A 576,716-nucleotide genomic window follows, 5' to 3' on the forward strand; every position below is an offset into this window, starting at 1 on the left:
TTTGCTAGGGTTTGTGTCTCTTTTTGGCTTTCAGTTTCTTTCCGCAAGTAGATTAGCTTCCTTTGAGTTAGCTTTCATCCATCAGTTAAAAAGCTTCTTCTAAGAGCTCATAGAAGTTGGCTTAAACCCCTAGCGGACTTGTGCCAGCTGACCAAGTGACAGCTGCGGCAAGAGCTAGTACTTGTGCATACAGCACCATCGCTTCCAAGTTTGTTACGAACTACCGGGTTGATAAAATTAAAGAAGGGATTTCCAGGAGTTGTAGCATTATTGCTACAATACTGGAGCCCACCATGACTGTAGATAAAGAATCCATACATCACCACGCCATTGAAAACTAGGCAAGTAAACATTGGCATAGAGGCGGAGCTGAAGTTTGTGAAGATTGGGGATTACTGGGATGATGCTATAGTAGATAAAGTCACTGAGTTACTCTGCGAATATCAAGATTTATTCCCTACAAAATTTTCGAACTTGAAAGGCATCGTAAGTGATTTGGGAGTGATGAAGATAACTATGAAACTGAACGCGAAGCCTGTTAGGCAAAGGGCATATCGCCTTAATCCCAAATACAAGGAAAAGGTTCACTTGGAGTTGGACAAGATGCTTGAAGCAGGTATTATTGAACCAGTGGAGGAATCTGATTGGGTGAGCCCAATGGTATTTTAGGAAAAGAAGCAGAAGGATGAAATAAGGATTTGCATATATCTCAGAGAGCTTAATGATGCCTGTGTCCATGATCCCTTTTCGACACCGTTTACTGATGAGGCACTAGACAATGTGGGAGGATAGGAAGCGTATTCATTCACTGATGGATTCTCTCGATACCATGAGATTAAGATCATGCTAGAGGCTAGAAGTAAGACAACCTCTGCAATAGAATTGGGTTGTTTCCAATATACATTAATGCCATTTGGACTCAAGAATGCGCTGGCAATATTCTCTTGCGTAGTCATCGCGACATTCAAAGAGTTTATTCACAAATTTTTGGAGGTATATTTCGATGATTGGATAGTGTTTGGGTTATTCAAGTGCCATGTAGACAGTCTGCGCTTAATGTTGGATATGTGTCGAAGGTATCATATGGTGCTAAACCTGAAGAAGTGCTTGTTTTGAGTCCCCTTTGGGATTTTGCTGGGTCATGTGGTATGTAGGCAAGGACTCATGGTGGACCCTGCCAAGATCATGGTAATAATCAATTTGGAAGCCCCAAGGAGTGTTAAACATTTGCACGCAATGCTGGGCCATACTGGGTATTATCGGAAATTCATCAAGGCTTATGCTCAGATTACCACACCCATGGAAAAGTTGTTAAAGAAGGACGCTACATTCCATTAGAATGAAGAATGTCAACGCAATTCGGATGTCTTAGAGGAGAAAATGGTTACTGCGACGATCTTGGTCTTCCCAAACTGAAAGAAAGAATTCCATGTGCACGTTGATGCCTTTTGTATTGCATTGGAAGCAGTGTAGATACAGGTTGGTGAAGGAGAACTCGATCACCCTATAACATTTGGAAGCATAAAATTGTCAAAGGTTGAGAAGAATTGCTCCACAATAGAATGCGAGGGATTGGCTATGGTGTACATGCTCCAAAAGTTCAGGCACTATCGAATGGGTGGAAATTTCAAGATGTACACAGACCACTCCACCTTGAATTACCTAGTCAATAAGCTTGTGTTGGGGGGGCGGGGGGGGGGGGCAAATATTCAGATGGTTGTTGTTATTCAAAGAATATGATTTTGAGGCAATTGTGAAACCAGGAAGGTTGAACGCAAGACCTGACCATGTATCACGCATTGAGATAGGGGAGGAGCCTACTAATTTGGAGGAAGGGCTTCTCGACATGTAGCTCTTTGCGGTGCGCATAGTAGATAACATCTTCATGGTATTATCCACTTCTTGACTATAGGGATGGTTCCAGAAGGATACACCAGTCAGCAAAAGAAAGAGTTGGTGGTGCGCGCGACCGATTTCTTAGTAATTACAGGCCATTTGTATAATATGGGATCGAACGAGATACTTCGACGATATGTGCCTGATTTTGGACGAAATAGTATACTAGTTGAAGCTCATGAAGGAGCTATGGGAGGACATTATGCAGGGAAAGAAACAACGTAGAAGGTTTTGCGCGATGGGTTGTGGTGGCTGACACTGCATAAAGATTCTAAAGCATATTGTAAGGCATGCGATGCATGTCAGAGGATGGGTAGACCATTGTGGAGGGATGAGCTGCTGCTGAATCCATAGGTGTCATTACAACCATGTAAGAAATGGAAAATTGATTTTGTAGGACTGATTCAGCCCCCAGGTAAGAAAATAGGTGCATGCTACATCATCACCACGGCAGAATATTTGACCAGATGGACGGAGGCACAACCTGTGAAGGACTATACAGGAGAAACAAATTTTTTTTTTGTTTTGAATATGTTTTGACTAGGTTCGGTTGCCTTAAGGTATTGATGAGTGACTGCAGTACACATTTTCTCAATGAAATGATCAACAAGCTGAAAGAAGAGTTCCATGTTTACCATTAGAAAAGTACACCATATCATCCTTAGGCCAATGGAACAGTTGAGGCTTTCAATAAGATATTATAAAATGTACTGATGAAGATATGCAATGCACAATGGAATTATTGGGATGTGTGTGTACCAGCAGTGTTATGGCAATATAGAACTACTTGCAAAAAGCTAGCAGGTCAAACACCTTTCCGATTGGTTTATGGTGTAGAGGTTGTAATGCCATTGGAATATATCATGTCGAGTCTATGCGTAGCGGTTTTCACAGGAATGGTGGACCACGGAGCCTTATAATAATGTCTAACACAACTAATGGAGCTCGAATAAGATAGGTTTCTGGCTGGATTCCATTAGCACGTTTAGAAGGAATGCGAAAAATCTTGGCATGATCGGCACATCAAACTGCACACATTCAAGGTAAATGACTTGGTTTTATTATATGATAGAAAGTTTGCTAATTTTCCAGGAAAGTTTTAGATGCACTTGCTAGGGCCATATGTCATCAAGGAAATTACAGATGGTGGTGTAGTTTAGCTCGCAAAGTTGAATAGAGAACCATTAACAGGAATGGTAAATGGAAGCTGGTTGAATCCATACACAGGGGATCCAGCCCAATGACTACATGATGGCATGACAGTCTTAGAACTCCAGGCAGCTACAAGGGAGCGCGAGACTATAAACTACGCTACTGGTTGGTGGAACTACGTGTCAAAGGGGCTGCGCGGAAAAGGGTAATGTCACAATATCAAAAGGTGCGCAAAGGGAGTTGCACTATGAGGGGAGATACCGTGCAACACCACCAGAAAATGAATGTTACAGTCACTTTTCATGATTTGACAACCATGATATGGTTAAGAGGAGAGGGGGGGCAACATTTAAGGCATTTAAGGCTGAAATATTTGAAGATATGTTGTTAAATTAGAATTTATGGACATATTTTGTGGGCAACAAGCGAATTTGAATTCAAATTCACATATAAATTACGCGTGGCTGTCCAACAGAGAACACTTTGCATCCTTAGAATTTTTGAGCTGTGTTGTCCATTGTTTATGAATCCCTCAGTTTTTGCATATTTAGTCGCCAACTCTGTGTTTGAAACGTTTCCTAAGGATACCCAGTAGTTTATTCTCAGCACTATGTCTAGACCGAGTGAGACTGCAAGCACCAGAGGACTTGTTGCCTCCGAGGTAGTGACTTCGGAAGTTGTAATTATGGAGGTTTTGATTCCTGTCCCTACAGTGCTGAGGTCACCTAAGCTAAAGCCCACTCTAGTGCATGAGAATCCAAATCCCAAGAGGGACAAGTAGAAACAACCAATGCTAGTGTGTGAGTCACCAAGGAAGCACTCTACTACCCAAGCTTAGAAGAAAGATATACAGTCGGCGAAGGATAAGGGAAAGTTGTAGATTTGAAGGTCAAAGAGGGTGCATAGGATATACATGCCGATGGTGTGAGCCGATCTCCAAACTACTATATTACATTCCTCCACGTAAGGGAAAGGTGAAGGTCACTAAGGACCTAGATTTAGGGAAATTCATCCTAAATACACCTCTGCTACCAGAAGGCATCACCTTTGAGGGCCCGCGTCTAGCATTGATTCCCCATTTGAAAATGGAATACTGGGATTTGGCAAACCATGAGTGGTTCCCCCACATCATGACGAAGAACTACATGAAGTTAGTGTAGTATAAAGAATCTAGTATCACTATGTTGGAGCTAGTCGAGTTGATTCGCGGAGTAAATCAGTCGAGGTTATTAAACCTGTTGTGGGTGACCCACTACCACCACTCCAACATCAATATCTTCATTATCAAGAAATTGCTGACCTTGGTACATGATGGATGTTTGTGGCTGAGTGCACCAATCCCTATTACTGACATGTTGATCCATCAGATCATGCTCCTGCCACATTCAGGCTTCAATTTGGCCAAGGAGTTTGTCGGAAAAACTAGTGAGTGTGACATGATAGAAAGGATGAAGGAGAAGTTTAAGCTAGTTAAGAAGCCGCAAGGGTACTCCATCACATCTATCATTGAACCTATGGTGCAAGTTTCCACACAGATCCTCGTTGGTAAGGTCATGAGGAAATTCCATGCGGACGAGGTTCCAACACTAGTAATCTTGCTAGCTACACAGTGTGCAGAAGGCGTGCAGTTTAACTGGTTGTGCTACCTCTGGAGCGACTAGAAAAACCTTCCACTACACATGGTTATTTGTCTCCATCATGCTAGTAGCTTGGGAGTTGCAGGAGGACAACTAGTTTCCACCCATGGAGAAAGGATTGCCAGAGGCTGCACAGTTTGCCTCTATTTGCACCACAAAGGAATCCATGCGGGTCACGGAGACCAAAGTTTTCAGGGTATTCATGGAGGCAAGCATTTGCATGGCCATTAACTAGAAGCCATGGTTGTCCCCAATGGTGTTCGAGCAATTACCAGAGTACGTGGAGTTTAAGGAAGACTTCCACCACATATATATCAAGGCACAGAAGGATCCACAATAGAGATGGTTTGACCTACCTTATCTTGCCATAGGTGATGCCATTCAGGAGGTTATCAAGTGATGGCCGATAATTGGCATTCTTCATCCGATCTGGCCGTAGGCAGTAGGAAAGTCATGTGGAGTTCTGAGGAGAAAAGGAAGAAGGAAGCAGTGAAGTAGGTAGTCTAGCAGTTGGTTGAAAAGTGGAGGAAGGACATCGAGGAGAAGGCCCAGTTGGAAACGGAGCATGTTGTGAAGTAGCAAGCTGAACATGAGTAGCATGAATTTGAGTGGAGCAGTAAAACCCCTTCACCCCAGACTGAGGAAGAGGAGCAGTCAGATCAGGGAGGGGGTAGAGATGAAGAACAAGGAAACCCCTTCTAGGTGAAGAGGTATAGGGAACAATATAAGGAGGGGCCCCGAAAGAAGTCGAAAGAAACAAAGCCACCTTTGGATCCCATCACGCTCACAGAAAGTGATCTTGATGAGATCAGAGATAAGGTGTGTGATACCACAATAGAATTATTGCAATAGTTCCAACAAAATCACCTGCAATCACTGGACACTCTTTAGAAGGATCTGCGCGAGTTGTAGATCTATACCAATAGGATCTAGGTGGGCACAGTGCAGGTGAGTGCCGCACATACGTGATTAGCACCAGGGACTAGTCAAGTTGCAGAAATGGTTAGATCAGTCGATCTCTGAGAAGTCGCACTACAAGATGGTTCATTGAGCACAGAATCGGCCAATGACAAGGTCATCATGAGTGCGCTGAAGAAAATTGGCCTCAACCTCACAACTCTCCCCAACAAGTATCTTCACATGCTATAGACATGTGTGACCGTGGAATTACGAGTGCAGGGGCAGTACACTCTCTACCTCATTAGTGAATATTGGATGAACAATGAAAAAATGTTCACCGAGAAGACAGAGGCATTGAAGGCAAAGGAGACAATCTAGGTATAAAGTGCCCAGCTGGCAGTTATTGTGGCATAAGCATGCAGGACAGTGCTGGAGTTACACATACCGGATGTAGCACTACTTGAGGCCAAGATCAAGAAACTTGTAGCGGGTGTCTGTGGTGCCAAGGCAGAGGTGGATCGAGTTTAGTTCGAACTCAACTTGAAAATCACAGAACTAGAAATTAGGTCACAACCTTCGACTCCACCAAAAGTTAGGGAACAACGCAAAGAAGTTGTTAAGGATTGATTAGCTACTGTCAATGTTGTGGTGGTGGACTAGACAATATTGTTTGATTAGGCCATGGAAGTAGTGATGGCCCTGCAGTAAGATCCAAACCTACAGAGACAGAGACCCATAAGCTCCAATAGCAGTAAGATGAAGTGCAGGTGATGACATGCACAGTGGCTATAGCGCAACACCTCGCCAAGTTGCAGGAGGGTGAGAAACTCCTTGTACAAGTGGAAGCCGTACAGAAAAAAGAGGTAGTCCATAAGGTATAGTTGGACCCTTGGTTGGAAGAAGCCTAATGAGTCTCCACCAACATACAGGACAAGTTGGAAAACCTGTAGCTTACATAACAGAATATCAAGCAGGACAACAAAGGACTAGCCATAGAGCAGTTGGTCGAATAGGTGAAGCAGGCAGCCACGCAGAGTGTGGCTAAAGTACTAGTGGTTCAAGTTGAGATGGGGGATCTTCGCAACAAGATCTCTATGCCAGCTGAGTGAATCGAGGGCGAGTCACGATATTTGTGTTGGGGGCCTATTGGGATGGGGTCCCCTCGGTCAGTTTTGGGGAAAAAGCCCAAATTTTGATGTAAAAAGATGTAACGTCTCCACAAGTTGTGGTTGTGGATCGTGTAGTTATTTAAAGAATCAAAAAGAGTTTTACCCTTCTTTTATGTAACTTGAGTAGGTTTTGAAGATCTACACATGGTCTGTGGACCATGGGATTGCATAAATAGGTGTGTCATAGGAATGTCTAAGGCAAGTAAGAAGAAGTCTATGGGTACAAGCGAATAATTCCAGTCCAGAAGTAGGAGTCTTAGAGGAGGGAAAGGCTTTGCAGATGAGTGTGCAGAGGCCTAGATTAGTGTTCTCAACTGAGTGCATAGGGAAGTATTGATTATATAAGCTTAAATGAATATCAATAAAAAATATTGTTGTAGAAATTTGTGTGTTTTATATATTAACTTCTGTTATGTATTGAAGTGTGACTTTACTTGTTTCACATTGTTATCTGAACACAATTAATGTTAAGTGATTATGTGAAGACTATAACGAATTATGTTAAAGTTATTGAACACTTAAGTAGATCTAAGCAAATAATGGTCTAAGAGTAATCTATGGTGCACGTAAGTAGTTTATTCTCCTGTTCAGGGTCCACAAAAGCCGATCAAAGACTTTCGCGGAGGTCTATAGGATGATTAGAGGAAGTTACAACAATAGGTTACAGGAGCATAGAGGTCTGTGCGAAGGCAGATCTAGGTCACCAAAAAGACATCACACTGATCTCTGGGTGTAGAAACCTGGTTCCAGCACCCCCCCATACTTCTTTGGGTGAGACTTCAATTTGTGCACCATGGTTTGATGCTGAAAGGGCTAGTAGTGTAGGGATTTGTTTGGTGCAACTAACTCTGAACCTGGATCAGGACCGCCTAAGCCAACAGTCAGTAAGTGAAACTCATGTTTCCCTTAATTATTCTTCTCCTCCTGCTATAGCCATAGTAACTGTGGTTCCTAATGTGAGTGGGTAACATACAAATTCATCTGTCCCAATATCTGGGGGGAAATATCCTCCACCCTATACACCTGTTGCTTCTAGTGTAAGTTACACACCTCCTTCGGGGAAAAGTCAACCCATTGGTGTTGTTTCTAACCCAGGTGAAACATAAATTCCATCTATATCAGGAACTGTTGGAGGGACACCTCTACAAGGTCAGCAAGTCCCTTTTTCTCAACCTTCTTATCAACAGCCTTATACTCCTATAGGCTCACAATAACTCCAAACTCCATATCGGCAAGAAGGTCCTTAAATGCAGTATGGTCCTCAACTGAAATATGCTTATGGGACTGGTAATCCTCCTTTATGGCCATAAATTCCTATTCAACTGCAGCAGGTACCCTACCTGCAGCCACAGCTGCCGATGTCTTACTCATAGCCATAACAACAGGTTTCTTACCAAACCCAACCAGGACGTTATCATGAACCATAACAACAAATTCCTATTCAACCCTAGTAAGGACCTTACTCACATTTGCAACAAAATATTCCTTACCAATCCTAACAGAGATATTACCAATGACCATTGCAATAGTCGCAATAGATGCAACAAGGACCTTACTAACAACAATATGGTCAATTTGCTTCACAAAATCCATACGTCCAATATGGTCACTAGACTCAGTATGGCCAATCTCTTTATGATCAACCTCTTTATGTTCAAACTTGATATGGTCAAAATCCTTATGGGAAAAATCTACCTCAATGGGGCCAACCCAAACTTAGCAAGGCTGGAATAATCAGTTTAGCACATACCAGAGACCCTATACTCTTGCCTTTTTTGGAAACGTTGGAATTACTGAATGTGTCAGGACTCATGAATGACCCAATACTTTACTCACCATATTGGCCTCTGGTACCAACCAAAATTCATAGTGAATTTCCAAAATTCAAAGGTAAATCTAGAGAAGACCCCCAAGCACAAGTTATGGCTTACCATTTATGGTGTTCCTCTAATTCTTGGGTCGATGATTCTTTTCGATTACGTCTTTTCCAATGCACTTTAACAGACGTTGCTACGAAATGGTACATAGAGTTCTGTCATGGTGATTTTCAATACTTCAATACTTTAGCCATGGCTTTCCTCACTTGTTTCTAATTACCGGTCCAGTATGAAACTGGAACACATCTCCTAACGTCTTTGAAATAGACGAATTCTTCTCACATCTATGATCCACATCCATAAATTGAGGAGTAGGCGTCATCTTATCAAATTCGATATCCTGGAACAGCTCTTGACTGAGTGGTTCACTAAATCTCGCTTATTTCCAAAGATATATCCATGGGTGGCTGTGTGACTGAGGAACAAGCTATCACTCATGCTGAATATTTGGATTTGGTTCATTCACAATCTAGCACATTATATGAACTCTTACCTATTACCTAGCGACCTTCACTTAGCCCTGCCTCTTCCCAACCTGCATATTCACCACCTACCGATGGCATCATTGGATCTATGGCATAATGGTCTAGTAGTGCTCTGGCTACTTCTTCAAAACCTAAATCTACTATGGCTGCTGCAACCTCAAAAACTGTTGATATTCCTAAGAATCCTTGTAAAGCCTTTGAGGTAAATGTTGTCCAGTCTACCGCAACAGGTAAATCCTTGAAAGCAAAGAAGAAGGTTAAGGAAAAAATAAACAAGATATCCTTAACAAGATTCCCAAAAACAGTTGACTGATGACACACCCAAATGAAAGCCTAAATATCCTTGCTTGATATGTGATGAAGACCATTATACCAAGGATTTCCCTCATCATGTAGAAGTAATTCGTATTCTAAAAGGAACTACAAGGATAGAAGTTATGCTTAAGGAACCTTTCCCATCTCAGTAGACACAATTGGTAGATAAAGCCCATGCCCAAGCCTCTGGAAGCTCTCAAGTGTTTATGACTGGCTCAAAACAGATTTTTGTAGCCACGCGATCTAAAGATTATCCGCCTCCGGAGAAACCTATGGTGGAGAAAGATACCATTGATGTACCCTCTTCCTCCACTCCATCAAATTTGGTCCTCTCCACATTGAGAAACCTAGCATTGATTCCGTCATTCGACCATCCCCTAAAGGTGTTCTTCAAAAATCATCCTATAATTTGAATGCCTAAGCTACCCAACACTACATTAGTGCAGAATACTTGGCTCAAGCACCTTCGGCGATGTCAGATTTGGAAGTCCTTCAGATGTGTCTATCACAAAGGAAGGCTTTGTTATCCACTATTGGAGGAGTTTATCCAACAAAATCTAATATGATTACTTTTGATCTCGAAAACCATGTTCCTATATTTCCACCTCAACTTGATTTTCTTATACAAGTTGTAATTAAGGGAAAGACTACCCATCGAACTATTGTTGATGAAGGAGCATCCACACGCATCATGTCCATCTCATGTTGGAAAGCCATTGGTTCCCCTCCTCTCAACCGATCCCTGAACACTTTAGAAGCTTTCGATGGTCGAGGCCGATCATATGGTATTCTCAACTCCTTACTCATTCGGTTGGAGGGAAAGACAGTTAATTTATAAGTCGAGGTTGTTGATGCCAATCTCAATTACAAACTTTTACTTGGTCAGAGCTAGACTCATGCAATTTTTTGTGTGGTCTCATCTCTCTTCAGTGTACTTCGTTATCCCCACTAAGGGAAAATAGTCACTATTGATCAATTAGCTTTCTTTTCCTCTAATTCTACAACAAGTAGTGTGCCTTATGTTGGGAAAACCAACATCCCTTACGAAAGTGTTGGAGTAGGCCTTTTCAAGGATCCTGCCTTAATGGGAACTTTTTCCCTTCCTTCTCCCTCTAATGTTGCCTTAATTAACAAGATCTCATCTCATTATGACCTAAGGATTATTCCTAGTCCTAAACAGATCAATGATTTTGCTGAAACCATGCCGCTTAGCCTAGTTGAGCAAGCTTATCAAACTATCCTTTTGGCTTCTGCGGTTGCATCCACAACTCATGATAAATTAAGGTTTTCCCTAGACTCATATCTACAAAATCCTTGGCTTGGTTCTTTTGATTCCAAAGATCCTTTGAACTAGATGTTCCTTACTAACGAAAGCATTGTTGAAGTCATGTCTATAGAGGAAACCCCTTGGAATGATATTCATTATCGTTCCTATTTTCTCCCTAACCCTGGGTTGATTCCTACTTGTTTAGGTACTTTTATTTCTTCTAAAATAACTACTCCATTTCAGCCACCTATCTTGGTTCATGAAGTGTTGTCTGAAGGTAATTTAGGCAACATTTCATCAACCATGCCCATTGACATCTCGGTTAAACCTAGGGTTGTCAAAAATATTTAGATAGGAGCTGCCTATTCTATTGATGAGATTAACATTTACACAACCTTGTTCAAAGAATTTCATGATGTCTTTGCCTCGTCTTATGAATACATGCCTATCATTGATCCTAGTATCGTGGTACATGAGATTCTCACCTATCTGGATGTGAAACCTGTATGACAACATCTTCGTCCAGTGTACCGTAGAAGGTAGTTTCCATTAAGGGAGAAGTTGAAAAACTACTAAAATTTTCTTTATTTATCCTATTCTGCTGATAGATTAGGTCTCCAACGTTGTTCCGGTAACTAAAAAACAAGGAACCATACAAGTTTGTGTTGAATATCGAGATATTAGCTGAGCCTATCCTAAAGAAAATTATCCTAGTCCCTTCATTTACCAGATTATTGATGAATGTGTTGTGAGTGAAATTTTCTCCTTCATGGACAGATTCTCAAGATATATTCAGATTAATATCCTTCCTGCTGATCAACACAAAACTACTTTTATCTATCCTTGGGGGAGTTTCGCCTGCAAAAACCTTCCTTTTTGTTTGAAAAACACTCATGCAACCTTCCAATGAGCTATGTCTTATGCCTTCCATGATATTAAAAATATTGATCAACCATATCTTGATGACTTACCTACACATTTGCTTAAATGTCAAGACCATCCAGCTCACCTTCATGTGATTTTTCTTCACTATCAACACTACAATATTCTTTGAATCCTTATAAGTGTGTCTTTTGCATGGAATCAGGTCGTCTCCTAGGCTTTGTAGTCTCTAAAGAGGGAATCCACATTTATCCTCTCAAGGTGAAGGCCATTATCAATTTTCCACCTCCATCTTCCTTACATCAACTCTATAGTTTGTAGTGTAAAGAAAGCTTTCTTCGTCATTCTGTCCCTAATTATGTCGAGCTTGCCAATGGTTTTGCTTGCCTTCTGAAGAAAGGAGTCCCATTCATTTGGAATGACATTTCTTAGAAGTCATTTGATGCTTTGAAGGTTTCCCTCATTAGTGCACCTTTGATGCATCCTCTAAATTATCATCGTGATTATCTCTTGTACTTGGTCACCGCTGATAAGACCATTGGTATGGTGTTGGTTCAAGATGATGATGAAAAAAATGAGAATGTTATTTATTACTTGATTCATAACCTTTTTGATGTTGAGACTCTATATGCTCATGTATAAAATTTGGCCTTGGTTGCAGTTCATGTTGTCCAACGTTTTTGTCACTATATTCTTCTGCGCAAAACTATAGTGGTCTCTGATTGAAACCCCATGACCAACATTTTCTCTCTTCAGTCACTTGGGGGAAAATCCTCCAAATGGATTGTTATCTTGCAAGATTTTGACTTCGAATTCACCAAAGCTAAGTCAAAGAAATCACTCCTTTTTGTTGAGTTAATTTGTGACCTTCTGATGCAGGAGCATCATCTCTGAAAAACACCTTGTATTTTACCTAAGCTAGGGGGTTTCATGTTTTGAAGAAATATTAAAATTTCATGTAAATATTAATATTATTTTGAGTGATTAATTAATTATTTGTGAGAAATTGTAAATGTGAGAGAAATTAGTTTCTAGATTATTTAGAATTAATGAGGGAGCCTAAGTTGGAATTAGTTTCTAAGTTTTAGGGATGAGAATCTATCTTTTAGGGATGTTGAGAGATTTAGGGATTTGTTGAGATATTAAGGGGATTGAGCATTTAATTAGTTCATTTTTAAAAATTGTATAAATAGGAAGAGGTTTTGAGAGAACAAGACATTGAGTTAGTAGAGAGTGAGGAGTTTTTCTGATTGGATGCCTTCGGGCAGTTTGTAAGGGCCATAGATTACGAATATCAGGCCAAACCAGGATTGTAAGTATTTTTTTATTAATTGTGGTTGAAGCTGTGTTTAAAGCTTTATTGGTGGATTTGCGTTCATTTTCTGTAATTGAAATGAAACCGAAGTTCAGTGCAATTTAAGATTTTAAATACCAATTGGGGAGAAGTCGATTCACTGTGTATAGAGCATTGACAGATTGTATGTATGAGAATATAGCATTGAAGGGCTGAAGCATATGATAGGGCGCTATTCTCATTAAATGATATTCTACCTGCAAATTAAGATTATGTTGAACGTTGTTCCCATTTAAATGGTTCGACAATGTATATGAAAATCGATACAAAAGTTTTAATCGATTAATTGCAATATTAATTTGTGAAGAGGTTTTAATTGGTATTGGAAAGCATTTCAGATTGTAAGGTTTGTCCGCATTAGAAGAACCAATGGTTAATAATCTCAGATATGTGGATCGATTTTCAAGCACAACAATCCAGAATTAGATAATTCGACTTATGTTTGGAATGTCAAGTAGCAAAAGTCTGCGTTGAATAGATGAGCAATCAGTTGAAAGGTAAACAGTGATATCGATTGAAAGGTAAATGGTGATATCGATTTTGTATAAGAGCCTTAATTCAATTGAACTGGAAAATTTTAAATCTGTATTGAAGAATTGATGGGTTTTTGAGAATGCCAGAAACATCAAATTCTGGTTAATTTATATTTGAAAGCAGAAACTCCAGTTGTAATTAATTGAATTCGATAGAGAGAATTATGAAATGATAATAGCGATGATCTCAAGGGTCGAAGAAGAGTATAACGATTTCTAGAATTTGTGAACGGAGAGTGGTAATCGTTGAAATTAACCACGGTTTTATTGTGGTTACTGTGGACGGAAGAGCATCGAATCGATGATGATTTGATATCCATCGATTGAAAGTTCTTTGTAATGAATATTAGTACAGAAGCGTGAAAATTCAATGTACAGGCAGAATGATGGTGGATTGTATAAACCAGAAGTGCGGCATTAAACAAACCAATTCGAATCTGATAAAATGTGGGAAGCGCTAGTTGATGAATGTGAGCAGGACGCTATTCCTTTGATTTTGGGTTGTCATAAATGGTTAACGCAGAGTAAGCACAGCGTTAATGGTAAGTGTATTGATGCTTTGAAGAGTAAGTAGGCTCTGCGCTGAGTTTTAAATGTTGTCAGTATTGTGAAGCAGGATTCATACAGCTCAAGAGTAATGTGTTAAGTTTTTGAACACATTCAGAAGTTGTAAGAACTGATACATCTGCCAGATCGTTGAAGTTGAACAAAATCTGTATCCATTGTCGGATGGACAGGTATGATTGATCAAATTCTAAGTTTTTTTGTAGGAACTGTCATGGGCAAGTAAATTGGTAAAGTGCGCTTATCAAATGGGAACTTGAATTTGTATTAAGCTCAAATCGAAATCTTGTTATGCAGCTTGATTTGAATTAAATATAGAATGTTATGAATTCTACATAGAAAGGGGCATACGTGCATAGACTAGAATTATGAATGAAATTTATTCCAGTTGAGGAATATTTGAACTCATATTATCATTGGGTTTGCTTGAAGGATTCAAAGCATGAATTTTCTTGAAGAGAAGTAAATTTGGAATTGATATAATTTCATGGCTTTTAATGAAAATGTTGAAACAAATGGTGAAAGATTTTGAACAAGATATTAGCTTCCGCATGTAAATGGACATTGAGGATTTGATTTGAACAAACAGCTGAGATGTATAAATAGTTGTCATAAGATTCTGGGATTTGAAGTCTAGCTCTGCGATCACCTTCCCTCTGCAAACAAAACTACTGGGTCTGATGAGCTTATTCTTGATGAGTTTCTCTTCCTCATTAGAACCGATGATCCATGGTATGGACATATCTGTTGGGTTGTGTTATATTCTTTCCACATAGTTAATAGGGGGTTTGAAGGGCACCCGTAACCCCACTTTATGGGGTCCGGGGTAGCGCCCCAGAAAATTTTGGTTTTGGACCCTATGTTAGGTTGGGCGGACTCACCTATGGTTCTGTGCATGATTTTCGCACATGATTTTTGGACACGATGGTTTTCAGTCCATGGCATTGGATGCTTCGGCATGTATAAATATTTATTGTAACATTGAAAGGAATATAATGAAAAATCAAGTTGGTAGTCCCGGTTTTGGGATCCAGGGGAAAATCTCTGTGCATATGTATTTCATGTGTTATGCTCTCGCATTGTTTATTTTCTTTGTTTAAGAATTCGTATGCAGGTAATTCCTGTACAGGGCTAAAGCCTACAATATCATCATATATCTCAAAACTCATACTTTTCGATCAAAGTTGTATTGCTCTGAGAGGCATCAAATCCGATATCACTCCCAACCCTACCTCATTATTGGGGATACCTTATACTGACCTGGCCTAGATTTAGTCCTTTGATGGTGTCTAACGCATGAGGAATCTGAGAAAGATTTGAATGACTGCCACTTTGGATCCTGTGGCCATCATATTTTAGGATATGCTACTACTCAAAAGATCCTTCACACCGGTTATTTTTGGCCATATATTTTCAAAGATTGCACACTTATAGTCCAAAAATTCCATGCTTGCCATATTTACAACTAGATGTTGTGAACCCCACCTACTCCTTTACACTTAGTTATCACTGTTGTCCCATGTTCCAAATGAAGAATTACTTTTAAGAAATGTAACCCTCACTCGGTTGGGGGGCATGGATACATCATCATTTCTATTGATTATTTACAAAATGGGCCGAGACGATGTCTACCTACTCTTCCTACGGTGAAACTGAGGTTTTCCTTTTATTCAACCATCCCATAGCTCGGTTTGGTGTACCACAAGACATAGTCACCGACCATGGCTTCCATTTCCAAATCACATGATGACAAAAATCATTGCTCAGTTGGGCTTACGTCATGATAGCTCAACTCCTTACTACCCTTAGGCCAATGGCCAAGTTGAGATTGTTACCAAAGTTTTGGTTAGAATGCTTCAATGAACCATTGGGATGCACAAAAAGAACTGATATCTCATGATTTTTTTGGCATTATGGGCATACCGAATTGCTGCCAAGATGATGACCAGATTCACACCTTTTCAATTGGTTTATGGTAGGGATGCCACCCTACATATCGAATGTGAAATCCATCTTTAAAACTAGTCGCCGAATTACTTCCTGGTAATTACGTGAGCAAGAGTGGTTACTTAATTTATAACATCTTGACGAGGCTCGTCAAATTTTTTCATTAGTAACTGAGTCTCAGAAAAAAATGAGTTAAAATTCAGTATGACAAAACTGTGACCCCTCATTCATATGCAAAATATGGCTTAGTCTTGTTGTATTACTAGGCTAGTTACAAATTAGGAGCTGAGATATTTGAGCTTGTGTGGCATGGACCCTACATTTTTAAATGTGTATTGCAAAAGGGTGCATACGAGTTAGTTTACTATGATGGAAATCAGTTGTTTTAGTCCTGCAATGGGATCTACCTCAAAAAATATTATGCCTAGATTTTGCATAGATACCTTGTACATTAGTGTGTTTTTCATTAGTGTGCTGCTTTTGGCATGAATGTTTGCATTCTTGTGAACATGTTTTCCCTTCTTACTGCATGTTCCACTTGGTTTGCAGATGTCGACGAACCTTATTCCTCATATCGGTTTCACTGATGACGCTTTCCGTAGTATACAAAATCTCTCTTCTGTTGCATGTGAACTTTATTCTCTCGATGGTCAGTTAGTGAGTTTACAGGGCATATGTCTAGGTCATACAACTAAAAATATTTCTGAATATAGTGTGGTTATCAAACTATTGTCGGAAGCTATTGCCCTTGGTATTAGGGCATTAGTTGTTAAAATTGACTGGCAACTCATTGTATTACAGTTAAACGAGAATTATTCCATCATAAACCCTAATATTCTAAGGATGTATTTACATGTTCATCTCTTGGAAATATATTTTGATTACATTACTTATCAACATATTCCAAGACATCTAAATGTATTAACAGATACATTGGCAAATTATGTATTAGATAGACATCTACGACATATGTAAAAAAAACCATCACTTAGTAGGAACAGTAAAAATAACCGTTAAAACATGTATATATATAGAGAGAGAGAGAGTTTACAAAATGTCTATTACATCAAAATATGTATTCTGAGACACATGGCTTCTCGGGCCTACATAAGTGCAGAAAAATGAAAACTAGAGATTGAAATCCGCCAACATGGTGCTCTTGGTAGGACAAAACAAATATGATGAGTCAGTTCAAAAACCGATGTAGTCTAGATGACACTCCTATAATATGCCTCTCATACTGCAGTTGCACCTCATCAATAGACGCATACTCTGGAATGCCTCTTGTTAAGGTTTCCAAGTTACGTTCCACCTCTACTATCAGGTTAGCTCCTTCCTCATAGGGTGCATCGTTGATCTATCATGCCACCCTCCTAGCTATTGGAGAAACCCCTAAAGGTCTCTTTGGTCTAACATTTGCAAAAAATCATAAGTTTCAAATCTCAGTTTACATAAAACAAAAACATCAAAAACTTGAAAAACTTAAAAAATAGCTTTTTACCTGCATCAGCCCACTATGTACCAGGTAGAAGTGGAAGGTTGGGATCTCCCCAAAAATATATACTGACATATGCCCAATCATCTACCATGATTATCTGCTAATGCAACCATCCAAAGAATGCTCGAGGAAAAGAAATTTGTTGACCACCTCCATGTCGAGGCATCAAATCACCCCACCTCAGCAACTGTGGATCCCTGGGCCTTGGAGCCTCCACCTCTATCCATTGATATGTGAACAATGGTACACATTCTAAGAATAATTTCACCAAGATATATCCATAGCTGAACTATTTCAACTTCCCTGTCTTGCATTTCATGAGTTGGTCCTTCATGATGACCAACAATCCTTCACACCAATTAAAAACTATGGGACTTAGACAATCTATGGCATACTAGAAATGAGATTTAGTCACTTCATACAAGGTGTGAGCTCCTACTATTCGAGCCATGGTATGGAGAATTGTTCTTAGCAAGATATTTGTGATAGTTTTGATGTCTATCTTCCCACTCTTAGTTTTCTGAGAGCCTGGGCAATGTCTCATGATCAACATATATGTACTCTCCCCTCTAGTACGAGAAATAGATAGCGAAATTTGTTGTCCCCTTCTAGAAAAACCCCTAATGAAATATATGGTTTCGATATTTATCTCAAGTTCCTGGTCCCCATTCATAAACAGTTGACTGTCTACATCCCACCAACTGACCAAATATTGCAATAATTCAATTTGGGTCCTAATCCCAGGATTACGGAAGAATTTCAATAACCCATATGCCTGAAGGGCCACTATGTAATTTGGTTCTTAGGTTTCTTGATGATATTCTACTTCATTCCCTCTATTGTTCCATTTGATCACCATTTTTCACTGATTAACCTATGGAACATCCATAAACCAAGATTTTATGAGCTTCTATGGAAAAAAATTTGGGACAAAGTCATTAAACATGGAGGATTTTTCAAAAATTTTATGTCTTTGCACCAGCGTATCTATTTCCCTATTTTTTTTTCTTCCAGTGCGCTAACACAATTGAGCTTAAGGTGAGCAGTGTGGTTTAGATGGGTAAAACTCTCGCTGATCACCCTTGACATAATTTTTTTTACCAGTCCTCCTTACCATTTTTTTATGGATGAAAACACCTAAAATTACAACTAGAATGAAGGGGAAGGAAAGATCTCTTACCTACAACAAATGGATCGATGAACGATGTCATGGATTGGTTGCACTCCTTGCCTTAAGATTGGGGAAAATTGGGGTAAAAGGTGCTCTCCAAATTACCAAATGTCAAATGGTAATATTTTTTTACTTTTTGAGTTTCTATAAGTTTATTGAGATATTTTTACCATTTAGGGCACATTTTTATTTTATTCTAATATTTTTCTCAAAAATCAGTAATGTGCATTCACTTGTGCAGTGTCATGTCATGGATAAATGCTTAGATTGATTAAGTTTGACTGAATCAACGAATTTTATTTTATCACTTTTTCAAACTCATTAAAAATAAATGAAAAAGGAACCCTTGAAGTCATCATTCAACTCTTTTCTAACTCTCGAGATATGAAAATATTGTTGAGTACTTGTTGTTACGAACTCGTTAAAGTAAATGAAATGACATCTACTCAGTATAAGTTTAACCCTCTTTCGGACTGAGATAGACTATTGTACAAAAAAGGAATACTTTAGTCACACATGGCTAAGAGGTTCTCTTGGATATTGTTTTCTACCTTTTCAGATTCAAGAGACTATTTACAAAAAGGGACCTTTGGATTTTCCTTTTTTCCTCTTTTTCAAACTCTCTAAACATGAAAAATATGTCGAGTTACCCCTTTGTCGGACTCATAAAACTTAAACGACGTAGGACTTGTCACCATAATGAGATCGACTTTATCCTTCCTTTGAATCATTAAACTTACTAGGATGGATTCATCTGAACGATGAACTTATACAATAGGCATATGCTATCCTCTTCAAGCTTACAATAAAAAATAATGAGGTACTCACTAGAAATAGTGGGGAAAAATGAAAGTGAACACATCCTGTATTTTGTATAAAGGAAACATGTCACTCTTGAACATGACACTTATATGTCACTCGTGTCAGGTTTGCGTTATCCTCACTTCATGACTTTCCTTGGTTTTGGGAATCCAATTGGTTTTCATTTGATTATACCATATTTTCATCATGACCTCTCATCCCATGTTGAGTCAAATGCTGCCAAATTCTAGAATCGTGTCGCGGATATGTTCAAGAGAAGTCCCATCTCCAATTTTTACCACCTATACCTTGTCTTACCTTTCTGTGACAATATTAAATCACTCTTACCTACTGTGCTATATATTTTTCTTCATGTCGATGATGTGGGGTACATCATGGCCCTCCTTTGATGGATCACTTCCTATCAACTTCAACTCATTATCCAAGAAAATGATCTAGAAACTCCCTTTCAGTACATAGGAGCTTGCATGCCTCAATGGAAGGTTCTTCTCATTCGATGATAGGTTCACATCATTGGACTTCGATCAAATCATTCTGCGGGTGTTCGAATTTAGCTTCATTTCTCACACCCGTGGATTGTGCTATTGTACCTTGAGAGCCATTTTCATTATTGGTGGTTGCTCTCGTGTCTGTTAATAATTTACATCATTGACCAGTAATTAGGTGGTTTTGTATCATGTTCTAACCTGACACATTTATTCACATGATAGAATTCGTAGATTGATTGGATCAAGACGAAGGTGAAGACCCTGGGTTTCATCTGATAGATCTAGGTTGCATAGAGTTTTGAGCTATTCATGATTGTACACATGATTCCCTCTATATGCATGGATGCGACCATACTGTGGGTCCATATATATGATCCTTTCTATTCGGATGGCTATGTCCATGTTGTGGATTCTTACACATGATCCTTTCTATTCAGATGGCTGCATCCATGTTGTTAATCCTTACACATGATCACTTATATTCAGATGGCTGCATCCATGCCGTTAATCCTTACACATGATCACTTCTATTTAGATGGTTGTGTCCATGCCGTGGATTCATGTATTGTTAGATGCTTATTCAGAGATGTATTTTTAGGCATATTTACATCAAAGATGTCAGATATCTATATTGTATCATGCTTGATTTGTAGGTCTCCTGATAGTGTTTCTGTAGGTCCTTTCCTTGACTTATAAAGAATTTAACCCATCACTCCCTGTTGCACCTTCATGCTTTTGGTGATATCTATTACACGGTGTTTTGTCACACTTCCCATCCCATATCCTAAAGCATCAAAATGATGTAAGATGTTAGTGTAATCACCATGAAACACATAAAAAATATCCCTGAATAAGAGAAGAAAAGTTGCCCTGAGATAATTCTGAAGATGTTTGCCTAAAACCCTGGTTTTCAGGATCAACGTGTTTTTCATTACTGCTGGCCTGTGCTAATGGAGTTTTGCAGCATATTGACCTAGCATTTCTAGTGCAATTTTTGATAGGAAAACCTACACTGAACGTCTTCTGGCAATTTTTCCTAAAGTGGAGGAGAAGCTTCTCTTACTAGAAGCCTGGAGAATGACAAGTAGGATATTGTTGAATGAGGATATGGTTGATTTCTCCCATTTTGAGTTCTTGATCCTGCCTCTAGGGATCTTCCCCTTGAGATGTGGACCTTCTTCCCTCTTTTGTGGATCCCTAACTCCCTCTCCTTTCCTGTAAAGGAAATCCCTTCTACCCCCAACTGGTTGGTCATTGATTGGTTGCATTCCTATGTTGAAACTATGCCTAAATGCTTCCCATCTAACTAAGGAGAAGGAGTGTTTGAATGGTCTTGGCTTGGATTTGGAAATCCACTACAAAGGAGGCTTCCAGCATCAAGGAACCTATGGTTGTATGCTTCCCTCATTTCTATTAATAAATACATTTGGTGTTTATTTTCCATAAGTGTTTAAATTAGTATTCATTTAGCATGACGCTCCTTGATCTCTCATGTAGTTTATGTTAGAGTGAACTAGGTTATGTATTCTTTTGTCTCTCTTGTTTGATATTCCTTGCAGGTACTCATCCATGATGGTATAAAGAGGATTGAACCCAGAAGCGAGAAGGCCGAGAATGACATCAATGAATGCTTAGCATCAGAGAGAGGTAGGTTATCTATCTTACTTTGCATTTTCCAACATAAAATAGGAAAGCATGCACTTGTTTATCTGGTTTGTTGCTAGATCCTCTCATAGGACTAAAGAGATCGCTTACGTCCATAGAAGGGATTGTCTTCAAAATAGTGAAAGAAAATAATAAGGACTCTAAACTAAAAAGAGGTAGAAATACACAAGAGTTACCTAAGACATTGGGGTTGGGCCCAAACCCAAGAGCCTCATCCCTCTGGAACTAACTTAGTGATGAAACAATAAGAAACTTCTCATTATCATTGCATCAATGTCTAATACATCACATAATAGTAAAAAATAATAGTGCCAAGTACTTGATCTCAATAACTACCTACTTGAAAACAAAACTTGAATATTCATGAGCTCTTTTACATGTTTATTTATACAAGAGTGGTGAGCTCCAGTATTGCAGCAATGATGCTGTAACTCCTGGGACTCCCTACTTTACTTTTATCAACCCGGTAGTTCATAACAAACTTGGAAGCGACGGTGCTATATGCACAAGTACTAACTCTTATTGCAGGCTGTCACTTGATCAGCTGGCACAAGCTCACTAGGAGCTTAATCCAACTTCTATGAGTTCTTAGAAGAAGCTTTTAACTTTGATAGATGAAAGCTAACTCAAAAGAGGCTAGTCTACTTTCAGAAAGGAGATGAAAGCTGAAAGAAAATGCAAACCCTAGTTTTACCGACTAACCCTACTTGTGCAAGAAAAGAGATGTAAGCTACTAAAATGGATGCCATTAACTATTGCAAAGGTAGAATGCATTTGTTTAAGCTACTTCTAAAGGTAAAAATGGAAAAATCATCTTTTTGTATTTTTGAGTAATTTTATGCAGAATTATTATGCATGTGTTTTAACTATTTTTTACTGTGCAGCGGTTTATTGGCGAAAGGGAATGATGTGTGCATTTTTAGGAGGTTGGGATGGTGTGGAGAGGACCTAAGGGGTCCCTAGCACCCTTTTGAATATTTCCACTGTGCTCAGATCTCGAAAAATCACTTGCGTGAACTTCTACAGGAGGTTGTAGGGGATCTACAAGAACAGGCTGAAAGTGGTTTTTAGAGGGTTTATGGTGGAAAAATGGTGGGAAAGTGGAAATGAAGGATGGATAAGGATGTTAAGGTATCTAGGACTTGGTAAATGAAGCTCAGGAGTGATGAAGATGGTTGGATTTGTTCAAGGATGAAGAAAGCAATGTTGCACATAAATGTCGAAATTAGGGCAAGTTGGGAAAGTGTGGCAAATGAAGGAAAGAAATCTTGAGTGAGGGATTGGAGCAGGTTGTATTATGTAGGAAGGGTAGGTAGGAATGTCTTATAGGTGCTCTGCACACTACTTTCCAAAACTGATCGAAAAAAAGACAAAAAAGACAGAGATTTATCTATTTTGTCCTAATCTGCCCTAAAAACTAGAAATGTGATGAACAAAAGCTTATGGATAGAAAATCATGCAAGAGAGCTATGGAAACTGAGCAAGAATAGATCTAAACATGAGAACACAATTGATATCAACTTTTCCAAATCAAAATCTAACACTAGCAATTGCATTGGAAGGCAAAAACAGTGCTTTTGTGGCAACAAGTGTGCCTTGGTCTCAATTCATGGTCCCTAGGAGGGAGAAATGAGATCAAGGACTGCTTGGTAGCCTTTTTATGGATCTTTTCTATTACCAAAATTTCAAATCAACCTAAAGCATGAACAACTATCTTAATCATCAAAAACAACCTAAGTGATAAAGTAAGATGTTAACCTAAATAACAAAAATTGTTCTATGAATGCAAGAAAAACACATAAAAGTACACAAAGGAGGTATTGAGCACTTGGGTTGGGTCTAGCCCCAAGAGCTATAGCCTCCTAAGAAAGATCAGAGCTGGTGCAAAGTTGAATTCATCTTCATTAATAAAAAAATAATAGTTACATCCCAAAACCAGTCTACAAGAAGAAGCTTGAAAATGTGCTGATACAGGGCTGCACTAAGGTGTGAAAATAGACTAACAAATGACTAAACTATTAAGGCTTGTAGCCTTCCTACTTATGCAAACGAGGAATCCCAACAATCCTCCTTAATTTTAGGAGCTTGGCTACCCAAAACTGAAGTTAATCAGCCACTTCACTAGACCTGCTTGGCTGCCCCTTGAAATCATCTTTGGTGGGATGTTGAACTTCGAGCTGATGGTGTATAACTCAAGGAAGAGGTCATTTAGTGTAGGAGACACCCCTCCTACAAATCCTCAGCCTTGTTCCTTCATATTTGGCTTCCAATCTGCTCATAAATGCCTGATCTTGGTCCAAAAATGTCCAAAAATCTGCAATAAGCACGTATTAGACTTTGTGGTAAAGTGACTATTCCCATTCACACAATTAACATAAATATATTCAAAAGCATGCATAAAACTATGGAAAATGGTGGGTTAAATGAGAATAATAGGAAAAATGAGCCCATATAGTTACCCATTTCTGGGGCTCATCAAAGGGGCTAGCTACTAGTAGCTCCCTTGAAAACAGTAATATTTGTCTTCCATAATCAAGAATGGTTGATCTTGATCTTCATTAACTGCACTTGCTTGGTTGTCAATGGCCTCATCTTGCCTGGCTGCCAATGACCTCGAGCTGATGAGAGAGAGTGTTGTGATCTTGGGTTGATTAAAGGAGTTAAGGAGGTGGAAAACATCCTAGAATCTCTCCCTATTGTCTGCATTGAGCCCCTGCATGGAAATTATCTAAAAAATTCTCCATTTCCTACAATTAAACCATATTAGGCCACATGACATAGAAAAACATATTTTACCCCTCTCAATATTAATAATATAACAAATTTCTAAATAAATGTGAGAAAGAGATAGTTATAAAGCTCGAGGGTGGCATTATGACCCTTAAAATGTACCTATTGATGAGCCTCATCATCACCCCCTACTAAAATTGTTGCTCATCCTCTAAGAAAATTAGTCATCTATGTGTATTTATTTCATGGCCCTAGTGGCCTCCCTGACATCACAAGGCTCCTCAGATGGTTTTCCTTCTTGGGGATAGAAACTTGCATTATTTTCTATCTCCGTCCATTCCTTTTGCTCTTCTGGTTCATATCTTCCTTCCTATAGGCCTAACAGTAAGGGTGAAATGAGCTTGAGTCCTATCCACTTAAATTTTAATCTTTACATAATCATCTTGTACATGGGTGTCCTCTCCAAGGCATTCCTCAGCCTTTTAGGAGAGTGATATTCTCTGATTTGGATGTTGTGGGGTAAGGCACGCCATATCCTTTACTAGGATTGCAGGCTTTCTATTCCCAACAACCTAAATGTGACTTCAAAATGTAAGATGGCTTGTTCCTGGTTGGCAGGTATTTAGTTTCTAAGTCAGCATCATTGGAGATGATGGTTTGATTTCTAATGAAAACCATTAGGCTCACTAGCTATGCCCTAATATATAATGGTTCATTTTCCTCCTTTTCCATGATTCTATTCACTTCCTTGGCTCTTGCCTCCTCATGAGTTATCCAGGATTCAAAGGCCATCAATTTTGTATCCCCCAATCTTGCATTGGGATCCCAAGTATTCACATAAGTCAAACTAAGGTTATGAATGTAAAACTCAGCCAATTTTTCTTTGTCCTCCATGCTAGTTTGGTTGAAAAATTCAATGAACTTTTTGTAATCATGAAATGGCATAGATCCATGTTGTGCTAAGTTTTTTATTTGGAATTGCAGCCACTTCTCTTTGAGAAAGGGTGCATAAGACTTGGACGGTTGTTTACACTATAATGGATCCATGGAGAGGCTTTCCATGGTGGAAAGTTGGGTTTCCTTCTCCTACAACTTCTCTCTCAACCACATATTTTCTGCATGTAGATGCTCCTTCATTGTGGACTCCCTCATTCTCAGCTCACTTCATTCTTTTCTCATTTCAAGGAATTTCTCTTCCATGAGACCCACATCCTCTACCTTCATAGACTTATAAATTTGCATCCACTTGTGGGCTCTTCCTCTTTCTACTTCTAGCACATATAAAAGTGGGACTGCAAATTTTTGGGGAATGATTCTCCCTCATTAAATGAATTTATAATAGGAGCTTAGGCTACGTTGTGGATTGGGCTCCTAGAGATTTTGGAGGTACTTCTCAAATGTTTTTGGGAAGGTTGCTTCCTCCTATAGCTATTGTGTCACATTATGGCCCTCTTGTTTCTCATATATCCCACCTGTAGCTCATTCTACCCCTCCTATAGCATACTCTTCCCCTCCTGTAGCACACTTTATTTTTCCTATAGCATACTGTGCCCCTCTTGTAGCTTCCCTTTTTCTTCTTGTTGGAGGGTGGTTGGTGTCTTGGTTTGTTTGAAGGAGGTTTATATGGTGGGGGGCCTCCTTACATATGCCATAAAAGTCTTTGTTGTGGGTTTTGGAGAGGTGACCTCTTCAACTTTTCCTTCAGTTGATCCCACCTCCTCTTTCTTTCTTAGGGACTCCTCAATTGTGATGGGGACCTTTGTGGGATTTTTTGCCCTCCCTTGCTTGATCCTTGTCCTTTTCTTAGTCTTAAAATATAGGGGGGAATGCCTTTGTATCTTCCTTTTATGTTTGACCGGGGTGGTTAAGGTAGCTAAAGTTACAACTACCTCCTTTTTAGTGGTTCTTGGAGACAAACTTTTTTTCTTTGGGGGTATCTTTATTTCTCTAGGCTCAATAGTATTCTCAAGACTTGATTTTTCCTGTTTCTCCCCCTCTTCTTTTTCATCTTTTTCTCCTCCTACCCCTACCTTTGGTTCTTATATTGCCCTTTCTTCTTATGTTTCTCTTTTCTCTTCTTCTAACCCTACTACTTCATTCTCTTCTCTCATTGTCCCTTCTTCTTCTTCCTATTTTTTCCCCTCTCTTCGTCCAACATTATAGGTTGGGGTCTCACCTGGTGTGAGGGTTTGTGTTTAATTAAAGGCTTATCTATCCATGTCTATGAATTTGGACCAAAGGACACAGATTCTCAACTTTCTCAAGGCATCCACCACTATCAGTTTAATGAGGCCATGGTGGCCCAGGTGTTGGTGTTTTACCTCTCTCACTTTTTGACTCATGCCCCTGATGGATTGTAGGAGGAAGTATGGCACACTAAGCCTTTGAGCAAGAGGAAATTCTTCTTGGAACTTGAGTTCATGAAGTAATCTAAATTGGTATGCATATACCACACTCATTCTTCCCTCACAAGAGATGTATTTCCGAATATGGTAGGCCACCTCATCCCAAGGATAACGTATGATTTCCCACCTATCTCCATTCTTGCCCTCAACAAGCTTTTCATTGGTAGTGAAGAAATTCTTTTTAGTAGTGAAAATGATGGATTTTTCTTCTCTGCTTCACTTGATCCATAGAAGTAAGGTTTTCACTCAGCTAATAATTTCAGGGCTAAGTGAGATAGCCAATCCCCTCACCGTAGTGGTGGAATTGTTGCATGTTTGTGAGTTCACATCCATGGAAAATTCCAAGGCAAGGTCATCATCATACCCTTTCAATAACTCGATGAATCCTAGCCATTAGTGTCTTCTAAGGACATCTACCATAGGCAAGTGTAAGTGGATTGTCTTGGTATCTGAGGGCTCCATTCTATTCAATCCTCCCTCCATTTATTTTCTATATTCTCCATCAAGTGAGGGAAAGATACTTCTTTAATAGCTTCAATGTGTAATTTGCTGACAAAAGTGAGTTAAAATTTCCTTGTTAATGATAATTTCCTACATTCCCATGATTCTACTACTCGAGAAGACCTTTTAATTCCACAATTAGATTACCACTACCTGTAGAAATTGAAGTGAAATTTTTGACTGGGGTGCTTAAGGTAGCTAATTTATTGAGCATAGAATACAATTGATTCTCTCTCAACAATCTCAATACTGCTGCCAAATGTTCGACATGTTCTTCCTCATTTTTAGAATATACCAATATATCATCAATGAACACAATAACAAACTTGTCTATATAAGGATGCAACACACTATTCATCAAGCACATAAAAGTAGCCGGATCATTAGTCAAACCAAATGAAACTACAACAAACTCATAATTCCCATACCTGGTCCGGAAAGTAGTCATGTAGATGTCCTCTTCTTTAATGTCTACTTGATGATATCTTGATCTCAGATCAATCTTTGAGAACATTGCTACTCCCTTCAGCTGATCAAACAAGTAATTAATCCTCAGCAACAGATACTTGTTCTTGATGGTCACCTTGTTCAACTACATGTAATCAATGCATAACCTAAGAATATCATCCTTCTTCTTCACAAACAACACTGGTGCACGCCAAGGTGATACAATTGGCCTATTTTATCCCTTGTCAATCATCTCCTTCAACTCTAAATTCAAATCCACCAACTTTGGAGTGCTCATCCTATAAGGTGACTGATGCTGGTGTTGCCCTTGGTACCAACTCAATGTGAATAATCTCTTCCTTGATGTTTAGTTTGATGAAATTACTCACAAAGATGAACAAACATGATCATGGTTTGGCCTTTCTTCATTTCAAGATACTTAATTTCCATAATATAACACTCTTCCAATTTCCTACATGTATGTCAATGTTATCTAGTAGCCATGGCCTCTTGGATAGCCAAGATTGGTCTTAAGTTTTCCCTAACATGTAAAAATATTGATAAATGGAAGGGGATATGACTCCAACAAGGAGAAACCTACCATGTCTAAAAATGTCTAGGCATGTAGGAATCTACCTAGAAACATATAAAAACACCTAAGAAAGGAAAATTAACCAAGTAACCAAGAGAAATTAACTAATTTGAGAAAGTAGTTGACCAAGCTTAGTGAAAGTCAACTAGATGAAAGGAAAATCGACCAATTCAATACTTGAGTCAAACAAACAATATGTAAATTGACCAACATGTAAAGAATATACCAACAATCAATAAAGCCACCTAAGGAGAGAGTGAACACCTCTATGGGTTGTGTGCAGTATATTCGACCATCATACAGTCCATGGGTGAGAGAAAGAATGTCTAGGAAAGGAAAATGTCTCAATAATGAGTAATTCCAATCAAGAATTCCAATCAAATTGTATAGTCGACCAAAGAAAGGGTAAGTTGATTACACAAATAATAATTAAGTCAGTATAATGAAATCTACTACTAATAACAAGTTCCACCGATAATAAATTGATATTAGAATACAACCATATTTTCATAGCAACCCATTAAATGCAACCAAGCTATATTTCTGTCACATAACAATCAAAACAAAATCACAATTGACTCAAGAAATTTTTAATACTGGAAACCCAAAACCAATTGTCAAATGGGGGTCCGGTCTATTTCAACAATCTCTAGTTATAATTATTTTCTTGGCTTGCTATGTATCTTCCTCCTTAGATAAAAAGCCATTGACAATAGAGTGAAGGAGGAAATATGGAGGGTTGGGGTTTAGGGGGAAGACCAACAACCATACCCTCTCATTTCTCATTCCTCAACCTTCTTTCCTATTTAGTTTTCTTATCACATTTAATTATTTTTTTTTTTCTCACATTCTCTTTTTTGTCTTATTTGATTTTCACATTTACATTGCATAGTTTGTTGACCTTAAAGAATGATCAATTGAATCTTGGAGGTATCTAGGCTTACACTGTAATACCCTCATCATTCATAATGTAATTAAATATTATAATTTAGGTTGGTGAGACGAATTGATATTATGGGGCCAATGTGCCTAGATATTTATAAGCCTGTGAATGTTATGAGGCCTTAGAGATTGAATTGCAATTAATGCAATAAAATATTATAATAATAATAAAATAAGGTTAGCTACAGGGCCCACTCCATGGAAAGAGTATGGGGGACACAACTCCAGATAAAAAGGCAATGGTTGGGTACTTTTGGTGAAAAGTACACCTTGGGGCCCATGTGGCTCTAGTGAGTTCCACTTGGGTAATTAGGGCCATGTAGTTATAAAAGGTTGTGTTCTACCTATAATTCATTCATTCATCCAGGGATGGATGGAGGAGGGGTAGTCAGTGAGTCTTGGGGTGGACTCTAAGACTGGTTGATGGCCACTGAGTCCTGGGGTTGGACTCTGGATTGGACGAGGTGTGGTTATTAATTTAACTGTGCCATATGGATGCATCCTGTTTAATATGTGAGCCCTTATGTTGGCTCTGGGAGCTTGGTGCTCCAAGAGTTTGTTGACCTTGTCTATGGCCTAAAGGCCATGGAGTTTTGGTGGGAATTCAATGTTATTTTATGGCTTGGAGGATGCGTAAAGACGTTTATATTTCCGTTGTATGTGTGTGTTGAGCTTTATAATTTGTGGGATATGGACTGTAACTCTAGTTGGGGTTTCACATAATTATATAAATGGCTCAACTATGTAATCATGCTAATATGTGTTCTCATATAAGTGCCTTATGTTTTTGTTATGGTATTTAATAATTGTTATGTGCAGTGTAAAATATATGTATGTGGAAGATGGTATTACAATGAATAGTTGATCATAATATTCCAAGCACAAGGTAATTTATGAAAACAAAGTTTAATTGTTGGTTGTGGTAGCTTAGTTTTTCCTGACAGGAGGTTGGGGACACTACATACAACCATTTGTCAATTTAGATCCATTTTAAATAATCTCATTGTTGGTTTGAGGGGGCTTGACCCAAGTTCAGAGTGTGATGCACACCAACAAAACCCTCAACTACTGGCCCTTTTGGCAACGACCTGGAAGCAGGTCGCAGTCTCACCCAAAGCAGTTATGGGAGGTTGCAGAACCAGGTTTCTGCAAAAGAAGGGATATCCGCGAAGTGGCGTTATGTATTTACTTCTATTGTATATCTATCTTATAAATTTTCATGCATAAGAACTTCATGGAGATGATTAGTTTACAGAAACGCATCAACTCTAACACATGACAGTATATCTTACAGGTCTTCACATAATTCAGTAATAAGCGTACATAATCAGATACATAATAGTAGAGAATTAACATGTATATAGATACAATACTTCGCCAAAAATTATTCTTTATTAAACATATCTTCAATTACATTCACTTTTCTAACATGCACACCCAGCTATAGGTGGTTTGCACACTCAGTTGCGAACTCTTCAAGGTCTCTGTGCACTCAATTGTGGAGCCTTCCCCAAAACTACAGACTACAGACATGAATACAAAGAATCAATTCACTTATGATATTTCATTATTTTTCTCCTCTTTACAAAGTATTATATATCCTTTTATACAATTCATCTATACAAAAACCATGATTCGCATACCATGGATCCATAAAACAAGGACTACAACCTGATACCCATTACAAATAAGGATTTTATCCCATCCCAAAAAGACCTATAAGTATGCGTGATGAATATATCTTCACCAGCTCTGTGCGATCCACTCCTTCTTTCACGGTGTCTTTTACCCAAAACTTGGACCAAGTTGGGCCATGCCCAACAGGCCCCCAACACTCACACGTAACTCGTCCCGAGTCACTCAACTTCGATGCCCTTTATCTGTGCTATGATCCCATTGTATACTGTGTTGTAATGCTGGAGAGTTTCTGCCATCAACTTTTCTTCCTGTTGTGCCTCCTTCAGCAAAGCTTATGTAGTAGGGCCAATGGTCTTTTGCAGTAGCTCCACTTCCCTTTTCTTCAATTCCTTTAGTCGTTCATCTACTGCTTGTGAAAGTTCTAGGGCTTCCTCCTACCACAGCTGAGTCCTCTCCTACAAGATCTGTACTTTCCTCTGCAGATCATCTGTTTGCATCTAGAGGTTATTTCCTTGGAAAATACTGGCAAGCCTCTGCAAGATTGATAAGGTTTTCACAGCTACCAAGATCTCATCGCATTGCTTCTGATTGGCCTATAGTTCTTCCTCAATATTCAAAACATTTGGATTCTCCTGTAGCGAGGTCCAAATCTACATCAGGTCGTTGATCAACTTCCCACAATCTCCCACCATCTCAGATATGCCCTTTAGCGTTGTGATGAGGTCCCTTTGTCTCTACTCCTAAACCTCTGGTGGTGTACCCGACTACAACCTTATTTACGGCTCTGACATCTACACCTCATAGTCAAATTTTAATTCTTACATAGCATTCTTTGAGTCCTTCATCACACGGGAAAGCTTCACGACCTTCTCTACTTGATCCAAAATGGATCCAGTTTTGCCTCCAGATCAAAGTCTTTGAATGTAGATGAAAGTGGTATCAATTAGAAGTGTTCGTCGATACGATCCCAACGGTGTTAACGACGTGTAAAACCAAGTCCCGATGAAGAAGTTAAAGCCAGTCAAAGTTTATGAAAAAATATGGCTAAAAGTCAAAAAGTCAAAGGTCAACAATCAATGGTTAATGGTCAACTGGACAGTGTCAATAGGACACGTGTCGTCCTTGGAATACACCACTAATCCTAGATGACATCATTCGAGGAAGTGACATGTCGCAGTGTGATTGGTTGATATGGGCCAATCCAGTGCTGACATGAGGCAGCCCAGATTTTGCCCAATGTGGCATTATTTCCAAAATTTTGGGGATCAGGGAGGATTGAACCCCTGACCTCCTAGAATTGCTAAGTCTTCACCGAAACTAGCTCACTGGTTGGGCTATCATAGGTCTTTTTAATGGAAGTGATTAGGTTATATTTATGGTGTGCGGGATTTAGGTCACCGGAAAAAGGGTCGATGAGCGTGGTCAACCCCATGACCGTCGAAACCCTTAAGTTTATTAATGTAATATCCCACATGCAACGGGTGGTGGTACCGTATACCATATATGAACAAAACAAACCATATAACAAGCAACTAAAAGTGGAACCATATAGCCTGAAACCTTATCATATAGTGTGAATATCTATGTATATCCATGTAAAACGGTGGGAGTGTCAGGCAAGGATTTCAACCCACTGACCTCCAACCTTATATACCAATGACTTCAAACATTCAGGCTAACCATGATGTCAAGGGTGGGACTTGGTTAACCAAGCCACCATAGTTTTATTTAAACAGTTGCAGGTGTCGAACCTACCATACCACCAACGCACAAGCCGAGACAGTTTTGAGCAGGCCAAAGTTGTTTTTGTCAGCAGAGAGTGGGTTTTTAGGGACATAGGCAGTTTTGGATCATTCCAGGGAGTCTGGAGGTCACAATGACCAAATATGTTCAAGTTTATACTTGTTTGACTCAAAATTTCGATCTGAATGCAATGGTGAGGTCCATTTTCTCATTTGAGTCTCTGTTTTTGAGCTCTTACCTGTAACAGCATTTTGAAGACAAAATAAAGAGGCCGGCACTGGAAGCTAAAGGACCAGGAGACGTAGCCAGGAAATTTGGTGAAATCCTTTATTAAATTTTGTTGTGTCAGTGTGTTTGAATGTGTTTTCAATTTTCTTATGTTTTTATGTTATTTGCAACCTTTTCGATCCATTGCACTAAGTAACATATGCAACTTCACATAAAGTCTATAATACCTTTCTTCATTAATGGTGTCACATGGAATGAGTCGATCTTGCGGACAAGATAGACCTTCCTAGAATCTAAAGAAGACCTAATGACAAGCAAACCAACCAGACACTATCTTTCTCTAAATATGCTTTAATAAACAAAGGCAACCAAGTGTTTTTAGGGCCTACCTTAGCTCCAACGCAAGTTTGTGGATGCCCTCACTCCTTTGATCCAAATGAGCTCCTTTGTCACGAATCTGCAAGCACAAACAAGGCAAACAAATGAAATAGCACCTGAAAAGCCAATAACATAAAACATATTTAACATGAAAGTCAAGGAGTTCATGAAACAAATAACATGAGATACTTGTTGAGAAAAATGAGTTTGATTGTATTAATTCAAAAGAAGAAGAACTTTACAACCTGTGCCTTGACGCTGTACAAGCTCCTCCCAGGGTCCAGCAAGAAGTCTCCTCTACTTTGACAAGTTTCACTCACTTCCAAATGGAACCAAGAGGTATGTGATCTCTCCTCTGAAGCTCAACTAAGAAGTCCTAATTTCACCAGCATTTACCCTCAAAATGTTCAGCTTCTAACCTCTCTATTCCTCACCCCAATGCCTGTATTTATAGTGCAATGGAGGGAAGTTACTAGCTCCTCCTTCAAAGGGATAAAGCCCTCCTTCAAAGGGATAGCTCCTTTAGTCAAGGGATTAGCTCCTTCTCTTTTGGGATGCATGAACCACCTCAGAGCAAACAATCCAATCCACGTCAAAATTCCTTCTAGAATCCTCTAGAATTAACCCAAAGTAAGTTTTTTAAGATAAACTTTGCACCTTTTGACTTTCACAGGGGTACGCACCCACCCCTTTACAGACAGAGCGTGAAGATACGCAGTTGACACGAACAAAGGGTGCGGGCCCGCAGGTGACAGTAGGAGAAAGTGCGGAACCAGAGATTTTGTTGATTTTCAATATCTTTCTCTCATTTTCAAAGCTTGACTTAAAGAGCTGAGGTCTGAGACTTGCTTAGGAGGACAGTACAAGTGATGATGGACTCATATTGACTGCAGATAGTCATGGTGACGATATTTTTGTGTAACAGATTGCCCCCTAAAGTACGAAGTCTGTAATAGATGAGGATTTCATTTATCATATAAGAAGAGTGAAATACTTTATCATTTCGAGGATCATCTTGTGGAGAGCCCGGTCGGAACCTGTAAAAACATTCAATGCAAGATATATATATGAGATCATATCATCGCTGAGGTAGGCATTCCCATACTCAGATCAAAACTAACTAGGAAACTATCTACTGGTCTGATATAGGAATGATCTTGTAATACATCACAAGTATAGACTTCATGTGAACACAGTATGGATGCAGCCATCTATTTATGAATAGTCCACAATATAATGAATACAAAATTCCTCACAGCCTGGATGGTGGAAACTAGATCCAGGGTCTTCATTTCTACTTCCCGAAATAGCACGATTCTATCCATGCGAATAAATGTGTTGAAGTCGAACATGGTAGAAACCACTTGATTACCAGTCAATGATGTAAACTGTTAACAAGTGTGAGAGAAACCACCAATGATGTCAATGGCTCTCAAAGTACTCAGTACAATCCATGAGGTGTGAATAGATGTGTTGATGTCGAACATATCATGGAATCCTTTGATCAAAGGTCAATGATGCAACCTATCGTCGAAGGCGAGAAACCTGCCATTGATGCATGCAGATCCCAAGGTACTGACGATTCCTAGATCATCTTTCTAGATAATGAGCTGAAGTCGATAGAAAGCGATCCGTCACAGGCAAGCCCACAACACGAAATCATAGATCAAGTTGAAGAAATTTAGCTGCAAAGACTAACTCAGGGATGGTCAAGATGGATGACAGATATTTTGCAGATGAATGGCTTATCGGCAGTGACCTCTTGAACACATAACGACACAATAGATGGTTTGGTGACAATTGACCCAAAGTTAATACCCAGAAACCGGCTGAAGACTTTCAATGTGGTTTGATCAACTGTTAGGAAAAGGATTTCCCAGCCCAGGTGAATAAAAGTGTCGTATTTAAGAGTGGTTACAAAGTATGACAAACAGACTCATTTTTCTCTCTTTTCCCCCACCATTTTTGGCAAGTACCTCTTTATTTTTAACAAGCTTGAGGAGGATAACATTTGCTTGATTATAAGCTCATCATTTGGATGAGTCCAACTTAGTTTAAATTCGAACCCTAAGAAGGAGTGGTTCGTTCCTGTTTGTAATTGAACAGGTCCTTTACTGTAAAATTTTAACGAGTCCAGTATAGGAGAAACTTGGCGTTTTTCAATTTTAGAGAGTCTGAAAAAACTTAAGAAGACTCCAGGGTTGACCTTTTTCGTAAATTTGTGTCTCCCAAGCTCGAAAAAGTATAAAATAATACCTGAGAGAACCGCTTGATCTTGCGACCAAGGAGTACTTTTCGTAATTAGTGCCCCTGATCCGAAAAAGTAAAAAAGCGATCAATGGCACGTCGTTTTATAACCAATATCGAATCTGAAATGACAAAGATCCGACAATCTTTTAATGTTTTTACAGTCAGTAAAAGAGCTGTAAGTGGACCGTCTTTTTAGTTCCGTTTTAACGAGCTCAAAAAGAGAAAGCTCAACAACCTTTTCATGTTTCAGGAGTCAGAAAAGAGCTTAAAGGTGACTCTAAATGTTTCACTTTTTCATAAGTTTTAATGAGTTCGAAAAAGGGATAAAAATGTACTCATATGGCCGACTTTCAATTTAATTTACGAGCAGGAAAAGGCAGAAAGAACTCGACATTTTCATTTGTTTTACGAGAATGAAAGATAGCAAAATAATCTCGGGATTTTCATGAGTTTAATGAGTCTTGAAAATAACTGAAATTGACTTGAGATAGGTTTCATTTTTACAAAAGCTTGAAACAAAGAAAAACTATGCTTCAGAGTAGTTTCATTTTTACACAAGCTTGAAACAGAGAGAAAACTGTGCTTGATGCCCCCTAAGCATAGCTGCTAGAGCGCATGTCCCCCCCAGCTTCATTTCATTCAACTAAGTACACTGCTGGATGGAATGAAGGTTCATTTATGAGATCATATGAAAGATCCGACCTAAAACTGTAAGAAAATTATGCAAAAAATTGAAATAACTAACCTAAATATACAACTTAACATTTATGAGATCTTGTCAAAGTCTCAACTCAATTAGAGGAGGATTTGTTTCATTTTTTAACGAGCTTGACACAGGAAAAGAACTATGCTCGGATCCAGTTTCATGTTTACGCAAGCTTGAAATGAAAAACTATGCTTGTTATAAGTTCGCTTGTCCCCAGCATAATGACGCAAATCGAGGTACATGCCCCCCAAGCTTCATTGCATTCAACCAGGTGGATGAAACGAAGGTTCACTTTCAAAATCTTGGAAAGACTCGTGGGAGCTGTTTCATTTTTAGTGAGGTTGACACAGGAAAAGAAGTATCCTCAAAACCCTTGTTTCATTTTTTAAAAGAGCTTGACACAAGATAAGGAACTATGCTCATAACTACTCTCTACAATCTACCTAACAAGGAACTATACTCTAAAAACCTTGATTCATTTTTTAACGAGCTTGACACAAGACAAGGAACTATGCTCATGACTACTCTCTACAATCTACCTATATAACCTATCCTTGTTTCATTTGTTAACGAGGTTGACACAAGACAAGGAACTATCCTTGAACCTGATTCATTTTTTAACGAGGTTGACTCAGTAACAGGAACTTTCCTCCAACCTGATTCATTTTTTAACGAGGTTGACATAGGAAAAGAACTGTTCTCATACTCACTGATTCATTTTTTAACGAGGTTGACACTATCCTTGACACAACTGATTCATTTTTTAACGAGGTTGACACAGGAAAAGAACTGTCCTCATGACAGCGTGTTTCATTTTTTAACGAGGTTGATACAGGAAAAAACTATCCTCGCTGACTGCCTGTTTCATTTTTTAATGAGGTTGATACAGGAAAAAACTATCCTCGCGCTCACTGATCATGGCTTCCAACTGGAAGAAAGACATGTCAATGGACACACCTTGATCATGGCTTCCAAGAGGTCTTCATCAGAAGGAAGAATAGTTCTCTGGAAGGAACACATGTCAAGGGACTCAAAAGGGATAAGAACATTGTGTTCCAGTAATCCCATAGAGTTTTCCATGTCAATTACCGGATCTAAATCAAAGGAAGATGAGCAAATAGTGAGAGGCTCACTTACATCGGTAACTGAAAACATGGGACCAGTTGCCACATAATTAACCTGTGGCGGGGTAGATACCACTTTAGAATCAGGAAAATTTAGGGGTGTCATATTATTGGTAGTTGAAACAAGACTAGGGAACGAAAGCTGGTCTACAGTCACAATATTTCCATTGTGAGGGAAAGACATCACGCGAAAGAGTGTCGATACGACAGCTTTCATTGCATAAACATAGTCTCGCCCAAGGAGTAACTTGAAATCCAAGGGGCCTTGAACCACCATAAGATCAATACAAACAGTTTTACCTTCCAAGGTAATAGAAAACTTAGGAAGGATCCCTAAAGTTTCACTAATGGTTCTGTTAAAAGCTTTCAGATTCTGCGTAATAGGTGCAAGCTGAGGGGAACCCAAAGCTTTCCAAGCAGTTGAGGATAAAATACTAATAGAAGCACCTTCATCTACCTGTGTGCGGTGCATGTCTCTACCATCAGCCTTGGCAATGATTTGGAAAGGGATGGAGGAGGGAAGATGAGGTTCTGTCAGTCTATTCCAATCAAAGAAAAAGACCTTAGTACTTGGAGGGGGTTCTGTAGAAATAGGTGAGATGCCCCCCGGCATAGAAGAATCTGATGTAACAAGAAGAACCTGAGCAGTATGAAGTTCACTCTCTAAAGGGAAAGTGGGATCGACCGAATGTGAAATTGAATCGACCACTTGATCAAGTAATGGATCATCAACCTGAGTGACATGAGTTTCACTCTCCAATGAAAGAGTGGGATTGACTGTACTTGAAATTTGATCAATCACTCCGTCAGTTGACGGTAGGTTGGGAGAAAGTTTACGGTAACCAGTTGGAAATTCTTGCTGTGGAACAGTAAGGTTTTCCAACAATTTTGAGGCTTCATCATGTGAGGGCAAATGTGAGTTTGATGACTCCCTTTGCATAACTTACAAGGAAACCTAACTTTACCCTTTTTCCCAGGAACCTGACTATCACTGGTTGATGGATCAATGGAAAGTTGATGAGATTTTTCTGACCATACTTCCAAGACCTTTGGAATACCAGGACAATTGATAAGGAAGTGGTCACCCTTACAAAGCCTGCAAGGGTATTTGGGTTTACGATGCATGTTGGAGGTTTCCTCAACACAACTAACACTTACAGCCATGGTTGGTTGGTTGACTTCTTTCTTATCTTGCTTCTTCTTCCTCTTCTTCTTCCCTTTCTTCTTCTTCTTAGCCACCTGGTTACTGACATCAAGGCTTTTACCAAGTGAAGAGGAAGAAATGGAGGAAGAAAAATTAGGCGAAGAAGGTAAAGGGTCAACAGAAGGTTGGTGATGTTGAGATGGTGAACTCTGTTGAGGTGAAGCATTTGGTTGAGGTGGAACAATTGGAGTATTTGGGGCCAACGAAGTTGAAAATAACCATATCGGTAATCCTATTATAAATCCAGGTAATGACAAAGTAGCCATATAAGGAGGACCAACATTTCCAAAGAAAGGAAAAGTACTAGGATCCTCTTTAAGAGGGCTTCCTAGGTTGGTAAATTCCGGAACAGTTGCCATTATATTCAACTTCAGTGAATTTTATTAACAATTTAAAACTAAAATTAACAATTCACAATTCACACCTATGGTCTCTAAAAGTAAAAACAAACAAATTAACACGCGCTATCAAATCTAGGAGTCAAACCACACACAAACAGTAACTTTCCGTACCAAAAACACTAGTTGGTGATGAAATCCAACGTCGCAGAATTCAATACAGAAATGGTGGTTGGAACAGTTACCCCGGAAACCTGCTTAATGAATAGACTGGCACAAGTTTCTCCACTAAACCGTCTCGAGTGAAGAGAACCCCCCAAAAAATCCAAGTGAGTCTAGCCGACGTCTGCTCCAGGTACAGTGGGATCTTCCCACCACTGTCACCTTAGGAAGAATCCTAAAGAATATGGTCACTAAGGCTACCAACCGTAACAAATATACCTGGGGGAACAGTCTACGATCCGATACGCACGCAAGGGCAGAGTAGCAAGCTCAATCCCCTTGAATGCTCCTTGACATAATCCAAGATTTACCAACAAGTGACCCCAGGCTCCTCGACAATGGTTAATCCGAGGTTTACCGTTTTTAATACGTGAATATCTGGCATCATTCCTAATGAGGAAGGATTGATTCCCACACTGGTTCGGACATGATCTCGTGCTTCTCCTTTAAGAGGAGCTTTCCCAGAGCATAAATGCAACAATTGGATTTCTTCCTACCACAAGATACAGCTACTTGTTTGTTTTACTGTCTTGGAGAGTTAACTAAAACCTATTCCAAGACACTAGCCTAAGTTAGATTGGTGGAAAGAGCCCTAAAAATGTAAAAAATACTAGATGAATTTTAATTAAGCGCTGTGTTATTTAGGCCGTTATTACTCAAAAGGGTAAATGGATATGAAACCAATGGTGTTATGACCCGACCCAAAACTGAATGCAATCGAATATGATAATGTAATCTTTTCAATTCGATGAATCCTAACTAAAGTAAGGAGAGAGTTGCCATTCACTTCCAACAATGCAAAAAATTGATCACGAAGAGAAAATATAACAAATTCTCTAATGCACTAATTTCATCAAGAAAAACTAATGCAAATCAATTCCAAAACAATTTTTATTTTTATTTTTGTGTTAAAAACAAGAATAAAAATATGTAAATTCAAATCACAGAAAGCTGATCTAAATCTATGATTGTTTTTTCAGAATGTAAACTATGCAATTGTGATCTATGCACAATTCATTTGAAAAGTATGCAAATGTAATCTATGCACATTTTTCATTCATATTCTGAAGATGAGAATTCTAATTATGCAAATGTGATCTATGCAAGAGAATTCTCAAACACAAGATGATTCTAATGTAATCTAAGAACCAATCAAGTGCAAGTCAAGAAAATTGGGTGAGAGTTCCAAAGATCAAAAAATAAAAACACTCAAAGGCGATTAAGAAACCTCCAAGTAATGACCAAAGGATATCAAATTAAGAATTTCTCAAAAAGAGACTCAAAACACCCAATTGATAAAAGCTTAAAACAGGAATGCCAGTGGAATTAACCTAAGAAAAGCCTCTGACAAGTTACATGTAGGTCTGGGCAGGGGATAATAACATCTAAACAAATCCTAAACTGATAAAAAAGAAAAAATTTAAAATTTCTCAAAATTTTGACAGGGTACGCAGGCAGCCTGTTTACACAAGTGCGGTCCCGCTCTGTGCACAAAGCAAAAGTGCGTACAAGTACGCACTGTGCTTAACTCAGAGGGTGCGTTCCTCTACCAAAACTATGAAGAATAAAAACTAATTCAAAATCAAGTAAATTTACCCAATCCCACAATCATCAAGTCAAAAACTAGAAACAAAAAATACAGTTTCTCAGGTCAAAGTAAAAACAAGGAAAAAATCAAGTCCCCAGTATGGTCGCCATTTTGTCGCACGGAATGAGTCGATCTTGCGGACAAGATAGACCTTCCTAGAATCTAAAGAAGACCTAATGACAAGCAAACCAACCAGACACTATCTTTCTCTAAATATGCTTTAATAAACAAAGGCAAACAAGTGTTTTTAGGGCCTACCTTAGGTCCAACGCAAGTTTGTGGATGCCCTCGCTCCTTTGATCCAAATGAGCTCCTTTGTCACGAATCTAAAAACACAAACAAGGCAAAAAAATTAAATAGCACCTGAAAAGACAATAACATAAAACATATTTAACATGAAAGTCAAGGAGTTCATGAAACAAATAACATGAGATACTTGTTGAGAAAAATGACTTTGATTGTATTAATTCAAAAGAAGAAGAACTTTACAACCTGTGCCTTGACGATGTACAAGCTCCTCCCAGGGTCCAGCAAGAAGTCTCCTCTACTTTGACAAGTTTCACTCACTTCCAAATGGAACCAAGAGGTATGTGATCTCTCCTCTCAAGCTCAACTAAGAAGTCCTAATTTCACCAGCATTTACCCTCAAAATATTCAGCTTCTAACCTCTCTAGTCCTCACCCCAATGCCTGTATTTATAGTGCAATGGAGGGAAGTTACTAGCTCCTCCTTCAAAGGGATAGAGCCCTCCTTCAAAGGGATAGCTCCTTTAGTCAAGGGATTAGCTCCTTCTCTTTTTGGATGCATGAACCACCTTAGAGCGAACAATCCACGTCAAAATTCCTTCTAGAATCCTCTAGAATTAACCCAAAGTAAGTTTTTTAAGATAAACTTTGCGCCTTTTGACTTTCACAGGGGTATGCACCCACCCCTTTACAGACAGAGCGTGCAGATACGCAGTTGACACGAACAAAGGGTGCGGGCCCGCAGGTGACAGTAGGAGAAAGTGCGGAACCAGAGCTTTTATTGATTTTCAATATCTTTCTCTCATTTTCAAAGCTTGACTTAAAGAGCTGAGGTCTGAGACTTGCTTAGGACGACAGTACAAGTGATGATGGACTCATACTGACTGCAGATAGTCATGGTGACGATATTTTTGTGTAACAAATGGATCAAGTGGTATTAGAGCAGCAAGGCTTTTAAGGTTTGACAAGTTTGTGTGAAGATTTGAATGCTTACTATGTTGAGGCTCGGACGAGGTGAAGGTGAACTTGTTGAGGGATTGGAAGGGTCTTTTCACAAATAAGGATGGCGGATGAAACTCCACTTGGGTCAGAATCTCAATTCTTGGATAGTTTTGTGACGATACGTGCAATGGTGGAAGAGATGTCTTGTGAGTTTAAGAAAAACAAAGATGAAGGCACTTCAACCCCTAGAGATCAAGAAGATAAGGGAAAGGGAGGAATGCTTCCTCCACCATCTCCTCCATTGTTGGCTTGTTGGGGCCTGACCCAGGTTTGGAGTTAATTATCCAAAAAAATCCCTGTACTACTGGCCCTTTCGGTAATAGTCCATAGAGCACAGACTGAGGTCTCACCCAAAGTAGTTGTTGAGTTACGAAATGGGTATGTATTTACTCTTAATTTCACCACCTTTTTCCTCTTTTCTTATCTCTTTCATATCTTAATACGCTAACATATTGATGGATTGTGATAAGAAATGGATAAACTACTCGCAGTTAAGATTTAGCTATCATAACTAACTTTTACTCGTCTTTATGCAGAAAAATGATGAAAGGAACAATTGTTGTTCCCTAGTGATGGAGCAAAAAAAACCAATAAAGGAAGAATGGAACACGTCAGTTGCAGATAGGTCAGAGGATGAATCAAGAGGATCAGCGTTAACTACAAAGAGTGTCTGAAGATAACATTCAGTTGTGAATCCCTCAGGATCGGGAGATCCTAAGGGATCACATTTAATCTTCTACCTCTTTTTTACTATAAAAGCAAATGATTGTAGGAGGAAAGGGGATCGATCGATCTCTATTATTTCAAATTGTAATTTTAATTTATAGACTCGTGTTGTTGGAGAACGCGACCATGGTGTAATGTTACTTAAGTTCAATGATTAATATATAATTGAAGTTGTTGTTCATTCGTATTCTCTGAAGTAGCTCAGTAGTGTTCGCTGGTGGCTAGGGGCCTGGCCTCTAGTGGATTAAACTGCTTCCTTGTGTTATATATTTCTGATTCTCGCAAGTTTGATTGGTTTGATAATTTTCCCTTTTTTGTGAGTTTATCCTATTTGCTAGTTATCGCTTTCGTGCATTGAAGTAGTATATTTTCTTTATATATTTTGTAGCATTATCACTTGATTTGATTTACATTTATTGCAGATTAAATTATTTAGATAGTGAATCGTACTGATTGAATCAGCTGTAAGAGTTTGGTTATCACTATTGAACTCTCAAATTGATATCATTGCCATTTGCATTGCTTCGTAGAGATTGAGTATGATTTAGATTGAATTAGATAAGAAGATATGAGTTATTGCTACTATGCTCTCGGATGATGCTATTGTTAATTGAATTTCTTGTGTGAGATTTGATTATGATTTTAGTATAGGATTGAGTCTTGAAGCTTAGATGTCATATTTCCTTTAATAATTGCAATTGGAATTTTATAGATGCATCTGTTTACTCTTGTATCAAAGGTTTATACTTCATTTTAAGAAACATTACTCTCTAGATTTATAGCTTGCACATATTGTGTACACTCTTGAAATAAAAGGACTTGCCTGGGTTGATGATTAATGTGGGGTAATTAGGAGTTTTAAAAGACACCTTTTATCAGCCAACATTTTAGCATCGTTGCCGAGGAGAGTATCGCCATTTTACAAAGAGTGATGTATATTTGATAATTGTTGTTGGGAAAGATTGGGTAGTGAAAACGGAAGGTAAGAACCTATGTAATGAGCAAGTAAAGTGCTTGCTCATCCGCCCGCTTTTCAGCACAATTATAGAAAAGTGAATTAAGTGTTTGATGTTTGTCTGTTGAGAGAGAATTAGGTATTAAAAATGAAAGGTAAGAACCTACATATGGAGCAAGTAAAATTCCTGCACCCCCTCCCGCTTTCCAGCAGAATTGCTAGGAATTTAAGGTAGAAATATATATTTGAATTTCTGCATGAATGAATAAGAAGAAAAGACTAGAAAACAATACAATTCCACATCCCAAACCTAAAAAATCAAAGGGACCGATGACCCTTGGATGATCAACTTTTATCGACGAATCTTAAGAAAAATTGAATCTCAGCCATCAGTAGGTCCCCGAAATGTTTCTTCGGACAACCTACTGTCTCCCTTCGGGCCACAGGCTCACCATCTGTAGCCTACACTAAGGTCCACAGTAAAACTGAAAGGACTAAGCAGAGTTTTCAAGACATTGAAAATTCGCGACCAATTCCCTCACAAGAAGAGAATTCTTGCAACATTCGTGAAGGAGGAGGAGAAACAAGGGAAATAGAGGAACCAATATCCCCTCAGGTAGTAATTGAGCAGAGGACACCCACTGTCCCAGATTAGGGGAGTGTTGTTAGGATCATTCCCACCTCTTCTAGACAACCCAGGGATAACTCTCTAGCTCCAGAAATCCTGGAAGGGTACTGGCATATTTTTGATCAAATGGCCAATAATCCACAAACACCCCAGACTTCTACATTACAGTATCCTATTGTTGACATAGCTGTCAACGCACCCACAAAAGCTATCCCTCTACAAAATATTCTTGCCTTTCATGGACTCACTTCAGAAGATCCAGATGCATTCCTATTTGAATTCGATGTCCTATGTTGAGGTTATGATTACACCACCGATCACCAGAAACTGGAGTTGTTTCCTTCCACTTTAAAGGGAGAAACCCTGGATTGGTTTATGGGACTAGGTGGGGGCACCATAAATGATTTGGACCAAATGAAAATTGCTTTCCTTAAAAAATATGAGGATTATTGCAGATCTAGAGAACTAAAAGATGAGATATTCCAAATGGTAGCAAGACCTAGTGCAACCTTGGAAGAGTATGTGGAGCATTTCCAATATAACCTCCAAAGGTCTACCTATGCAAATCTGCCTCTACCTGATAATGTGCTCCAAACCACGCTGATTAAGGGGATGAACGACCAATGGATAGAGACATTAAATATTATGGGTAAAGGTGATATCTATCAAGAAGAGTATGCTAACATTATTGATTTGTGTATCAGGTGCTCGAGGGGCAGTACAAGACTGAAACCAGCAGAATGCGATATGATCACCAAGGACAACAAAATCTCTGGTAGAAGCATTACTCGTACTAAAATTGACAACCTACTGGAAGATTTCAAAATGGATATCCTGGGAACCTTGACAACACAATTAGACATCATGCAAGCCAAGTAGAAGCAGGCCAAAGCAGAACAGAACTTGGTTATCTTTTGTCCTCGATGCATGAAGAAACATAGTCATAAATAATTTCCACTGGATATGGTACAAACCTATGCCATATGCACTAAAGAACATGCCACAGAAAATTACCCATCACTCCCAGGATTAAAATCAGTCTTCAAAGAGGTAGAGGAAGAAACAGAACCAGTCTACCTGTTAAATCAGTGTCGCCAATGGAAACCACGACAAATAGGTATGCCTACCAACCCATATTCATTCTTTGAATTAGCCCCCACAATATAATTCTCAGCAATACACAAGAGCTACATGGCAAAACCAGCCACCTTTTCCTAATTGGTCACCACAAGCATTTTCTATGCCACCTTGGTCTAATCAATCAAATGCAAACAATAGTTGGCCAAATTCCTCTTACTTTCCACCATTTTGGCAGAACAATCCATATCCATCTCAATGGACCCCCTCCACTTCACAAAACCAGAACTGGCAGTCAAGCTGGCAAAGACCTACAAACTAGCCATGAGGAACAATCCCCTTGCCTCAACCTACGCTGCCAGAACCTTACACGTTGCAGTAGAATCCTCGACCCAATCTATGACCACAACTCCCAGTCAAGCCCAACCCGAATCCCAACAACAGACCAGTCCAATTGGTACAATTTATTGAAGGGTTGGATCCAAAAACTGAGTTGAGAGAATGCAATGAACTCAAATTGAGGTCTGGACGAATAATCGAGTTAGAGGAGGATAAAAATATACAATTAGAAGAACCACTACTTGTAGAACAAACACCTCAAATGGAGAATACAATTAAACAGAAAAACCACGATCAAAATATTACCTCTTCTCCTTTATTCCCAGAAAGATTTATTATACCCCACCCAATCGAATATCCTGATTTCGATCTCCTGGGAGAATTAAAAAATCTTTGTGTAAAAATACCCCTCTAGGTTATTTAGGACATTCCAATCTATGCAAAAACTTTTAAGGAATTATGTACCAAAAGACCTACGAGGAAAATAAAAGAAACATCAATTGTCCATGTAGTCAGAGCTTTGTCTGATTTATTATCAGGCAGAGAAACACCGGTGAAATATGAGGACCCAAGAAACCCTATAGTCACAGTACAAATAAATGGATGTTCCTTTCCAAATGCATTAGTCGATATAGTGGTAGCCATTAATATTCTCACAACAACAACCTGTTAGAGACTTGGCATCACAACCTTAGATCCAACTACAACCTTGCTAGAACTTGCTGACCGATTAGTTGTCAAACCAGAAGGGACATTATAGGATGTAATGGTGTATGTAGATTCTTGGGAATACCCAACAAATTTCTTAATTATTAATCCTAGAAATCGGCTAGATGGAAATCCTCTAATATTAGGAAGACCTTGGCTAGCGACCATAGATGCTTATATAAGTTTTCAAACATGCAGTATGATTATAGCAAGAGGAAGTAATTTGAAGAACCTAGCTTTATATCCTCCATCTCAGCCAAGCCTAACTATAATAAAAACTAGGTAACAACCTGTAACATATTTAACTGAAAATATTCGATCACCACTAACTGTAGTAGATGCTCTTGAATTTAAGAATCAAACAGAAGATGACATTATTAACACTTACATTAACCACTTGGCTGTCGTATGTAATATAAAATGTCACATGATTGAAGCAGCCCTAGATAACGAAATTGAAGAAGATCCCTTAAAAGATATCAATGGCCAAATAATACCAACAACAACTGTTTATAACAACAAATCCATTGAAAATGAGTCAGGGAAAGTCCTAAACATTAACAAAAACCTGACTGATGACCAGCAATAGAGGCTTATCCAAATCCTTAGAAAATATAAAGACACTTTTGCTTGGGATTACCCAAATATGAAAGGAATTGGCCCTCAATTATGTATGCACCACATCTATATTGAGAAAGTTGCGAGACCCATTCAATAACCTCAACGAAGATTAAACCCTCACCTAAAGGATGTTGTTAAAGACGAACTACAAAAACTGTTAGATGTGAATTTCATCTATCCTATATCTGATAGCAAATGGGTTTCTCCATTAGTTATAGTTCCTAAGAAAAATGAGAAGTGGCGTATATGTGTCAATTACAGAGAGATTAATGAAGTAACGCAAAAAGATCATTTCCCCCTTTCGTTCATCGACCAGGTTCTAGACACATTGGCAAGTAAAAAATTCTTCTCTTTCATAGACGACTTCAGTGGCTACAACCAAATCCAAATCACCCCTGAAGACCAAGATAACTCTACCTTCACCTGCCCCTGGGGGACATTTGCTTACAGGGTATTACCTTTCAGACTGTGCAATGCACCTTCCAAATTCCAGAGAGCCATACTAAACATCTTTACAGACTTGATAAATGATAGACTCGAGGTGTACATGGATGATTTCACACCCTATGGAGATGACTTCAAGTCGGCATTACAGACACTAGAGAAAGTCCTGGAAAGATGCATTGCGACTAGGCTCTGCTTAAGCCATGAGAAATGCCACATGATGATGACCAAAGGCTTGATCCTGGGTCATTATATCTCAGCAGCTGGAATTCAGGTAGATCCAGCAAAAATTCAGATAATCCTCTTAATACCTACCCCCTGCACTCAAACTGAGGTACGTAGTTTTTTGGGATTTTCTAGATATTATCAAAGATTTATAGAGAACTTCTCCCAAATTGTTGCACCATTATATGCTTTGACAAGAAATATCGATTTTATATGGACTGACAAATGTGACATTGCCTTTGAAGAATTAAAACGGCTAGTATCAACAACCCCAGTATTACGGGGCCCAAACTGGGATTTACCATTCCAGATTTCATCTAATGCATCAGATACGGCCATTGGAGCAGTTCTTGGCCAAGAGGAAGATAAGGAACCTTATGTGATATACTGCATCAACAAAAATTTAACTCTTGCTAAGTTGAATTATACCATGAACGAGAAAGAGTTTCTAGCTGTAATCTATGCTATTAACAAATTTAGACACTATATAACAGGATACCCTGTGGTTTTGTATATTGATCACTCCGCTATCAAATATTTAGCTAATAAACCCATTATGAATGGAAGAGTGACACGATGGTTAGTCTTTTTGCAGGAATTTGACATAACAATCAAGGATTGACCAGGAAAGCAAAATCTGGTGGCAGACTTCCTCTCATGCGTGCCAAAAATAGACGACGTAGTGGTAGTAGAAGACCAGTTCCCTGATGAGCACCTATTTGTTGTAACTGTGAAAACATCGTGGTATGCAGATGTCGTGAATTACCTAGCAGTGGGAAAATTACCCAAGCACCTCACACCCAGAGAAATAAAATTAATAGTGCAACGCAGCACTCGGTTTTCCTGGATCAGAGTATACCTCTTTCACATAGGAGCCGATATGCATATCCATAGGTGTGTTAGAGAAGACGAAATATACGATATCCTAAAATCCTGCCACGATGGACCTTGTGGTCGACACTTTACAAACTGTAGGACTGGACATAAAGTCTCACAGATGGGTTATTATTGGCCCACCATTTTTAAGGACGCTAAGAAATTTGTCCAGACATGTGATCGCTGCCAAAGAATGGGTCACCGTGGCCAGTCTGATGAGATGCCCCTGCATCCACAGTTAGTCATCGAACCTTTTAAATGTTGGGCATTAGATTTCATTGGCCCAATAAACCCATCATCTAATCAAAAGACATATATACTAGTTACAACAAAATATGTGACTAAATGGGTGGAGGCAAAAGAATTACCAAGGGCAACAGAGGACACAGTAATCCACTTCCTTTTCCAAATTTTTGTGCGGTATGTCCTGCCCAAAGAAATAATTACGGATGGATGGCCACAATTTGTAGGCCATAAGATCGCTACTACATTAAAAAATCATTACATTTTGCATAGAATCACATCTCCATACCACCCGCAGGCAAACAACCAGGTAGAAAGTACCAACAAAGTAATCGAGGCCATTCTAACAAAGACAGTCGCCTCGCATAGACGTGGCTGGGCTACCCAATTGCCATAAGCCCTGTGGGAATATCGCACGACTTGGAGGAATACCACAGGATACTCCCCATATCAGCTACTGTTTGGCAAAGAACCTATCTTTCCCATAGAATTTGAAATTCAGACATTGAAGATAGCCCAAGGGTTGGATTTAAATGAAGCACAGGTTAACATACTACATCAAATCAATGAATTGGATGAAATTCGGCTATCAGCTCTTCTGCATACTACACATATTCAACAACAAAGAGAAAAATGGCATGATGCCTTCGTCAAGAAAATGATATTCCATGAAGGTGACTGGGCACTTCTGTACGATTCTAGGTTCCAGGATTTCCCGGGAAAACTCCAGACTAGATGGTTAGGTCCCTACGAGATACAAGAGGTTCATGATAATGGCACCCTTACATTAGCCACCATTGATGGGTCTGGTTACTCTTTTAAAGCAAATGGACATCGAGTATACCTCTACCACAAACCGCTTACAGGGAATCCTTTTGCCAACAGATATGTGAAGATTCTACAATACAAATTCTCGCTGAAGAGGGAAACTATTCGACAACACCAGTCTAGTGAAGAATTTATTTTTTTGAAACCTGTACATAAAATTGCCTTTCTGTTTTCTTTCTATTTGATTGGATTTTCTTAGAATAGTAGAGATGATTGTTCCCTATAGGGAACAACACTTTTTCATGTGCATTTTCCTTTGTTGTTCCCTACAGGGAATAGTTGTTGTTCCCTACAGGGAACAATCGTTGTTCCCTATAAGGAACAACACTTTTTCGTGAGCATTTTCCTTTGATGTTCCCTACAGGGAACAACCGTTGTTCCCTACAAGGAACAACTACTGTTTCCTACAGGGAACAATGATTGTTCCCTATAGGGAATAGTTGTTCTTCCCTACAAGGAATAAATGTTGTTCCCTACAGGGAACAGTTGTTGTTCCCTGAGGAGAATCAACTCATTTTACCTCCTATAAATTCACAATTTGGGTGTCGGTTTCGACCGAGAATGCACCTTTACATTTCAACTCAATTTTATTTGAATTTGTTTACAAGTTAACTTAAAAATTATGATTTTGTAAGTTACATAATGACCAATTATCATTGAATGTTGATTTAGTCTTTTGAAATGTATGAGTTTGTAGTTGCATTAACTTGATTTCCTTGCATGAATTTTCTTGTTGATGTAGAATGTTGATGTTGCCAACTTTGATTATGTTTTGTAGTTGCACAAATGCATGTGATTGTTGTTCTTGATTGAATTCTCGTTGCAACTTCTTAATTTCAGGTGCTTTTATTAGTGTGCTTGTTTCATTCACTTTCTTTAGACACCTTGTGTGTGTTAGATAAGATAATTGTAGTGTCAAAACTAGACACAAAACATGCACAATCAATCACTACACAAGGTGTACCTAAGATCCCCTTATTCAATTCTAGGAAGATCTAGGACACATCAACACCACAAAAAATATGTTTTTATTAAATATTGAAGTGCATCAACCTTTTATCTTTCCGACGTCGTCATTGAAACTTCTCAAAATTCCAAAACTCCTTGAAAAAATTCAAAACTTCTTGGAAGAAAATTGTCTTCAAAACTGACTCACCCACTTTCTTTAGCAAAATATTAAAATGACCTCCTTAACAAATACACCTTATCACTCCATTACAAGGAAATAAGCCCTTACTTTATAAAAATCCCACTTGTTACTCCACACTAAAAAAAAATAAACACTTATCTCTCCACTTTTAAAAACTACATATTTCTTTTACTTTAGAAACATAAACTAAATATGGGTCTCGAACCTTCATTTCACTTTAGACACATTTATTACAATGCTATACACTTTCTCACTCTATTTATAAACTTAAAAAATAAAATAAAAAAATTAATTCCCATTTAAAAGAATTTTAATGAATCGCTTTAATAAAGTGAATTAAAAAGTGAATTTAGGTTTATGGAGTTATTTGAAAAAATAACATGCATTCACAAAATTCAATCGAAAGCTACTGCGACACATGAAATTATTCACTGAAAGTGTTGCCTCTTTGACTATTTACTGGAAATTATTCGGAAGGATTAGGCATGTCCTCCATTACAGCCAACTTGGTCTTCATCATTTTCTGCGATTTTTAAATTCTTGCATATCAATGTAACGGTCACCCTCGGGATTCACTTCTTGCATATCACTGCAAGGTCTGTGCACTACAATCATCTTCAAACTTGATCGATGTACCTCAAATCTTCAAGAACAGGTCCAAGTATCTGCTCGTTGAATTGGATGCTGAAAGGTCAAGCAGATTCCATGTTAAGAAACACAACCATGGAAATTTCCTGATCTGGTGGTTGGATCAGCAATCTCTCAAATTTTTGTCTCTACACCCTGACCAATTCATATGCCATTTCCTATGCAATCATTGATTTGGTCATTTGGTTTCCTCCAGCATTTTTCCACTGGTAATTGCAGATAACTCCAAGCTCCATGCACAATGTGTCCATGCAGTAGCGTATTGAACCGACCACACCATGCTACAATATCCTCACTCACACGCTACTTTGTTCATACATAGAGTTTCGTACACCTCCGTGCTCCAGCATTCCTCCCACACACAAAAGGCATTCACACAACAAGTTGCATGCTATGTATATCTTTTTATCTCTGATGGCACGGAAAAGGTCAAAGCCTCATTGTATTATATTCCTCACACTCTCAATGTAATGTACAAATAACTTGGACACTATGGTTGAGAAAATCTCTCAACCAAACACTAATCTAGGAGCCTAACTAGTTGGAGAGAATCTCTCAACCAACTAGCATGGAAAAGGTCGGAGCCTCATTGTATTATATTCCTCACACTCTCAATGTAATGTACAAATAACTTGGACACTATGGTTGAGAAAATCTCTCAACCAAACACTAATCTAGGAACCTAACTAGTTGGAGAGAATCTCTCAACCAACTAGGCCTAAACTGACTCCTAACCATAACTCAATCTAGAAAGGTAGGATTAAATCCAACTTTCTTGATTTTAATTAATTTAATTATTTTGGGCTTATAATTGTTTTTAACACATGAGAGTGAGGCTAACACTCCCCACTTACCCCGTGAATAGACACAGTCCCTATCATGCCTTCTCAGTTAAAATCAATAGAAAATTCAACATTATCACAATTTCCAAGTTGGAAAGGGTAGTGAAGTTTGCGAGCTTAAATTTTTTAGAGTATAATTTTTCATCTTTGTTGTTGTTCCTCTACCAGTAGGCCTAGACAGTACCCTAGCAATGTCACTATAGGAGCAAAAGCATTGCTCTGCTACCACCGATCTTGAAAAGTACCCCAATGGAGTTGCTTGTTTCAACTCTCTGCGCAGGAAGTCTTTCTCTTATTTCGTCTTTATTTTTTTTAATTTTCTTATAGGACTGTGCATTGGCACTTATTCATTTTGGGTAGAAGAGAAATCATGACTTATTGAGAGCAGGAGAGGCTATTCCTTTAGTGAAGCATGTAAAGACCTCTGATTTAGGTTTTCTCGTTTAGATTTTTCCCATTCTCCTTTTCTACTAATTGGATAAGCATGAAAACACCAAAACATAAAGAACCAAATACAGGGGAAAGGTTTCCTGAATAGACACGATTTCATGGTTTGGCCAAAAATATCCTTACAGACATATCATATTTTCCGTTAGAACTTCATCAACCAAAATACTCTCATTGACCCCCTCACTCAAGTATCTACTAAGATGTCTAAGAAAATATCTTCCATATTGTGATGAATATGTCGGTGATTCTTAGACATGCCAAGTTACACTATATTATTATGCCCCAAGTTGAAAACGTTTTTCTCCATGAGTGAATGCTCATCTCCTCAAATGAGAATGGTTATGCTCCAAATGAGAATGTGCGCTTCCTTAATGAAAATTGCTATGCTCCGAATAAGAATCCATGTGTCCCGAATGAGAATGGCTATGCTCCAAATGAGAATGTTCATGTCCAAAATGAGAATGGTTATGCAAATGGTTGTTTTCAAAATGTTGATGATTTTCATTGGTGTTTCCAACATGGTGAGACGTACACATAGATTTTGTTTCTTCACTCTTTATAGCACCATATTTTTTCCCTAAATCATTCTACTATTGCATAATTAACCTCACATTCACGTTTTGAATCCGAGCTTAACATTACTCTTTTTAATGTGAATGCCAAAATTATTGATCATCATCTAATCTCTAATTTTCTCTATGTCACCTAGTGTCATCTCTTCTGTTGGAATTCATGTCATCTGACTCACCTTTTCTTTCATTTAGTTTTTGTGGCGTTGTAGGAAGTACATGATCTTGTGCAGTAACCTCTCCCTCCTTTCTCCACAAGAAATACAATGTGAATTTCCATAATTTTTGGCTTGAAGGAATTGTGGTGGACTCAAGGGCAGAATTATCTTGTGATCAACCAATTCCTATTTCATATAAAATCTTCCTACCGTCTTAGGTTTTCCTAGCTTGAATTCTCAATTAAAATGGATTCTTCCTAGAGCTGGAGCTCTGTAGTAAATGCAAGAGGAATACCCTATGTGGCACTCTGAGAGGAATACCTTGTCTAAAGCTCTATAGTAAATGTTATAGGAATACCCTGTCTAGAGCTCTATAGTAAATGAAAGAAGAATACTTCGTTCCATTTTTCTCTACAAATGACACAAATCAGGTTGTCCTACTTTACATTTGAAGCAATACATGTAGAATTTTTCACTTGTAGATCAACCTAATATATGCAATGTCCTAAAGCATAATACTTGATCTACTTCTACCATAAACTTTGCAGAAGCTTAAACATATATGAGCATCATCAAGCATGAACAGATATAACTAAGAATGAGAAGTAATCAACCATAACACAAAAGATATATCACTGGGGAAAGCACCAGGCTAAAACCCCAACTCTGTATTACCATACAACTGGAAATCTTGTTCAAGTTACAAAAACAATTCGCTCTCAAGCTATCCTGATCTCTCTGCACTCAAACAATACATCTCACAGACTCAATAGACATAGAATATATCTTCCTCAAGCCCTCTTATTTCCTTTTGCAATTTTGATTGAGGTCCAATGATATCACATGTGTGAATTGGCCTCATCACACTCACTGTAACCTTAGGCCCAACTGCACAATCCATAATGAATAATATTCCTTCTGCATGCAAGGAATATTCATCAAGGAATATCCTAGCAACTAATAGTACAATGTCCCTCCATCTGATCTCAACTGGGCCTTTGACTGAACTGACATGCATGAGTTATCCATGAGTGAATCTTCAGTTATCTGAATTACAGTAGTTACATGCATAAGCATTAACTAACTGAACTCTCATTAATTTAACAAACTATTAAATTAATCTAACTGGACTTGACTAAGTTAAACTAAGTCAACTACTTACAACTCAATATTACAACTCATCCTTATCTCTTTAACTGAAGGTTAAATTCCTTAATCAAAGGAGAAATTGTTGCATGTCCTCACATAGACTTCAAGTTTGATTTTCCTTAACTAATTAACTCAAGATGAATTAATTAATTAATTTCCAAACTTCTGTTGATATCAAATTCGAATTTTACTTCCTATGTTTAGTCCAGGGACTGACTAAAATAAGAAGGGATCCCAAAATGCTATTTTTAGCACTTTCACTTTTCACCCATTGTTGTTAAGATCTCCAATGGCCAAATGGCTATTTATAGCAGTGCTATTTTTAGCATTTCTTGTTGCAAATCTCAACACTCCCTCTCAACAAGAAAGAGATTATCAACAACCCCGATCCTGTCTCTGTGGAACTCGAACTTGCATTTTGACAATGCCTTTGTCAAAATATTTGCATCCTAATCCTCAGTGGAAACATACTGCAACATCATGATCCTCTTGACCACACAATCCTATAGATGATGGTAACGGATATCTATATGCTTGGATCTGTCATGAAACAATGGATTATCAGAGAGTTTTATACAACTCTTATTATCACAGTATACCACCGTAGGATCCATCATTCAACCAAACAATCCCACTAGAATCTTCCACATCCAAATGGCCTCACATGCTGCCTGACTCATAGCCATGTATTCAGCCTCTGTTGAGCTAAGTGTAGCTGATCTCATTTTCCTGCTATACCAAGAAACTGCAGATGAACCAAGGTTGAAGATTCCTCCAAAAGTGCTCTTTTGGTCTAATGGACTACCAGCCCAATCCGCATCCATGAAGCCTTGCAGCTTCACTCCCTCTCTCAATCTGTACCATAATCCATACTATGTAGTGCCTCTAAGATATCTCAGCACATGCTTCGCCGCCTTCCAAAACAACTTGGTACGCTGAACCATAGCTTGATTCAGTTGGTTCACTACAAATCATAAGTTGGGTCATGTGTTCACCAAATACATGAGTGAACCCACCAGCTGCCGATAAATAGTAGTAGCGACTACCTCACCTGAAGTAGCATCCTTGTTCCTCCAGTTCCCAGCTAGAGGAGTCTGCATGGGCTTTCACTTCTCCATGTGAAAGTGCCTGAGTATCTCATTGGCATACTTTCCTTGAGACACAAATACTTCCCCATCTTTCTGGCACACTTCCATGCCTAGAAAGTAGTGCATGAGGCCCAAGTCCTTCATCTTGAACTTTCTTGCAAGGTCCTCCTTGCAAGATTTGATCAACTGCTCATCACATGTCAAAATCAGATCATTGACATAAAGTATAATAATCAAGGGCTTACCATCTACCATGATGTGGTATAGGTTCGCATTTGCTTCACTCTTGGTGAAGCTCAACCTGGTGAAATAGTTGTTGATCCTGGTATACCAACCACGGGGTGCTTTCTTTAGTCCATACAATGCTTGCTTGAGTCGGCAAACATGCGACTCGTGATCGATGGTCTCAAATCCTTTGGGCTACTCAATGTATATCTCTTCCTCAATCTTCCCATTGAGGAATTTTGTCTTCACATCCATCTGATGGATCTTCCAACCCATTTGATCTGTTAGAGCTAGCATCGATTTGATAGATGAGTACCTTGCTACAGGAGCAAAGGTCTCATCGTAGTCGATTTCCTCAACCTGTGAGAAACCTCGGGCAACAAACCTTGCCTTGTGTTTCTCAACACTACCATCAGTTGCCTACTTTACCTTGTAAAGCCATCAGGAACTAACCACTGATTTGTCCGTAGGTCTAGGGAGAACATCCCACACACTATTCTACATGATAGAATCATACTCTTTTACCATTGCATCAACCCAAACTGGTTGTTGCACTACCTCCTAAAAAGAAGAAGGTTTGGTCACTACACACTTCCCAACCAAGGCCATGTAGCCAGTTTATCTCTCGAGAGGTCTCCTCTGTCTGCAATGAGAGGATGGCTACCCCACATTCTCTCTCGCATCCTGCATCAATCTGTCAGCTTCCCATGAGCGTTTCCTCCCGTCTCTGGAAGACTCTCTAGGAGTGGTGGTCTCCACTACTGGATCCTATACATGTAGCTGATCCACATCATCAGGAGGCTCCTCCTCCTTTGGAACTAAAAGTTCCTCATCGCCATGCAACTTGAGCTCCCTCTCAAGTGACACTCGCATGGCTCTTTGCTCATTGAACTTCAGATCCTTGCACACTACGGTCCTTTGACTGGTAGGCAAAAACACACGATAGTTGTGGAGTGTATCTGTGTACCCCACAAGTATCCCCAACTCAACTGTTGGGGCTAGCTTCTTCCGAACATCTTTGGTCACATGACAGAAAATTGGTGATCCAAAGATGCAGAAGTGACTCACATCTGGTCACTTCCCCAAAAAAGCCTCCATAGGTGTCTTCATCCCCAAAATATGATGAGGACTTTTGTTCTGAATGTACACTATTGTATTGCATGCCTTAGCCCACAGATGTAGTGGTAGGCCTTGGTCATGCAACATCAATTGAGTTGCTCCCACAATAGATCTGTTCTTCCTTTCAACCACCCCATTTTGTTGTGGGTTATGGGGTGCCGTCAGTTCCCTTTTAATTCCTTCTACTACACAGAAGTCTTTAAACTACTGGGAGATATACTCTCCACCATTGTCACTACGTAAGGCTTTTACTTTCTTCCCAGATTCTTTCTCTACCGAGGCTTTAAACTCACAAAACCTCAAGAAGGTCTGATCCTTCTTTTGCATAAATTATATCCAACAACTACGAGAAAAACCATCAATGAAAATAACATAGTACCTTTGTTTAGCATTGGAGGTTATAGAGAATTGTCCACATACATCTGAGTGAACTCGCTCCAGGATTGCTCCAGCTCTACTATCTCAATCTTGAAAGGAAGCTTTTGCATACTTACCCAGGGTGCATCCTTTACATCTATTTGTTTGCTCTAGTTTTCCCTTGGGTAAGACGGTAGAAATTTGTTGCATGATCTTCAAGGCCTTATGATTCAAGTGGCCCAGTCTCCTATGCCATAAACAATGTAAACTTTGAAACGGGAACTGATACTGTTACCCATTTCGTAGAGATAGCAAAAAAGTGACCTGATTCTGAAAAGGGGTGATGTAGGACACACATGTTTTTTTTAGAGCATGGTTTTCGGCACTTTGATTTTTTTTATGTACATTGCATTTTAGAATGGTAGTGATTTTTATGTTGATTTAAAAAAGTGGTAATTCTGCATCAAACCCTTTTTTTAAAAGACCTATTTTTTGAGTTTAAATTTTCTAATGTATGAAATGTAAATAATTATTTTGTAAAGTTAATAATTTTTGAAGTGGTTATTTTCTTCATATTTTCTTGTTTCTATTTTAATTTTAATTTTTTTTGTAATGAGGCTTTTATTGTTTTGCATTTTTAAATTAAAAGGTCGATATTTTGAATTTTCGATATTCTACCTATTTATACATCCTTAAATAATTTTTCAATCCACATGAAATAATTGTTTCTAAAAAACAATATTTTTTAACAATGGACATAAAAATAACCATTTTTAACATAAATATAACTAAAAATCTACACATTTTGATAATTTTTGCTAAAATTGACATGCCAAAATCACAATTTTTATACGAAAATTTAAAAAAAAATGGTTAAATAATAGTTTTTTATGAATTTCATGTCAAAAAAGTAATAATAATATATATATTTTTTTCAACTTATAATGATTAAATTAAAAATTAATGTGAAAATCACATATTACAAATATTGAATGCATGTTCCCGTAATCGGAATCGAATAACCACTGCCCAACTGCCCATGAGGGTGGCTATCTGATTCTTGGAATCAGATAGCCATGGCCCGGCTACCCCCACAGGTGGCGGGGCGGTGGCTATCCGATTCCGAGAATCGGATAGCCACCCCCATGGGCAACCGGGCGATGGCTATTCGATTCCGAGAATTGGATAGCCACCCCCACGGGCATTCAGACGATGGCTATTCAATTTCGAGAATCGGATAGCTACCCCCATAGGCAATCGAGCGATGGCTATTCGATTCCGAGAATAAGATAACCACCTTGTTATCGGGAAAACTAGTGTCTATTCAAAGCTGCTAGTCCCACTAAGACGGGTAGCTATCTTGAAAACAAACACATTAAAGTTACTTGTGTTTTCCTTTATGAGAGATAGATGAGAGAGAAACAGAGAGTACCAACCTCAGTCTTTCGCTTGGCTCCTTGCTTGTTTCCTCCCTCCTTTGACAAAGATTCACCACTCTTTCCTTACTTGTCCCGATTCAAAGAACACATGTAGAGTCAAAGTAGCATAATACCATCAAAGCATATAGATCTATAACCATAAACAATATAGGATTAGATGTATATTAACCATACAAATGCATATATCAATATAAGATTCAGAGATATACAAGAATATAGAGGAAAACTCAAATGGCTTTATTGATAGAAGTAGTAGAAGAGAGGATTACAACCCATTGGTTTGACCCAACGCCATCCTCCCAGCATGAAAGCCCTCTTCACCTCATACAAAGCAAGATCACCCAACAATGTCTTCAAAGAGAAACCAACAGCACTTCCTTGCAAATTACAAAATTCCAGCCCCTGGATCTCTTAGATGAGGGATCCATATATAGATGTTTACAAGAGAGTGAGCCAACTTCTAGGATTTTTATTAGTGTCATTTCACTGATAGTTCTTGGTTCCACTTGGAGGTTTCAGATCCCTTACTCATCCCTGGGTGAATTCAGAGAGGCAAGTATCATATAAGCAGTTTCTAGAAGATTCTCTGGGTTTCCACCTAGCACATTGCTTTTGCCATTTGCCTGCTCTCGCTTATCACACCCTACAGAAGGGCTTTCTAGTATGCATCACACCCCCTGTTTGTAATAGGGGAGATGCATCACACCCTATGCATGGAGCAGTCTGTATGGTCCTGTTTTGACCACTTTTGAGTAGTTTTTCATGGAGAACTTCTGGGAGATGATGTAATCAATTGACCTTGTTCCTTTAGGGTATAAAACAACACTTTTAGGGGTTTATAAGCCCTTGGTTTATAGACATATGTAATTGGGGTTGCAGTGCCCAAATATGTCAATAATAGTTGCCCCTTAAAGCATGAGGTTGTAAATCATTTTGATGTCGGGTGAAATGATTTATAATGAAGATTCGAGGCTTTTCGAACTGGAAGGTGACCTGTAATAAGATACAATACAATACGTTATCTTCACAATATTTTCATGATCTAGCTGAGGCGGGCATTCCCATGCTCAGCTTTATAAATTCATATTCATGTACATAAGACAGACAATCGTCTGTGTGGCAGACTAATGATTCTGGTAGAGCCATCATCCTTTAGTTTGGATGATTATCTGTGCAACTGTGATGTACATTTGATGTCTTTATTTTCCTAAATATATCATAGTCTGGATGGATGAAACTAGATCCGGGGTCTTCAAACTTGTTCAATCTTCGCTTGAAGTACAAGTCGATCCATGTGAAAATATTTTCTTATGTCGAACATGGAAAGACATCGCCTGATTACCAACCAATGATGTAAGCTGTTAACAGGTGCGAGAGGAATCACCGATAATGATGATGACCCTCAAAGTACTGTAGTACAATTCACGTGGTGTGAATACATGAGCTGATGTCGAACACCATGTAAAATCTTTTGGTTGAAGGCCATTGATGTAAACCTATCACTAGAAGTGAGAAACTTGCAATTGAGGCATGCAAGCTTCAAAGTACTGAAAGGGTTGTCCCTAAGTCAACTTCTTGGATAATGAGCTGATGTCGACAAGAAGTGAATCGTCGTAGGAGGGCCTTAATGAATCCCACATCTATGACATGGAACAGAGAAAATGATTTTGCGGAGGTGAAAACGATCTGATGATACAAGGTTCAGGGTGGTGGTCATGAAAAATGGAGAGTGAAGGTATTGCAGCGGCTGAGACATTGGCTAGGTTGGTGAATTCTCTGAGCGACTTCTCTTGAACATACTGGCGACACTGAAATGGATTGGTAGCGTTAACCCCAAGGTGGATGGCACGGTGGACCAATGGTCATATGACCAGTGAATGGAATAACCCAACCCGACTCAATCATGGTGATGGAGTGAAAGTGTCATGTTCAAGAGCGACCTGCTACCAATGAAACTATTCAAGTTTTCTTCCCTTTTTCCCCAGTCATTGCTGACTAGTACCTCTTTATTTTTGTCAAGCTTGAGGAGGATAACATATGCTTGTTCTATAATTTTCCCTTCGGGCAAACCCATTGCTATGTTTTAACGAGCCTAGCGACAGTGAAACTCGATCTTGTTCACATGGACAAGTTTGTTGCTATTGTTTTAATGAGTTTAACGACAAAGATAACTCAGTCCTTTTCAATTTTAGAGAGTCTAAAAAGGGACGTAAAGGCAACTCCAGTGGTCCTTTTTCGTAATGTAATCCCTTAAGTCTGAAAAAGTGTAAAATAATATGAAAGGGATGACTTTTCAATAGTTTTAATGAGCCGAATAAGACAAGCACTCGATCTTTTTGTGTAATAATCCCTCAGGTCCAAAAAGATTAAAATCTAGAGGAGGGATAACACTTGGTCACTTTTAACGAGCTGGAGAGGCCAATTGCTACGCAATCTTTTCATATTTTACGAGTCAAATGAAAAGAGCTTGAAAGAGACTCCTTTTTTGAGGAACGAGTGATGTTTTTGGATAGCAAATGGTTCCAGGAAAGGCTTGGAACTTTCCAATCACGATAGTGGAAAGAGGGTGGCTAATAAAATCACTCATCGCAGCTGTTCCTCAAAAGGGTAAACAATCAAATGGAGGCATATGATTAGCTAAAAAAGAGTGGAGGTGATGGTAAGAACACGACCAAGGTTCAAAAGCTGATAGTCATGCGAATGGTTATTTAACGAAGGTGGGGTTCATTTTTTAATGAGCTTGAACTCTATGGAAACATTTTATCATTGCTAGGTTTATTTTTTGTTGAGCTTGAACTTTGTGTAAAACTGCTCATGAGGAGGTTTATTTTTTAATGAGATTGAACTTTGTGTAAAACTGCTCGTGATAATAGTTAAAGATATTCACTTCACCATTAACACTATGTTCTTTTGACGGTCATGTTGCCTATTCATTTACTCCATCAAATTGATTAGAAATGTGAATACATGTTTGAAAAATGAATTAGACAACCATATTTTACTCAAACTACGTAAATAGTAACATAAAAATAGTTTTTACCTCTCATTTTTACCATTTCATTCAAATTTTGGATTCTTGGAGCTCTGGAGGAGATTTTCCCCTTGATTTTCACCAGCTGATTCCGGGAGATTCTGTGGACTATTTTCAGCACCGTCTGGACCATGTAGGAGCTAACCCTGAGCTCTTCAATTGCACTCTTTCCTTTTCTGATTTTGAGCATGCTTTCTTGTTCTCGTGGGCCTCTGGGGTTTGAATAATTCATTCTCTCCCCATCGCACCCAATGTATATCGAAAGGTGTGATGCATACTAACCTGGCCATTGGCTAGTTAGGATGCATCTCACCCAGTACACAGCTGAGGTGCGATGGGCACAAAAGGGCAAGTTTATGCACTATTTTTCATGGAAAATTTTGCCTGTTTTTGCTTGAATCAGGATCCTAATTCTTCTCTTATTTGTTTTTCAGAGATTCATTGGATCAAGATGGTCATTAGATGGCATGAACGTGAGCATGAGGAAGAGGACATGGTTACTTTACATGATCCGGGTATGGTGACTGCTTTGCGGAACTATGGTTTGCTCAAATTCTTCGCATATCCAGCATGAGGCAACAAATCAATTTGTTGCAATATTTTCTCAATGCATGGGATCCTATCAACCAAGTGTTCCAGATTTGAGGTAAATCCATCCCTTTGACAATTGAGGATATCTACTTCTTGACTAGTTTATCGAGGCGTGGTGCCCCTCTCTCATTATCAGGATCCGCCTGTGGAGGTGAATCTGTGAGGGATTATATTCACCAATTCTATAGAGATGGATCTTAGCCGAGCAATGACGACAATATCAGTATTCGTGATGTCACTAGCCGGTCCTTGAGGACTATCTTATTCACCTTTACTAGATTGGCTGGTAGTGTGGCTCTTCATTTGGCCAACAAGTCCTATATGCACTATGCTCTGGAATGCCTTGAACCAAAGGTATTCAATTGGTGTGATGCAGTACTTCCGGTTATAAAAGAACAACTCACCAAGGTGAAGAATGGAAGATCTAAGAACTTTGGTTATGGTTCTATTCTCACTACCTTCGCCTTGGAGAAGATCCCACTGACGCAGCCACATTACATTTCACTTGGACCATCAGTACCAACGGAACCACGGATGTAGAGATGGGTCGATATTATGGCCAGACATGCCGGCCAGTCACAGATTTCATTCTTTGATTCCTTCTTTGAGTGGTTCGACAGTCAAGAGATGGTCTTTTCTAAGTATCCATATGCTGGGATGGATTTCTGGGGTGACCCAGATTTGGTGTTGTTGGCCGGCGAGCAGTGGGGTGTTATAGGTAAATGTTCTGACCATATCCCTGTTTATTGTTTTTATAATGTTCTTATGTCTTTTAATGCTATCAAGACTAATCACACTCATATATTCATGCAGATATTGGACCCGTGTGACCAACAGTGCACTTGAGGGTAGCAGCTGCCATTCCAGTAGGAGAGGTTGTAGGGAGGGTTTTCCTCTGCAATCTAGACATAGCCGAGACCCTTGCAGTATTGCAGGATCATATTGAGGGTCTCACCCTTGGTATCCACAATGTGAGGACTGACGAGTTACCTTTGAGATTATAGCACCATATTATTAGCGTGCCGAGTCAATGGACTAGGCTCTTACGTATGATCACACAGGCGGTGACTTTTGATCACTAGCACCATTAGTCTAGGGTGATTTTCTGCATTTTTTGAGTTTTTGGGTCATGTGACCAATTTTGTCTTAGACACAAAACAATTTGACAAACTATAAACAGTTATATATATTTTTGATTTTCGGAGCTTTATTTTGGTTAAGTTATATGATCCTGATGCAAATGTTGATTGAAATGCTTTCTTTTATAAATGCTGCAAATGTCTATCTAACACATAATTTGCTAATGAATCAGTTAATGTGTTTAAGTTTCTGGAAATGTGTTGATATTGAATAGAATCAAACTGCCTTTCCAAAATCCTGACCCTTAGGAACATACGATAGATAGCTGGATTCTGAATAGAATATATGCCAGTAAGCTGTAGGATGACAAGTTGTGAGTCTAGCCTGACAAAAAGTCGGCATATGCCACGTGCGATGGCATCAGAGAGAAGTTCTATCAATGTGCTATACTCAACGATGTTGTTCGTTGATCGACCAATACATACTCTGAAACTCACTAACTCGCTTCTTGGATCAAAAATGGCCCAGGCCGCAGAAGATAGGTTCCGCATACTACGACTAGCTCTGTCGGCATATCCAATGAATGATTCCAATAGGTTCGACATCTGCAACAAATGCAAAAGATGGATTACCTAACCAAAATGATCACTCTTGACGAAAACAAAAATGTAACAAAAGCATATGAAGAGGTCACTACACTTAGTCAAGCATAGTAACGCTTAAGGTACAACCCATTTCGGGGTTGTGGTAGTGGAATTCCATTGTAATCTACTAGCTCGTAGGTTCCTTTTGTTAACACTCATTTAACAATGTAAGGACCCATCCACAAAGATTTGAACTTACCTGCTCCCAATTTATCGGATTCTTGATCATAAAGCAAGACCAGGTCACCTTCTGAGAAGACACGGGGTTTGACATTTCTGTCAAACTGTGCGTTAAATCGTTTCTTATGGGCTTCACTAGCCAAGGTGGCGTCACAATGGGTTTTGTCCAATTGGATTAGTTCCACGAAATGAGCTTCTTCCTCTGAAGTTCTAGGGAGAAGGTCAATTGCAAGCTTGAGAGATGAAATCTCACATTGAATCGGTAAGACAGCTTCCAGGCCATACACCAGCTGAAAGGGTGTAAACCCAGTCACATTTCTTACCAAGGTTTTATATGCCCATAAGGCTGAGTACAAGATTAGGTGCTAACTCTGTTTGTGGACTCCGATCATCCTTTGCAGCATACGCTTTAGGACTTTGTTGATGGCCTCAACTTATCTGTTAGCTTGCAGATAATACGGAGTAGAACTGTCATGGGACAATCCTAATTTGGTAGCCAATTCAACCATCATGTGAATGCGAAAATGCGATCCATGATCTGTGACTATAACCTGTGGAACACCAAACCTAGAGACTATATGATTGAAAAAGAAAAGAGCAGCCATTTCGCTGCTGTTTTTTAATGTAGGCATCACCTTGGCCCATTTTGTAAAATAGTCAACTACGACTATGATATACCCATGCCTCCCAGTCGAGGTGGGGTTACATGTCATGAAATCTATGCCCCATTTGGTGAATGGCCCAATAGTAACTACTGGTTGCAAAGGTGCCAGTGGTATTCTAGTTTTACGATCAAAGATTTTACAAGCATGGCAACTTCTGACTGCAGTTATGCAATCTTTGAACATTATTGGCCAAAACCTACTCATAAGATCTTTTGTGCCATGGCATAACCAGATTGATGCCCCCCACACGCGCCTGAATGAAAATCATTCAGGACTTTTTCGGCCTCCTCATGGGTGAGGCACCTTCGCAGAATTGTATCGATACCATGATGGTCAAGCGTATCACTGACGATCATGTAGTCTTTTGCTTGGTATCGAGTACGTCATTGTTCAGAGCGAGAGGTATTAGGCCTGTATGTTTGGCTTTGGAGATAGATGATTATATCTCCATACCACGGATCGCTTGATGATATCAACAACAAATATTCATCCACGATTGTTTCTTTGGATGTTGAATCGTTGGATGATGATGGGAAATCACATAATAACTCCACGAAAACTAGAGATTTCTTTGATTTGGATTTTACGAATTCCAAATCAAACTCTTGCAAAATAGCTATCCATTTTGAATATTTGCCCCCAAGTTGCTAATGCGATAGAATGTAAGTCATTGGGTTGTAATTTGATAAAATAATAGTTTTGCGAAAGAGGATATAGTGTTGAAATCTTTGTACTGCTTGAACAGCTGCAATAGCCAACTTTTCAACATAGGAGTATTTTCTTTCTGTATCATTTAAGTTTCAGCTTAAATAATAGATAGGATGTTCGACTCCATTTTCTTCTTGAACTAAAACCATTGCGATGGTTGTATCTGCTGTAGCTAGATACAGGTTAAAGTCCTTTTGATAATTAGGAGTGTACATTAATGGCGCTTTTATTAGGGATTCCTTTAGAGCATCAAAGGAAGCTTGCACAACTTGATCCCAGTTGAAGGGTACTTCTTTTTTCAAAAGACGTGTATAACCTTTAGCAAGTTCAGTGTAATTTGGAATGAACCTCCTTAGAAAGTTCGCTTTCCCTTAGAGTTTCTGAGTCTGAAGCAAATTTGAAGGTGGAGGCATATCGATGATTGCCTGAATCTTACATGGGTCGAGTCGAATTCCGTCCTTAGAAACTACGAAGCCAAGTAAATGACCAGAATCGACACAAAACACACACTTGTGTGGATTTAGTCGTATCTTGTAGTGTCGGCAACATAGAAATATAGCTCTCAAATGCCATGGATGATCAGTCCGCTTTCATGAATGATCCGGAAGATCGTTGAGATATGGTTGAATGATGTTTTTGATGTCATGGAAGGCATAATTCATAGCCCTCTGAAAAGTTGCCCCCTTGTTCTTTAAACTGAAAGGTCATTTTCGATAGGCGAATGTGCCCCACAGACACATAAATGCAGTCTTTGACTGGTTCTATGGGTGGATATTTATTTGATTACAGCCAGAAAATCCATCCATAAATGAAAAGATTTCGCATCCGGCACATTCATCAATTATCTAGTCGATGAAGGGTGTAGGGTAGTTATCCTTTGGACAAGCTTGATTTACATCCCTGTAATCAACACACACTCTAATCATTCCTTGCTTTTTCTTCACAGGAACAATATCCAATACCTAATCAATTAGAGGAACCAAGTAAATGAAACCAGCATGTAAAACTTTTTCAACTTCTGCCCTGATGGTAGCGGCTTTATTCGGGTGCACTTGCCAAAGCCGTTGTCATACCGTTTTAACATCTGGATACATCTTGGTTTTGTGTTCAACTACACTCGAGTCAAAGCTTGGCATTTCTTCGTATGACCATGCAAAGACATCTCTGAATTCGCAAAAGAGAGTGCAATATATTTCCAGTTCTGAAGAAGAACAAGATTTTGTAGGTTTTAACCCTGTACAGAAATTACCTGCATACGAATTCTTAAACAGGGAAAATAAACAATGCGAGAGCATAACACATAAAACACATATGCACAGAGATTTTCCCCTGGATCCCAAAACTGGGACTACCAGCTTGATTTTCCATTATGTTCCTTTCAATGTTACAATACATATTTATACATGCCGAAGCATCCAATACCATGGACCGAAATCCATCGCATCCAATACCATGGACCAAAAACCATCATGTCCAATACCATGGACAGAAAACCATTGCATCCAAAAATCATGTGCGAAAATCATGCACAGAACCATAGGTGGGTCCGCCCAACCTAACATAGGGTCCAAAACCAAAATTTTCCGGGGCGCTGTCCCGGACCCCATAAAGTGGGGTTACGGGTGCCATTCAAACCCCCTATTAACTGTGGAAAGAATATAACACAACCCAACAATCTCCCACTTGTTGTTTTCTTTCCACAGGGGGCCACAGGAGAGCTTAGTCATTTTTCCAGCCCTGAGATGCCCATTGCTTCTCTACACCAAGAGAACTTCTCAGAGATCACTGATTTTGTCAATGCATCTGTAGTATTCTTCAAAGTGTCCACCTTTACCAGCAACACCTTTCTGTCTTCTATCATATCTCTCACAAAGTGATACTGAACATCAATGTGCCTTGTCTTTGAATGATAAGCAGGGTTCTTTGCCAAGAAAATTGCACTTTGGCTGTCACAGTCTATTCTTATAGCTCCCTATACTAACCCCATACTTGAACACAATCTCTGCAACCAAACTGCTTCCTTGCTTGCATGAGTGGCTGCCATGTATTCTGCCTCTGTAGTTGATAGTGCCACTACAGATTGTTTCTTACTCATCCAACTGACTGCACCTCCAATAATGTTAAACACATACCCACTTGTAGATCTTCTCTGATCTAGATCTCCAACCCAGTCTGCATTAACAAAGCCATGAATATCCAACACTGTGTCCAATCCTGGTCTTCCTTGGTAGCACAAACCATAATCACTAGTGCCACGCAAATACCTGAAAACCCGCTTCACTGTTGTCCAGTGCTCCTTCCCAAGTTTTGACATAAACCTGCTCAATACTCCCACTGCATGTGAAATGTCTGGTCTAGTATAGACCATTGCATACATCAGGCTACCCACTGCACTTGCATATGGAACATGGGACATGTCTTCTTCCTCTTCTTGTGTCTTGGGACACTGTTCAGCAGATAACCTCACACCTACAGGAATAGGAACCTTCGCCGGTTTACTATCTTGCATATTAAACCTCTGCAGTATTGTCTCGACATACTTCCTCTGGTTTAACCAGAGCTTCCTCTTTGCCTGATCTCTTTTAATTTCCATGCCAAAAATATAGTTTGCAGCACCAAGATCTTTCATGTCGAATTTGGAGGACAATTGGGTCTTCAAATCTTGGATAATTTCTTTGTCATTTCCAACCAGCAATATATCATCCACATACAAGACCAGATAAATAACACGGTCACCAATTAATTTAAAATACACACAATGATCTGCTTTGCTTCTGGTGAAGCCAAGTCCCCGTATAAATGTATCAGATTTCTGATACCACATCCTTGGTGACTATTTTAACCCATACAGAGACTTCTTTAACTTGCATACCAGTTCTTTCTTACCCTTCACCACAAAGCCTTCAAGTTGCTTCATGTAGATTTCCTCTTCCAAATCCCCGTGAAGAAATGATGTCTTCACATCCATCTGTTCTACCTCAAAATCAAAAGTAGCAACAACAGATAAAAGTAATCTAATAGAAGTTACCTTGGCAACAGGAGAAAAAATATCACCAAAATAAATTCCTGGCACCTGGGAATAGCCTTTTGCTACCAATCGAGCTTTGTATTTCTCCACCTTTCCGTCTGCATTTGTCTTCTTCTTGAACACCCATTTGCTGACAATGGTTTTCCTTCTAGCCGGAAACTCCACTAGATCCCAAGCTTCATTTTTGTGCAAAGATGCCATTTCATCAGCCATGGCCTCTTTCCAGAGTTTTCCATCCTCTGAATCCACTGCTTCCTTCACAGTTCTAGGTTCATCATCAGTAACAGACAAAGCAAAATTTGAACAGAAAGCAGATGGACTATACCTTTCTGGCTGCCTTCTTTCTCGAACTGATCTTCTCACAGCCAAAGTTTGTGGCTCATCTTCTGATTCCTCCTCTGCTACAGAGTCTGATTCTTCCTCCTTTAGTTCAAACTCTATCTTCACAGGTTCCTTTGGTTGGACTTCATGTTTAATAAAATCTTTCACCTCTCTGAACACCACATCTCGACTGTACACAACCTTCCATGTGACTGGTTTCCAAAGCTTATAACCCTTTAAACCATCTTTATACCTAATAAAGATGCACTTTTCAGATTTAATATCCAAATTGGTTTGTTTCTCCTTTGGAACATGTACATATGCATCACATCCAAAGACCCTCAGATGTGAAAGAGAGGGTTTCTTACCAGTCCATACTTCTTGTGGAGTCTTATCCTCCAACGATGATGAAGGTGACCTGTTGACCAGGTAACATGCAGTATCCACCGCCCTTGCCCAGAATTCTTGTCCTAACCCGGCACCACTGAGCATGCTTCTTGCCCTTTCCATCAACGTCTTGTTCATTCTTTCTGCGACTCCATTTTGCTGAGGTGTATATGGAGTAGTCTTTTGCTGTGCTATACCACACTTCTTACAGAATTCTTCAAATTCCTTGTTACAAAAATCTCCACCATTATCCGTCCTCAGCACCTTTATCTTCTTCTCTGTCTGATTTTCCACCAAAGCCTTAAATTCTTTAAACCTGTCAAAGACTTCAGATTTCTTCTTAAGGAAATATATCCATGTATTCCTTGAGAAGTCATCTATAAATGATACATAATACACAGACTTACCCAGTGATGGAACCTTCACAGGTCCAAACACATCACTGTGCACAAGCTCTAATATCTGTTTCGTCCTCTTACCACCAGAGGGGAAACTCACCTGATTCTGCTTCCCATATACACAGTTTTCACAGAAATCAAAATCCAGAGAGCTATTATTCATAGCTTCTACCATACCTTTACCATGAAGTTTTCGAAGGCCCTTCTCTCCAATATTTCCAAGCCTTTGATGCCACAACATGGTCTTCTCTCCAGAGACCACTAGATTTTCTAGTCCATTTTCAGGAACCATAGAACTATTGCACCCATCAACAACTGTGCTACCTTGTAGCTTGTACAGAGTCCCAATCTGAACTCCCCGCGTCAATATCAGTGCTCCTTGAACCATCTTGCAGGTATCTTTCTCTAATACTGTCTTTACACCTGCATCATCCAACTTGCTTATAGAAATCAGATTTCTAGCCAATGCAGGAATATGCAGAACACCCGGAAGTGTTCTAACCCTTCCACCTTGCAACTTCAACTTTACTTTTCCGCAACCAATGATTCTAGCCTTCCTATCATCTCCTAAGAAGACATCACCACCATCGTATTTCTCATGCTCGCAGAACCACTCTCTATGGGGAGTGAAGTGAAAGGATGCACTTGAGTCAATCAACCATGCCTCATGATCTACATGTGTACTTGAAGAAGCCAAGTACACATCCCCACCTTCATCTAAGGTGGTTTTCGCCTCTACAGAAGGAGCATCATCAGATCCCTTTCCTTTATCAGGAGCTTTAGATTTACAGTCCCTTCTGAAGTGCCCTTCCTTTCTGCATTTCCAGCACACCACCTTTATAGGCTTTCCTGGAGATTTAGATCTCCCTCTAGATTTAGATCTCCCACTCGATGACTTATTTTTGTTTCTGTTCTGGGACTGTCCTCGTATAGACAAGGCATCACCATTCTGGTTGTCCATATTTTTCCGTCTCATCTCATCCATCAGCAAGGCTGAGACTATTTCATCAAACTGCAAAGCAGTTGCATTGCTACCTATTGTAATAACCAAACTATCCCACGAATATGGTAGAGAACACAACAGACTGATACACTTATCTTCATCTAAAATTTTAATATCAACAGATGATAACTGACTTACCACAGTATTAAATGCATTCAGATGCTCTATCACCGAGTCTCCATCTTTCATACTCAGGTTATACAGCTTTTTCCGCAGGAACAGTTTATTCACCAGAGACTTAGATTGGTAAAAAGTCCCTAACTTGTCCAACAAATCCTTCGTCGTAGCTTCCCCTGATACATTCAACAATACTGAATCTGAGACACACAATCGTATTGTGCTCTTTGCCTTCCGATCCAACTTCTTCCATTCTTCATCGGTCACTCCTGTTGGTTTAGTACCCAGATCTACCGCAATCCACTAATCTTTATCCACCAACAGATCCTCCATCTTGAGTTTCCACAACTCAAAACTCTGACCATTGAACTTCTCAGTCTCTATCTTTCCACTGCTCGCCATCTTCTTTCACCACAAGAATCGATCTCGCAGATATCCCACTGAACAGGGTTTACCACAAGCCTAAGCGAAACCCCTCAGCAAAAAAGGCATCCCCTTGAAGCTAAAACAACTCTAATACCAAATGTAGGTTTTAACCCTGTACAGAAATTACCTGCATACGAATTCTTAAACAAAGGAAATAAACAATGTGAGAGCATAACACATAAAACACATATGCACAAAGATTTTCCCCGGGAACCCAAAACCGGGACTACTAGCTTGATTTTTCATTATGTTCCTTTCAATGTTACAATACATATTTATACATGCCGAAGCATCCAATACCATGGATGGAAATCCATCGCGTCCAATACCATGGACCAAAAACCATCGCGTCTAATACCATGGATAGAAAACCATCGCGTCCAAAAATCATGTGCGAACATCATGCACAGAACCATAGGTGGGTCCGCCCAACCTAACATAGGGTCCAAAACCCAAATTTTTTGGGGCACTGCCCCGAACCCCAAAAAGTGGGGTTACGGGTGCCCTTCAAACCCCCGATTAACTATGTGGAAAGAATATAACACAACCCAACATATTTGTCAACATGAATATTCTCTACAACATTAGGTTTGATCGAGATATTTATGGCGATAGTTTCTTCAATATTGGATAGATTTCACTTGGAATCCACCGTGTTTACAGTGTTTGATAGAAAATCAAAAACTGAAGGATGATTAAGGCCATTGGAATAATCTTCGTTGTAATCCGGAAGATGGAAACGATGGTGGTAATCTTCCCATGGTGCCTCTTCTATCATCATCGATTGAATAATTCCTTTTGTCTGTAGAATGTACATGTGACCAAGGATCTGAAGAGGTGCCATATCCCTTTGTCCTATCCACCAAAACACTTGATGAGCATTGATTTCGGTTTGCCACCCAGGCTGAGAAAATTGATTGCTACAAAATCTCTATTAGGCTTGGAGGCAAAACCTATTGATGATCCATTCTAACAAAATGTTTGGAAATCTTCTACATAGAAGATATCATATTGTAGGTTCCTACTGTTACCACTTTTGCCAGATTATTCGAAGGCAGTAGGGAAAGGGTACCCATCAAGGTAGGGTCTTTTAGTAGGCCTACTCTGACATTTTGGAGCGAATGAGAGCTTCCATGGATCATTGTAATGCTTCATGTAACTTGTGAATTATTGGGGAGAAAGGTTTGTTGATCAATGATTAAAATTCCTCCTTGGAAAGGAAATGCAATCTTCCTAAAGTAAGTTGATACAACAGTAGCCATGGCATAAATCCAGGGCCTTCCTAGTCAGATATTTTAATTGAGGTTTCCATCGATAACTTCAATGTCAATTTCTATTGTTATTCCCCCCAGTTCAACTTGTAAGTTACTTAAAATACCGTACGAGGTGTATGTTCATTAATCGAATTCTTTTAATGTCGTTGATGATCTTGACAAAGGTGGTGATCTTAAAGTTTTCCAATAGCTCATTGACATAATGCAGGTAGATGCCTCCTCATCAATAATTGTTTGATGATCAGTTTTGTTGAGGGCTTTCACTTGAATGAGGAAAGCAAGTTGAGCTGGTAATTGAGGTTCAAATCCTTTATGATTAAAGGCCACAAGATTGGAATCTGTTGGGTCAATCCCACCTATTGTAGATAATAGAGCCTGCTTTTGGGAGGGGCAATTTTGCAGTACTTCAAGTGTTGACATAGCGGACGACGATTGGGCCAGATCCTCTACTATATTATAATTCTGTGCTACTTGGGCATCAGGATTAAATGTCGATTTGTGTACTACTCCCTTTGGCGGTTTTATCGTTAGCTCAGGAACGATGGGTGGCACAACTTCGGTTGAATTTTTTGTCGAACTACTAGGTTGATCTGCAACCTTGTTATTCGACAACCGTGGATTCTGTAATCTTTGTTCCTTGTTGATATCAAAGCATCATTTTGCTGTTTCGAAATGGAAAACATAAGCACTTGGGATGGGGAAGCATTGTCGCTAGCAACTAGATTGGTTTTTGGGTTTGGAAATGGGTCAGTCAATACTACTAAAGTTATTTAATTCTTAAAGATTTTCTTAACTTTAGCTTTATATGGACAATCTCTCGTCCAATGGGCCTCATCACATATGAGGCATAATTAATTAGGTTTCTTTTGCCTAGAAGGGTTTGCAGAAGATTTTTTAGGAGACAGATAGTCCTGTTTCTTCTTTTTTCTTTTCCCTTTCTTCTTGACCCCTCGCTTCTTTGGTTCTTTGCCTTTGTCAATCGACACAACATTAACTTCCGAGGCAAGAAGTTCATCATTTGCATTTTGACCGGAAATCGTACAGGCCTTCTTAGATGTAGCCTTCGCGGTCTTCGCACTGGTTGTGCCTATCACACCATCGTTGGCATGAGAATCTTTGTTTGATTTAGGAGGAGGAGGAACGGAAAACTCTGGTCTAGGAGCATCAGGGATTTTTTCATAGAGCATGTCAGACTGAGTATAAATCAAGTCTAGATATTGGCACGAGCAATGACTTGCTCTTCAGTGACAACCTCTCCTTTAGCCACATCTTATGTAATAGAAGGTAACAATGACTTAATAAACCATTTAGCTAGTAGCTGATCAGGAACATATGTTCTTACCATTCGGCAACGATGTCACCACTCATGAATATGATCTGATATATGAGTGGCTATCGTTTGCTTAAAATTGGTAAGAAGCTCTGTTCCTGTTTCGTACCTTATGGGTAATTAAAAATGGGTTAAAAAGGTTGTGGCAAGGGCGTTGAAGTTATCGAATGAAGATATAGGCAATTCGATGTACCATTTTGCTGCCAGACCAGTTAACGTTCGCTGAAAGAGGCGAAGCCTAATCAAATCATCATTGGGAGTGTTGGACGAACACCACAAATGAAGGGTCATCACATGATTCGATGGATCTTCACCGGATTTCCATTGAATTTAGGAATATCTGACAGACGTTTATGAGGAATTGCTGGCCACCAAGGGGCATAATCAATTGGATCATTTGTTAGCCGATTCAGACTTAGTAATTCCAACGTTGCGATGAAAGGCAACTGTTGATTCAGATTTGGTGAAGCGTACCCAGGATAAGATGGAATCGCCTGAACAGTGGGTCTTTGCATACTAGCATAATGTATTTGATGCTGATAACTTTGATAAGGTTGATGGGCATAACCATTATGATATGATTGATGGTGACCGTTTTGAATATACGGTTTCCCATGACCCGTAAAGCTTTGTTGCTCAGGTCCTTGGTAAGCTTGTTGGAATTGCGGTTGTTGATATTGCACTAGCCATGGTTGTGAAGCCATTTGCTGTTGTCCAATACTGGATGTTTGACCAAGATGAGGGGTGCTAGTACCCGTTTGAGCCTGAGTCGCTTCAATCAAGGAGCCACTAATCAGCGAATGTGGTTGAGTCATTGAGACAAGAGGTTGTTGTATTACGACCTGAGAGACTTAAGGTTGACATACAACAGGCAACGCTTGTACTTGTGACATCATTACAATAGCTGGTGTAGTGGGAATATTCGACACGGGTAGATTTGGTTGCATTGAATATACAACCCTTGGCTATTGAGGTAGTACTGGCACCCAACCACTGGATGCAATTCCAACTTGACTCGAATTTTGTGGTGAACTCTCATATGGTTGTTCTCCGGGAGGGAACAATGAAAAATCACACTGCCCCCCATATGGCGGCAATCCAGTGCTCAAAGGAAAAATTGGTCCTTGTAGACTGGATTGCCCAAATTGATACTATTGTGGAGGATCAATCTATTGAGACTCAACATAAGAAATTCCAGATATTATTCAGGACAAACAAATGGGAACAGACCATACTGTTGAAACAACCCTTGGGTGGACTTCATCTAGCGGTTGAGACCCATTTGGGATAGATGGTACACCAGTGAACATTGTCGGAGTAGTGGCAGGAAATTTTACTACTGCTGTATCAGATGACACAGTCCTAGATGTCGATGGTTGTTTAGACATATTGAGTCTATCCAAAAGACTTCCTAGCAATTCTATAGGAACTTGCAATGAAGATTGACTATCTTCTGAATTAGAAGGATATAGGTGGATCCTAGTTCCAAAATGTAATGGGCTACTAGTTAGAATATCCTCCACAATCTCTTCTATTGCAATCAGTCCAGGTGGAAGACGCAGACCATCAGGTCCGTAAAATATTTCTGGTGCCAAACAAGGTGCACACTCTGCAACGACAGATGTTGGAGGGTTAACACCTTCTAAATTAGTCCTAGATGGAGCTGGTTCAGCAATAGATGTGTTTATCATTATAGTAGGATTAGTTCTAGTGTCCTCTTGTAACTTTGGAACTTCTTCTGTAGAGGCAGGGATACTAGAAATAGTTGGAGTAATTGGAGTTTCTGAGGATGTTGAAACACAAGGTTCAAACAAACCAAGAGACTTTGACCCAGTTAAACGAGATCGCTTGGCCCGGAATGGTTCCATTTATGGAGTCAAAGATGGTTGGCTCGTTAGCCTCTGCGAACGACGGGGTTTTGATTGACTTTCTTCCATGATTGCGGATTACTTCATCAACTCAAAATAGAAAGGGGAAAATATTATTCTGAATTAAATGAATTTTATGATGCTTTGACACAACTTACTTTTTCAATTTTTAAGAGTCGAGAAAAAGCTAAAGATAACTCTAGTGGCCTTCGATTTTTAATGAGCCTGAAGTGACAAGTGCTCAGATGGACCTTTTCTTTTACGGAGTCTAAAAAGGAACGAAAGTGACTACTCTAGAAATCTAGATAGAGGGATTACCAAACGAATCGAAAAACTGCAGAATACTTTTTATGGTACAACAGTCAATCTTCCCGAATGCTATGTTCAGTGCATTGCGATCGATAGAGCGGCAGACACGGCTTCCTAAGGGTAAAGGATGTAGCCTATTGTGGTCTCCAAATATATACTCGACGGTATGTGGGAGCACAAGTTCGTACTGGCACTTTTAGTCTTAAAGAGGAGGAATCACCCAACCTACGATGAAAGCGATAGTTACCGAGCTTTACGACGCAGGAATACGTTTCTAGCCTTGTCACACGGAATCTGTCAAGGGTGCGGACACGACTGACCTTCCTAGAAGTCTAAGACATTCTAATGACAAACAAGACAAAATGGAGTGATCTTTCTCTAAATACACCTTTTACAACATGAAAACTACAAGTGTTTAGGCTTACCTTATTCCAAAACACTGTTGTTGAAGTCCGTTCTTGACGATCCGGATGAGCTCCTCCTTCAAGTCAATTCCTGCAACCACAAACAATCAAACAATTACCAAGCACTTGCATTTCATATAATAAAACATATATTCAACATGCAGACCAAGGAACACATGAAATAACTCATTAACACAAGCTATTGAGAAAAATAAACCAGTTTGTATTAATAACGAAACAAAGAAACTCTTACAACCTGGCCTTGGTGTTGTGCAAGTTCCTCCCAGGGTCCATCAAGGGTTTTCCTCTACTTTGACAAAGCTCACCCTCTCCCAAGTAGAATCAAGTGAAGACAATCTCTCCTCACAAAGGCTCTAATGGAAGACCTAAATCCTGCAGCATTTACCCAAAGAAAATGTATAGCTCCAACCTCTTCTCCTTCTGGCTCAATGCCTTTATTTATAGTGCTGTAAAGAGGTTATTCAGGTCCACTATCAATGGGATCATCCCCCTCTATGGGTGGGATAGCTCCCTTATTGATGGGATAAGTTCCCCCTTAATAGAGATACATGAACCAACTGGAGGCGCATCCATTTCATCAAACCGACCTCTAGAATGTTCTAGAAGTAACCACAAGTAACTTTTTCAAGATAAAACTCGCGCATTTTGCCTTTTACAGAGGGACGCACCTGTCCCTTAACATACAGAGCGTCCATGGACGCAGATTTTGTGAACATGGTCAGCGTCCCCGCAGGTAAGGCTAGAGAGAACCTGCGACCCCAGAGATAAACATAGTTTTTACAAGACTTTCTCTCTTCTTTGAGTTTGAGATGGATAACAGAGGCATGAGACTTGCCTAAGAGGGTAGCATGACTGTTGATTTGAGCCATACTAACTGTAAGTAGTCAAGGTGACATTTTTTAGTGTAACAGATTGCCCCCTAAAGTGCGAAGCCTGGAATAGAATAGGGTTTTGTAATTCTAGGAAGGGTGAAGCGCTTTATCATTTCAAGGATTGCCTTGTGGATGGCCTGGTTGGAACCTGCAATTTTCAACACAAAATACATGGATAAGATTATATCATCACTGAGGTAGGCATTCCCATACTCAGATTCAAAACTTTAACTAATGGACTAACTATTCTGATACAGGAATGATCTTGCAGTACATCATTTTTATAGACTTTTGTAGACACAGTATGGACGCAGCCATCTGTTTATGATTAGTCTACATAGACAATGAATACAAAACTCCTCGCAGCCTGGATGGTAGAAACTAGATCCAGGGTCTTCACTTCTACTTCCCGAATTGGTACGATTCTAGCCATGTGATTAAATGATTCGATGTCGAACATGATAGAAACCACTTGATTACCAGTCAATGATGTAAACTGTTAACAAGCGTGAGAGAAACCACCAGTAATGTCAATGGTTCTCAAAGTACCAAGCACAACCCGTGAAATGTGAATAGATGTTTTGATGTCGAACACTTCACGGAATCCTCTGATCGAAAGTCAATGATGTAAACTGACGTCAAAGGCGAGAAACCTGCCATTGATGCATGCAGACTTCAAGGTACTGTCGATTCCTAAGTCATCTTTCTAGATAATGTGTCGATGTCGATAGAAAGCGACCCGTTGCAGGCAAGCCCGCAACACGAAATCATTGTTCAAGTTGAAGAAATGTTGCTGTAAGGACTGACTCAGGGATGGTCAAATGGATGACAAGTATTTTGCAGATGAAAGTTTTTGCTTGCAGACCTCTTGAACACATAACGACACAACAGATGGCTTGGTGACGAATAACTCAAAGTTAACCCCTGGAACCCGGTTAAAGACTTTCAAAGTGATTTGGTCAACTGTGAGGTAAAAGATTTCCCAACCCAGGTGAATGAAAAGTGTCGTGTTCAAGAGTGGTAATAAAGTTTCTTCTGAGACAAAAGGTGACAAACAGGTTCATTCTTCTCTTTTTTCCCCCACCATTTCTGGCAAGTACCTCTTTATTTTTAACAAGCTTGAGGAGGATAACATATGCTTGATTATAAGCTCATCCTTCGGACGAGTCCAACCTAGTTTAAATTCGAACCCTAGGAAGGAGTGGTTCGTTCCTGTTTGTAATTGAACAGGTCCTCTACTGTAAAAGTTTAACGAGCCCAGTATAGGAGAAACTCGGCGTTTTTCATTTTTAGAGAGTCTGAAAAAACTAAAGGAGACTCCACGTTGAACTTTTTCGTATATTTGTGTCCCTCAAGCCCGAAAAAGTATAAAATAATACCTGGGGGAACCGCTTGATCTTGCGACCAAGGAGTACTTTCATAATAGTGTCGTTAACCTGAAAAGTAAAAAGCGATCAAGGACACGTCGTTTTATTTCCTTATCGAGTTCGAAACGACAAAAACCCGGCAATCTTTTCCTGATTTTGCGGTCAGAAAAGAGCTAAAAGGGGACCGTCTTTTAATTCCGTTTTAACGAGTGAAAAAGAAACACTCGGCGATCTTTTCATGTTTTAGGAGTCAGAAAAGGGCTTAAAAGATGACTCTGAAATTTTGTTTGTGAAAAATTACAATTTCCCTCGAAATCCCTTTGTCCTGCACAAAAGCGACACATTACTCATACCTGTTTAAAATAGGCAAAAATACATTCAAAAACATCTTTTCATGGTAAAAAATGAACTAATTCATCCAAAAAACCTATAAAAAGACCTTTTACCATGTCATTTTTACCGTTTCACTGTTGAGGTTGAAAAAGGAGCTTTTGACAAGAAACTTCCCGTGGTCGCTGCGGAAAATCTGACCGTTGGAATCGAACGCCGTCTCATCCAGGTATTTTACACATCCTACTCTGCATTTCTATCCGTTTAGAATCAATTTTTAGGTTTTAGTTTCATTTTTTGGGGGGGTTTTGGTTTTGGAATGCGCCTCTCGGCGGACGCAGGTGCCCTTCGGGTGACCTGCGTCCCCCGACTTTTTCTCATACGGGAAAACGGTCGGAAGACGCAGCCCGCCTTCAGGCCAGCTGCGTCCGGGCGCCCTGTGCTACAAAGCCGGGGTGCGTCCTCCGAGAAACGCGCATTTCAAAACCCCAACTCTCTCAAAAAACCACCAAAAATTCCCAAATTAATTTCTAATTGCTATTTTTGATATGCAGGGCATTAATCATGTTAGACTGGAGAGAAAGAGAGCATGTAGAGGAAGATGAAGCTGCAATAAATCATCAACCTTCCCTGGATGCCCTAAGAGCATGCGGATTATACAAATATTGGACCATACCGGGCATGAGGGGCCAGGTAAGATTCTTGGAATGGCTGGTTGAGCGATGGAACGTACAAGAACAATGCTTTTACATAGGAGGGCACCAGCTCGAGATAGAGCCCTCGGATGTATACTTTCTCACTGGCTTGCCAAACAGAGGTGAGCAACTCAGTCTTGCGGGGACTAGGCCGGGTGGCCAATCCCTTGATAGTCTCCGCGAGAATTGGTGCACACCTGGGGCTCACCATTCAAAAGGCATAGAGATAAAACACATCACTCTACCGGAACTCAAAGTCATAGCGTTCACGGTTACCAGAATTTGCGGCGCGGCCGCTTTACACATTGCTTCCGGATCCCAAATGCGGATGGCAATTGACTGTTACCAAGGCACCATTTTCAACTGGTGTGAAGCTGTGTCGGCTCATATGAAGAGCCAACTGACCAAGGCAAAGAACGGACGACTAAAGACTTTTGGATATGGGCCTATAGTCGTGAGCTTTGCCTTGGAGAGAATTCCAATGCTGATCCCTCAGCAACTCACTGTTGATATCTTGGGTCCCCAGCAGCCAAAGCTGATACGATGGGTTGCGGTGATGGCCCGGCATCCTGACGAGGGCGCGACAGTAGTTCGATTCTCAGATAGTTATTTTGACTGGTTAGAGGGCCAGCTTTTTGTGATACAGGACTTTCCGTATGCCGGAATGGATTTCAGAGGTGATCCGGACATGGTTCTTCCACAGGGAGAACAATGGGACGACAGAGGTACTTTTTATTTTCACAAGTTTTCTAGTTATGTATTTTTTGTATTTTTTATATATATCGTCTCAAAACTAATAGTAAATCTTTCAAAATGCAGATGTTGGTCCACAGCGTCCAGCCAACCTCCGGCCTTATGATAGACTACATCCAGCTGCACCGGTACCGGCCCCACAGGATGCGACAGCAGAAGTACTAGCTGAGTTGGAGCATGATCTAGAGCGTCTCACGGCAGATATACCTGAGACTACTATGGACGACATTCCTATCAGGCTTCAGCGCTTCGTAGTCGCGGTCCCTGGACCGTTTAGGAGATTTTTGCGTAAGGTAGCCCGCGCAGTGGTGTCGTACAGAGAGCACCACCAGTGATTGACTAGTCACTTTTGTAGTCACATGTGACATTTTTGACTTTTTGTACTATCATTTTGCCGATCATAAGGTGTTTTAAACCTATGATCGAAGACGATGTATATATTTTTTGACACACTTCTATCTATATATATCACTATTACCGGCTTATCTTGTTTAACATATGTGATGAAATGTTTTTAAATTTACTTGCATGATTATCGTAAATGTCTGTCCAACATTCGAGAAGCAATTGCATCTGCTAATGTATTCAAAGACCTTGGAATATGTTGATATTCAATGTAATCAAATTCACGTTCCAAGAGACGCACTCTCAAAAACAACCTTAATAACACAGGATTTCTAATGGCATAAACTCTATTAAGCTGTAATACAACAAGTTCAGAATCTAACCTCACTATCAAACGTCGAATTCCAAATGAAATAGATTCGGATAATAATTCAACCACTGCACTGTATTCTGCAATGTTATTCGTTGTTTGACCGAGGCTTACCCCATGCATAGAAACTAACTCGTCAGAGGGCGAATAGATAACCCAAGCTGCGGAAGAGATATTCCGTGTATTACGACAAGCACCATCAGCAAATCCAATGTATGTTTGGAGAGGCGTCGACATCTACAATATCAAGAGTAAAACCAAGATAAGCCAGAATAATGACGAAAAACCACACTTGCTAAGCTAAGCACACTGACTAAACTAACACACTTGCTAGCTAGAAAGAAAATCTAACCTATCTAAAAATTTCTCCATACCCATCATTTTAAGCATAATACCTCTTTAGGTAAAGTCCATTTCTGGGTTTACCCAAAGAGTCCCCATCAAAATCAACTAACTCATAAGCCCCTTTTGCTAGCTTTCGCTTTACAATGTAGGGCCCATGCCACATGGGAACGAATTTTCCGGCACCTAGCTTATCGTTAGCTTGATCATATAATAGTACTAGGTCTCCTTCCGAAAAACTTCGAGGGGTTACATTTTTATCGTACTGAGCTTTCATTCGTTTCGCGTGAGTCTCGATAGCTAAAGTAGCGTCACGTCGAGTCTCATCTAATTTAGCCAAGTATAATAACCGTTTCTCCTCTTCGGAAGTAGCTGGAAGTAATTCGACAGCCATTTGAAGTGATGGGATTTCGCATTCAATAGGTAACACAGCTTCTAAGCCATAAACTAGCTGGAAAGGGGTGAAACCTGTTGAATTTTTCACTGAAGTTCGATATGCCCATAGCGCCGAAAATAACATGTTATGCCAATTCGTTCGATGGATACCAATGATCCGTCGAATCATGATGACTAGAACTTTGTTGATTGACTCAACCAAACCGTTGGCTTGCGGATAATAAGGAGTAGAGCTATCGTGGCGCAAACCAAGCTGGCTTGTAAGCTCAGTCATCATGACGTTTCGAAAATGGCTCCCATGGTCAGTAATGATTGCTTGTGGGACACCAAACCTAGTTATGATATGATTGAATACGAAAACTGCAGCTGTCTTGCCGCTTGCGTCGAATGTAGGCATCGCCTCGGCCCATTTTGTAAAATAATCAACCGCGAGGATGATATACGCATGCCCCCCGGCCGAGTGAGGGTTACAAGTAATAAAGTCAATGCCCCATTTGGCGAATGGACCAGCGGCAATTATAGGGTGGAGAGGAGCAGGTGGAGCGCGCATCTTTCGATCAAACACTTGACAGTTGTGGCATGTTCTGACAGCAAGGATACAATCTTTAAACATAGACGGCCAGAAATAGCCAGCGCGCAACACCTTCTGAGCTGTGGCATACCCAGACATATGACCGCCACATGCTCCAGAGTGACAATCATTCAAAACTCTCTCAGCCTCTTCGTGAGTTAAACAACGTCGAAAAACTAAGTCTGCCCCCCGGCGATAAAGTGTATCTCCAATAATTCTGTATTGCTGGGATCGAAACCGAATTTTTCGACGGTCTTCCTTGGAAGCTTCAGGCCGAAAGGTTTGGGTTTGGAGATAGATGATTATATCCCCATACCACGGATCTAAAGTGCTAATAAGAAACAAAGATTCGTCCGCAATGGACTCCTCTGCCACAGTCTCTGTGTCAGCACTCGGGAAATCACACATCAATTCCGCAAAAACTAAAGATTTCTTAGACTTGGACTTCTCGAACTCCAAGTCGAACTCTTGCAGGATAACAATCCATTTAGAGTACTTGCCCCCTAGCAGTTGTTTTGTCAAAATATAAATCATAGGGTTGCAATCCGAAATAACTGTAGTCTTTGCGGAGAAGAATGTAGTGACGAAAACGCTGGACAGCTTGAACGGCTGCCAGGGCCAATTTCTCCACATGCGAATATTTTAACTCAGTGGGATTTAAGGTTCTACTAAGATAATATATCACATGCTCTGCTTTGAATTCATCTTCTTGAACTAACACCATTCCAATGGTGGAATGCGAAGCTGCGAGGTATAAGAAGTAGTCCTGGTTGTAGTTGGGAGGATGCAATAACGGTGCATGGGTCAACGCGTGTTTCAGTGCATCAAAAGATTGTTGGGCAATCTCGTCCCAAAAGAATTGTGCGTTCTGTTTCAACAACCGTGTAAAACCTTTAGTGACCTCGGCGTAGTTTGGGATGAATCGGCGTAAAAAGTTCGCTTTCCCTTGCAAACTTTGGAGTTGGCGCAAACTCGAAGGAGGAGGCAATTTGATGATAGCCTCGACTTTCGAGGGATCGACGCGAATGCCGGCTTTTGAAACAACAAATCCCAGCAATCGACCTGTTTCTATACAGAAAACACACTTGTGGGGATTCAACCGAATTCGATAATGCCTACACCTCATAAAGATTGCTCGTAGGTGGACAAGGTGATCAGCTCGTTGTAAAGAATGAGCAGGCAAATCATCGAGATAGGGTTGCACAATGTGCTTGATGTCATGAAATGCATAAGACATTGCCCGTTGAAAAGTGGCCCCGGCATTCTTAAGTCCAAAAGGTAATTTGCAATAAGCAAATGTCCCCCATGGACAAATGAATGCCGTTTTTGGTTGATCGGCAGGTAGAATATTGATTTGATTATAGCCTGAGAAACCATCCATGAAGGAAAACATCTCACTTCCGGCACAATCATCAATAATTTGATCGATATAAGGCGTAGGATAGTTGTCTTTTGGACAAGCTCGATTGATATCCCTATAGTCGATACAGATTCTTATTGTTCCTTGTTTTTTATTGACGGGAACAATATTCGATACCCAATCCGTTAACGGGATCGGATAAATGAAACCTGCTTTCAACAGCTTTTCGACTTCTGCTTTAATCGCAGCCGCTTTTCGAGGGTGAATCTGACGCAACCGTTGCCGAATGGGTTTAGCATCCGGGTAGGTTTTGATTTCATGAACAACAATGGCAGGATCAATTCCCGGCATTTCCTCGTAAGACCAGGCAAACACGTCGCGGAATTCTTGGAATAGGGCCTTGTAAGTTTGGATTTCTTCTTCAGTACATGCGGCACCTATATGAATGTTCTCCTCGATTCCGGGCTTCACTGAAATATCAATGGGAATAGTACGAGAAATATTCCCTAAATTCAGCTCTGAATCAGAATGTTTCGTTGGATCCTGAGCGTCTTTGACATATTCAGCGGTAAAGATAGATGAAAAATCATTTTCAAATGCATCATCCTTAGGTAAAAACGAAGATCTGTGATGGAGATCTTCCCATGGTAGATCATCTACACTTAGGATTTCGCGAAGTTGTTCGTCAGATGACACTTCTTCGGGAAACGTTATCCGTTCTAAGGGTGAGGTGAAAAGTGACTCTTCACTGACCACATTCATTTGGTCGGTTGAATGAAAGTCGGTAAAAGACATAAGAGCTTCATAAGCAATCTCATACGGACTCAACGGCATAACATCACCGAGTGAGTCTAGCTCAGAGTCAGAGGGAACATACCAAGGATCATCATAAATAATGTTTTCTGACGTGATCATATGAATTGTTGCAAACGAAGGGTCTGCATTGAGTGGAGGGAGAGGAAAAGTTCCCAGTAAACCGGAATCCTTAACTAAACCTACACCAATGTCCCTATAAGGGATTGTCGTTTTACCAACATGCTGGATAGTTTCTAAAGAGGTTGGGTCGGATGAAAAGTATGTCAGCTGATCAATAGTCACGATCTTACCGTTATGTGGAAACTTAATGACTCTGAAGACCGATGAAACGACCGCTGTCATAGCATATGACCAACTTCGACCCAAAAGAAGGTTGTAGTCTAGAGGGGCATCAACCACTTCCACATCCAGACTAACGGTTTTACCTTCGACCCCTATAGGCAATTCTTGTAGAATACCAAACGGACGGAACCCACGGCCATCAAAGGCCTTAAGGATGGTGGGGGATTGGTTCAACGAAGGAGAACCAAGCGATCTCCAACATTGAATCGACATAATACACGTAGAAGCTCCCTCATCAATCACAGTCCGATGAATAGGCCTGTTTTTGACTATCACTGGAATTTGGAAAGCCATTTGATGGGGGAGACGCGGTGTACTACTTTCTAGATCAAAGATCATTAGGTTCGGGTCCTGAACATCGACAGCTCCAATAGCCGACAAAAGCAATTTTCGTTGCGCTGGACATGATTGCAGCACTTCGAGTGCCGACATTGCTGAAGGTGAAACAGCTAAGTCTTCAACAATGTTGTAATTCTGGGCTGCTCTCGCATGTGGATTGAAAGCAGACCTTCGAAGTACACCCTTGGCGGGCGGCTTAATCACTAAGTCTGGGTTAGGTTTTTCGATCTGTAGTGGATCGGAACCAGGAGCTGAGGTTGATGGGTTAGAGTGAGAAGATTCTGCTTCCTTACCATCAACAGGAGCCTTACTACCATAATCTTGCGATCGAGTCGCAATCCTGACATGAGACATCATCAAAATGGGTTCTTCACTGGCATTCGAAGAAGAACCTATCATCTTATTCTCCTGCTCTGGAAATGGATTTTTTAACACAGCAGGAGTGGGAGAACCTTTGACTATTTTCACTACCTCGGCCCGATGAGGGCAGTCTCTCGTAAAATGATCTTCTTCACAAATAAGACAAGGATATCGAGGTTTGCGCTTTTCGTCATTGGTTTCCGACTTTTCCGTTTTCTCCTTTGGAGCCTTGTCTGCTTTAGCCTTCTTCTTTCCTTTCTTCTTTCCACCGTTTTTGGATTTGGCCGTAGATGACTCTACAGCGTGAATGTCGGCGGTAAGTTCAGGAGGAGAAGACTCTCCTGTCGGAGAATCAGGCAAAGTGATAATTGGAGTATTGGAGGTCTTGGAAGACTTCTTCTTACTCTTCGTAGTCACGATACCGATCATACCATCAGCGGCATGAGATCCCGAAGGAGCAGCAGCGATTTGGTTTGACTTTGGAAGATCCGGAATTTTCTCGTGTAACGTACCCGACTGAGTGTAAACTAAGTCAAGGTATTGTGCCTGAGCAATGACTTGCTCCTCAGTAACTACTCCGGCCTTAGCTACATCTTCAGTAATTCTTGGTAATAATGATTTGACAAACCATTCAGCTAAGATTTGGTCCGGGATAAAAACTTTCACTAATCTCCTTCGACGTCTCCACTCATGGATGTGATCAGAAATGTACGTGGATGTCGATTGTTTTAGCGAAGTTAATAATTCTGTACCATTATCGTATCTGACTGGTAACTGAAAATGAGTTAAGAACGAGGTAGCTAACTGGCTAAAGTTGTAAAAAGAGGCCCGTGGTAACTCAATGTACCACTTGGCTGCGAGACCAATGAGTGTACGCTGGAAAAGACGTAAGCGGATGGAATCATCTGAGATGGAATTTGATGCACACCAGAGGTGGTAAGTCATCACGTGATTAGACGGATCCTCTCCAGACTTACCTTCGAACTTGGGTATATCGCTGGGCAACTTATTTGGCATTGGCGGCCAGAACGGAAGATATTGAATTGGATCGTTCGTTAGGCGCGTCAAGTCGGGTAAATCTAAAGTCGCAATAAACGGTAACTGCCGGTTAGGATCTCTAAAACTCTGAGTCACAATACCAGCCCCAGGAGGAGGATATCCAGGATAACTAGGAACAGGAGTCGCATTGGGGATATTATATCCTCCTGGAAAACCAGGATTAACCGGACCGTACTGGGGTTGTTGAGGTGGTTGATAAGTGTACCCAGGATACGGTTGATACTGGTAAACCGGTTGTTGGGCAGCTTGCCCAGGTTGATACTGTCCCTGGTACGGAGGTTGAACAAATTGAGGTTGAGTAGTAACAACCGTACTTGTACCAGGTTGGCCTGCAGGCATCTGGACTGTGGTTTGAACCGTGGGTCCAGACAACGGTACAGATGTCTGAGGAGTGGTTACAGGGACAGTAGAAACCGGAGCTGCCGATACTCCAGAAGTAAGCATGGTAGATGAAGCGGTAGTTGCTGCAGCCGTGTGAGGTGGAGTACCAGGTGCAATTGGCGGCTGAGTAACTACAGAAGTTACAGGGGTCTGAACACTTGACTGGACAGGTTGCGGTTGCTGGGGTGGACCAGGAACTGCAGGTTGTCCTGCTTGAGGTACCGACTGTATACTTGGTTGCGACATCTGTTGACCCTGTGACGGATCCCATGTTAACATTCCAGGGTATTGACTCGTAACAGGTTGAGGATACTGAGATCCATAGCCGTATTGAGGATAGGGTTGATAACTGTAAGGTGCAGTCCCATATGATTGCCCTTGAGGTGGTTGATAACCTTGACCAGGGTATTGACCCGTAGGTTGATAACCTTGAGGTAAATACGAATACTGGGGTTGACCTTGACCTTGAGGTTGGTATCCTTGAGGTTGATACCCTTGGGGTTGATACCCTTGGGGTTGCCATCCTTGAGGTTGCCATCCTTGAGGTTGATACTGATACTGAGGTTGACTTTGGGGTACATATTGAGGCTGGGGTTGATACCCTTGGGGTTGATACCCTTGAGGTTGCCCCCCAGTCACGAATGAAGTACCTTGAGGTTGCCCCCCAGGCATTAACGAAGGTTGCCCCCCAGGCGGTAATTGGCCACCTTGAGGTTGGTTAATGGGAGTTGAACCTGACATCATATAAACTTCACCTATACTCAATGGTACATTACCACTGTTTCCAACTAATAACCCATGATCAATGGGTTGAGGAGATGCTCCCGCAAAGGTACCAGAAAGTGATTGATACCCAGTAGGAACAGAAGGACCGCCATGTAAAAATGATTCAGGACTTTGTGAAAACACAGATGACTGACCAGACATATTTACAGGAGAATGAATTCCTCTAGGTGGAACCGGAGTACGAGGTGTAGAAAAACCTACTGAGTTGTCTAAAAAATTGGTTAATGCAAGGTACCAAGATTCACTTCTAGGAGGACTGTAAAAGATGGATTCACGCTCCCTTAGATCAAGGGTAATTAGATCTTCAGAATCAGAAACGCCTATTTCTTCCTCTGGAACAAGTTCTTCTATAGCAATTAATCCAACAGGAAGATTTTCGGTGATAATTCTTTCTATTCTTGGTGAATCAGGAACACTAGGAGTTGGAGTAACAGGTTCTGAAATTTCAGGTTCTTCGCCTGTTTCACTGGCAGATGAAAAACTACCAGCAAGCTCGGAAACTGTAACAGCTTCGGGATTGTAACCTGTTTCTAAACTTTGGTAATCTGGATGGACTACCAAGGAAGATTCTCCTTCTTCAGGTGATCCTACTCTACTGCCACTAGGAGGAGTTACAAGGACCTTTAACCCTTCTAAATGACCCGGAATGTCTTCAGGAGATTCACCCCGCGATTTACGGAGTTTTCTTAACAAATCTATTCCGGTAACAATCTCAGGAGACTTGCCCCGAAGTCTACGGGACTGTCTCGGTAATTCCGCCACAATTAAAGATTTTAACTACAACACACGAAAACAAAGTAAAAAATTTCAAATCAAACCACCTAAAGTCTTCTAAAGAACCAATCAAATTTGAAGCACACGCCTAAATAATCTAGAGCGTCAAACCACACACAAACAGTAGTCTTCCGGACCAAAAGCGCTAGTTGGTGATTAGGCCCAACCTCGCAGGATTCAGTACAGAAATAGTGGGTGGAACAGTTACCCCGGCAACCTGCTTAATGAATAGACTGGACCAAGTTCCTCCACTTTAACCGTCTCGAAGTGAAGCGAACCCCCCAGAAAATCCAAGTGAGTATAACCGACGTCTGCTCCAGGTACAGTGGGACCTTCCCTCCACCGTCACCTTGGGTAGAATCCTAGATATTATGGCCACTAAGGTTACCAATCACAACAATTACACCTGGGGGAACAGTCTAAACTCCGACAGCACGCAAGGGCAGAGTAGCAAGCTCCAATCCCCTTACCGGCTCCTTGACAACAATCCAAGGTTTACCGATAAGTGACCCCTGGCTCCTCGACAATGGTTAATCCGAGGTTTACCGTTTGTAATACGTACTGCCTGGCGTCGTTCCCAACGAGGGAGGAATGATCCCCTCACTGGTTCGGACACGAGCTCGTGCTTCTCCTTTAAGAGGAGCTTTCCCAGAATGTAACTGAAACAATTGGATTTGTTCTACTCAAGATAGACTATCTGTTTGGTTTTGTAGTCTTGGAGAGTTAAGTACTCACCTACTCCAAGACCCTAGCCTAAGCTATGTTGGTGCTTCAGAGCCCTAGAAAAATAAAGATTACTAGATTGATTTTAATTTAAGCGTTACTTTTAAGGTTGTTTCTTAAGTCAAAAGGTGATGGAAGTGAAACTAGTGGTGTGTTGACTCGACTCGAAACCACTACAAAATGCACCTAGAATGATTTATCCACTACTTTACTTTTTCGATGAATTGCTTAACTAAAAAGTTGAGAGAATGCAATCTTTATAAAAGCAACTTCTTAATTGAAGACAATCAAAGAAACAATTCGTTTTTCTTTTCCAAGCATAAAAACATAACTTCTCTTTACATGCACGAAAAAACTCTTTTCTTCTTTTGAAAACAAAAAGCTACTTGAAACAAGACTTTTTAAGAAGATGTTTTTGTATTTTTCTTTTAATAAAGCAAATAAATCTAATATAACCAAAAATCAATCTTAACAACTCTTAAAATCTATGAAAATGCACTCATAAGCAAACTAAAGGCAAATTTACTCTAAGCAATCTTAACGAGGCCAAAACTAACAATGATTATTTCTAAGGTGTTTTACTTGATCACAATCAAATCAAGGACTAGCTTATTGCAGAATCAAAAACTAGCCAAAACAAAACTCTAATCTTTTTGTTCTTTTTGTAAAATGGAAATCAATACTTTATAAACAAGTAATTCGAAATTTGACCCAAAACAACTCAAATGGCAAGTTGCTCACAAAAGGAGACTTTACGACAGGCCCGACTTCTAAGAAGGTTGACTAACCAGAGAGATCTAAGGCTGGACAACTTTCTACTATCAAAGTCACTACAAAGCCTTTCCAAAAATCAAACCCTAGGTCTAAACTTCGTTGAAAACCACTAAAACACTCAAAGCTCACAAAACTAGTTCAGGTGAAAATTCTTGACAGGGTACTAAAGGATCTGGGCAGAAAACACTAAGGAAAAACAAAATCTAAAAGCAATTTAAAGCAAAAATGGAATTTTCTTAAGTTTTACAGGAAGACGCAGGCAACCCGTTGTCACAGGTGCGGCCCCGCTCTGTGCAGACGGCAACAGCGCGTCCAAAGACGCACTGTGCAGTACTAAGAGGGTGCGTCCTTCTGGAAAAATGAAGAAAAACCAAATCTAACTAAATCTAAAGCTAAGCCACCCAAATACTAATTCTCACAGTCAAAAACCAGAAAATAAAAATGATTTTCTCAAAGCAAAGTTCATATAAAGGAAAAGACTCTCTCATTAATGGATTCCCCAGCGGAGTCGCCAATTTGTCACACGGAATCTGTCAAGGGTGCGGACACGACTGACCTTCCTAGAAGTCTAAGACATTCTAATGACAAACAAGACAAAATGGAGTGATCTTTCTCTAAATACACCTTTTACAACATGAAAACTACAAGTGTTTAGGCTTACCTTATTCCAAAACGCTGTTGTTGAAGTCCGTTCTTGACGATCCGGATGAGCTCCTCCTTCAAGTCAATTCCTGCAACCACAAACAATCAAACAATTACCAAGCACTTGCATTTCATATAATAAAACATATATTCAACATGCAGACCAAGGAACACATGAAATAACTCATTAACACAAGCTATTGAGAAAAATAAACCAGTTTGTATTAATAACGAAACAAAGAAACTCTTACAACCTGGCCTTGGTGTTGTGCAAGTTCCTCCCAGGGTCCATCAAGGGTTTTCCTCTACTTTGACAAAGCTCACCCTCTCCCAAGTAGAATCAAGTGAAGACAATCTCTCCTCACAAAGGCTCTAATGGAAGACCTAAATCCTGCAGCATTTACCCAAAGAAAATGTATAGCTCCAACCTCTTCTCCTTCTGGCTCAATGCCTTTATTTATAGTGCTGTAAAGAGGTTATTCAGGTCCACTATCAATGGGATCATCCCCCTCTATGGGTGGGATAGCTCCCTTATTGATGGGATAAGTTCCCCCTTAATAGAGATACATGAACCAACTGGAGGCGCATCCATTTCATCAAACCGACCTCTAGAATGTTCTAGAAGTAACCACAAGTAACTTTTTCAAGATAAAACTCGCGCATTTTGCCTTTTACAGAGGGACGCACCTGTCCCTTAACATACAGAGCGTCCATGGACGCAGATTTTGTGAACATGGTCAGCGTCCCCGCAGGTAAGGCTAGAGAGAACCTGCGACCCCAGAGATAAACATAGTTTTTACAAGACTTTCTCTCTTCTTTGAGTTTGAGATGGATAACAGAGGCATGAGACTTGCCTAAGAGGGTAGCATGACTGTTGATTTGAGCCATACTAACTGTAAGTAGTCAAGGTGACATTTTTTAGTGTAACAAGCCTAGACTTCTAGATGTTGTGCATTAGGTTCCAAAGCATTTTTATGTTCATTGAAGTTTATTTTACAGTTGATCTTTCTTAATAAGTTTGCCTTTAAGGTTCACCACGTGATGTAGATATATAATTCCTAAATATGGAATCTAAGATGATAAATAGTTGTTTACTTTCTTTTTGCAATGAAAATCCTAGCTACTAAGGAAAGAGAAATGGAATTCTTTCAACATAGAGTAGAGAGCACACATTAGATGCACTTTTCCTAAATCAATTTCAGCATGCAGTCTTAATGCAAATGCAGGTGCATGTATTGTTTTTCCGTTTTCCTTAATGTGAGAATGACAAAAGAGAAAACAAATTATAGATCTGAACTATTCTCTTTCAAAGCGACAGTACTAACAATTTTCTTTTCAAAAAGTGAAAGTAAAGCCAGGATGACACTTTGCGATTTCAAATTCAAACTACTTTCGACACTTGAAATACTAATGATTCAAATCAAATACAATGGCAAAAGTGTAATCGACTGTCTAAAAGATAAATTCTTTGTAATACTCTTTTTCTTGACTGAAAATGACACTTGCGACACTTTCAAATCAAAAGACGACAGTTCGATTAAGCTACTATTTGCAAAGGAGAATTGTAAATGATGAAAAAATACATAAAAAAAAAAACATTCACAATTCCTTCTAATGGATTCTGAATAATGCAAAGGAATATGGTTTCAATAGAGATATACTAATCACAGACAACAAAACTACTGAATAAAGCTGAAGACAATGAAGAAAAAGCCAAAATTTGGAGGCAGAAGCAGTCTCATCTGATCATCGCACCTGTAACATAGGGAAATAGGGATGCATCTCACCTACAGCACATGGGAGGTGTGATGCATCCAGACTGCCAAGAAGAGACAGCGCGATGGTCTAGGGACGAGACTAAGCTTGGTTTTTTGCTCATAGTTTGCAACTAAGTTCAGGGATTTAGGCTGAGCTAATGATTGCCAGTAAACACAAAGTATAGGGGCTGATCTAATGAGGTTTTTTGAGCTACCACCAAGGCACTTAGGATGTTTGCAAGTCAGTTGTTCAGTTCGTAAACAAACCCAGAGATTGATTGAAGCAATGTTGCTCTACTTTGCACTTGCATAGCAAATTCAATTCAAAGGCTAGCTGGCTTAACTTCAAGCTCCGTTTGTAGTTTATATAAACAAATAGAGACAAGCAATCAAACTAATCGTTCCCCAGCGAAGTTGCCATTTTATTATTAGGAAAACTAGTGTCTATTCAAAGCTACTAATCCCACTAAGACGGGTAGCTATCTTGGAAACAAACAAATTAAAGTTACTTGTGTTTTCCTTTATGAGAGATAGATGAGAGAGAAATAGAGAGTAAGAACCTTAGTCTTTCGCTTGGATCCTTGCTTGTTTCCTCCCTCCTTTGACAGAGATTGACCACTCCTTCCTTGTCCCGATTCAAAGAACACCTGTAGAGTCAAAGCAACATAATACCATCAAAGCATATAGATCTATAACCATAAACAATATAGGATTAGATGTATATTAACCATACAAATGCATATATCAATACAAGATTCAAAGATATACAAGAATATGGAGGAAAACTCAAATAGCTTTATTGATAGAAGTAGTAGAAGAGAGGATTACAACCCATTGGTCTTACCCAGCACCATCCTCCCAGCATGAAAGCCCTCTTCACCTCATACAAAGCAAGATCACTCAACAATGTCTTCAAAGAGAAACCAATAAAACTTCCTTGAAAATTACAAAATTCCAGCCCCTGGATCTCTTAGATGAGGTATCCATATATAGATGTTTACAAGAGAGTGAGTTAGCTTCTGGGATTTTGGTTAGTGTTATTTCATTGATAGTTCTTAGTTCCACTTGGAGATTTTAGATCTCTTACTCATCCCTGGGCAAATTCATAAAGGCAAGTGTCATATGAGCAGTTTCTAGAAGATCCTTTGGGTTTCCATCTAGCACACTGCTTCTGCCATTTGCTTGCTCTCGCTCATCACACCCTACAGAAGGGCTTTCCAGTATGCATCACACCCCTCGTGTGTAATAGGTGAGATGCATCGCACCCTATGCATGGAGAAGTCTGTATGATCCTGTTTTGACCAGTTCTGAGTTTTTTTTCATGGAGAACTTCTGGGAGATGATGTAATCAGCTGACCTTGTTCTTTTAGGGTATGAAACAACACTTTGAAGGGCTTAGAAGCCCTTGGTTTATGGACATATGTGATTCGGGTTGTAGTGCCCAAATATGTCCATAACACACCCCCACTAGCGGCCAGACAGTGGCTATCCGATTCTCGGAATCAGATAACCACCACCTGACCGCCCTTGAGGTGGATATCTGATTCTTAGAATCGAATAGCCACCATGTGGGGGCGGCCAAGTGGTGGCTATCTGATTCTAAGAATCAGATAACCACCACCTGGCCACCCCACAGGCGGCTAAGTCGTGGCTATCCGATTCCGAGAATCGGATAGCCACCGCCCAACCGCCCGTGGGTGTTGTTGGGAAAAGTATCCAATACGGAATGCCCCTATCCCACTCTAAGAGGTGATAGTGCCTTAGCAACAAACAGGTAAAATTATTTGAGTATTCTTCTTTATGACATGTAAGTGAGGAAGAAGGATCTAACTAACCTGTATCTTCCACTAGTTTGTCGATCCAAATCAATCCTCTCTTCATTAGCTCCCAACTTCTTGCTCCTTCACCGGCCCAGCTTCACCGAATTCCTGCAAGATCACAAGAAAGAGAAACTACACAAAGATGCAGATATACATTCATAAAAAGCTCAAGATCAGATTAAGCTAAACATGTAAGCATAACAAAACATAATTGGTACACAACATGTAGGAGAAACTCAAATAGTTTATTGATAAGATAATAAAGTCTGGGAGGAGATACAACCAAGTGAGTTCTGATCCAGCATCTACCTCCCAGCGATGGAATCCCTTCCTCTCCTCCAAAAAAGCATAAATCACCCAATGTGCTAATGTCAATCTCAAACCAACAGCAATTCTCTGCAAAGGACAAAATTCCAGCCTCCAACCTTGGATCTCTGGGATGAGAGATCTATATATAGATATTTTCAGAGGTGTGAGTCAGCTCTGGGTTTTTGATTAGTGTCTTCTCTCTGATAGTTCTTGATGCCACTTGGAGATTTCAGAACCTCTTACTCATCACTAGTCGAATTCATTGAGGTAAGTGTCATTGGAGAAGATTCTGGAAGCTTCCAGGGTCTTTCCACCTCGTTGAATGAACTTGCCATTTGTCATTTCCCACTCAGCGCACCCTGGTAGTGCTTCTACCTGCGTTGCAGTGCACCTAGCCATGGTAATCTCTGCATTTCAGCGCAGACAGCTAGTGGAGCCTCTGAATTGATCCTGAATTGATTATTTCTGAGTGGTTTTTGGTGGAGAACTTCTGGGAGAAGCTGTCATTGGTTGACCTTGTTCCTTTAGGGGTAGGAACAACTCACTTAGGGACTTTGGATCCCTTGGATTATGGACATTTCATGCTCAATGCTGTAAGGCACAAAAATGTCTATAACAGTTGCCCCCTAAAGTATGAGGCCGTTTATCGGGTGAAATGCTTTATTAGGAGGATCCGAAGTTCTTCCAATGCTGGGAGGAGACCTGTAATAAGATACAATACAATACATTATTTTTCATACTGCTTTCATGATCTAGCCGAGGCGGGCATTCCCATGCTCAGCTTTATAAATTCATTTTTCTGTACATAGAACAGACAATCGTTTGATGGTAGACTGATGATTTTGATGAAATCATCATCCTTTTGGTAGGATGATTATCTGCTGTAATGTTGTACATGTCAATGTCTTTATTTTTCCTGAATATATATCGTAGCCCGGATGGATGAAACTAGATCCGGGGTCTTCAATCTCGTCCGATCTTCACTCTAAGTACAAGTCGATCCATGTGAGAAATGTTCTGAAGTCGAACATGGAAAGACATCGCTTGATTACCGGTCAATGAGGTAAACCGTTAACAAGCGCGAGAGGAATCATCGATAATGATAATGACCCTCAAGGTACTGCAGTACAATTTACGTGGTGTGAATAAAGGACTTGGCGTCGAACACCACGCAAAATCTTTCGGTCGAAGGTCATTGATGTATACCTGTCGCCGGAAGATAGAAACTTGCCATTGAGGCATGCAAGCTTCAAAGTACTGAAGGGGTTGTTCCTAGATCAACTTCTCGGATAATGAGCTGATGTCGACAAGAAGCGATCCGTCAAAGGAGGGCCTTAATGTATCCCACATCAGTGACACGGAACGGAGCAAATGATTTTGATGGAGGTGAAAACGATCTGATGATATATGGTTCAGGGTGGCGGTCATGAAAGGATGAAGGATAATGTATGGTAGTGGATGGGACATGGTTGACTTCTCTGGATGACTTCTCTTGAACATATCGGCGACACTTGTGTGATGGATTGGTAGCATTTAACCCAAAGATGGATGGTATTGGCGAGACCATGGTGATGTGACCGGTGAATGAAACAACCCAACCCGACTCAGGCACGGAGTGGAAGTGTCATGTTCAAGAGCGACTTGCTACCAATAAAGTTCTTTGAGTTTCTTCCCAATTTTCCCCAGTCATTGCTGACCAGTACCTCTTTATTTTTGTCAAGCTTGAGGAGGATAACATATGCTTGTTCTATAATTTGCCCTTCGAGCAAACCCATCGCTATGTTTTAACGAGCCTAGTGATAGTGAAACTCGTTCTCGTCTAAAGACAAGTTTGTCGCTATTTAATGTTTTTAACGAGTCTAACGACAAAGATAACTCAGTCCTTTTCATTTTTAGAGAGTCTGAAAAGGTACGTAAAGTCAACTCCGAAAGTCCTTTTTCGTCATCTAATCCCTTAAGTTCGAAAAAGTATAAAACAATACAGAAGGGATGAGTTTTCGATAGTTTTAACGAGTCGAACAAAACAAGCGCTCGATCTTTTTGTGCAATAATCCCTCAGGTCCAAAAAGATTAAAATCTAGAGGAGGGATAGCACTTCTGGTCGCTTTAACGAGCTGGAAGGCCAAAACTCAGCAATCTTTTCATATTTTACGAGTCAGATGAAAAGAGCTTAAAGAAGACTCGTCTTTTGAGGAACGAGTGATAAAACAGGTTAGCAGCTGATTCCAGGTAAAGGTTGGAATTTTCCAATCACGGCAGTGTCACAAGGATGGCTAGTGAAATCACTCTTCACAGCTGTTCCTCAAAATGGGTAAACAATCATATGGAGGTGAATGATCGGCCAATGGAAAAGTGGAGGTGACGGTGCAAACATGACCAAGGCTTTAATGGCTGATAATGTTACATTCACGGTGGTTATTTACCGGAAGATAGTTCATTTTTTAACGAGCTTAAATGTGGAAAAACACTGCTCAGTCTTATGTTTATTTTTTAACGAGCATGAACTATGTGCTAAAACTGCTCGATCAGTTTGCATGCCCCCAGCATAATAACTCAAATCGAGGTGCATGCCCCCCAAGCTTCATTTCATTCAACTCGGTGGTTGGAATGAAGGTTTACCTTTGAGATTTGGAAAGGGGGTTGTTTCATTTTTTAATGAGGTTGACACAGTAAAAGAACTATCCTCATGACTGCTTGTTTCATTTTTTAACGAGATTGACACGAGATAAGAACCGTCCTCAGAATCCACCGTATTTACAGTATTTGATAGAAAATCAAAAATTGATGGATGATTAAGGTCGCTGGAATAATCCTCGTGGTAGTCCAGAAGATGGGAGCGATGGTGGTAATCTTCCCATGGTGCCTCTCCTATGATCCCTTTGTCTGTAGAATGTACATGCGACCAAGGATTTGTAGAGGTGCCATATTCCTTAGACCTATCTATCCAAACACTCGATGAGCGTTGATTTGGGTTTGCCCCCCAAGCCAAGAAAATTGATTGTTACAATATTTCTATTAGGGTGATGATCCATGCTGACAAAATGTTTAGGAATCTTTCGAATCCATTAGATATAGAAGATTTCATATTGTAGGTTTCCACTGTGGCCACTTCCGCCAGATTACTTGGAGATGGTAGGGCAAGAGTACCCATTAAGGCAGGGTCTTTTAGGAGGCCTATTCCAATATTTTGAAGCGGATGATCGCTTCCATGGATCATTGGAATGCTTCCCGTAACTTGTGAACTGTCGGGGAGGAAAGTTTGTTGGTCGACAACTGTAATTCCTCCTTGAAAGGGAAATGCAATCTTCCTGAAGTAGGTCGACACAACAGCGGCCAAGGCATATATCCAGGGCCTTCCCAGTAGGATGTTGTAGTCGAGGTTTCCATCAATTACTTCAACATCAATTCCTACTGTTTTGCCCCCTAGTTCAACTTGCAAGTTACTTAAAATCCCGTATGGAGTGTATGATCATCCATCAAATGCTTTTAACGTCGTTGACGATCTCGACAAGGGTGGTGAGCCTAAATTCTTCCAGCAACTCATCGACATAATACACGTAGATGCCCCCTCATCAATAATTGTTCGATGAACAATTTTGTTGAGGGCTTTCACTTGAATAAGGAAAGCTAGTTGAGCTGGTAACAGAGGGTCATATCCTTTATGATCAAAGGCCACAAGATTGGAATCCCTTGGGCCAATCCCACCTATTGCTGCTAATAAAGCTTGCTCTTGGGAGGGGAAATTTTGCAGTACCTCAAGTGTCGACATAGCGGACGATGATTGGGCCAGGTCCTCTATTATATTATAATTCTGTGTTATTTTTGCACGAGGATTAAATGTCGATTTGTGTACTATTCCCTTTGGCGACTTTATCATTTGTTCAGGAATGATGGGTGGCACAACTTCGGTCAAAGTTTTCGTCGAACTACTAGGTTGTTCATTAGCCTTGTTATTGGACAGCTATGGATTCCCTTAATCTTTATTCCTTGTCAAAGCATCATTTTGCTGCTTTGAGATAGACAACATAAGCACTTGGGATCGGGAAGCATTTTGATTAGCAACCAGCTTGGTTCCTGGGTTTGGAAACGGATCAGTCAAAATTGTTGAGGTTTTTGAACTCTTAAAGAGTTTCTTAACTTCAACTTTATGTGGACAATCTCTCGTCCGATGATCCTCATCACATATATGACACCCTGCAGGGGGTTTCCTTTTCCCCGAAGGGTTTGCAGAAGCTTTTTCAGGAGATGACTCATCCTGCTTCTTTTTTCTCCCTTTCTTTTTCTTCTTGCCCCCTGGTTGCTTCAGTTTTTTGCCCTTGTCGGTCGACACGACATTTACCTCCGAGGCGAGAAGTCCCTCATTTGCATTTTGACTGGAATTCTTACGGGCCCTTTTAGATGTAGCCTTTGTCGATTTCGTGTCTATTGCGCCAATCACGCCATCGATGGCATGAGAGTCATGGTTCGATTTAGGAGGAGGAGGAATTGAGAATTCCGGTCTAGGGGTGTCAGGTATTTTGTCGTAGAGCATGCCAGACTGAGTATAGACCAAGTCCAGATACTGCGCACAAGCGATAACTTGCTCTTCCGTTACGACTCCCCCCTTTGCCACATCTTCCGTGATGGTAGGAAGTAAAGACTTGATAAACCATTCAGCTAATCGCTGATCGGGAACGTACGTTTTTACCATCCTGCGACGACGTCACCACTCATGTATATGATCAGATATGTCAGTGGCCGTGGTCTGCTTGAAGTTGGTAAGGAGTTATGTTCCCGTTTCATACCTTATCGGTAATTGAAAATGGGTTAAAAAGGTTGTGGCTAGGGTACTGAAGTTGTCGAATGAAGCTCTAGGCAATTCGATATACCATTTTGCTACCGGACCAGTTAACGTCCTCTGAAAAAGGCGAAGCCTAATCGAATCATCGTTTAAAGTGTTTGATGAACACCATAGATGAAATGTCATCACATGATTCGATGGATCTTCACCCGGATTTCCATTAAATTTAGGAATATCTGACGGAAGTTTATGCGGAATCGCTGGCCACCAAGGGGCATAAGCAATTGGATCATTCGTCAGCCGGTTTAGATCTGGTAATTCTAGAGTTGCTACAAAGGGCAACTGTTGATTCAGGTTAGGTGAAGCATACCCAGGATAAGATGGAATCGCCTGAGCAATGGGTCTTTGCATACCAGCATAATGTATTTGATGTTGGCAACTTTGACAAGGTTTATGGGCATAACCATTATAATATGGTTGTTGATAACCGCTTTGGAAATGTGGTTGCCCATTACTTACAAAGACTTGTTGCTCAGGTCCTTGATATGATCGCTGGAATGGCGGTTGTTGAGTTTGAACCAGCTCTGGTTGTTGGACCATTTGCTGTTGACCAATACTGGATGATTGACCAAGATGAGGAGTCACAGTACTTGTTTGATCCTGAGTCGCTCCAGATAAGGAGGCACTAACCTGAGGTTGTGATTGAGTCGTTGAGACAAGAGGCTGTTGTATTGCAACCTGAGGCTATTGGGGTTGACATACAACAGGTAGCGCTTGTACTTGCGACGCAGTCACCATAGCAGGTATAGTGGGAATATTCGATAGAGGGTGGACTGGTTGCATTGAATATACAACCCTTGGTTGCTGAGGCAGTATTGGTACCCAACTGCTGGATGTAATTCCAGTTTGACCTGAACTTTGTTGCAAACTCCCATATGGTTGTTCTCTGGGAGGGAACAATGAAAAGGCATACTGCCCTCCATATGGTGGCAATCCAGTACTTAAAGGGTAGATTGGCCTTTGAAGACACATTGGATCAATTTGTTGAGTTTCAACATAAGAAATACCAGATGATAATCCGGCTAAAGAAATAGGAACTAACCATGTCATCGAAACAGTCTCTAATTGGACTCCAGCTTGTTGTTGATAACTTGCCAGGACAGATGGTATATCATTGAACATCGTTGGAGTAGCAGTAGGAGGTTCTGCTGCTGCTGTGTCATTCGACACAGTCCTAGATGTTGACGGTTGTTCAGACATATCTAGTCTATCCAAAAGATTTCTTAGCGATTCTACAATAACTTTCGATGAAGGGAGACTAACTTCGAAGATCAACGAGGGAAAGGTGATGATAATTCCGTTTAAAATAATTTTTAACGACGCTTATACACAACTTGCTTTTTCAATTTTAAAGAGTCGAGAAAAAGCAAAAGATGACTCTAGTCGCCTTCGATGTTTTAACGAGCCCGAAGTGACAAATGCTTGGATGGAATTTTTCGGTTATAGAGTCTGAAAAAGGCTAAAAGGAACTGCTCTGGAGTTCTAGGTAGAGGGTGTGCCAAAATTTTCACAAAACCGCAGAATACTTTTTAAGGTACGGGCGGTCAATCTTCCTGAATGCTGTGTTCAGTGCATTGCGATCAGTAGGGCGGCCGACACGGCTTCCTAAGGATAAAGGTTTTATGCCTATAGGGGTCTCCCAATATATACTCGACGGTACGTGGGAGCACAATCCGTACTGGCGCTATCGTCTCTCAGGAGGAATCACCCAACCATCAACGAGATCGACAGTCACCAGGTTTTACGACGCCGGAACACGTCTGTAGCCTACACCTCTATGTTGTGCGTTAAGTTACAAAGCGTTGTTAAGTTCATTCAATTTATTTTAAGTTGATATTTCTTAGAAGTTTGCCTTTTTGGATCACCACAAGATGTATGATACAATTCCTAAATGCAGTCTAAAGATGATAAGCAAGCTTTTATATCTTTTCAACAATGAAAATCCTAGCTACAAGGGGAAAAGGAAGATACAACTTTTCTCAAAGAGTATAGAGCACACTGTAATGCACTTTTCCCTAAATCAAAGCATGCAAACTATCAAAATGCAAATGCACAAATGCATGTATTTGTTTTCGCTTCCTTAATATTGATGCCTAAAAAGAAAGCTGTTGTACAAATTTGAATTCGATTTCAAGTGAAAACATAAACAAGTTCCTTTTTCAAAATCAAAAAGACGATTACAACACTTTATGATTTACTTGTTTCGACACTAGAAATGCATAAATTCAAACCAAACGACAAAAGTAAAAGCTCAATCAACTGTGAACAACAAACAAACTCACTCCTAAGATCGAAACGACACTTACGACAGGTCTAGATCTAAGGGCGACAGTATGACTAGTTTACTTTTGTAATGGGAAACTGCAAATGATGTAACAAATACACAAAGAACAAATACAGTTTCTTTATACAACTGAGGCGGAATTGAGGCAAAGAAAAGGGGTTTCAGATAGGTACACTGACTGATAACAGGCTGCAAAAAATAGAGATAAAACTGAGCAAAAGGAAGCAGGGAACCACAGCTGCACAAGGCAAAGACTGATCAGCGCACTCCCAACACAGAGGTTTTGACATTCAGTGCAGGTAGCCTTCACGGGACTTGCGTTGAAATGCAGAACCTCTTCACAGAGTCTACGCTGAAGTAGAAACAAGAGTTGTTTCTGGGTTCTGGGTTACGGTTTGCAGTTTAAATCAACAGTTTTTGGCCAAATCAAAGCTATCAATAAGGTACAATGAGGAGGATGATTTATAAGAGGACTAAGATCTATCACAAAGGGCTGTTAGAGCACTTGCGGATCAGTTTGTTCAGATCATAAAAACAGGCCCAGTGAGTGGACTAGAGAGGCAGATCTCTACTTTGCACTTGAAAATGGCAAGTGCATTTCGATTCGGCACTCCTGACTTTATGAGAAGAACAAGACCAGAAACACAAATAAACCAACAAGATACGATCCCCAGTATGGTCGCCAATTTGTGAAAGAAAGAGAAACTACACAAAGATACATATATACATTCATAAAAAGCCCAAGATCAGATTAAGCTAAACATGTAAGCATAACAAAACATCATTGGTACACAACATGTAGGAGAAACTCAAATAGTTTATTGATAAGATAATAAAGTCTGGGAGGAGATACAACCAAGTGAGTTCCGATCCAGCATCTACCTCCCAGTGATGGAATCCCTTCCTCTCCTCCAACAAAGCATAAATCACCCAATGTGCTAATGTCAATCTCAAACCAACAGCAATTCTCTGCAAAGTACAAAATTCCAGCCTCCAACCTCTGGATCTCTGGGATGAGAGATCTATATATAGATATTTTCAGAGGTGTGAGTCAGCTCTGGGTTTTTGATTAGTGTCTTCTCTCTGATAGTTCTTGATTCCACTTGGAGATTTCAGAACCTCTTACTCATCACTAGTCGAATTCATTGAGGCAAGTGTCATTGGAGAAGATTCTGGAAGCTTCCAGGGTCTTTCCACCTCGTTGAATGAACTTGCCATTTGTCATTTCCTGCTCAGCGCACCCTAGTAGTGCTTCTACCTGCGTTGCAGTGCACCTAGCCAGTGTAATCTCTGCATTTCAGCGCAGACAGCTAGTGGAGCCTCTGAATTGATCCTGAATTGACTGTTTCTGAGTGGTTTTTCGTGGAGAACTTTTGGGAGAAGCTGTCATTGGTTGACCTTGTTCCTTTAGGGGTAGGAACAACTCACTTAGGGACTTTGGATCCCTTGGATTATGGACATTTCATGCTCAATGCTGTAAGGCACAAAAATGTCTATAACAGTTGCCCCCTAAAGTATGAGGCCGTTTATCGGGTGAAATGCTTTATTAGGAGGATCCGAAGTTCTTCCAATGCCGGGAGGAGACCTGTAATAAGATACAATACAATACATTATTTTTCATACTGCTTTCATGATCTAGCTGAGGCGGGCATTCCCATGCTCAGCTTTATAAATTCATTTTTCTGTACATAGAACAGACAATCTTCTGATGGTAGACTAATGATTTTGATGAAATCATCATCCTTTTGGTAGGATGATTATGTGCTGTAATGTTGTACATGTCAATGTCTTTATTTTTCCTGAATATATATTGCAGCCCGGATGGATGAAACTAGATCCGGGGTCTTCAATCTCATCCGATCTTCACTCTAAGTACAAGTCCATCCATGTGAGAGATGTTCTGAAGTTGAACATGGAAAGACATCGCTTGATTACCGGTCAATGAGGTAAACCGTTAACAAGCGCGAGAGGAATCACCAATAATGATAATGACCCTCAAGGTACTGCAGTAAAATTCACGTGGTGTGAATAAAGGACTTGGTGTCGAACACCACGCAAAATCTTTCGGTCGAAGGTCATTGATGTATAACTGTCGCCGGAAGTGAGAAACTTGCCATTGAGGCATGCAAGCTTCAAAGTACTGAAGGGGTTGTTCCTAAATCAACTTCTTGGATAATGAGTTGATGTCGACAAGAAGCGATCCGTCAAAGGAGGGCCTTAATGTATCCCACATCAGTGACACGGAACAGAGCAAATGATTTTGATGGAGGTGAAAACGATCTGATGATATATGATTCAGGGTGGCGGTCATGAAAGGATGAAGGATAATGTATGGTAGTGGATGGGACACGGTTGACTTCTCTGGATGACTTCTCTTGAACATATCGGCGACACTTGTGTGATGGATTGGTAGCATTTACCCCAAAGATGGATGGTATTGGCAAGACCATGGTGATGTGACCGGTGAATGAGACAACCCAACCCGACTCAGGCACGGAGTGGAAGTGTCATGTTCAAGAGCGACTTGCTACCAATAAAAGTTCTTTGAGTTTCTCCCAATTTTTCCCCAGTCATTGCTGACCAGCACCTCTTTATTTTTGTCAAGCTTGAGGAGGATAACATATGCTTGTTCTATAATTTGCCCTTCGGGCAAACCCATCGCTATGTTTTAACGAGCCTAGCGATAGTGAAACTCGTTCTCGTCTAAAGAAAAGTTTGTCGCTATTTAATGCTTTTAACGAGTCTAACGACAAAGATAACTCAGTCCTTTTCATTTTTAGAGAGTCTAAAAAGGTACGTAAAGTCAACTCTGAAAGTCCTTTTTTGTCATCTAATCCCTTAAGTCCGAAAAAGTATAAAACAATACAGAAGGGATGGATTTTCGATAGTTTTAACGAGCCGAACAAAACAAGTGCTCGATCATTTTGTGCAATAATCCCTCAGGTCCAAAAAGATTAAAATCTAGAGGAGGGATAGCACTTCCGGTCGCTTTAACGAGCTGGAAGGCCAAAACTCGGCAATCTTTTCATATGTTACGAGTCATATGAAAAGAGCTTAAAGAAGACTCATCTTTTGAGGAACGAGTGATGAAACGGGTTAGCAGCTGATTCCAGGTAAAGGTTGGAATTTTCCAATCACGGCAGTGTCACAAGGATGGCTAGTGAAATCACTCTTCGCAGCTGTTCCTCAAAATGGGTAAACAATCATATGGAGGTGAACGATCGGCCAATGGAAAAGTGAAGGTGACGGTGCAAATGCGACCAAGGCTTTAATGGCTGATAATGTTACATTCACAGTGGTTATTTACCGGAAGATAGTTCATTTTTTAACGAGCTTAAACGCGGAAAAAACACTGCTCAGTCTTATGTTTATTTTTTAACGAGCATGAACTATGTGCTAAAACTGCTCGATCTTATGTTTATTTTTTAACGAGCATGAACTATGTGCTAAAACTGCTCGATGATAAGCTTGCATGCCCCCAGCATAATAACGCAAAACGAGGTGCATGCCCCGCAAGCTTCATTGCATTCAACTCGGTGGTTGGAATGAAGGTTTACCTTTGAGATTTGAAAAGGGGATTTGTTTCATTTTTTAATGAGGTTGACATAGTAAAAGAACTATCCTCATGACTCCTTGTTTCATTTTTAACAAGGTTGACACGAGATAAGAACCGTCCTCGGAGTCCAAATCCATTAGATATAGAAGGTTTCATATTCCACTGTGGCCACTTCCGCCAGATTACTCGGAGGTGGTAGGGCAAAAGTACCCATTAAGGCTGGGTCATTTAGGAGACCTACTCCAATATTTTGGAGCGAATGATTGCTTCCATGGATCATTGGAATGCTTCCCGTAACTTGTGAACTGTTGGGGAGAAATGTTTGTTGGTCGACGATTGTAATTCCTCCTTGGAAGGGAAATGTAATCTTCCTGAAGTAGGTCGACACAACTGCGGCCATCGCATATATCCAGGGTCTTCCCAATAGGATGTTGTAATCAAGGTTTCCATCGATTACTTCAACATCAATTTCTACTGTTTTCCCTCCTAGTTCAACTTTCAAGTTATTTAGAATACCATATGGGGTATATGTCCGTCCATCAAATGCTTTTAATGTCGTCGAAGATTGCGACAAGGTTGGAGATCCTAAAGTTTTCCAGCAACTCATCGACATAATGCATGTAGATGCCCCCTCATCAATAATTGTTCGATGAACAGTTTTGTTGAGGGCTTTCACTTGAATAAGGAAAGCTAGTTGAGCCGGTAACTGAGGGTCATATCCTTTATGATTAAAGGCCACAATATTGGAATCCATTGGGTCAATCCCACCTATTGCTGATAATAAAGCTTGCTCTTGTACCTCAAGCGTCGACATAGCAGATGGCGATTGGGCCAGGTCCTCTATTATATTATAATTCTGTGCTATTTTTGCACGAGGATTAAATGTCGACTTGTGTACTACTCCCTTTGGCGACTTTATCATTTGTTCAGGAATGATGGGTGGCACAACTTTGGTCAAAGTTGTTGTCGAACTACTAGGTTGTTCATTAGCCTTGTTATTCGACACCTGTGGATTCCCGTAATCTGTATTCCTTGCCAAAGCATCATTTTGCTGCTTTGAGATAGACAACATAAACACTTGGGATCGGGAAGCATTTTGATTAGCAACCAGTTTGGTTCCCGGGTTTGGAAACGGATCAGTCAAAACTGCTGAGGTTTTCGAACTCTTAAAGAATCTTTTAAGCTCAGCTTTGTATGGACATTCATTCGTCCAATGGTCCTCATCGCATATTTGACACCCGAAAGGGGGTTTCCTTTCCCCAGAAGGGTTTGCAGAAGCTTTTTCAGGAGATGACTCATCCTGCTTCTTTTTCCTCCCTTTCGTTTTCTTCTTGCCCCCTGGTTGCTTCAGTTTTTTGCCCTTGTCTATCCACATGGCATTTACTTCCGAGGCAAGAAGTTCGTCTTTTGCATTTTGATCTGAAATCTTACGGGCTTTCTTGGACGTAGCCTTTGTCGATTTCGCGTTTGTCGTGCACCCTGGTAGTGCTTCTACCTGCGTTGCAGTGCACCTAGCCAGTGTAATCTCTGCATTTTAGCGCAGACAGCTAGTGGAGCCTCTGAATTGATCCTGAATTGACTGTTTCTGAGTGGTTTTTGGTGGAGAACTTCTGGGAGAAGTTGTCATTGGTTGACCTTGTTCCTTTAGGGGTAGGAACAACTCACTTAGGGACTTTGGATCCCTTGGATTATGGACATTTCATGCTCAATGCTGTAAGGCACAAAAATGTCTATAACAGTGGGGGTGGCTGGGAAGTGGCTATTCAATTCTCGAAATCGAATAGCCACCACCGAACCACTCGTGGGGGCGGTGGCCGATAAAATTGTTTTTTTTTAAATAAAAAATAAATTTTGTTAAATATGTTTATTGTGTGTGTGTACACACACACACACACACACACACACACACACACATATATATATATATATTTTAATTCTTTTTAAATGTTTTTTATTTTTATTTTATATATATTTGTAATATATATATATATATTTTAAATAATATTCTAAAAAATATCAAAAATATATTTAGCTTTTTTTAATTTTAATGTTTTTTGGAAAATGATGTTTAATTTGAAAATATGTATTTTTTTAAATTTTAATTGTTTTTTGGGTTTTTAATTTTAGCATATTTTTGTTTTTTAGGGTTTTTTGAAAATGTTTTTAATCTTAATTTTTGTAGTTTTTAGATTTTTTTTCTCTTTTTTCTTTTTTTTGGTTATTTTTCTAGTTTTTTCAATCTAGTTTGTTTTTAATTTAATTTATTTTTTTTAGTTTTTCTTAATGCTTTTTAAAATTTCCTATGTTTACTTAATTTATTTTTTTTTGTTTTTTTTCCAAATTTTTTTATGGTTTACCACATTAAAAAAAAATGTTATTTTTTTGAAAATATGTTTTTCTTATTATTTGTTTCTTTAAATTTTTTTAATTTTTTAATTCTTATATTTTATAGGTTAATTTTGTTAGTTTGTTTTTTTTTTTTTAACATTTTTACGATTGATTTTTTTTTTTATATATATATATATTTTTATTTAGTTTTGGTATTTTTTTTTAACTTTTTTTTGTTTTTTTTTTTTTTTTTTAATTTTATGTTTTCATTACCCTTTTTTGAAATTTTAATGTTTTTCGGAGTCATAACAAAATATTTTACACCATTATTTCAAAATGTTGAAAATTCCCCCCCCCCCGCCCCCCCAAAAAAAAAAAGTGTTATTGGAGCATCAACACTTTTCGTTTTGAGGGTGTTTTTGCACATAAAAATTCAGTTTTACTGGCATTTTTTAAAATGTTGAAAATTAACCCTAATTACGCTGGTTTTTGCACAAAAAATTCGTTCTCACTTCCATTTTTAAAACATGTTCAAAATTGACCCTAAAAAAAAAACCATTGTTCTAGTATACACACTTTCGTTTTTAGCACTGTTTTTCATGTTTTTTCGGGGTTTTTTGGGCAGAGTTCTCGTTTCGAGTTTATAATTCCCGTTTCAAAGTTTACATTGTTCATAACTTGCCAACATCTTGGCTTTACACCACCTCTGCTTTGGAACTCGGTGCGACACAGTAATCTACCTCCAGCTTGTAGAGATTCTTTACTCGAATCCATATTCGCTTGGTCTATCTAGTGTTGATATGCCTTAGGAACACCTTTCCTTTACTAAAGACTACATCATAGCCTTTATCTTCTAGCATAGCAATAGACACAAGATTTTTTTCAAACCTAGTACATATTTAACAAACAGATAGGGTGAGAGGAGCACCATGCTCTCTGAAACACAATTGTACCTTCACCAGAGACATAGTGTTTTTCATCATCGCTCATCTTGATCCGCATCTGGAGATCCTTCTCCTCCAATGTACTGAAAATATTCTTGTCACCGGACATGTGGAAAGAAGCTCCACTGTCCAGGTACCAAACACATCCCACCATGGATGAAACCATGCATGTGATAAGCGAGAAATCCAGCTCAAATTGTGAAGCTAGTGCATCACCATCAGATCCCTTTGAGGAACCCTTATTAGATTTCTTCTATGGAAAATTCATAGCATAATGGCGCACTTCATGACAGTGAAAGCATCACACCTTTACTTGTCAACCTTCTTCCCACCATGAGAAGTTTTGGATTGGGACGCCTTCCCTTTCCCTTTCTTAGCTTTACTCACTAAAGCTAGATTTTCTTCATCATCTTGTTTTGATGAAGATCCAACCTTGGTGCTCTGCCTTATCTCCTCCTGCATCAGATCTTACCAAATTTGTTCCCAATCTGGCAGTTTCTCTCTTCCATTAACCGAGTCCTAGTAGCTATGCCATCTCTTAGGAAGATCAAGGAGTCTTAGACTCACCATGTCGTCATCAGCAGTCACGATCCCTACACTTGCAAGCTCATCCCTGTAGGTGGTGAGCTTTTTTAGGAACATAGAGATTGTGTCGCCCTTTTTGCACTTGATCTTTTGAAGTTTGTCCTTCAGCGCCAATGTCCTCTGATTACTGCTATTCTGATAAAGATCTTTCAATGTTTTCCACATCGAAAATGGAGTCTCCTTCCCGTGGAGGCTCGAGACAATGTGATCTCGAACTCCCTCCAGGAGGATTCTCCTTACTCTAGCCACACACTTTTTTCATTCCGCCAGTCGAGTAGCATCAGTCGGCTTTTGGACTTCTTGATCAATGAAGTCCTTTAGGCTGTTATCTTCTAATACTGCCTCCATGCAAGCCTTCCAGGCTATATAATTCGAACTGCCACCAAGGGCATATTCGAGTCTTAAACCACTGAACGCCATCGGTGAAATAGATGTGATAAGAACTCAATTCAATATTCATAACCAAACTTCATACTTCTCCTGGTTGTCAACTGTTCTTCCTTGATCACCTTTGCTCTGATACCATGTAAAATTTTTCACCTATAGATCAACATAATATATGCAATGTCCTAAAGCATAATACTTGATATACTTCTACCATAAACTTTGCAGAAACTTAAGCAGATATGAGCATCATCAAGCATGAATAGATATAACTGAGAATGAGAAGTAATCAACCATAACACATAAGATATATCACTAGGGAAAGCATTAGCCTAAAACCCCAACTCTGTATTATCATACAAGTGGAAATCTTGTTCGAGTTATAAAAAGAATTAGCTCTCAAGCTATCCCGATCTCTCTACACTCAAACAATACAACTCACAGACTCAATAAACATAAAATATATCTTCCTCAAGCCCTTTAAGCCTCCTATTTCCTTGCGCAATTTTGATTGGGGTCCAATGATATCACATGTGTGAATTGGCCTCATCACACTCACTGTAACCTCAGGTCCAACTGCGCAATCCATAAGGAATAATATTCTTTCTGCATGCAAGGAATATTCATCAAGGAATATCCTAGCAATTGATAGTACACAGTCCCTCCATCTGATCTCAACTGGGTCTTTGACTGAACTGACATGCATGAGTTATCCATGAGTGAATCTTCAGTTATTTGAATTACAGTAGTTACATGCATGCCATCATTAACTAACTGAACTCTCATTAATTTAACAAACTATTAAATTAATCTAACTGGACTTGACTAAGTCAAACTAAGTCAACTAATTACAACTCAATATCACAACTCATCCTTATCTCTTTAACTGAAGGTTAAATTCCTCAATCAAAGTAGAAACTGTTGCATGTCCTCACATAGACTTCAAGTTTGATTTTCCTTTACTAATTAACTCAAGATGAATTAATTAATTAATTTCAAACTGCTATTGATATCAAATTCGAATTTTACTTCCTATGTTTAGTTCAGGGACTGACTAAAATAAGAAGTGATCCCAAAATACTATTTTTAGAAAAGCTAATTTTTAGCACTTTCACTTTTCACCCGTTATTGTTAAGATCTCCAATGGCTGAACTGCTATTTATATCAGTGCTATTTTTAGCATTTTCTATTTTTAACATTTCTTGTTGCAAATCTCAACAATACACAGAAAATGGAATGTGTAAGAACATTCTACGGTGAATATTGCATGGTGTGAAAATAAAAATAGAACAATGATCAGAAACTGATGTGAACACAACAATTCGATTTTAACATGGATCAATAAAATTTAACCTCTCTGTGAATTTCATTAAATCCACTAAGGTTGAAGATTAGGGTTTGTGTAAATTCAAAAAACTGAACCCACTTTCACTTTAGGAACATTGTTGTGAAAAGGAAAATAAAACAATGATGAGAAATAGATGAGAACGTAACAATCCTAGTTTAAGATGGATCAATAAAATTTAACCTCTATGTGTATGTCATAAAACCCACCGAGGTTAAAGTTGGTCTATGTAAATTGAAAAAATGAAGTGATAAATTTCACTTAAATAAATCAACTACTGAGAAATTAGCCCATCAGTTTCCTATAGCTTGGTGACACATGCTCAAAATGTTTAAGAGTGCATCAAAATTTTCTATCTAGGCTTTGGATACAATGGGTTGATCTCAGAAGAAATTCTCGAGAACCAGTGACTAGGATTTTAAGCTTAGATTCTTTGATTCAACGTGAATAGTATTGGATCCTGCTACCAAATCAACATCCCCTTCTACCAAAATAGCTTCTCATCAATCCCTTCCTATACATCATTAAAGGCATGGGATAGGTTTTGTAAAACTTGCATTTATTTTCCACCACATAGTTCCACTGATGAGAAATTCCCTCTGAGGCCTCTTTGGAAGTTATTGAGGTGAATACTATAAGGTGATAGTTTTTCATGACCATGTCACTCATAGTGAATCAATCACTACCATATTTGGGCATGACAATCATTAGGTACCAATACTTCATCAAATCAACTTCGGTGAAGACTTTGGTCAAACCTTTGGTAGCTTTAACATAGTCCTCGACGAATATGGTGATGATTTCAAAGGGATTGTTTGGCATAAATGTTTGAATTTCCTTTAATGTATTCACAACTAGCATCTATAACAGACCCATATTCCAAATAAACAAAACATTTAAATATTGGTTTAGTTAAATTTAAATGAGGTTGACAAAATCTATAATCAATTGTAATCTATCAATGTATTTAATGCTTACCATGGCTAGGTTCAAATATATTAAATGAAATAGACCTCAATATGAGTAAGAATGGTTTAACTTTACATCTAAGGCTTTAATTTCACTGGTTACCATCAATATTATTGAGCATTTAGATAAATTCAAATCTCCTGAATAATGTGGACCTGGAGGTATGGTGCATTGATTTACAATGAAAAATAACACCCTAACAACCTGAATAACACTTCAAATGTGGAAAATTATCCTCAAATGTATTTAGCTTAGACAATAAAAAAATTGTAGTAGTTAATCAAGGGACTTGAGGTTTTTACCTACAAAAGTTGTGAAATTCTAGCAATTGCCTCTGAAGGAAAGACAGAGCCAAACATCATTCTCATAATCATACGTGTCCAACATTAGCCCTCTAACACCATCATCTTGCAAAAAAATCCCCAAATTAAATACCTTAATTGCTTAAAGTCTCGGCTAAATTCCCAACAATTCAAATACCCTAATTGACCTGAAATATTTTACAAGCCATACACACATTTAATAAATCCATAACACTAACTTCTTGGTTATTGTAAGTGAATCTATGGACACTCATCTACGATTCTTCTTCGAAGATTGCATAAGAACTGTGGGTCATTAGCCATGAGTATTTATTGAAAGGTAGGTTGCCCGCCTAAACAAAAATAAAATAAAATATCAAATATTTGCAGAGAAATTAAATGAAAATCAATCAGAATCTTTCAAAGTTGAGAATGATGCCTTTAAAGTTGGATTTGTAGTATAAATCCTAGTGCATTTGTAACTCGAGTCGCCCATTGAACTACACAATATGCATTTAAGACCCGTGACATAGTCACTATCCTTTGTACAAATATCATGGACCTATTGGGAAACAAAAGGGAGAAACAAATGAGAATACCCTCTTGCTTCTCTGCTTGATTCTAAGATTATTACAGCTAAAATAGCAGATGTAGGCAATGTGATTTGATCCCACAACTTGACAACTCCCACTGAAACAAGCTCCTCCTACGCCACTGGTGGGTAAGAGCACAATTGTAGCCATGAACAAGACGATTCTAACTTCTCAAAATGTTATATTTTAATTTTATAACTAATTAGAAAAATTATATAATTAGCATATTCTAATTTTGTATAAAAAGGATTAATAAAAAGGGAAAAATATAATATAAAAGAAATAAATTGATATGATTAAATTTGATGTGGTTTGAATATCTATTTTCAAAAAAATAAAAAATATAATTATCCCATATCCACTCATGGAATCTTTGGGCAAACTTCCCAAATGCAACTATTGACAAGTTGTCTAGAGATCAAAGGGACAAAAGAGGAATTGTAGACAAGTTGTTTCTAATTGTATCCACAGAGATGAAAGGGACAAAAGAGGAATTGTAGACAAGTTGTCTCTAATCTTATCAACATAGATCAAAGGGACAAAAGAGGAATTGATGTTTCGGAAATCTTTCCAGGAAAATTTTTCGCATTCTTCACAGTTGGCTATACCCACAAAACTAAGAACTCAACAATTCATTGTCTTTATATAAAATAACATGAATGGTAAGTGAAATAGCAGCATTCTTCACAGTTGGCTATACCCACAAAACTAAGAACTCAACAATTCATTGTCTTTATATAAAATAACATGAATGGTAAGTGAAATAGCAGCTTCGGTATACGCATGACACAATAGTAGCCGGCAAGTTGATGGACTTAGGGTGCACTGTGAGGGTCAATTTTGCATGTATTAGATAATATTATCTTGAATTGATATTGTTTTGTCTTAATTGTTAATTGTCTTAAATGAGTTTCCTCTTAATTGCCATTGTCTTAAATATAAAATTTTGTCTTAAATGTTTTTGTCTCAAATAAATTTTTTTGTCTTAATATATTTTTGTCTAAAACTGCTTTTGTCTTAAATATAAAGTTGTCTTAAAATATTTTTGTTTTAAATATAAAGTTTGGTATCAAAATACTTTCTAAAGTTTTTCTCACAATATTTTTGTATCAAATTGTTTTTGTCTTAAATATAAAATTGTTTTAAAATTGTCTTCACATTGTTTTTATTTTAAATTTTATATTTAAGACAATTCAATTGATATTAAATTTTAATGTAAAATATCTAAAATAAAATAAAAAGTGCCATTCTTATAGTATTGTTAATTTCTACAAAATAATTGGTTAAATTTTAAAATTTTAATATAAAATACCTAAAACAAAATAAAAAATGACCGTGTTAATTTCTGCGAAATAACTTGTTCAAATTTTATGAAGAGGAGTAAACATGAAAGGCAAGTTTAGTTGAATTAAATCATGTCAATGACTAGACCCCTTCCGTAAGCCAATAAACTTCCCTACTTAGCTCAAGCCTTATGATAACATCTCACTAGCACCTAAAAAAAGGTGGTGCATTTTAATATCATTAATTTATGCGAAATGCAGCTAATATGGGAATCTGTGGCCGAGACAAAAGTATGACAGACGAGATAGATATGGACGCAGCAAATGGGCACGACCTTCCATGTCTTACCATATGAATTATAAATATAATATATGATATTTATCCAGATTGGACTGTGTCGTGTGGGCGACAAATTATTTTATCGATCCACAATCGACCTTTATTTGGTTTGAACTTTGTATTATGATCTAACGGATCATCTTGGTTGTATTAGGTTGGCAGATGGTTCTTTTATTTAATATTGAAGTAGATTGTCTTTCTATTTAACACTGGAGCTTTTTGACTCGTCTCACAAGAACGAAGATCACTACTTTTTATGGTACAGATCCTCCCTTCATGCATCTCTGAGGGCTGCATTCTCAAGTGGAAAGATATACATGAACTCTTTTTGTCTGTTTCTTAAAAATGGATAAATATTTTATAAGGAGATTGTCTTTTTATTTAACACTAGAGCTTTTTGACTACATCTCACAAGAAGGAAGATCACTGCTTTTTATAGTACAAATCCCAAGTGGAAAGATACACATTAACTCTTGCTGTCTGCCTCTTAAAATTGGATAAATCATTTTCTATTCAACATTATAACTAACTATATCCAGAAAAATTCTAAATGATTATATTATTGCAATTGTAAATTTTAATAGTATGATTGGAACAAGTGAAGGAAACAAGCGCTGCATAGTAGTTAGTACCTGTCACTTAAATATAGCTTAATTAAATTAAAAAATAATAATGACAAATAATTCAGCACAAAAAATTAAACAACTAATAATATGTTGTATTATTGATGTCATCATAAAAACTAATAATATTTATATTAACACATATAGAGTTTAAGATATATATATATATATATATATATATATATATATATATATATATATATATATATATATATATATATATATATAATTTATTAAAATATATTTTAATATAACAATAAGTTATGTTAAATTGTATATATGGAGAAAAAAACTATAATTCATGAAATGGAAATAATAATAAAATAAAAAAAATCAAAATAAAAGAGTTAAATAAAAAAAACAAAACAAAACAAAAAATTGGTAATTAACATAAATGGAAGTTACTACAAAACCCATAATAAAACCTGAATCAATCACTTTACAAACAAATAAATTTAAATAATAATAAAAAATAACAAAAATTGAATTCCTAATGTTAAACTATGGATAAGTAGCATAAAGTTTTGGTCAAATACAAACTCATAAACAACATAAAATTTTGGTAATACAAAAACTAATATACAAGTCGAATTAAAACTGAATGCTTAATATAATAAAAATAAAAAAGCTAAAGAAAATTGTGTGTATAATAAAGGCAAAAACGCTCAAAAAAAAAATTAAGTTGTAAAATCCATATAATCTAAATAGAGTATATAGTAGTTAGACTGCACGACATTTTAAAATTGAAAGAGTCTTACAAATTAAGAGTTTTGAATAATAAAAATATATTTATGAATGGTATGGTAGGATACTCATTTGAACTAATATTTGAAGAGTAGTTTAAATATATCCATAATGAGTAGTATATTTCTTTTTTGTTTTTGTATTTTTAAGGTTAATTGTGATTAACATTTGGTAATAATTTGTTAGAATAATATGTGTAAATTTTGTAGACTACATAATTTTAGTGGTGAGCATATTTTTTTTAGGAAGCTGAAATTATTTATGCATTCAAAAACATGAATGGTAAGTGAAATAGCAACCCCAATATAGGCATGAGACAATAGTAGCCCTCAAGTTGACGTACTTAGGGTGCACTGTGAGGGTCAATTTTGCATGTATTAGATAATATTGTCTTAAATTGATATTGTTTTGTCTTAATTATTAATTGCCTTAAATGAGTTTCCTCTTAATTGCCATTGTCTTAAATATAAAATTTTGTTTTAAGTATTTTTGTTTCAAATTGTTTTTGTTATATAATTCTTTTGTCTTAATATATTTTTGTCTAAAAAGGCTTTTGTTTTAAATATAAAGTTGTTTTAAAATATTTATGTCTCAAAGTGTTTTTGTCTTAAATATAAAGTTTTGTCTCAAAATATTTTTGTGAAATTTTTGTCTCACAATATTTTTGTATCAAATTGTTTTTCTCTTAAATATAAAGTTGTTTTAAAATTGTCTTACACTCTTTTTATTTTAAATTTTATATTTAATACAATTCAATCGATATTAAATTTTAATGTAAATATCTAAAATAAACTAAAAAGTACCCTTCTTATAGTAGTGTTAATTTCTAAAACATAACTGGTTAAATTCTAAAATTTTAATGTAAAATATCTAAAACGAAATAAAAAATGACACTGTTAATTTTTGCAAAATAACTTGTTCAAATTTTATGAAGAGGAGTAACCATGAGAGGTTTAGTTGAATTAAATCATGTCAATGACTAGACCCCTTCCGTAAGCCAATAAACTTCCCTACTTAGCTCAAGCCTTATGATAACATCTCACTAGCACCTAAAAACCTAAAAAAGGTGGTGCATTTTAATATCATTAATTTATACGAAATGCAGCTAATATGGGAATCTGTGGCCGAGACAAAAGTATGGCAGACGAGATAGATATGGACGCAGCACATGGGCACGACCTTCCATGTCTTACCATATGAGTTATAAATATAATATATGATATTTATCCAGATTGGACTGTCTCGTGTGGGCGACAAATTATTTTATCGATCCACAATCGACCTCTATTTGGTTTGTATTATCATCTCACGGATCATCCTGGTTGTATTATTTAATATTGAGTTATTTTGGCTGCATCTTACAAGCGATTGGGGATAGCATTTTATAAGTAGATTGTCTTTCTATTTAACATTCGAGCTTTTTAACTACATCTCACAAGAAGGAAGATCACTGTTTTTTATGGTATAAATTCTCCTTCCATGCATCTCTAAGGGCTGTTTTCCCCAGTGGAAAGATACACATTAATTCTTGCTGTCTGCTTCTTAAAAATGGATAAATCATTTTCTATTCAACATTATAATTAACTATTTACTTACAAGAAGGAAGATCACTGCTTTTTATAATACAAATCCTCCTTCCATGCATCTCTAAGGGCTGCATCCCCCAAGTGGAAAGATACACATTAACTCTTGCTGTCTGCCTCTTAAAAATGGATAAATCATTTTCTATTCAACATTATAACTAACTATTTACAGAAAAATTCTAAATGATAAAATGAAAAAGGAGAAAATCAAATGAAACCATTTTTACTTTATAATAAATATAAAAAATCATGATTATTGACTTTTAATGATTATATTATTGCAATTGTAAATATTAATAGTATGATTGGAACAAGTGAAAGAAACAAAGGCTGCATAGTAGCTAGTACCTTAGCTTAATTAAATTAAAAAATAATAAAGACAAATAATTCATCACAAAAAAATTAAACAACTAATAATATGTTGTATTATTGATGTCATCATAAAAACTAATATTATTTATATTAACATATATAGAGTTTAAAAGATATATATATATATATATATATATATATATATATATATATATATATATATATATATAATTTATTAAAGTATATTTTAATATATTTTTAATACAACAATAAGTTATGTTAAATTGTATATATGGAAAAAAAACTATAATTCATGAAAATGGAAATAAGAATAAAATGAAAAAAATCAAAATAAAAGAGTTAAATTAAAAAAATAAAAACAAAAAATTGGTAATTAACATAAATAGAAGTTACTACAAGACCGATAATAACACCTCAATCAATCACTTTACAAATAAATAAATAAATTTAAATAATAATAAAAAATAACAAAATTTAAATTCTAGATAAGTAGCATAAAGTTTTGGTCAAATACAAACTAATAAACAACATAAAGTTTTGGTCAAATACAAACTAATAAACAACATAAAGTTTTGGTCAAACAAAAACTAATATACAATTCAAATTAAAACGGAATGCTTAATATAATAAAAACAAAAAAACTAAAGAAAATTGTGTGTATAATAAAGGCAAAAACGCTCAAAAAAAATTAAAATCTAAAAAAAAATTAAGTTGTAAAATCTATATAATGTAAATAGAGGTTTTACACGGTTATATATATATAAGTTTGACTGCACGACATTTTAAAATTGAAAGAGACTTACAAATTAAGAGTTTTGAATAATAAAAATATATTTATGAATGGTATGGTAGGATATTCATTTGAACTAATACTTGAAGAGTAGTTTAAATATATTTATAATGAGTAGTATATTTCTTTTCTATTTTTGTATTTTTAAGGTTAATTTTGATTAACATTTGGTAGTAATTTGTTAGAATAATATGTTTAAATTTTGTTGACTACATAATTTTAGTGGTGAGGGCTTTTCTTAGGAAGCTGAAATTATTTATGCATTCAAAAACATGAATGGTAAGTGAAATCGCAGCCCTAGTATAGGCATGAGACAATAGTAGCCAGCAACATGAGACAATAGTAGCCCGCAAGTTGACTGAATTAGGGTGCACTCTGAGGGTGAATTTTGCATGTATTAGATAATATTGTCTTAAATTAATATTGTTTTGTCTTAATTGTTAATTGTCTTAAATGAGTTTCCTCTTAATTGCTATTGTATTAAATATAAAATTTTGTTTTAAATATTTTTGTTTCAAACTTTTTTTTGTTAAAAAAAACATTTGTCTTAATATATTTTTGTTTAAAACCGTTTTTGTCTTAAATATAAAGTTGTCTTAAAAAAATTTTGTCTCACACTGTTTTTGTCTTAAATATAAAGTTTTGTCTCAAAATATTTTTGTGAAGTTTTTGTATCAAATTGTTTTTCTCTTAAATATAAAGTTGTTTTAAAATTATCTTACACTGTTTTTATTTTAAATTTTATATTTAATACAATTCAATGGATATTAAATTTTAATGTAAAATATCTAAAATAAAATAAAAAAAAGTGTCCTTCTTAAAATAGTGTTAATTTCTGCAAAATACCTACTTAGATTTTAAAATTTTAATGTAAAATATCTAAAACCAAATAAAAAATGACAGTGTCAAGTTGTGCAAAATACCTTGTTCAAATTTTATGAAGAGGAGTAACCATGAGAGGCAAGTTTAGTTGAATTAAATCATGTCAATGACTAGACCCCTTCCGTAAGCCAATAAACTTCCCTACTTAGCTCAAGCCTTATGATAACATCTCACTAGCACCTAAAAACCTAAAAAAGGTGGTGCATTTTAATATCATTAATTTATACGAAATGCAGCTAATATGGGAATCTGTGGCCGAGACAAAAGTATGACAGACGAGATAGATATGGACGCAGCACATGGGCACGACCTTCCATGTCTTACCATATGAGTTATAAATATAATATATGATATTTATCCAGATTGGACTGTGTCGTGTGGGCGACAAATTATTTTATCGATCGACAATCGACCTTTATTTGGTTTGTATTATGATCTAACGGATCATCTTGGTTGTATTACGTTGACAGATCGTTCTTTTATTTAATATTGAGGTATTTTGGCTGCATCTTATAAGCGATTGGCGATAGCATTTTATAAGTAGATTGTCATTCTGTGTGAGATTGGATATTTTTGGCTGTATTTTATAAGTAGTTTGTCTTTCTATTTAACACTGGAGCTTTTTAACTACATCTCACAAGAAGGAAGATCACTGCTTTTTATAGTACAAATCCTCCTTCCATGCATCTTTGAGGGCTGCATTCCCCAACTGGAAAGATACACATTAACTCTTGTTGTCTGTCTCTTAAAAATGGATAAATCATTTTCTATTCAACATTATAACTAACTATTTACTCACAAGAAGGAAGATCACTGCTTTTTATAGTGCAAATCCTCCTTCCATGCATCTCTGAGGGCTGCATCCCCCAAGTGGAAAGATACACATTAACTCTTGCTGTCTGCCTCTTAAAAATGGATAAATCATTTTCTATTCAACATTATAACTAACTATTTACAGAAAAGTTCTAAATGATAAAATGAAAAAGGAGAAAATCAAATGAAACCATTTTTACTTTTATAATAAATATAAAAAAATCATGATTATTGACTTTTAATGATTATATTATTGTAATTGTAAATTTTAATAGTATGATTGGAACAAGTGAAGGAAACAAAGGCTGCATAGTATCACTTAGCTTAAATATAGTTTAATTAAATTAAAAAATAGTAAAGGCAAATAATTCATCACAAAAAATTAAACAACTAAAAATATGTTGTATTATTGATGTCATCATAAAAACTAATATTATATATATATATATATATATATAATTTATTAAAATAAATTTTCATATATTTTTTATATAACAATAAGTTATGTTAAATTGTATATATGGAGAAAAAACTATAATTCATGAAAATGGAAATAATAATAAAATGGAAAAAATCAAAATAAAAGAGTTAAATTAAAAACAAAAAAACAAAATATTGGTAATTAACATAAATGGAAGTTACTACAAAACCCATAATAAAACCTCAATCAATCACTTTACAAATAAATAAATTTAAATAATAATAAAAAATAACAAAAATTGAATTCTTAATAAAAAAAAATTTTAAGTAAAGATGGTGCTTTTTTCTCTATTTATATTAAAGCAAAAGACCAGATACACTGTATGAGTGGCCTCAACCTGCCCCGAATGGTTGGCCACCTTAGTCTATTATATGCGTTCCAAAAACAAGAGTTTGCAAGTCTCTCCATACTAGCTATGTGTACAGAACACCAAAAACAGTCTATTAAACTACTCATAAGCATTAAAACTTAGAAAAGGAAATTGAAAACACTATATTTGAAGAAAACTGCCTCATTTCTTCCTAATTTCCTTGTTCTAGTCAATGTCCTTTGAGATATCCATACGTCCCTCCTGAGTTGAGTCGATGCCAGTGAGCTGGGACAGAACCTGAGCCATCTCCTCAAGTTTATCATTCTGCCTAATCATAATACTCTGAAAGTTTTTCATCTCCTTTTGTAAACTGGGAACTCCATTGGCAATTTCAGTCATTTCTGTAGCTACCTGTTCCATAGCTTTCGCCAGAAGACATTTGAGCACCCAGTAAATGTGCAGGGACTGCCTGTACAAGGTCATCCTGCCCCTCGTGTTTCCTGGGTCCTTGATCAACTCTACCCATTCCTCAGTCTCAGATGAGGACTGCTCTTCCAGAACCTCAGATTCTAAATTTTGAATGATCCTTCTAATGTCCTCATTCGTTCCCTCCTAATATGCTTATGCAGCTTCCTGGACTACAGTTTGAATAGTCCTTTTGCCTCTGCCTCGATTTCCATGGCTTACATTTTGCCTCTCTTTCGGGGGTTTTACTTGAGCCGGTTTCTACCCCCGCGCCCACGACCACGACTGCGACCCATGCGTGCCATTCGTTTTCCTTTCCTCTTCTGTACACAGTCACCAATTTTAGGAGTTAGCTTTTGAAATTTCTTATTCCCTTCTTCAGTTACCGGTTCCTGATTGGTATCTTCCTCGTCTCTTTTGCGTATTTTTCCATTATTATGATTCTGGTTTTGGTCTTCATTCTCACAATAAAGCAAATGGATAAGGCCCTCTGTCATCTGGGTCAGATAATGGGTCATGGCGTTGAGCATTGGTTTTCCTCTACCCCTGTCCTCTTCTACATCTTTCGTGGAATTATCGTTTTGATTTCCTGCCAATTCATTCCTTCGCACTACATTCCTTGACACAGCTTCACTAATACTACATTCCCTGCTATCCTTTTTCTTTTCCCCAGGGCTCTCTTCTTGAAGCCAACCCTTCATTCTCTCATCTCTAGGTTCCGAGGGTTGGTTTGGTTTTCTCCACCTCTTCAAGCTATCAAGGACTTCGATGTAGTCTTGCATATCCATATAATCTATAGAAATGGATAATAAAAGAGCAGGGGATTTGAATGGCACATACCCGAGAGTGTTCGCTTTCCTAGAGATTCCTGCAGGCTTCTCCTCGATCGACTCCCTCTTCGTCCCGACGGAATTGCCCTTTCTTCTGTCTGCCATCACCTTCATATACTGTCTCTTCTTAACTCTGCGCATTCTACCTTTGCCACCTCCATTCTTTCTAATCATGCTTACACCACCTTTTCCACTCTGATTCCTTGTATCGTGTGCCAGCTCAGTCATCATTATATTGTATGGGGTTTCGATGTTTTGCCTCCAGCCACCGCCACTACTCCTTACCTTGTCATAATTACTTCTACCGTCCTCAACCACCCTATTTTTCATCTCGATCGGGGGAACTCTGTCTCCACTATCTTTGGGTTGTGGCTTCATGATTGTCCTGATTAAGGATAGTACTTAGTTGTTCTAGATCTGAGTCCTTATTGTGCGTCCTCCAACTGTTATCTATTTTCCTTCTTTCTCCCTGGCTACCCCAATTGGCCAGGAAGTCTGCTGCTTTGTTTGCTTCCCTTCTTACATGCTTGATTGTCATATATTCAAATCTCTTTAGGATAATCTCTAGATCCTGAATGAGGTTGACAGTTCTCCAGCTCTTCAATACTTTGTCCCAAGAAGCTCCGTTGTTTAGTTTTTTGATAATTTGAACCACCAACTGTGAGTCACCTTCCACTTCCAAATTATTGTAACCATTTCTGATGGTTATTTGTAATCCCTGTCTGAATGCCATTAGTTATGCCTCGTTATTGCTCATGAAGCCACCATTGTCAACATTTATCCACTTTGTCTTTCTGTGATCATCCCTAAATAAACCTCCCATCCCTGCTGGGCCTGGGTTTCCTTTGGAAGCGCCATCAAAGTTAAGTTTTATAAATCCAGTTGAAGGCCAGGAAAAGTTCATATTATCATTATACCTTGTCTTGGGTTCTTTCCATAACTATGGTGCGATCATACCTTGATTTAGGTTAAGTCTCCTTAGAATCCACTCTTCTTCCTTTGTTACCTCCCAATCTTCTTCATTCCATTTTTCGGACAGTATGGTTTCACGAATATGACTTAAGGTTTTTTCCCATAGTTGGTCTTTTGTCATTTCTTTTTTTTGGAAGATTCTTCTATTTCGTTCCTTCCAGATCATCCGCATGTTCATCCCTACTGCCAGGCTCCAAGCGCGTCTTACCACCGGACTTTCAAATTGGCCACCTCCCTAGATTTTGATTGTGTTTTTAATACTTTGTTGGTCCCAATGTGTTGTTCCGAACAGCCTCCTAACCTCTTCCCATTGATGCTGGGCCTCTGGGAAAGTATTCAGCAGATGTTCCTGTGTTTCCTGGTCTTGTTTGCATAGGGGGCATCTAGGGGGTGCCAGGATACCTCTTTTCTGGAGTTGGTCCCAGGTCAAGATCTTACCTTTTAACACTAGCCATATGAAATGAGTCACCTTCGGCCACCAATTGCTATTCCATATTTGTTTCCAGGTATTAGCCATGTCGTCTGGTCCACTAGTACTTAGGATTTGATAGGCTTCTTTAATAGAGAAATTTCCTTTTATTTTGTGACCCCATCTCAGAATGTCCGGGCCCGTTCTTATGGTGATTCTTCTTGTTTGAATTTCCTTTTGGTATGCCTCTTTTTTTTCTTCAGTTACTTGTTCCATCCATTCTTCCGGTCTCCTCCAGATTCTCCAAGCTTCATCCTGGTTCTCCCTTTGCCAGAAGTCCCTGACTACATACATTCTTCTTTCAGTTGCTTCATGAACTATATTCGTTAAGGCCTGTAAGTTATTCATTTTTTCCCTTTGCTGCCAAGCCGCCTCCCAAAAACATGCAAGGCTACCATCCTTGATTTCCCAGAAGACATGTTGGTTTATCAAATCTTTGCTGAGCCTGGCTAGATTCCAGATTGTCGACCCTTTCAGGGTTTCCCTTATTCTCAAAATTTCTTCTGGTTTTTTTGGCATCTTGTATTTGTTTGTCCATATTCTTTTCCATAGGTCGATTCCTCCATTCAACCATTGCCACCACAGCTTGGCTCCCATTGCTTGGTTCAGCACATGGGGATCTCTGAGACCTAAACCTCCTTCCGTCTTACCTTTCACTAAATCTTTCCAGTCAACCAAAGACCATTTTTTCTGATTCTTCTGACTCCCCCATATAAATTTTTTGAAGATCTTTGTCCTCTTATCACATGCTCCTTTTGGGGTTGCCATTGCCGATAATTGATAAGTAGGAATAGATTGAAGTACTGTCTTGACTAGAACAATTCTGCTCGCAAAGTTCAAGGTTCTGAAAGACCAATTGTCTAGTCTTTTGGCAATTTTGTCGATGGTTAGCTGCCAGTTTTAAATCCTCAAGGGGGAAAGCACTAAGGGTGTTCCAAGATATCTGGTAGGAAGATCCCCTAAGTGGAATCCCAAGGTTCTAGTTAGAAAATTTCTGATATTCCCAGCAATGTTAAAGAAATAGGTACAGGATTTGTCATTATTAATTTGGGTGCCTGAAGCAGTCATGAAAAGATCTAAGATAGCTTTTATTCTCTGGGCTTCTCTGAGAGACACATTGCAAAACAACATTATGTCATCCACAAATTGTTGGTGGGTAATTGAGATGTTGGTTCCCCAAATTTTGATCCCCTTAATCTTCTTTTCACGAATTTCTTTTTTGATATATCTACCCAGACCTTCTACAACAATTATAAAAAGGAAGGGGGACAAAGGGTCTCCTTGGCGGATACCTCTAGAAGCGTTGAAAGGTTGGGCGGGAGTACCATTCACCAGGATGGAAAAATTGGTAGAAGAGATCATAGTTGATAACCATTCTATCCATCTATCATAGAAGCTAAAAGCTCTTAAGACTTCTTTCATATAGTTCCAGTTTAGGCGGTCATAGGCTTTGGAAAGATCAAGTTTTATCATCATACTTGTTTCCTTTCTGACTTTGAAGGAATGGACCACTTCTTGTGAGACAACCAACCCATCCAAGATTTCCCTTCCTTCAACAAAACCAGTTTGCTCTGGGGAAATGATACTTGAGAGCAGAGGTTTAAGTCTTTTAGCCATAAGGGTGGCTATGATCTTGTATATCACATTACATAAGGCAATTGTTCTAAAACCTTGTGGGGTTTCAGACTTAGAATCTTTAGGAATTAAAGATAAAAAGGTTGAGTTTAGACTTGAGCTTACCTTTTGATTTATTCTTGACTCTTCCACTACTTCTAGGATGTTTTGGCCTATGAAATCCCAGCTGGCTTGATAAAACTCCACCGTAAAACCATCTGGACCTAGGGCTTTATTCTTTTTCATTCCTTTTACTATCTCTTCTACTTCTTCTAAAGTGGCGGCCCTCATCAAAGCTAAATTTTGATCTCTCGTTATCATTTTCGGGATCTCATTGCGAATTCTCCCAGTGGCTTCTCCTCGGTCGATGCCTGGTTCCGTGAGAAGGTCCTTAAAGTGTTGGACCAATACTTGTTCTATTTCCTCATGCTCTAGCACTCTTGTTCCTGCATCATTTTTAACATAGAAGATTTGGTTTCTTTGTCTTCTTTGGATCATAGCTTGGTGGAAAAACTTCGTGTTCTGCTCCCCTTCTCTTAACCAGTTTACCCTGGATTTTTGTCTCCACAAGATTTCTTCTTCCTTTTTCCTTTCTTCTAGCTTTCCTATTAGGGTTCCTTCCTCTTTAGCCAATTCATCACTTCTCCCTCTGTTTATTATTTCCTGTTGAATTTGCTCCATCTTCTATTCCAACATCTGTTTATCTTTGAGAATATGTCCAAATTCTTCCTTATTCCATTTCTTGATGTTCCCTTTTAGTTCTTTCAGTTTCATTTGAAAAGTTTGCATCTTGGTTTTTCCTCTCTGACTGCTTTGAGTCCACCATCCTTCCACTTTTTTCAAAAAGTCTTTGTCTGTGAGCCAGAATGCTTCGAATCTGAAGGGCTTTCTCTTTGGGCTTGCTTTTATGTCCAATTCTACTTTAATCGGCCAATGATCTGATCCCATTCCTGGAACGATTTCAGCTTCAATAAAAATATCCCAGTTCATGATCTGTTTCGACAGTAGAAATCGATCTAATATGGAAGCGATCTGGTGTCTGCCTCTCCTCCTATTATTCCATGTATGGGATCCATTTATTGTCTGTATATCTACAAGTCTTTGAGTTCCTATCCATTCTCCAAAGGTCTCCATATATGTGTCTATTCTTCTGATCCCACCCTTTTTTTCATTTAGATCTTTTATCATATTGAAGTCTCCTCCCACTATCCAAGGGGACTCCGAAAAAATGGATCTCATAGCTGTTAGATTCTGAAGAAAGGTCCTTCGTTCATTTTGAATATGGGGTCCATATACATTTGATAGTAGAATCCATTTCTGGGATCCTAGGGGTGTAAATCTTCCTGAGAGGATACTCGGGGTGCTTACCCAATCTTCAAATTGTACTTCCTCTGGGTTCCAGAGGATAGCAACACCACCAACACTCCCAATCGCATCTTGACCTATAATCTCATAATATGGTTTGAAGCTATTCATCATTGCCTTTAGCTTACTCTCAAGTACTTTTGTTTCTTGGATTAACATAATGCTTGGTTTATCTTTCTTAAGTCTTTCTTTTAGGTACCTCTGTTTTCCTTTACTGTTTAACCCTCCGAAATTCCAGGTTGTAATAATAATCATTTCAAAAGCTTAGGGGGTTGTTGGAAGACCTCCGACAATGATATCACTTTCCTTGAGTTCACCAACATATCTCCTACCATTTGAATGGTTTCACTCATAGTTCTCCTTCCTCCTTTTCCTATTGCTTGATCCGGATTTAAACATGAATGCAACAAAATACAGAGGTAACCATAAAGATAGTTATGCAGCGGAAATAATATTTCATTTCATTAATGGAAAATATTGAAATATGCTTACAACCAGAAATGGAAATAAACCAGCTAGGGTGATGGTAGCTTATCTCTGAGAAGAGATGTGGCGGCTACATGCCTCTAAGCTGTAAAGGCTACATTGTGGCGGACAATCTGTCCTTTTACAAAATGTGACTTGTTACTTATAGTATTTTTCAGTTACAATACCACGGGTCAATTCCATGGGTAAATGAATACCATGGGTTGATTTTACAATACCACGGGTGGATGCCATTTACAATACCATGGGTAAATTCCATGGGTCGATGAATAATATGGGTGGATGAGTACCATGGGTGGATTTTACAATACCATGGGTGGATGCCATTTACAATACCATGGGTAAATTCCATGGGTCGATGAATAATATGGGTGGATGAGTACCATGGATTGATGCCATTTTCCATTCGGATCATTCCTCCCTCCTTAAGAAGTAATGGTCCCCATTGCGTAAAGTTTCCTCCTGCAAAGCCTTGTTGAATATGAAGAGCCACTGAAGATAACGGTTTTATTTGGTTAACCCAAAAACCTGATAAACGAAGATTCGAGGATAGAGATACCCTGTAATGCTTGTGACCAACTGTGATTCTAATAGTGTGCGGCCTAGCAAATGGACTTCAATGACAAGGATTTTATGCGGTTGACCCATAACCATGATGTTGGTTGTTGATGAAGTAGCAGGTGCCTACATATCCTGGGGTGGCAGGGCACATCTCCAAATAACCCAAGCCGAATTACGCTATGTTGAAATTGATGAATGTGAAGCAGGTGCCTACTAAAGTGGGGTGGGAGGGCATGTCTCCAATGGAAACCCACTCCGAATGCTGCTCCAGAATTAAAATGGACATAACTCGGCCAATATAACTCAGAATATTTATTATAACCTGTTTTTAGAAGTAGACGGATCATTTTTCATCTTCCCATGTGATGGAAATCCTTATCTGGAGACTCTGAGATCTCAGATTCACGCTGCAACAGTTCCGCCGTCACAAAAATTCTGATAAAATAGCTGATTTTAAATCAGCGATATCTCCCACATCCGAACTCTGATTTCACCCTTTTTTTTTTTGAAATTGGGTGATTTTTCGAGAAGAATCCAGATATGGTATTTTTTTTTTGTAAATTTTGTACCAAATGTTTCATATCTGATCTGCAAAGTCGCTGCCAAAAAAAAAATCCTGCAAAAAAATGAGAAAAGAAAAATTCTTCTTGCTTGACCCAAGAAAATGCTCTGTGGAGGATGTAGCACATGCCTGAAGTTTGTTGAATATTGCTACAAAATTTGAAATTGAAATATGCATCAAACCCTCATTCCCATGGAATCATAACCTGCTCTAATACCACTGATCCAGATTTAAACAGGAACGCAATAAAATACAGAGGTAACCATAAAGATAGTTATGCAGCGGAAATAATATTTCATTTCATTAATGGAAAATACTGAAATATGCTTACAACCAGAAATGGAAATAAACCAGCTAGGGTGATGGTAGCTTATCTCTGAGAGGAGATGTGGCGGCTACATGCCTCTAAGCTGTAAAGGCTACATTGTGGTGGACAATCTGTCCTTTTACAAAATGTGACTTGTTACTTATAGTATTTTTCAATTACAATACCACGGGTCAATTCCATGGGTAAATGAATACCATGGGTTGCTTTTACAATACCACGGGTGGATGCCATTTACAATACCATGGGTAAATTCCATGGGTCGATGAATAATATGGGTGGATGAGTACCATGGGTGGATTTTACAATACCACGGGTGGATGCCATTTACAATACCATGGGTAAATTCCATGGGTCGATGAATAATATGGGTGGATGAGTACCATGGATTGATGCCATTTTCCATTTGGATCATTGCTCCTGTTTCTGTGTTCTGATCTCCTTGTGCTTCGGGCTGCTCCAGTTGCTTTGCTGTCTTGCTTCTTTGTTTTTCCTTGTACCTTTTGAACAGGTCCTTATAAAGTTGTTTATGATCTTTTGGTATGAAACGTTCATCCAAATGCTTCCATTCATGTAATAGTTTTCTCAGAATCTGTTCCTCCTCCCCTTCTTTCTCTTGATTCAATTCTATTTCCATTTGGGTTTGTTCTTGGGTCTGATCTCGGTCCTCATCAACCTTTCCTTTTTCTTTCTCCGTCCTTGTATTATAGGCTTCTTTGTTTTCTTTCCTATTATCATTTTGGTTTTCTCTTGTGTCTTCGTTCTCCTCGTATTCATCCTCTTCCATCGCTAGGTCCCTTAGGATGTCGAACTGGTTCTGGCCCTTTTTGAGGTCTTTTGGGGAGAGGAAATGGGATTTGACACACCTTTTTCAGATCTCTTTCTTCTCTGGACTTCTATGAACCCTCCTCTGTTTCCTTCGTTCGTCCTCCTCATCTGCTCTATGCTCTTCTATACCAGTCCCTGGTATATAGGAATGTTACTCTCGTTCTGTGGACAATTTTTGAACAAATGGCCATATTCATGGCATCGCCTACACTTGAAGGGGATGTGTTCGTATTCAATTGGCTGCTACGAAACCTCATCATGATATTCTATTTCAATGTGATCTAGTAATGGCTCCGAGATATTCATATATACGCAGATCCTTGCATAAGATGTGTATCTACCTCTTTTGGTAGTCTCTGCTATTTTCACAAAGGTGCCAATTGAGTTCCCTATTCCTTCTAAGATCTTGGGGTCCCAAAACTCTATTGGGAGTCCAAAAACCCTAACCCAAACTAGTGCTGCCATCATCTTTTCCTTTTCTGGGTTATAGCATTCTACCCATTGCCTCATGAATAGTCCAACATTGTTGAAGAAATATGGGCCCTCTTCAAAAACTCTTTCCTTGTCTTTTAGGTTAGTAAATATTACTGTGAAAAAACCCTTTGCCCCTAGTTTGAGATCTAAATGGCCTTTAGGTTTCCACTTTTGATGTATCCATCTCATTAGATCTTTCTCTGACGGCCATGTTCCTATAAACTTGCATATAAGAGCATGATCTTTCATGTAAACCTTATACTCTTCCAATTTGTTATTCGGGACAACGAACCCGGGTTTTGTTGGTTGCCCTTGATAGGCATTTGTTACCAGCTCTAGCTTGCCATGCTTCTCCCAACACTGGCGTTGTCTTACCGCGATGCCCCATTCCTCTGTTTGCGCCTGCTCGACTCGACTCTCCTGTCGTGACCTCCTTGTAGGAGGGGATCTCTGCCCCCCCGCTTACTTCTGTCATTTCCTTGCAACAGCGCCTGAGTTTCCTGCTTTTCCTCTTAAACAATCGACTTTGTCCTATTATGCAACCCTGCAGAGGAGCACCAGGGCCCCAGCCCCTGACTAGGAGCGGGACCAGCAGACTTCCTGATCTTCAAACCCTAACCCTACCACTGAAACCAGTCCGTCGACAACCGTGTGACGCACATTCTTACCATAAGGCTTCACAATCAACAAGTAGTGATCTTATTACAAAAAAATTGAATTCTTAATATTAAACTATGGATAAGTAGCATAAAGTTTTCATCAAATATAAACTAATAAACAACATAAAGTTTTGGTCAAACAAAAACTAATATACAAGTCAAATTAAAACTGAATGCTTAATATAATAAAAACAAAAAAACTAAATAAAATTGTGTGTATAATAAAGGCAAAAACGCTCAAAAAAATTTAAGTGGTAAAATTTACATAATCTAAATAGAGGTTTTACACAGTTAAATATATATATATATATAGAGTAGTTAGGCTACACGACATTTTAAAATTGAAAGAGTCTTACAAATTAAGAGTCTTGAATAATAAAAATATATTTATGAATGGTATGGTAGGATACTCATTTGAACTAATACTTGAAGAGTAGTTTAAATATATTTATAGTGAGTAGTATATTTCTTTTCTGTTTTTGTATTTTTAAGGTTAATTTTGATTAACATTTGGTAGTAATTTGTTAGAATATTATGTTTAATTTTTGTAGACTACATAATTTTAGTGGTGAGAGTTTTTTTTTAGGAATATGAAATTAGTTATGCATTCAAAAACATATTTAATAAGAAAATTCATAATTTTACAAAACAATTATATTATTAGATTTGGGAGAAAAAAAAAAAAAAATAGTAAAAGTGGCCTAAACAAATATTCAAAATGCAATTTATTATGCTATTTTTCAATGTATATTGGAGTAATAATTTATTGTGATATTATGTAGCATGTCTATATGAGAGGGTAATTATTTATTGTGATATTTTATAGTCATTGAGTGAAATATTATGAGAGGATTTTCAATGGTAAATACAAATTATTATGTAGTTTTTTTTTTGGTTTTGGGGGAAGCCAGAAATGGGGTTAATTATTATTATCATTATCCAATTTTAATGTTTGCAAATTTTTAATAGAGGTGAAGCTAAAATATACTAAAAGGAAGTGGTTATTAATGTCAATGGACTAGAAGATATTTAAAATATGTATTTTTATTTCATATTATTTCAATTTTTTAATAGTAGTTACATTTTTTTATTATATATTTTAATAATTTGCATGTATTATATAAATATTTAAAGTTTTTAATAATATTAAATTTGCTATAAATTTTTTTGAAAGTGTTAAATTATTTGTAATTAATTCAATTAAATTTTAAAAGTAATTTAAGAAACTATGTTTTATGAATGTCTATGAAGTATAATTTTTGTATAACAAAAATAATAATACGAGTTATTTTCATGATTTATAGTAGATCTATAAGATTCTAATATTTTAGATTAAGAAATTAATTTATTTAATATCATATTAATTATCACTATTTTATTATTGGAATTTATGGAATAATTAGTGTTGAAAATAAAAGAAATTCATAGAAAACCACACTATCCACACAAATTAACACAAAATGTATCTCAGAAATCCCAATATGTGAGAAAATCTACATAGAAAGTGACACACTCTCTTAAAAAAAGAGGCACCTACCAAAAGAAATAGGCACTCACTATCTAGTTGCCTTGTTGGTTGTGGCATGAATGTCTATTATAGAATCTTTTACTCCTCTATTATGCTCTCTACTCACATTCCTATATCTTATGCTAACTATGATGCTACAAAATGGAACCCTCTTTCTTTTGAAGGGCTTAGCCTAATAGTTAGCATGGTTTATGTTTTTGCATTGTCAACCCTCAATTAGTGATATGGTTTTTGACCTTCTAGAATCTTATTGAAATTACACATGTGGGTAGACCCTCGAGTGTAAGAAATGGGGACTAATGTGGCATCCACTAGGGACATGGTGGTAAACAAAGTAGATCAAATTCTAAGACATAAATTTTTCATATGAGCTTTGATGTAGGTGATTTTTGCATGATTGTAAAGATTTTCATGTGTAGAAAAATGTCATGGCATTGGAAGATATACCATCAAATTTTTAAGTCAAAAAAGAATCATTTGATACTTAAAAATTGCTTAAAAAAAGGTTCCACCACCCAAATTCCCAAATTGGGACTTCCCACTAAAATAGGATTTCTAAACCAATTCCATTTTAGTATTCATGGAAGAAAGTTCCTACCAAAAAAAGGAATTTCTAAGCTTAAAGTTTTAATCTTCGATAAAATAGATCTTTAAGGACCTTTTATAATTTAAGTAAAAGCACATTTAAACTCTTAAATAGGAATCAATAACTCAACTCAACTCATCATTAAGGACTAAGCATCAAGAACTTTAAATTACTTCATACCTTGTAAGGGAAGAGAACAACAATACAAAATTTCAATTTGTAAGCTATATAAAGGAAAGCAATTTTCCATGAATCTAGAAACAGATTTGAAGTTCATGAACTTCTATGGCCACTCAATATAAAGGGATTACTACATGAAGGACTATAGTACAAAACTATGAACTCAATCATTATACACTCCCATTCTTCATTAAAATATAATTTGAAAAAACACAAGGATGTAGTCCTAAAAAAGAAAAGTATCACTTTATCCAAACTAAGTTATATAAGATCAAAGTTTTTATTGTTACAAAAGGTCCCAAAATGTCAACATCTTGTACATGAAAAAAATTCTAAGGCACAATATCAAAGTACATTCTTTAGTTTTTAAAATAAGTGAAGAGGCATATATCTACTATCATGCATATATTCAAGATGTCTGCTTTTCAAGAATGACATCAAAGGTTTCATTTTAAATCTTAAAACCATGGAGTACACAAAGGTTCAATGAGAGTCCATTTCATGTTATAGTGCATCAAAATAAAGTTTTTGGCTTTACTAAAACCTAAAAGTCTAATAAAACAAGATATGAATTTCAAGCTACAATATAAAATGCAATCCGAACATCTCATAAATTAGGTTACACACGAATTCATATATTAAAACTCATTTTCAAGCATATAACTATGGAAAGTCAAGTTACAACTCAAGTTAGAACACTATATTTAAGACTTGAAAAGAAGACTAAATAGTAGAATATAAAGGAAACAAAAATCCACAAATCATGGATTCATCATTTTAATTACAATTATGCAAGACAAAAAAGTCAAGCAAAGCCATATGTCTGAAAGTGAATACAACGAAGGATTACATTGTTTCAAAAAGTCTCAATCATAGTAGTGAATAACTATTGCTAATAACCCAAAGTATTAATATTTAGATCAAAATCAAGTTCAACACCAATTTCTATCAACAATAACTATTCAATGGAGATTTCAAGCAACGATATTGAATTTTAAAATGTTCATAAAACTACTACCTAAAAAAATCCAATGCATATTAAAATAACTTGGAACATCAAATTTAATCAAACCATGAAAAAAATAAATACTAGGTCTCAATCTTATAAAGGAAAACAAGTCTCTAATATATAATAAAGAATGATCAAAATTTGTCGACAATGATCATAGATCTTCAGATTGCCTAGTTTTAACACATTGCATACAAGGCTATAGGGTAGAAATTCAAGAAATCCTAGAATCAATTGCATGACACTTGATTTCAAAAAGCTTAAACGATTAAATCATAAAGTAATTATGGATCAATGTTAATGATCCAAAATAATAATATAAATGATATCATGATTCAAAGTTTAATTTCCAAATGCAATGAAAGGATCGCAATGCATGATATGGAAGGTAAGGTCAAGGAAGGCCATAGAACTTTAAAAATAGTAAAGTTTCACTTACATCATTTATGTCTTTTCCTTTCGTCATTGACAATCATGTCTGCAACCTCAATGTTTTCTCATTAAATTTTACCTCATGTAAACCTTGAGCAACTCATTGGTTATAGCTTCCTTTTCTTCAATATTATTTTCATCTGTCATATTATATCATTCCATAACGCTCTACTCCATCCATATTTAATTCAAGTTATCCTTTTCATTTACTCCACAACATTTCATTCAATCCATATTACCACTCATTCACATGTCAACTATACCATGCATCCGCCATCAAAATTTCTATCCATTACTTTCATATATCAACTTTTAATTCTTGTATAGACTCATACAATAACCTACTAAATGTCAAGCTACATTTTTTCTTAATTAACAATGATATAGGAGTGTGCACACACAATAACCTACTAAATGTTAAGCTACAATTTTTCTTAATACACAGTGATATAAGAGTGTGCACATTCAAGCATACAAATTTCCAACATTCTACAAATAACTACAAGAGATAGAATTATTCTTTTGAGGCTTCTGCAATTAGTGCTTTGTGTATAGTTTTCTTCTGGAGTTCTCACATCCATAATTGTTTGAATTGACATTTTGAGCCATCCACCATGGCTCATCATCAGGATAGATCAGTAAGTGTGTAGGACAGATCTCATTGGAATAAATAAATAGAGTTAAGAGATGGAATGGTAAGTCAAAGAAAAGTGCATATGGTCAAATAAGTTTACTATAGGAGAATCACTTTTGGTTTTAATATATCACACAATGGATAGAACATATTCATATGGAAAACTTTAAAACCTTATGAATATCTATCTCTTTTTTTAAATTTTAATCAAAATGATTTCTCTATCAAGAAAAATTGAATATTGTTTTATGGCTTTATTATTTCCCTTCATCATTTCCTTACCCAATCTTCTAAGGAAATCTACTTTACCTTCTATGTCACCTAGGAAATTCCAATATTTTTAGGTTGTGAGGGGCGGGGTAGAGAGTTGGGGTGGGTTTTAGAGCATATCTATTTTATTCACAAAAGCATCATGTTTCGAAAAAAAATATCAATTATAGATTCCATAATAGGAGCAACGATAGAATAAATAAATGAATAAAAGAAAAACTTTAGAATTAACTCTAATGCATTCTAAAGAATGCTTCATAAATCCAAAAGAAGAAGAAAGTCAAGCTCCAATGTGGTTTATTGTCACTCTAGATGTTCACTTTTTTCTCAATTTTGAATAGTAATTGTCATTTATTATTTTAATTCATGCTCACTCATGCCTTGAAATCAAAGTTTGAAATTTTGACTACATATAGAGGACATATTACTCTATCTCTATGCTATCACCTCAAAACTACTCATTTGCACCATTCATTCAATAGAAAAATATGAATAACTCACTATTGGTACCAATGCGGTAATTTCGACCCCTTTCCATAATGTATCACCTCAAGCTTGTCATAAATAGCCTAGTCAAATCCTTAAATTGACCAAAAATGACTAGCATAGATATTACCCCTGTTAGCACCTAAATCTGACCTACGTTGAAGGAAGGCAAAATTCAGGGTAACCACAAATCACACTCAGTCTAGTAGCTATCCCTACCAGAATAGGAGAGGGCTCTCTCCGAGTCACGCTCAGTGAACAGATAAGCAAAAACGGTATGAGATGACTTAGAGTGAAATATTGATCTTAGGCTAGTAAGTGAATATGGATACAAGAAACAATTTTTATGAATGACCGAGCTTCTGGGATGGTATGGGACCAACGGTCAGCAAAGAATAGAGACTTTAATACAAAGCCACATATTACTCTGTGAGGCAAGATAGGCGGAAAGTGTAGCAATTTAGTTCGAAATAACGCGGAATGGAGAGATTCCTTAGGAGAGTGAAAAGGGCATAAGAACATGAATCCTTTTCAAGAGAAGAAAAGCACTGAACATGAAATTTTCCTACAGGCAGAGCAATAAAATTGAATTCTACCTTATCTAACTCAGAAAATTTCACTGGAAATGAACATGAATTGGACTATGAAACATAACGAAATACATATGAAACATAAGAGACACATTTGCTACACTCACAACCACATGAATCTCATGAAATAGAGCCGCTGCCTTTCATTAATTCTATGTCAAAAATATACAGTGAAGAAATAGAGTTTGTTTCCCATAGTCTCCCAGAAGTTACAAGCCAGCCAATGCTTTGTAAATAGCTTGCATACAATATATAGAATGTGCTATAAAGAGATAGAATGCCCAAGGGTTGGGGAGTTACTCAAATCATTGCAAAATGGAGGTGAAGAGCCAACCATTAGCTATAGGTGCAGCGTTACAAACATGACAAATGGCTTGGGTGACCGTTTTCCTTCCTTCGCCACTTGGATAGAAGCCAATCTGTAGTGAAAATACTTTAAATGCCACCTTAGGTGCCAAAAAACTAAAATGTATATGAGCGGGCCCACTTGGAGAAGTCTCGAATCGAAATTTCGTGAAACAGAGGCAAATTTGGCATTTTTTCCTGTATGCGCCGCACCAATTTGGAGCCTATTTTGAGGCACTTGCAAGAGTCCAAGATGTTCCCAATTGTGCTTGTTGGAAAGCCTATCCTGTCTAATTTCTAACCCAAGTGGAATTTCTGAATTTGGTGCTCATTTTCCCCTCCAAATCTTCATTCTCCCAAGACTGCTTCCTGTGTGTCAAAATAGAGGCAGAGAGGTCATTTTTTGGGTGTTTTTGACCTCTTGGAGACTTAGATCTTGCTCAAATTTCTTTTCCAAGCACCAGTAGTCATGATTTTTCATGCTAAATCCAAAAATGCAAACTATTCTTCGTTTGGAGCTCCCAATTTTTAGCACCGCGCCACACAGGGAGAAGAAACCTGTGTTTTGCCCAAAAATTCGTCATGTGACCAAAATTTCCCCAAATTCCTTGAAATTTGGGCTGGAGGTTCTCTATGGGGTGATATGCTATGCCAAAGAAGCTTCAGCCAAGATTCTAAGCCAATCTTGCTCTTTTGCCTCTTTTGTTGCTTTGCTCAATTTTGCCTTCAAGCTCTTTATCCAGGCCTTTGCACTCATGTTTCATGCTTTGTAATGGAAAGCGATGTGTCTCAGTAAGGAAAGGTCCTTGTCAGCCTTGTCCAGTAGTCTCTCCAAGTGCATGTTCAATCTCTCGAGATTGGCCTCCCGATCCTCATTGATTTCTTGCTCCAATGATGTGAGCTCAACTCTTCTCCTTTGTGCAGCTTGGCGATGCTCACGAATGTTTTGTAGCTCCATAATCGCCTGCTGATCCTCTAGCTATTTGTTTCTCTGCTCCAGGTACTTCATGTTCCACTTGGCCCTCTCCAAGTCAAGGGACAAGGCCTCAATCTTTGACTGCTGCTCCTGGATGATCTCTCTAAGCTCTACATTTGTTGGTTCTGTATCTATCTCATCATCATGAAGGAGAATGAATTCAATCTCTCGTTCACCTGATGGCCCTTCATCCTACATTGGCCCCTTACCTCTATCTTGCTCCTGTGATGCTAATGTCGAAATCGAGGCCCCTTCCACCCCGGGTGGAGATAATGCTCGCTTTGCCACTGCAAACAAATGTCTACTGCCTCTCTGATAGGTGATGAATAATGGCATAGTAGCAGTCTCATGGCGCTCATACTGATGTGAAGGACCACCTATATCATGTTGTGCCTCTGATGATACCTATGGAGTGCAAAAGAAGTCACAGGAGATGAAGTCCTCCCAAGCAATGCCCTGCAATCCCAATTGATGATCCACCAAAATCCAGATAAGAGCAAAGTGATAAACACTATTGAGCTACTGCTGAGGGGTCTTATGCTGCATGAAACTTTTCATCCTCTCTATGTTCCCATAAATGAAAAATGGGAGGTTCATCATCCGCACCCTGTTAAAGTGCATGAGCAACCTGATGTGATAGGCATATAGGCGAGAGAACCTCCCCTCACAAATGAAGTATTTCATGAGTAGAGCATACTTATCTCTCAAATATCTGAATGGGAAAATTCTTGTGAGCTGTCTCAAACAACTGGCCTTAATGTAAGGCTCATAATGATGCCTATCCACCTTCTTCTTCTTATGCCACTGTTCTCCAACATTTGGTATGCATGTTGCCACTGATATAGTTTCGGGTGTCAATTTGAAAGTGACCCCAGCCAAGATAGACTGACCTCCATGTAGGTGAAGCACAAACAGATGGGCCAACTCATCATGAACTCTAACATTTGCCACCCTTTCACAAAATTCAAAACATGCTCGGTGCTAGAAACATGACATAGCAAGAGGGCATGCCTGCAATTCAGTGACGATGTTTGGCTCATCCCTAACATGTTTGCCACTGCTATGATGTCCCCTGGGAGCCTATTCTTCTAAAGCTGTATCACTGTGAGTTTCCACCTCATACTCTGATGAACCCTTAGATGCCATGACTGTTGTTTATATATTGTACTTAGGCTGCTCTTTGATGATGGTGAAACTGGGTGTTGTTTGTGATATCTTCCACCAAGGGGAACAATGAAACAAAGGGAGTATTAGGAAGGGAGTACTGTGATGAGAATAAGGGTTATGGGGCGAAATGTGTTTAGGGATATGTAGGGGGTTTCGGTATTTTGATAGGTTAGGGTTTGGGGTTTTTATAAGGTAGGGTTTGGGGTTTGTATTGACCAATAGGAGGAGGGTAAAGGGAATAGGGTTTGGTAGTGTTTTAGGGTAGTGATAATAGGAGAAATGGCATAGGGGAATAAGGAAAAATGGTAAGGAATGGAAAATGGGACCTTGGCATCAACAACACAATTACATAACCCTAGCAAAAAATAGCCCTTTTTGTTTTCTTGTGGTTGCTTTATGAGTTTGTTGCATTCAATCATAGGAATAAACCATCATATCCTTTATAAAATTTGAGGAGCTAGTGATGTTATAGAGCCTACCTCTCGAGTTGATGGGCATCCACAAAAGATTTGAGGGAGTTTTGGCAAGTTTCTGGCCCTTTTTCTGTGCGCTCCACGCACAAAACCCAGTGCGCCGCGCTCTATGTGTGTGCCGCACCAATTATAAAATTGCACTGCGGGTGGGCTCTGTGTGCGCCGTTCCCTTTGTGTGTGTCGTGCCCCAGTCTATATGCGTCGTGCGCCTGTAATCGCCTCTAAACTTGCTCCAAACCACGTGATTGCACACTCCACGACTTTGCAATGTTTTCCCTATGCCTTTGATTGCACAATGACTTTGATTTTTGATGGAAACTTGTGTATAAAGATTTGGAAGTGATAGGTTAAATCTTTGCTTTTTCAAAAAACCCAATTTTCTAATGTCATGTTTGACACTCTTTCACTGACTTTAAAACAACCATGATTTTCACTTTTCCTTTGAAATTTTGGCTCAAGTGATGAAATTTTTGACAATCTTTACGAGGATTGCACGATAGGACATTTGGCCACAGAAACCATGATTGCACCTGAAGAAATCAACTGAAGACCTTTTTTGAGAATTTTATCACCAATGACACTATTTGACTCTTCTTCAAAACAGAGTTTTGAAGAAGAGTCAAAGTTTATCAATATAACGATGAAACTCTATGAATCATTACTTTGCAAGGGCATCACTCTGGCCTACATGGCTTTACTGGACATATTTAAAGACCAAATTGATTAATCCCTAGATCTAATGATCAAAAATGACTTTTGTCTGTTAAAGGACCAGACCTTGACTGTCATGGACTTTAGTGGTCATTGACAAAATACCTAAGCCAGCAGGAGCCCGACATGAGGGGAAATGACTAGCATGACCTTTTCTGTCAGATTATGGCATGCCCCTAGCAGAATGCAGCTGAGTGAATGGAGCGGGACACCTAAAAATGAAATGCATAAAGAGTTTTGATCTCTGACAGAGGGCTGACCAGACTGACTCTAACATTGGCTCCAATGGGGGATGGTAGCAACTTGGAGGTGCCAAGAACAACAGATCTCTGGAAGAGCTAGACAGTGCCTTTCGTCCATTGGGATATGGAGTATTCATTTCGACAAACAACACAAAGCTCTGACTCATTTATGAAACTAAAATGACCAAGAATTGACTCAAACTTGACATTGAAATGACTCAAAAACTAACTTGATAGACTGAAAGCAAACTGAAATAAAAATGGTATTTACAATGACAGTGGAAGCAGCGTTAATAAACTTAGAAATGGTACCGCTTGAGCAACTGACCATTGATCGGCCCTCCTGGACAATCTTCCCCATTCATTTCCTTCAGAAGAAAGGCATTATGACCCCTATATGCTGCGATCTTGAAAGGACCTTTCCAACGATTCTCGAACTTACCGTGCTTACCTTTTTCCTCATTCCTTGCATCCCACTTCTACACCAGATCATCCAACTGAAATTTATCCGCCTTTTCTTTTCTGTCATAAATTTTCTTGATCTTCTCCTGCAATTTGGATGTGTTCTTGAAAACTTCTTCTCTTGTCTGCTACAAGTGGATCCTTTGATTCAACCTTCTTTGCATGGGATCTTCTTCACTGCCAGCCTCCTGAAGAAGTCTGACTATCGGGGCAGTGAGAGAGGTAGGAAATACTGTATCAACTCCATAAACAAGCTCAAACGGTGACATACCAATGGATTTTTTCTGATTGATCCAATCTACCCAAAGCGCATGGACCAACCTCTTATTTCAGCTCTTTTTATTTATTTCCAGTAGCTTCTTGATGATGTTGACCAATGATTTGTTCGAAGACTCCACCATTCCATTGCCTTGCGGATGATAGGCAGTTGAGTGACCCAAAATGATGTGATATTTATGACAAATTTCTACCATCCTTTTTTATCTGAAAGCTGCTGCATTATCGGTGATTAACTTATTCAGGCAACCAAAGTGAGACAAAATGTTATTTTCAAGAAATGAAATGATTATTGCATCTGTAGCTTGTCTGGTGGGAGTTGCCTCAATCCATTTCATGAAATAATTTGTCACTGTGAGAATCCTTCTATGCTGACTGGAAGAAGCGGGATGAATTTCACCAATGAAATCCAACCCCCACTGCTGGAAAGGAGTGCTCACCTCAATAGGCTTAAGTGGCAAAGGCTGTAACTTCTGTTTTCCTTCGAAAATTTGACATTTATGACAATGCTTGACCATCTTATATACATCAGCAAACAATTTCGACCAATAGTACCCTGCTCTTAGAATTTTATTTGCTATTGACCTCCAAAAAAGGTGACCACCACACTCTCCTCTGTGGAAATCCTCCGTGACTTTCTTTGCCTCCTCTTCCACCAAACATTTTAACAAAATGCCACCGGGATCTTTCCAATATAGTGCAAAATTTAGAATGCAAAACTTGGCGGCTTTCAACCTGAGTGTTATTGTTTTGTTTCTAGGCATGCCGGGCAATGGTGACAAATTTTTAAGCACATATATGATATCTGAATACCATGGAGAAAGAGAAAACATTTCAGATACCTGAATTGATGATGATTCTTCATTCTCATCGGACATAGCAACAATCAGATTTATGTCCAAGGCATGCAAGTTTGATTCGGCCCTTAACTTCGCCAATCCATGTCCTTTAACCAGCTTTGTGGGCTTTATTTCCACATCATATACTAGCAAGGCTGCAATCCATTTTCCTCTTCTTCCCTCCGGATCGGTCTTCACTAAAATATTTTTTATAGCAGCGTTAGGAACATAGGCCAAAATATGAGAATGTAGAATATATACCCGGAAATCTTTCAATGCCTTCACAAGTGCCAGGGCTTGTTTCTCAATGATGTTGTACTTTAAGGCTGCATCCCTTATAGCTCTGCTGAAGAATGCAATGGGTCTTTCATGATCATCTCTTTTCTACGATAATACCACTGCCATAGTGTGCTCCAAAGCAAATGAAAACAATATGAAATCCTGAGTGCACTCTGGGCTGACTAGAACTGGAGCTGAAGAAAGAGCCAATTTGACCAAATTGAAATATTTTACAGCCTCCTCCATCCATTTCACTTGGCTATCTTTCTTAAGCATGTTTTTCATTTCTCTTAAGTGTTCAACAATATTAGGCACAAAGCGACGTAGAAAATTCATCTTACCATTGAACGATTGCATCTCTTTTTTATTCCGGGGCAGATCGATTTGATGAATTGCTTGCACACGTGCTGGGTCAATACGAATGCCATCTTTTGAGATAATGTGCCCGAGTAATTTGCCTTCCTCCATGGAAAACAAGCTCTTCTTCGGATTCAGCAAAAAACCATATTTTCTACACTTTTGAAAGACAGTTTTTAGATGGTGCATGTGTTGTTCATCAGATTTGGAAAACACTGTCAAATCATCCAAGTACACCACCAAAAAGACATCTTTCTCATTTGCAAAAGCCAAGTCCATTGCACGCTGAAATGTGGCACCTACATTCTTTAAACCGAAAGGCATTTTAGTGTAATGAAATGTTCCCCATGGAGTGGTGAATGTTGTCTTGTCTCGGTCATCTTCATGGACAAAAATTTGGTTATATCTGGAATAACCATCAAGTAGTGACATACAAGAAGCTCCCACTACTCGCTGAAGTATATGTTCCATTTTGGGCATTGGATAGTTGTCCTTCAATGAAACTTTATTGAGATTTCTGAAATCAATGCATAAGCGGATCTCACCTGTCTTCTTTCGTACGGGCACCAAGTTAGAGATCCAATCCAAAAATATGATAGGCACAATGATCCCTGATTTGTACAATCTGTTTACCTCCTTTTCAATAGATGGCAGCAACTTTGGATTTATCCTTCTCAACTTTTGTCTGAATGGTTTTTGATTGGGCTTGATGGGTATAGTGTGCTGAATTATATTTGTATCATATGTCTTCAAATTAGAATAATCCCAAGTGAAAACATCTGCAAATGAAGCCAGCGAACTGATGTATTTGTCCTTGATCTTTGGCAGCAATGCTTTGGACAATTTTACCAACTTAGGATTAGTAGTTGTTCCGATGTTGACCTCTTCTACACCCTTCTCTGTTGGCTACAATGTTGGCTTGCGGGCTACATCTTCTTGATCAAAAAGTTCTTCTAAAGGTATCAAGCCTTTAGGAATGATATTATTCTTCAGCTGTAACACATCCATTTCATTGATCTGCACTTCATCTATACCATTCCCTTTACCATTGTCATTTCCTACATCAATTGAGGTTTCTTTGAACTTGCCTTTGTTTCGCAGAAAATCATTAATCTCCTCATCATCTTGGAACACCTGCCAATATCTCTGATTTTATGGAATGGTTGGACGATGCTTGACATGGATTTCGAATTTATTGCTAGAATTCATTGGGATCTTCAAACTACTTGCTGCCTTGGCAAGAGCGTCAGCAATACTATTTTGTATACGAGGCACACATGTCAAGGTGTATTTTGAAAATAATTTTAGGATGTCTAGAACTGCATTACCGTAGGCCCGCATCCTAGGATGCTTTGCTTGATACTCGTCTATGACTTGTTTAATTATCAATTCGGTGTTGCCATATACTGAAATCCTCTTAGCATTCAGCTTTCTTAGAATCTTTAGGCCACGAATCAGAGCTTCATACTTAGCTTCATTGTTTCAACACTCAAAAGCCAACTTGTAAGAGCATACCTGCACATTGCTAGGCACTTTGTTCGGGGTGGAGAAAGGACTGCGTACCCAAATTCCAATTCCAGCACCATCATTTCCCACTGCTCCATCAAAATCCATGGTCCACAAACCTTCTTCCTCCTCTTGCAAGTGCTGGAAATCTATTTGTTGTGCCTTGTCTGCTTGTTGTCCATTACTTTCAGCTGATTTCCCAACATTGTTCTGTTGTTCTTGTCCTTCTTTCTTTAAAATTTCTCTGAAATTTTCTGTTATTTCCGAAATATCATCTTCTTCAACTAATTGACTATCTATATCATTTAAACTATTTGAAAACAAAACAAAAGACTTTAAATCTGTATGTACATAGTTAATTGGATGATTTATTGGTTTCTCCTTGCTTGTGATCATGTATTTCATTTTTTGTTCCCGATATAATTTCCTCATTTGTCCAAACACAAGAATCGTCGCATAGGATAAATCTAGCTGTAGTGTCCCTTTCAATTTCACTACCCAAGACCTGGAAAGAAGCATGCCAAACCTTGGAGGAATATCTGCTACAACCACATCCATCAAAACATTTTTCATTGGGAGCTGATCCAGACTCACAACCAAGTCTTTGATGAGTCTTGTACATCTTACTCTGCTAGAATCAAATGAATAGAGATTGCGGTATTGCTGGGTGATGTCCAGACCAAGCTTATCCATGATAACCTTGGACATGAGATTGTGAGAAGCTTTGGAATCGAACATGGCATTATGTAACACAAAATCATGCAATCTTAAACTGATATAAAAGGGTGGCACATCACTATCAGGAGACTCACCATTCGATGCTAGTACAAAAATCATTTCAGGTTGATTGTCTTCAACATTTACCATGTCGGACATTGGGTCCAGATTCAACATTTTAGATACTTGTCCTCTATAATAGTTGTTCTTCATTATTTCAGTCAAGGGGATGGATACCTTTAACTTAGAAATCTCATTCTCTAAGTTAAAAGCGGGAATCTTTTCTACCTCTTTAACTGGGATTTCTTTCTTTTCCTTTTCTTTCGATGCAACTTGTTGATGTGATTGTTCTGTTGATGTTGATTTGCTACTCTTCGGACCAACCGCCTCTTTTCCTTTCCTTTGTGTAGCTGATGAATCATTCTTTGATGCCTCAACATCCTTCCTTTTCTGAATTGCTTTGGCCAACACATCTCTATTTCTAAGTGAATATCATTGCTGTTGTGCGGACAGAGCATTCATATATCCCCTTTGATACTCCTCTGATTCTTCTTGTAAAATAGTGTCACTTGCTAGAATGAAATCTGCATCTTTGTGTGCAGCTGAACTCACTGCACACTCTTCCTCTTCAGTAATGTAAGTAGGCAACTCATCTAGAGTAAAGAGGTGGTTTTCCTCACCTATTACATTCCTGTCCTCATCTGACTCCGGTCCATGCACAAAATTTTGCTACAAAGGTGTCTGTACTGGCTGTTGTGATGTCTGCTGTTGGGCTCGCTGATCTCTCTGTCTTATTCTATATTGTGGCTGTTGTTGGCCACAGAAGTTAGGATTTCTAACTTGTGGCTCAGGTTTGTCGAGCTTCACCCTTTCAAGCATCTGTTCTACCTTCTTGAGTAATTGATCCATTGAAGAAGACTCTTCCTTAACACTGACTTTCTTTTCTGCTTTCGCTCTAGCTCTCTTGGACAATAGATTTGCTTCAACGCTGACCGCGATTTTCTACATGTCTTCCATTGTGGTCGGTTATCTCTTTCTTAATTGGTAGGCCACGTCAACATCAAAACCATCTAGAACTTCATCATAGCTAGTCCCACAGGTGGATTTAGATGATCTGGAATTTTGTTATAAACTGAATTGAATCTAACACAATAGTCTTGGACCGACTCACCAACGTTTCGTTTGATTTGTTCATATTCAGCCAGAATTTGAAGGGGATTATTTTTCACTTCCCATCAGTTTAAAAATTGTCTTTGTAGTTCAGCCAAGGTAGCAATACGTGCTGCTGACAAACCTCTGAACCATTTCCTCGCTTCAGCTGCAAATTTCTGTACAAAGAGTGTCATTGCCACATTCTCTGCATCGATCTCATGAAGTTCATAGAATTCTACCATTTTGTCTACATGTTGTTGAGCAGTAATGCCGTTAGGAGTGCCATTGAAAAATGGGATTTTGCTTTGATAATCTGTGAGAATATCATCTAGAACTTGGGGCAGAACAAGGGGTGCAAAATGGGCAGCCATCAATCTTGGTGGATTTGGCCTTGGAGGTGTTGGAGGAGTGTGCAAAGTTTGTAAGGGGCTAGCAATTGGAGTTTGAGGCTGTGCTGCAATATAATTATCAATTAACCGGTTAGCTCTTTCGGTTTCTAGGTCTATAAGAAATTGAGGATTGGGGACAGTATAGTCAACAACCCTTTCGGATTTAGACTCGAACAATGATATTTCAAACCGCTCATCAAACTAAACCTCTTCAAGATACTCAAAAATGTTAGGACATGAATGGGATTTGAACACGGGAGTTATAATGCTCTCTTGACGAAGGAGTCTTGGAATCAAATTGGGGTTTTCATATATATGAGGAGGATCTGGGTCTGGATTGGCTTTGGTATATCGTCTCGAAGCCAGCGTGCTATTGAGAAAAATGACAGGACACAACCAGCTTACTCAACCTATTCAATCCTAAACTTATCATCCAGAAGCTTAGAATTATTAAGAAATAAGGGGATTTGATTTCATCCCCAGTATGGTCGCCACTATGTTAGCACCTAAATCTGCTCTAGGCTGAAGGAAGGCAAAATTCAAGGTAACCATAAACCACGCTCAGTCTAGTAGCTAGCCCTACCAGAACAGGAGAGGGCTCTTTCCGAGTCACACTGTTATCGGGAAAACTAGTGTCTATGCAGAACTGCTAGTCCCACTAAGGGTGGTAGTTACCTTAGAAACAAACACACTAAGTCTACTTTCATTTTCCTTTATGAGAGATAGATGAGAGAAGAATAAAGGAGACCAACCTCTATCTTGCGCTTGGTTCCTTACTCGGTTCTTCTCCCTTCTGATAGTCCTTTGCTACTTGCTTCCTTGTATACCTAGCTTCAAAGAGCACCTGCAGAATCAAAGTAGCATAACACTATACGAGAACATGGATCTATTATCATAAACAATATAGGATCAGATGTATATTAACCACACAAATGCATATAACATCAATTACACAAGAATGTGGAGGAAAACTTGAATAGCTTTATTAATAATCAAGAAAGAGCAAAGAGGATTACAACCAATTGTTCTGACCCAGCATCATCCTCTCAGCTAGAAGCCCTTCTTCACCTCATGAAAAGCTTAGATCACCCAACACTATGAGATTGCACCAAGAAACCAGCAACACTTCCTTACAAGATACACAATTCTAGCCCCTGGATCTCTGGTATGAGGGATCCATATATAGATGTTTGCAAGGGGGGTGAGTCAACTTTTGAGATTTGATTAGTGTCTTCTCTCTGATAGTTCTTGATTCCACTTGGAGATTGATGATCTCTTACTCATCCCTGGTCGAATTCAGAGAGGCAAGTGTCACAGGAGAGGTTTCTGGAAGATTCCATGCTCCTCCACCTTGCGGATTGACTCTGCCATTTGTCTCTTCTCGCCCATCGCACCCCATAGAAGGGTTTTTTGACATGCATCGCACCTACTGAGTGTATTTAGGTGGGATGCAGCGCACTTTGCCTATGGAGCAGGTGAAATGGTCTAGTTTTGACCAGTTCTAAGTGTTTTTTCATGGAGAACTTCTAGGAGAAGATGTAATCAGTTGACCTTGTTCTTTTAGGGGATAGAACAACACTTTTAGGGTCTTAGGAGCCCTTGGTTTATGGACATTTATGATTGGGGTTGCAGTGCCCAAAAATGTCTATAACACACGCTCAGTGAACAGATAAGCAAAAATGGTCTGAGATGACTTACAGTGAAATATTGATCTTAGGCCAGTAAGTGAATATGGATACAAGAAACAATTTTTATGAATGATCGAGCTCCTGGGATGGTATGGGACCAACGGTTAGCAAAGAACAGAGAATTTAATACAAAGGCACATATTACTCTGTGAGGCAAGACAGGTGGAAAGTGTAGCAATTTATTTCGAAATAACACGAAATGGAGAGATTCCTTAGGAGAGTGAAAAGGGCATAAGAACATGAATCCTTTTGAACAGAAGAAAAACACTGAACATGAAATTTTCTCACAGGCAGAGCAACAAAATTGAATTCTACCTTATCTAACTCAGAAAATTTCACTGGAAATGAACATGAATTGGACTATGAAATATAACGAAATACATATGAAACATTAGAGACACATTTGTTACACTCACAACCACATGAATCTCATGAAATAGAGCCGCTGCCTTTCATTAATTCTCTATCAAAATATACAATGAAGAAACAAAGTTTCTTTCCCACAGTCTCCCAGAAGTTACAAGCTAACCAACCCTTTGCAAATAGCTTGCGTACAATATATAGAATGTGCTATAAAGATATAGAATGCCCAAGGGTTGGGGAGTTACTTGAATCATTGCAAAATGGAGGTGAAGAGCCAACCATCAGCTACAGGTGTAGCGTTACAAACATGACAAATGGCTTGGGTGACCGTTTTCCTTCCTTCGCCACTTGGATAGAGGCCAATCTAGAGTGAAAATACTTTAAATGCCACCTTATGTGCCAAAAAACAGAAATGTAGATGAGCGGTACCACTTGGAGAAGTCACGAATCGAAATTTCGCGAAACGAAGGCAAATTTGGCATTTTTTCCTATATGCGCCGCACCATTTTCTCTGTGCGATGCGCCACTTTGGATCCTGTTTTGAGGCACTTTTAGGAGTCCAAAATGTTCCCAGGTGTGCTTATTAGAAAGCCTATCCTATCTACTTTCTAAACCAAGTGGAATTTCTAAATTTGGTGCTCATTTGCCCCTCCAAATCTTCATTCTCCCAAGACTGCTTCCTGTGTGTCAAAGTAGGGGCAGAGAGGTCATTTTTTGGGTGTTTTTGACCTCCTAGAGATTCAGATCTTGCCCAAATTTCTTGTCCAAGCACTAGTAGTCGTGATTTTTCATGCTGAATCCAAAAATGCAAACCATTCTTCATTTTTAGCTCCCAACTTTTAGCGGCGCGCAAGTGGCGCGGCACATAGGGAGAAAAAACTTGTGTTTTTCCCAAAAATTCGTCATGTGACCAAAATTTCCCCAAATTCCTTGAAATTTGGGCTGGAGGTTCTCTATGGGGTGCTATGCTATGCCAAAGAAGCTTCAGCCAAGATTCGAAGCCGATCTTGCTCTTTTGCCTCTTTTGTTGCTTTGCTCAATTTTTCCTTCAAGCTCTTTATCCGGGCCTTTGCACTCATGTTTCATGCTCTGTAATGGAAAGCCATGTGTCTCAGTAAGGCAATGTCCTTGTCGGCCTTGTCCAGTAGTCTCTCCAAGTGCATGTTCACTCTCTCGATATTGGCCTCCCGATCCTCGTTTATTTCTTGCTCCAATGATGTGAGCTCAACTCTTCTCCTTTTTGTAGCTTGGCGATGCTCACGAATGTTTTGTAGCTCCATAATCACCTACTGATCCTCTAGCTATTTGTTTCTCTGCTCCAAGTACTTCATGTTCCACTTGGCCCTCTCCAAGTCAAGGGACAATGCCTCAATCTCTAATTGCTTCTCCTAGATGATCTCTCTAAGCTCTGCATTTGTTGGTTTTGTATCTGTCTCATCATCATGAAGGAGAACGAACTTAATCTCTCGTTCACCTGATGGACCTTCATGCTACTTTGGCCCCTTACCTCTGTCTTGCTCCTATGATGCTGATGTCGGAAGCGAGGCCCCTTCCACCCCAGGTGGAGATAACACTCGCTTTGCCGCTACAAACAAATGTCTACTTGTTACTGGGAATAGTGTCTATGCAGAACTGCTAATCCCACTAAGGGTGGTAGCAACCTTAGAAACAAATAGAGTAAATCTACTTTTGTATTCCTTTATGACAAATAGATAAGAGAAGAATGAAGACACCAACCTCAATCTTGCGCTTGGTTCCTCACTTGATTCTTCTCCCTTCTGATAGATCCTTGCCGCTTGCTTCCTCGTCAGCCCAGCTTCAAAGAGCACCTGTGAAATCAAAGCAGCACAATACTATCTGAGAACAGAGATCTACTAGCATAAACAATATAAGATCAGATGTATATTGACCATACACAAACATATATCATAAAATATGCAAGAACATGGAGGAAAACTTGAATAGCTTTATTGATATCAAGAAAAGAACAGGGGAGGATTACAACCAATTGTTCTGACCCAGTATCATCCTCTTAGCAAGAAGCCCTTCTTCACCTCATGAAAAGCTTAGATCACCCAACACTATGATGTTGCAGCAAGAAACCAACAACACTTCCTTACAAGATACAAAATTCCAGCCTCTGGATCTCTGGGATGAGGGATCCATATATAGATGTTTGAAAGGAGGGTGAGTCAGCTTCTGGGGTTTGATTAGTGTCCTCTCTCTGATAGTTCTTGATTCCACTTGGAGAATGATGATCTCTTACTCATCCCTGGGCGAATTCAGGGAGGCAAGTGTCACAGGAGAAGTTTCTAGAAGATTCCATGATTTTCGACCTAGCACACTACCTCTGCCATTTGTCTATTCTCGCCCATCGCACCCCATAGAAGGGATTTTCAACATGCATCGCACCCTCTCTGTGTATTTAGGTGGGATGTAGCGCACTTTCTCCATGGAGCAGGAGAGATGGCCCAGTTTTGACCAGTTCTGAGTAGTTTTTCATGGAGAACTTTTTGGAGATGATGTGATTAGCTGACCTTGTTCTTTTAGGGGTTGGAACAACACTTTTAGGGACTTAGGAGCCCTTGGTTTATGGAAATTTAGGATTAGGGTTGCAATGCCCCAAAATGTCTATAACGGTTTCCCCCTAAAGCATGAGGTCGGTAATTAATTTTTTGATGTCGGGTGAAATGCTTTATCATGAGGATCCGAAGTGTTTTAAGCTGGAAGGCGACCTAAAATAAGATACAATACAACACATTATCTTCATAATATTTTCCATTTCCTGGCTGAGTCGAGCATTCGCATGCTCAGCTTTATAAATTCATTTTCATGTACATAGGACAGACAATTGTCTAAGTGCAAACTGATGATTCCGGTAGAGCCATCATCCCTTAGGTTGGATGATTATCTATGCAGCAATGATGTACACTGGATGTCTTTATTTCCTTGAATGTATCTCACAGCCTGGATGGATGAAACTAGATCCAGGGTCTTCAATCTCGTTCGATCTTCACTCGAAGTACAAGTCAATCCATGTGAGAGATGTTCTAGAGTCGAACATGGAAAGACATTGCCTAATTACCAACCAATGATGTAAGCTACTAACAGGCACGAGAGGAATCACCGATAATGATGATGACCCTCAAGGTACTGTAGTACAATTCGCATGGTGTGAAAGAGGGACTTGGCATCGAACACCATGAAAAATCTTTCGGTTGAAGGCCAGTGATGTAAACATGTCGCCTAAAGTGAGAAACTTGCCATTAAGGCATGCAAGCTTCAAAGTACTGGAAGGGTTGTTCCTAGATCGACTTCTTGGATAATGAGCTAATGTCGACAAGAAGCGATCCGTCACAGGAGGGCCTTAATGAATCCCACATCTATGACATGGAATGGAGAAAATGATTTTAATGGAGGTGAAAACGATCTGAGGATACAAGGTTCAAGATGGCGGTCATGAAAAGATGGAGAGTGAATGTACTGCAGCGGATGAGACACAGGTGAATCCTCTGAGTGACTTCTCTTGAACATATCGGTGACACTGACATGATGGATTGGTAGCATTAACCCAAAATATGGATGGTGTGATGGAACCATGGTGATGTGACCGAGGAATGGAACAACCCAACCCGACTCAGATGCGAAGTGAAAGTGTCATGTTCAAGAGCGACTTGCTACCAACAAAGTTTTTTCAAGTTTTCTTCCCAATTTTCCCCAGTCATTGCTAACCAGTACCTCTTTATTTTTGTCAAGCTTGAGGAGGATAACATATGCTTTTTCTATAATTTTCCCTTCGGGCAAGCCCATCGCTATGTTTGAACGAGCCCAGCGATAGTGAAACTCAGTCTTGTATGTAAGGACAAGTTTGTCGCTATTAGGTTTTAACGAGTTTAACGACAAAGACAACTCGGTCCTTTTCAATTTTAGAGAGTCTAAAAGGGACACAAAGGAAACTCCAATAGTTCCTTTTTCGTCATATAATCCCTTAGGTCTGAAAAAGTATAAAACAATACGAAAGGGATGAATTTTCGGTAATTTTAACGAGCCGAACAAGACAAGCGCTTGATCTTGTTGTGTAATAATCCATCGGGTCCAAAAATATTAAAATCTAAAGGAGGGATAGCACTTCCGGTCACTTTAACGAGTTGGAGAGGCCAATTTCTTGGCAATCTTTTCATTTTTTACGTGTTAGATGAAAAGAGCTTAAAGGAAACACGTTTTTTGAGGAACGAGTGATAATTTCAGATAGCAACTGATTCCAGGTAAGGTTTGGAATTTTCCAATCATGGCAGTGTCACAAGGATGGCTAATTGTATCACTTTTTGTAGCTGTTCCTCAAAAGGGTAAAAAATCAAGCAGGGGTGAATGATCGGCCAATATAGAGTGGATGTGATGATGAGAACACAACCAAGGCTTCAAAGGCTGATGATAAGGCATTCACGGTGGTTATTTACCAGAAGATGGTTCATTTTTTAATGAGCTTAAACTCTGGGGGAACGTTTGCTCATTACTTATGTTTATTTTTTAACGAGCTTGAATTTCGCGTTAAAACTGCTCGATCCAGTCGTATAATATGGATGTCTCATCTAAGATGCCATTTTTGTGGAGCTTGCACCTTATGAAGCTTTGCTCCGCATCCTTTCTTTATGCAAGCTAGGAAATTCCCAATCCTACGAGTTTAAAGGGGTAGAGGACCTATAAATTTAAAAAAATAAATGGTTGCTCTTCGCTTGCACGCCAAAAGGTTTGCATGTCCCTAGGTATAGCGAAAAATTTCCAGGTTACCAAAGATTGTTCTAACCGCGTTGCAAATAAAACACTTCTTCGGTGATGTTTACCAAAATAAACAAAGGTGAGTGGCGCAGACGCCTCCACCCACATAACTTTGACAAGGGAATCTTATTCCAGTTTAATCCCATTTTCCTAGATGGATAGGTGTGTCAAACTAGTCATATATCCTCCGCGGAAATTTACTCTATACCCAAGGTTTTCTTGTCGAAACAGGCGAGGGTGCATGCCCCCTGGGATTCAGTCATACCCTTCGAATCACTCTCATTCATCAAGTGGACGGTCTGGAATTTGATGAGACATTCCTTGTGTGAAAAGATCATTCAGAGATGTAACTTGACTACTAGCTATGTGTGAGCCGGGAAACGACGGTTGGTCTACGCGCTTGACCAATCTGCCTTCATGCAGAAAACACATTACTCTAAAGAGTGAGGAGACGATGGCTCCCATGCTATAAATATAGTCACGTCCAAGGAGTAGATTATAATCCAAGGGTCCTTAGACTACCATTACATTTATGTGAACAATTTTCCTTATCAATGTTATGGGCACATTGGGAAGGATCCCTAATGGTCGACTGGTTCCTTTGTCGAACCCTGTCAAATTTCTCATCTTAGGTAGAAGCGGTGGCGAACCAAGCGCTTCCCAAGCTATTGAGGAAAGGATACTCACAGATGCCCCTTCATCTACGATGCTACCAGACATGATCATTTTGTATGTTTGTACAATAATTTGAAATGGTACACTAGCCAGTAAACGGGGTCTGCCTAGCAGATTCCAGTCGAAGGAAACAACTAGGTTGCTTGGAGGTGGGACCGAATAGATGGCCGGGTATGACTCTGATGAACTTCCTTCTTGTGGTAAAGGAACGGGTAGACTGTCCCTGTGTTCTTCGAAGTTTGTGTTCATGAAGAGAATTTGAACGGTGTCGTTCTTATTCTACTTGGTGATTGTATCATCTAAAGATGGATCTTCTGAAGGCAATACCGGGTCAACTGCCATCTCGACCTTTTGAATTTTATATAGTATGGATTCAGAAGGTTCATCTTCAATGATAGATGTTTCGGCCGACCACAATGGCGTGCCAGCCGGATTTTCAACTAGTGATGGATTTGGAAAGAGTTTCTTATATCTTGGTGGAAGCCGTACTGGTGAAATCAGACGGTCATCCAAAATTCTTTTAGCCTCATCTAGGAAGGGAAAATAGTGGATGGCATGATTGCCTTCACATAGTTTACAAGGAAATCTACGGTTCCCTTTTTGTCTAGAGACTTCACTTTCACTAGTCGACGGTGTATTCTCAACGTGATCATCAGAGGTTGATGACACTGGGTTGTGCAAACAAGGAGACCAGTCCCTTAAGATCTGAGGGATGCAAGGACAATTTCGATGATAGTGGTCTCCATTGCAAATGACGCATGGAAATTTAGGCCTGGTCGGTGCAGTGTGTGGATTTTCACTAGATGATGTCTAGTTGCCCCTTTTCACCTTTGGCTCCTTTCTCTTCTTTTCTTTCTTCTTCTTCTCCTTCTTCTTCTTAGCTACTTGATTTTTGTTTTTACCAGCTTCATCAAGCGAAGAGGAAGGAGGAGAGGAGGAATTAGACGAAGTTGAAGGTTGGGGGGTGACTCTGGTATCATTTAGTTGCTGACTTGACTGTTCAGGAGTTACAGTATTCTGAGTGACAAAAGTTGAGAAAGGCCATACGGGCAAGCCAATCGTCAATCCAGGAAGTGAAAATGTGGCCATATCGGGTGCACCAACTTCTCCCCAAGAGGAGAAAGAACTAGGTTTTCCCCTGAGGGGAACCCCTTGGTTGGTGGAATCCATTTTCCTCAACTCAAGATCAACATAGGAAAGGTGATATTTATTTCGTTTAAAATAAACTTTAGACGCTTTGACACAACTTGTTTTTTCAATTTTTAAGAGTCGCGAAAAAACAAAAGATGACTCTAGTTGCCTTTGATTTTTAATGAGCCTGAAGTGACAAGTGCTCAGATGGACCTTTTCCTTTAAGGAGTCTGAAAAGGAATGAAAGAGACTACTCTAGAAATCTAGACAGAGGAATTACCAAACCAATCGCAAAACTGCAGAATACTTTTTACGGTACGGCAGTCAATCTTCCCGAATGCTGTGTTCAGTGCATTGCGATCAATAGGGCGACAGACATGGCTTCCTACGGATAAAGGATAAAGCCTATTGTGGTCTCCCAATATATACTCGACGGCACATGGGAGCACAAGTCCATATTGTACTTATCGCCTCAAAGTGGAGGAATCACCCAACCAGCAATGAAAGCAACAATTACCATGTTTTACGACACTGGAACACGTCTCTAGCCTAGACTTCTAAATGTTGTGCGTTAGGTTCCAAAGCGTTTTTAGATTCATTGAATTTATTTTATAGTTGATCTTGCTTAAGAAATTTTCCTTTCAGGTTCACCGCGTGATGTAGATGTACAATTCCTAAAATGCAGTCTAAGATGATAAACAATCGTTTAATCTTCTTTCAGCAATGAAAATCCTAGCTACTAAGGAAAGAGAGATGATTTTCTTTCAGCATAGAGCATAGAGCACACACTATATGCACTATCCTAAATCAAAACGACAAGTAGTCTAAATGCAAATGCACATGCATGTATTGTTTTTTAGCTTTCTTAGTGTATGTGATGATAAGAAAGCTAAGCACAAATTTGAATTATTTCCAAAGTGACAATACTCAACAAATTTCTTTTCAAAATGAAGTGAAAGTAAGAGAGACACTTTGCGATTTCGAAATGAAAAATTGCTTTTCGACACTTTAAAACTACTAATTCAAATCATATGCAATAGTAACTTGTATAATCGACTACCAAAAGCAAGGGGATTGTCTTCTATGACCGAAAACGATAGCTACGACACTTTCAAATCAAAGAACGACAGCTCGATTACGCTACTTTTTTGCAAAAGAGAATCGAAAATGATGCAAAATACATAAAAACACTTACAGTTCTTTGCATTATGGAGGCAGATAGATGTAAAGGAAGGGGTTTTTTACAGAGATACACTGACCATAGACAGCTAAACTCCAGAATAGGACTGAAAACAGTGAGTGAAAAACCAAAGCCTTAAGGTAAAGTTAACCTTATCTGACCAGTGCACCTGTTACACAGAGAACTCTGCTTTCAGCGCACCTACTGCACTTGGGAAGTGCGATGTAAGCAGGTTTCCTTTAAGGCAGGGTGCGATGGTACCAGAACGAGACTTTAAACAAGTTTTTACTCACAATTTGCAATCCAGTTCGGGGATTTAAGCTAAGAAAGCAATGTTCAGTATATGAAAATCATAGAGGTGGATCTAAGGAGGTTACTAGAGCTACCACTCAGGGAAATTAGTCTGTTTGTAGATCGATTGTTTAATTCATAAACAAAACCCGGAGATTGACTGAAGCAGCATTGATCTACTTTGCATTCGTAAAACAAATGCAGTTCGAAGGCTAGCTAGCTTGGCTTCAGACTTCGTATGTAAGTTTATAAAAGAAACAAAGATAGGCTTACAAACAATCTAGTTGCTCCCCGCTGGAGTTGCCATTTTGTTACTAGGAATAGTGTCTATGCAGAACTGCTAATCACACTAAGGGTGCTAGCAACCTTAGAAACAAACAGAGTAAAGCTACTTTTGTATTCCTTTATGACAAATAGATAAGAGAACAATGAAGACACCAACCTCAATCTTGTGCTTGGTTCCTCACTTGATTCTTCTCCCTTCTGATAGATCCTTGCTGCTTGCTTCCTCGTCAGCCCAGCTTCAAAGAGCACCTGTGAAATCAAAGCAACACAATACTATCCGAGAACAGAGATCTACTAGCATAAACAATATAAGATCAGATGTATATTGACCATACACAAACATATATCATAAAATATGCAAGAACATGAAGGAAAAATTGAATAGCTTTATTGATATCAAGAAAAGAACAGGGGAGGATTACAACCAATTGTTCTGACCTAGTGTCATCCTCTCAGCAAGAAGCCCTTCTTCACCTCATGAAAAGCCTAGATCACCCAACACTATGATGTTGCAGCAAGAAACCAACAACACTTCCTTACAAGATACAAAATTCCAGCCTTTGGATCTCTGGGATGAGGGATCCATATATAGATGTTTGAAAGGAGGGTGAGTCAGCTTCTGGGGTTTGATTAGTGTCCTCTCTCTAATAGTTCTTGATTCCACTTGGAGAATGATGATCTCTTACTCATCCCTGGGCGAATTCAGGGAGGCAAGTGTCACAAGAGAAGTTTCTGGAAGATTCCATGATTTTCCACCTCGCACACTGCCTCTGCCATTTGTCCATTCTCACCCATCGCACCCCATAGAAGGGCTTTTCAACATGCATCGCACCCTCTCTGTGTATTTAGGTGGGATGCAGTGCACTTTGTCCATGGAGCAGGAGAGATGGCCCAATTTTGACCAGTTCTGAGTAGTTTTTCATGGAGAACTTCTAGGAGATGATGTGATCCGCTAACCTTGTTCTTTTAGGGGTTGGAAAAACACTTTTAGGGACTTAGGAGCCCTTGGTTTATCGACATTTATGATTGGGGTTGCAATGCCCAAAAATGTCTATAACACTACTGCCTGTCTGATAGGTGATGAATACTGGCATAGTACCAGTCTCATCGTGCTCATACTGATATGAAGGACTACCTATCTCATGCTCTGCCTTTGATAATACCTGTGGAGTACTGAAGAAGTCATAGGAGATGAAGTCCTCCCAAACAATGCCCTGCAATCCCAACTGATGATCCACCAAAATCCGGATAAGAGAAAAGTGATAAACACTATTGGGCTGCTGCTGAGGGGTCTTATGTTGCATGAAATTTTTCATCCTCTCTATGTTCCTGCAAATGAAAAATGGGAGGTTTATCATCCACACCCTGGTAAAGTGCTTGAGAAACCTGATGTGATAGGAATATAGGCGGGAGAACCTCCCCTCACAACTGAAGTATTTCATGATCAATTTCATGAGCGGAGCATACTCATCTCTCAAATATCTGAATGGGAAAACTCTTGTAGGCCATCTCAAACAACTGGCCTTAATATAAGGCTCATAATGATGCCTATCCACCTTCTTCTTCTTATGCCACTTTTCTCCAACATTTGGTATGCGTGTTGCCACTGATATAGTTTCGAGTGTCAATGTGAAAGTGACCCCAGCCAAGATAGACTGACCTCCATGTAGGTGAAGCACAAATAGACAGGCCAACTCATGATGAACTCTAACATTTGCCACCCTTTGATAAAATTCAAAACATGCTAGGTGCTGGAAACATGACATAGCAAGAGGGCATGCCTACAATTCAGTGACGGTGTTTGGCTCATCCCTAACATGTTTGCCACTCATGTGATGTCTCCTAGGAGCTTGTTCTCCTGAAGCTGTATCACTATGAGTTTCCACCTCATACTCTGATCAACCCTCAGATGCCATGACTGCTATTTATATACTATACTTAGGCTGCCCTTTGATGATGGTGAATGTTGGGTGTTGTTTGTGATATCTGCCACCAAGGGCAACAATGAAACAAAGGGAGTATTAGGAAGGGAGTAACGTGATGGGAATAGGGGTTATGGGGGGAAATTTGTTTAGGGATATGTAAGGGGTTTGGGTATTTTGATAGGTTAGGGTTTGGGGTTTTTATAAGGTAGGGTTTGGGGTTTGTATTGACCAATAGGAGGAGGGGAAAGGGAATAGGGTTTGGTAGTGTTTTAGGGCAGTGATAATAGGAAAAATGGCATAGGGGAATAAGGAAAAATGGTAAGGAAAGGAAAATGGGACCTTGGCATCAACAACACAACTACATAACCCTAGCAAAAATAGCCCTTTTTGTTTTCTTGTGGTTGCTTTATGAGTTTGTTGCATTCAATCATAGGCATAAACCATCATATCCTTTATAAAATTTGAGGAGCTAGTGATGTTATAGAACCTACCTCTCAAGTTGATGGGCATCCACAAAAGATTTGAGGGAGTTTGGGCAAGTTTCTAGCCCTTTGTCTATGTGTGCCGCGTGCAAAACCCAGTGCACCGCGCTCTGGGTGTGTGCCACGCTAGTTATAAAATTGCATTGTGGGCGAGCTCTGTGTGCGTTGCGCCCCAGTCTATATGCGCCGCACACCTGTAATAGCCTCTAAACTTGCTCCAAACCACGCGATTGCACACTCCATGAATTTGCAATGTTTTCCCTATGCCTTTGATTGCACAATGACTTTGATTTTTGATGGAAACTTGTGTATAAAGATTTGGAAGTGATAGGTTAAATCTTTGCTTTTTCAAAAAACCCATTTTTCTAATGTCATGTTTGACAATTTTTCACTGACTTTAAAACAACCCTGATTTTCACTTTTCCTCTAAAATTTTGGCTCAAGTGATGAAATCTTCGACACTCTTTGCGGGATTGCACGACAGGACATTTGGCCATGGAAACCATGATTGCACTTGAAGAAATCAAATGAAGACCTTTTTTGAGAATTTTATCACCAATGACACTATTTGAATTTTCTTCAAAATAGAGTTTTGAAGAAGAGTGGAAGTTTATCAATATAACGATGAAACTCTTTGAATCATTACTTTGCAAGGGAATCACTCTAGCCTGCATGGCTTTACTGGACATATTTAAAGACCAAATTGATTAATCCCTAGACCTAATGATCGAAAATGACTTTTGTTCGTTAAAGGACCAGACCTTGACTGTCATGGACTTTAGTGATCATTGAAAAAATACCTAAGCCATCAGGAGCCAGACATGAGGGGAAATGACTAGCATGACCTTTTCCATCAGATTATGGCATGCCCCTAGCAGAATGCAGCTGCGTGAATGGAGCCGGACACCTAAAAATGAAATGCATAAAGAGTTTTGATCTCTAACAGAGGGTTGACCAAACCGACTCTAACAACCCCCATTATATGATCCGAATCAGATCCTAAAACACTCTCTAAGTTTTTATAACTCTGTAAAAATTCATGCCAAAATTTCAAAGACTTACAAAAGTCGAGCTTATCAGAAATACCTTCGGCACAGTTGTAAATTGTGAGCAGCATGGAGCAATGAGGACCCTTGGTTAACTACACAAACCATTGGCCCATGGTAACGTGCGCTGCCACAAAACAATGAAATGGGAGGTATTTTGGAGAAACGAGGGAGGTTTCTGATATGCGATTAGCGACAAGTTGTTAATCACATATCGTAGGGAAAACCCCTCAGTGAAGGAAAACCCCCAAGCGACCAGAACCGAAAAGTCAAAAACTGTAAAAAATTTGCCATTTCCATCAGTGGCGGGTCCCACATGAAAACCGACAAGATATCGGAAGGGCTTCGAGCAGTAAGCAGTTTCAATATAGTCCCGTCCGGTGCCACACACTGGGTACCATGCATCCGGCGGAAGAGAGAGAAAATTGCTCACATTAGATGGGTAAACATCATGCAACTTACCCGCCTGATATGGATGGAGGCCATAGGATCTGGAGGCTCCAAATCAACGGTAGACATACGATCCGACAGATGATTGGATTCAACGAGGTAAATAGGTCGAGTTTTATAAAGTTTGAAGTCTGGCATGAACAATGAGTTGGAATAAGAATCGTGATCATGGGAAATCTGGAGGTTAAACGGAAATAATGACTGTTTAAACACTTCCAATAGAACTAACACTCAGTTCATTATGAAACAGGTGGCCACCTCCCTGTGAGATGTTACATAGTGATGATTACGCAGAATAGAGGAATTTGGTAAAATCCTTATTAAACTTGTTGTGTTTACATGTTTGCCTATTATGTTTTCACTAAGTTCTTCAGTGTCTGTGTATTTTGCAATCTTATAGATCCATTGCATAAAGTAACATAGGCACATCCATGCACATGATTCTGTAATACCTTTAATTCTTTGTCCTCGATAAATTCCAGATCAAGTGGTATCAAAACTCTAGTTTACTAAGGTTAGACAAGCTTGAGCTAGATTTTGTTACTAAATGATAACTAGATCAAAGCTTAGATTAGGAGAAGGAGATTTGGTTGAAACTAACCTTAAAGTTGGAAGAGCCTATCCTAAGAGGAAAATGTCAGAAGAAAGTCCCTTGGAATCAAACCCTCATTTTATGGATAGTTTCATGACCATGAGAGCTATGATAGAGGAAATGTATAGAGAATTTAAGAAAGGTAGAGAGGAAGATGCATTAAACTCCAAACGAGATAAAGGAGCAGAAGAATATCTCCTCCATGACCACTCTAAAGGCAAAGAGAAAGAAGAAAAACTTCCCACTCCTCCTAGTAGCTCTGAAAACAAAAAGAAGACATTTGATTAAATTAGATGTTAAATTTAATTTACCAATATATGATGGAGAGTTGAATGCAGAGAAGTTGGATAATTGGATTAGACAGATTGATGTTTATTGCAGAGTGCAGAGCATTGATTCAGACAGTAGTAAGGTAAGTTAGGACATAAGTTGGGAAGGCAGGACACAAGCTGACATGAAGAAGCATGGTAAAATTCTTTTTGTCTGGAGTGAATTTGTTTCTACAATTAAGAATAAATTCTATCCACTAGCCTATATGCAGCAAGCCATGATGAGCTGGCAAACTCTTCGCCAGTTAAAAGGGCAAAGTGTACAAAGTTACACTCAAGAATTTCGGAAAAGAGCTTTGATTCTAGGAATTTCTTTAGACTCACCTGAAACTTTGCTAAAATATATAGGTGGTCTACACAACTACTTAAGGCACACAATTCTCATGTTTAATCTCACTAGCATAGATGAGGTATTTGTTCAAGCTACACATCTAGAGGCTAGAGGTGAGAATGTAAACCCAGAAGTTGGGGGATCATCAAAACCCACTACAAGAAAGAATAAGGAGAAAAGAAAATAGAAATGGAAAGAGAAGAAGACAAATACTATACAAAAGACCAAATCTTCATGCACTCACTATAAGAAGGATGGGCATGATGATGAACACTGCTGCATTCTGCATCTGGAGTTGAAACCCAAGAAGTACAATGGCAAAAAGAAGAAGACTGCTACAGCTATTCAAAAGGATTTGAGGTCAGACTCAGGAGATGAAACAACAATTGCAGCCACAGCTATAAAAGGTAAAAATTCTGAAGCATCTACTAGTAATTCTACATAATCTACTGACAATGAAGAAAATGAGAGGAAGAGACATGAGCTTTTTCATATTCGATTTGTTTCCAAGCATCAAAAGATTGATACTTTATTTGATAGTGGCTCACAAGTAAATTTAATTTTTGAGGCAATTGTAAAGAAGTTGGGATTACTAACCACACCTCACAAAAGGTCATATCCATTAGGTTGGTTATGTGATAAAGCACAACTACAAGTGACTAGACAATGTAAACTTAGGTTTTCTTTTCGGTTAGCATTTGTAGATGAGGTTGAGTTAAATATTGTTCCCTTGGATATATGTGGGATTGTTTTAGGAAGTACTTACTTGTATGATAGAAAAGCTATTTTCTATAAAGCTAAAATCAAGTATCAACTCATTAAAGATGGAATCAAATATATTGTAAGAGCTCATAAACTCAAGAATAATTATACTATCATAAACTCGGGACAAATGAAAAGAATTGTAAATTCATGCAAACAATTTTTACTGATGGTTGTAAAGGAAATGAAACTTGATAAAACCAATGTATTTGAGGGCTGTAATGCTAAACAACAAGTTGATTTAGAAAAAGTAGTTATAGAATATGATATACTATTTCAAGAACCTAAAGGTCTGCCACCCAAAAAGGAAATAGTCAATGATATTAATTTGTAGCAAGATACTCCATTTCCTAACATCGGAATGTACAGGTTGTCTGCTTTAGAAAATGCAGAAATCAAGAAGCAGGTACAGGATCTGCTCGAGAAAGGGTTCATAAGACCTAGCACATCGCCTTGTGGGTCTCCAATTGTCTTGGTGAGAAAGAAAGATGGCTCATGGAGAATGTGCATTGATTACCGAGTACTGAACAAGATAATGATAAAAAATCGTTATCCCCTTCCTCGCATAGATGATCTACTAGATCAGTTGAAAGAAGCTATCTATTTTTTGAAATTGGACTTGCATAGTGGTTATCATCAAGTCAGAGTAGCAGAGCAAGATGCATGGAAGACTGCTTTCAAAACAAAGCAGGGATTGTATGAGTGGTTGGTTATGCCTTTTGGCTTAACTAATGCTCCTGCTACATCCATGAGAATAATGAATGATGTACTCAGACCTTTTATTGATGATTTTGTCATTGTATATTTGGATGAAATTCTTATATTTAGTAAAACATGGGAAGAACATTTAAAGCATGTCAAGTAGACTCTAGATGTTTTGAAAAAAAAGAATCATTATGTTAAGCTCTCAAAATGTGAATTTGGAAAAACATCTTTGAATTATTTGGGTCATATTGTAGGGGGTGGTGAATTGAAGATAGATCCCTCTAAGGTTGCAATCATTGTAAACTGGCCTAAACCCAATTCTTCTATAGAAGTTAGAAGCTTCTTAGGAGCAACACAAAATTGGAGAAAGTTTATTTCTAACTTTTCCTTGATTGCAGCTCCCTTACATGCTTTAACAAGATTGAACAAAGTGTTTCAGTGGGGAGGAAAACAACAAAAAGCCTTCAACACCTTAAAAGAAAAGATTAGTACAGCACCAGTACTAGCATTGCCTGATCTTAAAAGACCATTTGAGATTGAAACAGATGCCAATGACTATGCCATGGGAGTAGTGTTGATGCAACACGGTAAACCGATATGTTATCATTTTGAGACATTTAATTCTGCAGTAGTCAGCTACCCCACATATGATAAATAATTGTATGCATTATTACAGAGTGTGAAAAAGTGGAAACATTACCTAATAGGCAAAGAGACAGTTATACATACTGATCATCACCACTTCAATATTTGCACTCACAAACTAATTTGTAACAATCAAGACAATATAAGTGGATGGGTTTTCTACAACGGTTTCATCTAGTCATTAGATATAAAAAGGGCATACATAATAAAGTTGTAGATATGTTGTCTATACCAATCATAAATGCATCTTCTATACTTAAGCATAATTCAACATTACATGAAACCTACATTGAACAATATGCTCAAGATATAGATTTTAAAGATGTATATGCAACTTTAAGTCATGGAAAACAAGTAGAAGAATGGGATTATCATGTTAAGGACCAGCTCTTATATCATTTTGGAAATTTATGCATTCCTCAAATAGAAAGAGTAAAGATCATTTAAGAAGAACACACTTCTCTAATATCAAGTCACTTTGGTGTAAGTAAAAAAGTTTCACAACTGCAAAGATTTTGTTATTAGCAAAAAATGAATGAGACAGTTTCTAGATATGTAAGACGGTGTACCATGTGTGCTAAAAGAAATCCTGGCAATAGAAAACTAAGCTTGTACACTCCACTATCAATTCCTTCTCATCCCTAGGAAAGTGTTTCTATGGACTTCGTTGGGGGGCTGCCTAAATCTAGAAAAGGTCATAATGATTTATATGTTGTTGTGGATAGGTTCAACAAAATGTGTATTTTAATAACTTGTAACAAACAGATTATAGCTAAAAAAACTGCAAATTTGTTCTTTCAGCATTTATGGGTTCATTTTGGATTACCCACTTCCATAATATCTGATCGAGATACCTGATTTGTTGGGAAATTTTGGTCACGTTTGTGGGAATTGATGGACACCAGACTGAAAAATAGCACAACTTTTCATCTGCAAACAAATGGCCAAACAGAAGTGGTCAATAGGAGAGTGATCCAGTTGCTCAGATCCTATTGCAGCAAGCATCCCAAGCTTTTAGATGAACATTTATGTTATTTGCAGCATGCTTACAACTGAGCTAAACATTGTTCTACATAGAGATCTCCTTTTGAGACCTGTTTTGGTTTCACACCGAGGTCTCCCTTGGATTTTGTCTTTGGTAAAGACACAGCGGTTGATGGACATAGCGATGTGGACAAGGCAACCAAGTTCATCGAACAAATCCAAGAGATTCACTAGGAAGTCCAGGAACAGCTGGAAAAGAGTCATGCCAAGTACAAGGCAAGGCATGATAAGCATCGAATGGAGCATAGTTTCCAAGTTGGTGATCAAGTTTGGTTGTATATCAGAAAAGATAGAATGCAAGGTGAAGGTAAGAAGCTAAAGCCAATAAGGTATGGATCTTTCAAGATACTTGAGAAAATTGGTGAGAATTATTTTCTCCTTGATTTACCAGATTACATGCACATCTACTCAACTATTAATGTAGATAGCTTGAGATAGTTTGAACCTTCATTAATTGAAGATCCCAAAGAGCAGAGTCAATTACCTTCTATTGATGATCTGTTACCTGAATATCTCAATGAGTTGCAAGTGTTAGAAAATTATATATTACGGAGCAATGGAACACATAAAATATTGCATAAATATAAACACAGAAAACGCATAATACAAGACAGACGTAGATATATGTGGTTCACCTAGTTTGGGCTACATCCACGGAGAAATAGCCAGTCCTTCTTTTATTATATTACCCAGCAAACTGAAGAGATACAACCTACAACAGATCCACTGTAACACCCTCTTCACTCTCAATCTCCTCTCTCTTCCTCACTTAGAATACATATATACATAGATGCAATACAATTCCCTCATATATAGTGAGGGGTTGCCTTCTAGGGCAAAAAACCATAAATTAAACATAAATTCTACCATTAGATCTCCCCCTAATGAATGACCCAGATTGACTAGAAATTACTATACTTCTACAAGGAAATTTTACATCTATTCTTAGCTTCGAGGGCACTGCCCCTGAAACCCCCCGCCAGGGAGGGTTTCCCCAAACATTGCATCCCCCCCCGCTGGACCCCCATTACAGTGAATATTTTATGGGCAGCATTGCCACCCTATTCCGAACTAGGGTCCAATGTGGCGATACCTTTGAATACAGAAGATAATCAGGCTCCACACCCAACAATCTCCCACTTGGAGACTGATAATAGCAACTCCACCGCTACTTCATTTCCTAGACAATGACTCCTCTTTGGGCCTGGCTGTTTCTCATGTTATTCATCATACTTGAAGACCAATTGAAACTGAGCATATTCTCAGTTTCTCCCTGGTTACAACTTTTTTTAGCATATCTACAAGATTCTGGCTAGTTTGTATCTTTTCCAACTTCAACTCTCCATCTTCCAACACTGATCGTAAGAAATGGTACTTGAGTTGTATGTGTTTAGTCATAGAATGAAATGATGAGTTCTTTGCAAGATGAATGGCACTTTGGTTATCATTGTATAACGTGCCCATATCATGCTCCTTACCCAATTCACCCATAAACCTTTGTAACCAAATCATTTCTTTACTAGCCTCTGTAGCAGCACCATACTCTGCTTCTGTTGTTGAAAGTGCAACAACACTTTGGATTTTTGAAACCCAACTGACAACTATTCCACCTATAGTAAATGCATATCCTATAGTGCTCCTCCTGTTATCTCTGTCACCTGCCATATCTGCATCAACATATCCCTGTAAAGAAATGTTTGAACCACCAAAGCATAATGCTTGATTTGTGGTACCTTTCAAATATCTGAGAATCCACTTCACTGCCATCTAATGTTCCTTTCCTGGATTGTTCATGTACCTACTTACAACTCCCACTGCATGTGCAATATCAGGCCTTGTGCAGACCATTGCATACATTAAGCTTCCAACTGTTGATGCATATGGAACTTTAGACATATAATCCATGTCTTCTTAGGTCTTTGGGCACATTTCCTTACTAAGTTTAAAATGGTTAGAAAAAGGTGTACTAACTAGTTTTGCATTGTGGATATTGAATCTTTTTAACACCTTTTGTATGTACTCATTCTGAGACAATGTTAGTTTGTGATTTTTCCTATCTCAAGTTATTCTCATTCCAAGGATTTGCTTTGCAGCTCCAAAATCCTTCATTGCAAATGAATTTGCCAATTTTCTTTTGAGCACATTTATTTCTTGCATGTTAGACCTTGAAACAAGCATATCATCTACATACAATAACAATATAATTTAGCTACCATCATTTTGCATTTTTAGATGAACACAATGATCAGAGTGACATCTAGTATAACCTTGTTCAAACATAAACTTGTCAAATTTTAGATACCACTACCTTGGAGCTTGTTTTAAGCCATACAAGCTCTTCTTCAACCTGCACACTATTTTTTCCTTCCATTTTACCTCATATCCTTGTGACTGTTGCATATATATCTCTTCCTCCAAATCGCAATGGAGAAAGGTTGTCTTTACATCTAATTGCTCAAGATGCAAATCTTCAGCTACTACTAGACTTAGAATAGTTTTGATTGAAATCATTTTAACAACATGAGAAAATATTTCATCAAAATCAATACCTTTCTTCTGTGCAAACCCCTTCACCACAAGTCTAGCTTTGTACCTTTGTTTTCATCCAACTTCTTCATTCAACCTATAAACCCATTTTTTCTGCAATGTAGTTTTACCTACAGGCAACTTGACTAAGTCCTAAGTCTGGTTATGCATTAAGGAGTCCATCTATTCTTCCATGGATAGCTCCCACTTCTTCCTGCTTTCAACCTGCATTGCTTCTTCATAACATTCGAGTTCACCAGAATCAATCAACAATAAATAATATAATGAAGGAGAGTATCGTTTAGGGGGTATACTTATCCTGGTAGATCTCTTAACACCACTTTCAGGTGTTTGGGGTTCCTATTGTTGTTGTGGTGGTTGTTGTTGTTGTGGTTGTTGATTATTATTATTTTTAGGCACCTTTACTTTTTTAATGATCTCATCAAGAACTGTGTATTCCTTGTTTTCTTTTCACTATATATTTTCCTGCAACTGATTCTTATACAAGACCTTTTCATTGAATATAACATCTATGCTCCTAATGATTTTGTGATTTTCATAATCATATAAGCGATAACCAAAATCATTAACACCATATCCAATAAAGGTACATTTCTTTGATTTTGCCTCAAGCTTTGTTCTATTTTCTTTATTAATATGGACAAAGGCCTGACAACCAAAAGGCTTTAAAAAGGAGTAGTTTACCTTTTTACCTATCCATGCTTCCTCTGGAACACCACCATCCAAGGAACTTGAAGGCGCTCTATTTATTAGATAAACAGTAGTATCTACAACATCTGCCCAAAATTGTAAAGGAAATCCTGCATGCAATCTCATGCACCTTGCACACTCCATGATTGTTCTGTTCATCCTTTTTGACACACCATTTTATTGTGGTGTTCTTGGAACTATCTTCTCTCTATGAATTCTATGCTCTAAACAGTACCTATCAAACTCGTTACTGCAATATTCACCTCCAATGTCTAATCTGAGACACTTCAATTTCTTTTTAGTCTCAATCTCAACCAAATCTTTCCATTTCTTGAAAGTATCAGATTTATTCTTAATACAATAAATCCAAGTTTTTCTAGTTGCATAATCAATAAAAGTAACATAATAATGAGAGCCACCGAGAGATGATACCTGAGCAAGTCCCCATACATCTATATGCACAAGCTCTAATTTTTTGCTCTTCTTTTCTTTCCCAACTCTAAGAAATCTAACTCTTTTTTGTTTTCCATAAATGCAATTCTCATAGAAGTCCAAATCAACATTCTTCAAGCTCGACAACAAATTCCTTGAGTGAAGGATCTTCATCCCCTTCTCACTCATGTGTCCGAGCCTATGATGCCATAATGCTGCATTTTCTCCTTTGGAAGCTAAAGCATCAACAAAGTTAGAAATACCATTGCATAAATACAATTTACCAACCTTTTCACCTTTTGCTATTACCAGGGCTCCTTTGGTGACCTTCCAAGCTTTATCTATGAAAGTTGTCACACAACCTTCACTGCCTAACTGCCTTGTTGAAATCATATTTTTCTTCATATTTGGAACATGCCTTACCTCCTTTAGTAGCCATTGGTTTCCATTATGTTGTTTTACAAGAACCTTACCCATTCCAACAATTTTATAGGGTTTATCATCACCCAAACGGACTTGTCCAAAATCTCCTTGAACATAGTCATGAAAGTATTTCTTATCAGGTGCGGCATGGAATGAGGCCCATAAATCTACCACCCATGAATCAGTAATATTTTCGAAAGAAAGAATCAAAGCATCTTGTAACACCTCACCTGTTATATTTGCTTCATGATTGTTTTCTTGTTGTGCATTTCCTTCCTTTCCCTTCCAAGATCTAGAGTCTTTCTTTAGGTGTCCTTTCATTCCACATTTCCAGCACAATATCCCCGATCTGGACTTGGATTTTCCTTTCCTTGATTTACTGGGATATCCTGAACTATTTTCTCTTTCCATTTTTCTTCCCCTAGACTATACACTTAAAGCATTACCCGATGTCACACTGGAGCTTTTTCATTGCATTTCCTTGCTAAGGATAGCATCGACAACATCATCAAACTTTAAAGTACTAAATCCAGAAACAGAGTTACTAATGGCCATTACTAAACCATTCTAACTTTCTGGCAATGAGCACAAGAATAACAGAGCTCTAACTTCATCATCAAAGTTTACCCCTACAGAACTTAACTGACTTGTAACAGTATTAAAATAATTTAAATAATCTGCAACAGATCCACCTTTCGACATCTTCATATTAAATAACTGTTTCTTAAGAAATAACTTGTTTGAGGCCAAGGGTTTTTCATATAGTTTTGCCAACACCTTAATCAAACCCTCTGTCGTTGTTTCTTTCGAAATGTTGAAGGCAACCGATGCTTCGAGGCACAACCGTACTGTTCTGAGTGCCTTTCTATCGAGAAGGTTCCATTATTCATCTGTCATACCCATCGGTCTTCCATCTACATCTTCCACAACGAGAAGTTTTGGCTATTAAATTTCTCAACCCTAAACTTACCATCTTCCACCATTGCTCCCACTCGAACGAGGAACCCTTCTTTCCTGCAATTTTATTAGCCAAATATACCTTCGGCTCTGATACCAGTTGTTAGAAAATTATATATTACACAGCAATTGAACACATAAAGTATTGCAAAAATATAAACACAGAATATCCATAAAACAAGAGAGACACAGATATACGTGGTTCACCCAGTTTGGGCTACATCCACGAAGAAACAGCCAGTCCTTCTTTTATTATATTATCCAGCAAACTGAAGAGATACAACCTACAGTACATCCGCTGTAACACCCTCTTTGCTCTTAATCTCCTCTCTCGTCCTCACTTAGAATACAGATATACATAGACGCAATATAATTCCCTCATATATAGTGAGGGGTTTCCTGCTAGGGCAAAAAACCCTAAATTAAAGATAACTTCTACCATCAGATCTCCCCCTAATGAACGACCCATATTGAATAGAAATTACTATACTTTTACAAGGTAATTTTACATCTGTTCTTAGCTTCAGGGGTGCTCCCCCGAAACCCCCCGTCCAGGGGGGCTCCCCAAAGGTCGCAGCCACCCCCCCTGGACTCCCCCATGCAACGAATATTTTACGGGCAGCAGCCCATTTCGAACTGGGGTCTAATGTGGTGATACCTTTGAATACAAAAGATAATCAGGCTCCACACCCAACAGTAGGAAGATATAGTTCTGGACCCGAAGGTGAGAACTATGCACAGGGGGGATGTTGAGTACCTAAGGATTGGACTCCATGGTTTAAAACCAAGCGGTGCGAAATGGATAGAAATTGGGCAAGCGAGGAATCTGTACCCTCACTTGATGGATGCTGAAAAGCCAACTTTTGGTGGTCCAAAATATTTTTCAGTGGGCAAGCTGTGATCCGAATCGGATCCTAAAACACTCTCTAAGTTTTATAACTCTGTAAAAATTCATGCCAAATTTCCAGAGACTTACAAAGGTCGAGCTTATCAGAAATACCTTCAGCACAGTTGTAAATTGTGAGCAACAAGGTGGAGCGGGGACCCTCGGTCAAGCGCACAGACCATTGGCCCATGCTAACATGCGCTGCCACGAAACAGTGAAACAGGAGGTCTTTTGGAGAAATGGGGGAGGTTTCTGATATGTGATTAGCAACAAGTCGCTAATCGCATATCATTGAGAAACACCTCAGTGAAGGAAAAACCCTGAGCGACCAAAACCAGAAAGTAAAAAATCGTATGAAATTCGTTGTTTCCATCAGAGGTGGGTCCCACACGAAAACCGACAGAATATCAGAAGGGCTTGGAGCAGTAAGCGGTTTCAACTGAGTCCCGCCCGATGCCACACACTGGGTGCCATGCATCCAGTGGAAGAGAGAGAAAATCGCTCACATCAGATGGGTAAACATCATGCAACTTACCCGCCCGATATGGACAGAGACCATAGGATCTGGAGGCTCTAGATTGATGGTGGACATACAATCCGACGGATGACTGGATTCAACGGGGTAAATAGGCTGAGTTTTATAAAGTTTGAAGTCCGACATTAACGATGAGTTGGCAGAGGAATCGTATTCAAGGGCAATCTGGGGTTTAAATAGAAATAACGACCGTTTAAAAACTTCCAAGAGGACTAACACTCAGTTCGTTATGAAACAGATGGCCACCTCCCTATGAGATGTTACATAGTGATGATGATGTAGAACAAAGGAATTCAAACAGACAAGAGGTAGGAGAACCAGAGTGTCAGGAAGCAGAAATGAATAGTCAGAAATCAGATTGGCTTTAAAGCCATGAACTGATAGAAGAAAAGGGAGCAGTGGGAGATAGTTAAGGTCGTAATCCAAGAGCAGAGAACAGAGAAAGTAAGTTGAGCTGACCTGAAGGCAGTGTCGAGCTAGACAGAGCCAGAGAGATTCAAAGAGTCTGTGTACTCTAGAGAAGGCTTGAGAGGTTCAAGCAAACTCCTCTGTACATCCTTGTCATGTATTGAGTCTCGGATTGGGCTCATACTATTGTGACCAATAGAGGTCGAGTTTTCAGTAAGAAATGTCTATGTACTCTAGAGACTTAGGGGATCCAAGTCTAGTCCTACAAATTTATATATGTTGAGTGAGACTTAAATTGAGCTCACTATTGTAAAACTCTTCTTTGAAAACATAATAGAGAGGCCTCCACTGAAAGCTAGACCAGGAGACGTAGCCCAGGAGTATTGGGTGAACTCCTTAATAAACTTGTTGTGTTTACATGTTTTCCTGTTATGTTTTCACTAAGTGCTTCAGTGTCTGTGTATTTCGCAATCTTATCGATCTATTGCATAAAGTAACATAGCCACATCCATGCACATGAGTCTATAATTCCTTTAATTCTTTGTCCTGGATAAATTCCAGATCATTATATGTGTGTAGATATACCGCCTAAAAGTTGTGTTACCCCTCAAATTCAATAATTATATTATTTCTAACCCACATCAATGTGCCCAAACTATTATGATGGGATGTCAATTATATGTAGACCATGTTAAATCCTAATTATTCTTTTTAACTTTAATTCAATCATCTTTAACCACTATAAGAAACACTATCTCAAAGAGGTTATCCACTACACAACTACAAATAAATCATTTAAGGTTGTTTCTTCCATCCATCCATACATGTAATATTATGTTTTCATAATGCCATTGGAATCTTTAGGGCCCATTCCTCTTGATCTTCTTAGTATAGCTTATCGACCTTATTCGTCAACCAAGTTCAAAGCCACAAATACACCGAATAAGCCAAAGACTCATCCTATGGAGTGGCTTTGTAGCCCATTTGACTTCAACAAGCTAATCCATAGGTGTTTATTCTTTGTCTTCTTGTTATGGTGATGCAAAATTTCAATTCTTTCAAATCAATATGTTCATGCTAAGTAGAATCTAGCTTATGCTTTGTATTTTCATGTCCTACATGAATTAAGGATTTGTATATGTAAGTAGATATTGTAACTATATATAATTTCATAATTCAAAACATGAAGGTATGGGTGCAATTTTGTTTACATCTCAAACCCAACATGGATGCCCATTGTGCTATTCATTATTAGATGCATTATTACAAGGTCGTTAACTTTTAGCATCACAAGGACCGTGTGCATTTGCCACATAAAGTTATTCATAAGGATTGAAATACTTTTTATCATGAGAACATGCTTAGTATGGATAGTACTAACGTTGAAGAGATAATTAGTAGGAGAGCACTCATGGAAATAAAAAGTAGGCTTATTTATATATAAATTGATATACATATATTTGAGAACGAAATAGAAAGTGAAGAAGAACATAGGAATTTTAGTAGCAAAGAAAACATTGAAATGCCAAAATATGCTACCATGTGGAGTCTAGATGGGGTTATAGAAAAGATGGGGTTGCTAATAGAATTACATTTAGAGCATCTAAAGCTTTAACAAGAATTGGAGGGTCGTAAATCCAAGAGTGAAATTAGGAATCAACATGATGGGCTTTCATGTGTCTTTTTGTTTTCAAATGAATTTGACTACAAAATAAATGAACGCCTACTTTAGAGCTAATAATAAATTGATTCATGCAATGATGGTAGCTAAGAGTAGAAATGAAGATGATTATAGATTGATTTAAAGTTTTGATGTTTTGATTTCTATTCCACAAGACAACATTTCAAATGGGAGGTATGACCAGCTCTAAAATTACCATTTTCACACATTCCTTTCTCATCCATGTTTCCGTTTATAACTACCTAACATCCCTTTTACCATAGTTAAGAAATTTCTAGGACATTAATAAAACCATTTCAATATTATTTAATATTTTGTGATGAATTTGATATGTTCTATTTGATTACAAGTGTTACACAAAAATATCGTCACCATGACTATCTGCGGTCAGTATGAGTCCATCATCACTTGTGCTGTCCTCCTAAGCAAGTCTAAGACCTCAGCTCTTTAAGTCAAGCTTTAAAAATGGGAGAAAGACATTGAAAATCAATAAAAGATCTGGTTCCGCACTTTCTCGTTTTGTCACCTGCAGGCCCGCACCCTTTGTTTGTGTTAACTGCGTATCTGCACGCTCTGTCTGTAAAGGGGTGGGTGCGTACCCCTGTGAAAGTCAAAAGGCGCAATGTTTATCTTAAAAAACTTACTTTGGATGAATTCTAGAATAGTCATCCATGTTCACTCAATCGCCTGAATCCTTTTTGTACGGCGGTCCTTCTGTTCCCTCTGGGTATCAGTCACTTTCTGGTACTTTTGCGGGAGCATCTCCTCAACCCATTGAACAAGGGTTATTAACTGGAAACAATGGTAAAAAACCATTGAGTGTAGAAGACATTCTCATGATGTCAGGTTCTATTCCCAATCCTCAACCCCAAGGTGGCCAGTTACCGCCTGGGGGGCAGCCTCAAGGTTCTCAAATATCACCTGGGGGGCAACCTCAAGGTACCCAAATTGCGTCTGGGGGGAAACCTCAAGGACAGTACATACCTACGGTCTAGTACGTTCCTCAAGGTCAACCCCAGCCTCAATATGTACCCCAAGGTCAACCCCAGTACCAATATGTACCTCAAGGTCAACCCCAGTATCAGTACGTGCCTCAAGGGTATCAACCCCAAGGTCAGTACTCGAACCAAGGTTTCCAACCACCTTCCGGTCAATCATATGTTCAAGGAACGGGAAATATACCTGTAAATTACCAACCCTACCCTCAACCTGGTTATGGTCCCCCATATCCTCAACCTGTAATGGGTCCGTACCCCGGACTGAACTTAGTGTGGGATCCATCGCAAGCTCAACAGGTGTTGCAGCCAAATGTACAGTTGTCATCTCAAACTGGACAACCCTTCGTTTCTGGTACCCCCCAGCAACCAGTCCAGTCTAATATTAAAACTTATGTACCTTCGGTAGTTTCTCAGTCTGGGCCTAGTGCACCTCATACTCCGCCTCAAACGACTGCTGCAACTACCGCAACATCTGTTCAATCTACCCCACCTACTTCTGGAGTATCGGCAGCTCCGGTTTCTACTATTCCTATATCTACTCCTCAGGCATCTTTACCTCAATCTAGACCCACCATTCAAACTTCGGTTCAGATGCCTGCAGGGCAACCTGGTTTAAGTACGGTTGTCACTAGTCAACCTCAATTTACTTATCAACTGTACCAGGGACAGTACCAATTCGGTCCAGCTGTGCAGCAGCCAGTCTATCAGTATCAACCGTACCCTGGGTACACTTATCAACAACCTCAACAACCCCAGTACGGTCCGGTTAATCCTGGTTTTCCGGGAGGATACAATATCCCAAATGCAATTCCTATTCCAAGTTATCCTGGATATCCTCCTCTTGGGGCTGGTCTCATGACCCAGAGTTTTAGGGACCCTAATTGTCAGTTACCGTTTATCGCAACTTTGGACTTTCCTGACTTGTCGCGCCTAACGAACGATCCCATTAATTATCTTCCGTTTTGGCCGCCAATGCCGAATAAGTTTCCCAGTGACATTCCCAAGTTCGAAGGTAAGTCAGGAGAGGACCCATCGAACCATGTGATGACTTACCACCTCTAGTGTGCGTCTAACTCCATCTCAGATGATTCAATCCATCTTAGACTTTTCCAGCGCACTCTAATTGGTCTCGCGGCCAAGTGGTACATTGAGTTACCACGAGGCACTTTTTATAATTTTAGTCAGTTAGCTACCTCATTTTTAACACACTTTCAGTTGCCAGTCAGATATGACAATGGCACGGAATTACTAACTTCGTTAAAGCAATCGACGTCCACTTATATTTCTGATCATATTCATGAATGGAGGCGTCGACGGCGTTTAGTGAAGGTATTTATTCCGGATCAGATTTTGGCTGAGTGGTTTGTAAAATCTTTGTTGCCAAAGATCACTGAAGATGTTGCTAAAGCCGGAGTTGTTACTGAGGAGCAAGTAATTGCTCAAGCACAGTACCTTGACTTGGTTTATACTCAGTCAGGTACGTTACAAGAAAAGACCCCCGATCTTCCCAAGTCAAATCAAATCGCTGCAGCTCCTTCTGGGTCTCATGCCGCTGACGGTATGATTGGCACGGTTAACACCAAAAGTAAGAAGAAGTCTTCCAAGAATTCTTCTCCTATCATAACCTTGCCAGATTCCCCGACAGGAGATTCTTTTGCAGAGGTTTCCGCTGATATTCACATTGTAGAGTCATCTACAGCTAAATCAAAATCCGGTGGAAAGAAGAAAGGAAAAAAGAAGAATAAAACGGACAAAAATTCAAAAGGGAAACCTGAAAAATCGGAATCCAATGATGAAAAACGCAAACCTCGTTATCCTTGTCTCATTTGTGATGAAGAACATTTTACGAGAGACTGCCCTCATCATGCAGAGGTTGCGAAGATTATCAAAGTTTCCCAAACGCCTGCTATTTTGAAGGATCCTTTTCCAGCTCAAGACAGTAAGATGATAGGTTCTTCCTCGAATGCCAATGAGGAACCCATATTGATGATGTCCCATGTAAGTATTGCGACTCGATCGCAAGATTACGGAAGTAAAAGTCCTGTTGATGGCAAAGAAGCAGAATCTTCTCATTCCAACCCATCAACCTCAGCTCCCGGTTCCGATCCACTACAGATCGAGAAACCTAACCCGGACTTAGTAATCAAACCGCCCGCCAAGGGTATACTTCGAAAGTCCGCTTTTAATCCACATGCGAGAGCGGCTCAGAACTATAACATTGTTGAAGATTTAGCTGTTTCACCTTCAGCAATGTCGGCTTTGGAAGTGTTGCAATCATGTCCAGCACAACGTAAATTACTTTTGTCGGCTATAGGAGCTGTTGACATTCAGGACTCGAACCTGGTAATTTTCGATCTAGAAAATAGTACACCGTGTTTACCTCATCAAATTGCTTTCCAGATTCCAGTGATAGTCAAAAATAGGTCTATTCATAGAACTGTGATTGATGAGGGCGCCTCAACGTGTATTATGTCGATACAGTGTTGGAGATCGCTTGGTTCTCCTTCACTAAATCAATCCCCGACGATTCTTAAGGCCTTCGATGGCCGTGGGTTTCATCCTTTTGGCATTCTACAGGATCTGCCTATAGGGGTTGAAGGAAAAACCGTTAATCTAGATGTGGAGGTGGTTGATGCCCCTCTAGATTACAACCTTCTCTTGGGTCGTAGTTGGTCTTACGCTATGACAGCTATCGTATCATTAGTCTTTCGGGTCATAAAGTTTCCTCATAATGGAAAGATCTTAACAATAGACTAGCTGGCTTACTTTTCATCCGACCCAGCCCTTGCTGAAAGTATTCAGCATGTCGGTAAAACGATTATCCCGTTTAAGGATGTTGGAGTAGGACTAGTTAAAGACGCCGGTTTACTGGGAACTTTTCCTTTTCCTCCAATCAACGCATCGTCTTCATTTGCATCCATTCATATGATTACATCAGACACCATTGTTTATGATGATCCTTGGATCATTCCTCCTGAATCTGAGATAGACTCATTTGGTGATTCTATGCCTTTGAGTCCATATGAAATTGCATATGAGGCCGTGCAATCGCTTTCCGACCCATTTTCAACCAAAATCGACTTAATGAATGTGGTCCGTGAGGAATCACTTCTCACATCAAGCTCGGATTCAACAACTTTTTCTGAACTTATTCACTCCGATGAGCAAATTTGTGAAATTCTATGTGTAGATGATCTACCATGGGAAGATCTCCATCACAGATCTTTGTTCTTGCCCGAAAATGATCGCTTTGAAAATGATTTCTCATCGATTTTTACAACTGAATATGTTAAGGAACCTCAGAATCCAATGAAAAATCCTGATTCAGAGTTAAATTTGGGAAACCTCTCTCAAACTGTTCCTATTGACATTTCAGTTAAGCCTGGAATTCTTGAGAACATTCATATAGGTGCCTCGTGTACAGATGACGAAATTCAAATATATAAGGCCCTATTCCAAGAATTCCACGACGTGTTTGCCTGGTCCTATGAGGAAATGCCAGGAATTGATCCCGCGATTGTTGTTCATGAGATCAAGACTTACCCGGACGCTAAACCCGTCCGGCAACGTTTGCGTCAGATTCACCCAAGAAAAGCTGCTGCAATTAAAGCGGAAGTTGAAAAATTATTGAAAGCAGGTTTCATTTATCCGATCCCGTTCACGGATTGGGTATCGAATATCGTTCCGGTTAACAAAAAGCAGGGAACAATAAGAATATGCATCGACTATAGGGACATTAATCGAGCCTGTTCGAAGGACAATTACCTAACTCCCTATATCGATCAAATCATTGAAGATTGTGTCAGCAGCGAAATATTCTCCTTCATGGATGGTTTTTCAGGATACAATCAAATCAATATTCTACCTGCCGATCAACCAAAAACAGCTTTCATTTGTCCATGGGGGACATTTGCTTACTGCAAATTACCTTTTGGGCTCAAGAATGCTGAAGCAACTTTTCAGAGGGCCATGTCTTACGCGTTTCATGACATCAAGCACATTGTGCAACCCTATCTCGATGACTTGCCTGCTCATTCATTACATCAAGCTGATCACCTTGTCCATTTACGAGCAATCTTTATGAGGTGTAGGCATTATCGGATTCGGTTGAATCCACACAAATGTGTATTCTATATAGAAACGGGTCGATTGCTAGGGTTTGTTGTTTCGAAAGCCGGCATTCGTGTCGATCCCTCGAAGGTTGAAGCTATCATCAAATTGCCTCCTCCTTCGAGTCTTCGCCAACTCCAAAGTTTGCAAGGGAAAGCAAACTTTTTACGACGATTCATTCCTAACTACGCCGAGGTTACAAAGGGTTTTACACGGTTGTTGAAACAGAATACATCATTCTATTGGGATGAGATAGCTCAGAAATATTTTGATGCACTGAAACACGCGTTGACCCATGCACCGTTATTGCATCCTCCCAACTACAACCAAGACTACTTTTTGTATCTCGCCGCCTCTCATTCCACCATTGGAATGGTCTTAGCTCAGGAAGATGAATTCGCAAGTGAACATGTGATATATTACCTTAGTCGAACTTTAAATCCAACTGAGCTAAAATACTCACATGTGGAGAAATTGGCATTGGCAGCTGTTCAAGCTATCCAACATTTTCGTCACTACATTTTACTACGTAAAACTACAGTAATTTCTAATTGCAACCCTATGATCTACATTTTGACCAAGAAATTGCTAGGGGGCAAGTACTCTAAATGGATTGTTATCCTGCAAGAGTTCGACTTGGAATTTGAGAAATCTAAGTCTAAGAAATCTTTAGTCTTTGCGGAGTTAATGTGTGACTTCCCGCGTGCTGACACGGAAACTGTGGCGGAGGAGCCCATTGCGGATGAATCCTTGTTTCTAATCAACACTTTAGATCCGTGGTATGGGGATATCATCATCTATCTCCAGACCCAATCCTTTCGTCCAGAAATTTCAAAGTCAGAATGTCGAAAAATACGATTCCAGTCCCAACAATTCCGCATTATTGGAGATACTCTTTATCGCCGTGGGGCGGACTCTGTTTTTCGACGTTGCTTAACTCACGAGGAAGCTGAAAGGGTTCTAAATGACTGTCACTCTGGAGTGTGTGGCGGTCATATGTCTGGGTATGCCATAGCACAAAAGATATTGCGTGCTGGCTACTTCTGGCCGTCCTTGTTTAAAGATTGTATTAACGCGGTCCGAAAAAATGCCACAACTGTCAAGTGTTTGATCGAAAGATGCGCGCTCCACCTGCTCCTCTCCACCCTATAATTGCCGTTGGTCCTTTTTCCAAATGGGGTATCGATTTTATTACATGTAACCCTCACTCGGCCGGGGGGCATGCGTATATTATCCTTGCGGTATATTATTTTGCCAAGTGGGCCGAGGCGATGCCTACATTTGAGGCAGACGGCAAAACAACTGCAATTTTCGTGTTCAATCACATAATTGCTAGATTTGGTGTTCCACAAGCGATAATCACGGATCATGGGCGCCATTTTCGAAACGTTATGATGACATAACTGACAGGCCAGCTTGGCTTGCGTCACGATAACTCAACTCCTTATTATCCACAAGCTAATGGTCTGGTTGAGTCCATCAACAAAGTTCTAGTCATCATGATCCAATGAATCATTGGGATTCATCAGTCGAATTGGCACAACATGCTATTTTCAGCGCTTTGGGCGTACCGAACCTCAGTAAAAACATCAACAGGGTTCACTCCTTTCCAACTAGTTTATGGTCTAGAAGTTGTGTTACCCATTGAATGCGAAATCCCGTCACTGCAAATGGCCATCGAGTTACTTCCAGCCACTTCCGAAGAGGAAAAGTGTTTGTTATACTTGGCTCAATTAGATGAGAATCGACGTGATGCTGTATTGGCAATCGAGACTCACGCAAAACGTATGAAAGCTCAATATGATCGAAATATGACCCCTCGAAATTTTTCGGAAGGAGACCTAGTGTTATTGTACAATCAAGCTAATGATAAATTAGGTTCTGGAAAATTCGTTCCTATGTGGCATGGTCCCTATATTGTCAAGCGAAAGCTAGCAAAAGGGGCCTATGAATTGGTTGACTTTGACGGGGACTCTTTAGGTAAACCCAGAAATGGTCTTTACCTGAAAAGGTATTATGCTTAAAAAATGGGTATGGAGATTTTTTCAGTTAGATTAGTTTTTTCTTTCTAGCTAGTGTGTTTTTAAAAGTGTGCTTAGCTTAGAGAGTGTTTTTCGTCATTACTCTGGCTTATCTTGGTTTTACTCTTGATATTGCATATGTCGATGCCTCTCCAAACATACATTGGATTCGCTGATGGTGCTTGTCGTAGTACACGGAACATTTCTTCCGCAGCCTGGGTTATTTATTCGCCCTCTGACGAGTTGGTGTCTATGCATGGGGTAAGCCTCGGTCAAACAACAAACAACATTGCAGAGTATAGTGCAGTGATTGAGTTATTATCTGAATCTATCTCATTTGGGATTCGGAGTTTGATAGTGAGGTTAGATTCTGAACTCATTGTATTACAACTTAATAGAGTATATGCCATTAGAAATCCAGTGTTACTGAGATTGTTTTTGAGAGTGTGTCTCTTGGAACGTGAGTTTGATTATATTGAATATCAGCATATTCCAAGATCTTTAAATACATTAGCAGATGCAATTTCTTCTCGAATGTTAAGTAGACATTTGCAATAAATCATACATGTAAATTTAAAAACATTTCATAACATATGTTTAACAAGATAAGCTGGTAATAGTGATATATATATAGGAGTGTGTCAAAAATACATCGTCCTCGATCATAGGTTGAAAAACACCTTATGATCGGCAAAAATGATAAGTACAAAAAACAAAAATGTCATATGTGCCCACATAGGCGATCATCCTATCACTGGTGATGATCTCTATAAGAAATCACTGCACGGGCCACCTTACAAAGGAACCTCCTAAAAGGTCCTAGGACTCCAATCACGTAGCGCTAAAGTCGATGAGGAATGTCGTATATAGTGGTCTCGGGAATGTCTCCTATCAAGCGCTCGAGATGACCCTCCAAATCGGCCAAAATATCTGCTGATTCGTCCTGTGGGGCTGGTGTGGGTGCAATTGGTTGCTTTCTCTCGAAAGGCCGGAGAGCAGCTGGTCGCTGTGGACCCACATCTGCATTTTGAAACTTTTACTATCAGTTTTGGGACGATTAAAAAAAAAAAATTAAAAAAATTAAAATAGGAAAATGTTGAAAATAATTTTACCTGAGTCATCCCACTGCTCTCCTGGTGGAAGAGCCATGTCTGGGTCTCCACGAAAACCTACCCCAGCATAAGGGAAGTCCTGGATAGAAAAAACCTGGTTTTCCAACCATTGGAAATACTCATGTTTGAATCGAACAACCTCTGTCCCCTCGTCCGGATGACGAGCCATAACTGCGACCCATCGCATCAGTTTGGGCTCTCGAGGAAGCCCAACTCCAACAGTGAGGTGCTGCGGGATCAACATGGGAACCCTCTCCAGACTGAAGCTCATGACCAAAGCCCCATAACCAAAAGTCTTTAGTCGTCCGTCTTTGGCCCTGGTCAGTTGGCCTTTTAGATTGGCCAACACAGCATTGCACCAGTTAAACATGGTGCCTCGGAAGCAATCAACTGCCATACGCATCTGGGATCCAGTGGCAATATGTAATGCGGCAGCTCCGCAAAGTCTGGTGACAGTAAACGCGATCACCATGAGTTCAGGACGGGATATGGTCTTTATGTCTATCCCTTTGTCTCTATCCTGGTTGTTGCAGAACTCTAGCCGGAGGCTATCGACAGACTGGCCACCTGGCCTAGTCCCGGAAAGAGTCAAGTCTTCGCCTCGCTTAGGCAAACCAGTCAAGAAATATATGTCTGCTAGCTCGATCTCGAGCTGGTGGCCACCAATGAAGAAGCACTGGTCCTGTATGCTCCATCTGTCAACCAGCCACTGTAAGAAAGCCACCTGGGCCCTCATGCCAGGAATGGTCCAGAATTTGTACAAGCCGCACGCCCTCAAAGCATCAAGTGAAGGTTGATGATTCCATGCGGCAGCATCCACGTCCTCATGCTCTCTTTCATGCCAATCTAGCATGATGTACTCTCTGCATCAAGTAAAAAGGATAATTAAATTGCTAGAAATTATTTTGTTTGGTCATTTTTTGAGAAATTTTGGGTTAAAAACCCTCGCGGCGGGGTACGCACCCTCTAGGTTAGACACAGGGCGTGGGTACGCACTTTGTCTACATGGAAGGTGCGGGCCCTTGGCTTTTTCCCAATGGAGAAAAAGTCGGGGTCTGCAGGCCAGCAGTGGTAAACCTGCGGGCCCCCGCGCGCAGGTTTTTCACCTAAAAACCCTCCAAAAAATAAAATGAAAGCCCAAAACAAAAAATGAAGCAGTTAAAAATGAAGAGTAGGATAATGTGGATTACCTGGAGAAGACGGCGTTCGATTCCGACGGTTGGATTTCCCGCAATCTTCACGGGAAGTTTTCTGAACAAAAGCACTATTTTCTCACCCAAATCTCAAACGGTAAAAATGAATTGTCAAAACCCCTTTTTATAAGTTTTTTGATTAAATGAATTGCAAATTTGTTTATGTTTCACTTCAAAAAGGTAATTTTTGCGACATTGTTATCCATTTCAAACAGGTATGAGTAATGTTTGTGTTTTTGTTCAAGATACAGATTATTCAGGCGAAATTTATCATTTTCAATGAAAAAACATTTAGAGTCACCTTTAAGCTCTTTTCTGACTCCTGAAATATGAAAAGATCGCCGAGTTTTTCTTTTAAACTCGTTAAAACAGAATTAAAAGACGGCCCTCTTACAGCCCTTTTTCTGACCGTAAAAACATGAAAAGATTGCCGGATTTTTGTCGTTTCAAATTCGATATTGGTCATAAAACGACGTGTCCTTGGTCGCTTTTTACTCTTCAGATCAGAGACACTAATTATGAAAGTACTCCTTGGTCGTAAGATCAAGCGGTTCTCTCAAGTATTATTTTATACTTTTTCGGGCTTGGGAGACACAAATTTACGAAAAAGGTCAAACTGGAGTCTTCTTTAGTTTTTTTCAGATTCTCTAAAATTGAAAAACGCCGAGTTTTTCCTATACTGGACTCGTTAAAATTTCACAGTAAAGGACCTGTTCAATTACAAACAGGAACAAACCACTCCTTCTTAGGGTTCGAATTTAAACTAAGTTGGACTCATCCAAAGGATGAGCTTATAATCAAGCAAATGTTATCCTCCTCAAGCTTGTTAAAAATAAAGAGGTACTTGCCAGAAATGGTGGGGGAAAAGAGAGAGAGATGAGTCTGTTTGTCATACTTTGTAAACACTCTTGAACACGACACTTTTATTCACCCGGGTTGGGAAATCCTTTGCCTAACAGTTAATCAAACCACATTGAAAGTCTTCAGCCGGTTTCTGGATATTAACTTTGGGTCAATTGTCACCAAACCATCTGTTGTGTCGTTATGTGTTCAAGAGGTCACTGCCAATAAGCCATTCATCTGCAAAATATTTGTCATCCATCTTGACCATCCCAGATTTAGTCCTTGCAACTAAATTTCTTCAACTTGAACTATGATTTCGTGTTGTGGGCTTGCCTGCGACGGATCGCTTTCTATCGACTTCACCTCATTATCTAGAAAGATGATCTAGGAATCGTCAGTACCTTGGAATCTGCATGCCTCAATGGCAGGTTTCTCGCCTTTGACGACAGGTTGCATCATTGACTTTCGATCAAAGGATTTCATGATATGTTCGACATCAACACATCTATTCACATCTCATGGATTGTACTGGGTACTTTGAGAGCCATTGACATCACTGGTGGTTTCTCTCACACTTATTAACAGTGTACATCATTGACTGGTAATCAAGTGGTTTCTACCATGTTCGACTTCAACACATTTATTCGCATGGATAGAATCGTACTATTTTGGGAAGTAGAAATGAAGACCCTAGATCTAGTTTCCAGCATCTAGGCTGCGAGGAATTTTGTATTCATTATATTGTGGACTATTCATAAACAGATGGCTACTTCCATACTGTGTTCACATGAGTCTATACTTGTGATGTATTACAAGATCGTTCCTATATCAGAGCAGTAGATAGTTTCTAGTTAGTTTTAGTCTGAGTATGGGAATGCCTACCTTAGCGATGATATGATCTCATATATATATCTTGCATTGAATGTTTTTACAGGTTCCGACTGGGCTCTCCACAAGATAATCCTCGAAATGATAAAGTACTTCACTCTTCTTACATGATAAAGGAAATCCTCATCTATTACAGACTTCGTACTTTCGGGGGCAATCTGTTACACAAAAATATCGTCACCATGACTATCTGCAGTCAGTATGAGTCCATCATCACTTGTGTTGTCCTCCTAAGCAAGTCTAAGACCTCAGCTCTTTAAGTCAAGCTTTAAAAATGGGAGAAAGACATTGAAAATCAATAAAAGCTCTGGTTCTGCACTTTCTCATTCTGTCACCTGCGGGCCCGCACCCTTTGTTCGTGTTAACTGCGTATCTGCACGCTCTGTCTGTAAAGGGGTGGGTGCATACCCCTGTGAAAGTCAAAAGGCGCAAAGTTTATCTTAAAAAACTTACTTTGGATGAATTCTAGAGGATTCTAGAAGGAATTTTGACGTGGATTGTTCGCTCTGAGGTGGTTCATGCATCCCAAAAGAGAAGGAGCTAATCCCTTGACTAAAGGAACTATCCCTTTGAAGGAGGGCTTTATCGCTTTGAAGGAGGAGCTAGTAACTTCCCTCCATTGCACTATAAATACAGGCATTGGGGTGAGGACTAGAGAGGTTAGAAGCTGAAGATTTTGAGGGTAAATGCTGGTGAAATTAAGACTCCTTAGTTGAGCTTGAGAGGAGAGATCACATACCTCTTGATTCCATTGAGGAGTGAGTGAAGCTTGTCAAAGTAGAGGAGACATCTTGTTGGACCCTCGGAGGAGCTTGTACAGCGTCAAGGCATAGGTTGTAAAGTTCTTCTTCTTTTGAATTAATACAATCAAACTCATTTTTCTCAACAAGTATCTTATGCTATTTGTTTCATGGACTCCTTGACTTTCATGTTAAATATGTTTTATGCAATTGGCTTTTCAGGTGCTATTTAATTTGTTTGCCTTATTTGTGTTTGCAGATTCGCGACAAAGGAGCTCATTTGGATTGAAGGAGCGAGGGTATCCACAAACTTGCGAAGGACCCAAGGTAGGCCCTAAAAACACTTGATTGCCTTTGTTTATTAAAGCATATTTAGAGAAAGATAGTGTCTGGTTGGTTTGCTTGTCATTAGGTCTTCTTTAGATTCTAGGAAGGTCTATCTTGTCCGCAAGATCGACTCATTCCGTGTGACAACAAGGAAAATAGAATGGGTTATTTTCAAATTTGAATATGAAGTTTATGAGATGAAATTTTCATCCTTGGCATCAATTATGACACCTAGAGGATTACTCTCATCACCACCAAGGTAGTATGCTATAATCTAAAGATACTAAGGCACTCTGTAAATGATCATTAAACTAAAAAATAGTTGGACCATGAAAACTATAGTTTTAAGGAGAAATTCGTCAATAATTTTAACAAATTTAGAGCATATAACTTTGGATCTAGTTTGAGGTGGAGTAGCATGACCTTTTAGTTGATTTTAAAGAATGTCATGAATTGCAAAGGCTTTAAATGTACGAAAGTATTTCCAGAATTTTAGGAAAAACATTTTTGGAGAAGTAGGTTTTTAAGAATTCACCTTGGTAGAATTTGAGGCCATGTTTGTATTTAATGAGAGTGTAGGAGATTTTATAGTTGGGCTATAATACATTAGAAAATATATATATATATATATATATATATATATATATATATATATATTTCATGTGTACATGTAATTTTGATTTTTCCATCAATTTTAGAGTTTCTTCTAGCTATAATTTATGTTTTCTTCCTAGGGAGTCAACCCCATACTTCAAAGTAAGAACATTGAATCCTCTTTACTCTAGATTGCTGATATTTTATTTTCTCTTATTCACTATAGCGTTTATAGTTTAGTTTTTTTAGTTTTTATATTTTCATTTCTAGAGTTATTTCCATTTCATGTATTTCTTTCAACAATATTTTTAATCATAATATTGAAATGAATCTATAAATATAATATATGATAACTAATGTTATAAGGATTAACTCATCTAACCATAACAAAAATTACTACCTCATTTAACTAATTCTTCATCCCATTTCACCACTTATCTTTTATATATTTTCAAAAGAAATAGGGATGAAATTCATAAACTTAACTATATCGCAAATATGTTGAAATGATTTAACAAAGTTGAGCATTTATCTTGCTAACTTGAAATATAAATACATACTATCAAAAAATAAAACACATTTGAGTAAGTTAAAACATTATATTTAAATATATAATATATCCTTAAAATTTATTTCAGAATAGGTTAAAATAATTTAACAAAATTAACCATTTGCGTTTTAAATTAATAAAGATAAGTTAAAACTTTGTGATTGCACATAGTATACCACTGAATAAACATTAAATTTATTAAAGTTTTCACAAATATTAACCAGCATTTCAAGTCATTTCTTAATACTTGTTTTTTAAATTGACCCTTGCTTCTTATTATTGTGGATCCCCTAACCTGATTATTCTAAGTTGTGGTTGAATTTGGAAAATATTGATTGAAGACTATACGCAATACGAGAAAGGATTGTCTTATTATTAAGAAAAGCAAATAACGGATTAAAACTGACAGATCATGCCGTTCTTTTGTATAAACTGTGAACTCTTAAAATACTATTGACTGTAAGACTTGTCTTATTCTTATTTTCATATATTGAATTATATTTAACATCAATCAAACAAACATTCCTAGCATTTGGATGTTCTATATTCAACAACCAATTTATGAATTTAATAAGTAGAGTTTTTGTTACATTATTTTAAATCTTTTTATAAAATTATATATTTGAATAAATTTAATAATATTTTTGAAAAAATTAAAAGATAATTAATTATGTTTTTATATTTAACGTATTTCATTAGTAATTTCAATAACTCTACTCAATTTGAGGACAAAATATATTAAAAATTTGATATGTAAACCAAATTTAAAATGAGATTCTAAACACATTTGGAGTATACTATTAGATGGTGTATCATTATAAACTTTTAATTTATATGGTTCATTTTAATATCACATTAATATTCATTAAAGAGGTTTGGAATTTAATTTATTTTATTTATTAAGTGTAGATTTGATGAAGGCCATTTGTTTAGGCTTGGAAGCTGTTATATCTTTCTATCAGTCTATTATCCTTCTATCATGTATTCTGTGAAATGTAGATCTTTTATTTATATGAAACCATATTATCCCCAACTAATGAGACAAAATATAGTAGATTGTTACATCTTATATTTTCATCAAAGTGTCTCCCTAAAATTTATAACATAGTCAATGGTAAATATCATATATCCTTCTCCTAGGAATAATCAATGTTGCCAACATTAATCAAGACATCTAGATCAAAAAAATGAAAAGTAGAACTTATGAGACTCCTTGGGGACACCTCACATGGAAAGAAAATCTGAAGTCATATTATGTTCCTTGTATATATGATCAAATTGTATGTGTTCAAAAGTACTTACCATGCTTCAACTAGTTTGATAGTATGGGAGGGCTAAACAAAGTATAGTCCTTGACCTAGTCTATGATGCCCTTGGCATCTCCATATACCAATAATCTTTTCAATCCCAACCATTTCGCTGCTATAAGTACTCCCCATAAAGTGATAATATCTACTCTAATATTAGTACCATGACCTCCTTCCCACCAGAATTGTAAATAGTTACCACGCTCTAGTACTATGAATGCACCACATTTGAATTTCCTCTGTGAAGATGCCCCATCAAAAAATCCCACCGGAAATTCATTCCAAATGTTTTTGAATCTGCTTTGTATTCTGTGAGATCACCACTTAGTTAGTCCAATTTCATTGAAATATGCCACTATCTTAATCACATATTCCCATACCACTACCCCTTTTTGTTCCAATATGTGAGTGTTTATGTTGTGCCATATGGACCATATGATGTAAAATGGTAAGGTTTGATGTTGATGTTGTGAGATGAACCAATAGTGTAGACAATATTCCAAGGTCTAATGTTGTCTGCTTGGTGTGGTATTCAATGTATCAAGAACTCCATCCCAGACAACCACAACATATGGGAAATGTATAAGAAAATGATCAATATCTTCGGTCCCCCTCATGCACATATGACAAATGCCAAGACCTATAAATCCTCAAATTTGTAGGTTCTTCCATGTAAGCACATGGTCATGAACTTCCAACTAGATAAAACATTTGAGCTTGTGTGGCAAATCCCATTTCCAAACATCCTCGAACCGTATGTGGAAGACGAAATCCTTCTCTTCCCTAAGCATTTTGTGATTTATATCTTTAACCACCATTCGAGCACTTTTTGACATTCCATCCTATAGCATATTGTGATATTCTTCTGTAATTGTAATACCTGCTGAGCATAATAGAGAAATGTAACTCTCCCATTAATTTTCATATACACCTTGTAGTGCTATCTCCTCCACCCTACTCCGGATTTGTAAATCAATGTTGTTATTGTGAAGTTGATGGATCTAGTGTAGGAGGCATATTCCTCTCTCATGTATGATATTAAGCAATGGTAATAATAAAGAGTGATTCTCATAAATACCCTTTATAACATCTAACCCAATCTCAACCTTAGTTATATATCCAACATCCCAGCGGATGAATCGCAATAGTCACTGCACTTTTTTCATCATGTTGCTCCAGATGTAAGATACACATGGTTTCTTCCTGATACCATTTCTAATCCAGGATGTGAAAAATTGAACATACATATATTTATCTCTAATAATGAGTGACCATCATCTGGATCCTATCATAGCCCTCCATATGATTTTGATAATCAATGCCTTTTTGAAAGTATATGGGTCTATGATCCCCTAGCCACCCTCCTCATTTGTCTTGGCCAATGTTGTGCATCTTACAAAATGAATCTTCCCCATATGGTTGGTTCTAGCCCAAAAGAATCTACCCATAATAGATTCTAACCCGTGTATGACCTCTTTTGGTAACATGAACAGATGCATCTAGTATACTGAGATATTTTTTAGCACATACTTCAACATAATCATTCTGCCTCCCATCAATAAATATATGTGTTTCCACCCATCCATTTTTTTGTAAATTTTGTCGATTTACCATAATATATTTAGTTTTGCTCATGTATAATCATGTTGCTTCTCCAGAAGTCTTAATGATCTTAGGAATATGTGTCCATCCGATGACAGTTGACTCACCACCAAATAGTAAGTCATCTACAAACATCAAATCTGTGACAACATAATGTCTAGTAACTTGAGCCCTTGAGATTAGCCCCTTTTCCCTCACATCTCCCATCTTGCAGCTCATACAATCTATCATAAGGAGAAAAAGGAGGAGTGGCAAAGAACATCCTTGCCTCAGGCCCCTATAGGCCCTAAAGAATTATGTCAACAATCCATTAATAATCACTGCAAAATTTTCACTATTGTTGAATGCCAAAATTCATTTAATGTTTCATGGGGACATACCAATTTTGATCAATACTAGTTTTAGGAACTCCTAGTCCACGTAATCATAAGATTTGATCAAATCAAACTTGAGTAGACATGACTCTAGCTTCCAGGATTTCATAGAATGTAGGACCTCTTGTGTAATGGCAATGGCACCCTGAATCTGTCTTCCCTCCGAAAACCTAAACTATCTATTTGTAATGTGCCTTGACAGTAACGGCTTGAGTCTACACGAAATTAATTTGGAGATCATATTATACACATAGTTGTAAAGGGAGATCGATCTATAATATATAAAGGTCCTAGGTTTCTCCTTCTTAGAAATTAAGGCAATTAATGTGACATTGAATGCCCACGATATCTATCTATGATCCCTTGATTCCTCAGGAACCACTAGGATGTTAGGAATCATCATCTCAATGAAAAGTAGAAATAATTATACCCCCAAACCATTAGGACGGAGGATCTTTTCTTTCATATAGTCCTTTAAAACCAATGTCAATTATTCCTTAGTAATCACTTTCTCCAACATATCTTTATCTTCCTTACAAAACATCTTAGGAACAAGTGTTGTATATTCCATTTGTGAAGGAAATTCTTGGTCTTGTGCCTTGAGAATATCACTAAAGTGTTTGGCTGCAACTTGTTTGATATCCGATTGAGAGTTATGTAACTGTTTATCTTCATCCCCAATCTCCCTAATGGCGTTGTTTTGTTTCTTTTGATTAACATGCAAGTGAAAAAATCTTTTATGTTTATCCCCACCATGAACCCATATGGGCCAACTCTTCATTCAGATATCTTCCTCTCGAGATAGGAATATCCTTCTCCTTTTATCCTCTAATTCTATAATTTTGGATCTATATAGATCAGAGAAAAAGAGAGGCTCTCGAGGGTCATTGTAATACCAGAGTATATTCTCAATCTCAAAAAGAGCTTTGTATTCTTCTTCATTCTTGCCTTTGATCCAGTTTCGAGCTTCCTTTTTTAGGGATTTTAATTTATAAAATATAGAATACATGGAACCCATTGTAGAAGGTGTCAAGTCCCTGTTCCGGACTTTGGACACTAGAGTCTCAAATTCTTTCATTTTTAGCCATTTATGGTTAAATTTAAAGGGATAGATTATCCTCATACTAACCCCAACCCAAGAGAGCATGATTGATTAATGATAAAAGATAAATGTAGGGATGATATGGGATCCAATCCCCACTAGATCGTGATGTAGATATTCACTCACAATGAATTTTCCCAATATCTTTCAAATGCCATCAATACTAGTACACCCATTCCTCCATGTGGGGGCAATGGGTATCAACACAGAATCTATGAGGGAAATTTCATCCATCATATCCTTGAAATATGAAGAGATATTATCCTCTTTTGACTTATCTCCCAAAATTTCCCCGGAACCATATTAAAATTAAGATCCCTCACAATAATCAATGATTTCAGTCCCAATAAACGAGAGCGAGATACAAGATCCCATAAGTGTTTGCATCCATCACAAGGTTCATATCTGTTAATAAAACACATCCTTTGGAACAAAGCCTTCACATGACTAGTCAAAATGACACCTGCATATAATCTATATGCATTTAGCTCAAAGATTTTTGGGTTCCATGACACCCCCAATCCACCAAAGTTTCCTTTCACATTGGTCGTACACACATACCAATTTCAGAAGACCAACAGTAAGACCTCCTAGGACTTTTCACGTACAATCATAATTTCTTGTATAAGTGTCATGCGGAAAGAGTCAATTTTGCGGACAAAACCGACCTCCCTAGAAGCTAAGGCTTTCTAGTGACAAACAAGACAAATAAACACTACCTTTCTCTAAACATGCATTTAGAATACAAGTAATCAGGTGATTGTAACATACCTTTAGTCCAACGCTTTGTAGTAGTCCAGCCTCGCCGATCGGGATGAGCTCCTCCTTCTCTTCGAAACCTGCATTCACTAACAAGCCAAAAGATTACATAGCACCTGATAAACTTATAAAATAACACATATTCATCATACAGACCAAGGAGTATATGAAACAAATCATGAATAACAATCTGTTGAGAAAAATGAGTTCATTTGTATTAAGTGGAAACAAAAGAAACCATTACAACCTGAGCCTTGGTGTTGTGCAGGTCCCTCCTAGGGTCCAGCAAGAGTTTTCCTTTACTTTGATCAGCTCACCCACTTCCAAATAAGGCTAGGAAAGGATGGGAATGTCTCCTCTCAAGCTCTATAAGGGAGTCCTAATTCCAGCAGCATCTACCCTTAGGAATGTTCAGCTTTCAACCTCCCCTCCTTCTGGCCCAATGCCTGTATTTATAGTGTTCTAGAGGAAGTTAATCAGGTGCACCATCAATGGGATAAGCCCCTCTTTGGATGGGATAGCTCCCCTCTTGATGGGATAAGTTCCTCTTTCATAGGGATACATGAACCATCTGGAGGCGCTCAATACACGTCAATCAAGCTTCTACAATGCTCTAGAAATGACCACAAGTAACTTTTTTGGAGTGAAACTCACGCCTTTTGACCTTTACAGGAGTACGCACCCATTGCTTTACAGACAGAGCGTACAAGTACGCAGGTATTGTGAACTTGGGGTGCGTACACGCAGGTAAGGCTAAGAGAAACTGCGTACCCAAAGATATATAGATTTTTAAAGACTTTCTCTCTTTCTTGGAGTTTGACATGAAGAGCAGAGGTATGAGACTTGCCAAGGAGGATAGTATGACAGTTGATGGAGCCATACTAACTGCAAATAGTCATGGTGACAAATTTTAGTGTAACAGATTGCCCCCTAAAGTGCGAAGCCTGTAGTAGATTAGGGTTTCATATCATCTAAGAAGGGTGAAGTACTTTATCATTTCAAGGATTATCTTGTGGAGAGCCCAGTTGGAACCTGCAAGTATTCAACACAAAATACATATATAAGATCATATCATCGCTGAGGTAGGCATTCCCATACTCAGATCAAAAACTTTAACTAACAAACTAACTACTGCTCTGATACAGGAATGATTTTGCAGTACATCATAATCATAGACTTGTGTAGACACAGTATGGACACAACCATCTGTTTATAGTTGGTCTACTATATAATGAATACAAAACTCCTCGCAGCCTGGATGGTGGGAACTAGATCCAAGGTCTTCATTTCTACTTCGCGAAATAGTACGATTCTATCCATGCGAATAAATGAGTTGATGTCGAGCATGGTAGAAATCACTTGATTACCAGTCAATGATGTAAACTGTTAACAAGTGTGAGAGAGACCACCAGTGATGTCAATGGTTCTCAAAGTACCCAGTACAATCCATGAGATTTGAATGAATGAGTTGATGTCGAACATTTCACGGAGTCCTTCGATCGAAAGTCAATGATGTAAACCGTCGTCAAAGGCGAGAAACCTGCCATTGATGCATGCAGATTTCAAGGTACTAATGATTTCTAGGTCATCTTTCTAGATAATGTGCTGATGTCGATAGAAAGCAATCTGTTGCAGGAAAGCCCACAACACGAAATCATAGATCAAGTTGAAGAAATGTAGCTGTAAGGACTGACTCAGGGATGGTCGAGATGGATGATGGGTATTTTGCAGATGAATGGTTTATTTGCAGTGACCTCTTGAACACATAACGACACAACAGATGGCTTGGTGACATTTGAACCAAAGTTAATACCCGGCTGAAGACTTTCAATGTGGTTTGATCAACTGTGAGGCAAAGGATTTCCCAACCCAGGTGAATGGAAAGTGTCGTGTTCAAGAGTGGTGATAAGGCTTCTTCTGAGACAAAGGATAACAAATAGGCTCATTTTTCTCTCTTTTCCCCTACCATTTCTGGCAAGTACCTCTTTACTTTTTACAAGCTTGAGGAGGATAACATATGCCTGATTATAAGCTCATCCTTCGGATGAGTCCAACTTAGTTTTGATTCGAACCCTAAGAAGGAGTGGTCCGTTCCTGTTTGTAATCGAATAGGTCCTTTACTGTGAAATTTTAACGAGTCCAGTATAGGAGAAACTCGGCGTTTTTCAATTTTAGAGAGTCTGAAAAAACTTAAGAAGACTCCAGGGTTGAACTTTTTCGTAAAGTTGTGTCTCCCAAGCCCGAAAAAGTATAAAATAATACTTGAGAGAACCGCTTGATCTTGTGACCAAGGAGTACTTTCATGATTAGTGTCTTTGACCTGAAAAGTAAAAAGCGATCAAGGACACGTCGTTTTATTTCCAATATCGAATTTGAAACGACAAAAATCCGGCAATCTTTTCATGTTTTTATGGTTAGAAAAGGGCTGTAAGAGGACCGTCTTTTAATTCCGTTTTAACGAGTGTAAAAGAAACGCTCTGCAATCTTTTCATGTTTTAGGAGTCAGAAAAGGGCTTAAAAGATGACTCTGATGTTTTTGTTTGTGAAAAATGACATTTTCCCTGAAAATTCTTTTATCCTGCGCAAAAACCAACACATTACTCATACCTGTTTAAAGATAGATAAAAATACTTGAAAAATACCTTTTCATGGTGGAAAATAAACAAATTTGACATTCATTTACTCAAAAAACCTATAAAAAGGGCTTTTACCATTTCATTTTTACCATTTTACTGTTGAGGAGAGAAAAAGGGCTTTTGGCAAGAAACTTCCTGTGGACATTGCGGAGAATCCGACCGTCGAAACCGAACGCCGTCTCATCAGGTATTCTACAACATCCTCCCTTGCATTTCCATCTGTTTAGAATTTGTTTTTAAGCTTTAGTTTTATTTTTTGGAGGCCTTGGGGGTTTCAAGGTCCGCTTTTCGGGGTACGCAGGTGTCCCATGGGTGACCTGCGTACCCCGACATTTTCTTAGTTGGGAAAATGTCGGGCGTACGCAGCTTGCCTTAAGAGAACCTACGTACATACGCCCTGTCTCTAAAGGCGGGCTACATACACAGCGGAGTGGATTTTTAAACTCCAATTTCTCCAAAATGAACCAAAAACTTTCAATTTTATGGACTCTAACAGATGTTTTATGGTGTGTAGATTGCCCACCATGCTTGATTGGCGCGAGAGAGAACACGAAGATGTTGATTTGGCCGCGATTAATCACCAACCTTCCATTGATGCTTTGAAGGCATGCGGTCTTTACAAATACTGGGCCATACCTGGCATTAGGGCCCAGGTGCGCTTTCTAGAGTGGCTGGTTGAAAGGTGGAACGTTCAGGATCAGTGCTTTTACATTGGAGGGCACCAGCTCGAGATAGAGCCCTCTGATATTTACTTTCTCACTGGTTTGCCCAAGAGGGGCGAACAATTGACACTGTCCGGGACTAGGCCGGGTGGCCAGTCCATTGCTAGTCTCCGACTAGAGTGGTGCAATAATCAAAACCAGGATAAGGGGATAGAAATCAAAAAGATATCCTGACCTGAACTTATAGTAATTGCCTTTACAGTTACCAGACTTTGCGGGGCTGCCGCTTTGCACATTACCACTGGATCCCAGATGCGGATGGCGATTGATTGCTATCGGGGCACCATTTTCAACTGGTGTGATGCTGTGTTGGCCAACTTAAAGGGCCAACTGACTAGGACCAAAAACGGACAGCTGAAGACTTTTGGTTATGGGCCTTTAGTTGTGAGTTTTGCCCTAGAGAGGGTTCCGATGCTGATCCCACAGCAGCTCACTGTTGAGGTTAGGCCTCCCCAAGAGCCTAAGTTGATGCGATGGGTTGCGGTGATGGCCCGTCATCCTGACGAGGGCACGGAGGTTGTCCGATTTAGACCGGAGTATTTTCACTGGTTAGAGAACCAGTTCTTCTCAATACAGGATTTTCTGTATGCCGGAGTTGATTTTCGTGGAGATCCGGACATGATTCTTCCACCAGGAGAACAGTGGGATGATACAGGTACTTCATTTTTCACAAGTTTTTAAATTATCTATTTTTTTGTTTTTATATCGTCTCAAAACTGATAGTGACAATTTTCAAAATGCAGATGTAGGCCCACAGCGTCCGGCCAATCTCCGGCCTTTCGAGAGGAGAGTACCAGTTGCACCGGCACCAGCCCCACAGGACGCGGTCGCAGAGACCTTAGCTGAGTTGGAACAAGACCTAGAGCGTCTTACGGCAGACATACCAGAGACGACTATAGATGATATTCCTATCAGACTTCAACGCTATGTGGTCACAGTCCCAGGACCTTTTAGGAGGTTCTTGTGTAGGGTAGCCCGTGCAGTGGTGTCGTATAGAGAGCACCACCAGTGATTGGATGGTCACTTTTGTAGACACATGTGACATTTTGGTTTTTTGTACTTATCATTTTTGCCGATCATAAGGTGTTTTTCAACCTATGATCGAAGACGATGTATTTTTTGACACACTCCTATCTATATATATATCATTATTACCCGCTTATCTTGTTAAACATGTGTGATGAAATGTTTTTAAATTTACATGTATGATTATCGCAAATGTATGTCTAACATTCGAGAAGCAATTGCATCTGCTAATGTATTTAAAGACCTTGGAATATGCTGATATTCAATGTAATCAAATTCACGTTCCAAGAGACGCACTCTCAAAAATAACCTTAATAACACTGGATTTCTAATGGCATATACTCTATTAAGCTGTAATACAACGAGTTCAGAATCTAACCTCAGTATCAAACTCCGAATCCCAAACAAAATAGATTCAGACAATAATTCAATCACTGCACTGTATTCTGCAATGTTGTTTGTTGTTTGACCGAGGCTCACCCCATGCATAGAAACTAACTCGTCAGAGGGCGAATAGATAACCCAAGCTGCGGAAGAGATATTCCGTGTACTACGACAAGCACCATCAGCGAATCCAATGTACGTTTGGAGAGGCGTCGACATCTGCAATATCAAGAGTAAAACCAAGATAAGCCAGAATAACGACGAAAAAGACACTCTCTAAGCTAAGCACACTGTCTATACTAACAAACACACCAGCTAGAAAGAAAAATCTAACCTAACTAAATCTCCATACCCATCATTTAAGCATAATACCTCTTTAGATAAAGTCCATTTTTGGGTTTACCCAAAGAGTCCCCGTCAAAATCTACCAGCTCATAGGCCCCTTTTGCTAGCTTTCGCTTGACAATGTAGGGCCCATGCCACATAGGAACGAATTTTCCAGCACCTAATTTATCGTTAGCTTGGTCATATAATAGCACTAGGTCTCTTTCCGAAAAATTTCGAGGGGTCACGTTTCGATCATACTGAGCTTTCATCCGTTTTGCGTGAGTCTCGATTGCTAATGCAGCGTCACGTCGAGTCTCATCTAATTGAGCTAAGTATAATAGACGCTTCTCCTCCTCGGAAGTAGCTGGAAGTAATTTGACAGCCATTTGAAGTGACGGGATTTCGCATTCAATGGGCAGCACTGCTTCCAAACCATAAATTAGTTAGAAAGGAGTGAACCCTGTTGATGTTTTCACTGAGGTTCGGTACGCCCAAAGCACGGAAAATAACATGTTGTGCCAATTCGACCGATGAATACCAATGATTCGTCGGATCATGATAACTAAAACTTTGTTGATGGACTCAACCAGGCCATTGGCTTGTGGATAATACGGAGTTGAGCTATCGTGACGCAAACCAAGTTGGCCTGTAAGTTCTGTCATCATAATGTTTCGAAAATGGTGCCCATGGTCAGTGATTATCGCTTGTGGGACACCAAACCTAGCAATAATGTGATTGAATACGAAAATTGCAGCTGTCTTGCCGTCTTCCTCGAATGTAGGCATCGCCTTGGCCCACTTAGTAAAATAATCAACTGCAAGGATGATATACGCATGCCCCCCGGCCGAGTGAGGGTTACATGTAATAAAATCGATACCCCATTTAGCAAAAGGACCAACGGAAATTATAGGGTGGAGAGGAGCAGGTGGTGCGCGCATCTTGCGATCAAACACTTGACAGTTGTGGCATTTCCGGACCGCCATAATACAGTCTTTAAACAAGGACGGCCAGAAATAGCCAGCGCGCAATATCTTTTGGGCTGTGGCATACCCAGACATATGACCGCCACACGCTCCAGAGTGGCAGTCATTCAAAACCCTTTCAGCTTCCTCATGAGTTAAGCAACAACGAAAAACCAAGTCCACCCCACGGCGATAAAGAGTATCTCCAATAATTTTGTACTGTTGGGACTGGAATCGAATTTTTCGACGTTCTGAGATTGAAACTTCGGGCCGAAAGGATTGGGTCTGGAGATAGACAATTATATCTCCATACCATGGATCTAAAGTGCTGATAAGAAACAAAGATTCGTCCGCAATGGGTTCCTCTGGCACAGTTTCTGTGTCAGCACGCGCGAAATCACACATCAACTCTGCAAAAACTAAAGATTTCTTAGACTTAGACTTTTCAAATTCCAAGTCGAACTCCTGCAGGATAACGATCCATTTGGAGTACTTGCCCCCTAGCAATTGTTTAGTCAAAATGTAGATCATAGGGTTGCAATCTGAAATGACTGTAGTTTTATGGAGAATAATGTAGTGACGAAAACGTTGGACAGCTTGAACGGCTGCCAAGGCCAATTTCTCCACATGTGAATATTTGAGCTCAGTGGGATTTAACGTCCGACTAAGGTAATAGATCACATGTTCCATTCCGAATTCGTCTTCCTGGACTAAGACCATTCCAATGGTGGAATGAGCGACGGCGAGGTACAAAAAGTAATCCTGGTTGTAGTTGGGAGGATGCAGCAACGGTGCATGGGTCAACGCGTGCTTGAGTGCATCAAAAGATTTCTGAGCGATCTCATCCCAAGAGAATTGAGCATGCTGTTTCAACAACCAGGTAAAACCCTTGGTAATCTCGGCGTAGTTAGGAATGAATCGGCGTAAAAAGTTTGCTTTCCCTTGCAAACTTTGGAGTTGGCGAAGACTCAAAGGAGGAGGCAATTTGATGATAGCTTCTACCTTCGAGGGATCGACGCAGATGCCGGTTTTTGAAACTACAAATCCTAGCAATCGTCCCACTTCTATACAGAAGACACATTTGTGTGGGTTCAACCGTATACGATAATGCCGACACCTCATAAAAATTGCTCGTAAATGGACAAGGTGGTCAGCTCGATGTAAGGAGTGAGCGGGCAAATCATCGAGATACGATTGCACAATGTGTTTGACGTCATGAAACGCATAAGACATCGCCCTTTGAAAGGTGGCTCCGGCATTCTTAAGCCCAAAAGGTAATTTGCAATAAGCAAATGTCCCCCATGGACAAATGAAAGCCGTTTTTGGTTGATCGGCAGGTAGAATATTGATTTGGTTGTAACCGGAAAAACCGTCCATAAAGGAAAATATTTCACTGCCGGCACAATCATCAATTATTTTATCGATATAGGGTGTTGGATAGTTGTCCTTGGGACAAGCACGATTGATATCCCTATAGTCGATACATATTCTTATTGTTCCCTGTTTTTTGTTAACCAGAACAATATTCGATACCCAATCCGTTAACGGGATCGGATAAATGAAACCTGCTTTCAACAGCTTCTCAACTTCTACTTTAATGGCAGCCGCTTTTCGTGGGTGAATCTGACACAAACGTTGCCGGACGGGTTTAGCATTCGGGTAAGTTTTGATCTCATGGACAACAATGGCGGGATCAATTCCTGGCATTTCTTCGTAAGACCAGGCAAACACGTCGCGGAATTCTTGAAATAGGGCCTTGTATGTCTGAATTTCGTTATCTGAACACGAGGCACCTATATGAATGTGCTCAAGAATTCCGGGCTTGACTGAAATGTCAATGGGAATAGTGCGAGAAATGTTTCCCAAATTCAGCTCTGAATCAGGATGTTTCATTGGACTTTGAGATTCTTTGACATATTCAGCCGTAAAGATTGATGAGAAATCATTTTCAAAATGATCATCCTCAGGTAAAAACGAAGATCTATGATGGAGATCTTCCCATGGTAAATCGTCTACGCACAGGATTTCACAAAGTTGTTCGTCAGATGACACAACTTCGGGAAACGTTATTAACTCCGAGGTTGATTCGAAAAGGGATTCCTCACAGACCACATTCATTTGGTCAATTTTGGTTGAACTCGGGTCGGTAAAAGACTACACGGCTTCATAGGCAATTTCATATGGACTCAAAGGCATTGCATTACCAAATGAGTCTATCTCAGATTCAGAAGGAACGACCCAAGGATCGTCATAAACAATGGTGTCTGAAGTAATCATATGAATAGATGCAAACGAAGACACGGCGTTGATTGGAGGAAAAGGAAAAGTTCCCAGTAAACCGACATCTTTAACTAATCCTACGCTAACATCCTTGTAAGGGATAGTCGTTTTACCGACATGTTGGATACTCTGTGAAGAGGCTGGGTCGGATGAAAAGTAAGCCAGCTGGTCTATGGTTACGATCTTGCCATTATGTGGAAATTTAATTACTCTGAAGATCAATGAAACGACCGCTGTCATAGCGTAAGACCAACTTCGACCCAAAAGAAGGTTGTAGTCTAGAGGGGCGTCAACCACCTCCACATCTAGACTAACGGTTTTTCCTTCAACCCCTATAGGCAAATCCTGTAGAATGCCAAACGGATGGAACCCACGGCCATCAAAGGCCTTAAGAATTGTCGGGGATTGATTTATTGAAGGAGAACCAAGCGATCTCCAGCACTGTATTGACATAATACACGTGGAAGCTCCCTCATCAATTACAGTCCGATGAATAGGCCTGTTTTTTACTATCACTGGGATCTGGAAAGCCATTTGATGAGGCAAACGCGGTGTACTATTTTCTAGATCAAAGATTATTAGGTTCGGGTCCTGAACATCAACAGCTCCTATAGCCGACAAAAGTAATTTTCACTGTGCTGGGCATGATTGCAGCACTTCTAAAGCCGAGGTGACAAATTTTAGTGTAACAATAAGGATCATAGAATGGTTATGCATCCTGATAATACCTCTAAGGGAGATGATTTTATGGGTCGTTCCCATTGCCCTGATATTCATAGACATAATAATCATGGATGCACTTGAAGATCAGGCATATCCCCTCTAAAGACTCGAGTACCCTCAAAATCATAAATAGTAATTTGTCCAATGGTGTACCATTAACCTTTGCCTACTTCTCTTGTGCCTGATTTGGTCATTATCCACCTTTCAACTCCTTATCTTTTCCTTCAATCTCCTTAGTGTATCTGCCAAATCAAAATTATGCCCCAAACCACACTGCTCATTAGATGCATATGGAGATTCTATGTAGTCTACCACCTTGCTAGCTATTTGATCTCTTTCTTCTTGCAATGCATAATATGTTAGATAAACCAAAACACAATAAATTGATGTACCTTAGTATAGCTTGGTGAGGATACCTTGTCTAAAATATCACCAAATCATCTTGATACATGTATAACATAATCATAACAACATAAAAAAATACACAAATAAATGTATCAACACATAAACATCACTCTAACTAGGATCTAGTCATCAATGCAAGGCCATACCAACAATACACGTTATGACCTCATTCATGACAACAACCATTACTCCATTGTACATATTACTACATGCAATCGATAATATTCATAAGAAATGCCTAACCAACTACAAATATGCATAACCTTATGTAGTCGACCATAACAGATCAGTTCTTGTAATCAACCTACAAGACTAATGCATGTAATCAAAATATTCAAAATGTAACCTAACATAAAAGGATGTAAGTAGGCGACATGAAATAAACATGTAAGCAACAAATAACCATATATAGTTAGTCACATACCCATGTCAATTACTCTTCATGAATTCAACATCAAATTCTCCATGATAACCATACTGTAACCCCTAATCCATCATCAAGAAAATGCAATAAGTATATAAGTGTAATAGAAACACATGTAATTGACATGCATGCATGACCAACACACATTCAACCCATTTAGTCAGAGAGTTGAACCATGCTTTGATACCACTCTGTAACACCCTCCTCCCACATCCACCCAAGTTACCATGTCAATCGGGGTAAACATGAGACAAGAGACTAATATGATAAAATTTGACCTCTTAGGTGAACATAAGGAAGTGGAATCAACAAAACATCACATACATCCATCCAACACCATCAACAAAACCCTCAGGAGACAAGTCAACCACTCAGACAGCCTGTCCCTAGGTCCCACTGATGTTCTAAATAATTTAAGGCTCAATCACTCTCATGATATGGTCAAGGGAGTGACTAGAGACCTAAAGTCACTCTCATAGGTCTACCTTCCAATGACTGTGGTCCAAACTTGCTAGTTCTGTGCCAACGACTCTGGGATTTCAACCACTTTTTCATGCCTAGGCCACTACCCAGAATGGAATGAAAGCTAATAATTAATTAAAGTACAGGGAAATAATAATGCAAAAATAAATAGTTAATAAAGGCCTTAACTAGACCCATACTAGCCATGACAGGCATTTCAACAAACATATCAACAACATGTAACCTACAGGTGTAAACAATAGAGTGAAGTGTATGGATCTCTTACTTATCTGAGAATCGCCATGAACCATTGTTTCCCCATGTCATTTGTTGCCTTATCACTTATTAGGTAATAGATACAATATCCATTTAAATACAATTAAAAACATGCTAAGAGCCAAACATAGCTACTGCCATAAAATGGATATATAACTAGCCATGTTAAAATTAAACTTGACATGAACAACATATTGTTGAAATATAATTCACCTTGCATAACTATGAAAACTAATCAAGAAAACAATATTGGCAAAGCTATTATTGGGATGATCAGCTGCATGCAAAGAACAATTGATCAATCCATATGGTTGTTTCCCTATGTCCTTGGGCTCATAAGAGGGCACATATTCAACTAGTGTGCATATCTCTACAGGCACCTATTTGCTTTGTTGGTCCTCTTACTAAGGCATACCACTTGTTGAGTATTTTGTTCCATGTTCATATTACTTTTCTAACAAGATCAAGAGATTTTTAATCAACCCTAACAAAACCTCAATTGGAATCCAATCTACCAGTACATGTTGAAGGATTATTTATGAAAGACATCAAATGTAATTTTCACTAAACTAGCCATCATTTTTATTTTCAGTTTCATTATTTGTACATTTCATCTTTCAAAGGAAGTTGATCCCTTCTCCTTACTTCATAAAATAGCATAAACAACATATTAATAGATTGAGATGCATATGTTCATATATGTTCAAACTTGAGGGTCACATCAGTGTGAATAACAAATATCATACCATTGAAACTGCAGTCAATATAGTTTGAGAACTTTTCTCATACCTAAGTCATATCTGGGCATAAAGTACTTTCACTATAGTATTTCTTAAGGACTCTGAACTATTTAGATCTTTTTTTAGGTTCCCCAACATCCCTTTCAACTTCGTTAAAGGGATTTAACAGCCTCCTAGAATCCAAACAATTTATCTTCAAGCATATCTCTAACGAGAGGAGATTTGGCAGAGCTTTATAAAAAGATTATTTTGCATTATTTTGGTTTCTTGGTAAAGACAACAACATTTTGATATTTAGTCTTACATCCCGACAAGAAAATTTTCTTTCCATCTTGTCAATATGAGACGATTGTATTTTCATATTGTTCATTGTATATAGCTTTATCCAAATTCTCTTTTCATCCTCTCCAGATGAGAAGATTGCCTTTCCACCCTGTACATTGTAATATATAGCTTTTGTTAGTGTGAAATTTCTTGGAAGGTGTACCAAAAATAATTCACTTAAGTCACTAGGTGACAAGTGACCCTAACAACAAGTTGATGACTGCTTGCAATTTAGATCTACAATAAAAATGGAAAACCTTCAATAAAAGTATAGATGATCTAGAATAGAAAGCAACAATAAAGATATCCAATGCAATAACCCAACTCGAAAGAATTTAATTGAATACATTATTTATTAAAAACACCTAGGGAAGGAAATCTACAAAAGGGTCTGTAAATCCCCCTTCGTGGGATGGGTCCTTTGATTTTCTTGACGCTTCAGAAAATGATCTTCTCTCTCAATAAGTAAAAAAACCAAACAAAATGTGGAGAACTCAAATGGGAGCTCAAAAGAAAAAAGACGATAATGGTAACGATGATTATGATCATGGTGAAGAATGAATGAAAACCCTCCTATTTATAACAAAGTATGGAGTTAACCTCGAAAATGGAGAATGATAAAATAATGTTAACCAAATTCAGATCTAACTACTTGGAATACTTTATTATATTTATTGGAAAGGGGAAAGATATTTAAAATGATTAAATATATTTATTTAGAAATAATTAACAAATAAAATGATTTAATAATTATTTCACAAGAATTAAGAATGGTGTGAAATAAAAATAGCTATTAAATAGTGATTTAATAATTACTCTAATAAGAATGTCAATTTTAGATGAGGGAAAGAGTTACGAAGCTCTGCAACTAGGGTTACTAACAAACAACCTGCGCCATAGCAAACAAGGATGACTCTGCAGCCTGTGAGGGTCTGACCTCCAGTGCCAGACAAAGAGCCTCAGGACTTCAGCCGACGCACATGGATCTGCCCCGGGGGGGGCCCGATGCCCTCCCCTCAGACAAATTTCGCGCCGCCAGAGCACACGGGATCCCTAATTTTTGGGTCGATCCGCGCAGACAAGGATACCGAGACGTCATTGCAACAGAACAAATTGAAAGATAAAACAACACCGACTGACAAGAAGGATGCTAACCCAGAAGGAGAAGACAAGACAGAGAAACAAACCAAGGTTACTTCAAAAACCTGCAAGCCAATAGCAGAGGAAAGACCCAAGATAGAACTGCCCAGTCAGAAGATCAATGAGAGAATACAGTACATGACAGATCATGCTCTCATAGGAAAGTTCATAGGAATGTGGCCAACCGAAAAAGCGTTGCATGGATGGATCTCGGCAAAGTGGAAACCCAAGGGCGACATCACTCTGCAGCTAGGACCGAAGGGGTTTTTTACTGTTATCTTCTTTTGCTTAGAAGACAAGTTCAGAATCCTAACTCAAGGCCCTTACTTCTTTAACTCAGCAGGCTTGTACCTAAGAGAATGGATAGCAAGATTCAATCCGAACAAGGAAGACCTCACCTAGGCCCCTGTTTGGATCAGAATGTACTCACTGCCAGAAGAATACTGGGATGAAGGAATACTCAAGGATATTGGAAGCGGATTGGGGGAATACATAAAAGTGGCGGAAGAAACAAAGTTACGAAGATACACTTCATATGCCTGCATCTGCATCTTCATGCGATTAGACAAAGCGCTCCCTGACTCGGTAAGTCTATCTCATGGCGACTATGAATGGATCCAACCTCTAGACTATGAACATGTTCCATTTAGATGTCGCAAGTGCCATGCTCACGGGCACCTTTTCAGGGATTTTCTGCTAAATGTCTTAGCCCCTACAACCAACCCCTCTGATCCCTCTAATAAGTCAGCCCAAGATGGCTTTACCAAAGTCTCTAACCGAAAACAAGCTCACAAAAAGCCTGCACCTGGGAAGAAACCACATCAAAACCCTGCATCCACTCCTTCCACGAGTAACAGTTATCAAATTCTGGCCAATACTTTAGAAGAACACCCCACAAGCTCAAAGCCAAATGCGACACTGCAATCCACCCCCGTCTTCCTCAATCCTTCCAGCTCAACCCCTGTTTCTATTTAGCCAAAGGACAAAATGGTTTCCCTCATGGATAAACAAAATGACAGTTCAGGAAAGGAGACTGAAATGGAAGTAGATAGATCCTTGAACCAACTCATCTCCCTCGCAGAATCAACTGAAGAGAAAATTCAACCGCAAATCATGGATGAAGATCCTGAAAATTTCGACATGGAAGGACTGGACTTACTTGAGCTCGAGCAAGCATGCAAAAAGAAAAACTATGATCAAATCCCAGAGATGCAACTCAACAAACTGGAAATAGTATTATCGAAGGTATATCAGTAGAAGCAACTAGGCATCCAACCAAGTAGTACCTGGGATGGAAGCCTCCCCCCAAGAGACTTCAAAAAGAGAGTTAGAAGAACGGATCTCCAGCGAACAATTGAAGTAGGAAAGATTCTGGTGGACTCAGGCAGGTATGCAAAATTGACGAAGTACTACAAACCCTTCATCAATAGTGAATCATGAAACTCACCTCATGGAATTTAAGGGGGCTCAATAGCCCAGGGAAACTCAGAACTCTAAAAAACATGATAAAGATGGAGAAACCGCAAATGTGCTTTCTTCAAGAAACTAAATGCAATAGCAATACGCTAGGAAGCATCCTCAACAGAGCTTGGCCAAGATGCCAATCAGTAGCAGTAGACGCAGAAGGAGCATCAGGGGGACTAGCTATAGTTTGGAACCCACAGATGGTCTCTCTCCAGAATTTCCATGCCTCCCACAATATAATACAGGCTACCTTCCACATCATAGGTACTAATATTCACGGCAACCTCACTAATGTCTACTTCCCACAGGACGCTGGAAACAAAATAGCATTGCTCAATACAATAGAAGCTCTTAGCTTAAGCAGAACGCATCCTCTTTGGATCATCGGAGGGGATTTCAATATGATCACCAAGCTGGAGGAAAAACAGGGTGGGCGAAACAAGCTGGATCAGGAAAATGTCCACTTCAAAGACTTCATACAAAACAACTCACTCATCGACTTACAATTCTGCAATGGCATACACACTTGGAGCAACCGCAGAGCCGGAAAGTATCAAATCACCTCAAAGTTAGATAGATTCCTCATCACCAATAATTCGGTTCATCTGGGAGGGGATATAGCAACTGTCATTCTCCCTTACTCTGGATCTGACCATTGGCCCATTTCCCTCCAATGGCAAAGGCCCAGCAACACAATCAAGCGACCCTTTCGCTTTGAGGAGTGTTGGCTCACTCATCCTGCTTTCAAGGACTTCGTCAAAACAGTGTGGAGAAACTTCTGCCCACCAGAAGGATCCAAAATGTTCCAATTCCAACAGAAACTCAAATATCTAAAAATTCAAATCAAGAAATGGAACCAAGAGATATTTGGAAACATCTTCAAGGAGCAACAAACTCTAAATAAGGAAATGGCAGATCTTCAGCAACAAATCATAGACAAGGGACATACCAATTGGACCTTAGAACAGGAGCAGCGCATAAATACTCAATTGGAGGAGAGGAGAAAGCAAGAGGAAATTCTATGGAGGCAAAAATCTAGGATAAGATGGTTAAAAGAGGGAGAAAGGAACACTAAATTCTTCCATAGAACTACGGTCCAAAGACGAATGCACAACAACATAACCTTCATTCAGAACCAGGAAGGGATAAGAATGGAAAAGCATGAAGAAATTGAGGAGGAACTTCTTCAACACTTCAAACAGGTGCTAAGCGAGCCTAAGGTAAACAGAAATCCAGCCATCGAAAAAATCATACGAAAGATTCCTAAAATAATCACTGAGGAACATAATGAGCTCCTCCTTCGCCCTATTCTTCCTCAGGAGGTGGACATGGCCATGCACCAGCTCAAAGAGGGAAAAGCACCGGGACCTGATGGTTTTTCAACCACCTTCTATCACAAGTTCTGGGAGATAATAAAAGATGAGGTCTGGCAAGTTGTGGAGGAGTCCAGAGCTATGCACTGGCTCTTACCTGCCCTCAACGCAACCTTCATTACGCTAATCCCAAAGGAAGAGATATCCAATACTCCGAACAAATTTTGCCCTATAGCACTATGCAATGTCATTTACAAAGTTATCTCCAAAGTCATTGCAAACAGGCTAAAACCTCTTCTGCCTCTATTAATATCACCGAAACAGTCAGGCTACATAGAAGGGAGGCAGATCCTTGATGGAATCATCCTCACGCATGAAGTAATCCATACCCTCAAGAATCACAAACAGGCAGGTATGCTACTGAAGCTCGATCTCTCAAAAGCATTTGATAAACTAAGTTGGACTTATATGGAAAAAATGTTAAATGCTTATGGTTTCTCACCCATGTGGGTGCGATGGATAATGAGTCTTATATCTTCCTCCTTCTACTCCATACTTGTGAATGGCATTCCTTCAAAACCCTTCAGTCCCTCCAGAGGAATTAGGCAGGGCGATCCTCTTTCCCCCTTCCTTTTTGTCTTAATGGCCGAAGGTTTAGGACGGCATATCAAATCTGCTCTTGCCTCACATCAGCTCAAAGGACTCTCCATCCATGGTACACCAGCCATAACCCATCAGCAATTTGTAGATGATAATATGTTGTTTGGATACCCTTCGGTTCAGGAAGCCTCCCTCTTCAAATCTCTACTCAACGACTTCTCTGAAGCATCGGGCACAAGTGTTAACAATGCCAAATCACAAATCTTCTTCTTTCACACAGCTCCTGTGGTGCAGCGAGCAATAGCTCGCATTCTGGGATTTCCCATTGATTCTTTCCCCTCAAAATATCTTGGAGCCCCCCTCATAGCCTCAGCCATCAAACACTCCACTTGGCGTACCTTAATTGAGAAGCTGGATTCTCGTCTAAATCTGTGGACGCATCAAACTCTTAACATTGCTAGCAGGGTGGTGCTCATAAAGGCTGTGCTTCAGGCTATGCCACTCTACCTGTTTTCAATTCTTGTAGCGCCCAAATGGGTTATAAAAAGAATAAAGGATCTTCAACGCAACTTCCTATGGGGGAGCACAGCTACTAATCGTAAATGGGCCCTGGTAAACTGGACAACGGTTTGTATGCCTAAAGATAAGGGAGGCATTGTATTGCGTGATCCCAATCAAAGTAATGCAATAATGTGTGCCAAACTCTGGTGGCAGTGGCTCTCCAACACTGACAAACCTTGGGCCACAATCTGGACAGCTAAATATGCAAATCACAGACCACAAAAGGAGCTTATAAGACTTATTCCTAACGCAAAAGGCTCCCTCATATGGAATGCGGCCAAGCAACATTACATGTTGATACAAAACCACAGCTTTTGGGAAGTAAGAAACGGTGAAACAACACGCTTCTGGACTGACGCCTGGAATCAAATGCCAAAGCTCAGTAGCACTCTCCACCCTCTTCGATCTCACTTTAGGGAGGAACACCAGCAGCAAACAGTTCGACAACACTGGACCCAGGAGAATGAGCAAGGATACAGGCAATGGATTCAAAGTGACAGGATAATAAGGAATACGGATTGCCTCCTCAGGGAGAATCTGGAACGGGAGCTCCAAAATCGATGCATACGACATTCAGAAGACAAAGACATTCTAAGATGGGGATACAGGCCAAAAGGAACCTTTACAACCTCCGAAGCTTACAAATTAATCAACTCCAATCCGTCCCCCCTTGATCCACTCTGGGGAAAAATCTGGGATTCCGGCTTATGGCCTAAAGTATCTCTTTTTCTCTGGATGGTTGGACATAAAAAAATCCTAACATGGGATAGGCTAAGGAAAAGAAACTATCATGGTCCATCGATGTGTGTCATTTGTAAAGCCCAGGAGGAAACCCTTCAGCACTTGTTTGACTCCTGTGCTCTAGCCAATCAGTTATGGGAGAAGATAAGCTTCAGATGTCAGAAAAGAGGTCGAGTAGCTGAGGACATCATAAACACTCTATGTCTATGGCATAAGAAACCATTCAAGAGTGGAATTCTCAACCATATGTGGAAAATAATTCCAGGTTTGATAGTTTGGGGAATATGGAAAGAAAGGAACAAACGAATATTCAAAGATCAAAGCTCTCCCTTAGAGAACATATGGAGCAGATTCTGCTCAAATCTCAAAGAAACATTGCTGATACATACCTGGACTAAGGAGGACCTCCCCATACTCGACAATGAGAGAGCCATTTGGGAAAACTGGAATATTCAACTCCCTAGCGTAACTCTCAACAATGCCCCTCGAACCTTCAATTCAAACAAAGATTCTTGGACTGCTCCTCCAGAGCACACATTCAAGCTAAATTTTGATGGTGCCTCAAAGGGCAACCCGGGGAAGGCAGGCTATGGTGGAATATTTAGGAATCATGCAGGAAAGCCTCAGCTGATCTACTTTGGAAATATTGGTTGGGACACCAACAACTCTGCGGAAATGGAAGGCTTATGGCAAGGTCTCCTCTTAGCAAGAACACACAACTACCATCCTCTGGAGGTAGAGGGAGACTCTCATCTCCTTATCAATATGGTCAAACAACTCCTCAATGGCTCTCATGCAAGCAAGATAGCGACAAGTTGGAGACTGGAAGCCAGATTAGAAGCAATAGAACTTGAGCTTCTTAACAACAGAGCAATAATCTTCAGTCACATCAAGAGGGATGGCAACAAAGTGGCCGACATCCTAGCCAATGTGGGGGTTGAAAGCAATCACACCTTACTCACAGGATCAATAAATATAATACCAAATAATGATAAAATTCAGGAATGCAACCAGCTGGTCCAAGAAGAAGCTACACCCCCGGATGCGGGTGATCTGTAAGATATTCACCATGATGGGACGGATGAAGGAGGCGCATGGTTGGCACCTGTCCAGCATGCTCACCGGACGGGAACTCAGGTGGGAGGATATCAATGCGCAGGTGAATAACATTATAGGAGTTCAACTGTTCGGTCTTGGCATTAAAACGTTGTCCAGTTACGCCTGCTCGGGAGGATTTCGACCTACTGCGAATTTGATTGCCATAGTTATGGTGGGTGAGGATTGAGGGAATGGCACCTGCGTATTTAATAACCTCACCGCCAGTAATTTATCTCTGTGTTTCATTCTGTTCGGAAAGATTCGGAGCTGTGAGAAAGACTGGGTTTGGGGATGGTCTGACGCCGGAGGCTGGCTTTGGATAGAGCCTGAGGCTAAGCTCCAGGTGTGTAATATCCCTTCAGAGACTAGCAACATTCCCTATGGTGTTAGTGGCATTATCATTACGGGTCAAGGAAGCTCCACTATCGGCGAATTTATCACTGTTGTTCGTGTTCCTCCATACGCGATGCCGAGACCCCGCCAGCGTCTGCTAAGTCGCAGAGGATCTAGCCGAGGCAACCCTTCGCGCCCTCCTGTTGGGTTGGGATCCATGGGGCATGCTTCTCATCCTCTGGGAATAGAGCACATTCTGGATCCTAGTCAATACCTGGACCCAAACTCTCTAGACTCTGCCAATTTGCCTTCCTTTGGCTCAGCCACTTTCTCGTTCAACTGCTCTCTCACTCGCCCTCGAATAACGGCTCATGTCTCTATTCTCTTCATAGAGGAAGCTCAAGATGAGGGTGAGCCTAGCGCTCCTATTCCACACAATGAGGAAATCCATAACCCCAGCTCTCCGAAGCCTTCTACTGATATGCATCAGGGGCATCCTCAGCCAGCCAGCGCCATCAGTTTTGTGCCGGATGCCCACGCTCTGCCGGACAGGCAGGAACCAGAAGAGGGCTGGTGCAGGATGCCCAGTGAAAAGGAGGAAAGGTTCTCTCTGGTTCTGTTTGTCAATCTTTCTCTATGTTTTTTGTACCGGATCTATTGTCTAGTTTCTGATCTGGCGGGACTACTCTTGTTTGTATACCCTTCTCAAGGAATGTCCAGTGTCGGATATATGCATCTCTCTGTTTCCCCTGCGCGGGATATTAGGTTCAATCTCTCTATTTCTGAATCTGTCATGTACAAACGGCCTAACTCACAGGCTTGATGGTTCTCTGTTCTCAAAGGATGTAACTGTTCTCTTTTTTTGTATATAATAGATTAATCATACTTAGCAAAAAAAATAAAAAATTACTCTAATAACAAAAATAAGGAAAATTAAAAAAATAGTGATTTATTTAAATATTCCTAAGGGATTTAGTCAAATGTGACAAGGAATAACTATTTAAATATTGATTTAATAATTATTCATGGAGAAAATTAACTAAATAATAATTTATCTAATTATTCTCGTGGGATTTTTTATTTAAATTAGAAAATAATTTAATAAAAGTGGTTTACTAAATTATTTTCCACAATGAAAGTGATTTTACTATGATAAAATTAAATCTACATGGTGAATTTCGATCCACCTACTTAGAAATGGCTAGGTGATCATTTTTTGGTGATAACAACTTTGTTCTCATTTTCAATCTAGATTAATGAGAAGATGTAAAAGATTTATTCTCATTTTCAATATATATTTATAAGATGTAAAGAATACTATTTAGTCAAATGTTATTTAGTTAATTCATACAATGTTGACACATTAGCCCCCAATGCAGCTAGAAACTTTAGCAATAGGATAAACATTTTCCTTCAATGCAAACAAATCAAATGAACCAAATTTAGTTTAGGCAGGGGTCATCCCTAGCCCTTATATACATTAGAAGTTAGCTCAAATATGTATCTCAGGTCAATCCCATAAACTATAATCTAATGTTCCACACATATACATATATATGTCACATATTATCCAAAGTTAGGTGCTTGAATGGCTTGCATCGTTGTCCCACACACCCCTTTTAGACCTACAATAGAGGGGTGTCGAGTTGCCTCAGTTCACATTTTGCTTCCATATGTCACATTAAAATCTGTTAGAGGAAACACTCATATCTACTATTGCCAACAATTCTATGCCATACTCTTCTTTATTTTCTTATCCCTCCTTCTTCACTATTACTCTAAATTCCTCTAATCATGCCTGAAAATATAAATGTAACCATTCCAAAAAGTGTCAAGGAAGAGAAGTCTGGAGAACTGCAGAAACCATTCACTGAACCTTCCAAAGATCCCTTCAAAGATGAATCCTATATCCATACTTGGCCATTTACTGACACTAGTTTTACTATCCATGTGGAGAGAAGGATGGGAATCTATCTGATCTCATGAACACATGTCCCTATTTGACTTTGTGGGATCAGATTTTGTGGCGTAGGTGAAATATGGCACAAGCCAGCCATTCACTTTCCCCTATTAAATTTAACTTACAAAACTTTCCTTAGATTTGGGAATATCCAAGGCAAAGTCATCAAGGTTATTAACAACCCTTGTGAAACCTTTCATCATCTAATTTATTGCAATAAAACCTTCACTTGAACATTCCCGTAGTAAATTCAATAGCCTATCATTTTTCTTCTCCAATTCCATAACCAAAGATTTTTTTCACAACCTCATTGTGGAAGAATGGCATATTAAGGTCCCACATACATTGGCATGCTTCTCCAATGTCTGTCCCTGTCTCATATTCCTCCAACAGTTTGTTGATTTCTTCCTTTGCATCCTCAACTATCCAATCATGCAACCATGATGGGAATGAACTTGAGGAACACCATTTTGAAATTTGTTGTTCAACTTCTGAAACTATCCTTCATACTGTTACTCGCTTCATTCCTATACTCATCAAATTGTATATATGAGACATATCTATATTTAAATTTCCCCTCGTTTAATTTTCTTTAGTGCAATAGATGATGATTTTCACATGGGTTTAGAAGTTGCAATATTCATCTAAGTATATCATTTATTATGGCATGATTCCTCGAAACTTGTGCACAAAAGTGTCCTTTCCAAATATATATTTTCATATTATCAACCTTTAGAAAGCTAGAATCACTATGCTACATGGATGAATGATAAAAAATAACACGTGCTATCCTTATGCAAAATAGTGGATAACCAGTCATCAATAATGTAGCACAAGAATACCAAGGATATATTGGGTGTAGTAACAACAATCTAGATAAATTTCACTTCAGCTAATCTTCTATCAGCTTGGGCTAGTCCATGCTAGAAATTATAACTAAGATGGTTTTAAGTAAAAATCTCACTAGTGCCTTATTAAATTGGGTGACTAGAGAAAGAGGAGAAGAAAATTTTCAAAATAGATTGGTTAATCCCAAACCTGTTGATTAAGAAGATTTCCACAAAGAAACATTAACAAGAAAGAAAGTTATCTAATTGATTAAACATTTGACATAGAAGATTAACTCCATTGGCTAAAAGATAAATCCTTGCATGAACAACCCTACAAGTACAATTCACAAGCTGACAAGTCCTCAGACTCACTTTTCAAGTTCACCAAAATCAACCTCCTATGTTGCTGCAATATTTGCAAGATGACAAGAGAAAGAGGGATATATAGGTGAAATGTGAAAAGACTCTTGGATCACTAGTCAGAAAAATCCTCATTCACCTCCCCATCTCTTACATAATGAAAATGGGATGGCACATTCAATGTCTCTCAAAATAGTAAAGTATAGATGAAGATAAGAATAACAAATATTATTCCAAAGGCATATTTTCTACTAGGGTGCACTTCTTCAAGCATAGAAAATGAATGTAACTCTCCAAATGATGTACCCTCTTGCATTTTAGGAATAAGGAGAGAATGTGAAGTAAATCCTTCATCAATGTGCCCTCCATGCAAGTGGCCAAAAACATAATGTATTCCCTTCAAGTGCCAAAAAGGTGATAACTTGTAACTCCTCATGTTGCCATGAATAAGTAAGTAATGTTGGAAAATACTCAGGGGAGGCGTGTGAATCAGTATTCCTTAGAAATTATAACTTATAAATATTTTCATAGCATTATTTAATCTTCAATTATTACTAATGTTTATGTAGTAATAACAGTAAATAAAATAACACAGGGGGCACAAATATTTTAGGTGGAAAACCCCCTCTGGGTCAAAAACCACCGAACGCTTTTCTAATAAATTCTTTAATCTTCAGCCCCAACTAAAATGAAAGGAACAACATCCTAGAATTCTAGAAAATCCTTCTTCTCCAGCTTCCACTGGATGGATGCTCCAATGCCCGAGATTCTTCAATAGTCAACTGAACGAATGCCCCCACACCCAATGAGCTACAACTCACCCTAGTACCACCCTACCACACTGAAGTTTTCACAGGCTTGAACCTATTGGTGACCTCATGCACCAACCTAGCACCACCCGACGACCCTATAGAAGAATATAATAAGAATGGACTCCTGTACTAGGGAAAATGGTCCACTTTAAAATGATATAGAATGATGTAGAAGAAGAGGACACACTAGACCATAACTCCAACTATGACACAACCACCTAATGATGATCTTAGACCTCCCGACACTGCCTCTTCAACTCTTGGCAGATAGATACTTATACAACTTTTACAATGATGCTTTTACAATGACTTTATATAATGAGACTTTTACAATGTTTGTATGCAGTGCTACCCACTTGAAGACTTCATGTGGTGAACTTATTGTTTTTGTTCTACACCTTGATTGTTGTTATTTGTCATGCTACTCTTTCTCACTCTTTAGAACATTAGATTATGCATTGATTCTTCTCTTGATGAATATATAATACCTGCAAAATGTCTTCAAGGAAATACCCATGACATGATAATAGAAAACTTACCTCATCCTACAGAGCATATGTCAGTGCTAAAAAAAAAATAAAAAAAAATAGATACAAATGACCTAATAAAATTAAGAGATGAACATGCATATACGGAAGATACTTAGCTGTAGCTTACCTCTACTGCATCATTTTGTTGCACCTTACTCTTTGCTGCCCTAGAAACTCTTGGTCCTTTGCACCCCTTGACAACACTTGATCTAGTTTCTTCTTGCCTTGTAGGATCACGATATTTAATTTGATACATCTCTGTGATTTTAGATCCCAAATATGTGATCTTCGGTCCTGTAGTATCCCTCTAAACTTCTTTCTAGTGCCACAGGTATGTCCCAATTTGGACTCTTCAAGACAAAGTTATGCCCAATCTCTCACAATAACCTAATTATGGACTAGTTCAGTAGAGTGAACTTGTATGACATGCCACATGTCACTGTTTCCTCCTTCAGCTCTGAAATTGATGCACAGAGACTATGCAATATCCGCTACTTTTTATAGAATTCCAATCCTCTTCTCAGAGAGACAGTTATGACAATTTTCCCAAGGTCACTTCTTTGAGATGAAATTCAGGAGCCTGCACAAACCCTAACTTCCACAGATCATATCTCCAATAGTATAGTGAAACAAGATCTATAATTTGGTCACGACATTCATTGGGATTACGAATAAAATGTTTTTTCATTTCAGAATCTAAGACTTCGTAGAAATTAAGTTATAGTGAAAATTCCACAATCACTCCTTTTGGAGGATATATGAGATTTCTTTTTATAGAGTTGAGAGGGGCTTCTATAGAGAATGTTGGAGGGAGTTTAGGAGCTTAAAAAATTATTAATTATTGACTATTCAATGACCAAAACCAATTATGAGTGCCATGCCACAACCCCATAGGGTTTTAGCCCACTAACTAGGGTTACTAACTTCAAACATGAATATCTCTCAAACCATGAAGAATTACTTGGCGTGCCATATATCAACGAAACATCTTGATGAGTAGAATCCATCTAGAAGATCCTTGACTCAAAATAGAGTAAGTTGTCAAGTCAATACCCTTGAAATATCAGGGTATCCCATGGTGTTGCTTGGGTTGACATCAATGACAACCGTAGATCATCTTTAGATCAACAATCTCCCCCTTTGGCATTGATGGCAACACAAGTACTCCCCCTACAATCAGCGCACCTCTTCCTACTGCCTTCTCTCCCCCTTTGACATCAATGGCAAAGGGTAACTCCCCCTGTGATCACGACACCTCTTCCTACTGCCTTCTCTCCCTGTTTGACATCAATGGCAAAGGGTAGCTCCCCCTGACACACAACCATCCTACAGACCTATACACACTTCCACTCCCCCTTTGTTTTCTGAATAAGGAAAATCTAATGAGAACTTGGGAGAATCCCGAGCTTTTGGCTTAGATATTCAAATTCTTCACAAGGTAAAGGTTTAGTGAAGATATCAGTGATTTTTTCTTTTGTACCAACATATTCAAGCTTAATATTATTTTCAGTGACATGCTCTCTAACCAAATGATATTTAATCGGAATGTGCTTCGTTTTGGAATGCATCACAGGATTCATGGAGATACTGATGGCGTTGGTGTTATCGCAAAATATGGGAATAGGCTCATCAAACTTGACCTGAAGATCTTGAAAAGTTTTCTTCATCCAAAGAACTTGAGTACAACAAGCTACTGTTGTGATATATTCTACTTCTGTTGTGGATAATGAGATTGAGGTTTGCTTTTTGCTCAACCATGATACGAGACAACCACCTAGATAGAATTCTTCTCCACTAGTACTCTTATAATCATCAACACTTCCTACCCAATCTAAATCTGTAAAGGCTTGAATAATGAGATTGTTGCCCTTGGGATAATGTTATACAACAAATTGACCTCCTCATCAACTCAGAGGGGAAGGACGTGATAGCTAAAACAAAGACCACAATCACAGGCCTTGGTTCCACACTAACGCTGGATGTGCACTAACAACCTACTTTATAAAGCTTGTTACCAACCCTAGAGGTGATCCGGATTTAAGCAGGAACGCAATAGATTACAGAGATAACCATAAATACAAAGATGCGATAACCATAAAAAACAGAGATGCAGCGGAAATAATACTTCATTTCATTAATGGAGAATACTGAAATATGCTTACAAATAGAAATAACCCAGCTAGGGCGATGGTAGCTTATCTCTGAGAAGAGATGTGTCGGCTACATGCCTCTGAACTGTTTCGAATTGTCTTTACAATGAGGCTCGAAGGCCTATTTGTTATTGAGAAACAATGGAAAACCCTTCACATTCCAAAACCTAACCCTAGAAGATGAAACGCCAAATTGTGGGCCCCGTTTTGGGTTAAGTTGGACAGCCACCTTCCCGGGGTTGCGAATTGGTCGTATTATCTCCGTTTGACGCGCATGATAGCCCGTTGGAAATATCTCTTCGAGAACTACGACGAAAAAGATGATTTTTATCAAAAAAATCGCTGGCGGTGGATTTCCCAAAAAACGTCGTTTAGGGCCTCAAAACGGCTCCGGAAGTTTAGGACCCGAAAAACTGCTAAAAATAATAAACTGTGCTATAATTAAGGAAACTGAAAAACTAAAAGAGATAGTTGTGGGGGTCCAAATGGGATAGGTGGGTGGCCACCAACATCCACCTGGATCAAGAGGTGCGTTAGTGACCCTACTAAAGCATTTTGCTAGTATGGGAATAGCGTTAGTGAAACTTGATGAAGTTCCAAGGGTCAAAGGAATGAATTGACTCACAAATATCTAGATATTTGTTCCTAAAATTACTCAAGAAAAGTAAGGAAACATCCAAATTCGAGATATTTGGAGGATTTCTAATATGAAAGAAGGAGGAAAATGGGAAAGAGCTGAAAGGCATGGCAAGTTCATTGCTTTTGCCCTAATGAAATCAAGGAGGAGGTTGGCAACCCTAAATCAATTGCTATATAAGCAAAGTGGGGGTTATTGTGAAAGAGGTCAGAGCATTTGAAAGGATAGCATACTTCACTGTTGAGCATTGACTCATATCATAAGAAGTGAGAAAGAAGGGAGAGAGAGAGAGAGAAGCTGGAGGGGTAAAGGAAGGCTGATACAACAGATGGTTATAATCACTCTTCCAACATTAATTAGAACTGCAGTTGTACTGTCTACTCGTGGTGTTGATATTATCATTCATTTAGTTGTTTGTTCAATGCCTATTAGCATGAGTAGCTTAGTTGTATGCAATCAGATGTTCTTTTATATATTCATGTATTAGTTATCAGAGTTGTATGCTATGATTACACTTGTCTCTTCTATGTGTAGGACTTGATTTGGAGCTAGCTTTGAGGGAGTTCCAGTTGGCTGCATTGTGATCTCCAAACAAATCTACACAGAGAGTTGAGGTAATCTACTTCTAATTCTTTGACAGTTAGTTATTGTCTATGAACATGCATGTGACTTTGTGTAGTTGCAGGTAATCGTACAGTTTTTCGAAGGTCTTGGGAAGGCCTTTGAGGGTATCTACATTCTCCATAAACCGTGCATTTTATCCCATAGCAAAATTTGCAACTCCACTGGGGACTATACATCTAGTTCCCGGTTTACCTAGACTCTTCTATGTTTTCTCCTCCTTCTAAGAGCTCCCTATACTTCTGCAATCCCTTTCAGATCCACCAAAGATCTTGCTGCATCTTGCCTGCAAGTATTCACCTCTGAATCTGATCTTGAAAGCCCTTGGCTTGACTGATTTCCTACACTAACACAGGTTAGTAGGCTACACAGAGCTTTATAAAGCAATGTGCCTGTTCACAGGGAGCATTAGTGGGCCTACTAACTCTTTGTAGCCACTATTACAAAGCATTAGACTCCCAATACCTTGATTTTTAGCAGTGTCTGAAAGAAAAAAGGGATAGGAAGCCTTCTCATGGACTGAATGAAGATCTGTAATTGCATTTTGCTAGAAAAATAGGTGTCCTGAAAAAAAAAATTAGGAAATCATTTTTGTTTTTCTTTCATAAAAGCATTTTTACGAAAGAAAGACTCACATTTTTTATTCATCCTTCTGTTTAGCTGGTTCAAATCTGCTCTATTTTGGTTTCAAGTAGTTGTTAAGAAACATTGGAAAGAAGTTATTTGGTTACGCATGTGTTAAAATGATTGAAATGCATGGAAATAATATGAATATGTGAAAAACTCTCACTTGTAAAATACAACTTGTTTTCATCGAATTGAAAAATTTTTAAAGCATTGTTTTTTGTATGATTTATTGAGTCAGAGTCTCATCACATTTCATATGACAACTCCCCTACCGAAGCCAATAATAAAGTACACATAAAATTTACCTAAAATCAATCAGTGACTCTTTATAGAGCAAACAAACATTAGCTAGGCTAGGATCTTGGGATAAGCAAAGTGAGTAAAACTGCCCAAGATCTGAACAACAAACTAGTGTCATTAAAAGAGAGAAAAATTTCTTCTACACTCATACTACTGTGACCACTCCATTAAAAGCGGAGAAACATATGAGACAACATCGGGCCGTAAGTGAAAGTAGCCTGCCTTCTCTTACAAATCCTTTGGGTATTCTGTGTATTGGGGATCCCTTCGAGGATTTCGAAGATGGGTTTGGAACTCAGGTATCCTTCCCACACAGCGTACTATCTACAACTATGTCCCGCCCGGCGGTGTCTAAGATCTGAGGTATAATTAGTAGCCATACTTATAGGGACTTACACAAGGTGATTGGGACAAGTTGTCCTGGTACCTAACACAGATGGACCTACTCTGTCTTCAATTTTTGGGAGGGTGCTCGTCTTCATAAGAGTACTTATCCCCTCAATCTGAAGTTCGAGCGAAGCTCTAGAGTAACCATAACTATACATATGGCCAGCCTTCTCTGTTATTCATTGAGATACTGGGTTTCATCTCCAATGATTGGTGTTTATCAGATAGGGTCATTTCCCTCTTCTTACTGATTGATCAATTTAGTGTATTTTTTTTTTTTAAATTTAGGTACCTGAGTGCTATCATTTGAGAATTTAATGAATATCACGATAAAATTTATTGATAAAAATTAATGGTCACCATGGCTACATCCAGCCATTATCATCACTCTATATGATTGCTAGGCCTTCCTCCACTCATTGTGGAGGATCCGTCGAGTTCCACTGAACCAGATTCCCCATCTTTGAGGGATCTGTCTCCTAGATCTCACAAGGGATCTGCTTGGACAACCGATGATTCAAGTTTACCAGAGGATTTCTTTACCGAAGGATTCCTTCCTCCCTTTAACCATCTTCTCATGAATCCATTGGAACCTGTCTTGGCTCCCGTGGTACCTGTACTTCCTGCTTCGGCAGTTGGAACATTTCCATCTATCCCGTGGACGACTAACAGGTCGTGGAACGTTGTGGATGCTTTTGGTCCTCCACCACTTCCCCAGTCAATAGTTATCACAACACCATCGATGGTGAACCCTGCTATCCCATTTGTCCCAAGTACAACCACTCACATGACACCATCTACGAGTGAAACCCAGTCGATTCTAGGTTCCACCCCTTTAGTGTCAAACTACATACCTTAGACAAGTGCCACATACAACACTCCCATAATGCTCAATGTGGCACTATGGACATGGTTCTCGTCTACCAACAATATGGTCGGCCATCGTTGTATAGTTCAAACCCTCAGATCCATAAACCTAGGGGGGTTCCCAATATGCACATGCCAATAGGGAATGCGACAATTATGCCTCCATTCTCAAGCATGCTTGGTCAATTGCTAATTGACATGAGCATTCCCTCTATCAATCAAGGACAAACAGTTAGTTCTGTGTCAGGCGGGAACCCTCAAGGGGTTCCCAACCAATCCATGGGGGGCACCCTACTCACACATTCAAATGAGTCAATGGGGCACCGCTTATCCTGGGGGAAATTCTAAACCCTAGTATCAAAATCCTCATGGAAATCCATTCTACAACACCATACCTCAAAGAAACTACTACACCACAAAACCCATGTACAATATTGGGAGCGAAATGATGGGCGGAGCATAAAGCTCCTCAAGTCGTTCGTCATCACCATGGTCTGAGTCAGGGGCACCAAACTCTATACCTTTCTTGGCAACATTGGATATACCTGACTTATATAAGCTGACGAACAACCCCATCTATCACAACTTAAAATGGCCACTGATCCTCCATAAGATACCAACAGATATCCCAAACTTAGATGGAAAACAAGGGGAGGATCCAAGCACCCATATCACCACCTACCATCTTTAGTGTGTTTCAAACTCTATGGTGGATGATAGTGTCAGGCTACATCTTTTTCCCCACAACCTCACTGGAAACATAGCGAAATGGTATATTGAGTTACCACACACGTCAGTAAACACCTTTGACACTTTAGTGATGGAATTCCTAAAGCACTTCCAGCTACCCATCCACTATGAGACTGGGATAGAGCTCCTCACTTCATTTTGTTAGGATACCACCACCCACATCTCTGATCATATACATGAATAGAGACATAGGTGGAGGTTAGTCAAATCTCCCCTCGCAAACTTTCTCTTAACAGACTGGTCCTGCAAGTCCTTACTCCCACAAATCGCTAGAGATGTCGATTTAGGTGGTGCGGTCACAGAAGACCAATCCATATGTCATGCCCAGCACTTAGATCTGATATATTCATAGTCTGGCACTCTTTATGACATAATCCCCAATGCCCCTGGAAACCACAATGTTTCTGCTACTCAGCACCCCAGAGTGCACGCCGACGGTATTGTTGGTTGCAACCTCTCGGGCCGCTATAAAACAACTTAGTGGCCACATCGCTAAGATGTTGGTGTACCCCTTTACCAAATCGACTGCTCTTCCTGCCACCATGATAAACTCTGTGAAGTCTACACAACAATCTGGTGGCAAGAACAAGAAGAATAAGAAAAATATCACTCCTTCTGAGGAGCAGTCAACAAAGCAGCCAAACCCAAAAGAAAAGGCTATTGCTCCTACTGATGAGGAAAAGGATAAACCCACCAGATATCCATGCAAACTCTGTGTTGAAGACCACATGACCTGGCGTTGTCCGTGTCTTCAGGAATGCATAGAATATCTTGCCAAAAGGGATACTGGTAAGACCCCCGCTGTCCTTAGAAATCCTTTTCCCACTCAGTAGCAGTAAAATCTTATTGCAAACCAACCGCAACCCCCGTAAGGAGGAAACGATGATTCATAGCATTCTTCAGCTGGTGAAGGATCTTCTACCATTTACACATTTGAAACAGTAGAACTCGCCACAAGAGCCAAATCTTATGGAGCTCCTGTCATTCATGTAGCAGAACCTTCCTCAAGTCCAAACCCACCACTGCCCAACGATTTGCATATCGAAAAGCTGGTTGCGGACCTTGTAATTCAACCCTGAAAAGGGGCACTTCGAAACACAATGCACAATACATCTGCACGTGCCACCCAAAACTATAATATTGTAGAAGATTTGGTGCAAGCATCGTCAGCTATGTCGGCGCTCAAAGTATTACAAACATGCCCAACACAACGGAAAGCTTTGCTTTCGGCTATAGGTGGTATCGACCCAAAGAATTCCATGCTTGCTATTTTTGACATGGACAAGTGTAAACCACCCCTTTCTTGCTAGCTTGCATTTTAGGTGCATATAACTTCGAAAGGTAAAGGTATACATAGAACTGTCATCGACGAAGGTGCTTCTACCTGCATCATGTCAGCTTCATGTTGGCTCGCCCTGGGTTCTCCAACCCTAACCCCACCGTCGAACTCCCTGAAATCTTTTGATGACCACACTTTCATCCCAAAAGGGTACTTGCCTAGCTACCCCATCACTTTGTATGGAAAATGGTTATGGTGGACATAGAAGTCGTAGACAAAAAACTCGACTATAATCTCTTGTTGGGTCGCAGTTGGACATATGCCATGACGGTTATCGTATCTACTGTATTTCACATCATCCTATTTCCATTGGATGGAAAGGTAGTTACAGTAGATCAATTGTCTGTCTGCACCCCTGAATATTCACCATTACCAAGTAGCTTTGTACCCCTAGTAGGAGGTGGAACTAACTCTTATGTCAGTTTAGGTACCAGTCTACTGAAGGCTTCTTCCCTCATGGGTTGTTTTTCTCTTTAGCTGCCAAAGGTGTCACAGACGGTCAACATGCTTTCATCTATTCCTCATGAACTGATCGATCCATGGATCCTACCGGCTCTTTCAGACCTTGACACATTCAGAGAACAAATGCCACTGTCACCAGCTAAATTGGCCTACCAAACCATTCAATATGCATCCACATCTCTGGTCACGTTGGTTACCACCAACAGTACCACCACCCCTCCCATAATCGCTCCTAATTTAGATCCACTCAACCAACTCCTACCTACAAACAGAGCTATTTCTGAAATCATGAGTTTTGGAGAGCGACATTGGGAGGATTGGCACCATTGTGTTTCGATATCTGATTCGAACACGATGCCTCTTGAATTCCTGTCCCCTAACATACCACAAATCGTTTCCTCACCCTATATAACCATCCAAACTTTGGATCCAAATGGAAACATGGGCGACACTTCCAAATCATTGCCCATCGATATTTTTGTCAAGATAGGCATCGTGGAAAACATCCAAATTGGAGCCGATTTCAATCTTGAGGAAATTGCGAGCTCAACCTTGTTATAGAAATATTTGGGCATTGCAACCCCAATCACATATGTCCATAAAATAAGGGCTTCTAAACCCCTAAAAGTATTGTTTCATACCCTAAAGGAACAAGGTCAGCTGATTACATCATTTCCCATAAGTTCTCCCTGAAAAACTGCTCAGAACTGGTCAAAATTGGACCATCCAAACTGCTCCATGCTGAGGGTGTGATGCATCTCACCTATTACACATGGGGGGTGTGATGCATACTAAAAATCCCTTCTGTAGGGTGTGAAGAGTGAGAACAAACAAATGGCAGAAGCAGTTTGCTAGGTGGAAACTCAAAGAGTCTTCTAGAAACTGCTCATATGACACTTGCCTCTCTGAATTTGCCTATGGATGAGTAAGAGATCATGAAATCTCCAAGTGGAACCAAGAACTATCAGTGAAATGACACTAATCAAAATCCCAGAAGCTAACTCACTCTCTTGCAAACATCTATATATGGATCCATCATCCTAGAGATCCAGAGGCTGGAATTTTGTAATCTATAAGGAAGTGTTCTTGGTTTCTCTTTGAGACATTGTATTGTTGGGTGATCTTGCTTTGTATGAGGTGAAGAGGGCTTTCATGCTGGGAGGATGATGCTGGATCACATAGCTTGGTTGTAATCCTCTCTTCTACTACTTCTATCAATAAATCTATTTGAGTTTTCCTCCATATGCTTGTATATCTCTGAATCTTGTATTTGTATGTGCATTTATATGGTTAATGTACATCTGATCCTACATTTTTTATGGTTATAGATCTCTATGCTTTGATGGTATTTTGCTGCTTTGACTCTACAGGTGTTCTTTGAAGCGGGACAAGTGAGAAAGGAGTGGCGAAATCTCTGTCAAAGGAGAGAGTAAACAAGTAAGGAGACTAGCAAAAGACTGAGGTTGGTACTCTTTGCTTCTCTCTCATCTATTTCTCATAAAGGAAAACACAAGTAACTTTAGTTTGTTTCTTTCTAAGATAGCTACCCATCTTAGTGGGACTAGCAGCTCTGAATGGACATTAGTTTTCCCGATAACTAACCTGCCTATTTAAGGAATCCCACGATGTATTCAACGGGTCTCACGAGGAAATGCCCGACATTAATCCATCTATTGTCGCACATGAGATCCAGCTTTATGATGATGAAAAACCCATTGAGTGTCAGATCCCTTCCCTGGAAATAGTCGTTGAACCCCTGCTTGACACTATTACCGAAGAAGAATGCATACTATACCTTAAATAGCTGGATAAAACCCGTCGAGATGCTGACTTGGCACTCGAGGCTCACAAGAGTCGAGTACAATCCCAATTTGTGAAAGATATTAAGCTTCATTCTTACCAAGAGGGTGACCTAGTGTTTCTCTATCATCCAAAAGATGACCTCTTGGAGGCATGCATGCTTCAACCCGTATGGCTAGGTCCCTATGTTGTAAAGAAAGTCTTCCCCATGGGGGCATATGAACTATAGGACTGGGAAGGAGTCCTGCTTAGGGAGCCCAGTTATGGTCTCTATCTGAAAGAGTATTATGGCCTAGCACTGCACTAGGCATGTGCTTTGCAATTTTATGTATTCATAAGTTTTGCTTTCCTTTTTTGGTGTGATTGGATTGTTTTATTATTTAGTGGAGCACGTGTCTCATACATTCTTCTCGCAATGCAGATGTCTCACTCACCCTTATCATACGTAGGATACGCGGATGGTGCCAATCGTCACACACGGCACATTGCATCGGCTACTTGGGTCATCTACACACCTGAGTCAGAACTATTTTGTTCTGGGGGAGTCTTTCTTGGAACTGCCACCAACAATATTGCCGAGTACATGCCCGTAATTTCACTTCTCATGGAAGCGTCATCAAGGGACATCTCCAATCTGGTGGTTAGGTTAGACTCCCCGCTAGTCGTTATGCAATTGACAAATTTTTATCACATTTATAATCCAACCTTGTTATGTCATTATCTAAGGGCGCAACTCCTGGAACATCTATTTGATATGATCACACACGAACACATTCCTCGAGAATTTAATGTGGTTGTTGATTCATTAGCTAACTATGTATTAGATTAGCACCTATCTCATTCTTTATAGAAGCATGCATGAACACTAAAAATTTACTGAGTTAAAATTTTTTTTTGCAAAAAACATTTAAAAACACATTTACGCCATCAAAATACCAAAATTTCTATATATATATATATATATCCAGTCTTTTTACATCAAAATATTCTAAAACTTGGATGATTTAAGTACAAAATGGCTATAAAAGCCCAGCTACAAGCACTCATTGGCTAGGCCAAAACACCTACTAAAAAGAGCATATTGCTCCAAAAATTCTAAAACTACTCTAGCTACTCTCCGAAGAGGAACAAGAAATCTCTCAGGTATACAGACTGTGTGCCACTGCATATGGGCGGGAATCTCCCTCATCGAAAGGGGAGGGACACCCATGGTCAAACCCTCCAGGTTCCTCAAAACCTCGTGGAGACTGTCGGCATCACCCCCTCCAGCAGGTAGTTGGCCTCCTTGTCGCATATGGTGATGTTCACCTGCAGGTCGTAATGGCGCCACATCTGTGTTAAGCATAAAACTTAATGTCAGTTCTTATTTCACCTATAAAAAAAATTACATAAACATTCAAAAGTCCAAAAATACTTAAAATTAATATCAAAAATCATTGTCACCTTGAGGACCCCAATTGGTCCCGGGTGGTAGCATCAAGTCCAAGTCGCTGGTAAAGTCCATGCCCTCATAAGCATAGTCATCAATCATCATGATTTGGCCATGAATCCATTGGAAGATATCCTCATTAAAGAAATTCCAGATCGGTCCTCCTCCTCTGTGAGGATCGAGTGATGACCAGTGACCCTGCCTTGGCTCCCTCGGATCAAGGGGACCTAATCTCATCCTTGGGCACATAACAAGAACACTCTCAAGTAAAAATGAAACTATGATGGTACCATACCCAAAACTATGTTGGGTACGAGTCTTGCATGCTGTTAATTCTACCTTCAACTGGCGAAGCACTGCTTCACACCAGTTGAACATCTGTGGCTGGACACAGTCAACTACAAGCAATAGTTGGGCCTTTGTCACAATGTGGGGACTCTTTGACCTCACCAACCACACAATCAACCATAAAACTACCCTCATAGACCTAGACCTTATCATCCCTATGGGGACTCTGTTGCTGACTAGTCCACTCTCAGGGATGCAGTAGGATTGCACCAACTCTGACATAGTTCGTGGATCTGGCCTACCACCAGTGAGGTTTACCTGTGCCCCACAGCATGACAAACTAGTCAAAAAAAATTTGTCGTCACAGTCAATAGCCAGCTCCTGTTCTCCAATTCTGAACACTTGCTCGTCTTCATCCCAGTTTTGGATAATCCATCTCAATAAATCCTCCTACCCTTTCATCATCTCCAACTTTGCATACTTCATTAAACCGCAACAGTGCAATGCAAGTAAACATGCTGGATCGTTTCACATCAGCAATTCCTAGCTATCATGGGCCCTTTCTCTCCATAGGTGAGTCATTATGGCCTAAAACCTACACAAAATAACCCTAAAAACAGTCAAAATGGGGCAAAAACACTTCAGGAACCCATGCATGAGGGTTTTAACTATGACCCTCAGCTATAACGCTACCCCTAGTGCTCCACAACGAGGATTAACGCCCTCTAGTGGCTCGTACAAAGCATTTAATGCTCCCTACAAGCCATCTGGAGGGTGTTAGTGTGCAAAACAGGGCTTTAGGGCACCTCAGATCTACAAAATTCCACTCCTGAAACTGTGAAAAAGAGTTAAACAATGCATAGAGAAAGGTTTTAGCCTTTACCTAGGACTAACGAAACCTCGAATGGTAACACAGATCTCCTGCAATGGTCCACAGAAAATCTACTCCTCTTTAGCTCCAAAATGCTTTCACAAAACTCAAATAGTGAAAATGGTGAATGTAAAAAACTCAAAACATTTCCTTATATTTATTTTTGGGGACATGATTTTTTTGAAATCATTAAAGAGGAAGTAGTCCATTCTCCATGTTTTTTTATCATGCATGAACCCATATGCTAGGAGTTGTTGCCTTTTTATACTTTTTACCGCTTTTTGATGAAAGTACCTTCAAGAATGAAAAGCAGTAATAGTTGCATGCAATTCTCAAATAGAGCACTTTTTGGGATATTTTATTGCTCTTTAAAAAATAGAAACATCTCCAAGCCTTTCATCGTTGGGCTCGTTAAACATATACAATGATGGTCTGAGCAACTCTTTTTCAATCTTTTTCTAGCTCATTAAATTGAAAAAGACCAATTGAGCAATTCTTTTTAGGCGCTTTTTTCTCACTCATTAAACTGAAAAAATCCCGAGTTTTGTATTTAGGCTCATTAAACATTTATAAATATGACCCGGGCATTCTATTAGGTACTTTCCTTGCTCGTTAAACTGAAAAATCCTGAGTTTTTGTCATCGGGCTCGTTAAAAATATATGACAACAACCAAAGCACTTTCTTTTTTGGGACCATTTCTCGCTCTTAAATCGAAAAATCCCCGAGTTTTTCTCTCCTTCGAGCTCTTTAAAGCATCGAAGGAGGAATTAGTTTTTCTTTTACCTCTTTTTTTCGCTCACTAAACTGAAAAAGATACCTCGAGTTTTCTTCATTTGACTCATTAAAATTTGATGAAGGTATTGAGTTTGTCGTCACGTGACTCATTAAAAATTCATGACGAAAAACGAGTTTAGTCTATCTCCTCGTACTCATAACAAAATGAGGTCGACATCTATTGAACATAGGTTTCTCTTTATCCAGATTCAATAGATTAACTTACAGAAAAGTAACCGATCTGGGTATACTATTAACCTTTTGTCGCACCCAGTTAACAACTATGACAAAGGGACCACCATGGAGTTGCTCTGTATGATCTATTCAGACTCTCTAAATATGAAAATACCACTGAGTTTTCTAGTCTGGACTCGTTAAATTACACAGGCAAGATATAGAGTCACTCTGTTTGCGATACTTTTCAGACTCTTAAAACATGAAAAAATCGACGAGTTTGCCTGTTTGGACTCATTAAACTAATCAGATAGGGCAGAGAGTCACTCTTTTTGTGGCCCTTTTCAGACTCTTTAAATATGAAAAGATCGATAAGTTTACCCGTCTAGACTCATTAAACTAATTAGACGGGGAAATTTGACAGTACATTTGCATTCAGTATTAGAAAGCGTGGTTTGGCAACAGTTGTTCCCTTAAACATGGCACTCAATATAAATCCTACCATCCTATGAGTTTAGCCTAAATACACTGATGTAATTGCATCTTTGTATTCTAACACTCTGTAGTTTTCATGAGTCTAGTGCTACATCATTACAACTGTTGTCATGCCTTCTATTTTTCAAGGGTTAACCTTTTGTTTCCTCCATCAACCCATCCATCATGCCCTCCATTGTTTAGACCCAAATGCTCAAAAGATTCATCAAAAAAAAAATCATTCTTGTCCCATTTTGTGTTGATTGATGTAGGACACATTATTGCCTACCTTTCAACAGGTTTCTTCTTATCGACTTCAACACTCTATCTAGGAAGACAACCCAAAAACACATTCAATGCCTTGGTACTTGTAGACATCAGTGGCAGGTTGCCTTGTGTTTGATTAGGGGTTCTCATTATGGGCTCCTAGTTAAGCGATTCTAATGAGTGTTCGATGACAAAGACATCTTTCAAACTCATTAGATTGTACTGTGCATCTTGGAGATCATCACCATTATCAGTGGCCTTCCTCGCGTCTGTTAACGGTCTCCATTATTGACTGGTAATCAGATGATTTCATGCATGTTCGACATCAATGCATATATTCACATGTATCGATCTATGCTATTCAATGAAGCAGAAATCACGACCTTGGGTAGAGGCTTGCATCATTCAGCCTTGTTTCTTCTCCCAGGCTACAGATATTTCTTTTTGGAGACAACTTATAAGGATGATTCTATTATGACACCGGATCTGCATTGTGCTTATCGGCGGCCAACATTTGTCATATATCTTTGGAGAAAATCACTCTGACATAGCTACTGAGCATGGGAATACCCGACTCAAGACATGATTTTAGCAGTTTATATATATATGTGTTGTATCAAGTTTCCAGTACCGCCAGAAGCTTCGATCCTCTCTCTCTTTTTGAAATGAAAATTATATTTTTAGTAAAGTATTTCAACCATCTTCACAACCTGTGATCTTATACTTTATGGGGCATCTGTTATACAAAAAATTTACCTCCTCATCAACTCAAAGGAAAAATACATGATAGTTGAAACAAAGACCACAATCATAGGCCTTGATTCCACACTGACATTGGCTATGCACTAACAAACTACTTTATAAATCTTGTTACCAAGCCTGGAGGTTCATTAGTGACCCTACTAAAGCATGTTGCTAGTTTGGGAACAACGTTAGCGAAACTTGGTGAAGTTCCAAGGGTCAAAGGAACAAATTGACTCACAAATATCTAGATATTTGTTCCTAAAATTACTCAAGAAAAGAAAGGAAACATCCAAATTCAAGATAATTGGAGGATTTCTAATCTGAAAGAGAAGGAGGCAAATGGGAAAGAGTTGAAAAGCATGGCAAGTTCTATGCTTTCCTCCTAGTGAACTCAAGGAGGAGCTTGGCAACCCTAACTCAATTTCTGTATAAGCAAAGTGAGGGTTATTGTGAAAGAGGTCAGAGCATTTGAAAGGATAGGATACTTGACTGTTGAGCATTGACTCATATCATAAGAAGTGAGCAAGAAGGGAGAGAGAGAGAGAAGCTGGAGGGGTAAAGGAAGGTTGATACAATAGATGGTTATAATCACTCTTCCAACATTAATTAGAACTGTAGTGGTACTGTCTACTTGTGGTGTTGATACTATCATTCATTTAGTTGTTTGTTCAAAGCTTATTAGCACGAGTAGCTTAGTTGTATGCAATTAGATGTTCTCTTATATATTCATGTATTAGTTATCAGAGTTGTATGTTGTGATTATGCTTGTCTCTTCTATGTGCAGGACTTGATTTGGAGCCAGCTTTGAGGGAGTTCCACTTGGCTACATTGTGATCTCCAAGCAAATCTACATGGAGACTTGAGGTAATCTACTTATAATGCTTTGATAATTAGTTATTGTCTATGAACATGCATGTAGCTTTGTGCAGTTGTAGATAATCTTACAGTCTGTCGAAGGTCCTGAGAAGGCCTTTGAGGGTATCTACATTCTCCATATGTTAACACTTAGGTTCTCCCTTGTCTCCTTAAGGGATACGGCCGAGGTAACCACAGACCAATCTTTAGAATGCAGGTTCTAGCCCACCTGCAATCAGAGAGGGCTCTGTCTTAATGATGTAGCTTTGTTGATGATGATTTTAGGCTAGTTATTGGGTTCAAGGGGTTTTGTTTGTGTTTTGGTGGGAAGGAGGATGCTTTCAAGTAAAGAGGCAATGCATAGTGTGGTAAGTTTCAAACCATTGGGCATGGAGTCATGGAGTAGGACTGCTGGTGCGTTTTCTTGGTCACAAGAGGAATGAGGAGCAAGAAGTCTACTCATGAAACAATATTCAAGCTAAATGGAGATGGATTGAATGATAAGGAATGAGGGGCAACATAGAATCTCTCAATCAGGTTAGCAGAGGGAAGATGAACGAGCCCTATCTAGGAGCAGCTAAGAATTCCTAGATAACAGTCAGTCATATGTGAATTAGAGCAAATATGAGCCATAAGGAATCCATATTTATGCCTAAATCAAGAGGAAAACATTAAGAAGCCACAGAAACTGAGCATAGAGTGCAGCTAGGCAAATTCTAAACCAGTCTTTCATTCTGTGACTTGAGCATATATGAAATTGAAATAACAGAGGTAAGAAACACTTATTGATTCATATAGCAGCACAAGAATTCCATCATTCACTCTTCAGAACCATTAACAACACATCAAACAGTCCATTCTCCAAGCTTTCAGCAATCTTTGATTAAGTAAAACATATCAGATACAGAGCGAGTCTCTCTTGGAGTGTATTACTAACTAAGCAACCAACCAACCACCACAACCAACAAATTAGGGTCGTTTATATAGAGAAAGATATCAAAAAATATCTATTACAGCTGACCTAAACAGGTCTACGAGAAAAAAGTTTTTTAAACCTAAACTTGTGCTGAAATTAAATGCAAGAAAGTAACTTTTGAGCTGCGCCGAGGGCAGTTGCATCAAAATGAGATAATTATGGTGTCCTTGGTGGCTCGGTGCAGTGCTTCTGCAATAACTGTGTTTTGGGCTTTGATCCACTGATCTCATGTGGCTTTAATGTGCACTAACTGTGATTTGAGAGCCTTTAAATGGCTTTTACTATTTTGTTGACTTTGCTGGGGGCTCTTTAATGTTCATCTTCTTTGAGCCGCTGATATATCTTCACTGATACACTTTGCTGCATCCTGATACTCTTTGACATGAAATTTGGTTTAATCTCTCCTCTGACACTCAAAACTATTAAATCGCTCCTTCTCGGCTACTTCCAGGAAAACCTAACTGTTGCAAAACTGCGCTGGACTGAGGCTTTCCATTTTGGCCATTTTTTCTTAGCGATGCATCAAAAATTGCCTCAGATTTTGATTCCGGGCTTCCTAAGTAGCGATTTCACCTTTCGTACCTTTTTCGGTGGTGATGTCAGCATGACATCAGCAGTGGGACCCAATACGGCGGATGACGTGGCAGGGTGATGTGGCAGGGCGACATGGCGCTTGCGTCATGCAGGGGGCGGTAACCAGTTTTATCGCACCATCTTTTGTGCCTGGGCGGTTTGGGAGGAGGGGGCTCCGCCACAGTCGAAAAGGTGACGCGTGGCGGGAGTACAATGGGAAAACCACCCATCTCCCGGACGCTAACCATCGATAGCTCTGGAGGTGAAAAGACCCACCCACCGTAGATCTCAGGCGCGGGCAATCGGACGGATGGCGGAATAGACAAGGCGGTGGAAGGATAAGGAAGGGGCCTGCGGCACACTTTTTATTAATTATTTAATCAGGCAGGGGGGGGAACTTTATGAAAGTGGGTTTACGGGATTATATGCGAGCGAGTCAAATATTTGCATGTAAGACTTTAGGATAAGGGCGGAGCATGGGTCTTGTAGGGTTAGGGTTAAGGGGAAATGGTTATTAGTCTGACCAGATGTCAGACTAACTCCAGTTAGGACACGGATGGGTTAGTAGGAGCCCCAGATGGACTACTGCTTCCCGGACTTTGATAAATATGGCTATAGTGCCAAAGGGAGGGGCTATTTAATATTTTTGGGATTTTATATAGTTTTTGCATAATAGGGGATAAGGAAATGATTTAAGGAGCTAGATAATAGAGTTAGGAGTTAATATGAATTTGTGAGGTGAAGTGTAGGGGAGAGGCTAAGTTTGTGAACTACAACTTAGACACAGGAAGTGAATGGACTGCGAAAAAATGACTTTTACACAAGAAATGTGGCTTTCTCTTGACTGAAGAAAGTCAAAGCCTGACTTAGCATTTTTACAACAAATGAAGTGATAACAGGACTGGTTAGGCAGATCCCAAGGTCCTCAAGGGGATGTTAGTGAGTGATTTTGGGGAATAAGAAGAAGGGGAAGTTAGACATGCCTCGCTTGATCTGATCCAACTGAAAAAGTGCCTCATTATTGTGATCTGAATAAATATAACACTTGAAAACATGAAATGGATCACATAGCTTGATTCTGGAACTGCAAAACTACTTACCCAGCCTACTTACTTAGAAGTTTTTCTTCTTTTTGGATTGGGTGCACTTGAACTAGCAAACCCATCTTTTCAACTTTTTCTTTTTGCTATACTCCTATCTACATCTACACTTATTTCATCTAGGGGCTCAGATTAAGCTGTTGAGCACCCTTGCTTCTCTACCTATCTACAAATCTGCCAAGATTAAGCTGTTTGGACAGATAATGATTCTCTATATTCTACAACAGGAAACTGAAACCTAGGGAGACCAAGATTAAGCTGTTTGGACCTCCCTCTAACTGAAAATTCTTCAAAAATGGATAACCTATCAAAATTGGAATACAGAAGTGGAATTTAGACCAGCACACTTTCATGGCCTCTTCTGGAAATATGGAGCGTTGCAGCATGCAAAGAATGACATATTTGGCATGTAAAAATGTCAATCATGAAATATGAACACCTGTTGCAACAGGAGGCTAACAGTGGCTCCACTTGGGGATGGCTTTTCCTTGAGGAAAGCCAAGAACAGCAAGTCAGACTGCCTTGATCTTCTATTGTTGTTGTGGACATAAAAACACCTCTTTGTGCTGACTGTTAGATAATTGAAACTTTGGAATAAGAACAACACTTTCCCTCAAGTGAATTTGTTTGTGAACTGCGAAGCACTGCCTGCTTTCTTGCTGAAATTAGTGCCATGACAGAGATCTGAAATGGCGGACCTGGTTTGGTTCTGTCTTCATAAAATTTGATGTTTCTCCTCTAACAATCGGACTGTGTACACAAAAATAAAACAAAGCGCTGATATATACAAACATTTATGTACAAATATAACCTAGCTGGGTTGTTTTCAACAAAAGGGATCATGATAATGCTTCAACATTCGGCCATTTACAGGGCCTTCTTCAGTTGTGCTTCCATCTGTAGATTTAAGAAAATATGTGTTATTTCCCTGCACGGCACTGATAACAAATGGGCCTTTCTATAGAAAATCAAATTTTGCATGTTTGCCCTTGTCTTCTCTTCGTAAATCCCATCTTAGAAATTTGTTGCCAACATAGAAATCTTCAGCCTTAGCTCTCTTATCAAACATCTTTTTGAGCTTCTCTTGCAAAATTTGAGCTTTGTCATAGCCCTGCTCTCTTGTCTGCTGAAGATGAATGGCCTGATTAATTCTTCGTTGAATGTCATTTGGTTCAGCCTGAATCTCCTGTAACAGCTTGATAGTAGGAATGCCCAAAGATGAAGGAAATCTGGTCTCCATGCCATATACTAGCTCATAAGGGCTCATCCCAATGGATCTCTTGGATGAAAGTCTGTCTGCCCATAGGGCATTTGTGAGCTTTTTATGCCAGTTCTTTTTGTTTTCTTCTAGCACTTTCTTTATGATGTTGATGAGGCTTTTGTTGGATGATTCGGCCAAGCCATTACCTTGAGGGTAATAGGCTGTAGAGTGTCCCAGGGTAATGTGAAATTTATGGCAAAAATTGATCATTTTTTTGGATTTGAAAGCAGCGGCGTTGTCAGTGATGATTTTCTCAGGGCAGCCAAATCTAGAAAGGATATTACACTCAAGAAATTGGATAATGGTGGTGTCATTGGCTTGCCTACATGGGATGGCCTCAATCCACTTGGTGAAATAGTCGCTGGCTGTTAAAATCCACTTATGTTGGCCTGAAGAAGAGGGATGGATTTCTCCAATGAAGTCAAGACCCCATTGTTGAAAAGGTTTTTCGGTTGACATGGGCTTAAGGGGCAAAGGAAATAGCTTTCTTTTTCCTTCAAAGGTTTGGCATTTGTGACATGAAACAACAAATTTCTTGAAATCTGCAAATAGAGAGGGCCAATAGTAACCAACCCTTAAAATCTTGTTAGCAGTGGACTTCCAATACAAATGCCCTTCACAGTCCCCTGCATGGAATTCATTCATGCTATTGTTAGCTTCATTCATAGTCAAGCAATTAAGCAATATGCCTTCATGACTTTTCCAAAATAAGGCACTGTCTAAGACACAAAACTTTAAAGATTTCATTTTCAAAAATCTTTTCTTGGTTCTAGACAATCCTGGGGGAGCACACAGGTTTAACAATACAAAGCATATATCAGCATACCATGGGGATTGCAAAAAGGTTTCAATGATCTATTGTGTCGCCAACTCCTATTCATTGTCCAGTTGGTTAATATCTAAGGCTTGAAAATTTGTTTCGGACATCAGTTTGGCTAAACCTTGTCCCTTTATCAGCTTGGTGGGTTTTATTTCTATGTCATATTCAAGAATGTTGGCAATCCACTTGCCTCTTTTGCCTTCAAGTCCCTCTTGAGTTAATATGTCTTTTACAACAGAGTTTGGGACATAGGCAATCACATGGGAGTATAGAATGTAAACTCTGAAGTCTTTAATGGCCTTAACAAGGGCATAGGCCTGCTTCTCCATGATTTGGTACTTCAAGGGTGCATCTCTTAAGGCTCGGCTGAAAAATGCAATTGGCTTTTCATTTCCTTGATCATCCTTTTGCAAAAGGATAGCCGCTATGGTGTGCTCAGATGCAAATGAAAAAATGATAAAATCTTTGTCAAATTGTGGACTTGTGAGGACAGGCGTTTGAGTCAAGGCAGTTTTGATACTCTCAAAAGCTTGCTTGGTTTCAAGAGACCATTTTACCTTGGCATCCTTTTTTAACATGTTGCTTAACAGTCTTATCAGCTCAGCTAGATTTGGGATAAATCTCCTTAGGAAATTGATCTTTCCAAGGAATGCTTGCAACTCTTTTATGTTTCTTGGATAGGGTATTTGGAGAATGGCTTGGATCCTTTCCGGATCAATTCTGATACCATCTTTTGAAATGATGTGGCCTAGTAATTTTCCTTCTTCAAGGCCAAACAAAGACTTCTTGGGATTCAAGGAAATGCCATATTTCCTACATGTCATGAATATTTTCCTTAAGTGTTTGAGGTGCTCTTGATCAGATTTTGAAAAAGGGGTGAGGTCATCGAGGTAGACAACTAGGAAATCATGTATTTCCTTGGCAAATGCAATATCCATTGCCCTTTGAAAGGTAGCCCCTGCATTCTTGAGTCCGAAAGGCATTTTAACATACTTAAATGTTCCCCACGGTGTGGTAAAGGCTGTCTTGTCTTGGTCATCTGGGTGAACAAGTATTTGATTGAAACCTGAAAATCCATCTAGCAAAGAGATTCTAGATGACCCCACTACTCTTTGTAGGATGTGATCCATCTTGGGCAATGGGTAGTGGTCTTTAAGGGAGACTTGGTTTAAATTTCTTAGGTCTACACACAGTCTGATCTCACCTGATTTTTTCCTTGTAGGAACCAGATTGGATACCCACTCAGAAAATCTGATGGGTGCTATGATACCTGCTTCAAACATTTTCTTTACTTCCTTCTCAATCAGGGGAAGAAGCATAGGGTTGATTCTTCTAAGTTTTTGTTTGAACAGTTTTTCGTTTGGTTTTAAGGGAATGGTATGTTGAATCACTGAAGTGTCATAGGACTTTAGGTCCTCATAACTCCATGCAAATGCATCTTGAAACTCTTTGAACAGATCGACATACTTTGGTTTTTGATCAGGTGGCAGATTTTTGGACAATTTAATCATTTTGGGCTTCTGTGTTGTTCCTTTGTTGTATTCTTCTATGGCAGCATTCAAAGGCTCCATTTTAGGCTTTTTAGGGACATCATTGGCATCAAACATATCCTCTAATGGAGTTAGGCCAGCAGGGAGAAAGTTATCCTTCAGATCAATGATCTCGGCCTCTGTTTTGGCTATTTCCTCCAAATGCGTCTGTTTCAGCTCTTCTATGTTTGCATTATAAAAAACAATTGGGTTTAGCACCTGTTTGGTTGTTAGAGCTGTCACAACCTGTTGATTTTCATTTTTTTGCTGTTGGGTATCATTCGTGGCATCCCTGTCAATGTTTATATTTGAAAACTCACACTCAAGAGTAAGGAAACTGTTAATCTGGGCATCATTTTCGAACACTTTACAATCTTTAACATTATTTGGGACAGCAGGACTGTGTTTTATCTCAGCAGTGAAGTGGTGATTTGGCTCAAAGGGAAGCTTGCATGTACTAGCGAAAGTGGCTAGGCTGTGTGCATGAATGTTATGATCGCTTGAAATCTTGGCAAGCTTGGATTCAGTGAATGCATTGAGTATATTAGTGGCAACAGTCCTATAGGCCCTCATTCTATTGTCATTAGTAACAAAGTTTCCTTTCATTTGTTGTATGATTAAATCGGAGTCACCTAGAATGGACACTTTTGTAGCCCCTAGAACTTTGAGTAGTTTGAGGCCTAAAAGGAGAGCCTCATACTCTGCCATGTTGTTGGTGCATCTGAAGTTTAGTCTATAGGCATGGCCTTCTGCATGATTGTTATGTGTATTATGAATCCATATCCCTGCCCCTGCTCCTAACTTATTAATAGAACCATCAAACTCTAAATACCATGTGATTTCTTGCTTGTGGCTAGTATTAAGAGTTTCAGTCATTTTAGGATTGGGCAGATTTGAATTTTCTATTTGGGGAGATTTCTCTTGTATGCTGGTTGCATTGGTTGTTTTGACAGTTTCATGGGTATGGGTAACCGATTCTTCATTTATGCATGTTTCTTGTTCTAAAGCCAAAGGCTTCTCATTAGTTGGGTAACAGTTATCATCATTAAACAGAATGAATGAATCCATATCAGAATGGATTGAGTAGATAGGGAAGTTTTGGGGCTTTTCCTCACTACTTACTACATATTTCATCAGTGTTTCCCTGTACAGTCTCTTTGGTTGCCCAAAGACAGATATAGTGGCATAAGAGAGGTCTAATTGGAGAGATCCTTGGAGTTTTTCTCCCCATGATCTTGATAGGAGCATGCCATACTTTGTTGGAATGTCAGCAACCACTACGTCCATTAGGATTGTCTTGTTGGGAAATTGGACTAAAGACACACAAAGGTCTTTGATTAAGCCTAAACACTTGACCTGACTTGAGTCAAAGGAGAATAGATCTTTGTAGGGTCTTGTTATATCAAGGTTTAGCTTTTCCATTACAGCTTTGGGCATAAGGTTGTGTGAGGCACCTGAGTCAAACATAGCATTATGCAAGATTTTGTCATGTATGTGCAGACTGATATAAAAGGGTAGAACAGATCCATATGTTGATTTTCCATTAACTTCTGGACCGAACAACAGCTCAGGGGTATCATCTAAAACATTTACACTGTCTTTGACCTCTGGCATTTGAAGTGATTTTTGAATTTGTTGCCTATACACATCATGCTTGGCAAGTTCTGAGAGGGGGATGGATATTTTAAGTTTTCCAATCTCTGCTTCTAAGTTAAATGGTTTCTCCAATGGAATCTTTGCATTAGCAGTAGCAGATTTCTCCTTTTCAAGTGTATTTTCTGTGTTTTCCTTTTGATTATCAGCATTATGGTGAATGATAGTTTGTGGTATTTCTGTTTTGGGAAGGTTTTTAGGAGTGCTGTTCAAATTTTCTTCTGAGGAAGAAGGTGGCAGAGGCTGATCAATAGAAGGTTGCATGTCTGTTATGTCCTCTACAGTCACTTGATGCGGGTTTGGGACAGTTATATCAGCTGGTTCTGTTATAATAGCCTTGCCTTTAATCTTGCTGGGCTGTTTGCTCTCTTTTGATTTGCTAGGTACAGGGATATCAATGGTTCTAGTTCTCAGCTTATATTGTTTGTGGACCTCATACACAGCAGAATCATAGCCTTGTTTAAAATCAAAAGACTCTCCAGACTTAGTCTGAAATTGATTTATCTCATGGTCATCTTGGTCTTCTTGAGTTAGAAAAATTTGTTGCTCACCCTTCAAATCTATCAAGTTCATGTGAGTCTCCTCTGTTGGCTCACTAGATGTGGATGCTTCTATGTAGTTTTCTTGGAAAGGAGGCCTAATATCATGGTCGGGACTAGCCCTTCCAACATTTGGGTTTTGATTCTTTCTGAAATTTGGGTTCCTTATGGTATTTGGCTGTTGTCCTTCCCATGATGATTTCCTCTCAACACTTTCTACTCTGTCTCCCAGCCTATGCATGCCATTGATAATAGCATCTAGCTTTTGATCTAAGGCTGAGGGTTCTTCCTTGAAGGTGGTTCTTCTCTCATTTCTAGCTCTGTTTCTTTTGGCAATTAAATTTGCCTCTACAGTGACAACCAAATTTTGCATCTCAGCAAGGCTGTTAGGGGCTCTTTCCTTTAACTGGTAGGCCATATCTGGGTCGAATCCATCAGGGAATTTATACAAGGCAAGGTTAGGTGGAGGTCTTAAGTTTTGTGGTATTGCATTATGGACATTATTGAATCTTTCACAATAGTCCAAAACAGTCTCCTGAGGGCCTCTTTTAATTGTATCGTATTCAGCTAGTATGTGCAAGGGGTCTTTCTTTTTCTCCCATCTGTTGATAAATGACTGGTGTAAAGCCTCTGGGTCTGCTATGGAATTAGCTGGGAGCGCTCTAAACCAAGTCCTGACATCACCTGTCAAACTTTGGACAAAAATCTTCATTCTCAAACTATTATTATCAATCTCATAGCTTTCAAAGTAATCCTGCATCTTCTTTGTATGCTAAAGGGCTCTGCAGGCACTTGTGCCATCAAAATAAATTATTTTAGTCTGGTAATCCTGAGGCATAGCCCCGAGATTAGCAGGCAACTGTAAAGGTGCATATCTGTTAGCCATACTTATAGGGATAAATGGGGCAACAGGGATAAATGGAATATCTCGAACAACTGGGATAATAGGAGTAGTAGTGGTAGTATGCGCAGTGAATGGAGGTGTGGAAACGGTGCCTGGAGAGGTGGATGATGAACAAGGGGAAGTAGGGGTTGAATGAAATAAAACTTTAACAAGGGTTGAAAAACAGCTAGGCTAAACTATTTCAGGACTAGAAGCAGTAAAGTCTTCTTGTTTTTGCTTGCTAAGGTTTCTAGGGATTAAATTTGGATTTTCAAAAACAGCTGGAGGATGTGGGTCTGGATTTGATCTTGTATAACGTGAATTCTTCTTGGGAGCTAGATTCAGCTTGTTTTTTTGGGGATTTTTCAAGAATATATGGGTTAGAAAGAAACTTTTAAAGGTCAGATTCTTCCTCAATGGAGTTCCCCAGCAGAGTCGCCATTATGTTAACACTCAGGTTGTCCCTTGGCTCCTTAAGGCATACAGCCGAGGTAACCACAGACCAATCTTTGGACTGCAGGTTCTAGCCCACCTGCAATCAGAGAGGGCTCTCTCTTAATGATTTAGCTTTGTTGATGATGATTTTAAGTTATTTATTGGGTTCAAGGGGTTTTGTTTATGTTTTGGTGGGAAGGAGGATGCTTTCAAGTAAAGAGGAAATGCATAGTGTGGTAAGTTTCAAACCATTGGGCATGGAGTCATGGAGTAGGAATGTTGGTGCGTTTTTTTGGTCACAAGAGGAATCAGGAGCAAGAAGGCTACTCATGAAACAATATTCAAGCTAAATGGAGATGGATTGAATGCTAAGGAATGAGGGGCAACAGAGAATCTCTCAATCAGGTTAGCAGAGGGAAGATGAACGAGCCCTATCTAGGAGCAGCTAAGAATTCCTAGATAACAGTCATTCATATGTGAATTAGAGCAAATATGAGCCATAAGGAATCCATATTTATGCCTAAATCAAGAGGAAAACATTAAGAAGCCACAGAAACTGAGCATAGAGTGAAGCTAGGAAAATTCTAAACCAGTCTTTCGTTCTGTGACTTGAGCATATATGAAATTGAAATAACAGAGGTAAGAAACACATATTGATCCATATAGCAGCACAAGAATTCCATCATTACTCTTCAAAACCATTAACAACACATCAAACAGTCCATTCTCCAAGCTTTCAGCAATCTTTGATTAAGTAAAACATATTAGATACAGAGCGAGTCTCTCTTGGAGTGTATTACTAACTAAGCAACCAACCAACCACCACAACCAACAAATTACGGTCGTTTATATAGAGAAAGATATCAAAAAATATCTATTACAGCTGACCTAAACAGGTCTGCGGTAAACAAGTTTTTTAAACATAAACTTGTGCTAAAATTAAATGCAAGAAAGTAACTTTTGAGCTGCGTCGGGGGTAGCTACATCAAAATGAGTTAATTATGGTGTCCTTGGTGGCTCGGTGCAGTGCTTCTGCAATAACTGTGTTTTGGGCTTTGATCCATTGATCTCATGTGGCTTTAATGTGCATTAACTGTGATTTGAGAGCCTTTAAATGGCTTTTACTGTGTTGTTGACTTTGCTGGGGGCTCTTTAATGTTCATCTGCTTCGAGCCACTGATATATATTCACTGATACACTTTGCCGCATCCTGATACTCTTTGACATGAAATTTTGTTTAATCTCTCCTATGACACTCAAAACTGTTAAATCGCTCCTTCTTGGCTACTTCCAGGCAAACCTAACTGTTGCAAAACTGCGCTGGACTGAGGCTTTCCATTTTGGCCATTTTTTCTTAGCCTAGCGCAATCGCGCATCAAAAAGTACCTCAAATTTTGATTTCGGGCTTCCTAAGCAGCGATTTCTCCTTTCGCACCTTTTTCGGTGGTGATGTCAGCATGACATCAGCAGTGGGACCCAGTACGGTGGATGACGTGGCAGGGTGACGTGGCAAGGTGACGTGGTGCTTGCATCACGCAAGGGGGCGGTAATCGGCTTTATCGCACCATCTTTTGCCCCTGGGCGGTTTGGGAGGAGGGGGCTCCGCCACAGTCGAGAGGGTGACGCATGGCGGGAGTACGATGGGAAAACCGCCCATCTCCCGGACGCTAACCATCGACAGCTCTGGAGGTGAAAAGACCCACCCACCGTAGATCTCAGGCGCGGGCAATCGGACGGATGGCAGAACAGACAAGGCCGCGGAAGGATAAGGAAGGGGCCTGCGGTGCACTTTTTATTAATTATTTAATCCGGCATGGGGGGGGGACTTTATGAAAGTGGGTTTACGGGATTATATGCAACCGAGTCAAATATTTGCATGTAAGACTTTAGGATAAGGGCGGAGCATGGGTCTTTTAGGGTTAGGGTTAAGGGGAAATGGCTATTAGTCTGACCAGATGTCAGACTAACTCTAGTTAGGACATGGATGGGTTAGTAGGAGCCCCAAATGGACAACTGCTTGCCAGACTTTGATAAATATGGCTATAATGCCAAAGGGAGGGGCTATTTAATATTTTTGGGATTTTATATAGTTTTTTGCATAATAGGGGATAAGGAAATGATTTAAGGAGCTAGATAATAGAGTTAGGAGTTAATATGAATTTGTGAGGTGAAGTGTAGGGGAGAGGCTAAGTTTGTGAACTACAACTTAGACACAGGAAGTGAATGGACTGCGAAAAAATGAATTTTACACAAGAAATGTGGCTTTCTCTTGACTGAAGAAAGTCAAAGCCTGACTTAGCATTTTTACAACAAATGAAGTGATAACAGGACTGGTTGGGCAGATCCCAAGGTCCTCAAGGGGATGTTAGTGAGTGATTTTGGGGAATAAGAAGAAGGGGAAGTTAGACATGCCTCGCTTGATCTGATCCAACTTAAAAAGTGCCTCATAATTATGATCTGAATAAATATAACACTTGAAAACATGAAATGGATCACATAGCTTGATTCTGCAACCGCAAAACTACTTACCCAGCCTACTTACCTAGCATTTTTTCTTCTTTTTGGATTGGGTGCACTTGAACTAGCAAACCCAGCTTTTCAACTTTTTCTTTTTGCTATCCTCCTATCTACATCTACACTTATTTCATCCAGGGGCTCAGATTAAGCTGTTGAGCACCCTTGCTTCTCTACCTATCTACAAATCTGCCAAGATTAAGCTGTTTGGACAGATAATGATTCTCTATATTCTACAACAGGAAATTGAAACCTAGGGAGACCAAGATTAAGCTGTTTGGACCTCCCTCTAACTGAAAATTCTTCAAAAATGGATAACTTATCAAAATTGGAATACAGCAGTGGCATTTAGACCAGCACACTTTCATGGCCTCTTCTGGAAATATGGAGCATTGCAGCATGCAAAGAATGACATATTTGGCATGTAAAAATGTCAATCATGAAATATGAACACCTGTTGCAATAGGATGCTAACACCATACACTGTGAATTTTACCCATAGCAGATACCACAAGCCATATTCTATTGTTCCCTTCAGATATCGAATAATTCTTTTGAAGACAATAATATGTGATTCTTTTGGTGTTGCTTGGAATCTTGCTACTTTTCCAACTTCTTGCATCTGGCCAAGAGCTTGTTACATATTGAAGACTACCAATCATAGAGTTGTACAACCTTTGATCCACATCCTTAGATGCGTCATCTATGTTCAATTTGCAACCTGTTACCATCGAATTAAGGATGGGTTTGCAATCTTCCATTTTGAATTTCTTGACTATTGCCTTGATGTACCTGCCTTGACATATAAATATTCCTTTCTCTTGTTGAGATATTTGAAGCCCTAAGAAGTATGTCAACTCACCAATAAAGACATCTCTAACTCACTTTGCATATTTGTAGCAAAGTTCTTACTTAGTCGATCATCATTGCTACCAAAGATTATATCATCCACATATACCTAAATGGTTGTTAAATTATCTTTATCTATTTGTACGTAAAGATTTTTATCAGAAGTACCTTTCTTGAGCCCTTGTTGATGTAGATATCCATCAAGACGAGCATTCCATGCTCTAGGAGCCTACTTGAGACCATACAGAGCCTTCTTTAACCTGCAAACATAGTCTTCTTTTTCTAATAGTAGAAAACCTTCAGGTTGTTCGATGTAAACTTCTTCTTCTAATTCGCCATTCAGAAATGCTGACTTAACATCCATTTGGTAGACTTTTTATTTTCTTGAACATGTATAAGCAAGAAACATCTGGATGGATTCCATTCTGGAAACTGGTGCAATTTTTCATTGAAATCAATTCCTTCCGCTTGTGCATATCCTTTGAAGACTAATCTTGTCTTGTTCCTGGTAACCTTTAATTCTTCAACTATTTTACTCCCCCTGAACTTTTAATGAAACTACCATCTTGTTCAAACTACCTTCCAGTCAAATGTAGACTTGTGCCACATACTGCTGCATAGACTCCTCCTGTTTCCTTTTCCAAACCTTCTTATTCCTGTAATTTTGAGCCATGTTCCCATAGTTATGATACTTGAAGCATTCAATGTTTTCCATAGGTGATTCCATCTGATATCTGCAACCACAAGCATTATGGCCATAGTTATAACATCTGAAACATTCAATATTTTTCCCATCTAGCATGTATTCTCTTTTGACAAACTCATCGTGGAACCTGTCTCGTGATCCTAAAAACTTGCTTCTATGGTTTTGCAGATAATGATTGTACCTGTCAAAATCTTCACAATCCCTAGCCATATGTCCATAGTTAGCACATAAAAAGCAATAACCATTAAATAAATGAACATACCTAGAAGATTTTTCATTCTTCTTTGGAGGCAGTGTTGTAGTTTCTTGTGGTCCTTTGTTCTTGATTGCTTTGGTCTTGTTCTTTAGAGTTGCAACATTCTTCTTTGAATTTTCACTTTGATCAACTTCCTTCTTAGAATCATCCTGCAAAGTTGTGGAGCTTGTACCTTCATCAACTCAAGCTTTACCATCTTTAATTGCCTTCATTTTTTTCTTCTTCATTTGTCTTATCTTGCAAGTATTCTTTTTGTGATCCCTTGAGTTTGTGATCCCTTGAGTTGCATCAAGTTCTTCTTGCTTTTGAGCAAGATCTTATTGAAACCATCTTTTCAATATCTTCCTTCTTTTTTCTGCCTCCTCAACCTGTAGCTTGAGAAGAGTGGTCTTCTCTACTTCTCTGTTGAGAACCTGTATATGTTCCTTTTGCTTCTCATTATCAATCCTGAGTCTACTTATTTGTATTGAAGATGTTTCTAATTCATTTTTCTTTTGGTCAACAGCGGATATGTATCTTTGATCAGATTCCTTCCTTTCAATTTCTGCTTCCTACATTTGTTGTGTGATCCTACTAATCTTTTCAAATGTTGTGTCAAGTTCTTGTTGCTTCTATTAGACTTTTCTCTTTAGGTCTCATGTTGTTGCATTATTGATTTCTTCCAACTTCTTTTGAAGTGACTCTTCAATGCACTTTTGTTCTTCAACTTCAATTTTGAGACCTTGAACTTGTTCTTCAAGAGTATTGGAATGGATCTTCTCATCCTTGAGCTCTTTTATAAGCTTGATTGCCTCCTTCGAAAATTCTTCTATGGTCAACCCTTCTTCATCATACTCAGAAGGATCCAAATTTTCAAAGACATATTGACCTAATTTCTTTGTTGAATAGAGATTATGAAGTTTTTCCCAAAGAGCTTTAGCTGTTGAACATTGACCAACTTTTTTTTTCACAGAATTTGGCAAAACATTCAAAATTACATTCATGGCCTTCAAATTGTACCTATTAGCTTTGTCAGTAGATGTGTCTCCATAAACAATTGATTCCCATACTCCATGTGCCTGCAAAGATACTTCCATCCTGGATTCCCATATCCAGTAATTATCTGCATCAAAATCAGGGGTTGGTACACAATACTCACTTTCTTGAGATTTTGTTGTACCTGTACCTTCCTTTGAAATCCTTGTAACCCACTTCTTTGACTTTCCCATCCCCATGCTCTGAAAATTGACTTCCAGTGGTTAAGATGTTACTAAAGAAACCAAGATCTGATACCAATTGTTGGAAAAGACTAAGGGGGGGTGAATTAGTATTCCTTAGAAATTAGAACTTTTAAATCTTTTCAGAGCATTAGTTAATCTTCAATTATTATTAACATTTATGCAGTAATAACAGTAAATAAAAGAACACAGGAGGCACAAAGATTTTAAGTGGAAAACCCCCTCTGGGTCAAAAACCACCGAATTCTTTTTTAATGAATTCTTTAATCTTCAGCCCCAACTGAAATCAAAGCAAGAACTTCCTAGAATAGTATAGAAAATCATTCTTCTCTAGCTCCCATTGGATGGATGCTCCAACGCCCGAGATTCTTCAGTAGTCAACTGAATGGGTGCCCCAACACCCAATGATCTACAACTCACCCTAACACCACCCTACCACCCTAAAGTTTTCACAGGATTGAACCTGTTGGTGACTTCATGCACCAACCTAGCACCACCCTACCACCCTATAGAATAATAAAAGAAGAATGGACTCCCATACCAAGGAAAATGGTCCACTTTACAATGATATAGAATGATGTAGAAGAAGAAGACACACTAGACCATAACCCCAACTATGACACAACCACCTAATGATGATCCTAGACCTCCCGACATTGCCTCTTCAACTCTTCGTAGATAGACACTTGTACAACTTTTACAATGATGCTTTTACAATGACTCTATACAATGATACTTCTACAATGTTTGTATGCACTGCTTCCCACTTGAAGACTTCATGTGGTGAACTTATTGCTACTTTTCTGCACGTTGATTGCTACTCTTGTCATGCTACTCTTTCTCACTCTTCAAAACATTAGATTATGCATTGAGCCTTCTCTTGATGAATATATAATACCTACAAAAAGTCTTCAAGGAAATACCCATGACATGATAATAGCAAAACTTACCTCATCCTACAGAGCATATGTCAGTGCTAAACAAAAACAACAAATTAGAATACAAAGAACCTAATGCAATTAAGAGATGAATATGCATATACAGAAGATACTTACTTGTAGCTTACCTCTACTGCATCATTTTGTTGCACCTTGCTCTTTGTTTCCCTAGAAGATCTTGGTCCTTTGCACCGCTTAACAACACTTGATCTAGTTTTTTCTTGCCTTCTAGGATCATTATATTTAATCTAGTGCATCTTTGTGATTTCACATCCCCAATATGTGATATTCAGTCCTGTAGTATCTCTCTAAGTCTTCTTTCTAATGCCACAGGTCTAACCCAATTTGGACTCTTCAAGACAAAGTCTCTCACAATGACCTAATTATGGACTAGTTCGGTAGAGCGAACTTCGATGGCATGCCAAGTGTCACTGTTTTCCTCCTTTGGCTTGAAAACTAATACATAGAAAACTATAATCCGTGCACTATCCACCACCTTTTACAGAATTCCAATCCTCTCCTCATAGAGAGAGTTATGACAATTTTCCCAAGGTCACTTCTTTGAGATGAAATTTGGGAGCCTGAAAAAACCCTAGCTTCCACATATCATATCTCTGAACATATAACTAACCAATATCTGAAATTAGGTCACAAAATTCATTCGGTTTGTGAATCAAATGGGTTTCCATTTCAAAATCTAAGACTTCCCATAAATGAAGTTATAGAGAAAATGCCACGCTCACTCCTTTTGAACGATATATGATATTTATTTTTATAGAGTTGAGAGGGGCTTCTATATAGAATGTTGAATGGATTTTAGGAGCTTAAAAAATTATTAATTATTGATTATTCAATGAAAAAACCAATTATGAGTGCCATGCCACAACCCCATAGGGTTTTAGCCCACCAATTGGGGTTACTAACTCCAAACATGAATATCTCTCAAACCGTGAAGAATTACTTGGTGTGCCATATATCAACGGAAACATCTCGACGAGTAGAATCCATCTAGAAGATCCTTGAAACAAAATAGAGTAATTTTTCAAGTCAAAATTCCCTTGAAAGATCAGGGTAGCCTATGGTGTTGCTTGGGTTGATTTCAATGACAACCTTAGATCATCTTTAGATCAACAAGTAACTCCCTCAAGTGGAGTGCCCTAACCTTCTAGGAATGAACATTTGGAACATGTCAAAAATCAGCTTTAAAGAAGAGGGCACACAACTAGTAACTTCCACTACATCAGTACCTCCCCTATAGTGGAGTGGTGCATCTTATTTTCAGCTATGGAAACTCCCATTGGTGTGTTCTTCTCCTCATGGCTATTGTATTGAATGTTTAAATATGGCTGCAAGGGATGTGCCCTCAAGAATGCTAATATATTAAAAAAAAATGTGTGCCCTCATGTTCATGTATCTACATTCAAAAGGTGTAAAGACAACAAATATATCTCCTCAAATAGGTGCTCATCCATAAGTTGATCTCTTGAAAACAATGCTCATCCACATGACACACATTACTACTTAAATCATACTGAAAAGGTTTCAAAAGTAAGAACCATCTACAAGTACTAGCCAATAATAACGCCATGAACATATGTTAATATTCCTCAAGCTAGGGAACCTTCTCCATGCAAATTTCAATCACAAAAGGACCAGCACAGCCCATTGAAAAAGAGCACTATAACCAACGGTTAATATCAACATACAAAGTTTGGAGAAGTTCCCCATAACAAATCAAATTTGTTGTTCATCCTCTCCCAATTTGCTACAAGATGAGAATCATTTGGAAAAAAAATCTCTATTGTTGGCCTCATTATCTTTGTAATCTCTAAGAAGTTTTCTATTGGTTCTCTCAATTCATGTTCACCAATAGTTGCAACATAACAAAATGCCCAATGCTTTTATGAATGCGCTAAGGAATCACAACAAGTGTTGGATTTAATACCATATTTGCATGGGTTGAACTGATGTTGACAAGTAGGAGATCAAATGAACAGTTGAGGAAATAAGTGTATTCAAGGGAACATTTTCGACTACAAGCACAGATATAACATTTTACCAACAAGCACATATATGTTATTCTACTAGTAATAATCGTCCCTTGATCCTTTCATCTAAAATATAAAATCAAGATCAACCTAGTATCTTCAACTTCATCTAATAAATATAAACTTGTTGTAGGGAAAACCCAACACCCCCCATTTTTCATTCATTTACTTCCAAAATGGGGACCCTTCCTATTAGTTTTCGCTAAAACACCTTTTATGATTTTCATTTATTTAATTGTCCTATAATTTTTCCATTTTTCATTTTCATCAGAATTCTATTTTCATTATTTCATTAAATTCACCTTTTAGCAAGCTTTACATTTATACTTGTTTCACCTTGTTTGGTTATTTGGTTTCCAAATGCCACTTCTTTCAAGTTTGATCATTTTTGTTGTCTAAGTTAAAAAATTATATAAAATGTATAATATCTCAATTTTTGCAATTAAAATAGTCTTTCATTGTAAATATTAATCCCTAGTTAATTTTTAATTTTTTTCATTTTTCACTAACGGTCCTATAAAATGACCAACCAAATTGTAGAACATTTAAACAATGTGTTTTTGGGATCTTGGAAATTTATTCCAATTTCTTATTTTAAAAAAAATGTCTAGGGATAGGTATTTTTGTTGTAATGTAGCTTCTTTCTCTCCTCTGATAAATAGGGGAAAGGAATACTTATTTCAGGTTTATAAATTCTAGAGAAAACACTACATGTTAGATTTTGAGATTGTATCTCCTTTGTAATAGAGATTTTTTCAGAATATCAAGGAAACAATGGTGATTCCCTCTTCAAAGGATTACAGTATGTGTTCCCATTTGTCTAACCCATTTCTATGTTCATGCTTCTTCCCTGAATTCATGTAATTATTGTTGTTAGATGTGTTTCAAGCTCCCTCATAGATTCATTAGTATCTATATGTTAATGAAAATGCCTGTAATTGTTTCACATATTCACTTGTTTGAACATTGTTTATGTATATGTCTATGAGGACTATTAAGATTAGATCTTTAAATATGCAGCACATCGATCATATCTCTCAACTCCCCCTTCCTTCATTATTTCGGCTTGTAACCCAAATAAGCATAGAAATCCCTAATGCCTCAAGTTCTGTGTGTTAAATATAGAAGTCTCAAAGCCCTTATGCTCTATGTGATGAGCTACTCTTCTCTCTTATCCTCTCTCACCCACTCTATAAAATATTATTAAGCTATAAGTCCTTGAAGCTCTTGGCCTCCACTATTTTTATGCTTATTTATGAGATCCGAACTTGTGAAGTACCAAAAATACATGTTTCATCTATTTGGATTAATGAACCAATATATTTCCTATGTATATGTTTATCTATAGATCATAAGTGTTGTCTCCAGTTTCCAGTAAATCATTTGAGACACACAAATTCATATGTTCCCAAGCATTGGTCTTGAAGCAATCCAAGGCTATCTCTGGGAGATACAACAACTTTTGGCATCATTTTTAGGGAGCTTATTGAAGGATGTTTTCCCCTGGGATATGACAAGCTGAACACTCTTTGAATAGGTGACCTAAGTCTATTCTTATTGCATTCAGACAACCTCGGTGACTCCACACCCCCCTCACTATCATTCATAATCCTGGCTTTTAAAATACCACATACTCACTCAGATACATCCCTACAAAAAGCCCCATTCATATCTAACCCTGAAAAATTAATATCCAAGAAAGTATGGAAAGAAAAAACTCCCCCAAACTGTGCTACCATCTCACTAGACTTTGGAGTTTCCTCTTCCATTTCTCAACTTGTTGTTTCTCAATGTTCAGGACATACTCCTAAGGCCCTGATATACCCTCTTTCCCTTACAACCCCTGTGTTCTTGATCCCAGTCCCTCAAGAAAATTTGAATCCTCCTCCACTAATCCAGATGGATCTTCTAGTATTCTTGCTCAATAAGTATGCACCTCTTGATCTACCTCAGCCCCTGAGTGAAATTCCACAAGACCACCTAAAGAATCTACCTAGGTTCAATGGGGAAGATGATAACATGACATAAAGTCACATTGAAACCTTCAGTGCTTTTTTCGAGAACATAAATGCAGAACAGTTGGATGTGGTTATGAGATTATTTGTACAATCCCTCGATGGAGAGGCTAGAAAATGGTTCAAATCCATGCCTAATGCCTCCATCACTATATGGGAGAAACTTGAAAACTCTTTCACCCAAAAATGGGGAGAAAATAGGAACCATGAGTACCTTGTTATTGAGTTCAATGCAATAAGGAAAAGTCCAAAGGAGGATACTACAAAATTTATCAAAAGTTTCAATAAGTAGTTCAATAACCTGCAAGATGACGTTAAGCTCCCCAAACTACAGCTCATGTGGTTTTCTTGGGAACCTTTGACTTTGATGTTGGTTTTACCCTGAGAGAAAGGAAATCTACCACTCTAGAGCAACTTCAGATCGATTCTCGCGAAGTGGAAGCCAATCTCGCCTCGTTAGGGAAGTCATGGGAAAAGAAAGAACCTGTGGAACCTAAAAGAGGAAAAGAAGAGGCATCCTTCTCTGGTTGATTTGGGGAATCATAAGACCCAACATGGGATGATCTAGACAAACTCATCAAGAGTTTATCACAAAAGGTTGGGAAGCTCGAAATTGAGAACAAGAACCTCTCCAGACATAATTCTCAAGTCAACAATAGGGGTGTTTTGGGAAATTTTAGTGTTCTTGGATAAACACCTAACCCTTTAGACTAGTATCTTAATCTAGAAACAACAATACAAAGAATTCTCTACCTTCTCTATAAACAATAGATAAAATAAGAGAACAGAGAACCTACTTGTAGCTTCCACTTGCTCCTTATCTCCCTTGACGACTCTGTTTCTCCTTCCCGTACTTAAGCTGCTTGAGAAGTACCTGCACACAAACAAAAACAAGAACCCAACAAAGCATATGATAATGATCTATTGATTAAAAATAGCATAGAATCAAGTACATGATAAGCATATGAAAGCATCAAAAGACAATACAAGCATATGGAAAAAGATTTTAACACTTTATTAGTGAAAGGAAGAGTTACAACCCAATTTCCCTGATTCAGCATCACTCCTCAAGTTCAATACCATCCTCTCCTCACAATAGGAAAGACACTTTGACATCATTACAATACTTGCAATCAACTCAAATCTCATACCAACAACACCTCCCTACCATTCAATAATTTCCAGTCCGTGATCAATTAGATGAGTGGTCTTTTTATAGGTGAATGAAGGAGGTTATGCCATGAATGGTGATAATGAATTCCCTTTAAAATTCAATTCCATGGAAGAAGGGATAAGGGGATTGATGTTCCTTAACTCCCTTCCTCATCCAAATGTGAACTCAAAGGAGTGGATAGCTTTGAGAAACTTATAGAGGCATCCAATAGATAAGGAATCTTTCAAACCCTCACGAAAATTCACTCAAATCTGCCCAGCATAGGTCAAAGAGGGACCAAGTGCACTGCATAGCACGTTGATAGTGTATGATTTGTACTGCAACACATCCTAATGAAGGCCTACCTATGTTGATCTTCTTAGTGGCAGTTTTTGGATGTTTTTATTTATGGAACTTCTTTGAAGTGAGGCATTCTGATGTTTAACTTCTTTAGGGCTTGTAACAACTGTATTAGAGGTTGATGGGCCCTAATAGAATCAATTTGTAAGTTGGGGTTGATGTGCCCAAATAGATCTATAACAGTTTCCCCCTAAAGCATGAAGTCGTAAATATATATGTTGAGTGAAATGCTTTATCACGAGGAGAGGAGGTTTCGAAACGAAAGGTGACCTGGATCAATTACAATACGTATATCATGATAATTTGATTTTTCTCATGAACTAGCTGAGGGAAGACATACCCATGCTCATCTTATAAACTTTCATTACATGTACAAATATAGTCATCTACAGATATAGACCCATGAATGGATGACCATCAATGTAAGGCCATTGTACATTTGATTTAGTACTCCTAAAAATATCACAGCCCGGATGGATGAAACTAGATCTGGGTCTTCAATCTCATTCAATCTTTCACTCAAGTACAAGTCTAACCATGTGAATAGATGTCCTGAAGTTTAACATGGTAAGACATCATCTGATTACCAGCGAATGATGTAAGTCATTAACAGACATGAGAGGAATCAACAATAATGATAATGACCCTCAAGGTACTATAGTACATTTCATATGGTGTGAATAAATGATTTGATATCAAATACCATACAAAGTCTTTTAGTTTAAGGCTAGTGATGTCAACCTATCGCCGGAAGCGAGAAACCTACCATTGATGTATGCAAGCTTCAAGGTACTGAAGGGGTGTTTCTAAGTCAACTTCTTGGATGATGTGCTAATGTCAACAAGAAGAGACTCGTCGCAGGAGGGCCTTGATGTATCCCACATCAACGACACGAAAAGAGGTAAATGATTTTGTAGATGAGAATCGACTGATGACACAGGGTTCAGGAACGGCAGTAATGAAAATGAACGTTTACGGTATTGCAAAGGATGAAGTTTTGAAGTGAATGACTTCTCTTGAACATGTCAGTGATACTAAGATGAATTGGTAGCATTAACCCAAAACAAAGTAATGGATGGTATTATAGACCAACGATGTGATAACCATCAAGCTGCATGACCCAACCCACATAGTCACGGTGATGAGGTGAAAATTTCATGTTCAAGAGTGACTTGCTACCATAAATTTTTCTCAGCTTTTTCCCATTTTCCCCAGTCATTATTGACTAGTACCTCTTTATTTCTTATCACGCTTGAGGAGGATAACATATGCTTGTTGTATAATTTCACCCTTCAGCCGAATCCATCGTTATTTGATGCTTTAACGAGTCTTGTGAAGGTGAAACTCGGTCTTGTCTAGATGGACAAGTTTGTTGCTATTTGATGTTTTTAATGAGTTTAATGACAAATATAACTCGGTCCTTTTCATGTTTAGGGAGTTTGAAAAGGTATGAAAAGAAAGCTCCACAAGTTATTTTTCATAATTTAATCTCTCAAGTCTGAAAAAGCGTAAAATAATATAAGAAAGATATCGTTTCTAATCCGTTAACGAGCTGGAAAGGATAAGTGCTTGGCAATCTTTTCATGTTTAGAGAGTCTGAAAAGAGCTTAAAGAGGACTCCATTTTGAGGAATGAGTGGTGTCTAGGGTAGCAATTGGTTTTGGTGATGTTGGAACTTCTCAAAACATGTTGATTTATGTGAAGAGGCTGGCTAATAAGACCACTCATTGCAATTGTTCCTCAAAAAGGGGTAAAACAACCAAGTGAAAGTGTACGATCAGCCAAAGGGATGGTGGTGATGGGATGAAAAAAACCAAGGCTCATCTGACAGAAAAGGCTGATAGAATGGCAATCACAAGGGTTAAAAATGGAAATATGTTCATTTTTAGACAAGCTTGAACCATAGGAACTATGCTTGGATTCAGTTTCATGTTTACACAAGCTTGAAATGAAAACTATGCTTGAGTTTAGTTTCATTTTTACAAAAGCCTAAAACGAAAAAATATGCTTGAGATTGGTTTACATGCCCCCAGCATGATGAAAGGGAGAGTCTCCTCTAACCAGATGGAAGTCGGTTCGGTGAAGCAGGACGGTTATCCAACACTTTTTGGCTTCGTCCAGATAGGGACAAAGGTGAATGGGGTGATTCCCTTCACACAACCTAGAGGGAAACTTAACTTTACCATTAGGTGCATGCCCCCTAAGCTTCATTTCATTTACCTAAGTAGCCATCTCGCGGACATGTTGTAAATGGAATGAAGGTTCACTTATGAGATCAAGTGAAAGACTCAACTGGGATTTTACGAGATCTAATCAAAGACTCAGCTTGGAACTTTGCTCTAGGGGACCTTGTTTCATTTTTTAATGAGCTTGACACAAGACAAGGAACTCTACTCAAATTCCTTGTTTCATTTTTTAACGAGATTGACACAAGACAAGGAACTATTCTCATATTCTTTGTTTCAATTTTTTAACGAGCTTAACACATGACAAGGAAATATGCTCATGGGCCTATTTCATTTTTTAATGAGGTTGACACAACAAAAGAACTATCCTCATTGAAGTTGTTTCATTTTTTAATGAGGTTGACACAGTAAAATAACTATCCTCATATCCTTGGTTTCATTTTTTAACGAGGTTGACACAAGACAAGGAACTATCCTCATTAACCTGTTTCATTTTTTAACGAGGTTGACACAGTAAAAGAACTATCCTCATACTCGTTGTTTCATTTTTTAATGAGGTTGACACAAGACAAGGAACTATCCTCATTGACCTGTTTCATTTTTTAACGAGGTTGACATAGTAAAAGAACTATCCTCATACTCCTTGTTTCATTTTTTTTAATGAGGTTGACACAAGACAAGGAACTATCCTCATGGACCTGTTTCATTTTTAAATCAAGTTGACACAGTAAAATAGCTATCCTCGTACTCCTTGTTTCATTTTTTAACGAGGTTGACACAAGACAAAGAACTATCCTCATATTTCGATCACAACCCATAAGAGGTCATGAAGGAGAGATCTAGCTCCAATGCCCCCATTATATGGTGTACAACATCACTGAATTGATCATCAGTTAATGTAGGTATGGAATAGGTTGCCACATAATTAACCTGTGGCAGAGATGATACCATTGGTACAAAAGGACCAATTAGGGAAGATGGTTGACTGGAAGCCATATTTGGACTAGGAAATGAAAGCTGGTCAACGGTGACAATTCTGCCTTCATGTGGGAAACACATCACTCTAAATAGTGTGGAAACAATAGCTCCCATGCCATAAACATAGTTGCACCCAAGAAGTAAATTGTAATCTAAAGGGCCTGGGACTACCATCACATTCAGATAAATGATTTTTCCTCCCAAAGTGATAGGTAACTGTGGAAGGATCCCTAATGGTTTACTAGTTCCTCTATTAAAATCCAACAGATTTTGGGTAACTGGCACAAGCGGTGGTGAACCGAGTGTTTGCCAAGCAATTGAGGAAAGAATACTCACTGATGCACCTTCATCTATAATAGTGTCAGGTGCAATCATATTACAAACTTTTACTATGATCTGGAAGGGCACATAAGAAGGAAGACAGAATCCAGCCAGTCGATTCCAATCAAAGGAAGTGACTAGACTACTTGGAGGGGGTACTGTAGAAATGGAATAATTAACCCCTTGAGTTACGACAGCGGGAGGATTGTCCTCCTGTCTTGATGGAACAAGAGGATTTCCCCCAAGCTCATTGGAATCTGAAGAAACAAAAATAACTTGAGTGGTATCATATTCACTCTCTTCGGGAAAGGTACGATTTGCTAAAGGTGAAATTGGGTCACCGTTACCTCAGCCTGTTGATTTGGGTTGGGTATAGACTCATAGGATTCACTTTCAGAGAGAGTGGGTTTGACTAACGATTGATTTTGGTCAGTCAATTCATCAACTAGTGAAGGCTTTAGGGAGAGTTTCTTGTAACTAGATGGGATTCGTTGTGGTGAAGCAGGATGATTATCCAACACTTTTTTTGGCTTCGTCCAGATAGGGACAAAGGTGAATGGGGTGATCCCTTAACTCTACCCTTCTTTCCATGAACTTTACTACCACTAGTTGATGGTGTGTCACCAACATGATCTCGTGAAGTTGATGACACAGGATGATGTGAATAGGAAGACCATTCTTCTAAGATCTGAGGACTATCAGAACAATTTTGAAGAAGATGGTCTCCCGCACAAAGTTTGCATGGATATCCAACTTTGTGAGGCTTGACGGATAGTTTCTCATCAAATGTTGCATTCAAAGCAATGGTTTCTTGGTTTCCCCTCTGTTGAATTTGCTTCTTCTTCTTCTTCTTCTTCCCTTTCTTCTTCTTCTTAGCCACCTGGTTACTTGTACCAATACTTTCAACAGGTGAAGAGGAAGAAGGGGAGGAAGAAACAAGCAAGGACGAAGGCAAAGGGTCAACTTTAGGATCAACTGGAGGTTGATTTTGTCTAGTTGGAGGTGTACTCAATTGCAAAGAAATCACAAAATTTTGAGCCAAGGAGGTTGAAAACAACCATACTAGCAATCCAATGGTAAATCCAAGAAGGGACAATGTAGCCATATAAGGAGCACTAATATTTCTGAAAGGATGAAAAGGACTAGGATTCCCATCAAAAGGAATTCCTTGATCGATGGACTCTGGATTTGTCGCCATATGTTTCAACCTAAGATCAACTAAGGAGCAAGCAAGGAGGATATTATATGTGGTCAATTAATTTTATTTTAATCAAAGAAACATAACAAAAAAAAGAGGAATAATCTAGGCAAAAATGTTTACCAAGCAACTGTGAACTACAAAATACCTCCTGGCGAACCAAGAAGTACAGGCAGGCAATCTCCTCGAACGGTATGTTTGGTGAATCACAATGTACAAGGTGGCCGACTCAATTACCTAAGGATGAATAGAAACCTAGAGTTTTCCTCCCATATATGCCCGAAGGTACGTGAAGACCCAGTCCATATAAGCGTTGTCTAATGCAAAACTACATAGTGAGAGAATTTCCATATACTTTACGTACTGTAACAGCACCCTATATACCCGAAGGTACATGGACAAGCTACGATATACTCACATACATGGAATGAGGTATCACACTCGGGATGTATTGTAGACCAGTTAGCGACATCTACTTTGTTTTACGATATTGGAACATGTCTCTAGCCTAGACCTCTAAATGTTTCTCGTTAGGTGACAATGCTCCATTAGGTAAATTCAGATAAATTTTAAGTTGATCTTCTTTAGAATTTTCCTTTCAAGGTTCACCACGTGATGTATGTTTGTAATTCCTAAAATGCAACTACTATGATAATCATTCTTTCCATTTAATTTAACAAAGAAAATCCTTAGCTAGTAGAGATAGAGCAATCAGGTCTTTGACAAAGAGCAAAGAACACAACTAATGCAATTTCCCTAGCTATTCATTTCAAGCATTCACAAACTACAATATGAATGATGCAAGTTTTTCTTTTCAAATCCCTTAATGTTATGATGAACAAAAGGAAATATGCACAATCAATCAAAAATCTATTTTCATAAAAATGACGATTTTGCGACAATTTCTTTTCAGGGAAATGAAGAATTTACAACACTTTCGATTTCAAAGAAATGAGGAATTATGACACTTTCAACGAAAATAAAAACCATATTCACATATAAATCAATCAATATTTTATGAATGAAGACTTTACGACAATTCAGTTTTTGAAGGAAAATATGACTTTACGACATTTTCTTTCAACAAAGATCAATCGACCAAAAACTAACTTTGACTATAAACTGATAATGACAAAGAAAACATTAGAGAAATATTAATCAATCCAATCAAAGTAGGGCTGGCTAAGGAGATAAAAAACTATTTTCAGAGACAAAAAATCATTGACATTCAACAACTCATTCAAACAAGAGAAAAATAGCAAAAAACTTTCAGTTCCTAGATGGGAAACTGACCCTCAAGGGATTAGCGTAGGTAACAGTTAGAGATAGTGCATCGATTCGCAATGGATCTATGTGGGAAGTGCACTGTAGTGCACCGTGTCCTTCATTGGGCTGCACTGGGGACAATAACCCATTCTGAGGGCGATTTTGACACAGTTTCGACTCACTTTTCAATGAAAGAAGACTGAAATTAAATCAACGACCACAGGTATAGTATGTATAAATTTTTTAAGAGGCTGATGATCTATTAAAATGGATAATACATCCCCAATGGAGTTGCCAATTTGTTTTGGGAAATTTTAGTGTTCTTGGATAAATGCCTAACCATCTAGACTAGTAGCTTAATCTAGAAATAACAATACAAAACATTCTCTACCCTTTATATAAACAATAGATAAAATAAGAGAATATAGAACCTACTTGTAGCTTCCACTTGTTCCTTATATCCCTTGACTGACTCTGTTGCACCTTCCCATACTTAAGCTTCTTGAGAAGTACCTGCACACAGACAGAAACAAGAACCCATCAAAGCATATGATAATGATCTATTGATTAAACATAGCATGGAATCAAGTACATGATAAGCATATGAAGCATCAAAAGACAATACATCATATGGAAAAAGCTTTGAACACTTTATTAGTGAAAGGAAGACTTACTACCCAATTTGCCTGATTCAACATCACTCCTCCAATTCAATCCCATCCTCTCCTCACAACAAGCAAGAAACTTTGACATCATTACTATACTTGCAATCAACTCAAATCTCATACCAACAGCATCTCCCTACCATTCAATAATTTCCAGCCCCTGATCACTTAGATGAGTGGTCTTTTTATAGGTGAATGAAGGAGGTTATGCCATGAATGGTGATAATGAATGCCCTCCTAAATTTATAATTCAGTTCCATGGAAGAAGGGATAAGGGGATTGATGTTCCTTAACTCCCTTCCTCATCCAAATGTGAACTCAAAGGAGTGGATAGCGTTGAGAAACTTATAGAGGCATCCAATGGATAAGGAATCTTTCAAATCCTCATGGCAATTCACTCAAATTCACCCAGTTTAGGCCAAAGAGGGATGAAGTGCGCTGTATAGCATCCTTATAGTGTATGGTTTGCATTGCAGTGCACCCTAATGAATGCCAACCTACGCTGATATTCTTAGAGGCAGTTTCTAGATGTTTTCAGTGATGGAACTTCTTGGAAAGTGAGGCATTATCATGTTTAACTTCTTTAGGGCATGTAACAACTGCATTAGGGGTTGATGGGCCCTAATAGTATTGATCTGTAACTTGGGGTTGATGTGCCCAAATAGATCTATAACAAGGGGCTATCACTAGCAATATAGAAAGCCTCCACTGCAACTACTTCCAAGGGAAATAAAGGAGCAGCTTGATCAAGTTACTCATCCCTTATACTTGGAATATAGTCTTGATGAACAATTTTCGGATACTCAGGAGATGCAGGGAAATATATATGTTGGTTTTGCAAAAGAGGAACATGAGAATATGGCTCACGAGGAGGCCATTCACGATAGAGAAGTACTAGCAGAGGATGAATATGTGGATTATTATTGCAAACAATTTGCAGCGTTCATGCAAACACATCCAAAACGTAGGTATAATCTAAGATCTTCAAAGACAAAGGGAAGGGTAAGCTACATCCAGACCCACCCATGACCAGAGTCTCTACTAACAAGGAGAGGAATGGTCCTAAGGGGCACATAGAAAAGGAGGCACATGTTCTGCTGACAACTACCAATGAGAAGGGAGAAATAACTGAGCCTGGAGATACAGAAAAGACCCAGCATATGTTCAATCTCCAGAAGGAGTTGGAAAATGTAAAAATTCGTGTTCCTCTAACTGAGCATTAAAAGCAACATCATTACAAATCTCAAGTCTTCCAATTCATTCACCCAACCACCTCAACACCATCCCATGATAGTGTAAACCTCCAGGAGGAGAGGCCAATGGTTGTTTTTGGGCCGCACGTTGAAGAGTTGGATCCCTCTACTACACCTTTTTATGTGACTTTGGTGATCCATGACCTTTCACTGCATAACAACATGCTGGATTCAGGAGATTCACGTAACCTCATGTCACTATCAGTAATGGAACAACTAGGTTTGGAGGTCACCAAACCACAATAAAGACCTATACTCCTTTGACTCCAAGAGAGTCAAGTTCTTGGGCATGATAAAGGATCTCGTGGTAAAATTGGCTCAGATATCGGTGAAGACTGTGGTCATGGATATAGTGGTGGAAGACATAACTCCTCACTTTGGAATGTTCTTATCTAGATCTTGGGGTTCCAAGGTGGGTGGCTCTATCAAGCTAGACCTGACTTATGCCATCATTCCCACTTTTGGAGGTCAGCAAAGAAGGTTGTACAGAGAATCCTAGTTTGTGAAAATTGTGACCCCAACTAAAGGCCCAATGAACTCCCCAATGCATGGGAGGATAGTGATATCTCCTGTCTATTCCTAGAAGAGGACGAGACCTTCCTGGTGGAAACATCAGTACACTTGGCAGGACAATCAAAGCACTTGCGAGAAAATGAAAACAGAGTATGGAAGTTTTACTTTGATGGAGAAAAATCAAAATATGGGAACAAAGATGGAATATTGTTGGTATATCTGAAGGTATCATGATACCCCTCTCTTTCAAGCTCGAATTTGAGGTGACCAACAATGTATCGAAGTAAGAAGCATTGCTCCTATGGTTACAAATGACGAGAGATATGAACATTGAATGTCGATCATTCTATGGAGATTTTGAGCTAGCCATGAAGAAGATCTGATACCAATGCTAAGCCAAACACCCCAAGTTGATGACATAATCCACAATTTCCTCCTAACCTTTAACAGCTAGTTTATGTCCAAGGAAGAAAATAGGATGGCCGACTCTCTTGCAATAGATGCAAGCACTTTCATGCCTCTACAGAATTCACTCCTCAAATATGAGATAGAAGTCAGACACAGGCCTTCAATACTTGATAATTTCAAACATTGGAAGGCATTCAAATATGAAGAGTAGGTAAAAATATTCATAGAAGTTGTTGGGGAGTTTTCCCACTGTTGGGGCATGTAACAGGTATAAATTTGCCCTTGATTACATTATTTTTTTCCTCCCTTATATGCATTTGTGCCATGATGTAATAAGGTTTTGATAGAATTTCAATAGAAAGTGAATGAAACTGCTCTTGATATGATGTGGCTGTCAAAACTAACTTTTGTTGCTTTTTATCCAGAGATTAGTGAATGGGACAATTGTTGTTCAATCTATTGAACAGTAAAGGCTAAACAAGGAGAAAGGAGCGCGTCTTATGCGGTCAAGTTGAGAAGTGAATCAGAAGGATGAGTGCAAGATTGAAGATTGTTCTGATAATAGCATTCAGTCATGAATTCCTCAAGATCTCCTGATCCTAAGGAGTCATAGTTATCTCTTTTCCTCTTTGACTATAAGAGGGGAAAAATGAATAGAATAGAGAAACTTTTACATTTTTACTTCGGCTATAATTTTAAGAGACAGAGTGTTATTCTAAAGAACACATAATTACTATAATGACATTCAGAGTTAATGAGTAATATATAATTCGTGTTTCTTTTTGCTCGCTATATTCTGAGTAACTAGGCAGTAATCACTGGTGGCTTGGGCCTGGTCACTGGTGGATTTCACTGCTTTTCCCTGTGACATACTTTTACCTTTTTGCTGCAAGTCTAATTTCTTTGTTTTATAGTTTGATGATTGATCTACTTGATATATAAATCACGAGTGTTTAGTTTGGGCATTTTGCACATTATTTCTTATTTTTGTTGATTGGTTTCATTTATTTATGTCGTAGATTGATTCAATTATTAGATAAGAGTTATTTTGTTATGAAACCAGCTCAAGAAAAAGATAGAAAAGATAGATCAACGCCTTAGAATTCAACCTCTTCGAGGGGGCAACCTCCTTTACATTACATAAATGAACAATTCTTGGATGATTCAAATGACAAACCCTCCTTTCTATATATAGGAGTCTAAGGAGTCACAATATAACCCAACCGACCTAAAAATAATAATATAAATCCACAAAAATAACAATAGAGGGATTCTATGGGGCACAGTAATAACAATATGGGGATAATAGGGGCACAACAATATTAATAAGGGGTACAACTACAATAGTAATGGGGTAATCACTAGTATTATAGGGACCCAACATGCCCCTCTCCTTCAGAAAAGTGTTGTCCTCAACGCTTGAGAAGTTCTGGATGCTTCTATATAAAATTCTCATCCTCACATGTACAATCTTCAGCGGATAAGTTCTTCCACTTGATAAGATACTCCAAAATTGATCGATTTCGTAGCTATCGAGTTCTTTTTTCTGTGACTGCTTCCAGTTCCAATATATTTTTTCCTTCCTCATCAAGTTCTGGCAATATTGTTTGAACTGGGAGCTTGTCGCCTATAACCTTCTTTAAACATGAAACATGGAAAACTTGGTGCAATCGAGAAGCTGCAGGAAGCTCCAATTTGTATGCCATAGTGCCAATCTTTTGCAACACCTTGTATGGACCATAATACTTTGGTGATAATTTATTATCCTTCTTAGCTTGCTTGAGGGACATCTGCTTATATGGTTGTAGCCGTAGGAATACCCAATCACCTACATCAAAACTTCTTTCGCTACGATGTTGATCTGCCTGTTGTTTCATTCTATTTTGTGCCAACACGAGGTTATCCTTTAAGAGTTGGAGGACTTGTTGTTGATGTTCAATGTGATGTTCCACTGCTTGAACCTTAGAATTTTCTCTTAAATATGATGTGATGGATGGTGGATGATACCCATAAAGTGCCATAAATGGGGTAGTTTTTGTTGCTGTATGGAAGGAAGTGTTATACCACCATTCAGCCAAAGGCAACCATTTGACCCATTGTGTCTGTTTATCAGATACAAAGCAACGAAGATATCCTTCCAAACATTTTTTTACTATCTCAGTTTTCCCATCAGATTGAGGATGATAAGATGAGCTATGAGCTAACTGAGTACCAAGACAAGAAAATAATTCTGTCCAAAAATTTCCAGTGAAAATGGGATCTTTGTCACTTACAATAATCTTTGGGTTTCCAAGTAGCTTTTGAATTGTTTCCATAAATGCAGTAGAAACTGTACTGGCTTTAAATGGATGTGATAATGCACAAAAGTGTGCATACTTGGTAAGTCTGTCAACTACCACCATGATGACACTCTTTCCCTCAGACTTGGGTAAACCTGTGATAAAATCCATTGAAACCTCCTCCCAACGTTGGCTTGGAATGGAAAAAGGTTGTAATAGACCCGGTGTCTTAATTGTTTCAAATTTATGTTGTTGGCAAACCAAACATTCCACCACAAACTTTTGAATATCCGATTTAAGGCCATCCCAAAAAAATTCCTTCTTAACCCTGTGGTAAGTTTTTAAAAATCATCAGTGCCTTCCTACGGGAGAAGTGTGCAGTTCCATAAGAATCTTTTGTTTTAGCTGGGAATTCTTACAGAGGTATAAGCGATCTTTATACCATAACAAATCATTTTTCCAGCTAAATGTCTCAGACATACTGGAATCTTGTTGTAAATTTTGAATAAGTGCCCACACTTCTTCGTCATTCTTCCATTCCTCCCTTGCTTCGTTTATCCAATCTGGTTGGATAATGGAAATGGCGCACAACGATGCTTCCACATCCTCATCCTTTCTTGAGAGTGCATCTGCCACCACATTTTGCTTCCCCTTTTTGTAGATGAATTCAAAGTCATAACCCAACATCTTTGTGACCCACTTTTGTTGCTCTTCAAAGGATAATATTTGTTCTAAAAGGTATTTAAGGCTATCATGATCCGCTTTTTCCTTGAATTGTCTTCCCATTAGGTAGGGTCGCCATTTCTTAAGTGCATGGAGTATTGCCAACATTTCCTTCTCATAAATAGCTTTGTGTAAAAACTTTCCCTTGATTGGATGACTTTCAAGAATAATGGGTCTTTCATCTTGCATTAAAACAGCACCAATTCCATTTCCTGAAGCATCACATTCCACAATAAAGGTTTTTGTGAAGTTCGGTGTAGCTAAGACCGGTGCTTGGCACATTGCCTCTTTAAGATGTTCGAATGCCTTTGTTGCTTCTGGAATCCATGAAAATGCATCTTTCTTCAATAATGTTGTTAGAGGTGCTGCTATTCTCCCATAATTCTTAACAAACTTGCGATAATACCCTGTCAACCCGAGAAATCCTCGCAGATGCTTTATGGATGTGGGAATTTTCCATTCCTTAATGGCTTTAATTTTGCTAGGGTCTACCTTAACTCCTTCATGAAATACAATATGACCCAGACATTCCACCTCTTTTACTCCAAAGAAACATTTGGATCTTTTTGCATATAATTGTTTCTCCTCCAATAGTTGTAGCACCCTGTCAACATGTTCAACATGATCCTTCCAAGACTTGTTGTAGATTAGTATATCATCAAAAAATACTAACACAAATTTTCTAAGGAATGGTTTGGAAATTGAATTCATCAAACCTTGAAATGTTGAAGGTGCATTGGTAAGGCCAAAAGGCATGACCAAAAATTCATAATGACCCTCATGAGTTCTAAATGTTTTTTTCGAAATGTCTTCAATCTTCATTCTGATTTGATGATATCCTGAATGAAGATCCAACTTGGTGAAGTAAATTGATCCATGCAATTCATCCAGTAATTCATCAATGACAGGAATGGGAAACTTATATTTAATAGTGAGCTTGTTGAGCTCCCTATAATCTGGACACATGCGCCATGATCCATCCTTCTTGTGCACCAATACGACAGGAACAGAGAAAGAACTTTGACTTGGTTGAATTATACCAGCCTCTAGCATTTCTGCAACCATATGTTCAATTTCACTCTTTTGGGCATAGGGATATTTGTACAGCCTGATGTTTGGAGGAACACTTCCTGGAATCAGATGAATAGCATGATCATGATCACGAATACGTGGGAGACCTTTGGAAGTCTCAAATACCTTGGAATGATTGTCCAAGACATTTTGGAGATTTGGAGAAATAGATGATACCACTGTGGACACATCTAGCGAACATAATTGTGCAATTACACCTCTTTGTTCCTTTTTTAGAAGCTTTGTCATACCTTTAGAGCTGATTATCTTTCCCAGTTTCCCTGTAATACCCCTTAATTCAACTTCCTTTCCTTCCACAGAAAATTTCATGAAAAGTTCTTGAAAATTAAAAGCTATTGTACCCAAGGATTGTAGCCATTGGACTCCTAGTACAACATCAGCACCTCCCATTATAATGGAAAGCATTGGGCTAGTCAATACATATTCTCCCATGGATAGCTTGATATTATGGCACTTTCCCGAGCAATTTATTGTTCCTCCATTTGCAACCATCACTTGACACTCTGGAGCTGGATATAAGAAGCAATTCAATTCTCTTGCTACCTTACAATGAATAAAATTGTGGGTACTTCCTGAATCAATCAACACTATTACCTTTTTCTTCTTGATTTGTCCTTCTATCTTGATTGTTTGAGGAGTGGTAATTCTCACCAATGCATTACAAGATATGGTCGGATTTATTTCTTCTTAATCTAGGATTTTTTCCTAGAGTATATCCTCTTCTTTTGACCTTTCTTGCTCCTTTTCTTCTTCCTCTTCACAATCTATGTAGAATAATTTTTTCTCAACACACTTATGACCTTTAGTGTATTTGCTATCACAACTGTAACAAAGCCCTTTTGCTCTTTTTTCTTCCAATTGTTGTGGTGTCAACCTTATAGGTTGTGGAAGACTAGCGGCAACAACACTTCCGTCTTTATAGTTGTGAGTGGTATGCTTCCTGGTTGCCATAATTTTGCTTTCCATTTTTATTGCTAACCTGAATGCCTTCTCTAATGAATCAGGTTCCCAAAGGCAAACATCATGTTGGATATTATCCTTTAAAGACCCTATGAACACATCAATCCTATGCTCCTCTGGAATATCTTTTACCCTTATGTTCAATTTTTGGAACTTCTCAATGTGCTCCATTATTGAACCCTTTTGTTTGAGACTTATCAATTGGCTAAAAAAAGTGTTGCTTTTTGTATCCTCATAATGTGCTATCAATTCTTCTTTAAAAATTGCCCAAGTGATAAATTTTTTACGAGAGCGAAGCTATTGATACCATACAAACTGATTTGGTTCCAAATATAAAGTTGCAATACGTGCCTTTTGTGTGTTTTGCACATTATTGAGATCAAAAAATTGCTCCATCTGTAATATCCATCTTGCGGGATCCTTGCCATCAAACTTCCTCATATCGATTTTTGGAATATGGTGGGTCTTTGATCCAACATTAGAGTCTATGGAATCATGATTAACATTTCTTTTGTTCTCATCATGAGTTTCCTTTACTACCCTTTCACCATTAGTGACCCTTTGTTGTAGCAACTTATTCATATTTATCTTCAATTCTTCCATGTCTATCTTCAAATCTATCCTCAAATCATCCATCTTAGCTTCCACGTCATTCATCTTAGCTTTTACACCTTTATTTAAACAATCCATCTTAGCTTCTACGCCTTTCTTTAAACCATCCATCATAGATTATGTTCCTTTTTGTGCAAGGGACAGTTGTTGCACTTGGTCTTATAATTTTGATATATCATGTTGCATTTCTTCCTCTTCTTCATGAGTCATGCTAGATCTTTCAGGTTCCTTACTAGGTGTTTGCATTTTCTTTCCTTGGGGCATTAGTTATCGATAATAATGCTCTACTATGCCCTTTGAATTCCTTCAAAATAAATTTTCAATCCAAGCTTAAGCAAAAATTTAAGAAAATATACACACCTTTTTTCACTTTGTAGGAGCTCGATATTTCCTCTAATGTATCTCTATACTTTCCAATCATCTAGATATAAATTTGTGACCTGCAGTAGCCCTCTGTTTCCTTTTTCCAATGCCACAAGTCTGACCCAAATTGGATTCTCCAAGGAAGAGTTATGCGAAATCTCCCACAGTGACTTGATTATAGACTAGTTCAGTAGAGCGAACTTGTATGACGTGCCACGAGTCAATGTTTCGACCTTTGGATCCAAAAAATGCATACAAGAAACTATAGTCCGTCCTCTTTCTGTACCTTCTTATGAAATTTCAATCCAATTCCCAGAGAGAATGTTATAACGCTTTTCCCAGGTCACCTGTTTGGAACATAATTCAGGAGTCTGCAAAAATACCAACTTCCTCAGATCATATCTCCGCAAATATAGCATGAACAGATATGCAATCCAGACCCAAGGTTTAGCGTGATTTCTTCTCAAATGGGTTTTTTTTTACAACTTCTGAAACGTCACAGAAAAAAATTTATAGCGAAATTGCCACGATGATCTGTTTGGAGCAGCGAAACCCTAGAATCCAAAGCTCTGATACCAAATGTTATGAAACCAGCTCAAGGAAAAGATAGAAAAGATAGATCAACGCCTTAGAATTCAGCCTCTTCGAGGGGGCAACCTCCTTTACATTACATAAATGAACAATTCTTGGATGATTCAAATGACAAAACCTCCTTTCTATATATAGGAGTCTAAGGAGTCACAATATAACCGAGCCGACCTAACAATAATAATATAAAGCCACAAAAATAACAATAGAGGGATTCTATGGGGCACAGTAATAACAATATGGGGATAATAGGGGCACAACAATATTAATAAGGGGTACAACTACAATAGTAATGGGGTAATCACTAGTATTATAGGGACCCAACATATTTCATGTTAATTGAGACCCAGAGTATTATCAATTAGATCAAGTGTATTACTGTTATGCAGAAGTTTCTATTTAGCTAAAAGAGCTCTGTTACCACTACAATGCACTCGGTTGATGTTCTTATGACCTGTAATTACAATTACATCTTTTTTATTGAGATTGAGTTTTGATGCTTGAATAGTTTAATTTCTTTAAAGTTACAAGTTTGGTAGTTTATGGTTTGATCCATTTACTCTTGTATTGAAATCAATAAGTTGTCTTAAAGCATTAATTTCTATAGATACAATGATTTCCATCACCTGCACATACTGTGTACACTCTTGAAACAAAATGACTTACCCAAGTCGATAACTAAGGTGAGGCAGTTAGGAGTTCTAAAAGACATCTTATATGCACCCAACATTTTGGCACCATTGCTGGGGAGAGTGTTTCTATTTCACAGAAGGTGATGTACGTTTGATATTCATTTGTTGTGAAAGAATTGGGTATTAAAAATGGAAGGTAGGAACCTGTGTACGAGCAAGTAAAATGCTTGCTCCTTTGCCTGCTTTCAACATAATTGTGTAGGAATTGAAGTAGAAATAAATGTTTGATGTTTGTTTTCTTGAAAGAATTGGGTATTAAAAATGGAAGGTAAGAACTTGTGTACAAGCAAGTAAGGTTCAACCTTAGCAGAATTGCGTAGGAATTGAAGTAGAAATAAATGCTTGTATTTCTATATGAATGACTAAGAATAAAAGAGTAGAAAAAGATATAATTCCTCGGCCTAGATCTGAAAAATCCAAGGGATTGGTGACCCTTGGATGATCAACCTTCATTGACGAAATCATAAGAAAAGCTGAGTCTCAGTCATCAGTAGGAACCTGAACCGCTTCTACAAGAAATCCTACTATAACCCTTCAGGCTACAAGATCACCATCTGCAGTTGACATTGAGATTCACAACAATATTGAAGGGTCTGAACAGAGTTTTTAGAACACTGAAAATTTACAGCCTAGCCCATTATAAGGGAATTCTTGCAATCTCCGTGAAGGAGAAGGAGAAACAGGTATTGCTGAAAATATTAAATCATCAGAACCCAAATCTCCTGAAGTAGTGGTTGAATAGAAGACACCCAGTATTCCAGAACAAGGTAGTGATGTTAAAATCATTATAAAAGTCTCTTCTAAACCCCCTAGGAACAAATCTCCAACTTCGGAAATCCTTGAAGGATATTGGTACATTTTTTACCAAATGGCTCATAACCAGCAATAGCCTCAGACCTCTACATTACAATACCCTATTGTTGATATAGTTGTCAATGTTCCCATGAAAGTTATTACATTACAAAATATTCCTACCTTTCATGGGCTAAGTTCAGAGGATCCTGATGCATTCCTTTTCAAATTTGATGTTTTATGTAGGGGATATGATTACACTACCGATCCCCAGAAGCTAAAACTATTCCCCTCTACTATGAAGGGAGTAGATTTGTGTTGGTTTATGGGGCTTGGTGGAGGTACCATTACTGATTGGGACCAAATGAAAACAACTCTTCTAAAAAAATACCAAGATTATTGTTGAACTAGAGAACTGAAGGATGAAATCTTTCAAATGGTAGCTAAGACTAACGAGACTCTTGAAGAATATGTAGAACGTTTTCAATATAATCTGCAAGGATCTACTTATGAAAATTTGCCTCCTGAAGTTCTTAAAACTATGATGATCAAAGGTATGAAAGACCAATTGTTGGTCGGATAAATCGATCTTACGGACAAGGCTGATCTCCCTAGTATCAGAAGATAGTCTAGCAACAAATGGACAAACAAACCTATCTTTCTCTAGACATGTGATTTATAAATAAACACTACAAAGGTGTTAAGATCCTACCTTAGATCCAATGCTTGTTCGTAGTAGCCATGCCCTAGTCATTCGAAAGAGTTATATTTGAGGACCTGCAATCACAAACAAGCAAACATTAAATAGCACCTGCATAGCAAATATCATAAATCGTGTCTATTATGGTGATCAAGGAATCCATAAAATAAACCATAAAACAACAGCTTATTAAGAAAAAGAATTTATTTATATTAACTTTGAATAGTAGAAGAACCTTACAACCTTTTCAGCCTTGATGTTGAACAAGCTCTTCTTGGGGTCCAAAACAAAAATTTCCATTACTTTGATAAGCCTTGCACTCTTCCAAATGAGATCTTAGAGGTATGTAATCTCTCCTCATAAAAACTCAACTAAAGAAGACTAAGTTCCAGCAGCATTTCACCTCAAAATTATTCAGCTTCTAACCTCCCAATAACCAGCTCAATGCTTCTCTTTATGGTCCAGAGGAAGAGGTTACAGGTCCACCTATGAACGGATAGAATCCTCCTTCAAAGGGATAAGCTCCTCATATCAAGGGGTTAGCTCCTTAAGGTATGTGATGCATGAACCTTAAAAGAGAGAATTTTCCACCTTAAGATTCATTCTAGAAGCTTCTAGAAATGACTAAAAGTGAGTTTTTCATAATGTAATTGTGCCTTTTTAACTTTTACAGGGGTCCGTACCTTTAACATAGAGACGGAGTGGTCAGGTGCACAGGAGACATGACCATTAGGTGTGGGACCACAGGTAATACAAAGAGAAAGTGCGAAACCAGAGTTTTAAAGACTTTTGAGGGATTTTCTCTTATTTTCGAAGCTTGATATGAGGAACTGATGTTTTAGAATTGTAGAGGAGGAAAGTATGAGTGATAATGAACTCACATAGATAGCAGAATGTCAAGGTGACAATTTTTAGTGCAACAGATTGTCCCTTAAAGTGCGAAGTCTGTAATAGATGAAGATAGAGTCTGTCATTTATGAAGAGTGAAGTAATTTATCATTTCAAAGATCATCTTGTGGACACCCGAGTCAGAACCTATAAAAACATTCAATGCAAAATATATGTATGTAGACATATCATCGTTGAGGTAGGCATTCCCATACTCAGATCAAAACTGACTAGTACACTGACTAAACTGTTATGATATAGGAATGATTTTATAATACATCAAAAGTATAGACATATGTAGATACAGTATGGATGCAGCCATCTATTTATGAATAGTCCACTGTATATTGAATAACAAGATTCCTCATAGCCTGGATGGTAGAAACTAGATCCAAGGTCTTGATTTCCGCTTCTCGAACTAGTACGATTCTATCCATGTGAATGAATGTGTTAGAGTCAAAAATGGTAGAAACCACTTGATTACCAGTCAATGATGAGGATTGTTAACAAGTGAGAGAGAAACCACCAATAATGTTAATGGTTGTCAAAGTACCCAGTACAATCCATGAAATGTGAATAAATGAGCTGAAGTCGAACATGTCATAGAATCATTCGATCGAAGGTCAATGATGTAACCTATCGTCGAAGGTGAGAAAACTGCCATTAGGGCATGCAGTTTTCAAGGTACTAACAATCTCTAGATCAACTTTCTAGATAATGAGCTGATGTCGATAAAAATCGATCCGTCATAGGCAAGCCCACAACACAAAATCATAGATCAAGTTTTGAAGAAATATGTTGGCAAGGACTTACTCAGGGATGGTCAAAATGGACGACAGATATTTCACAGATGAATGGTTTGTTTGAATTGTTCTCTTGAACACATAACGACACTGCAGATGGTTTGGTAACAATTGACCCAAAGCTAATACCCAAAAACTGATTGAAGACTTTCAATGTGGTTTAATTAACTGTTAGGCAAAGGATTTTCCCAACCCAGGTGAACAAAAAGTGTCGTGTTCAAGAGTGGTTGACAACTTCTTCAAAAAACAAAGTGTAACAAACAGGTTCATTTTTATCTCTTTTCCCCCACCATTTCTGGAAAGTACCTCTTTACTTTTGACAAGCTTGAGGAGGATAACATTTGCTTGTTTATAAGCTCATCCTTCCGATGAGTCCAACTTAGTTTAAAATTTGAACCCTAAGAACGAGTGGTTCATTCATGTTTAAAATTGAACAGGTCCTTAACTGTTAAATTTTAACGAGTCCAATATAGGAAAAACTCGGTGTTTTTCAATTTTAGGGAGTCAGAAGAAAAACCTAAGAAAACTCCATTGGGTTACTTTCTCGTAAATAATCCCTCAGGTCTGAAAAATGATAAAATAATAAAGGAGGGATGACATTTCCAATACTTAAACGAGCTGGAAAAGACAAGCACTAAACAATATTTTCATATTTAATGAGTTTGAAAAGGGTTTAAAGAGGACTATATTGACCGTAATTAGTCAACGTGTACCTTTTTCGTAAATAATCCATTTCAATCTAAAAAAGGGGTAAACTTATACTCAAGGGACGATTATTCATTTAGTTTTAACAAGTTCAAACAATCAAGTGCTCGGCAATCTTTTCAATTTTCGAGAGTTTGAAAGGAGCTTAAAGAGGACTCCAATGTTTTAGTTTTTTGTAAATTTTTGAAAGAGCCCGAAAAAGTGATAAAAGTATGCTCTTTCTTGAAAAGTGATCAATTTTCCTAAAAAATCCAATATTTTTCACAAAAACTCAAAGCATTACACATGTTTAACATAAATAAAAATGTTTTTTTTTTTTTTTTTAATTGACTTTTTAAAGTGAAAAATAAATAAATTAAAAATTCATTTATTCGAAAAAAAAACTTATAAAAAGGGCTTTTTCTAACTTCATTTTTACCATTTGAGTTCAAAGTGAGAAGTGAGAGCTTTTGGGTAAGAAAATTCCTGTGAAGATCCTGGAAAATCTGTCCGTCGAAATCAAAAACCGTCAGCTCTAGGTAATCCACGTCCTTCTTAACTTGCATTTCATCTATTTACATTTTGTTTTTAGGCTTTAAATTTGATTTTTGAAGGAAAAATAGGTTTAGAAAGTCATTCACGGGGATCCACAGGTGCAACACGCAGCCCATGTGGACCCCAACTTTTTTGTATAAAGAAAAAAGTCATGTGTCTGCACCTATTTCTCACAACCCATGCGGACCTATGCACTATTTGTAAGCAGCGGGTGTGGACCTTGCGAAATGAATTTTAAAAACTCAAATTTCTCCAAATTGGCCCAAAATTTTTCAAACTAACTTGTTCTAATATGTATCTTTATGCATTGTAGGACATTAAAAATTCTTATTTGGCGAGAACGCGAGCACGAGGATGTAGATTTTGCTGCACTAAATCACATGCCCACATTGTAGGCATTGAGAGCATGTGGATTGCTTAAGTTCTAGGGCATACAGGGCATGAGGGCCCAAGTAGACCTCTTGCATTTCCTGGTAGACAGATGGAACACATAGGACTAGTGCTTCGTGATTGGTCGCCACCAGCTCGAAATCGAGCAGGAGAACATATACTTTTTGACTGGTTTGTCCAAGAGGGGTGAACAATTATCTCTTTTTGGGACTAGGCCAGGTGGCCAATCTGTCGCTAGTCTTCGATTGGAGTTTTACAATGAGAAATCAAAGGATAAACAAAATAATATTGAAACTATCAGTCGTCCTGAACTTAAGGTTATTGCGTTCACTATTACCAGGCTATGCGGGAGTGTAACATTTCACGTGGCTACTAGATCCCAGATGCAGATGGTTGTAGACTATTTTTGAGCCACCATATTCAACTAGTGCGAGGCTATGTTGGCAAATGTGAAAGGCCAACTAACCAGAGCAAAGAATGGACAACTAAAGAAATTTGGATATGAATTTATCGCAATCATCTTTACTCTAGAGATGATCCCTGTGTTAGCCCCGCAACATATTCCTATTGATGTTGGTCTTCCTCGAGAGCCTAGAATAGTTCGTTAGGTTGCTTCGATGGCCCGTCACCCTGAGGAGGGAGCAGAGGTTGTTTGATTTCCACCTAAATATTTTTGTTGGTTGAACAACCAACATTTTATGATTCAGGACTTTCCATACACCGCGATGGATTATTGTGGTGACCCAGACATGATTCTTCCACCAGGAGAGCAATGGGATGATTCAAGTAAAATAATTTTCAACACTTTCTAAGTTTTAATTTTTTTATTTTTAAATTATCCAAAACTGACAATCCAAAGTTTAAATGCAGATGTGGGTCCATGACGACCAGCTGCTCTCCAGCCTTACGAAAGGAGACAACCAGCTGCAGCAGCACCAACCCCACAAGACTAATCAGTAGAGATCCTAACTGACTTGGAGCATCATCTAGATCGCTTGACACTAGATATTCCAGAGACTGATATACATGATATTCCACTTAGGTTACAAAGATATGTGGTTAGGGTCCCAGGACCTTTTAGGAGGTTCCTATGTAGGGTGGCCCGAGCAATATTTTCTTATTGTGATCATCACCAGAGATATGATGATCGATTTTGTAGACTCACGACATTTTTGACTTTTTGTATAATCATTTTTGTTGATCATAAGGTGTTTTTCAACCTATGATCGAAGACGATGTATATTTTGAAACACACTTCTATGCTATGATATATCATTATTACTTGCTATCTCGAGTAACATATTATCGAATGTTATTAAATTTACTATTTTGATTATTGCAAATGTCTATTTATAATACTAGAAGAAACTACATCTACTAATGTATTTAAATGTCTTGGAATATGCTAATATTCAATGTAATCAAATTCACATTCCAAGAGATGAACTCTCAAAAATAACCTTAATAGCACTGGATTTCTAATGGCATAAACCCTGTTAAGCTGTAATACAACGAGTTCAGAATCCAACCTAAAAATCAAATTTTGAATCCCAAATGAGATGGATTCAGATAATAACTTAATCACTGCACTATACTCCGCAATGCTATTCGTTGTTTGACTGAGTCTTACCCCATGCATAGACACTAACTCATCAGAGGGTGAATAGATAACCCAAGTTGCAGAAGAAATGTTTTGTGTACTACGACAAGTACCATCAGCAAAACCAATGTATGTTTGAAGAGACATCGACATATGCAATATCAAGAATAAAATCGAGATAAGCAGGAATAATGATAAGATCACTCTCTAAACTAGGCACATTTTTCTATTCTAAAACACACCAGTTGTAAAGAAACTAATCTAAAAAAAAATCTCCACACAGAATTTAAGCATAATATCTCTTCAGATAAAGTCCATTTCTGGGTTTACCCAAAGAGACACCGTCAAAATCTATCAATTCATAAGCCCCTTTTGCCAGTTTTCGCTTAACAATGTAAGGACCATGCCACATAGGTACAAAATTTCCAGCCCCTAGCTTATTGTTCGATTGATCATATAGTAAAACTAGGTCTCCTTATGAAAAATTACGAGGTGTAACACTTCTGTCATACTAAGCTTTCATTCATTTCACATGACTCTCATTTTTTATTACAGAAGTGCATCGATTCTCATCTAGCTGAGCTAAGTACAAAAAACGTTTCTCTTCTTCAGAAGTAGCTGGGAGTAATTCTATGGCTAATTGTAATGATATAATTTCGCATTCAATAGGTAACACTACTTGTAAACCGTAGACCATTTGAAAAGGAGTGAAACCAGTCGATTTTTTCACTGAGGTCCGATATGCCCAAAGTGATGAAAATAGCATGGTATGCCAATTCGACTTATGAATACCAATGATTCGTTTGATCATAGTGACTAAAACTTTATTGATAACTTCAACCAGACCATTAGATACTATCGTGGCGCAAGCCAAGTTGGTCTGTCAATTCAATCATCATGATGTTTTGAAAGTGACTTCCATGATCAGTAATAATAGCTTGAGAAACACCGAATCTAACAAGTATATGATTGAATACGAAAGTTGCAGCAGTCTTGCCATCTGCCGAAAGTGTAGGCATCGCCTCGGCCCACTTAGTAAAATAATCTACTGCTAGGATAATATAGCATGCCCCCTGGCCGAGTGAGCGTTACATGTAATAAATTCAATACCCCACTTTGCGAAAGGATCGACAACAATTATAGGGTGAAGATCAGTTTCGGTTGAATAGGAACCAGAAAATTATTGTACAACCTGATATGCAATTTCAAAGGGACTCAAAGGCATCTCATCACCAAATGAATCCACCTTAGAATCGGAAGGTACGATCCAAGGATCATCAAAAATAACAGTATTCGATGAAATCATATGAATAGTTGCAATAGAAGGCGATACATTAGGAGGAGGGGAAGAAAAAGTTCCCAGTAAAAAATAATATTTAATCAAACCTATGCCAACATCCTTGTAAGGGATAGTCATTTTACCGATGTGTTGGATACTATCTGTAGAGGTTGGGTCAGATGAAAAATAAGTCATCTGGTCTATCGTAACGATCTCTCCGTTATGAGGAAACATGATAAGCCGAAAAAATAATGAAACAATAACAGTCATAGCGTAAGACCAACTACAACCCAGGAGAAGGTTGTAATCTGGAGGGGTGTCAACCACTTCCATGTCTAGATTTATGGTTTTCCCTTCGACCCTTATAGGTAAATCCTACAAAATACCAAAAGGATGGAACCCTCGGCCATCAAAAGCCTTTAGAATTATCCGAAGACTGATTGATTGTGGGAGAACCAAGTGATTTCCAACATTGGATCGACATAATACACATAGAAACCCCTTCATCCATCATAGTCCAAAAGCAAGGTCTGTTTTTGACTAAAAATGGAATCTGGAAAGACATTTGATGAGGTAGGTGGGGTGTACTATTCTCTAAATTGAAGATTATTATGTTCGAATCCTGAATATGGACAGCTCCTATAGTAGACAACAGTAATTTACGTTGTGCTGGGCATGATTGCAACACTTCCTAAGTCGACATTACTGAAGGGGAAATAGCCAAGTCTTCAACAATGTTGTAATTCTGAGCAGCTCTCACATGTGGATTGAAAGCTGATTTCCAAAGTACGCCTTTAGCAGGCAGTTTGATTACTAAGTCAGGGTTGGGTTTCTCGATCTGTAGTGGACTGGAACCAGGAGGAGGTGTAGTTGATGTGTTTGAATTAGAAGATTCTACTTCTTTACCACCAACAGGATTTTTACTGCCATAGTCTTGCGATCGTGTCACAATCCTGACATGAGACATCATCATAATGGGTTCTTCTGAGGCATTCGAGGAAGAACGAATATTCTTACTATCTTGAGTAGGAAAAGGATCCTTCAAGACAGCAGGTGTTTGAGAACCTTTAAAAAAATTTGAAACCTCTGCTCGATGTGGGCAGTCTTTGGTAAAATGATCCTCGTCGCAAATGAAACAAGGATAATGAGGTTTTCATTTTTCGTCAGTATATTCATTTTTATCTGTTTTATCTTTTGAATTTTATTTGTGTTTCTTCTTCCCCTTCTTTTTACTACCAGATTTTGATTTGGCCATAAATGATTCTATGACATGGATGTCAGCAGAAATTTCAACAGAAGAATCTCCTATTGGGGAATCAGGTAAAGTTATTATAAGAGAAGAATTCTTTGAAGATTTATTCTTACTTTTGGTATTAATTGAACCAATCATACCATCAGTGGCATGAGACCTTGAAGGAGCTATAGTTATTTGACCGTGTTTTGGAAGATCAGTGATTTTTTCATGTAAAGTATCTGACTGCATATAGACGAGGTCAAGGTATTGAGCCTGAGCAATGACTTACTCTTCAGTAAAAACTCCTCCCTTAGCTACATCTTCAGTGATTTTTGGTAACAATGATTTAATGAACCATTCCGCTAAAATTTGATCCGGAATGAAAACTTTCACTTAACGGATTCTACGTCACCATTCATGAATATGATCAGAAATATATGTGGACGTGGATTGTTTTAGTGAAGTTAACAGTTCCGTGTCATTGTCTATCTGACAGGAAACTGAAAGTGGGTTAAGAAATAGTGGCTAACTTATTGAAATTATAAAAAGAGCCTCATGGTAACTCAATGTGCCATTTTGCAACAAGACTAATAAGAGTTCGTTGAAAAAGATGCAATTGAATTGAATCATCAATGACTGGATTAGATGCATACCAGAGGTGATAAGTCATAACGTGATTTGACAGATCCTCTCCTGACTTACCCTCAAATTTCAGGATATCACTAAGCAACTTACTAGGCATTGGTGGCCAATACGGAAGATAGCAAATCGGATCATTCGTAAGGTGTGACAAATTAGGTAAATCTAAAGTTGCAATAAATGGTAACTTACGGTTAGGGTCGCGAAAACCTTGAGTAATGAGACCAGTTCCAAGAGGAGGATATCCAGGATAACCTGGAATCAGATTTGCATTAGGAATGTTATAACCTCCTAGAAAACTAGGATTAACTGGACCAAACTGGGGTTGTTGAGGCTGTTGATAAGTATAGCCAGGATATGGTTGATACTGATAAACTGGGTTTTGTACAATAGGACCGAATTGATATTGTCCCTGGTATGGTTGATACGTGAATTGTGGTTGCCGTGTGGCAATTGTAGCAATCGTACTTGTACCATCTTGTCCTACAGGCATTTGGACTGAAGTCTGAACTGTAGGTCCTGATTATGACACAAAGACTTGAGGAATTTGCACTGATGCAGGGATAGTAGAAACCAGAGCTATAGATACTCTAGAAACAAGTGTTGTAGGTTGAATATAATTTGCAGTGGTTGTAGCAGTTTGAGGTGGAGTACTAGGTGAGCTAGGCCCAGGCTGCTGAACTATACCAAATGGAAGGATTTGAACAGTAGGTTGGACAGGTTGCTAGGTTGGACCAGAAACCAAAGGCCATCTAGGTTGCTTAATTAACTACACATTAGTTTGCAATTTTTGTTGAGTTTGAGATGGATCCCACACCATGTTCATTCCAGAGTATGGACCCATAAAATGTTGTGCATATGGAGGACCATAACCTGGTTGAACGTAGGTCTGATAATTAAGCGGTACATTTCCAGGTCCTTGAAAAAATGATTGACCAGAAGGCGGTTGGAAACCTTGAGTTGGTTACTGACCTTGAGGTTGATAACCCTGAGGCACGTACTGAAACTAGGGTCGACCTTGAGTTATGTACTGAAACTGGGGTTGACCTTGAGCAATGTACTGAGTCTAAAGTTGACCTTGGGGTATGTACTATCCTGAAGGTTGAAAACCTTGAGGTAGACCTCGAGGCGGTAACTGACTACCTTGAGGTTGCCCCCCAGGCGGTAATTGACTACCTTGGGGTTGCCCCCCAGGCGGTAACTGACTACCTTGGGGTTGCTCCCCAGGTGGTAACTAACTGCCTTGAGGTTGCCCCCCAGGCGGTAACTGACTACCTTGAGGTTGAGGATTTGGAATAATACCAGACATCATAAGGATTTGTTCTGCATTCAACGCTTGAGTTCCATTACTACCAGATGATAACACTGGTTCAAATGGTTGAGGAGTTGCTCCTGAAAAAGTACCAGAGAGTGACTGGTACACCAAAGGAATAGAAGGACCGCTAGATAAAAATGTTTTTGGTGTTTGGGAAAACATAGATGATTGTCTTGACATAATCGATGAAGGATAATAACCTCTTGGTGTATGATGAAAATGAATTCGAGGTGGTGAAAAACTAAGACCCGGGTTTTCTAAAAAAATTGTCAATGATACATACCAAGCATCAATCCTAAAAGGAGTGTAGAATATTGATTCACGCTCCCTAAGATTTAAATTCTGTTGGTTTTCAGGAAGAGTTATGTCTTCATCTGGACTAACAAGTTCTTCAATAGAAATGAGGCTAGAAGGAAGATTTTGAGTAATAATATTTCTTACCCTAGGTGAACCAGGATTACTAGAAGTTGGAGAAGAAAATCCTGAAGTTGGAGTAACAGCAGGTTCAGTGTCAGGCTCAAAAATTTCAGGTTCTTCAGCTAATTCACTGGAAGGAGAAATACTACCAGTAACTTTGAAAAATGAAATTGGCTCTTGAATATAATCTATTGTTTGTATTTGATAATTAGGATGAACAATTAAAGATGACTCTCTAGCTTCTGGTGATCCAACTCTACTGTCAGTAGGCGATATAAGAACTCGTAGCCCTTCAAGCTGGCTTGGTGTATACTCAGGAGGTTTCCCCTTAAGTCTACGAGATTGTCATAGTAATTCAGCCATGATTAAATATTAATTAATCACATGCAAACAAAGAAAAATTCAATAAAAACACCTAAAGTCTCTAAAGAAACAAACAGCTGAATCACACGCCTAAAAAATCTAAGAGTTCAAACCACACACAAACAGTAACTTCCCGTACTAAAAACACTAGTTGGTGATGAAATCCAACTTAATAGAAGTTTAATACAGAAAGGGTGGTTTGAACAGTTGCCCGACAACCTAATTAATGAAACAGACTGGCACAAGTTTCTTCACAAAACCATCTCAAGTGAAGAGAACCCCCCAGAGAGTCCAAGTGAGTCTAGTCGACGTCTACTCCAAGTATAGTGAGATCCTTCCTTCACCGTCACCTTAGGAAATAATCTTAAGTTTATGGATACTAAGGTTACCAACAACAACAAATACAACTAGGGGAACAGTCTACAATCCGATCTACGTGCAAGGGCAGAATGACAAAGCTCAATCCCCTTGAAGGCTCTTCGACATGGTCAATCCAAGGTTTACCAACAAGTGACCCTAGGCTCCTTGACAATGGTTAATCCGAGGTTTACCATTTATAATACGTGCAAATCTTTTATCTTTCCCAATGAAATAGAATTGATTGTCTCAAAGGTTCGGACATGATATCGTGATTGACTCCTTTAAGAGAAGCTTCCCATAATGTAACAGTTACAATTGGATTTATTTCCTACCGCAAGATGTATCTATGTGTTTGTTTTAACTATCTTGGAGAGTTAATTACTCCCTACTACAAGATACTAGCCTAAGCTATATTGGTGATAAGAGCCCTAAAAATAGAAAAGATTACTAGATCAATTTTAATTAAGCGATGTTTTTATGGCTTGTTCTTTAAGTCTATAGGTATGGAAATGAAACTTTGATGGTGTGAAGACTCAACTCCAAACACGCTAAAAAATGAACCTAAAACGATAAGCCATTCGTTTTTCTTTCAACGAAATTCTAGCTAAAAGAAAGAGTTTGAGAATGCAATTCTTTAAGAAACAATTATTTCTTTCAACATGGAAATGGAAAGAAAATATTTTTTTCTTTTTAATAAGAACTCAAAACAAGACAAATAATTAATTCTCACATTAAGTCCCTTTCCTTTTTCAAAACTTGAAACTACAAGAAAACGATTTCCTTCAAAAGACATCTACAAGTTTTAGAAAAACTTTAAAAATCTAATTGAATAAAAGCTTCAATTCTTTTTGAGGACATTTTACTTTGTTGTTCAGTAAACTAAGGATTCATTTGTTCAAAATAACAAATCAATCAAAAAACATCCAGATATGTTTTCTTTTGTAAAAATGAAATTCAGAACTTATAACAAAGTTTGTTCAAATATTTGCAAGGAGAAAACTAAATCTATTTCTCACAAAGAATAGATTTCACAAACAAGTCAGACTCATCAAGAAGACGAAAAGACACCGGGGTGATCTAAGGTTTTTCAAGCTTCTAATCTTTGAGTCACTGCAGAGACAAAGTGAAAACCACTCCATGCATGCAAAACTTCTAGAAAATCGTTCAAAATAAAAATACTATCAGAACTCACTCACAAGAGATTTTAGACAGGAAAAATACAGATCTGGGTAGACACTAAAAATCCTAAATGAAACATAAACTTAACTAGAAGAAGATATTTAAGTTTTTCAAAAACATTTACAGGGTTCGCAGGCTCCAGAAGCAACAGTGTCGGTTCCGCACTGTTTACTAAAGGAAAAATGCGGAGATGCCCGCATTGTCTGTAAAGAGTAAGTGCAATCCCCAGAAAACTTCAAAAAAAACAAAAATACTTCCAGATTCAAAAAACTACCCAGGCCATTATAAATCAAGCAAAAACTAGAAAACAAAACAATTTTCTCAAGTCAAAACAAAGAAAAACTAAAAATAAAATACCCTTCCCCAGTGGAGTCGCCAATTTGTTGGCCGGATAAATCGATCTTGCAGACAAGGCCGATCCCCCTAGTATCAGAAGATAGTCTAGTAAAAAATGGAAAAACAAACCTATCTTTCTCTAGATATATGTGATTTATAAATAAATACTACAAAGGTGTTAAGATCCTACCTTAGATCCAATGCTTGTTCGTAGTAGTCATCCCCTAGTCGTTTGAAAGAGTTACCTTTGAGGACCTGAAATCACAAACAAGCAAACATTAAATAGCACCTGCATAGCAAATATCATAAATAATGTCTATTATGGTGATCAAGGAATCCATAAAATAAACCATAAATCAACAGCTTATTGAGAAAAATGAATTTATTTGTATTAACTTTGAATAGTAAAAGAACCTTACAACCTTTTCAACCTTGATGTTGAACAAGCTCTTCCTGGAGTCCGAAATAGGAATTTCCTTTACTTTGACAAGCCTTTCACTCTTCCAAATCAGATCTTAGAGGTATGTAATCTCTCCTCATAAAAACTCAACTAAAGAAGACTAAGTTCCAGCAGCATTTCACCTCAAAAATATTCAGCTTCTAACCTCCCAGTAACTAGCTCAATGTTTCTTTTGATAGTGCAAAGGATGAGGTTATAGGTCCACCTATGAACAGATAGAATCCTCCTTCAAAGGGATAAGCTCCTCACGTCAAGGGGTTAGCTCCTTAAGGTATGGGATGCATGAACCTTAAAAGAGTGAACTTGCCACCTCAAGATTCCTTCCAGAAGCTTCTAGAAATGACTAAAAGTGAGTTTTTCATAATGTACTTGTGCCTTCTTAACTTTTACAGGGGTCCACACCTTTAACACAAAGACAAAGCGGTCAGGTGCACAAGAGACATGACCATTAGGTGCAGGACCACAGGTAATACAAAGAGAAAGTGCAGAACCAAAGTTTTAAAGACTTTTGAGGGCTTTTCTCTTATTTTCCAGGCTTGATATGAGGAAATGATGTTTTAGACTTGCAGAGGAGGAAAGTATGAGTGTAATGAACTCACACAGATAGCAGAATGTCAAGGTGACAGTTTTTAGTGAAACAACAATCGGTAGAAACACTAAATTTAATGGGGAAGGGTGATATTTATCAAGAGGATTATGACAATATTATACAATTGTGCATCAGGTGCTCCAGAGATAGTACAAGGCTGAAACCAACTAGACATGATGTGATCACCAAAGGCAGTAGAGCCTCAGGAGGAAGCATTACACGAGTTGAAATCGGCAATATGCTAGAAGATTTCAAGACTGATATCTTGGGAACCCTGATGACACAATTGGATATCATGCAAGCCAAAAAAAAGCAGGTTGAAGCAGAACAAAATCTGGATATTTTCTTTCCACATTGCAAAAAGAAACACAATCAAAGAGAATTTCTATTATATATGATAAAAACATGCACCATTTTCACTAAGGATCATGCTATGAAAAGTTGTCCATCGCTTCCTGGATTAAAATCAGTTTTCAAGGAAGTAGAAGAGGAAGTGGAACTAGTATATCTGTTGAACCAGCACCATCAATGGCAAGCACGTTTGATAGGTATGCCTATAGAACCATCTCCATCCTTTCCTTCTTTGCAATTTAATTCTGAACAGTATTCAGGGGCAGCATGGCAGAACCAACCACCTTTGTCTACTTGGCCACCTCAAGCATTTTCTACACCACCATGGCCCAACCAATCAAATCTAAACAATAATTGGCCAAATTCCTCTTACCCTCGACCATTTTGGCATAACACCCCTTATTCCTCTCAATAGTCTCCTTCTACCTCACAAAAATAGAATTTGCAACCAAATTGGAAACGATTCGCAAACTAGCCCATGGGAACAATTCCTCTACCTCAACCAACCTTACCAGCACCTTACACATTGCAACAAAATCATCAACCTAATATATGGCCACAACTCCCAACTCAACCAAATCTGAATCCTAACAACAAACTGATCTAATTAGTCAAATTATTGAGAGTCTGGACCCTAATGTTGAGTCGAGAGAATGTAATGAACTTAAGTTAAGATCTGGACGTGTAATTTCTCTAGATGAGGACAAAAATCTGCAACCTGAATTTAAAGAAACGCATCTGAATAAGCCTTTGACTGCATATAACTAGCAAACAAAAGAGGAAGAAGATACAGTCAGGTATAAATATCTTGAACAAATCATAATTGCTTCTCCTTCGTTCCCAGAAAGATTGATAATACCCCGACCAATTGAATATCCTAACTTTGATCTTCTGGGTGAAATCAAAATTCTCTGTATAAAAATACCCCTCCTCCAGGCCATTCAAGATATTCTGATATATGCTAAAACCATTAAAAAGTTGTGTGTAAAGAAGTCAGTGAGGAAAACAAAAATAGCACCAACTATCCATGTCGTTGGAACTTTGTCTAATTTATTAATAGGAAAGGAGACACCTATAAAATATGAAGACGTAGGGAATCCCACTGTCACAGTCCAAATAAATGGTTGCTATTTTCCCAATGCTTTAGTTGACTTAGGGTTAACCATTAACATTCTTACAACAGAAACTTGTGAAGTGCTTGGCATCACAACCTTAGAACCAACCACTACCTTGCTAGAACTTGCCGATCGTTCAGTCTTTAAGCCAGAAGGAACATTACAAGATGTGATGGTTTCTGTGGACTCTTGGGAATATCCAGCAGATTTTTTTTATTATCAACCCTAGAAATTGGCTAGATGGACATCCCTTAATATTGGGAAGGCCTTGGCTAGAAATAGTTGATGCCTATATAGGTTGTTGAACAAGCAGTATGACCACAAACAGAGGAAATGTTATTAATAATCTAGCTTTATACCCTCCTACTCAGCCAAGCCTAACCATTGTAAAAACTCAGAAACAACCAGCAGCATATTTAAAAGAAAATATTTGTTCACCGTTGATTGTGATAGATGTGCTTGAATTCAAAAATCAAATAGAAGATGATGTCATTAACACCTTTATCAATCACCCTACTGTAGTGTCTAATTTGAGATGTCACATGATTGAAGCAATCCTTGACAATGAGATTGAAGAAGATTACTTGAGAGACATCAATGACCAACCGATACCAACAACCACTGTCTATAATAGCAAGCCTATTGAAATCAAGCAAGGGAAAATCTTGAACATTAACAATAATATGAGTAATGACCAGTAATAGAAATTCATCTAAGTCCTTAGGAAATATAAAGGGGCTTTTGCATGGGACTACCCAAACATGAAAGGGATTGACCCTTAGTTATGCATGCACCACATCTACATTGAGAAAGATGCAAGACCCATTCAACAGCCGTAGCGTAGATTAAATCCTCATCTAAAGCATATTGTGAAATAAGAGCTTCAAAAACTGCTAGATGTGAATTTTATTTATCTTATATCTGACAGTAAATGGGTTTCTCCATTAGTAGTTGTCCCCAAAAAGAATGGAAAATAGTAGATATGCGTTGACCACATAGAACTCAACAAAGCGACACAAAAAGACCATTTTCCCCTTACATTTATTGACCAGGTCCTTGATACAATGGTAGGAAAGAAATTCTTCTCTTTCTTGGATGGCTTCAATGGCTACAACCAAATTCAAATTGCCCCTGAAGACCAGGATAAAACTACTTTCATCTACCCCTGGGGAACATTCACTTACAGGGTATTACCTTTCATATTGTGCAACACACCTACTACAATCCAAAGAGCCATACTCAGTATTTTTGCAAACTTGATAAATGAAGGATTGGAGATGTGCATGGATGATTTCACACCCTATGAGGATGACTTTGATCGGGCATAACAAACACTAGAGAAAGTCCTAGAACGGTGTATTTCTACTAGGCTATTCTTAAGTCATGAGAAGTGTCATATGATGATGATAGAGGACCTAATTCTGGGTCATTACATTTCAGCAGCTGGAATTCAGGTAGATCCAGCAAAGATATAGGTAATTCTCTTATTAACTACTCCCTGCACTCAAACAGAGGTACGTAGTTTTTTGTATTTGTTGGATATTATCATAGATTTATAAAGAACTTTTCGAAAATTGCTGCACCTTTATATGCCTTGACAGGAAATTTTGATTTTATATGGGCTGATAAATGTGACACTACTTTCACAGATCTGAAACGGTTAGTATCGACAGCACCAGTATTATGAGGCCCAAATTGGGATATACCTTTCCAGATTTCATCATATGCATCAGATACAATCATTTGAGTTGTTCTTGGAAAAGAAGAAGACAAGAAACCTTATGCTATATATTACATCAGCAAAAACCTTACTCTTGCTGAGTTGAATTATACAGTAATATAAAAGGAGTTGCTAGCTGTTATTTATGCTATAAACAAATTTAGACACTATATAACTGGATATCCTGTATTTCTACATATTGATCACTCTACCATTAAATATTTAGCCAACAAAACAATTACAAATGGAAGAGTGACTTGTTGGTTATTACTTTTGCAGGAATTTGACATGACTATAAGGGATCGACCAGGGAAGGAGAACCTCGTGGCAAAATTCCTCTCTGGAGTGACAAGAACAAATGATAAAGTGGCGGTAGATGATCAGTTTCTAGATGAACATTTGTTTGTTGTGGCTGTAAAAATGCCATTGTATGCAAATGTAGAAAATTACTTAGCAGTGGGAAAATTGCCCAAACATTTGACACCCAGAGAAAGGAAATTGATTGTTCAGCATAGCACTCGTTTCTCCTGGGTTGGAGAATACCTTTTCCATATAGGATCTGATATGCACATCCGTAGGTGCATCAGGGAGGAAGAAATTTATGATATCCTAAAATCTTGCCATGATGGACCTTGCAGTGGACACTTTGCAGACCATGGAACTAGACATAAAATTATATAGATGGGCTACTACTGGCCCACTATTTTTAAATATGCTATGAAATTTTTCCAAGCATGTGATAGTTGCCAAAGGATGGGTCACCCTAGCCAATCTAATGAAATGTCCCTACATTCATTGCTGGTGATAGAACACTTTGAGCGTTGGGAATTAGTCTTCGTTGGGCCGTTCAAACCACCATCCAACCAGAAATCATATATATTGGTTGCAACAGATTACGTAACTGAGTGGGTGGAAACAATAGCATTGCCTAGAGCAACAGAGGAAACCGTTATTAACTTTCTCTTCGAAATTTTTGTGTAGTATGGCTTACCCAAAGAAGTAATTACTGATGGGGGAGCATAATTCGCGGGTCACAAGATTGTTGCTACATTGAGAAATCATAATATCACACATAAAATTACTTCTTTGTATCACCCACAGGCAAATGGGTAGGTGGAGAGCACCAATAAAGTTATCGATGCTATTCTAACAAAGATAGTTTTATCACATCGATAAGACTAGGTTGCTCGACTGCCAGAGGCCTTGTGGGCGTATCACATAACTTGGACAAACACTACTGGATACCCTCCGTATCAACTGGTATTTGGTAACGAACCCATTTTTCCCACAGAATTTGAAATAAAAACAATAAGGACAACCCAGGAAGTGGGACTAGATTTAACCGAAGCCCATTATAACAAGTTATAGCAAATGAATGAATTAGATGAAGCTCGGCTACTGGCTCTATAGCGTACAACACTTATTCAATAGCAAAGAGCCAAATGGCATGATGCGCTAATTAAGAAAAATACATTTCATGAGGGTGACTGAACACTCCTTTATGATTCCAGGTTTCATGACTTCCCTGGTAAACTGCAGACTAGGTGGTTAGGTCCCTATGAAATAAATCAAGTACATGATAATGGCACTCTTACACTGACCACCATTGATGGGTCTGATTCCTCTTTTAAAGCGAATGGGCATCGGGTGCGCCTCTACCAAAATCCACTTACCAAAGAATCTTTCTACTAACAAATACTTGAGGACCCCACCATGCAAGTTTTAGCTACAAAAGGCAATCCTTTGGCAGCTTCATCTTTATAAAATTTATTTCTTCTCTATAAAATATGTAAATATGATTGTTGATTTGATTTGATTTTCTTTTTCTTTTTCTCTGCTTGTTTTTTTTTTCAACTAATTGAACAGCCATTGTTCAATCCAATTGAACAACACTTTGTTTTTAGCATGATTTTTCTCTTTAATTAAATGAACATCTATTGTTCAATCTATTGAACAGCCGTTGAACAACACTTTATTTTTGGCTTGTTTTGTTGTTTAATTAATTGAATAGTTGTTGTTCAATTAAATGAACAACTACTGTTCAATCTATTGAACAATCGTTGTTCAATCCAATTGAACAACACTTTCTTTTTGGCGTGATTTTGTTGTTCAATTAATTGAATAGTTGTTGTTCAATTTATTGAACAACCGTTATTCAATCCAATTGAACAACACTTTTTTGGCATGTTTTGTTGTTCATTCAATTGAACAGCTGTTGTTTAAACAATTGAACAACATTTTTACATCCCCAATGAGTGCTTTGTTGTTCCTTTGATTGAAGAGCAGTTGTTCATTCAAATGAACTGCTACTGTTCAATCCCAATTGAACAACACTTTTTCTCTTTGCAGTTATTGTTGTTCAAATGATTGAACAACACTTTTTGCGTATCTCTGTTGTTCAATTCATTGAATAGTTATTGTTCAATTCCAATAGAAAAGAAAATTTTTCTTTTCTGTGATTATTGTTCACTTATCTGAATGATTACTGTTCACTCAAACACTCACCCTCATTTTTCTTTTGTTTTTCATTTTGTTTTTCTTTCATGGCATGAAGTACACTACTTTTATGGGGACAAGAATTTATGGATTCTATTGAAGGGAGTTAATACCATTAATGTTATGATCTTTAACAGGACAACTTCTTGATTATAGATTCTTTTCAAGGAAGGGACACAATTATTTATACACTGCTTTGTTGCATAGCTTTCTATTGTACTTGATACTGATTGGTCATCTTAATACCATGTTGGTTCCACCCTTCCTGGTTATAATCTTCTCTGTCTTTAATAAATAAGACTATGGGTATACTTTTTTTATTGACATGTTAAACTTCTTCCACCATCCCTGCTCTTAAGGATTATTGATCCTCCCTCTATTTATCATAAAAATGTGGAATAACAGCAAAATTTTGTTTTCAGATGGAGGATAGGGGGTCTCATTACGAGCCAGCCTACCATGTTCATAAGGCTATAGCAAAGTGGCATTCCCACTATGGCCACCACACCAGGGTTATGATCCACTGGGTAGCCAAAATATCCTTGGAATAGGAGGTCTCATCACGAGCTGGCCTGATCACTTTTGCTACATCCTAGTGAATGGCAGTGTGGTCATCTGGTTACCACGCCAACACACAAATCTCTTCTATAGAACAACACTGTAACTCTCCATTTATAAATTAAGGATCCTGGCTCGTAAGGGTTAAAAAGCAACCCTGTCAAGGCTATGGACACCTGTTGGTAGCAGAGGCTCTTCTTATGGTATTGAAGTTATATCTTATCATAAATTATTATTATATTACCCTCTTCTTATTCTTTCTTTTTATCGGATAAGTTATTTCCTTAATTTCTCCCCATTTTGAACCTTTATGTATGAGATATTGTTTTTTGATCAATCACATCATTATCAGCTAGAATACTTTCAACAAAGCATCTTTTTGGCACATTGATGTCCTTTTATTTCTCGCATAAATTATCATCAATCCAAGTGTCTTATCTTTTATTCATAACTATATTTACACACTCCGCTCTCATTATAACCATATCTCTTGTTGTCCTATCATTTATATGTGTACTCTATTTCATTTAATGTTGTATTGTTCTTCCCCTTGCCTTGCCATCCAAACATCCCTTTCCTTGTCTACTCGGTCATAGGCGACCTCTCTTTTTAGGGAGGGGGAGAATTCCCATTACACCTTTGCATGTGATGTATTTATTCCGCTTACTAGACTTGATATGTTGCTATGATATCCCATGATCAAATGGCATGTGGCAATATGATAGTCTTAAAGTTAATATCATTAATTATCATGGAAATTCCACTTGACATTATGGAATTTAGTTGTTATGTCTACTTGTTCTATTTTACCAAAGAAATTGTTTTTCTCTGTTGCATTTTTGTTGTGTTAATCTTTGAAAATTGTAGAGCACATTATGGGTGGAAAATCGGTTCATCGAGAACCCTTGGTTTTGGAAATTTCTAACAGAGCCAGGGAAATTCTGGTGTGCATGGAATGGATTTCATATTTCACCAGGCCTCAGGCTCCTAGCAGTGAAATCGTTCTTGAATTTTTACAGCACTTACAGAATGGGCAATCCACAGTAAAAGGTGTAATAATAACAGTATCAGAAGCTGTGATAGCTGAGGTTTCTGGGTTTTCGGTTGAAGGAGAAACATGGTCGGAAAAGCATGTAATGTTGCATGACACAGTGGATATTTTCAAAGACGCAGGTGAAGAGCTAACCTGAAAAGGCAAGGGCATTCAACCATCCTCTCTGGGAGAACCATGGTGCGAATTGGCGAGTGTCGTTCAATAGTACATTACCTGTGATGGTCAATGGGATGTGGTAAAACCATGGCAACTTAAACTTTTAGTTGTTTTAAAGCAAGAGATTACTGTCAATTTGCCATTTCTCTTAAATTCATTATTGCATGATATAGCTAATAGAGTAAGACTGACTAAATATCCTGATACTGTAGTCAGTCATCATGGGTTGATTAGACTAATTGTTAGTCACAGTTTTGCTTAGCAAGATTTAACTTGGGATAATTTTATAGCTCCACCAGAGATTAGGCTAGACCCTGTAGTCCAAAATTCTGCAACCTTGGAAATTGAACAGCAGAACCCTGTTCCGAAGAGGAAAAGAATTGCTTGTACAGTAACAGGACCTACTAAGCACAGGCATTCTATCAAGTTGAATCCATTTTAGAGGACTTTTCCTAGTTCCTCAGGGTAGCTCCAAGTGCTTGGAAGAGCCATCTAGTCCAAATGTTGTACATGGCTCTGAACCTGAACAGGAGGAAGAACGTAATTTTGAACCAGAACAGGAGGAAGAACATGATTCTAACCCAGAACAAAGGGAAGCACAATACTTTTCTCAAGATGATGGTGAACTAGAAAATGAAGCAGGGCCTTCTCAAACACCACCTATGAGCCCCCAAGATGATTTCTTGTAGGAATTTGAGGAAGGGATGGCCCAGGTTCTTGCAAATTTGAATGCATATATACAACCTGAAGGACTACTTGACCAGAGCCTGAACAAGTCTCAATCCATGGAGGATTCTAGTCACACGGAAATTTTTCCTTCCCCAGAAGCTACAGACCGGGCTGAGGAAGTGGACGCAGAAATAATTCATGAATCTGATAACCAGTCAGGTGACGCGGTTATAGTGGAACATAGCCAAGATGAGCACCAATATCCCTCGGACACAAAGGGTGCTGATAAACATGTTCCTACAGAGGATGCTTCTCAGAAGAAGCAAGTGGATGAAATAAGGTTAAGAAAGCTGAAGAAGAAAAATTGGAAGCTTCAGAAGATGGTTAAGCAGCTACATTGGAAAGTAAAAGAAGTTGCAAATGGGGAAGATCTGAGCATTATACTTGAGTTAGTCACTGTGGCCGCATAGACAAAAGTATGTGAAGCTAAGGCAATAGGAACCCACACTGAATCTATTTCTACTTAGACGGTGGCCACACAAACAAGATTTCATATAGATTTGATAGATATGGCTATTCAGACGGAGGGTTTATCCTCTCACAACAAAAGCACCTCAAAAATATTCAATGGCGCTCCATCAAGTAGTGATCCTATTCCTCTAGAGTTATAGGAGGAGCTAGTGCAGGCTTAGCTTACTTTAGCGTAATGTAAGAAGGAGACGATTCCTCTGCAAAAGTACCACGAGCTGCAGAAGCAATTCAATGATTTGACCATAACTGAGGATGAAACTTTTTCTAAGTCAAGGCAGGAGGAAGAAAAGTTAAGGAAAGTAAAATCCAAGCTAGATAAGGTCATGGGTCAGATTGATGCTATTTTCTCTTTATATTCTGATGTCTTATCTTGCATATCTCTTGCTACAAACTATGTTATGTTTTTGTTAGAAAGATATTTACTGTTGAATATTAAATCTGTCAAGGTCAGAAAGTCATTTGAATTGAAGACAACAGAAGAATTTATAAAATGTTGTAAGGAGCATGGGATAAAAGTCCGACGTCTTCTTTGTGAACTTTATTTGCATAAATTTTTATTAGACGGGGAGGTGGATAATTGTTGGGTAGTAGAGGCCCCACGTAACGGGTTTGGGGCTTAAAGCCCGCAATTTTGGGTAAAAGTGTGGTAAAAGCTCCCTGAAGTGCGTGGTGCGTGAATTGTAATAAGTCAAGTCAAAGGGTTGTCTGCCCAAAAATAGTGAAAGTAAATAGGAAGTGAGTCGGCCTGCCCATGGTCCGCAGACTATGGGAATGTATAAATAGAGCAAGGCTCTAAGGGTAGAAGTCAGTGGTGGTTTTGATCTTGAATGTTATGGGTTTATGAAGGCAATATTCTCTCTGCGTCTGTAAGTCTGAGTCGAGGGTGTTAGTAGATAGATAGAGACTCTACAGCTGTGTTCGTAGAGGCTTGGTAGAGTCCACAGTTGTGTGCGCAAACCCCTACAGCTCAGTGTGCGAGCCGGATCTGGTTGTATTGACAGAAGATAAATAAAGATAAGAGTTTCTAAATCAGTTGTGTGTTTTATCGCGAATATATATGTTTGCATCATGTTCTAAATTTATGCTTATTCATGATTGCGGGCACTGGTTAGTATTGGTAAATGCTTACTTAAAGACTATAGGAAGGAGATCAGATCTGTAATAAACTCATTAATAATAAAATGCAACAGCAAAATCCATGTGGAAGCCTGACAACAGTGCAGAGTGGCGCAAGGCCGTAGATCGGCTCACGACCCATCTAGACCACATCAAGATATCCCAAGGGTGTGAAACCTAGTTCCAGCACCCTCCCCTACTACCTCAACTAAGAATTTAGTCTGCGCTCTGCGAACTATTGCCGAAAGGGCCAGTAGTGTGGGATTTGTTTGGTTAATAACTCTTCCAAACCTAGGTCGGGCCCCAACAAGCCAAAAAATGGTTCTGTTGCTAAGATTAGGTTCTACTTAAGGGATGTTTGATGTCAGAACACTGGAACCCTATGAAGAAAGAACATGAAGATTAGTTGGATCAGAAGCTTCATGAGTTCATGGCACAGGAAAATAGAAATTCGCAGATATTTAAGGAAAGGTGGCTAGATCGCTACATATACACGAAAATCCACAAGATCTTCTTCATGTCCTTCTCGACAGAACTGCATGAGTGGATCACGAGGCTAACTGATAGTCAGGGAAGGTACAGACTTGAACAACCGATCCTGTGGACTCCAAATTTGGTACGCATGCTAGAAGCATCTAAAGATAAAATCGCAAGGGTTGTAAATTACTGGTTGGATCGGATAATAGAAGGGTTTATCACTGAATTCACGATAGACACAACTGTGAGTTACAGCAAAGCAGAAAGATGCTTTCTCCAAGGACCATGGGGTAAGTACATCAAATCCTTGAATACTTGGATTAAAATGTTGTTATGTGAAAAATGGGTTATGTGCATCCATTGATGTCTAGGGTAACGCAGAGCAGAAGAGGCTACCAAGGGATCGGAGGATTAGAGAACGGTCCCCTGATTTCACTTTCGCGAGAAGGCGAGGAGGAGCTCGTGGGGTTCTCTCGGAGAAGCACAGTCCAATTGATAAAGTAGTGCATTCCACTGATACCATCGCCATCCATGCCATCACCCACTTCACCTACATCAAACTCATCTTCACCTACCCCACCTCCACCTCCGCCTCCACCAAGGGTTGGAACAGCTAGTGCGATCAAGTTGCCAATATTTAGAGGCATAGGAAATGAGGAACCAGATTAGTTCTGGTTCGTGGTAAAGGCTGTATGGGAAGCCTAAGGTGTAACGGATGATAACATAAAAAAGGCTACCCTAGGAAGCACATTGTAGGATCGCACGTTGATATGGTATATAAAGTACTCGAATGATCACCCAGATGTGGCAATAACAGCGATCCGGGATCCATTGAACAAAGAATTTAGCTGGCCAGAATCAGAGACACAATAAATAATCGGGTTCAAGGAGATCGTGATGCTACCTGGTGAAACTTCATGGGATCTGGATTAGAGATTGAAAAGTACAATCCTCAAGGCTAACATGACGCTGACAAATAAGCAACACCGTGTGTGGTTTGTGACATCTTTGACACCACATCTGAGATTGGTGTTGTCACAGCAAAAGATCTCAACCCAAGCTGAAGAATTAGAGATAGTGATGAGGTTGCACGAAACTCAAATACGGGATCCGGGGTTGGGAGTTCAGTAAATCCATGTGCAACTACAAAACCTATGCTTATAGATGCAAATTTTGAAACAAGATAAGGTGCCCCGGTCAGAGGCGCACGAAGAGGTGTGGTGCATAAAATTTAAAGGCTAGGGCCATGATAAGGATCATTGTCTAATATTCATGAACTATTTGACGGGGGGGGACCAATGCCATTGTGACCAGAGGCACAAGTGGGGCCAGACGTGGTGCCATCACTTTGGTGCGTGATCTGTCAACTTGGGGGAAAACACACCACGGACAACTATCATCTATCGCAGAAACTTATACACCCCCCCCCCCCAACATCTATTTTTCAATTTGTGTAGATCAATGGACCATGACGAATGAAATTGCCAAAGTTATGAGTTGGTGATGGATCAGACATCTACTTACAGGATGCAGACTAAGGCGCGAGGTCAGGATCTAGCTGCAGCAATAGCCCGTGGCGGATTCCAGGGACGAGGAGGAATGGGACCCGGATGAGGGCGTGGACAATTAATCTGCTAAAATTATGGAGGACTTGGGCACTATGCGCATGATTTCACGAACCCGACCAGAACATGTTGCCCATACTGTTACCAATTTGATCATGAAGCAGTAGATTACCCATATTAATTGCACAGATGCATGAAAAAGGGGTGCTTCAGGCTACTCCCACTGAGAACCTCCAAATGATGAAAGCTAAACCATGTGAAGAGGACCTTAACGTGAACATGGTGCTCAGAAGTGGTGCAACTACAGGAGAAGATAAGGGGAAGCAACCTAAAGAGGATGCATGGGTTCACAAGGCCCCTATAAAGCAACCTGAGTTTGATTTGGAGCGCACGAAGGAAACATTTATGGAAGCTAAGAAGAGCTTCGCGGAGGCTTCTACCTCAGGTAGCAAGGATCAAAATGAGCCGAAAATGGATCCTTCTATGCTAACTAATTTTCTAGATACATGCATGAGGCTACTATGGGACAATAAAGTATTTAAGGAATTGCAAGAGTTGATAACTAGGTGCGCAAGGTCAGGTGAACCACGCATGGTCCGGAAACTAGGCAAGCATGCTTTGCTTACTCAGAGGGAAATGCGATTGATTGCCCAAATTGGTGACTATGAGATGGATCAGGTCATTCTGGACTTGGGGTCAGATGTGAATGTGCTACCTAAATAGACTTGGGAGCACATGGGTAGGCCCGCACTACAATGGTCTCCTATTCAATTACAAAAGGCGAATCAACAAAAGATCTTACCCATCGAGAGACTACAAGGAGTTACAGTAGACATCGAAGGTGTGAGAACACAAACAGATTTTGAGGTAATAGAAATTGTGGATGACAGTAACCCATATCCTACATTGTTAGGGATAGACTGGGCCATAGACATGAATGGATTCATCAACCTAAAGAGATGAAAAATGATATTCGAAAAAAAAATCCCTCCGCGTAGTGGTTTCGCTGGACCCTACCAAAGGGGCGCACTACACTAAGCTTGTATGCGATGAGGAAAGTGACAATGAAATAGATTGTATCTACTAGATCATAGTGCAGGATCAGGATCAAGTGAATCCAACAATGGATGGGAGAATATCATGGGAACTTGATAGTTCCTACATGTCGGACTCAGATGAAGAGATTGAGCGATAGAAGAATCGATTGCATGAGGTAACAACGCTAAATTGTAATATGATGGTTAGATCAGTACATCACATAACAATAGAAGCAAGTGAGCTGCCGACAGATACGCGTGCAACAAATGTGGAGGAATCTGTAAACCGCTGCAAAACGGAAATTCGGGAACAAAAGCAGCAGGGTGCACAAGTGGGTGCACTATGCGCGACAACTGCACAAGGGTGGAATACACAAAAAAATAATAGGAGAAGGTGGCGCGGATGTAGAAGGCAGGTGCGCATACGTTTTGGAGGACAAAGCGGGGTTAGCATACATTAGTGGCATAGGATGTAGGTGTATGTTGTAACACCTAACCGATTAAGAATCAAAAATCCAAATTCGCCACAACAATGCATTCTACCAGTTGTTCGCAACAAAGCCGGCAGGAAAACAAGGGGGAGCATGAACAATGTCTGCCTGATAAGACTATCCAATGGGAAATCTATGAACCCACAACTTCCACAGTTTGGGCTGCACGCGAGGTCTTGGGCCAAGGAATTTGGCGGTTGCAGAAAGCTATTCAACATGGCAGCAGAAGGCTTCACGAAATCGATGAAGAATGGGCACAACTGAGGAGGAAAAGCACGATGTTGAATGAAAAAATCAGCAAAATTAAAATCAGTGTCTCACAAGCAGGCCGTGCGAACCTACAAATAAGGGAACCAGGACTAGCCAGGTCTACCTCAGTATTGGACCAAGCTGCGACCCTACTATCATAGCTACGACTGCACCAATAGAGGAATGTACCATATACAGCAGAGCATGATGGGATAATGAATACAAAAGAAATCAAAAGGTGCTCACAGCCCGGGCTAGCAGGGCAGCTGAAATCTCGCACCTGGGGTATGACTACCTGATTAGATGTGGAAAGCATAGTCTCAGCGTTCCAAGCAGTTGAAAGGAGGTGCGGGACTATAAACAAGTCTGCGGAAGGCCTACATGGAAAGAAGGTTCCATACAGGGCCAGTTGGTTGGCAAGATCACAGTTGCGCTGAAGGGGCCGCGCTGCCACGTGAGAAGGTTGGGAGGTGACCATTAACATCACTATTCATGAAAATAAGTTTGAGTTACGGCAGAGAGGAGCGGGCTGTGGGTCATTAAGACACGAGTTCCAAACTAGATACGGAAAGATCTATCGCCAAGAAGATATTAATGAATTGAAAGTGGAGGGAAGGGTTCCATTTAAATTCACGCGTTCCTATAAAAACCCTTGGACAACACTGGGATATTTTGAGATTTGAGCTAGTATAGACCAGCAAACACCCAGGTACCAGGCCTCCCATGAGTACCATGGAGAGAACCTGAGCATGGTTCGTGGAAGAGTTGTATATGACCTAGGAGGATCCAGATGAAGTAGCTACAGCCCCCAAGGTTCCAAAGTCCCCACGCACACCGCGACCCAAGAAATACAAGAAGAATATGGGGCCAGTCCAGGCATCACTGAGATTCAGTAAATTATTAGTAGGCAAAAAGGGAAAAGGAATCACCACTGAAATCAAGGAGAATGAGGAATATTTCCAAGCCCTAATTGCTTAGATTTAAGCACACGATGAGGAAGAGGAGGATGATTTCCAAATCCCTTCACTTCCACCATATATCTCTCCATGGAATGGGATGGCCAAGATACTGAAGGACCCGGACTCTGCGAAGCTCTAGACCCCACTTCTTCCAGATGAGATAAGGTTTGATGGTCTGCCACTAGGCTAAGTACTGAGTATCAAGTTCGAAGATTGGGATCTTGCAGACAGCGAGAAGTTCCCCCAATTGGCTGAAGAGAAATTACTACAGCGGAAGTGGTTACAGGGTGTGGAGAAGGCGGGATTACTCAATCTGAGGTGGATACCCCACTATCACTGTGCGACCATCACCATTTTTGTTATCCGACAGTTACTATGTCTGGTACATGATGGGTATCTCTGGTTGGAGGAACCCATTCCCATCATGGCCGATTTAGTACACCGAATTACCCACCTACCTACTAAAGGGAATGACCCCGCAGACATAGCCGGAACAAGTAGCGATGTGGGTCTTGCAGAAGAAATGAAGGCTAAATATAAGCTAGAAAAGCAGAAGCGCGGGTATGTAATAGCAAGCACCAAAGGCCGAGGGGTGCGAGTCACCACCCAGCTACTGGCCTGTAAACTAATGAGGAAATGTCACACAGATGAGGTGCCAGACCCTGTCATTACGCTTGCGGAGCAGTGTGCAGAAGGTTTCAGTTCAACTGGGCACAGTTTCTGTGCAAAATTTTTTTGACAAATTTTAAGGAAGCCCAGGAGAAAGGTAAGACTTTCCATTATGCATGGTGCTACTATCAATCCTTCTAGTTGTCGGAGAACTACCCCAGGGTATCCAGTTTCCCAACATTGAGAAGAACCTACATAAAGCAGTGCGGTATAACTCACTCTCGGCTACAAAGGATGCCACGAGGGTTCGTGAGATCAAGGTATTTTAGATATTCATGGAGGCAAGTATCCAGACATGGATTGCTCACAGACCGTGGTTATCCCCAACAGTATACAACAATTTGCAAAGCGCGACTGAATTCAAAGCAGACATGCATAACCTATATATCTAGGCACGAAAGCATCCGAAACAAACATGGCTAAAGCTTTCGTTCATTACAAGGGACGATGCAACTTACGAGGTATTGGCCGCATGGCCTCCAGAGTGGCACACCCCAGACGTGGCCACATTAGAAAGGATGGCAACACAGCAGCGAAAGAAGGAAATCCAGTTGTGACTCACTAAAATGGCGAAAAGGACATGTCAGGGACAGAAGGCAGCTTCGCAGTAGGAGGCGACCAAGGAAGTAATCGCTGAAGAGATCAGGGAAGATTAGGAAATGTCCTCAGAGTAGGACACAGAGGGGAACAGAGATATACGAACACATGGACCTTACCACAAAATTGACCCAAGCCAAGAGGTCGCGCATCAAGGAGTCACCACATACTTGCAAGAAGACAAAAACAACAAAGACTTTGGAGAAAGAGTTTCTTGACAATAGAGAAATGGCATGTAATGTCACTAAAGATGCACTGGAGGAGCTGATGTGTTATGAAACCAGCTCACAAAAAGATAGAAAAGAGAGATCCACGCCTTAGAATTCAGCCTCTTCGAGGGGGCAACCTCCTTTACATTACATAAATGAACAATTCTTGGATGATACAAATGACAAAACCTCCTTTCTATATATAGGAGTCTAAGGAGTCACAATATAATCCAGCCGACCTAACAATAATAATATAAAGCCACAAAAATAACAATAGAGGGATTCTATGGGGCACAGAAATAACAATATGGGGGTAATAGGGGCACAACAATATAAATAGGGGGTATAACTACAATAGTAATGGGGTAATCACTAGTATTATAGGGACCCAACATGCCCCTCTCCTTCAAAAAAGTGTTGTCCTCAACGCTTGAGCAGTTCTGGATACTTCTGCATAAAATTCTCATCCTCCCATGTGGAATCTTCAGCGGATAAGTTCTTCCACTTGATAAGATACTCTGAAATTGATCGATTTCGTAGCTGTCGAGTTCTTGTTTCTGTGATTGCTTCTGGTTCCAATATAATTTTTCCTTCCTCGTCAAGTTCTGGAAATATTGTTTGAATTGGGAGCTTGTCACCTATAACCTTCTTTAAACATGAAACATGGAAAACTGGGTGCAATCGAGAAGCTGCAGGAAGCTCCAATTTGTATGCCATAGTACCAATCTTTTCCAACACCTTGTACGGACCATAATACTTTGGTGATAATTTATTATCCTTCTTAGCTTGCTTTAGGGACATTTGCTTATATGGTTGTAGCCGTAGGAATACCCAATCACCTACATCAAAACTTCTTTCACTGCGATGTTGATCTGCCTGTTGTTTCATTCTATTTTGTGCCAACACGAGGTTATCCTTTAAGAGTTGGAGGACTTGTTGTTGATGTTCGATGTGATGTTCCACTGCCTGAACCTTAGAATTTTCTCTTAAATATGATGTGATGGATGGTGGTTGATACCCATAAAGTGCCATAAATGGGGTCATTTTTGTTGCTGTATGGAAGGAAGTGTTATACCACCATTCAGCCAGAGGCAACCATTTGACCCATTGTGTCTGTTTATCAGATACAAAGCAACGAAGATATCCTTCCAAACATTTGTTTACTATCTCAGTTTGCCCATCAGATTGAGGATGATAAGATGAGCTATGAGCTAACTGAGTACCAAGACAAGAAAATAATTCTGTCCAAAAATTTCCAGTGAAAATGGGATCTCTGTCACTTACAATAATCTTTGGGTTTCCATGTAGCTTTTGAACTGTTTCCATAAATGCAGTAGAAACTGTACTGGCTTTAAATGGATGTGATAATGCACAAAAGTGTGCATACTTGGTAAGTCTGTCAACTACCACCATGATGACACTCTTTCCCTCAGACTTGGGTAAACCTGTGATAAAATCCATTGAAACCTCCTCCCAACGTTGGCTTGGAATGGATAAAGGTTGTAATAGACCTGGTGTCTTAATTGTTTCAACTTTATTTTGTTGGCAAACCAAACATTCCGCCACAAACTTTTGAATATCTGATTTAAGGCCATCCCAAAAAAATTCCTTCTTAACCCTGTGGTAAGTTTTTAAAAATCCTGAGTGCCCTCCTAAGGGAGAAGTGTGCAATTCCATAAGAATCTTTTGTTTTAGCTGGGAATTCTTACAGAGGTATAAGCGATCTTTGTACCATAACGAATCATTTTGCCAGCTAAATGTATCAGAAGTACTGGAATCTTGTTGTAGCTTTCGAATAAGTGCCCACACTTCTTCGTCATTCTTCCATTCCTCCCTTGCTTCGTTTATCCAATCTGGTTGGATAATAGAAATGGCACACAACAATGCTTCCACATCCTCATCCTTTCTTGAGAGTGCATCTGCCACCACATTTTGCTTCCCTTTTTTGTAGATGATTTCAAAGTCATAACCCAACATCTTTGTGACCCACTTTTGTTGCTCTTCAGAGGATAATCTTTGTTCTAAAAAGTATTTAAGGCTATCATGATCCGTTTTTACCTTGAAGTGTCTTCCCATTAGGTAGGGTCGCCATTTCTTAAGTGCATGGAGTATTGCCAACATTTCCTTCTCATAAATAGCTTTGCTTAAAAACTTTCCCTTGATTGGACGACTTTCAAAAGCAATGGGTCTTTCATCTTGCATTAGAACAGCACCAATTCCATTTCCTGAAGCATCACATTCCACAATAAAGGTTTTTGTGAAGTCCGGTGTAGCTAAGACCGGTGCTTGGCACATTGCCTCTTTAAGATTTTCAAAGGCCTTTGTTGCTTCCGAAGTCCATGAAAATGAATCTTTCTTCAATAATGTTGTTAGAGGTGCTGCTATTCTCCCATAATTCTTAACAAACTTGCGATAATACCCTGTCAACCCAAGAAATCCTCGCAGATGCTTTATGGATGTGGGGATTTTCCATTCCTTAATGGCTTTAATTTTGCTAGGGTCTACCTTAACTCCTTCATGAGATACAATATGACCCAAATATTCCACCTCCTGGACTCCAAAGAAACATTTGGATCTTTTTGCATATAATTGTTTCTCCTCCAATAGTTGTAGCACCCTGTCAACATGTTCAACATGATCCTTCCAAGACTTGCTGTAGATTAGTATATCATCAAAAAATACTAACACAAATTTTCTAAGGAATGGTTTGAAAATTGAATTCATCAAACCTTGAAATGTTGAAGGTGCATTGGTAAGGCCAAAAGGCATGACCAAAAATTCATAATGACCCTCATGAGTTCTAAATGCCGTTTTCGGAATGTCTTCAATCTTCATTCTAATTTGATGATATCCCGAACGAAGATCCAACTTGGTGAAGTAAATTGATCCATGCAATTCATCTAGTAATTCATCAATAACAGGAATGGGGAACTTATCTTTAATAGTGAGCTTGTTGAGCTCCCTATAATCTGGACACATGCACCATGATCCATCCTTCTTGTGCACCAATACTACTGGAGCTGAGAAAGAACTTTGACTCGGTTGAATTATACCCCTCTAGCATTTCTGCAACCATACGTTCAATTTCACTTTTTTGGACATATGGATATCTGTACGGCCTGATGTTTGGAGGAACACTTCCTGGAATCAGATGAATAGCATGATCATGATCACGCATAGGTGGGAGACCTTTGGGAGTCTCAAATACCTTGGAATGATTGTCCACGAATTTTTGGAGATCTGGAGAAATAGATGATTCCAATGTGGAAACATCTAGCGAACATAATTGTGCAATTACACCTCTTTGCTCCTTTTTTAGAAGCTTTGTCATGCCATTAGAGCTGATTATCTTTCCTGGTTTCCCTGCAATACCCCTTAATTCAACTTCCTTTCCTTCCACAGAAAATTTCATGAAGAGTTCTTGAAAATTAAAAGCTATTGTACCCAAGGATTGTAGCCATTGGACTCCTAGTACAACATCAGCACCTCCCATTGGAATGTGTTGAGGGCCCCGAAATCGGGTCGACAACAAGGGGGATACCCACCCGGTCCGGAACCTGGTTGGCGGCTCCTTGCCCGTTTGGAGTAGCGGGTCCGACTGGGGGTAATGGGACCAGTTTCCCAATGTGAAGGGTGTGCGTGTGTGTGTAGAGTTTGATGGTATTGATTTAAAGGTTTTTCTAAACTAGTCTTAATTCTAACTGCTAAACTAACTCTATACTAATGTAATCTAATGAAGAAAAACAATACATCTAATCTACGCTAACCCGGGGTGTTTTCTTTTGTTATGCGATCTAGAAAGATTTCAAACAACAGCTGGTAATAAAGATCATTCAGCTATTATCAGAATATAAATCAATAAAGATAAACCACTCTGCATAAGAAGTTAGGCAGAACAGTTGTGAACAGCATATCGCATAATTAGTTATTCATATGTCAAGCATAAATAAATGACTCCACCGTACAGAAGTGCCAAATGGTAATACACACATTCATACAGTAACATATAAAGAACTCAGCTGCATATCACTTTAGGAATACTAGCAGAATTTAGTCAAGAGATAAAAGTACCATTTATGGCTGACTTCACTAATAAACTTCAAGCAATAATGATTTATTTCTACTTGTTCTAATATCTGCTAAGAGTACAGAAGTGCAACATCAGTAACAGACATTAAAATGCAAACATAAATAAATCTCGATCCATCCATTCATCAAAAACCTCCTCCGAGGGTGCAGAAGTGCATGTTCTGAGGACAAGTTTTTTGACAGATTTCCGGACCCTTCTCCAAATGCCATGAGAAGGGTTAAATACTACTAACTAATTAATCTTAATTACACGAATTTAGGGAAACGGCTTCAAATCACCGCCCTTTACTAAAAGCAAATTTATTTCTAAAACTAAAATCTAATTTCTGACCGTTTCTGTATATTCTCCTTAGTGCTGTAAACAGTGCAACGTTTGCCTGGGAAGAGTCGGCTGGTTGCCTTCTTCTTTCGCTCGGGAGATAAAAGTGGAAATAACAAGAGCTGGCACCTCCTTCTGACAGACCAGAAGATATTTTCGAAAACCTTTCTCTAGCTGGGTGTATTCGCTGCGTATATACTTAGCACAACCCAGGTTCTTCTCGAACTGATTTTGCTGTTGCTATTTTGGTTTCTGGTCGTGCGAATGACTGAGTGAGTTAGGAGTCGTGCTGTATGGATAATTCCCTGTGTCGAGAATTTCTTCCGTTCTTTGTTCCAGGCTTTCCTGGAGCGTCCTCCTTCTCTTGCGCTTCTTTCTCTGCTTTACCAAGTCTGAGCTTCAGAATCTTTTGCAAACACGCTGCTTTTGTGCGCCTTTGACTCTTCGTCTTGGACAGTCTAATTTCATCAGTGCCGGTTGGCTGATAGTCTGGAATCCGCGGTCCTACTGCATGCGGCATCCATTTGCGGAGGCATCTTCTCTCTGTTATCTGATTGGCGCTTTCCCCTTTTCCTTAGATGTTTCCTGCATATAGATTTATATCAGTTACGTGTCTTGCAGTCTACGCAAAGAAGAAGGGAAAATGAAAAGATTGACATGAAAGCATTAAATTCTAATGAATGCACAATCCTGACATTCATCATGACTTTACTCTTCGGAAAATGCGATGCAATCATTTCTGGATACTCAAGCATGCGGTCATTAATTTCATTTAAGGTGCGCGCTTAATCTTGGGTCTATCGGGTATGTCGGAGAATTCTTGCGATGAGTCTTTTCATATCGCAGATCGCAGATCGCTGATCGCAGTTCACTGATATCGCAGATCGCAGATCGCTGACATCGCAGATCGCAGATCTCATTCAATGGTTTATGCTTCTTAGTGCGACGTTTGCGATGTGCGATGTCGCATATCGGCGATCGGCGTTTCTTGAAGCTCTTCTTTTTAAGAGTGCTTGGAATGCATGCGACGCGATGAACTTCGCGTCGCTCTTTCGCAGTTTTGCTTTTCGCGCTTGGGGGATGCCTCAGTCTTTCCTTGCGATGCGATTTAAGCCTTAGGGAGAAAAATACAAAAATTTTAACAAAGTATTTTTTGGATTTTTTGTTCAGGGTCCCCCCTTTGCTTGATGTTATGGATAACATCAAGCAAAGAGGGGGGGGGGTTGTTGGTGACCACAACAATGGCGATTCACTGTGAAGAACCAGTTATCTCTGCTTGTTCTATTGCACTTTCACTTCCAAAACAGAAAAATTTTCGTATATCTAAATTTTGTTATGGACAGATAGAGTATTACCCCTTATCCTGTCAATGATGTTTCGTCACAACTTTTATTTCATTCTGATTGTTTGCTTCCTCTGGGTTATTTCTTATATTTACATCAGACATTACTTGGTCTTTTCAAAGATAAAATAAGGTCTTCTCTGTGTACTAGCTTTGTAAAATTTTCTCATTTGTCGTAGGTAGAGCCTCTGCTGCCCGCAAGCGTCCATAGCCTCGACAGGGTTACCATGTTATCCAGCAATGATCCTTTTTCCTGCTTGAGGTCATTTACAACATTCCAGAGAAAACATCCTTTCGACCCTTTTTCTTTCTTTCTTAATTTTTTATTCTCTAAAGAACAATGTCTTGGTTTGGTGGCCAAATTATGACACAGTCATTCACTTGATTTACACTTTTGCTGAACAAGCTGGCTCGTGATGAGACCCCTTGTCTTTTGATTGCAACAATCTTGAGTCGTTGCCCTGTTTTGGTAGACAGTATTGGCAAAGTCAGCAAGTTATAATATCTGTGATCATGATAAGCCGGCTCGTGATGAGACCTCTTATTCTTTGAGATATGGTGTTTTCTTGGATTGTTTCTCTGGATGCTGCGATTTTCCTTAGCAGGGAGGAAGTCATTGTTTTTCCTTAAGAAAGCTCTGGACGACAATAATAGAGTTTAAAAACAACAGTTTTGCAGAGAATACTTATTTTATTATTGATGATACCTTTCATTGCGTTGGCGTAAAACAATTTTTTGCCAAAAGTTACTTTCATCCCAGATTTTTTTGAGGTTGAAACTAACATCATATTCAGGCTAAAGTTAACTCTATCTGTCAATAATAAAAGCTAGATTTTTCGAAAAGTTTTGCTATTTATACAAGTGAAATCAAAATCTGATAGAGAAATGGTATGTTCCTTCATGAATACTATTTATGATCATTCACAACCAACCTTATTTATAAGAAATGAAAAACTAAAATAAAACTAAAATTATCCTACAAAAATAGAAGAGTGACCTTCTATGGGAAATATATTTTGAGAATTTGTCCATTCACAGGCAGAGAATCTTTCCTGCCTGTTAAGTCCTGCAACACAAAAGTCGATGGGCCTATGACCTCTACAATCTGAAAAGGACCAAGCCATAGCTTCTGGAATTTCGTATGTTTGCCCTTTTCTTCATGAGCCTTATCCCACTTCAAAACTAAATCTCCCATCTGAAAATTTTTTCTGGTCATTATGTTCGAGTCAAAAGAGGATTTTATTAGCGCTTGGTGGTGAGCATGGGTTTTCTTAGCCTGTTCTCGTTGTTCTTCTAGCTTGATTATTTCCATTTGTCTTAGTTGTAAGGAGGAAGTAGATACTTCATCAATGTATTGTACTAAGGACAAGGAGGGAATGACTAAGTGAGTAGGAAGAACTGCTTCTCTCCCGTAAACTAAATTAAAGGGAGAAGTGCCGATAGAGTCTTTCTTTGTAATTTTGTCTGCCCATAAGGCGTTTACCAGCGCTTTATGCCAATTCTTTTGGTTTTGGTTGACTGTCTTTTTAATAATCCTGATTAGGTTCTTGTTTGTCGATTCAGCCAACCCATTACCTTGTGGATAGTAGTTGGCGGAATACTTCAGTTTGAACCCTCTTTTGAGCGCGAACTCAGTCATGGTATTTCCAGAAAAATATGAAGCATTATCAAATAGTAAGGCCGTTGGCAATCCAAACCTAGTGATGATAAACTGATCTATGAATTCAATAATGTTTTCAGAATTAGCTGTCTTGAGAGGAACCGCCTCTACCCATTTAGTAAAATAGTCAGTTGCTGTGAGGATATACCTATGCTGTTTAGAGGAGTGAGGAACGATCTCACCTATTATGTCCAGGCCCCATTGACTGAACGGCTGTTCGATGTTAACTGGCTGCAGTGGCATGGATGACTTCTTTTGTTTTCCTGCAGCAGTCTGGCAGACCTGGCATTTCCTTACGTGATTGTACGAGTCTTTGAACAGCGTGGGCCAGTAATATCCTGCACGTAAGACTTTATGTGCAGTGGCTTCTCCAGCATAGTGTCCACCTGCTGGTCCATCGTGGAGTTCCTGCAAAACCTTTTCGGCTTCAGTTTTCTCAAGACATCTAAGAAGCACATAATCATAATTTCTTTTAAACAGGACATCATTTACGAGCTGGTATTGTTTAGCTTTCAATCTCAGGGATCTCTTCTTGGTGTGATCCAGGTGAAATGGAGCATACCCGTTCTTAAGGAAATAAATGGTGTCAGCATATAATGATTCTACGTCGTTTAGGCTTACCTCATACGCGTGTACCTCTTCAGACGAGTTTTCAGGGATTTGCGATGCTCCAGCTAACATCTTGCAGAAGCCTTGACCTCTTACGATGTGTGCCGGCTTGATCTCCAGGTCGTATTCTTGTAAGGCGGTGATCCAATTCACTCTCTTTTCGCCCACATCCTTCTGTATCAGGAGGTTTCTTACCGCTGGAAACGGTACTATGACCTTGGTATGGGCCTTTAGCAAGAAAGGTCTGAAATATTTGATCACTTTGAAAACGGCGTATGCCTGTTTCTCTACGTCTGAATAATTGAGTTCAGCACCTTGTAAGTTTGAGCTAAAAAATGCGATTGGAGCTTCCACCTTTTCTTGATTCGCTTGAGTCAAAATTGCAGCATAAGAATTCTCTGAGGCAAACGTGTATAAGACAAAAGGTTCTGAAAAATTTGGGGTTGCTAAAGATGGAGCGTTGATGATGGCTTGTTTGATTAAGTTAAACGCTTCGTGCTCGTCTAGACCCCATTTAAAGTTTGAATTCTTTTTTATCATTTTTTGTAAAGGAGAAATAATACGTGAAAAATCTGGGACAAACCTTTTCACAAAATTGATCTGTCCTAGGAAAGATTGCATGGTCTTTTTGTTATGGGGCATGGGTATCTCGGAAATTTCCTTGATTCTGTCAGGTTCAATGTGAATGCCAGATTTGGACACTATGAATCCTAGCAATTTCCCTTCACTCAACGCGAAAAAAGATTTCTTCGGGTTAAGCGAGATCCCATACCTTAAACATCTTTGAAAGATTTGCTTCAAATCTTTGAGATGGTCGTTTCTGTTCTTGGAGTACACAGTTATATCATCCAGGTAAATCACTACTGATTTATTGACTAAACCTTTAAATGCAATGTCCATGGCTCTCTGAAAAGTAGTGCCGGCGTTGATCAGACCGAATGGCATCTTCCGATACGCGTAGGTACCCCATTTGGTTCGGGAGGTGGTTTTTAACTGATCGTCTGGGTGTACTAGCACTTGATTATATCCTGAAAATCCGTCCAGGAAAGACATTAACTCTGAGCCTGCTACTGCCTGTAATATTTGCTCCATCGGTGGGAGGGGAAAATTGTCTTTCTGACAGGCTTTGTTGAGATTCCGGAAGTCGATGCAGATTCTAATATCTCTGTTTTTCTTCCTAACAGGTACCATATTGGATACCCATTTGGAATGTCTGACCGGGAAGATTATTCTGGCTCTCAACAACTTATTCAGCTCATTTTTTATCTGATTTTCCAAGTTGGGGTGGATTTTTCTGAGCTTCTGTTGGACAGGTTTCTCGTTGTCAATCATAGGGATAGTGTGTTGAATGATAGAAGTGTTGTAAGTTTTCAGCTCATCATAATTCCAGGCGAAGACGTTTTTGTACTGTCGTAGAAGACGGATATATGCTGATTTTTCTTCGGGGGCTAGGCCTTGGCCTAGATTAACGTTTTGCGGCTTCTCGTCGGTTCCTAGGTTCACTGATTCGTAGTTCAGAGTTGAACTGTAGAGTTTGGCATTAGCTGACCTTTTGAACTGACTTTTTAAGTCATATAAGTCTTCTAGTTTGACCACCGATTTGGGTATAGCATTATCAGTGCTATTTTGTTGTATTTGGTGATCATGACAGTCTTCATCAATTATCTGGTTTGAGTAGGATCCTTTAGAGGTGAGGAAACTTACGATGTCTGGGTCGTCGTTGAATACCCTCCAGTTGGTGATGTTGTCAGGGATGGACGGTTTAAAAATTAACTCTATCGAGAATCTATCTGGACTAAAGTCTTCGGAGGGAATGAGTCTGGAGGCTACGTTAGCTAATAGGTCTGCGCTTGCATTTTGGAGTCTCGGGACTGACGAAATATTGAATGCTATGAAATGTGCAGTGAGATCTTGAACTAACGATTGATAGTGCTTCAAATGACTTGACAGGCAGTGTATGGTGTTACGTACCTGTTTGACGACGATCTCGGAATATCCAAAGACTTGAAGATACTTGGCGTTCAATCCGATTGCTTTGTATAGGCCTTGCACCAAGGCCCCGTATTCCGATGTGTTGTTCGTGCAATCGAACTCGAGTCTGCATGTAAGCATAGTCTTATTTCCGTCTGGGTTAATTAGAACGCATCCTGCTCCTGCTCCCTCGTTGGACTTAGAGCCATCAAAATATAACTTCCAAAATAAAGATGTATTTACAGGGTTATCTAAAAAACTAACACATTTTGAATCATCAGTCTGGGAAAAGTTTTCTACTTGGGACAAAACTGAATTTTCCAAATAAGGTGATATGTGAGCATTGAAATTTCCGAGGAAAGAATCTACCGAGTAGTTGCCTATGATGTTGCTGTTGTATGCTATGGCTTCATTCTCTCCTTCCAAATCCGTCACTATGTATTTTTGGTGCAACTCTCGTTCAACCTTTATTTGATTTGGTTTCCCATTGGAGGGTAACCACAAGTGCGACCAGTCGGTTGAAAAGTATCCGTGGAGTTTCTCGGACCAGTCCCTGCTAAGAATCAAACCATAAAATTCAGGGATATCAACCACTAGAATGTCGATAACCTGGCATACCTTGGGGTTAGACGACAGTCTTATGGTCACTTGGTTAAGTTCACCTATCACTTCGACTTGCGATCGATCAAGTTGAACTATGCGCACTGCGGATTTTTGCGGTTGAACATTCGGTTTGGCACATATTGACCTGGGTAAAATATTGGTTGAGGCACCAGAATCAACCAAGCAGTTGTGCACGTTTCTATTAAAGATTTCATAAGTGAGGAGGAAAGGAGGAGTATGAGATCTAGATCTTCCTCCAATCAAAGCGATGTCATTCGGATCGATTTTATTGACCGTGTTGACCGGAGGTCTTCCTATATGGTGGGAAGCTACAGCTGTAGGTAAAGGTGTAGTAGGCACGGCATGTAACTCTTTCATCATGATTTTCTGTTGGTGTTTCAATTTGCTCAACTCGTACAAAGTGATATTAGCCCTAGTCTTCTTCATGTCATCGATGATGTTATACTCCATTTCATCCAACACTATCAGTGTTCTTGATGGAGGCGTTTGATCTGATTGGACTGGGCTAAATTGGGTCGCTTTAGCAGTCGTTTTCTTTGTTGCGACCTTTTCTTTTGCTGCAGGGCTTGCGCCCTTCTGTTTGGGGGTATTTTGGGGAGGATCAAGTTGATTTTTGCTTCGTGTGCTAACCGGAAATGCTTCTTGATCTTCTTCTTGTGGGAGGATGAAATCCCACATTCCTTGCAGTTCCACCACTTCTTCATCGTCGGTCTGTGTTTCGATGGTGCTCTCTTCTTCTTCTTCTTCAGATTCAACATTTGAGACCACATTGGGTGGCTTCGTCTCCATGGGAGGATTTCTTTTAAAATTCCTAAAAGGCTTTCTTGGGGACGATTCTGCTACTTGTTTTCTTATGTCAATCATCTCATTAGACATGGCTTTTAATACCTTTTGTAATCCTTCCATATCGAAAGGATCTTTCGTTTGCTTCTTCTTGGTGTCTTCTTTGAAAGAGATTTTCTTAGATTTACGTTCTTCGATTGTAGATCTCTTTTCTAGGGCTACTACGCGTTTTTCAACTGCTAACGCCTCAGTCAAATTTTCAACTAAGGTTGTCTTGCTTGCCCTATCTACGAAGATGGCCAAGTTTGAAGGTAAGGCCGTGATGTACCATTCACATCTCACTTCCTCGCTGGGTTGGGAAGCAGCGGGGATTTTGTTGAGGATCTTGTTGAACCGTAAGTTAAAATCTTTAATGGGTTCCCTAGCCTCAGCTTTGAGATTGGATAAATCGTTGATCAGTGTCGATGTCGATCTATCATCACCGAATTTGGTAAGAAATTGATTTTGAAAAATGTCCCAGCTCGTGATAGATCTGGAGGGCAGCGAAAAATACCATGACCCGGCTGTCCCTTGCATTGTATAGGGAAAAAGTCGGACCACGGCATCTTCGTTGGTAACTCCGTTGAGATTAACAGAAAGCATGAAATTATTGATATGTTCTTCAGCTAGCATTCCTGTTTCTGGATTGAACTTCGGTAGCCATTTCTCAGGATGGGCGGGTATTGGACTTAGGGGTGGAGGCATTAAAACCACCCCAGGATTGTTCCATGGAGACTGGGCCATCGCTGAGTTGCTAGTTAACAAAAGTGCAGAAGGTGATTTCTGATGTTGAGAAGATGGAGATATTATGATCTTCGATGATTGCGGGGGAAGGGTTGTGGAAGATGGATGGGTGATTTGAGGTGAAGATGTGGGTGGTTGACTTCGTGGAGAGGGAGTTGAAATGGACGAAGTGGACGAAAGAGTCTCTCTGTCAGACTCTGGAAGTGCTTTCCTTGCTCTTTTCCTAGTGGGGAGACGAATTTCAGTTGGCTGGATGCCAAACCTTTTACTCTTCAATCTGGTCAGGGGATGAGCAGGATTGTACTGCGAAGTCACGCTGCCTTTAGATTTATCAGACCTCTGAGTAAAAATGGAGAATCCCTGGAGTTTACGGATCAAAGTTTGAATTTCAGGGGGATCAATGATAAGTTGGTCTGATGTATTACGGTGTGCAGCAGTGGTGGATGCCCGAGCGACCTCTAGTTCCGAGTTTAATCGTACCGGAGAAGTCGGGGAAGTTGGTGAGGGTGATTTGCTCTCAGAATGGTATTTGGATTTTGAATTATGCGCCATTCATAGCTCAGGCCCTCCTTCTAGCGCCAGAAATGTTGAGGGCCCCGAAATCGGGTCGACAACAAGGGGGATACCCACCCGGTCTGGAACCTGGTTGGCGGCTTCTTGCCCGTTTGGAGTAGCGGGTCCGACTGGGAGTAATGGGACCAGTTTCCCAATGTGAAGGGTGTGCGTGTGTGTGTAGAGTTTGATGGTATTGATTTAAAGGTTTTTCTAAACTAGTCTTAATTCTAACTGCTAAACTAACTCTATACTAATGTAATCTAATGAAGAAAAACAATACATCTAATCTACGCTAACCCGAGGTGTTTTCTTTTGTTATGCGATGTAGAAAGATTTCAAACAACAGCTGGTAATAAAGATCATTCAGCTATTATCAGAATATAAATCAATAAAGATAAACCACTCTGCATAAGAAGTTAGGCAGAACAGTTGTGAACAGCATATCGCATAATTAGTTATTCATATGTCAAGCATAAATAAATGACTCCACCGTACAGAAGTGCCAAATGGTAATACACACATTCATACAATAACATATAAAGAACTCAGCTGCATATCACTTTAGGAATACTAGCAGAATTTAGTCAAGAGATAAAAGTACCATTTATGACTGACTTCACTAATAAACTTCAAGCAATAATGATTTATTTCTACTTGTTCTAATATCTGCTAAGAGTACAGAAGTGCAACGTCAGTAACAGACATTAAAATGCAAACATAAATAAATCTCGATCCATCCATTCATCAAAAACCTCATCCGAGGGTGCAGAAGTGCATGTTCTGAGGACAAGTTTTTTGACAGATTTCCGGACCCTTCTCCAAATGCCATGAGAAGGGTTAAATACTACTAACTAATTAATCTTAATTACACGGATTTAGGGAAACGGCTTCCAATCACCGCCCTTTACTAAAAGCAAATTTATTTCTAAAACTAAAATCTAATTTCTAACCGTTTCTGTATATTCTCCTTAGTGCTGTAAGCAGTGCAATGTTTGCCTGGGAAGAGTTGGCTGGTTGCCTTCTTCTTTCGCTCGGGAGATAAAAGTGGAAATAACAAGAGTTGGCACCTCCTTCTGACAGACCAGAAGATATTTTCGAAAACCTTTCTCTAGCTGGGTGTATTCGCTGCGTATATACTTAGCACAACCCAGGTTCTTCTCGAACTGATTTTGTTGTTGCTATTTTGGTTTCTGGTCGTGCGAATGACTGAGTGAGTTAGGAGTCGTGCTGTATGGACAATTCCTTGTGTCGAGAATTTCTTCCGTTCTTTGTTCCAGGCTTTCCTGGAGCGTCCTCCTTCTCTTGCGCTTCTTTCTCTGCTTTACCAAGTCTGAGCTTCAGAATCTTTTGCAAACACGCTGCTTTTGTGCGCCTTTGACTCTTCGTCTTGGACAGTCTAATTTCATCAGTGCCAGTTGGCTAATATTCTGGAATCCGCGGTCCTGCTGCATGCGGCATCCACTTGCGGAGGCATCTTCTCTCTGTTATCTGATTGGCGCTTTCCCCTTTTCCTTAGATGTTTCCTGCATATAGATTTATATCAGTTGCGTGTCTTGCAGTCTACGCAAAGAAGAAGGGAAAATGAAAAGATTGACATGAAAGCATTAAATTCTAATGAATGCATAATCCTGACATTCATCATGACTTGACTCTTCGGAAAATGTGATGCAATCATTTCTGGATACTCAAGCATGCGGTCATTAATTTCATTTAACGTGCGCGCTTAATCTTGGGTCTATCGGGTATGTCGGAGAATTCTTGCGATGAGTCTTTTCATATCGCAGATCGCTGATCGCGATTCACTGATATCGCAGATCGCAGATCGCTGACATCGCAGATCGCAGATGTCATTCAATGGTTTATGCTTCTTAGTGCGACGTTTGCGATGTGCGATGTCGCATATCGGCGATCGGCATTTCTTGAAGCTCTTCTTTTTAAGAGTGCTTGGAATGCATGCGACGCGATGAACTTCATGTCGCTCTTTCGCAGTTTTGCTTTTCGCGCTTGGGGGATGCCTCAGTCTTTCCTTGCGATGCGATTTAAGCCTTAGGGAGAAAAATACAAAAATTTTAACAAAGTATTTTTTGGATTTTTTGTTCAGGGTCCCCCCTTTTCTTGATGTTATGGATAACATCAAGCAAAGAGGGGGGGGGGTTGTTGGTGACCACAACAGAATGGAAAGCATTGGGCTAGTCAATACATATTCTCCCATGGATAGCTTGATATTATGGCACTTTCTAGAACAATTTATTGTTCGTCCATTTGCAATCATCACTTGACACTCTGGTGCTGGATATAGGAAGCAATTCAATTCTTTTGCTACCCTACAATGAATAAAATTGTGGGTGCTTCCTGAATCAATCAACACTATTACCTTTTTCTTCTTGATTTGTCCTTCTATCTTGATGGTTTGAGGAGTGGTAATTCCCGCCAATGCATTACAAGATATGGTCGGATTTATTTGTTCTTCATCTAGGCTTTGTTCCTGGAATATATCCTCTTCTTTTGACCTTTCTTGCTCCTTTTCTTCTTCCTCTTCACAATCTATGTAGAATAATTTCTTCTCAGCACACTTATGACCTTTTGTGTATTTGCTATCACAATTGTAACAAAGCCCTTTTGCTCTTTTTTCTTCCAATTGTTGTGGTGTCAACCTTGTAGGTTGTGGAAGACTATGGGCAAAAACACTTCCGTCTTTATAGTTGTGAATGGTATGCTTCCTACTTGCCATAATTTTGCTTTCCATTTTTCTTGCTAACCTGAATGCCTTCTCTAATGAATCAGGTTCCCAAAGGCGCACATCATGTTGGATATTATCCTTTAAAGACCCTATGAACACATCAATCCTATGCTCCTCTGGAATATCTTTTACCCTTATGTTCAATTTTTGGAACTCCTCAATGTGCTCCATTATTGAACCCTTTTGTTTGAGACTTATCAATTGGCTAAAAAAAGTGTTGCTTTTTGTATCCTCATAATGTGCTATCAATTCTTCCGTAAAAATTGCCCAAGTGATAAATTGTTTACGAGAACAAAGCCATTGATACCATACAAACTGATTTGGTTCCAAATATAAAGTTTCCATACGTACCTTTTATGTGTTTTGCACATTATTGAGATCGAAGAATTGCTCCATCTGTAATATCCATGTGGCGGGATCCTTGCCATAAAACTTCCTCATATCGATTTTTGGAACATGGTGAGTCTTCGATCCAACATTAGAGTCTATGGAATCATGATTAACATTTCTTTTGTTCTCATCATGAGTTTCCTTTACTACCTTTTCACCATTAGTAAGTATTTCTTGTAGAAAATTTGTCAAGTCTGTCTTCAAATCTGCCATGTCTGTCTTCAAATCTGTCTTCAAATCTGTCTTCAAATCTACCATGTTTGTCTTCAAATCATCCATCTTAGCTTCCATGCCCTTTATCTTAGATTCCACGCCATTTATCTTAGATTCCACACCATTTATCTTAGCTTCTGTTAGCTTTTGTGAGCGTGACATATGTTGCACTTGTTCTTGTAATTTTGATATATCATGTAGCATTTCTTCCTCTTCTTCATGAGTCATGCTAGAGCTTTCAGGTTCCTCACTAGGTGTTTGCATTTTCTTTCCTCGGGGCATCAGTTACCGATAATAATGCTTTACTATGCCCTTTGAATTCCGTTAAACTGAGCTTACACAAAAATTAAAAAAAAAACTACACACCTTTTTTCACTTTATAGAAGTCTGATATTGAATCTGATGTATCTCTGTAATTTCAGATCATCCAATTCTGAGGTTGCAACCTGTAGTAGCCTTCCGCGTCCTCTTTCCAATGCCACAAGTCTGAGCCCAATTGGATTCTCCAAGAGTTATGTGAAATCTCCCACAGTGACTTGCTTTTAGACTCGTTCAGTAGAGCGAACTTGTACGACGTGCCACGAGCCACTGTTTCAACCTTTGAATCTGAAACCCACAAAAAAGAAACTACAGTCCGTCCTCTTTCTGTAAGTTTTTACTAAATTTCAATCCGATCCTCAGAGAGAGAGTTATGACAATTTTCCCTAGGTCACCTGTTTTGAATGTAATTCAGGAGTCTGCAAAAAGGCCAACTTCCTCAGATCATATCTCCGAAAATATCGCGCAAAAAGCTCTGAAATTCAGACCCAAGGTTCAGCGCCAATTCTTCTCAAATGGGTTTTTTTTGTGACTTCTTAAACGTCACAGAAAAAAAGTTATAGCGAAAATTCCACGATGACCTGTTTGGAGCAGCGAAACCCTAGAATCCAAAGCTCTGATACCAAATGTTATGAAACCAGCTCACAAAAAGATAGAAAAGAGAGATCCACGCCTTAGAATTCAGCCTCTTCGAGGGGGAAACCTCCTTTAAATTACATAAATGAACAATTCTTGGATGATACAAATGACAAAACCTCCTTTCTATATATAGGAGTCTAAGGAGTCACAATATAATCCAGCCGACCTAACAATAATAATATAAAGCCACAAAAATAACAATAGAGGGATTCTATAGGGCACAGAAACAACAATATGGGGGTAATAGGGGCACAACAATATAAATAGGGGGTATAACTACAATAGTAATGGGGTAATCACTAGTATTATAGGGACCCAACATGATGACAGAGCAGACAACTATGTTGGGGGAGCTTAGAGTGCAGCTACAGGCATTACATGTGCAACCCCTGAGAGGGATGATACCACACCGAGCCAATGATACAGCCACAATTGAATAGATTATGTGCGCTTCCACAATGAACATTTTAGTATTACCAGCAGGTGCCGTCGTAGCAGAAGTTGAGGGTGACATAAGGGATTGGGGGTTGAATTTGGCTACCCTTCCTAGAAAAACCCTCTACCAATGACAAGACAGGGTAACCACAGTGCTCCATGCTAGGGAAGGCCATGCCCTCCAAATCTTAATGGAGCACAAAGAAAATCTAGAGTAGGTCATTCTATAGTGCGATGACTTGGTCGCACACAAGAAGGAATTGGAACAGGTCATGGCGGAGGTCTGTAGCTAGGTACTAGAGTTGGTTGTGCCAGCAAAACTTCCAATAGCTGAGAAGATTCATCACATGGCCGTAGGATTCTGTACGGCCCAAGAGGAGGCCACGAAAGCTCAGTGGGACTTAAATTTACAAATTGCAGAGCTAAGGCTGAAGGCACAGCCACCTACACCCCTAGAAGTTTGAGAGTAGCACCGCGGAGAAATTCAAGCAAGATTGGACGTGATAGAGCATGTTGTCCAAGATTTCTCAGGATTATTGGATCAATCCCTCCTTACGCTCACATCCCTCTAGGAAGACCCAATGCTACAGCAGGTAGAGACAGAAGCGTGGGAGTTACAGCAGTCTTATGACAATGTCCGAGGGATTGTGCAAATGGTTGCCATCACGCAGTGATTGGCTAAAATGATGGAGGCCCAGGTTCTCAAGGCACAAGTTGATGCCGCTCAAAAGAAGGAATCAGTGCTTAAAGAACGCATCCAGCCTTAGCTTAATGAGGCACTCACAGCCTCCACCAAAATCGAGGGAAAGTTAGCACACATGCAAGGAGTATATGAACCTGGACAAGCAACTGAAACTGATACTGATGCGTTGGTGGCTTGTGTCCAACGGGTATAGTAGATGGCCGAAGAATTTGTTGCAAGTGTAAGCGAAGCACAAAAGTCACTGGATGACCTCTGCATGAAGATTTCCACACCAGCCAAGTGACTTGGGATGAGTCACGATGATTGTGTTGGGGGCCTGTTGGGTAGCGGAGGCCCTGCATAATGGGTTTGGGGCTTAAAGCCCGTAATTTTGGGTAAAAGAGTGGTAAAAGCTCCACGAAGTGTGTGGTGCACGAATTATAATAAGTCAAGTCAAAGGGTTGTCCACCCAAAAATAATGAAAGAAAATAGGAAGTGAGTCAGCCTGACCATGGTCCGCAGGCCATGGGAATGTATAATAGAGCAAGGCTTTAAGGGTAGAAGTCAGTTGTGGTTTTGATCTTGAACTTTATGGGTTTATGAAGGCAATATTCTCTCTGCATCTGTAAGTCGAAGTTGAGGGTGTTAGTAGATAGATAGAGGCTCTGCAACTATGTGCGCAGAGGCCTGGTAGAGTCCACAGCTGTGTGCATGGGCCCCTACAGCTGAGTGCGTGGGGCGGATCTGGTTGTATTGACAGAAGATAAATAAAGATAAGAGTTTCTGAATCAATTGTGTGTTTTATTGTGAATATATATGTTTGCATTATGTTTTGAATTTATGCTTATACATGATTGTGCACACTGGTTAGTATTGGTAAATGCTTACTTAAAGACTATATGAAGGAGATAAGATTTGTAATAAACTCATTAATAATAAAACACAACAACGTGGATCTACGCAAAATCCTAACAACAGTGCGAAGTGGTGCAAGGCCGCAGATCGGTTCGTAACCCATCCAGACCACATCAAGACATCCCAAGGGTGTGAAACCTGGTTCCAACACCCTCCCCTACTACCTCGGGTGAGACTTCAGTCCGTGCTCCATGGACTATTGCCAAAAGGGTCGGTAGTGCGGGATTAATTTGGCTAATAACTCTTCCGAACCTGGGTCAGGCCCCAACAAGCCAGCAATAACAATCCTAGCCCTTTTGGTGGGGACATTCAGTTCCAACCCTTCATTTCCTTCACAGTGAACCAACTTAAGTGGTCCAAGTCTTATAACACCTTTCAAAGGAAATATCATGGACTGGATTTGTGTGTAAGGGGTGAGCCTACTCAACCCTTGCATCTTTTTGTTAGACATAAGAGGTTCATGAAATAGGAGGGAGTAATTAAGAATCTAGGGCCTATATATAAATAAATTGTGCAAGTAGGAAGGTCATATTTCTTATCCATATAGGAAAAGTCCTTACTTGCATCCAAACAGAGATGGATAGTCTCCACCAATAGTGTCAAGAACATAGAACCGTTTGGCTATAGGAATTTTAAAGCTGCTGCATGCCATTTTGTCACATATAGTAATATTATCTTGAGGGAAGGACCACATTGGTTAGGATGTCGATTTAGGAGCCCTGTTATTTAGTACCCTCCTGAAGGATACAATTCTGATTACAATCTGCCTGACGGTCATGAAGGGATAGCCTTTGTAAATTTAATACAAAATCACAGTTTTAGGTTGTATAAGGAAGAAGTCTTTCATGCTTACTTGTTAATTGCATTACATAATAACTACTTACTTTCATGAGGACATGAAACAAGGTAAGTAGGAGAGTATGTTGGGCCATGCAACAAGTATAAATTTACCCTTGATTACATTATCTTTTTCCTCCTTTTTATGCATTTGTGCCATGATGTAATAAGGTTTTGATAGAATTTTGATAGAAAGTGAATGAAACTGCCTTTGATATGATTTGGCTATCAAAACTAACTATCATTGCTTTCTATGCAGAGATTAGCGAATGGGACAATTGTTGTTCAATCTATCGAACAAAAAAGGCTAAACAAGGAGAAAAGAATGCATCTTGTGAGGTTAAGTTGAGAAGTGAATCAGAAGGATCAGTGTAGGATGGAAGATTATTCTAATAATAACATTTGGTCATGAATTCCTCAGGATCTCTCTGGTCCTGAGGAACCAAAGTTATCTTTTTTCCTCTTTGACTATAAGAGGGGAAAAACGAATAGAATAGAGAAACTTTTGCATTTTTACTTCAGCTGTAATTTTAAGAGACAGAGCGTTATTCTGAAGAACACATCATTACTGTAATGACATTTGGAGTTAATGAGTAATATATAATTCGTGTTTCTGTTTGCTCACGATATTCTGAGTAACTAGGTAGTAATCACTAGTGGCTTGGGCCTGGTCACTGGTGGACTTCACTACTTTTCCCTGTGATATAATTTTACCTTTTACTGCAAGTCTACTTGCTTTGTTTATAGTTTTACGATTGATATACTTGATATATAAATCACTGGTGTTTATTTTGTGCATTCCGTGCATTATTTATTATTTCTGTTGATTGGTTTCATTTATTTATGTCATAGATTGATTCAATTATTAGTTAAGAGTTAATTCCTGTTAATTGAAAGCGAGAGTATTATCGATTAGACCAAGTGTATTACTATTATGCAGAAGTTTCTATTCAGGTGAAAGAGCTCTGTTACTGCTACTATGCACTCGGTTGATGTGCTTATGGCCTGTAATTGTAATTAGATCTTTTTTATTGAGATTGAGTTTGATGCTTGAATAGTTTAATTTCTTTGAAGTTACAAGTTTGGTAGTTTATGGTTGGATCCGTTTACTCTTGTATTGAAATAAATAAGTTATCTTAAAGCATTATTTTCTGTAGATACAATGATTTCCATCACCTGCACATAATGTGTACACTCTTGAAAGAAAAAGACTTACCCAGGTTGATAATTAATGTGAGGCATTTAGGATTTACAAAAGACATCTTATATGCACCCAACACCCATTCTACCATCGATCAGGAAGAAGAAGAAGCAGAACAAGAAGACACTTCATGAAAAGACATAGTGATTAGGCAAAACATTTTGCAACTAAAAGGGAACACCATCCCTCGTGGACTTGTTCCACTAGAAATAATTTTCAATAAAGACGACATAGCATCCAAACCAATGGCCCCAGAGAAGGATGAGAAAGTCGAAGACTACAACATCAGATTAGAGGAAGAACCCCAAATGATCAGGTTGTCCAAAGGAATCCCCTTGCAATACAAACAAAGGTATTTAGATCTACTCATAACTTACAAAGATATATTTGGTTGGTCTTATGATGATTTGAAATCGTTTGATATGAATATTATTCAGCATAATATTCCTTTTAGGAGTGGGATAAAGCCCTGCAAACAGAAACTCAGACAGATAAACCCACTCTTACTCCCCTCCATTGAAAAGAAGGTAAGGAAGCTGCTGCAAGACAAGATCATAGTCCCTCTAAGATACTCTGAGTGGGTGGCTAATTTGGTCCCTGTGTGGAAGAAGAACTAAGAGATAAGGTTGGGTGTGGACTTCTAGAATTTAAACAGGGCATCCCTAAGAGACAATTACCCTCTGCCCAAGATGAATAATATATTGCAGATGGTAGTGGGTGCAGCCAGAATGTCCATGATGGACAGATTCTCCAGATATAACCAAGTGGAAGTCCACCCTAAGGACTAGAAAAATACTACTTTCACCACCCCGTGGGGAACCCTCATGTACGCACACATGCCATTTGGGTTGATAAATGTAGGGGTCCCATTTTAGAGAGCTATGGACATATCTTTCGTGGGCAAGCAACATAAATTTGTGGTAGTCTACTTAGATGACATCACAGTCTTTTCTAAGACTGATGAAGAGCATATCCTCCATTTAAAGCTCACTTTCAAGAAGTGCAAAAGATATGGCCTCTCTCTGAATCCGAAGAAATCTTAGTTTTCCCTGAGTGAGGGGAAGCTGCTTGGACACATAGTGGTGCAGGAAGGAGTAAATATTGATCCTGAATGAGTCAAGGCATCAATCATATTCCCTTGCCAAAAAACAGGAAAGAATTCCAAGCCTTTTGGGGAAGATAAATTTCTTAAGGCGATTCATACCCAACTATGTGGAGATAGTTAAAGGTATCACAGATATTCTCAAGAAGGAGAACGAAGTTAAGTAGAGCTCCATCCACCGCGATTATTTCACTAGGATCAAAGAAGCTTTGGTTGAGGCCCTAGTGCTAGTCAGACCCAATTATTCAATGCCCTTCTACATATTTTATTTTTCCTCTCCACATATTGTTGTGCCTATGTTGTTACAGAAAAATAAAGAAGGTTACGAGTAGCCCATTGCCTTTTTCAGACAAGTGCTAAGTGACGTTGAGATGAAGTATGATATATTGGAGATACAGGATTATGCACTGGTCAAGGATCTGAAGTCCTTTCAAATGTATGTACTGCAACCCGAAATCATAGCATTTGTCCCAACGACTATAGTCAAATACATTCTGGTGCAGGGAGAGATTGAAGGAAAGAGGGGTAGATGGATAAATAAAATACAAGAATATGAGCTGGAAATCAAGCATACCAAGCTCATCAAAGGCTAGGGGTTGGTAAATATTTTGTTTGAATCCAACTGCCAAGCTCTAGGGATAAGCTTGATCACAGAGGAGGGAAGTCCAAAGGATGAGCATAGAAGAATTAAAACGGTTGAGCAGAAGATCTATGCCAAGTATGAGGGATCTCTCAGGTATAAGAGAATTTTTTATTACCTCTTATTTCTAATATTCCCATTAGGACTGGATAGATCAAAATGCCGAAGTCTGAGATTACAGGCACAAAAATACATTATATCCAACATACTGCTCTACTGGAAGGACTCAGTGGAGGTATTACTGTTGTGTTTAGTTGAAGGAGAAACCCATGAAGTGATTAAGGATTTCCATGGGGGAGTCTGTGGATGAAACTACAGTTGGAAGGCAACAACACACAAAATCCTCAAGGAAGGATTTTACTGGCCCACATTGTTTGGATATGTTTATTCTCAGGTCAGTTCATGCCAAAACTGCCAACTGTTTTTTGAAAGACAGAAGTTCGCTCCTCTCCATCTAATTCTTATGCACATAGAGGAGCCTTTTAGACAGTGGGGATTGTACTTCATTAGAGAAATAAACCCACCTTCTAGTGGCCAGCACAAATGGATTTTAATAACCACTGACTATTTCACCAAGTGGGTAGAGGTTATGCCAACTAGGAATGCTACTAATTAAGTGGTGATAAAATTCATGGAAGAGAACATACTGTCCCGTTTCAGGTGTCCTTTTAAAATCATCACTGATAATGCATAGGTTTTCAAATATACCAATTTCACCAACTTCTTCCACAAATTCAACATCATTATTAGGCACTCCACTACATACTACCCTCAAGGGAATGGCTTGGTTGAGTCTTCTAATAAAACTTTGGTGGGAGTTCTAAAGAAGAACATCATTGAAAATTAAAGGAACTGGGAATCCCAACTAAAGTTTTCTCTGTGGGCTAACCGTGTCACACCCAAAAGATCCACTGGGAAATCACCATTTGAGCTAGTATATGGCAAGGTTTTTTTCTTCCCTATCCAATTAGAAATGCCAGTAGCTAAGTTTCTACAAGAAGCCGAGGAAGAGCCAAGTGCCTTGACTAGAAGAATAAATGAGCTTGTGGAGCTTCACGAGAACAGAGAGCAGGTGGGACCAAACTGTCAAACTACCAACAAAGGATTAAATCAGTATTTGACAAGAAGGCTAAGGAAATACCTCTTCAGCTAGGAGATTTAGTTCTCAAATGGGATATCAAGCAAGAAGACAAAGGCAAGCATGCAAAATGTATCCACTATGGTTAGGCCCCTTCAATATTGCAGAAGAGAGGGGAAACAATGCTTACATGCTTGAAAACTTGGATGGTGAACTGCTGGAACTACCTGTAAATGATCAGTTCCTAAAATTTTATTTTCAAAATTAGAGATATCTATCTCTTGCTCATTACAAATATCTGGTGTGTGTTGAAATTGTTATTTGAGTTTTTCAATTTATTATCAAAAAGTCCTTTTTCACATAATTATATTTTGTTTAAGAATAACTCCATGCCCAATGGAAGGAGAGGCTACTGGTCTGCAGGTCCTCAGCATCTTGCTAACAAGGAACTATCCCTAGTTGGAGCCAATGTTGTCACTCACTACATTGTGGATTTCAATTGGTTAAGATTGTCCAAGAGTAGTAAAATTTGGAGCCACTATCTCAGGCCATAGAAGATCCCAGAGATTGATCAAACCCCCTCCAGTGCCTAGTGCTCAAAATGAGATTTCCAACAGTATATGGAAGTCTAAAAATGGACTCCTAGATCAGAAGTTAAAGCAAATTGAAGATTGCCTTAGAAAAGCCCAACTGATTGAGGAAAATGGCTAAGTATGTAGAAAAATTGCAATTGAGGCATGGAAAGGAAAATTGCAATTGGAAATTGAGTGGCCTCGGGCACAGTGAACCCCACATATCACAAATCGGCTATCACCGCAGGCACGTAGTGACAACATACTCCAAGAACTCGCAGGGGCTGATCTTGTGATAAAATGAGAAATCTTCGGGGGAGGGACGAAAAGGTTTAACACAGGAGAGGTGGACAAAATAGGGATGGGCAGCCCCCTTTCTCTCTCCTCCATGTGGCTTCAGTGATCGGCTATCGGCAGGGTCCCAGGGCACATTCTTAAGGATTATTGGTGGTTCATAGTGCCAAGCACCGATATCGTAGTCCTGTAGCCTCACAATATTGGCAATCAGCAGATCGACAGGATCCAAAACTTAAAATACCTATAGGGGGTTGATCAGTGATATAATGTTTTATCGTTGGGGAAGGACTTAAGTAGTTCAACACAAGAAAGGCAGACAAAACAGGGATGGGCAGACCCCCTTTCTCTCTCCTCCAAGGGGCCACGTGTCACACTACCCACATGTCCCGCGTCACGTATCTCGGTGACCTCGTAATCCCACAATCAAACCAAACTCCAAAACCTTGCAAGGCGTCGATGTTGCGATATAGAGCCAAATCACAAGGGAGGTGCCAATTCTGAAATACAAAGGAAATGCCTGCAAAATGGGGTCAAGGAGGCCCTTTTCTCTCCCCTCCATGGGACCATGTGGCAACCTTTGATTGGCCCTCGGAGCTAACAGGGCAGTTGACGTCAGCATTGACATGGCAGTATGGTTAATGACATGGCAGAGGACACATGTCACCCAGTTTCAATGTTTTCATGGGTGACATGGGCCATTTATGGGTGCCATGTGTCACCACTCATAGGGTGACATGTGGCAGTGATGACATCACCCCACAGACTAGTGATCGCAACAGTTAAAGGAAAAATATTAAGACATTGGCACATTGCGATTGTGATATGCAGGACTTCCCTTCTAGATGCAATAAAGTATTAGATCAGGGTTTATAAGGACCTCACGTCCAAACTGTTGATCCAATCCAAAGAAAAGGGTAAGGGGCCTTCTCCTCTAGCATGTGATTACGATATACGAGCACCCCCCCCCCCCTCCGAATGTGATAAAGGATTAAGTCAGGGTCTATAGGGACCTCACGTCCGGACTATCGGCCTAAGCCAAGGAAAAAACCTAGAGCAAGGTAAAACAGTGTTGAAGAGTCGATATGTGGGAGAAATCGACAACAAAGGAAAAGGCCTCCAGACACGGGTCTAAGGGCTTTAGCGCCTGAGGGTTCAGCGCCTAGTCCCAACTCCCGATCATATGAGGAAAGGCACACAAAGGGCTACGATAAGGGGGGGAAAAGGGGAAATCCAAAAAATGCTTGTTTTCACCTGTTTAAGAGGAAAGAGCTCATTCTCACGTGACTGTGTTGCTTCCATGGAATGCAGCTCACCCACCATGTCAAGGCACTAGATGTGCAATACAGAGGTTTAATGGGTAGATGGGTTGGCAGCTTGGATAATTTAAGGGAGCATGGTGCAGCAATGGGGCAGTACATGGAATTTAGGAGGATTAATGGCTCATTATTGGGCCTTGTCCCTCTACACAACAAAGCACTGCAAAGGGAAGCACTTTTAGCTGACCCAGCGCCCACTTCACAGAACAAGTCATCTCAGCAGTAAAGGCAGAAGCGAGGGGATCAGTTGAGTAGCACAAGAGGCCATACCATGAACAAAGTATAGCATGAAGCCGATGCGATCAAAGGATGGGCACAAATAATTTCATTTACTATTTTGTCCAGTTATTTACTTAGTTTTGTCCTATAACATGCCTTCCTTCCAATGAGGCATTCGTTTCTGTAATATGTTTTTGGACCACACAGCCATTCAGGACTGATACAGCTAGTCGACCTGACAGCTGATTCTAGGGATAGATATTTTTGCTGTAATGCAGCTTCTTGCTACCCTATGATAAATAGGGGAAAGCAAGACTTAGTTCAGGTTCAGAAATTCTAGATAAAACACAGCATGTTAGATTTTAAGACTGTATCTCCTTTGTAATAGAGATCTTTTCAGAATATCAAGGAAATAGTGGTGATTCCCTCTTCAAAGGATTACAGTATGTGTTCCCCTTTGTCTAACCCATTTTTATGTTCATGCTTCTTCCCTGAATTCATGTAATTATTGTTTCTAGATGTGTTTCAAGCTCCCTCACAGATTCATTAGTATTTATATGTTAATGCAAATGCTTATAACTGTTTCACAGATTTGTTTGTCTAAACATTGTTTATGTATATGCCTATGAGGACTATTGAAATTAGATCTTTAAATCTACAACACATGAATCATCGCTCTCAGCTCCCCCTTCATTCATTATTTTAGATTGTAACCAAAGAAGCATACAAATCCCTAATGCCTCAAGCTCTGTGTGTTAAATATAGAAGTATCAAAGCCTTATTATCTATGTGATGAGTTACTCATCTCTCTTATCCTCTCTCACCCACTCTGCAAAAGATTATTAAGCTATAAGACCTTGAAGCTCTTGGCCTCCACTATTTTTATGCTTATTTTTAGATCTGAACTTGTGAAGAAGTACCAAAAATCCATGTTTCATTTCTTTAGATTAATGAACCAATCTATTTCCTATGTATATATCTATCTATAGATCATAAGTGTCGTCTCCAATTTCCAGTAAATTATTTGAGACACACAAATTTAGATGTGCCCAGGCACTGGTCTTGAAGCAATCCAAGACATCTCTGGGAGATTCAACAGGTATCACCAACATTGTGTTCTCGTCTGATAAGAGATAGAGCTGTCAGTCAATACCTTGTTGTGGAAACAATGTTGATTACTATGATTCTATATAGATGGGTTACCAATCTGATTCTTCTTATGAGAAATTCTTCAAATTGAGAATGACCAAGTACCATTATGAATACCTTCCTATTTAAGAGGAAGCGTTGAAGAAAGTGTAACTAGGTTTGGTCTTCATAATGAAATGATCTTTGGAAATGATGAAATAAAAGAAATGAAATTATTTGTGCATGCCTTGCTACATGTGTTTCATGAGAAAGAGTTTTATTTGTTAGTGGCTCCCATTGAGATCCTTAGGATTTATTATTGAGTCAACGAGCCAATGTCATATGAAGAACCTTTTCTTGAGCCTATGTTCGATGTATACATGTCTATATAAATGTATAACATCCCTCCAAAGACAAAAATAATCCCTCGTAAAGAATTCAACCTCTAAACAATGTAAAAAGAAGTCATGTCAACTTATAGTTAAAAGACACATCTCTTCATTGGTTCAAGTCAGATAATTTATGGAGGACCAACTATAAATACCCAGCTAGGGTCTATGCAAAAATAGAGGTAAAGAACTCGGACTCTCTGCAATTTTTGGATGGGTACAGGTTTTGAGATCCACATTACAGGAGGACAGATCTTAGATGTCTCTGAAACTTTGATGGGTAATTACAGTGAGTAATTATAGTCTCAAGACTTCGTAAATATCATAGAATTCTATCATGCATCTTTGTTCTTCGGATTGGCATCATAGGATGAAGTTTCTCAGCCTCCTTACAGTCCTAATGATTACAGTCTCGACCTCCTCAATGATCACAGTCTCAGCCTACCAATATAGTGATCTCTAGAGAAGCTTTACAGTCTCAACATACTTGTGAAGAGGAGGATCTTGAAGTAACACTCTCTGTCTTGGCATGGATTTTGGATGTAGTCATGATCTCGGTATAGTGGTAATCATGATCTCATTCATGATCTTGATGAAGATTTTGGTGCAACTCTCATACATATAAATATCTAAGTATATAGATCTCTTTTCCATGGTGAAGGTCTCAGTAAAGAAGCAACACTGATCTCAGTGAAAGTGCAACAATGATATCGATGAAGGTGCAACAGTGTTGCAGCAGTAATGACCTCAATGATGCAATATTGATGACCTCAGTTTAGGAGTGGACTAATAGGTCAAGGGTCATGGTCTTGGTATTCATCAATTGGAATATCTATAAGAAGAATTTGGTACAGGTTTTCCTCTTAAAGAGTGAGAGGTTTTGGCCCATTGAGAAAACCAGCATCTTTTGTTCTTGTCTCTTTTGTTTTGGTAACTATTTTATGAACTAAGAAGACACACTCTAATAAAAACAAGAAGAGATTGTGCTAATAAGAAAAAGTTAAAAATACCTCACAAATAGTTATCATGAAGGGAAGAATCTCATTAACTTTATTTCCCCTAGATTCTTCAACATTGTCTTGCACATATTGTCCTTGTGCCTCATAAGCTTACAAGCCTTCAAGTTGATAATTAACCGTTGGAATTAATATGCAAATATTTTTCCAAACAGGCACACTGTTGATTTTTCTTTTTGAATATTTTCTTTCTGACTTGTCTATTATGATGAGGAGAGAATTATGTAATCAATATTATGTTGGGCTAATTTTACTAGCTTCCGGGCAACAACAACTTACTACAACTATCTTTGTGCATTTCAAAAGGTCTTTGCGGTCTATAGTTGTCTAGACCAAGACACTTTAAGAGAGAGAGGTATTTTATTGGTGAATGAACATCCTTCATATTTCAAGAAAGATTCATCTGCATTTATTCCCAGTGACCATACAGTGCCAGTGGAAACTTCTGATAGAGGAGAAAAAAATTGATCCATGTGATGTTGATAGACAAGAAGATAGATGTTAGCTAGGAGATTATTCACAAATCAAGGATCATGTCGATGTAGCTGAAGATGGGATTAATGGTTGTGGAGTTAACCAAGGTGTCAGTATTACTTTAAAGTACTTTCATGTATTTCTTATATGAAAGAATTCACAAAAGATTTGTTGGCACTGATTTTTACACAAAGTCCAACACTTGAGGTTTGGTGGAAATTTCATCCTTAAATGGTTAGTAAATTGTCTCAAATTGCAACAACTTGTTTCCTTTACTCATAATCCATGGTGTACAAATACAATTCTTTCCATTCAAGAAAAGTGGCTACAAGAGATGAAGCGTATTCATTTGTCTTTGAAAGTGAGCAAAGTTCAATTGTTTGGAAGAATTCACTTGAAGGTCTTGCTCAACATGTTTTTACCTTAAAAAAGCATCATTGTTGGAAAGTGGTTGTTGTGATGCTTGACGATATTTTCTCCTTGTCAACTTCATTTATTTTGGATGCTATATTGAGATTTTATCTATTCTACACTCAAGTATGTTTGCTTCCATGCACCATTTCCAAACGGGAAAATGGTTATTGAAGTTGCTTGGAAGGGAATCTTTGGATTTTTCAAAATCTGAATCTTCTTCTTTCGTTGAGTTATTTTGTACAATGCTTGAGGATTCTAAACCACATGAAAGAAGTATTTCTCTTTAGCATCTTGGTAGAGTTTTTAAACATGAGGAACTTGGAAAGTTTACTTCTTTATCCATATCAGGAATTTTGAGGGAAAATGATAGCTTGGGAATGTCCATAAATAAAGTAAGTTAGCATGGTATTTGTTCCACTCTAGTTATGAACACATGGGACATATTAGCATCTTTAGCAACTTGTGAGCCATCAACGACCCTAAGAAGGGAAGCAATGGAATTGTTATTGAGATTCATACCATTTGATGAACATCATCAGTTGCATTCATTTTTTAGTCTTGTTGATGATATATTACCAGTTATATCTTCTAGTTCAATGAGAGATATACCACTTACGGTGATTGAAATATCCCTTCTTGTTTGTGCATGCATCTATTCTCAAGTGGAGGATATTAATATTATACCTCCAAATGTATGGAACAATCTGGAGGTCTTGGCAAAATCTAAGAATGTTAGTATTTTCTCTACTGCTTAAACCAAATACATTTCCATAACTTTGTTCATGCTTATAATTTTAAAATTAAATTAGAAGGAAAATAAAAATTAGTATATTAAACTTATAACATACATCATTATAAAATCTAGAATGTGTCAAATATGTAGATACTAAAAAAAATTCATATCTGAAAATCAGAGATCAGTAGAAAGTAAAATATAAGCACTACGTCTCAGATTAGGTTTGGGAGCAGTGAAGGCAAAGAAGGATACAGTGAAGGAGAAACTATAATGGGTGAAATTTGAGGAAGATTTTTCATAACTGCTTGATATGGTGTTCGTATGGCATCAATTGTGCATACATATCTTTTTTTATCCATGGTAGAGATGGGCTCTGTTCAAAGTGAGAATTATTGTCATGAATGGTTTGATCATATTGGTCCTAGAATACAAATTGTTCAAAGTTGACTTTGGAAGGTTATAATCTTATTTTATTTCTCTTATCTGATAGGGAAATTATGCCAGGAGGTGCATTCATTCAAGCAGAGAAAGTTGTTTATTTGGCTTTACTGAAGCTCAAGGAGCACACAGATGAATCCAACAAGGTTTCTCATCTATCGGTCTTTTATTTTTGTAAGATATACAAATTTGATGAAACACTTGCATTATTGGATATGCATGTCTAAGGCATACGAATGGTAGTTTCTTTATACACCTATTTTCCTATTTTGCCTCAAAATGTAATCTTTTTTTATATTAAGGTTCTTAAGGAAGCATTGATGAGTAGTTTAGCATGTGCACAAATAAATCCAGAGCTTGCAGATGTTTGTGAATCATTCCTTCAGGTGTGTTCTCTTTCCTAATTGTTATATCTTCCAGTTGCCACGGTTCCTTCCTTGTGCAGATCTACACTTGAAGATCGTAGTTACATTGACTATCCTCCTCCACTAAAGTATCGGTACCAGATATTCCTAAATCGGTTGTTGATACAGATCCTCGTAAAAATGAATCCAAAAGAATCCAGTTTTTAGTCTGCAAAGTTGGTTTTTTGGCTCAATTTTTGTGATTTGGGCTTTAGTAGCCTAGGCCTTAGGTCCTAAAGAGATATTTGGAGAAGAGAATAATTTGAAATTTGACATTTTCTACTTACATTATATTTGTTAACTTGAAGTTAAACAAAAAATTAAAATATATTGGGTTTTGACACTTGTTTAGATTCATATTCATAAATATTTTATTTCCAAAAATTGTTACTTGTTTCTTGTTATGTAGTGTGTCAATGTCAAAATTATGAAATGAAATGTTGGGAAATGTTAAATTGGGCATAGCATTATAATATATTTTTTCTAGGAAAAACCTAGCAGGATCCACCCTGTTCCCCAGAATATCTGGATGGAGGGTGGTTTAACTACTAGTAACAACAGCAGCCAGTAACCCAATAGGATTCGACCAAACTTGAACCTCACCCAAATTGAAAATGGGGGCCTCATGGTGACCTCCACCTTGAAACAGTTTGTTTAAACTGGTTCATATATATATAATTCTAGTAATGGTTCTCTAACTTCTAGAACAAACATATAAATAGGATAGATATGTATTTCACTAGTTTTGTAAATAAGGAGTTGTATGTTCAACCATAAAACCATGGAGTGCATGTTTTAGGCACATTCAAATGAAACATGGTGCAATGTGAATTTGGCATTGTAGCCAGAACTTGGACATAAGCCTTGAGCTTAAATCTAAACAAGGTATCCATTCAAGCACAACAATCAAAATTTAATTCCACTGAGGATCCATGTTGACAAAATGGATAGTCCTTAGGTCTATTGTCTATGCATCATTAAGCTCCCTTCGATTTTTTCTAGAAATATATCTTCCTTATCCATCTCAAGGTTGGCCTTAACAAAAATAACATGGGGGCATACAGAGTAAATAAATTTATTTAAACAAGATACAGTAGGACGACTTCAACATTTTCATCCATGTTATTGATTTCAAAATTTTGGATTAGAAGTCATCCAAATGTTTCAACTACTTAGACAAAAGGGCTATAATCATCAGCTTTAGTTGAAAGAAGAAAAGCTCCAATTTACACCCATCCTATAAAATTCACAATTTGGACGAATGAACTTCCAAATGGTTTATGAGAGAGAAATTAAGCCAAAAAATTTGAGAGATAAATCCAATTTGTCTTCTTGGCATAATGGTATTTCTTACATCTTTATGGCCCAAATGAGGTGATTCTTTTCTTTTCTTGATAATGTTAATCAATTTGCATAATATTCCCCATGTTTATTTTCGACCCTTAAATAAAACTAAAAGGCTTTGATAATGTTGAGGGTCCTACCAAGAGGGCTATGAAAAAATGGAGCATTTATTGGGTGCATGGTGAGATTACAATGTTAAAATTTGCCAATTAAAATTAACATATTTTTTGTTTCAATATCTTCTGTGCATACTTGTGTGTTTCTAAGGTATGATGGTATATGATTTGAATTTATAAATTCTTGTTATCCCCTATCATTTAAGGATGCATTTGGTATATGATTTTCTGTACCTTATGGAATATGTGCTTAGTGTTATACTATACATATTTGTTTATTGATGCTTGGCATCTTCATCGTTGTTTCAGATATGAAAGTAAGCATCTTAATATGTCTATAACTAGAGTAGAAACTAACTTTTTTCTAATCATAAATATTATTTTCAACTAATCAACTAATGAGCATGAGAATAAGAGTCCATAAGATTACTGACTTTCTTTTTTGATTTGTGTAGATTTTATTTCGAATCCATCTGTAACACAATTGTCATCTAAAGAGGTTAGTGATGTGGATAGTTAAGTTGTAATGATCTAATGCATGATTTGGGTGTATTGGCAGACACTTTTTATTCTCATTTCATGTGCTTAGTTCTTTGTTAGAAGAAGAATTAAGCACATGGTGTTCTTTCATTCTTCTTATGCATTGGTTTTATAACTCTTTTGCAAGGTGAATATACACTTGGGTCCTCAATTGTGTCTAATACACCAGAAGCTACTGCACCTCATTTAAATTCATTGAGATTTTCCTTAAAAATTTCTAGAAGTCGGCCACCTTCATGTCATAATTCAATTGGAAACAGTTTGTTTTTCTCAAGGTACCCACACCATTCTTCCAGTTACTCATTATCCAGGAAAATTTAAAATATACAAATTCATGCATTAAGAGTATCAAATAGTATCCCTATGCCATTGTTAGAAGGAAGGCATTCCTTAAGTTATTTGGTAGTAGTGGTGATTCAATAGTTGGATTCCATGGAGGAGTTTCTATTTGGTGGTCTATGCAGACATTTTTAGATGTGGTGGCTTCCTCTAGGAGAGCAAGACTGTGGTGGATGGATGCTAAGAAACCCTTTTGATTTTTGATGGGGCTTCTAATAAAGAAAGCATGGATAGAGTTATGGTGGAAATTGAAAGGATAAGGGCTAGTAGCTTTGAAACTACATCCCTATCATGTCATGTGGATCTAAAAACATGTGGCATATGTTCAAAGCTTTTAACACAAAGGTCACCATGGAGTGCTCAGATAATGGTGGCTAGTAATGTTCTTTCTATTACTGCAGTACTTGTATGTGGGCATGTCTACCATGCAGAATACTTAGAGCATATTACACTTGAAATGTGTTGTCATGTGTAAATTGTAGTCCTACCAATATTAAGTTTGAAACTCATATTGTAATACTTTAAATTTCATATATTATAATTTATGTAGTTGAAATTATTTGTAGTTGTATTTGATATTATTTAGTATTTTAATTGACATATGTGACTTTGTGCTTTCATATTAGATGAACTTGCACATTGTATGACATTTCTTTATTTAGTCACAAAATCATACTAATTAATTTATGTTGATTAATATTGAACACATAAAATCAATCTAAAACTACTAAATTCATAGTTTATATTGATTAATAGTGAACACAAATAAAATGAATATACGACAACTAAATTGTTTGTTTATAATGATTATTAATGAAAGTAAATGAAATAAATATAAACTACTAAATTAGTCATTTATATAATGAATATGAAGCTACCAAAAAAAGATAAATGACTACTGTAAATGATAAATTTGTAATTACAAATGATGACCAAATTTTGCATATATACGACTATTAGTAACTAATTTAAAGTATTTGATAACACGACCAAAATTTAGTCATGTTTTTTTTGTCATTAATTGGTTTTAAACGATGACTAAAATTTTCATATATATGACTATTAGTAGCTAATTTATAGTATCTTATAATGTGACCAACATTTTGGTCATATTTATTTAGTTAATAATTATTTTTCTCAAATTATTATTGTTGGGAACAGAATCCACCAAGGACAGTTTTGGGGCTAAAATCCCATGTTTTGGGTCAAATTTTGTAACAAAGTTGTAAAGTCTCTGCATTTTGTGGTCACAGAGCATGAAGGTGTCATGAGTCATAAAGGGTTGTCCGCACTTATTTTGTAAAGTGTAAATTCGGCTATAAATATCTACCCATGGTCCACGGACCATGGGATTGTATAAAAGGAGCTAAGTAAGTAATCTCCAAGCAGCTTTGGAGGAGTAAGTCTTGAGCAATAAGGAGGAATTATTTAAAGAAGTCTAAGTTTTGAGTCTTAGTATAGGTAGAGGCTCTGCAGCTAAGTGTGCAGAGGCCTAGGGTGGAAGTTCACAGCTGAGTGCTCAGACCCCTATAGCTGTAGAGATATCAATAAAGAGAAGCATTCTACAAATTCTGTGTCTTTGTTTCCTATTAATGAATCTTGTTATATTGTGCATGAATTTCATTTACAATGCTTATGTGATGCGTGAATGTATGTAATTACGTTGGTTAATTGAACACAAGTAAGAATATTTGTTTACGCAGCGCTGATCGTGATTGTTTAATAAGATAAGTAAGACACTTAAGATGATTCGGGAATCTGCACAATACATTACCCTAGCAGTGCGAAAGTACCTGAACCGCAGGTTAGGGTTGCACAAAGGTCCATCGTACCCCTTCGTGGAGGTACTAAAGGGCGAAATAAAGAGCTAGACAGATAAAGCCCTAGAACTTAATGACCTGCACGAAAGTAGGAACATAAGGAATAAACTGACATCATGACCATCTCAGGGTGCGAAAACTTGGTTCCAGCATCCCCCCATACTGCTTCGGTTGAGACTTCAGTCCGCGCTCCGTGGACTGATGCCGAAAGGGCCAGTAGTGTAGGGATTTGTTTTGCTAACTAATGATGAACCTAGGTTAGGCCCCATGCATCCAACAAATGGTTTTTTTGCCAGGAATGGAATCTGCATAAGAGATGTGCGATGTCGTATCACTGGAATCCAACCAAGAAAGAGATTGGAGACTGGTTGGATAGGAAGATCCAGGAATTCGCAGCGTAGGAGAACAAAATTCCACAACTAAGAAAGGAACACTGACTAGACAGGTACCTATATATAGAGATCGACGAGATCTTTTTATGTTCCTTTCCAGTTGAGCTATACGAGTGGATCGGAAAGCTAGCGGATAGCCAAGGAAGGTGGAGACTTGATTGTCCTATTATCTGGACCTTGAAGTTAGTACAGATATTGGAAGCCTCTAAAGATAAGAATTCTCACACTATCAATCATTGGATCGATTGCATTATAGGAGGATTTGTGAGTGAATTCGTGGTTGATACCTTAGTTAGCTATAGCGAGGCGAAGTGGTGCTTTTTCAAAGGTTCACGAGGTAAGTACTTGAAGTCTTTAAATACTTGAATTGAGATTTTATTGTGTGAAAAACAAGTTATGTAGCTACCTTGATGTTCGGAGCTACGTGAAGCAGAAAGACTTATAGGAACAAAGGAAGAAAGAGCCCTGAATATAGTCCATTGATTTCACCTCCACTAGGTGACGAAGAGGGAGTAGCACAGGCTTCTCCATGAAGTGTTATTCAATTAATAAGACAAGGATTCTCGTGACTACCACCTCCAACTTCACCACCATCACCTGTGACTTCGCCCATACTACCACCACCTCCATCGCAGTTCAGCATGGAAAATTCAGTGAAGTTGTGTTTGTTCAAAGGCTTGGGAAATGAGGACCTGAACTAGTTTTGGTTCATTGTGAAAGTTGTGTGGGAAGCTCAGGGAATTACAGATGATCACACGAAGAAGGAAACACTAGTTAGTGCTCTACAGGATTGCGCACTAACCTAGTACATTAAATAGTCTAATGATAAACCAAACGTTGGAGTGTTAGACATTCAGACCAAGCTGAATAAAGAATTCAGTAGGCCTAAATCTGAGGCACAGTCGATTGTGGGGTTCAAGGAAATCATGATGAAACCAAGCGAGACAAACTGGGAATTATATCAAAGATTGAAGTGTAAAATCCATGAAGCTAATATGAACTTAACAGATGGACAGCACCGCGAATGGTTCATGGCTTTGCTCCTACCACACCTAAGGGTTCCACTGTCACAAAAGAAGATAACGACTCAGGTAAAGGCCATGGAGATTGAAATGAGACTGCATGAAACATCGATGCAGGATCCAAATCTGGGGGTTGAGCAAATCCATGCACAGTTGCAAAATCTTTTCCTTGAATTGCAAAGTTTGAACCAAGATAGAATAGTTCGATCGGAGGTGCGCAAAGAGGGATGGTGCCTAAAATGCAAGAGTCAAGGGCATGATAAAGACCATTGCCCGGTCTTTGCAAACTATATTGCAGGAGGATGATCAATGTCTTTTAGGTCGGAAGCTCAAGTAGGACCGAGCACGAGGCCTGCATTATGGTGCACTATATGTCAGGTAGCAGGAAAACATACAATGGATAACTATCATTTGCTACAGAAATTTGTACAAACACCACAGCAAAAGTTCTACAACTTCTATAGGTCAGTAGGGCATGATGAGCGCAATTGCAAAAGCTATGAATTGATGATGGATAGAATCCCTACCTATAGGGTTCCAAAAGAAACACAGCCCCTTGACCAGAGCATGGGGATGGCACGAACAAGCTTTCTGGGATGCAGATGAAGCCGAGGCCAAGGAGGACCTGGCAAAGGTCGAGTACAGCTAATCTGCTACAATTGCGGAGAACTAGAACACTATGCCCATAATTGCACTAACCCAATGTGTTTGTCGTGCAAATATTGCACTCTATTTGATCATGAAACAGAGTATTGTCCTACGCTAATAGCGAGGATACACGACAAAGTGGTGCTACCACCTCAGCCGACTCATAACCTACAGATGATAAGGTCTGAACCTCACGAAGAGGATCCGAATGTGAATATAGTGCTCCAAAGTCGAATTCCAATAGGGGATGATAAGGGGAAACAGCTCGAAGATAGCACTTGGGTTCGCAAAACTCCGGTGAAGGAGGCTAAATTTAATTTGGAGCGTGTGTGGGAAACGTTCATGGAAGCAAAGAAGAGCTTTGTTGAGGCCTCCATCTCAAGGAGCAAGGACAAGCCTGATCAGGAAATGGACCCTTCTATGCTTACGACCTTTCTAGAGACCTGCATGAAGTTGTTGCATGATAGCAAGGATGTGAAGGGATTATAAGAGCTTATAAATAGACGCGTTGGAAACACTCCGGGTGAATTACACGTGGTATGAAAGATTGGTAAGCATAAAACAAGGACATGACAAGAGATGAGACTGACCGTGTAGATAGGAGAGTATGAAATGGATCATGTTATTTTGGATCTGGGGTCAGACGTGAACGTCCTACCAAAGAAGACATGGGAACGGATGGGGAGACCCGTGCTGTAGTGGTCTCCGATTCAATTAATGATGGACAATCAACAAAATATCATCCCCATGGGGTGACTACAAGGGGTGACTATAGATATTCAAGCGTAAGCATGTTGGATGACTTTTAGGTAATAGAAATTGTGAATGACAGCAACCCCTACCCTGTGCTCCTTGGCATTGATTGGGCTACTGATATGAATGGGGTAATCAACCTAAAGAAGCGAAATATGATATTTGAAAAGAAATCGCTCCACGTAATAGTACCCCTAAGTCCTGATGAAGGATCGTGCTATACTAAACCAGTCGTGATTATGAGAGCGATGACGATTTGGACTGTATATATAAGATAATAGTGTGAGACAAAGATTGGGTGAATCCAACAGAAGATGGATTAATTACATGGGATTGCGAGAGTTCCTGCACCTCAGACTCTGATGAAGAATTAGAGCGCCGGTAGAATCGGTTACATGAACTAACCACGCTAAGTTGTAACATGGAGACTCAATCGCTACGTTGTGTGTCGTCAGAGGTAAGAAATTTTCCCACTTATGATGGCCTGAATGATGTACATGTCTTTTTGGATGCATTTGAAAGGGATGTACCAGAAAAGTAGCACTTCCAAGCTTTGGACTGAGCACTCCGCGCTACGCCCACAAGATGGTAGGGTACGCACAAGCGTAGCTTTGTTGACTGGCACTAATGTAAGAGGATGATGAGAAGGATGATCTACACGCGCACTTGGCAAAATGGGCTCAGGCTTATGGAGCAAAGCCCCAACCTAAATGGGTACACTTGTGCTGTCACACCCGGGATGTCATCCTGATGAACTGGTACTTAGAAACAGAGCTTCTCCATGTACATGTGAATGGGATATTATTTGCGAAGCATTCATAATGACATTCAGCTTTGAAGATGGGTTTAACTGTATTGATGAGGCGCTACAAGAAGTGAAAGTAGCAATATTTAGGATACCACGGGATCATTTGGACCCGATTCAACCCGATTGGACTACTCAACTGAGCCACATGCTGGAATGCTATAATGTGATCGTTAAAGAAGAAGATGAGGATTCGTGAAAGATTAACATCCTTGAAACAGAAGGTCGCCGTGAGGTTGAGAGACCACAAATTAAGAGTCCTAATATAACCGCACCACTAAAAACAAAACAGGTAAATATTGGCACAAAGGCAAAGCCCAAATTTGCAAAGATTGGAGATTATTGGGATGACACAATGGTGGATAAGGTCATTGAATTGCTCTGTGAATACCAGGATTTGTTCCCTACCAAGTTTACGGATCTAAAAGGGATAACAAGAGACCTAGGTGTTATGAAGATCACGTTGAAGCCCGACACTAAACTGGTTAACAAAATACCTTACCATCTCAATCCGAAGTATAAGGAGAAGGTTTTCTTAGAGCTAGACAAGATGCTCGTGGTAGGCATCATTGATCCTGTAGAAGAATCAGATTGGGTAAGCCCAATGGTGGTACAGGAAAAGAAGCAAAAGGATGAAATAAGGATATGCGTAGATCTCAGGAATTTGAATGACACTTGTGTACATGGTCCTTTCCTGATTTCGGTCGCTAATGAACTGTTCGACAATGTAGGTGGCCAAGAAGCATATTCCTTCACTGATGGGTTCTCTGCGTACCATTTGATCAAAATTGCGTTGGAGTATAGGAGCAAGATGTTAGGATATTCCGACACATAGGATATAGTTAAGTTCAACTTGGTCTAGTGTAGAGTTAGGTAAAGTGTGGTTCTTTACCGTTGTACATTTTGTAACTTACAATCCGACGGTCACGATATGTAGTGATCCGACGGTTCACTCTCTCCTCGGTATTACCGACACTTGATCCGTGGCTTGACACCCGATTGGTCCATGAGTTCTATTTAAAGCGCATGGAGGGTCATTGTTCGGGTAATCCGTGCATGAGAGAAGCTTATGTAAATTTTCATTCTTTGATTAATAAATTGCCTGTAGTAGCCACGTTGGCACAGGCCGTGGACTGTTTCCCTCTTTGAGGGTTTTAACCACGTCAAAAATACTGGTGTATTGATCTGTGATCTGGTTGTGAGCGGTGTCCTTTTGGTGTTCTTTCTGAGGAACTTACCCTGTAAATTCCTACATGGTATCAGAGCTATTTGAGGGCCGCGTCCGTTGGTGATCCAAATCTGAAGCCGGTAGAACTGCATCTGACTGCCGTTTCCTAGATCTGCTATTTCTGACTGCTTTCGGGCCGAGAGGACTGCTCTGTTGTGTTCGGAGCATCTGTTCCAGTGAGGAACCCCTTTCGTTTCACGCGAAAAGGTTTCCGGTAGCCCTAGCTGCGTCATTTTTAAGATCTGGAGGTTCGTTTTCTTTGCATGTCCGTGTTGGGTTTTTTGTTTTGTGTTTTGTAGGGAAAAAAGAGCTTTATCAAGGCAAGCACGCAAATCAAGGCCCCCCCCCCCCCTCTCTCTCTCTCTCTCTCAAATTTTTTGTATAGATCAATTGGTTCAAAGTATTTTAAGAGAGTAGAGGTCTTGGGTTCAGGTCTCCATTTTGTGGGGGCGGATTTTTTCATTTCCGCACATTCGCGCACTTTGCCGGCAACTTCAACAAAGTTTTTTCAAAAAGCCATAACTTCTTCATCCGGAAGCCTTTTTCAGAGCCGTTTTTTTTAAAACAGCCTAATTTTTCGAGATCTATCCATTGGAACACTTACTTTCAGCATCTTCAGATTCAGTTTTTTTTTAAATGGAAAGTCCATGCCAAGTGATTCTTGACAGCACTAACTACTTCCAATGGATATCCTACATGGAAGATTTACTTAGAAGTAAAGGTCTCTACAGAATAGCCACAGACCAAGAGAAGAAACCAAAAGATGAAGACAAGGTTGCAAAATGGGAAAATAGACAAGATCAAGCACGTGGTTTGATAGGGATGTCTATTTCTCCTGATCTTAGATTCCATATTGCAGAACTTGAGACTCCTCATGAAGCATTGGAACAAATCACTAAAGTTTCTGGGATTAAAAATGAAATTAGAGCCCATCAACTTGAAAATGAGTTGCTTACATTGGATCCTAATAATTTTTCTTGCATTGAAGATTTCTTGTCCAAATTCAAGACCCTTAGATATCTCTTGGAAGGTGTTAAGGTTAAGAAAGAAGATAGTAACCTTATTTATTCCATCCTTACTAAGTTGGGACCAGCCTACTCTGTATTTGTTTCCACCTTCCATTCTACAAGGGAAGCTTTCATTTGTTAGGGAAAAGACTACAAGGCCCCTTCCTTTGACTCTTTTTGTGATTCTTTAATAAGAGAACAAGAAAAAATCTTACACCTTGGTCTTCTTAATCTTGGAAACTCTTCCAAGAAAGCGTTAGCCGCCCAGCAGCAACCAAATTCAAAGAATCCTAAGAAGTCATATCCTAAAAAGAATGGTCCTAAACCAAACAAGGGTCCTAAGCAAACTCAGCCTCAAAATGAAAGATCATTTCAGCAAAATGATAGGACCAATAAAAACAAATGGAAGAAGACTGATAGACATTGTAACTTTTGTAATCGAGATGGCCACTTAGAATCTAAATTCTTTAAGAAGATGGAAGCCTTGGAAGCCGCAATGAAGAAACATAACATCCATGTGGAGCATTCTTCAACTTCAACTTCAACTTCATCTTCAGGAATGGCACTTTCTGCATGTCGTTGTCAATCATCTCAGTCTGGTTATGCATTAAATGTATCTTCTTCTTCTCATTCTCATGAGTGGCTCATTGATTCTGGAGCCTCTTATCACATGGCAAAAAACAAAGCCATGCTTTCTTCTTTAAATGATTGTAACACCAAAAATATATATGTTGGTGATGATAGATCTCTTAATGTTGTAGGGACTGGAACTGTTCATCTAGACAATGGTCAGTTTAATGATGTATTATGTGTTCCAACCTTATCCTGCAACCTTCTATCTGTATATCAGATAACTCATTCAGGTGAAGGTAAAATTGTTGAATTTTCACCTCATGATGTTGTAATCAAGGATCTAAGAGATCCTAAACAGATTCTAGCTAATGGTATTGCTGATGATTCCACAAGGTTGTATAAGTTTCACAACTTTGGGTCATCAAATCTTCCCTCAGTATTTGTTGCTCATAATGATGAAGTGAGCAAACTTTGGCATGAGCGATTTGGTCACTTAAACTATCGCTCCCTTCAGCATCTATGTAAAGAAAATATGGTGACATGTCTTCCTATGGTATCTTGCAGAGATGGTGTTTGTTCCGGATGTGTACTCGGAAAACATCATTGGGACAGTTTTGAAAAACGTGCCTCTTGGCACGCCTCAGCCCCTTTACAGCTTGTGCATAGTGATTTATGTGGTCCACTTCTTGTTGCTTCATTCTCTGGCTGCAAGTATTTCTTAACTTTCATTGATGATTTCTCCAGATGCACTTGGGTATACTTCTTAAAACTCAAGAGCGAAGTATTTAACATTTTTTTGGCCTTCAAAGCCTTTGTTGAAAAACAATCTGGACATCAAATTCTTAAGCTAAGAACTGATAATGGTGGAGAATATGTTAAAAACACATTCATCAACTTTTGCACCGAAAATGGAATTCAAATGCAACATACTGTTCCATACACTCCACAACAAAATGGTGTAGCTGAAAGGAAAAATCACACCTTAAAGGAAATGGCTAATTGTATGCTGCAATCTAAAGGACTCAGTCTTAGTTTTTGGGCCGAAGCAATTAATTGTGCAAATTATATAATAAATCGCACTCCTACTAAGGTTCTAAAGAATCTCACTCCAGAAGAAGCTTGGAGTTCCATTAAACCAGATGTAAGTCACTTTCGTGTTTTTGGAAGTGAAGCATGGGCCCATATTCCAGATGAAAAGCATAAAGCTTTAGAACCTAAGAGTGAGAAATGTACTTTTGTTGGATATTCTGAAGATGTAAAAGGCTATAGACTTATTCCATTTAAGTCCAAAAATGTTATCATTAGAAGAGATGTAAAATTTGATGAAAATAAATCGGCCTGCGAGCCTAGTCCGACGGATGTGCCACCTCTTCCTATCTCTTCTACTTTTGAAAACATTTCTTCTTCAGATGATGAAAGTGAGGATGACAATCCTCCCCCACCTTCTCAAGATCCTCAACTTCCAAGATGGGTCCGTGCTACTCGGGATGCAGCAGGTGATCTTGCCGGTGATCCTACAGATCAACGACGTACACGTTCTCAATTTGAAAGAGCCTCTTCTTTACTGGCTCAAGCTCCAGTAAATCATGATCCTGACACTTTTGCAGAAGCTTCAGGCCATCCACATTGGGAAGCAGCTATGAATGAAGAATATCATTCATTGTTGGCAAATGATACATGGGATCTTGTTCCTCTACCAAAGGGACGCAAACTTGTTAGATGTAAATGGGTTTACAGAACCAAGTATGGACCAGATGGGAAAGTTGATAAACATAAAGCTCGTCTTGTTGCTAAGGGCTTTTCACAGGTTGAAGGCATTGACTACACTGAAACCTTCTCCCCTGTTGCCAAAATGAACTCTATCCGCCTTGTTCTTTCCCTTGCTGCCTCTTTAAAATGGGAAGTCCATCAGATGGATGTTAAATCTGCCTTCTTGCATGGGGACTTGCATGAAGAAATCTATATGGAACAACCCATTGGCTTCATCCAAACAGACTCCAGCCTTGTATGTCGACTTAAGAAATCTCTTTATGGTCTCAAGCAAGCTCCTCGGGCTTGGTATGCCAAAATGGATAGCTTTCTTTTAGAATCTGGCTTTTCTAGGTGTTATTCTGACAATACTGTCTACACCAAGAAAGTGGGCAACTCTCTTATCATCCTTGTTCTTTATGTTGATAATCTTATTATTACTGGTAGTGATCCCAACCTTATAAACCATGTGAAGTCCAGCCTTAAAAAGAAATTTGAAATGACAGACTTAGGACACTTACACTATTTTCTTGGTCTTCAAGTCTTGCAATCCAAGGAGGGTATTTCCCTTTCCCAGTCCAAGTATGCTTGTGATATTCTTCGTCATTTTCACATGGAAGACTGTAACCCAGCCCCTTCTCCCTCTCAGTCTAGAGTCAAAATTTCAGTCTCTTGTACTTCTCCTGAAGTTGATGCTACCTTATACCGTCAACTTGTAGGAAAACTCTTGTATTTAACCCATACTCGTCCTGACCTTTCCTTTGTTGTTGGCCTTGTTGCTCGTTTTATGCAAAACCCCCGTGAAAGTCATTGGAAAGCAGCTAAAAGAATACTTCGTTATGTTCAAGGTACAGTACAGTTTGGGATTCATTACAGTGCCAAAGAAGCTCCTCTATTAGTTGGTTTCACTGATTCTGATTGGGATGGTGACCCTGATGATCGGAAATCTACTGCCGGTTATGTCTTCACTCTTGGTTCAGGACCTATTACATGGGCTTGTAAGAAACAGGCTGCCATTTCTCTTTCGTCAGCAGAAGCAGAGTATCGTGGTGCCGTGCAAGCCAGTAAGGAAGCCTTGTGGCTTCGTCAGATCCTATCAGAGTTTGGCTTTGAGCAGCAGCATCCAACCACACTTTGGTGCGATAATCAAAGTGCTATTCAGCTATGCAAAGATCCAGTCCAGCATCAGTGCAGCAAACACATTGAACTACACATGCACTTCATCAGAAAGCTCATTCATGACCATGTTCTTGAAGTGCAATATTGTTCAACAGATGATCAGGTTGCAAACATCTTCACAAAGGCTCTCACAGAGGCGAAGTTCACTAAACTTTGATATATGCTTGGAGTTCAGGAAGTTGTCACTAAGGGGGGATAGGCTCTAGTGCCTCCTTCCTTCTCCTATTGTGTCATATTTGTAAATCCTTCAATCCTATCCCAAGTTGTTCTTAAGGGGGGATGTTAGGATATTCCGACACATAGGATATAGTTAAGTTCAACTTGGTCTAGTGTAGAGTTAGGTATAGAGTTAGGTAAAGTGTGTTTCTTTACCGTTGTACATTTTGTAACTTACAATCCGACGGTCACGATATGTAGTGATCCGACGGTTCACTCTCTCCTCGGTATTACCGACACTTGATTCATGGCTTGACACCCAATTGGTCCATGAGTTCTATTTAAAGCGCATGGAGGGTCATTGTTCGGGTAATCCGTGCATGAGAGAAGCTTATGTAAATTTTCATTCTTTGATTAATAAATTGCCTGTAGTAGCCACGTTGGCACAGGCCGTGGACTGTTTCCCTCTTTGAGGGTTTTAACCACGTCAAAAATACTGGTGTATTGATCTGTGATCTGGTTGTGAGCGGTGTCCTTTTGGTGTTCTTTCTGAGGAACTTACCCTGTAAATTCCTACACAAGACAACATTTGTGATTGAGTGGCAATGTTTCCAGTACACTGTAATTCCTTTCAGATTGAAGAATGCGCCTATGATTTTTTCATGTGTAGTCATTGCATCATTCAAGGAATTTATTCATAAGTTCCTGGAAGTATACTTTGATGATTGGACTATGTTTGGGCTAGTGAAACATCATGTGGCAAGTTTTCGCCTGATGCTAGATACCTTTCAAAGATACCAGATCATGCTCAATCTGAAGAAATGCCCATTTTGTGTTCCTTTTGGGACCCCACTAGGTCATGTGGTTTGTAGACAGGGACTGATGGTAGATCCCATGAAGATTATGGTGATACTTAACTTAGAAGTGCCGAGGAGTGTGAAACAACTATGCGCTACCCTAGGACATATTGGATATTACAGAAAGTTTATCAAAGCCTATGCCCAGATCATCACACCCATGGAAAATTTGTTGAAAAAGGATGTCACATTTTGCTGGAATGAGGACTGTAAGAAAAACTTAGATGTATTGAAAGAGAAGATGGTCACGCACCAATTTTAGTCTTCCCGGATTGGAAGAAGGATTTTCATGTACATGTCGACACGTCATGCATAGCGCTGGGAGCAGTACTAACACAGGCTGGCGGGGGAGACTTGGACCATCCTATAGCATTCACAAGCAGAAGGTTATCCAAGGCGGAGAAGAACTCTTCCACCATTGAGCGCAAAGGGTTAGCCATGGTATACGCACTCCAGAAGTTTAGACAGTATTTGTTGCATGGCCATTTTAAGATGTATACGGATCATTCCACATTGAAATACCTAGTCAATAAGTCTATGTTAGGTGGGGTAATCTGTAGGTGGTTTTTATTATTCCAGGAGTATGATTTTGAAGTTATTGTGAAGCCTAGATGACTAAATTTGGGACCAAACCATCTATCGCGCATCGAAACAGTGGAAGAGCCCACTAATTTGGAGGAGGGATTTCCTAACGCGTAGCTATTGGAAGTGCACATTGTGGATGCTCATTTTGAAGATATCATACACTTCATAATGATAGGAACTACCCCGAAAGGATACACCGTCCAGCCGAAGAAGGAGTTAGTGGTGTGTGCAACAGATTTTCTTGTCAATTTTGGGCATCTGTAAAAAATGGGTTCTGATGAAATATTGCGACGATATGTACCGAAGTTTGAAAGGAGTAGTATCCTTGTAGATGCTCATGGGGGTGTCACAGGAGTACGTTATGCAGAGAGAGTGATCGCGCAGAAGATTCTTCATGCAGGGTTGTGGTGGCCAACCCTCCATTAGGATTCAAAAGTTTACTACAAAGCATGTGATGCATGTCAAAGGACTGGCAAGCCATCACGGAGGGATGAGCTCCCTCTGAATCCACAGATGACGTTACAACCCTTTGAGAAATGGGCAATAGATTTTGTGGGACCCATTCAGCCCCAAGGGAAGAAGATGAGAGCGAGGTACATCATCATCACGACAAAGTATTTGACTCAATGGGTGGAGGCACAACATGTGAAGGATTTCACAAGCATGATTGTTGCAAAGTTCCTCTTTGAGTATGTACTGACGTGATTTGGGTGTCCAAAGATTTTGATGAGTGATCGCGATACGCACTTTCTGAATGAGACGATCAACGCGCTTACGGAGGAATTTCAGGTATATCACTAGAAGAGAATGCCTTATCACCTGTAGGCTAACAGGATGGTGGAAGCATTCAATAAAGTGCTAGAAACCACGCTAACCAAGGTTTGCAATGCTCAGCAAATTGATTGGGACCTACGCATACCCACAATACTATGGGCCTATCAAACGACATGCAAGAAGTTGACTAGACAAACACCCTTTAGGCTTGTATATGGTGTTGAAGCAGTGATTCCCATCGAATACAATGTGCCTAGTCTGTGCATAGTGGCACTCACGGGTACAATGGATCAGAGAGCCCTGGAGGAGAGGCTCGCGCAGTTGGCTAAGCTTGAGGAAGAAATATTTCTAGCTAGATTTCACCAACAGGTCCAAAAGCAGCGTGAAAAATCATTTAAGGTAAATGACATAGTTTTGTTATATGACAACAAGTTTGATAAATTTCCAAGGAAATTCAGAATGCATTGGTTAGGGCCCTATGTCATTAAGGAGATTACTTATGGAGGAGCGATTTAGTGGGTCAAATTGAATGGAGATCCCTTCCTAGGAAAGGTGAATGGAAGTCGATTGAAGCCATACACTGGTGGTCCGGCCATGTTACTATCTGAAGGTAGCACAATCTTAGCACTCGAAGCAGCTGAAAGGAGACACGAGACTATAAACTACACTGCCCAATTTGGGGACTACGCGATTGGAGGGTTATACGAAGCAAGGAAGTGTCACAAGGTTCGTGACAGCGCAAAGGGGACTGTGCTACCCAGGGAGAAATTGCACAAGTTAGCCAGAAAGTGATCGTTAAAGTCATTATTCATGATTTGATGATAGAAATGTGGCCAAATGGAATAGGCGGCCGGAATTTAAGATGAAATTTATGGGTCAGATCCTTGAAAATATTCCTCCAATCTGGCATTAATGAACTGAATATGGGGGGAACAGTGAGATTTGAATTCAAAATGCCCTATAAAGTACAAGTGGCTACCCAGCGAAAAACGCTTGGAATTTTGAGAATTGAGTTGTTGAGCTCTCAGGCGCACATGAACCATGAGAACTTCGAAGCTCTGAGAGCCAATTAGTATTTGAGACATTGTCGAAGGTGACACAGGAGTTATTTCAGAACATCATGTCAGCACCCATAGAAGCTATAGATATCGAAGCAGTGACAACATGGGGATCGGTGCTAGAAATTATTATGGAGGCAGAAGAAGTTGCTCCAGAAGTTTCTGAAGTATTAGCAGAAGTCCCCAAATCACCAAGCACGCCGAGACCAAAGCCAACCCCAACCAACAAGAGCGTGAAGGATAAGAAGGGCAAGCAACCTATAATACTGGTGTGCACATCGCCAAGAAGAAAACCACCAAAGGATAATCCCACCACACATGAAAAGGGCAAAGCCATCAATCTGGAACCAAAGGAGGAAGAAATCGAAGACATCTCAATGGATGATGAGGATGTGGGGATAGACGTGGAGGAAGTTGAAGTCCAGGGTGTTGAACCTATCACTTAGTTGCCCTAGTATATCCCTCCGTGCAAAGGCAAGACCAAGGTACTGAAAGATATCGACGAGAGCAAGGTCCCCTTGCAAACCCCTCTATTACCGGATGATATCATTTTTGAAGGACCACACTTTGGGCGGGTTCCTCTATTAAAACTTGAAGACTGGGACTTGGCTGACCATGATAAGTTCCCATACCTGGCGACTGAGCAACTGATGTGCCGCATTATCGATACAACCACCGGGATGATCGCATTGGAGCCGCAGAGGTGGCTCAAAGGAGTAGACAAGGCATGTTTTCTCAACCTTCTATGAGTGTCATACTACAAACACACCCCGATTATAATATTGGTCATCAAGCAGTTGCTATGCTTGGTGTATGATGGCTTTTTGTGGCTAGAGGAGCTAATACCCATCACTGACAGATTGATCCATAGAATCACGCGGTTGCCCTACACAGGACAAAATCTAGACATGATGTTTGGCGGAAAAGGTGGTGAGCAAGCCCTTGCAGAGGCCATGAAGGATAAGTTTAAGCTGTTGAAGAAGTCGTGCGGATATGCCATATCAAGCATCAGTGACCCTATTGTAAAGGTGGCTACATAGATTTTGGTAGGGAAGGTGATGAGGAAGTGTCACGCCAATGAGGTGCATGCACCTGTCGTCACGATAGCAGCCTAATGCGCCAAAGGATTCCAGTTCAATTGGGTGCACTATCTCTATGGTGAGTTCCTTTCGACTTGCCACAAGGCACATAAGCTCAGTAAATAATTCCACTACACGTGGCTCTTGCTATCTATTGTGATGGTAGCATGGGAGCTGCCAGAGGACAGTCAATTCCCTTTCGTCATGGTAGACCTACCAGAAGCAGTGAAGTACGCTTTGCTGTGGGTGACTAAGGATACACAACGCATCAAGGATAGAAAGATCTTCTAGATCTTGATGGAGATGAACATCCACATGGCCATCAATCGCAAACCGCAGTTGTCGCCTATGGTGTTTGCAAACCTACAAGGCTACGTGGATTTTAAGGCCGATTTTCACCATGTGTCCATTAGGGTGTGGAAGGACCCTACACATACATGGTATGACTTGCCTTACCTGGCAATAGATGATGCCATTGATGCAGTACTTGATTGTTGGCTAGCAGAATGATGCACTACAGCAGACTTAGCGGTGGGAGGGAGCAAGTACACCATATAACGCAAGAAGGAGGAGGCCAAGCTCAAGATGACGCAGCTGGCCAAAAAGAGAAAGAAGGAGGCTACTAACAAGGCCCAAGCCTAGTGCGATGCCACTCAGCAGATAGAGAAGAAAACAAGTGGAACAGAGCGAGGCTCTGACAAAGGCACAAGGTCGCCTTCACCCAATATAGAGGAAGAGATGGACGAGTAGACAGAGCAACACAGCATGGACCCACAGGTGACATTTGTCTGCATCAAACGTTCAAGGGACCAATAGAAAGGAGGGTCCAGGAAGAAATCCAAGGCCACTAAGACATCGCTGGACCCAATCACCCTCACAGAGGACGATTTGCATGACATCGGTGACACAGTGAAGGATGTCACCACGGAGGCCCTACAATAGTTTGAGTAGCAACAACAACTAATATTGGGGGCTATCCAGACAGGTCTCCAGGAGCTACAAACCCGCACATAACAGATTGGCACAGTGTCCACCAGCCTTGCCATCGACACTTCAAGAGCTATCGAGATGCTACGTGAAAAGGTCTCCAATGTGATAGTGTTGCCTGATGGAGCACTGACCATGGAAAATGAAGCTGACAGGCCCACTCTCAGCACCTTCAAGGGAGTAGGGTTGAATCTGGCAGCACTCCCTAGTGGGGCGCTCCACCTATTGAAGAATGGGGTAATTGTGCAGCTGAGGACCTATGAGCATCGCGCCCTACAAGTGATCAGCGAGCAGCAGATTAACAATGAGCAGATGGCACTATAGCGAGACTCTTCCATCACCACCATGATCGAGGCAACCGACTAAAACCACCATATACTTCAGGTTATGCAGAGGCATGCCGAATGGTCCTAGAGTTAGCCATTCCTAAGGAAGAACCAGTCAAGGTGCGCGTCCACAAGCTGGCTATAGGCATGCACGACACTCATACATAAATGGCGAGGGTTCAGTTTGAGTTGAACTTGCAAGTCAGCGAATTATAGTAGAAGGCCCAGCCTTCAACTCTGCCAGAAGTAAAGGAGCAGTGTGCAACTGCTGTCATAGAGGCAATAGTAGAGATTGATAGTGCAGTAGTAAACTGCACACAAATTTTTGAGCAGGTGTTCAAGGTCTTGACGAGCCTGCAAGAGGACCCTAATGTACAATGACTAGAAATAGAAGCGCGAGAACTGTAGTAACACTATGATGAGGTCAAAGGCACAGCATGAACCATCACGTTGACACAGAGACTGGAAAAGCTGCAGGAGGCCAAGCAACTAAAAGAGCAGGTAGATGCAGCGCAGCATAAGGAGGCAATGTTGAAGGCGCAACTAAAGCCTTAGCTGGATGAGGCTTATACGATTATGGCCTCTATTGAGTGAAAGCTTGCGACTCTACAAGCAACTCAACGTAAGCTTCAAGCTGATAGTTCAGGAGTAGTAACCAAGCAGATGGTTGAAGAAGCAAAGCAAGCAATTGCATAGTGCACTTTCGAGGTTGCAGTCATATAAGTTGAGTTGGGAGGTCTTCGCGCTAATATCTCCGTACCTACAGAGTGACTTGAGGGCGAGTCACGATGTTTGTGTTGGGGGCTTGTTGGGATCAGAACCCCCCAAGGATAGTTTTGGGGCTAAAAGCTTATGTTTTGGGTCAATTTTGTAATAAAGTTGTAAAGTCTCCTAATTTTGTGGTCGCAGAGCACGAAGGTGTCATGAGTCATAAAAGGTTTTTGGCCCTTATTTTGTAAAGTGTAAATTCAGTTGTAAAGATCTACCCATGGTCCGTGGACCATGGGATTGTATAAAAAGAGCTAAGTAAGCTCTAAGAAGCTTTGGAGGAGTAAGAAGTCTTGAGCAATAAGGAGGAAGTCTTTAGAGAAGTCTAAGTTTTGGGTTTTAGTGTAGGTAGAGGCTCTGCAGCTAAATGTGCAGAGGCCTAGGGTGGAAGTCTACAGCTGAGTGCACGGACCCCTATAGCTGTGTGCACAGGGTGGATAAATTATGTAATTATCTAAAGTTATCAATAAAAAGAAGCATTCTATAAATTATGTGTCTTTGTTTCCTGTTAATGCATCTTTTCATATTGTGCATGACTTTCATTTACAATGCTTATGTGATGCGTGAATGTATGTAATTACGTTGGGTAATTGCATGCAAGTAAGAAAATCTGTTTATGTTTCACTGACCATGACTTTTAATAAGATAATTAAGACACTTAAGATAATTTGGGAATCTGCACAATATGCTTCCCTAGCAATGTGAAAGTACCTGAACCGTAGGTTAGGGTTGCCTGAAGGTCCATCGTACCCCTTCGTGGAGGTACAAAAGGGTAGAATAAAGAGCTAGACAAATAGAGCCCTAGAACTTAATGACCTGCATGAAAATAGGAACAAGTGGAATAAACTGACATCACGACCATCTCAGGGTGCGGAAACTTGGTTCCAACATCCCCTCATACTACTTTGGGTGAGACTTCAACCCACGCTCCGCGGGCTAATGCCGAAAGGGCCAGTAGTGTAGGGATTTGTTTGGCTAACTAACATTCAACCTGGGTCATGCCCCACGCAGCCAACAATCATGTAGTAGTATATTTTGTTTTGTATTCGATCATTTATTGTGACAATTAATGACTAATTTAATGATTAAAATAATAACTAATTTAATGATTAAATTAATGACCAAATTTATGACTAAATATACTACTAGACGATAAAATTGAGACAACCAATTAATAGTTAAGCTAAATATGACTAAAAGTTGGTTGTGTTATAAGATATTGTAAATTAGCCACTATAGGTCGCTGACTAAAAAATGGTCATTTATATGCAAATTTTAGTCATTTTTTAGTAACTAATTAGTCATTTTATACTAGTTTCTGGTGGGGGTGACTCCTAAAATAAGTAGGAGGGTAGGGGTGTTGGGATGCTAGCTTTTCATTATTATTATCACTCTTTAACACCTATTTCATCCATTTCTACCATTATTTATCATACTTTATCATATAATTCCATTTTATAATTATTTATGTTCTTATGGATAAATATTATTTCTTCTCCTTTAATTTTAATAAATTTATTATTATGCATGTTTTTACTAATGATGGTTTATTAATAAATTTTTTGTAACTTCACTCACCATTTTAGCCTCCAAGATATTTTCCAGATTGTAGATTTGATCTCCAGCTCATCAATAAATGTGTCAACTCAGAAATTCGATGGAATAAGAAGTGACAGTTTTGCATTAGATGTTTCGAGCAAATGGAGAAGAATCTGAAAAATCCAAAACATGGGTTTTGTTCAAAACGGACCATATTAGTTTTCCAATGAGCCATTTTCTCAAGTTTGGTCTGTATTAAGAGAAACAGAAGGTTCTCTGAAGTCGTTTTCCTTAGATTCGTTGTTGCAACCGGTTTCCAAATTATCTTAGTTGCAATACCAAATTCAACCTGTTCCTGTTGAATGTTGGTGGAAAGATATTTTAGACATGATCTTGCTTATCAATTTGTTGTGAACAATGCAATTTTGTAATGAGAATCATATTGTAATCATCTCGGTTGTAACTTCTCTTTTCTCTCTGTGTATTTAAATTAGAATAGAGATCAAAGAGGGGGATGGATTATTAGAGGTTAGATAGATAATTAGCGATAGAATAGGATGGGATAGGAGGAAAGGCGATGGATCTCTGTTATTTCAAATTGTAATTTTACTTTACAGACTCGTGCTGTCAAGAGAACACGATCATATTGTAATGTTACTCAAGTTCAATGATCAATATATAATTTGAGGTTACTATTCATTCACCTTATCTGAAGTAAACTAGTAGTGTTCGCTAGCAGCTAAGGGCCCGGCCCCTGGTGGATTTAACTGCTTGATTTGTACCATACATTTCTGATTCTCGCAAGTGTGATGGTTTGATAGTTTTCTTGCTTTATGTGATTGGATTTCCTTCATTGTTTATTGTTTTCTTGTATTGATAGAATATCTCTGCTTTATATCATTTACAACACTGTCGATTTCGTTTACCTTCATTGCAGATTGAATTACTTATGAATTGATTTAATCAACAGTAAAGGCTTTAATTATTGTTGTTGGACTCTCACATTGATATCATTGCTATTTGGATTATTTAATGAGGATTGAGTTTGACTTAGATTAAATCAGTTAAGAAGAGATGAATTTTCACTACTATACCCTCAACTGATGCTGCTATTACTTGCATTGCTATAAGATTTGATTTCGTTAGAGGATTGAGTTTTCTTTAATTGCAATTGGAATTCATTAGATGCATCTGTTTACACTCATATTAAAAGATCTATACTACATTTTAAGAAACATTACTCTCTGGGATTATAGAGTGCACATATTGTGTACACTCTTGAAATAAGTGGACTTACCCAGGTTGATAATTAATGTGAGATAAATAGGAGTTTTAAAAGGCACCTTTTATCAACCAACATTTTGGCACCATTTTGCGTGGTTTTTTTTTGTTGTTCCCTATATTTTTTGTGTGTATATTTTTTGTTGTTCCCTATAGGGAACAACACTTTTTCGCGTGCATTTTTTTGTTGTTCCCTACAACACTTTTTCGCATGCATTTTTTTTGTTGTTCCCTACAAGGAATAGCACTTTTTCGTATGCATTTTTTTTTTTGTTCCGTAACATTTTTTCGCGTGCATTTTCTTTTGTTGTTCCCTACAGGAAACAACACTTTTTTGTCTATGTATTTTTTGTTGTTCCCTATAGGGAACAACCCTTTTTCGTGTGCCATTTTTGTTGTTCCCTACAGGGAACAACACTTTTTCGTATGCATTTTTTTTGTTGTTCCCTATAGGGAACAACACTTTTTCGCATGCATTTTTTTCTGTTCACTACAGGGAACAACACTTTTTCGTGTGCATTTTTTTCTGTTCCCTACAGGGAACAACACTTTTTTGTGTGCATTTTTTGTTGTTCCCTATAGGGAACAACACTTTTTGGCATGCATTTCCTTTGTTGTTTCTTCAAAGGAACAACACTTTTTCGAGTGTTTTTGTTGTTCCTTCAAAGGAACAACACTTTGGGAGTATTTTCGAGAACAACCCTTCCTTTCTCTTGTGAGATTATTCCTAGTTTATCTCAACCACATTTTACTGATTCCCTTTCATGGCATGAAGTACACTACTTTTATGAGGACAAGAATTATGGATTCTATTGAAGCAAGTTAATATCATTCACATTATGATATTTAACAAGACAGCGCCTTGATGACAGATTCTTTTCAAAAGGGACACAATTATTTATATACTACTTTACTGCATTGTTTTTTGTTGTACATGATACTGATTGATCATCTTAATACCATGTTGGTTCCACCCTTCCTAGTTATAATCTTCTCTGTCTGTAATAAATGAGATTATGGGTATATTTTTTTCTATTAACATGTTCAACTTCTTCCACCATCCCTACTCTTAAGGAGTACTGAGCCTCCCTCTATTTATCATAAAAATGTGTAATAACAGCAAAATTTTGCCTACAGATACAGGATAGGGGGTCTCATTAAGATCCAGCCTACCATGTTCATAAGGATGTAGTGAAGTTACATTCAAACTATGGCCACCACACCAGGGTTATGATCTATTGGATAGCTAAAATATCCTTGGAACAGGAGGTCTCATCACGAGCCAGCCTGATCACTTTTGCTATACCCGAGTGAATGGCAGTGTGGTTATCTAGTTACCATGCTAGCACAATGATCTCTTCTATAGAACAGCACTAGAACTCTCCATTTATAAATTGCGGATCCTGGCTTACGGGTTAAAAAGCAACCCTGCCGAGGCTATGGACGCCTACTGGAAGCAAAGGCTCTGCTTATGGTATTAAAGTTATATCTTATAGTCAATTATTACTATAATACCCTTTTCTTATTCTCTCTTTTTATCAAAGAAGTTATTTCCTTAATTTTTCCCTGTTTTGAACCTTTACGCATGAGAAATTGTTTTCTGATCAATTCCATTACTATCAGCTAGAATACCATCAGCGAAGCATCTTTTTTGCATATTGATGTCATTTTTATTTTTTGCATAACTTATCATCAATCCATAGTGTCCTATATCTTATTCATAACTATGTTTACACACTTTACTCTCATTATAACCATACCTTTCGCCATCCTATCATTGATATGTGTACTCTACTTCATTTACTGTCGTATTGTTCATTCCCTTGCCTTGCCATCAGCACAACACCTTTCATATGTTTTATGGTCATGGAATCCATTTTCCAATTGGAGGAGGGAATGTATGCATTATGGGATAGCATGCGATATAATTACTAAACTCTGCCATAACTTAATGATTTAACAAAATATTAGTATTGCATTTATGCAAAAGTTTTTTCTGATTTGTATTTTTTCATACGGCTTATCTGTTGTTGTTCAAAACTAAAACTATGGATTCAAGAAATTTGCATGCAAAATAGTGATTTGTTTACAGGAGAACAAGTATGGGCAAAATTTTATTCGCAACATGACCACACTATTGCAACTAACAAAAGAGGCTCGAGAAACTTGCGAATGCGAACAATTGTTCAAACATGATGTGCTTGCCTGGATTCCACCTTTTGCATCACTTTCAGTATCCGCTCATCCTACATCAGCTTCAACAAATGCTATTCCATACATTTCATTCCACATTTTTATTTTTGGAGGTAAAATAACATAATTGTTTTATTTATTACGAATTTAGGAAAATTTTATGAAAATCCATTGAGCATTATTTACCATCATTCATTCCACATCTTTACCACTTCCCATTTTTCAAAGACATAGATTCTTTCAGTTTGGGGAGTGTTCCTTTCATTTATTTATTTATTATGACCATGCCATTCATATTCTTTATCATCCATTGATCTTCTTATTCATTCTCAACACCTCCCTTATTCCATGTTGTTTTACACCAAGCATAGATTTCAATAGATGGTAGCAACCACCTCAATTGTTTTCTAGCATTGCATGAGGGCATGCTAATTCTCTAGTTTGGGGGAGGAATTGCTACACATGATGAATGTTTTCTACTTTCTTTCTCATTTAAGACATACAATTTCATTTTTATACAGTGCAGAAATTGATTGGCATATATTTTTAAAACTATGAATTGAATTCTTGTGATTTTTGGATAACAAAGAGGTATCATTAAAATACACAAACCCAAAAAATTTCAAGTTAAATTAGTTTGTCAAATTTCAGATATCATACACTGTCATCTACAACCATTTTTATTATAACTCATGATCCCTGCATCAAAACAATCTGATTTTCGGATCATAGAAGCATTAATATAGTAGAAATCTACTTGCAAAATTTCAACAAAATCTATTTTGTAGTTTTTGAAAAAATGGTTAATGGAGTTTGTTGTTACCTATATCATATTTTTCTGCAACTTCATATACATATAGTTGAACGTCAATGTAAAACTTGTTATGCCTTCATCAACATTGCTAAAATTGAATATTCATTATTTGAGGAAGAATTCATTTGTTCCATTCATTTCATGAGTTGGGATGAACAATTTTTGTATTATTGCTTGGTTAATACACAGGCCTTGGGTTGCATGAGGACATGCTATATATTCAGTTTGGGGTATGTTGGGCCGCTAGTTTTTCATTATTATTATCACTCTTTAATGCCTATTTCATCCATTTCTATCATTATTTATCACGTTGTTTATCATACTTTATCGTATAATTTTTTTTTATAATTATTTATGCTCTTGTGGATAAATATTATTTCTTCTCCTTTTTTTTTTAAATAAATTGATTATTATGCATTTTTTTACCAATGATGGTTTATTAATAAAAATTTTGTAACTTCTCTCACCATTTTAGCCTCCAAGATATTTTCCAAATTGCAGATTTGATCTCCAGCTCATCATTAAATGTGTCAACTCAGAAATTCAGTAGAATAAGAAGTGACAGTTTTTCATTGGATGTTTCAGGCAAATGGAGAAGAATATGGAAAATCCAAAACATGGGTTTTGTTTAGAACGGACCATATTGATTGTTTAAAAGCCTTTTTCCCAAATTCGGTTTGTATTAAGAGAAACAGAATGTTCTCTAAAGATGTTTTTCTAAGATTCGCTTTTGCGACTAGTTTCCAAATTATCTAAGTTCCAATACCAAATTCGACCTGTTCCTGTTGAATGCTGGTGGAAAGATATTTTAGACATGAGCTTGTTGATTAATTTGTTGTGAACAATCCAATTTTGTAATGGGAATCATATTTTATTCATCTCAGTTGTAACTTCTCTTTTCTCTTTGTGTATTTAAATCAGAACAGAGATCAAAGAGGGGGATGGATTATTAGAGGTTAGATAGATAATTAGCGATAGAATAGGATAGGATAGGAGGAAAGGCGATGGATCTCTATTATTTCAAATTGTAATTTTACTTTACAGACTCGTGTTGTCAAGAGAACGCGATCATATTGTAATGTTACTCAAGTTCAATGATTAATATATAATTTGAGGTTGTTGTTCATTTGCCTTATTTGAAGTAAACTAGTTGTGTTCGCTGGTGGCTAAGGCCCCGGACTCTACTGGATTTAACTACTTCCTTTGTGCCATGCATTTCTGAATCTCGCAAGTGTGATGGTTTGATAATTTTCTTGCCTTTATGTGATTTGATTTCCTTCATTGTTTATTGTTTTCTTGTATTGACAGAATATCTCTGCTTTATACGATTTACAGCACAGTCGATTCCGTTTACCTTCATTGCTATTTGGATTATTTAATGAGGATTGAGTTTGACTTAGATTAAGTCAGTTAAGAAGAGATGAGTTATCACTACTGTACTCTCAGTTGATGCTGCTATTACTTCCATTGCTATAAGATTTGATTTTATTAGAGGATTGAGTTTTCTTTAATTGCAATTGCAATTCACTAGATGCATCCGTTTACTCTCGTATTAAAAGATCTATACTACATTTTAAGAAACATTACTCTCTAGGATTATAGCGTGCACATATTGTGTACACTCTTGAAATAAGAGGAATTACCCAGGTTGATAATTAATGTGGGATAAATAGGAGTTTTAAAAGGCACCTTTTATCAACCAACAAGGGGGTTGTGCCTGCCACCCTGGAATCGAAATAAGATTTAATGTTGGGGGTGGCATGGCCACCCCCTCGCATGCATAATTATGTGGATTAATTCCCACTTCGCTACGATGGTTTATGGTGGTTTGAAGTTTACATGCAATGGAATTTTTTGGAAAACTGGCACAGAGAGGAAGCAGTTGACTTCTCTACCTCAAGAGCTAAAGCAAGGAGGAAACTTGAAGCAGTACCAACTGAGTTGTCTTTGGGTGTGGCACAAGGTTTATTTTTATATGGTAATTTCTACGAGATCCACTAGAGCTATTTCCTTGTGGATTGCAAGGTTTTTAATTTGGGGAAGTTGTAGTGGATGAGAATAGAGGGAGTAGGTAGTGGGGAAATCATTGGGTCTTGCTGTGTGTTCGACTCCATGGACTTCAGTGCAGCTTCTCCAAACCTACATGTGAAGCGCCTCCTGACAAGGGATAAATGGATATCTCCTTATCTTTGGTGGGTCTCTTTTAATTTTCAAGGTTATTTTATGAATTTCTCCTGGTATATCACTTGAAAGTTTTTTATATGTCTTTGGTTTCACAAGGATGCCCATAGTGGCCTAAATGACTCTTTATGGTTTAGCTTTAGTGTTGGCCTTATTATCACTCCAAGAAACTCTCCTAGGTTGTAGCTCGAAGATGCCCAGTAATGTATAATCTTCAATATTGTTCTCTGAACTATTGGAATGAATGATGGTTTGGATCAAGTCAGGTGACTATTTCAACTCTATTTTCACTCAAGACATGCATGAACACCTCAACTTTACAAGGCTTTAGACCACTAATGCTCAAAAGTGTATAGATTCAATGGGTAAATGGAGAACACTTACTATACCAGCAGATGCATACATAAACACATATGAATGGCTAGCTACAGAAAGCAAATGAAGCTTCCAAATCTAATTTATCAATGCAGAGATAAGATGACAATTATCTAGCATTAGACACAGAAGAAAACATGAATAACCTATTCAAGTGCAAGAATAGAATAGAAGAGAAAATTGGAATTGAACATGTAACAACAAAATAAGCTTATATTGTTGGAATGAAGATGAAAAGCTAGAGGAGTAGAGTCTCCACAATCTCCAAAAGTTGAACCCTTATTACTTCTAATTTTCAGCCATTTATAGGCCTTTTACAATGCCCTCGGGCTCTCTGAGGCTCGAGGTGTCTTAATCTATCTCCTCTGGCTTCTAACTTCTTGATGCCACGATTTAACAAATATGAGCTAGAGGTCTTTCTTCTAACAACATAGTAACCAAATTCTGGTAAATGTGTTGCGCTGTCAGGTGGCTCTCTCATGCTAGCGATGCTCCATGATCACTTCTGTTGTGGGTTGCATCGTGTTGTGGCCTTTTTCCCCCTCCATCCATCTGTCTCCCGGCAATCTATCTCATGGCCTCTATCTCCCGGCCTCTGTTTCCCAGCCTCTGTTTCGTAAAGGAATGGGTCTTCAAGCTTTTGACATCCTTTTGAATACCAAATGATTGTTTTCTGTTTTACACAGAAAAACGCTGCATCACTATGAAATCCCACCAAGCTCTATTCATTCCGGACTTCAAAATTCCTTAGATATGATCTATTCCTCTATTGGGTCCGCCTTTGTAGCAATATCACATCTCCACCATTGATCTGGGAGCTCTAGATCCAATGGTTGTGATCCATTTTGAGCGGCTCTTTCGTACAAGAGTTAACCACCCAATGAGGGTGGTTTTCTCTCTCCTCAGCCTGGACACGTGGCAGCCATTGTATGGGATCAGGCGGAACCCGCCCCAAACCACTTATTGCCTTTAGCTCTCCTGAAATCCTGCCTGTTTTGTGATTTTCCCTATATATTGGAAAATACATTAAAATGTGAAAATCTTTCTTTATCAGATTTGAAATGATGTTCAACAGCATTAATAAACCCTTTCGGGTCCATAATGTTGCATCAATGCTTCATCCTTTGTATTTCGCTTAATAAACGAAATACGCAAATACAAAGGAAAAAGGCATTTCCTGGATTTCAATATATATATATATATATATATATATATATATATATATATATATATATATATATATAATATGGTTCATAATGTTATCGGGTCCGCTTTACCGTATCGCGCATATATATATGTGTATAGGCCCCACTCCATTGTGTTTACCGATTGTGATATCGTGATGTGATTAATCGCAATCGCATATCGCTCATACCCCAAGCCATTTGCAAGCGCTCTTCGTAATCTCCGATAGCAAACCTCTGATGCAACATGGGCCATCGATCTACACGCTTGATCGATGGTCCACATTGACTCCATCGATCACCATCACAAGTTTCATATGGTCCGCACTGATATCCACCAATTACCACCATCGATTGCCACCACCAATCAAATCTGGACTGTTGATCAGCCAGATCTGACGACTACTGTGCATTTCACTGTTCAAACCTCCAAAACTCATTTTTTTCGCTGTTTCCTTGGGTTTTGCCTCCCAATAGTGTTTTTTCCGCCATTCTAACGGTTCTTCTCCTATGATTGTTTTGATCTTTGGCCTGATTTTACTAGCTTTTGAAGACTTTAGAGAACATTTTTGGATCCATTTTGGGCCACATGCCAACAAGGCTAATAGGCCCTAAGGTGGTTGTCACAAATGGTATTTTCTTTTTGGTTGCCTTTAATTCTAGTCAGTAATTCTAGGCCTAGTTCCCTTGGTGTCCTTAATTTTTTCTGTCGGTATTGGTTGTAGTGTTAGATTGGGGTTTATGTCTGCATGTCTTGTCTAGTTTTTTGGATTATTTCTAAATGTTCCTAGGCATATCAAAGGAAACGTGTGTGTGACTCATGGGTTTCTTGTCTCTGTTCACATTGGTATGAAGGACCTTCTGGTACATAATTCTAGTGTCTATCTTGAGATAATTATCACAATTTTCCCCTCTCGTGTGTTGTCTTTTGGTCATGGCCAATTTATCTTGGTTTGGAGTTCTAGATATTTGTGCCAATCTCCACCACCTTTGGGGTTGTAGAAAATTTTAGGTTTGATTTTACTATTGGAGATTTTTTATGCCCCTCTTGGGATAACTCTTCTAGTTGGTTCCCCTTGGTGGTTTCTATCTATAGGAGGGAACCTTCTCTAGATTGTATGTTATTATTGGTCTTATCTATAGTCATCTTGTCTTGGTATGTGTCTTACCTATGCTTTGTGGAATCTCTGTTCTAAGCTTTGTGATACCTTTGAATTGGTGTTGTGTGTCGTGAGAATATACCCCTAATATCATATCTATTTTACTTCCATGCAACACCAACACATGTAAAGTAGGCATGGGGGGAGGCCATGACTCCCAAGGCCACAACTACGGTCAGTAACATGCTCAAGAAGCTATACCTTTGACTTAGTGTTGTGTGTCGTGAGAATATACCCCTGATATCATATCTATTTTCCTTCCATGCAATGCCAACACATGTGAAGTATGCATGGGGGAGAGGCTATGACTCCCAAGACTGCAACTGTGGTCAGCAACATGCTGAAGAAGCTATTGATAATTTCCGTGCAGTTATCCCTCCCAATACCTAAAATGAAATTTGAAAATTGGAGTCTCGTGTGGTTCATGACAAATAAGCCTTCTCATATTATGAGATCATGGAAGATATAACTACCTGGATTCCTGATCCCGGACTTACCTGGGGAAGAAGGAAGCATTATTATAATGCCTTAGATCCTTACTTGCAAAAGAAGACCCTACTAGGCAGGATCTTGATGAACAAATAGTTGAACAATGCAACATCTTCACCAGTTTGGAAGATGTCAAATGGGCCTAGCACAACCAAAGGCTCCTTTTAGAGAAGACATATAATAGGTTGGTTCACATTAAACTTCACTTCAAGTGTGGACTTGTTTTGCATGCCCCTCCAAGTTCCAGTGCTAGGAATCCAACTACTATTATTAAATCAAAGACTAGAGTCAGAATGTTTGTTTTTAGCTTTTGGTTTTTGGTATTATAGTAGAGGCATAAATACTTTAGTTATGCTTAAATTTTTGGAATTTCGTAAATTTTGGACAAACTACTCTATTAGTGGTTGGTCAAAAACATTTGGTTTCCCACTAGGTAGATTGAAATAACCTACATAATGATTTTTTTGGTGATGATACTAATTCGATATATATACTTTGGTGTGACATTTTGAGGTAATACACTTTAAACTTATCAAAAAAAATAAATATATTTTGGAGTTGTCTTCAATGTGACTTTTTGGATGTTCCGGTGCGGGAAACCAATTGAAAAATTTAAGGTGAATTCTTGAATTTTGTTATTTAAATTGGTTTTTTGACTATATATATGGATTCAATATCCTGAAATACCCCTAGGGCACTTGGATTGTGCAGATTACCCATCAAACTTGTGATTTCAATAAATTCCTACCGAATTTCAGAGAAATTAGACTGGAAAAGCCCACCGGGAAAACTTCCAAAAAGTCGCACTAAAGACAACTCGATATATTTTAATTAAAAACTTGAACCAATTATAGGCTTACTAAATAAATAGTGTTGATTGGATATATATATTTTGGCATGGATTGAGGTAATACAATTTAAATTTACCAAAAAAAAAACCAAATATATTTTAATTGAAAACTTGAACCAATTATAAGCTTACTAAATAAATATAGTGCTCACGGCTTATTATTGTATAATAAGAAAATTGCAATTTAGTGAAATATTTTTAGATTCCAGATATCACATGTGTTAGATGGATACACACTCTAATTTTAGTGTTAGGATCGTGTTAGTCAATTTCTTATATATTTCAACATGGCATCGACAATCACGTAGTGCCTTTGGCGACACTATGCCCCAATTCCAATTGTCAATTTTTTCAAGTTTACACAATATGAAGGAGGCTAATTATAAACCACACCATCCTCTAAAATTTGAGTAAAAAATATTTTTAATTTCTTAAACATTATAATTTTAATATTAAAATATAAATTTAACAAATAAAATAATATATAAATAAAGACGCTATAAATAATTATAATTACATTAATAATAATATTACATAAATAATTAAAAATTATTTATTAAAATATTCTTACTTCAACTTAAATATTTTAAAAAATGTTAAAAATATTTAATAATTATAGAAATTGTGATGCATAATAACAATTTTAAAGAATAAAAAATAATTTGATTAGTATCTTTTACTTTCATAAGATATAATATCGTTTCTATTAAAATAATTGGAAATAGAGTTGGAATTGCACTATGATAATGGAAAAGAAAGTTGAGTTATGAAAGTGACTAAATAAGTTTGTTGTGTTAGGAGGATGATTATTCATTATCATGAAATGCAGTGTCGTCGTGTATTTAAAATGTATTTATAATTTAGAGATATGTATTTTATTATTTATATAATGTTTATGTAAGTAGGTTGGAAAATAATATTATATTTTAAAATAATTATAGTTAATAGTTCTGTTAAGATTTTGAAAATTTAAAAGTCAAAAAATAATTTATAATTTTTATATAAATTTGTTAGATATAATTTTTTTTATCATATTAGTGAATTTGCTAGAGACAATTTTCTTATCATATTAGTGTATTTATATAGATTATTATGATATAAAAATAAAAATCGTTTTCTTCATAATGATTGAAAACCAACATTAAATCATGTTTTGAAAATTTATTGGTGATCCAATCTCTTTCTTTATATATATGAGAAAGAACACTAGATTGAAAATCGATTTTGTATTTGCCTCAATGGAGGTGTTTAAACGAGTGCTAGGGAGGGAGGGGAGTGATCTTGGCACCTTGCCCTGACCCCAAGAATTAATGATGGGGATGGTGTGGCCAACTGCTCCCTTGCAGTCACACATGTCAACATTTAATGAAAATGCATAGCATTAATCCAAAAACCTTTGAGACCTCCTTGACTTTGGGGGCAAACTATTGATATTTGGTACCAATGTTGTGTTGTAGGGATATTTATGGGATTATTCCTTTGCGGTTCTTGCATTAGTGGCTTAAACATTGTGAAAGGTCTACACCACCCTCCTAGTCTATCATTTTGTCATTCATTCCATTTCACTAGATAGACTCTTTGCAATTTCCAAGTATTTGATGGGTTACATGCAATCAACTTATGCATCTAGCCATCAGAGGATTTATACCATAATTTTTTTGGGGTTTTTTGGAACTTAACTCCCACAAGTTCATTGGTATTGCCTCTAATTTTAACTTCTTTAAGATGGTATTTTAGTTATAGTCCTATTGCTCTAGTTTGATTGGTACATGTTTTCTTTTGGGGAAGGATCAAAGTGGAATTTGGGGGTAAGTTAGCCTAGACCTTTCCTACCCATGAAAGACCTCCTAGCACCTTTTTCAATTTAGATCACTCCCATGTGGCTCCTATGGACTAAGGAATACCTACTGCCCATTTCCGTGAAGCTCTCCACTCTACATGTTGTGCGTTGGCCTTACTTTGGTTTCCAATCCCCTAAACTCCTTCTATCTCCTAGGGCTTCACTAGTTGGCTTTACTCGCCTCATTATCACCATGCCTCGATAATGGATATGGCCAAGACATAACGCAAGTGGTTGTGACCCCTCTGGCAGGCCAAATCCCAGTTGTAAGTCCAAATTGTTTCTTAGCTCTACAATGTGGCTACTCCCTGAGAAGCTCAGGATGAAATCCAATTGCTTGAAGTTCAGGCTATTCATGACAGGAATTGATCCGAATTGGATCCTTAAACATTTCCATGTCTGTTTCAAATTATGTCAGGCTTCAAAATCTTATGAATAACGAGCTTATCAGAAATCACCTCTCGACAATGGCAATTTGTGGCCAGCACGGAACAATGAGGACCCTCGGTCAAAGCGCGCTAACCGTTGGCCCATGGAGACCACGCATGGACGCAAATTGGCAATCAAAAGCCCAGATCCAAAAACAGAGGCAGTTTTTGATACACGTTTCATGTATCGCAGAGCAAAACTCTCAGTAAAGGAAAGCCCCAAGCGCTCGGTCATGAGAAAACAAGAAACCATGCGGAAACCATCAGAAGGTGGGTCCCGCACCCAAAATCGACAGGATATTGCTTACACTTCGAGTGGTAAGTGGGTTTATCCGAGTTCAGCGTGATGCCACACACAGGGTGACACGCATCTAGCGAATGAGAGAGAAAACCACTTACATCGCATGAGTAACGGTCGAGCAACTTACCCACGCGATATAGACGGAGACCATAGGATCTAGAGGCTCCAGATCAATGACGGAGAATCAACACGATGGAAGACCGAATTTGACAGGGAAATAGACTGAGGTATATGAGATTTGAGGTCCGACGTAACCAATGAGTTGGTAGAGGAATCAGTTTTGTGGGCGAACTTGGAGCAATAGAAATAAAGACCGTTCAAAGAGAACTGACACTCAATTCATGAGGAAATAGGTGGCCACCTCTTTATGAATCGTTACATAGCGATGATGATGCAGAGCAGGAGAATTCCAGCGAATAGAGGCATGTGATGTAGAGAGCCAGGAAGCAGAAATGAACAGTCAGTGCGCAAATTGGCTTTAAGCCACAAACAGACAAAGAGTAGAGGGGGATAGAAGTAGAAAAATAAGTGAATTGCAAAGAACAGAGAAGTCCAGCTGACCTGCAGATGAAAGGCAACATCGAGCAGACAGAGTTAGAACAGAGAGAGCTCGAGAGTCTGTGAACTGCAGAGAAGGCTTGAGAGATTCAAGCAACTCCTTTGTGTATACCTGTCAGGTATTGAGTACCAAATTGGACTCATACCACTAAGACCAGTTGAGGTCGAGATTCAATAAGGGGAGTCTGTGTACTCTAGAGACTTGGGGGATCCAAGTACAATCCTACTAATCATTCTCTGTTAAGTGAGACTCAAATTGAGTTCCTTATTGTAAAATATCTGCTTTAAGACACAATAGAAAAGGCCACCACTGAAGGCTTACTAGGAGACGTAGCCCAAGAGGATTGGGTGAACTCCTTATCAAATTTGTTATGTTTTTCTATTTGCTTATTATGTTTCTCTTACTGTTTCAAGTTCCTGTGTATTTCGCAATCTTATCGATCTGTTGCTTAAAATAACATAGCCACACCCTAGCACATGGGTCTGTAATACCTTCATTAGTTAATTGACATCATTCATGAGTGATTTTCAAATCAAATGGTATCAAAGCTTCTAGGTTGTTTAAGGTTAGACAAGCTTGTGCTAGATTTTGTTGTTGAATGCTAACTAGATCAAAGCATAAATTAGGAGAAGGAGAGTTGGTCGAAACTAACCTGGAGATTGGAAGAGTCTATCCTCAGAAGAAATTGTCAGAAGAAAGTCCCTTGGGACCAGATGCCCAATTTATAAATAGTTTCCTGGCCATGAGGTCCATGGTAGAGGAAATGTATAAGGACTTCAGGAAACATAAAGATGAAGATTCATCAAGCTCCAAACAAGAAAAAGGAGAAGAAGAATCTCTCCTCCATGACCACTCAAAAGGCAAAGGGAAAGAAGAAAACTTTCTCACACCTCCTAATAGCCCTAAACATAAAAATAAGACATCTTTGATTAAATTAGATGTTAAATTTAATTTACCAATACATGATGGAGAGCTTAATGCAAAGAAGCTAGATAATTGGATCAGACAAATTGATGTTTATTACAGAGTGCAGAGTATTGACTCAAAAAATTAAGATTCAGTTGGCCAATCTACACCTCGGAGTGTTATGAAACTAGTTCACAAAAAGATAGAAAAGAGAGATCCACGCCTTAGAATTCAGCCTCTTCAAGGGGGCAACCTCCTTTACATTACATATGAGCAATTCTTGGATGATTCAAATGACAAAACCTCCTTTCTATATATAGGAGTCTAAGCAGTCACAATATAACCTAGCCGACCTAAAAATAATAATATAAAGCCACAAAAATAACAATAGAGGGATTCTATGGGGCACAGTAATAACAATATGGGGACAATAGGGGCACAACAATATTAATAAGGGATACAACTACAATACTAATGGGGTAATCACTAGTATTATAAGGACCCAACATGCCCCTTTCCTTCAAAAATGTGTTGTCCTCAATGCTTCAGTAGTTCAGGATGCTTCTGTATAAAATTATCATCCTCCCATGTGAAATCTTCAGCGGATAAGTTCTTCCACTTGATAAGATACTCTGAAATTGATCGATTTCGTAACTATCGAATTCTTGTTTCAGTGACTGCTTCTGGTTCCAATATAATTTTTCCTTCCTCGTCAAGTTCTGGCAATATTGTTTGAACTGGGAGCTTGTCACATATAACCTTCTTTAAACATGAAACATGGAAAACTGGGTGCAATCGAGAAGCTACAGGAAGCTCCAATTTGTATGCCATAGTACCAATCTTTTTCAACACCTTGTACGGACCATCATACTTTGGTGATAATTTACTATCCTTCTTACTGCTTGCTTGAGGGACATTTTCTTATATGGTTGTAGCCGTAGGAATACCCAATCACCTACATCAAAACTTCTTTCGCTGCGATGTTGATCTGCCTATTGTTTCATTCTATTCTGTGCCAACACGAGGTTATCCTTTAAGAGTTGGAGGACATGTTGTTGATGTTCAATGTGATGTTCCACTGCTTGAACCTTAGAATTTTCTCTTAAATATGGTGTGATGGATGGTGGCTGATATCCATAAAGTGCCATAAATGGGGTCATTTTTGTTGCTATGTGGAAGGAAGTGTTATACCACCATTCAGCCAAAGGCAACCATTTGACTCATTGTGTCTATTTATCAGACACAAAGCAACAAAGATATCCTTCCAAACATTTTGTTTACTATCTCAGTTTTCCCATCAGATTGAGTATGATAATATGAGCTATGAGCTAACTAAGTACCAACACAAGAAATAATTATGTCCAAAAATTTCCAGTGAAAATGGGTTCTCTGTCACTTACAATACTCTTTGGGTTTCCATGTAGCTTTTGAATTGTTTCCTAAATGCAGTAGAAATTGTACTAGCTTTAAATGGATGTGATAATGCACAAAAGTGTGCATACTTGGTAAGTCTATCAACTACCACCACAATGACACTCTTTCCCTCAGACTTAGGTAAACCTGTGATAAAATCCATTGAAACCCCCTCCCAACGTTGGCTTGGAATAGATAAAGGTCGTAATAGACCCGGTGTCTTAATTGTTTCAAATTTATTTTGTTGGCAAACCAAACATTCCACCACAAACTTTTGAATATCTGATTTAAGGCCCTCCCAAAAAAATTCCTTCTTAACCTTGTGGTAAGTTTTTAAAAATTCTAAGTGCCCTCCTAAGGGAGAAGTGTGCAATTCCATAAGAATCTTTTGTTTTAGCTGGGAATTCTTACAGAGGTATAAGCAATCTTTGTACCATAACGAATCATTTTGCCAGCTAAATGTATCAGACGTACTGGAGTCTTGTTGAAACTTTTGAATAAGTGCTCACTCTTCTTCGTCATTCTTCCATTCCTCCCTTGCTTCGTTTATCCAATCTGGTTGGATAATAGAAATGGCACACAATAATGCTTCCACATCCTCATCCTTTCTTTGTATGTGCATCTGCCACCACATTTTGCTTCACTTTTTTGTATATGATTTCAAAGTCATAACCCAACATCTTTGTGACCCACTTTTGTTGCTCTTCAAAGGATAATCTTTGTTCTAAAAAGTATTTAAGGCTATCATGATCTATTTTTACCTTGAAGTGTCTTCCCATTAGGTAGGGTCTCCATTTCTTAAGTGCATGGAGTATTGCCAACATTTCCTTTTCATAAATAGCTTTGTGTAAAAACTTTCCCTTGATTGGACAACTTTCGAAAGCAATGGGTCTTTCATCTTGCATTAAAACAGCACCAATTCCATTTCCTGAAGCATCAAATTCTACAATAAAGGTTTTTGTGAAGTCTGGTGTAGCTAAGACTGGTGCTTGGCACATTTCCCCTTTAAGATGCTCGAAGGCCTTTGTTGCTTCTGGAGTCCATGAAAATGCATCTTTCTTCAATAATGTTGTTAGAGGTGTTGTTATTCTCCCATAATTCTTAACAAACTTGCGATAATACCCTATCAACCCAAGAAATCCTCATAGATGCTTTATGGATGTGGGATTTTCCATTCCTTAATGGCTTTAATTTTTCTAGGGTCTACCTTAACTCCTTCATGAGATACAATATGACCTAGATATTCCACCTCTTGTACTCCAAAGAAACATTTGGATCTTTTTGCATATAATTGTTTCTCCTCCAATAGTTGTAGCACCCTGTCAACATGTTCAACATGATCCTTCCAACACTTGTTGTAGATTAGTATATCATCAAAAAATACTAACACAAATTTTCTAAGGAATGGTTTGAAAATGGAATTCATCAAACCTTGAAATGTTGAAGCTGATTGGTAAGGCCAAAAGGCATGACCAAAAATTCATAATGACCCTCATGAGTTCTAAATGTTGTTTTCAAAATGTCTTCATTCTTCATTCTGATTTGATGATATCCTAAACGAAGATCCAACTTGGTGAAGTAAATTGATCCATGCAATTCATCCAGTAATTCATCAATGACATGAATGGGAAACTTATCTTTAATAGTGAGCTTGTTAAGCTCCCTATAATCCGGACACATGCGCCATGATCCATCCTTCTTATGCACCAATACTACTGGAGTAGAGAAAGAACTTTGACTCGGTTGAATTATACCAGCCTCTAGCATTTCTGCAACCATATGTTCAATTTCACTCTTTTGGGCATAGGGATATCTGTACGGCCTGATGTTTGGAGGAACACTTCTTGGAATCAGATGAATAGCATGATCATGATCACGAATAGGTGGGAGACCTTTGGGAGTCTCAAATATCTTGGAATGATTGTCCAAGACTTTTTGGAGATCTGGAGAAATAGATGATTCCAATGTGGAAACATCTAGCAAACATAACTGTGCAATTACACCTCTATGTTCCTTTTTTAGAAGCTTTGTCATACCATTAGAGCTGATTATCTTTCCCAGTTTCCCTACAATACCCCTTAATTCAACTTCCTTTCCTTCCACAGAAAATTTCATGAAAAGTTCTTGAAAATTAAAAGTTATTGTACCCAAGGATTGTAGCCATTGGACTCCTAGTACAACATCAACACCTCCCATTGGAATGAAAAGCATTGGGCTAGTCAATACATATTCTCCCATGGATAGCTTGATATTATGGCACTTTCTAGAGAAATTTATTTTTCCTCCATTTGCAACCATCACTTGACACTCTAATGCCGGATATAAGAAGCAATTCAATTCTTTTGCTACCTTACAATGAATAAAATTGTGGGTACTTCCGGAATCAATCAACACTATTACTTTTTTCTTCTTGATTTGTCCTTCTATCTTGATGGTTTGATGAGTGGTAATTCCCATCAATGCATGAAAAGATATGGTCAGATTCATTTCTTCTTTATCTAGGCTTTGTTCCTGGAGTATATCCTCTTCTTTTGACCTTTCTTGCTCCTTTTCTCCTTCCTCTTCACAATCCATGTAGAATAATTTCTTCTCAGCACACTTATGACCTTTAGTGTATTTGCTATCACAACTCTAACAAAGCCCTTTTGCTCTTTTTTCTTCCAATTGTTGTGGTGTCAACCTTATAGGTTGTGGAAGACTAGGGGCAACAACACTTCCATCTCTATAGTTGTGAGTGGTATGCTTCCTGGTTGCCATAATTTTGCTTTCCATTTTTCTTGCTAACCTGAATGCCTTCTCTAATGAATCAGGTTCCCAAAGGCGAACATCATGTTGGATATTATCCTTTAAAGTCCCTATGAACACATCAATCCCATGCTCCTTTGGAATATTTTTTACCCTTATGTTCAATTTTTGGAACTCCTCAATGTGCACCATTATTGAACCCTTTTGTTTGAGACTTATCAATTGACTAAAAAAAGTGTTGCTTTTTGTATCCTCATAATGTGTTGTCAATTCTTTCGTAAAAATTTCCCAAGTGATAATTTGTTTATGAGGGCAAAGCCATTGATACCATACAAATTGATTTGGTTCCAAATATAAAGTTGCAATAAGTACCTTTTGTGTGTTTTGCACATTATTGAGATCGAAAAATTGCTCCATCTGTAATATCCATGTTGCAGGATGCTTGCCATCAAACTTCCTCATATCGATTTTTCGAGTATGGTGGGTCTTCGATCCAACATTAGAGTCTATGGAATCATGATTAAAATTTCTTTTGTTCTCATCATGAGTTTCCTTTACTACCCTTTCACCATTAGTGACCATTTCTTGTAGCAACTTATTCATATTTATCTTCAATTCTTCCATCTTATCATCCATGCCATCAATTTTAGCGTCCATGCCATTCATCTTAGCTTCCATGCAATCCATCTTAGTTTCTACACCTTTCTTTAAACAATCCATCTTAGCTTCTACACCTTTCTTTAAACCATCCATCTTAGCATCTACATCTTTCCTTAAACCATCCATCTTAGATTTTGTTGCTTTTTGTGCAAGTGACACTTGTTGCACTTGGTCTCGTAATTTTGATATATCATGTTTCATTTCTTCCTCTTCTTCATAATTCATGATAGAGATTTCAGGTTGCTTACTAGGTGTTTACATTTTCTTTCCTCGGGGCATCAATTACCGATTCAAACTAATTTTTCAAACCAAGCTTATGCAAAAATTTAACAAAAAATACACACCTTTTTTCACTTTGTAGAAGCTTGATATTGAATCTAATGTATCTTTGCAATTTCAGATCATCCAGTTCTAAAATTACGATCTATAGTATCCCTCTGTGTCCTCTTTCCAATGCCACCAGTCTAATCCAAGTTGGATTCTCCAAGGAAGAGGTATGCACAATCTCCCAAGATGACCTGATTATAGACTAGTTCAGTAGAGCGAACTTGTACGACGTACCACGAGTCACTATTTCAACATTTGGATTTGAAAACGATATACAAGAAACTACAGTCCGTCCTATTTTTGTAACTTCTTACGAAATTTCAATCCGATGCTCAGAGAGAAAGTTATGACAATTTTCCCCAGGTCACCTGTTTGGAATGTAATTCAGGAGTCTGCAAAAAGACCAACTTCCTCAGATCATATCTCTGCAAATATAGCACAAAAAGCTCTAAAATTCGGACTCGAGATTCAACACAATTTCTTCTCAAATGGGTTTTTTCTTTTAGCTTCTGAAACGTCACAGAAAAAAAGTTATAGCGAAAATTCCATGATGACCTGTTTGGAGTAGAGAAACCCTAGAATCCAAAGCTCTGATACCAAATGTTATGAAACCAGCTCACAAAAAGATAAAAAAGAGAGATCCACGCCTTAGAATTCAGCCTCTTCGTGGGGGAAACCTCCTTTACATTACATAAATGAGCAATTCTTGGATGATTCAAATGACAAAACCTCCTTTCTATATATAGGAGCCTAAGGAGTCACAATATGACATAGCCGACCTAACAGTAATAATATAAAGCCACAAAAATAACAATAGAGGGATTCTATGGGGCACAGTAATAATAATATGGGGACAATAGGGGCACAACAATATTAATAAGGGATACAACTACAATAGTAATGGGGTAATCACTAGTATTATAGGGACCCAACATGAAGGCACTGCCTTTGTATGGTGGGAAGCCAGGACACAAGCAGACATGAAGAAACATGGTAAGATTCTCTATCTGGAGTGAATTTGTTTCTGCAATCAAAAAGAAGTTCTATCCACTAGCTTACATGCAGCAAGCCATGATGAGCTGGTAAACCCTTCGCCAATTGAAAGGGCAAAGTATACAGGGTTACACCCAAGAATTTAGGAAGAGAGCTTTGATTCTAGGAATTTAATTAGACTCACTTGAGACTCTGTTGAAGTACATAGGTGGTCTACACAACTACATGAGGCACACTATCCTCATGTTTAATCCCACTAGTATAGATGAGGCATATGTTCAAGCTAAGCATCTAGAAGCTAGAGGAAAGAATGGGAACCCAGAAGTTGGAGGATCATCCAAGCCCATTGCAAGCAAGAATAAGGAGAAAAGAAAAAGGAAATGGAAAGAAATGGAGGCCAATACTGCACAAAAGACAAAGTCTTGATGTACTCACTGTAAAAAGTATGGGCATGATGATGAACACTGCTGGATTTTGCATCCAGAGCTAAGACCTACGAAGTTCTAGGGCAAGAAGAAGAAGACTACTACAGCTATTCAAAAATATTTTGGGTCAGACTCAAGAGATGAAACAACCATTGCAGCCACAGGTATAAAAGGTTGTTTGCTTTAGAGAATGCAGAAATCAAGAAGCAGGTATAGGAGTTGCTCGAGAAGGAGTTCATCAGACCTAGCACATCACCATGTGGGTCTCAAATCATTTTAGTGAGAAAGAAAGATAGCTCGTGGAGAATGTGCATTGATTACCGAGCACTAAATAAAATAATGATAAAAAATCGTTATCCCCTTCCTCACATAGATGATCTATTAGATCAATTGAAAGAAGCTATTTATTTTTCCAAGTTAGACTCGCATAGTGGGTATCATCAGGTCAGAGTTGCAAAGCAAGATGCATGGAAGACTACTTTCAAAACAAAGCAGGGATTGTATGAGTGGTTGGTTATGCCTTTTGGCTTAACTAATGCTCTTGTTACTTTCATGAGAATAATGAATGATGTACTCAGGCCTTTTCTTGATGATTTTGTTATTGTATGTCTGGATGACATTCTTATATTTAGCAAAACGTGGGAAGAACATTTAAAGCATGTTAAGTAGACACTAGATGTTTTTAAAAGAGAAAAAATTCATGTTAAACTCTCAAAATGTGAATTTGGCAAAACATCTTTGAATTATTTGGGACATATAGTAGGGGGTGGTGAATTGAAGATAGATCCCTCCAAAGTTGCAGTCATTGTAAACTGGCCTATACCCAAATCTGCTACAGAAGTCAGAAGCTTCTTAGGAGCAGCACAATATTGGAGAAAGTTCATTTCTAACTTTTCCTTAATTGCAGCTCGCTTACATGGTTTGACAGGATTGAACAAGGTGTTTCAATGGGGAGGCAAACAGCAGAAAGCCTTCGACACCTTGAAAGAAAAGATTAGTACAACACTAATAGTAGCACTACCCAATCTTCAAAGACCATTTGAGATCCAAACAGATGCCAGTGACTATGCCATGGGAGAAGTGTTGATATAGCATGGTAAACCCATATGTTATCATTTTGAGACATTTAATTTTGCAATAGTTGACTATCCCACATATGATGAATAATTGTATGCATTAGTATAGAGTGTGAAAAAGTGGAAACATTACTTAATGGGCAAAGAGACAGCTATACATACTGATCATCAACCACTTCAATATCTACACTCCCAAAGTAAGTTGCAGCAATCAAGACACTATAGATGAATGGGTTTTCTACAACAGTTTCATTCAGTCATCAGATATAAAAATGGAATACACAATAAAGTCACAAATATGTTATCTAGACTAATTATAAATGCATCTACTATACTTAAGCATAACTCAGTATTGCATGAGCTACATTGAACAATATGCTCAAGATATAGATTTTAAAGATGTATATGCAACTTTAAGTCAAGGCAAACAAATAGAAGTATTGGATTATCATGTTAAGGACAAACTCTTGTATCATTGTGGGAAGTTATGCATTCCACAAACTAAAAGAGTAAATATAATTTGAGAAGCACACACTTCTCTAATATCAGGTCACTTTGGGGTAATTAAAATGGTTGCACCGCTGTAAAGATTTTGTTATTGGCCAAAAATGAATGAGATAGTTTCTAGATATGTAAAGGGTGTACCATGTGTGCTAAAAGCAAGCCCAGGAAAACTAGGCTTGTACACTCCATTGCCAGTTCCTTCTCATCCTTGGGAAAGTGTTTCCATGGACTTTGTTGGAGGACTACCTAAATCTAGGAAAGGTCATGACTATTTATATGTTGTTGTGGATAGGTTCAGCAAAATGTGTATTTTGATACCTTGTAATAAACAAATTACAGTTGAACAGACTGCAAAGTTGTTCTTTCAGCATGTATGGGTTCATTTTGGATTACCCACTTCCATTATAGTTGATCATGACACCCAATCTTTTAGGAAGTTTTGGTCGAGTATGTGGGAACTGATGGACACCAAACTTAAGAAAAGCACAACCTTTCATCCACAAATAGATTGCCAAACAGAAATGGTCAACATGACAGTGATCTAGTTGCTCATAGGCTATTGCAGCAAGCATCCCAAACTTTGGGATGAACATTTGTGTTATGTGCAGCATGCTTACAACCGAGCAAAACATTCTTCTACACAGAGATCTCCTTTTGAAACCTGTTTTGGTTTCACACCACGATCTCCCTTGGGTTTTGTCTTTGGTAAAGACATAGCAGTTGATGGACACCATGATGTGGACAAGGCAACCAAGTTCATTGAACAAATCCAAGAGATTCACCAGGTAGTACAGGAACAGCTGGAAAGGAGCCAAGCCAAATACAAGGCAAGGCATGACAAGCATCGGGTGGAGCATAATTTCCAAGTCGGTGATCAGGTTTGGTTGTATATTGATGAGCCCTGGAAATGGGTAACTATATGGGCTCATTTTTCCTAATATTCTCATTTAATCCACCATTCTCTATAGTTTTATGCATTCTTTTGAATATATTTATGTTAATTGTGTGAATGGGAATAGCCACTTTACCACAAGGTCTAATACATGATTATTGCAGATTTTTGGACATTTTTTGACGAAGATCAGGCATTTACGAGTAGAATGGTAGCCAAATACGAGGAAACAATGTTGAGGATTTGTAGGAGGAGTGTCTCCTGCACTAAATGACCCCTCCTCAAGTTCTCCACCATAAGCTCGGAATTCTACAGCCCACCAAAGATGATTTCAAGGGGCAGCTGAGCAAGTCTAGTGAAGTGGCTGATTAACTGTAATTTTGGGCAGCCAAGCTTCTAAAGTTAAGGAGGATTGTTGGGGGTCCTCATTTGCATAAGTAGAAAGGCTTCAAGCCTTGGTAGTTTAGTCATTTTGTTAGTCCATTTTCGCACTTTAGTGCAGCTCTGTATCAGCACATTTTTGAGCTTCTTCTTGTAGACAGTTTGTGGGTTGTAACTATTATTTTTTTATCAATGAAGATGAATCTAGCTTTTCACCAGCTCTGATCTTTCTTAGGAGGTTGTAGCTCTTGGGATTGGGCCCAACCCAAGTGCCAGTACCTCCTTTGTGTACTTTTATGTGTTTTCGTTACATTCATAGAATAATTTATGTTATTTAGGGTAAAATCTTGCTTCACTACTTAGGTTGTTTTTTATGATTTAGATAGTTGTTCATGCTTCAGGTTGATTTGACAGTTTGGTAACAGAAAATATCCACAAAAAGGCCACCAAGCAGTCCTTGATCTCATTTATCCCTCTTTGGGACCATAAATTGAGACCAAGGTACACTTGCTACCACAAAAACACTCTTTTTGTCTTCTAATGCAATTGCTAGTGTTAGATTTTGAATTGGAAAAGTTGATATCAGTTGTGTTTTCATGATTAGATCTGTTGTTTCTCTGTTTCCATAGCTCTCTTGCATGATTCTCTACCTATAAACTTTTTTTCATCATATTTCTAGCTTTTAAAGGCAGATTAAGTCAAAATAGATAAATCTTTGTTTTTTAGTCTTTGTTCAGATCAGTTTCTGGAAAGTAATGTGAAAAACACCTATAATACATTCCTATCTACCCTTCCTCCATCATACAACTTGTTCCAGCCCCTAACTCAAGATTTCTTCACTTCATTCACCACACTTTCCCAACTAGCCCTAATTTCTACATTTTTGTGCAACATTGCTTTCTCCACCCTTGAACAAATCCAACCATCTTCATCACTCCTTAGCTTCATTTACCAATTCCTACACCTCTTAACATCCTTATCCATCCTTCATTTCCACTTCCCCACCTTTTTTTCACCATCAACCCTCTAAATACCACTTTCAGCTTGTTCTTGTAGAACTTCCTAAAGAATTTCCTATAGATCCCCTACAACCTCCTGTAGAAGATAATGCAAGAAATTTTTCGAGATATGAGCACGATGGAAATCTCTAGAAGGGTGCTAGGGACCCGTTAGGTCCTCTCCACACTGTCCTAAACCCCTGCAAACACCCACTCCATTTCCTTTCACCAACAAACCTCTGCATAGTCAAAAATAGTCAAAACACATGCATAATAATTCTGTATAAAATTGCTCAAAAATACAAAAAAATGATTTTTCCATATTTTCCTTCAGAAATAGCTTAAACACATGTATTTTACCTCTACAATAGTCCATGGCATCTTTTTCAGTAGTTGTACATCTCTTTTCTTGCATCAATATGGTTAGTCGGTAAAACTAGGGTTTGCTAGGGTTTGCATTTCCTTTTAGCTTTCATATTCTTGTTGCAAGTAGACTAGCCTCTTTTGAGTTAGCTTCTATCCATCACAGTTAAAAGCTTCTTCTAAGAACTCATAGAATTTGGCTTAAGCTCCTAACAAACTTGTGTCAGCTGATTAAGTGACAGCCTGCAGTAAGGGCTAGTACTTGTGCATATAGCACCATCGCTTCCAAGTTTGTTACGAACTACTGGGTTGATAAAAGTAAAGTAGGAGTTCCAGGAGTTGTAGCATCATTGCTGCAATACTGGAGCTCACCATCCTTTTTGGCGTCGTTGCCGGGGAAGTGTCAAAGTATTTTGTGATTACTGCTTTTCTTCTATTTTCTACTGTAAACATTCTGCTAAGTAGTTTATTTTAGCAATAGTAGAGTAGTTGATTCCTTTCAATTCCGCAATTTCAATTCAGCAAGCGTAGATTACACATTTCCTACTTTCATTTCAATTCCGTAATTTCAGTTCAGCAAGCATAGATTAGACATTTCCTGCTTTCATTTCAATTCCACAATTTCAATTCAGTGAGCATAGATTAGACATTTCCTTCTTTCATTTCAATTCCGAAATTTAATTTTAGCAAAATACATTAGTCCTTTCTTGCTTTCATTTCAATTCTGCAATTTCATTTCAGCAAAATAGATTAGTCAGTTATAAAATGGTCAAGTGTACACTTGACCCCGAATCTTTAAAGTTGGTTCTACTCAGAGGAGTCCCTGAAGACCTTCTAGATACCCTCCATTTGCTGGTCGGGGGAGACATCTACCAGCTACTTTATGATGACATAAAGATTGTATTTAGAAACCATTCTAGGGCAGCTAGAAAGAGAGGTAGGGGAAATTAACTCTTAGCCAGTACCCCTTATCTAGTTCATTCCTTAAAAATGAGTTTGCAAATCAAATGGAAGATTTCAAAAGCAAGATGAGATAGACCATTGCCATGCAAATGGATACCTTGCAAATCCAAAAGAAGCAAGAGGAAGCCGAGAGAGCTTTGACCATCTTCTGTCCCAAGTGCACCAGAAAGCATCCTAGGAGTGAATGTCCATTGCACTCTGTAGAAGTGTGTTTTGTTTGTGAAGAACACCATCATATAAATCAATGCCCTTCCTTGCCTGGATTTAAATCTATGTACCAAGGGGCTGAAGGAGCCACTGAACCACTCTACTTCATGAACCAAAGTAGACCACATGGAACCAGACCTTACCAGCAGGGAATGCAAGGGACATCCCAGACTTATTACAACCCCAATCAAGCCACTTCCATGCCTTCTTGGGGTCCCCTACTCATCCTTCCTAGTCCACACCCCCTCCTTTGTCATATCCTCCTCAATACCATACTCGACTAGCTGCTCACTCGTTTCATTCTCACACTCAGCCACAACCTCAGTGGAATGCACCTCATTAGGGGTGGAGGCCCCAATACAACTCTCCTCCCACTCTTTTGCCTCCACCACCTGCTCAACCACAACCATTACCTCCTGCTCCTCCAATACAACCCTAGATACCTACTCAACCGAACCCAAACCCTAATCATAGATAGGCCTAGCAGGTATATACTAGAGAGACCACATGCCCTACTTATGTTGTGGAGATTCAGGAGATCAACCTATAATCTAGGAAGGTCCTCCCAGATAGCCAACCTCCTCCTAAGGAGGATGAGGAAGAGAAACATGAAAGTGAACCCAAAGCCATTCCACCCTTTCCTGAGAGACTAACTGGAACCATGCAATCAAACCCACAAGAAACTAAACTTTTGGGAGAACTTAAACAGTTATGTGTGAAAATACCACTTCTCTAGGCCATAAAAGATGTACCAATCTACAATAAGTTGATCAAAGAGAAGTGTTTCAGGAACCCAGGAAGGCACAAGAGAGATTCCCCAACTATCAATGTCATAGGACAACTATCTGACCTAATGTTGGGATAGATAATCTGTCCAAAATATTTGGACCGTGGGAGTCCTATAATCGATGTCCACATAAATGGCACCATAATACCCCACACTTTGATTGATCTAGGGACTGCCATTAACGTAATGACCAGGGACACTGTGCTCAAATTCAACCTTCAAAGTTCCCTAAGAAAGACCTCAACAGTACTAGAGTTGGCAGACCACTCCACTGTGACTCCTGAGGGGATTGTGGAAGATATCATGGTCTCGATTGATTCCTAGGAGTACCATGTTGACTTCTTGGTCCTTCAACCAAAGGCAAAAGTCACTGGGTATCCCCTCATCTTGGGAAGGACTTGGTTAGCTACTGCAAATGCTTACATCAGTTGTTGAGCTGGGAGCACGACCATCAAGAATGGGCATATGTCCAAACAGCTAGTCCTATATCCTCCTGCCCAACCTCTGCTAGAACATGACTTACCTCTTTGGTTGGAGGAGGAAGATGAGTGTGAAGTTTACTCTGCCCCATTGTGCACAATAGAAGCCACCAGGGGAGTTCCTCAAACTGAGGATGATCTTATTGAGAAATTGATTCAAAATCCACCCCCAAGTGTGCTGCCATTAGAAGAGTTGGTGGAAGAAACCCAAGCCAGTGCTTTAGTTGATCTCTTTGTGGCTGATCCAACCTCTCTCCAAGTTAAGAATGTGGAATTTGACCCTGAAAGAACCTTGAAGATCAACTCATCCCTATCCCACCTCTCAGGAGAAATAGTTGTGTAGCTTATTGAACAACCATTTGGATGCTTTCACTTGGAGCTATAAGGAGATGAAAGGAGTCCATCCTTCAGTCTACACCCATCACATCTACATCAAAGAGGATTGTAAACCAGTCAAGCAGCCTCAAAGGAGGATGAATCTAACCCTTAAGGACATTGTCAAAGAAGAACTGCAAAAGTTGCTGGATGCAGGATTCATCTACCCCATCTCTGACAGCAAATGGGTTTCTCATTTGGTGCTTGTGCCTAAGAAAAACAGGAAGTGGATAATCTGTGTAAATTATCGAGAACTTCACAAAGCCACCAAGAAGGACCATTTCCCTTTACCTTTCATAGATCAATTGTTAGATGGCTTGGTAGGGAAGAAGTTCTTTTCCTTCCTAGATGGGTTTAGCGGGTAAAATCAGATCCAAATCAGCCCAGAAGACCAAGATAAGACCACTTTCACTTGTCCATGGGGTACATTTGCCTACTGGGTCCTTCCCTTTGGGTTATGCAATGCTCCTTCCACTTTCCATAGAGCAGTACTGAGTATATTCGTTGAGGTGGTTCATGATTCAGTGGAGATCTATATGGATGACTTTACCCCTTATGGTTCTAACTTCCAAGAAGCTCTGAATAACCTGAGGAAAGTTTTAGCCAAGTGTATTGAGATGAACCTATCCCTTAGTCCTGATAAATGTGAATTCCTAATGACTGAAGGGACCGTGGTAGGTTATACAATTTCTCAGCAAGGTTTACAGGTGGATACCAACAAGATTGCTACCATCCAAAGGGTCCCACCTCCTCAAAAGGTAATAGATGTTCAAAGTTTCCTAGCCTTAGTGGGATATTATAGAAGATCCATTAAAGATTTCATTAAGCTAGCCTCTCCATTGTTTGGTCTTTTGGGAAAAGATGTTGAGTTCACATAGACTGACAACTGTCAAGAGGCTCTGGATACTTTAAAAGGAAGCTAATAACTGCCCTAATCTTGAGAGGTCCAAACTGGACCCTACCTTTCCACACTCACAAGGATGCCTCGAACAAAGCCATAGGAGCAGCCTTAGGACAAGTTCAGCTGAAGCTACTGTATGCTATATATTTTATTAGTAAAAACCTGTCCAAGGTAGAGTTAAACTATACTGTAACCGAGAAAGAACTCCTAGCTATAGCCCAAGCCCTAAACAAGTTTAGACACTACATCACCAGCTATCAAACCTTCGTGCATACTGATCATGCTGCAATTAGGTATTTGATGAACAAACCTGATGTAAATGCTCGTATCATTAGATGGTTACTTTTATTGCAGCAATTTGATTTGACCATTTTTGACAAGCTAGGTAAGGAAAATGTTGTTGCTGATTTTCTGTCTAGACTAGATTTGCCTGCATGTGAAGAAGGGATGGTGGATGATCAAATGCCAGATGAACACCTGTTTCCTATTTCAGCACTCTCTCCATGATTTGTTGATATAGCAAATTATTTGGTTTCAGCGCAATTTCTGCCATACCTTTCCTCAAAGGAGAAAAGCAAGATTGTGAGGAAAAGTACCCCATTCACTTGGATTGGGGGCAATCTTTTTAAACTTGGCCAAGATTAGATTTTGAGGCGGTGTGTCAGGGAGCAAGAAGTTTTTGACATCCTCCTAACTTATCATGAGGGGGCCTGTGGAGGCAACTTTGCAGCAAAGAGAACTGCCTTCAAAATTCTACAGGCAAGATACTATTGGCCCACTTTTCATCAAGATGTCAGGAGATATATAAGCCAATGTGACAAATGTCAAAGGATGGGGAAACCTACTCCAAAGGATGAAATGCCCTTGTAGCCTCAGGTGACTTTCTAGCCATTTGAGAAGTGGGGCATAGACTTTGTGGGTCCTATCAACCCTCCTTAAAAATAGAGGTCCTACATCATTGTGTGCATAGATTACCTAACAAAGTGGGTGGAAACAAAGGCAATCAAAGTAGCAACAGAAGAAAAAGTAGCTGATTTTTTAAGGGGAAATATCTTCTACAAGTTTGGCTACCCAAGAGAATTAGTCAAAAATCAAGGAAGTCAGTTTACCTCTAACCTGATTGAAGACCTACTCACTCATCACAAGATTAAGCACAGAACTTCCACCCCTTATCATCCGCAAGAAAATGGAAAAGTGGAAGTTACTAACAGAGCTTTGGAAGAGATTTTGACTAAGGTAGTGAGCAGCAGCTGAAAATATTGGGTAGATCGCTTGGTTGAGGCCACCTAGGCCTATAACACTACTTGGAAAACTACAACAGGTTTCACACCCTATGAGCTGGTCTACGGGAAGAAGGCTTTGATGTTCATAGAATTTGAATATAACACATTGAGGTTGGCAGCTCAACTAGACCTATATCTCAGCCATGCACAACAGGAAAGATTGCTTCAGCTGAATGGATTAGATGAACAAAGAATGCAGGCCCTTCTTCACTCAGAGGTAATCCAACTTCAAAAAAAAATATGGCATGACCGGCACCTCAAAGAAAAGAAATTTCAGCCACGGGATTGGGTGTTGTTATATGATTCAAGGTACAAGGATTTCAAGGGCAAGTTGAGGACAAGATGGCTAGGACCATATGTAGGGGAAACATGCAATGGCAATGGTTTAGTCCTTATTTGGACCACTGATGAAGAAGCCATCCCCATGCTCGTCAATGGGCATAAATTGAAAATCTACAAGAAGCCCCTTTCTAAGCAGGAGTTCATTGAGACTCTTGGCAAATCAGTATTGGTAATGGAGCATGTCCCTGTCTCCACTTTACCTACATCATGAAAAAACAACAAAACAAAAAAAAACATAAAAAACACACACAAAAAAAAAAAGATCCTTGGGTGAAAACCTCTTGGAGGCACCTAGGGCAGACAGTGAGGGTGAAAACCTCTTGGAGGCACCTAGGGCAGACAGTGAGGGTGAAAACATCCTAGAGGCACCCCAGCTATCTTAGACAAAAAAAAAAAAGAGAAAAAAGAAAAAAGAAAAAAGAAAAAAGAAAAATAAATCTAATTTATGTTGAATAAATTACAGGTTGCAGGAAGGTCATTACAAGTTATGGGAGAATCGCGCAAGTCAAAGACAGAGGACATGACTAGCATGCATGCATCCCTCACAATCCATTCCTCCATCATCATTACCTTTTCCCAAGATCTGGTATCATTTGGTCTGAAATTCCACATCCTACAGGGAGCTCTATATCTTCTACAGGAGGATCCTGTAGAAACTATAGACAAGCCAAAATCAGTCTCAAAAGAGGACCCAAGCATTTGAGATTTGTCTATGATGCTATGAATCTCTCTGCCTCCATCCCTCACCATAATTCATCCTTTTCCATATTTATACACCTCCATTCCACTTGTTTTCATGTCCCCGCACAATCACACAAAAATCTTGTTTTTCATGCTGCAAACAAATTTTAATGACAAATCAAAACAGCTGTTTTTTTCACTCACCATACCTGCTACCCTCAATCTAAGATTCCTTGCCAGCAAAGACCCTCATCAGCAGTTGTAGCCCTACTCATTTTAGCTTGAATCTTAGAAGGAGAAGCAGTTACAGGAAATCCTACAGGATTCTTGTAGCAGTTGATCCCCTTGAAAAGCATACTACAGAGCCAGGGACAGTGAAGTATAGCCTATGAAACATGCATGAGCTCTGTTTGAACGTGTAAACGTCAACAATAGTCCGAGGTCGAGCATGTAGAATGCAAGAAGCAACAGAAATGAAGAAATGGGTTCCAAAATCTGAAATGTGCTTAACACGACTGTGACCACGCAGGTAAGTGACTAAACCTATTATGCAATTACATGAATCACATTTCAAGGCTGCGTGACTATGGGAATGGTTCGGTTTGAATGGAATTGGTGGCCAGTTAACTGGCCATCCTTAGTCAGTTACACGTCCTCGTGGAATTCAAACGAGCCCCGGCAAAGTTCAAAACTGCTAATAAGATACGTAGCCAGCACGTGTGGAATGTCAATTCACAAAGAAATAATTTGGACTGGTAGTAGTGGCGATGGATAACGGGAGTAAGGGAGGTGATGGCGGTCAAATGACATGCAGAAACATTATGTTCGTGACGTAGGATCAATGGTCCGGTCTGGCCACCTCATCACCTCACCACGAATCACGCCTATAGATAAAACACGGCTCAGTTAAGACATTCATCACCCTTTGTTCATTCTACGCTCATGATGTTTTCGACTGGAGTATGCATCTACCACTTCCAGAGTAGCTAACCAGTCATCCTCCACCAAATTTTTGCCTGTTTTTCAAAAATCTCCCACCTATCAGACTCTATAGGAAGCACAGTTTCATTCTATAGGAGTCGGGTGACTTCTACAGGAAGGGTTCTACAAGAAAAGCAGAGAACAGCTCTGTAGAAATAAAACTGGAACTTTCATCAAATTTCAAGCTCAAAATGAGGTAGGCTCAGGAAAACTTCTCTATGCATGTGTTGTTTGTGCAAGATGGTGAATTAAACACACCATTAGGTTGAAAAAAAAGAATAAAAGTCTGCCTATGCATTGAGAAAAAAAGTGAAAGCATGCCTACATATTTCATTGAGTTTACCCAGTTTTTTCTCTGCATCCAAAATCGCCTCATCATTTTTTTAAATTCTCCTGTAAGGAAGATACATGCAGTAGTAGAGGCCAGCTTGTGTGTGAAAAAACTAGAGTTTACATATCTACCTATGTGCTAAGAAAAGACCCTGTGTCCTTATGTTATGTTCTGTAAAAAATATATATATATTTTCATAAACAGACAGTCCAATTCTGGGTGACAGCGGTTTTCAAACAGGGAATTATTGCCATTTGATATTATAAGGAGTACACGAGAAATTCCTTCTTGGGTTCAGAAAAAACTGAATTCAGCTATCCTCTATTTCAGTGATTGACTGCTTTTTTCTTCCCACCTGGGCATTTTCTTTGCTGGTTAAAACACAAACTCAACACCATGCCAAGAGGATTCATGAGGAAAGAAACCTTAAACTCTAGCAAACTGTATGAGAACCCTGAGGTGGTGGACCTCTTCACCAGGGCAAATTGGATATCCTTCTTTGACAAAATTCAGTGTTATGATGAGGAGGTGACTGAAGAGTTTTTGATGTCCTTGAGACCACATTCGAAGACACATGCCACAGTTAGTTTTAGAGGTTTGACCATAGAACTTACCCTGATTTCATCAATAGAATTACCAGTTTACCATCAGGGCTCCCTTGGAGCAAAGAGGAGAAGTCATTGGGACAAGTGGCTAACAAAACATTTTTTCTGCCTGAGGAGCATCCTGTAGAAGACAAAAACAAGGTCAGAAGGACAAGCTTTCTTCCTCTCTAGAGTGAAGTCAGTGATCAAATCATGAAGTATATCACATGTGAAGGGAGGTTTAGCATCATTTATGGTTATCATTACAAGTCGCTACGTGAATTGAGGTATGGGATGGACTTGCCACCAGCTAAGAAATTGAGCATCCCATATTTCCTCCTTCAGTCTTTAATTGAATGTGATACGAAACTAAATGCAGGAGTCCCATATCGGTTAGCCCACCATGGACTCATCAAACTGTTGGTGGAAGATGATTTACACACCTATACTGTCCCCATATCTTGGGAAATCTTCATAAATATGTCCAGTGATGATAACATCAGAACTTTGGCTGAAAACATCAACCCATATAGTAGTGATGAGAGGGAGAAAACTGAAGAAATTGAGAAGAACATTAATGAGGGAGTACAGGAATCTCAAGCAAAGGGAAAAAAAAAGGAAGACAAAAGAGGAATTCGACAAGACTACTGAACCTAAGACAGAAAAGGAGAAAATAGCAAAAACAGAGAAAGGAAAAAAGATAGAGATTGGAAAGAAAATGGCTAAGAAGGCCCAAAAGAAGGCTACCATAGCCAAGGAAGGCACCCAGCAAAAGAAAGAAGACACACCCTGAGATATCAGGGACACAAGCAGAAACAAGGGGCATAGAGATTTCTACATGAAGTGAAGAAAAATAACAGCAAAAAGAGAAATGCCCTGAAATGTTGGCAAGGGAGGCAGCAGCTGTGCTTGTTGCATTAAGCACACCTACAAAACAAAAAGGAAAAAGAAAAAGGCAGACCTCCATGTACTTTAAAGCCAGAAAAAGCACAAGGATCAAAGTAGGCAAACCTCAGCCACCGTCCAAGGAACCAATTGTCATTGAGGACTCACCCACTAAAAATAAGGAAGAGTCTCCTTCCAAGATATCCATCACCTATGAAAGAGGAAACCCAAAAACCTCTACATGGAAAGATAAAATTAGGTTGATGGACTCAAAGGCCATTCTACAAGAATCTGAAACATCTCTACAGGAAACTCTAGCCAAGTTAAAAGAGACTGAGGAATTGGAGGAGAAGGTAGCCAAACAGTCACGGGGGGGGGAGAAAAACTAAAGAAATACCTGAATCTACCCCTCAACCTGATTTGGGCTCATATTACAATTTGTTAGAGGGTGGGAAAATCATCCCACAGAAATTTGGTGTGCCATTATTTTTCGAATTGGAGAAAGAGAGGATCGAAACACACACATGGATGCAAATTTCCATGTCTAAGGGAGTTGAGGACATAGGCCACATGGAGGATAAGTTAAAAGAATTAAGGGGAGAATTGGCCATGGTGAGGCACGCAGAAAGCTACAAAAGAGCCCAGCTACAGAAGGAGAATGAGCTGTTGAAAAAGTAGTTGTAGCTACAGGGAGTCCATAAGGAAGATAGGCTGTCCATTTTGGGAGGGCAACAACAGCAAGAAGGACCTCCAGCACACAAGGAAACAACTGAGAAATAGCAGAACGAGGGAGAGCTACAAGCCAATGTGGAGATGCTAACAAAACTATTGCAAGAACAGGAATCTTAGGCAGCGAAAGAAGTACAAGTTTTAAAACAACAATTGCAAGAAAAAGAAGCCCAAATGGCCTGCATGGCCAGTTGGGCAATAAAAGCCTTACAATGTAGGCAACCTGCTAAATCTTATGCATTATGCCTTAAAGACCAATGGTTGCAATTTCAAATTAACACATTGGCCCAAAGGGGCACCACTCCATTTCAGAATTACAATCAGTTTCTGCAATTATGTGACAGTAGCTCAGCTGAAGATAAGGCCAAGTTAGCATAATTATATTTACATAACTTGGCACTTCCTAACATGAATCTATGGGACCCAAACACTGTACTAGGAGATCTGCAACTTATGGCCATGGCTTCTTAGTTAAACTATGAGGAAAAGAGGGGAGTAGAGATTCAGAAGATTATGGCCAGGGATCTAAATGAGCCACTTATGATCAGGGCAGAACCAGAAGATCCCTCAACTCTTATATATTCCCATCAGTACCTTGTAGACAACCCTCACATCATACCTGACTATGTTGAAAAGCAGGCTCGGGCCATTGCTCACTTTGAGGACATGGAAAGATTGTTTGGTGATAATTGCATTCATGCTTGCACAAGGAGATGGAACACTTTGTCTCATAGTCTAAAAATAAGAGAATACCACTCCCTAACCAGAATGAGGGAGGCTATGAGAAGAGTACCCCTATATAAACAATCAAGGCAAAACTTGAAAGCCAATTGGATTGGCCTTAAGTTCAGCCCTCCACTACTACTAGGGCTATTAGAATGGGTCAAGGAAGAAGAGGAGCAAAGACAATAGGATGAGGTAGGCAGAAAGGCAGGATTTCATGATAGGGAAGAGGACATCACCTCAGAGGCTTGGGATGTTAGAGGGGCAGTCAAAGCAATCAAGGATGATGAACTGGATTAGTTGCTCAGAGGATGAGCAACACATTCAGCAGGGGGTTGATGATGAGCCCCGAAAATGAGTAACTATATGGGCTCATTTTTCCTAATATTCTCATTTAATCCACCATTCTCCATAGTTTTATGCATGCTTTTGAATATATTTATGTTAATTGTGTGAATGGGAATAGTCACTTTACCACAAGGTCTAATACGTGCTTATTGCCGATTTTTGGACATTTTTGGATCAAGATCAGGCATTTATGAGTAGATTGGCAGCCAAGTATGAGGAAACAAGGCTGAGGATTTGTAGGAGGGGTGTCTCCTACACTAAATGACCCCCTCCTTGAGTTCTCCACCATCATCTCAGAGTTCTACAACCCACCAAGATGATTTCAAGGGGTAGCCAAGCAGGTCTAGTGAAGTGGCTGATTAACTACAGTTTTGGGCATCCAAGCTCCTAAAGTTAAGGAGGACTTTGGGGGTCCTCATTTGCATAAGTAGGAAGGCTTCAAGCCCTAGTATTTTAGTCATTTTGTTAGTCCATTTTCACACTTTAGTGCAGCCCTATATCAGCACATTTTCGAGCTTCTTCTTGTAGACAATTTGTGGGATGTAACTATTATTTTTCGATCAATGAAGATGAATCTAACTTTGCACCAACTCTGATCTTTCTTAGGAGGTTGTAGCTTTTGGGTTTGGGCCCAACCCAAGTGCCAGTACCTCCTTTATGTACTTTTATGTGTTTTCCTTACATTCCTAGAATAATTTCTGTTATTTAGCGTAAAATCTTGCTTCATTACTTAGGTTGTTTTTTATGGTTTAGATAGTTGTTCATGCTTCAGGTTGATTCAACAGTTTAGTAACAAAAAATATCCCCAAAAAGGCCACCAAGTAGTCCTTGATCTCATTTCTCCCTCTTTGGGGCCATGAATTGAGACCAAGGTACACTTGCCGCCACAAAAACACTCTTTTTGCCTTCTGATGCAATTGCTAGTGTTAGATTTTGAATTGGAAAAGTTGATATCAGTTGTGTTTTCATGTTTAGATCTATTCTTGCTCAGCTTCCGTAGCTCTCTTGCATGATTCTCTGTCTATAAAATTCTATTCATCATATTTCTGGTTTTTAAAGGCAGATTAGGTCAAAATAGATAGATCTCTATTTTTTAGTCTTTATTCGGATCAGTTTTTGGAAATTAATGTGTAGAACACCTGTAATACATTCCTACCTACCCTTCCTCCATCATATAACCTTTTCCAACCCCTAACTCAATATTTCTTCCCTTCATTTGCCACACTTTCCCAACTAGCCCTAATTTCTACATTTTTGTGCAACATTGCTTTCTCCACCCTTGAACAAATCCAACCATCTTCGTCACTCCTTAGCTTCATTTACCAGGTCCTACACCTCTTAATATCCTTATCCATCCTTCATTTCCACTTCCCCGCCATTTTTTCACCATCAACCCTCTAAAAACCACTTTCAGCCTGTTCCTATAGAACTTCCTGTAGAATTTCCTGTAGATCCCCTGCAGCCTCCTATAGAAGATAACGTGAGCGATTTTTTGAGATCTGAGCGCAGTGGAAATCTCCAGAAGGGTGCTAGGGACCCCTTAGGTCCTCTCCACACCTTCCTAACCCCCTACAAACACCCACTCCATTTCCTTTCGCCAATAAACCTCTACACAGTCAAAAATAGTCAAAACACATGCATAATAATTCTGTATAAAATTGCTCAAAAATACAAAAAGATGATTTTTCCATATTTTCCTTCAGAAGTAGCTTAAACACATGTATTTTACCTCTGCAATAGTCCATGGCATCCATTTCAGTAGTTGTACATCTCTTTTCTTGCACCAATGGGGTTAGTCGGTAAAACTGGGGTTTGCTAGGGTTTGCATTTCCTTTTAGCTTTCATATTCTTTCTACAAGTAGACTAGCCTCTTTTAAGTTAGCTTACATACATCACAATTAAAAGCTTCTTCTAAGAACTCATAGAAGTTAGCTTAAGCTCCTAGCGAACTTGTGGTAGATGATCAAGTGATAGCCTGCAGTAAGAGCTAGTACTTGTGCATATAGCACTATCGCTTCCAAGTTTGTTATGAACTGCCGGGTTGATAAAAGTAAAATAGGGAGTCCCAGGAGTTGCAGCATCATTGCTGCAATACTGGAGCTCACCATATATCAGCAAGGACAGAATCCAAGGTGAAGGTAAAAAGCTAAAGCCAATAAGGTATGGACCTTTCAAGATACTTGAGAAAATTGGTGAGAATGCTTTTCACCTTGATTTACCAGCTTACATGCACATCTACAAAGTCATTAATGTAGGCAGCTTGAGACTATTTGAACATCCATTAATTGACGATCCTGAAGAGCAGAGTCAATTGCCTTCTATTGATGATCTGTTACCTGAATATCTCAATGAATTTCAGGAAGACACAATTCTGGACAGGAAGGTGAGGACAACGCACAGGGGAGATGTTGAGTACCTCAGGATTGGACTCAAGGGTTCCAAGCCAAGTAGTGAAAAATGGATAGAGATTGGACAAGTGAGATAGTTATACCCTCACTTAGTCGATGCTTGAAAACCAACTTTTGGTGGTCCAAAAGCTTTTTCAATGTGAAGGTCATGATCCAAATTAGATCCTTAAACATTTCCATGACTATTTCAAATTATTTCAGGCTTCAAAATCTTATGAATAAAGAGCTTATCAAAAATGACCTCTGGACAATGGTAATTTGTGGCTACCATGGAACAACGAGAACCCTCGGTCAAAGCGCGCTAACAGTTGGCCCATGGAGACCACACATGGACGCAAATTGGCAATCGGAAGGCCAGATCCAAAAACAGAGGCAGTTTCTAATATGCAATTAGTAGTATCGTAGGGAAAAACTCTCAGTAAAGGAAAGCCCCGAGCACTCAATCACGGGGAAAACAGGAAATCGTGCGAAAACTATCAAAAGGAGGGTCTTGTGCCCAAAACCAGCAGGATATCGTGTGCACTTTGAGCAGTAAGTGGGTTTGGCCGAGTTTAGCGCGATGCCACACAGCGGGTGACACACATCCAACGAATGAGAGAGAAAACTGCTTACATCGAGTGAGTAATGGTCGAGCAACTTACCCGTGCAATATAGATGGAGACCGTAGGATCTAGAGGCTCCAGATCAACGGCGGAGAATCAACCTGATGGAAGACTGGATTTGACAGGGAAATAGACTGAGGTACATGAGATTTGAGGTCCGACATGACTGATGAGTTGGTAGAGGAATCAGTTTCACGGGCGATCTTGGAGCAATGGAAATAACAACCATTCAAAGAGAAATGACACTCAGTTCGTGAGGAAGCATGTGGCCACCTCTCTGTGAAGCATTACATAGCGATGATGACGCAGAGCGAGGGAATTCCAGCGGACAGAGGCAGGCGATCCAGAGAGCTGGGAAGAGGAAACATACAGTGAGGGAGTAAATTGGCTTTAATCCATGAACAAACAAAGAGCAGAGGGGGATAGAAGTAGAAAAAGAAGTGAATTGCAGAGAAGAGAGAAGCTGAGCTGACTTGCGAAGCAAAGGCAGCATCAAGAAAACAAAGACAGAATAGAGAGAGTCCGAGAGTCTATGAACTCTAGAGAAGGTTTGAGAGGTTCAAGCAACTCCTCTGTATACTTGTCAAGTATTGAGTACCAAATTGGACTCATACCACTTAGACCAGTTGAGGTTGAGATTCAGTAAGGGGAATCTGTGTACTCTAGAGACTCGAGGGATCCAAGTACAATCCTATTAATCATTTTCTGTTAAGTGAGACTCAAATTGAGCTCCTTATTGTAAAATCTCTACTTTAAGACACAATAGAAAAGGCCACCGCTGAAGGTTGACCAGAAGACATAGCCCAGGAGGATTGGGTGAAATCCTTATTAAAATTGTTGTGTTTTTGTATTTGCTTACTGTGTTTCTCTTACTGTTTCAAGTGCCTGCATATTTCACAATCTTATTGATATGTTGCTTAAAATAACATAAGCACACCCCAACACATGTATCTGTAATACCTTCAATAATTAACTAATATCATTCATGAGTGATTTTCAGATCAGGAATGTTCACTCTCACTATGAGATTCAAGGTGATGTTGTTGAATGGGTTCTAGATCCTAAACACATCAGGGCCTACAAGAACCAGTACGTCTAACACTATACTACAAATCAAAATTATACTACAAGAGTCATGAATGAGAAGAAGGAGGACCACAATGAGATAATTTTCAATCCCAATGGTACTCCATGAGTTCAGAAGCATTTGTGATTCTGTCTGGTTAGTATGGACATTGAGTTGGCACAGGCCGAGATGCAACTTTGAAGTGAGAAACAAACATCACCATGGTCAAGCACTCAAGCTCATGCACCTACAACTTGTTCCAACTAAGGATGATGCCCCATATGTATCATATTTTCATTCATGTGTTTTCTAAATTGCAATCTATTATTTTCTACGTTGCATAGTTATAAACAATCCTCTATACCTAATTATTTTTTTGTAAATGATATGCTTCCATGTATAGCCATGTGTTATGTTATAAAGTAAGATATGTGGTATCATTCTATTGGGTAATTTTGATAGAAAGAAGAACCTTACAACATCTCTATTGTTGTTGGTCTAGTTTCCCTTGTGGAAAGGCAAGATACTAAGATTGTTATTTTGTATGTTTGAATTATGAAGTAATTAAAGTTAGAAATTTAACAAAAATGAAGATGGATTTTGTATTTAAAATCTTCTAAAGAAATGGCCCATGGGATTATCTCAATTGGAAATCGCCATGCTATGATGCATAATATAAAATATGTGATTCAAGGTTCAAATCCCTTTGGGTCAAACCAACCGAAAAAAAATATTCTAAAGAAAGATTAAAAAAACCCGAGACATGATTTTTTTAAAATTTACTTTATCCTTTAATCAATATATTATAATATGAAAATATCCACACACTTATGGATTCCCTTCTACATCTTCATCACAATATAACCACACACGCAAATGGTCTACGACCTCCTCAAATATCTTCATGGGAGATTTATCATCTTTCACATTGAGGTAGCATTTAAAAGTATTTAAACTTTATGTAGGAGTCTTTGAAGGTGAGATAAACAAATATTTAAAGCTGCTAGTATTTTTGGACAATGCAAACTCCCCTCAAAACAATAATATTTAGTGCTTTCAAACCACTGCATACTTGATTACTTAACCAACAATTTTAATAATTTTTCCAATTCAAGTAAACCTTAGTCCTATCAATAGCTCAATATCTCTCCAAACCTATTCCTTATATTCACATGACAAAAATAAAATGTTAACAATTTATTTCTAAGACTACAGTAGGAGCATCTATTAGGCCCACACCAACCCTTCTTTTGAAGATTATCTCATTTCAAACCCTTATTATTGATATTCAACCACATAAAAATCTACCCTTTAGTGGACTTCATCTTTAATAGCACTTTCCACCACTATGATGAGTTACTCATCAAATTAAGAGAATAAGTTGATGTATACCCTTACTTAAGAGTATATATGCCTCTACTAGGATTCTTGGATCATGGTGCTTCATCAATGGAATCAATTAGTTTAACATGGCTGGTCGTTAATCTCTTAGCATACTAATCCAAAACCACAACCTTGTTTTGATCCAAACCATGCATTTCAATAATCATCTATTATTGACTCCAAACAGATGTAAGAAATGGATCACTCACACACACACCTCTCCACGCTTTACCCAAGTGGCCTCACCCAACCTAACACTTTTACAATTAACCGCTTTTATATAGACCACCTACCAATTATTGGAAAATCTATTACAATTTCCTTCCAAATTATAGAAGCATTCTTATGTCACATAATAGTTTTTCAAATCCATTCCTCTACTGTGGCAGACATGATATATTTATTCATTATGCTCTTCCACCATAATCCCTTTCTCTTAAATAACCTCCAAACTCTTTTGATATCAAGAACTCTAGTAAAATGTGTGGAGTTTTCAATCCCCACCCCATGATTCATTTTAGATAACAATCCTCTCCCTATCCCTACTTCAATTTACCAAAGAAACCTAAGATGGACTTGCCTAAGCTTATCAAGAAATCATTTTGGAATGGAGACTAGAGGCATCTAATAGGCTAGAATTTCTTCTAGAACAAATTGAACTATTGTTAGTATGTCCCCTAAAATATCCACCTATAACACCACACAAACAACCTTTTTTCAAAATTTGCAATGAGGCAATCCCAAACTTATTCAACATAGTCATTGGGATTAGTTTATGAACTTAGGTGCTTCAATACATTGCAGAGATCATCCAACTAGAAGGAAAACAATTGAAAGAACTACATCCTTCTCACTTACACCCAAAAATAAACATTTGATTTGAGAGAGTTAATCACCTTACAAGTTACTAGAAAATAAAGCTGTCGGATTTTCTTTAACTTGCAAGAATCTCTTTTAAAACAATCACAAGTTAATAGAATGCCATCAATGACTAGTAAGTAACATAGACTTAATGATTCATAACTGATAACCCACTTCATTAATACATAGGGATATTTTGTGGAATTAGAATCTCAATCTTTGTACTCAATCTTATATAAATGTCTAAGTCCTTCTAATAGTTTCAAGGCATGTTCTAAAATTGTAGTGTCAGCTAGAAAAATTATCTACTATGTTTTCTTTTACAAACATGAACTATGATACTCAATCCATTTCCCATTATTATTCGAGGCTACTTGCACATTAAAAAAAATAGCTAATAACCAATACTCATAAACCATTTGATTTGGTTTCTTGATTATTATTCACCAAGTAAACATACAAGAGATTCTTAACGAACAATGAAATGCCCATTGGTTCTTCCCTAAATTTGAAAACATCATTTTAATTGTCACTATTATCCCACCATTAATTGAAATGCTCTACACAACCCCTTTATATTTTATAAAACCCCTTTATTTTTATCAATATCCTCCACCACCAATGAATTATGATGTTCCAATAGTGCTCTAACATAATAAATTCAAGTCCAATAGTCAACATGGTATATTACTAGATAGTGTGTCAAACACATACCAATGAATTACAATGTTCCAATAGTGCTCTAACATAATAAATTAAGTCCAATAGTCAACCTGGTATATTACTAGATAGTGTGTCAAACACATGAATATAAGTGTTGCTCTTAATATATCGTGGTATATATATTACTAGATAGTATGTCAAACACATGAATATAAGTGTTGCTCTTAATATATCATGGTATATTACTTTGCCATTTAAACACATGAATATTAATGCTACTCTTAGTATATCTTTCCTTCAAGTTAAGTTCATATAAGACTTCATGATGTTTAGATTCCAACAATGTTTATCCAAATCAATTTATTCGCCATCAACTATTTCCTTTAAAATTATTGTCACCCAACATTTACGTAAATATGTAATGGAAGTTCATACTGGCCATTAATTGGTATTTTATTCTTTAGTTTTTATATATAAAAATAACTTTTCAATGCTTATGGGATAAAAACGTTGTAGTGCTCACTCTTTTGGTTTACATTTTGTAGATAAAAGTTGTTTTATAAGTAAGCATCAGATTATAAAATTAACTTAGTAATTTTTTAAGTGAAAAATTAAATTTCACAGAATTTTAGCAATTAAATTGCATAACAATCTACCAAGTATTTAAAGTGTCTTAAGATTATGAAAATGAAAAGTTTGTTGCAACATGATAATCTTTGTCCATACAAATTAGAATATAATAAAAATAAAAACAAAACTATGTAAACTTTTTATCTTTTCAACGCTTTATATATTATAAATTATTATTTATAAATAAATGTTATAAATTAATTTTTAGTTATTAATATTTTGAAAATTTTCAATAAAAATATTATATGATGATGATGGTGGTTAATGTTCACTGAGACCAAACTTTGATCTATAAGACTCAAAAAAACGAATTATTTAATTTGATTTAAGATTTTATTCCCGAGCTCATTATAATTTTGACATCGTAAAAGGCTAGGAAAGTCAGTATTGCAACAAAGATTATGAAACTGAGCTCTAATGTGGTATAAGCGAGGCACTCTAAGAAGAAGTGATTTTCAATCTCGATGTTCATATTCTCACAGAAATGATAGATCCCATGGTGTTTTAGTAACTGCCCAACAACCCGTTTCACTATGGAGCTCATGAGAGTTCGTTCTAATCTTGGTTATATTAATTTTCTTCTTTGAGCTGGAGCTCATGAGAGTTCATTCTGATCTTGGCTATGTTAATTTTCTTCTTTGAGCTAGTTAAAACAGAGAGATATTTTGATCTTCTATGGTGGGTTTGATGACCTCCTTATAATATCTTAATTTTCTTTTAGCTGCCAAATCTTTCTCACACGACATTTTTTCTTTGAACTTAGAAGTAACAATATTTTTAATGTTATTAATGTTTTGAAATGTAGTGGCTTAACCAGGCCCTGGTGTTTTTATACCAACCTCGTTTGAGACTTAGGTGTCTTTGGCTAGAATTTAAAGCTAGCTTAGGAAGTCTATGGTCTCCTATGTTATTGAATTTGTGCTTGTACAACAGAAGCCTAGTCATATGAAACACCCACTTCTATAAGGAGAATAAGATAGGGTGTATTGCTTTTAATTTTGAAGTTATACTTTATAAAACATTTTTGAATTTGCTCAATCGTTTTTGAGAATTCTCTAGAAATACTAAAACTCTTCAATATAAATATAAATATTATATATATATAACATGCACTTCATGATAATACATCTTACTTTCAAATGAAAATGAAATTGCGTTAATATTCATGCGCTAATATTTATATAATTATTAGATTTATTTAACGATTTTTTAATATTTTCAAGCTTAAATCAAATTATTTTAATAAATGTTTTTTCATAGCATATTTAAATCTTGTTTTTTTTGTTGGTCAAATTTGTATTTTAGTGATGATGATGATGATGATGATGGTGGTTAACGTCTATTGAGACCAAACATTGGTTTATCGGACCTAAAGAAACAAATTATTTATTTTGATTTAAGATTTTATTCCTATACTCAAAAAGCTTGGAGAGAAGCCTCCCGAGCTCACTATAATTTTGACATTGTAAAAGGCTAGGAAGGTCAATATTGTAACAAAGATTGTGAAACTGAGATCTAATGTGGTTGTAGGCAGGGCACTGTAAGAGGAAGTAGTTTTCATCCTCGATGTTCCTATTCTCACATATATGGCAGATCCTTTCCATCTTTAGGAACTAGCCAACAACCTATTTCACTATGGAGCTCATGAGAATTCGTTCTAATCTTTGCTATATTAATTTTTTTCTTTGAGCTAGTTAAAATAGAGAGATACTTTTGATCTTCTAGGATGGGTTTGATAACCTTCTTATAATAACTTAATTTTCTTTTAGGGAGTATATTTGTATTTATATATATTTTGGGGGTCAAATCTGTATTTTATTATCATGTCAGATTTTATTTTAAAATTTCACAAGTTTAAAAATGATATTTTAATTTAAAATCTGTAATTATATATTTTAATTTATTAAAAAATTGATTTTTTTAATTTATAATTAAAATCGTTATAATTATTATTTAAAATTTAAATTAATTATTAAAAACTATTTTTTTTGTTTGTCAAGTTTTATGTGATTTTTCATGCTTAGCGTGTACCTTGAGAAATTACGATCCAAGGGTATTTAATTCATTAAAGTCACCAGGGAATCACATCTGGCTTTGGCCACACCAACCTAAGCTCACTAGACTTTTTAACATATCTATTCCCCTAGCACAACCACAACCACAACCACAACCACCCAATAAAATTTGATAGTTGATAGCCTTGCTAATAAGACTCATCCTTGTACTAATAAAACTTGATTTTTAAAATTACTTTTTAATAAAATATTAAATTATATATATTATTTTAATTAAAATATAAATTAAATCATAATTTAAAAAAATATATATATATATATTTAAAAAAATATATATATATATTTAAAAAATTAATAAAACAACCATTAAATATTTAAAATAAAAAATCTAAAACAAATAACTTTAACATTATTTATGACTTGTTTTTTTCTATCCATATTATCATATCTAAAACAAATAACTTTAACATTATTTATGACTCGTTTTTTCTATTTATATTATCATCCAACCTGAATGAATTGATTCCATAATATTATGTATAATATATATTAAATTACATTTAAAAAAATCCAAGATTAGTTTTATATATATGGGAATATATATATGATGATGTTGGTGGTGGTTAACGTTCATTGAGACTAAGTTTGGTCTATCTGATCTAAAGAAGAGAAATATTATTTAGTTTGATTTAAGATTTTATTCCTATGTTCAAAAAGTTTGGAGAGAAGCCTCCAAGCTCACTATAATTTTGACATCGTAAAAGGCTAGGAAGGTTAGTGTTGCAACAAAGATTATGAAACTGAGATCTGATGTGTTGTAGGCAGGGCACTCGAAGAGGAAGTGATTTTCATCCTCCATGTTTATATTCTCACAAAATATGGTATAAATTTAAATAATTTAAGTTAAAAAAAATTATATTAAAAAATAAAATTATAGTAATCTTAAGAAAAAGATTCAATGTTGTAATGTCATATTATGTAAATATTTTGACTAAATTAAATTACTATATATATAAGTAAAATAGTAAATTGATAGTTTAAAAAGTTTTTGGGTTTTGGGTATTGACAAAAATATTTTAATGTATTAATAGTAAAATAGATCTATCTCAAGTGGAATCTACCAATAAAATAGATAATCAAGTCATTTGTTTTTATTTTGAAAAAAATTATGCTCAACACATTTGATCCTTTGATCCTTCTTTAATCCTGCTGGACTCTTAATAAATTCAGAATAAAAATCATAAATAAACTTGTGAGAGAGATTAAAAACAGATATAAGTTTAATAAATAAATACAAAACCGTTGGACAGATATGTGATCTGCTCATTATTGTTCATAAATATTGTGGTTGAATAAATTATTTTTAGAATACCATGGAAACAGATATCACATGTTATGTAACATGTATTGGATGGATGCACCCTATAATTTAATGGTTGGGACCTCTACTTTATATAATAAACAATATGTCATCCATGACATAGGTACAATTTGTTTAGAAAATGATAAAAGTTTTGAAAAAAATTGTAGGAAATTTTTGGAAATCTAGATATAATGGTTAGGTTTCAAGATTTTAAGATTTTAAGTGCTTCAAATTTTTTGATGGTGCTGAATCAATTTCCACAAAAAAAAAAATATTCAAGTTTTTTGAAAATTAGATTTCTTCAATAAAATTTCACCATATTTTGTAGACAACTCAGAATATTAAATATGAACAAGGTTCAATTTACAATTTAATAGAGAAAATTAACCATGAATTCTAAAGTGAGGCATCCCTACTCGCAATGGCCCTATGTGATAGAGGACTTCGGTCCCCCTAAATTAGCGGTTCAAATCTTTAGTGAGTAAACGATGTAAACATATGTAATATGTAATGTCTTAATTGTTTACCAAACAAAACAAAGCAAAACAAAAGAGAAAAAAATTAACTATAAACACAAATGGATCGTATATATACACACACTAAATTTAGTGTGCATAATTTATTGGGCTTATGTCATAATTAAAACTGCTATAAAATTAGTGTACATAATTTATTGGGCTTATGTCATAATTAAAACTACTCTTGTTTGGTCAAAAGCTCATCTTCTTTGGACTTAAAAAATAAGTTAAGAGCTCAAAACCCAGAGACATCTATCAAAGCCTACACCCTTAACACGCCACAGTAACTCCAATTGAATAGTTTTCTTAAATAACTAACAGTAATGAGTAGGACTAAATTAACTAATAACAATCCTTAAGTCCATGATAATGATAATTATCTCAATACTAATTTTGATAAAGTTGGTGTGTTAATCATCCAACCATATAAATAAAATAATCATCGATATCATATATATGTACATTGGATTCTGAATAGTAATGTTGGACGATAGGTTATATGATCGATCCAGGGTTTTTGTTGTACATTGGATTCTAAAGAGTAACGTTGGACGATAGGTTATACGATCAATCCAGGGTTTTTGTCAGACATTAATATCAGTGTTATAAGACCTTTATATGTATTTAATAAACCTCTAACAGCTTGCATACACTGGCTTAAAATGGATTTTATTATACATTAATGTTACAGGAAGATTTTATTACATGTCAACTTATTTCTGATTCATTGAATGCAGTGGGGTGGGATTAGTCCATTTCCTATAAATCCTCATAGGGAAGAAAACCTACCCAGATATGTGCCATTGATTCCGTGAGTTCAACTCTACCTTCTGAAAGATGTCAAATAATTCCTAAATCTTGCCCCACCCTCTCACAAATAACACTTCAGGATTCATGCTTTTATATGTCTCAGATTTAGCCCACTTCGGGTAAGGTACACTTAATACCATGCACCTCAATAGTGCAATTTCAAAGTTTTCGAGTTTACAACTCTTAATTTTAGCCCATTTAGGGTAAGTTTCACTATAATATTTTTTCAAAAATTTAAAAATTTTATGATAGGGAAAGGTTTTTTTTTTTTTTTTGAAATATTGGAGTAAATTTAGCTATAATATTTTTGAGAAGTCTATAATAGGTAAAGCTTTTTTGGTTTTTTGGGAGCAATGTAATATAAAGATCTCTAATACCCGGACGGTTTCACTCCAAGATTCTTACAAACTTGTTGGCAAATAATTGAGAAGGAATTCTTTAAAATGATTCAGAAATCACAAGACTGTCAAAAGATTGGAGGCTGCACTAATTCGGCATTTCTCGCCCTCATCCCTAAGGAAAAAGGGGCAAACAACTTCAGCAGATTTCGTCCAATTTCACTATGCAACATTGGGCACAAAGTGATAGCAAACAGGCTGAAAATATTCCTCCCCAAAATCATCCCGGATAACCAAGGGGGATTCATCAAAGGCAGGAAGCTAGTGGATAATTTCGTGCTGGTCCAGGAGGCAATCCATTGCAGCCAACATTGAAAGGAAAAAGGTATGGTCATCAAACTAGATCTAGCCAATGCCTTTGATCGTGTTAGTCATAGGTTTTTGTTTGATGTAATGTTTAAAATGGGATTCGGGCAAGGCTTTATAAAGTGGATAAAAGCCTGTATTTCGGAGCCTTGGATTGCTCCACTGGTGAATGGAAGGGCCGCTGAATTTTTCAAAGCCTCTAGAGGACTGAGGCAGGGGTGCCCTCTTTCACCCCTTCTTTTCGTCATTCAGGCTTCTGTTCTTAGTTTCTATTTGAATAAAAAGCAGCAAGATCATGCTATCACTGGGCTGTGCATTGCAAGAGGGGTGAAGCGCATCAACCATGCCCTTTTTGCGGACGATACCCTTCTTCTGGGAGCTGCAACTCCTCAATCAGCTATCAACTTCAAAGCAGTTTTGGATGACTTCTGTAAGACCTCAGGCAGTGAGCTAAACAAGGGGAAATGTCAGATATTTTGTTGGAATATCCCTGCTTCCACTGCAAATTCCATAGCTAGATGTTTGGGATTTGCAGCCTCCACTATTTGGTCCTCTTTCAAATATCTTGGGCTGCCAATCTTCAATAAGAGGGCGACAAGCAAACAATGGGCTCCTCTCATAGATAAATTCAAAGCAAAGATGCAAGCCTGGGGATCCTCTTGGCTCAACATCGTCGGTAAAGCAGTACTCATCAAGGCAGTTCTCAGCAATCTTCAGATCTTCAAATTTGCTGTCCTCCTGGCACCTGCGGGAATTATAAAGAAGATGGAAGAATTAATCAGGCATTTTTTCTGGAAAGGAGACAAGCAAAATGACAAGAGATTCTCTCTTATCAGTTGGGAAGCAGTTACAAAACCATATCTTGAAGGAGGGCTGAACCTCAAAGACCTGAAGGCTCAAAATCTCGCTATGGGAGCTAAATTAGTATGGAAAATAATCGCTCCTAAACCAAACTGGGCTCAGACTGCATTATGGAGGAAGTATTTTAGAGGTTCAAGGCTCAGGTGCTTAGATCACCCAAAAAATTCGCTCAAATCGCACTTCAGCAGCTTCATCAATAGAATCGCACCGATGATAAAAAACCACACTCATTGGATACCTGGAAACGGAAAGACAATACAGTTATGGAATGACAGAATTATGGATCGATCTCCTCTAGAAGAAGCCAGAAATTTTGCAGCGCTAAGAAACTGGTTGGATACAGCTCACATCCACACTCTAGGGACATCTCATTGTGGATAGAGGACTCTTGGACGGGTTGGAAGCAATTATTGGTGCCCAGCGAACTGCAAAATGAATGGACAGCGTTCAGAGCCCATCTACACGGGCTGGCCCCTATTCACCCAAACAAGAGGGATGCGAGAGACTGGGGAGAAGTCATTCAGGTTACACTCTCAAGCAGGGATACTACAAGTTTTTAGAGCGCCCCCATGTTCCTCCCAATCTTGCTCCCTGGGCAGGGATATGGAACTTCCCATCTATTCCAAAAATTGACCATTTTTGCTGGATCCTCTGCCATCAAAAAATCCTTACTGAGGACAGACTTCAAAAGAGAGGATTTAATGGACCGTCCAGATGTATTCTCTGCAAGGCAAATTCTGAAACAACCCTCCATATTATGATTGAATGCAATTACACAATCGCTGTCTGGCAGGAGCTACTGGATACTTGGAACTTCGAGCTCAATTTTCCCACCTTAGTTCAAGAGTTGTTCGCAGGCTAGATGGCCAGATACCCAGGCATTCAACCAAAAAACAAAAAGATCAGATCAGCATGGAGTGCTTTGCCAAAATTTACTAGCTGGCAGGTTTGGTTAGAAAGGAACAGGAGGATATTCCCCAACAAAGCCCAAGATCATAGAATAGTAGCCAATTCAGTGAAATGCCAATTAAACGAGTGGTTGGAAGGCATAGGTGACGATTCAAATCTTAGTCAGCAAGACAGAGAGCTGGGTACTGCCCTTAAACTCAGCTTCCATAAAGCAAGAAGTTCACCCCCAGCTCCTGAAGTTTGGCAAATCAGGAACAACGAGATTGACTTTCAGAAATGGTTGTCCAAACATTAAATTCGTTCTCTATTTTTTGATGGAGTAGCTAAAGGGAATCTAGGGAAGGCCGGGGCAGGAGGACATATTACTATGCCAGACAACACTTCCTCTCATAATTTTTCCTGGGGTCTAGGCCACACATCTAGCATGCAAGCCGAGGTGTTGGCCCTCTTGCAAGGGGTAATCTTCCTCAAGGAGTTGGGAATACGAGAAGCTAATATTCTTGGAGACTCCCAGGTAATCATAAGAGCTATGGTGACCAAATCCAACCCAACGGATCTGCATCTAGCAAGGCTACTTACCAGAATCAAAAGCATCTCAAAATCCCTACACTTGACATATTTTCATGTTCTGAGAACAAATAATAAAGAAGCAGACACCCAAGCAAACATTGCAGTCCACTTAGAAGCTGCAACTATTCTCAGAAACAAGGAATCTCTGTGGGCTCCTATTCCGTGAAAAGATATGTTTTACTGTTTTCTTTTAAGTTAGTTTGTCTGTATCTTTCATTTAGGACAATCAGCATCAAAAGAACATTTTGGAAATTGTAAAAAGAGGAAGTGGATAAGAGCAAAATCCAATCCCCTCTTGGTAGAAAGACATGCTAGAAATTGCTCCCCATTTTGTAATCGAATTTGTGGCCATTTTCCAAGCAGATAATGAAACATTATAACCGTTCTTGTAAATATATATATATATATATATATATATATATAGATATATATATATATATATATATATATATATATATATATATATATATATATAGATCTCTAATAGTGAACAATTGAACAAAATCTATACTTCAAATAATTGAATGATGGCCTTAAAAAATGTAATTTTATGTCTTATTTTATAGTCAAATTTTGATGTCAAAAATTGTACATATTTATTTTATATTACATGTGTAAGTGTAAATGTTCAATATAATATGTGATAAGTGTAAATGCTAAAGTGTTTGTATCTTACAGGCATACTCTAAATCCATTGTGCGTTAACCATTCATGATTAAGCCATGGATGATAATAAAATCATTCATGATTAAGACATTGATGACAATAAGGGTCTTTGTTAAGTCAATTTTTGTAATAGTTTCTGTTAAAGAATGTAAAGTCTCCGCGAAATTTGGAAGCGGAGCGCGAAGCTAAGTAAGAGTCAAAGGGGCATTAGTCCCTTGTATGGGTAGGTCATAGGATGGTGTTGAGGCCCCCCCATGGTTCGTGGACCATGGTATTGTAATGAAAAGGTTATATATAGTTGAGTCATAAGGAGTCTAAGAGATAACTTTTTGTAGAAAATTATTGTAAGGTCAAGGTGCTAAGGCAAGAAAGGTCTATTTCTTATACTTAGACGAAAGGGGAAAGCTCCTGCAGCTGAGTGTGTGGGCCCCTGCAGCTGGGTGCGCAGGGATAAGAAGTCTATATATGAACGTTTACATCTTAATAAAGACAGTTTTGAGCCGAATCTGTGCATATGTGCCTTGTTTATTGTTTCAGTTAAGTTTGTATATCTTCACGATCTGTTATGACTTATATGAATTAATTCTTGTTTATTACGCGAAAGTAGTGGATTTGTATCTTTATTCATGTTAATAACAATTTAATACCTTCGTGAAGATCGGGAAGTCGTTAAATAGATCTATTGTAGTTAGTTGTTCGGGAAGGGTAGATCTGCGTGACGACAAATCGAGGCCAGAAGGGCTTCAGAATACACATTTGCTGCACAGAACTGGTAGATCCATAATCTTTCTGCATGATCAATATAACTAAGCAGCTACACGAAGAATTGGAAGTTGTTATAGTAGTTGATCAATCTGAAAGGTTATATCTGTGTGAAGCCAGATCTAAGCCGCTAGGGTATCAGGAAACCATCACACAATCCTCTGGATGTGAAAACCTGGTTCTAACGTCCCCCAATACTGCTTCGGGTGAGACTGCAGCCTGCGCTACACAGGTTGTTGCCGAAAGGGCCAGTAGTTAGGGTTTTGTTGGTTGGCGTGAATAACTCTAAACCTAAGTCAAGCCCCTCAAGCCAACAAATGGTTCTGTTGTCAGGAACAAGATCTATTTGAAGAATGTGTGATGTCGAATAAGTGGTTCCATACTAAGAAAGAAATTGATAAGTGGCTTAATCAGAAGGAACACACGTTTTCAGCTCAGGAGAATAGAAATCCGCAGTTATCCAAGGAATAGTGGTTGAATAGATACCTATACTCAGACGAAACCGAAATTTTTTTACGTTTCTTCCCCTGTGAATTGCATGAGTGGTTGTCTAAATTGGCGGACAGTCAGGGTACGTGGAGACTTGATGACCTTATTGTGTGGACTCTAGAGTTGGTGAGGTGCTTGGAAGCTTCAGAAAATAACATCACATAGTTTGTGGATCACTAGGTTGATTGTATCATAGGAGGATTTGTCACTGAGCTTGCAATTGATATATCCATCAGTTATAGCGAAGCAGAGCATAAGCTCTTCAAGGGACCACAAGGTAAGTATTTAAAGTCTCTGAAAACCTAGATTAAGATGTTTTTGTGTGAAAAACAGGTTTTTCCATTACCTTGATGTTTGGAACTATGCAAAGCAGAAAACCCTTCCAAAGGAACACAAAACTGGTCTCTGAATATAGTTCACTATTGGGATCCTCGTCAAGCGATGAAGAAGGAACTATTCTGAATACACTGTGAAGTGCGTTGCAATTGGTAAGTCAAGATACCCCATGGATACCTCATCCATCCACTCCTTCTCCACCTCCACCTCCACTGCTTACACCTACACCGTCACCTCCACCTCCACCTCCACCATTCAACATGAAAAACACAATGAAGATGTCGATCTTCAAAGGGGTAGGGAGCGAAGACCCCTAGCAATTCAGGTTTGTTGCAAATGTTGTGTGGATAACAAAGCAGATCACTGATGATAATTTAAAGAAAGCACAACTAGCCACGGCGTTGCAGGATAGAGCACTGACTTGGTATATCAAGTAAATTCAAGATCACCCTGTCGCGACATTGGCAGATACTCAGCGAGCATTGAACAGTGAGTTTAAGAAGCCTAAGTCTTAGGTGCAGGTTGTTATAGAGTTCAAGGAGATATAACAAGTGGTAAATGAATCCTCGTGAGATTTAAACCAGAGGCTTAAATTATTAATCTGGCAGGCTAATATGAACATCACAGATGAAACAACACAAAGATTGGTACATTTCTTCGTTGTTGCCTCACCTAAGGTTACCATTACCGCAGCAGAAGATTGCAACACAAATAGAAGTCATGGAGATTGCGATGAGGTTGGAAGCCTCGCCAATACAAGATATTAACATTGGAGTACAACATATTCACTCGTCACTGGCAAGTCTGCACCTAGAGTTATAGAGCCTAAATAAGGGAAAGGAAGCCCAACCTGAGGTGCACATTGAAGTTTGGTGCTTGAAATGCAAGGGTCATGGGCATGATAAGGACCACCAATTTATCAGAATTATCTTATTGGGGTGGGCCTATCCCCTTGAAGCAGGAAAATATTGTTGGGCCGAGCACAAGAGCAGCACCATGGTGCGTCATTTGTTAGCTTACATGATAGCATGCGACAAACAATTATCATCTGCTACAAAAGTTTGTATAGACCCATCAATACTTGTTTTGCAATTTCTGCAAATCTGTAGGACATGACGAGCACCATTGTCAAATTGATGAATTAATGATGAATAGAACCCCTACCTAATAAATGCAGGTGGAAAATCGACCTCCAGATCAGGGCACAGGTGCAGGGCGAGGACGATTCCAAGGCCGAGGAAGAGGAAGAGGAGGAGGGGATGGCAGAGGTCGTTGACAAGTTATTTTTTATAATTGTGGTGAAGCTGGAGATTTTGCGCATGACTGTCCAAACCCAACGCATCTATCTTGTCAATATTGTAAACAATTCAATCATGTGATAGAAGATTGCCTGATACTTACCACAAAAATGCAAGAAAAGAACACACAGACCCAACAGCCTACACAGAATATCCAGAAGATGAGGGTTGAGCCTCATGAAGAAGATCACAGTATCAATATTATAACGTGCAGTGGTATAGCCACAGGTGAAGATAAGGGAAAATAGTCAAAAACCGAGGGATGGGTGTGCAAGACTGCTGAAAAGGAAGTCAAGTTTGACCTCAACGGAGCTAAAGAAACTTTTTTGGAAGCTAAGAATATCTTCACTGAAGATTCTACATCTGCAAGTTAGGAGAATATAGCGGGGAATGGTGAAATGAAAGCTGTGCATTCTTCACTATTAGTTACTTTTCTGAAAACCTGTATGAAGTTATTGAGAGATCAGAAGGTGGTAGAAGGGCTCCAGGAGCTGATTGAAAATTACATGGGAAAAATTAAGATTCCTACATAACAGTGCGTTGTGAGGAAATTAGTTATACATAAGAAGCTAATTGGGCATGAGATGAGGTTAACTACGCATATCAGAGAGTAAGAAATGGACCAAGTCATCCTCGATTTGGGTTCTAATGCAAATGTACTACCTAAGCAGACATGGGAGAGGATGGGGAGACCTGTGCTACAATGGTCTCCTATACATCTACAGATGGCCAATCAGCAGAAGATCATTCCTATGGGATGCTTGTATGGGGTAACAATGGACATTGAAGGAGTGACTATGTTGACTGATTTTGAAGTAATTGAAATAGTGGATGACAATAATCCTTACCCTCTGCTACTAGGAATTGATTTGGATTTCGACATGGACGTTGTGATTAATCTGAAGAAGTAAAGGATGACATTTGATAAGAAGGCGCTTAGGGTTATTGTGCCACTGGACCCTGCTAAAGGAGTGTGCTACACTGAACCGGTCTGTGACTATGAGGAGGACGATGATTTGGATCAAATCTACAAGATTACTGCACGCGATGACGATTAGATCAATCCCGTTGCAGATGGATGGATCACGTGAGATAGACACATCTCTTGTACCTCAAACTCGGATGAAGAACTCGAGCACCGGCAAAATCAGTTGCATGAAGTATCTATGTTGTGCTGCAATATGATGACCAAAACACTTCAGTGCATATCTATGGAAGTAATAAAACTTCTGCATTATGATGGTTTGAATGATGTTAACCAATTTTTGGATGAACTTGAAAGGGAAGTTCCTAAGGAACATTGGTTCCAGGCACTTGAATTAGAACTACGTGCTATGCCTGCCCATTGGTGGGGTATGCATCAGGAAAGCTTCGCTGACTAGAAGGAATACAAGCGCATGATGAAGTTGAGGTTTGGATATGATATTACCAGGATGACTGAAAAATACAATGGGAAGGATGATCCGTGAGAACACTCAGCGAAGTGGACTAAAGCATGGGGTGAAGAGCCACAGCAGGAATGGGTGCACAACATCTGTCACACCTTAGATACCATTCCCATGAATTGGTATTTAGAAACAAATATATGCCACAGGAAAACTAAGTGGGATGTCTTGAGGGAAAGATTCTTATTAACTTTTAGCTTCGAGGATGGGTTTGAGTGTATTGATGAAGCACTCCAAAAGATTAAGGCCACTATATTTTGAACACATTGAGAACTGATAGAATGGGTTCAACCGGACTGGAGTACAGAGTTGTGCCATGTGTTAGAATGCTACAATGTGATTGTTGAAGAATAAAAAGATAATCCAAGAAAAATCAACATTCCAAAAATTGAAGGTTAGTGCGAATTTAAAGGACCTAAGACAGAAAACCATGATGTAACAGAGCCATTGAAATCCCGACAAGTAAATATTGGATTTGATGCGAAGCCTAATTTTCCAAAGATATGAGACTATTAGGACGAATATACAGTCAATAAGGTGGCCAAATTGTTGCACAAATACCAGGATCTATTCCCAACAAAGTTCTTAGACCTAAAGGGTATTGTAAGAGATTTGTGCGTAATGAAAATTACTTTGAAACCTGATGTGAAGCCCGTAAAGCAAAGACCTTATCGGCTAAATCCGAAGTATAAAGAAAAAGTGAGCAAAGAACTGGACAAAATGCCGGAAGCTGGAATCATTGAACTAGTAGAAGAATCTGATTGGGTGAGCCCTATGGTGGTTTGGGAAAAGAAGCAGCAGGGTGAAATCAGAATATGCGTAGATCTGAGAAAGTTGAATGATACATGTGTACATGATCTATTTCCCATACCTTTCACAGATGAAGTTTGAAAGAATGTTGGAGGACAGGAGGCTTATTCATTCACTGATGGGTTCTCAGGGTACCATCAGATTAAGATCGCGTCGAAGGATCGCAACAAAACAACCTTTAGCAACATAGTGGGGTTGCTTTTAGTATACGGTAATGCCATTCAAGCTGAAGAATGCGCCTGCAATCTTCTCCAGGGTAATTTATTCATAAATTCTTGGAGGTATATTTTGATGACTAGACTGTGTTTGGATTGGTGAAGCGCCACATTGCAAGTTTGCGCCTCATGTTGGATATATTTCCCAGATACCAGACCGTGTTGAACTTGAAGAAGTGTATATTTTGTGTGCCTTTTGGAATTTTTCTAGGGCATGTAGTATGTAAGAAGGGATTGATGGTGGACCCTGCAAAGATCACAGTGATTGTGAATTCATAAGCTCCCAAGAATGTTAAGCAGTTGTGTGCAACGTTGTGCCACACAAGCTACCATAGGAAGTTTATCAAGTCTTATGCATAGATAACCACGCCAATGAAAAACTATTAAAGAAGGATGTGAATTTTTGTTGGGATGAGGAGTGTCAACACAGTCTTGATGTGTTAATGGAAAAGATGGTGACTGCACCCATCTTAATATTTCTGGATTGGAAGAAAGAGCTCCATGTGCATGTAGATGCCTCATGTATTGCGCTGGGTGCGGTATTGACCCAGCTTGGCAAAGGTGATATTGATCATCCAAAAGCCTTTGCAAGTTGAAAACTATCAAAAGCCGAAAAGAGTTATTCCACCACAGAGCACGAAGGGCTGGCGATAGTCTACATGCTGCAGAAGTTTCAACATTATTTGATTATTTTTTGGGTGCACATTTCAAGATGTATACAGATCACTCCACTCTCAAATATCTAGTCAATAAGGTTGTGTTGGGGGGGATGATCTGCAGGTGGTTATTACTATTTCAGGAGTATGACTTCGAGGTGATTGTGAAACCTGGATGGTTGAATGTGGGACCAGATCATCTATCCAGAATTGAGACAAGAGAAGAGCCAACTAATTTATATGAAGTATTTCTAGATGCACGGGTCTTTGCTATGTGCATTGTGAATGACCAATTTGTTGATATAATTTAGTTTCTAACTACTGGAATAACTCTCGAAGGGTATTCTACTCAACAGAAGAAGGAACTGGTGGTTTGCGCTTTTGATTTTTCTGTTATAGTGGGATATTTGTATAAGATGGGAACATATGAAATATTGCACCGATATGTTCCAAAGTTTGAGCGTGCTAGTATCCTCGCCGAAGCACATGGAGGAGTGGTGGGAGGACACTATGTAGGTACAAAGACCACACAGAAAATTCTGCGTGCAGGGTTATGGTGGCCAACAATGCATAAGGATTCTAAGGCGTACTATAAGGCATACAATGCTTGTCAGAGGATGGGAAAGCCATGGCGAAGGGATGAATTAAATTTAAATCCTCAAACTTCATTACAGGTGTTTGAAAAGTGGGATATTGACTTTGTAGGTCCGATATAACCACCAGGGAAGAATACAGTTACGTAGTAAATTATTATTGCAATAGAGTATTTGACAAGATGGGTAGAAGCACAACCTGTGAAGGACTGTACTACTGCGAATTTTTGGATTTTCTAGTGTCGGAAACCAATGGAAAAATTTGAGGTGAATTCTTAAATTTTGTTATTTAAATTGGTTTTTTCACTGTATATATGGATTCAACACCATGAAATACCCCTTGGGCACTTGGATTGTGCAAATTACCCATCAAACTTGTGATTTCAATAAATTCATGCCATATTTTAGAGAAATTAGACCGCTAAAACCCATCGAAAAAACTTCCAAAAAGTCGCACTAAAGACAACTCGATATATTTTAATTAAAAACATGCACCAATTATAAACTTACTAAATAAATATAATGTTGATTGGATATATATATTTTGGCGTGACATTTTGAGGTAATACAATCTAAACTTAAAAAAAAAACTAAATATATTTTAAAAGAAAACTTGAACCAATTATAGGCTTACTAAATAAATATAGTTCTCATTATTGTATAATGAGAAAATTGCAGTTTAGTGAAATATTTTTAGATTCCCATGAAAGTAGATATCACATGTGTTAGATGGATACACACTCTAATTTTAGTGTTAGGATCGTGTTAGTGAATTGCTTATATATTTCAACCTGGCCTCTCATCTGTCATATTTCAGCATGGCATCGACAATCATGTAGTGCCGTCGGCGACACTATGTGCGAATTCCAACTATCAATTTTTTCAAGTTTACACAACATGAAGGAGGCTAATTATAAACCACCATCATCATTATTTCAGCTTAAATATTTTAAAAAATGTTAAAAATATTTAATAATTATATAATTTGTAATGCATGAATAACAATTTTAAAGAATAAAAAATAATTTGTTTAGTATCTTTTACTTTCATAAGATATAATATCATTTCTATTAAAAGAATTGGAAATAGAGTTGGAATTGCACTATGATAATGGAAAAGAAAGTTGAGTTATGAAAGTGACTAAATAAGTTTGTTGCGTTAGGAGGATGATTATTCATTCTCAGGAAATGAAGCGTCGTCGTGTATTTAAAACATATTTATAATTTGGAGAGATATGTATATAATGTTTATGCAAGTAGGTTGGAAAATAATTATATATTTTAAAATAATTATCATTAATAGTTCCGTTCCGTTAGGAGTTTTGAAAATTTAAAAGTGAAAAAATAATTTATAATATTTATAATTTTTTTATTAAATGTATAAATTTGTTAGAAAAAATAAAGTGAGACATAATTTTTCTTATCATATTAGTGTATTTATATAGATTATTACGATATAAAAATAAAAATTGCTTTTTTCATTAATGATTGAAAACCAACATTAAATCATGTATTGAGAATCTATTAGTTATCCAATCTCTTTCTTTATATATATGAGAAAGACCATTAGATTGAAAATCGATTTTGTATTTACCTCGATGGAGGTGTTGAAATGAGTGCTAGGGAGGGAGGGAAGTGATCTTGGCACCTTGCCTTGACCCCAAGAATTAATGATGGGGATGGTGTGGCCAACCACTCCCTTGCAGTCAGACCTCCTTAACTTTGGGGGCAAACTGTTGATATTTGGTACCAATGTTGTGTTGTAGGGCTATTTATGGGATTATTCCTTTGCGGATCTTGCATTAGTGGCTTAAACATTGTGGAAGGTCTACACCACCCTCCTAGTCTATCCTTTTGTTATTCATTCCATTTCACTAGATAGACTCTTTACAATTTCCAAGTATTTGATGGGTTACATGCAGTCAACTTATGCATCTGGTCATTGAAGGATTTATACCATAAGTTTTTTGGGGTTTTTTGGAACTTAACTCCCACAAGTTCATTGGTATTGCCTCTAATTTTAACTTCTTTAAGTTGGTCTTTTAGTTATAGTCCTATTTCTCTAGTTTGTTTGGTACATATTTTCTTTGGGGAAGGATCAAAGTGGAATTTGGGGGTAAGTTAGCCTAGACCTTTCCTACCCATGAAAGACCTCCTAGCACCTTGTTCTATTTAGATCACTCCCATGTGGCTCCTATGGCCAAAGGAATGCCTACCACCCATGTCCGTGAAGCTCTCCACTCTACATGTTGTGTGTTGACCTTACTTTGGTTTCCAATCTCCTAAACTCCTTCTATCTCCTAGGGCTTCACTAGTTGGCTTTACTCGCCTCATTATCACCATGGCTCGACAATGGATATGGCCAAGATGTAGCGCAAGTGGTTGTGACCCCTCTGGCAGGCCAATTCCCAGTTGTAAGCTCAAATTATTTCTTAGCTCTACAATGTGGCTACTCCCCAAGAAGCTCAGGATGAAATCCAACTGCTTGAAGTTCAGGCTATTCATGATAGGAATGTTCACTCTCTGTATGAGATTCAAGGTGATGTTGTTGATTGGGTTCTAGATCCTAAACACATCAAGCGCTACAAGAACCACTACGTCTAACATTATACTACAAATCAAAGTTATGCCGCAAGAGTCATGCATGAGAAGAAGGAGGAACACAATGAGATAATTTTCAATCCCAATGGTACTCCATGAGTTCAGAAGCATTTTTGATTCTATCTGGTTAGTATGGACACTGAGTTGGCACACACTGAGATGCATCTTTGATGTGAGAAACAAACATCACCATGGCCAAGCACTCAGGCTCATGCACCTACAACTTTTTCCAATTAAGGATGATGCCCCAGATGTATGATACTAAGATTGTTATTTTGTATGTTTGAATTATGAAGTAATTAAAGTTAGAAATTTAACAAAAAATGAAGATGGATTTTGTATTTAAAATCTTCTAAAGAAATGGCCCATGGGGTAGCTCAATTGGAAATTGCCATGTTATGATGCATAATATAATATATGTGATTCAAGGTTCAAATCCCTTTGGGTCAAAGCAACCAAAAAAAAAAAATTCTAAAGAAAGATAAAAAAAACCTAAGACATGATTTTTTTAAAATTTACTTTATCCTTTAATCAATATATTATAATATGAAAATATCCACACACTTGTGGATTCCCTTCATATTACAACCTCCTCAAGGACCTACATGGGAGATTTATCATCTTTCACATTGAGGTAGCATTTAAAAGTATTTAAACTTTATGTAGGAGTCTTTGAAGGTGAGATAAACAAATCTTTAAAGCTACTAGTATTTTTGGACAATGCAAACTCCCCTCAAAACAATAATATTTAGTGCTTTCAAACCATTGAATACTTGATTACTTAACCAACAATTTAAATCAATTTTAATAATTTTTCCAATTCAAGTAAACCTTAGTCCTATCAATACATCAATATCTCTCCAAACCGGTTCCTCATATTCACATGAAAAAAATAAAATGTTAACAATTTATTTCCGAGACTACACTAGGAGCATCTATTAGACCCAAACCAACCCCTCTTTTGAAGATTATCTCATGTCAAAACCTTATTATTGATATCCAACCACATAAAAATCTACCCTTTAGTGGACTTCATATTTAATAGCACTTTCCACCACTATGATGAGTTACTCATCAAATTAAGAGAATAAGTTGATGTATACCATTACTTAGGAGTATATATGCCTCTACTAGGATTTTTGGATCATGGTGCTTCATCAATGGAATCAATTAGTTTAACATGGCTGGTTGTTAATCTCTTAGCATAATCATCCAAAACCATAACCTTGTTTCGATCCAAACCAAGCATTTCAAAAATCATCCACTATTGACTCCAAACAGATGTAAGAAATGGATCTCTCTCTCTCTCTCTCTCACACACACCTCTTCACACCTTATCCAAGGGGCCTCACCCAACCTAACACTTTTACAATTAACCGCTTTTATATAGACCACCTACCAATTATTGGAAAATCTATTACAATTTCCTTCCAAATTATAGAAGCATTCTTATGTCACATAATAGTTTTTCAAATCCATTCTTGTATTGTGGCAGACACATATATTTATTCATTATGCTCTTCCACCATAATCCATTTCTCTTAAATAACCTCCAAACTATTTTGATATCAAGAACTCTAGTAAAATATGTGGAGTTTTGAAACCCCACCCCATGATTTATTTGAGATAACTATCCTCTCCCTATCCCTACTTCAGTTTATCAAAGAAACCTAAGATGGATTTGCCTAAGCTTATCAAGAAATCATTTTGGAATGAAGATTAGAGGCATCTAATACACTAGAATTTCTTCTAGAACAAATTGAACTATTGTTAGTATGTCCCCTAAAGGCAATCCCAAACTCATTCAACATAGTCATTGGGATTAATCTATGAACTTAGGTGCTTTAATACATTGCAGAGATCATCCAACTAGAAGGAAAACAATTGAAAGAACTACATCCTCCTCACTTACACCCAAAAATAAACATTTGATTTGAGAGAGTTAATCACCTTACAAGTTACTAGAAAATAAAGCTCGTGGATTTTCTTTAACTTGCAAGAATCTCTTTTAAAACAATCACAAGTTAATAGAATGCCATCAATGACTAGTAAGCAACATAGACATAGTGATTCATAACTTAATAACCCACTTCATTAATTTATAATGATATTTTGTGTAATTAGAATCTCAATCTTTGTACCCAATCTTATATAAATGTCTAAGTCCTTCTAATAGTTTTAAGGCATGTTCTAAAATTGTAGTGCCAACTAGAAAAATTATCTACTATGTTTTCTTTTACAAACATGAACTATGGTACTCAATCCATTTCCCATTATTGTTCAGGGCTACTTGCACATAAGAAAAATTAGCTAACAACCAATACTCATAAACTATTTGACTTGGTTTCTTGATTATTAATCACCCAGTAAACATACAAGAGATTCTTAACGAACAATGAAATGACCATTGGTTCTTCCCTAAATTTAAAAACATCATTTTAAATGTCCAACCATTAATTGAAATGCTCTACCCGACCTCTTTATAGTTTATACAACCCCTTTATTTTTATCAATATCCTCCACCACCAATGAATTACGATGTTCCAATAATGCTCTAACATAATAAATTCAAGTCCAATAACCAACCTGGTATATTACTAGATAGTGTGTCAAACACATGAATATAAGTGTTGCTATTAATATATCATGGTATATATATTACTAGATAGTATGTCGAACACATGAATATAAGTGTTGCTCTTAATATCATGGTATATTACTTAGCCATTTAAACACATGAATATTAATGCTACTCTTACTATATCTTTCCTTCAAGTTAAGTTCATATAAGACTTCATGATGTTTAGATTCCAATAATGTTTATCCAAATCAATTTATTCGCCATCAACTATTTCCTTTAAAATTATTGTCACCCAACATTTACGTAAATATGTAATGGAAGTTCATACTGGCCATTAATTGGTATTTTATTCTTTAGTTTTTATATATAAAAAGTAACTTTTCAATGCTTATGAGATAAAAACGTTGTAGTGCTCACTCTTTTGGTTTACATTTTGTAGATAAAAGTTGTTTAATAAGTAAGCATCAGATTATGAAATTAACTTAGTAATTTTTTATTGACAAATTGAATTTCGCAGAATTTAAGCAATTAAATTGCATAACAATCTACCAAGTATTTAAAGTGTATTAAGATGATGAAAATGAAAAGTTTGTTGCAACATGATAATCTTTGTCCATACAAATTAAAATAGAATATAATAAAAAGAAAAAGAAAACTATGTAAATATTTATCTTTTCAAAGTTTTATATATTATAAATTACTAGTTATAAATTAATTTTTAGTTATTAATATTTTGAAAATTTTGGATAAAAATATTATATAATAATGATGGTGGTGGTTAATGTCCATTGAGACCAAACTTTGATCTATAAGACCTAGAAAAACGAATTATTTAGTTTGATTTAAGATTTTATTCCAGAGTTCACTATAATTTTGACATCGTAAAAGGCTAGGAAGGTGAGTATTGCAACAAAGATTATGAAACTGAGCTCTAATGTGGTTGTACGTAGGGCACTCCAAGAGGAAGTGATTTTCATCCTCGATGTTCATATTCTCACAGAGATGGGAGATCCCATGGTGTTTTAGTAATTGCCCAACAACCCGTTTCACTATGGAGCTCATGAGAGTTCATTCTAATCTTGGCTATATTAATTTTCTTCTTTGAGCTGGAGCTCATAAGAGTTCATTCTAATCTTGTCTATATTAATTTTCTTCTTTGAGCTAGTTAAAACAGAGAGATATTTTGATCTTCTAGGGTGGGTTTGATGACCTCCTTATAATATCTTAATTTTCTTTTAGCTGCCAAATCTTTCTCACATGACATTTTTTTCTTTGAACTTAGAAGTAACAATATTTTTAATGTTATTAATGTTTTGCAATGCAGTGATTTAACCGTGTCTTTATGCATTTGAGCCATAGGTGGCTTTGGCTGGAATTTAAAGCTAGCTTAGAAAGTCTATGGTCTCTTATGTTATTGAGTTTGTGCTTGTACAACGGAAGCCTAGTCATAAGAAAAACCCACTTCAATAAGGAGAATAAGATAGAGTGTATTGCTTTTAATTTTGAAGTTATACTTTATAAAACGTTTCTGAATTTGCTCAATCTTTTTCTAAAATTCTTTAGAAATGCTAAAAATCTCCAATAAAAATATTATATATATATATATATATTTATAATTAAAATCATTATAATTGTTATTTAAAATTTAAATTAATTATTAAAAATTATGCTTTTGTTTGTCGAATTTTATGTGATTTTTCATGCTTGGCCTGTAGCTTGAGAAATTACAATTCAAGGGTATTTAATTCATTAAAGTCATCTGGGAATCACATCGAGCCTTGGCTACACCACCCTAAACTCACTGGACTTTTTAATATGTCTCTTCCCCTAACACAACCACAACCACAAGCACCCAATAAAGTTTGATAGTTGATAGCCTTGCTAATGAGACTCGTCATTAACCAATTGTACTAATAAAACCTGATTTTTATAAATTATTTTTTAATAAAATATTAAATTATATATATATATATGATTTCAATTAAAATATAAATTAAATCATAATTTTAAAAAAATAATTATATTTAAAAAAATAAATAAAACAACCATTAAATATTTAAAATAAAAAATCTAAAACAAATAACTTTAACATTATTGATGACTTGTTTTTTCTGTCTATATTGTCATTCAACTTGAATGAATGGATTCCATAATATTATGCATAATATATATTAAATTACGTTTAAAAAAATACCAAGATTAGTTATATATATATATATATAAAATGTGTGTGTGTGTGTGTGATGATGGTGGTGGTGATTAATGTTCATTGAGACTAAATTTTGGTCTATCAGACCTAAAGAAGCAAAATATTATTTAGTTTAATTTAAGATTTTATTCCTATGCTCAAAAAGTTTGGAGAGAAGCCTCTCAACCTCACTATAATTTTGACATCGTAAAAGGCTAGGAAGGTCATTATTGCAACAAAGATTATGAAACTGAGATCTAATGTGGTTGTACGCAGGGTACTTTAAAAGGAAGTGATTTTCATCCTCCATGTTTATATTCTCACAAAATATGGTATAAATTTAAATAATTTAAGTTAAAAAAATATTATATTAAAAAATAAAATTATAATAATATTAAGAAAAAGCTTCAATGTTGTAATGTCATATTATGTAAATATTTTGACTAAATTAAATTACTATATATAAGTAAAGTAATGAATTAATAGTTTAAAAAGTTTTTAGATTTTTGGGTTTTGATAAAGATATTTTAATATATTAATAGTAAAGTAAATCTATCTCAAGTAGAATCTACCAATAAAAGAGAAAATCAAGTCATTTGTTTTTATTTTGAAAAAAAATTATACTCAACACATTTGATCCTTCCTGTGTTGATCCTTCTGGACCCTTGATAAATTCAGAATAAAAATCATAAATAAACCTGTATGAGAGAGATTAAAAACAGATATAAGTTTAATGAATAAATACAAAACCGTTGGACGGATATGTGATCTGCTCGTTATTGTTCATAAAAATCGTGGTTGAATAAATTACTTTTAGAATACCATGGAAACAGATATCACATGTTATGTAACATGTATTGGATGGATGCACGCTGTAATATAATTCTCTCTTCTCTTCTCTGTCGTATTTCAGCATCGCGTCGGTCATCACGCACGTCGATGGCGGCACTATTCGTCATTTCCAACTGTCGATGATTTCAATTTTGCTCAACGCGCAGGAGCCTATTATAACTGCAGCATTATAATAAACAATATGTCATCTATGACTTGGTACAATTTCGTGTAGAGTTTAATATCCAAATAAATAATTTTCTTAAATAATAATAATGAGTCAGCTAATAATAATTTTAAGTCCCCGAGAATGATAATTATCTCAATACTAATAAGTTTCTTAAATAATAGTAATCAGTCAGACTACATTAACTAATAACCATCTTTAAATCCAGGATAATGATAATTATCTCCATACAAATATTAGTATGGATAAATTTCCTGTGTTAATCATCCAACCATAGAAATAAAATAGTTATCGATATCATATATATATGTACATTGGATTCTGAAGAGTAACGTTGAACGATAGGTTATACGATCGATCGAGGGTTTTTTGTCAGACATCAATATCAGTGTTATAAGACCTTTATATGTATTTAATAAACCTCTAACAGCGTGCATACATTGGCTTAAAATGGATTTTATTATACATTAATGTTACAGGAAGATTTTATTATATGTCAACTTATTTCTGATTCATTGAATGCAGTGGGGTGGGATTAGTCCATTTCCTATAAATTCTCATAGGGGAAGAAAACCTACCCAGATATGTGCCATTGAATCCGTGACTTCAACTCTACCTTCTGAAAGATGTGAGATAATTCCTAAATCTTGCCCCACCCTCTCACAAATAACACTTCAGGATTCATGTTTATATGTCTCAGATTTAGCCCACTTCAGGTAAGGTACACTTAATACCGTGCACCTCAATAGTGCATTTTCAAAGTTTTCGAGTTTACAACTCTTAAAGGGTAAGTTTCACTATAATATTTTTTCAAAAATTAAAAAAGTTTATGATAGGGAATGGTTTTTTTTTCATATTTGAGTAAATTCAGCTATAATATTTTTGAAAAGTCTATAATAGGTAAAGCCTTTTTTGGACCAATGTAATATAAAGATCTTTAATAGTGAACAATTGAACCATATCTATACTTAAAATAATTGAATGATGGCCTAAAAAAATGTAGTTTTAGGTCTTATTTTAGAATCAAATTTTGATGTCAAAAATTTATATATTTATTTCATATTATATGAGTAAGCATAAATGTTGAATATAATATGGGATAAGTGTAAATGTTAAAGTGTATGTATCTTAGAGGCATACTCTAAATCCATTGTGCATTAACCATTCATGATTAAGCCATGGATGATAATAAAACCATTCATGATTAAGCCATTGATGATAATAAGGGTCTTTGTTAAGTCAATTTTTGTAATAGTTTTTATTAAAAAATGTAAAGTCTTCGCGAAATTTGGAAGCGGAGCGCAAAGCTAAGTAAGAGCCAAAGGGGCATGAGTCCCTTGTATGGGTAGGTGATAGGATGGTGTTGAGACCCACCCATGGTCCGTGGACCATCGTATTGTAATGAAAAGGTTATATATAGTTGAGTCATAAGGAGTCTAAGAGATAACTTTTTGTAGAGAATTATTGTAAGTTCAAGGTGCTAAGGCAGGAAAGGTCTATTTCTTATATTTAGACGAAAGGGGAGAGCTCCTGCAGCTAAGTGCGCGGGCCCCTGCAGTTGGGTGCGCAGGGATAAGAGGTCTATATATGAACGTTCACATCTTAATAAAGACAGTTTTGAGCTGAATCTGTGCATATGTGCCTTGCTTATTGTTGCAATTAGGTTTGTATATCTTCGCGATATGTTATGACTTATATGAATTAATGCTTGTTTGTTACACGAAAGTAGTGGATCTGTATCTTTATTCATGTTAATAACAATTTAATACCTTCGCGAAGATCGGGAAGTCATTAGATAGCTCTGTTGTCGTTAGTTGTTCGGGAAGGGTAGATCTGCGTGACGACAAATCTAGGCCAGAAGGGCTTGAGAATATACATTTGTTGCACGGAACTGGTATATCAATAATCTTTCTGCATGATCAATATAACTAAACACCTTCATGAAGAATTGAAAGTTGTTAGAGTAGTTGATCAATCTGAAAGGTTATATCTGTGCGAAGCCAGATCTAAGCCCCTAGGGTATCAGGAAACCATCACACAATCCTTTGGATGCGAAAACCTGGTTCTAACGTCCCCCAATATTGCTTCAAGTGAGACTGCAGCCTGCGCTACGTAGGTTGTTGCCGAAAGGGCTAGTAGTTAGGGTTTTGTTGGTCAGCGTGAATAACTCTGAACCTGGGTTAGGCCCCTCAAGCCAACAAATGGTTCCATTTTCGGGACCGAGATCTATTTGAGGAATGTGCAATGTCGAATAAGTGGTCCCCTACTAAGAAAGAAATTGAGAAGTGGCTCGATCAGAAGGAATACACGTTTTCAGCTGAGGAGAATAGAAATCCGCAATTATCCAAGAAACAGTTGTTGAATAGATACCTATACACAGATGAAATGGAAAACTTTTTATGTTTCTTCCCTTGTGAATTGCACGAGTGGTTATCTAAATTGGTGAAAAGTCAGGGTACGTGGAGACTTGACGACCTTATTGTGTGGACTCTAGAGTTGGTGAGGCACTTGGAAGCTTCAGAAAATAATATCGCATAGGTTGTGGATCACTAGGTTGATCGTATCATAGGAGGATTTGACTGAGTTTGCAATTGATATATCCATCAGTTATAGCGAAGCAGAGCACAAGCTCTTCAAGGGACCGCGAGGTAAGTATTTAAAGTCTCTAAAAACTTAGATTAAGATGTTTTTATGTGAAAAACAGGTTTTTCCATTACCTTGATGTTTGGAACTACGCAAAGTGGAAAACCCTTCTGAAGGAACGAAAAACCGGTCTCTAAATATAGTTCGCTATTGGGATCCTCGTCAAGCGACGATGAAGGAACTATTCTTAATACACCACGAAGTGTGTTGCAGTTGGTAAGTCAAGGTACCTCGCGGATACGTCATATGTCCACTCCTCCTCCACCTTCACCTCCACTGCATACACCTACACTGTCACCTTCACCTCCACGTCCACCATTCAACATGGAAAACACAATGAAGATGTCGATCTTCAAAGAGGTAGGGAGTGAAGACCCCGAGAAATTTTGGTTTGTTGCAAATCTTGTGTGGATAGCAAAGCAAATCACTGATGATAATTTAAAGAAAGCATGGCTGGTCACAACGTTGCAGGATAAAGCACCGACTTGGTATATCAAGTAAATTCAAGATCACCTTGTCGTTACATTGGCAGATACTCAGCGAGCATTGAACAGTGAGTTTAATAAGCCTAAGTCTCAGGTGCAGGTTGTTACAGATTTCAAGGAGATATAAGAAGTTGATCCAGACTTATATAAGAACACAACAAATTACAAAGATAACCATAAACACAGATATGCAGCAGAAATAATACTTCATTTCATTAATGTAAAATACTGAAATATGCTTGCCTTGTCTATCTGGCTAAGATTATCAGACTTTGGGCCTTTTACTTTTGGGCGGCCATCAAAAACTATAGATGGATTATTCACCCGGTTTCCCCATGTGGGCGGGTCTACAATATCTTTTGATATGATGTAATGTTTTATTTTCTATCCAGTAATAGAAAGAGTACCACCTCAGCTTACAAAAAAAAATACTAAAATATGCTTACAAACAGTAATGGAAATAAACCAGCTAGGGCGATGGTAGCTTATCTCTAAGAAGAGATGTGGTGGCTACATGCCTATGAACTATGTTACAATGAGGCTCGAAGGCCTATTTATTGTTAAGAAACAATGGAAAACCCATAACATTCCAAAACCTAACTCTAGAAGATGAAACGCCAAACTGTGGGCCCCATTTGGTTAAATTGGTACATCAACTTTCCAGGGTCGTAACTTTGGCATACGATCTCCGTTTGACACGTACAATAGCTCGTTAGAAAGATCTATTCGAGCACTACCACTTTGGGAAGGGCAACAAAAAACATCGTTTAGGGCCTCAAAACGACTCTGGAAGTTCAGGACCCAAAAACTGCTAAAAGCAGTAGGTTGTGCTACAATTAAGGAAATTGAAAATGCTAATAGAAACAATGGTGGGGGTCCAGGCGGACTTGGCAGGGGGCCACCAAGATCCACCTGGATCATTCCTCCACCCTTAGGAAGCAATGGTCCCCATTGCGTTGAGTTCCTTGATGAGATGAGGAAACTTTTGCTGAACTTGGTCCCTGGTGAGCCACTTGCCCTAGTGAAGGAGTTGGCCTGCTTTGACAACTCGATACAGTTGGATATTCTGTTGGCGAGTGTTCTTAATATGTGTGTCCATGATCCGATCAGTTGCAGCTTGTTCCACGCAATATGGATTTAACTCTGTGGGTGTGAGATGTTCTGCAATGTCGGATGTGTCTAGTAATGGTGGAAAGTATGGCTGAAGGCGGTCCACATTGAACACTGGGTGCAGGCAAAGGAATGGGGGAATTTTGAGCTCAAATGCATTGTCTCCCACAGCCTTAGTAATGGTGTAAGGACCATATCAGAGTGGTCACAGCTTCCGATAGGCTCCAGTAAGGCGTTCCTTTTGTAAATGCAACCAGACTTTGTCACCCACCTAAAACTTGTGTGGCACTCGATGTTGATCATGTCGCTGCTTGTACTTGGCATTTGATTTCTCCAGAATGTCATGGACCTGTTGCCCAATATGTTGGATGTGCTCAATGAAGCTGGTTGCCTTATCTGTTTCGGACTGGACATGAGTTGAATCTATGTGAGTAGCTGCAAGTGGCATGGCCACATCAATGGGGCATAGTGGCTGGAATCCCAAGCCCACCTGAAAAGGGTTGTGGCCAGTCGAGCTGTGAAGAGCTCGGTTGTAGCTATGCTGAACATAGGGAAGGCTCTCATCCCATGTGCGTGGATGCTTTGAGTTGTACATGCGCAGAATGTGCATAATCATCCTAGTGACAACCTCTGTCTGGCCATCAGTTTGTGGATGGAAGGCTATGGACTTAGTGAGTTTGATGTCCAGCATTGACCAGAGACTGGACCAAAATTCACTGAGGAACCGACTGTCTCGATCTGAGATGATAGACTAGGGGATCCCAATGTGCACCCACACTCGTTCAAAGAAGATTTTAGCAGTGGCTTCTGCTATGATATTCTTCTTGGAGGCTGCCATAATGGCCATCTTCGAGAACCTGTCGACGACCACAAAAACACAGTCATTTCCATGGTTAGTGGAAGGAAGGCCTGACATGTAATCCATGGAGATGGATTCTCGAGGTTGAATAGGGGTAGGTAGCGGGGCATAGAGGCCTTGCTTCTTGATGATCGGTTTGGCAATGGCACAGGCAGTACATGATCTGATGTACTTCCCAACATCCTGTCGACAATTCGGCGGATAGAAATACTTTTGCAGTACTGCCACCTTTTTCTCGACCCCGAAATGCCCAGCAGTCCGACTATAGTGTGCTTCCCAAATCATCTTGGCACGCTCGCTTGAAGGAACACAAAAGTGACCCAGGTGGCATAACAGGGCATCTTAGAGGTGAAAATCTAGAACATGCCGACCCTCCAAGAGTGTCTGATATGTGTGGCCGAATTTTGGGTCGCTTTTGTAGAGAAGTGGCCAATCAGAAGTCTCGTGCCCACAAGAGTTGAGCACAGTGGTTAACGCCATGATCGGTGGTTGACTGAGGCAATCTGCAACATTATTGGTGTTGCCCTTCTTATACTTTATATTCAAGTGGAACTGTTGCAGGTATGTAGACCACTTCTAATGGCAATCATTCTGCAATTTCCCTTGGGTCTGTATGAACTGTGGGGGTTGGTGGTCTGTGTGGATGACCGTTTCCTTCCCCAGAATGTAACGCTTCCATTGTCGGCAGGCCTACACAATGGAATACATCTCTTTATAATAAGTGGGATACTTCCGGACTATGTCTGAAAGTGTTTCACTGTGATATGCCACTGGATGCCCTTGTTGAGTAAGGACTACCCCAATATCATAGTCAAAGGCATCTATCTCGACCTCAAATGGTTGTTGTAAATCTAGTAATGCGAGTACTGATGTCGTGCAGAGGCGATCTTTCAAATCTATGAATGCCTTCTGTTGAGATTCAGACCAAAAGAGTTTTGCTTTCACTCCTCCCTTGGTGACTTGACTCAACGGCCAAGTGATATGAGAAAACCCCAACACGAACCTGCGGTAGAAGTTGGCAAGACCTAGAAAGCTGTGGAGCTCTATCAGAGTGGTTGGAGCTGGCCAATCCTGAATGACTTGGATCTTGGCTAGATCCACATGCACCCCCTGTTCATCAATAATGTATCCTAGATACTAAACCTAGGTCATGCCAAAAGTGCATTTCTCCAAATTGGCACATACCTTGTGTTGCCGCAGTGTTTGTAGAACCTGTCGGATGTGGTGGAGGTGCTCTTCCCAACTCTGGCTGAAGATCAGAATGTCATCCAAGTATACCACTACTAATGAGTTGTTGAATGGCTGCAAGATGTCATCCATTAGCCTCATGAAGGTTGCAGGAGCATTCGTCAATCCGAAAGGCATAACCAACCATTTGAAAAGGCCCTCCTTGGCTTTGAAGGCAGTCTTCCACACATCAGAGGGTTCAATTGGTACCTGGTGATATCCTGACTTCAGATCGATCTTGCTGAAATATTTTTCCCCCTTTAGTTGGTCCAGGAGGTCATCGATCCGCGGAATCGGGTACCTATTACAGACAGTGATCTTGTTCAGTGCCCGATAGTCAATACAGAGTCTCCAAGTCCCATCCTTCTTTTGTACCAACATGATCGAGCTCCCACCAAGGTGATGAACTCGGACAGATGTGACCTTTCTGCAGGAGCTCCTGAATCTACCTCTTGATTTCATCATTCTCTAGAATGGAGCATCGATAAATTGGTCCATTGGGTAGCAGTGCACCTGGATTAGATCGATGGAGTGCTTGACCTGACAATGCAGAGGAATCCCTGCGGGTGAGGTGAAGATGTCCTTGTACTCCTCCATGACCTTGTCCATCTGTAGTTTTCGTGCGGAGGGACCCTGTCAGGAGGCCATGGCCACCATCTTCTTCTTTCCTTGAGGGCGTATCATCACGAAAACAAATTTCCTGATTTTGGAAATGAGCTTACTACATTGTTTTGCAGTAATCAGAGAGATGGTGGTAGGCGGTGCTACCTCTGGTATCCTGTACAACTTATTTCCCAATGTCATAATAACAGCACGGGGCCTTGATTCATACACAGCATGTTGCTTCCACAAGTATGGTAGTCCTAATAATACATCACAAACTTCAAGGGGAGAAATGTCACACAATACCTCATCCATGAAGGGCTTGATGTTGTATGGAAGGCAACACTGTTGGCTCACGCGAAGATCTCGCCCTTGGTGAAGCCACTCGATGGTGTACAGTTGTGGATGTGCTGTGGTGGGTAAGCCTAACCGCTTCACGACCTCTGCCGAAATGAGGTTCTTTTGGCTCCTACTATCGACAATGAACTATAGCGAGGAGCCCTTTACCCACATTTGGGAGTGGAAGAGATGCTCCTCCTCCTCTGGATCTTCGGGTTCATTTTTCTAGATCTTGGCGGTAGCAACAGAGGCATTGGGATCCGCATCAATGATTTGCTTCCCTTTGTCATTCCCCTTGTTGGGTTCTGACTCAAAGTCAAAACATACATCTGATTTTGAAACCTTTAGCTCAGCCACCAGTGACTGCTTGGCCCGACACTCACTTGTGTTGTGAGTGGAGCTCTTATGAAACTCACACCATTTTCCCCTGTCCTTTTTCGGCTTCGCGACACTATTCTTTACTTGCAGCTTTGGCGGGTTGTCTTGGGATGCCCTGCCTTCGCTTTGTCCTTTGTTATGTGGTTTAGGGGCACCTTTCCCTTGCTTTAGATTCTCAGATCCAAAGTCTCACTTCTTTTTTTTAAACTTCTTCTCACCCTTGACAGCATATCGGTAGGCTATGTCGAGCGAGGAGATGTTCAGGAATTCTATTTCTTCCTGGATGTACTTGTGCAGGCAGCCGCGATATTTGAGTATCAAATGCTACTCTGAATCCTTGATACCCAACTTTTTGCGAAGGGTATGGAAAATATTGGTGAACTCCTGCACGTCTTGGTCCCTTCCCTGCCGCAGCATGGTCCACTTTATGTATTCATCCTCATAGCTTCCGACAGGGTAGTACTGCTCCTTGATGGCATCCCAAAATGAATTCCAGGTGGGTGTGGCTGAAAATAGTGAGTCGGTACTTTCATCCTTATGCTCACAATAGGTTTCCCACTAGTCCTTGACGTGGGGGGCTGCTTTGAGAAGAGCGAAAAAAATCTTTTCCCGACTCGAAAACTCATGAACAGAAAAATAACCCTCTAGCAGATTTAACCATTTATCTACGGCATTTGCATCTATCTAACCCTCAAATATGGGGATTTCAAAATTAACTTGTACCTTAAAGGGCGTGGCATTTCCAGAGTAGCTGCTGGAAGCTGATACCTCACTTCTGGGTAGCCGCTGAAGGATCTGGGCAAAGTTGTCCATCATCGCGTTCCGTTGTCGCTCGAGGGCTTCTTCGAGCAAGATTTTGATAGGATCTCCAGCCCCTTCATCTTTCTTCTCATCCACCATGGGAGGTTGTCGGGATTTTCAAGGTTGGTCTTGCAAAGGTTCGACCAGTTCAAGCCCTAACTCCTTATATCCCGACCTCGTTGGGGACATGCAAAGAAAAACAGAGAAAAAGCAGATCGCTCTAATACCACTGATTCGGACTTAAACAGGAATGCAACAAATTACAGAGATAACCATAAACACAGATATGCAGTGGAAATAATACTTCATTTCATTATTACAGAGATAACCATAAACACAGATATGCAATGGAAATAATACTTCATTTCATTAATGTAAAATACTTAAATATGCTTACAAACAGTAATGGAAATAAACTAGCTAGGGCGATGGTAGCTTATCTTTGAGAAGAGATGTGGTGGCTACATGCCTCTGAACTGTGTTACAATGAGGCTCGAAGGCCTATTTATCGTTGAGAAACAATGGAAAACCCTTAACATTCCAAAACCTAACCCTAGAAGATGAAACGCCAAATTGTGGGCCCCATTGGATAAATTGGTACATCAACTTCCCGGGGTCATAACTTTGGCATACGATCTCCATTTGACACATACAATAGCTCGTTAGAAACATATATCTGATCACCACCACTTTGGGAAGGGCAACATTGGTCCATGGGCCCATGTTTCCCCCAAATTTCCCAAAAAACGTCGTTTAGGGCCTCAAAATGGCTCCGGAAGTTCAGGACCTGAAACACTGCTAAAAATAGTAGGTTGTGCTACAATTAAGGAAACTGAAAATGCTGATAGAAACAATGGTGGGGGTCCAGGTGGACTTGGCAGGTGGCCACCAAGATCCACCTAGATCACAAGTGGTAAATGAATCCTCGTGGGATTTCAACTAGAGGCTTAAATCCCTGATCCGGCAAGCTAATATGAACATCACAAACGAACAACACAAAGATTGGTACATTGATTTGTTGTTGCCTCACCAAGATTACCATTGTTGCAGCAGAAGATTGCAACACAAATAGAAGTCGTGGATATCGCGATGAGGTTAGAAGCCTCGCCAATACAAGATATGAACATTGGAGTACAACATATTCACTCGTAGCTGGCAAGTCTGCACCTAGGGTTGCAAAGCCTAAAGAAGGGAAACGAAGCCCAACCTGAGGTGCGCACTGAAGTTTGGCGCTTGAAATGCAAGGGTCATGGGCATGATAAGGACCACCAGTTTATTAGAATTATCTTATTGGGGGAGGGCCTATCCCCCTGAAGATGGAAAATACTGTTGGACAAAGCACAGGAGCAGTGGCATGGTGCATTATTTGTTAGGTTACATGATAGCATGCGACAAAAAATTATCATTTGCTACAAAAGTTTGTATAGACCCATCAATTTTTGTTTTGCAATTTCTGCAAATCTGTAGGACATGACAAGCGCCATTGTCGAAGTGATGAATTAATGATGAATTGAACCCCTACCTATCAAAAGCAGGTGGAAAATCGACCTCTGGATCAAGGCGCAGGTGCAGGGCAAGGAGCATTCCAAGGCTGAGGAAGAGGAAGAGGAGGAGGGGATGGTAGAGTTCATTGACAAGTTATTTTTTATAATTGTGGCGAAGCTGGACATTTTGTGCATGACTGTTCGAACCCAACACATCTATCTTGTCAATATTGCAAACAATTCAATCATGTGATAGAAAATTGCCCGATACTTATAGCAAAAATGCAAGAAAAGAAGATGCAAACCCAACAACCTACACAGAATATCCAGATGATGAGGGTGGAGCCTCATGAAGAAGATCATAGTATCAATATTATAACGTGTAGTGGTATAGCCACAGGCGAAGATAAGGGAAAAAAGTTAGAAACCGAGGGATGGGTGCACAAGACTGTTGAAAGGGAAGTTAGGTTTGACCTCAACCAATCTAAAGAAAATTTTTTGGAAGCTAAGAAGAACTTCACTGAAGCTTCTAGATCCGGGAGTCAGGAGAAAATAGCGGGGAACAACGAAATGAAAGATGTGGATTCTTCACTATAAGTTACTTTTTCGAAAACCTATATGAAGTTATTGAAAGATCAGAAGGCAGTAGAAGGGCTCCAAAAGCTGATTGAAAATTGCACGGGAAAAATTAAGTTTCCTACATAATAGTGCGCTATGAGGAAATTAGTTAGACATAAGAAGCTAATTGGGCGTGAGATGAGGTTAACTACGCATATCAGAGAGTAAGAAATGGACCAAGTCATCCTCGATTTGGGTTCGAATGCAAATGTAATACCTAAGCAGACATGGGAGAGGATGGGGAGACCTGTGCTACAATGGTCTCCTATACGTTTACCGATGGCCAATCAGTAGAAGATCATTCCTATGGGACGCTTGTATGGGGTAACAATGGACATTGAAGGAGCGACTATGTTGACTGATTTTGAAGTAATTAAAATAGTGGATGACAACAATCCTTACCCTGCACTACTAGGAATTGATTGGGATTTTGACATGGACGCAGTGATTAATCTGAAGATGTGAAGGATGACATTTGATAAGAAGGTGCTCAGGGTTATTGTGCCACTAGACCCTGCTAAAGGAGCGTGCTACACTGAATCGATCTGTGACTATGAGGAGGACGATGATTTGTATCAAATCTACAAGATTGCTATGCGCGATGAAGATTAGATCAATCCCACTGTATATGGATGAATCATGTGATATAGAGACATCTCTTGTACCTCAAACTCAGATGAAGAACTTGAGCACCGGCAAAATCAATTGCATGAAGTATCTACGTTGCGCTGCAATATGATGACCAAAACACTACAGTGCGTATCTACGGAGGTAAGAAAACTTTCGCATTATGATGGTTTGAATGATGTTAACCTATTTTTTGATGAGTTTGAAAGGGAAGTTCCTGAGGAACATCGGTTCTAGGCATTTGAATTAGAACTACGTGCTACGCCTACCCATTGGTGGGGTATGCATAAGGAAAGCTTTGCTAACTCGAAGGAATACAAGCGGATGATGAAGTTGAGGTTGGGATATGATAATACTAGGATGACTAAAAAATACAGTGGGAAGGATGATCCGTGAGAACACTTGGCGAAGTGGACTAAAGCATGGGGTGAAGAGCCACAGCAGGAATGGGTGCACACCTTCTGTCACACCTTAGATACCATTCCCATGAATTGGTATTTAGAAACAGATATATGCCACAGGACAACTGAATGGGATATCTTGAGGGAAAGCTTCTTATTAACTTTTAGCTTTGAGGATGGGTTTGAGTGTATTGATGAAGCACTCTAGAAGATTAAGGTCGCTATATTTCGAACACATGAAGAACTGACAAAATGGGTTCAACCAGATTGGAGTACACAATTGTGCCACATGCTAGAATGCTACAATGTGATTGTTGAAGAAAAAGAAGATGATCCAAGAAAAATCAACATTCCAAAAACTGAAGGTTAGCGCGAATTTAAAGGACCTAAGACATAAAACCATGATGTAACAGAGCCGTTGAAAACCCGACAAGTAAATATTGGATTTGATGTGAAGCCTAATTTCGCAAAGATAGGAGACTATTAGAACAAAGATACAGTCAATAATTTGGCCAAACTGTTGCGCAAATACTAGGATCTATTCCCAACGAAGTTCTCAGACCTAAAGGGTATTGTAAGAGATTTGGACATAATGAAATTACTTTGAAACCTGACGTGAAGCCCGTAAAGCAAAGAATTATCAGCTAAATCCGATGTATAAAGAAAAAGTGAGCAAAGAACTGGACAAAATGCTGGAAGCCGGAATCATTGAACTAGTAGAAGAATCTAATTGGGTGAGCCCTATGGTGGTTTAGGAAAAGAAGCAGCAGGGTGAAATCAGAATATGCATAGATCTGAGAAAGTTGAATGATACATGTATACATGATCTATTTCCCATACCTTTTACAGATGAAGTTTCAGAGAATGTTGGAGGACAGGAGGCTTATTCATTCACTGATGGGTTCTTAGGGTACCATCAGATTAAGATCGCATCAAAGGATCGCAACAAAACAACCTTCGCAACATATAGGGGTTGCTTTCAGTATACGGTAATGCCATTCAAGATGAAGAATGCGCTCGCAATCTTCTCCAGGGTAATTTATTCATAAATTCTTGGAGGTATATTTTGATGACTAGACTGTGTTTGGATTGGTGAAGCGCCACATTGCAAGTTTGCGCCTCATGTTGGATATATGTCGTAGATACCAGTTCGTGCTGCACTTGAAGAAGTGTATATTTTGTGTGCCTTTTGGAATTTTTCTAGGGCATGTAATCTATAAGAAGGGATTGATGGTGGACCCTACAAAGATCATAGTGATTGTGAATTTACAAGCTCCCAAGAATGTTAAGCAGTTGCGTGCAACGTTGTGCCACATAGGCTACTATAGGAAGTTTATTAAGTCTTATGCACGGATAACTGGGCCGATGAAAAACTATTAAAGAAGGATGTGACCTTTTGTTGGGATGAGGAGTGTCAACACAGCCTTGATGTGTTAAAGGACAAGCTGTTGACTGCACCCATATTAATATTTCTAGATTGGAAGAAAGAGTTCTAGATGCCTCATGTATTGCGCTAGGTGACCCAGCTTGGAAAATGTGATATTGATCATCCAATAGCCTTTGCAAGTTAGAAAATGTCAAAGGACGAAAAGAGTTATTCCACCACAGAGCACGAAGGGCTGGCGATGGTCTACACACTGCAGAAGTTTCAACATTATTTAATTATTTGTTGGGCACACATTTCAAGATGTATACAGATCACTCCGCTCTCAAATACTTGGTCAATAAGGCTGTGTTGGGGGGGACAATCTGCAGGTGGTTATTACTGTTTCAGGAGTATGACTTCGAGGTGATTGTGAAGCCTAGATGGTTGAATGTGGGACCAGATCATCTATCCAAAATGAAGACAAGAGAAGAGCCAACTAATTTATATGAAGGATTTCTAGATGCACGGGTCTTTGCTATGCGCATTGTGAATGACCAATTTGTTGATATAATTTAGTTTCTAACTACTGGAATAGCTCTAGAAGAGTATTCTACTCAACAGAAGAAGGAACTGGTGGTTCGCGCTGCTGATTTTTTTGTTATAGCGGGATATTTGTATAAGATGGGAACATATGAAATATTGCACCGATATGTTCCAAAGTTTGAGCGTGCTAGTATCCTCGCCAAAGCACATGGAAGAGTGGTGGGAGGACACTATGCAGGTATAAAGACCGCACAGAAAATTCCACACGCAGGGTTATGGTGGCCAACAATGCATAAGGATGCTAAGGCATATTGTAAGGCATACAATTCTTGTCAAATGATGGGAAAGCCATGGCAAAGGGATGAATTAAATTTAAATCCTCAAACTTCATTACAGGTGTTTGAAAAGTGGGATATTGACTTTATAGGTTTGATACAGCCACCATGGAAGAATACAAGTGCGCGGTAAATTATTACTGCGACAAAGTATTTGATAAGATGAGCAGAAGCACAACTGGTGAAGGACTGTACTGCTGCGACTTTTTGGATTTTCTAGTGCCGGAAACCAGTGGAAAAATTTGAGGTGAATTCTTGAATTTTGTTATTTAAATTGGTTTTTTGATTGTATATATGGATTCAACACCCTGATATACCCCTAGGGCACTTGGATTGTGCAGATTACCCATCAAACTTGTGATTTCAATAAATTCCTGCCGGATTTTAGAGAAATTAGACCAGAAAACCCCACCGGAAAAACTTCCAAAAAGTTGCACTAAAGGCAACTCAATATATTTTAATTAAAAACATGAACCAATTATAGGCTTACTAAATAAATATAGTGTTGATTGGATATATATATTTTGGTGTGACATTTTGAGGTAATACAATTTAAACTTACCAAAAAAAATAAATATATTTTAATTGAAAACTTGAACCAATTATAGGCTTACTAAATAAATATAGTGCTCATTATTGTATAATGAGAAAATTGTAGTTTAGTGAAATATTTTTAGATTCCCATGGAAGTAGATATCACATATTAGATCACATGTGTTAGATGGATACACACTCTAATTTTAATGTTAGGATTGTGTTAATAAATTTCTTATATATTTCAACTTGGCCTCTAATCTGTCATATTTCAGCATGGCATTGACAATCACATAGTGCGCCAATTCCAATTGTCAATTTGTTCAAGTTTACACAACATGAAGGAGGCTAATTATAAACCATCACCATCATCTGAAATTTGAGTAAGATATATTTTTAATTTCTTAAACATTATAATTTTAATATTAAAATATAAAATATAAATTTAACAAATAAAATAATATATAAATAAAAACGTTATAAATAATTATAATTACATTAATAATAATATTACATAAATAATTGAAAGTTATTTATTAAAATATTCTGATTTCAGCTTAAATATTTTAATATTAAAATATAAAATATAAATTTAACAAATAAAATAATATATAAATAAAAAACGTTATAAATAATTATAATTACATTAATAATATTATTACATAAATAATTGAAAGTTATTTATTAAAATATTCTGATTTCAGCTTAAATATTTTAAAAAATGTTAAAAGTATTTAATAATTATATAAGTTGTAACGCATGAATAACAATTTTAAAGAATAAAAAATAATTTGAATAACAATTTTAAAGAATAAAAAATAATTTGTTTAGTATCTTTTACTTTCATAAGATATAATATCATTTCTATTAAAGAATTGGAAATAGTGTTGGAATTGCACTATGATAATGGAAAAGAAAGTTGAGTTATGAAAGTGACTAAATAAGTTTGTGGGGTTAGGAGGATGATTATTCATTATCATGAAATGCAGTGTCGTCGTGTATTTTAAAACGTATTTATAATTTAGAGATATGTATTTTATTATTTATATAATGTTTATGTAAGTAGGCTGGAAAATAATATTATATTTTAAAATAATTATAGTTAATAGTTCCATTAGGATTTAAATTAAAAAAATAATTTCTAATATTTATAAATTTTTTATTAAGTATATAAATTTGTTAGACATAATTGTTCTTTTCATATTAGTGTATTTATATAGATTATTTTATGATATAAAAATAAAAATAGTTTTCTTCATTAATGATTGAAAACCAACATTAAATCATGTTTTGAGAATTTATTAGTCATCCAATCTCTTTCTTTATATATATGAGAAAGAACACTAGATTGAAAATTGATTTTGTATTTGCCTTGATGGAGGTGTTCAAATGAGTGCTAGGGAGGGAGGGGAGTGATCTTGGCACCTCGCCCTGACCCCAAGAATTAATGATGGGATGGTGTGGCCAACCACGCCTTTGCGACTACACATGTCAACATTTAATGACAATGCATAGAATTAATCCGAAAACCTTTGAGACCTCCTTGACTTTGGGGGCAAACTGTTGATATTTGGTACCAATGTTGTGTTGTAGGGATATTTATGGGATTATTCCTTTGCAGCTCTTGCATTAATGGCTTAAACATTGTGGAAGTTCTACACCACCCTCCTAGTCTATCATTTTGTCATTCATTCCATTTCACTAGATAGACACTTTGCAATTTCCAAGTATTTGATGGGTTACATGCAATCAACTTATGCATCTAGTCATCGAAGGATTTATATTATAATTTTTTTGGGGTTTTTTGGAACTTAACTCCCACAAGTTCATTGGTATTGCCTCTAATTTTAACTTCTTTAAGTTGGTCTTTTAGTTATAGTCCTATTGCTCTAGTTTGTTTGGTACATGATTTCTTTGGGGAAGGATCAAAGTGGAATTTGGGGGTAAGTTAGCCTAGACCTTTCCTACCCATGAAAGACCTCCTAGCACCTTTTTCAATTTAGATCACTCCCATGTGGCTCCTATGGCCTAAGGAATACCTACCACCCATGTCCATGAAACTCTCCACTCTACATGTTGTGTGTTGACCTTACTTTGGTTTCTAATCCCCTAAACTCCTTCTGTCTCATAGGGCTTCACTACTTGGCTTTACTCACCTCATTATCACCATGCCTCGATAATGGATATGGCCAAGACGTAGCACAAGTGGTTGTGACCCCTTTGGTAGGCCAAATCCCAGTTGTCAACCCAAATTGTTTCTTAGCTCTACAATGTGGCTACTACCCGAGAAGCTCAGGATGAAATCCAACTGCTTGAAGTTTGGGCTATTCGTGATAGGAATGTTCACTCTCACTATGAGATTCAAGGTGATGTTGTTGATTGGGTTCTAGATCCTAAACACATTAGGGGCTACAAGAACCAGTACATCTAACACTATACTACAAATCAAAAGTATACTACAAGAGTCATGCATGAGAAGAAGGAGGACCACAATGAGATAACTTTCAATCCCAATGGTACTCCATGAGTTCAGAAGCATTTGTGATTCTCTCTGGTTAGTATGGACACTGAGTTGGCACAGGCTGAGATGCATCTTTGATGTGAGAAACAAACATCACCATGGCCAAGCACTCAGGCTTATGCACCTAACACTTGTTCCAATTAAGGATGATGCCCCAGATGTATCATATTTTCATTCATGTGTTTTCTAAATCGCAATCTATTATTTTCTATGTTGCATAGTTATAAACAATATTATTTATCCAATTGTTTTTTTGTAAATGATATGCTTCCATGTATAGCCATGTGTTATGTTATAAAGTAAGATATGTGGTATCATTTTATTGGGTGATTTTGATAGAAAGAAGAACCTTACAACATCTCTATTGTTGTTGGTCTGGTTTCCCTTGTGGAAAGCCAAGATACTAAGATTGTTATTTTGTATGTTTGAATTATGAAGTAATTAAAGTTAGAAATTTAACAAAAATGAAGATGGATTTTGTATTTAAAATCTTCTAAATAAATGGCCCATGGGGTTAGCTCAATTGGAAATCACCATGTTATGATGCATAATATAAAACATGTGATTCAAGGTTCAAATCCCTTTGGGTCAAACCAACCAAAAAAAAATATATGTTCTAAAGAAAGATAAAAAAAATTGAAGACATGATTTTTTTTAAATTTACTTTATCCTTTAATCAATATATTATAATAAGAAAATATTCACACACTTGTGGATTCCCTTCTACATCCCCATCACAGTATAACCACACATGCAAATGGTCTATGACCTCCTCAAAGATCTTCATGGGAGATTTATCATCTTTCACATTGAGGTAGCATTTAAAAGTATTTAAACTTTATGTAGGAGTCTTTGAAGGTGAGATAAACAAATATTTAAAGCTGCTAGTATTTTTAGACAATGCAAACTCCCCTCAAAATAATAATATTTAGTGCTTTCAAACCATTGAATACTTGATGACTTAACCAACAATTTAAATCAATTTTAATAATTTTTCCAATTCAATTAAACCTTAGTCCTATCAATAGCTCAATATCTCTCCAAACCGGTTCCTTATATTCACATGACAAAAATAAAATGTTAACAATTTATTTCTAAGACTACACTAGGAGCATCTATTAGACCCACACCAACCCCTCTTTTGGATATTATCTCATGTCAAACCCTTATTATTGATATCCAACCACATAAAAGTCTACCCTTTAGTGGACTTCATCTTTAATAGCACTTTCCACCACTATGATGAGTTACTCATCAAATTAAGAGAATAAGTTGATGTATACCCTTACTTAGGAGTATATATGCCTCTACTAGGAGTTTTGGATAATGGTGCTTCATCGATGGAATCAATTAGTTTAACATGGTTGGTCGTTAATCTCTTAGCATACTCATCCAAAACCACAACCTTGTTTTGATCCAAACCAAGCATTTCAATAATCATCCATTATTGACTCCAAACAAATGTAAGAAATGGATCACACACACGCACGCACGCACGTGCGCACACACACACCCCTCTCCACGCTTTACCCAAGGGGCCTCACCCAACCTAACACTTTTACAATTAACTGCTTTTATATAGACCACCTACTAATTATTGGAAAATATATTAGAATTTCCTTCCAAATTATAGAAGCATTCTTATGTCACGTAATAGTTTTTCAAATCCATTCTTCTATTGTGGCAGACATGATATATTTATTCATTATGCTCTTCCACCATAATCCCTTTCTCTTAAATAACCTCCAAACTCTTTTGATATCAAGAACTCTAGTAAAATGTCTGGAGTTTTCAAACCCCACCCCATGATTCATTTGAGATAACAATCCTCTCCCTATACCTACTTCAGTTTACCAAAGAAACCTAAGATGGACTTTCCTAAGCTTATCAAGAAATCATTTTGGAATGGAGACTAGAGGCATCTAATACACTAGAATTTCTTCTAGAACAAATTGAACTATTGTTAGTATGTCCCCTAAAATATCCACCTATAACACCACACAAACAACCTTTTCCAAAATTTGTAATGAGGCAATCCCAAACTCATTCAACATAGCCATTAGGATTAATTTATGAACTTAGGTGCTTCAATACATTGCAGAGATCATCCAACTAGAAGGAAAACAATTGCAAGAACTACATCCTCCTCACTTACACCCCAAAAATAAACATTTGATTTGAGAGAGTTAATCACCTTACAAGTTACTAGAAAATGAAGCTCTCAGATTTTCTTTAACTTGCAAGAATCTCTTTTAAAACAATCAAAAGTTAATAGAATGCCATCAATAACTAGTAAGTAACATAGACTTACTGATTCATAACTGAATAACCCACTTCATTAATATATAAGGATATTTTGTGGAATTAGAATCTCAATCTTTGTACCCAATCTTATATAAATGTCCAAGTCCTTCTAATAGTTTTAAGGCATGTTCTAAAATTGTAGTGCCAAATAAAAAATTTATCTACTATATTTTCTTTTACAAACATGAACTATGGTACTCAATCCATTTCCCATTATGTTGAGTGCTACTTGCACATACAAAGAAAATTAGCTAACAACCAATACTCATACTTAACGAACAATGAAATACTTAACGAACAATGAAATGACCGTGGGTTCTTCCCTAAATTTAAGATCATTTTAATTGTCACTATTATCCAGCCATTAATTGAAATGCTCTATACAACCCCTTTATGTTTTATACAACCCCTTTATTTTTATCAATATCCTCCATCACCAATGAATTACGATGTTCCAATAGTGCTCTAACATAATAAATTCAAGTCCAATAGCCAACATGGGATATGACTAGATAGTATGTCAAACACATGAACATAAGTGCTGCTCTTAATATATCATGGTATATTACTTAGCCATTTAAACACATGAATATTAATGCTACTCTTAGTATATCTTTCCTTCAAGTTAAGTTCATATAAGACTTCATGATGTTTAGATTCCAACAATGTTTATCCAAATCAATTAATTCGCTCTCAACAATAATATGGCATGAAACTATTTCCTTTAAAATTATTGTCACCCAACATTTACATAAATATGTAATGGAAGTTCATATCGGCCATTAATTGGTATTTTATTCTTTAGTTTTTATATATAAAAAGAAACTTTTCAATGCTTATGAGATAAAAACGTTGTAGTGCTCACTCTTTTGGTTTACATTTTGCAGATAAAAGTTGTTTTATAAGTAAGCATCAGATTATAAAATTAACTTAGTAATTTTTTATTGACAAATTAAATTTCACAGAATTTAAGCAATTAAATTGCATAACAATCTACCAAGTATTTAAAGTGTATTAAGATGATGAAAATGAAAAGTTTGTTGCAACATGATGACCTTTGTCCATACAAATTAGAATATAATAAATATAAAATTACGTAAACGTTTATTTTTTCAACGTTTTATATATTATAAATTACTATTTATTTATAAATTAAAAATTTTTAGTTATTAATATTTTGAAAAATTTCAATAAAAATATTATATGATGATGATGGGTTAATGTCCACTAACACTAAATTTTGGTCTATCGGACCTAAAGAAACCAATTATTCAGTTTGATTTAAGATTTTATTCCGAGCTCACTATAATTTTAACATCGTAAAAGGATAGGAAGGTCAATTTTACAACAAAGATTATGAAACTGAGCTCTAATGTGGTTGTACGTGGGGCACTCTAAGAGGAATTGATTTTCATCCTCAGTGTTCATATTCTCACAGAGATAGCAGATCCCATGGTGTTTTAAGAACTGCCCAACAAGCCGTTTCACTATAGAGCTCATGAGAGTTCGTTCTAATCTTGGCTATATTAATTTTCTTTTTTGAGCTGGAGCTCATGAGAGTTTGTTCTAATATTGGCTATATTAATTTTCTTCTTTGAGCTAGTTAAAACAGAGAGATACTTTTGATCTTCTAGGGTGGGTTTAATGACCTCCTTATAATATCTTAATTTTCTTTAAGCTGCCAAATCTTTCTGACACCACATTTTTTTTCTTTGAACCTAGAAGTAACAATATTTTTAATGTTATTAATGTTTTGCAATGCAACATTCTCGTCGATCTCCCAATAGTTTAACCAAGCCCTGGTGTCTTTATACCAACCTCATTTGAGCCTTAGGTGGCTTTCACTGGAATTTAAAGCTAGCTTAGGAAGTCTATGGTCTCCTACGTTATTGAGTTTGTGGTTGTACAACAGAAGCGTAATCATAGGTAGACGATAGAGGAAAGGCCCACTTCTATAAAGAGAATAAGATAAGGTGTATTGCTTTTAATTTTGTGAGATACTTTATAAAACGTTTATAAATTTACTCAATCTTTAATGCTAAAAATCTTCAATAAAAATATTATATATATATATATAACATGCACTTCATAATAATGTATCTTACTTTCAAATGAAAATGATATTGTTTTTATCACAACCATGTAATATTCATGCACTGATCTTTATATAATTATTAAATTTATTTAACGGTTTTTTAATATTTTCAAGCTTAAATCAAATTATTTTAATAATTTTTTTTTCATAAAATATTTAAATCTGGTTTTTTTGTTGGTGAAATTTGTATTTTGTATATTTGTATTTATATGTATTTTTGGCGTCAAATCTATATTAAATTTCACAAGTTTAAAAATTATATTTTAATTTAAAATTTGTAATTATATATTTTAATTTATTAAAAATTTGATTTTTTTTAATTTATAATTATAACTATTATAATTATTATTTAAAATTTAAAGTAATTATTAAAAACTATTTTTTTGTTTATCAAGTTTTATGTGATTTTTCATGTTTGGCATGTGGCGTGAAAATTACGATCCAAGGGTATCTAATTCATTAAAGTCACATGGGAATCACATCCGGCTTTGGGTACACCAGCCTAAGCTCACTAGACTTTTTAGGATGTCTCTTCCCCTAGCACAACCACAACCACCTTGTGAGATTTGATAGTTGATGGCCTTGCTAATAAGACTCATCCTTAACCAATTGTACTAATAAAACTTTATTTTTAAAATTATTTTTTAATAAAAAATTAAATCATAATTTTAAAAAAATATTTATATTTAAAAAATAAAAATAAAACAACCATTACATATTTAAAATAAAAAATCTAAAACAAATAACTTTAACATTATTGATGACTTGTTTTTTTCTATCTATATTGTCATTCAACTTGAATAAATTGATTATGTATAATATATATGCAGTTACGTTAAAAAAAATTAAAGATTATATATATATATATATATATATATATATATATATATATGATGGTGGTAGTGGTTAACGTATATTGAGACCAAATTTTGGTCTATCGAACCTAAAGAAGCCAATTATTATTTAGTTTGATTTAAGATTTTATTCCTATGCTTAAAAAGCTTGGGAGAAGCTTCACGAGGTCACTATAATTTTGACATCGTAAAAGGCTAGGAAGGTCAATATTGCAAGAAAGATTATGAAACTGAGATCTAATGTGGTTGTAAACGGGGCACTCTAAGAGGAAGTGATTTTCATCCTCAATGTTCATATTCTCACAAATATATATATATATATATATATATATATATATATATATATATGAGAAATATTTTTATATTCTTGTTTAGAAATTATTATAAAATTATATATCATATAAATTTAAATTTAAAAAAATTATATTAAAAAATAAAATTATAGTAATATTAAGAAGAAGGTTCAATATAAATATTTTGACTAAAATAAATTAGTATAAGTATATATATAGGTAAAATCATGAAATGATAGTTTGGAGACTCGAGAGTTCTGGTAGATTACGTTCTTGGGAAAAATAAAATTCTAAAGCCTCAGCTTGTTGGGTGGTTAGATAGGATCCGATTCCTGTGGAATAGATTGGCAGGAGGCTCCATTCATCACATTAACAAGGCTCTCAACCAGCAAGTAGATGATTTATCTAAAGAAGGTCTACAGGAGGTTCTAGGTCTATGGTCTTTGCAGGTGGCTGATGGACGGAATCTCTTTTCTATTCAGGATTTTGCTCCTCCAGACTTCTAAATCGCTCTTGGTCATTATGATCTCATCGACATATCTATCCGGCCTTTCTATCTATCAGTTTTATTTTCATATGATACTGTCACTTAATTTCTTTTTGTGGCTGCAGGTTTTATCTTCTATGGCTCTTCTATGAATTTTTAAGAATTTTGACTATGGTTGTCAACTTGTTTTATCAGCTGATTTCTTGGAAATATCCTGCTCTTCTTAGTTTTATCTCCTCCATGATTTACAATGTCAGACTTATATGATATATATGTCCTTTATTTTCTTCATATGTGGAAGGAATAGCACTATATGAACTATGAGTCTGAGACTCTAAATGAATGTACTTTCAGACTTGTTTATATTTCTTATATAAATATATGATGCTTTTTCGTCCCCAAAAAAATAATAATAATAATTACAAAACCGTCGGACGGATATGTGATCTGCTCATTATTATTCATAAAAATCGTGGTTGAATAAATTATTTTTAGAATCCCATGGAAACAAATATCACATGTTATGTGACATGTATTGGATGGATGCATGCTGTAATTTAATTGTTGGGAGCTCTACTTTTATATAAGTCTCTCTTCTCTGTCGTATTTCAGCATCGCTTCGATCATCACGCAGGTCGCTGGCGGCACTATGCGTCATTTCCAGTTGTCGATGATTTCAATTTTGCTCAACACGCAGGAGCCTCATTATACATGGGTATGACTGTTAACACTGACAAAACAAAAGTTATGGTTATCAAATCCAAGAAGGACACTTACGCTAATTTTATGTATGACAATAATAACTTGGAGGAAGGGTATTCTTACAAGTACCTAGGAATTGATATTCATCACAAGCTCAACTGGAACCATAGCATTGAGAAAAAGATTAATGGGGGGTGGAAAGCTTATTTTGGTCTTGAAAATAATTGTAAAATAGCAAACCTCGTAATGTGGGATAAAAAGAAGTTCCTCTTTGAAACTTTAGTCACTCATGTTATCTTATATGGCTGTGAGGTTTGGGGTTGCAGCATCTCCAGAGAATCATGGAGAAAGATTGAACAAATCCAGAAGCGTTTTATAACTTATAACCTGAAAATTAAAAGTAATACACCCTATCCTATTCTCCTTATAGAAGCAGGTCTTTCCCCTATTGAGAGCCTAGCTATGCTTAGGTTTCTGTTGTACAAGCACAAACTCAATAACATAGATGATCATAGACTTCCTAAGCTAGCTTTAAATTCCACCAAAACCACCTAAGGCTCAATCGAGGGTGGCATAAAGACACAAGGGCCTGGTTAAACTATTAGGAGATCAATGAAAATGATGCATTGCAAAACATAAATAATATTAAAGATATTGTTACTTCTAAGTTCAAAGAAAAAATGTGGTGTGAGAAAGATTTAGCGGCTAAAAGAAAATTAAGTTATTATAAGAAGGTCATCAACCCCACCCTAGAAGATCAAAAGTATCTCTCTATTTTAACTAGCTCAAAGAAGAAAATTAATATAGCAAAGATTAGAACGAATTCTCATGAGCTCCATAGTGAAACAGGTCGTTGGGCAATTCCTAAAATGCCATGGATGGAAAGGATCTGCCATATATGTGAGAATAGGAACATTGAGGATGAAAACCACTTCCTCTTAGAGTGCCCCGCGTACAATCACATTAGATCTCAGTTTCACAATCTTTGTTACAATACTGACCTTCCTAGCCTTTTACAATGTCAAAATTATAGTAAGCTCGGGAGGCTTCTCTCCAAGCTTTTTGAGCATAAGAATAAAATCTTAAATCAAAATAAATAATTTGTTTCTTTACGTCCGATAGACCATTGTTTGGTCTCAACGGACGTTAAACATCATCATCATCATCATCATCATCAATAAACAATATGTCATCCATGACGTAGTAGGGTACAATTTCGTCCAGAAAATAATCGAAATTTTGAAAACATGACCGCAGCATTATAATAAACAATATGTCATCTAGGGTATAATTTAGTCTAGAAAATAATAGAAATTTTGAAAAAATTTATAGGAAATTTTTGGAAATCTAGATACAGTTGTCAGGTTTCAAGATTTTGAGTACTTCAAGGTTTTTGATGGCGGTGAATCAATTTCCACAAAAAGAAGATTCAAATTTTTTGAAAATTGGATTTCTTCAATAACGTTTCATCAGATTCTATAGACAACTTGGAATATTAAATATGAACAAGGTTCAATTTACAATTTAATAGGGAGAATTAACCATGAATGCCAAAGTGAGACATCCCCACCGGCAATGACCCTGTGTGATAGAGGACTTTTGTCCCCTAAATTAGAGATTCAAAATCCTTCATGGATGAACAATGTAAAGATATGTAATATGTAATGTCCTAACTGTGTACAAAACAAAATTATACAAAAGAGAATCAGAATTAACTATAAATGCAGATGGATCATATATATACACACTAAATTTAATATACATAATTTATTGGGCTTATGTCATAATTAAAACTACTCTTGTTTGATGAAAAGCTCATCTTTTTTGGACTTAGAAAACAAGTTAAGAGCTCAAAACCCAAGGCATCTCTCAAAGCCTGCACCCTTAACACGCCATTAGCAAAGTAACTCCACATGAATAGTTTTCTTAAATAACAATAATGACTCAGACTACATTAACTAATAAAATCCTTAAGTACGTGATAATAATTATCTCCGTACTAATTTTGATCAATTTTCTTCGTTAATCTGCATCCAACCATATAAATAAAATAATCATCGATATCATATATATATACATTGGATTCTGAAGAGTAACGTTGGACAATAGGTTATACGATCGATCCAGGGTTTTTGTCGACATTAATATCAGTATTACAAGATTTTTATATGTATTTAATAAACCTATAACAGCTTACATACGCTGGCTTAAAATGGATTTTATTATACATTAATGTTACAGGAAGATTTTATTATATGTCAACTTATTTATGATTCATTGACTGCAGTGGGGTGGTTTAGTCCATTTCCTATAAATTCTCATAGGGGAAGTAAACCTAGATATGTGCCATTGAATCCGTGAGTTCAACTCTACCTTCAGAAAGATGTCAGATAATTCCTAAATCTTGCCTCACTCTCAGGATTTATGTATTTATATGTCTCAGATTTAGCTCATCTGGGGTAAGTTACACTTAATACAGTGCACCTCAGGCTTGGAATTTGGATTTTTCTTTGCCTGTCAAATAATTTTTTTTGACGTTTTGGATCTTCATATTACCCGTGAAAGAAACGGTATGTTTAAAATTTTTCCCTTCACTAATGATGTTTTGATAATAAATTAACCATTCACCAATAAAATTTTGAGTAAAGATTTACCTTTCAATAACACAAATTAATATATTTATTAGAAGAAAAAATACAAAATGACCATAACACACAAATGACTTATTAAATCTTGTTATTTATTTATAATTAATAATGATTACCTATTTAAAAAAAAAAATTAATATCAAAATTTTTGAATAACCAAATTGAAAATCAAATTAATTGTCAAAAATTAAAATAAAAGTATTTCATTGTAAGTCTTGTACAAAAAATTATATCGTCCCTCATAGGTGAATTTAAAGTTAGCTTAGGAAGTCTATGGTCTCCTAAATTTAAAAACATCATTTTAAATATCCAACCATTAATTGAAATGCTCTACCCAACCCCTTTATATTTTATACAACCCCTTTATTTTTATCAATATCCTCCACCACCAATGAATTACAATGTTCCAATAATGCTCTAACATAATAAATTCAAGTCCAATAGCCAACATGGTATATTACTAGATAGTGTGTCAAACACATGAATATAAGTGTTGCTCTTAATATATCATGGTATATGTATTACTAGATAGTATGTCAAACACATGAATATAAGTGTTGCTCTTAATATATCATGGTACTCAACACCTTTGATCCTTCTGGACCCTTGATAAATTCAGAATAAAAATCATAAATAAACCTGTATGAGAGAGATTAAAAACAGATATTAGTTTAATGAATAAATACAAAACCGTTGGACGGATATGTGATCTGCTCGTTATTGTTCATAAAAATCGTGGTTGAATAAATTATTTTTAGAATCCCATGGAAACAGATATCACATGTTATGTAACATGTATTGGATGGATGCACGCTGTAATTTAATTCTCTCTTCTCTTCTCTGTCGTATTTCAGCATCGCGTCGGTCATCACGCACGTCGCTGGCGGTACTATGCGTCATTTCCAACTGTCGATGATTTCAATTTTGCTCAACGCGCAGGAGCCTCATTATAACTGCAGCATTATAATAAACAATATGTCATCTATGACTTGGTACAATTTCGTGTAGAAAATAATAGAAATTTTAAATTTTGAAAAAAATTGTAGATATAGGTTTCAAGATTTTGAATTAACTATAAACACAGATGGATGATATTTTTTTTTTTCAGAAGAAAAAAAACCAAATAGATTATATTAAGGAAATATAATGGTCTTGTATACAGCAAACCGTATTGCCAGGAGGCCCGCAGCAAAAACAGAATTAAAACCATATAAGAGAGAATTGTGTATGATTTACAGATGACCAGATGGGTGGAGAGATTAGTCTCACACCAGAAAGAGGCAAAAAAGCCAAAATAACTCCATATGAGCCTTGTGAACCATAATGCACCAGATAGAGCGAGAGCTCCATAAGCAGAAAGATCCAAAAACCATTGATGCGCAGCAACAACGACCACATCAAGAAACAGTTGGAGAGAGATCCCTACATATCAGGAGGGACAGTTGAATCTGTTATCCGCAGCAAGATAGAAGCAAGGGGAGTTCTGAGATCTTGAAAAATACAATTATTTCTCCACTTCCATATAAGCCAGATGACCGTGACAAACATAGAGCGTAGGGACAAGCATTGCTCACTCCACCACCTGTAGCCCTCCTGTACAGAAGCAAAAACGCGGTAAGGAAAACAAAAGGATATAGACAATTCATACCAGATTTTCAGTGTCTGAGCACATTGGAAGAACATGTGAACATTGGTCTCATGATCCGAGAGACACATGGAGCATCAACCCGGCCCATTCCACCCCTTCTTTTGTAGAACCTCCCAGGAGAGGTTTCTGTTGGAGAACACCAGCCATGAAAAAAGAGTGCAATTGAGTGGGCAAGTCACTAAATTTATATCTAATATGTAATGTCTTAATTGTCTATCAAACAAAACAAAACAGAAGAGAATCAAAATTATGATATATATACACACTAAATTTATATTTAATATGTAATGTCTTAATTGTCTATCAAACAAAACAGAAGAGAATCAAAATTAACTATAAATACAGATGGATCATATATATGATTTATTTGGCTTATGTCATAATTAAAACTATTTTTGTTTAGTGAAAAGTTCATCTTTTTTGGACTCAAAAAATAGGTTAAGAGTTTAATATCCAAATAAATAATTTTCTTAAATAATAATAATGAGTCAGCTAATAATAATTTTAAGTCCCCGAGAATGATAATTATCTCCATACAAATATTAGTATGGATAAATTTCCTGTGTTAATCATCCAACCATATAAATAAAATAGTTATCGATATCATATATATATGTACATTGGATTCTGAAGAGTAACGTTGAACGATAGGTTATACGATCGATCGAGGGTTTTTTGTCAGACATCAATATCAGTGTTATAAGACCTTTATATGTATTTAATAAACCTCTAACAGCTTGCATACATTGGTTTAAAATGGATTTTATTATACATTAATGTTACAGGAAGATTTTATTATATGTCAACTTATTTCTGATTCATTGAATGCAGTGGGGTGGGATTAGTCCATTTCCTATAAATTCTCATAGGGGAAGAAAACCTACCCAGATATGTGCCATTGAATCCGTGACTTCAACTCTACCTTCTGAAAGATGTCAGATAATTCCTAAATCTTGCCCCACCCTCTCACAAATAACACTTCAGGATTCATGTTTATATGTCTCAGATTTAGCCCACTTCGGGTAAGGTACACTTAATACCGTACACCTCAATAGTGCATTTTCAAAGTTTTCGAGTTTACAACTCTTAAAGGGTAAGTTTCACTATAATATTTTTTCAAAAATTTAAAAAGATTATGATAGGGAATGGTTTTTTTTTCATATTTGAGTAAATTCAGCTATAATATTTTTGAAAAGTCTATAATAGGTAAAGCCTTTTTTGGACCAATGTAATATAAAGATCTTTAATAGTGAACAATTGAACCATATCTATACTTAAAATAATTGAATGATGGCCTAAAAAAATGTAGTTTTAGGTCTTATTTTAGAATCAAATTTTGATGTCAAAAATTTATATATTTATTTCATATTATATGAGTAAGCATAAATGTTGAATATAATATGGGATAAGTATAAATGTTAAAGTGTATGTATCTTAGAGGCATACTCTAAATCCATTATGCATTAACCATTCATGATTAAGCCATGGATGATAATAAAACCATTCATGATTAAGCCATTGATGATAATAAGGGTCTTTGTTAAGTCAATTTTTGTAATAGTTTTTATTAAAAAATGTAAAGTCTTCGCGAAATTTGGAAGCAGAGCGCAAAGCTAAGTAAGAGCCAAAGGGGCATGAGTCCCTTGTATGGGTAGGTGATAGGATGGTGTTGAGACCCGCCCATGGTCCGTGGACCATCGTATTGTAATGAAAAGGTTATATATAGTTGAGTCATAAGGAGTCTAAGAGATAACGTTTTGTAGAGAATTATTGTAAGGTCAAGGTGCTAAGGCAGGAAACGTCTATTTCTTATATTTAGACGAAAGGGGAGAGCTCCTGCAGCTGAGTGTGCGGGCCCCTGCAGTTGGGTGCGTAGGGATAAGAAGTCTGTATATGAATGTTCACATCTTAATAAAGACAGTTTTGAGCTGAATCTGTGCATATGTGCCTTGCTTATTGTTGCAATTAGGTTTGTATATCTTCGCGATATGTTATGACTTATATGAATTAATGCTTGTTTATTACACGAAAGTAGTGGATCTGTATCTTTATTCATGTTAATAACAATTTAATACCTTCGCGAAGATCGGGAAGTCATTAGATAGCTTTGTTGTCGTTAGTTGTTCGGGAAGGGTAGATCTGCATGATGACAAATCTAGGCCATAAGGGCTTGAGAATATACATTTGTTGCACGGAACTGTTATATCAATAATCTTTCTGCATGATCAATATAACTAAACACCTTCATGAAGAATTGAAAGTTGTTACAGTAGTTGATCAATCTGAAAGGTTATATCTGTGCGAAGCCAGATCTAAGCCCCTAGGGTATCAGGAAACCATCACACAATCCTTTGGATGAGAAAACCTGGTTCTAACGTCCCCCAATACTGCTTCGGGTGAGACTGTAGCCTGCGCTACGTAGGTTGTTGCCGAAAGGGCTAGTAGTTAGGGTTTTGTTGGTCAGCGTGAATAACTCTGAACCTGGGTTAGGCCCCTCAAGCCAACAAATGGTTCCATTTTCGGGACCGAGATCTATTTGAGGAATGTGCAATGTCGAATAAGTGGTCCCCTACTAAGAAAGAAATTGAGAAGTGGCTCGATCGGAAGGAATGCACGTTTTCAGCTGAGGAGAATAGAAATCCGCAATTATCCAAGAAACAGTTGTTGAATAGATACCTATACACAAATGAAACGGAAAACTTTTTATGTTTCTTCCCTTGTGAATTGCACGAGTGGTTATCTAAATTGGTGAACAGTCAGGGTACGTGGAGACTTGACGACCTTATTGTGTGGACTCTAGAGTTGGTGAGGCACTTGGAAGCTTCAGAAAATAATATCGCATAGGTTTTGGATCACTAGGTTGATCGTATCATAGGAGGATTTTTCACTGAGTTTGCAATTGATATATCCATCAGTTATAGCGAAGCAGAGCACAAGCTCTTCAAGGGACCGCGAGGTAAGTATTTAAAGTCTCTAAAAACTTAGATTAAGATGTTTTTATGTGAAAAACAGGTTTTTCCATTACCTTGATGTTTGGAACTATGCAAAGCGGAAAACCCTTCTGAAGGAACGAAAAACCGGTCTCTAAATATAGTTCGCTATTGGGATCCTCGTCAAGCGACGACGAAGGAACTATTCTTAATACACCACGAAGTGTGTTGCAGTTGGTAAGTCAAGGTACCTCGTGGATACCTCATCTGTCCACTCCTCCTCCACCTCCACCTCCACCGCATACACCTACACCGTCACCTTCACCTCCACCTCCACCATTCAACATGGAAAACACAATGAAGATGTCGATCTTCAAAGAGGTAGGGAGCGAAGACCCCGAGCAATTTTGGTTTGTTTCAAATCTTGTGTGGATAGCAAAGCAGATCACTGATGATAATTTAAAGAAAGCACGGCTGGTCACAACGTTGCAGGATAAAGCACCGACTTGGTATATCAAGTAAATTCAAGATCACCCTGTCGCGACATTGGCAGATACTCAGCGAGCATTGAACAGTGAGTTTAATAAGCCTGTCTCAGGTGCAAGTTGTTACAGAGTTCAAGGAGATATAACAAGTTGATCCAGACTTAAACAGGAACGCAACAAATTACAGAGATAACCATAAACACAGATATGCAGTGGAAATAATACTTCATTTCATTAATGTAAAATACTGAAATATGCTTACAAACAGTAATGGAAATAAACCAGCTAGGGCGATGCTAGCTTATCTCTGAGAAGAGATGTGGTGGCTACATGCCTCTGAACTATGTTACAATGAGGCTCGAAGTCCTATTTATTGTTGAGAAGATGAAACGCCAAACTGTGGGCCCCATTTGGGTAAATTGGTACATCAACTTTCCAGGGTCGTAACTTTCGCATACGATCTTCGTTTGACGTGTAAAATAGCTCATTAGAAAGATCTATCCGAGCACTACCACTTTGGGAAGGGCAAAAAAAAACGTCGTTTAGGGCCTCAAAATGGCTCTAGAAGTTCAGGACCCGAAAAACTACTAAAAATAATAGGTTGTGCTACTATTAAGGAAACTGAGCTGATAGAAACAATGGTGGGGGTCCAACCGAACTTGGCAGGTGGCCACCAAGATCCACCTAAATCACTCCTCCCACCTTAGGAAGCAATGGTCCCCATTGCGTTGAGTTCCTCCATGAGATGAGGAAACTTTTGCTGAACTTGGTCCCTGGTGAGCCACTTGCCCTAGTGAAGGAGTTGGCCTGCTTTGGCAACTCGATACAGTTGGATATTCTGTTGGCGAGTGTTCTTAATCTGTGTGTCCATGATCCGATCAGTTGCAGCTTGTTCCACCCAATCTCGATTTAACTCTGTGGGTGTGAGTTGTTCTGCAATGTCGGATGTGTCTGGTAATGGTGGAAAGTATGGCCAAAGGTGGTCCACATTGAACATTGGGTGCAGGCCAAGGAATGGGGGAATGTTGAGCTCAAATGCATTGGCTCCCACAGCCTTAGTAATGGTGTAAGGACCATATCAGAGTGGTCACAGTTTCCAATAGGCTCCAGTAAGGCGTTCCTTTTGTAAATGCAACCAAACTTTATCGCCCACCTGAAACTTGTGTGGCACTCGATGTTGATCATGTCACTGCTTGTACTTGGCATTTGATTTCTCCAGAATGTCATCGACCTGCTGGAAAATATGTTGGATGTGCTCAATGAAGCCGGTTTCCTTATTTGTTTCAGACTGGACTTGAGCTAAATCTATCTGAGTAGCTACAAGTGGCATGGCCACATCAATGGGGCATAGTGGCTGGAATCCCAAGCCCACTTGAAAAGGGTTGTGGTCAGTCGAGCTGTGAAGAGCTCGGTTGTAGCTATGCTGAACATAGGGGAGGTTCTCGTCCCATGTGCGTGGATGCTTTGAGTTGTACATGCACAGAATGTCCACAATCATCCTATTGACAACCTCTGTCTGACCATCAGTTTGAGGATGGAAGGTTGTGGACTTAGTGAGTTTGGTGTCCAGCATTGACCAGAGACTGGACCAAAATGTACTGAGGAACCGACTGTCCCGATCTAAGATGATAGACTGGGGGTTCCCAAAGTGCACCCACACTCGTTCAAAGAAGATTTTAGTAGTGGCTTCTGCTGTGATATTCTTCTTGCAGGCCACCATAATGGCCATCTTTGAGAACCTGTCGACGACCACAAAAACACAGCCATTTCCATGGTTAATGGAAGGAAGGCCTGACATGTAATCCATGGAGATGGATTCCCAAGGTTGACTAGGGGTAGGCAGTGGGGCATAAAAGCCTTGCTTCTTGATGGTCGATTTGGCAATGGCATAGGCAGTACATGATCTGATGTACTTCCCAACATCTTGTCGAAGATTCGGCCAATAGAAATACTTTTACAGTACTGCCACCGTTTTCTCGACCCCGAAATGCCCAGCAGCCCGACTGTAGTGTGCTTCCCAAATCATCTTGGCATCCTCACTTGAAGGAACACAAAAGTGACCCAAGTGGCATAACAAGGCATCCTAGAGGTGAAAATCTGGAACATGCCGACCCTCCAAGAGTGTCTGATATGTGTGGCCGAATTCTGGGTCACTTTTGTAGAGAAGTGGCCAATTAGAAGTCTCGTGCCCACAAGAGTTGATCACGGTGGTTAACACCATGATCGATGGTCGACTGAGGCAATCTGCAACATTACTGGTGTTGCCCTTCTTATACTTGATATTCAAGTGGAACTGTTGCAGGGATGTAGACCACTTCTAATGGTGATCATTCTGCAATTTCCCTTGGGTCTGTATGAACTGTAGGGGTTGGTGGTCTGTGTGGATGACCATTTCCTTCCCCAAAATGTAATGCTTCCATTGTTGGCAGGCCTGCACAATGGAATACATCTCTTTATCATAAGTGGGATACTTTCGGACTGTGTCTGAAAGTGTTTCACTGTGATATGCCACTGGATGCCCATGTTGAGTAAGGATTGCCCCAATAGCATAGTCAGAGGCATCTATCTCGACCTCAAATGGTTGTTGTAAATCTGGTAACGCGAGCACCGGTGCCGTGCAGAGGCGATCTTTCAAATCTATGAATGCCTTCTATTGAGATTCAGACCAAAAGAAATTTTCTTTCGCTCCTCCCTTGGTGACTTGACTCAAGGGCCAAGTGATATGAGAAAACCCCAACATGTACCTGCGGTAGAAGTTGGCAAGACCTAGAAAGCTGTGGAGCTCTGTCAGAGTGGTTGGAGTTGGGCAATCCCAAATGACTTGGATCTTGGCTGGATCCACACGTACCCCCTGTTCATCAATAATGTATCCCAGATAATGAACCTAGCTCATGCCAAAAGTGCATTTCTCCAAATTGGCACATAGCTTGTGTTGCCGCAGTGTTTGAAGAACCTGTTGGATGTGGTGGAGGTGCTCTTCCCAATTCTGGTTGAAGATCAGAATGTCATCCAAGTATACCACTACAAATGAGTTGGTGAATGGCTGCAATATGTCATCCATTAGCCTCATGAGGGTTGCAGGAGCATTCGTCAATCCGAAAGGCATAACCAACCATTTGAAAAGGCCCTCCTTGGCTTTGAAGGCAGTCTTCCACACATCAGAGGGTTCAATTGGTACCTGGTGATATCCTAACTTCAAATCGATCTTGTTGAAATATTTTGCCCCCTTTAGTTGGTCCAAGAGGTCATCAATCCGTGGGATCGGGTACCTATTATGGACAGTGATATTGTTCAGCGCCCAATAGTAAATACAGAGTCTCCAAATCCCATCCTTCTTCTGTACCAACACGATCGGGTTCCCACAAGGCGATGAACTCGGACAGATGTGACCTTTTTGTAGGAGCTCCTAAATCTACGTCTTGATTTCATCATTCTCCAGAACGGAGCATCGATAAATTGGTCCATTGGGTAGCGGTGCACTTGGGGTCAGATCGATGGAGTGCTTGACCTGACAATGTAGAGGAACCCCTGCGGGGGAGGTGAAGATGTCCTTGTACTCCTCCACGACCTTGTCCATCCGTAGTTGTCGTGCGGAGGGACCCTGTCTGGAGGCTGTGGCCACCGTCTTCTTCTTTCCTTGAGGGCGTATCGTCAGAAAAACAAATTTCCCGGTTTTAGAAATGAGCTTACTACATTGTTTTGCAGTAATCAGAGAGATGGTGGTAGGCGGTGCTACCTCTGGTATCCTGTACAACTTATTTCCCAATGTCATAATAACAGCACGGGGCCTTGATTCATACACAGCATGTTGCTTCCACAAGTATGGTTGTCCTAATAATACATCACAAACTTCAAGGGGAGCAATGTCACACGATACCTCATCCATGAAGGGCTTGATGCTGTATGGAAGGCGACACTCTTGGCTCACGCGAAGATCCCGTCCTTGGTGAAGCCACTCGATGGTGTACAATTGTGGATGTGTTGTGGTGGGTAAGCCTAACCGCTTCACAACCTCTACCAAAATGAGGTTTCTTTTGGCTCCTGCTATCGACAATGAACTGTAGCGAGGAGCCCTTTACCCACATCTGGGAGTTGAAGAGACGCTCCTCCTCCTCTGGATCTTCGGTTTCATTTTTCTAGATCTTGGTGGTAGCAACAGTGGCATTGGGATCCGCATCAATGATCTGCTTCCCTTTGTCATTCCCCTTGTCAGGTTCTGACTCAGAGTCGAAACATACATCTGATTCTGAAACCTTTAACTCAGCCACCAATGACTGCTTGGCCCGACACTCACTTGTGTTGTGAGTGGAGCTCTTATGAAACTCACACCATTTTCCCCTGTCCTTTTTCGGCTTCGCGGCGCTATTCTTTCCTTGCAGCTTTGGAGGGTTGTCTTGGGCTGCCCCGCCTTGGCTTTGTCCTTTATTCTATGGTTTAGGGGCACCTTTCCCTTGCTTTAGATTCGCAGATCCAAAGTCTCGCTTCTTTTTTTTTAAATTCTTCTCGACCTTGACAGCATATCGGTATGTTGTGCCGAGCGAGGGGATGTTCAGGAATTCTATTTCTTCCTGGATGTATTTGTGTAGGCAGCCACGGTATTTGAGTATTAAATGCTACTCTGAATCCTTGATACCCAACTTTGTGCAAAGGGTATGGAAAAGATTAGTGAACTCCGGCACGTCTTGGTCCCTTCCCTGCCGCAGCGTGGTCCACTTTATGTATTCATCCTCATAGCTTCCGACAGGGTAGTACTGCTCCTTGATGGCATCCTGGAATGAATTCCAGGTGGGTGTGGCTGAAAAAAGTGAGCCGGTATTTTCATCCTTCTACTCACAATAGGTTTCCCACCAGTCCTTGATGTGGGGGGCTGCTTTGAGAAGAGCGAAAACAATCTTTTCCCAACTCGAAAACTCATGAACAGAAAAATAACCCTCTAGCAGATTTAACCATTTATCTACGGCATCTGCATCTATCTGACCCTCAAATATGGGGATTTCAAAATTAACTTGTACCTTAAAGGGCGTGGCGTTTCCAGAGTAGCTACTGGAAGCTGATACCTCACTTCTGAGTAGCCGCTGAAGGATTTGGGCAAAGCTGTCCATCATCGCATTCCATTGTCGCTCAAGGGCTTCTTCGAGCAAGATTTTGATAGGATCTCCAGCCCCCTCATCTTTCTTCTCATCCGCCATGGGAGGCCGTCGGGATTTGCAAGGCTAGCTTTGCAAAGGTTCGACTAGTTCAAGCCCTAACTCCTTATATCCCGACCTCGTTGGGGACATGCAAAGAAAAACAGAGAAAAACCAGATCACTCTGATACCACTGATCCGGACTTAAACAGGAAGGCAACAAATTACAGAGATAACCATAAACATGGAAATGCAGCAGAAATAATACTTCATTTCATTAACGTAAAATATTGAAATATCCTTACAAACAGTAATGGAAATAAACCAGCTAGGGCGATGGTAGCTTATCTCTGAGAAGAGATGTGGTGGCTACATTCCTCTTAACTGTGTTACAATGAGGCTCGAAGGCCTATTTATTGTTAGGAAATAATGGAAAACCCTTAACATTCCAAAACCTAACCCTAGAAGATGAAACGCCAAATTGTGGGCCCCGTTTTGGTAAATTGGTACATCAACTTCTCGGGGTCATAACTTTGGCATACGATCTCCATTCGACGCGTACAATAGCTCGTTATAAAGATCTATCCGAGCACTACCACTTTGGGAAGGGCAACATCGGTCCATGGACCCATGTTTCCCCCATATCTCCCAAAACACGTCGTTTAGGGCCTCAAAATGGCTCCGGAAGTTCAGGACCCGAAAAACTTCAAAAAAATAGTAGGTTGTGCTACTGTTAAGGAAACTGAAAATGCTGATAGAAACAATGGTGGGGGTTCAGGTGGAATTGGTAGGTGGCCACCAAGATCCACCTGGATCACAAGTGGTAAATGAATCCTCATGGGATTTCAACTAGAAGCTTAAATTCCTGATCCGGCAAGCTAATATGAACATCACAAACGAACAACACAAAGATTGGTACATTGATTCGTTGTTGTCTTACCTAAGATTACCATTGTCGCAGCAAAAGATTGCAACACAAATAGAAGTCGTGGATATCGCGATGAGGTTAGAAGCCTTGCCAATACAAGATATGAACATTGGAGTACAACATATTCACTCGTAGCTCTCAAGTCTGCACCTAGAGTTGCAAAGCCTAAAGAAGGGAAACGAAGCCCAACCTGAGGTGCGCGCTGAAGTTTGGCGCTTGAAATGCAAGGGTCATGGGCATGATAAGGACCACTAGTTTATCAAAATTATCTTTTTGGGGGAGGGCCTATCCCCCTGAAGCCAGAAAATATTGTTGGACCAAGCACAGGAGCAGCGCCATGGTGCATTATTTGTTAGGTTACATGATAGCATGCGACAAAAAATTATCATCTGCTACAAAAGTTTGTATAGACCCATCAATTTTTGTTTTGCAATTTCTACAAATTTGTAGGACATGACAAGCACCATTGTCGAAGTGATGAATTAATGATGAATATAACCCCTACCTATTGAAAGCAGGTGTAAAATCGACCTCTGGATCAGGGCGCAAGTGCAGGGCAAGGAGCATTCCAAGGCTGAGGAAGAGGAAGAGGAGGAGGGGATGGTAGAGGTCATTGACAAGTTATTTGTGGCAAAGCTGGACATTTTGCGCATGACTGTCCGAACCCAACACATCTATCTTGTCAATATTGCAAACAATTCAATCATGTGATAGAAGATTGCCCGATACTTATAGAAAAAATGCAAGAAAAGAAGATGCAGACCCAGCAGCCTACACAGAATATCCAGATGATGAGGATGGAGCCTCATGAAGAAGATCATAGTATCAATATTATAATGTGCAGTGGTATAGCCACAGGCAAAGATAAAGGAAAAAAGTTAGAAACCGAGGGATGGGTGCACAAGACTGTTAAAAAGGAAGTCAGGCTTGACCTCAACCGATCTAAAGAAAATTTTTTGGAAGCTAAGAAGAACTTCACTGAAGCTTCTAGATCCGAGAGTCAGGAGAAAATAGCGGGGAACAGCAAAATGAAAGATGTTGGTTCTTCACTATTAGTTACTTTTCCAAAAACCTATATGAAGTTATTGAGAGATCAGAAGGCAGTAGAAGGGCTCCAGGAGCTGATTGAAAATTGCGTAGGAAAAATTAAGATTCCTACATAACAGTGCGCTATGAGGAAATTAGTTAGACATAAGAAGTTAATTAGGCGTGAGATGAGGTTAACTGTGCATATCAGAGAGTAAGAAATGGACCAAGTCATCCTCGATTTGGGTTCTAATGCAAATGTAATACCTGAGTAGACATGGGAGAGGATGGGTAGACCTGTGCTACAATGGTCTCCTATACATCTACGGATGGCCAGTCAGCAGAAGATCATTCCTATGGGATTATGGGGTAATAATGGACATTGAAGGAGCGATTGTCTTGACTGATTTTGAAGTAATTGAAATAGTGGATGACAACAATCCTTACCCTGCACTACTAGGAATTGATTGGGATTTTGACATGGACACGGTGATCAATCTGAAGATGTGAAGGATGACATTTGATAAGAAGGCACTCAGGGTTATTATGCCACTAGACCTTGCTAAAGGAGCGTGCTACATTGAACCGGTCCGTGACTATGAGGAGGACGATGATTTGGATCAAATCTACAAGATTACTGCGCGTGATGAAGATTAGATCAATCCCACTGCAGATGGACGAATCATGTGAGATAGAGACATCTCTTGTACCTCAAACTCAGATGAAGAACTTGAGCACCAGCAAAATCAGTTGCATGAAGTATCTACATTGCACTGCAATATGATGACCAAAACACTGCAGTGCGTATCTACGAAGGTAAGAAAAATTTCGCATTATGATGGTTTGAATGATGTTAACCTATTTTTCGATGAGTTTGAAAGGGAAGTTCCTAAGGAACATCGGTTCTAGGCATTTGAATTAGAACTACATGCTATGCCTGCCCATTGGTGGGATATGCATAAGGAAAGCTTCGCTAACTCGAAGGAATACAAGCGGATGATGAAGTTGAGGTTGGGATATGATAATACTGGGATGACTGAAAAATACAGTGGGAAGGATGATCTGTGAGAAAACTTGGCGAAGTGGACTTTAGCATGGGGTGAAGAGCCACAACAAGAATGGGTGCACACCTTCTGTCACACCTTAGATACCATTCCCATGAATTAGTATTTAGAAACAGATATATGCCACAGGACAGCTGAATGGGATATCTTGAGGGAAAGCTTCTTATTAACTTTTAGCTTTGAGGATGGGTTTGAGTGTATTGATGAAGCACTGTAGAAGATTAACGCCGCTATATTTCAAACACATGAAGAACTGACAGAATGGGTTCAATTGGATTGGAGTACACAACTGTGCCACATGCTAGAATGCTACAATGTGATTGTTGAAGAAGAAGAAGATGATCCAAGAAAAATCAACATTCCAAAAACTGAAGGTTAGCACGAATTTAAAGGACCTAAGACATAAAACCATGATGTAACAGATTCGTTGAAAACCCACAAGTAAATATTGGATTTGATGTGAAGCCTAATTTCGCAAAGATAGGAGACTATTACGACGAAGATACAGTCAATAATGTGATCCAGATTTAAACAGGAACGCAACAAATTACAGAGATAACCATATACACAAAGATGCAGCGGAAATAATACTTCATTTCATTAATGGAAAATACTGACATATGCTTACAAACAGAAATGGCAATAAACTAGCTAGGGCGATGGTAGCTTATCTCTGAGAAGAGATGTGATGGCTACATGCCTCTGAACTGTTCTGAACTGTATTACAATGAGGCTCGAAGACCTATTTATTGTTGAGAAACAATGGAAAACCCTTCACATACCGAAACCTAACCCTAGAAGATGAAACGCCAAATTGTGGGCCCCGTTTGGGTAAAGTGGTACATCAATTTCCCGGGGTCGTAACTTTGGCATACGATCTCCGTTTGACGCGTACGATAGCTCGTTAGAAAGATCTATCCGAGTACTACCACTTTGGGAGGCAACATAGGGCTCGGTCGCCCCAGAACTCCAAAAAAACGTCGTTTAGGGCCTCAAAACGGCTCCGGAAGTTCAGGACCCGAAAAACTGCTAAAAATAGTAAACTGTGCTACAATTAAGGAAACTGAAAATGCTGAGAAAGACAATGGTGGGGGTCCAGGTGGACCTGGCAGGTGGCCACCAATATCCACCTGGATCATTCCTCCCCCCTTAGGAAGCAATGGTCCCCATTGCGTTGAGCTCCTCCATGAGATGAGGAAACCTCTGCTGAACTTGTTCCCTGGTGAGCCACTTGCCCTGCTGAAGGAGTTGGCCTGCTTTGACAACTCGATACAGTTGGATATGCTGTTGGCGAGTGTTCTTGATCTGTGTGTCCATGATCCGATCAGTTGCAGCTTGTTCCATGCAATCGGGATTTAATTCTGTGGGTTTGAGCTGTTCTGCAATGTCGGATGTGTCTAGCAATGGTGGAAAGTATGGCCGAAGGCGGTCCACATTGAACACTGGGTGCAGGCCAAGGAATGGGGGAATGCTGAGCTCAAATGCATTGTCTCCCATAGCCTTAGTAATGGTGTAAGGACCATATCGAAGTGGTCTCAATTTCCGATAGGCTCCAGTAAGGCGTTCCTTTTGCAAATGCAACCAGACTTTGTCGCCCACCTGAAACTTGTGTGGCACCCGGTGTTGATCATGTCGCTGCTTGTACTTGGCATTTGATTTCTCAAGAATGTCATGGACCTGCTGGCGAATATGTTGGATGCGCTCAATGAAGCTGGTGGCCTTATCTGTTTCGGACTGGACATGAGCTGAATTCATGTGAGTAGCTGCAAGTGGCATGGCCACATCAATGGGGCATAGTGGCTGGAATCCTAAACCCACCTGAAAAGGGCTATGGCCAGTGGAGCTGTGAAGAGCTCGGTTGTAGCTGTGCTGAACATAGGGGAGGCTCTCGTCCCATGTGCGTGGATGCTTTGAGTTATACATGCGCAGAATGTGCACAATCATCCTGTTGACAACCTCTGTCTGGCCATCAGTTTGAGGATGGAAGGCTGTGGACTTCGTGAGTTTGGTGTCCAGCATTGACCAGAGACTGGACCAAAATGTGCTGAGAAACCGACTGTCCCGATCTGAGATGATAGACTGTGGGATCCCAAAGTGCACCCACACTCGTTCAAAGAAGAGTTTAGCAGTGGCTTCTGCTGTGATATTCTTCTTGCAGGCCATCATAATGGCCATCTTTGAGAACCTGTCGACGACCACAAAAACACAGTCATTTCCATGCTTAGTGGAAGGAAGGCCTGACATGTAATCCATGGAGATGGATTCCCAAGGTCGACTAGGGGTAGGCAACGGGGTATAGAGGCCTTGCTTCTTAATGGTCGGTTTGGCAATGGCACAGGCAGTACATGATCGGATGTACTTCCCAACATCCTGTCGAAGATTCGGCCAATAGAAATAGTTTTGCAGTACTGCCACTGTTTTCTCGACCCCGAAATGCCCAGCAGCCCGACTGTAGTGTGCTTCCCAAATCATCTTGGCACGCTCGCTTGAAGGAACACAAAGGTGACCGAGGTGGCATAATAGGGCATCCTGGAGGTGAAAATCTGCAACCTGCCGACCCTCCAAGAGTGTCTGGTATGTGTGGCCGAATTCTGGGTCGCTTTTGTAGAGAAGTGGCCAATCAGAAGTCTCGTGCCCGCAAGAGTTGAGCACGGTGGTTAGCGCCATGATCGGTGGTCGACTGAGGCAATCTGCAACATTATTGGTGCTGCCCTTTTTATACTTGATATTCAAGTGAAACTGTTGCAGGTATGTAGACCACTTCTGATGGCGATCATTCTGCAATTTCCCTTGGGTCTGTATGAATTGCAGAGGTCGGTGGTCTGTGTGGATGACCGTTTCCTTCCCCAAAATGTAATGCTTCCATTGTCGGCAGGCCTGTACAATGGAATACATCTCTTTATCATAAGTGGGGTACTTCCGGACTGTGTCTGAAAGTGTTTCACTGTGATATGCCACTGGATGTCCATGTTGAGTAAGGACTGCCCCAATAGCATAGTCAGAGGCATCTGTCTCGACCTCAAATGGTTGTTGTAAATCTGGTAACGCGAGCACTGGTGCCGTGCAGAGGCGATCCTTCAACTCCCTGAATGCCTTCTGTTGAGATTCAGACCAAAAGAATTTTGCTTTCGCCCCGCCCTTGGTGACTTGACTCAAGGGCCAAGAAATATGAGAAAATCCCAACACAAACCTGCGGTAGAAGTTGGCAAGACCTAGAAAGCTGCGGAGCTCTGTTAGAGTGGTTGGAGAGGGCCAATCCCGAATGACTTGGACCTTGGCTGGATCGACATGCACCCCCTGTTCATCAATGATGTATCCCAGATACTGGACCTCGGTCATGCCAAAAGTGCATTTCTCCAAATTGGCACATAGCTTGTGTTGCCGCAGTGTTTGGAGAACCTGTCGGATGTGGTGGAGGTGCTCTTCCCAACTCTGGCTGAAGATCAGAATGTCATCCAAGTATACTACTACAAAGGAGTTGGTGAATGGCCGCAAGATGTCATCCATTAGCCTCATAAAGGTTGCAGGAGCATTCGTCAATCCGAAAGGCATGACCAACCATTCGAAGAGGCCCTCCTTGGATTTGAAGGCAGTCTTCCACACATCTGAGGGTTCAATTGGTACCTGGTGATATCCTGACTTCAGATCGATCTTGCTGAAATATTTCGCCCCCTTTAGTTGGTCTAGGAGGTCATCAATCCGCGGGATCGGGTACCTATTACGGACAGTGATCTTGTTCAGCGCCCGATAGTCAATACAGAGTCTCCACGTCCCATCCTTCTTCTGTACCAACACTATCGGGCTCCCACAGGGCGAAGAACTCGGACGGATGTGACCTTTCTGTAGGAGCTCCTGAATCTGCCTCTTGATTTCATTGTTCTCCAGAACGGAGCGCCGATAAATTGGTCCATTGGGTAGCGGCGCACCTGGGGTCAGATCGATGGAGTGCTTGACTTGACAGTGCAGAGGAACCCCTGCCGGGGAGGTGAAGATGTCTTTGTACTCCTCCACAATCTTGTCCATTTGTAGCTGCCATGCAGAGGGACCTCGTTTGGAGGCCGCGGCCACTGTCTTCTTCTTCCCTTGAGGGCGTATCATCAGGAAAACAAATTTCCTGGTTTTGGAAATGATCTTACTGCATTGTTTTGCAGTAATCAAAGAGATGGCGGCAGGTGGTGGTACCTCTGGTATCCTGAACAACTTATTTCCCAATGTAATAATAACAGCACGGGGCCTTGATTCATACACAGCATGTCGCTTCCACAAGTATGGTTGTCCTAGTAATACATCACAAACTTCAAGGGGAGCAATGTCACACAATACCTCATCCGTGAAGGGCTTGATGTTGTATGGAAGGCGACACTGCTGGCTCACGCGAAGATCTCGCCCTTGGTAAAGCCACCCAATGGTGTATGGTTGTGGATGTGCTGTGGTCGGTAAGCCCAACCGCTTCACGACCTCTGCCGAAATGAGGTTCTTTTGACTCCCGCTATCAACAATGAACTGTATCGGGGAGCCCTTTACCCACATCTGGGAGTGGAAGAGACGCTCCTCCTCCTCTGGATCTTCGGGTTCATTTTTCTGGATCTTTGCGGTAGCAACAGTGGCGCTGGGATCCGCATCAATGATCTGCTTCCCTTTTTCATACCCCTTATCGGGTTCTGACTCAGAGTCGGAACATGCATCTGATTCTGAAACCTTTAGCTCAGCCACCAGTGACTGTTTGGCCCGACACTCACTTGTGTTGTGAGTGGAGCTCTTATGGAACTCGCACCATTTTCCAGTGTCCTTTCTCGGCTTCGCGGCGTTGCTCTTTGCTTGCAGCTTCAGCTGGTTGTCTTGGGCTGTCCCGCCTTGGCTTTGTCCTTTGTTCTGTGGTTTAGGGGCACCTTTCCCCTGCTTTGGATTCGCAGATCCAAAGTCTCGCTTCTTTTGTTTAAACTTCTGCTCGACTTTGACGGCATACCGGTATGCTGCGCCGAGCGAGGGGATGTTTAGGAACTGTATTTCTTCCTGGATGTACTTGTGCAGGCAGCCACGGTATTTGAGTATCAAATGTTGCTCCGAATCCTTGATACCCAACTTTGTGCGAAGGGTATGGAAAAGATTGGTGAACTCCGGCACATCTTGGTCCCTCCCTGCCGCAGCGTGGTCCACTTTATGTATTCATCCTCATAGCTTCCGACAGGGTAGTACTGCTCCTTGATGGCATCCCGGAACGAATCCCAGGTGGGTGCGGCTGAAAATAGTGAGCCAGTACTTTCATCCTTCTGCTCGCAGTAGGTTTCCCACCAGTCCTTGACGTGGGGGGCTGCTTTGAGAAGAGCAAAAACAATCTTTTCCCGACTCGAAAATTCATGAACAGAAAAATAACCCTCTAGCAGATTTAACCATTTATCTACGGCATCGGCGTCTATCTGACCCTCGAATATGGGGATTTCAAAATTAACTTGTACCTTAAAGGGTGTGGCGTTTCCAGAGGAGCTGCTGGAAGCCGATGCGCCGCTTCTGGGTAGCCGCTGAAGGATCTGCGCAAAGCTGTCCATCATCGCGTTCCGTTGTCGCTCGAGCGCTTCTTCGAGCAAGATTTTGATGGGATCTCCTGCCCCCTCGTCTTTCTTCTCGTCCGCCATGGGAGGCCGTCGGGATTTGCGAGGCTGGTCTTGCAAAGGTTCAACCAGTTCAAGCCCTAACTCCTTATATCCCGACCTTGTTGGGGACATGCAAAGAAAAACAGAGAAAAAGCAGACCGCTCTGATACCACTGATCCAGATTTAAACAGGAACGCAACAAATTACAGAGATAACCATATACACAAAGATGCAGGGGAAATAATACTTCATTTCATTAATGGAAAATACTGACATATGCTTACAAACAGAAATGGCAATAAACTAGCTAGGGCGATGGTAGCTTATCTCTGAGAAGAGATGTGATGGCTACATGCCTCTGAACTGTTCTGAACTGTATTACAATGAGGCTCGAAGGCCTATTTATTGTTGAGAAACAATGGAAAACCCTTCACATACCGAAACCTAACCCTAGAAGATGAAACGCCAAATTGTGGGCCCCGTTTGGGTAAATTGGTACATCAATTTCTCGGGGTCGTAACTTTGGCATACGATCTCCGTTTGACGCGTACGATAGCTCGTTAGAAAGATCTATCTGAGTACTACCACTTTGGGAGGCAACATAGGGCTCGGTCGCCCCAGAACTCCAAAAAAACGTCGTTTAGGGCCTCAAAACGGCTCCGGAAGTTCAGGACCCGAAAAACTGCTAAAAATAGTAAACTGTGCTACAATTAAGGAAACTGAAAATGCTGAGAAAGACAATGGTGGGGGTCCAGGTGGACCTGGCAGGTGGCCACCAATATCCACCTGGATCATAATGTGGCCAAACTGTTGCGCGAATACTAGGATCTATTCCCAACGAAGTTCTCGGACCTAAAGGGTATTGTAAGAGATTTGGGAGTAATGAAAATTACTTTGAAACCTGACGTGAAGCCCATAAAGCAAAGACTTATCAGCTAAATCTAATGTATAAAGAAAAGGTGAGCAAAGAACTGGACAAAATGCTGGAATTTGGAATCATTGAACTAGTAGAAGAATCTGATTGGGTGAGCCCTATGGTGGTTTAGGAAAAGAAGCAGCAGGGTGAAATGAGAATATGCATAGATCTAAGAAAGTTGAATGATACATGTGTACATGATCTATTTCCCATACCTTTTATAGATGAAGTTTCAGATAATGTTGGAGGACAGGAGGCTTATTCATTCACTGATGGGTTCTTAGGGTACCATCAGATTAGATCGCATCAAGGATCGCAACAAAACAACCTTCACAAAATAGAGAAGTTGCTTTCAGTATACGGTAATGCCATTCAAGCTGAAGAATGCGCCCGCAATCTTCTCCAGGGTAATTTATTCATAAATTCTTGGAGGTATATTTTGATGACTAGACTGTGTTTGGATTGGTGAAGCGCCACATTACAAGTTTGCGCCTCATGTTGGATATATGTTGTAGATACTAGTTCCTGTTGAACTTGAAGAAGTGTATATTTTGTGTGCCTTTTGGAATTTTTCTAGGGCATGTAGTCTGTAAGAAGGGATTGATGGTGGACCCTGCAAAGATCATAGTGATTGTGAATTTACAAGCTCCCAAGAATGTTAAGCAGTTGCGTGCAACGTTGTGCCACATAGGCTACTATAGGAAGTTTATTAAGTCTTATGCACGGATAATTGCGCCGATGAAAAACTATTAAAGAAGGATGTGACCTTTTGTTGGGATGAGGAGTGTCAACACAACCTTGATGTGTTAAAGGACAAGATGTTGACTGCACCCATCTTAATATTTCTGGATTGGAAGAAAGAGTTCTAGATGCCTCATGTATTGCGCTAGGTGACCCAGCTTGGCAAATGTGATATAGATCATCTAATAGCCTTTGCAAGTCAGAAACTATCAAAGGACGAAAAGAGTTATTCCACCATAGAGTGTGAAGGGCTGGAGATGGTCTACACACTGCAGAAGTTTCAACATTATTTGATTATTTGTTGGGCACACATTTCAAGATGTATACAGATCACTCCGCTCTCAAATACTTGGTCAATAAGGCTATGTTGGGGGGGACAATCTGCAGGTGGTTATTACTATTTCAGGAGTATGACTTTGAGGTGATTGTGAAGCCTGGATGGTTGAATGTGGGACTAGATCATCTATCCAGAATTGAGACAAGAGAAGAGCCAACTAATTTATATGAAGGATTTCTAGATGCACGGGTCTTTGCTATGTGCATTGTGAATGACCAATTTGTTGATATAATTCAGTTTCTAACTACTGGAATAGCTCTATAAGGGTATTCTACTCAACAGAAGAAGGAACTGGTGGTTCGCGCTGTTGATTTTTCTGTTATAGCAGGATATTTGTATAAGATGGGAACATATGAAATATTGCACCCATATGTTCCAAAGTTTGAGCGTGCTAGTATCCTCGCCAAAGCACATGGAGGAGTGGTGGGAGGACACTATGCAAGTACAAAGACCACATAGAAAATTCTACGCGCAGGGCTATGGTGGCCAACAATGCAAAAGGATTCTAAGGCATTCTGTAAGGCATACAATTCTTGTTAGACGATGGGAAAGCCATGACAAAGGGATGAATTAACTTTAAATCCTCAAACTTCATTACATGTGTTTGAAAGGTGGGATATTGACTTTATAGGTCTGATACAGCCAACAGGGAAGAATACAGGTGCGCGGTAAATTATTATTGCGACAGAGTATTTGATAAGATGAGCAGAAGCATAATTGGTGGAGGACTGTACTGCTGCGACTTTTTGGATTTTCTAGTACCGGAAACCAATGGAAAAATTTGAGGTGAATTCTTGAATTTTGTTATTTAAATTGGTTTTTTGATTGTATATATGGATGCAACACCCTGATATACCCCTAGGGCACTTGGATTGTGCAGATTACCCATCAAACGTGTGATTTCAATAAATTCCAGCTGGATTTTAGAGAAATTAGACCCGAAAACCCCACCGGAAAAACTTCCAAAAAGTCGCACTAAAGACAACTCAATATATTTTAATTAAAAACATGAACCAATTATAGGCTTACTAAATAAATATAGTGCTGATTGGATATATATATATATATATATATTTTAGTGCGACATTTTGAGGTAATACAATTTAAACTTACCAAAAAAATAAATATATTTTAATTGAAAACTTGACCAATTATAGGCTTACTAAATAAATATAGTGTTCATTATTGTATAATGAGAAAATTGCAGTTTAGTGAAATATTTTTAAATTCCCATGGAAGTAGATATCACATGTTAGATCACATGTGTTAGATGGATACGCACTCTAATTTTAGTGTTAAGATTGTGTTAGTGAATTTCTTATATATTTCAACATGGCCTCTCATCTGTCATATTTCAGCATGGCATTGACAATCTCATAGTGCCGCCAACGGCACTATGCGCCAATTCCAATTGTCAATTTGTTCAAGTTTACACAACATGAAAGAGGCTAACTATAAACCATCACCATCATCTGAAATTTGAGTAAAATATATTTTTAATTTCTTAAACATTATAATTTTAATATTAAAATATAAAATATAAATTTAACAAATAAAATAATATATAAATAAAGACGTTATAAATAATTATAATTACATTAATAATAATATTACATAAATAATTGAAAGTTATTTATTAAAATATTCTGATTTCAGCTTAAATATTTTAAAAAATGTTAAAAATATTTAATAATTATATAAGTTGTAACGCATGAACAACAATTTTAAAGAATAAAAAATAATTTGTTTAGTATCTTTTACTTTCATAAGATATAATATCATTTCTATTAAAAGAATTGGAAATAGAGTTGGAATTGCACTATGATAATGGAAAAGAAAGTTGATGTCACGCCCCTACACCTGCGGTGATCTTCCAACCGCTTGTAGCGAGGTACGGCACCACTCAGCGCTTTCTTTCTAACAATACTAACACCCGTGGACTACGCCTACTTCAACATGAACATACTTAGCTTATGTTTTTGCAACTAAATAAAGCATTATCCTTTATACTTTAGTGAAGACCATTCTCAATTATTAACCATGAACAATAAACCGAGAACATCAACAATAAGCAAGTACAAAGGGAGGGGCAACTCCCAGAAAGTCTGCCCAACAATATATTATAACAGCTTCTTCAATATTACAACACAAGTAATGCTTGGCAAACTCCAAGCCAATACTTAGAATAATTTTACAACAAGGCATAGAACAGCCTTTTACATCATGTTCTGCACCCTTGCACGAAGGGAGGTGCTCACCCGAGCCACCTAAGATCCCTTAGCCAAGTCCTGCATGAAACCGTACACTAAAACCCACTCAACACATGGCACACTTGCCAACCATCAACCAAGGCAAACTTGCGCAATCTCCAAGTCTCATGCGCATGAGATATGCGCATGTGCTTCACCAAACTGCGCACCTTCTTGTCCTATGCGAAGATGTATTATGAGCGAAGTCTTATTCGATGTTTGAAATGAGCTCATGCTCTTTTCATTTATATGAGAGTTAACGTAGGATTACATGGGGGTGTCAGCCCCATGGCCGACCCCACAATCCACTAACGCACGCCCCCAAATCTTCATTTACACGTCGGCTTGTACTTCTTTAACCATCGCATATGTCTATGCATTACGCCCAACACTTTAGCCGCATAAGTGTTTGCTTTCGTCGCATCTCTGTCGTAATACACCCAAGAGGACGTCGCACCACTTGTTGCACAAGTGTCGCCAACTGCACTTCGCACCGCCATAGGTCGCACTCGTCGTGTGCGCACGCCCGTTCGCCCGGCGCTCCGCCGTGCACCACTCGAGGGCCTTACAGTTGAGTTATGAAAGTGACTAAATAAGTTGGTTGTGTTAGGAGGATGATTATTCATTATCATGAAATGCAGTGTCGCGTGTATTTAAAATGTATTTATAATTTAGAGATATGTACTTTATTATTTATATAATGTTTATGTAAGTAGGTTGGAAAATAAAATTATATTTTAAAATAAAAATTTAAAAGTAAAAAATTAATTTCTAATATTTATAATTTTTTTATTAAATATATAAATTTGCTAGACATAATTTTTCTTATCATATTAGTGTATTTATATAGATTATTATGATATAAAAATAAAAATCGTTTTCTTCATTAATGATTGAAAACCAACATTAAATCATGTTTTGAGAATTTATTAGTCATCCAATCTCTTTCTTTATATATATGAGAAAGAACACTAGATTGAAAATCGATTTTGTATTTGCCTTGATGGAGGTGTTCAAATGAGTGCTAGGGAGGGAGGGGAGTGATCTTGGCACCTCACCCTGACCCCAAGAATTAATGATGGGGATGGTGTGGCCAACCACTCCCTTGCAGTGACACATGTCAACATTTAATGACAATGCATAGCATTAATCCGAAAACCTTTCAGACCTCCTTGACTTTGGGGTCAAACTGTTGATATTTGGTACCAATGTTGTGTTGTAGGGATATTTATGGGATTATTCCTTTGCGGCTCTTGCATTAATGGCTTAAACATTGTGGAAGGTCTACACCACCCTCCTAGTCTATCATTTTTTCATTCATTCCATTTCACTAGATAGACTCTTTGCAATTTCAAGGTATTTGATGGGTTACATGCAATCAACTTATGCATCTGGTCATCGAAGGATTTATACCATAATTTTTTTGGGGTTTTTTGGAACTTAACTCCCACAAGTTCATTAGTATTGCCTCTAATTTTAACTTCTTTAAGTTGGTCTTTTAGTTATAGTCCTATTGCTCTAGTTTGTTTCGTACATGATTTCTTTGGGGAAGGATCAAAGTGGAATTTGGGGGTAAGTTAGCATAGACCTTTCCTACCCATGAAAGACCTCCTAGCACCTTTTTCAATTTAGATCACTCCCATGTGGCTCCTATGGCCTAAGGGTTACCTACCACCCATGTCCATGAAGCTCTCCACTCTACATGTTGTGCGTTGACCTTACCTTGGTTTCTAATCCCCTAAACTCCTTTTGTCTCCTAGGGCTTCACTAGTTGGCATTACTCGCCTCATTATCACCATGCCTCGATAATGGATATGACTAAGGCGTAGCACAAGTGGTTGCGACCCCTTTGGCAGGCCAAATCCTAGTTGTCAGCCCAAATTGTTTCTTAGCTCTACAATGTGGCTACTACTCGAGAAGCTCAGGATGAAATCCAACTGCTTGAAGTTTAGGCTATTCGTGATAGGAATGTTCACTCTCACTATGAGATTCAAGGTGATGTTGCTGATTGGGTTCTAGATCCTAAACACATCAGGGGCTACAAGAACCAGTACGTCTAACACTATACTACAAATCAAAATTATACTACAAGAGTCATGCATGAGAAGAGGGAGGACCACAATGAGATAATTTTAAATCCCAATGGTACTCCATGAGTTCAGAAGCATTTGTGATTCTGTCTGGTTAGTATGGACATTGAGTTGGCACAGGCTGAGATGCATCTTTGATGTGAGAAACAAACATCACCATGGCCAAGCACTCAGGCTCATGCACCTACAACTTGTTCCAATTAAGGATGATGCCCCAGATGTATCATATTTTCATTCATGTGTTTTCTAAATCGCAATCTATTATTTTCTATGTTGCATAGTTATAAACAATCTTATATACCCAATTGTTTTTTTGTAAATGATATGCTTCCATGTATAGCCATTTGTTATGTTATAAAGTAAGATATGTGGTATCATTTTATTGGGTAATTTTGATATAAAGAAGAACCTTACAACATCTCTATTGTTGTTGTTCTGGTTTCCCTTGTGGAAAGCCAAGATACTAAGATTGTTATTTTGTATGTTTGAATTATGAAGTAATTAAAGTTAGAAATTTAACAAAAATGAAGATGGATTTTGTATTTAAAATCTTCTAAATAAATGGCCCATGGGGTTAGCTCAATTGGAAATCGCCATGTTATGATGCATAGTATAAAATATGTGATTCAAGGTTCAAATCTCTTTGGGTCAAACCAACCAAAAAATATATTCTAAAGAAAGATAGAAAAAAAAACCCGAGACATGATTTTTTTTAAATTTACTTTATCCTTTAATCAATATATTATAATATGAAAATATTCACACACTTGTGGATTCCCTTCTACATCCCCATCACAGTATAACCACACATGCAAATGGTCTATGACCTCCTCAAAGATCTTCATGGGAGATTTATCATCTTTCACATTGAGGTAGCATTTAAAAGTATTTAAACTTTATGTAGGATTCTTTGAAGGTGAGATAAACAAATATTTAAAGCTGCTAGTATTTTTAGACAATGCAAACTCCCCTCAAAACAATAATATTTAGTGCTTTCAAACCATTGAATACTTGATTACTTAACCAACAATTTAATTCAATTTTAATAATTTTTCCAATTCAAGTAAACCTTAGTCCTATCAATAGCTCAATATCTCTCCAAACCGGTTCCTTATATTCACATGACAAAAATAAAATGTTAACAATTTATTTCTAAGACTACACAAGGAGCATGTATTAGACCCACACTAACCCCTCTTTTGAATATTATCTCATGTCAAACCCTTATTATTGATATCCAACCACATAAAAATCTACCCTTTAGTGGACTTCATCTTTAATAGCACTTTCCACCACTATGATGGGTTACTCATCAAATTAAGAGAATAAGTTGATGTATACCCTTAGGAGTATATATGCCTCTACTAGGAGTTTTGGATAATGGTGCTTCATCGATGGAATCAGTTAGTCTAACATGGCTGGTCGTTAATCTCTTAGCATACTCATCCAAAACCACAACCTTGTTTTGATCCAAACCAAGCATTTCAATAACCATCCATTATTGACTCCAAACAAATGTAAGAAATGGATCACACACACACACACACATGCACGCACGCACGTGCACACAAACACACACACACACACACACCCACCTCTCCACGCTTTACCCAAAGGGCCTCACCCAACCTAACACTTTTACAATTAACTGCTTTTATATAGACCACCTACCAATTATTGGAAAATATATTACAATTTCCTTCCAAATTATAGAAGCATTCTTATGTCACGTAATAGTTTTTCAAATCCATTCTTCTATTGTGGCAGACATGATATATTTATTCATTATGCTCTTCCACCATAATCCCTTTCTCTTAAATAACCTTCAAACTCTTTTGATATCAAGAACTCTAGTAAAATATGTGGACTTTTCAAACCCCACACCATGATTCATTTGACATAACAATCCTCTCCCTGTACCTACTTCAGTTTACCAAAGAAACCTACGATGGACTTTCCTAAGCTTATCAAGAAATCATTTTGGAATGGAGACTAAAGGCATCTAATACACTAGAATTTCTTCTAGAACAAATTGAACTATTGTTAGTATATCCCCTAAAATATCCACCTATAACACCACACAAACAACCTTTTTCAAAATTTACAATGAGGCAATCCCAAACTCATTCAACATAGCCATTGGGATTAATTTATGAACTTAGGTGCTTCAATACATTGCAGAGATCATCCAACTAGAAGGAAAACAATTGCAAGAACTACATCCTCCTCACTTACACCCCAAAAATAAACATTTGATTTGAGAGAGTTAATCACCTTACAAGTTACTAGAAAATAAATCTCTCGGATTTTCTTTAACTTGCAAGAATCTCTTTTAAAACAATCACAAGTTAATAGAATGCCATCAATGACTAGTAAGTAACATAGGCTTAATGATTCATAACTGAATAACCCAATTCATTAATATATAGGGATATTTTGTGGAATTAGAATCTTAATCTTTGTACCCAATCTTATATAAATGTCTAAGCCCTTCTAATAGTTTTAAGGCATGTTCTAAAATTGTAGTGCCAACTAAAAAATTTATCCACTATGTTTTCTTTTACAAACATGAACTATGCTACTCAATCTATTTCCCATTATTGTTTAGAGCTACTTGCACATACAAAACAAATTAGCTAACAACCAATATTCATAAACTATTTGACTTGGTTTCTTTATTATTAATCACCAAGTAAACATACAAGAGATACTTAATGAACAATGAAATGACCATTGGTTCTTCCCTAAATTTAAGATCATTTTAAATGTCACGATTATCCAGCCATTAATTGAAATGCTCTATACGACCCCTTTATGTTTTATACAACCTGTTTCACTATGGAGCTCATGAGAGTTCGTTCTAATTTTGGCTATATTAATTTTCTTTTTTGAGCTGGAGCTTATGAGAGTTTGTTCTAATCTTGGCTATATTAATTTTCTTCTTTGAGCTAGTTAAAAGAGAGAGATACTTTTGATCTTCTAGGGTGGGTTTAATGACCTCCTTATAATATCTTAATTTCCTTTTAGCTGCCAAATCTTTGTGACACCACATTTTTTTCTTTGAACCTAGAAGTAACAATGTTTTTAATGTTATTAATGTTTTGCAATGCAACATTCTCGTCGATCTCCCAATGGTTTAACCAAGCCCTGGTGTCTTTATACCAACCTCATTTGAGCCTTAGGTGGCTTTCGCTGGAATTTAAAGCTAGCTTAGGAAGTCTATGGTCTCCTACGTTATTGAGTTTGTGGTTGTACAACAGAAGCGTAAGCATAACTAGACGATAGAGGAAAACCCCACTTCTATAAAGAAAATAAGATAGGGTGTATTGCTTTTAATTTTGAGATATACTTTATAAAATCTTTATAAATTTGCTCAATCTTTAAAGCTAAAAATCTTCAATTCAAATATTAATTATATATATATATAAATATAAAACATGCACTTCATGATAATACATCTTACTTTCAAATGAAAAAGATGTTGTTTTTATCTCACGAATGTAATATTCATGCACTGATATTTATATAATTATTAAATTTATTTAACGGTTTTTTAATATTTTCAAGCTTAAATCAAATTAGTTTAATATTTTTTTTTTCATAGCATATTTAAATCTTGTTTTTTTGTGGGTGAAATTTGTATTTTGGTATATTTGTATTTATATGTATTTTTGGGGTCAAATCTGTATTAAATTTCACAAGTTTAAAAATTATATTTTAATTTAAACTTTGTAATTATATATTTTAATTTATTAAAATTTTGATTTTTTTTAATTTAATTATTATTATTATAATTATTATTTAAAATTTAAAGTAATTATAAAAACTTTTTTTTGTTTATCAAGTTTTATGTGATTTTTCATTTTTGGCCTGTGGTTTGAAAATTATGATCCAAGGGTATCTTATTCATTAAAGTCACATGGAAATCACATCTAGCCTTGGCTACACCATCCTAAGCTTACTAGACTTTTTAGCATGTCTTTTCCCCTAGCACAACCACAACCACCTAGTGAGATTTGATAGTTGATGGCCTTGCTAATAAGGCTCATCCTTAACCAATTGTACTAATAAAACTTTATTTTTAAAATTATTTTTTAATAAAAAATTAAATCATAATTTTAAAAAAATATTTATATTTAAAAAATAAAAATAAAACAACCATTACATATTTAAAATAAAAAATCTAAAACAAATAACTTTAGCATTATTGATGACTTGTTTTTTCTATCTATATTGTCATTCAACTTGAATAAATTGATTATGTATAATATATATGCAGGTTCGTTAAAAAAAATTCAAGATTAGTTATATATATATATAGATGATGGTGGTAGTGGTTAATGTCTATTTTGGTCTATCACGCCTAAATAAGCGAATTATTATTTAGTTTGATTTAAGATTTTATTCCTATGCTCAAAGGCTAGGAAGGTCAACATTGCAACAAAGATTATGAAACTGAGATCTAATGTGGTTGTAAACGGGGCACTCTAAAAAGAAGTGATTTTCATCCTCAATGTTCATATTCTCACAAATATATATATATATATATATATATATATATATATATATATATATATATATATATATATATCATATATCATATATTATTATAAAATTATATATCATATAAATTTAAACAATTTAAATTTAAAAAAATTATATTAAAAAATAAAATTGTAGTAATATTAAGAAAAAGGTTCAATATAAATATTTTGACTAAAATAAATTAGGATAAGTATATATATAGGTAAAATCATGAAATGATAGCTTGGAGACTTGAGAGTTCTAGTAGATTACGTCCTTCGGAAAAATAAAATTCTAAAGCCTCAGCTTGTTGGGTGATTAGACAGGATCCGATTCCTGTGGAATAAATTGGCCGGAGGCTCCATTCATCACATTAATAGGTCTCTCAACCAGCGAGCAGATGATTTATCTAAAGAAGGTCTATAGGAGGTTCCAGGTCTATGGTCTTTGCAGGTGGCTGATGGAGGGATTTATCTAAAGAAGGTCTATAGGAGGTTCCAGGTCTATGGTCTTTGCAGGTGGCTGATGGAGGGAATCTCTTTTCTATTCAGGATTTTGCTCCTCCAGACTTCTAGATCGCTCTTGGTCATTATGATCTCATCGACATATCTATCTGGTCTTTCTATCTACCACTTTTATTTTCATATGATACTGTCACTTAATTTCCTTTTGTGGCTGCAGGTTTTATCTTCTATGGCTCTTCTATGACTTGTTAAGAGTTTTGACTATGGCTGTCAGCTTGTTTTATCAACTGATTTCTTAGAAATATCTTGCTCTTCTTAATTTTATCTCCTCCATGATTTACAATGTCAGACCTATATAATATATATGTCCTTTATTTTCTTCATATGTGGAAGAAATAACACTATATAAACTACTAGTGAGAAACTCTTTTTTTTTTTTTGTAAGCTTCGGTAGGACCCACTCATTTTTTTACAACTTTCTCATTTTTCCACTTTTTACAACCTCGCAGGATTCGAACTTGGGTGGGGGGTGTGAAAGCCATCCGCCCCAGCCATTACATCATGCACGTCATGTGCTACTAGTGAGAAACTCTAAATGAATGTACTTTCAAACTTGTTTATATTTCTTATATAAATACATAATACTTTTTTTCGTCCTGGAAAAAAAAAATTACAAAACCGTCGGACGGATATGTGATCTGCTCATTATTGTTGATAAAAATCGTGGTTGAATAAATTATTTTTAGAATCCCATGGAAACAGATATCACATGTTATGTGACATGTATTGGATGGATGCACGCTGTAATTTAATTGTTGGGACCTCTACTTTTATATAAGTCTCTCTTCTCTGTCGTATTTCAGCATCGCGTCGATCATCACGCAGGTCGCTGGCGGCACTATGCGTCATTTCCAGCTGTCGATGATTTCAATTTTGCTCAACGCGCAGGAGGCTCATTATAACTGCAGCATTATAATAAACAATATGTCATCCATGACGTAGGAGGGTACAATTTCGTCTAGAAAATAATCGAAATTTTGAGAAAATGAGCGCAGCATTATAATAAATAATAGGTTATCTAGGGTTATCTAGGGTATAATTTAGTCTAGAAAATAATAGAAATTTTGAAAAAATTTATAGCAAATTTTTGGAAATCTAAGATACAGTTGTTAGGTTTCAAGATTTTGAGTACTTCAAGGTGTTCGATGGTGCTGAATCAATTTCCACAAAAAGAAGATTCAAATTTTCTGAAAATTGGATTTCTTCAATAAAATTTCATCAGATTTTGTAGACAACCTGGAATATTAAATATGAACAAGGTTCAATTTACAATTTAATAGAGAGAATTAACCATGAATGCCAAGGTGAGACATCCCCACTGGCAATGACCCTGTGTGATAGAAGACTTTGGTCTCCCTAAATTAGAGATTCAAATCCTTCCTGGGTGAACAATGTAAACATATGTAATATGTAATGTCCTAACTATGTACAAAACAACACAAAAGAGAATCGGAATTAACTATAAACACAGATGGATCATATATATACACACTAAATTTAGTGTACATAATTTATTGGGCTTATGTCATAATTAAAACTACTCTTGTTTGGTGAAAAGCTCATCTTTTTTAGACTTAGAAAATAAGTTAAGAGCTCAAAACCCAAGGGCATCTCTCAAAGCCTGCACCCTTAACATGCCATTAGCAAAGTAACTCCAAATGAATAGTTTTCTTAATTAACAATAATGAATCACACTACATTAACTAATAAAATCCTTAAGTACGTGATAATAATAATTATCTTCGTACTAATTTTGATCAATTTTCTTTGTTAATCTGCATCCAACCATATAAATAAAATAATCATCGATGTCATATATATGTACATTGGATTCTGAAGAGTAACGTTGGACGATAGGTTATACGATCAATCCAGGGTTTTTGTCGACATTAATATCAGTATTACAAGTCTTTTATATGTATTTAATAAACCTCTAATAGCTTACATACGCTGGCTTAAAATGGATTTTATTATACATTAATGTTACAGGAAGATTTTATTATATGTCAACTTATTTATGATTCATTGACTACAGTGGGGTGGTTTAGTCTTGGACGATAGGTTATACGATCAATCCAGGGTTTTTGTCGACATTAATATCAGTATTACAAGTCTTTTATATGTATTTAATAAACCTCTAATAGCTTACATACGCTGGCTTAAAATGGATTTTATTATACATTAATGTTACAGGAAGATTTTATTATATGTCAACTTATTTATGATTCATTGACTACAGTGGGGTGGTTTAGTCCATTTCCTATAAATTCTCATAGGGGAAGTAAACCTAGATATGTGCCATTGAATCCGTGAGTTCAACTCTACCTTCTGAAAGATGTCAGATAATTCCTAAATCTTGCCTCACCCTCTGATAAAAACAACTTCAGGATTCATGTATTTATATGTCTCAGATTTAACCCATTTCGGGTAAGTTACACTTAATACCGTGCACCTCAGGGTTGGAATTTGGATTTTTCTTTGCCCGTCAAATAATTTTTTTTTGACGTTTTGGATCTTCATATTACCCGTCAAAGAACGTTATGTTTAAAATTTTTCCCTTCACTAATGATGTTTTGATAATAAATTAACCATTCACCAATAAAATTTTGAGTAAAAATTTACCCTTCAATAACACAAATTAATATATTTATTAGAAGAAAAAATACAAAATGACCATAACACACAAATGACTTATTGAATCTTGTTATTTATTTATAATTAATAATGATTACATATTTTCTATTTTAATTTTTTTTAATATCAAAATTTTTGAATAACCAAATTGAAAATCAAATTAATTGTCAAAGATTAAAATAAAAGTATTTCATTGTAAGTCTTGTACAAAAAATTATATAGTCCCTCATAGGTGAACTTTTTGTATTTTAGACATTTCTAGAGAATCATTTATGTTTTATTTAATTTATACACCATATTATTTTTTATTTTTGTACACATCCACATTATTATTTGTGCACAATTGTTATTATTAATTCCAATTAGACTCAATTAAGTATCATTCTTTACCTAAGTCATGAGGGCTACTATGAGGACTCCACCCAACTAAAGAAAGCAACCCTTTTAAAAATAAAGTTTTATCCTATTACATAACCTTTTGAAAATAAGTTTTATCCCATTACAGAGCTTTGCAAATAACCCGTGGTGAAATTGTTAACATAGATATACAAATACAAATGACTTATACATCATCAACTTGTAGCAAAAACTAGTTTAGTGAAATCAACCCAAAAATGTTGTATAAGACAATATTGATTAAATCACATTTTCCATTTCTACCCAAAAATGCTAGTATAAGGCAACATTGATTAAATTACATTTTCCATTTCCATCCTACATTAAAAGTTTGTAGGTTCTCTAATAATTTGTGGTCCTCTTTCCCATATATGTAATAGTAAATCTATAGTCAATAACTGCTATATCTCCTTAGTCATCTTTTAAAGTACCCTTACCCTTTACCTTGAGCATGGCTATCATGTCACCTCCATATAATTTCACTCATCTCATGGTGCACATATTCTAATTTTCATGTGAAATTATAGGGTTTGCCTCCACTCCACTCCTAATGTCTCATCCTCAAACTAACTTCCCTTTTTTTCTTTGTTTTGTGTGCTAATTTCTTATCATTTAAAACTAATTTCCCTTTCTTTCTTTGTTTTATGTGTTCATTTCTCATCATTTTAGAGCACAAATTGATATACTTCCTCTAAAATGCAGCTTATGTAAATTTATCTCATTTTACATTGTAAATTTTTAGAATATTTGGAAGGTTGGAATTCTTTTTTCCTCCTCATTTTTATGTAAAATTACATCTCATAAAATTCTACAATATACTCTTTATATTCTATTCCTCAAACACATTTTGACTATTTTCCCTTCTCTTACATTTGAATAACAACTCCTTTCTTTCACTTGATTCTTTCGTGGCCATAATTATAACTCATATCAAATTGAGGCTAAATTTAATTGAGAATTTCTTGAGAGAGTAATATTAATTAAAACTAAAATTATTTTTAATTTTTTTCCAAAATTTATTATGAAATATTTAGTAAATTTTAAATTAAACAATTAACATAAAAATAAAAACTAAAGGCTACAAGAAAGTGAAATTTATCACCTCAATTAGGATTTAATAATGACATTATAATAAACCAAGTGAAGTTAATCATCTCATAATTGGCACTTCATGACAACGTTATAATAAACCAGGTGAAGTTAATTATCTCACAATTGGCACTTCATGACAACGTTATAATAAACCATACCTTCATTTCAACACAATTAAAAAAATGTTAATCATCTCATAATTGGCACTTCATGACAACGTTATAATAAACCATACCTTCATTTCAACACAATTAAAAAGATGTTACTTCACCTAGTAGTTGGCACTCCAAAGCTACTTTATAATAAACCATACTTACTTATCACGTAAAACAATTAAAAGAAAACAAAAGTTATCAAAAATTTAATTTAGAAACAAGAATGTAAAAAATAAAAATAAATAAATAGCTTTCATTGCAGTGTTAAAAGATGAAAGAATTGGCCATTAGTGATGAATAAACACCATCTTGTAATTAAATGCAACTAGTACAATTTTTTATTTTTAATAATGAGAAATAAATAACCATTTGTAAAGTATTTATAATAAAAATACATTTCAACAATAATAAGAATTGACAAAATATTACTTACAAAAAAACACAAAAATCTATATAAAAATATAATTCACTCTTTATAAAATTTCCTAACCTAAACATAATCCAAAGATATCATTTAACTGTTATAAAGTTTTCTAAAATAAACCATTTCCTAACCTAAACACAATCCAAAGATATCAATTAACTGCTATAAAGTTTTTCTAAGATAAACTTAATCCATCTTTTCTAGTTTCCTAGTTTTAGTTTATTTTTCATTGCTCCTGGATTTTGATATTTTTATTAGTTAATTTTTCTGTTAAATGGCCGATAACTCCACTACCTTTAGTCTATCCGTTGAAATAATGATTTGCCCGAGTTGTTGAAATTTGATAATAAATACACATACAATAACCCAAAGAATTGTTAGACATGTAATTTATGGTGGAATTGAATGTAGATCGGTGGATCTCATAAATTACATCGAAGAGTTGGAGCGTGCCTGCGTGAGAGGGCAGCTGTTGGAAAATAAGTAATTATGTATAAAGATATTAATGACGGTTTTGAAAGAAAATAAACCGTCAAAAAAACGTTCTTGAAGTTTCAAAACACATCGTGTCAAACGGCAATATATTAAACCGTAACTGATGAGCATTTTGTTTGTCAAATTCCAACCCTGCCTCAATAGGGCATTTTCAAAGTTTACAATAGGGCATTTTCAAAGTTTTCAAGTTTACAACTCTTAATTTTAGCCCATTTAAGGTAAGTTTCACTATAATATTTTTTCAAAAATTTAAAAAGTTTATCATAGGGAAGGATTTTTTTTTTTTAAATATTTAAATAAGTTTAGTTATAATATTTTTTGAAAAATTCTATAATAGGGAAAGCCTTTTTGGGTTTTTTTTATCGAATGTAACATAAAGACTTTTGAGTGTGAACAAATTCTATACTCAAAATAATTGAATGATGGCCTTAAAAAATGTAGTTTTAAGTCTTACTTTAGAATCAAATGGTCTTAGTATCTTAGCCTGTCATTAATATTAGTTTAGAAATCATGTTTACCAGTAGCATTTAACTTTAACTATAGACAAGCTTAATAGTATTTTTTTTAATTGTGATTTATGATTTTAATAATATTTTATATGTAAAATTTTGATGTAAAAAATTGTACATATTTATTTTATATCATATGGGTAAGCGTAAATGTTGTATATAATATCGGATAAGTGTAAATGTTAAAGTGTATGTATTTTACATGCATACTCTAAATTCATTGTGTGTTAATCATTCATTATTAAGCCATGGATGATAATAAGGGTCTTTTACTTTTCCTTGTGACGTTTTTTTGCATTGGTTTACATTATTTCAAGTCACCATGTATTAATATAGACACATGTCAGGATGGGGTCCTTGGGTCAAATTTTGTCAGTTAAGTCAATTTTTGTAATATTTTTTGTTGAAGAATGTAAAGTCTCTGCGAAATGTGGAAGCGGAGTGTGAAGATAAGTAAGAGTCAAAGGGGCATTAGTCTCTTGTATGGGTAGGTGATATGATAGTTTTGAGACTCTCCCATGGTCCGCGGATCATGGTATTGTAATGAAAAGGCTATATATAGTTGAGCCATAGTGAGTCTAAGAGATAACTTTCTGTAGAGAATTATTGTAAGGGCAAGGTGTTAAGGCATGAAAGGTTTGTTTCATGTACTTATGCAAAAGGGGAAGGCTCCTGTAGCTTAGTGTGCGGGCCCCAGTAGCTCAGTGCGCGGTTCCCTACAGCTGGGTGCGTAGGGATAAGAAGTCTATGTCTGAATATTTACATCTTAATAAGATAGTTTTGAGCCGAATATGTGCATATGTGCCTTGTTTATTATTTCAGTTAAGTTTGTATATATTCGTGATCTGTTATGACCTATATGAATTAATGCTTGTTTATTATGTGAAAGTAGTGGATATGTATCTTTTATGCATGTTAATAAAAATTTAAGGCCTTCGCGAAGATCGGGAAGTTGTTAGATAGATTTGTTGTAGTTAGCTATTCAGGAAGGGTAGATCTGCGCGATGACAAATCTAGGCCAGAAGGGCCTCAGAATACACATTTTCTACATGGAACTGGTAGATCCATAATCTTTCTGTGGGATCAATATAACTAAGCACCTTTGCGAAGAATTGAAAGATGTTATAGTAGTTGATCAATCTAAGAGTTTAGATTTGCACGAAGGCAAATCTAAGCTGCTAGGGTATCAAGAAACCATCACATAAGCCTCTGGATGCAAAAGCCTGGTTCTAGCATCCCCCAATACTACTTCGAGTGAGACTACAGCTTGCGCTACGCAAGTTATTGCTGAAAGGGCCAACAATTAAGGTTTTGTTGGTTGGCACGAATAACTTTGAACATGGGTCAAGCTCCTCAAGCAAACAAATGGTTCTATTGTCGGGACTAGTATCTATCTGAGGAATGTGTGATGTTGAATAAGTGGTTCCCTACTAAGAAACAAATTGAGAAGTGGATCGATCGGAAGGAACACACGTTTTCAGCCCAGGAGAACATAAGTCCACAGTTATCCAAGGAACAGTGGTTGAATAAATACTTATACTCAGATGAAACTGATTTTTTTTATGTTTCTTCCCTTGTGAATTGCATGACTGACTATCTAGATTAGCAGATAGTCAAGGTATGTGGAGACTTGACGGCCTTATTGTGTGGATTCCAGATCTGGTGAGGCGCTTGGAAGCTTCAAAAAATAACATCACACAGGTTGTGGATCACTGGGTTGACCGTATCATAGGAGGATTTGTCACTGAGCTTGCAATTGATCTATCCATTAGTTATAGTGAAGCAGAGCACAAGCTCTTTAAGGGACCGCAAGGTATGTATTTAAAGTCTCTGAAAACTTGGATTAAGATGTTGTTGTGTGAAAAATGGGTTATGCCATTACTTTGATGTTTGGAACTATGCAAAGAAGAAAACGCTTTAGAAGGAATGTAAAACCGGTCTCTGAATATAGTTCGCTATTAGGATCCCCGTTAAGCAATGACGAAGGCACTATCTAAATACACCGCGAAGTGCGCTACAATTGGTAAGTCAAGGTACCCTGCATATACCTCATCCATCCACTCCTCCTCCCCCTCCACCTCGACCGCATACACCTACAACATCACCTCCACCTCCACCTCCACCATTCAACATGGAAAACACAATGAAGATGTCGATCTTCAAAGGGGTAGAGAGCGAAGACCCCGAGCAATTCTGGTTTATTGAAAATGTTGTGTGGACAGCACAGCAGATCACTGATGATAATTTAAAGAAAGCACAACTGGTCATGGTGCTGCAAGATAGAGCACTGACTTGGTATATCAAGTAAATTCGAGATCACCATGTCACGACGTCGGTAGATACTCAACGAGCATTGAACTGTGAGTTTAAGAAGCCTGAGTCACAGGCATAGGCTATTACAGAGTTCAAGGAGATACAATAAGTGGTAAATGAATCCTTGTGGGATTTCAATCAAAGGCTTAAATTCCTGATTCGGCAAGCTAATATGAACATCACAGACGAACAACACAAAGATTAGTACATTGCTTCGTTGTTGCCTCACCTAAGATTACCATTATCGCAACAGAAGATTGCAGCACAAGTAGAAGTTCTGGAGATTGTGATGAGGTTGGAAGCCTCTCCAATACAAGATACGAACATTGGATTACAATAGATTCACTTGTAGCTGGCAAGTCCGCATCTAGAGTTGCAGGGCCTGAAGAAGGGAAAGGAAGCCCAGCCTGAGGTGCACATTGAAGTTTGGTGCTTGAAATGCAAGGGTCATGGGCATGATAAGGACCATTGTCCAGTTTATCAGAACTATCTTATTGGGGGAGGGCCTATCCCCTGAAGCCAGAAAATACCATTGGGCCAAGCACAGGAGCAGCGCCATGGTGCGCTATTTGTCAAGTTACAGGATAGCATGTGACAGAAAATTATCATCTACTACAAAAGTTTGTACAGACCCATCAGTATTTGTTTTTCAATTTCTACAAATCTGTAGGACATGATGAATGCCATTGTCGAAGTGATGAATTAGTGATGGACAGAACCCCTACCTGTAGAAAATCGACCTCTGGATTAGGGCGCAGGTGCAGTGCGAGGAGGATTCCAAGGTCGGGGAAGAGGAAGAGGAGGAGGGAATGGTAGAGGTCGTTGACAAGTTATTTTTTATAACTGTGGCAAAGCTAGATATTTTGCGCATGACTATCCGAACCCAACACATCCATCTTATCAATATTACAGACAATTCGATCATGTGATAGAAGATTTCCTTATACTTATAGCAAGAATGCAAGAAAAGAAGATGCAGACCAAGCAGCCTACACAGAATATCCAGATGATGAGGGCGAAGAAGATCATAGTATCAATATTGTAACACACAGTGGTATAGCCACAGGTGAAGATAAGGGAAAACAATTAGAAACCAAGGGATGGGTGTGCAAGGTTGCTGAAAAGGAAGTCAAGTTTGACCTCAACCAAAATAAATAAACTTTTTTGGAAGCTGAGAAAAACTTCATTGAAGCTTCTACATCTAGGAGTCAAGATAAAATAGCGGGGAACAGTGAAATGAAAGATGTGGATCCTTCGCTATTAGCTACTTTTCTAAAAACCTATATGAAGTTATTGAGAGATTAGAAGGAAGTAGAAGGGCTCCAGGAGCTAATTGATAATTGTGCGGGAAAAATTAATATTCCTACAAAACAGTGCGCTATGAGGAAATTAGGTAGACATAAGAAGCGAACTAGGCATGAGATGAGGTTAACTGCATAGATCAAAGAGTAAGAAATGGACCAAGTCATCCTCGATTTGGGTTCTGATGCAAATGTACTACCTAAGCAGACATGGAAGAGGATGGGGAGAACTGCGCTACAATGGTATCCTATATAGCTATGCATGGCCAATTAGTAGAAGATCATTCCTATGGGACTCTTGTATGGGGTAACAATGGACATTGAAGGAGCATCTGTGTTGACTGATTTTGAAATAATTGAAGTAGTGGATGACAACAATCCTTACCCTGTGCTACTAAGAATTGATTGGGATTTCGACATGGACGCAGTGATTAATCTGAAGAAGTGAAGGATGACATTTGAGAAGAAGGCGCTCAGGGTTATTGTGCCACTAGACCTTGCTGAAGGAGCGCACTATGCTGAACCGGTCCGTGACTATGAGGAGGATGATGATTTGTTTCAAATCTACAAGATTACTACACACGATGAAGATTAGATCAATCCCACTACTGATGGACGAATCACGTGGGATAGATACATCTCTTGTACCTCAAACTCGGATGAATAACTCGAGCACTGGCAGAATCGCTTGCATGAAGTATCTACATTGCGTTGAAATATGATGACCAAATCACTGCAGTGCATATCTACGGAGGTAAGAAAACTTCTGCATTATGATGGTTTGAATGATTTTAACCTCTTTTTAGATGAATTTGAAAGGGAATTTACTGAGGAAAATCGGTTTCAGGCACTTGAATTAGCACTACGTGCTACGCCTACCCGTTGGTGGGGTATGCATAAGGAAAGCTTTGCTGACTGGAAGGAATACAAGCGAATGATGAAGCTGAGGTTTGGATATGATACTACCAAGATGACTGAAAAATATTGTGGGAAGGATGATCTACGAGAACACTTGGCGAAGTGGACTAAAGCATGGGGTGAAGAGCCACAGCAAGAATGTGTACACACCTTCTATGCACAAAACCACCTCTGTCTACACGCTAGTGGTATGGCAGGTTCGACACCTGCAACAGTTTAAATATAAATTTGTTTGGCTTTATATCAAGCCCGAAAATGTGACATGTTGGTTAACAGAGGTATGTTAAAGCGTTGCATATATAGTGTTTTGGTGGGTCGAGGATTCGAAACTCGTGCTCGGCTATTCCGTCATTAGTTACGTTATACATTGTATGTGGTTGGTTTATATGATATATGGTTTGATTTGGATGATAAGGTTCAAGCTATATGGAACTTAATATATACAAAGGTCTGGCAGTCCTAGGGTTGACCCCGACTCTCCGACCTTTTTCCGACAACTCTAACCAATACACCATAAATACAACCTAATCCTCAATCTGAACAAGTCCCAAATTAGCCCGTCTGGTGCTGTCCTCTGGAAAAAATTCAGCCACTCTGGGAGGTCAGGGGTTTGATCCTCCCTGATCCCAAAAATTTGGGAAATAAGGCCACATTGGGCAAAATCTAGTTTGCCACGTGTCAGCACCGGATTGGCCCATATGAACCAATCACAATTTGCCACATCACCTCCTCTGCTGACATCATCCAGGACCCACGGCTCATTCCAAGGTTGACACGTGTCCCTGCTGACGTAGGCATTGACCAGGTTGACCGTTGATTGTTGACCTTTGACTTTTGACTTTTTGCTCTAATTTTCCATAAACTTTGATGGCTTTAACTTCTTCATCCGGACTTGGATTTACGCGTTGTTCGCACCATTGGAATTGTATCAACGAGCACTTCAACTTGATCCCACTTTCATCTGCATTTGAAGACTTTGATTCGGAGGCAAAGCTGAATCCATTTTGGATCATGCAACAAAGATTATGAAACTAAGATCTAATGTGGTTGTATGCGGGGCACTCTAAGAGGAAGTGATTTTCATCCTCGATGTTCATATTCTTATATATATATATATATCTATATATATATATATATATATATATATATATATATATATATATATATATATATATATATATATATATATATATATATATATATGAAATATTTTTATATTCTTGATTAAAAATTATTATAAAATTATATATTATACAAATTTAAATAATTTAAGTTAAAAGAAAATTATACTAAAAAATAAAATTATAGTAATTTTAAGAAAAAGGTTCAATATTGTAATGTCATATTATGTAAATATTTTGATTAAAGTAAATTACTATATATAGGTAAAATAGTGAAATGATAATTTGAAGGTTTTTGGGTTTTGGATTTTGACAATCTAAGATTTTATGTATTAATAATAAAATAGATCTATCTTAAGTGAGACCTACCAATAAAGTAGATAATCATTTCATTCTTTTTATTTTGAAAAAGAATTATACCCAACACATTTGATACTTCTTTGGTCCTTCTGGACTCTTAATAAATTCATAATAAAAATCATAAATAAACCTGTAAGAGAGAGATTAAAAACATATATAAGTTTAATAAATAAATACAAAATCGTTAGATGGATATGTGATCTGCTTATTATTGTTCATAAAAATCATGGTTGAATAAATTATTTTTAGAATCCCATGGAAGCAGATATCACATGTTATGTAACATGTATTGGATGGATGCACACTATAATTTAATTGTTGGGAGCTCTACTTTTATATAATTCTCTCTTCTCTGTTGTATTTCAGCATCGCGTCGATCATCACGTATGTCAGTGGTGGCACTATGCGTCATTTCCAACTATCAATGATTTCAATTTTGCTCAACGTGTAGGAGGCTCATTATAACTGCAGCATTATAATAAACAATATGTCATCCATGACTTAGTCCATACAATTTCTGATAAAAAGGTAATGTTTGTATTAATAAAAATAAAACCCACTGGTTAGCGCTATGAAAGAGAGTATGAACCAGGAGAGTTTGGCTCTGCAAAACGCTCTACATTGTTCATGCACATTACACATTAAATAGAATACATGGTTTTAGGGAAGTTAGAACAGCATCCTAAGAAATAGAAACTAATTCCTATCCTAAGGTTATGTGAACCAACTCTACCTATTCTAGGATATTCTCCATTATCTTCAACACTCCCCCTTAACGGAGAATGGGTTCACATATATGCCTAACATCTCCCTAAACATTTGAGACTTAACTTTTCTAGGAGGCTTAGTGAAAATGTCCACAACATTATCACATGTACTACAATATTCCAAATGAATTTCTTTAGATTGCACTTTCTCCCTTACAAAGTGGAATTGAGTATCAATATGTTTAGTGTTTTTGTGAAACACCGAATTGTTGGCCAACTTGATTGAACTTTGATTGTTGCATATGATTGTTGTTGCAACTATCTGTTCTTCCCCGACATCCTAGAGAAGTCTCCCCTACCAAACTGTCTCATACGTTGTTGCACACATGGCTTGATACTCTGCTTCGGCTGAAGACAAGGAGACTGTGTTCTTCTTCTTGCTGCTCCATGTGATCACCCCGGATCCAAGACTGAATGCATAACCTGTTATAGATCTACGATCATCTACATTTCCTGTCCAATTTGAATCTGTAAATCCTGCCAATCTAACATCAGAAGAGTCAATGTAAATAATTCCATAATCTACAGTACCTTATAGGTATCTCAAAACATTCTTTGCGGCATTCTAATGGCTTTCGAGTGGCTTAGACATAAATTGGCTTAACACACTGACTGAATAAGCCAAATCAGGTCTAGTGGTGGTTACATAGATTAAACTCCCTACCAGTTGTCTGTAAAGTGTTGCATCCACCACTTTTGGCCATCCTCACACTACAGTTTGATGTTCTGCTGCAATGGTACCGGTGTAGGCTTACATTGACCCATTCTAAATTTCTCTAATAGGCCTTTGACATACTTTGCTTGAGACAGAAATGTTTGACCTAAATCTCTCCAGATATCGAGACCTAAACAGTATCTGAGTTCACCGAGATGCTTCATCTCAAACATCTGTGACATTTGTTGCTTGATTTCATCAATTATATATATATATATAACATCACATGTAATTATCAAATCATCTACATATAATGAAATCAACACTATGCACTCTTGTTCATCTTTCATGGTGTAAAGATTAGGATCATTCTTACTTCTATTGTAACTAGCTTGTAGAAAAAATGAATCAATTTTCTCATACCATGACCTGGGAGCTTGTTTTAGTCCATAAAGTGCTTTCTTTAATCTACAGACTAAATGTTCTTTTCATTTCTATACAAACTCTTTCGGTTTCTCTAGATAAACCTCTTCTTTCAGTTCCCCATTCAAAAATACAGACTTTACATCTAGTTGGTGCATCATCCATTGTTTCTTAGTAGCTAAAGCGATTAACATTCTAATGGTGTTCAATTTAGCTACAGGGGTGAAGGTTTCGTCATAATCTATCCCTTCTTTTTGTGTCTACCCCTTTGCAACCAACCTAGCTTTCAGATTTTCTATAGTTCCATCTGCATTGATTTTCGGTTTATATAACCATTTACAACCTATGGTCTGTTTTCCTCTAGGAAGTTCAACTAATTCCCAAGTGTTATTTCTGATTATTGAATCATATTCCTGTTCCATGGCTATTTTCCATTCACTACTTTCATTTGCTTCTTTATAACTAGATGGTTCAACCACATTCATCATACTAATTATAAAAGCATTTTCCCTATATCTTGCAAGCATTTGAGCTTTCCTGCCTGATCTCCTAAGTGGTGGGGTAGTGGTTTCAAACCTTATTTGATCATCATTTACTTTTTCTTCCTGTTGCTGTTGTTGTTGTTGCTCATCCTCATAGAAAATACAGTGCACCTCCTAATGATTTTGTCTACATGAAACCACAAAGGTCTGTGTGCACTAACTCCAGTATATCCCTCTTTTTCTTTTCTACTCTAACAAGGAATTATTCTCTATGCATTTTTCCTGAAGTACAGGCCTCACAATCATTATGTACTTGCTTTAGCATAGGAAGATCTCTTACCATTTCTTTCCTCTATTGTAACAACAAATCATTGTAGTTGATTTGGCCAAATCTCTGATGCCAAAGCTCTTTTATAGTCAGGCTCGCTGCTATTAATGCTCGAGCTGGTGCAGGTCTCACATCCAACTTGTACAAACCTCCTGTTCAAATTCCTATAGCAATTGTCTTCATGCCATCTAGCAGATCTTTAATGTAGCAGTTAGATTTTAAAAATTCAACTTTCAAATCTTGATCTGTAATCATAGATACAGAAATAAAATTCTTTGTTATGCTAGGCACATACATAACATTATAAATTTGTTTGATATTACCATTAGGTAGGATGACAAAAACTTTCCCACATCCTTTGATTTGATGACTTCTGTCATCACCTAGGTAAATCTGTGCGCCTTCATTGATCTCTTTAAAATCCTCCAGCCAGTGGTTATTCCCTGTCATGTGCGTTGACGCTACTGAATCTACATACCAGATGTCTGTATAAACATTTTCATCACAATCTACCATGAACAATCTTAAATTCTGCACCTGATCACCATTCACGAGATGACCTGCATGTCTTTCCAGCTTCTACTATTCTTCATGATATTTCTTTTTCCTACACTCCCTGGCAATATGACCCAATTTTTCACAATAAAAACATTTAGTTTCAGAGTAGTTTTTATTCAGATGCATACCTTGGGTCAGATTTGGCCGTTTTTGTGAACTTGCTCCATTTTGTTGTTGTGGACCTCCTTTCCCTTTGTAGCCATTAATGCAAGATCGACACTTTGGGGCTTCAGAGTTGATCTCCTCTCTTCTTCCTGCATCAATATAACTATTAGCTCTTCAAAATGCGGGATCTTTTCTCTGGCATTTATCCCATTGATGAACATCTGATAATCATCAGTGACACCATTCATTGTAATAATGACAAGATCTGTATCTTCCATTGTATGAACAATGTCTGATAGTCTGGTTTTTAGATCCTTGATCCTTGCTACTAATGAAGCAATTGTTTCATTCTCCTCCATCTTTATGGATAGGATCTTACTCTTGAGGAACATAAGAATTCCTGATTTCGTATAGTTCCTTTAGAATTCCCCAGATCTCGTTAGCTTACTTACCTTCTCTGATGTGCGGTACAATGCAGTCTTTCACTGACATCATTAATATTGTCCTTGCTTTGCTTTCTCATTTCTCCCAATCTGGGACTGTTGTTGATCTAGCTGCGGGCCTTGGCTCATCCTCATTCACGATCGTCCAAGCACTCTATGCTTCTAGAAGAGTCTACATCTTGAACATCCAATTTCCAAAATTGGAACCATCGAGCTTGTTATGCTCGTTCATGCATGCTTCAAAAATATTGTTTTTCATCTTGGCGATTTAGGAAAATAAATTCGACAGATAAAAAATGTTAAATTTACCCTAGATCTATCACAGAGACAGATCAATGATCTTCAATGTTGTTTGATCTCGCAGCACACGCGCAGATCACTATGGCTTTCTTCTCAGCCTCCAGACAACCTTCTGTTGTCGCCTACAGCATTGTTATTGGCTTCCTCACATAGCTTCTCTGACAACTACAGCCTTGTTCTTGGCTTCCCCTCGCATCCACAGCCTTGTTGTTGGCTTCCACGATCGTCGCAAAATTGCCTATCTTTTCTGTGACGTCGTCGCAACTATACACGTCTTTCCCATGACGAAAAAAGAATAAGATATTTGTGAAGGGGCTATAGTGACCTCGTCGCAGAGGTACACTTATAACCAGCGACAATTTCAGAATTGTTGCAGTTATCCACCTTACAACTGCAATGATCTTGGTTCAAAGAACCACCCACCAGCCAGCGTACAAGTTCCTCAGCCTTGACGCTCTGATACCATGATAAAAATGGTAATGTTTGTATTAATAAAAATAAAACCCACTGGTTAGCTCTATGAAAGAGAGTCTGAACAAGGAGAGTCTGGCTCTGCAAAACGCTCTACATTGTTCATGCACATTACACATTAAATAGAGTACATGGTTTTATTGAAGTTAGAACAGCGTCCTAAGAAATAGAAACTAATTCCTATCCTGAGGTTACATGAACCAACTCTATCTATTTTAGGATATTCTCCATTATCTTCAACAATTTCATCTAGAAAATAGAAATTTTGAAAAAAATTGTAAGAAATTTTTGGAAATCTAGATATAGTTGTCAAGTTTCAAGATTTTGAGTTAACTATAAACATAGATGGATCATATATACACACACTAAATTTATATGTAATATGTAATGTCTTAATTGTCTACAAAACAAAAAAGAACCAAAATTAACCATAAACACAGATGGATCACATATATGCATAGTGTACATAATTTAACGAGTTTATGTCATAATTAAAACTACTCTTGTTTGGTGAAAATCTCCTCTTCTTTGGACTTAGAAAAAATAAGTTAAGAGCTCAATACCTAGAAACATCTTTCAAAGCCTGCACCCTTAACACGCCACCGGTGAGGTAACTCCAGATAGATAATTTTCGTAAATAACAGTAATGAGTGAGTCAGATTACATTAGTTAATAATAATCCTTAAATCCGTGATAATGATAGTTCAATACTAATTTTGATACTAATGGGTCTCTTCTCTATCATCAACATTCAGGAAGTCCCACCATAGCTTTTTGTAGCCTGCAAAATCATAAACTGTGTCAGGAAACATTACCTTGGGATCATTTCTGGGCCATCGGGCACATGTTTGGACTGGGAATTGTCCTAGTTCGTTCCACAAATCTCTGGTTCGATAGATGAAATAGTAGCTTTCATAAATTCCTGTGTTGTGACCTCCATGGTACCAAATGCCGGCAATGTCATGAAATTTTTTTTCTAGAGCCCGTCGCGCAGTTCCATCATCTGCTTTCGCCTTGTCATACATCATATCATGGATCCATTTTCTACCCTTAGGGTATATTTTTCTTTCTGGTACATAGTGCTGGAGATCAGTGTGGGGCTGTAGGTTGGCGTCAAGCACCTTTGTATTCCTTAATTGCCATGTGGGTCTCCATTTGTTTTTATACGTTTCCCAGTCTTGGTTATCTGGAATGGTCCTCAAGACTTCTTGTTTTTGGTGCTGGCCCCATTCAGTAATAATCATCATAAAATGTGCTTCCTTCTGATCAATGTACTCTCTGCTGAGGAAGTCAGGAAGACTGTTATCTTTTCCCTTGATGTGTTCTACAGAAAAATCAAACTTTGCAAAGAGTGCCTGCCATCTAGCAAACTTTGCTTCTCCAGCTTTCTTGATATCTTTAGATAAGACTCTCTGCATTGCCGAAGCATCTGTTCTGAGAAGAAAAGGCTTGTTTATCAGATATACTTCGAATTTGCTTATACAATTCCATGCAACTTTTACTTCTCTCTCAATAACAGAGTAGTTTTGCTTTGCTGGATTCCATACTCCTGAAGCAAACTGTACAACTTGTTCTTCTTTGCCAACTCTTTGTTTCAAGATTCCTCCCCATCCAATATTACTGGCGTTAGATTCAACTATCTTGAAAGCTTGGTCATCAGCTACATATAGTATAGGCAAAGATTTTACCTTTGCTTTGATTTCTTGGACTGCTCTGGTGTGGACATCTGACCATTTAGGGGGGTTTTTGCCAAGCCGCTTATTGAGCACCTTCCTGTCTCTGGCACAATCTTGATAAAAACTGCTGACATAATTTAAGCATCCCAGAAATCTTTGCAACTGTGTCTTGTCTTTTAGTACGTCTGGGAATTTGTCTGCAAATTCAATAGCATGTTGTTGTAGAGAGATTTGTCCATTACAAATATTGTGTCCTAAAAAATTTATAGAAGTCTAGAATACTTCTATTTTCTTTTTGCTAAGTACAAGCCCATTTTTCTGAACCAACTTCATGAAAATATTTACATGTTTGAGGTGGTCACCAATATTCTTGGAAAAAATTAAAACATCATCAATATAAACAATTAGCCAATCAAAATATGGCTTGAAAATATCATCAATGACTTTCTGAAATTTTGAGGGAGCGTTTTTGAGACCGAATGGCATGACATTCCATTCGTAGTGCCCTGTAGGAATACTAAATGCAGTCTTGAATTTATCTTCTTCATCAATGGCAACCTGCCAAAATCCTGCTTTTAAATCAAACTTTGAAAATATCTTGGCTCCTGCAATTCTTCTTATCAGGTCTCCTTTATGTGGAATGGGGTAAGTGTCATTAGCCAAGACTGAGTTTAGAGGCTTATAATTTTTCACAAGCCGAGGAATACCTCTAATTTGTTCAGCTCTCTTGTTCACATAGAATCCATAGCAATTCCAGGGGCTATTGGATTCTCTGATCAATCCTCTGTTGAGCAATTGCTGGATTTCTTCTTGGCAAAGCTCCCTATATTCTTTGCTCATTGGGATTGCTCTGCTTTTACAGGGTTTAGTTGAATATCCTTCTCTATAGGGCAGTTTAATAGTATGTTGCTTTCTATGCCAGAAAGCATTTGGCTCTTCTGAGCAACACTTTTCTTCTAGTTTTTCTTTCAAATCTTGGATTTTTCTTTTGATTTGCGGCAGTTTCAACTATTCTTCAATTCTTAGTGTGCCTTTCAGATCTTTGAGATTTGATAATAGAGATTATGATTTGTCCAATTTTTGCATGGCTTGGACCATTGTAGAAACTCTTGGGCTTGAAACATAAGGAAGTTCAATTCTTTTTCTTCTACCTTTTGATGTAGGCACAGAAATGAAATACCTAGCTCCACTTCCTTTCAGTCTAGCCGAGCCGTGAGGTTCTACTGTAGCTAAAAAGACATTCCCTAATATACAATCAACAGGGATGTCTACTATGGTAAACTTCATATATACACAATGGGTATCAAAACATAGTGAAGCTCTAGGAATCTCATATTTGAGTTTCTTGTTTCCTAGGCCTACTACTTCTCTTTCAGCAAAAACCCAATACTTGGCTGGAACATTCTTAATGTTAAGAATATTAATATCTGCACCAGAATCTAATAATGCAGTCATGTGAAAGATTTGCCCTTGGATACAGATTTCTACCTTAACATGATGTTGCTGGTAGGTGATGGTGAACAATCTCATGTCTTTGAAGCCAAAATTTGGGTCTTGCCTTCCTTCAGCAATTTGCATCTCTTGGTGATAGGTTGTAGGATTCCATGAATCTTCTTCTTTTTCTTCTTTAATTTGTTTCCCTTTCTGTATTTCTGCAATTTGAGCTTTGGTTGCAGAAATCTAAGTTTTGAGATGGTGGATTTCACCACTTACTTCTCCTAGAGTGAGGGATCTTACTTTTCTTAGCTTTTGGTGATGCATTTGGAAAGATTTAGTGTTCCTTTCGTAAGATGCATCAACGAATAAAGGTTCCTTACCTGATTCTTTTGAAGCTTTGGTCTTGAGCTGGTCAATGAACGCTTCTATCAGGCGGTTCTTCATGTCTCCTTCCTCCATTGCCCTAATTTGAGATAAAATCTTCAATTCTGTTTCTTCTTCAGTGGATGCCATTAGGACTTTTTCTTTAGGAGGCTTTGGCCTCTCTTCTTCGCTAGAGCTGGAAAAATATTCAAAGTCATCTTCATAGAAAATATGACAAGCACATTCTTTTGAATTTGAGCATGGACATTCTGATGAATCTAAATCAGAATACTGGCCCATATTAACCTGAAATTCTTCTTCTGATGTAGTACTAAAAGAATCAAGAGAGGATTCTTCTAGTTGGTGTTGCTGGGTTGTATCCCTGATAGAAAGGTTTGGGCACCTTTCTGTAACATGTGTCTTTGATTTGCATCTAAGACAAAATATCGATCCTGAGTGTTCTTGCTTGACCTATTTAGCTTTTTGACCATAAACAACTGTCCTTTTTCCTTTATTAAGCTTTGATTCTTCTCCTTGAGGGCATTTGGAAGCTGTATGCCCATTTTGGCCACACAACCAACAAGTGACTTTATTCCATTTATCTTGTTTGGTTGTATGCAAATGAATATCAGAGGGGTTATAATAATGAGTTTTTGGAACATATCTGTAATAACCCTTCTTCTTGTATTTCTGATTTCTATCCTTTGTAAGATGATTTCTTTTATTCTGTGGATAATTTCTTTTGTTTCTGTAGAAAGTCTCTTTAAATTCTCTTTTGGATTTTTTCCTAGACTTTCTCTTTTTTACCAAAGGGTCATCTACTGTAAGTCCATATTTGCTGCAAATGGATTTTCTATCTGGAAATCTGGACAATTTTTCTAGAGATTTATTAACCTTTTAACTGGTACAAAGACTCACCAATGTCTTTGTAATATAAGAATAAATTTCTCCCCATGTGTAAGATTCAATTTCTTGTAGGGGCTCCTGTCACGAGCTTGCTCTTGCTGTGTCGCTTCGATTTTCACTGATGGCCAACTCCTGGTGAACCAGCGGTGAACCTACTTGGATCTTTCTCACTCTGATGGCCTTAACAACGACTTCCACGCCTTCAAACGGCCTTGGTGTCCCTTCGATCCTTTGGTGAACTTCCTGTGAACTTCGGACAAAAGCACAGTGAAAACTACTACCACGGCAGTGTTTATAAATGCACAAAGATACTTAATTGCAGAATGGCATACTCATTTTATTTCAGAATGGATTGGAATCTTACAAAAAGCTTTGAAGCTTTTTACAGAGAATGAGAATGATTCTTTACAGAGATAGACTATTCTCACATTTACCGGACTGTCTATCGTTCATAAAGAACAAGTATTACCGGAGGCTTCCTGGCGAGGAATAGACTCTGCCTCAGAATACGACTTCACACAGACATAGACTATGGACAATACTCTCTTGGTTCGGCCACTTCAGGTTCTCACCAGTGCCGAGCACACTGATGCGCAGGCTCCCAAACCACCTAAGGACTTTGAGTGGCTTCTCGTGTTGCAAGCAGATTAGACAGATTGTCCACATATGCAGAGTAGGAGAACACTCGACTCAAAACAAACTAAAGACTCTCAAATGCCGATGCCCAACAAATGAGCCTTACCCTCCTTTTATAGGAAGAGAGGGGGGACAAACATTACTGTTGGTCGGACCAAAGAAAAGACTTAAAGCTAAAAGAATCATTGCTTTTCAGTCTTTATCAGAGCGACGTCCGCATAAATATTCAGGTCTTTTGAATGGATCGAATAATTGCTTTCGGGTAACGCTAAGATATTGTCTATAAAGCATATTCTTGTACCTAGAGCAGAACTGACAGACATCAAGACTTTTTACATAGTGGATGCTTTTGTACCAAAAAGCCCACGAGAAAAGATTAGATAGGGATATTACACTATGGATACTTTTGAACAGTAAAGCCCACGGGAACGTGGTCACAATTTAGCCCTTGTGACTGTTACAAAATCAAAATACAGTCAAATCAGGAAATCTGCCTCTTTTATAAAGTAGATCATCACAGGCTTTAGGGTAGATTCTGCGAACTATCATTGGTTTCCCCAAAATGATTTGATGTTGAACTTTGGTTAGGATGTACCATTCTAGGTGTTCTCTCATATACTCTTGGAGTGAGTAATTTATTCTATGGAATGGATCCCACTCCTTAACTGTCATCTCTTTGACTGTTTTGTAGATGTTATGAAAACATTCCCCAATATTATTTTCAAAACATATGTCACAGTATTTTCTTTCATAATTCTCATGATATACTGGGTCCATAGCTGTTCTACTTACTCTGTAATCTGTCTACCAATTCTGGAACCACTGACATTGTTGATTTCACTGAGATGCTGCTAGCGTACTGAATTTCAGCTTTGTATAATGGGTCTCTTCTCTATCATCAACATTCAGGAAGTCCCACCATAGCTTTTGTAGCCTACAAAATCATAAACTGTGTCAGGAAACATTACCTTGGGATCATTTCTGGGCCACCGGGCACATGGTTGGATTGGGAATTGTCCCGGTTCGTTCCACAAATCTTTGGTTCGATAGATGCAATAGTAGCTTTCATAAATTCCTGTGCTGCGACCTCCATGGTACCAAATGCCGGCGATGTCATGAAAATTTTGTTCTAGAGCCCGCCGCGCAGTTCCAGCGTTTGCTTTCGCCTTGTCATACATCATATCATGGATCCATTTTCTACCCTTAGGGTATATTTTTCTTTCTATTACATAGTGCTGGAGATCAGTGTGGGGCTATAGGTTGGTGTCAAGCACCTTTGTATTCCTTAATTGCCATGCGGGTCTCAAGTCGTTTTTATGCATTTCCCAGTCTTGGTTATCCGGAATGGTCCTCAAGACTTCTTGTTTTTGGTGCTGGCCCCATTCAGTAATAATCATCATAACATGTGCTTCCTTCTGATCAATGTACTCTTTGCTGAGGAAGTCAGGAAGACTGTTATCGTTTCCTTTGATGTGTTCTACAGAAAAATCAAAATTTTCAAAGAGTGTCTGCTATCTAGCAAACTTTGCTTCTCCAGCTTTCTTGATATCTTTAGATAAGACTCTCTGCATTGCCGAAGCATCTGTTCTGAGAAGAAAAGGCTTGTTTATCATATATACTTCGAATTTTCTTATACAATTCCATGCAACTTTTACTTCTCTCTCAATAACAGAGTAGTTTTGCTCTGCTGGATACCATACTCCTGAAGCAAACTGTACAACTTGTTCTTCTTTGCCAACTCTTTGTTTCAAGATTCCTCCCCATCCAATATTACTGGTGTCAGATTCAACTATCTTGAAAGCTTGGTCATCAGCTACATATAGTATAGGCAAAGATTTTACCTTTGCTTTGATTTCTTGGACTGCTCTGGTGTGGACATCTGACCATTCAGGGGGGTTTTTGCCAAGCCGCTTATTGAGCACCTTCCTGTCTCTGGCACAATCTTGATAAAAACTGTTGACATAATTTAAGCATCCCAGAAATCTTTGCAACTGTGTCTTGTCTTTCAGTACGTCCGGGAATTTGTCTGCAAATTCAATAGCATGTTGTTGTAGAGAGATTTGTCCATTACAACTCTTGTGTCCTAAGAACTTTATAGAAGTCTGGAATACTTCTATTTTCTTTTTGCTAAGTACAAGCCCATTTCTCTGAACCAACTTCATGAAAATATTTACATGTTTGAGGTGGTCATCAATATTCTTGGAAAAAATTAAAACATCATCAATATAAACAATTAGCCAATCAAAATATGGCTTGAAAATATCATCCATGACTTTTTGAAATTTTGAGGGAGCATTTTTTAGACTGAATGGCATGACATTCCATTCATAGTGCCCTACAGGAATACTAAATGCAGTCTTGAATTTATCTTCTTCATCAATGGCAACCTGCCAAAATCCTGCTTTTAAATCAAACTTTGAAAATATCTTGGCTCCTGCAATTCTTCTTATCAGGTCTCCTTGATGTGGAATGGGGTAAGTGTCATCAACCAAGACCGAGTTTAGAGACTTATAATTTATCACAAGCCTAGGAATACCTCTAATCTGTTCAGCTCTCTTGTTCACATAGAATCCATAGCAATTCCAGGGGCTATTGGATTCTCTGATCAATCCTCTGTTGAGAAATTGCTGGATTTCTTCTTGGCAAAGCTCCCTATATTCTTTGCTCATTGGGATTGCTCTGCTTTTACAGGGTTTACCTGTATATCCTTTTCTGTAGGGCAGTTTAATAGTATGTTGATTTCTATTCCAGAAAGCATTTGGCTCTTCTAAGTAGCACCTTTCTTCTAGCTTTTCTTTCAAATCTTGGATTTTTCTTTTGATTTGCGGCAGTTTCAACTGTTCTTCAATTCTTAGTGTGCCTTTCAGATCTTTGAGATTTGATAATAGAGATTCGGCTTTGTCCAATTTTTGCATGGCTTGAACCATTGTAGAAACTCTTGGGCTTGAAACATAAGGAAGTTAAATTCTTTTTCTTCTACCTTTTGATGTAGGGACAGAAATGAAATACCCAGCTCTACTTCCTTTCAGTCTAGCTGAGCCGTGAGGTTCTACTACAGCTAAAAAGACATTCCCTAATATAGAATCAACAGGGATTTCTGCTATGGAAAACTTCATATATACACAGTGGGTATCAAAACATAGTGAAGCTCTAGGAATCTCATATTTGAGTTTCTTGTTTCCTAGGCCTACTACTTCTCTTTCAGCAGAAACCCAATACTTGGCTGGAACATTCTTAATGTTAAGAATATTAATATCTGCACCAGAATCTAATAATGCAGTCATGTGAAAGATTTTCCCTTCGATACAGATTTTTACCTTAACATGATGTTGCTGGTAGGTGATGGTGAACAATCTCATGTCTTTGAATCCAAAATTTGGGTCTTGCCTTCCTTCAGCAATTTGCATCTCTTGGTGATAGGCTATAGGATTCCAAGAATCTTCTTCTTTTCCTTCTTTAATTTGTTTCCCTTTTTGTATTTCTGCAATTTGAGCTTTGATGCATTTGGAAAGATTTAGTGTTCCTTTCGTAAGATGCATCAATGAACAAAGGTTTCTTACCTGATTCTTTTGAGACTTTGGTCTTGAGCTGGTCAGTGAACGCTTCTATAGGCGGTTCTTCATGTCTCCTTCCTCCATTGCCCTAATCTGAGATAGAATCTTCAATTCTATTTCTTCTTCAGTGGATGCCATTAGGACTTTTTCTTTAGGAGGCTTTGGCCTCTCTTCTTCGCTGGAGCTGGAAAAATATTCAAAGTCATCTTCATAGAAAATATGACAAGCACATTCTTCTGAATTTGAGCATGAACATTCTGATGAATCTGAATCAGAATACTAGCCCATATTAACCTGAAATTCTTCTTCTGATGTAGTACTAAAAGAATCAAGAGAGGATTCTTCTAGTTGGTGTTGTTGGGCTGTATCCCTGATAGAAAGGTTTGGGCACCTTTCTGTAACATGTGTCTTTGATTTGCATCTAAGACAAAATATCGATCCTGAGTGTTCTTGCTTGACTTGTTTAGATTTTTGAGCATAAACAGCTATCCTTTTTCCTTTATTAAGCTTTGATTCTTCTCCTTGAGGGCATCTGGAAGCTATATGCCCATTTTGGCCACACAGCCAACAAGTGACTTTATTCCATTTATCTTGTTTGGTTGTATGCAGATGAATATCAGAGGGGTTATAATAATGAGTTTTTGGAACATATCTGTAATAACCCTTCTTCTTGTATTTCTGATTTCTATCCTTTGTAAGATGCTTTCTTTTATTCTGTGGATAATTTCTTTTGTTTCTGTAGAAAGTCTCTTTAAATTCTCTTTTGGCTTTTTTCCTAGACTTTCTCTTTTTTACCAATGGGTCATCTACTGTAAGTCCATATTTGTTGCAAAAGGACTTTCTATCTAGCAATCTGGACAATTTTTCTAGAGATTTGTTAACCTTTGAACTGGTACAAAGACTCACCAATGTCTTTGTAATATAAGAATAAATTACTCCCCGTGTGTAAGATTCAAAAGGTAACTGAAAAATCTCTTGCATTCTGATGTAATCAACAAATCTAGAGGGTAGAGGAGAAAGATATACCTGCTTCCATAACAAATTCTTGGAATCTTTCACCTCATAGATTTGCTGCATCTAGTCTCTGTGAAAATCATCAAACTGCGACATCTTGTGGCACTTGAGGTTCATTAGGATAACCTCATGTTTATTTTCTATTTCTGTCTCACTTCCACACTAATGTTCTAGAATCATTGATGTTAGCACGCCAATCATATTCCTTATGACAGTACCATCTAGATTATGAATGACATCTCCTTTCTCAACCTTGAGAACTTCTGCTTCCATGGTTTCAATGAGTTTAGGAGAAGATTCAGTCTCCCACCACCTGAGGAGAGTACCTGTAAAACATTGAATGATGGTTCTACAAGCATCTATTTCTAACTTGCCTCTGAGACACATGAGTTTGTATTCAGTATAAATTAAATCTATCATTTGGCGAATTTGGCCAATGCTCATGTTGTCTATGTTCCATTCTCTGTGAGAATCAGGGAAGAAAGTATGGGCTTCAGGCATTTTCCCTTTTCCTTTAATGTCGGGAGCAAAATATCTGCAAAATCTATGTTCTAGAGGCTCATAGATTGGGAGTATCTGTGTATCCTGAGTTTTCTGTTCCTTTTCTTCTACTTCTGGTTCCTTAAATAAGGAAGCAATATTTATATGTTTTGACTCATCAATTCCTGATGATGAGGCAGTTTCTTTTGGGAACATCAAAGGGAATTTTTGTACATTTCTCATAAGATTTTCAATTTTTATATTTCTTTTTATCAAGAAAGAATTTGGAACTGGCTTCTCAATCTTTGTTATCTGCATCTTCTCAAATTTTGCATTCAAGCCAGTAAGGAGAGTTTTATTTACATCAATATGTCCAACTAGGTTTTCTCCTACTTCTTCAATCTTATCTAATGACTCTCTAGTGTAAGAACGAGTCATGCTTGAATCAAACTGTAAATTATTCAAACAAGTATTTACACTGCTCAGTGAACACTGTACAACATCTATCTACCTTTTTACATCTTCTGTCTTTGCCACATTCATTTCTAGACCTTTAATAGCAGTATTGGTACAATTTAATTGTTCACTTGCCTTTTGAATTCTTCCATCAATGCCTAAGGAATTGTCATCTTTTTGGACCACAGGGATGGCTTTCGTTGCATTTGTATTTTCTCCTAAAATAATTCCTTTATAAGGAGGGAATGTAGTAGGAGTTTCTACTTTAGACCCATCAAGTGCAGTCCATCCATGTTTATCAGTTATACTGCTAGAGGTAGCACCAGTGAAAACATTTATAGGAGCAATCTTATATTTCCATGAATAGGAAGATATCCAGGTATTATTTGTCTCCATATAATATTTCTAATCAGTTGCTAACTGTCTTTTTTGTTGTGGAGTGTATGCTTGGTCAAACTCTTCTGCTTGAGGATTTGTATACAAATCCCAATTCAACATATCTTTCATCCATTTGAAACTGATTTCTGACTTCAAACATCCATCTATAAGTGCAAAGAACTTATGCATTTCCATGACTGCAGGCTTTTTACAGTCAGAAGGAATTTGTTTGAATCTGCATTCTGGGATCAGTTTTGATTGCTCAAGTTTCCCTAGCCCATACCTTGGTTTTGCTGGTCTTATTAAACAAATCATCTCAGTGAGCCTAAGGTCTTCTTCTTCTACTGTATGGATCATGAGAACATGATCTGAATCCGACTCTAGTTCATGTGGGAAAGGAATATCGAAGCACTTAGGATTCGGGCATGAGCTGATAGAAGTAGAAGGAGGAGCAATACCAGTTCGAGGATTATGATGCAGATGGATATTATGTTCGGCTAAAGTGAGCAGGTTTATGACATCTCTACAATCTGGACATTTTACTTCTAAAGAAGAAAAATTTACAAGCTGGGCTAATTCATAAATCTGATTATGTCTACAGGAAGATGATGACGAACGGGCGGTATCAACAGTGGAAGGATCTCTATAGTATTTTGAAGATTTACAAGCAACATCAATTCTGCGGCGATCAATAGTTGATCTGCGGGGAAAGGATAGTAGTTCAAGTAGAACCCTGAACTCTATTGAACTTACTTATGAGGAAACTCAGCCCTCAGCCCGGTGGGAATTGCCAGCTATAACCCCCTCCGAAGTGTATAGTGATTTAGCTCCTTTTCATTTAGTTGCTGCTTCTAGGATAAACATTAAAGAATCTGTCAGTCAAGTCCAAGAAAACTCTGATAGTATTCAGACAATACCTTTGTTAAATCCCAAGCCTTACAAGCAGAAGAAAAAAGGTTAAAGACAAATTATTTGCATCTAGGATGTATTCGGATTGGAATCAATCCTTTAATTCATAAAGGACTAGATACTTTTGTGCTTGCTACTGTAAGAGATATGACGCACAACAAGTATACAGATTCTATAATTGGTGGAATACTAGCCCCTTTGTCTGATGGCTCGGTATATTTCGATTGTTTCCCAAACGAGACACCAAGGCCGTTTGAAGGCGTGGAAGCCGTTGTTAAGGCCAACTATCAACTATTAATTGCCGCAGAATTGATGTTGCTTGTAAATCTTCAAAATACTACAGAGATTCTTCCACTGTTGATACCGCATGTTCTTCATCATCTTCCTGTAGACATAATCAGCTTTATGAATTAGCCCAGCTTGTAAATTTTTCTTCTTTAGAGGTAAAATGTCCAAATTGTAGAGATGTCATAAACCTGCTCACTTTAGCCGAATAGAATATCCTTCTGCATCATAATCCTCGAACTGGTATTGCTCCTCCTTCTACTTCTATCAGCTAATGCCCGAATCCTAAGTGCTCCGACATTCCTTTCCCACATGAAACGGAGCCGGATTCAGATCATGTTCTCATGATCCATACAATAGAAGAAGAAGACCCTAGGCTCACTGAGATGATTTTTTTAATGAGACCAGCAAAACCAAGGTATGGGCTAGGGAAACTTGAGCAATCAGAACTGATCCCAGAATGCAGATTCAAACAAATTCCTTCTGACTGTAAAAAGCCTGCAGTCATGGAAATGCATAAGTTCTTTGCACTTATGGATGGATGTTTGAAGTCAGAAATCAGTGCCAAATGGATGAAAGATATGTTGAATTGGGATTTGTATACAAATCCTCAGGCAGAAGAGTTTGACCAAGCATACACTCCACAACAAAAAAGACAGTTAGCAACTGATTGGAAATATTATATGGAGACAAATAATACCTAGATATCTTTCTATTCATGGAAAGATAAGATTGCTCCTATAAATGTTTTCGCTGGTGCTACCTCTAGCAGTATAACTGATAAACATGGATGGACTGCACTTGATGGGCCTAAAGTAGAAACTCCCACTACATTCCCTCCTTATAAAGGAATTATTTTAGGAGAAAATACAAATGCAGCCACAGCCATCCCTGTGGTCCAAAAAGATGACAATGCCTTAGGCATTGATGGAAGAATTCAAAAGGCAAGTGAACAATTAAATTGGACCAATACTGTTATTAAAGGTCTAGAAATGAATGTGGCAAAGACAGAAGATGTAAAAAGGCAGATAGATGTTGTACAGTCTTCACTGAGTTGTGTAAATACTTGTTTGAATCATTTGTAGTTTGATTCAAGCATGACTCGTTCCTACACTAGAGAGTCATTAAATAAGATTGAAGAAGTAGGAGAAAACTTAGTTGGACATATTGATGTAACTAAAATTCTCCTTACTGGCTTGAATGCAAAATTTGAGAAGATGCAGATAACAAAGATTGAGAAGCCAGTTCCAAATTCTTTCTTGATAAAAAGAAATATAAAAATTGAAAATCCTGTGAGAAATGTACAAAAATTCCCCCTGTTGTTCCCAAAGAAACTGCCTCATCATTAGGAATTGATGAGTCAAAACATATAAATATTGCTTCCTTATTTAAGGAACCAGAGGTAGAAGAAAAGGAACAGAAAACTCAGGAGACACAGATACTCCCAATCTATGAGCCTCAAGAACATAGATTTTCCAGATATTCTGCTCCCAACATTGAAGGAAAAGGGAAAATGCCTGAAGCCTATAATTTCTTCCTGATTCTCACAGTGAATGGAACATAGACAACATGAGCATTGGCCAAATTCGCCAAATGATAGATTTAATGTATACTGAATACAAACTCATGTGTCTCAGAGGCAAGTCAGAAATAGATGCTTGCAGAACCATCATTCAATGTTTTACAGGTACTCTCCTCAGGTGGTGGGAGACTGAATCTTCTCCTAAACTCATTGAAACCATGGAAGAAGAAGTTCTCAAGGATGAGAAAGGAGATGTCATTCATAATCCAGATGGTACTGTCATAAGCAATATGATTGGCGCACTAACATCAATGATTTTGGAACATTGGTGTGGTAGTGAGACAGAAATAGTCAATAAACATGAGGTTATCCTAATGAACCTCAAGTGCCATAAGATGTCACAGTTTGATGATTTTCATAGAGTCTAGATGCAACGAATCTATGAGGTGAAAGATTCCAAGAATTTGTTATGGAAGCAGGTATATCTTGCTGCTCTAACCTCTAGATTTGTTGATTACATCAAAATGCAAGAGATTTTTCAGTTACCTTTTGAATCTTACACATGGGGAGAAATTTATTCTTATATTACAAAGACATTCGTGAGTCTTTGTACCAGTTCAAAGGTTAACAAATCTCTAGAAAAATTGTCCAGATTGCCAAATAAAAAGTCCATTTGCAGCAAATATGGACTTACAATAGATGACCCATTGGTAAAAAAGAGAAAGTCTAGGAAAAAAGCCAAAAGAGAATTTAAAGAGACTTTCTACAGAAACAAAAGAAATTATCCACAGAATAAAAGAAAACATCTTACAAAGGATAGAAATCAGAAATACAAGAAGAAGGGTTATTATAGATATGTTCCAAAAACTCATTATTATAACCCCTCTGATATTCATTTGCATACAACCAAACAAGATAAGTGGAATAAAGTCACTTGTTGGTTGTGTGGCCAAAATGGGTATACATCTTCCAGATGCCCTCAAGGAGAAGAATAAAAGCTTAATAAAGGAAAAAGGACAGTTGTTTACGCTCAAAAAGCTAAATAGGTCAAGCAAGAACACTCAGGATCGATATTTTGTCTTAGATGAAAATCAAAGACACATGTTACAGAAAGGTGCCCAAACCTTTCTATCAGGGATACAACCCAGCAACACCAACTAGAAGAATCCTCTCTTGATTCTTTTAATACTACATCAGAAGAAGAATTTCAAGTTAATATGGGCCAGTATTCTGATTCAGATTCATCAGAATGTTCATGCTCAAATTCAGAAAAATGTGCTTGTCATATTTTCTATGAATATGAATCTGAATATTTTTCCGACTCCAGCGAAGAAGAGAGGCCAAAGCCTCCTAAATAAAAAGTCCTAATGGCATCCACTGAAGAAGAAATAGAATTGATGATTCTATCTCAGATTAGGGCAATGGAAGAAGGAGACATGAAGAACCGCCTGATACAAGTGTTCACTGACCAGCTCAAAACAAAAGCTTCAAAAGAATCAAGTAAGAAACCTTTGTTCGTTGATGCATCTTACGAAAGGAACACTAAATCTTTCCAAATGCATCACCAAAAGCCAGGAAAAGTAAGATCCCTGACTCTAGGAGAAGTAAGTGGTGAAATCCACCATCTCAAAACTAAGATTTCTGCAATCAAAGCTCAAATTGCAGAAATACAGAAAGGGAAACAAGTTAAAGAAGAAAAAGAAGAAGATTCCTGGAATCCTACAGCCTATCACCAAGATATGCAAATTGCTGAAGGAAGGCAAGACCCAAATTTTGGCTTCAAAGACATGAGATGTTCACCATCACCTACCAGCAACATCATGTTAAGGTAAAAATATGTATCCAAGGGCAAATCTTTCACATGACTGCATTATTAGATTCTGGTGCAGATATTAATATTCTTAACATTAAGAATGTTCCAGCCAAGTATTGGGTTTCTGCTGAAAGAGAAGTAGTAGGTCTAGGAAACAAGAAACTCAAATATGAGATTCCTAGAGCTTCACTATGTTTTGATACCCACTGTGTATATATGAAGTTTTCCATAGCAGACATTCCTGTTGATTGTATATTAGGGAATTTCTTTTTAGCTGCAGTAGAACCTCATGGCTCAGCTAGACTGAAAGGAAGTAGAGCTGGGTAGTTCATTTATGTGCCTACATCAAAAGGTAGAAGAAAAAGAATTGAACTTCCTTATGTTTCAAGCCCAAGAGTTTCTACAATGGTCCAAGCCATGCAAAAATTGGACAAAGCAGAATCTCTATTATCAAATTTAAAAGATCTGAAAGGCACACTAAGAATTGAAGAACATTTGAAACTGCGGCAAATCAAAAGAAAAATCCAAGATTTGAAAGAAAAACTAGAAGAAAAGTGCTGCTCAGAAGAGCCAAATGCTTTCTGGCATAGAAAGTAACATACTATTAAACTGCCTGACAGATAAGGATATACAGGTAAACCCTGTAAAAGCAGAGCAATCCCAACAGGGAAAATTTTAAGAACCCCCCCTAAATTTATAAATATAATAAATGGGCGAATCTCCATGGTATATAGGAAAAATGGAAGGCGATTTTATCAATAATATAATATGTATATATAATTTTTTGGCGAATCTCTCACCAGGCATGGCGAATATTTTACTCAATTATAAAATATTGTAAGATCTTGGCGAGTCTTTCACTAAATAATAAAACTTTGTAAATTCCTAGTGAATCTTAGCATAGGCTACATGCTGGTTTAATTCCCCCATTTAAATAGGCTTTCCAGGTGAATTGGGTCAATACCCCATTTAAATACCATGGGTCAATACCATGTGCCATTTTTGGTGAATACCATGGGTCCCAATACCATGTGCCATTTTGGTGAATACCATGGGTCAATACCATGTGCCATTTTTGTTTTTATTAATTCTAATATTAGGGTTAATAATGGTTTTTTGCATGGTATTAATAACAATCTAGTCCATGGTATTTGTCCCATAGTATTTTGGCCATAGGTTTCACCTAAATATAACCCATTTTTTGAGTGTTCGTAAATATAAGGTGACTTATGGAGTAAATATAAAAAAATGTTTTATTTGTTTACCATACCTCTCATTTATTTATATTTTTATTAATTTACCATACCTTTTTTACAAATATGGTATTTGGCCCATAGGATTCACTTAAATAAAACCTCTTTCTTCAGCCTTCATAAATAGAACGAGGGTTATGGACTAAATATAAAAAGAGGTTTTATTTATTTACGATATGTCTAGTTTATTTATATTTTTATTTATTTACCATACCTTTTGAGTAAGTATAAAAAGACGTTTTATTTATTTACCATACCTCCACTTTACTTATATTTTTATTTGTTTACACCCTTACATGTATATAAGGTGACTTATGGAGTAAATATAAAAAACGTTTTATTTATTTACCATACATCCACTTTACTTATATTTTTATTTGTTTACACCCTTACATGTATATAAGGTGACTCATGGAGTAAATATAAAAAATGTTTTATTTATTTACCATACCTCTCATTTATTTATATTTTTATTAATTTACCATACCTCTTTTATAAATATGGTATTTGGCCCATAGGATTCACTTAAATAAAACCTATTCTTGAAAATGGGCGAATGGATTCACTTAAATAAAACCTATTCTTGAAAATGGGTGAATGGAAGGTTGTAAGTCCTAATTTCAAGGGCTAAATTTACCTTTTTTACCCTCTCCCTTAAAATAAGGTGGGCTATTTGAGGTGATTTGTAAAAATGTACTATGATACAAAATATTCGCCCACTAAAAATTTAAAACCCCTTAATTTCGCCAAAGGGCGAACATTCTACCCTAAAATTATCCTTGAATCCCAATGAGCAAAGAATATAGGGAGCTTTTCCAAAAGAAATCCAGCAATTGCTCAACAGAGGATTGATCAGAGAATCCAATAGCCCTTGGAATTGCTATGGATTCTATGTGAACAAGAGAGCTGAACAGATTAGAGGTATTCCTAGGCTTGTGATAAATTATAAGCCTCTAAACTCAATCTTGGCTGATGACACTTACCCCATTCCACATAAAGGAGACCTGATAAGAAGAATTGCAGGATCCAAGATATTTTCAAAGTTTGATTTAAAAGCAGGATTTTGGCAGGTTGCCGCTGATGAAGAAGATAAATTCAAGACTACATTTAGTATTCCTGCAGGGCACTACGAATGGAATTTCATGCCATTCGGTCTCAAAAATGCTCCCTCAAAATTTCAGAAAGTCATGGATGATATTTTCAAGCCATATTTTGATTGGCTAATTGTTTATATTGATGATGTTTTAATTTTTTCCAAGAATATTGATGACCACCTCAAACATGTAAATATTTTCATGAAGTTGGTTCAGAAAAATGGGCTTGTACTTAGCAAAAAGAAAATAGAAGTATTCCAGACTTCTATAAAGTTCTTAGGACACAAGATTTGTAATGGACAAATCTCTCTACAACAACATGCTATTGAATTTGCAGACAAATTTCCGGACGTACTGAAAGACAAGACACAGTTGCAAAGATTTCTAGGATGCTTAAATTATGTCAAAAGTTTTTATCAAGATTGTGCCAGAGACAGGAAGGTGCTCAATAAGCGGCTTGGCAAAAACCCCCTTGAATGGTCAGATGTCCAGACCAAAGCAGTCCAAGAAATTAAATCAAATGTAAAACCTTTGCCTATACTATATGTAGCTGATGACCGAGCTTTCAAGATAGTTGAATCTGACACTAGTAATATTGGATGGGGAGGAATCTTGAAACAAAGAGTTGGCAAAGAAGAACAAGTTGTACAGTTTGCTTCAGGAGTATGGAATCCAGCAGAGCAAAACTACTCTGTTATTGAGGGAGAAGTAAAAGCTGCATGGAATTGTATAAGCAAATTCGAAGAATATCTGATAAACAAGCCTTTTCTTCTCAGAACAGATGCTTCGGTAATGCAGAGAGTCTTATCTAAAGATATCAAGAAAGCTGGAGAAGCAAAGTTTGCTAGATGGCAGGCACTCTTTGCAAATTTTGATTTTTCTGTACAACACATCAAAGGAAAAGATAACAATCTTCCTGACTTCCTCAGCAGAGAGTACATTGATCTGAAGGAAGCACATGTTATGATGATTATTACTGAATGGGACCAGCACCAAAAACAAGAAGTCTTGAGGACCATTCTGGATAACCAAGACTGGGAAACGTATAAAAACAATTGGAGACCCACATGGCAATTAAGGAATACAAAGGTGCTTGATGCCAACCTACAGCCCCACATTGATCTCCAGCACTATGTACCAGAAAGAAAAATATACCCTAAGGGTAGAAAATGGATCCATGATATGATGTATGACAAGGCGAAAGCAGACGCTGGAACTACGCGGTGAGCTCTAGAACAAAATTTTCATGACATCGCCGAAATTTGGTACCATTGAGGTCGCAGCACAGGAATTTATGAAAGCTACTATTGCATCTATCGAACCAGAGATTTGTGGAATGAACCAGGACAATTCCCAGTCCAACCATGTGCCCGGTGGCCCAGAAATGATCCCAAGGTAATGTTTCCTGACACAGTTTATGATTTTGCAGGCTACAAAAAACTATGGTGGGACTTCCTGAATGTTGATGATAGAGAAGAGACCCATTATACAAAGCTGAAATTCAGTACGCTAGCAACATCTCAGTGAAATCAACAATGTCAGTGGTTCCAGAATTGGTGGACAGATACGGAGTAAGCAGAATAGCTATGGACCCAGTATATCATGAGAATTATGAAAGAAAATATTGTGACATATGTTTTGGAAATAATATTAGGGAATGTTTTCATAAAATCTACAAAACAATCAAAGAGATGACAGTCAAGGAGTGGGATCCATTCCATAGAATAAATTACTCACTCCAAGAGCATATGAGAGAACACCTAGAATGGTACATCCCAACCAAAGTTCAGCATCTATCATTCTGGGGAAATCGATGATAGTTCGCATAATCTACACCAAAGCCTCTGATGATCTACTTTATAAAAGAGGCAGATTTCCTGATTTGACTATATTTTGATTTTGTAACAGTCACAAGGGCTAAATTGTGACCAGTGTTCCCGTGGGCTTTACTGTTCAAAAGTCTCCACAGTGTAATATCCCTATCTAATCTTTTCTCGTGGGCTTTTTGGTACAAAAGCATCCACTATGTAAAAAGTCTTGATGTCTGTCAGTTGTACTCTAGGTACAAGAATCTGCTTTACAGACAATATCTTAGCGTTACCCGAAAGCAATTATTCGATCCATTCAAAAGAACTGAATATTTATGCGGACGTCGCTCTGATAAAGACTGAAAAGCAATGATTCTTTTAGCTTTAAGTCTTTTCTTCGGTCCAACCAACAGTAATGTTTGTCCCCCCTCTCTTCCTATAAAAGGAGGGTAAGGCTCATTTGTTGGGCATCGGCATTTGAGAGTCTTTAGTGTGTTTTGAGTCGAGTGTTCTCCTGCTCTGCATATGTGGACAATCTGTCTGATATGCTTGCAACACGAGAAGCCACTCAAAGTCCTTAGGTGGTTTGGGAGCCTGCGCATCAATGTGCTCGGCACTGGTGAGAACCTGAAGTGGCTGAACCAATAGAGTATTGTCCATAGTCTATGTCTGTGTGAAGTCGTATTCTGAGGCAGAGTCTATTCCTCGCCAGGAAGCCTCCAGTAATACTTGTTCTTTATGAACGGTAGACAGTCTGGTAAATGCGAGAATATTCTATCTCTTTAAAGAATCATTCTCATTCTCTGTAAAAAGCTTCAAAGCTTTCTGTAAGATTCCAATCCATTCTGAAATAAAATGAGTATGCCATTCTACAATTAAGTATCTTTGTGCATTTATAAACATTGTTATGATAGTAGTTTTTTCTGTGCTTTCGTCCGAAGTTCACAGGAAGTTCGCCAAAGGAACGAAGGGACACCAAGGCCATTTGAAGGTGTGGAAGCCGTTGTTAAGGCCATCAGAGTGAGAAATATCTAAGTAGGTTCACCACTGGTTCATCAGGAGTTGGCCATCAGTGAAAATCGAAGAGACACAGCAAGAGCAAGCTCCTGTCAGGAGCCCCTGCAAGAAATTGGTATCAGAGCCGGTAACGTCTGGTTCGTGAGGTTGGTAGTCAGATCTATACTCTTTTAAAGAAGAATGGAGTCTTTCAGAAAATCTATTTCTTTCCGAGATCTTGAAGAGAAGGATTCTCAAACAGAAGAAAATCCCCTTAGGGATATGTTTGCAAGTAGTTCAAGTAGAACCCTGAACTCTGTTGAACTTCTTATGAGGAAACTCAGCCCTCAGCCCGGTGGGAATTTCTAGCTATAACCCCCTCCGAAGTGTATAGTGATTTAGCTCCTTTTCATTTAATTGCTGCTTCTAGGATGAGCATAAAAGAATCTGTCAGTCAAGTCCAAGAAAACTCTGATAGTAATTAGACAATACCTTTGTTAAATCCCAAAGCCTTACAAGCAAAAGCAAAAAGGTTAAAGAAAAATTATTTGCATCTAGGATGTATTCGGATTGGAATCAATCCTTTAATTCATAAAGAACTAGATACTTTTGTGCTTACTACTGTAAGAAATATGACGCACAACAAGTATACAGATTCTATAACAGGTGGAATAGTAGCCCCTTTGTCTGATGGCCCGGTATATTTCGACTGTTTCCCAAACTTCTCTATGTATGTGTTTGATGAAACCATTGAAGATATCCTGCAGTTGCAGATCCAAACAATGGGATTTGATATGAAGAAAAAGAGGAACAATATAGCCATCCAGACCAAAGCCTGTTTTAGACACACCAATACTTTATGGCCAGCCATTCGTCATACTCCCAGTAGAGACTCCAAATCTAGTGTTGTTGTCAAAACAGATCCTAAAAACCATAAGGTTGAACATCTGTTAATCAAATGGGAAGATTTGCAGTTTCCAGAACACTTGGTTGTAAACCATTCCAGGACTCATGTACCCCGAGACATCACTTCTGCAAATATTACAGAAAATGCTTCTAATGCAGTCATATCTTTTCCCCACAGATCAACTATTGATTGCCGTAGAATTGATGTTGCTTGTAAATCTTCAAAATACTACAGAGATCCTTCCACTGTTGATACCACTTGTTCGTCATCATCTTCCTGTAGACATAATCAGCTTTATGAATTAGCCCAGCTTGTAAATTTTTCTTCTTTAGAAGTAAAATGCCCAGATTGTAGAGATGTCATAAACTTGCTCACTTTAGCCGAACTGAATATCCATCTGCATCATAATGCTCGAACTGGTATTGCTCCTCCTTCTACTTCTATCAGCTCATGCCCAAATCCTAAGTGCTCCGATATTCCTTTCCCACATGAACAAGAGCCGGATTCAGATCATGTTCTCATGATCCATATAGTAGAAGAAGAAGACCCTGGGCTCACTGAGATGATTTGATTAATGAGACAAGCAAAACCAAGGTATGGGCTAGGGAAACTTGAGTAATCAGAACTGATCCCAGAATGTAGATTCAAACAAATTCCTTCTTACTGTAAAAAGCCTGCAGTCATGGAAATGCTTAAGTTCTTTGCACTTATGGATGGATGTTTGAAGTCAGAAATCAGTGCCAAATGGATGAAAGATATGTTGAATTGGGATTTGTATACAAATCCTCAAGCAGAAGAGTTTGACAAAGCATACACTCCACAACAAAAAGGATAGTTAGCAACTGATTGGAAATATTATATGGAGACAAATAATACCTAGATATCTTTCTATTCATGGAAAGATAAGATTGCTCCTATAAATGTTTTCACTGGTGCTACCTCTAGCAGTATAACTGATAAACATGGCTGGAATGCACTTGATGGGCCTAAAGTAGAAACTGCCACTACATTCCCTCTTTATAAAGGAATTATTTTAGGAGAAAATACAAATGCAGCCAAAGCCATCCCTCTGGTCCAAAAAGATGACAATGCCTTAGGCATTGATGGAAGAATTCAAAAGGCAAGTGAACAATTAAATTGGACCAATACTGCTATTAAAGGTCTAGAAATGAATGTGGCAAAGACAGAAGATGTAAAAAGGTAGATATATGTTGTACAGTCTTCACTGAGCAGTGTAAATACTTGTTTGAATAATTTATAGTTTGATTCAAGAATGACTCGTTCTTACACTAGAGAGTCATTAAATAAGATTGAAAAAGTAGGAGAAAACTTAGTTGGACATATTGATGTAACTAAAACTCTCCTTACTAGCTTGAATGAAAAATTTGAGAAGATGCAGATAACAAAGATTGAGAAGCCAATTCCAAATTCTTTGTTGATAAAAAGAAATATAAAAATTGAAAATCCTGTGAGAAATGTACAAAACTTCCCTCTGCTGTTCCCAAAAGAAACTGCCTCATCATCAGGAATTGATGAGTCAGAACATATAAAGATTGCTTCCTTATTTAAGGAAACAGAGGCAAATGAAAAGGAACAGAAAACCCAGGAGACACAGATACTCCCAATCTATGAGCCTCTAGAACATAGATTTTCTAGATATTCTGCTCCCGACATTGAAGGAAAAGGGAAAATGCCTGAAGCCCATACTTTCTTCCCTGATTCTCACAGACAATGGAACATAGACAACATGAGCATTGGCCAAATTCGCCAAATGATAGATTTAATGTATACTGAATACAAACTCATGTGTCTTAGAGGCAAGTCAGAAATAGATGCTTGCAGAACCATCATTCGATGTTTTACAGGTACTATCGTCAGGTGGTGGGAGACTGAATCTTCTCCTAAACTCATTGAAACCATGGAAGCAGAAGTTCTCAAGGATGAGAAAGGAGATGTCATTCATAATCCAGATGGTACTGTCATAAGCAATATGATTGGCGTGCTAGAATCAATGATTCTAGAATATTGGTGTGGCAGTGAGACAGAAATAGCCAATAAACATGAGGTTATCCTAATGAACCTCAAGTGCCATAAGATGTCACAATTTGATGATTTTCACAAAGACTGGATGTAGCGAATCTATGAGGTGAAAAATTCCAAGAATTTGTTATGGAAGCAGTTATATCTTGCTGCTCTACCCTCTAGATTTGTTGACTACATCAGAATGCAAGAAATTTTTCAGTTACCTTTTGAATCTTACACATGGGGAGAAATTTATTCTTATATTACAAAGACATTGGTGAGTCTTTGTACCAGTTCAAAGGTTAACAAATCTCTAGAAAAATTGTCCAGATTGCCAGATAAAAAGTCCATTTGAAGCAAATATAGACTTACAGTAGATGACCCATTGGTAAAAAAGAGAAAGTCTAGGAAAAAAGCCAAAAGAGAATTTAAAGAGACTTTCTACAGAAACAAAAGAAATTATCCACAGAATAAAAGAAAGCATCTTACAAAGGATAGAAATCAGAAATACAAGAAGAAGGGTTATTACAGATATGTTCCAAAAACTCATTATTACAACCCCTCTGATATTCATTTGCATACAACCAAACAAGATAAATGGAATAAAGTCACTTGTTGGTTGTGTGGCCAAAATGGGCATACAGCTTCCAGATGCCCTCAAGGAGAAGAATCAAAGCTTTAAAAAGGAAAAAGGACAGTTATTTATGCTCAAAAAGCTAAACAGGTCAAGCAAGAACACTCAGGATCGATATTTTGTCTTAGATGCAAATCAAAGACACATGTTACAGAAAGGTGCCCAAACCTTTCTAACAGGGATACAGCCCAGCAACCCCAACTAGAAGAATCCTTTCTTGATTCTTTTAGTACTACATCAGAAGAAGAATTTCAGGTTAAAATGGGCCAGTATTTTGATTCAGATTCATCAGAATGTTCATGCTCAAATTCAGAAGAATGTGCTTGTCATATTTTCTATGAAGATGACTCTGAATATTTTTCCGGCTCCAGTGAAGAAGAGAGGCCAAAGCCTCCTAAAGAAAAATTCCTAATGGCATCCACTGAATAAGAAACAGAATTGAAGATTCTATCTCAGATTAGGGCAATGGAGGAAGGAGACATGAAGAACCGCCTGATAGAAGCATTCACTGACCAGCTCAAGACCAAAGCTTCAAAAGAATCAGGTAAGAAACCTTTGTTTGTTGATGCATCTTACGAAAGGAACACTAAATCTTTCCAAATGTATCACCAAAAGCCAGGAAAAGTAAGATCCCTGACTCTAGGAGAAGTAAGTAGTGAAATCCACCATCTCAAAACTAAGATTTCTGCAATCAAAGCTCAAATTGCAGAAATACAGAAAGGGAAACAAATTAAAGAAGAAAAAGAAAAAGATTCCTGGAATCCTACAGCCTATCACCAAGAGATGCAAATCGCTGAAGGAAGGCAAGACCAAAATTTTGGCTTAAAAGACATGAGATTGTTCACCATCACCTACCAGCAACATCATGTTAAGGTAAAAATCTGTATACAACGACAAATCTTTCACATGACTGCATTATGAGATTCTAGTACAGATATTAATATTCTTAACATTAAGAATGTTCCAACCAAGTATTGGGTTTCTGCTGAAAGAGAAGTAGTAGGCCTAGGAAACAAGAAACTCAAATATGAGATTCCTAGAGCTTCACTATGTTTTGATACCCACTGTGTATATATGAAGTTTGCCATAGCAGACATCCCTGTTGATTGTATATTAGGGAATGTATTTTTAGCTACAGTAGAACCTCATGGCTCAGCTAGACTAAAAGGAAGTAGAGCTGGGTATTTCATTTATGTGCCTACATCAAAAGGTATAAGAAAAAGAATTGAACTTCCTTATGTTTCAATTCCAAGAGTTTCTACAATGGTCCAAGCCATGCAAAAATTGGACAAAGCAGAATCTCTATTATTAAATCTCAAAGATCTGAAAGGCACACTAAGAATTGAAGAACAGTTGAAACTGCCGCAAATCAAAAGAAAAATCCAAGATTTGAAAGAAAAACTAGAAGAAAAGTGCTGCTCAGAAGAGCCAAATGATTTCTGGCATAGAAAGCAACACACTATTAAACTGCCCGACAGAGAAGGATATACAGGTAAACCTTGTAAAAGCAGAGCAATCCCAATGAGCAAAGAATATAGGGAGCTTTGCCAAAAGAAATCCAGCAATTGCTCAACAGAGGATTGATCAGAGAATCCAATAGCCCTTGGAATTGCTATGGATTCTATGTGAACAAGAGAACTGAACAGATTAGAGGTATTCCTAGGCTTGTGATAAATTATAAGCCTCTAAACTCAGTCTTGGCTGATGACACTTACCCCATTCCACATAAAGGAGACTTGATAAGAAGAATTGCACGAGCCAAGATATTTTCAAAGTTTGATTTAAAAGCAGGATTTTGGCAGGTTGCCATTGATGAAGAAGATAAATTCAAGACTGCATTTAGTATTCCTGTAGGGCACTACGAATGGAATTTCATGCCATTCGGTCTCAAAAATGCTCCCTCAAAATTTCAGAAAGTCATGGATGATATTTTCAAGCCATATTTTGATTGGCTAATTGTTTATATTGATGATGTTTTAATTTTTTCCAAGAATATTGATGACCACCTCAAACATGTAAATATTTTCATGAAGTTGGTTTAGAAAAATGGGCTTGTACTTAGCAAAAAGAAAATAGAAGTATTCCAGACTTCTATAAAGTTCTTAGGACACAAGATTTGTAATGGACAAATCTCTCTACAACAACATGCTATTGAATTTGCAAACAAATTCTCGGACATACTGAAAGACAAGACACAGTTGCAAAGATTTCTGGGATGCTTAAATTATGTCAGTAGTTTTAATCAAGATTGTGCCAGAGACAGGAAGGTGCTCAATAAGCGGCTTGGAAAAAACCCCCCTGCATGGTCAGATGTCCACACCAGAGCAGTCCAATAAATCAAAGCAAAGGTAAAATCTTTGCCTATACTATATGTAGCTGATGACCAAGCTTTCAAGATAGTTGAATCTGACGCCAGTAATATTGGATGGGGAGGAATCTTGAAACAAAGAGTTGGCAAAGAAGAACAAGTTGTACAGTTTTCTTCAGGAGTATGGAATCCAACAGAGTAAAACTACTCTGTTATTGAGAGAGAAGTAAAAACTGCATGGAATTGTATAACCAAATTTGAAGTATATCTGATAAAACAACCTTTTCTTCTCAGAACAGATGCTTCGGCAATGAGAGAGTCTTATCTAAAGATATCAAGAAAGCTGGAGAAGCAAAGTTTGCTAGATGGCAAGCACTTTTTGCAAATTTTGATTTTTTTGTAGAACACATCAAAGGAAAAGATAACAGTCTTCCTGATTGCCTCAGCAGAGAGTACATTGATCAGAAGGAAGCACATGTTATGATGATTATTACTGAATGGGACCAGCACCAAAAACAAGAAGTCTTGAGGACCATTTCGGATAACCAAGACTGGGAAACGTATAAAAACAACTGGAGACCCACATGGCAATTAAGGAATACAAAGGTGCTTGACGCCAACCTATAGCCCCACACTGATCTCCAACACTATGTACCAGAAAGAAAAATATACCCTAAGGGTAGAAAATGGATCCATGATATGATGTATGACAAGTCAAAAGCAGACGCTGGAATTGTGCGGCGGGCTCTAGAACAAAATTTTCATGACATCACCGGCATTTGGCACCATGGAGGTCACAGCACAGGAATTTATGAAAGCTACTATTGCATCTATTGAACCAGAGATTTGTGGAACGAACCAGGACAATTCCCAGTCCAACCATGTGCCCGGTGGCCCAGAAATGATCCCAAGGTAATGTTTCCTGACATAGTTTATGATTTTGCAGGCTACAAAAAGCTATGGTGGGACTTCCTGAATGTTGATGATAGAGAAGAGACCCATTATACAAAGCTGAAATTCAATACGCTAGCAGCATCTCAGCGAAATCAACAATGTTAGTGGTTCCAGAATTGGTGGACAGATTACGGAGTAAGCAGAACAGCTATGGACCCAATATATCATGAGAATTATGAAAGAAAATACTGTGACATATGTTTTGGAAATAATATTAGGGAATGTTTTCATAACATCTACAAAACAGTCAAAGAGATGACAGTCAAGGAGTGGGATCCATTCCATAGAATAAATTACTCACTCCAAGAGTGTATGAGAGAACACCTAGAATGGTACATCCTAACCAAAGTTCGGCATCAAATCATTCTGGGGAAACCGATGATAGTTCGCAGAATCTACACCAAGGCCTGTGATGATCTACTTTATACAAGAGGCAGATTTCCTGATTCGACTGTATTTTGATTTTGTACCAGTCACAAGGCTAAATTGTTACCAGTGTTCCCGTGGGCTTTACTGTTCAAAAGTCTCCACAGTGTAATATCCCTATCTAATCTTTTCTCGTGGGTTTTTTGGTACAAAAGCATCCACTATGTAAAAAGTCATGATGTCTGTCAGTTCTGCTCTAGGTACAAGAATCTGCCTTACAGACAATATCTTAGTGTTACCTGAAAGCAATTATTCGATCCATTCAAAAGACCCGAATATTTGTGCGGACGTCGCTCTGATAAAGACTGAAAAGCAATGATTCTTTTAGCTTTAAGTCTTTTCTTCGGTCCGACCAACAGTAATGTTTGTCCCCCTTCTCTTTCTATAAAAGGAGGGTAAGGCTCATTTGTTGGGCATCGGCATTTGAGAGTCTTTAGCGTGTTTTGAGTCGAGTGTTCTCCTTCTCTGCATCTGCGGACAATCTGTCTGATCTGCTTGCAACACGAGAAGCCACTCAAAGTCCTTAGGTGGTATGGGAGCCTGCGCATCAGTGTGCTCGGCACTGGTGAGAACCTGAAGTGGCCGAAACGATAGAGTATTGTCCATAGTCTATGTCTGTGTGAAGTCGTATTCTGAGGCAGAGTCTATTCCTTGCCAGGAAGCCTCTGGTAATACTTGTTCTTTATGAATGGTAGACAGTCCGGTAAATGCGAGAATAGTCTATCTCTGTAAAGAATCATTCTCATTCTCTGTAAAAAGCTTCAAAGCTTTCTGTAAGATTCCAATCCGTTCTTAAATAAAATGAGTATGCCATTCTGCAATTAAGTATCTTTGTGCATTTATAAACACTGCTGTAGTAGTAGTTTTCTATGTGCTTTCGTCCGAAGTTCGTAGGAAGTTCGCCAAAGGATCAAAGGGACACCAAGGTTGTTTGAAGGCGTGGAAGCCATTGTTATGGCCATTAGAGTGAGAAAGATCCGAGTAGGTTCACCACTGGTTCACCGGGAATTGGCCATCAGTGAAAATCGAAGAGACACAGCAAGAGCAAGCTCGTGACAGGAGCCCCTGCAAGAAAATGGTATCAGAGCAAGTAACGTCTGGTTCTTGAGGTTGGTAGTCAGATCTATACTCTTTTAAAGAAGAATGGAGTCTTTCAGAAAATTTGTTTCTTTTCGAGAGCTTGAAGAGAAGGATTCTCAAACAGAAGAAAATCCCCTTAGGTATATGTTTGCAAGTAGTTCAAGTAGAACCCTGAACTCTGCTGAACTTACTTATGAGGAAACTCAGCCCTCAACCCGGTGGGAATTGCCAGCTATAACCCCCTCTGAAGTGTATAGTGATTTAGCTCCTTTTCATTTAATTGTTGCTTCTAGGATAAGCATTAAAGAATCATTCAGTCAAGTCCAAGAAAACTCTGATAGTATTCAGACAATACCTTTGTTAAATCCCAAAGCCTTACAAGTAGAAGCAAAATGGTTAAAACAAATTATTTGCATCTAGGATGTATTCGGATTGGAATAAATCCTTTAATTCATAAAGGACTCGATACTTTTGTGCTTGCTACTGTAAGAGATATGACGCACAACAAGTATACAGATTCTATAATTGGTGGAATAGTAGCCCCTTTGTCTAATGGCCCGGTATATTTCGACTGTTTCCCAAACATTTTTGTGTATGTATTTGATGAAACCATTGAAGATATCCTGCAGTTGCAGATCCAAACAATGGGATTTGATCTTATGAAAAAGAGGAACAATATAGCCATCCAGACCAAAGCCTATTTTAGACACACCAATACTTTATGGCCAGCCATTTGTCATACTCCCAGTAGAGACTCCAAGTCTAGTGTTGTTGTCAAAACAGATCCTAAAAACCAGAAGGTTGAACATCTGTTAATCAAATGGGAAGATTTGCAGTTTCCAGAACACTGGGTTGTAAACCATTCCAGACCTCATGTACCCCGAGACATCACTTCTGCAAATATTACAGAAAATGCTTCTAATGCAGTCATATCTTTTCCCTGCAGATCAACTATTGATCGCCGCAGAATTGATGTTGCTTGTAAATCTTCAAAATACTACAGAGATCCTTCCATTGTTGATACCGCATGTTCGTCGTCATCTTCCTGTAGACATAATCAGCTTAATGAATTAGCCCAGCCTGTAAATTTTTCTTCTTTAGAAGTAAAATGTCCAGATTGTAGAGATGTCATAAACCCGCTCACTTTAGCCGAACAGAATATCCATCTGCATCATAATCCTCGAACTGGTATTGCTCCTCCTTCTACTTCTATCAGCTCATGCCCAAATCCTAAGTGCTCCGATATTCCTTCCCCACATGAACTAGAGCTGGATTCAGATCATGTACTCATGATCCATACAATAGAAGTAGAAGACCCTAGGTTCACTGAGATGATTTTTTAATGAGACTAGCAAAACCAAGGTATGGGCTAGGGAAACTTGAGCAATCAGAACTGATCCCAGAATGCAGATTCAAACAAATTCCTTCTGACTGTAAAAAGCCTGCAGTCATGGAAATGCATAAGTTCTTTGCACTTATGGATGGATGTTTGAAGTCAGAAATCAGTGCCAAATGGATGATAGATATGTTGAGTTGGGATTTTTATACAAATCCTCAGGAAGAAGAGTTTTACCAAGCATACACTCCACAACAAAAAAGACAGTTAGCAACTGATTGGAAATATTACATGGAGACAAATAATACCTGGATATCTTTTTTTTCATGGAAAGATAAGATTGCTCCTATAAATGTTTTCACTAGAGCTACCTCTAGCAATATAATTGATAAACATGGATGGACTGCACTTGATGGGTCTAAAGTAGAAACTCCTACTACATTCCCTCCTTATAAAGGAATTATTTTAGGAGAAAATACAAATGCAGCCAAAGCCATCCCTGTGGTCCAAAAAGATGACAATGCCTTAGGCATTGATGGAAGAATTCAAAAGGCAAGTGAACAATTAAATTGGGCCAATACTGCTATTAAAGGTCTAGAAATGAATGTGGCAAAGGCATAAGATGTAAAAAGGTAGATAGCTGTTGTACAGTGTTCACTGAGCAGTGTAGATACTTGTTTGAATAATTTACAGTTTGATTCAAGCATGACTCGTTCTTACACTAGAGAGTCATTAAATAAGATTGAAGAAGTAGGAGAAAACTTAGTTGGACATATTGATGTAACTAAAACTCTCCTTACTGGCTTGAATGCAAAATTTGAGAAGATGCAGATAACAAAGATAGAGAAGCCAGTTCCAAATTCTTTTTTGATAAAAAGAAATATAAAAATTGAAAATCCTGTGAGAAATGTACAAAATCCCTCTGCTGTTCCCAAAAGAAACTGCCTCATCATCAGGAATTGATGAGTCAGAACATATAAATATTGCTTCCTTATTTAAGGAACCAGAGGAAGAAAAGGAATAGAAAACTCAGGAGACACAGATACTCCCAATCTATGAGCCTCTAGAACATAGATTTTCCAGATATTCTGCTCCCGAAATTGAAGTAAAAGGGAAAATGCCTGAAGCCCATACTTTCTTCCCTGATTCTCACAGTGAATAGAACATAGACAACATGAGCATTGGCCAAATTCGCCAAATGATAGATTTAATGTATACTGAATATAAACTCATGTGTCTCAGAGGCAAGTCAGAAATAGATGCTTGCAGAACCATCATTCAATGTTTTACAGGTACTCTCCTTAGTTGGTGGGAGACTGAATCTTCTCCTAAACTCATTGAAACCATGGAAGCAGAAGTTCTCAAGGATGAGAAAGGAGATGTCATTCATAATCCAGATGGTACTGTCATAAGCAATATGATTGGCACGCTAACATCAATGATTCTGGAACATTGGTGTGGCAGTGAGACAGAAATAGCCAATAAACATGAGGTTATCCTAATGAACCTCAAGTGCCATAAGATGTTGCAGTTTGATGATTTTCACAGAGACTGGATGCAGCGAATCTATGAGGTGAAAGATTCCAAGAATTTGTTATGGAAGCAGGTATATCTTGCTGCTCTACCCTCTAGATTTGTTGATTAAATCAGAATGCAAGAGATTTTTCAGTTACCTTTTGAATCTTACACATGGGGAGAAATTTATTCTTATATTACAAAGACATTGGTGAGTCTTTGTATTGGTTCAAAGGTTAACAAATCTCTAGAAAAATTGTCCAGATTTCCAGATAGAAAGTCCATTTGCAGCAAATATGGACTTACAGTAGATGACCCATTGGTAAAAAAGAGAAAGTCTAGGAAAAACGCCAAAAGAGAATTTAAAGAGACTTTCTATAGAAACAAAAGAAATTATCCATAGAATAAAAGAAAGAATCTTACAAAGGATAGAAATCAGGAATACAATAAGAAGGGTTATTACAGATATGTTCCAAAACTCATTATTATAACCCCTCTGATATTCATTTGCATACAACCAAACAAGATAAATGGAATAAAGTCACTTGTTGGTTGTGTGGCCAAAATGGGCATACAGCTTCTAGATGCCCTCAAGGAGAAGAATCAAAGCCTAATAAAGGAAAAAGGACAGCTGTTTATGCTCAAAAAGCTAAACAGGTCAAGCAAGAACACTTAGGATCGATATTTTGTCTTAGATGCAAATCAAAGACACATGTTACAGAAAGGTGCCCAAACCTTTCTATCAAGGATACAGCCCAGCAACACCAACTAGAAGAATCCTCTCTTGATTCTTTTAGTACTACATCAGAAGAAGAATTTCAGGTTAATATGGGCCAGTATTCTGATTCAGATTCATCAGAATGTTCAAGCTCAAATTCAAAAGAATGTGCTTGTCATATTTTCTATGAAGATGACTCTGAATATTTTTCCAGCTCCAGCGAAGAGGAGAGGCCAAAGCCTCCTAAAGAAAAAGTCCTAATGGCATCCACTGAAGAAGAAACAGAATTGAAGATTCTATCTCAGATTAGGGCAATGGAGGAAGGAGACATGAATAACCGCCTGATAGAAGCATTCACTGACCAGTTCAAGACCAAAGCTTCAAAAGAATCAGGTAAGAAACCTTTGTTCATTGATGCATCTTACGAAAGGAACACTAAATCTTTCCAAATGCATCACCGAAAGCCAGGAAAAGTAAGATCCCTGACTCTAGGAAAAGTGGTAAAATCCACCATCTCAAAACTGAGATTTCTGCAATCAAAGCTCAAATTGCAGAAATACAGAAAGGGAAAGAAATTAAAGAAGAAAAAGAAGAAGATTCCTGGAATCCTACAGCCTATCACCAAGAGATGCAAATTACTGAAGGAAGGCAAGACCCAAATTTTGGCTTCAAAGACATGAGATTGTTCACCATCACCTACCAGCAACATCATGTTAAGGTAAAAATTTGTATCCAAGGGTAAATCTTTCACATGACTGCATTATTAGATTCTGGTGCAGATATTAATATTCTTAACATTAAGAATGTTCTAGCCAAGTATTGGGTTTCTGCTGAAAGAGAAGTAGTAGGCCTAGGAAACAAGAAACTCAAATATGAGATTCCTAGAGCTTCACTACGTTTTGATACCCACTGTGTATATATGAAGTTTGCCATAGCAGACATCCTTGTTGATTGCATATTAGGGAATGTGTTTTCAGCTGCAGTAGAACCTCATGGCTCGGCTAGACTGAAAGGAAGTAGAGCTGGGTATTTCATTTATGTGCCTACATCAAAAGGTAGAAGAAAAAGAATTGAACTTCCTTATGTTTCAAGCCCAAGAGTTTCTACAATGGTCCAAGCCATGCAAAAATTGGACAAAGTAGAATCTCTATTATCAAATCTCAAAGATCTAAAAGGCACACTAAGAATTGAAGAACAGTTGAAACTGCCGCAAATCAAAAGAAAAATCCAAGATTTGAAAGAAAAACTAGAAGAAAAGTGCTGCTCAGAAGACCCAAATGATTTCTGGCATAGAAAGCAACATACTATTAAACTGCCATACAGAGAAGGATATACAGGTAAACCCTATAAAAGTAGAGCAATCCCAATGAGAAAAGAATATAGGGAGCTTTGCCAAGAATAAATCCAGCAATTGCTCAAGAGAGGATTGATTAGAGAATCCAATAGCCCCTGGAATTGCTATGGATTCTATGTGAACAAGAGAGCTGAACAGATTAGCGGTATTCCTAGGCTTGTGATAAATTATAAGCCTCTAAACTCAGTCTTGGCTGATGACACTTACCCCATTCCACATAAAGGATACCCGATAAGAGAAATTGCAGGAGCCAAGATATTTTCAAAGTTTGATTTAAAAGCAGGATTTTGGCATGTTGCCATTGATGAAGAAGATAAATCCAAGACTACATTTAGTATTCCTGCAGGGCACTACGAATGGAATGTCATGCCATTCGGTCTCAAAAATGCTCCCTCAAAATTTCAGAAAGTCATGGATGATATTTTCAAGCCATATTTTGATTAGCTAATTGTTTATATTGATGATGTTTTAATTTTTTCCAAGAATATTGATGACCACCTCAAACATTTAAATATTTTCATGAAGTTGGTTCAGAAAAATGGGCTTGTACTTAGCAAAAAGAAAATAGAAGTATCCCAGACTTCTATAAAGTTCTTAGGACACAAGATTTGTAATGGAAAAATCTCTCTACAACAACATGCTATTGCATTTGCAGACAAATTTTCGGACGTACTGAAAGACAAGACACAGTTGAAAAGATTTCTTGGATGCTTAAATTATGTCAGTAGTTTTTATCAAGATTGTGCCAGAGACAGGAAGGTGCTCAATAAGCGGCTTGGAAAATACCCCCCTGAATGGTCAGATGTCCACACCAGAGCAGTCCAAGAAATCAAAGCAAAGGTAAAATCTTTTCCTATACTATATGTAGCTGATGACCAAGCTTTCAAGATAGTTGAATCTGACGCCAGTAATATTGGATGGGGAGGAATCTTGAAACAAAGAGTTGGCAAAGAAGAACAAGTTGTATAGTTTGCTTCAAGAGTATGGAATCCAGCAGAGCAAAACTACTCTGTTATTGAGAGAGAAGTAAAAGTTGCATGGAATTGTATAAGCAAATTCGAAGTATATCTGATAAACAAGCCTTTTCTTCTCAGAACAGATGCTTCGGCAATGCAGAGAGTCTTATCTAAAGATATCAAGAAAGCTGGAGAAGCAACGTTTGCTAGATGGCAAGCACTCTTTGCAAATTTTGATTTTTTTGTACAACACATCAAAGGAAAAGATAACAGTCTTCCTGGCTTCCTCAACAGAGAGTACCTTGATCAGAAGGAAGCACATGTTATGATGATTATTACTGAATGGGACCAGCACCAAAAACAAGAAGTCTTGAGGACCATTCTAGATAACTAAGACTGGGAAACGTATAAAAACAACTGGAGACCCACATGGCAATTGAGGAATACAAAGGTGCTTGACGCCAACCTACAGCCCCACACTGATCTCCAGCACTATGTACCAGAAAGAAAAATATACCCTAAGGGTAGAAAATGGATCCATGATATGATGTATGACAAGGTGATAGCAGACGCTGGAACTGCGCAGCGGGCTCTAGAACAAAATTTTCATGACATCGCCGGCATTTGGTACCATGGAGGTCACAGCACAGGAATTTATGAAAGCTACTATTGCATCTATCGAACCAAAGATTTGTGGAATGAACCAGGATAATTCCCAGTCCAACCATGTTCCCGGTGGCCCAGAAATGATCCCAAGGTAATGTTTCCTAACACAGTTTATGATTTTGCAAGCTACAAAAAGCTATGGTGGGACTTCCTGAATGTTGATGATAGAGAAGAGACCCATTATACAAAGCTGAAATTCAGTACGCTAGCAGCATCTCAGCGAAATCAACAATGTCAGTGGTTCCAGAATTGGTGGACAGATTACGGAGTAAGCAGAACAACTATGGACCCAGTATATCATGAGAATTATGAAAGAAAATACTGTGACATATGTTTTGAAAATAATATTGGGGAATGTTTTCATAACATCTACAAAACAGTCAAAGAGATGACAGTCAAGGAGTGGGATCCATTCCATAGAATAAATTACTCACTCCAAGAGTATATGAGAGAACACCTAGAATGGTACTTCCTAACCAAAGTTCAGCATCAAATCATTCTGGGGAAACCGATGATAGTTCGCAGAATCTACACCAAAGCCTCTGACGATCTACTTTATAAAAGAGACAGATTTCCTGATTTGACTGAATTTTGATTTTGTAACACTCACAAGGGCTAAATTGTGACCAGTGTTCCCGTGGGCTTTACTGTTCAAAAGTCTCCACAGTGTAATATCCCTATCTAATCTTTTCTCATGGGCTTTTTGGTACAAAAGCATCCACTATGTAAAAAGTCATGATGTCTGTCAGTTTTGTTCTAGGTACAAGAATCTGCTTTATAGACAATATCTTAGCGTTACCTGAAAGCAATTATTCAATCCATTCAAAAGACCCGAATATTTGTGCGGACGTTGCTCTGATAAAGACTGAAAAGCAATGATTCTTTTAGCTTTAAGTCTTTTCTTCGGTCTGACCAACAGTAATGTTTGTCCCCCCTCTCTTCCTATAAAAGGAGGGTAAGGCTCATTTGTTGGGCATCGGCATTTGAGAGTCTTTAGTGTGTTTTGAGTCGAGTGTTCTCCTGCTCTGCATCTGTGGACAATCTGTCTGATCTGCTTGCAACATGAGAAGCCACTCAAAGTCCTTAGGTGGTTTAGGAGCCTGCGCATCAGTGTGCTCGGCACTGGTGAGAACCTGAAGTGGCCGAACCAATAGAGTATTGTCCATAGTCTATGTCTGTGTGAAGTCATATTCAGAAGCAGAGTCTATTCCTTGCCAGGAAGCCTCTGGTAATACTTGTTCTTTATGAATGGTAGACAGTTCGGTAAATGCGAGAATAGTCTATCTCTGTAAAGAATCATTCTCATTCTCTGTAAAAAGCTTCAAAGCTTTCTGTAAGATTCCAATCCATTCTTAAATAAAATGAGTATGCCATTCTGCAATTAAGTATCTTTGTGCATTTATAAACACTGCTGTGGTAGTAGTTTTCTCTGTGCTTTCATCCGAAGTTCGCAGGAATTTCGCCAAAGGATCGAAGGGACACCAAGGCCGTTTGAAGGCGTGGAAGTCATTGTTAAGGCCATCAGAGTGAGAAAGATCCGAGTAGGTTCACCAAGAGTTGGCCATCAATGAAAATATAAGAGACACAGCAAGAGCAAGCTCCTGTTAGGAGCCCCTGCAAGAAATTGGTATCAGAGCTAGTAACGTCTGGTTCTTGAGGTTGGTACTCAGATCTATACTCTTTTAAAGAAGAATGGAGTCTTTTAGAAAATCTGTTTCTTTCCGAGAGCTTGAAGAGAAGGATTATCAAACAGAAGAAAATCCCGTTAGGGATATGTTTGCAAGTAGTTCAAGTAGAACCCTAAGCTCTGCTGAACTTACTTATGAGGAAACTCAGCCCTCAGCCCGGTGGGAATTGCCAGCTATAACCCCCTCCGAAGTGTATAGTGATTTGGCTCCTTTTGATTTAATTGATGCTTCTAGGATGAGCATTAATGAATCTGTCAGTCAAGTCCAAGAAAACTCTGATAATATTCAGACAATACCTTTGTTAAATCCCAAAGCCTTACAAGCAGAAGAAAAAAGGTTAAACACAAATTATTTGCATCTAGGATGTATTCGGATTGGAATCAATCCTTTAATTCATAAAGGACTAGGTACTTTTGTGCTTGCTACTGTAAGAAATATGACGCACAACAAGTATACAGATTCTATAATTGGTGGAATAGTAGCCCCTTTGTCTGATGGCCTGGTATAATTCGACTGTTTCCCAAACTTGTCTGTGTATGTGTTTGATGAAACCTTTGAAGATATCCTGCAGTTGCAGATCCAAACAATGGGATTTGATATGAAGAAAAAGAGGAACAATATAGCCATCCAGACCAAAGCCTGTTTTAGACACACCAATACTTTATGGCCAGCCATTTGTCATACTCCCAATAGAGACTCCAAGTCTAGTGTTGTTGTCAAAACAGATCCTAAAAACCAGAAGGTTGAACATCTGTTAATCAAATGGGAGGATTTGTAGTTTCCAGAACACTGGGTTGTAAACCATTCCAGGCCTCATGTACCCTGAGACATCACTTCTGCAAATATTACAGAAAATGCTTCTAATGCAGTCATATCTTTTCCACGCAGAACAACTATTGATCGCCACAGAATTGATGTTGCTTGTAAATCTTTCAAAATACTACAGAGATCCTTCCACTGTTGATACCGCCTGTTCGTCATCATCTTCCTGTGGACATAATCAGCTTTATGAATTAGCCCAGCTTGTAAATTTTTCTTCTTTAGAAGTAAAATGTCCAGATTGTAGAGATATCATAAACCCGCTCACTTTAGCCTAACAGAATATCCATCTGCATCATAATCCTCGAACTGGTATTGCTCCTCCTTCTACTTCTATCAGCTCATGCCCGAATCCTAAGTGCTCTAATATTCCTTTCCCACGTGAACCAGAGCCGGATTCAGTTCATGTTCTCATGATCCATACAATAGAAGAAGAAGACCCTAGGCTCAAGGAGATGATTTTTTTAATGTGACCGGCAAAACCAAGGTATGGGCTAGGGAAACTTGAGCAATCAGAACTGATCCCAGAATGCAGATTCAAACAAATTCCTTCTAACTGTAAAAAGCCTGCAGTCATGGAAATGCATAAGTTCTTTGCACTTATGGATGGATGTTTGAAGTCAGAAATCAGTGCCAAATGGATGAAAGATATGTTGAATTTGGATTTGTATACAAATCCTCAGGCAGAAGAGTTTGACCAAGCATACACTCCACAACAAAAAAGACAGTTAGCAACTGATTGGAAATATTATATGGAGACAAATAATACTTGGATATCTTTCTATTCATGGAAAGATAAGATTGCTCCTATAAATGTTTTCACTGGTGCTACCTCTAGCTGCATAACTGATAAACATGGATGGACTGCACTTGATGGGTCTAAAGTAGAAACTCCTACTACATTCCCTCCTTATAAAGGAATTATTTTAGGAGAAAATACAAATGCAGCCAAGCCATCCCTCTGGTCCAAAAAGATGACAATGCCTTAGGCATTGATGGAAGAATTCAAAAGGCAAGTGAACAATTAAATTGGACTAATACTGCTATTAAAGGTCTAGAAATGAATGTGGCAAAGACAGAAGATGTAAAAAGGCAGATAGATGTTGTACAGTGTTCACTGAGCAGTGTAAATACTTGTTTGAATAATTTACAGTTTGATCCAAGCATGACTCGTTCTTACACTAGAGAGTCATTAAATAAGATTGAAGAAGTAGGAGAAAACTTAGTTGGACATATTGATGTAACTAAAACTATCCTTACTGGCTTGAATGAAAAATTTGAGAAGATGCAGATAACAAAGATCGAGAAGCCAGTTCCAAATTCTTTCTTGATAAAAAGAAATATAAAAATTGAAAATCCTGTGAGAAATGTACAAAAATTCCCTCTATTGTTCCCAAAAGAAACTGCCTCATCATCAGGAATTGATGAGTCAGAACATATAAATATTGCTTCCTTATTTAAGGAACCAGAGGCAGAAGAAAAGGAACAGAAAACTCAGGAGACACAGATACTCCCAATCTATGAGCCTCTAGAACATAGATTTTCCAGATATTCTGCTCTAGACATTGAAGGAAAAGGGAAAATTCCTGAAGCCCATACTTTCTTCCCTGATTCTCACAGAGAATGGAACATAGACAACATGAGCATTGGCCAAATTTGCCAAATCATAGATTTAATGTATACTGAATACAAACTCATGTGTCTCAGAGGCAAGTCAGAGATAGATGCTTGCAGAACCATCATTCAATGTTTTACAGGTACTCTCCTCAGGTGGTGGGAGACTGAATCTTCTCCTAAACTCATTGAAACCATGGAAGCAGAAGTTCTCAAGGATGAGAAAGGAGATTTCATTCATAATCCAGATGGTACTGTCATAAGCAATATGATTGGCACGCTAACATCAATGATTCTGGAACATTGGTGTGGCAGTGAGACAGAAATAGCCAATAAACATGAGGTTATCCTAATGAACCTCAAGTGCCATAAGATGTCGCAGTTTGATGATTTTCACAGAGACTGGATGCAGCGAATCTATGAGGTGAAAGATTCCAAGAATTTTTTATGGAAGCAGGTATATCTTGCTGCTCTACCCTCTAGATTTGTTGATTACATCAGAATGCAAGAGATTTTTCAGTTACCTTTTGAATCTTACACATGGGGAGAAATTTATTCTTATATTACAAAGACATTGGTGAGTCTTTGTACCAGTTCAAAGTTTAACAAATCTCTAGAAAAATTGTCCAGATTGCCAGATAGAAAGTCCATTTGCAGCAAATATGGACTTACAGTAAATGACCCATTGGCAAAAAAGAGATTTTCTAGGAAAAAATCCAAAAGAGAATTTAAAGAGACTTTCTACAGAAATAAAAGAAATTATCCACAGAATAAAAGAATGCATCTTTCAAAGGATAGAAATCAGAAATACAAGAAGAAGGGTTATTACAGATATGTTCCAAAAACTCATTATTATAACCCCTCTGATATTCATTTGCATACAACCAAACAAGATAAATGGAATAAAGTCACTTGTTGGTTGTGTGGCCAAAATGGGCATACAGCTTCCAGATGCCCTCGAGGAGAAGAATCAAAGCTTAATAAAGGAAAAAGGACAGCTATTTATGCTCAAAAAGCTAAACAGGTCAAGCAAGAACACTCAGGATCGATATTTTGTCTTAGATGCAAATCAAAGACACATGTTACAGAAAGGTGCCCAAACCTTTCTATCAGGAATACAGCCCAGCAACACCAACTAGAAGAATCCTCTCTTGATTCTCTTAGTACTACATCAGAAGAAGAATTTCAGGTTAATATGGGCCAGTATTCTGATTCAGATTCATCAAAATGTTCATGCTCAAATTCAGAAGAATGTGCTTGTCATATTTTCTATGAAGATGACTCTGAATATTTTTCTAGCTCCAGCGAAGAAGAGAGGCCAAAGCCTCCTAAAGAAAAAGTCCTAATGGAAACCACTGAAGAAGAAACAGAATTGAAGATTCTATCTCAGATTAGGGCAATGGAGGAAGCAGACATGAAGAACCGCCTGATAGAAGCGTTCACTGACCAACTCAAGACCAAAGCTTCAAAAGAATCAGGTAAGAAACCTTTGTTCGTTGATGCATCTTACAAAAGGAACACTAAATGTTTCCAAATGCATCACCAAAAGCCAGGAAAAGTAAGATCCCTGACTCTAGGAGAAGTAAGTGGTGAAATCCACCATCTCAAAACTGAGATTTATGCAATCAAAGCTCAAATTGCAGAAATACAGAAAGGGAAAGAAATTAAAGAAGAAAAAGAAGAAGATTCCTGGAATCCTACAGCCTATCACCAAGAGATGCAAATTGTTGAAGGACTGCAAGACCCAAATTTTGGCTTCAAAGACATGAGATTGTTCACCATCACCTACCAGCAACATCATGTTAAGGTAAAAATATGTATCCAAGGGAAAATCTTTCACATGACTGCATTATTAGATTCTGGTGCAGATATTAATATTCTTAACATTAAGAATGTTCTAGCCAAGTATTGGGTTTCTGCTGAAAGAGAGGTAGTAGGCCTAGGAAACAAGAAACTCAAATATGAGATTCCTAGAGCTTCACTATGTTTTGATACCCATTGTTTATATGTGAAGTTTGCCATAGCAGACATCCCTGTTGATTGTATATTACGGAATGTATTTTTAGCTGCAGTAGAACCTCATGGCTCAGCTAGACTAAAAGGAAGTAGAGCTAGGTATTTCATTTCTATGCCTACATCAAAAGGTAGAGGAAAAAGAATTGAACTTCCTTAAGTTTCAAGCCCAAGAGTTTCTACAATGGTCCAAGCCATGCAAAAATTGGACAAAGAAGAATCTCTATTATCAAATCTCAAAGATCTGAAAGGCACACTAAAAATTGAAGAACAGTTGAAACTGCCGCAAATCAAAAGAAAAATCCAAGATTTGAAAGAAAAACTAGAAGAAAAGTGCTGCTCAGAAGAGCCAAATGATTTCTGGCATAGAAAGCAACATATTATTAAACTGCCCTGCAGAGAAGGATATACAGGTAAACCCTGTAAAAGCAGAGCAATCCCAATGAGCAAAGAATATAGGGAGCTTTGCCAAGAAGAAATCCAGCAATTGCTCAACAGAGGATTGACAAGAGAATCTAATAGCCCCTGGAATTGCTATGGATTCTACGTGAACAAGAAAGCTGAACAGATTAGAGATATTCCTAGGCTTGTGATAAATTATAAGCCTCTAAACTCAATCTTGGATGATGACACTTACCCCATTCCACATAAAGGAGACCTTATAAGAAGAATTGCACGAGCCAAGATATTTTCAAAGTTTGATTTAAAAGCAGGATTTTGGCAGGTTGCCATTGATGAAGAAGATAAATTCAAGACTGAATTTAGTATTTCTGTAGGGCACTACGAATGGAATGTCATGCCATTCGGTCTCAAAAATGCTCTCTCAAAATTTCAGAAAGTCATGGATGATATTTTCAAGCCATATTTTTATTGGCTAATTGTTTATATTGATGATGTTTTAATTTTTTCTAAGAATATTGATGACCACATCAAACATGTAAATATTTTCATGAAGTTCGTTCAAAAAAATGGGCTTGTACTTAGCAAAAAGAAAATAGAAGTATTCCAGACTTCTATAAAGTTCTTAGGACACAAGATTTGTAATGGACAAATCTCTCTACAAAAACATGCTATTGAATTTGCAGACAAATCCCCAGATGTACTGAAAGACAAGACACAATTGCAAAGATTTCTGGGATGCTTAAATTATGTCAGTAGTTTTTATCAAGATTTTGCCAGAGACAGGAAGGTGCTCAATAAGCGGCTTGGCAAAAACCCCCTGAATGGTTAGATGTCCACACCAGAGCAGTCCAGGAAATCAAAGCAAAGGTAAAATCTTTGCCTATACTATATGTAGCTGATGACCAAGCTTTCAAGATAGTTGAATCTGATGCCAGTAATATTGGATGGGGAGGAATCTTGAAACAAAGATTTGGCAAAGAAGAACAAGTTGTATAGTTTGCTTCAGGAGTATGGAATCCAGCAGAGCAAAACTACTCTATTATTGAGAGAGAAGTAAAAGCTACATGGAATTGTATAAGCAAATTCGAAGTATATCTGATAAACAAGCCTTTTCTTCTCAGAACAGATGCTTCGCCAATGCAGAGAGTCTTATCTAAAGATATCAAGAAAGCTGGAGAAGCAAATTTTGCTAGATGGCAGGCACTCTTTGCAAATTTTGATTTTTTTGTACAACACATCAAAGGAAAAGATAACAGTCTTCCTGACTTCCTCAACAGAGAGTACATTGATCAGAAGGAAGCACATGTTATGATGATTATTACTGAATGGGACCAGCACCAAAAACAAGAAGTCTTGAGGACCATTCCGGATAACCAAGAATGGGAAACGTATAAAAACAACTGGAGACCCACATTGCAATTGAGGAATATAAAGGTGCTTGATGCCAACCTACAGCCCCACACTGAACTGTGCAGCGGCCTCTAGAACAAAATTTTCATGACATCACCGGCATTTGGTACCATGGAGGTCGCAGCACAGAAATTTATGAAAGCTACTATTGCATCTATCGAACCAAAGATTTGTGGAGCGAAACAGGACAATTCCCATTCCAACCATGTGCCCGGTGGCCCAGAAATGATCCCAAGGTAATGTTTCCTGACACAGTTTATGATTTTGCAGGCTACAAAAAGCTATGGTGGGACTTCCTAAATGTTGATGATAGAGAAGAGACCCATTATACAAAGCTGAAATTCAGTACGCTAGTAGCATCTCAGCGAAATCAACAATGCCAGTGGTTCCAGAATTGGTGGATAGATTACGGAGTAAGCAGAACAGCTATGGACCCAGTATATCATGAGAATTATGAAAGAAAATACTGTGACATATGTTTTGAAACTAATATTGGGGAATGTTTTCATAACATCTACAAAATAGCCAAAGAGATGACAGTCAAGGAGTGGGATCCATTCCATAGAATAAATTACTCACTCCAAGAGTATATGAGAGAACACCTAGAATGGTACATCCTAACCAAAGTTCAGCATCAAATCATTCTGGGGAAACCGATGATAGTTCACAGAATCTACACCAAAGCCTGTGATGATCTACTTTATAAAAGAGGCAGATTTCCTGATTTGACTGTATTTTGATTTTGTACCAGTCACAAGGGCTAAATTGTGACCAGTGTTCCCATGGGCTTTACTGTTCAAAAGTCTCCACAGTGTAATATCCCTATCTAATCTTTTCTCATGGGCTTTTTGGTACAAAGGCATCCACTATGTAAAAAGTCATGATGTCTGTCAGTTCTGCTCTACGAAAAAGAATCTGCTTTATAGACAATATCTTAGCGTTACCCGAAAGCAATTATTCGATCCATTCAAAAGACCTGAATATTTGTGTGGACGTGGCTTTAATAAAGATTGAAAAGCAATGATTCTTTTAGCTTTAAGTCTTTTCTTTGGTTCGACCAATAGTAATGTTTGTCCCCCCTCTCTTCCTATAAAAAGAGGGTAAGGTTCATTTGTTGGGCATCGGCATTTGAGAGTCTTGAGTGTGTTTTGAGTTAAGTGTTCTCCTGCTTTGCATCTGCGGACAATATGTCTGATCTGCTTGCAACACGAGAAGCCACTCAAAGTCCTTAGGTGGTTTGGGAGCCTGCGCATTAGTGTGCTCGGCACTGGTGAGAACCTGAAGTGGCCGAACCAATAGAGTATTGTCCATAGTCTATGTCTGTGTGAAGTCGTATTCTGAGGCAGAGTCTATTCCTCGCCAGGAAGCCTCCGGTAATACTTGTTCTTTATGAACGGTAGACAGTCCGGTAAATGCGAGAATAGTCTATCTCTGTAAAGAATCATTCTCATTCTCTGTAAAAAGCTTCAAAGCTTTCTGTAAGATTCCAATCCATTCTGAAATAAAATGAGTATGCCATTCTGCAATTAAGTATCTTTGTGCATTTATAAACACTGTTGTGGTAGTAGGTTTCTCTGTGCTTTCGTCTGAAGTTCCCCAAAGGATCGAAGGGACACCAAGGTTGTTTGAAGGCGTGGAAGTCATTGTTAAGGCCATCAGAGTGAGAAAGATCTGAGTAGGTTCACCACTGGTTCATCAGGAGTTGGCCATCAGTGAAAATCGAAGAGACACAGCAAGAGCAAGCTCGTGACAAGAGCCCTTGCAAGAAATTGGTATCAGAGCTAGTAACGTCTGGTTCTTGAGGTTGGTACTCAGATCTATACTCTTTTAAAGAAGAATGGAGTCTTTAAGAAAATCTGTTTCTTTCTGAGAGCTTGAAGAGAAGGATTCTCAAACAGAAGAAAATCCCCTTAGGGATATGTTTGCAAGTAGTTCAAGTAGAACCCTGAACGCTGTTAAACTTACTTATGAGGAAACTCAGCCCTCAGCCCGGTGGGAATTGCCAGCTATAACCCCCTCCGAAGTGTATAGTGATTTATCTCCTTTTCATTTAATTGCTGCTTCTAGGATAAGCATTAAAGAATCTGTCAGTCAAGTCCAACAAAACTCTAATAGTATTCAGACAATACCTTTGTTAAATCCCAAAGCCTTACAAGCAAAAGCAAAAAGGTTAAAGACAAATTATTTGCATCTAGGATGTATTCGGATTGGAATCAATCCTTTAATTCATAAAGGACTAGATACTTTTGTGCTTGCTACTGTAAGAGATATGACGCACAACAAGTATACAAATTCTATAATTGGTGGAATGGTAGCCCCTTTGTCTAATGGCCCGGTATATTTCGACTGTTTCCCAAACATTTCTGTGTATGTATTTGATGAAACCATTGAAGATATCCTGCAGTTGCAGATCCAAACAATGGGATTTGATATGAAGAAAAAGAGGAATAATATAGCCATCCAAACCAAAGCATGTTTTAGACACACCAATACTTTATGGCCAGCCATTCATCATACTCCCAGTAGAGACTCCAAGTCTAGTGTTGTTGTCAAAACAGATACTAAAAACCAGAATGTTGAACATCTGTTAATCAAATGGGAAGATTTGCAGTTTCCAGAACACTGGGTTGTAAACCATTCTAGGCCTCATGTACCCCGAGACATCACTTCTGCAAATATTACAGAAAATGATTCTAATGCAGTCACATCTTTTCCCCACAGATCAACTATTGATCGTTGCAGAATTGATGTTGCTTGTAAATCTTCAAAATACTACAGAGATCCTTCCACTGTTGATATCGCCTGTTCGTAAACATCTTCCTGTAGACATAATTAGCTTTATGAATTAGCTCAGCTTGTAAATTTTTCTTCTTTAGAAGTAAAATGTCCAGATTGTAGAGATGTCATAAACCTGCTCACTTTAGCCTAACAGAATATCCATCTGCATCATAATCCTCGAATTGGTATTGCTCCTCCTTCTACTTCTATCAGCTCATGCCCGAATCCTAAGTGCTCTGATATTCCTTTCCCACATGAACCAGAGACGGATTCAGATCATGTTCTCATGATCCATACAGTAGAAGAAGAATACCCTAGGCTCACTGAGATTATTTGTTTAATGAGACTAGAAAAACCAAGGTATGGGCTAGGGAAACTTGAGCAATCAGAACTGATCCCAAAATGCAGATTCAAACAAATTCCTTCTGACTGTAAAAAGCCTATAGTCATGGAAATGCATAAGTTATTTGCACTTATGGATGGATGTTTGAAGTCAGAAATCAGTTCCAAATGGATGAAAGATATGTTGAATTGGGATTTGTATACAAATCCTCAGGCAGAAGAGTTTGACCAAGCATACACTCCCCAACAAAAAAGATAGTTAGCAACTGATTGGAAATATTATATGGAGACAAATAATACATGGATATCTTTCTATTCATGGAAAGATAAGATTGCTCCTATAAATGTTTTCATTGGTGCTACCTCTAGCAGTATAACTGATAAACATGGATGGACTGCACTTGATGGGTCTAAAGTAGAAACTCCTACTACATTCCCTCCTTATAATGGAATTATTTTATGAGAAAATACAAATGCAGCCAAAGCCATCCCTCTAGTCCAAAAAGATGACAATGCCTTAGGCATTGATGGAAGAATTCAAAAGGCAAGTGAACAATTAAATTGGACCAATACTGCTATTAAAGGTCTAGAAATGAATGTGACAAAGACAGAAGATGTAAAAAGGCAGATAGATGTTGTAGAGTCTTCACTGAGCAGTGTAAATACTTGTTTGAATAATTTATAGTTTGATTCAAGCATGACTCGTTATTACACTAGAGAGTCATTAAATAAGATTGAGGACACCCATGGGGGCATCCTGTGCTGGGAAAGTGAGGGCACTTGACAGTCAGGGGTGCTTGTATGAAGAGTTGGTGGGTTGACCTGACTTGGGAAGGGGTGCCCGCATAGCAAAAGTAAGGTCGACCCATGGCTACCCATGAACAAATTTCCCGCCAAGGGGTCTCATAATGTTTTTTTAGAAAATTGACTAAAGCAATATTTGGATGTTAAGAGTAGATTTATAATTGATTGAATATGCAACATGGTACTGACAAATTATATTATTTTGTTGTCATTGATGAGTGAATCAAGTTGAGGTGCTTGGGGACCCATGGGGGCATCACATGTTGGGCATGCTAAGGCACCCAATGCCCATGGGGGTGTTGTATGCTAGGCACACCACCCCTTGCATGCCCAACACACGATGCCCCCATGGGCACTGGGTGCCCTGGTGTGCCCAAAACATGACCTCCCCATGGGTGCCTCGCCTTCGTTTTCTCGTCAGTGACAAGAAAATATTATAATTTGTTAATACCAAGTTGTATATTTAATCAATTATAAATCGACTTTTAACAACCAAACATTACTTTATTCAATTTTCTAAAAATCATTATGAGACCCCTTGGTGGGGACTTTGTTCATGGGTATTCATAGGCCAACCTCTTACTTCTTTTATGTGGGTGCCCCTTTTCAAGTCTGTTGGACCCACCAACTCGTCGCAGGAGCACCCCTTTCCAAGTCTGGTTGGCCCACCAACTCGTCGCACAGGTGCCCCTACTAAGTGGACGTCCTGGTGTGTCCAACTCACGATGCCCCTAAGGGCACCCAAGCGCTCCGCCTTCGTGTGTGTGCATCTAGGGCACATACATTCTCCCTATTGTGCAAATCAGTAAAAAAAAGTCATTAGCTCATCAATGAAAACAAAATATTATCATTTTTTAGTACGTCCATGTTGCATAATCAATCAATTATAAACTGACTTTTAACACCTAAACATTAATTTAGTCAATTTTCTAAAAATAATTATGAGACACCCTAGTGGGAACTCAAATCATGGGCACTCATGGGCTGACCTTGCTTCGTATGCATGCCCGACTATCATGTCACCTAGTTCACTCGTTGCCTAGCTCGTCCGTTACATCTGCTTAACAAACCATTCAAGTGAAAATTGGAAATTATGGTATAAATGTAAATGAGCTTCTGTTTGTTTCAAGAATAATATATCCTCTACTTAACAAGGCTAACCACGTGAAGGTGGAAAATCATATGGCCCCTACCCCCCTCACGTCACTCTTAATTCCCCATACTCAATCTATCTACTATAATATATTTGAAACAGACGCAGTAACATTCAAACATAAAAACTAGGAAAATAAAAATTTAAGGTGAACGAAAGAGAACAAACCAACTAAAAACATACAAATACATACCTCCAACTTTTCAGAAAATTTATATCATTAATATTCTTCCTCATCCATTTCATCATCTATATCATCCAGTTCATAATTCATGTACAAAGGATTCACCATATTAGCATCAACATTATCTATATCATCATCTAGAACATGCTCTTCTGCATTTGGTTCAACTTCTTCAAGTTCTTCATTCAACACAACGTCAATATCATCTAGTTCATCCAAATTTACATTGTCTCGATCAACATATATTTCGTGAACTTCTTTGACGTATTCTTCTAACATTGCATGAACTCTTGGCTCCTCTACATCATCTCCTTCTTCAATTTCATCATCTTCCAATACATTATACTTTACGAACCTTCCTCTAGGATCATATCTAGAAACATATGACCAACCCGCTTTACTTAGAACATCTATGTGAAATACATGTTGACATTGGCTTGGAAGAAAATATTACTCTGATCCTGACTCAAGATTGCTTGTATCAACCATGGTAAATTCGTTAGCATGCTCAATAATAGTTCTATAAGGGTCATGTTCATGGATTCATAGCCTAAACCGTTCGACATTGAACACAACTATTTTGAAGGATTTAAGGTCACACTTAAGTATATCATGTAGATACCCATAGTATCAATTCCTAGAGAGTTATGGATGTTTGTCACCTCTAGAGTAAACATTGATAACTTGAAATATTGTTGTTATCTGACTATCAGAAGTTCTCATCTTTTCATCAAACCTTTTGATGTGAAATTTGTTTCCATTGCACCACATTTTGTTGTGGTGTTTCAATTGTAATACATCAATCACATAAAAAATGCATTGTCAATTGATAAGCATACATATTTATACTTGAATTTTTTGAAAATTAAGAAAAAACAAGCCATATGCATCAAAATAATTGTAAAAAAACTTAGTATGGGTGAATATGCTTGCTTGATAATCTTTTAAACCATATTCTAAATCAATTTCCATTTGTTTAATATTGGTATCTCCACTATCTTGAGCTTCTTTGACCAATGAAGACACACCATACCATGATAACCTGCCATAATTAGCCTGTTTACATCGTTCAATCCATACCTTCATCCAATCTCTATTGTTTGCAATGTATAAATGTATTGCATCCCACTCTTGACCAACTGTATTAAAATAAAACAATCCACATATATATAATTAGTTACCATGTTATACCTCCATAATAAGGGATTATGCAAGAAGACTACAAATTAAATAAGTACAATATACATAAAAACAAATAAGTAAATGTGTTATAAAACTCCACTATCTACTTACATCTCACTTTTCTCATTCTACCTTTCCCCAATAGGTGCCCCCTTTCAAAATAATCCATGGAGTTGAAATCCCAAATGTGATCTAATACATTAATAATTTTTCATATTTTATCACTATACTAATGAATATAAGCCATGGTTTGATATACCATATATCCCTCTACCATAGAACCCTCAGGACGTGCTCTTTGCCTGATCAAAGCCTTTAGTGATTTCAAGTACCTCTCAACCATCCACATTGATCTTGCGTGTACAGGTCCACACTTTTCAATCTCCTTGAATTGTTGTATAAGGTAGTGTTCTTGTACATTTAAAAATGCCAGAGGTAGATACTTTTCATTTCACACATTAGATGAGGAATTTGTTTTCTCCAATATCTTATATCTTCTTTATTGATTTATTTAGGTAAAAACCATCTACAAATGAAGCAAGCAAATCAAAGTTTTAAACAAAAAATAATATATATATATATATATATACTAATATATAATATATATATATATATATATACTACAAGATAACAAGCAAAACACATGAAGTGAAAAATATGTCACACAACAACTTATTGAACAAATTACACTTTACACATAAATCTCCACTTACCTCATGTATTTTCCCAAATCATATATAAATTTTTTGACATTGTTGTCAAATGTTTTTGGGAGAGATAAGGGTAGAACATACTTTAACAAAAGTAATGATTGATCATTATTTTTTCCCTAATTAGTAGAAAATTAAACATTTACTAACAAGAGGTTTCACCAATGTATAAAATATATATACACCAAAATAATTACCTTAATGAATGTATGCCAACATGAGTTTTTACCCCAACTAATTCACCTTTCTTTGTTAGGATACTCTTTATGTTTGAAGAAAATCCAATTGGAAATATAATTTTTTCAGTACTTTGGTACCTATGGTTATTACAAAGGAAGTGCCTATACTCATCAAACACCTCATTTCCTAAGATTATTGAATGACGAGATTTAATCTTATGACCAGAAACTAGACACGATTTACCCTTTGTTTGAAGATCTGCAAGAGATGGAATAATTTTTATATCAATTATTTTAGGTATTTATAATGAAGGTCAAACTATTCAAAAAACATACTTGAAATGAACTTCATAAAATTAAAATTTATTAAAGTGCAAGGTAACGCTATAACATACCACAAAAATGTGTTAGCCCTAAGGCATCATGAATTTCCCATACAAGCATTGCAAGGAATTCAAATTCCCTTTGTGAAACGATTGGTCTAGAAATATCATAGATAGTGACATTTTTCCATAACTCCACTAACTCATCGATAAGAGGCTTGATATATACATTCATATATTTGACATGGTGCTTACCTAACTGATTGAACATACAATACATAATTACTACATATATGAGTAAATAAAAAAAATTATAATACATAATTATAAGGCATAATTGAACATATATGAGTAAATTAACAAAAAAATATAAGACATAATTATGAAAAAAAACAAGACAAATGAGATATTATTGTGCAAAAAAATTTATTCTAAGCAAATTAATACCTAGAACAATCATTTTCAACATTATGTGCTCCTTCTTTATTGACTTCTGCAGAGGAATGTTATTGTTGATAACAAAAATGGGACTCACCAAGTAAGTAGATCTGACTTCTCTGAATGGATTAACATTGTCAGTTGATAATAAAATACTAAGGTTATAAGGTTCACTTTTGAAATTTGACCACTTTTCCTCTATATTCCTAAATGTAGATCCATTTGTAGGCATTCAAAGAATGATCCATTCACTTATATTCCTTGCATGGTAATCCATAAGTTTTTCTACGCTTTTTCACCTAAACAATTGTGCAGACATGGAATTTTGGGAATATAACAAAGAACATTGTGAGGCGCCTTTTTTGTTACTTTATGGGTTATAAATACTCTCATCACATTTTGGGCATTTTTCTTTCAACACGTGCTCTTTATAATAGAGAATATGATCATTAGGGCATGCATGAATAGCTTGATACTCCATTCCAATATATTTCATAAAGACATGTAAATCTTGGTACGTACGAGGTAAAAAATTTGACGATGGTAATAGAAATTCATCTAATAATCTAGAACATAATATATATATATATATATATATATATATATATATATATATATATATATATATATATATATATATATATATATATATATATATATATATATATATAGTATTAGTTAATGCACTAAACGATATTAATTGTACATATTGCATCCAAATGTTACAAATTAATGAAATGATGCAGATCAACGTACTAACATTAAAAAAATGGAAAAAATAATTGATTTATCATGTATATAGTACTAAATGTCACAAAATATATTACATACTGTTTGGTCAATTTAGTGTGTCATAAATTGCTATTTAAAATGACAATCCGAGAATCGTAAATTGATGAAGTGAAGTGCATTGTATATGCAAGATATCCAATTTCTTAGTTCTTTGTCGTTTTTGAGTTTGTTTTCGGGTTTATCTTCTATTGATTTCCTAATGTAAGATGGCAGTATTGAAAGTCAAGTATGGATGGCAAGGTGATTTCTACAATGATTTTCAAGCTTTAAGGTTCTCAAAAAGTTTCAAACTTGCTGTGATGAAATCAATTCTCAAAAGAAAATAAAAATGTACCAAAACAGTGAACTAGTGACAATGGCCCAGTATCCTTACTGTTGTATAAAAAGAAAATAAAAACTGAACTCAAAGCAATTCAAAGACTGAAAGCAAAGCAACTAAATCACACTACTTCAACTCATCTTCTGACCCTTCACCTTTCGACTCGCTCTGGCTATAGGAAGTAATCACAAGCTAATTGAGTAATATGATATCTAAACTGCAGGAAATGAAATTGCATAAAATGAAACTAAGATTTCAACTATCCATTCATATTTCAATCTCTGAAGATGACATGAGTAATTTAATCACTAACTTTCAGGAAAGGAAACTAAATCATACTAGGTTAAGTAATATTCTGATTCCTCACTAATTGAGTCGCTTGGCTATAGAGAGGAGATCATAGACAAATGAGTAATATGATATCTAAGTGACAAAAAAGTAAATAAGCAAAGCAAAACTCAAAGAAATGACAATGCTGAAATTAAAACTCATTAAATGAATCAGCAGAAAGGACAAGATGATCTCATGTCAGTAGTTATTAAAACTATGTAAATTTTCCTGGGCTGCCTACAAGAACATGTAAGAAAAGCACTGATCAGCTAACAATCAGGAGAGAACATAAAAGAAAATATGGACAGCAGTTAACATGAAATATCAGAACAGCATAATATATACAAGCAAAGGACTATAAAAGCAGTAACATAATGTAAGCAAGTGAGAAACTATACAATAGATACAGAGCCTTGGTGTGCAGGGGCCCTCTGCAACCTCGGCCAATCAATGCTCAGTCACAAATTGAACTCAAGAGTATTATCTTCTCATATATTAAAGTGCAATAAAAACATGAAAATAGAGCACGTTACAGTGGGCTAGGAAAACATAGTCAAGATTACATATCAAAAGCTAACTATCCAGCGTATGATAACGCGTTATTTATAAGTGAAAATGATATAACTGATTCCTAGATTCTACGCTGCCAAATAAACACGTAAATCTCCACGGCCTGAGATCTAGCGGTATGGTAATCATGACAGATAAATCCATGGAGTGGTGGCTGCTCGATTCGGTTCAAGGATTGATCCACAGGTGTTAGCACACCTCCGAAAATCGAGGACCTTGCCACACAAAGCTTCACGTGGGCAAAACAGAGTCGTGCCACCGCAAAACTCTTGGTTTGATCCCTCCTTTGACCGTCTTTGACCATGGCTGTTTGTGAGTGATGCGGCTCAAATGAGGAAACACACTCCATGTACATGTTATTTTCAGCTTGCCAATGTGGCCGGATTCTCCATTGGACACCTGTAACATAGTCTTTAACAAAATTGTTGCGGAAACTTGAGCTGGCTGCGGAAAGTGACAAGTTTCCACAGCTGTTTGAACAAAAATCTAATTCAAACAGCAGTCATAAACATAGTTAGGAAACCATTTCATAAGCTCTTTTTAGACTAATATGCAATGATTTGATAGCTTGGTGGATCAAATAAATGGAAAAGAAGGCTGAAAAGGTATATAGGGAAGGTGCAGGTTTGGGACTCAACATACCCCCACTGTGAAGGTGTTGCATGTCCTCATGCAACCAAAATTTAGTTATTCCCCTCTAATCCATATGTTCTGAAGCCTCTGCTAGGACATCTAGCCCTCTTTTCTTCTTCTTTGGTGCTATCACCATCCTGGGTTTCCTTATTAGACATCTAAATTTGAGATTGATCAATTCTCTGCTCAACTTTCTGCACTTTTTCTTTAGTTTCTTGTTTTTCTTTTGCCATAGTCCCAAATGAAGCATAGTGTTATCATGAATAATTTTATCTACTTTGCTTTGCTCCTTGAGTGCTTCATTTTCTTGCTTGATATTCCTGTTTAGAACCTCTAATTCAAATACCTCCTGCTTTAAGGATTGAACTTGTGCATCTGGTGTCATGTGGGGCAGAGTAGTACTCGGACCTGCAGCTGATTTTTCTAAAGATTCAAGGTAGTCATGTTCCTCCTGTTGACTGGGATCTATTTCAGGTGTCTTTCTTGGACTGAGTTCAGAATCTTGTGGAGGAGGAGGACTGCTCTCTAGCTCTGGCCGAGAAGGGCTTTCACCATGTGGAGGACTAGTTTCAATACTTGGCTGAGGACGAGGTGGACTTCGGCCAGCTGGAGGTTTCTCGGGTGTTTCCTCACCCAAGTCAATGAAGTGGGGTCGTTTTACTTGTGTTTTACTCCCCTTTCCTCTAAGCCTGGTGCTTCTCCTTAAGTATGGTGGACTAGTACTCCCTTCTTGTATGCTCTGTTTCCCTTTTTTCTTTTTCTTTGCTATAGCAGCCTGTTCTTGAAGATGTACTAATCTCTCCGACAGTGTTTGATAATCTTCCTCTATAGATGGCTCAGGTGATTGGTAGACTTCTTGTATGTTTCTTTTGCCTTTCACTTTTCTCTGTTTCTTGTCTTTAGTTCTGTTCTCTTTTTCTTTTTGACCAACTTCTTGAGTTTCTGTAGTAGGAGAGTCTTGGACTATGGCACTCTTTCCTTTTCTCCCACTCTTTCTTGGTTTCTTTGGTGTACTACTTCCAGATGCCTCAGATGGCTCTTGAAAGTAGTTTCTTATCAAGAATTGTTCCCAGGTATCTTTGTTTTTCTTCAGTTGGTCCTCAATGAGAATTTTTACAAGTCCATGATGATATAGATGAGGTTCTATATTGCCTATGTGTTTTTGGACTGTAATACTCATCTTTTTCAAACTCAGCAGTAAGAAATAAGGAAAATTAAGAGTTTGACTCTTTAAGAAATTCATCAACAGTCTAGCATGGTACATATACATTGAACCAAAGTGTCCTTCGCAAGTGATAAATTTTTGGATAACTAACAACAGACTGGCCCATTCTTCTTTCAATGCATGAACAGGAATTCCTTTTGTAAACACAGTGGTGTCCATACCTGGGTTTCTTAGCATAATTCTCCATGCCTGTTCGTCCACACTTTTGTTTTTAAACCATCGCTCACCTTCTTGGGGTAAGCCTGTGGTAGCTGCTACTGTTGTTTCAGTCACCGTGAGCTTCAAGTCTCCAATCTCCACCATTTGGCCATCGAAAGACCATGCAAAAGCTTTGGTTACCTCTTTATTATAGCCCTTAAACTTTTGGATGAAGCGTAACCATTTGGCTTTCTTCAGCAAATCTTTTGCTTGAGGGTAACCTTCTAAATATTTCGGTCCTTCTGGTTCTGCCCTTAGTAATTTTCCCATTCCTTCCTCTGTTTTGAATTTCAACTGAAAATTCAATTGCGTGTGAGGGTTTAGCAGAGGGAAGGTGGCTCGGTTGCAGGGTTTATGGTAAAATGCAGTGGCTGCAATCGGTATATGGATAGCAGGTAACACGAATGCTTCGAGATTACAAGCGAACAGAGGATGAGTAGCCGCAAATGAGTTCACAATATGAAATGCGAATGTATGTGAAGAGGATGGTCTTAATAGAATGGTAAGTGAATGGAGTGACGTCGAGATTTTTGAATCAAACGGCTGTGTATGAAATATTACACGTTTTAATGGATGGCTGCGGAAAATGTGGTTTAGAGGAGCCGTAATGGGATAGGTCACATCTCATGAGTACAGGTGGTAAATGAAAGTGCAGTCGACTATGAGTTTAACCCGAAAATCAATCATGAGACCGTTAAGAAATGAATGCATGGTGTGCGGAATAATATCGTGGAATGGTAGTGGGTAATGGAGCTATCATTGCACATAGTAGAGCTTTTATGGTTTGATAACTATGCATGATCATGACTTTAATTGCTATTTGATTAAAAAAATTTGCTCACACCTTTGGAAACCTTGTCATTTCTTGCTCATAGCTTTTAACCAACTGCTCTTCCTTGATGTCTTGGAGATGCTCCATATCTTCATAGCATATGCTCAATCACACCTGCATTTTCATAATTATTGTACTACCATTTTGACTGTAAATTTGAAAAACAGAGTGGTGGTGGCTGCGGAAATCGTTTCTGGCTGCGGAAACTGCTTCTGGCTGCGGAAACTGCTTCCAGCTGCGGAAACTGAGACATCACCCCCTTAGCTGAACAGAGATAGTTAGAAAATAACTAACTAAGTAAAATGGTCCTGAATGGGACATTTATTGATGAAATGGAATGAAATGAATGAAATGGAGTGAGATGAAGCAGAGTGAAGTGAAATGAAAAATGAGATGAAGATGGAGTGGAATGGCAAATGAGGTGGAGTGAAGATGGAAAAAGAAGGAGGAAGATTTTTTTTTTTGGAAAATATAGAGTGTCAGGTGTCCCTGATTTTCATTCTACATTTTCTGTATAAGACCGCCAATCTGTGATTGGTTTTCAAGCTTATACAATTTTTTTTTTTTTTTTTTTGGAAATGAAAGAAACAAAGGCTAGGCTGGTGGGGAGGAAAGATTCTTCTCTACCAGCCTTATTGCAGAATTCTCTTGGAAAATTTTGACAAATTCCTCATGTGAGAGTGGCTTATGATAAATTTTCAATCTGTGGCCATTCACAATAAGAGGAGTTTGAAATTCATCAATGGTCTTGATTCTTACTACTCCATTGCTAAAGACTTTGTCAATCTCATATGGCCCAAGCCAATGAGTTTGAAATTTACCTTTGAAGTCTTTAAACTTGGAATCAAACAGTAGTGCCCAATCTCCCTCTTGGAACTTTTTCTCTTTGATGTATCTGTCATGCCACTTAGCTCTTTGATGTTGAACTAGATCAGTTCTTAAAATTGCTTCTTGTCTGATCTCATCTAGCTCATTCAGCTGCTCCATTCTGTGCTTTTGGCTTCTGATAGATTCATCCCCAACTGAACTGCCATCTTGAAAGTCTTGACTTGAAATTCAATGGGGAGCAGGACTTCTTTCCCATAAACAACTTCATAGGGAGAATGTCCTGTTGTATTCCTCCATGTAGTTCTATAGGCCCACAAGGCTTCAGGAAGCCTCTCTGCCCAATCTCTTCTATGTAGATGGACAGTTTTGGTGTTGATGCTCTCAAGAATTTTGTTTGTAGACTCCACTTGGCCATTTGCTTGCGGATGGTAAGGAGTAGATTTTCTGTGCTTGATTTTGTATTCTTCCATCAGCTTCTCCATCAAGTTAGATGTAAATTGACTTCCCTGATCTGTCACAATTTCTCTTGGGACACCAAAACGAGTAAAAATATCTTCATAAAGAAAATGAACAACTGAATTTTCAGTAGCAGAAAGTAATGCTTTGGCTTCTACCCATTTAGTGACATAATCAGTGCATACCAATATATACTTCTTCTGTTTAGATGGTGGATTAATGGGTCCAATGAAATCTAAAGCCCATTTTTCAAAGGGTTCAATGAGTACCTGTGGTTGTAATGGCATTTCATTTGAAAGAGTCGGTCTCCCAACCCTTTGGCAGCTGTCACACCTTCTGACATATTGTTTTGTATCTTTGAAGAGGGAAGGCCAATAATATCCTAAAGAAAGGATTTTATAGGCCGTCCTTTTGTCAGCAAAGTGTCCACCGCATGGTTCATCATGACATGCCTTGAGGATGTCAGGCATTTCATCTTCCCGAACACATCTTCTGATCACACAATGTAGCCCTGTTTTAAACAATTCATTAGAAATCCATGAATAATTTGAACTCTCCTGAATAATTCTTCTTTTTTCACTAGGAAATAAATGTGGAGGTAGCTTCCCTGTAACCAAATAGTTAGCAATATCTGCATACCAAGGAGTCTTAGCAGTTACTACAAATAAATATTCATCTGCAAACTTATCCTCTACAGGAGAATCTTCGTTAGTATTTTGGATTCTAGACAAGAAATCAGCTACTGTATTTTGTTTTCCTAGTCTATCCAACACAGTAATATTGAATTCTTGTAAAAGTAATTGCCATCTTGTAACTCTGCCATTAGTAACAGGTTTGTTCATTAGATATCTAATTGCAGAATGATCAGTATGGACAAAAGTTTCATATCCTGTTATATAATGTCTAAACTTATTGATTGCATGAACAACAGCTAAGAACTCTTTTTCAGTCACAGTATAGTTTAACTTGGTGGGAGTTAAATTTTTACTGGTGTAGTAAATGGCATAAGGAACTAAATCCTTTTGACCCAACACAGCTCCTAGAGCTGTATCTGAAGCATCTGTAAAAATATGGAAAGGAAGTTTCCAATTTGGCCCTCTCAAAATGGGTGCTTCAGATATTCTTGTTTTCAAAGCTTCAAATGCAGATTGAAAATCAGGATCCCATTTGAATTCACAGTCTTTTGTAAGTAATTTGAAGAGTGGAGATGCTATTTTGGTGAAGTTTTCTATAAATCTTCTATAGTATCCAGTAAATCCTAGAAAACTTCTAACATCTTTGACAATTTGGAATAGCCAACTTGGAGATGACTTCAACTTTTGATCTATCAAATTTAATCTCATCCCCTGAAATATGATGTCCCAAAACAATCCCTTTAGTAACCATCATAAAGCATTTTTCATGACTTAATGAAAGGTTTGTTTCTTTACATATTATAAGGACTTTTTCCAAATTCTCTAATGCCTCTTCAAATGAATCACCATAAACTATAAAATCATCCATATAAACCTCTACACAATCATGGATTAGATCAGAAAAGATTCCTAGTACTGCCCTTTGAAATGTTGCGGGTGCATTACATAATCCAAAAGGAAGCACTCGGTAAGCAAAAGTTCCCCATGGACAGGTAAATGTGGTCTTATCTTGATCTTCAAGTGCTACCTATCTGATTATAGCCACTAAAACCATCCAAGAATGAAAAGTACTATTTGCTTGCTAAAGTATCTAATACCTGATCTATAAAGGGTAAAGGAAAGTGATCCTTCAGAGTTGCTTTATTCAATTCCTTGTAATCAATGCATACACTCCATTTACCATTCTTTTTAGGTACTATAACCAAAGGAGAAACCCATCGGCTATCTGAAATTGGATAAATGAAGTTTACATTGAGTAGTTTTTGGAGCTCTTCTTTCACTATCTCCCTAAGGTTTGGATTCATCCTTCTTTGAGGTTGTCTGATTGGTCTATTGTTTTCCTCGATGTAGATGTGATGAATGCAAGTCTTAGGGTCAATACCTTTCATATCGGCATACTTCCATGCAAATGCAGTAGAATGTTTTTGCAAGATTTTGGTTAGTTCTTCCTGTTGTGATTTTTCCAAGTTTTTATTGATATTCAATGTTTTACCTGGAAAGATTTCAATGACGGAACTACCAAACTCTTCCATAGAGAAAAGAGACATTTTCTAGATGATAGATACTCAATGTCAGAATCTAACTGAAATTGTGTGTGGTCATATTCTGAAGATGTTTCAAAGTTTTCTAATGTGTTCAAAATTTGACTATCTTCACTGATTTCAGAAATGGTAAAGATAGGTTGTATAGTATCCTCATCATCAATCCATTCATTATCTCCTTCTTCTGTAATTGCTTTTGCTGGAGGATACAGATTGAATTTCTTTGTCGAGTTACCTTCAGAAATATACATATCCTCGGATCTACAACTGATAAAAGCATCAGTTTGGCTAGCCAAGGTCTTCCTAAGATAAGAGGGTGTCCTCCTAGATTACACTTGGGAGTTAGAATCATGAAATCTACTAGATATTCCAAAGAATCTAAGGAGACTGAAATGTCTTCTAATACACCATCTGGTTTGATAATTGATCGATCTGCAAGTTGCAGTAAATTTGGTGTAAAAAGAAGATTAGGAAGTTTTAGTTGTTCCATAGTCTGTCTACTCATAATGTTGATAGCAGCCCCTAAATCAATCAAAGTATTTGGAATTTCTACCCCATTGATATGTGTTTTGACAATTGGACTACCGGGATCTACATACTTTTGCATAGTAATTTTTCCCATCATGATATCTGCAAATTTTCCTACCAGGTGGATTCTTCTTGTATCTCTCGGTTTCCTTCTTGGTCTTTTAAGACTCAACTCCTTTATTGTTTTTGCTAGAATAGGAATCTCTCTAATGGCTTGTAACAAGGGAATCTTGATACAGACATTTTTTAATTCATCTAGAAAATCATAGTTAGGCAACAAAATTTGTTTGTCCACCCCTTTGTCAATTTGTAATCTTTCAGGAAAAAGAGGTGTGGATGAAGATGCAGGTTGCTCAACTATAGGAGTTGTGGGGGTTGACTCTTTTTCTTTTTCTTTTTGAGTGACTGGGTTTTGAAGAGATGCTTCAGAACCTTTATTGGCTTCAAGAGAATCTTCCTCAGAAATGCTTTGCTTTTGAGCATCTATAGAAGGCTTATCTAAAACTCTACCACATCTGAGTTGTACATCATTGAAAGGAACAATCATATAGGTAGGAAATTGTTGTCCTTCTACCATGTAATCATTTTTAGGGTTTTTATTGTTGGGGTTTGGCAATGGCTGGGAAAGTATTTGATTTGGCTTCTATTGGAATGGAAGCAAGAGTTGAGAATTTGGATTTTGTTGAGAAGGTTGTTGTTGTTGTGGAAATGGCAATGATAGTTGTGGATTTTGATTTGGAAATTGTGGAGCTTGTTGATTTTGAAAAGATGGAGGATATTGATAAAATTTAGCAAATCTCCCATAAGGATTTTGCATACCTTGTACCCATGATTGAAAAGGATTTTGAGATTGGGACCAAGGTTGTTGCCAAGGATTCCAATTTGGTGGGGGTTGAAAGTTCATAGAGTTGTTAAACCCTTGATTTTGTTGCCCCTGCCAAGGTCTTCTTGCAACGAAACAGAGAGACTCAATTGAATTTGGATCCTCTTGAAAAACAGCTTTGAGCCCAGGAATTGAAGGACAATCCTTGGTCTCATGGTTCTCTGAACAAATCATACATGTTTCTACAACTTTTGCATCCAAGGGACATTCCCTTAGAGCATGTTTCTTTCTACATTTTGAGCAAAAGATGGCCAAAGCTTCAGCTTCTGCTTTCTACTTGTTTTGTATCTTAAGGGTGTCTAGTTGCTCACTAAGACTCCCTAAGATATCAGTTTTGAATTCATCAAGCATGTTGCCAATCTCAGCCCTACTTACTGATCCAGTTGCAGATTTGTTTGCTCCAATGAGAGAAGGATCTCTAGGCCCTCTTCCAGTTTTAGATTTTCCCCTTGAGAAATGGACACATAGCTCTGCTATATCATGAAGTGAAAGTTGAGATATATCTCCTTTTCCCATAATGTTCAAAATATCTATCCATTCATCTCTAATGGCTTTTAATAGAAGGGCTTTCAAGGTGTTCTCATCTAAGTTATTCATTTTTGCTCTTTTCAGGTTGTATTGAAATCTTTCAAGTAAATCCTCCAAGTTTTCATCTTCTCTTTGCACCATTTTGAATACCTCATCCTTATGATTGGTGGGCATACAATAGTCCAGGTATCTATACAAAAAGGTTTGTTTCATGTCATTCCAAGTCCTAATGGATTGAGAGACTAATCCCATGAACCATTTCAAAGCAGCTCCTTTAAATGTTGAAGGAAACAATTTGAGTTTTTGAGAGTCTTCCAAATAATTATAAGTTCGACATACGACTTCAAACTCAAATATAAATGTTTCAGGATCCTCATTTCTTAACCCATGAAAGTTTGGGAGGACAGATGGTGAAATGTTTTTCATTGTTGCTCGAGAATCCTCATCAACTATAGGAAATCCGAACGAGTTATCTCCATCCCTATTTCCCCCATTGTTACCTCTACCTTCTCCATTGTTTCCTCCTCCTCCTCCTCTACCTCTACCAAATCCGTTTACTCCTTCCTCTGTCATGATAGTTTCCTCAGAGACTTCAGAGTCCTCTGGTTCCTCTACTAATGGTGAACGAGGAGGAATTTCTCCCTCTTCTTCCTCAGGCGATTCTACTTCTTCAATTACAATGTGTCTCCCTGCAGAAGGAAAGAAAGGATCTTTTCCTAATTCAGATTCGATGGATGGTGTGGGAGAGTCTCCTAATTCAACTATTGCCTCTTGAATTCCAGGAATCCTAAGGCTAGGAGTGTGAGTTGGAGATGATGGAGGTGTCTCTTGTCTATTCCTTGAAGTAGATGGAGTTGTAAAAATTGAACTCTTGGCCCTAGCTAAAAACCTTCCCCTAGAATCTCTTGCTTTATGCATGTCATTTTTATTTTCTTCAAGTCGAGCTAATAATTATTTTTCTAGTCTTCCAGGTCACTCTAGGTGCAAGAAGAGAGCATACTCAAGAAATTATTAAACCAATAACTCTCTTTTCTAATCCTCCAGGTCACACTAGGTGCAAGAGGAGAGCATACTTTGAGAAGTTATCAATTTTTCCTTCCTTGAAATTTTCTTGTTTTTTTTTTAAGAAATTGGATACCTAGTTTCACTTCCCAGGCAACGGCGCCAAAATGTTTGGTCAATTTAGTGTGTCCTAAATTTCAATTTAAAATTTCAATCCAAGAATCGTAAACTGATGAAGTGAAGTGCACTGTATATGCAAGATATCCAATTTCTTAGTTCTTTGTCGTTTTTGAGTTTGTTTTCGGGTTTATCTTCTGTTGATTTCCTAATGTAAGATGGTAGTATTGAAAGTCAAGTATGGATGGCAAGGTGATTTCTACAATGATTTTCAAGCTCTATGGTTCTCAAAAAGTTTCAAACTTGCTGTGATGAAATCAATTCTCAAAAGAAAATAAAAATGTACCAAAACAGTGAACTAGTGACAATGGCCCAGTATCCTTACTGCTATATAAAAAGAAAATAAAAATTGAACTCAAAGCAATTCAAAGACTGAAAGCAAAGCAACTAAATCACACTACTTCAACTCATCTTCTAACCCTTCACCTTTCAACTCGCTCTGGCTATAGGAAGTAATCACAAGCTAATTGAGTAATATGATATCTAAACTGCAGGAAATGAAATTGCATAAAATGAAACTAAGATTTCAACTACCCATTCATATTTCAATCTCTGAAGATGACATAAGTAATTTAATCACTAACTTGCAGGAAAGGAAACTAAATCATACTACGTTAAGTAATATTCTGATTCCTCACTAATTGAGTCGCTTGGCTATAGAGAGGAGATCATAGACAAATGAGTAATATGATATCTAAGTGACAGAAAAGTAAATAAGCAAAGCAAAACTGAAAGAAATGACAATGCTGAAATTAAAACTCAGTAAATGAATCAGCAGAAAGGACAAGATGATCTCATGTCAGTAGTTATTAAAACTATGTAAATTTTCCTGGGCTGCCTACAAGAACCTGTAAGAAAAGCATTGATCAGCTAACAGTCAGGAAAGAACATAAAATAAAATATGGACAGCAGTTAACATGAAATATCAGAACAGCGCAATATATACAAGCAAAGGACTATAAAAGCAGTAACATAATGTAAGCAAGTGAGAAACTATACAATAGATACAGAGCCTTGGTGTGCAAGGGCCCTCTGCAACCTCGGCCAATCAATGCTCAGTCACAAATTGAACTCAAGAGTACTGTCTTCTCATATATTAAAGTGCAATAAAAACATGAAAATAGAGCACGTTACAGTGGGCTCGGAAAACACAGTCAAGATTACATATCAAAAGCTAACTATCCAGCGTATGATAACGCATTATTTATAAGTGAAAATGATATAACTCATTCCTAGATTCTACGCTGCCAAACAGACACTTAAATCTCCACGGCCTGAGATCTAGCGGTATGGTAATCATGACAGATAAATCCATGCATGGAGTGGTGGCTGCTCGATTCGGTTCAAGGATTGATCCACAGGTGTTAGCACACCTCCGGAAATCGAGGACCTTGCCACGCAAAGCTTCACGCGGGAAAAACAGAGTCGTGCCACCGCAAAACTCTTGGTTTAATCCCTCCTTTGACCGTCTTTGACCATGGCTGTTTGTGAGTGGTTCGGCTGAACTAAGGGGACACTCTCCATGTACATGTTATTTGAAGCTTTCCCATGTGGCCGGATTCTCCATTGGACACATGTAACATGGTTTTTAACAAAATGGCTGTGGAAACTTGAGCTGGCTGCGGAAAGTGACAAGTTTCCGCAGCTGTTTGAACAAAAATCTAATTCAAACAACAGTCATAAACATAGTTAGGAAACCATTTCATAAGCTCTTTTTAGACTAATATGCAATGATTTGACAGCTTGGTGGATCAAATAAATGGAAAAGAAGGCTGAAAAGGTATATAGGGAAGGTGCAGGTTTGGGACTCAACACATACCTTAGGAGTTGTATCAACATATGTTTAACAAACCATTCACCACCTTTAAGTTGACCAGAAACAATAGAGCAGAGAGGAGATGTTTTTGAGCCTTCATAAAGAGGTTTAGTTTCCATCTCAAGTACAGGTAAATCAAAAACACAGTCATCATATTGGTTGTCATCATCATCCATTACAACATTATTAAATGTCTCCTGGATCAATCTATTTGTCCCATATTCTTCAACTATGTTATCAACACCATTATCTTTTTCCATATGATCATTAGCTTAATCCTCAATAGTAATCGCTCCATGTTCTTGAGTAGGTGCTTTTACTACGACCACCTCTTCCTCGTCAAGCAATACCCTGGGGGGGATACTATACAATTACAATCAATAAAGTAAATTAATATACATATCAAATATTGAAACGTCTATATAACAATAATTTACAAGTATAATATATAAGGAAAACAAAGACAACAAAGGAAAATAGAAAGACAACTTAGGTGAGACTAAGAAATAAAGAGAATAAATCAATGATGATGCTTGCACAATTTATCAAGATATTTAAGAATATGTTGAAAAATCTAAGAAAGATGTTACTTTTCTTGACATGTAGGAAGTGAGACACTTTTTGACATATATAGTCATGACCATAATAAAAATCATATTCATCTTATTTTTCATTTATTATTATAATGTCATATTTTGCATAATATACTTTAAAAATTTATTAATAATGCTATATAAGAACTCATGATTAACCTCTAAATCCTCTAGGTCCATATTAACCCCCTAAACAATATACATTAACCCCCTAACACCTTAACCCCATTCCCCTAATCCATTCAACCCCTAATCCCTAAACCATAAACAATAATCCCTATCCCTAAGCCCATAAACTAATTAACCTCTAACTCGACCTAATCCCTTAAATGACTATAACGAAAATAATCAAATAATATTTCTAGTCTACATCAAGATGACAACATAGTTCAAACACTTCCCAAAAGAATATTATAAAATACATTTACAATAGAAAGATAATACAATTTACAATACAAAGACATACAATCTAAAATACAATATACCATTATAAATATTTACAACAACAATCTTCAATACAAAGACATATAATAAATAACTTACAAATGGATGGTATTCATGTCTACCTTCAGCATGTCTATAGTCTCTACAATGCTTTTTCGCTGATTTTATTAGAATTCTGCTTGGCCTCAAGCCCTTGCAATTTCTACAAAGGTAATAATATTTTCCATCCTAAAAATTCCTCGATGTCGATCCCACGTATCCTTGGCTCCTTGAGGAATGTTATGTGACATTTTTTGTCACCAAACTTTCAATGATGATATTGTTAAAAAATTAACCTAAAAATAAGCCTACACCCTTTCAAAACAATCACAATTAATATATAGCAACTATGTCAAAGTTATATGATGTTAGGGTCTCTACACACACACACATTATAATTATAATAATATATTTAATAAATTTATATATATAATTTATATTATAATCAAATTATATATATATATATATATATATATATATATAGAGAGAGAGAGAGAGAGAGAGAGCGAGAGAGAGATATTTATATTTATTTATTTATTTTAATTAGTCAAAATGATCAATGTAAAGTGGTCCCATATTAGACGTTTTCAGCGCAAAAAGAAATTAATGGTGAAATTGAATGTTATGCAATGGTTATTTACCATTTGTAGGAAATTGGACAACACATTTTCATATAGTCTATAGTGTTGGATATCCAAAGGTAAAATAACTACTGTTGGTTATTCGACTACAGGAGGGATTATATGAAATGTTTGATAATCGACGAGATAGGGCATTATGTTGAATATTCGACTAGTAAAGAACTATTGTTGCATATTCGACATTAGTCAGGATTTTAGAAAAAAAAAAAAAGAAAAAACATTTAACTTCCAACACTTTTTCTGACATTAGTCATTCCATCGGATTCCACTGTCAGAATTTCGGCCCAAATATTATAGTATGTGAATATCTACGAAAAATTCCCTCATCTACTCATACATCAAACTTACTGAGCTTATCAGTATTTCTCTTGATTTAACAGTTGCTACCAAAAACTCTGAAGTGTTTGATTGTTGTAGTTCTACTATACCAAAGCTCATAGGGAGTTTTTTCTAAAATGAGCTTTGTTGAGAATAACCTTTGTTGTGTGAATATATTTTTCCCAAAATTTCCATTGTATATTCCTTTCGTCCATCATGGCTCTCACTAATTGTTTCACTTATTTGTTTACTTTTTCTGCTACACCATTTTGCTGTGGATTCTTTGATATTGTGAACTACCTTTTGATGTCATTCTTCTTGAAAAATTCATCAAATTATTTTGAAGTGGACTCACCTCCATTATCAAATCTTATGCTCTTGATTTTGCAATCAGTTTCATTTACACCCATAGTTTTTAGTGCTTTGAACTTCTCAAAGGCTTCTGTAACAACCCTGGTTAAAAATCCATGTAAAAATAAATAAGACCATGGTCATGGGACATGTATTCCAAGTTGAATGGTGGTAAAAACATCCTAATGAGTGTTCATTTGGTTTATTATGACTAAGGATATTGGCAATAGTAATGGCAAAAGATTTGGAAAGGCAAGAGGCATTAATTAGAATTTTATTAATGAAAATAATGGAAATTAGGAGAAAAGGAAGGTGAAAGGTCACAGGTTGCATGTGGGGAGGAAATTGAAGGAAAATAATGGAAACTGAAGAAAATAGAGGCCTCATTGATAAAAAGGCTTTTGAGGATCAGTAGGTAACCTTAGGTCAGTTCAATTTTGGAGCTCTCTCATTTCCTCTCTCTCTCTCATTCTTGGACACTTAGAGTTTTCTTGGAGCACTCATGGAGGGTGTGGTATACTTGGATTTTTGGAGCAAGAAGGCAAAGAAGAGTAGGAAAGCACAATAGGACATTGGGATCAGTAGCTACAGTGGGTTTTGCTTGCATGTACCGAGTTTCATGTATGTTTTCCTCACTAGTTTGGCATGCATGGCATATGCATGTGGTTTATTGGTCATGATCTGTCACTAGCATGGAGGATTGCCTAGATTGATAGTGGATGTGCCTAGCCTTGCCATTTCCTAGATAACCATGGTGTTGTGGGTTCATTTTCTTTGTTTTTTGGTTGGTTCTCATGTTTCCTTAGCTTGGGTTGAGTTACTAGTTCCCCGAGCCTTGGTTGGACAAACACTCTGGAGCCCTATAACAGCGTGGGTTGGGTTATTAGCCCTAGAGCCTTGGTTTGAAAAACTCTCTAGAGTCATTGGTGGGTTTAGTCCTAAAGCATTGGTTGGACAAACGCTCTAGAGCCCGGTAGCAGTTGTGGGTTGAGTTACCAGCCCTGGAGCCTTGGTTGGAACAAATGCTCTAGAGCCCTAAAAGACTTGGATAAAAACCAATATGTTGATGGTTTGGTGACGTTCAACTTTGAGGTGTAATCATTGCTTCATGGGTTGAGGTGGTTTGCCTCTAGAAGCCCTGTATGGTTTTGGATTGATGTGTTTTATGAGATCCCACATTCATGCTTTGAATATGGCACGGAGGTGATTGGTTGAAGAGATTTTTGGCTCAGCCATGCCTACGACTAGGTGGTTCATGGAAGTCCCACAGCTGGTTGGCCTTTTCATCAATAATATGAGGTTATTTCTCCTTATTATTTTATGAGTATTATACTAGTTATATATGGATCACATGGTTGTGATTTCCTTGGTATTTTTGTTGTTATTATGCTAGTTATGTATGTGTTTTATGACAGTATCTATGTATGGCTCTCATCATGTTTTTACTTGTAAATGAATGAAATGTATCTATGATTTAATGGATGAAATGGAAGCTAATGTGTTGAGAAATCAATGCTTCTTAGCGATTCTCAGATGAGTATGAGACCCCTATGCTTAGTTATGTTATTTACACCTGTAGATTACATATGCGTGATATATTTGATGAAATGCTTGTCATGGCTAGTAGGGTTCCAATCAAGGTGTTATTCAAGTAATTGCATTTTTATTTCCATTTCCTTGTTATCTTGTTGTTCTGAGAGTTTCATTCAATTATGCGCAATGACCTAGCCTTTGGGCCTAAAAAATTGGCTCAAATCTCAGGGATGTTGGCATAGCACTGAGCAAAATATTCCTTGGATGCTAGCATGCCTTGTCATGAGAGCATCCAAAGCCTCCTAGACATTTTCAGGCCCATAGCATGGGAGTGTCCAGAGGTCAAGTGGTATAAAACCTCAATGGGACCTAGAGACTAGTTAGAAGAAAGGCTAGGATGGTTCTTAAGGGTCCTATTGTTGATGTTAAAGGTCTGTATGGTGTGTTTCGGTTAGTTCCACTTCCTTAACATGACTTAGGAAGTCGAATCATATCACAGTAACTTCTTGTCACATGTCTACCTCGGTTGATTGGTTACTTGGGTAGATGTGGGACGAGGGTGTATCAAAGTGGTATTGGATCATGGTTCACCCCTCGGACTGGATGGGCAGTGTGTTGGTCATGCATTCATGTCATGCATATGTGTTTCTTGTGTTGTAATACCATGTTCTTATTGCATTTGCATGGTGTTGATCACGGTTGTAGTGATGTCGCCATGTGAAGGTTGATGGTGTTGTTGTGGGATGTTTCATCATGAGTGTAGGGGTGCATAAGCATTGTTATGCATGTCAGTGTCTATATGCATGCATTGTCATGGTTATGGTTATGCATGTATGGTAGGTTAGACATGCATTTTCAGTTCATTGTATGCAATTAGGTCATCATGATGTTGTTGGTATGTTATGATGCCAATGTGTGAGCTGAGGTAGAGCAGGAGATGCAGATCATTAAAGTGAAGTTGCAGCACTAGACCTCGAGGCAAGAGAATGTCGTCATACAAGTTTGTATGTTTGGCATGCAGGTATGTAGGTTAAGGATTTGTTATATGCATTAGGGTTATATGTATGCCTTTCATTCTATTTATGTAATGGTTACATACATGATAGATGTTAGTTGATTAGTGTAGTCATATGCACATGTGTCAGATAGTCATGAATGATAGTAACATGTGGTTGTATGCATTTCTATTATTGTTTATGTTAGATAACATGATGACTATGTTATATGTTGTTGATGAGTATGTTATAGGTTAACTTGTTGTTGTTATATGATAGTTAGCTTGATTATTAGGTTATATGTTGCTGATGAGCATGATAGATATAACTTGTTTTTGTTATATGATAGTAACTTGATGATTAAGGTCATTAAATTAAGATCTTGATGTTATATGTGGTGGGCTCCATTATTGCAGCAATAATGCTGCAACTCCTGGGACTCCCTTCTTTACTTTTATCAACCCGATAGTTCGTAACAAACTTGGAAGCGACGGTGTTGTATGCACAAGTACTAGCTCTTGCCGCAGTTGTCACTTGGTCAGCTGGCACAAGTCTGCTAGGACCTTAAGCCAACTTCTATGAGCTCTTAGAAGAAGCTTTTTAATTGATGGATGAAAGCTAACTCGAAGAAAGCTAATTTATTTGCGAAAGAGATTGAAAAACTGAAGGAAAGCGCAAACCCTGGCAAACCCTAATTCTACCAGCTAGTCCTACTAATGCAAAGATGAGAATGCAAACTACTGAAAGAGATGCCATTACTTCGATGAAGGTAAAATACATGTGTCTAGACTACCTCTGTCCTAAGAAAACATCTTTTTGTGTTTTTTATTAAGTTGTCAGTTTCATCATGCATATGCTTTCACTGCTCTTTACTATGCAGGCGTGGATCAAGGAGGAGAAATGCTTGGAAAAGGTTGGGAAGGTTCAGAGAGGGTCTAAGGAGTCCCTAACACCCTTCTAGAGAGTTTCACAAAGTTTGGCTATCAAGAAACCTCATTTGTGAGCTTCTAGAGGAAGTCTGCAGGGGTTCTACAGGATGTTCAGAGATTTCTACAAGATGTTCAGAAATTTCTACAGGATGTTTAAAAAGTGGATTTTAGAGGATGGGTGAGTGAGGGAAGATGCATGAATGGATAGGGAGGTAGGATAGGGGCCTGGAGTGACCCAAGGACTGGTGGATGGAGTGGTGAGAGGGTGTAGAAGGCTGACTTGGCTTAAAGAAGGCTAAGACAATGATTGAGCAGGGTTACGTGGGCAAAAGGACAGGTGTGAGATGAGGAACCTAGCTAGGAGATGGAACAACTGGCTTTGATGAAGCTTAGGTGGATGAGAGAGTGGTAGAGATGCCCTGCACAGTGTACATTTAACCGAATCAACAAAGTCTTACAAATAATCAAAGTCCTAGCTAATCTAATCTAACTGTCAATAAAATGAATGAACAACATATTTATTTGGAAAGAAAACCATGTACATCAATCATGAAAAGAAACATTTCAGAGATATGAACCCATAACTAACTTCTGCAAATGAAAACAGTACACTAATGATTTCATGGTCAAGCAAACTAGTGTTTTTTTTGGGACAGCACTGTTTCTTCAATTCCAGCCCCTGATCCAATAAGGATGAGGTGAAATCGAGAGTGTTGTTGACCCTTTTCTTGGAGATTTTTTCCTGTTATTATCCTACCAATCTATTTTAAACATCTGAAGCAATTCTATTCATAAACAGTGACCTATTTAACCAACACAACTAAATCTGCCCAACAGAAATATGTTTCAAATGCATAAAAGGAAAACAACGATGCATAAAGGAAAGGTAACAGTACAAAAAGGAAGCCCTAGGCTCTCAGGTTGGGCCCAACCCTGAGACCTATGGCTCCTATAGAAAATTCAGAGTTGATATAAAATCGGACTGCTTCTCATTATGAAAAAATAGTCATAAGTCAAGAGTTATGCCAAAATGGCTACAAGAGAACAAAGTAAAGCTAATAGCATTGTAGTGAAAAATATGCAATGGTTTCAAAATTCCCTTACGAAGGCTGAGGCCTTAACATTTATACACCACGAGGGCCCTAGCTGGCCTCCTAAATCTATGGGACTTGGCTGCCCAAACTGTGAGTAGACAGCCCCTTCCAAAATCTGCTTGGCTGCTTTCTAGATCCGGTTTTGGTGGCCTTTGGAGCTCGTAGTTGGGGGTGAAGATCCCAAGGAAGGGCTATTTAATGCCATAGACAACCCCCCTACGAATCCTCACCTCAAGCTTGGCTGTCTTCTAGCCCATGATTGCTCGGTTTTGCTCCAACATGTGTCAAAAAACCTGAAATGAGCACATGTTAGCCACCTAGGAAGAGTGACTACCCTTATTCGTACAAATGACATAAACATACTGAAAAATAATGCATAAGCTATGAAAAAAGAAGGATTGAACAAGGACTAAACAAGGATAATTAGGCCAAATGAGCCCAACAAGTTACCAAATTTTGGGCTCATCATCACCCCCCTGCTAAAAGGGTTGCTCATCCTTTGAGCAACTAGTCCAGCTCCTCATCTTTCATTGCTTTAATTGCCACCCTCACATCCCAGGCTTCTGAAGTAGTATCCTCCTCACTGTCATGGAATCCGACCTTCCTTTCCACCTCTTCCCACTGCTTATGCTCTTCTTCTTCTATGCCTCCTTCTAACAATCCCAAAAGCAAAGGTGGACTTAGATTGAGGCCTATCCAGCTGGCCTGGAGGTTCTGCATAGACTTCTTGCAGAGAGGCACTCATGCCAAGGCCTCCCTCATTCTAGTTGGAGTGTGATATTCCCTGATTTTGAGGTTGTGGGACAATGTGTTCCACCTACGGGTGCAAGCATGAACACAATTGTCCCCTAATAATCGCTCCATATCCTCGAAGTGTGCTATGGCCTGAGCCTGTTGATCCATGTACTCTAATAAAGCCTGAGAGTTGGTTGCTAGGTGTTGGTGAGCGGATATCAATGTTGTGGGGTCCCCTGGCTCTGCTCTAATCAGCAGTGGTTCATGTAGTTCTCAGTCCATGACATTTCTAACATCTGCCGCTCTCTTTTCTTTGTGGTTTAACCATGAGGTCATTTCCATCAGCTGCATGTCCCCTATTGTTGTGTTGGGGTCCCATGAGGTTATGGTTGGAAGGGCCAAATTATGAAGGTAAAACTCTGAAAGCTTAGCCTTATCTTCCGATGAACTACTGTTACATAAATCCATGAACTGCTGGGGGTTTTGGATTTGGGAGATACCCCTTTGTGCCAATGTGTTGATTTGGAATTGCAGCCACTGATCCCTTAGGTATAGGCCATAGGATTTGGCCAGCTACCTACATTGCAAACCTTCCATTGCCCAACTAGCCATGCAAGCCAGTTGTGCCTCCTGTTGGAGAGGTAAATCCCCTCTGCGGACAGAGGTGATCCCACTAGCCCAAAATGGGTCTAGCAACAATCAAACAATGCTATCACGCAAGTTCCTAATTGCAAATTAAAGATGGATTATAAGAGCCTACTTGGATTCCAGCGCTAATCCTGTAGAAGAATTGACACTCCTGTTCCTTTGCTCCGGCTGGTCACGATCCTCACGATCTCCGTGAATGGACACCTGCACACGCAAAGAATGACACGAATACAAGCATAAAATACAATAGATGCAATTATATATTAGTCAGAAAAGATATAATTTAGACATCATCACAATGAACAACAAGAATGGAACCATAATGATAGTCATCTATTATTGATAATCAACAAAGGAGAATACAACCGTAGTTCTGACGCCAAATCCTCCTTTGGCTGGATGATCAGCTACATATGTCTTGCAAAGCTTGTCGGGATTGGGAACAAGCCTCTCTCTCTCTGTGATTATGAATGCAAAGAAAACTCTTACAGCGATCTATCAGACTTCTGACTGTATAATTCTTCATATGCTCAAAATTAGCTTGTCAAATGCAACAGAACAAGCTTTTATAGATGGAGGAGGAGGAAGAGATACAATGAATCCAGACATCCATGGGATTAGCATTATCCTCGAAAAGCTATTATGGATAGAGATACGATGAATCTCGACATCCATGAGATTGGCATTATCCTTGAAAAGCCTCATGAGTCGAAAGGAAAAAACTTTCGGGCGTGCGTTTGTTAAAAAGCTTTCCCAAACTTAGTTGGCGCGGGTAAGACTCTAAGACAGAGCGCCAACTCGCGTGCCCTCTTTGGAGAATTTCCCCCATTGGCGCGGGTGATACACTGTGGATCCGCGCTAATGGAAAAAGGGGACTTTTTAAGGATATTCTGCAGGAGATGTCTTCAAGGCATATGAAGTCCATACTTAGGGGAACATAATGCAAGTGTTTTCAAGTCATGTCACTTCTCACAGGTCCCGGAATGAGTCCTCCAAAGTGCGGGAAAGGGGTAACAGGGGCGGCGACAAATGGTGAAAAATTACTGTGTAACAGATGCCCCCTAAAGCATGAGGCCCGAGAGAGAGAGAGGGATGAAATGCTTTACAAGAACACATGCAGCTGCCGCCGGAGAATCTGCATAGAGTGGTACAACTGATAGCTCAAGTACATGATATATGTGGTATGGGCGCAGCCATCCATAACAGAGTACATAATAATCTGGATCCAAGGTATGAGCACAGCCATCCGATGAGGATCGATGAATAGACTCAGGCATGGTCGCATCCATCCAGTGAATGAGTCATGTAACAATTACAACAATTCACAAAATCGTAGCCTGGATTCCAACAGACAAAATCCAGGGTCTTGCGCTCCATCTCGACCCGAACAAAAGTACAAGTTCAAGCATGCGAATACATGAGTTGAAGTCGAACATGCATGAACATCGTCTGATTACCAGTCAATAATGAAAACTGTTAACAGACGCGAGAGGTACCACCAATAATGACAATGGCCCTCAAGGTACTATAGGTACAATCTATGGCGTGTGAATCAGTGAGCTGGCGTCGAACACCCGTAGAATCATTCGATCGGAGGCCAATGATGAAAACCTCACGTCGAACACGAAGAACCTGCCATTGAGGCATGTAGGCTCCAAGGCGCCGAAAGGGAGTTTCTAGATCGACTTCCTGGATAATGAGCTGAAGTCGACAGGAAGTGACCTTGATCGAAGGTGGGCCATAGTGTTTCCCACATCATCGACACGAGACAGAGAAGAATGTTGTGGTGGATCAGAATTATGTGATCTATCAGAGGGAGGTTGTTATTCTGCAGAGGTCAACTTCTCTTGAACATATTGGTGGCACGACAGTGGACTTGGCAGTATTTGACGTCATTGGATCAAAGGTCATGGTGACGAGGCAATGAGCAGATGAGAGGTCAAACAAGATCACCCAAACCCACGGAGGCAAGTGAAAAACGAGATGAGATGTCCCCACCAAGACACGAATGCAAACAACTGCCATGTTCAAGAGCGACATACTGATGACACGACAATAATTATGGTTCCATTTTCCCCCACCATTTCTGGCGAGTACCCCAGTTATTTTTATTAAAAACCTTGACGGGGATAGCATATGCTTGTGAAGCGTCATTTCAACGGAATCCGATGTCATTAGGTTTTAACGAGCCTGAAAAAGGAAGAAATTGGTGTCTTTTCATATTTAGAGAGTTTGAAAAGACAGCAGAAAAGAAAACTCCAGGGGTATCCTTTTTTGTAAAGTTGTGTCTCTCGAGCCCGAAAAAGTATTAAACAATGCTCGAAAGAACCGCTCGATCATTACGATCGAGGAGTAATTTTCACATGTAGTGACGTCGACCTGAAAAAGTAAAAAAAGCGATCAATATCACGTCGTTTTGTAACCGTTAACGAGCCTGAAACGACAAGGGCCCGACGATCTTTTCATTTTTTACACGGTCGGAAAAGAGTTTAAAGATGACCACCTCTTATTTACGTTTAACGAGTTAAGAGGGATAACTCGGCAATCTTTTCTTCTTTAAACGGTCGGAAAAGAGCTCAAAGTAGACCTCCATTTTTATTCTCTTTAACGAGTAGAAAATGGAAAAATACTCGGCAATCTTTTCATATTTTACGAGTCAGAAAAGAGCTTAAAGGAGACTCATCCTAGAGGAACGAGTGGTATAAAGGGTAGCAACTGGTTCTGGTAATGGTGGAACAGCTCAAAACATGTGATGGTCAAGAGGTTGGCTAATAAAACCACTCATCGCTGCGGTTCCTCAGTAAAGGATAAACAACCAAGTGAAAGCATATGAACAGCCAAAGAGATGGTGGCGATGGAATGAAACAACCAAGGCTCATCTAGTAGAATTTAGCGGATAAAGTGGCAATCACGAGATGTTAATCGGGTATGGGTTCATTTTTACACAAGCTTGAACCATGGAGAACTTTGCTTGGATTCGGTTTCATGTTTACACAAGCTTGAAACGAAAAACTATGCTTGTTATAAGTTCGCATGCCCCCAGCATAATAACGCAAAACGTGGTACATGCCCCCCAAGCTTCATTGCATTCAACAAAGTGGATGGAATGAAGGTTCACTCTCGAGATCTATGAAAGACTCGACTTGGATTTTACGAGATCTTAATCAAAAGACTCGATGGGAAAGGAGGAATTGTTTCATTTCTTAATGAGGTTGACCTAGGAAAAGAACTATCCTCATAACCCTGATTTCATTTTTTAACAAGCTTGACACAAGATCAGGAACTATGCTCGGCACCTAGTTTCATTTTTTAAGGAGCTTGACATAGGAAAACGAACTATGCTCCGACCAGACCTAGTTTCATTTTTTAAGGAGCTTTACATAGGAAAACGAACTATGCTCTGACCGAACTTCATCATAATGAATAGGAAGTCGGGGCTTCCAGGAGTGCCACTCCCGGTGGAAGGACAACATCTTGGAAGTCAGGATCCAATGCCCCCAGGACACTATGCATAACGGCGGCATCACTGGATACAGGCACGGGATAAGTGGTCACATAGTTGATCTGTGCTAGGGCAGATACAACTGGTGGATGAAAACCAGGATGGGATGTCAACTTCGGAGGAGGGACCCGGGGACGAACGATAATTGATCGATAGTCACGATTCTTCCAACGTGTGGAAAGCAAACCACATGGAAAAGTGAAGAGACCAGGGCCCCCATGGCATAAACATAGTCACGGCCAAGGAGAAGACTGAAATCTAAAGCACCTTGAGTAACCGATACGTCTATATAGACGGTTTTGCCTCCCAAAGTAATAGGGAACTTTGGAAGGATCCCTAATGGTTGACTAGTTCCTCCGTCAAAAGTCGTCATATTCGGTGCGACCGGCACAAGCTGTGGGGAACCCAAAGCTTTCCAAGTAGTGGCAGGCATAAGACTGATAGATGCACCCTCATCCAAAACAGTGCTAGGTATCGCCTTATTATAGGCGTGTACCGTGACCCAGAAAGGCACATGGGATGGGAGGCGGGAGGTAGTCAAATGACTCCAGTCGAAGGAAACAACTGAACTACTTGGTGAGAGAATCATATGATTGCCCCCTTGCTCTAAAGGGACCGAAGCAGGACTCTCGGGAGCAGCTGGGATAGGAGAGTCATTTCTGGACTCAGGAGAATCTGAGGAGACCAGAAGAACATGGGAGTGATGCTCTTCCAAAACAGAGTGGTCGACAGGTGGTGAACTCGAGTCAACACTCTTTCCGACCAATGGTTGGTCTAGAACAGGCTTGGCAGAGCCAGGTTCAGGAAGAGGAGGCTGGACAAGAGAGGGATCTTGGTCGATCTCTTTGTCAGCAGGGGGGCGATCCGCAGCCGCAGAGAGACATTGATATCCAACGGGAAGTTGGGGTGAGGGAACTGTGAGACTTTCCAAGACAACGAAGGCTTTATCCATGACCAGACAAAGGTGAAGGGGATGATTGCCTTCACAAAGTCTACAGGGGATTCGAATCTTCCCTTTCCCTTACCATTTCCAGCTGATAAGGTAACATCGCCGTGAGCTTCAGAGGACGATGAGGGGCGGGCCGGATCGCGAGACCATACTTCTAAGACCCTGGGAATGCCAGGACAATCGCGAAGAAGGTGGTCATCCTTGCACAATCTACAAGGAAACTTGACCTTCCGCGGAGGAGCAGAAGGTGGCCCGACTTGAGGTGGACTTGGAGGAGTAGCAGCACTTTTAGCCTCTCCCTTAGGAGACTTCTTCTTCTTCTTCTTCCTCTTCTTCTTCTTAGCCACCTGGTTACTCGAATCTAGACTTTCACCAGGCGAAGTAGAAGATGAGGATGTAGAAACGGGCGAAGAAGGGGAGAGGTCCACCTTAGAATCAACATGATGTTGTTCAGGTGGAGGGACTGATTGACTAGCAGTCGATACGGTAGGGAACAAAGAGGTTGAAAACAACCAAACAGGCAACCCAACAGTTAACCTAGGAAGGGACAACGTTGCCATGTAAGGAGCACCAACATTCCCAAAAGGAGCGAAATGACCAGGGTCCCCATCAGTGGGTATCCCTGGGTTGGTGAACCCCGGAAAAGTTGCCATTGAGAACGAAAAAGAAGCCTACTCAAACTAATGCAAACGAGATCTAACCAGGTAAATGTGAATCGTGGCCGAATAAATGTTAAGACAAAGGAACTGAACTTGACCTTTTCACTTTTTAAGAGTCGAGAAAAGGACAAAAAGATGACTCTAGTCTCCTTCGAATGTTTAATGAGCCCGAAGTGAAAAAATGCTTAGCTGAGCCTTTTCTTTTAGGGAGTCCGAAAAGGATCAAAAGTGACTACTCTGGAGAACTAGGCAAAGGGTTCACCAGACAATCCGTAAAACTGCATATACACCTTGGCAATCATATGAAAACCAAGGACTTTCCGTACGGCAGTCAATCTTCCCGAATGTTGTGTTCAGTGCGTTACGGCTTGTAAGGCGGCAGACACGGCTTCCTGTGGCTAGAGGATGATAACCTAATGGGGTCTCCCCACATACTCGACGGTACGTGGGAGTACAAATCCGTGTTAGCCCACTATTAAGTCAGAAAAGGAAGAATCACCCAACCTTAATGTGAAACAACAGTGACTAGGTTTAACGACGTCGGGACACGTCTCTAGCCTAGACCTCTAGATGTGTGCGTTAAGTTCCAATGCGTTTTTAGATTTATTCAGTTCATTTTATGGTTGATCTTGGATTAGGTTTCGATTTTCAGGCCTTATCGTATGTAATATCTCAAAATCTCCTAGATGCAAACTATATGCCAAAATATATCATTTCATTCGATGAATGATAACTACGAGAGAGTTGAGAGCTTTCACACAAACAAAATGACCATAAAACAATCAACAATATCTCTAATGCAGCTAATGGCAATTAAAAAAACTTTTCTCTAAAGTTACTAATCGCTAATAACAACGAAAAGCTCTAATTTCCATTAACTAATGCAAAGCAAAAGAGATTGTTCATTTTCTTTTTGATGGCAAAATGCACTAAACAAATTTTGAGAAACAATAACAAAGAGTAAAAGACAAATTTCACTTAATGAAAACACAATCAAGTCCCTAAATACTAAGGCAGTCCCTCAAAACCAAGAGAAGATCTAAAAGACCTCAATGGGCAATGTAATCTAAGCCCAAAACGAAGCCAAGCGGAATCCAAGTGAAAAGAAGAGAATCACTCGAATAACACAATAAAAAGATTTAACAATCACTGAACAAGTGCAAGAGAGTAACCAAAAAGTCGACTGGACCAACAGAAGGCCAAAACTCCTAAGGAAGGCTCGATGCACAAAGCCACTAGATGCCCTAGGGCTAAAACGTGAAATCGGTAGAAAAAAGAAAACACCCAAAGGGTAAAGGCCAAGAACCAGTCAAACAAGACTCTAACACACTCAAGTGATTGAGAGGAAGTATCCGGACACAAAAACCAAGCTTGGAAGGCTCAAAACAAGCAAACTCTAAAAGGTTCCCTGGGCCAGCAGTACCCAGACAGTCGCGCCAATCCAAGACTAGGCCAGCAGTACCCAGACAGACCAAGAAGCAAGAGACAACAGAGGATCCAACCCAGAAAGCTATCTAAGCAATCAAAACAATAGAAACCAAAGAGACAAGACAAACTCCAAGTTGTTTAGTTCGTAAACCAAACCGGAGATTGACTGAAGTGGCGTTGATCTACTTCGCTAATGCAAAGAAATAGCATTTCGAAGGCTATCTGGCCATACTTCAAGCTCCGTCTAAAGTTTACAAATCAAACAACAAGCTAACTCCCTAGTGGAGTCGCCAAATTGTTGTGGAGGTAAATCCCCTCTGCGGACAGAGGTGATCCCACTAGCCCAAAATGGGTCTAGCAACAATCAAACAATGCTATCACGCAAGTTCCTAATTGCAAATTAAAGATGGATTATAAGAGCCTACTTGGATTCCAGCGCTAATCCTGTAGAAGAATTGACACTCCCGTTCCTTTGCTCCGGCTGGTCACGATCCTCACGATCTCCGTGAATGGACACCTGCACACGCAAAGAATGACACAAATACAAGCATAAAATCCAATAGATGCAATTATATATCAGTCAGAAAAGATATAATTCAGACATCATCACAATGAACAATAAGAATGGAACCATAATGATAGTCATCTATTATTGATAATCAACAAAGGAGAATACAACTGTAGTTCTGACGCCAAATCCTCCTTTGGCTGGATGATCAGCTACATATGTCTTGCAAAGCTTGTCGGGATTGGGAACAAGCCTCTCTCTCTCTCTGATTATGAATGCAAAGAAAACTCTTACAACAATCTCTCAGACTTCTGACCGTATAATTCTTCCTATGCTCAAAACTAGCTTGTCAAATGCAACAGAAAAATCTTTTATAAATGGAGGAGGAGGAAGAGATACAATGAATCCAGACATCCATGGGATTAGCATTATCCTCGAAAAGCTATTATGGATAGAGATACGATGAATCTTGACATCCATGAGATTGGCATTATCCTTGAAAAGCCTCATGAGTCGAAAGGAAAAAACTTTCAGGTGTGCGTTTGTTAAAAAGCTTTCCCAAACTTGGTTGGCACAGGTAAGACTCTGAGCCAGAGCGCCAATTGGCGCGCCCTCTTTGGAGAATTTCCCCCATTGGCGCGGGTGATACATTTTGGATCCACGCTAATGGAAAAAGGGGACTTTTTAAGGATATTCTGCAGGAGATGTCTTTAAGGCATGTGAAGTCCATACTTAGGGGAACATAATGCAAGTGTTTTCAAGTTATGTCACTTCTCACAGGTCCCGGAATGAGTCCTCCAAAGTGCGGGAAAGGGGTAACAGGGACGGTGACAAATGGTGACAAATTACTGTGTAACACCTCCTTTTCTTGCATCTGTTGTTTTAGAGATTGTATCTCTATGCCTGCCTGCAATTCCCTTTCCTGTAGTTGTCGGTTTAGTTCCTCAAGATCAGCTTGCATTCCTTCTTTTTCTTGAGGTTCTATTGTGGTGTCCTTGGCTGTTGTGTCCTCTTCTTTCCTCTGTCCCTGTAGTTGTAGCTGCTGTCTAAGCAGCTCATTCTCTTCTCTTAACTTGGCCTGTTGGGAGCTTTCCACATGCCGTACTCTTGCCAACTCCCTTTCTGTTTCCTTGAGCCTTTCCTATAAAGGCCCTATATCTGCTACCCCCTTGGATTTAGCGATCCTCATCCAAGTGTGGGTTTGTACTCTTTCTTCCTCTAGTGCTAGAAACAGTGGCACTGTGAATTTTTGAGGAATAATTTTGCCGGCCTCCAAAAAGCTATAATAAGAGCCCAGGCTGGGCTGGAGGCTTGGTTCCATGATGACATCAGTGTTCTCCTCCTCCTGTGGTGACTTGGCTGCTCTTTCCTCCCGTGGTGACTTGGCTGCTCTTTCCTCCATCTGCTCAGTTTCTTTCAGCCTAGCCAAAGTTTCCTGTAGAACAGCCTCGACATCCTGTAGAGAGGCTTCCGAGTTCAATTTCTCCATCCTTTCCCTCCATGAGGATGTTTTCGAGCTCCCCCGCTCATAAGTAATGGATGCCTTGGAGGGGGACCTATCCCTTGGTGTGGTAGGGGTATCCGCAATTGTGATTGGCTCTTTTGATGGAGGCTGGGGTCTGCCAGTCTTAATTCTCACACTCCTTCTTGCTTTAAAATACAGAGGAGTCTCCCTCTTTCATTTTTCATTTGGCTTGGGAGAGGTACCTAGGGTGGCCAACACAACTGCTACCTCCCTAGCTAGAATTTCGGCCGATTTCTCCTTTTGCTGTCCTTTTTCTAGACTTCCTATAGAAAGTCCTGTAGTGGCTGGTTTCTGGCTTCCTGTAGAAGCCGTTTTTAAACTTCCTGTAGAAATATCCTTCTAGTTTCCTGTAGAAGCAGATGGCACTGTTTTAGCCTGCTTGGCTGAGGGTGCTTTTTCCTTTAGCTTGGCTAAGGCTGCCTTAGGGGTGCCCTCACTGGCTTGGACTTTCTCAGTGCTTTCTACCCTGCTCCATAGTCTTTTCTCCCTGGGTGTTGGTGTAATTTTACCACCCCCTGTTTTGGCAGCTTGGCATTTTTCTTGTGTTCCTTTATGTTCTTTCTTTGGTGTTTTGCCCGAGGTTTCTTGTCCTTTATCTTTCTTCTCTGCCTGACTGTGCTCCTTCTCCGCGCTGTTGGAGGAAGTGAGCTCCTCGGCCAAAATTCGGATGTCATCATCCTTACACATATTCCGAAAAATTTCCCAGGAGAGAGGGATACTGTAAGTGTGGAGTGCATCTTCCACGAGGAGCTTGATAAGCCCATGATGGGCTAGCTGGTCTGGTGTCCCCTCTCTCAGTTTGGTGGCACACTCAATCATGGATTGCAGGAGGAAGTAAGGAATGCTCAATTTTTGTTCTAAGGGTAGGTCCATTTGGTGCTTGATTTCTATGAGCAACCGGAAATGATAGCCATACACGATGCTAAATCACCCCTCACATGTAATATACTTCATAATTTGGAGGCTGACTTCACTCCAGAACGGTTGTAGGCTAGTTCTTTGAACTCCATTCTTGTCCTCTGAAAATTGTTCCTCTGGCAAGAAGAACTCTTTTTTAGCTTTCTGACCCAATTTCCTCTCCTCCTTATCCCAGGGTACCCCCATCAGTAGATCGGTTACTCTGCTAATGAGCTGTGGGGTGAGTCTGATGGTCAATCCTCTAAAGTTGACAATGGCCAATGTCTTTGACTTCCGCTTCAAGGACCTTAGGAATTCTTCCGTTAATTTCGTCATCGTGACCTTGAAGCTTGTCACAGAATGACATCCAATGTGCACAGGAAAACAAGTCCACCACCTCAAGGGTTTCCCATAGTTTCTTGGAGTCCGAAGGTCCTTTTCTAATGAACCCTCCCGGCATGGTAAAAAACTCTGTTTTTGTTGTTCTAAACTTGCCTGCTCGTGTACAGAAGGAGGACTTCAGGATTTCTCTACACAGAGCGCAGAGCTACGTCTCCGTTATGCACACAGTCATATAAAATTCACAATTTTTCACCGGTGAGCCTTGACAGTGTCTCAATTTTTCTACAGGAGGGATTTTAATTCAAGACCCTGGAGAAAATCTCGCATGCAGACCATGAAGACAATTTCAGGCAGTGATAAGAAACGGCTTTTGAATTCATAGACAGACTTGCATTCACATTTTCCCTACCCCCTCAACACGTCGAATTCACCACCTTTTGAATTATTTGCATGGGAAAGTTATGTTCAGGCCTACCTCACTGAGAATTGCCACCCTCGACGTGAACAGTCCAAGCTTCTTCATATGTTGGGTTTCCTGTAGCGCAGCTTCCTGTAGAAATCGTGCACGGCTTCTGGAGGATGTTACGGTGGTTCTGGATGAGTCTGAGCAGCAGCAGGACGTTGGAACAGACCGAGAACTCGGGCTAACAACTTGCAGAGGAGGAGGACGCGTACTCGGCTGCAAAACGGTTGTGAGTGTAAATGACTGCAGTGTATCATAAGTTATTCAACCGGCTGATTTTGAATTGTTGCGGAATTCATGGCACGGGAGTGAGTTGTCCCGGTCGATCCATTGGCCAACGTCACAGCCATCATTCCTCGGTGTGTCCCTGACCGTCGAATCCTTCCCTCTGCATTCACCGCCGCCATTCCTGTCATACTGCCGCTTCTCCCTGACTGGACACTTCCCACATGTCAATTGCCCATCTTTTCGACATAACCAAGCCCATTCGGATCCTACGAGGCCATCTGACTGGTTGTGGTGGCTAGTTGAATGGCTACCAAACTTGTTCAATCCATCCATTCTCACAGTCATGCACATTTAGAGTATAGCTTATGTAATTTGACGAAATAAGGTTAGGCACTTACCTGTGCAGTCGTGGATGTGGTTTTGTCAGGTTTCGGGACGAGGAATGCTGGATCTGCTTGCTGCTGCTTTGTGCATGGGTGCTGGAGCTCCTCTTCATTGGCTGCTGCTGGCTACGAGACCTTGAGACCCGATTTCCTGGTGGTGAATGCTGCATGCACCGGCTTCATGAGTTGTT

The 576,716-nt window shown here is 38.4% G+C and overlaps 1 pseudogene; it reads right to left on the bottom strand.

The window, feature by feature from the left end:
* Positions 1-111,574: 111,574 nt before the first annotated feature.
* On the bottom strand, positions 111,575-121,632 carry LOC149197806 (PI-PLC X domain-containing protein At5g67130-like; annotated as a pseudogene).
* Between the last annotated feature and the right edge of the window lie 455,084 nt (positions 121,633-576,716).

This window comes from Pinus tabuliformis, chromosome 2_2 (assembly GCF_031772625.1).
Source record: "Pinus tabuliformis cultivar Carrire ecotype Pingquan chromosome 2_2, CPIR1, whole genome shotgun sequence".
Classification (NCBI taxonomy): Eukaryota; Viridiplantae; Streptophyta; class Pinopsida; order Pinales; family Pinaceae; genus Pinus; species Pinus tabuliformis.